We start from the raw sequence: 576,716 nt of genomic DNA, 5'->3' as shown, positions 1-576,716 counted from the left end.
AAAAAGACCTTGATAGTTCTCTAATTACAAAACAACTTTCAAAATACAATGATATAAACAGTCCCATTGGGAACAATGTTCTGGTGGAGGATTCACCAAACTGTGTAACAGTACCTTCCCCCTCCCACCCTAATCTTCCTCAACATGAGTATGGGAATCTGCATGATACTCATTTTATTTCTGGTTTTACAGAGTTTCTATAGGAACAGCAGTAACAATCTGGCATTCAGTTAAAACTCTACAATTAGAAGAAAGACACAAATCACTTCTTGCTTCGCTCAAGTAGATTTTTACAGTATACACACTACACAAATAATGACATATTGCCCAACATTCCTCATTACAGCGTCTTTTGCATTAATTAAATCTTTATGCACGCAAACCAAAATATTTTGTGTCAGAATTAAAATAAAAAAAATCGCTAAAATACCTAAGAACAGCTCCCAAACTCAACATCCACCACCAAAACAACATCCTGCAGGTGTCTTTTAACATTTGTAGGTTGCTCATGCTTTGAAAAGAAATTTGCATTAATCCTGTCCTTTACATCATGGAAATAATGGAAATCAATCAAAAATGGACCAAGTTATAAATAATGTGAAAATGATTGGTTGGATTCATTTGAAAAAGTTTTAACAGACCTGTGCAATTTATAAAGAACTCTAACTACGCATGTCATTTCATTGAAGATCTGATTTTTGCTGAGCATGGTAGAGCCAGAACCTTCCCTGTATTGCTAAAGGCTTGTCCAGGTTGATGGTGAAGTAAACTTTCTCACTTGTGTTCTCAACATTGCCCAACTGTTTCCCAGGACTCAAATGAGGAAGCTGCCTAATTTAAATGCTAAGTGAATGGAAAACTAAGTAGATGAGAACAAGGTTCCTAGGGAGCCTATGGATTCTCCAAGATGAAAAGCACACTTAGAAGCTAGGAGACACAGACTGACAATATGCATTATTTCTCAACAGCAATATTTGTCCATGCTCAGAAATGTATACGATTCTCTGCTGGAAGAGATCTTTTAGAACTGAGTACTGTCCCTTCTGTCATTTTTTGTATAAGGCAGACCTAATCTAGAGTTGAATTAGTTGTTCATTTGTCTCTGATTTCCATTTCATTTATGGAAGTTGGAAGACATAGTAAATGATATAGAGTACTGTGGGGGAAAAACTATCCCTTGGTCTAGCACTTCAGAATGGCTTTGGGAAACTGCATTCTATGCGACTTTTTAAAGCACATTTCTTCATAGGAAATCAGTAGCTCTATGGTGTTGGGTTTTTTCCCCAGGCTCTTGACTGTGTTTCTGGTTTCTGTGAAAACTCAAAGCATTGATTTAAATATAAAAAATTCAAGTTTTCTGAAATTAGCAAAGACTTTTGACCTCCATGTCTTTGTTTTTCACTTTCTTATCTGTGAAATGGAAATAGTACCCTTCCATCTCACAAGAGCATTATGAAAGCACAAAAATCAAATTAATGTCTGAAAAACACCCATACATTGTATTGATGAGAACTACACAATAGACAATGAAGTGATTAACAGCTCCTTCCTCAGATCAAAGCCCAAGTGGTATCCAGTAAGCCAGCCAGATGAACAGCAATTAACAATAAAGATTAAAGGAAATACTGAACCTCTGTTCAGTGGGTGAATTAAATTATCTTGGTGAACAAGACAAAGCACAGAGTGTATGTTAAAGATAGCATATGTTTGTGCAATTGCACTGTATCAGAATCCACTCGCACAAGGAAGCCTAAAAAACATTGTACTGGCAACATTAATTTTGCTATGGAGTAGGTCTTAAGTGCTTACCTTTGCCATCCTTAATTATGTATTGCCTTTTTTCTTTTTTCTGGGCATATTTAGTCCAAAATTACAATCACCTTCAGTAATCACCCCCCATTTTTTCTGTATGCTATTCGACAACTGTGATCTTCTCAAAGTTGTTCCATTTGTATTCTCTCTCAGAACAAAACCAGCAGTATGCAATTCCAGCTTCATTACCTAACGCACTGCAAGTAGTTTCCTCTCACATCACATTTTGTTTCTGGAGGCCCTGCACATGTGCACAGAGCAGCAGAAACAATTGATTAACGGGGTGATAGTTCCTAACAAGATATAATCAGGAAGAGATACTGTAACAACGAGACACTGCCTTCCACCCAGCAACTGCAATGTCACGCTGAAGAACAAGGCAGCATGCAATAAAGCTGGGAATTTCTTTGGAAAACATGTACTCCACTATATGAACTATGCTGATAGAACAAAGGGTTCTGTATCTGAACAGTAATGTCCTCATGAACATGCTCATAACACTCTCACACAAAAAAACAACACACGTTAAATAGGCAAATCAAGTTCATGATGCATAACACCACTTAAATCCTCACTATGCCCTAGTTGTCCAGAACTTACCTAGGAAACACATATCATCTGTCACCTCACACTTACAGAGAGCTGTTTATTTTATACAAAATTAAAGAAGCAAGGGAAAGAAAATGTGTTATTATGTTTCCTCTCCTTTAGTACCCGAGCTACCTCACCCTGCTCCAGTGCTAAACTATTCACAGCTTTTATCAGCAGTACATGATGACGGCTTCCTATAGGTTTGGTTTTCTGTATACCACTCTGTAAAAGTACAGTATACAGCAAAACCACTCCCTTTAACCCTCAGCCTGCCTGCATCCTGTGCTAAGGAAGGGAGATTTATAGAAACAGTGTAGAAGAGACCCTGAGCCACGTGAGCATTTGGGGATTTTGGTACATTGGAGAGTTTGGGGTATTTTTGTTTGTCTACTTTTTTTCCTCAACAGTTCAGTTAAAATGTTTATTCTTAGATAAAATATTAATATAATTTTACTTTCTCTGAAAAGCATCAAGATTTTAATCATAACGTTATGAAAGCATAGGAGCTATCTTTTAAAATTAATGCCCTAAAGTGCAGTTCATTCTTCTTTAGCACATCACAAGGAAAGTTTGCCACGAAGCATGTAACTTGCTGAGGAATAAAACCTTCCTCAGTGTTACCACATCTATTCATGCTGTGTTCTGAAAACATTTTTTCCCTGGTCCATACAAACTACAAACCATCCACATTAAGTGTGTGGTATTTCACAGTACCATCAACAGAGTGGTGGATAACTTGGTTAAGAAGGATTCAAATAGCTGTAGTCATAATACCCAAGAAGATGGTTAGATGCACAGATCATGGGTTCCAACAACATCAAACTGTAGCAGGAGGTACACGCTAGAGGCAAACTTAAGCTGTTAGGTAGGAGACATTCCTGTTGCCATGAGCATGTCCAAACATAGAAGCAGAGGGGTAGATTGTACGTGACCAAAAAGAAAGCACAGATAAGATGGGGCAGCACTGTGGACATATAAGGGATCTGTACAGAAGAACCTGGGTTCATACAAACCCAATCAGGGCAAAGCTTCTGGTACTTTAAACTGCAGATGAAGAAGGAGATAGCAATTGCACTGAGATAAGAAAATGGATGAAACTGGGCTATTGCAGACACCAAACCACTAGAAAATTATCATCTAGGAGTTCATGAGGAACTGCTGGTGTAAATTTGGAACAATTTCAGCATAGTAGCAAAGTTGGACTTTGATCCTGCTTAGTCAGCAAGACAATTTAAATATCCACCACTAAAGCAACTGGAGTATAAATAAAAGATTATAAAAATGGAAGGAAATTTCACATTAAAAAAATCCAAATAGTATCCTTGGGAGGAGTGCCATTTAAGTTAGAGGGAACAGATGTATCCATAAAGGGGTTTTGTTTTTAATTATAAAGCTATAATGGCATGTTTCAGAAGCTCCAAGAGTAATTATTGCCATTTCACATCTTTGATACTTGCTGGTTTTTCAGTAGCTGAAATTTACTTATGTGCAAATTTTGCTCCACAGTAATCCTTGTATCAACTCACCAATTTACTAACCTACTGTTGACCAAGAGCCAGATGTTCCCATTTTGAATTATTCTGGACCCAACACACTCTGTTGCATCAAAGAATTTAGCATTTATGCTCTGGTGTATTTTCTTCAATTAACATTACAGCTTGTGGTATAGCTATAACCAAAGAGTATCATAGTTTTCATAGTGAAAAAGATCAGAGCTTAGCTGCACAACTGAGAAATGCTAAAGACAGTTCTGTAATCTCACAGAAAGCTTTATAACACATGGCTTTCTTCATATGCTCTGACAAGAGACATGGAGTCAACAGATACTGGCCCCTCCCTCTGGAACAGCAATTATTTACCATGAATAAGTCTGGTGTAAAAGTCTCTTGTCATCAGCAATTACATGCCATGCTTTTATTGATGGCTTCTCCTTATCCTGGAAGTGGGATGGAATGAGTCAGACTTCTTATGGCTTGTGAATAGGTATTAGACATACACAGTACTACAGGTTATGGTTTAATCCATCCATGGATAACTTGTGGGCTTTCTATGACAGGGAAGAGCCAGGGTTTGACAGCAGGTGAGCTCTCACAGAGACATGAAAGAGACTAAAGGTGGAGTTAACAGGAACTGCAATAGTGACTCATAACATGGAAGAAGAACAGATTAAGTTCTGCAGAACAAAATTGATGGATCTTAGATCTGTTAAATGAAGAAATCTATATATAAAGTTTGAAGATGGTTTGCTGTCACGTATTTTAAGTAGTGTGGCTTGATAGCGTAAATTAGTTAAAATCCATGTCCTGAAAACGTCAGATTATACACACTATACACTCAGCAAATCTTGTCACTGTCTACTTTTCCTCCATCTGATGCAAAGCCTTAAAAAAATATGTATATGCTGAAATGCACAGACAGATTTTAAAACCTACACAGAATTTGCTACCAAACAAGGGTCAGAGCCTGGAAGGAAAACCTTGGCAGGTTTTCTTAATCTGCTTTGATGTTTCTACATTTACCAAATCCACTCACAATGAAAGGACTAACACAGCATGCCTGCGTAACCCTTACCCTGAACATGTCTGTTGGGAGAGGTGCCCCAGAACTCCTGAAGTTAAGACACTTCATTTGGTTCTTTTTACAAACGATACAAGAGCACAAGACAATATATAATCTCCAGCACGTATTATTCTGGAGAGATATATTAAATATGAGCTGCTTATGAATTATTTTATCTCCCATCTGAGTTAAGCATAGTCTTTCTTTGTTACTTTTACTTTCTTATGAACAGCAACAAAGATAAGGAAAGATGAGCAACTAATACTCTGAGCAGCAAAACTAACTTGGCCTTTTGTGAGTTTATGTATCATGCTTGATTTACCCAGCTCCCTCACATCTCTACAAGCCTTTACAATTCCTCAATCTCCAGCTGTCTCATTCTTTCTTCTTCTTCCTAAACTCTCATCCCATTCCATGTATACTAACAAATTCTTTTTTAGCTCGCTGAGTGGCATATACTCTGTTTCAGTTTGCAGCTTGACATACGTTGCCTGGTTAGCTGGCTGCTACTCCCTGATTCTTGGAGGAGCACTGCCTTTAAATAAATGGCAAGCAAAGCAAATAGCTTTGGAGGCTGCAGGTGTCTGAACAAGGTCAATGTAGACCATCATAGGACCTCAGATCTATGCCTTCTTGTCACATGTGGCTGAAATGGGGACACACGCAGAGAAGTTAAAGGTGGGCAGGAAGATAGAAAGAGATGAGGAACAAAGCACTGATCAGGAAGCTAAAGGAAAAGATTGCATAAGATACAGACAATCAAGCGAAAAAATAACAGTTCTTTTTCAGAACTTCACATATAGCATCTGATTCTCCAGTAACGTAAACATACACAGGCACATATTAGAACAGAATGAAAAGGAAATGATTTCTTGGTATTTGTTTTCTTGTATTCATTCTTTTTCATGATTCTCCACAATTTAAAATTGCTAAATGGAAAGGAACCTCCTCCCACCCTTTCCATCTGAAGACTTTCAGGCAAGTACTTGAATATAACCTCAAATCTCTTGCACTTGAGTCACAAAGGTAGGACTCAAGTATATACTGAAAGGTACATTTATAAGTAAAACATGTCATTCTCTAAGTTAGGATGACAAGCTCAGTGCTTCCCTGAGTTAACACTTTGGTCAGATAGTGGAAAACATGAAGCCCAGTAAAAGAAATAATCAGTTCTGAAAGAAAAGCAGTGACAGGTATTTGAAGTCTACTGAAAATTTGCCATTGACTTCTATGTAGTTCAATGTTTACAAATTCACATTCAGATGGTTTTTCTTTTCTCAGAGAGAATTATAGAGATAATACATTTTTCTTTACTCTTACATACTTGATAAGGGTTTTCAACTGAAGTTACAATCAAATCCAACAGACTAGCTAGCTTATAAAAGGCTCTAATTTTATACATTTTCAGAACTGTGAATTCTGACTGAATGCCAGATGCTAAATCAGTCAGAATGCCTCTTTAATGATTGCCGATTGAACCAGAGATCTGTTCAAAATGGTTTGAAGCTCTCATCTGCACACTGGCTGCTCATTCGATTCGACACCAGCACTGTATTACTAAAATTTACAGCAGTTTTCTATTTACAATTCTAGCAGCATTATATTGCTAGCTCCTGAACTCTATCAGAAATTAACACCCACTTGTGCTATTAAACTTTAAGGATAGAAACATTATCTTGCCTTAACGTCAGTAAAATTAAATAATACACAAATAAACAACATGTTATTTGGATACTGATTTTAAACAGTTTAATATTTTCTTGCAGAGCTAGAAGGGCTGTGTGTTGGTTTAAAGTATTTTGGTGTATGCAAGGAACACTGAAGAATACAAGAACAAATTATCTTACTAGTGCTGTAGCACTGGCTGAGGGTAACTGAGAAGTCTGTCAGGACAGAGAGGCAGAGATTTAATTTTGCCCCAATCTGAGACACACAAGGCTTTTATTACAACAGAATAATTGCATATTTGAACTTAAAATAATAATCTTTGAAAGAGGCTTCCTGCAGATAAACCAAGTAAGTAACAAGGCCTCCTGTCCCTTACATCTGTTATCTGTAATGGTAGAGAAAGGGGCATCTAAAGATTAATAAATACTTTTAAAACAGTAAAGTCCAAAAATACTTTGAATTTTATCATGCATTTTATAAATGGGAAAACTGTAAAACATCATCTTACCGTAGACTGCATAAAACATATGCAGCCATTGTTGAACACTTACCCTAAAGTGACTTTTCTAAGGATACAGTAAGGAAGAACCAAGAATAAAAAGAAGCAGGAAATCCATCAGTCCAAAAAAACAGCATAAAAGAAAAATGTTAACATTGCCCCCCCAAATTTTAAGTTCTGACAAAAATACTTCGAAAGCATCAAACCAAAAGAATTAATTTTGGTTGAAAAAGAAGTTTACTGAAGGAAAAAATTGTTTCAGAAACGTTCAAGCATCTAAATTATGGGATCTTTTTAAATTAGAAAATCTAAGTACTCGCTATTTCCTCTAATTGGTAGCGTCCACCAAAATAGCTGGTGGCTGATATTCTAAAACTGTATAAACTAAATCCCAAAGTGTGCACTGGGAGGGCATAAACAGCATATTACTGCGGGTTTTCACTGGGAACTTGTGCTGTGCAAACACATATTCTGCAAGTAATTTCTGAATTCCTTCTTTCTATCTACACTAGAAGGCTATCGCAGAAGCTATCATTGCCCATTTTACTACACCTAAAATGCCACAATTCTCCATTTCTGAAACTGAGTCTCAAATTGTTCACTTCAAAGCAAAACAAGAGGAAACAGAGCAATGTATTTTCTTCACCTGAATTGGCCAGAGGACTATCAGGAAGTGCTTCATCCCCTCCCAAGACCAGGTACTGCTTTCTTGGTTGCAGCTTACACAAAGAACTATGACAGTCTGAGGCAGTAAGCATGTGAATTTTTTTGTCCATGTCCTACAAAACATGATCTGTGTACCAACATTAACAATGGAAACAATTGTGCAATCTTACCTTAAAAAAAAGTCAATTTCCTCAAAGTTAATAATGAGCAAATGAGGGGTTTTGCTTTTGGAGGGTCTGTAACTTGTGGAAATCTTAATGTTCAGCCTTTAAATAGAATTAGAAAAATAAATGAATACAGTAACAGAAAGAAAATGTCTTTCAGTGCTTTGGTAATAAGTGGTGTAGTGAAGTAAAGGAATTTGTTCTATGTACTTAACAGCTTCTAATTCAATCTATTTCTGTTTTCTCTGTTCTGTAAATGCAGATTGCTGGGTGGTGTAAAAGGGAGTTAATTAGCTACAAATACCAAAGAGTATCCGAATAAAAAGGATCATTATTAACATATAGTGAACAGCTGTGCCATTTGAGAAACTGCTTTTGTTTCTAACAGTGCTTCTATCCAAACATTTTCTAGGTTAGAGAAAGCTTTTCTCTTGACATGACTCTTTTTCCCTGAAAAACAAATCTGTTCTATGCATGAAGAGCTATGGAAGGTCAAAGAAGAAATTAGCTATATTTTTCTAAGGCAAGAATTGAGTTTATATTAGATTGCACTAATAATTTATTCAAAACCAACAACAAAAGTAGTGCTATAATTGAGGGAGTTAGTGTAGGAAGTGATGCTTACATTGTGATAGGGACTACAAATGTTGCTGGATGCCTTTTCACTTATTATTAACACAATTTTAAAAACATGACTTTATTTACCTCACCCACAAAATACAGAGCTATTGAAAAGTATCAGATCAATGACTGCAGAGTGTAAGACTGTCACAGTTCCTCTGTGGAAATGCTGTGAGCTTGAATCAGAAGAGACTTTATGAAAAAGCAGATCCTGAGCATTAAGATTTAAGGAATATCACATACCAGTCTGTCCTCTATTTTCAGAAGTGATTGATCATGTAGAAATCTGATGCTAACCCGAAATTAATAAAATACCAACTGTCCCATCAATAAAAAGTGGAAGCTTAACTCAATATAAAAGGAGTTATCAGAGCTTTAATTTCCTATGCTCACTGATATCCTTGACTCCTGAACTTTCATCATGGATATCGTGCTAATGAAATCCAGCTTACACTACTGAAATTGCATCTCAAATCCATACATTAAAAAATCACACAAACAGATTTCAAAATACCCTGCAGTCATAGATCCCATTGGCTGCCACATGTTTGGAGTCATCCTGCCCATTTCAAATCCACCACCAGTATCAAAATTTATTGAAGATTAAATTCAATCTTATTTGAGAAACTGCTTGAACACTGGCTTTTTGTGGTTGAGGCATAAAACTATCTGGAACTGAATGGAATATTGCAGATTGTCTCATCAAATAGGGACCATATTTTCAAGTCTTTCAGCTACAGCTACTGGCCTGAACTATGAAGCCAAGATGCAGAAACTTCTCTATTGTATAGCCACATTTCTATGACATCCAGTCATAACGTCTTCTGTCTTTGGTGCTAAACTGACTTTGTGCATGAGCAGAGTGAATTCTGAATAAAGGGTTGTTAATTTCAGCAGAGAATATAGTGATTCACCTGCAGTATTCTGTTGATCTGAGCAGATTGTTCATACTCACAGTGCAATCAACACATATCCATAATCATTGATATGCTAGGCAATGCTTCCCTAATCCACAGAAAAGATCCTGCGAGACTGTGGGGCTTAGCTGCCAGCTAAAGATTCAAACAAAAAGTCATCAGATTCATGTGGATTTCAGCTGTCATTACAGGTCCTAAATTTGGGACTTATTCATATGGGAGTTTCCTATTTTTTTTTTGTACTAGACTGAGCATTTTCAAGTTACATGAATTATGTTCAGACAACGAAGGCCCTTGTTGCAGGATTTTTCTCTAGCCAAATTTGGTGTTAGACTTCTTAAAGTATCCTTAAGGTACATGGAATCATAAAATCATAGAATAGTTAGGGTTGGAAAGGACCTCAAGATCATCCAGTTCCAACCCCCCTGCCATGGGCAGGGACATCTCACACTAAACCATGGCATCCAAGGCTTCATCCAACCTGGCCTTGAACACTGCCAGGGATGGAGCACTCACAACCTCCCTGGGCAACCCATTCCAGTGTCTCACCACCCTAACAGGAAAGAATTTCCTCCTTATATCCAATCTAAACTTCCCCTGTTTAAGTTTTAACCCGTTACCCCTTGTCCTGTCACTACAGTCCCTGATGAAGAGTCCCTCCCCAGCATCCCTATAGGCCCCCTTCAGATACTGGAAGGCTGCTATGAGATCTCCACGCAGCCTTCTCTTCTCCAGGCTGAACAGCCCCAACTTCCTCAGCCTGTCTTCATACGGGAGGTGCTCCAGTCCCCTGAGCATCCTCGTGGCCTCCTCTGGACTTGTTCCAGCAGTTCCATGTTTTGTACAAATGTACAAAATTGAACCTGTTATACATTATCTCCCCCGGTATTTGTAGCAAGCGTATGTATATGTGAACATGAGAATGTCAACAGAATGTCAGTATAATAGAGATCTCACTTATTAGTAAAATGAATAAAGAATGAAGACATTATCAGATGCCTGTTTTAATGGACACTTGACAATTTTTTCATTGATGGAGAAAAGATTTCATCAGTCCATTAGTATTCACAGGATTTACCCACACAGCTCTCCCATGTGAGACTGAAAGAATTTACCCTTGAGAAATGATAAGGTAAAGGTTAATATCATCCACATGTGGGATTTTACTGTAATGCCTTTACAAAACCAAACTGTGGATGTCGAACCAACCAACCAGGAACTGCAAAAACAAGACCCCCAGTTTCCCCCTCTAGACATTTTCTTTCCTGCAAAAAATTGCCATTCAGGTAGTGGAAAAAACTGCTCTAAGAAAGCATGTCAAACTTCAAACCCCCTAAACTGTACTACTGTAAAGGAAAACAAACACAGTGCAGCAAACCTGAAGATACAGCATTTTTAAAATGCTCTTTTGCCAGTGATGCCCTCAAGATTCTCATAATGAAGATGCTTTTTTTTTTCCATTTTTTTGTCCCATATTTTTCCCGTTATTACATTATATCTGTATGAAACATCACAATATTAGGACTGATTCATGGCTTTCATTTTCCTTTATTGATGTTAACCGCTTTCTAGAGGCCCCAACATGTACAGAATGATTATAGAACTGAATAAGCTGTGATTACACTTATTACTGAAATAATTGCAGATACAACTGAAAATGTTAGTTATGCTTTTGGAAGCGTGCTATGAAGTTATCCCTTTCTTAGGCTGGCATTGATTTTTGAAACCTAGCAGAAGAATATTTGTAATAAGTGACCTTTCTCTTTCAGGTTCAAGCCTGAACCAGAAAATATTCAAGACACAGTATGAGGTTCACCTTTTAATTCAGATGCTTAATTAGTCATGACAGTATTACTCAACTTTCAGAACTGTGGACTCAAAATAGAATCCTAAGAATTCCATAGCTCTTTGACTCATTTAGGTATTTTTGCACCACTGATGGAAGGCCCAGGAGTTAGCACTTTGCTGACAATTTGTTATAGGAATGAGCTTAGACTCTCAGTCCTCAGACCAAGCAGCATCATAACTGCAGTGTAGACAGAGAAACACGTGTAGACAGGACATAAGCAGCCATGAGGAGCAACTGCCAAGTAGGTAGATATGTGCTGCTTTTTGACCCCGAACTGCAATTTACTCTTTGGTATTTTGATAGCATGGTAGGTTACGAAGAAACTAAGCAAGAGAAAGTTTTGCCCAGGGCAAAACCAATTTGAAAGTTCAGAACACAAAAGGAAAACAAAACTTTACTGCCTTTGCAATCAATTATTATAGAAGAGAGATGGCCAAAAAAGGAAAAAGAAATGAGCCTACTGATGAGGAACACCATAAAAAAAGCATAATGATTTCTATGACACCGACAACCTGCAAAGAGTGTTACAGCAAAAGGAATTCTTCTGTTTACTTGTGCTATGTTGACGGTTTTTACGTTAAGCTATGTTCATATTCACATTGCTATGTTTATGCTTACATTGCTATGTTTATGTTATGTTCCCACCTGACCTGACAGACGGCAAAGCTATTTCAGCATGAGGACAGCCAAGCACTGGAGCAGGTTGCAGGCAGGACCCTTTCCAGGGCAAGCTTTCAGGATGTGGCTCAGTAAAGCAACCAAGTCTGGTGTCATAGTTGATGCTGCCTGAAGCAGGAGGCAGCTCACCTTCCTGCCCGAATTACCTTATGATTTTGTGTTAAATATTAAATCCTTGCATTCAGCAAATAAAAGTGATGTGTAAAGATGACAGGAGAGATAGGAAAACCAGAAAGATTGAAATACAGACAATTTTTTAAGTAGGAAAACCCCAAGACTGAAGTATGTAAGAATTACTAGATGACACAAACTTAAATCTTTCACATCTCTGTATAAAACTCTGTACACATTTTATAAACCTGGCATTTACATAGTGATAAAAACTGGAGGTGGTATAAATTAAATGTATTCCTGGAAGGGGATTACATAAAGAAATGACAGACCATAGAATCACAGAATCGTTTGGGTTGGAAAGGACCTTAAGATCATTCATCTCCGATCCCCCTGCTGTGGGCAGGGATGCCTCACACTAGACCCTGTCACCTAAGGCCCTGTCTAACCTGGCCTTGAGCAGTGCCAGGGATGGAGCATTATAGTCACTTCTTTGGGCAAACTGTTCCAGTGCTTCTTCCTTATATCCAACCTGAACTTCCCCTGGTTTAGTTTGAACACAAAAAAAAAAAAAAGCAAAGCCCAAGTGCATCTTCTGTACATGTATTTTTTTTTTCTATAGAAGAACCGAGGAAGAGTCCATTGGCAATACAGGACTAGGTTGCAAAAAAGAACAGGCGGGTAAGTTCCTTTCTATTGCTGGAATGGTATAACAGCTAACAATTTTTAATATCAGCATCTCTATGGAACAAAACGAATATGAAATTTATAACAACATGATACAAATTTCCCTAACGATAGCAACTTATGTTCCTTTCTTTTGGGACTGGAGAAATTCAGATGTGTCTCAAAAGCCATTTCACAGAAATTTTTCAAGCCCTTTGGGAAATGTAACTGCATTGGAAACACAATGTAATTATTAGAAATGCGTGTCTTCTGAGAAAACATAGGGGGAAATACAGGTTATCACAAGAAGGGATGCTCTAATAGCCCTCTGAGCACGTGAGTTGCTTCTACTGCATAGTTCCATTACTGCAATGCATATGGATTACTAACAAATGGATAGTGCTGTGGAAAATTAGATCTTATATAGTTTAAGAACTGCATTTGGATAACGATATATCAAGTGGGATGAACTGATCCCATTATAAAATAGCTGCCTATTTAATTAGCTGTGTTCTGAACATTTGGTGTACTTGTATTTTAGGTAATACACTCTGTAGACTCAGAATTACCTTGGTTTTAAATAACACACATGGGCTAAAACATTCTTTGCTTATCTGTGGATCAGAGGGATCCTTAGTACAAGAGTTCCTGTGAAGTAAACATAAGGATTCACACTATTTCTTTCTTCCTTACTAACCTAATGCAAGAAAATACCCATCATCATAATTCATCAGACTGGGAAGAATCAGTGCAAGAGTTAGAGGGCTCAGGAGAAATAAGGTTGTCTGCACAGAACTGACATCCTTGCAGACCTCTAGGATTAGTCTTTAAGACAAGGCTTGTGTCCTGTCTGTCTGTGAAATATAATTTTCCCCTACTACTAACACCAATTCTATAATACTTCCAATCCAATTTACTGTTATATGTATATCTAACTTTTACAAGAACCATAGTTTCTTGGAGAGGGAATGACAAGACTTGTTCAAGCTTTTATTCTTTCAAGGGTTTCCTTCTAGATTTTTTTCTTTTCTTGGTACTTGTTATTTTTACTAAAATAATTCTTCTTTGGCATTTTAAGAAAAACCTTCAAGCTGGTGCTTGAGTAGCTCTGTGTTCCATGTAGAATATCCTGCAATTCTTTAAAAGAATTTTGCAGTTTAAGAGAGTGATGGTATATATGTCAATGGTTCATAAAATAATGCTTTTAAGGAAAATTGGAAGCCCACGGAACAAAAATAAAAGCATCCTCAAGTGAAATGAAAAGCAATAAATTAAAACCTTTTTACAAGTCATTCTTTTCATATTTTATTCCTTATTCAGTAAATCAGCAACGCATGGATTTTCACCTGTAAAATAGTGCTGCAGGAAATTGCTCAATATGAATTATAAAGAGAACAGTTTAGTTAATTAAAAGTTTGACTAAGTAACAAGTTACTTAGACAACTAAATCCCAATTTCAAAATAATTTATCCACTTAGCCTGTCTCATGAAAAATTAATGGGAAAAGACTCATGTAGATTTTAAATCGCTTTTGCTGATATGGTTTGATTGGGTTTAAATGCATTTTACTGAAACTCATTTGATTTTTTCCTAACTAAATAATACTGTATCCAAAGGCTTTTTCAAATTATATCACTGTATTCTGAACTGTTCATGGCTATCAAAGACAAAATGGGGCAAGACACAGCCTAATGACAGCACCTAATTGGAACTGGTGTATCCAGAACACCCGTTAAACAACAGTACAGTCCTCCCATTTCTTGAATTACATACAGCATACAAAGTCTTAACTCTGGACAGCATTTTTTTGCTTGGTAAATTCTGCTCATTCTGGGACTTCCACTTGCATCCTGTCAGTCCTGATGTGACAGAAGACTCACAGGATTCTAGGAGCACTCCAATAACCCTGTCCCCAGTCGCTGTCCCTGGCTTAGGCTCATCAGCTCATCAGAAGTTTTTTACTGGTCTCCCCATCTGTTTGTATCCTAAATGAGACTATTTATCTTCCAGCTCATTTTTTTGCAGTATACAACACTCAGAAATCTGTAAAAAACCTCCTAGAATTGGCTTACTTCCCTTGATTTAACTGAAAACTGCAAAATTCTGCTTACAGCCAGCATTTTCCTACTGGAAAACATCCACTGCCTCAAATGAAATGCTGTGCAAGCCTTCTCCAGTTGTTCTTCACACTTTCTGAAAGCTCCACTGTTCTATTTCTCACTCAAAGTATTCCTTGGTTTGTTATTCTTCTGGCAATGTGTGATGTTTCAGTTGGATTGCAGAATTATTCTCCAATAAAAAAGGTCCAAACAGGAAGGCTCGCTATTTTAGACTTACTATAGAGCAGGAACAGGGGCAAAGAGAACAAACATTTGATAACTCGAAGTGCTTGCATTTGTGTGTATATATACATATGTATGTATATTTGTAAAACAGATATGAAGTCAAAGAAACTTTGTCTTTAAAGAACTGACCAAAACAAATTGCTTTTCTAATATTAACTTTTAAAGAATTTTCATTCTGACTTTAGTAAGTGCAGGGATTTTCTAAAACATTAACAAAAAGTTTACTCGGCTCTGGTGGAAATGTACAGCTACAGAACATAGGCAGCCTCAGAAACACGCACGCAAGGCTGAAATACAAAGAAGCAAATATCCATACAATTTCCATAGAAATTTTAGGGCTTGTTTCCTTTTTTTTTTTCCCCTTGAAAATGTAACATGAGTATAAAGGAAACACTTCAGCATAGGAAACCTTTCAAAGCATGAAACACTTTTCATTTTGCAGGTCAACCTTAAAAACATGAAGAGCTCAATCATACAGTATCAGAACAGGAAAAACAATCACAGTAGATCTGTATTAGCATCAAATAATACAAGGTAAAAATAAAAAGAAACCTCAGTCTCTCTCAAAACAGTATCTCACCCCACCCTTTAGGAAGTCCTCTATGCCAAGGCCACAAATACAATAAGACTCATACTGCATCCCTAAATTGTCTCCTGACCAGTTAAAATCTTGTTAATCTCATTGTCTGTGAGAAAACAAACATCTACAATTGCTGGTTCTTTGCTTAAAACCAGTTTTGTTATGAAAAAAACCCAGATTTTCTTTGAACAAAGCTGAAGTTAATGAAGGTCTGCAAGGATTCATCAGAACAGCTTTCTGTGAATACTCGCATAAATTGAAATGATCTCCCATTGTTTCAGGAATGTCCCAGATATAATAAAAGCATTTGTGCTACAATTGCATTACACAAAAACATGCGTACTATCTCAGCCATATCTAACCAGTGAATCTTTATTTTTAGCAGATGAAAGGCATTGGCATAGAAGCTGAATTTCTGTCACAGTTTTGTCTTTCAAAGCATTCTGAAACCAGAGGAGACCACAACAGAAAGTCCCTATCATCTTCCAGTGCCTAGAGATTACTTGAGAGAACAGCATTCTACACTCTATGTTAGCTTTTCACTGTATTCACTTATAGGAACAGAAATAAAACATGGTGATTATAAGACATGATTTCAAACAAGGCATATTCTTTTTTGCTGAATTGGGCTCCAAACATAAAAGTTAAAAAGATACAGAGGCAGAAATGACTGACTATCCAAACGTACTACTAAAATGATATGATTAATGAATATTACTTGTACAAAGTTATTTAATATATTTATCCAAAATATTTAACCAGGAAATTACCATCAAGATTAAAAGAATTACACTTAGCCTACAGCAACAACATGATGACATTTCCAGTATTTGAAGGCTAATAATTTACATTAGGGATAAAACTAAGCGTAGTGAATATTAGCAAGCAAGGAGCAATGTGTATGTCACCGAAAAAGAAGCTTTTATGATGGACGTTAGGAGAAGAACTTCCTCACATTAGGAGAAGAACTTCCTCACATGTGAAGGAATGTAATTCATATGAGGGAGCAAAGGCACTATTGAGAAGTGTCTCCAAAGCAATAAATAAATGAAGATACAATGCAAAGCCTTCTGGCATCTGCCACATGGCATTTAGGAGGAAAGTGGTTTAGAATGCAGTATTTTAATTAGGTACCTTTAACTTGAATAAAACTTCCATCCTGAAAAAGATAATTTTATCAATGAATCCTCTTTGCTCATGGCATGTTTGTGCCCCCTCTCTGACACTCTACTGGCTAATCTCAACATGAAAAGGAACACAAGAAGTCATTATAAAGCCAACAGGAATGTTGGCAAGAGCTGACAAGCCCTTCCTAAAAGGTAAGTAATGTTCAGCAAAGTGGCATTTGCCTCAGTGCTCACAGGATTACAGGCATGAGTTTCTGGCTCCTTTTCTGCAGTCTGGAGAAAGACTTCATATTCACGCTGTCTAAGACATAAGAATTAAAATGTACTCGCTACTGTCCACTGCAGACTGCAGTCACAGGGGGAGTGCTTGTGGTCTGCACAGCATGGGTACTGCTCTGCTCCAATGTTAACAAACCCACTAATGAGCAGTAGGACGAAAGCGATAAGGACAGTGAAGTAATGCTGAAACTCCCTTGGAAACTGATGATAACTGGAATTACTTTGCAGGAACTAAGGCAATCATATCTTACACTATAATATAAAACTGTAAAACTATAATAAGTTTTTAAGCCTTTGATAAGAAATAGCTTAGATTCAATTGTATTTCCATACAATTTGTACTTTGAGATTGTATTTTTTCAAACTGGAGATTTTAGATAATGAAGAGAGCGTGAAACCTGCACACAGTGGAAGAGAGACAGGAATACATTTCATATGTGTTACCAAATGCAAGAATGTGATTTGTAGATAATTGGTAATGAAAACCCATGGGCAATATATTACTATAATAAGACAATCAATATATTTGGATGTATACAAATAAAGTTTGAAACTGTTTCTATTCATTTGGTTACAGAATCTTAGAACTGCAAGTATATTGAAAATATGGCAAATTCAGAGCTCTCACTGAAGTCACTGGGAGTTATACAGGGGCTTAGAAACAGAGGATCAGCCTCCCTCTTCTGAAAAAGGTTTTGCTAAAGTACAATTCCACTAGAAATAAATACTATAAATACTTCCATTTTCATACAAGCCAGTAAATGTTTCTGGTCCAAATAGGTTATGAAGCCAGTCTCTATGGTTTGCACTTCTCAAATGGCACACAAGTTCACAGTTTTCTGAGTACAGTTCACGAAAGAGTTAACCTCTTGAAGTTAATTTAATTACAAATTCAAACACACTGAGCTCAGTAACTTTTCCACTGCATGTCACGCACTTAATGTAAGATTCACAATGTACTTTTCTACTTTTTCCTTGTTGGCACATGCAGAATAATCCACTTCCTCACAGATTGCCCATGTAGAATTCACAGCATAAGAAAGATGGAAACCTGGATTCTTCAACAAATACTTTCAAAGTAAAATAATTATTTTTACTTATCTCACTGTTGAGAATATCACTATAGCATTAAAGTTGAACTATGTGACTGCTGTTTGGCACAGTTTCCATAACCTGAATGAAGACCTAACGCATTCCACCCCTACCACCCTAGAGCACAATGAACACATCAGGTTTTTTAACACAGCACACAAATCCCAATTTAAACATACATGCAAATTATTAGGTAGCACTTGTATAGCTTATCATTTTCTGAGAGTGGTTCCAAATTTTATAAAGCACTTATTTTAACATAATTGGGGTTTTTCGGTCAATTCTGTGTCTCCTGCCTGGGTTCTTGTCATTGTATCACAGTACTGTGCTCTGATAGCTTAGAAATTCTGTGTTTCAGCTCCTACAACATGTAACACTAATTATGAAAAGAATGGCTTTGGCATCTGCATTTGACACAACTCTGAGCATAAAACTTAATTATCCTATACAGGAATAATTGGCATTTATTAATAAAAGCAATACAATGCATATACATCATTCTGGACACGTTTCAGTCTAGCTTTAAGAAATTTTTACATTATTTAAGAAAATATTTACTTTATATACGAAAATATTTACTTTACTGCAATCTTGTAAATTCTGCTTTATCCCCAGTGTCACCCAGAAGAACTGAGAGAGTAGTAAAAAACAGAGTAGGGAGCTCAGAGGAATAAATTGGATTTCTTATTTAAAACTGGAATCAAAGCCATTATTCAGTGCTGTATTATTTTATTCTTTTGGAAAAGTGCAAAACTCTCAGCTTCTAAGTTTATATATAGTTTTCTACTTCCTCTCCCTACTGACAAATAGATTAGTTGAGGCAATTTCTCTCCATTAAAGGTTTTGCACTTGACACTAATGTAGCCACTGTTCAAATTAGCCTTTAGGGGAGCACTTTTTAATTCAAGGCAACAGAAGGATTTGCATTTGTTATTTCTCCCTCCCTTCCACTGTCCCATGTAACTCTATCTCATTCTGGAGAACAAAACATAGTTACAGATTTTTTTCTGTTACTAAATAAAGTACAAATTAGTGCAAAATTTTTACAGGAGCTTTGTAGGCAGAACCAAAAAGTAAACACAAGAAATTTATCCTGAGGTCTGATTAAGGTAGCATCAAGTATCAGCTGTAATGACAGAATAGGGGGCACGAAATGCACACAGAGCACAAAACAGATGTGGACAGGAGACTAACCAATACAACGACAGGAAAGATGTTTTTTTCTTAAGAGCCGCCCAACTGCAGATTGGCATCTGCAAAATCCAGACCTATAATTTCTGATGTAATACACAGGGAGCTTGGCAAGAATTACCCTTAGAATGTTATTTATTTAAAAGGGGGGCATGTGTCAAAATAGAAACATGAAGATGACAGAATTAATGTCATTAATATAGAGAGATCCTAAAAATTCATACGTTCTTCGTGTAAGTATTAGCACCAGAACTGCTATTCTCCCTCATGGCATATTGGATGACTCAACCGTGCCAAGTCCAGGCAACTGACCCAGTTGTTTGCCTCTAGAAAAAGACTCTTATTAAGACTTCACTATGAAAGCATGACAGCCTCTAATGATCAGCTGCCAAAATCATGTTTCTTTGAATTTGTTTTTCCTCAGTTCTGATTCAAAGTAGTCATTCCCTTTTTTGTGGGCTATCAGATACAGAAAGGCAAATTCTAGGTAGTAGCAGCTAGAAGCAAATAGTGGACTGACCATGCTGAAAAAATTTTTCTTTAAAAACAAACAAACAGAAATGAGACATAAAGATACTCTCACTAAAACTATATGCCATAAAGTAGAAAGAAAATAAAGATTTTATCAGCAGTGGACACCATTATTAGTGACTAGGTACATGGAAATGAACATTTTCCTGCAGAAATCGTGTGTAACAGAGACTTCAAAAAGGAGCATCATCCTAAGACAATGAAATACTTATAATGATTGCACAGTAAATCAACATATAGAAAATTGTACCTGCTATCTGACAGCTTGGCTAGCAATCAGGCTGCTGATCTAGAATTTGAGATACTTTGGATACTCCACGTTTCCTTTCCTTGTTCAGCAGCTAACAGGTGCAGATGGTGAACATACCTGGGTAACTAATCCTCGGTGATTTCAATACAAATTTAGAATTAACAACCTAGATCTTCATCTTTTTATGACTCACATTCTTCGTTAAGTAAGGATACTATCTTTTTCGTGCTTCCTATGTATAACATAATTATACATGATAATATGTATGAATTAATGCATTCATGACTATAAATAACTTCATCTTTGAAACGGAGGTCACAGAAGTACCCAGGATCAGCAGTTTCTCACTAGAGACTACAGTACAGATATGTGGAATCCGATTTCTTGATTGCAACTCAGAAGACGTACCTCATTCCAAAAGAGCTGACTAAACATTTTCCAATTTCTCCATAAAAAGAGATATCCAAAGATTAGATCAAAGATTCTCTCCAGTTTCTTTCAAAAGGCAGTGCAAGTTAAGGAAATGAATAATGCTTTTGCCTAATATCAACTCCAAATACACACTGTCCATAAACATGGTTCCTATTTCCTTCTCTGCCAGAAGAATCTTACTGCACTTGACATAGGGGTATATGTTCAATAACAATGCCAAGGCTGAACTATACCATTGCATTAGATCAATTTTTTGAGATTTTTTTAAAAGAAATCACTGGATAAATTCACCACATAGTAAGATAAGCAGGATTATGCCTTTTGTCTCTCATACAAAGCTGATTACAGTGTTGTTTTGTAAGAAATAAAGGAAACAAGTTTTGCACACGCTAAAATTACTTGTGTGGGAGTGCAATTATTATACAAGATATCACACATATCCCACACTGCATTGTTGTTTACCAGTGCTATTGTGAGACTAGTAAGAACAGGTATAAAGTGAATTGTAGAATTTAAGAAAATGCAAATATATTACAGTAATTTCATCTACATGCCAGAAAGAGAACACAATGCTAAAACACTTGAAACTTTCCTGGTATGTACAAGAAACTAGAACATGAACAAGAAAATATCTTAGAAAAAAAGCTGTATGCTCAATTATTGCAGGTGCTTTTTGTAATTTAATTTAAAGGTCAAACGTAAGACACAAAACATGCACCAGCTTATCGGATGAGTGCTTTCTATACCACGTCTCTTTTTTCCTTTCCCAGCCTTCTTACTTGTTTCATAACTACATTAATAGCTGGGAAAATACATTTCTGCTAAAGAAAACTAATTATTATATCAGATTTTTAAGCCAAATTAATGTTTCTTTTATAAAATGTCAAAAGACAAAATTAAACTCTGGTTTTGTAGTTGAAGAGTGGCACTCATTTCTCATAGAAAACAGGCATGAGCATCTACAATAAGCACTTAGCTGCTGATTTATTAAAAAATCAGAAACCAACAGCAAATTGTTGAATTTGAAGTGTCATGAAAAGGCACTTCAAGCAGGAAACAATTCATTGACCTTTACATAAAAATAGTGGTATGGGTAGCCACCGAAAGTAGTCCAGTCAAAGGTTAGCTAGATCCTCCCGTTAAACGACACTCTTGTTCCTACGGGAAAACTGTGATCTTTCAGGATGGAACATTTATTCAGCCTTGATCTTGAATCTCTTTCAGTTTAATCTGTCCTACTGTAAAAATCTAATTTTTATATCAATAGCAATAAATCACAAGCCTTGTTAATAATGACAGCCAAGAAGACGTCCAGCCCTGAATACTCAAAGCAGCAAAACATATTAGGAATGGGGGGGGGGGGGGAGAACCAAAAAAATCAGATGAACCCCCCAAAAGCCTGGGGTTTTCCCAGAATTGATTGAATCTGTACCCAAGTGACAGCAGTGCAACAGTGCAATGCGCTAGATGGCTGATGTTATTGCTTTTGAGGCAAAAGTTTTAATGGTAACGTTTTATTTTTTCCCAACACTGCAGTGGGCATCTTGGCCCCATTTGTCTCATTAAATTTTCAAGGTTGTCTGATTTTCATGCAGGTAGAATGAAGTCCTTGTGTGGATTTCAGGTAGGAGTTGATGAAGAAGTGACAATAAAAAGAATAGTGGCCTTTAAGGGTAGTGTCCCTTATCCAAAGTTCTGCATGGAGAATTGCACAAGACATTAAAGAGCTGGTTTCAGGAAGCTGTCCTACAGACTGCAGCCACCACTATAGATTTCACTGATGGGATTTGCAATACCTGGATCTGACCACACAACACAAAAGGCTAAAAACTGTTCTCCCTTATTTTAAGCAAATTCAATAAAGTGAAACATTACCATTAAACTCTTAACAGACAAGTGAATTACAAGAGAAACACTTCCAACAAAATTTAAGTTATAAAGATTTCTAGGAAGCAAATAAGATCATTTCCAAGTGGTAAACTTCACTATTGTTATATTCTTTTGCTAATTGCTCTTGCTTTCTTAGAAATTGTTTTGATTTTTCAATTTCCATCAGTATCCTCGGCAAGGTGTGAGCTCAGACAGCTTTGTTATTCTGTTTCTGTGCTCCAACAAGAACATGTCTACGTTTTTATTTTGTGAATGCTACTCAGATAAATTACTGGATTATTTAACTGAAAGGCTGCTGACAAAACTGATCTGCTTTCTCCCAAGCAGAAACTATACACATTGACACTATGAAGTGGTGTAAGTCCATTGAAATTGAAGGAGTTAGGCCTATTTTTATTAACTGAGAATCTCTATTCCTGTAAAGATAAGCAAAATTTCCCCCCTTGGGCTTTATTGATAACTCAAAATTATATGCAAAACCTAGGATATATGAAAAACATTCCCTTGGACTTCTTCCTTCAAAAGACCTCTGTGTTTCAAATAGTTCCTTCTGCTCAAAGACTCTTACGCACATTCAGGTTAAAGCCAACAAACCACACCTAGCACAATCAATGTCAGAAAATAAATTTAGCATATCTGTGCATTAATGGCATGGATCAATAGAAGCAGCATATTGTAAATCAAAGAAGAAAATAGAAATAAAGCTTAAATACCATTAAAATCCATAATGCCTTTCATTTACAAGCCATTTATCAGTAACAGTAGGTGTTATAACCCGCATATGAAATTCTATACGGAAAATTTTACAAAACTGTGTACACAACTTCTGGAAAGAAAAAAAATAATTTAAGCTTTGACTAAATTTTAAACAGGCTTCATAATAATTTGCTTAATTATTACACAGCACAAGCAGTAATAGCCCTCTTTTAGCAAAAGAAAACCAGAGTTTTTAATATGGTCTGGAAACACCAGCTAAGGAAAATAAAACTGTCACTGTCATTTTTAGTCACAGTTTGGAATCAGACTATGGCAGAAGAACCCCATTTCTGAAATCATTAACACCTCTTTGCCTCTTCTCCAAATACAAACACAGCTTGGTTTTTCTTGAAGTGAGAATTGAAAGGTCTGCAGCACTAGGAGGTACAGCCAATTGCTAAAGTAAAGTCATAAGCTGTAGTGGAATCATTTTCCAACAGATATTCTTCATAGCACCCCTTATAAGTCGAGTAATCAGCATGTGCCTTGTGGCAAAAAGATGCACATGCAGCAGATGACTTTTGTTTTGAAGTCTGCTTTTGTTAGCTAGGCATGCAAAATATTTTAGGGGTCAAGAAAGAGAGGCAAAATACCAAAAACATTTTGGTTTGTAGCTGTTCTTCAGGTTCTTAGTTAGGAAATTATCACTGTTTAATCTGAGCAGCTTTACTGCTCCATAAATGTGAGCAGGTTAAACGAATGTGGAGACACAGAAAGATTAGCAGCCTTCCAGTGTGTGAAGGGGGCCTACAAGGATGCTGGGGATACTCTTCATTATGGACTACAGTGATAGGACAAGGCGTAACGGGTTCAAACTTAATCACGGGAAGTTAAGATTGAATATAAAGAAGTTCGTTCCTGTTACGGTGGGGAGGCACTGGAATGGGTTGCCCAAGGAAGTTGTGAATGCTCCATCCCTGGCAGTGTTCAAGGCCAGGTTGGACAGAGCCTTGGGTGCCATGGTGTAGTGTGAGGTGTCCCTGCCCATGGCAGAGGGGTTGGAACTGGATGATCTTAAGGTCCTTTCCAACCCTAACTATTCTATGATTCTATGATTATTAAGCACCACTGAATTCTCCTACTTAAAAGCTTGGCATCTGTGAGAGCAAATTTTCCACCTTTATATGCAATAAACAGTCTTTAACGGCAACAAGTAATTGAGACTTGGATCAAAACACTCAAACCCCTGTGCTGACAAGAACAATTTTTAGATGTAATAGTGATTATGGGAGAGCACAGCTCATGGTTTTAAGATGAGTTAAACCGCGGTCTAAGCTGAGCCTTGCGGCAATCCAGTAGCAACCACATTTAACTAACCTCCCAGCTTTGCTACATCAAATCCATTCAAACATCAAACGAACAAGTATTCCTACAACATCACTTTATACATACAGTACAGTACACTGTATTTTTATGATCTCTTTTAAAAAACACATTGTTTGATACACTAATTTGTATTCTAATACATGCTGTCAGATGGTGTTCATCTCTGATAGAACAGTGACTTCTGAAACACATTCAAGAGTAACACCTCAAATAAGGAAACAATCCGTTCTTCCATATCTAGGCATTTTATCATGTAAAAAAGAGAACATTGGGGTATTTACCAAAATAATCTGCAGTTCCCATCCAGAACACATAAGAACAGATGTGTACTGATACAAGATTTTGCTGAGGCTAAGACAAGAGAGAGCGAGTTCCTCCAGAAAACTTCACTTCTTGACTTATCTAAAAACCTTTGGCCTAGAAGTTGAGAAGAAGATGCAACAATTTTGCTTCTGATAACATTCTTCTTGTGACCTGTATCTTCTGCTAAATAATTACAGCAGCCTTGACAAATATGAGTTAAGCAGGGTTGCCATGCCAACGTATGTCCTTCTCTTTTCAAACATTCTACTCATAGCAAAGACAATGGGTTTGGAATATACTTTCCACCTGTCAAACCACTGTTGGGTTTCTTTTGACCTCAAAATTATGTTAAATGCTATGAATTTCACTTCACACAATCAAGTAGAAGTATTAATAATAAATTTATTTCCATTTCTTGTGCAATTTTTTATGAGGCAAAATAAAATCAAGTAGCAAATTATGCGATCAACATTGCCGATATTCAGTAATAAAACAGTCACTCAAGTTTACTGGTATTCCAATGGGAAAAAAGGTCATTCATATTTCTGGGCAGAACACATCAATACTAAATAAGTGGCATACCAAGAGTTTGTATTCACATGATCTTTATCCAGATGAAAAACAAGCAGAAAAACATGTGTAAAGCTTTAAATTTCTGCATTGAATCTTGTCAGTATAGCCCTGTACCACAGTGAATATGGTATTACCGTTCCTCGTGACATGCAATGGATAGCTCTGTGTTAAGCTATCAACTCAGGCATTGGACTTGTCAGGCTTTTTCTGGACTTGCCTGGGCCTGCATAGAGACTTATTTTAGCACATTTATGTGTGGAAAAACAGCCATGAAAAATATTACTTTTACCTACTTTTTCTTAAGATTTTGCTTGGCATTACAATATTGCATGATTTAAGGCTCATGGTCACACATATGTATTTCTGAAACACATATGTAGTAATAATGAACAGTTACTCTGTACCTGTGAACCTATACCAAACTGCCACAGAAGAGGCATGGGACAACAGCAGTAGCCTTCAGAGTACAATCTCAGGATGATTTCAGGGCTGTAAGTAATTCAGTTGACTCAATAGTCAATTAATAATCATCAAAAAATGCAACAGGACAAAACCAGTTTTAGGTATAAGAACAGGAAAGCAGCAAGAGTCCAATATATGCAAAACAAAACACGTGTGTTAAATACGGAATTTCATACAAATGCAGAAATAACAAGTATACTAAAATGACCCAGTGCAGAACCTACAGTAACAAGGAAAAAAGCATCAACATTGTAGTTCTCTCAGCCAAGGTCACAGGATGCTAATGATTTCCTATCCCTGTGCCCATCCCATGAGTGAAGCCATTGGCCTTAGGATGTAGAGGTAAAGTGGTAGGTAGTGGAATGTTTGTCTGTACTAATTTTAACCATACATAATCTGAACAATTAGCATCATCATTACTCAACTAACGATATTTTTAGAGAATGTTAAGACTCCAGTTATGCTAATAATAAAATTTTGTCTTTGCACAAAAAAGCGTGTGTCCTTTTTTCCCCACAAGATTCTGCATGTGAAATTGATGGTGAATTCATGCAATGTATTCCGTAACTGGATGCAACAAACATAACACCAGGAAAAGCTATTGATTATTTAAAAACCTCTTGGATAGGCAGAAACTTCAAACAAGTTTTATATAATAGGTAGTCCAATGCAGACCTAATCCTCATTTCTAGTCCTTTCCTAGTTTTTACATAATATATTAATACTGTAGAATTACAGTAGAATAACCTGCACGAGGTATTATTTTGGAAAAACATTAATCCCTGCAGTTGCATTAGCACTGCTCTAACCAGAATTACCAGCAATGATAAAAAGACATCGGAGAAATTTGAAGAGTGTTTCCATAGGCTAAAAATAGATCATTCTGGATTAAGTATTCACCTGTACATGTAAATAAATCAGCCTGATTTCCAGGCAGGCTTTAAGGGAAATGAGATTAACATAATATAAAAAGAATTCATTTATTCACAAGATGACACAATTATCATACAATCAGCATTCAAGAATCCAAATAAATCAGCATCTTCATATTTATACTTAAACAAAGAAATCCATCTGCCAATGACAGAAGATTCAAATACAATTAATTTATTATAGAACAAAAGATATCATTCTGACGATTTGAAAATCAGGAACAAGGAAAGCAACAGAACTCATAATGACTCTAATTTATGCTTTGATTACTTTCAGTAGAAATTGCATTATATAAACTGAGTAAAACTAAATGACAGGTTGTTCTACACACTGTGGACCCATAGGAAGCCTTCTTTCATATGGATTCCTGTCTTGTGATAAGATTTTTTTGATCTCCAATAAGTTCTAAATAAAGCTTTTTTGCATTGTTTTAGCATAGCAGTACAGGAGTTGGAGCACTGCTGGTTCATAGCAGCCCTCTCCCAGTTGATTTTCTGGTGCTGTAACACAGATTTTATGTAACCCACATGACTAATAGGATCTTTCTTCTCTACCTAACTGCCCATCTTCACTAAACCTTCAGGAATCTAATGTACATAAGACTGCAGACAGTGTTGCGAGTTATCCACACATGTACAAATAAAACAATCAAAGAAACCTCATTCCCTTAGAATAATAAGGCTAAAGTATGTAAACAGTTACAGGGTTTGGCTGCTTTAGTTACATCTGGTAAAAGTGAACACGAGCAAAAATATTTGGTAAGATTTTAATTCATTCCAGAGAGAAACAACTGGATGAGCCAGCTGTTTCATTACAGAGCCTGTAATGAAATCCCTGTGAATAAGAACAGATGAATTAACTAGAATAAAACTAAGGCATTCTGCAAACAGAACTCAGCATTATGCTCAGGAAAGAAACCTGTTTGGTACCTGAAAAGTTTCACAGTAGAGTTGTTCCCAATATGGAGAAACTTCAGGGAAAAATATTCTGTCATTTTCATAAATGCAAATAACCATGTTAATCACATTCCTTAGCAGCTGGGAAATTGAGTAAGTTTCAACTAAGAACAATTTAAAACCAACAGTATGGGTACAGCCATCAAAGCAATTTACATGGCCCATCATTTCTTTTCCTTCACAGTCCTTCAGACAAGGAATGACACAGACAATGTGACTGGGACATACTGAGCCTGTCCACATTTAGGCATTGTCTTACCAGACAGTGGGGAAGCCATTGCCCCTGCCCTCCTCATAAGGCTTCAGTGGACTGCATAACAGATAATGCCTTGCTGTCACCACACAGTTTAGGACTTGCATTATGGGCAGTATTTTGTGTTCATAACAAACCGACAACTTACGTACACACAAAAAACCTCTACGGTTTCTAACTGCTTCCAAGAAAGTATAGATCTACCTCTCCCCTGCAGCAGGGATGCAGTTTCATTGGTGTTTTGTACTGAAATAACTGTAGGATGCAGTCACACAAACATCTACAATGATGCGACTCACCCCAGTATAAGGGAACACTGAGAAGCATTGGCTTTGTTATCATCCTGTAGCAATATTACAAAAAATACTATTTGAAAGGGAAGGAACTGGAAAGGAAGTGGGAGTCTGAAGATTGAATACAAGTGTTTCATTGTGAACTAAAATGGCTTATAAAGTGATACAGTAATCCTGAAACCAGTCTAAAGTAATCACAGCTGAATCTCCAATGGTCTGTTTTAAAGTGGTAATAATATTCTCTGGGAATGAATACACTAGACAAATATTTCCAGAGTGAATGGCAGAATGTTTAACCATATATTCTCAGCAATAAGCTTGTGCCTGCTAATGTAGAAAACATTCAAATATATTCCCATATATTATAGGCAATATGACTGCAATGAGATGTATATATTCCTAGGTATCTCTCAGTATTATTCCATTTCAATAAAAGGCTACATCTAGATATGTTCCATAAAACTGGAGTTCTCAGGGGAATAAGAACATTAAGCAGAAAGTTCAGTTTAGGACAAAGGTATATTACATATTTTCTTAAAAGGCTTGGGAGGGTTTGAAAAGCCTAGTTCATGCCTGATGTATTTTCATGATGAGTGATTCAAACTGTTCATGTTTTCATAATGTGAAATACCAGCTAATTTCAGTGAGAGAGTCTATTTAATTTCTGCTTTGCTAGATAATACAGAATAAAATACAGAATAAAGTCCTTCACAGCTTCCTCATATGACTGGGGTGGAAAAAAAGGTAGGTGTTGCGGTTCAATAAATTGAATGGCTTTTCTGAGGCAAACAGAAAATAATTTAACCAAGATTAAGAATTATAACTATAGTTGCTAAACAAAACCAACAGACTGCTTTTTGTGGAGATAACAAATAACATCAATAACAGGCAAAAATGCAAACCAAAGCAGTTACTTCAGTATCCCCATGCACTGTCCTGAGAAGCACCCACCCACGGAAACCAATCTTTGCCTGAAATACTGCATTTAAATGCTAACCATAGCCAACAGCCAAAAGAGACATCTTTGCAGTAGTCAGTAAGTTTTATGATTAATATATAAATAACCAATAGATTCTTACGGTGACCACTGCATCTTTCATGAGAGTTCTGAAAATGTTCGATTTTAGATTAATATCAAGTAAAATAAAATGAATAGTTTTTAAATCTGGAAACTCTACAAATACGATTTCACATAACCAAATTCTTCAGAACACTTAGAGCATTTTGGAATAAGATGGAAGGGAAGTATCCAGCCATACTATTAGTTCCTTGCCTCTGTGAAGCCTGGAAACTTCTTCAACCTCCACATTGCTGTTAGCAACATGCTCAACTCACATGAGCATGTGAGTGCTAAAACTTCCCAGTCAAAATCAAAGCCTGAAGTTCATATAGGAAATTAATTGGCAGGAAATATTTGTTACAATCCAAGGGAATAATTTAATTCAGTCGAACCTATTGCTTACAAAGGTAGTTTCTTTCTTCACTTGTTTCCATCTCTGAATTCACTGTCCAATCTAGTTTGAGACCTCTTTAATGATCTAGGGAAGCACAGGTGAAGATTTTAGATATTTAAAGGAATCTATGTATATTTAATATGCAGAATGAATACACCAGTGCATACAGTACCCTACTTTCCTCACCTGCCTCCCGAAGCAACTCAAGAGCTCTTGCCCTCCCATAAGCAATCATTGCACAGTGTGCTGACAGACAGTGACTACTCTTTCATAGTGTAACACAATCGATTTTTGAAACAATTCTATAGCCAGGTCAGCCATGTTGCAGTTCCTTTTTTCTTTTCCCTGGCTTTTTTTTTTCCAGAAGTGAAATTTAATAAAGATCCTGTGTTCCGAGCACAGAAATTTCATCAGGCCCTGCAACAGATACACCTGCCTGGATTTTCACAATCCATTTCCTAAACACATACTAGATTCATATCCATATTTTCATTTACAAAGCTTTATGGAACAATAAGTCAACACTATCGATTTCAACCTGCCATTTCAAACAATAATTAGATTCCAAAATTAAGCAACTAAAATTTTTCCCAAAAAATACATTTAGAGAGTGTTAATTGTTAAGTCATTGAGTTAACTGCAAAGTGCTAATTGAAAGTTGCTAATTTCCTCATAGGCTCTGCCATTTTCAGTGTACTAAGCTCCCAGAAGAAACCACAAAGTGCGAACACAGAGATACAGGGCTGCATACTGGCACCTGCATCTGAAGACCCATTCTAAAATATAAGCTGTCGAGACATTTTCCAACTGACCGCATTGCAGAGTGCTGAGCATATGGAAGATGATCATGGTGAACATCTACCTCTAACCCAGTTTTTTTCCATTTAATCCTGATACAAAGCTTTGGAGTTAATACTTACTTACAAAATGAAAATTAAAAGAAATATCAATTTATACTACAAGCTTGTGTCTCTCAGAGGCACTAGGCTCAATGAGAAGAGGGAAGTAGACATTCCTATACTATGGCTGACATAGCTATTAATGGCCTACTCGGACAACAAGTAAGTGGAAACTGTCATGATACTGCTGTTTCATTAAGCTTCAATTCACATCCTTAATTAACTTAATTTACCTGATATGTAAATACAGTCTCAAGTCCTGGGTACGTCTTTATGGTCTAAAGTGCAAAATTCTGCCACTGTCTCACAACAATGCCTGTCAATCTAATGTAATGATTATCAATATCTTTCAGCTGATCTGGAAGTTCACAGAGAGCTTCAAGTCATTTTGGTTCTAACAAATAATTTAAAACCCCATAGACATTGGATATTTATGGAAATCCAGATAAAGACATCAGAAGAGTGACAGTTTGGGGCCTTGAGGTTTTACAGTCGTCCAAGTATGTATTTGTACCTATATCAAGTTCTTCATCAAAGAAACTACTCTTTAGTAAGTAAGTAGTGATTTTCCCTTTATATTTCTAAGATGCAGATACCTTACTCTACATGGCTTACTTTCTTCCCTATTTTCATCTTTAATGGTATCTTCTCCAAATGGCAAGAAGTATCTCTTTATTGCTCCATCTGTGACTTTTTTCTAAACTATATATAGCTATTTGCATGGGGTTTTATTTCCCAGTTGGTACATTTCCCATTTCATACACATAGACTTTTTACCACTCTGCAAATGATGTTTATAGTACAGTTGGGTGAATGACATGATCATACATATGTCATGTACATAATTACATTTTCAAATATGGGCAGTACATCACTGTAGTAACTGGATTAACACCCCCAACAATCATATACCCTATTTGTTAGATGTACTTACCACCACCTATGCAAATTGCATGTCTACCAGTCGCCAACCAACTATGAAGTGAAACAATGTGAGCGATGTTTTACTTCTACCACAGAACTACCAGTCAGAGTGTTTAAGAAGAACAGAAGATCAATTTAATCCAATTAAAAAGTTAGATGAGTCCTCCATGGGCTTCCCTCTGACTTTTTGAGCAAGACCTTTTCTCAGCTTTCAGCAGCGCATATTACCAGCATCAAACTTGCGCATGTAGTTGCAACGCAGGTCTAAGGAAGAACACCTAGTAGACAAACAGGACAAGTTACTCCCTTTTTGTTTTAAAAATTGAAATATTAACATTTATTTTTAATATTTTAATTTTTGTATCACTGCATAGCAATGGGAGCTTAAAATACTTGTTGGTAAAATCATCAAATAGAAATGATGATAATTACTGTAGTTTGTCATAGCATCCTCTATACAATAATTAGCATTTTTTTGTCTTTGAGTCTGATACTTCCAATAGAAGCTTTCATGACACCTATATATTTCTTTAGAACTGATGTGCATTTTGGATAGTATTTAAATACTTTAGTAATCAACCTAAGATGCGAAACCAATTCCAGTTAGTGCAGGATAGATTAAAAAAGCATTTTGCAGGCAACTGGGAGACAACTCTGGGCATGCATTTTTTTCTGCCAGCTGAGTCTGACACCAGGGTATTTCACTGGATTCTCCTGAGAGAAGAAGACCCAGCTGTGCTTCTCATAGAACGCTTTCTGCCAGATGATCCAAAAGTGCGGCAATTCCAGAGAGACTGAACGCTTGCCTTTTCTTTGAGTAGAAAGTGTTAAAGTTACACCATGTGTATTCCAGCACGAGATGTATCTTCTTATTGCCACTTATTCATCATTTATTACTAAGAAACAACCGTACCATAGCTTGAAAAGCAGTTATTAGAGAGTCAGAAATTCCTCATATTTTGTTTGGTTTTCTCTCATTTCCTCTGTCTGAATGGTAATTAGAAATGTGGATGAGAAAGAAGCGGATAGTTCAACTGGCTTCACCATCACATCACTGCTGAACAAAACAAACAAGACCCCATTCTTCCTCTACCTCCCTATTAAAACTTTTTTAAACCACCACACAAAGAACACAGGCTCATTCTTAATTGTGACAATATCCATTTGAATTTGCAGCCTTCATTTGGTGTCCTAAAAATAGGTAAGCTTGAGGCCATTCTGTGCAAAAGCTAAACCTTCTTGAAACTAATATTGCACAGCTAAGCTAGAGGGGCGAAAAAGTGTTTGGATAAAACCAAATAAGGAAAAAAATCCTGATCAAATGAGGTTTTTAAATGAAATGAAGTCAATTCAAACTTTCTGTTTGAATTAGAAAAAATGTCTTTTGAGCACCTGCTAGAAAACAGGGACTTGATTCACAAAACAGGTATTTGATGGCATGTCTTTCCTATCATCTCACTCTGCAAAGCTATTTCCCAGACTGTACTGAGACTCAGGCTCAGTACAGAGCTCTGCCTGCAAAAACCTGAGCTCACTTTTATGACAGCTGGACAAAGTGCCCTGGGTGGACTATTGAGGCATGGTTTTCTTATTATCTTATACAGAGTTATTCCACCCTGCATAAATCTTTAAGACTTGGAGAAGAGCCTGATAGGTACGTGCCCCCTTCTCCCAGGTGAGTTACCAAATGAGTGCCTTATTCCCTCTCTGGCTTGAAGGTTATATAAATATTTTATAGAAATATATTTGCTGGCTCCAACTATAAAAAAATCAGAAAAATCTATTTGAAAGTACAACTTACCTGAGTAGTGGAATATACACACAAAAATCCACTCTCCAGCTGGTTCAGAGAAGGGAACTGGACAAGGATTTTGATAGACAATGACTCTCTAGACTCCCGAGAACTGAACTCAGGTCTCCCACATCTTGGGTGAGAGCTATTACTGCTGATCTTCCAGGAAAAGAGAAAGGATACCTATTTTTCTAATAATGCTCTGTCTCTAAAACAGAAAGTAGCTTTCAGAAGGCTATTTTTCTGAACTGTAATTTCAGAACTGTTCAGATATTTTGGCCTATATAGCTTTGAGACAACAGAAATTGTCTCAAACTTGTTTGGTTTCTCCTCAGCTCTAGGGAAAAAAAAGGTCTTCGAGCTAGTTAGTTACTGTAAAGCACCACAGTTTATCATAAAATGCAGTACTGGACTACTTTTCCTGATTTCCCTTTATTCTATTTGTTTCTGACTCCTCCTTTTCTTGGTTTTGATCAGCCTAGAATTTCTTCTGGGGGCCAAAATTAGAAGCTTAGATGTGTGCACTCAGGGGTAAGAGCAACAACTGCATCGCTCTCCAAATCAACTGGAAATGACAGGAATTAGTAAATCAAACAACCTGCTACTTTGTAAACATTACTGGCCCATAAATACAGGCATAGGCCTGGAAGACTGAAGTAGGACATAGAAGAAAACCACGCCTTTTGAGGGCAGAATGTGGAGGGCACTAGTCAGCTACATTCACGCATGTATTTGCTCCCTTTCTATCCTCACTCCTGATACCAAAGAATATGTATAAGAAAATAACCCATACAAAAATAACCCAGCACTATCAGTTAAAAAGCAAGACAATTAAAACCAGATGGTTAAGCACTAAATTTTCAGCAGAGTCCAAACTTCTCAGCCATGTTCCAAAGGAGTAAGAAAAATAAATCTCTGCCTGTAGAACTTGGAAACACGTGTTCACGGTAATATTAAAGTAGACAGTTGGTGTATGCACATGTATTTATATAAATATATGGTAGTGGGCGTATTTCTCATAACCTAGGTTTATATGTTGATTATATGAATGGACTTGCACACTATTTCGACATTATGAAGTAAAACATTCTCCTACCTGCACTGGCATTAGGAGCCATATGTTTTCATTTACAGTCCAATGCGAATCTGTAACTTCCATCTGCACTGTGTTTGTAAATACGAATTTCTGTTTGGAGTGCAAGTACACATTTGCAAAGTTTAAAGCTACAAATCAGAAGCCGAGAATTTCATTATTTCTATCAGAACTGTAGTAGTTCTAATCACAAAGAAAGGTTCTGATCTTAGTTTGACTACTGTCACAGGTAGCTGTGTGAAAGCTATAGAAATCTTGACCATGTATGTGGTCAGAAGCGTCATGGGGTAGAGATCTGAGAAGCTGCATTTCTAGACCATCTTATTGGAACTGGAAGGGAGTTTTGATTGTACCAGAAAGATCTTTTGCTAAGAGCATTATTTTTTTTCTCATCAATTCCCTTCAGCTCCATATGAAGCTAAAGTATAACATATGCTGTATGCATCATATGTTTGCCTGCATACCCGTGCATATTGTCACTTTGTGTTATTCCAGGAGTCTCTTGAGCACAAGGGGAGCAGAGCTGCAGTGGGTTGGAAATTTATGCTTCAGTAAATGCATTGTCAATTGGTGACCATCTGTAACTTACAGAATTTTGTTTTATGGTGTGGCAATAAATAAAGTAGAATTTAGATTTCAGAACAGACCCAATAATGTTCTGGAAACCCTGTATCTCATGGGTTTTATAAAACCCAAGTATTAAGCCTTCCAAAAGTTCTCTTACTTTAGGTGAGCACATCCCAACACAGTTCCTACGCCAGATATACTAACATTTGCAGACCAGTAATGCAGAACAAAACAAGCAGTAAAAGAAAGCAAACCTTCCAGAAGCACCAGGTGAAGCACTTAAATGCCCTCATACTACACTACAGAGAAAATAAATTTTCAGTGGAGCACAGTTAGTAGACACAGACTCGTAGTACCTGAATTCTTCCCTCTGAACGCAGATAAAATGCACAAATATCTATGAACAATACATATGACAAGCAATTGAGTCAGGGAATTTCAACTTTAAAATTAAAACTTTTAAAGAGCCATTAGGAATGAGTGAAAATGGCATTTTTCAGTTGAAAAAGCACTGCCAGCATAATTTATAGATTTTCTATCCAGCATTCAGCATATATGTATCTCTGCTTAGCCACCAGTCCTAAAGGCTTACTGAAAACTTACTCAAGCATGACCACCTTACTTAGGGACAATTTAAGATGTGAATTGCTTGCCATTGCTTTATTAACAGCAGCCACTCTCTTTGTCTTACTAAGACAGAATTTATAAGTAAGCAAAAAGATGCAGTTCATCCAATCCCTTCCTAAACTCCACAACGGTTTTGTTCCTTCCTGTGCACTATAATCTGTGATGGAGGAGATGGTATAATTGTACATTGTACAATCAACTGAACAATGAATGGCATTCATTATTCACCTGTCATCTTCATAAAAAATGATTTTTCAGGAGGGAATCCCATATTATTTTCTGCATCTTCCTTCTAATACAATAAAAAATGGAAACCCGGAAGAACACAGTATTTCCCTAGCTGCATTTACATAACCTGGGAAAATGCATTCTCTTAAATCATTTTGCTATCTTTCTTATTTGCACTCTTATAGGCAGGATTTGAACACTACCATCTGAGAGGGATGCTAATGAATTCCCACTGGATTAAAATAAAACTACAGTAAATAGAGTTACCTTTCAGTCACACAGCTCTTATGCTTACATGCTTGCGAAGAAAGATGACCTGCATTAATATAATCTCCCTCCCACTCCACAGGTTGCTATGTTGATTTTAGAGGGTTTGTACTGCTTTTACCATAATGGCATTGTTAAAATGACAGAATACAAAGCTGAAGAGATACTGGAATCCCCAAGGAAAGAGTTCATGCCGGAATTTAACAACAGTTTGTCTTCTAGCATTTACACGGAACAGAATCATTTTAGATTGTTTCATTTCTCACCTCATGAGCTTGCAGGTCATACAGATATATTTACCTACATCTATACCTACCTACACAAAATATATCCCATGACTGCTTATTCGTGCACCAATACAATTCAAACAAGAGTAACAGGCAAGGGTTGAAATACAAGTTAAATGATAGTAAAATAGGAAGGAATGCGGGGAAAAAAGGGGAGTTCTTTCATGAGGTTTCTTCACTATTGAGATACTTAAATCCAGGTGCTGGAGTTCTGTGCTTCTGTTTGTTGATCTGGAAAAAAGGATATTGTTTACTTCAGGAGGGCATTCAGACAGCTAAATATGTTTTGAACAAACCATTCTAAACTCTTTGAAGTTATGTGCTAGGATAAAACAATCTCCTGTAAAAATTAAACTTTTAAAGTACATATTAATCTTCAAAATCTGCTTCTATTCCTTGACAGCATTTTTGGTTTTTAAAGTTTTCATAGGACGGTTTATGTGAGGAAAAGACGCTACTACTGTAGTTAGAGTGCTTCTATCAATCTTCATGTCATAGCCATAGGTACAGAAAATAAACCATTCAAAGAACTGAAAGAGAAATGGAACGTTCTCAGGAGATGGCATTTATGTTATAACCTGTTTAGCTAAGATTGAAATAGAACACTGGATTAGTGGCATGTTCCTCAAATTCACACCGTTTATTTATTTCTAAATGATGCAACTGCCTTTAACTGTTAACTGAAGATTGCTACTTAGAAACGTGGAAATTTTAACTGTTATTTGCTATACGTACAGCATTTTAAAACTGTTTATTCCAACAGCCACATTTTAATGAAGCGGCTTTAAGACTTGCTCTATTAGGTAGAGCTTGCTAGTTTTTTCAGACTTTACAGTGTTTAGTTAGGCTCAGTTTCATTTACTTCAGCAGTTGGGCTGCCTAACCCTCATTACCAGAAAATACTTTCTACACAAGTAAGTCTTTTGTAAGCTCCTGAACTGGATATATACAGTTTCCTTTTGTATTCTGGAGAACTGAGCTGGAATATTGGGTGATGCATGAATGATCTGAAAATTCATTTTAAAGCATTTCCACACTCTATGGCTTGAAAAACTTCAATGTTACTCAGCTTACTCAATCAGACTGGCATTAGGCTCAAGTATAGCTAGAAAGCCTAGTAAATACAAATTTTGCTGCTATTAGTAGGTGGCAGAGGGCTTTGCAATGACCTGGGCAGGGCAGGATCTCAGGACTTAGCTAAGCTTTCCTTGGTCTGAGCTGTTTTTAGCTGGTTTTAACAACTGTCAGTCTAGTGGTCAGCTGGCTCTGGTGTAACCTGCTCTAGAATCAGCACTGTCATGTCATATAAAATAAAGGCCTGGCAAATATTGAATGCCACTCATTCAAAGTGTAAAATTTTGATTTGGATAAAAACCTAAGTTATGTAAATGTTCACCTTTCCCACAGAACTCTTTTTTCTACTTAAAAGATAATTATTCACTGTTTCTGCTGGTATCAGATCCGAAGTACGGCCTTGACACACTGTAATTCACACTATGTAAAATCTTTATGCGCTATAGCAGATCTAAAGTGATTAACATTTCCTCACGGTCTTGCTTTAGAAGCATCCATACATTTTTAAATGCTTCTTTTTTTTTAATAGAACATTGGCATGGAAAAGGGTGGTTAGCCACGTTTTCTGTCAGGATGTAGCAACCATGTCTTACAAAATCCAGTTTTCTTTATTCAAGTGAAAACCTCCACTGAAACAAAAAGGCTGCCACTTGCAGGAGGTATGGATCTGGCTCAGCATTGTTGAAATGAAGCAAACACTTGACTTTAAAGCTATCCTCATTTTTGTCAGTGTAATTATGCATCACATAACTAGGCCAGGTGTGCAATATTAACAAGGATGTGAACATTTACATTAGAAAACTTGACTGTAGCATAAAATCTAGATGGAATTTTTAAGTGCTAACAAGAACTCTGTATTCCCTGATTTTATTTCAGGGCTAGTTTAGTGTGATTGAACTACAGTTCTGTACAGAATATTTCATAAGCAGTGGGAAAGGGCGCTTTCTCCAGTTTATGCCTTACAGTTGCTGCTGACTCCAGTATAGTCTTCCATTTCTAAATGACCTGAAATGTGTCTTGCAAGGTATTACAATAGGTATGCCAAAAGAAAGACAAAACTGATCTCCAGGTTAAAAGAACCAACATTCTTGTATACCACTTTGGGTACATTCCAGAAAAGATGAACTATTATAACTAAGAGCAGCAATCTGAATTAAGCACTCTACTAATAATGACTGTAAAAATGGCTATTTAACTAATCAAATACTTAACAGTGGTGTGTAAACTACATCTGTATAACATTTATAATGCTGAACACATTAAAATTGTAAACGAATAAAAAAATGTAAAGCTGCTCAGAAAAGGGAAGCAACCTGATTTTAGCATGCTTCATCTGCAATGCCAGTCTATAATAATCAAGAAACTTAATGTTAATAGCTGTTTAATAGCTGATGGCAATGCAACTGCTTGTATGAACAAATAAAGTGAGAAATCCCCATGGGACTCAAATTATTATCAAATTAAACTTTCTCCTTTCCAACTACTGTTTATGTAATGCAAGAGAACCTGCTGACAAGGAAGAAAATGAAGTGTGTGCATCTTTCTACATTTACAATAGAGTCAAGCTTGTAGTATTTTACAACACAAAACTTCCAACAGTATTTAAATATGATATGTGCTGCCACTCTATCACACAGCTTTGACACTTAGAAGAATATATTCTAAGTTTCATTCACTGAAAAGGTAAGACTGTTGTAAAAGCAGAGAGTAAACTGAAAGGTAGTGAACGGCACATTCTTATGTTAGGAATTAACATATCCTACCAGCATTGGCAACACTGCTGAGACTTCTAAATTATTCAACATCTACAACCAATATGCCAAGTTTCAGTGGAATTTTTTGTGCTTTTGTAAGTAAATTCCTACCTTACCCAATCAAGTTTCTAACTTTTGACATGCTATTGACTAAGGCTTTCAAAAAGTTACCTCCAACTTGCCTGGAAACACTGTCCCTGTGCTTCCTTAAGGAAAATATCAGCAACCTGCATCTCCAACTCATGTCATAATTTCTTCAGTCTTGATTTACCACATATCTTATAACCATATTCTATCTTTAGAGTCTTTGGCTTTGATGAAACTAGAGGAAACTACAAGCAACCACAAGCAGATCTGTAACGACCATACATTTATTACTTTTAATAAAAGTTATCCCGACCCACAAGGCTCACATGTTTAATTAAAGTCAATGGAAAAAAATGCAGTAAGAAATCACAGTAAAATTTAATATTAAATCAGCCTAAAGAAATTCAAGAGAAACCAGAAGGGACTGATAAAATACCTGATTGATGGCAAAGGATATGGTATTTCAAGGAGAAACAATGTCATGCAGTTTTGTGCAAACATAAAAAACTGCATAGGTACTACATAACTTACATGCAGGAATGCTGACAGTATTACTGGCATTGCCAAAATACTTGAGAAGACAAATGCTGGTATAGATGATTTAAGGTCTAGGGATGCATTTCACACTATTCCCTCCTCTGATTCTTGTTTTTGCATACATGCTTACAGTCAGTTTAACCTATGTGAAGCACCTAGCTCAGGAATGAATGCCAGTGTAAGTGCAGAAACACAAAGCTATTGCAGCCTCCAATACTCACCCATAAGCTTGAATACAGTTGGGTGACTAAGTTGCACTGAATGTTCTTTCCTTTCACAATAGTGGCTAAGCAACTAGCCCATGCAGTCTTATTCAACACCCTCCAAGCCTTTCTGTCTGTTTTTCACTGAGCACTTGCAAAGGATGCTCTCATTATCTTGATTGGCTTGTCAAGTCTTCAAGCTCCTATTTCTCAGCTAGGATGACTAGATCTTTGCTATCATATTAAGCACAGTGCAGGAAGTGACTGAAAGACTGACAATCATTTTTTGAGGCACTCAAAAATAAGTTTTTCCTGTCTGCAAATTAATGCTGGTGTATTCTCAGCCACTCTCTCTAGCATAGTTTCTCAAATGAGAATTAAACTCTTTGTAAAAGACATAAATACTGCAGCAACTTTTCTGGCAACATTGTTCAAACTCCTTTCTTCTTGGGTTAAACCAGCAGACTGTAATTCATGACTGGCAGCATGGAAGTTCTGAGAGCTTTTGTTAAAAAAGTTGCATTGAGTGAAAAAAAAAAAAACAAAAACCAAAAAACCAATCTGACATTTAAGTTACACAGAAACCCTGACTTTTTCCCGAGGCAAATCATAATCTGAATATAAGCAGTAGCTACTGTGTAAAATTCTCCAGTCAACATCATGTGTGATTAAGAAGATATTTCTTAAAACAGTGAAACACAAAATTACAATCTACATTAGAGTTTGATTGATTATAAAGAAGAAATATTTTACATTCCTTGCAAAAAAAGGCTGAAACGCAAATATTAATACTATGTAAGACTTCAGTGTGGCTAAATAATTCATAGAAGTTAATTGAATTTTGTTGGTTGGAAAGGGATAGGATTGATTCAGCAATGAGACAGATGAGGTAATCCTCTATAGTCTGACATGAGGATTGCCCTTTTGTACAACCTCCTCTAATTTGTTTCCTAATAACATATAGATCAGTCAGCAAACAGTTTCTAGGGACTCCCTAACAGTGGATGGCCCCAGAATCTCCTTGTGTATATAACAGGGAGACTGTACAAGTCACCACTAAATGAAATGGTTAATTCAGCACATCTTTAGTCCAGGTGTACTTATTCAGAGGTAAATATTCTCCTGGTCTCTCCAGCTACCAAATGGGTATTTAAATGTTTCCTTTATACTTTTGTATATGAAAGTTCTGCATTGTCCATTTGCATATTAATCTATAATGCAATTTACTCTATAATACAGCTGCCTTGCCCCCAGACATTCCAGAAAATACAAAGTCAACTGCATACAAGCTTCAGGAAATCTGAACAACAACCAAATAAAGATAAGCAAGCTGAGAGAAATCAAAACTCTCCCCCATCTAAAATTCTAAGAAAGATGGTGACAAATAATTCACTGACAAAATGCTTGTTTCATTACTGTGAAGAATTTACCCTAATGTCAATATCAGCCTACTGATTTTTGACACGTATATACAAGACTGGTAGGAAAAGGAGTACAGGGAAATAGGACACATATGCCATAATTAATCTGAACTGTATATGTCCAGATTTGAGTATGTTTACGTGCAATTTGCCAGCCACACCTATGAATTGTTCTGTTAAGTCATCTATACTTATACATTTTAGGAAGATAAACAGCTGACATCTTCTAAAAGCAAGTGATAGTGTCAAAAGTAGATCTGGGAGAATCACTGAATTACTCCCACTCCTCTGATTATGACATACATACAGGCATATCAGGAAAGCAACATTTTCATATACAGTCTTAATATCTCTAATTAAATAAAAATGCTGATTTCCACAGAGAAACTATAGAAGTGAGAGTCGTTGAGGGAAAAGAGAAAATTACAATCTGGAAACCATGGTTATTTAAACTCATCTACAGCTTAAGGAAATTTATTCCGGTCCTCTCCTACTTAAATCCCCAATTCAAATCCTAAAATTGTAGTCGCTCATTCACTTTGTGAAACACTGTACCATGGCGAACACTCTAAACCCAGAATATTAAAAAGGTCAAAATAATATTAAATTCAGGGCTTTGTAAAATTAAAGAACAACCTTTCAAAGCACTGACTGGCCCCAGCTCACAGAGAAAACCAAAGGAATTAAAGATCTGTGGTGCTTGCACTTGGAAGGATTGAGCTCAAGGGGAATTCTGATACTACAGGCTTGTAACAAAATTCAGTAAAAAGAGAAGTGGCTAAATATTAATTCATATCAGTTGAGATTACAAAAGCAACACAAAAGAGAGACTACTGTGAGAAACATCAATCCTCCTTCTGTGAAAAATATTGGAAGGAAAAACAGAACAGCATTAAATTAGATATGCTGCGATTCCCACAATTCACTAAGAATCATTTATTCTGTTTAATAGGATTCCTATACACTTACTTGGAGAAAAATCCTGTTTATCTACACAGAAATATGTTACTTATTTAATACACACTTCTCCAACACACACAGCCATGCAAACACAAGCATGTTTTGAGCTTAAACAAGTTACTTAAGAAGCTTTTGAGACTCAACTTCTTGAGGTTCTTCAAGCCAACAGCCCCACACTTGGTTAGATTTATGAGTTCTAGTTCAACATATTTGCAGAGCAGCAGTACAGACTCCTTTATCCAAAATTTCTGAAAGATTAAAGCATTGAACCTAACATCTTTATTTTATAATCATGTATTTATTATTGATAGGCTCTGCTCCAAAGGTGATAGCTCCCCACAACTTTTTAGCTATTCAGGTTTTTTTTCTGGTTCTCACATAGGTTTTTTTGGCTTGTTCCTGGCTTGTCAGTCAGATAAGAAAAGACAGAATAATGCAAGAATTAAATAAAGCCCGTTAACTTGCATCAAAATGAACACGTAGCAAAAAAGTGTAAGTGAAAGCTGGTGGTTAAAACCATTTAGCACATACTAATGAATCACTAGCATTCTACTGGATTTTGAAACCACTTTGTGAATGACTCACAAGTGGAAACAAACTAATCTAACACCATCCAACAATTAGGTTGCATAATTCAAGTGATTTTCCGAGACATCAGCGGTATGCTCTTCATACTACTGGACAAAAAGCTCAGGCTTGGTGTTACATCTTAACATTCGAAGTCCATAGGCTTCTTCAGTCAAAGACACCATTTGCAGGATAATAACCAAGGCAGAGACCTTTGAATCCTTTAAAAGAGTTTGATTTTCAGAGAATGGACTCTGGGGAATTTCTGAAAATCTCTGTGTGTTCTTTTCAAAGGACCTCAACTAGAGCACAGAATGAAGACTTTTTTAACTCAGTTCTTGATTTGGACTTGTTAATGTTAAGTTCACTTCAAGACAAGAATAACAGCAGGGAGAAACAAAACTCATAGAATATGTATCAACTGAACACTTGTTTCAAATACTGAGTTCTGTGAAATACTGGAGATAGAAAAAGACCATTATTCTGCACAAAAAAATTATACCACATGAAATGAATTCATCTGCAGGACTTTGTACAAAATACAGGACCAGTTCACTGACAAAATCTTAATGAGGCTAATTCTTGGAAGTGTTAAGCATCCGCAATTGTAACTGATGTCAGTAAAAAGCTCCTCACTAAGCCAAGGTTCACCAGTCTCCCGGCTGGCTTTTCTGGTGTGCTTTATTGTTATATTCCATTATTTTTCCCCACAAAACCAAAAATCCACATTTGCTTTGTTTTAGTTTCTGCTGTGAATAGAAAAAGGGGGGGTGTGGGGTGGGTGGGTGTGTTTCCTTATAACAAAAAGCATCAAGCTATCATCACCAACATGGAGCATTCAGTTTACTTGGGAGGCTTCAGTACTTTCCTTTCTCTCACTCCCATTGCTCCATGCTCTAAATGACAATGTATTTACACCTGCACATCCACATCTGGAGACCTCAATTTTTCAGAGCCTGGTAACAAACCCAAACTTCTACCATGCACATCACGTAAAGGTACCTGCTTTTCTCTTACCCTTTCTGCAAGTTACTATCTTTTTAAAAATTAAAATCCTACAATTTTAGAATTTTAATGAATTCTTTACACATGCAGAAATACACAGTCATCTTAGTTCCAAGTACCACTTCTTCCAAGGGCTACCTAGGGTTTTTCCCTCCCTACTTCATGCGTCTTCCATACGAATTTTCACTGTTCAACATGTAGACAACCAGCTAAGGCAATTTTGCTGTTTTCAAAGGACGCAGGTAGCATTTTCTTGCATAAATTCTCAAGCACGTACCACCTCCCTCTCTTCAGTAAGTTTCAAAAGATTCAAAGCTATTTGTTTTTGTTAATATCTAACATTCTTTTATTTAAAAGAGAATTTGGTATAGGAAAGTATGAGCAATACAGTACATCCTACAACACTAAGAGTACAGCAATACTTGGAAACAATTTACTTTCGGAACATGTAAAAATGGTTATTTTGTATGCTCTAAATTTATTACTCTATTTCCCTTATCGGTGATGCTTTTCCATCACAAGATAATTCCACTGCCATCCAAAAATTAAAGAAATCTGAGATTTTGGTTTTCCTATTCCAGTTGTCACCAGCAGTAAAATGACATGGACAGAGATCTGTGCATTTTATACTGCAACAACCCATCTGTATCAAGATCTCTGAAGTAGATAGACAAAAAGTACCTAAATGCTGCTGTAGAAATATATATTAGCATGATAGGTGGAAGGATCTGGCTGGGTTTTTCTCCTGAGGGCACAAACATCCCAGTTATGGGGAGCTGCCATTACCACTTATGCTAGATACAAAATACACAGCAATTGGAGGGGAAAAAAATAAAGAAAAAAGGTTTCACTATTTCTATCGAATAAGAATTTGTTACATCAGTACAACTCTCTGCTCAGAAAGCCTCTGAAAGGGTGGAACAAATTTACTGGTATGAAGCTGGAACTTAATGCAGTGGGAAGAACTCTGTTCTGTCACATGGAAGATTTTTTTTCTGTTTAAAACATTATGGTCAGAATCAAACAATTACTATTATCAATTACATGTTCTTACCACATAAGAGTTAAACCTCATTAGATACATGTTTCACTCATCTACTGCTTTCAAATCACAGTAGCGCTAGTACAGAAAACAAAGACTTCAGGCTGTTTCCAAGGTGATAAATTAAGAAGCAATATTACATATGGCAGTAAGTTCATACTGCAGTTATTTAAGCCTTAAAATCTCCTTTGCTAGAGGATCTGCAAGCCCCTTCCCCCTCATGCCTCCCCTCCTTTTTTCATGCAAAGGATTAACCAGGATAAGGAATGCAGGCAGATATTTCTACTGGTAAGACCTGCAAAGACACCTAAATGCAAAGAAAAACTTTCAGGAAGAACTGCCCTCTGTCATGCAATGCTAAAACCTTCCAAACAGCAGGCTCCTGCCTTGAGGAGGAAAAGAAGGGCTTTTGCAGCCTTCCCATCAGGCAGATTCTCAGAAGGTTCTATCAAATTTCACTGCTAGCCTTGTTTTCCTTAAAGGACACTACCTAGCACCTTCTGTTACATCTGTATCCTAGTTCTCATCTGAAGTTATGCAGGGCTCACACCTGTAACACTTGAATGTTGCACTCTTTTGGAATACAGATGTTGTATTCATAATATATTTTTATTATAAGCATTCAATGGAGGGCACTACAACATATCAGTCCTTAAAACAGAGATGACTCAGTTTTGTATGACGATTTATAGATCTCATAGAGACTCTTATGCCCTGTAAAACAATTCTCAGGTGCCCAGAAGCTAAGACTCCACAGCCTGTACTGCTGCAAAGGGTTCTTGCTTTGCATGTATACCTGTTCTCAACCAAATCTCTTGAAGTTCCTTTAACCCATTCTCCACCTTACCTAGGTTCCTTTGAGTGGTAGCCCTGCTCTCAAGTAGGGAGAAGGTGGTAGATTGCCAGGGATCTACTGAGCTCTTTCTAAAATGGATTGCTCCTCTGCTGTCAACTGATCCAGTTTCAAAATCAGAAGAGTACTCCCATTGTACAGGAAACAAGAGCCCATAGTGTTTCACATTATATTCCATCACAGCTTAATAATATGAAGCTTTTCTATTTCAGAAAACAATGCTACAGACTTCTAACGTATATAAAAAAACCAATACCAGAAAAATCAAAACGTCCTTGATTCCCTCTTCAGGATCATAAACTGTGTTTTTAAAATACAGTCTTCAACCTTAGACCTTATTTTTCCCATGTTTTTACTTCCTAAACCAATAAATTATTACTTTCGGGAGCATGGTCACAACAGACCAACTCGTAAGGAGACTGAAAAGCTGATACTATAAACCACTATGTTATTTTTTAACTCAAAAGCCTCAAACACTTCTTAGACTGTTGTTGAGTTTTTTCTCAGCTTTGGTTTCTTTGTTTGGGTTAAGTTTTTTTTCCTCTTTGGCTCCTTATGTCCTGAACAAATGTTTTTATGAGCACAAAATGCTGTTTTTAATCAGAAGTCTGGAGGGGCCTGCACAAGAACACTGAGCAGGGTTGTGACGCAAGAGACTAAGGGGCTTTGATCCAGTAATGAGATCATCAGATATACTCCCAGCAGCACTGAAGATGCGCTGTACAATAAACCAGAACTAACTACAGCATCAAGAAATGCAGATCTAGAACCAGCATATACACTAAGCGATTAGGAAACACAAGACTAAAGAAATAAAGGTTGAAAAATTACTTCCACTCCAAGGGCTGAATGATTGTTACAATTTCAATTTCAAAAATACAAACTGCATTAGTAATTTGCATTACAAATACTATCTTACTATCTATGCAGTAAAAAATACAGATTAAAGGCAAAAAACATAGCTTTCAAAATCCTGGAAGATTAGATTGAATCTAATCACCTATGAACTATATTTTTTAACTATATTATAAAGGAAATATATGTACAGTTTGTAATAGAGAACACCTATTAGTTTCACTCTTAATTAAGGAAGTGAGCAGGCAGTAGGTAAATGCTGCTTTACTTAGTATTTCCACAGTAAGGCGATTTTCTGGGTTATAAATTGCCTTAAGGATAGAGAAGGAGCTGTCATTACAGTGAATTCTTAAAATATGAAAAAGGGAATTGTATTTATATAGAGAATAATAGATTAGTGACAGCTCTTTTGAACAGTAACCAGTTGGTGGTCAGTTATTGGAAATGTGATTATCTCAAGCTGCATCCTGTTTAAGGGAGAATCCTTACCTGTGTCAACTCATCAATTACCATTTAATACGAAGAGTTACTCCTATTTAAATGTTCAGCATGGATAGAGATAAATTCAGGCATTAACATAATGAAGTCTAATACCTCAATAAAGGGCACAAGTCAATAACTGTTATGAGCCATGTCCTACCTTTAGCCAGTCCTTTAAAGTTTATGGAGAAGACACAGGCAAGACAGCTAACATTTCAAAGAACGATAATCAGAAAATAATGGTCTGCAATTGTAATTTCTTTTTTACTTAATAGCTAGGTGATCAGACACTTCTTGCCTAGCATATGTGGGACCTAGATTTGATTCTTCCTTCAAAAGTATATGAACTTGTACCTCTGCCTCCCAGGAAAACTCTCAAATCACCACTTTTTAGTCTAGTCTTTGCTGGATGCTCCCAGTCTATCAAGTGAATGCTTTATATAAAATGCATTAACTAGAGCAGGAGCTAAAAAATCCTAGAAATCTTTTCTCCACAGTGATTATCTTAGCTCTCGGCCATCACGTCATTTGTTCAGTTTGTCTTTTTAAGCATTTTGTACAAAAACTGAACAGCTCAGCTGAAGGCACTGAAACATATGCTTCATTATACACATGTACAGGAAACATCCTTTTCTAAACTTTACTCCTAATTCAGCACAATTAGCTGAAATATCAATACAAATACCCACAAAAGTTCTCATGTTTTCCAGCACCTATAATCGGACTTTGATTTTGGCTTCGACATCCATATCATGTATGTGTTTAGCCTTCAGCAAAGTCAAAAGCATATATTAACTTGAGAGCTTTGCATTATGACATTTGAGAAGAACATACTTCTTGGAAAGTAAATGATTTACATTAGCTCAGGTGTACAGTAGTTACAGAAGCTCAGTCTAATACTGCTTAAATACTTTAACTTCCTTGCTGATCAGATAATTCTACCCTTGCAGAATGTCAACAGCTAATCATATTCTCTCTCTACACTGATATTATACTGAGAAATTGACTTTGCCATCTGGCTTTCTAGAATTTTTATCAGGTCTTTTTAATTAGGTTCAAATCATTGATTTCCATTGTTCCCTAGCTTCTATCTTTTTCAGTACCATTAAGACTGAATCCATTTCCAAAGCGCTGCAGTGTTCTCAAGTGGAACCTAAAATGAATAGGATTTTCCCACAGGTTTTCACACCTTACATCTGCTAGCAGAAGTCCTGTCATGCTTGCCTAGTAGCGCATATAATTCAATTTTTGTTTTATTAAGATATGAGGATGACCATTCCATTAAAAAAAATAAAATCAAACAACCTGAGTAACTCCAAATGAAAAAGTGGGCCCAAAGCTTACAAATTAGAGACATCTGAAAGCAGGCTGGAAGGTTAGGGTTCTGTAATTATGTTGAACATATTTAAGTCAAAGTGGTTGTAAAGATGTTCCTAGACCAGGCTGTATCTGCATGTTAGTTTGCTTGTTCTGTTCTGTTGCTGTGATAAAGGAATTCATGTAGCATTTCAAGCATAGTAAAACTTCATAATGGCCAAATATTGACATACACTTCAAATACAGACACTGTAAATTTCAGCTCTCAGAGCAGAAGCCCCTGCAAGACTATTTCTTTTAAACCTTGCACAAAATAGTAATTAAACTAAACAGAATACAAGTCTTCCTAGGCTTTCTCACTGATGACCAAATAAACTAATTTGGTATTGTTGTGGTTTAAGCCCAGCCCATGCTGAAAGTCAAAAACACAGCACTGCACCAGCTACTAAGAAGGAGAAAAATGAGTGATACGGCTGAACCCAGGACAGGTATGAAAGCTGACAAGCATGTCACTTAATAATGTATCAATAACAGTGCTTATTTCAAAACAAAAGACCTACAGCGCAGTAAACTTAAGGCATTAGGATCAAAATACAGTGGTACTTTGCAATTAAAGCCAGTCAACCAGCACATGTCTACCCATCGGGATGAAAAGGGAAGGAGAAGGTAAAGGGCAACTTCCATAAGTTTTCATGGTAAGGAGTCGTTCCGCCTACTTGAGATGTACACTCTGGACACTTTGATTGGGGCGTATTTGTTTGGAGCTTAGAGTAAGCAAACGGTAAAGAAAAACAGCAAATTGAGTTTGTAGGTATGGTGCATAGTGTGTCTCTTAAGTATGCCTGCTGGTACTGCTTGATAATCCCAATGTATTTACTTCCATCAAATAGCACAAAATCATTGACTTGTATTTAATTTTTGATCCAAAATGTTCCCCAAATCATTTCCAGAGAACTCCTACTAGACATCTCTGGTTAATTTTCTACTCATGCAGTTTGTCATTACTATCTACGCATGGGGCCTTTTACGCTTGTTATTCTTTCTGACATTAACCTCCAATTTATCAAGAATTAAATATTGCTTTCTATCTTGACTGCAACCCTTCTCAGATTACTCTTGTCTGAAATCTGACAAGCACATTATCTTTTCCATCATCCTGATCATTAATGAACAAATTTAGCAGAACCAGACCAAAGGTCAGATTCCTAACGAAACTCGCGTAATACAACCTACCAAACCAAAGTGCTTTTTGAGTGCTCTTTTCTACCCATTAACCCAAGGTTAATGTGTAAATTTCCCTAGCCTACACAGGAGGAAGTTGTAGAAGTCTCAAGAGATCTTTTTTCTTTTTTTTTTTTTTAATCAAGCTATGCATCTATTGCTTCTCTTACAGCCAAAGGTTTGTTATCCTTCCATAGAAAAAACTGGATTGGCTTGATGAGACTTGTTCTGGACAAACCCACCTTAATGGTTTCTTGTGATCTTGTAGGTGCTCACAAGTACTATGTTTGGATTACTGTTTTCCCTGAAGTTTAAAGTGAGCTGCTTCACCTGCAATTCTCCTGCTTTTATGTTTTCACAGCATCAACGATGCCTCTCCCAGTCTTCCACAGCCTCACCTATCCGCCAGCATCTCTAAGAGCATTGTTAATGGCTCTGAGATTGATTCAGCCTGTTGGATTAATTTAATGTGGTCCAACTAACTCGAAAACATATAACTCAACTATTTTATGTTCTTCTTCTATTATAGCCTATTTTGCATTTTGGCATTAAAATTAATTGCCTCATTCAAGTAATCACAGTTGGCCTTTTGAAGGAAGGAAAAACATCTCGAACACTTGAACTGTCTTGGACTTCTTGCTCAGTAACTTTTTATTTTCACTGAGTAGAGATTAGAAAAAACCTTTTTCCTTAGTGGAAGCAGACAGATGTGATGTCTGAATACTGCTACTTGGCTGCAGAACACTTTTACATTTTGAACACTCACCTTTATATTTCTGTACCATGTACTCGCCCTCAGTAACCTTAGTTCTTGTATACTTCATTTGTAAGACAATTTAACAACTCATGATTTATCCAAATTGGGCTCCTGCTACACTTTCTTTCTCTGTTCCCCACTCACACTAAAAGATTCGAGTAAAACCTGTTGTTTCTTTGCAGTCTTTCACCTAATCTAAGTTCACCTACTGTTTTATTAAATTATCTTCCTTTCTTTCCCAAAGACCATGAACTCTATTACCTTATGATCCACCTTCCAAAGCTGTGTTCCACCAGCATGTTACTAACAAATTCCCCCCTGCTAACTTCTCTCCTGTCTTGACCGGCCTTCCTTTTCTTTACCAGTTTCAGTAGGTTGGTTTGTTTAAACCAGTGAAAACCAATGTAGTCTATATTCTAACCATACACATTGCAGTAATTAAAGTCAACCAACAAACCTGCAGTTTAATGTAAGTTCACAGAAAGTTCCCAAATCTTGGCCTTCCCTATCTGGGGGCCTGCCTTAGATGTATACCATGAGAGTGATTTTATTCTTTTTGCTATGTATTTACAGACACTTTAACTCTGTCTGTGTTCCAGACACGAGAACAGGTTATTGTAAGAGAACATCACCTTACTTGTTTTGTTTGGCAAGCTATACTCCGGTTAAATTCAAATATTATTCAAGATTTATATTATGTGAAATATTCCTTCTAGTTTCCATACACCAATTACATCATAAGCCTGACCCTGCGCTAAGACTTCCTTATTCTATGTATATTTTTCACATTTCTTTCTTATGCCTTCCATAGGCAGGCAGATACACAAGATGCTTGAATGAGTACTATTACTCTTCTGCTTGTTCCTCTTATGCACCATTATGAATAAACTTCTCTAATGTATAGTCCCCATTCACTTAGCCCTTTTTACAGATGCAAGCAGTATATCCTCCTCTAGAGGATGCTCAACCACTCAAATACTTCAGTGATTTTTTGAAATTGATCAGATATTTTTTTATGATTCATTGTTAAATGACTTTTACCCCATCCCGTGATAATGTATTTGAAACATGTGCCATATTCCATCCTGTGAGAGGCTACCTTGCTTTCTTTTATCTATACTTTTTAGCTATAGTTTTATCTATAATGCTACATAGTATATATACCACCAGCGCAGCCAGAAGCCAGCGGCTTACAGAACTAAAACACAGGCTAAATCCACGTCAGACTTCGTAAGTGATCTAGATTCATTAACATAGGTATACAAGCACTGAGACAGGTTCATGCTTTTAGTGCAGAGGATGAAGGGTTCTACAGAAGGACTGCAGAATAGTCTTGACACATTTTACCTAGCTTTTATTGACTGATAAAGCATAGCACTGTAACACAGTTCATCTCTTCAGCTTCTTAAACAGGTTTTCCGCCTTCCAATGAATTTGCCTATATCATAGTCAAATAGGTAATCTCAGCCAAACAAAAGCCTTCAAGTATTTTACCCAGGTAAGAGCAATGACCTAAAGCACTCCTGCAACCACTTCAAGACAGCAGAATGAAGAGCCAGGCTCTTATCAGCTAAGAAGGTTTCTTTGTTGTGAGGAGATCAGTAACACCTGAAGACACATTCTCAGCTCTCCCTTTGAATCCATCTCACCTTTTCCTGCATTTACCATAGTTTACCTTCTTCCCAGATCAGTTTCCTTCACGGCTATCCAACCACCCTGCTCCCCACAATAAGACCTATTTCCCCATGGTATTTGAACTAAACCACCCAATTTCCTTCTACCCTGCAGCATCCACGGGGATAATTTCTTCGCGCAGACCTTGCTCACGGGTGTGTCTATATTAAAGCTCCGTATCTGGTTTTGACTGCAACGACAGCCATGGAAGCGGAGTTCTGGTTCTGCAGCCCACCAGGCACCTCATCCTGCGATGAACGCGGTTACGGAACGGCGCGTCTGCCTGCGCCCCGCCAGCTCCGACCCCGCACGGCCTTTCAGCAGCTCGCTGCACCTCAGCCCCCAGGCAGAGACGCTCACCCGCGCACGGACTCACCCTCTGCAGGACACGGGGCCAGGCGCCCGTTCTGCCGCCTCCCTGCTCCCTGCTGCGCGGGTGCGGGAGCTCTGACACGGCCCCGCGCTCCGCCCGCCACGGAGCGGGGCCCCGGCAACGCCGCTGCCGTGGAACGCCGCGGCCTCGCGCTCCGGCCGTTGGTGACGCCGCGGCCTCGCGTTCCGGCCGTTGGTGGCGCCGCGTGGCCCGCGCGGCGCACGTGGCTCCCCGCCGCGCCCCCTGCAGGTAACGGCGCGTCACCGAACGGCAGCGTTGATCGCGTCGAGTCAGCGCCGTTGGAAAAGCCCCCTGAGCCCATCCGCTCCGACCGCCCCAGCACTGCCGAGGCCACCCCTAACCCACGGCACTGAGGCCTCGTCTCCACGGGGTGTGAACGCTTGCAGGGCCGGTGCCTGCAGCCCTGCCCTGGGCAGCCTGTTCAATGCCTGAGCACCCTCTGGGGCAGGAATTGTTCCTAATACCCAGTCTAAGAATTTTCCGCAGTCATTCACACCAAAAATACCCTAAAACCTCACCCACACCCATTACCTGGCTCATAGCTTGGCACGTACCTGTTAGCAGATTAAGTCTGCTCTGCCAGGAGTCCCGCACTACATCTCCATCCCTCGGCGCAGCTGTAATACAGGATGTGTGGCAAGTAGCGTCCCCATGTGCTGTTAACCTTTTCGGACCAGGGAAGAGCAGATGGTCCCAGATTAGCTGCTGACGAGCTGTTAATGTAACGATCCATCAATGCTTTTAATTACAGTTTTCTTGTTTTCAAAACAGCCCATATTGCATTTATTTTTGTAAGCGGAACATAAAATAAACTGCTCTGTAAACACAGAATGAACCTATAAACACAAATAGACCTATGCAGTGGTGTTCTTTCTCCCCTGTGAAAACTCCACTGAACCTCATAGAACTATCAAAAAGACATTGTAAATACAGGTGATCTTAATGCTCCTTTGGACCACGTCTACTTAGGACATCATTTTAATTGCCTGTTCCCAGAAACCATAAATTATGCACTATATAAAACTTTCTAATTAAAAACATCTTCTTTCTTAGAAAATGCAATTTTAAAAATGTATCATTTTCTGCTTTGGGACAGAATAGACGTATTTCCATAAATATCTTATGGATAAAAAATTACCTTTGCCTTCACGGTTAGGGTATTGCCTTGGTAAACTCTCTCAGGATAGTACAGTGAAAGCTATTTCATTCTTATTTTAATTACACTGAATCACTTCTTAAATGAAAAAAGTCTTGCACAGATAACAGCTTCACCTACCAAACCTCCTCTCTTCAGGAACCAGTTGATAGCCAATCCAATTTAATACAGTCCAAGCCATTTTATGAGCATGTTATCTGTGCAAGTAATTCTGTCAGTCAGATGTGCACTTCTCAGCAATGAAGTGACTTTGTTTCTCCTGTGTTGGATGCTATGCTGCTCCCAGTTTTTGTGCAGGGAAAAGCAGGAGGAAAGACTAATCATGAAGCTCTGCTTTAATTTTTTACTATATCAATGCCACAAATTCAGGTTTTTAAGTTCTTAGGTGGGATTTTTAACCACGACAGTCTGGAATAAGCTGTACATTGCAGTATGAAACGGAGTTACTGAAAATGCACATGCCTTTGGAAAGATTTAGATAGGTGCATTAACGGACCCTGCAACTGTGAAGTATTTTATTATCATCTGTAAGGAAAGGTTATGTTTACTATGATAACTTTCTTTAATGTGTGACAGTTGAATTCTTATGAGTAAGAGTTTCTATTTTTAGGGAAGAAAAGTCTACAACAACTCTTTGCCACAAATACACCTATAAACTCTCAAAAACATATCAGTGTTATAGGAGAAAAACCCTTGTAAGGTGAACAAAACTAAAAAGAAGCCATTTTGGGATCCCTACCATTTTCCTGCATTGTATTGTCTGGAATTACATCAATTTGCATCAAACATTAGAATTTTACTTCCATGAAGATAAATATTGGCATATGAAATGATGAAAAGTCTGCCATTTTACACCAAGACCATGGTCAAACTCAGAAACAACTGTGCTGCACAGCAGCCGCATTTATCTGCTTAAGACCACACGACACTAACCTCAAATTCAAAGCTAAAAAGAATAGTGACTTTAAAACTGACTTTCATGAGATACTTTCATGTATTCTTTCCCACCATGGTCTTCTCTCGAAGTCTTCATTCCAAAAAGGAACTAAAATTTTTATTATATATGAAGAATTCAAATAAAATCTTATTTTTGCAGAAAGGAAGGTTTGGAAGAAAGGATACAAATCTCTACAGACTTTGGAAGTTTCAATACAGTGTTATGGGTAACTTACACTTTAATAATTAGAGATATTAAACATTGATTAGCTTTGGATACCTGTAAACTCCCATTCATTGCTACTGGAAAAGTTACTCTTAACTGGAGGTGAACAAACGTATTTCTTCACACTTCTCCATTAAATTTTAGGGGTACTGCAATGAAAATATGGATTCGATGCATGTCCCTCACCACTGAAGAACTAATTCAGACTTTTTCACAAATCCTTTTTGTCATATACTCCTTTTGCTACCAACTTTAAACACTTTCTAAATTACATAGAGCATCATCAGTGCTGTACCTTCTTGCAAAAAGAAACCCTTTTGCCATAGACTAGGAGTGTTACTCCTCAGGCTGTTATAAACACCTATGACTGTTTTGAACAACATCAATTTGGCGATCAAAATGGGTAGAAGGGTCAGCATCTCAGACTATTCCATTCTACTCTTAATATCTGCCTCTTAACGTGCTCACCATAACTCACCTGCTCTGTGTTGATGTAAGCACATGACAAGAGACATGCTGTTCAATTCAGTATAATATGATTCAGACATACAATGGTACCTGAAGAAAGACAAGACAGCCATTAACACGCTGATTCAAGGTCTCTACAGTATCTTGAAATGTAAGAAATTGTTCTAAGACATTGCTGTAGTACAGTCCTTTAGGGGACTGGTGTTACGGCAAGTTTTAGTGTGCCCTGGTAACCAACTACAGCTGAATTCTGGAATATAAGATAAATTCTGAGCATGTAGCAACAGAAGTGTAAGCAATTTATGGTTTAAGGCATCAATCTAATCACCTATTCCAACAAATGAAGGGACAGTAAATAGGATCAGAATAAAAAGGATAAAAAATTATTTATTATTAATAAAGGCAATAGAATTGCCAGGAAAGGGGAGGGGAAGTAAGTAAGCAGAGTGGGGGAAACTATGGTATTCCTCCTGAATTATCTGGAATGTCAAAATGGCAGGCAAACATGTAGGTATTTTGCCTCAGGGTCTACTCTTAGCAGAGCTCAGTGGAAACAGGAGGTAAAAGAAGTCAGGCAAAAAATGGTGTAACAATAAAGATGAAAACCAGATTATAGATATATATATATATACATACTAATATATGTACACACATATATCTAATATATATACACACATACTAATCATGTACCAAAAAAATCTGAACAAAACACACAACCTTCTTAAAATATGCCAATCACTGCTAAGTGTGGCATAGAACTATAAAAAATAGTAAACATTTAATAAGTATTTTGAACCCATTAAAATATATACTGCCACGACATGACCTAACAGACTGTATTAATAATGTATCAACCCATTCCAAGGGCTCTTTCTGTCGTGGCCCCTGAACTTTTCCTTCAGTGACTGCTCAGAATCAGCTGTAATTTATTCTGACGACTGTAACTGCTCTGCATTTTTGAGGCACTAAAGCTATTCTTTATTAGTGACTATCGTGTATCTTCACCAGTTTTTAAATACTATTTTAAATGAGTGTTTACAACAATATCTCTGACAGGCAATAGTGCCTTTCATGTAAAGGTCATTGGCTCACTTCTGGCCCTAGATAATAAAGGCTGAAAGTCACTGCTGCCCAATAGCTATTTTGTACCCTGTATGAAGTGAATTGATGGGTTTGGTAGAGCTTTAGTGGATAAATATCCACATCACAAACTATCACCAGAATTGGCATTACTAATGTCATTCTCAGCAGAAGGTCAAGGAGAGAGTTGGCTTAGAGACTAAATTGTGTTTACAAGCCTACAAGGCAAGATAAAAACAGACTAACTAGGTGGTCTAGGAAAAGAACCAGCACTTTCCTATAGCCATTTCAGAGCTGTTGGCCCAAGGTTCTTAACACGCTAAATTCACTTCCCAAAAGAATATGAAACTGGGAGGATTTCTAAGACAACTTACTATTGATAAACTGAGATTTATTTGCAGTAAAATTCAAAGATCCGGGAAGCATGTAACATTTGACTGCTGCAATCTCCTCAATCAGTCTCTGCTTTATAAAACCAAATTAATTGAAATTAGTGAAGAAAACAGCTGATCTGGTCTTTCCATTATCCAATCTGCCAGCACAAGTTTATCCTTTGCTTTGCAATGTCCAAATAATTGTACACCTTCCAGTGACACCATTTCCACTAAATAGTTTTTTATGTTTTTTCTTTAGACCTTGTTTAGACGTTCTTGTTTAGAAATATAAAATTTGAGCTTACAAGACTTGTTTGGAACCATATGTACCCATTTTGTGAACAGCTGAGAGTTTTCTTCTCTACTTTCTACCTCTTGAATACCATGCGGGAAAACAATCTCAGACCCTTTAAAACGTGGTTTTGGTTTCCAGAGCAGATTCGTAGTGTTTGCAGCACATCCTCTCAGGAAAGGTTGCCCTTTTTCTGCACTCAGAGTAGCATTTGTGTAAAATAAACACTGTAGGTTTAAGAAAACGTTTTATTCAAGCATGTACTCGCTGTGCACAGCTCATCTGCCACGTAGGCAATTTCTTCTGTGTACATGATTTTGCATGCATTTTTTCCAGACAAATATATCTAGTGTTCCTAACCATTTATACAAATAAATGAATGTGTTTCTTGGGTTTTTTTAGATCCAAACACTAGTGCTATGTAAGTCAGTGGATAACTGACGGTAGTGAGATTACATGCCCCTGAGAACAACAGCTCTGAGTTTTTACGTTCTGTTACCTCAGGTCCCTTCTTTTAGAAGCTAATTCTGAACAAGGGAGAGCTCCTTAATGGAAATCCTGTTTGACATAAGTGGGAGAAAAAAGACCAAGAAAGTTTAACAATGAGTGAATACAGTTTAATATAAATTCTGCCTCTGGTGATATTTCTGCTTATGGGACAGTGAGCTATTCCTTTCACAAACCCGTCTGGGATAGAACCAATGCTTCAGAAAGTTACGGTTGTCTGTATTTCTTCTGGAACTGGGATAATCTAAAGGCTTCCCCAACTAGGAAGTGTCTCCTTCCATGGTGCTTGCTCTCCTAAACACTGTCCATGTGAAAGACCTCCTCCAAACTGTACAGAAATCTGTTTAAAAAGGCAGGTAGGCAAGGCAGGAAAAGATACAAATCCCTCCTTATGCCACATGGCAGAAAAGTGAACTAGAACACTAAAGTATTATTTTGCAGGAGAAGGCACTAATCTCAAAGACAGGAGTGAATTCCAATGTACGAATGACTGAGCTTCAACAAAGGAGTGAACTTAGCAGCATGACGAGGGCTCTGTAGCTGTTGTTGCCCTCTCCTCCCTCTCTGAGCCTCCCAGCTACCATGGAATCTTTGCTGTGTCCAAAATTCCTTGATACATCCTCTGATTGAGCTGACTCCAGCCCCAGTGTTTCTTTAACAAACTAGATACCCCAGCCCTGAAACTGCACTAAGCATTTAGCGCAACAAATTGACTTCAGGATTGTTTCAGGTGATTGTACATATCCTGCCATCCATATGCCTTAATATTTAATAGAATTAATTAGAACAATTGCCTGGCTCTTCCATTCAAGTCATTACAGTCTATAAAAGAGAGTTATTCAGGTTGTTTACTGACTCTGACAGAAATACCAAGATAAACAGACATATTAAAATGCATAAACAAGCTCTCTTTTGTAGGCACCAAGTTTATTTTAACAGTGTCAATAAATGTCTGCTTATATGGGTTCAGCAGTAACTAATGTTCACCAGGAGGTACATTTTAGAAACAAGAAACGGGCAAAAAAACCCTCTATAAACACAAATGGGAAGATTAAATGTGGAGTGAAAATTAAATCTGTTAGGAATTTTCCTTGAATTTATATAAATGAGTAATTTGGGAAAAGCACTACTTCCATTTTGTCGCAGGATGGAAATCCAGTTTATAAAGAGATTAGAAAGGTAACCAATTTGCTTATTAAAAATATGAGAAACATGAATGACAGAATTACTGTGTTATTAAAATTTAATTTTAGATTATAATTTATAGGATGAGAACTGCTCTTTCTTAATCACGCTCACTGCAATGGAACAGCTTTAGCAAAGTATACTATTATATAATTTTATCTTTCCATTAAGAAATTAATTCAGAGTATTCCAAATTGCATGAGGTGTTATACATATATATCATTTTACATATGCATATTTATTTATAGAAACCCCCCATAGTTTATATCAATATCTTTTTTTCCCTTTCAGAGACTAGTCCCAGACTTTATATTCCCATTTCACAACCTCTCATCTCTCTGCATTATTCTAGTTTGACACTATCTTCCTGTGAATGATAACGGCCAGAAAAAGGAAGAGTTGGAATTGAAAGTTTTCCAGGATGCTACCTGTCTAATGGCTCCTCAGTTGTCAGAAAGCATCCAGTGTCCCTCCATGTGCCACAAAGCCAGTTCCCTTCTTAGCATCAAGGAGGATTTAGGGCAGCATGGGTAAGACATGCCAATTTAGTGGTAGGCAAAGAGAAAATGAGAAGGAAATATGGAAATTAAGCCATCTTTTCATAGATATCCTAAAATCACATCGCTCGTTGATATCGATTTTAATAGGAAGAGACTGGGTTAAATCTAAATCCATAGCTCAATTAAGGTGAAGATGAATGAACCAGACCTCATCATTGCCATCATTTCTTTTAACAGGAATATCGCTCCTCCAATCCCAATGAAAATCTAGTTTTAACACCGGTGCTTAATTTACTGTCAAATTAAGCAGGCAGGATTTTCAAATAAGAAAAGGACGAAAAGCATGTAATTTAAATCCAGCAGTTCTGTTCTCTTATTAAGACTGGTCTCTCTGCGCTTTAAAATAAGTCAGGGCACAGTCAGACCTGACAACTAACATTACCTGACCTCTGCATTTGTTTATGAATATATGACAGATTTATTTTAAAGAGATCGTCCAAGATGATTCAGATAAGTCACCCTGAATCAACTCCACACCATGATTAAATATTAGTGATAAGTGACAACTGTTACAGTAACCCCGCTGAGAGAAGGCAAAATAAATTTCTCCTTCTGAAGTGCAGTAGTTTGGGTTTTTTACAAAGCCTCATGCATGAGTACAGAGGACAAATATCTGAAAAATATGGATGTCACAGGACTCTTACAAAATAATTCTCCTATCTGCCTAATTGTCATGGAAAATGCAGGGAGATTAACATTGATATGAGCATTACTGAAATTCCAATCACTAATATTCTCAGGAACGGTGTTAATTTTACATGCTAATGAGTAGATAAAGAGAATTAAGACCCCTGAGGGAGAAAAGGAGGTTGACTGAGTTATGAAATGCCCCTAAGACTGCAGTCAAATATGATTGTGAATGTGCTCTGTTTCTGTAAGCTGCCAGACACACTGACTTGCTTTCTGCTTGGGGTAGAGCTATTCAATTTTATTCTTGTTAATGTTACGGGGTTTATATGTAGAATGAAGACCAGTGTGAAGAGCTGTTCTTATGAATGTAATACTTCATTAATGTAAATAGGGCTTTCTTTAGGGTATTATGGTAAGGTGGCATAATTACAGGTGGGATAATTAACATGGAACGTGCAAATCTTTATTTTCAGGGAATGCTTGATATTGGACACCAAGGAATATTGCCTGAGTATAGTAATATCTTAGTGCTCTCTTTTAAACCTCATCACTGAAAAAGGAATTGATTCCTTCAGGTATTTTAAAACAAACTACAAATACTGCAGTGGAAAAAAGCCCCAACAAACAAATAGGGGAAAAAATCCCACAGTAAAAAAAGCCAAAAGGCAATCTATCTTGTTCCTTAAACAGAAGGGAAAAACAAAGACTGCTACTACTTTTACTACTTTCTCATTAATAAATGAAGCCTACTGATAAACTTATTGATAGACAGATATTCTGGCAACAGATTGTCAAAATGTGTCACCAGACCACACAAGTAACCCACACTCACTTACAAGCTGTCTACAAAGTTAATCTAAGAACCTGTAAAATATCCCAGGTTTGGAGTGTATATATATATATATATATATATATAAGTGGTGGAGTAAACTCAGAACGTTTTAAAAGTTATTATTTGCATTTTTAAGCACACAGCACTGTTAAATATGCAACGACCTAAATTAAACTTCAATACGAAGACCTATCTCTAATACAAGATAATATGTATTCAGTATTTCAACCAGAAAATACACGGTTAAATATATATAATAGTAACTGCAGCACTGCATGCTGCTTTTGGAGCAGGAACAGATAGCCAGACCCCATGCCAATGTTGCAGTGCTTGGTGTTAGTTTAACCTCCAGCTGGGATATTCAGGGGAAGATTTTGCACTGGCTATTTATTGCCAGACTGAAGATTTTCCTAAATCTTTCCTGAGAGCTTGTTCCAGCACCAGGTTCCACATTGCACAGCCTCTACATGAGAAAAAGTTAAAAGCCTGTAACCATTTAAGAGCCCATTTCTGTAGCTTCTGTTCCTCCTAAATTCTTCCTGTTTCACCAGTCAGTAGGAAAAAGGGGAAGGCCCTTGTTAAGCAAACCATGCACTGCTACAGCAGTAATTGCTCTTTGGTTGCAGCAGCTATTCAGTCATTCTACAGCAGCAGGAAGAGACGACATCTTAATGATTCCATGGAGATACTTGAAACCTGAGTGGATGCAATCCTGGGCAGCCTGTTCTGTCTAACCCTGCTTGAGCAGGGTTTTGGACCAGATGATCTCAAGAGGTCCTTCACAACCTCAGCAATTCTGTAACTTTGTCATTCTCACACTTGAGGATGTTGTTTGCTTTACAGGCATTTTACTTCCATTTAGGTTTATTGCTAGGAAGCCTGAGATGTAAAATGAAAGTTGCATATAAGTAAAAATGTCTCTTTCTCTACCCTCTTGTTTCCAGATGGCTGAGCACTAGATCAAGTGGAAAAGAGGATATACAGTTACTGCGGAAAAGAACCAGCTAGACCTTTCCCTATATCTCTAAATGGTATTTCTCTAATTACTAGCTAATAAAGTTTATTACAGGCTGAGAAAGTTGGGGCTGTTCAGCCTGGAGAAGAGAAGGCTGCGTGGGGACCTCATAGCAGCCTTCCAGTACCTGAAGGGGGCCTATAGGGATGCTGGGGAGGGACTCTTCATTTGGGACTGTAGTGACAGGACAAGGGGTAATGCATTAAAACTTAAACAGGGGAAGTTTAGATTGGATATAAGGAGGAAATTCTTTCCTGTTAGGGTGGTGAGGCACTGGAATGGGTTGCCCAGGGAGGTTGTGAGTGCTCCATCCCTGGCGGTGTTCAAGGCCAGGTTGGACGAAGCCTTGGGTGAGATGGTTTAGTGTGAGGTGTCCCTGCCCATGGCAGGGGGGTTGGAACTGGATGATCTTAAGGTCCTTTCCAACCCTAACTATTCTATGATTCTATGATTCTTGATCCCTATTAGTATTCCCTATATGATGTTCCTGCTTTGTGTAAGAGGATATTGTTGCTTAAAACTAGTACAGAGACTCCACTGGCAGAAAAAGCAGGAAGATACTTGGCTTAGAAGAGTTTGGCCTCAAAAGAGAGATAGGGAAATATTTGCAGGAGAGGTACTGGTAGGAGATGCGTATAGGATACATGGAGGGCGGCTGATAGGATAGCGTTTAAAAAAGAGATGTATACAAATCCACTGCAGGATCCACATATAGAATCATCACATCAAGAAATATAGAGGACAGTCTCTCTTTTCTAAATTTCCAAGAGTTAATAGAAATGGACAAATATATAATAGAATAGGACATAAAATGTCCTAAGCAATGCATCCCCTCTATATTGAACTATGTCAATGCACAGGCTTATGTATCCCTTAGACCAAAGCCTCTTTCAGACTGAATGCTTGGTAGCTGAAGCAACATTTGCCTAAAGTACCTGTCAAGCATCCATTGAGAACTGAATCACGTGATTTCTAAGTACTTACCTTCTTGTGCTACTGTCAAGATCTGGTGGTGACCTGATGTTGAACACTGCAGCAAAAGTATATTCTAATTTCATTCAGGACAAGCAGGAAAAAGATACTTTGCTTAGAAGACCTTGGCCATGAATGAAGGGAAAGCAAAGCAAAGCCTAACTCAGGAGCAGACAATGTCACTGGCCCAGGAATTCTACCTTTTCGTAGCACCACCTGGACTGAACAACGTTCATCCTTGACTGTCTGTCTTCTTATCAGTATCAGCCAATTTCTCAGATTAAGGCTACAGTCTCTGGCTTGGGTGGTTTAATTTTTTCTCTCCAGACACAGTCAGGCAGTGTTTTCCTGTTAGATACATTACAAGTGGTCCAAGCTGCCAGCTGCTGTATAGCTACCCTCTTTTGGCAATGAAAAATTGTCTCATTTCCCATGCTTTCCTTCCTGCCACCATTCAGGGCCACATTTGGCACAGGACAGCCAACAGGTGTACTTCACTGTTCAAAAGACATGAGGCATCAGTGCTTTGAAGATGTCAGTGTGATGGGTCTCCCAGCTGCAAATGAGGCCACTCACCTTATTATGCAAAGTGCCTATGTACAGCTATTACTGCTTGGCATCTCTGGCACAGTGAGGTGGTCCAACCAATTAAGATGCACAATATCTGTGCAGGGAGCCAAGACTCCCTGCATTCTCTTAAAGTTTTTCTTCTTTAATCAAAGTTGGATTTCTAATTCAAAAGCATGAAACTGTCTATGTCTGTATTAAGCTTACACATCTAGTGGTAAGGCATGATAATAACCTCCTATATTTCTCATTATTTTCTGTGATTTAGAAAATACAGATATTGAACAGATTCCTAATGTATGAAAAGAGGTATCCTAAATACATATCTGTCTACAGAATTGAATAGTAAAACCAGATGAGGAATGCAGCTGTGTTTCAGACTAACAGGCTGCTAAGAAGAACTAAAAATGTCATGAGGACTCGTGTTTGAGGTATGAGTAAGGAGTCCATGGACTGCAATACAACCATGTACTTTACTTTTGCATCTGTGAAGGACATCCTTCCTAAGTGTGATTATGAATGGCAAGAATTTCAGTGATCTTTTCTAACACCACAGTTGTGCATATCCCAAACTACTTCTTTCCAGTCCAGTGGAGTTCCAGAATTAGAGAGGTGAAGGTCTGAGGAACATGCCCACAAGGAATAGCTAAACTGCGAAAGGAATCCCTTCTGCATTTTGCCTCATACTACTTCTGTGTAGTTTTCAGATTTGAAATCAAAAACATGTTCTTAAAACATGCAAATGGAGCATTCACTTGAATGGAATCTGCACAAAGACACCTTCTAGAATAATTTGAAAAAATCAAGACAAAAATGAAAGAAGCACCACACAGAAGTGGAACAATTAAATTAACAAAGCAGATGCAAAGCTTAGTTTTATATCCAGTCTAAGCAAGCCATGCAGGATGCTGCTTCTGCTCTGATACATCAATGTAAGCATAATTTCACTGAAGTCAGTTTAAAAGCCTTGGATTTCCACAGAAAATGTTTGTTTTGCTCACAAAGATTTATTATTATAAACAAAAAAAAAACAATATTAGACAGTAGAAACTGAGTAAAATGAGCTTTAAGAACCAAGATTCGGCTTAACAGGAATTTAAGGATCTTTTTATTCCTTCTGCTACAAAAATAATAAAAAAGAGCAACTAGAAAGGTGGATATTTCAGCAGAATATAAAAATAGCAAATCATTGTTTGAAAAATACTCTCTTTTGATTTGCCAGAAGAGCTTGGTTTTGAAAAGCAATTCTAAAGTATTTCCTCTTAACTGTGCTTGCTATATGGAAAAGGAAAGAATATAAGACAAACTTGACACTTCTGTCAAAATGAACACATTCTATGTTCCTCTGTTATATCTTTTGTGTTTTGCACAGGTGGGAGTTGAGATCTAATGTATGAAGAGGAGAAATATTCAGCTGTAGATATATAAGACGTATTTCAAAAAATCTCCAGTGAATCCAGCACTTCCAACAAAACTTAGTGCTTCACTCTTCAGCAAAGTGGTTTTATTTCTGAATGTCAAGGCCTTTTAAAATAACCTGGAATATACACAGAATGTCATCTACATACATATCTATGGCAGCTACACAATATAGACTCTTCTTTAAAAAATCCTTTTGAGGTGTTTTCTCCCCAAATACTGAATTTTCTGTTTTGGTTTGGTTTTGGGTTTTTTTTTTGCTGACAAGCTAGTACAGATGTTATTTCATTGAAGAAGCAGATAACAAAAAGGCAGCTAAGGAATACTGATTTAAGTTTATATAAAGATTAGGATTGAGGTCTCTTTTTATCCTGTAAGAAAGGAACAGTTTTCATACAGATAATTCTTATTTTGTGAATGGCTGTTTGAGACAAGCTGTGCGGGATACCGACTGTGAATACAAACAACACAAAACAGCTAGAAGAAGGAAGTAATTGTCCAAATATTCTGGTATGTAAAGTCTTATTGCATACAACAAGATGATAAAAACCCTGCACCTCCATTAATTGGTTGACCATTGAAACCAAGAAGTCTGACACATATTCTGAACTATACCCTCCCAGTTAATAATGGTTGCTCTAGGGCCAGGCAGGGTACTTGGTGCACACATTGTTGTCAGAACACAGCTGTGGTGCATTTGTGTTTAGAAGATATTTGCGTTCAAGCAGTGACTTGAGATCACAGGAAGAGGACCTTGATTTTCCTAAATGCTTAAAGGTATGTTAAAATAAACCCCCCACAAATTAAACTTATCACAGTATTCACCTTGTAAAGAGATATAAAGAAGATAGTAAGAGAAGAAGCATCCCTATGCTAACCTGTGTTGCTGTGGAGATACCATGCTTCCCTTTAAGCTGCTGGTGGAGTTGGGATGCTATGTCAGAGATTTTCCCTTTCCAGGGCAAGATGACACAAACAGACACTTGTGCCCAGTCCTCAGTAAAAATCTCTGTGAGGTTATATACTTGAGGAAAGGAACGTTATTGTGCCAAACTGCTGCTAGTAAACACACACTGACTGAAAGCCAAACCTGAACTCTTTGTCTAGGTAAAATGAATAGGAAGTGACTAAAGTCTGAACGAAACAGCATGAGCTAGGAACGTGAGATGATTTCCCACTGCAAAATACAATTTTTGTTCTCAGAGCATTGCACTTGGGTATCTTGAGGATTCAATTCTCAACCCACAGGCTATCAAGGATCTCAGATCAGAGTCTGCCATAACATTGACACTGGCAAAAGAGAGCCACACTTTTCCCTGCGTCTTTGTTGTGGGGGGTTTACCCTTGCTGTCAGGTGAGCCCCCACCCAGCGATGCTCACTCACCCTGGTGGGATGGAGGAAAGAATCAAAAGGCAAAAGTGAGAAAACCTTTTTAGAAGTCTTTATAAAGGTTTTATATCATTACTTGTTTAGTCTCACTCTGATTTAGTATTTTACTCAAAGAAATTTAGGAGATTCCTACATTTGCACATGAACTGTGCAGACACAATGTGCTGTCTTTTGGTAGCATTCAGAATAAATCTTGTGGATAAATCTTGTGGTTAAATTAAGTTGACTATCATGTGGATTAATTCTGTTGTGTGATTGATATGAGCATTAAATAAACTGTCAGCCCTCTAAAACAGGTTTAGTTAGGGTTAGTCATATTTGTTTTCTTTCTTCCTTACCTTGCTTGTCCCCAGGCAATGAGAAGATTATGTGCATCATTACGAGTGGAGATGATGTCAACAGTGAAATTGTATTCCACTGTCCCTTCTGCCAGTGATCTATTACAGTATATTGAAGAAGATGCATGATCTCTCCGGACTGTTGGTTTCTTCTCATTATTTATCTGTGCTGAGTGTCAGGGAGGCCAAATATCCCATTGTTCAGTTCTTTTCTGAATCCAATACAAATTCTGGCAGGAAGGCACAGATGTATCTGAGAACAGCATGGGCCGTTTTACCATCCTTTATTGACAAAAATTAAACCAGTTGTTTACCTTGGTTTTCTGACCAGGCCATTTGTACTTGAAAGAAGAAACATTCAGGTCTTTTCTGACAACTGGTCCCCATTTTCTCCAAATAAACTGCGGCTGGCCATTTGGATTTCCTTGTGCAGTTCCAGCAGGTTCATGCTGTGGTATATAATTGAAGGTGAGACCACTGCTGCACAGTGGTTTTCAATCTAAGTACTACCAACCATAACAACCCATTAACCACAGTATGAATTCCATCTACTTATCATTTCCTGACTCTAAAATTAATTCTAAGTCTCTGCATCTCTCTGCTGTTGTGTGTGAGCTTTTGCAAAACTAGCACTGCTTCAATGCCATTGAACTCACTTCATGAGTCACATGGGCTCCCAGAAAAAGAATACACAAAAGAGATGTCAGAACAACCTGTATGACCCATCAACTATCATGCACCCAGACCACCAGAGGAGTTCAAAACACCTAGTGGATCCCAAATTAAGGGAAACTTTTAGGTACATCAACTATAGTAGAATAAACCTGCATCTGTGTTGGCTCTTGGAAGCCAATGGAAGATGTAATGGAAGAACTTAGCTGGCCAATGGAAGAAGCAAATTCAATAAAACCAAAGAGGAAAAGAGAGCAGAACTGCATCTTCCAACCATTGCTCTATTGCACAGGAGATATGTACTCTCTTCCAAATGGAAATATATGTATTGCTACCTCAAAAATATTTTCTCCACTAATATTAATGTGAATATTTTCACCAACTGGAATTTACTTTATTATTAAAATTAATTATTTTATTATAGCGAACTTCAAATGAATCATACGAACATATGATTTGTGCTTTACAGATGTTAACAAGTGTCAATTTCTCTTTTTGGACTAACTTTCTCACCATAGTGCCTAATTGTGTTGTCAAATCTGTGGGCACGCTCATGGAAATACAATACTGACAAGCACTTGCTCCAGAACACACCTTTAAATATGTTCAACACTGGCTGGCAGAAGTTAAGCAGCAATAAAATTCTCTGGTTGTGTAGACATTCATGAATGAGCATGCTTGTTCTGTGACTATGATTACAGGCTGTGTCTGTAAGTATGGATAAGCCCCCAGCGGGAGCAGACAGCACATCTTCAACTGGCTGTGCACAATGAAGAGGTTTCACCATGTGTCTAGCACAGACGAAATCCTAAAGCCAGCTTTCGGTGGAAGATATGCAGGAAACACGTACCGACCTCATGCAAATCAGGAGGCCAAAACATTCATCCATTATTTCTAGTATGGTGTGAAAGGGCACTGCTTGCTATTCATCACTGCCAGTGCCTCACTTTTCAATCCCCAGCTCTAGGGACCTCTCTGGCAGAAGCATTGCCACTTTAAAGGCTCCCTATCTGTGCAGCAGGATGGCTTCTCTTTACCCTTGAACTAGAGTGCTCTACTCCCCCCTCTTCTGCCATTGACAGTAAAAGAGGAAACCTTTGCCAAAAATACCTCTTCTGATGTGCATCTTTTCTTTCTTTACCAAGACTGCTTAAGATAACTTACTTCCATCTTGACACACATTCCCCCTAGGCACCAACTTCTCTGTGATAGATACTTTCCTCCTACCTGCTTCTCTCATTTCCTCAAATCACTTTTACTTGAATCTTCCCTCTCATAACTGGGCCTGCTCATGATGCTTTTGCTGCTGTGCTTTGAACACTGGATGCCCACTGCCCATATGCAACATACAGCTGCTGATACCTATTCTCAGGCAGCCTTCAGAGTCTATACTCAAGATCTCTAAAGCTAGTTCTAACCTCCCCATGGCATAAAGCTTCCCCTTCGGACTGCTTCAGTTTACAGCTTCATCTTCTGAGACTCTACAGTACTTAGAATGTAAGTGGAGGCTATAAATTCATATTAGTGTATGTGTCATGTGAATGGAGAAAGCACCTAGACTTACAACTCCCAGAATAAAAAGCTAACAAGCAAACAGAAATCCTGGATATAAAAACATTGTCTCTGGAACCATCAACACCATGTAAGACCCTGAAGTTTTGGACAATTCTTCCTTGGTATTTAGAGCTCGCTGTCCTCCTGATCAGCCTGCAAGCTCTTTCAGCAAGCTTCCTCTCATTTGTTCAGGACCATCTTTCTCTCCTTCATTCAGATAGCTCCCCGGCTCAGAGAGCATGCATTTCTTTTTCATCTATTACCTCACTAGGCAATTTCCATTATTCTGATTTAGAAGCAGACAACCTGAGACAATCAGTTTCCTTTAGTTTAACCAGTCTATTTAGCATATTCAATGCTTTACTAAGAAAAAATCATATCATGTTATCTCTTCTTAGATTACTCTTGTATCTGTCCTCGCATAAAGCGTGTGATCTATGACATAGTCCCAGCCAACGAGTGACAGATTAAATACAGCCAGAGGAAGAGTGGTACATGAAATTCATAAAATAAGTCTGGGTTTATAAATTATACATACACTCCCCAAATTGTCATATCTCCCAATCTTCTCTCTGCAGTTTGCCAGATTTTCTTCCACCAGTCACTGTCACATCATAGCTTCTCCCTTCTTTTTTATGTCCTGATTAACAGGACATCTATATTCTCCCTTGAGCTCTCTTCCTCCCAGCAAGATTGTTTTCTATATCCCTACAGAGAGGGGCCAAAAAAGCATTTGTGAGCCTGGGATGCTTCTTTTTTCAAGACAAACTATGTGATCTAATAAAAGATACTGCTTTCTCTTACAAACATACTTTCATGAACACAATTCAAATGCTTCAATATAGGTTCAGAAAAAAATTTGTATGAAAATAATTTATTCTCAGATTACTTCAAATAATCTAATCTATACTTTTTTCTCTATATGAGGGGATTCTATTAATCTTTGGGGGGAGGAATAGTATGACCCTCTAGATATTGATAAAGACCACAGATTTTGCAATTGGAAAAAAGCAACCGAGTACAGAGCAACCAGATTCTCCTGGTAGTACTGATTCTTTAGTGATATTCAGGACACTTTTAAAACCATATGATATACACCATTTGAACCCCATGCCCTATCCCAGAACCTAGTCAGCAGAGTGATTAGTTTACAATAGATATAGAACTAAACAGCAGTTTACTGCTATCCCACAGTCAGGTCTGCCATCATAATACCCAGTGCTCACAGGTACCTGTTGCAAGTTCTTTTCCTGGTTTCACAATTTTATTCAAAATCAAGGGAAGATGCACACAGGTCCTTTGTTTTTTCTCTCCAGTGATTTCTATACGTTTCCATCTTGAATAAGTGGCACTTTGTTTTCCAAAATGTGTATTTTTATGATGTGTAATTATACAGACTAGGGACTCGAAGCAGCTATATAAGCATCACTTTATATGATGGGTTGATAGAGTAAGCAACCTCTTGAAAACAGAACTGTCTTGCAGTTTTACACTCTTTAATTGCACACTGTGTGTTGCTTTGGAGTCTTCCTTTTTATAATAAGCTTTTGTTATACAAGTTATGCTTTTAGTCCTAAACTGATGAGAGGCATCCAAACACAATACATAAAACAAATATAAAGTACAGGAAATACAAAATTAATGCCATTGTGTTAGGAATGTCTCACTGATAGCATTTGGAGAGCTTAGAGGTTCAAGGAAAGTATTTTATTCTGCCTGCCTTATGGTAAAATGACATTTACAGGTTAAAGGGAGCATCTATGCACAGATTACACAACTACATATCCAGCCTTACCCTGGAGTTTGACTTACTTCTTCTAACACAAAACTAATGAACAAAACAAAAAGAAAGCAAAGTCCTTGACTATTACAAGTTACAGTTCTCAGATGTCTTCCCTCTTAACTACTTCATCTTTGTCAGAAGAATGCGTCTTCTTAAAAAGCAACTTTGTGTGACAGACGAATTTAGTTTGTTCCTATCTCGTCAGAAGGTCATTAAATCCTCTCCTTTTGATGCAGCTGTAATGCTTCCATTGTATAACTCGTTATATACGACAGATATACAACAATCCAATGTCTGAATGTCACATTTTATTCAAGAACATTACTTTCTACTAGATGATCTAAAAGCACAATAGCTCTGCAGCTGGGACTGGTGGAAGTTCTCAAGTACAGAACAGTGTTTTTCCATGTTTCACTTGGCACACTCTTTAAAGTTAGTATTTGTGTTGATTAGAACTGCAAGTGTAGAAACTAAATGTATATTTCAGGTTTTGACCTTGGAAAATATTTGACTTAGAAACTAGAAGACAAAAGCACTCTGTGCCAAACAGATCTTAATTTTTAAAAAAGGAAAATTATGAGAATAGCAAAAGTAGCCATAGCTTAAGATGTACTTTGCTGTTGTAAGAAAAGGCATAGAAAATGCAATAAAAAATGTCAAACGGCAGAGGAAATCACAAAGGGAATGATTGACAGAGAAATGACTTTTACTTTGTTCTATATTTTATTACTTCCACCACTAACTGCTGTTAGATAAAGGACACAAAACACCCTCTGTCAGTGCTTGACTAACATACGGTTGATCAGGTGGGGCTCATACTCACCTTCAGTTCAATCACCACTGCTCTCACTCAAGGGAAGGGTCCGAATAGTGGGGGTACTATCATCTTAAACTGTCCCAGTGAGTTTTGCTGCAGAACATCTGCCTAGGACAAATCCTGAAGTGCCATAGCTATGTAACTGAAATGTTGGTGGATGCAGCACAGATAATACCACTTTATTAATAAGATCAGCAGAGAGCCCATAGTATTATAAGCTCTCCTTTGGGGGATTTATTAAATAAGACAGAATAAAATTTAATTAATCTGAAACTTGAATTTAAGAGTAGAAAATACTTTACAGTGAACAATTTAGCTCTTGAAAATAACTTTATACTTGCTGAAGTGTATACAGAGAAAGATTAAAATGCAATCTGTTCCGAGAGAAACATGCCAGTGAAGTTGCAGTGCTGGCACCTTCTGGATACATACAGCATGGATGAACTGTAGATTAGGAGTAGGGCAAGTGTGCACATCAACATACACTTCAAACTGCTTCATAATCCAAACATGAGTACAGAGGGGAAACCGTTGCCATTTAGGTTAATAACAGCTTGAATACATACAGAAGAATAGCTGTTATGCATACAAAAAAAAGATATGAACATGTATAGTATATAACACTGACAAGTGGCAAATGAGAACACAGAAATTTAGTTTGCAGAAGTTTGTGAAATAGTGGTGTCACAACCTCTAAGGGACATCATACATGCATGAGATGTTAGTAAATAGTACATCTATCACCTGGCTACCTGAGAAAACTAGTGTTACTGGGTATGTTTAGACTTCATACATTTTAAAGAGAAGGGATGTAATTCTGTAAGAGTCTGGAGAACATTTTTAACCATTAAAGATCTTTTTCAGTGAAAGTTTGGGTTTGAACTTGTTTTGGACTTTGGACGTTTAATGATTTTCAGTCATTAGGTGTTGCTCTTCTAAAAGCCGTTCACCTCAGAATGGCTTCTAGATTTATGATTCTTAGGAATGTAGACTTTACCATTTCCATGGTTCATCTGTTTCCCTGCATTACACTCAAGCTAAATCAATCTCCAGATTCATAAACCAAGTCTGTAAATATTAATGCCTACCAGAAGCAGTCTCATCTCTGATAACTACCATAGCAGAAGAATACTGGGGAAGCAACATCTTTCTGAAAGTCCTTTTCAGCACAAGAAAAGAGAAGAAAATATTGAGAAAAGAGGTAAAATAGTATGGAAAAAGAATGGAGGCCTAAGCTGGTTGGAGAAAAACAAGAAAGGGGGAAGGTCAAAAGTAAGGAAAAAGTGCAATATGCCAAAAGGACAGAATCAAGGAAGGGAGACAGAAAAGAGAAGAAAGTCTACAGCAGTTATAAAAAGAGAATAAATAACAGAAAGCTGTGGGACAGGAGAATGAATACAAATGAGATTCCATTTCCTTTTTTACAGTTTCTGGAAAAGCATCGGTGACAAAGGACGCCGTTAAATGAATGAATGAGTATATAAAATGGGTAAGATATCAGCAGAGGTCAGGGGCACATATAATCAGATTTACCAAGAGCAACAGAATGCCTAGGGCTGGTTCTTAATTCCATCACACTGAGACAGCAGCACATAGTGCCCTGGATTCTCCTTAAAAAAAAAAAAAAGAGCCTGGCTTGTATTTACTGCTAATCCCTTAATTTTAATCTTTGGCATGTATCATCCTATCAAGTGAGGATTACTAGACTAGCATCAAGTTTCCCTGGTGTCTTATGCACTGGTTTAGTTTGATTCCTTGGCTATTTTTCATTCTGTTTTCCATTTGTTTTAATTAATCTTTCCTCAGGTGGTCACGTCTCACAAGTGCGTTTTGTGTTTGGCTTTTTTTCCCTTTCCTTTCCTTCTCACTTAAAGCAAATTTACTCACCCGGTAGATTTCCTTTTGATTTCATGGCTTTCTTGCTTTCTCTCAAAGGAGACAAGGAAAGATTAGAGGGGCACTGAGTACTGGCAGGAGAACTGGGCACATGGCTTTGCAGTGCTATAGTGCTATATATATTTTTTCTTTTAATTGGCAATTCAGGGAATTAAAGCAAGAGTGGAAAACAACAACTTCTGCCAAGACAGAGAGCAAGAACATGTATTCTTTCTTCCACTTTCTGACATGATATGTTCAAATGCCTTTCGGATATAGTATGTCAGCTCGTGTTTCACCATATGATATGACATAATGCAACATGACACACCAATTGTTTTTTGACAGAAATGTAAAGAAAAAGAGCGTCTCCGCTCTGCTGGTAAAGAAATCATTTTAAGTAGAGAAATAGCCAGACTTCTCCTAAACATTAATGCATTGAAGTGTAATGGCCTCGAGAGCTTCCACATTCCTGGAGCTCCGGCTGCTGGGGCTCAGGGACAACTCGGCAGCCATACAGCTGCAGGCTGTCCCTTCCCCAGACAGCTCTGCTGAACCCCCCTTCCTGTGGGAGCTGCTTAAAGCTGACACTGTCATGCTTGGCTCCAGCTTCAACTACAGCACCAGCTGTGCCACAGCCGGGGCTGTGCCTGGCTCTGGGCCCAACTGATCCAGATGTGGACCAAGGCACGGATTGACTTCTCATCCTCACCTCAGACCTGCCTCATCACTAAGGACCCGGGTGGCAGTGATTGAGATATATCCTACCTTGGTCAACATCACCAGACCGGTCCCTGATTCACTGACTTGGGTGCCCAGCTTAAACCCCGTGGACACGTCAGACCCCCTGGTCTGACGCTGGTCAGACCTGACTGCCATCCCCAGCATGCCTGTTCACCTTGCTTGGGAACCACGGGATGGTGCCCTGACTGTGCTACCATGTTCCCCAACACAAAAGGAAAGCCAGAAGCAGTACTGCTCCGTTTAACCCTGTAGGCCTTCCCATCCTGATATATTTTACTTGTAAACCTTTTAATGTCAAAGCACGTTCGTAGGGCCCTGGGTGAGTGGATGACCTTTAATTTTAGACATGTATTATATGTTCAAATTGATTAAATGAGGCATCAAGTTCAGTTTTAACAGCTGGAAATTTCATGCAATCAGTTTGAGTATTATACTTTCAAAGCTTTTCAGCAGCAACGTTTCCAGAAATCTGGAGGTTTTTGTTTTTCACTTTGATCAACTACTCTCTATTCACCAGCTCTACCTAATCCCAGAAGGCTGCATCTGCCTTCCCAGAGGCAGAGTGGCTGAAGAAATGAGCATTGTAGTAAAGCAACAACAGGACGATGTCATCACATTCAGTTGAATCTAAAACTAATTGCCAGATTAAAAAGACACCACTGACAGAAGGGAGAAGTATACCAAACCACAGTTACTGCTGAGTACTCAACTGGTGGGCCAGGATTATTTGCATGTAAGAACCTAGAACAGGCAAAGCCTCCCTCAATACACAGTAAGACAGTTCATGTGGCATAACACAATGTAGTGCACTAATTTGCATCAAGACATATGCTCTAGAAACCCCACCAGGTAACTCCAGGCTATGGCAGTGCCACTATTTGTATCTCCACACAAATAGGAGTCCATTGGCACTTTCAAGTGAGGAAGAAAGAAAAAGACAACAACAACAAAAGACAACCTAGTTTTGCTAATTTAGGTTGCTTTATCTAGATTTCTCAAGTGTTTTTCATAGAATCATAGAATCATAGAATAGTTAGGGTTGGAAAGGACCTCAAGATCATCCAGTTCCAACCCCCCTGCCATGGGCAGGGACACCTCACACTAAACCATCTCACCCAAGGCTTCGTCCAACCTGGCCTTGAAAGTAAACCTCCCTTCGAAATAAAGCCCATGGTACCCAAACCCCTATCCTAATATATCTTCAGGGTGGATTTCCCAAAGGAAAAAAGTCGAGGAGGTATAACACAGGAACTCAGAGCCTCCTACTGTTGGGTACCAACAAAGGAAACAAAACTAGATTTGAATATTTCAATTGATATTCGGGGAATATGATTCCTGACTTCTGATGTTTCAAGGCAATGATATTTCCAGCCCCTCTTTTTGCAACAGAGTTTGGTTTGGCCGGTGAATTGGCAGGAGGTGGGGGAAAGGAATTCCAAACAGCTTTTTGGTTTTACTGCCTCTTCCTTGATAAGGAATGAGGGAATGGGAGCAGAGTGGCAATAATCCTCTGTGTAGTTCCTGAGCCCATTCCAGCCTCTGTGCTCAGGTACACAACTGATAGGGGATTTCTATAACAAAAAATAGGTTTTGTCTTAACTGACTCTTGAAATTCTTTCAATTGGGGAATTGCAACACTGCTATTAAAAAAGCCAGTTTTATTGACATGACAGATTTCCTAGGATAGGCTATTAATCATTGCATGTCACTGTATCAATAGTGTACTTAACATTAGAAAGTCAAGCAAAATCCTAATGATACAACTATCAGGAGGGAAAATATAACACTGACTACTGGAGCGGTGATTCTGCTGTGACTGAGTAGCGTATTCAAACTAACACCTATCAGCTCGATTTCTGCTGGTTAGTGTGGATTTTTATTCCTTAAAGTATTGTCTGTAAAAAAGGAAGGAGGTCAGCAATGTCATTCTTGTAACCTATCAACCTGCTCAGGAGAACTGCCTCATGTAGAATCTTGCTGTGTCCTGTTCTCTGGAGTTCTCCTTCAAAATACAGGCATAAATATATCCTTAATCATAATACTGGTCATCTGTTTCAGCCGCAAACAACACTGATTACTGTGATTCTATACCAAAATAACTTAATGAGACTGGGGCTGCAGGTTTTCTTACTGTTTTCCAAATAATAACCTGTCCTCATTTGCATGTCACTGGGAAGGGGATTCATTTTAACTTTACAATGTACAGGGATTTTAAGCCCCTAGCAAAGCAATTTGTTAACCTGTGATTAGCTTAATTAGTGTCTATTACTTTTGTTGCTCCTGGCTGTTCCCCCCAAAGCCTTTTTTTGGCGAAACAAACAAATAAATATCTTTAGCATTTTAAAGAGCAGAAGGGGTTGAAAGCAACACTGTACTTGTAAAATGGAGGTTCAGAGATAAGGAGGTTGTCATTGATGCAGAATAGACATTAGCATGGCTGCAGACCCCAAACATTAGTGACCAGAGTGAAGCCTGAAGAGAATGAAGAAATGCCTGATCAGCAAATCTCCCCTGCCCCTCAAAATCTCACCCACCTGAAGTACTGTCACTCCTGTGATATCCCACGTTCTGTCCTGCTTATTATGTCCTTCCAGATCCATATTGCCCATATTGTTAGGATTAGGAGTGGGCTTCACTTAATGCACTGAACTGAAAGTAGCCTGCAGAGTTACGTCCCTTGTTTCAAGGTAAATCCCACATCTACTCAGTTCTACGCCGTTGCTCTGCTTGCCTCCTCATCGTGCTGAAGGCTAGCTACCGCTGTCAAACATGGGATCCATGGTCATGTGCACTAGACTTTCCCTTCAAGTTTCAAAGATTCTTCCATGAAAACAGTTTTGTGGCAAGTGTAACGTCAGGGGGTCTGTAGAGAGCAGCTGGTTAACACCTAAAGAGGCATCTAAACCACCTGTGAATCCCATAACACTACCACCATTGCTTTAACACTACCTTAATTCCATCTAGAAATGAACAAAGAATATAACATACACTAGAATGTACCAATAGAAACGAGAAAGTGACAAAAGAAAGGTGACAGGAATGGGAACTGATGTGTGTTAGAAAAAAAGATCAGAAAACACAAACTCCACTAAAGCTCTTTTTCCTACCAAATTAGGCGTGACTATCAATCTGCTGTGTTGTTGCAGGCTTAGTTTACAAGCACATTAGTTCACCATACTTCTTTCAGGTTTAATAAAAGAAATACAACTCAAATGAGTAATAGTCAGTTTTGTTGTCTTATAATAGACTGATGACCTTAAGATTTCTTACAGGAAATTCAATCTGAATAAGCATTAAACTCGAATTGTCAGTGAAGTATCCATCCCCAAATAATTATTCCTCACATTCATTCTAAATTCTGGTTGTATTTTGTCTTCCAAAACATCATGTTTTAAAGCTAGCCCAGATAAATCACATAATATCCATATTAATAAAGATGCTTAATCTAAGAGCATTGTTTTTCTCACAGCATTTCATGTCTCAAAAAGGTGTTTTGTAGTACCACAGGGAAAGAAGATATATCTGTGAGAAGTGTCAGAAGTATTGAAGCAAAAATAAACACTTTTTTCAGTTTGATATTTCGTCTGAGTTTTCTAAGTTCAAGTAATTAACTTACAGTTTTCTGTGTCCTTCTGCTGCTGCTTCTGTCTATGTGTCAAAATAATTTCATTAGAACACTCACAGATGAGAATTTTAATGAATTTCTGACAAGTTAATGTACTCCTTTGTAAAGGTGCAACTACAGGTTAGGCTTGGGTTTGATTCAGCGCCCAACACATGTGCTGTTTACAGAACAGGAAAAGTACCAGGTGTAATGAATGGTGCTAAGCTGGAAAAAAATAAATTGAACTCACAGTTTTGGCCTTCTAACCTTTCATGATCTACTGCCTTTTTAGTCATTATTTAAAAGAAATACCTATCATTCAAATGAGCATAAATACTTTTGCCCCAGGACTTAACAAGAGAAATGGCAGTCATTACAACTATGGCGTGCACAGTTGGTCATTAACAGCAAAACTTATAGATCCTTCCAAATAGCCATTATAAGTCAAAATAAGCTGTTGAGATCTAAAACAAAAAGGGGCACTAGTAAAATCACAGTAGAACATCACTGGAGCAAGCTGAGTCAAGGAAGCAGATTAGATAATTAATTTATGAGATCTCAGCGCCTTATACTTGTTAGCTGCCTGGAGTAGCTTCTTCAAAGATACCCTAAAATGAACTAGTGCAGGGGGTAATCAGAGAAGGAAAAAAGTCTGCTTTTTATTTAAGGCAGTAAGAATAGGAAGTCAGAAAACACCCTGTGTTTTCACTTCTCCTATATATGGAAGGGAATAGGGATGGAGCTTAGATATACTCATTCAAGAGTACTTTCCATAAATTGCCTAGCTCTGAAATCACCTAGAATTGAAAGCACAGATATTTTCAGCTTTGTACAGTAAGCATAATATTGTGGAAACAGCAGAAAATAAAACAGTATGTGATGCATCTGTTGAGCAAACCAAGAGGAAAAGGGTATTTCTCTCCAAAAAAAGATTCTGCCAGTTACTGGAAACAATTAGGTCCTAAGCAAGGTAAGGAACAATACTCTGAGCATTACTCTCAACATATGAAATAAACAGAAAGCAATGAAAACCAGACTATGGATGAGGCATTCTTCCTCCAGCGCACTCCATCCAAGGTGATGGATAATTAGGAAAATCTCCAAACTTAATACTGAATTTTGCTTTCCTTAAGTGTAATGGTGGAGATAATATGAATACAGCTTAGTCATATCAACAGATCAACAGATTCAGCTCCTGAAAGTGAACTTCTAAGCATATGGTCATACAGGCAGAAAAGCCAATACATATGAAGAACAATTCCTGAACAGCATGCTAACAGTCTGGAATTACATGCTAGGGCTCACTCAAGTGGGTTTACAAAGCCATAATTTCAACAAATAAATTTTACAGTTTGACAGTTAATCACAGAAACACAATGAGGATTTCCAGGAAATGCTTGAACTCAGTTTTTAAACACCCTGATTCATTTCTAGTGGCGTACATAGGATTTTTTCTCTTTAAATATGACCAATTTCTTCATAAAATAAAATGGAACAAAGGAGCTCAAATTCTAAGAGGGAGCACTGCTTACTACAGGAAAACAACATAAAAATAGAGTTTTTATCCGTCCACTGATTTTGGCCTATCACACAGAAACAATATTAGCAACGATTTAACCCATCGTTGTTGCATTGTTTCTTTGCAAACACATCCCATCAAACCACCTCATGATAGTGATTTCCATGAATGGATTTGGTCTGACATTGCCCTAAGGTCCTTTTATTTTTCTAATCTATCAACCAAGCTCCTGATATACCTCTTTCTAACAAAAATGGAACAACAGCACCCCCTCCAAGATGAAGTGATTCTTTTTTCAGCATCCTTAACTGTGAAAAGAAGCACATTGAGTATGTTGTCTAAAGAACCCTAGCCCCCAGTAAAAGCTAATTTGAATCAAGTCTGGATATCGTGACAATAGTTTCGAATCCTGAAATCAATATGAAGCTGCAAAGTGCTGAGGGAGGAAATAAAGCACAGCGGTCTCTGGCTTGCTTACTGGTTGGCATGTAACACTGCACTTGTAACTCATGCACCACGCTAAGATGTCTGTTAGGTGTGTGATCTCCTTAGACCTCCTATAAAGACATCTGCAGAAGATTACTTATAGTTTTGGCAGGCTGAATCACATTCTGGAGCTGTCTGACTTTATCACATATAGAGTGAACACAGAGCAATCAGTATCCCAACTTCAGTGCTGGAATTAAATGTTCACCTTAACGTTTACTGCTTGTGGGTTTGGGCTGCATCCATGCAGTCTTCTACCAAGTTCCTTGAGACTCAGTGCAAACACAGGAATCTGCCACCACAGCTGGGGCCAGATGAGGATGAAGGACTATAATAACAGGCTGAAAGTATAATTAGATGGTTCCTGATGCACTGCAAATACAATCACTTGTGATACAAGCAATCTGTAACTGGAGTATCATAGCACTAGTAACCTAAGCAAAAAATCCATAATTTGTGCTTAAAGGTGTCTTCAGAAAAGGAGGACAAAGTGAAGGTCTTATCACTGAGAAATTTTCCCCATAGGAACAAAAGACAACATAATCTAAAATGTGTTACAGAAATCCTAAAATACAAAAAGAGAACATAATTGTTAAGAAAAATCATTGCCAGCATTATAGAAATCAGATCAAAGTTTAAATACTGTTAGGCTTTTTTACTCATAAATCATTGCAATAAATTAGAAATGTCCAGTAGCATTAAGGAAAACATGTAAAAGTCAAAATAATTTGTCACAAAATCATTGCCACCATCACCAGCTCTGGTTTTTAGAGGAAACAAAACCACCTGACTTTTCTTAATGAAGCACTTCAAACCTCCATGTTGGCTTTGCGTATTTCAATGAAGAGCAGGTTTATGATCAACTTGAGTTACTCATATACTTGGAACTTCTTAAGTCACCCCTGTTTTATAAGTGCTTTAATCAGGCTAGTCCGACAAAATGGATATTTGGAAGTAAACGTTCACCTGCCTTTTTGTTTCAGAACAGAGCATGCATACATCTGGTATGACTAGGCAAGTTTTGACTACCTCCGCACAAATCTGAATCTGTTATAGGACGAATGCAGAGTGCATTTCCAAATCATTCCTGCATGTTTAACAGTTCCTGCAAAACTGTACTGCAAAAAGAATAAGATCTTGGATAAGTCTTTTTACACAATATCCCTTTTCGTTCTCACTTTGGTTTTGCTCTGGAGACAGCAGCTGGCTGTGTATTTAGTGCTTCCACTAGGAAATGGAGTGTTCCAATCTGTATTTATATAGGATCCATACCCTTTTCATCATTAAAACTGTTTTCATACATCCTTCTTCAGCTAGAGCAACACTGGTGAAATAATTAGCACCTTCAGTTTGTTGCGGTAGTTGGAGGTTACTGCCTCTTCTTATCTCCCAGCAGAGCTGCTTGTGTAAGCAATTCCTCACCTGCCTCAGTTCCAATCAGTTTGATTAGCAAAATTCAACTATGTATGCTTTATTTGTTAATTTGGATCATTTAGTTCAGAAGCACACAGATAAGAAAATCCAGCAGAAAAAAAGGTTACCTTCTACAGGGAATATTGAAGAGGAAGAAGGACTGGGGGAGCAGCAACTGCTTCAAGCTGGTATGACTCCAGACAGAAGAGTATCTCTGCATTGAGTTAGCCTGAATGCACAAGAAAATATGTATTCTGGTTTATACTTTATACCAGAACAAACCTGACTTGTATCAGCTCAGGAGAACAGACACCACCTGACCTAGCATTAAGTTAGATTATTTTCAGAGACAGATGATACTTGATCTAGCATGGCCCCTTCTGAGACAAAGTTACTCTTCTCAGAAATGTTAATAAATACGATCTGGCATAGAACATTTATGAGTTCAGGGGAACGTCTTACCTGGACTCAGCATTTCTGGTCTGTGCTCACTGAAAGCACAGTTAACATCCCATAGGTATCATCCCAAAGTCCTTCAAACCAGGGAAGAATACACTCATTTCTAAATTACAAAAGGAAAATTAAAAAATTATTCTTTTCTGAGTAGAAATACAGCAGGAAAAGGAAGTAAATGACCCATTTCTTGAGCTTTTAGATGTGTACAAATGGTGCAGAGATTCAAAATATAAATGAAGAAAAAAGTAGAGAGTAACACTTCTGTTTTGACACTATCTCCAAGTTGGGTGACAATCAAGCTCTACCTAGACAGAAGTATTTTAAATAGTGAGCCCTGTTCTTACGCAAAAACTGTTTCTTTCTTCAACAACAGGTATATGCTATTTTTAATCTCTGTATTAAATATCATCTGATTTTGCTATTGTAACTGCAACACTTATTGGTATACACTAACTTATAGTTAGTAACATAAATTATGGTTTTGATGCTGAGTTTGTAATAATGTAAAGTGTTGACTGTAGCTAGTGTGACTTATGCTCCTTCACAGTATTCTGATTCACTCTAATTTTTTCACATGATCACTTAGCATATGAGTAAGCAACTTTGCTCTGTACCTATGTCATGTTTTGTTGAACCCCGTCAAGATGCTAGTGCCCTGCAGCACCTGGAAATGTGCACTGATCTTCTGCAACACTAGTTTCATCTCTTCAAGACGAAAATTGATTTTTCTCAAACTGGCAGGTAAAGGTACAGTGTACCCAGTGATCCATAGCTCGAATGAGTGTAACGATACCAGCCTCAGTGGTTGAAGAAGCAGTAACTTTTTAAGTCTTTGCAAGCAACAGTGCAAGAAAAAACAGACAGTAGTGAGGAATTTATCTTGTAAAATGCCAGGCAGTCAAGTTGTTTTACTGCTGCTGGAGGCTATTGTCAAAGTTGCTAAGTAAATGGTGGAAATAGTTTTCTTTAATTGGAATGAGCTGGGATACCATGGTGATAGGCTTTTTATAGCTTCCCTAACATAAACAGATAAAAAAGGATTTCTAACCTCAGATTTTATCACTGCATGATTTTTTCCAATTCTATAGTTCACTGTGAAAGGCTCAAATCCTCCCTTTTGAACACTGAAATAGGAGGGAAGGCATTGGAGTCTCTCCTTGCTCTCCCCTGCCACATAATCCTGCCTATAAGGCCTAAGTTTATTGAAGGGAAAGCAAGGAAAAGTTAGAATATGCTTTAAACACAAAGACCAATCAAATCTTGCACTTGCTTAGCTGTCATTAGCAATTCCCTGGCAGCTCATGCACTTCCCTAATGTAGCAGAGCAGTATAAATGTCTTGGACAGAGCACACACCAGAAGCAGTGCCACCAGTGCCACAGACCCCTTGCTACTCTGTTGTGCCATGATGATTCCTTAGTACATGATCCAACAGACAATGTGTGGCTGTGGATGTGATTTCACCCTGAGCCGTTATTCAAGAAAAAAGTAGGAAACTTCAAGACAAAATCATTATTTAACACATCTCTGACTTGTTCTTTCACAATTACTCCAAAGTGTGTATGAACAACAACAATTTTTACTACTACTGAGTCCTGAAATAAATACAAACAGTTCACATTTCTGCCTGTACCGGTTTCTGCAGAATCCAGGGCTTCACAAAGCCTCTTTAATTCTCACTATGTGTGCATAATGAAGGAGAATTTTCACATGCCCAAGGAAACATGGCACAAAGGTAAACAAAAGACTTGAGACATTATAACACCTGAAAGTTGAGATCTTTGCAGTTAGAAGTGAAAAGTGACCTTTGTGGGTTTAATTCCTGTTTTTGTTTTCATTGAATGTGATCTTTCTGTCTTTTTTATCCTAATGGCAAACAAGGATTGCAAAAATGTAGGGTCTGACTTTCTAGAGTAGCTGTTAGAAGGCCATTTGATTCACATGCGAACAAGTGAGCACAGCTGAGATGTATCAGGTCCTGAATAAATTTCCAGCATTCAGGAAAGGACTTGGGGGTCCTTGAGGTCAAGTACCTGAACATGCATCAATAGTGCGTTCTTGAACCAAAGACCAAATGCATCCTGAGCTGTATTAACAAAAGCATAAGCAAAAACCTAGGAGAAATTATTTTTCCCCCTCTCTTTGGCTCTTGCAAGAGTACTGCGTCCAGTCTGGGGCTTTCCAGTACACAACAGATGTGGATAGACTAAAGAGAGTCCAACAGAAGGCCATCAGATCATTAGAAAGCAGGAGCATGACGCACACAGAGAGAACTGGGCATCTGAACCTAATCTCTCTGGACCTGCTGAATGTAACATAAATTCAATGGAGTGCTAGGGCATCTGAGAGCAGACAGAAATTCCACTGTGGTCATGGAATATCCTAATGCTAGCAGGTTAGACTGATGTCATTAAACTGGGGTAGGTAAAATGCAAGTAATAATAAATCACGTTAGAGAAACAACATTCACTTCTTCTTGTTTCACTGCACTACACAGACCAGTATCAAAATGTGTCTTCTTCCTTTTGCATTCATCTGGTTAAATGGTAGATGCTAACCTATGTTCTGTGTTCAGGAACAGAGGGAATTGTTTCTCATCAATCTTGTGTACTCAAAACTGGTTATGAAATTCTGAGAGTGCAAATGGGAAATTTGTACAAAATCTGAGGAAATCAATGTCATTCTTACAGGCATATTAAAACTGTATAAAATGAACACAACTTTGAAGGTTTGGGCTATTCCAACACCAAGTTTGCGCTGTACTGACAAAACACTATGGTAAAGAAATGAGCTTTAGTAAAACACGAAGATGATTTCAGCTAAGATTTTCTCTCTTTAAAACTTTAATGGCATATGTATAAGAACAGATTATGCTAATTGTATCTCTTGCTTGCAGTAACTTACCTTTTGAAATAATGGAGCTTCTGATAATCACAATTTCAATGTAGCTGTTGAAGGAAATAGCTCCAGTTTTGGATATCGTTCCCAGAGTGCTTCAGGCTATAATGCCTAAGAGTTTCCTAATTCTGTTCACAGAAAGTATAAATCAGGATTAGATTTCCATAACTTGCCCATACTCTAACAGCGATTAGCACAGTGTGCAACATGGACCACAATCCTCAGGGAAAATTCATAGACGTAACTGCACAGACATAGGAATGAATTCTGTCACTGTTCCCTGGTACACAGCAAAGACTAAGTTGTCACTGTGGTGGGGAGCGTTGCTTTGCAAAAGGGTCTATCATGACAGTAACATACCCAGGTGTTCCTTTATCTCAAATGCAAAGATACTAATAGACTATTTAATTTTTACTAAAAGGAGAGCTAGTAACACAGTCTTACTTTTAATTTATGGTTTGTTAGGTCTGTTCCTTAATGTGATTAATGACATATCAGTCCTTAAAGCATGGGACATTCATCAGCAGAACTGCATGCCCTTAAAACAGGTGTTGAGGGAATTTGAGAACGTTACAAGGCAAAGTTCTACTATTTCTAGAATAGTCTAAAATGACAAATTGCCAAAGAACAAAAACAATTACACCTTGAAATACGAATTAATTTTTGTGGGGTTTATTTTTCTTGACATGTATTTCTTTAAAGCTGCAAGGCTTTCATAAATCTGTATGTGGAGGGCATGTGACTATAGATGTAAATATGAACATAGGAAAGCTAGAGAAGAAATCAAATTTCAAAGTTTTCCAGGGCTGAATGTGAGATAACAGGAAAATTGAACCTTTCTTAAAGCTAGAATCTAGCTTTGATCAAGATTTGTCCTTCTTAATGGAGGAAACATGTTTTGAATCTTGATTATTGGGAGAAAAAAATAACAGATACTGAGAAAGGAAGGAAATCCTAGAGTACATCTATGTAGAATTAACAATTATGTAGAATACTGACCTAGATCACATTCTGCATAGAATAAAAATTAATAGAACTAGCTTCTAAGCAGCTCTGTATTTACAGCATGAAAGGTCAGTTCTCAAAATTAGTTATCTATTGCACAAAACAACTGAAACAACTGTCCACAGAGAACACTACTGATAAAATTGAGAAATAAACCAGAAAAGCCAGAGACCCTGAGGACAAAGGCCCTCTAAATTCTCAGAGAAATAGAAGCCAGCCTAAAAAGTAGACAGCAGCAGTGAGTCTCATTCCCTAAATTTTTAAGAAAGCCATGAAACTAATTAATTAATTAGAAATAATTGAAGTAGCTATTATTAATTATGACTTTTTTTCTAACTGCTGTGCACCTAAGGACACTTTTGGTCATAATTTAATATTTATGTCTCTGGTTTCACCAGGAGTCACCAGTTGTTGTTTGCTTTTCTGCTCAGTTCTGTGCATTCTTTATCTTTCTTCTTTTCCCCAACCCTGATTGTCTGTCTTACCCTGTTATTTCATCTTCTTTTTCATGTATATTGTAAATTCTCTGGTGTAAAAACTTGTTTCTTTGTTATAGGTCTGCAGAGAGCCCTGCATAAGTCAGCCATGATCTACAACTGGGGGTTTAAGTGATAGCATGCAAATAAATGAATAAAAGGATGTTTATTGTGCTTACATCCTAACAGAAAACGCTGATTAATGGATATTAAACACTGATTTTATTAATTTAGAAAAACAACAAAAGAAAATTATTTTGGTAAACAAATCTTTAAAAAACCCCAGCATTTCAACACAATCTGTTGAAGTTATCACCAGAAAAACCTCCCAGTGCTGCTTTCAAAGGCACAGCATATTCTGAGAGAACAAAAGAGAAAGAAAAGCAATAAGCTGTACTGTCTGTCAAAAGGAGACCTGTGAATTATGCAGTTCTTTAGGGTTCTGACCACAGCAGAGGGTTGAAGACTGACTCATTGGAGTTGAAATTAAAGAGATGTTGCAAAGTTTGCCCCCAGATAAAAATTTTTCATGTGTCCAATTTATTCAGAACTGGCCATTGGAAAAATTTACATTAATGCCAGATTTTTTTCATCATTGCAGGGCTGGGGAACAAGTGCTAATGTCAAATGTTAATAATTCCAGGGTGAAAATTCTCACCCGAATGATGACTTCCAGCCACTTTCAATTCAGTTTGTGCTAGAAGTCAGAGCCTGTCTGACACTAAGCAGATCCAGGACCAGGAATGCAGAAGTAGCTTAGTTCTGCTCTCCTTCCAGCTTCATTAGACTGGATTCTTGATCCACTAAGTTCAAGAGATCTTGATCTCCAGCCACAGTTGTTCTTACTGGTATTAAAAATTGTGTTCCTTGTTTTACATCCGCAATTTCCTTCAATATATCACAAACTGCTTTCAGAACATGGGTGAAAACCAAAACTATAGCCAGCATACCATAATAGTCCCTGAGTTTTTGTCTACCACGTAAGAACACTTTGGCTTCCTGGATTCCTAACGTAGTTCTGCCTCTTGAAAAAATCTGGACTTTGTAAATGGTGAAATAATAAAAATGAACATAAAAATTAAGTGCAGGTGTAGCTACATGACTATTGCCTCTGTGGACTATGTCAGGGGGAGCCCCTTGATCTTTGAGCCACTTGATATGGTGAAAATCATCCTAGAGCTAGCTTCTTCCAAATCACATTAGTGTCACAAACCAACACAGTAGGTGGTGTTCTTTGTAGCATGATGTATGCTGCATGACCTTGATTGCTGTGCGAGAATGATAGATACTGTGCCAAGATAGTATTGGAAAAGCTCTCAAACAGGACATTTTAATTTTCATATCCATGATGTTGTTACCTCTGTTTTTTTCTAAACCTGACTTCTAAATTAATCTGAAGTATTTCTACAATAATGGTATTCCAAAATCATAATTGCTTAAACTTTTCATGGTTTGTTTTACCTCCTTAACAACTATACTTATAAAAATGAAATTTCATCCTTATTCTCACCTCTACCTTTGAGTATTCTTCTCCTCTTCAAAAATCAACAATCTGCTACTAATAGATACTTCACATAAGATGTGTCAAGTGGTCTTTTACAAAGGATGTTTTAACAGCAATGGATTACTGATAACATGTTAACCATCTAAATCAGAATATGCTCTAAGATACAAGTGGAACACTACCTTGAGTAATTATAAACTTTTTATGTAACTTTTTCCATATTTCACTTTCTATTTTCAGTTATTAGAATCTTCTAGTATCTGTAAAATCAGGATAAATCTGGACCTGTTTTGGACTGAAACAAAATAAAAATGGAATCAGCTAGGAGAAGTAGCATCAGATGCTAACCATCTGTCTCTCTGGGAAGTTGTGCTATTTCCCCAATTTTCTTGCTTTGACAAACAGAAAAGGTTGCTTTTCCAAGCCATAGAACTGGAGGTTGAACATCAGCGTGAGCCTTTCTAAAAGATAAGCCCTGAAGTTTGTCCAGTTGTATTGGAAAAACTCCCACAACTTAACAGACTAGTGCTTGTCTACTATGGCTCACCTTGAGCACGTCATTCTGGACAATGTCAATCACAGTACAGCACTGTGTCATTATGCTTGGAAAAACATAAGTCAGAGCAGATTAGCAAATTAAAAATGACCGTTTTGTTCACTTCAAGCCTAATGTCCACCTTTCTTCTATTCAAGCAGTCATACTCATGACTAGAAGAGTAAAAGAATAATTAGCACAATTTATTTCAGTTTTTGCACATAATAAAAGTCACTTTTATTCTTCATTAGGAACAAACTTCTAGGAACAGAATTTGGGTTTATTTTGCTCCTCTCCCAGTTAACTTTCTCTGTTTTTAGCAGTCTTTACATTATTTGTCCTGGTCAACTTCTGACCAACATACTATTTCAGGAATATTCAGGGACCTCGTATTTAATTTTTGCTTCTAAACAATCAAATGCATTTGTCCTCTTTATGTGAATGCTCCTTTGATTACAGACTGTCTGGTCAAGTTTTCCTCTGACACTACATGACAAGTACAGTAGAGACAGCATTGTTTCTGCTGGCTAAACACCTGTGCCATGAAAAGATATGGCCTGGGAAATGACTTAGGCATGAATCAGTTTTTATATCCCTATATAAACCAAATATGAAATAAATCAAATTATTTTTTAATATACTTAATTATCTTTTAATGTGTCTCAAGTCACATAGCATATGTCCTGTAAAAAGCACTTGGTTTGGTCCTCTGAACACGTCATGTATATCTTAATGATGAGAGATGACACAAGAAGTTCTTGCCAGAGTCAGAATCCACGGGAAAAAAATGAGTTCCAAAATAGACTCTACTCCAAAAACTGTGTTACTACAGGCATATTTCATTTTGAAATGTGTGCATTAATTAGAAATTCCTTTTTCTGAAGACAGTGAATAATCCATTTTACTGATTAATATTATTATAGAACCTTGGAGGTTGGAAGGGACCTCCTGAGCTCAGCTACACCAACTGCCTGCTCAAAGCAGGGTCACCTAGACCGGGTTGTCAAAGGCCTCAGTCCACTCTCATTTTGATTATTTACAAGAATGCATATTTCACAGCTCATCTGGGCAAACCTGCTTGACCACCTTCACTGCAAAGAAGACTTTTATGTTAGGTTTAACTAGGATTTCCTTTATTGTGATTTGTGCCTGTTAGAACGCACCATGTCACTGACATCTGATTGGCGTTTTTAAAGGCTCTTAATTCTAGTAATAGCTTATATGGGAAAAAACCTAAATAAATTTAAAAGAAAAGTATTCGAAGTCATGGAATAATGCAAAAGGTACCGCTTAATCCAAAGTGTGTCCTCTCCACAACTGAATTCCTGTTATTGGTGAACACTGGACTCTCAAAATGTGACAAAGCACCTTTCGGTAATATATTCAACAGCAAGAAGTACTTTGAAAACTGAAAGAAATAGCAATTTCTGTACAAAACATTTAATACTATTTGCCTGGCTTTAAGCAAAAAGATGTCATAATCCAAAGTATTCTGTGGCCTAAATAACACTGAGATCAGCACATTTCTGTCACAGGAGTACACACTTAGACATGAAGTCTGGAATATGAGTATCACTAACTATATATACTTCTACTCTGCCTATATATACTTACACTCACACATTTATTTATCTACACATGTGATGTCATGTATTCAGTTGGATATTGTTTGCATTTACTAAGCTCTCCATTTTTAACAAGCCTGATATAAGGAACCTGTTAAATGTCTACAATATGTTCACCTTTCACAGTGCATAATAATGTCAAACACACTCTTACAGCTACTTCATTGCAAACATACTGGCAAAGAAAAGAAATCTTTAAAGGAGTGAATTCATCTGAAGGTGGTGATTGAAAGCATTTTCACATCTCAGGAAAGGAGCATTTTAACATCCTGTCAGGCCTTCTTGTGTTCCAGATAACACCTTTGGTATAGCATCTTCAAGCATCAGAGTGAACTTTTGCCACAGATTCTACTGTAAAATTAGATTAATGAATTGTACTCACGGGTGGTTGTATTCAAATGATAATTTTTTGTTCGCTTCTTGCTATTCACTAGGAAATAACCAGCTCCATATGACTCATCACGTTGTGGGAGTTCAATGCCAAGCCTGCTTGCACACAAAAGAAAATCACATAATTATACTAAATTTTGCAAATCAAAAACTTCTTTGTAATTGCCTTAAGATTATTTTACATTCCATTTTCAGAAGATGCTTCCCTGTGTAGCTATTTAGCAGGAACATTCATTATGAAAGTTAATTATAGGTTCTTAAAGAATTAAACAGGGTTTTTTGGTTCTTTTTGGGTTCTTTTTTTGGTTCTTTTGGGTTTTGTTTTTTTTTTTAACCAAGGAATATCTCTGTTACAGACACTTCCGAATTTGGGGGTTATGTTTTGGTTTTCCTCACATTCTTGACAATCTGATTGAGGAAACGTCATTTATTTTACTCTACACGTATCTGGTCTGCACTTCATTTTTTATTGAAAATATATTCTATTAGGCAAAAAAACACCCTCCAAACAAATGAGTACTGGTGTTCTGAGCTGATTTTAACTTAAGGAAAGTACATTAAAATTCATCAGGAATGGAAAAATTGCTGACACACTTTGAAGAACATGTTATCCAACATACAGATGAAAACAGACAGGACTTTCAAAACACCACTTCACTGGAGAAGAGAAGGGCCAGGGAGAAAATTGAGTCAAAAATAAAGTTTTTCCACTTTCTGACATTTATTTCTTGTGGGTCGTCTTGAAGCCCAACACTGCCAACCCAGCCATCAGCAGCTATTTCTGATGTGTTGCTTCCTAACTTAAGTACAGACTGTCACTTGAATCTCCACAGAATGTTACTGCCTAAGAAGGCTGAACTGATAAGGGGGAGAAGAAACCAAGAAAATCACTTCTAATTACTGCTATATCAATTTGGGGGCTGACTGGAAGTGCCAAAAATCTACCCTTATTTCTTATGATAGAGTAGAATCAAAAAAAGTCTCAACTTCTTGAACCACAGCTCTGTCTGGTTCCTGAAATGTGTTTCACTGAAGAGGATTTCTAGACTGCAGGCAAGCGGGGAGAAGTAATAAAGGACTCCTCATTATTTAATGATAACCAGGCACAGAGTTCTGTTTAGCCAATTCTAATGCTTCAGAAAATTGGATTTTGATGAGGTTTCTGCACCTTAATTCCCTCTCGATGTGCATTTCATACAAAGGACTATTATATGAAATAGTGACTGAAGGCTAGCCCATATTTTGCATACTTGAAGATGTTTTATTGCCTCTGTGGACATTAGACACCTTGCTTATACCCAACACCTACTAGCAGAATGGGACAGGAAATAAGATATATGCTGTGAAACTCACTGGTGTTCTCTCCCATCTTTGTTACTTTCCTCTGCCTTTCTTTGAATGTTCTGCAAAGCAATTCTCTATTTTTCACTTTTCCCCTCTACCTCTATACATTGAAAAGGAACAGAATTCATAGCTTAATACTGTGTAGGTGACAAAACTTTCCTTTTCCCTCTACTTTGGGGACAACTTTGAGACACATTTCAAAGCTGTTTGACAGATCCACAACTCCTTTTGCCCGAGTCCTGGCTGAATTCCCATCTTGTAATTACATTCCACCTACCTAAAATTCTCCCTTTAGTTCAAGTGTGCCATTTTCTGGGCTCTGTTACTTTGCTTATAAACTCCCACTGAAACTAAAGAGAAAGGCAGGTAGGATTTGGTTCACTGGTCTAAAAACATTATATACAATGAACCAATTGTTCAGTACAGCTAGTGAAACTATTTCTGTAGACCTAGCCTTGAATACTGAATCAAAATGTTGCTTACTATTAACATACTGGCCTGTGACAGCATTTGAGCTCCTGTTCTGCTTGATTCAAAGTAGTGTGGAATGAAAATCTTTTGATATGGAATCTGGAACTCATCAGCCAATGCCCAATAAAAACTTTGTAATAGCATCCCTCTCTCTGAAAACTATTAAGTGGCTCCCTTTTTATTTCAGGGCGGAATTAAAAGTTTCCAGAACTTTGTTTTCCAGGAAAGAGAAATGTCAGCCACCAGTGGAATTTGCTTTTCAGGTCCCTAATGTAAATCTCACTCTTGGATTAGAGGAGTGACTTAAACCTTCTTGTAGTTCTAGGCTTTCCCTTCTTTATTAACACCTTCCAGGCATCTGAATTTTCATATGAACTTGAAAAATATTACTAAACATATGCATTGCTCTTAAATCCTGATTACTAAATACCGATGAAACCTAAAGGAAGATCAACTGGTCAGAAGGACTGACTTTTGCAAGATAAAAGCAATTTAACTTGAGTAAAATATAAACTATTAAGTAGTAAGATTTTCAAAACTTCCAAGATCTTTTGGTGTTTAAAAATTAAAGCCAGAACACAGAAGAGTAATTAGTAATAGGAATAAAGGTGTCATCTTGATGCATATGAGAAGAGTAGCTATAAGTATGGATGCAAGAAACTGATCTTGGAGAAAGAAAAACCATCAGAACATCAATAAAATGAGAAAAAATAAATGTGGAGTGAATACAGAAAAAGGAAGTAAAAAATGAGGACAGTAGAAGAGCAGGTAAATTGACATCACCTCTTGCAATTAATTCTTTTCCTTTAGCTAATGGAAGAATTGTGTATTCAGCATCATCTTTTCTATATTGTATTGATCACAGTAAGTTTTTGGTGTTTAGATTTGCTACTAAATTGACAGAGGGATTTTGTCAGCAATTTGCTCTGGTTGCCCAGTGATTGCCATCCCAGTGTTGTGTTATATATTCACACAGAACATATTTGTTTGCCTACTGAGTAGGAGGAATGGAAAGAGGGCAAAAAATTGGTGTGGACATGATGACCTCCATTGTGAATTTGACTAAGTGACCTAACTGTTGCTGTGAATTTGTGTAACTCTCATGCTCTTTCTGAAACAGGGATAGACCTGATGGTTATACACAGCATGCACCCAAATGATACATTTTCTCTTTTGAATCACTGGTATCCTCTCAAGAAAGCACTTTGAAACGTGCTGAGAGCTAAATGTAGAGCTGGCTTGATCTGATGGCTAATAACATGAAATTGGGAGCCAGAAAAGCCTGTCTTGAGTCTTCTTTTAGCTCTACTGACTCTTAAGCCTTAGGGAAAGTCACTAAACTTCATGAAGAACCCCCTGTGCATCAAAGTGGGGTGGAGGAAGAGGCTTTCCAAACGGGATTCAGAGTCTCAACAAGTTTACAAGGTAAACAGAAGATTTTGTCTACTACTTTGAAAATGTAAAAGCTAATAAAAGATGGATATCTGTGGTGTTATGTACTTTAACAAACGAACAAAATGCATACTACAGTCATTTGTGTATGCGTGTGGAAATAGTTAGCTTTCTACAGCAGAAGCAAAGAGTGCCAAATTCTGATAGTAGGGACATGTTATCAGAATGAGTCCAACAACAGAAGGACAATGACAGTATTTATCAATGTTCACTAAGTGTATGCCATACAAATTTCCATCTACACTCAGTAGTTAATAAATACATTATATTCAAAGTCAGAGAAACCAAACACTTTCCATCAGGCTGGAACTGAGAATTGCCATTAAACTTTCTCCTGCAGACTGTTTTGCAGTTCCTCTAACAGTTGTTCTGTGTGGCAGGACAGGTAACAACTCCTGTTTTTCCTGGGCATTACTGAACCTCCTAAAGCAGTTGCGCTCACTTGCTTTCCATTTATTGATGACGCTTGCATCTTCTGCACCTGATCTTCTCTAATAATTTTGTCTAGTGCTAAATTTTTACCTTTTCCTTTTGAATTATTGCAGCTGTTTGCTGATCATATGCAAACTGCAGCTGCCTTTTAAACAAGCTTCAGATTTATCAGAACATGCACTGGACTCAGAAGGAAATCTCGCTATCAGCAGACTTTCCAGATGATGAAAAGACAGAATGCTAAGAAAAACTAATTTACTTTTTTGTGTGAGGTAGAAGGGTTGTATTCCTCTGGGCCTTTATTCCTCTGCATGCCACTTTGCAAATGAAACACCGCATGAGTACTGTATGAAGAAAAGCATCATGAATACTAAGTTAGTCTCGAGTTGCACAGGAATATAAAATGCATTGGTTCTAGTTAAAATCAATTTCACCTTGGAAGTAAGTATTGGATTCACCTTCTCTCTCTCCAAAACACTTAAACAAGTGGAAAATACCACTGTAGCCACTGTATACTAAAGTGGTAAATATACAACCAAGCAATCCAGAAATCTTTTGGTAGCCTGAGTAAAACTCATTTTCATTGTTTCACAGCAAAGAGCTACGGCCTCTGGAATGAATTCACAGAGTTTAGCTGTGCTGATTCAATACATCAGCAACTCATTTTTTTTCCCTGCCAGTACTAACAAGATATAATCGGAGCAGAGTATCTTCCGGAAGTTGAGTCACTGGTTACTATGGAATTATCAGTGGAAAGGAGAAGAAGAAGTGGAACAGAGCAGAATTTTTTTAGAAGTTTTTAATTTTTCCTTTTCAAAACAAATTCAGGAAGGAAATGGGCTACATGAAATTATAGAAACAAAATTCTGCACACTGCTGTGATGAATGTAGCAGCTGTGGGATTTTTCCTGCTTCCCTTTATATTAAGTTAAAATAAATTACCAATCTAAAATTTTATAGTAATTACTGACTTTAGAGTAAAGAAACTGATGAGTATCAATGAGATTAGTACATCAGTAGAATCCAGCCTTCACAACCTTTTGAAGGCCCAAATGACTTTGAATATCTTAACCCTGTAAAGTGAATTAAAATACTTTTCACATGTGAAAGTGAAGGAACTCTAGTACATGACAAAGATTTTCAGGCTTTCCATATGGGCTTGTTCACAGTCAATATGTCACTGAAATGTGCAACCAATTTCTGCTATATTATAAAATATGCAGTAGTATTTAAAGAAGGGTTATTGATGGTACTGGTTCTCCTCAAAAAGGCAGAGTTAGTCAATTTGGGGCTGTGAAACTGGCTTATATGCATTTCCTCGGTATTTCTTAGGCAGCATCAATTGTAGCCCTTGTCGAGCTATTTTCACAAAATAGAAGCGCAAGATGAAGATTGATGCTATCGATCTATTATGACTTAATCAATTGAGAAGGATAAGCAAATCACAACTTCCTTTGCTCTGCTTCCATTATATTCTAATGATATACACCTAGTTAAGGTATAGACTGCGCATTTTGGCCAGGCATTTTCCTTCACCATCAAGGAGCTTTCTATGTAGCTTGACAATAAAGTTAACCTGGCTTTGCAGTGCCACGTTGCAGATCAAGAATACTGTGGTAGATTGATACCATCTCACTCAGTTGATTCAACTGGCTCTAGCATTTGACTAATTACTTTGCACTGGCTGTTTTTTGTTCGTTTGTTTGTGCCTGTAGAGGTTAGTCTGAGTGATATGCAAGCGTGTAAACTTGCACTGCTGGATACTCCAGTAATTAATAGATCTGGTGCCATTGCTGTGGAAACAGAGGCTGAATCAGAGGGAAAAAGAAGTGCTTCTTTCTAGCATTTGCATTTCTTTAACTTTCAGATAATGGCTCAGGCAAAGCAGCCTTGAAAATTAAGACAAATAAAAACCAATAAATTACCTTGTTCACATAGCGAGCAAGGAGAATAAAGCCCATACACAACCCAGCATGAACTGAAAGATCTTACCTGCTCAAGCAGGTGGATAAATAGCCACCAGAATTCATCAGTAGAGCTCATCAGAAATCTGATACATATCTTTGAGATCACAGAGGTCTTGAACAGGTATAAAGGAGAAGAGGTATGGTCTATGGACTATATACTGTTAACAGAAACATTTGGTGAACATTTTCTGTAAAGCTACCTTGGTGTGAATTGTGAAATGGATAAAACCCCAAATATTGTAAGGCATTGCAAGTGAGGAAAAAATGAACTTACAAGATGCAAACTGAAACATAGTTGTGTATGAAACTAGGACACAAAGCTTGGAAAGCACATTCTCCAGCCCAAGAAACCTCCTGCCTACTGCCAAATACTGTGGATAGGAAACACCCACTGTGTTGGTGAACACAGCATGCTACAGCACTACTACATTGATGGCACTGCTGTGCATTAACACAGCAGGTGCTGTGCAGTGAAGGAATTAAATATTGTAAGAGTCTTCGCTCAGCAGAATCTGTTGCTTCTCCACCTCCCAGCTGTTTTTGTCTTTCACTGTGGATGTTGGAGGACTGCGCAATCTGGTTTAAAGTATGGCAAAAGTCATTATCTTTTTGTTGTAATTCCTATTTTCTTTTGTGTTCTCTGGGAGGCTTCTGCAAATCCATCCACCATTTCTCTGCTGCATTGTATAAACTACAGATTTTTGCCTTAAAAGATTAACTAATATTTTGTTGAATTTTCATGCAAACTGTTACGAACTGATAATACTCTTCTGTTCAGTTTGGTACTTCTGCACTATCACAGCGATTTACTTATTATATCACATCATCCTTTAACTATAATCCCCATTTACCTTATTACCTAACCAAACAGCAGCTAATAGATGTAACAAAACATTTATTCATTTCTCTATCCTTTTGGTGTACTTTTAATTCTTTAAGTGAAATACCACATTTTGCATATCTATACCAAAATCTCCCTTAGTTGAATTCTGAACCTCAGAGCTTTATACTGTATGAAATGTCATTCTTCAGGGTTGAATACATTCTGATAAAATACAGAGATTTCTTTTCCCAACTCCCCAAAATACATCCTTTTGCCTGAAAAACCTCCAAAGCTTTCTGCAAATTATTCACTTTGTGCCTATACATACTGTTTCAACATACGGAAAGGCACTTGTTCAAACTAAGAATTAGCTGTCTGTTATCATTCTTTTCTCTCCCTGGATCTCAGACATATGCACACAGACCCACACAGTCCTCTACACTTTTGAAATGAAACCAATTTGTCTGCTATTCTGAGCGAGGGTGTATCAGGAGAATAATGCTTCCAAGAAATCCAGGTGGAACTGCTGGAGATGTACAAGATTTGCTTGTTCAAGATTGGATTTTCTCTTTGGTAGATTCATATATTTCCAAAATGATGTGGCACAGAAATTATCTCTTTGCTTTTCCTAGCTGAGCATGGTGAATAGTGTGCCTTGTATAATTCTCCTGGGGAAAGGTACGGAGATAATGAGACATATTCATGTACAGAAACTATATCCAATTAATAAGGAGTCACAATTAGAAGAAATTAAATTCTAAATGATCCTGTACTAAAAACACATCTATTAAAGCCTTACAAGGGGCATAGAGAGACCTCATAAGTGATAAGACAGTTATCGAATAATGGGAAGAAAGATGAGATATTGAAGGGTGGGAATTGAGATGATCATAAACTAATACTTGCAATTTCTGCCTTAGTCCTTACAGGTACCGAGCTTATTGTGTCTACTGCTATAGCACCCAAGTGCTTCAAACATCTTTGGGACATTTTTAGAGCCTACTGAGTTATCACGTAAAGAATTAAACTACAGTTAAGCTGAAAGGTTAAAGTATAGTCTTTAAAGCAACTGAAAACTGATAAAAATCATTGGTCTTCAGTGTTTTCTCAGTCTATGAATTTACTTAGTTACCAGTTTTTCACTTACTTTTTCTATACAAATACTGTTAAAATACTCTTCCTTTGCAGAAATCTGACATCTGCCCTCTATAGCTCTCTTTTCAGTTTAAGAATTCCTACGCCTAGGCCAATGGATGTCTTATATTTGGGAAGGTATTAATGTGCTTGTCCCACTTACATCTAGAATGTCATAAATCTAAACCAGAGAACACTGATTTTAATACTTTGTATTTTTCTGATGCAAAGTCTAATCATCAATCTTGTGCTTTTATTCTGCAAGTCCAACAATTTATGGGTAGTAGATCTAGAAGTTTGGGTCTACACATGCATTAACTTTGTGAATAATGGCACTTGTGTAACTGATGAGATGTACTGTATCTTTTGGGAACTGTGCAGAATCTCTTTTCTCAGAATGCTTATTTTATGCAGGAAAAGACAGAGTACATCTTCTGTGGATTTGCCTGCCCAAAATGTATCAGACAAAACTCATGATAGTTTCTGTTTGTTGAAAATATGAGTGTAGTTTGGCCTAATAATGTTATTTTATAGAAGTAATGTGAAATAGAGATTAAAATGTAAGAAAGATTAATTTTAAACCTCACTGACTACATGAAGAGAACATGTTTTCAAGGAGAAGTAGAGCTGATTTTCCGTACTGAGTTGCAATCTAGACGTATCAAATTCTTACCTCTTTAACAGTCTTAATGATATCAGGAACAGCCTGTATCCTATATTCAGGGACCCCAAATGTATTATCCTCCTTTCAGTTATTAAACAACGGCTGGCTTGGATTTGAATCCATTTTGCAAGACTTTCACTCTACAAACAAGATTCAGAGTTAGCTTATTGCAGGAGCTGAAGTTGCACCAGTAACTATACACGTTATTAGAAAGCAGAGTTAATTGTTACCCTTTCTTGGCATCAACTCTTTGAAGAGCTGTGGTAACACAGGGAGAGACGGAAAATGTGTCTTAAAAACATTACACTGGAAAACAGCACAGGGGATTAACTAGCAGATTGATCATTGTGCTTTAAGAAACAGCCCAGAGAAGCTGGATAACTGAAAAGCTTTATTTTTCACTCATCTTCTTCCAGACTGTTTTTACTCTGTCACTTCCTTATGTTTCATATTGTTACGAGAAGTCTGAGATAATTGCAACATTTTCATAATACGAAAGGAAAACACCAAAATTAATGTTTTTCCTTGCAAGTTCATTGTGTTACCACTGGATCTTCTGCTTAACTACTAAAGAATGCACTTTAAGATAGATATTTTTTCTGGTAAGTGCTAATAAAAGCCAGACAGTACAGATGTTCACTTAATCTAGAACATTTGAAGAAATGTTTAGAGTAACTTTGAACTGAGGTTCCCAGTACTATCTTCTGGCTGAGCTAAAAACCTGAAAGTGATTATCACGATCATAATGTGACACTTTTACCCTTTATTAATTATGAAAGTCTAAAGATGGAGAACTCCCCCCACACACACCTTTTTCACATATCCATATACATTTATTTCTTAATTTGTAATATCTAACTTCCTTACAAGATTGCGTATTGAGTACATCTGTTTGAACTTCAATCAAATAATAATAGGTGCAAAACGTCCTTTTCAGAGTCACCTATTTTGTCCCAAAGGTGATAAATTATAGAAGGATAGAAAAGCTGAACAAAGACAGGATGTCTTCAGAAGAAATTGCCAGACACCAGTTCTTATACATTTACATAAGAGCAGCTCATGCAGTACTAATATGGAATTCATAGCTAAATCTGATTTAAAAGAGGTCACATACCACATGACAGATTTCTTGTAGAACAATCTTGATAATTTATTCATCAAGATGGTATCAACTAGGATATGACAGTGGGGAAGGGAAGTAGAAACAGAAAGAGCAGGGTGGGGAAAGTTGTGGTAGGATTGGAATATATTGTACAGTTTTTAGAACAGGAGGGAAACATTTGTAGTAGGAGCCAAAATTAAAGATGAGAACTAAAAGCAGGTAAAAGAATAAAGCAACCTAATGAGGTAGTGTCATGTGTGTCTGACAATTATAGTGACAAAAAACAGGAGTAGGAGCAAGAAACACCACAGTTGGAAAACACAAAACAAAAGATAAACTGAACTACAAAGCTGTGATTGGAGGTCAAAACATCAGCATAGAAGCACTTGAGATGTTCAGTAGTTCAGATGCAGGAAAAGGAAAGACGTAAAGTTGCTGACATAAAATTGTTGAATGAAATATCAAAGAAGAGGAATATGCAGTACAAAAAAAGAGATATTTGCAGGAGCTAAACAAAGATAATGAATGGAGGTAAACAATGTGCTCTGTATAAACAAGGGATAAATTAATAGAGAGTTATATTACAAACCAGGAAACTGAACAATGACTTGCAAAAAGAAACAGAAACTACAGTATTTAGTTAGCATGGACAGAAATTGTTAGGGTCACAAGCAATTAAAGTTACTAAAATTAAATATGGCAACATCACCTGTGGAAACAGCAAATTAGCTACTGAGTGGGAAAAATGATGACATTGTAGTTTTGTTGTACTTCATCTGACCAATTAGTAAAATTATTCATAATAGAAATTGTTAGAAGTTCTAGCTTTGAACAAGGCAACACAGAGGCACACAGGGTTTATTACTGTCATGGTTTAGCCCCAGCTGGCAACTGAGCACCATAGAGCTGGTCACTCACTCCGGGTGGGGTGGGGGAGAAAATCAGAAGAACAAAAGTGAGAAAACTCATGGGCTGAGATAAAGACAGTTTAAGAGGTGAAGCAAAGCTGTGTGCACAAGCAAAGCAAAGCCAGGAATTCATTCACCACCTCCCATGAGCAGGCAGGTGTTCAGCCATTCCCAGGACAGCAGGGCTCCATCATGCATAACGGTGACTTGGGAAGACAAACGCCATCACTCTGAATGTCCCTCTAGTTTACATCCTGAGCATGATGCCATATGGTATGGAATATCCCCAGGGTCAGCTGTCCTGGATGTGTCCCCTCCTGACTTCTTGAGCTCCTCACTGGTGGAGAGGGGTGAGAAGCTGAAAAGTCCTTGACTCTTGTGTAAGAGCTGCTCAGCAACCACTAAAACATTAGTGTGTTATCAACATTATTCTCATCCTAAATCACATATGCAGCATTGTACCAGCTACTAGGAAGAAAATTAACTCTATCTTAGCCAAAACTAGAACAGCTACATAAATTGCTCAGGGGATTTCTCTAAAAGCTTTTAAATATGGGGAAAGTATGCATTGAAAATTTTCCTTTAGTGAAAATAGAATAAAAACAATTCCTAACTTCAATGAAAACCAGGATAGATGATCATTAGAGACTCACTGTTCCCAGTGGGAGTACTGACTGAGAGATGGCACACAGCCGTATTTTGCCCTCCCCAATAACCAAAGTTCAAGTCTAGTGCGTCAAAAACCAATACACTCAGTTGCTCATCCTTCAGGTATTCAAGATAATAACTTCAGGTAGCAGTTAGCTTGTAAGGTGAATATGGGGTGCCAGAATTACACAGCTTAATTCCTAGAGAAATTGCAAAGTGTGACTACTGCATGCTCAAGTTCTGAATAAGATTTGAAAATACCATTTGAAAACACCTGAATGATGATTGCTTTTCTGATTAAAATAAAGAAAAACAATGAAAAAAGACCTAAGTTTGAGAAGAATCTTGCAGGTTTCTCTCTTTTTCAAAAAGTGGGCCACTTTCAACAGAGGCCCAATCATTTCTTAGTCCCAGAATGGAAAGTGATTCTGTTTCTGTCAGGGTAGATTTCAACAGCCATTTGAGGGAAGATAGAGACTAATTCAGTGCTAGTTCTTCATGCCTCTTACATATTTGAGCACATAACACAACTTGACTGGATGGTCTGGAAAGCAAGAAATGAGGAACTTAAGTTCTGGCATAAACATGTTGGAAGAAGTTATACTTTATATACTTAGATCAAGCAGTGCCAATCAATCATAATTCAGTAAATCAAAGATACACTTTGGCACCAAAGGATTCTTGAAAACAGAAATATATTAACAGATATCATTTCAGAACTAATTCTTTTTTTTTCCTCCACAAAGTATCTTACCAGGTTTTTCTGTCACAGCCCAGAAAGCCAAACATACACTGGGCTGCACCCAGAGGAGAGTGAGCAGCAGGCTGAGCGAAGGGATTCTGCCCCTCTGCTCTGCTCTGGTGAGACCCCAGCTGGAGCACTGCACCCAGCTCTGGAGTCCTCATAGAAAGATATGGACCTGTTAGAGGAGGTCCAGAGTAGGCCACAAAAATTATCAGAGGGCTGGAGCACCTCTGCTATGAGGAAAGGCTGAGAGAGTTGAGGTTGTTCAGCCTGGAGCAGAGAAGGCTCTGGGGAAACCTTATTGAAGCGTTTCTGTACTTTGAGGGGGCTGATAGAAAAGACGGAGAGAGATTTTTTAATAGGGCCTTTAGCAATATGACAACAGGTAACGGTTTTAAACTAAAAGAGGGTAGATTGAGACTAGATATAAGAAGATATTCTTTTCAGTGAGGGTGGTGAAACACTGGCACAGGTTGCCCAGAGAGGTGGTAGATGCCCCATTTCTGGAAAGTTGGGGACTGGACTAGATGAGGGTCCCTTGCAACCCAAACCATTCTATGATTCTATCAGCAGCAGCAACAGCACAGAGAAACGCAGCTAAATTTAACATAGATAATGAAGAGAAAAAATGCTGACTGCTTATAAAACATCAAGGCTTCTGTCAGCCATTCAGATATTGCCTGGTGTAGAGAACAGGAAGAGAAATATCACAGCAGGAAGCTAAAATCTGCAAAGCTATGAAATTAGCTTATCAAACAACTGTGATAACTCACTAGCAAAGAGTTTATCTCCCATGACAAACAAGAAGATGAAAAACCTGTTCTCAGTCATGGCCCTTATGCACCCCAGGAAGTTTGTGTCCACCACCACCTAGATAAGGTCAGAGAGAAAATATAACTACACTGGAAGCACAGAAATGCTGAATTCGTCAAATTGTATTTTTCATGTGCTGCTGCAAAATACCTTTTTAGTGGACATTACCAAAAAAGTATTCAGAGAAGTCTGCCAGATAAAAACAGTTTTAGATCATGTAGCTTATGGGGGAAGATGTCCACACAGTCTCTTAGCTGTAGTGGGACATCACAGATGAGAAATTGACAGGTGCTAAATTACTAGGGTGAGTTTCTAACTTCTTCCCTTTTCCAGTGGTTGAACAATGATGAAAATTAAATGCCCTTCACACATAGTCTTCAATTAATCTGAGCAGAAACTGTAAGTAAAGTCTGAGAGCAAAGTCTGCCTAATTCCAAATAGTACTGGCCTGGGCAGAAATCTATTGTGACAGCCAAAATGGCATTTTCTCAGTTTAAACTACAGCTTTAGTTAAAGAATGGTAAGTTAAAAACCCACATAGACTACAACTGTAAAAACTCTCTCTTTTTCATTCTGGGCACTCCAATTAGAAAGGTGCTTTCTTGTGTTAGCAGAGGCCAAGGGAAGGAAGGAAGGTCAGCAGTTCCTGTCAGTCTCGCTAGTGTCCCACGTTGCCAGCTGAAGTGGCAGCATATAACCCTTTAGTGTTAGAGAATATAAAACCCTTCAGTTTTACTTACAAAAAATGTTGGTGCTAAAATCGCATAAGAAGTAAATAAGGGATGGAAGATTCTGAATTAACATCTGTGTTTAAGCTCTGACCTCCTAAAAAACATAGCTGAGTATTCTCAAATACAGTTAAACACAGAACAAGAGACAATTACATCCTCTGGACAGTAACATTAGGAACAAGACTGGCAGCTTTTTCAAGATAACAGAGTTTGAAATACATGAATTTGACTAATAGTGCACAAATTGTCAACAGATATTTTGGGATTGTGACAGCTGGGTCCTGTTCATTCTGCAGACTCCTGCTATGCTGCAAAGGCAGAGGGATCAGGAAGGAACTTCAGGCAGCTGGTACCAAGACTGTGTGTGTAGGCAAAATAAGTGCTTCCCAGGAGAAATGTGTGAGCTTGGACTACTATTAAAAGTTGCCAAGCCATGTTCTACTTCTCACAGTGAAGCAAGGCCAGCTTTTATGCAGAAGCAATCAGAGGCAAAATGCTGGCCAAGCAGATACCATGAATATAAACAAGGGATGAAAGAAGGCTGCTGGATGCCTACACTGCCACTCAATTAAAACTTCTGGATTGTTGTACTGGAACTGCTAGTGAAGTGGAATAACGAATTTGGTTGGTCTACTAACTGCACAATCCTCCAGTCCTCCTGGCAGCTGACAAATAGCAAGCTAGCCACAGCCCTGCCTTCCCAACCCCCAGCGTCCTCTGCCTTGCTGGAAAGAAAATGAAAGCGTACCAGGGCCATGAACTACTTGATTTCTCCTGAAAATAGCAGCAATCATGTGTTCTCAACCAACAAACAAACCAATGCCTCACTGTTTCTGTGAAATCTGTATTTTCAGGAAGGAAATTCCTTCCCTGGAATCAACTACAGAAACCCAAAACTGATTCTATGAAATCTGCAGGTTTTCTGTTAGAAAATAGCTTCCCTGAAAACAACTTTGGTGTAAGTCTCTTTCCTTACTCCAATTGTAGGGAGAGAGACTTATTTCACATAATGGGGCACAGTAGGGAGCTAGGAGTGAGGATCACTTCACACATGTATTGATCTAGATATTTGGTTCCCATAAAGGAACTAAAATGTATCTGGACTAATTTTTTTTTCTGAAATTCAAAACCATCTTATTTGCACTGAAACCAACCATTCTAAATAGCAGTGCAAAATGAGCTTATTTACTAATATAGTAAGCCACAATTTTACACCTTGTTGGGTAGGACTCCATTTTTCATTTCGCCTCCAAGAGGTTGAAATTACATTCTTAAATATCCCCAGTATGTGTGTTGGCGTAACCTTGAAATAACTCACACCAACTCCAGTTGTAACAAGTCTCCTATGTTCTCCAAAAATTATACTGAAGTCAAAACTTGGCTTCAAAATCCAAAAGGCTTGAAGACTCTTTAAGAGAATCCAGGATTCTCCAGACTTCTCAGCATTACAGGCCACCTAAAATCTTTCCCTAGTTTTTCATAATAATCAAACTGTGCAGTCAAGTTAGGGATTTTCTCTGTACCTTTTAGCCACTTTTACCTGTAGTTTTGTAACACCTTTTCTGCTTCTTTATTGTAACTATTGTTCCTCTGTGCAAGAGATCACTTGTAGTTTGTTTTTACAAAAAGACATTTTATTAAATTAATGAGATTACGGTTCTTTGGTTTGGAATACTCGTAGTAATTAGACTTAATATAAGAATTCTAATAGTTGACCAGAGGTGTGAAAGGCATCTTATAATTCAGACCTATATAACACCACACTGTCTGTACTTTTCAGCTGCTCTCTTATACATCAACAGATTATACAGGCTACTTCACAGTTCATGGTGTGACTACCTTATTGCAAGAAAAAAAGACAGAAATACCTTGTATTCTTTACCAAGAAAATTATGTTTCCAAGTGTTTTATTCCTTATGATGGCTCTATCATCAAATTTAGTGAACAAGGAAAATTGATCCAGAGATAATACCTTTGCTATTACCACCAAATAACATCTTTATCAGTAAATCCGAAGGATGGCTGACATTTAATCACTGTCAAATTCTTGCTGGTTTTTTATGCATGAAGTTTTTAAAATTACACCTATTGATAAACTGATCTTTGACTTTGCAAAATGTCCAACAGCTTTGTATTCCCAAGGATTCAAACAGCAGCGCACCATGAAAACTGCAGCAAGAAGCTGTCATTTCGCAGTAATATCAATTGTCTAAAAAGCGGTTATTTACTGTAGCTACATAATGTTTCACCACTGCAGGACTGATAGCTCTCCCTTTATAGATTAGTATTTTGGCCTTGGACAGAAACTTGGGGAGCATTCCACTTATGTCCACCTTGGTGAAAATCTGCAGATACAATTATGAATGCCTAAAATGCATCGATTAATTTATGTGGCATCAGTCATTTCTACATTAATTTCTGATACTAACATGCTTGAGCAGTGTGAAACCAAATATTTAAACTCTTCCGCTAATATTTATAGACAAAATGTCATTTTTCACAGATATTGATTCTGTTTCACCTATTTTTATATGTAGCATAAGTACCCAAAATGCATGAAATTCCCAGAGCTATGTTCTACTGTGTAGGGATCAAAATAGAAATGCTTTTCTTAGATCTTCAGTTGCTACTGACTGTGAATACTTTAAACTACAGGGAAGGGTACAGACAGAAGTTCCAAAATAAGCTTTGAGTTTCTTCCTTCCAAAAACCTGTGACTTAAAAAGCACAGGTGAGAGTTCCACTCCTCAGTAGATAGTAACATTGGCTTGCAATATACAAAGACGCCAGCTGTGTTATGAAGCTTCTAGTTAACAAAAACCATATCTCTAGACACTGTCAATTTTATGAAAGGCTATACAGGAATGGCAAATCACACTGATTTGTGCTAGAATGAATAGGTAAAAGTCACCCAAATTTTCTACTTCTTTTAATAAAGAAACAAATATTGTGGAAAAAAAAAAACCCCACCCCCCAAAAAAAAAAAAAAACAAAACAAAAAAACCCAACCCTGAAACAATAAAACTGTATCCTTGGTTTTCTTTAGAACATAATAATAGCTATTTCTTCTCAAAGGTATAGTGTTTACTACAAAATCTGCTCCTAGGGTAAGCTATTATTACTTCAGCACTCTCCAGGCTCCAAAAGGAATGAAAATAGTTTCCAAAATGCAGGATGTTCATGAAATGGAGAAACGGATGATGAATCTGTGCTACTTACCGCACCTTGTCAATTGTTTGCTTTTCATCATAAACTGAAAAGACTGCACAGACCAGGCACCTGGAAGCAGGGCCAGGCTGAGGGCTAGGGAAACGAGGAGGCTGCTAACATAGCAGGAAATAAGTAACTGCAAAAGAAGCAAATCTGGTAGCATGGAGCATCTATTATTCATCTGCAGTAATTTGTTGCCTGGCAAGAGCTGATGAATCAAATTTTGAGAGTATTTTACAGTGAGTTACAAAGTTTACAAAGGAAAATCAGTAAAAATATTCTTTCCTGTTCTAAAAATAAGCTGAAGTCATCACTGGAAATCTGTTGTCTTTGATAATCTGACCAAAGTTAAAGAAATCAATGGTCAGCATCACACTAACAGCTGGAGATGGGGCTGTTGAGGTTTATGGCAAAGGTCTGCTTCATTCTCAGGCTGTGCAGGAGAAGCAGCCAGAGAAATGAAAGGGAGAGGCTGTAGGCCCCCGCAGGTGATCTGGAGCATGGTGAAAGGTTTTCTTCACTCTCAAGAAGAGTGGAAACAGCCCAGATAAGGTCTGAAACGATCACCAGATAATCCCCCCCGCATGCCAAAATCACACTTGTTATTGCAGTGACTGAGAACAGTAACACAGGAGCTGGCTTCATCAGCAGCACTCTGCAATGGCCTCAATTTGTTTGAACTGGAATGAATCTCATGGGATCATGGGTAGGACAGCTTTTTTTTTAGCTGATCAGCATATGTAGCATAAAAACATGCGACTTGTTCCATTAGCACCACAAACACAGGAAGAATGCTCATACATTCCCTGGATCCGGATCTGCTTTTGTGCCAGCTTTCTAAAAATTTGGCTACAAAAGGCAGATTTTCCCTAGAAATGGAATTCATGTGCTGGTTAAATACACTGGGGAACACACAGCATTTCTACTGCAGCCAGTGAAGCAGAAAGAAGCAAACCAATCTCAATCCTCTTAATTTTTGTCTCTTTCTTGTGCCATAGCACTTGAATTAGCACAAATGTCGTTCAGAATAAAAACCTGAGTTTATTGATTTTGAGAGTGACACGATGGTAACTAAATTCCAAAGTTTTGTTCATAAACACTGACTTGTCAAGTAAAGAAAGAAATCCTTTTAAAGAAGAAAATAATCACTTCTTAGAATTGCCCTGTCTAGTAAAATAAAACCTCAATTTCACTATTACTCTGACTTCTTGTAAGCCACAATTTATATTATATTTCAAATCCTTCTAAAGGAAATAAATTTGATGGAAAAAAATAATACAAAACCTAATTATATTTAATTGGATTAAATTAGAATGGACTTTTACTGTAATCTCATATAATTCAAGACATTTATAAAACAGCAAAATTCCTAACAATGCCTAAAACCCCCCACATATGAGGTTATAGACATTATCAACTGTCTACCTTCCTCTACAATACAGAGGAGATGAGAATGGAAATCTTATGTTCTGAGCCAAATTCTGCCACAGGCAGCCACCTTCTACGCTCCGATGACCTTAATCTGTGTTCCTTACATCAATAGTTTTAAAGGCAAAGAAGAAACAGGGCACAGAGAGGGCAGAGTATTTCTACAAGTCGCTATTTCTCAGAAAATGTATGAGAATCTCACTGCTATTTCTCTGAAAATGAAAAGGAATCTCACTGCTTGTCTCATCACATTTACCCTAAAAGAATTCCCAGTTCACACTAGTAAAACCTTTTCCTTTTCAAGGAAAGAAGCTTTGTTCTGGCATAAGCCTCGGTCAGATGTTCTGATTGCTGGTACTGCTGATACTAATATATGTGGGATGGAATGGTCATGCTCTGTATTGCCCAATGAAGGAGTTAAATCCTCAGTCTGACAGAGGACCACAGTAGGAAACCTACTTTAAATGAACTCATCTTGTGTGTTTTACATACAGCGCAACTTAAACTAAGCTGAAAATCCCAGGTATTCAAACCTGATGCTTTCAATAGGAAGAGCTTTTAGGAATGCTGTTCTTTCTCTCTTTTTTTTTTGCCAAAAAAGCTGACTTTGTAAGTTCTCTGATGATTATTCTCAAAACAGATTCCTCTGAAGAGATTTGATGCTTCCTTCTTAAAGTGTTTTGCTAATCACGCCTTTGAACTTTGTTCACTGAAGACACTTAGATTGCCAAACAACCGTACCTTGCCTTAAAATCTTTTTGCATAGGTACTATTAGTAAATTGTTTCTACTGATGATCACCATGCAGTCTTTTCAGCTACCAACTCCTCACCCTTCTGGGGGTCTAGACGTTTTTGTTTGCTTCCTGCAAGAAGCTGAATTACGCATCTTGCATATCTCCAGATCAATCTATCTGAGCAAAGCTCTTCTCCCTTTACTTGCCTTTCTTCTGATCTTTGCATGCTGCAGAACTGGCTTTTAATATACAATCACAAACCAGTACTTAAAAGGAAACCAAATCTGGGTTTGAGGAATAACAACCAACGGTTTTATACATCACATGTGAAAATGTGCTCAGTACAAAAAAGATTTAGGAAGATTTTTTTTAAATTAAGAGCTGTGCTAAGGCTTTCTTAAAGATTTATTCACTTCAATGATTCAGTATCTCATGTGTTTTTTATCATTTTTTCCGTGCCACAATAAACTAGGCTGTGAAATAAGCTTGGTTTAAGTAGCAAAAACATTATGATTTCCCATTTAGCAGTATGAAAATTGCCTTATGTTCAAATTCATTCTTCTCAGTAAGGTTCCCAGATACCTTCCACAGAGCAGCAGTTTATTATCAGAACAGAAAAATGCTTCCCATGGGCAAACTAAGGCTTGCCACCACACGCTGTGATGAATATGTCATTTGGGGTTTGTATTTGGTATTTACTAAACTAAATTTGCGGCAATCACCTGGGATTATTTTACACAGGCTTTTCTTTTTGTGATTATTAGAACTTTGCAACTTGAATTTATATGAAAGCAACCTCCAGCAAACCTGGAGGTCTTACCAAGTCTTAATGTACTGGCACAAAAAAGGAATCAATACCATTGCTTGAGATAGCAAGATTATTGTGTACGGAACTTAAATGCTGAATGTGCTAATAAGACTGTGTCACATATTAGTTAAGTTCAATAGCAAAATGGAAAAATTGGGTTAGAATTAATTCAATGTCAGTTTTGCTTTTTAAAAAATGGATTGAAATATGAGATAAATCTGAAAATCTTAATAATATTGAGCTATTAAAATGTTCCCATATTAATATTCATATCCAAATAGATAACAGAGATAAAAAAATTCAAGATCAAAAAACTGAAGCAATCAAAGTAGATGAACCAAAAAGCATCTTCTAATAATTAAACATGGCAGCATTATTGACATTAAATCTGTCAACAATTCCAAATAAATATGCATGACTTTTATTTTAGCTCCTTCAGTCACTTATCAAAATGAGCATTCCTATTTTCAAGGAAATGCTGTTTTATAAAGGACTTTTTTTCTTAGAAAAAGGTTTTAACACTTCTATGCATAAGATTTATAGTTGTGTCTGTGTATTTGTGATTACAACTGTGTTTTACGTATATAAAAAGTACGGCTTCTATCATATTTGAGTCAATGAATGAATTTTACTTAATGAAATGAGTTAAAAATCTAATTTCATCTCAAGGTGCTATTCTTTGGATAGCATTCCTACAGTTACTATTTAATATGATTTCAGTCTTGGTATGTCATAACTGGTTCATAAGAATGGCCTCTAAACATCCTGCTTCACTGTTATAGCTTCACAAAGGAAAAGAAACATAAAGCACATCAATTAATGAATGCTGAAAAGAAAGCTTGTCTTTTCTAATCTTTAAGACAAAAGGGAAAAACTCAAATGGCATATTCCAGCAACACATATCCATTCCAGACTTGGGAAATCTTACCAGAAAATATAGATCACATCTTGATGTCCATTAAAAACAACAGGTTTCAAAAGCCACAGAATAATTTATTCACAAGGGAAGCTAAATATAAAGCTTGTGTTATATTAATTAAAAATTGCATTCTGGAAGTAAAGCCTTCAAAACCTGCAACTGTCCTTGGGAAACATAGCAATGAAGTAGGAATACAAACCTCTTAGAAATATCACTGCTCTGGAAGTCTGAAAGTATCAGAGTGAGCATTCATAAGACATTTGTTCCTTCACATCAAGACACGATGATGAGCATTTCTTTTAGCACCTTCCTACATGGATATTTGATCATCCAGGCATTTCAAAACAGATGGGAAGGGGGAGAGACAAAAGTCTTAATGTGACCAAAATAGTAATTTCATTGAAGAGTTTCAATCTGAACTATCACTCTTTAAGTCTGACCTAATGGACTTGAACTGATACCCAGCAGTAAGCTGGAAAGTAAACATATTTTGGGCTACATACTGCATGTAATATACAGGGAGTAGCTGGGATGCTCTAAAAAGAAAAAATACTGCCAGAATGAGTTTGCATGTTAGGGTTTATTTATTTTGAATGTAACCTTTATATATCACAAACCCTTATGTAGGTGACAAGCAGTATACTTAGGATGTGTTTTTACCTGAAAAAAAAGTTAAACTACATATGACTGAAGTTAATTCTTTGATTTTTTGGTTATAATGTTCTGGCAAGAAAAAAGAGGTGTGAAGAATGCACCACTTCTCACATCCCCTGATCCTTCATAATACTTAAATATTGTTTAAATGCAAACAATTCAAAGGAACATTTAATATGAAAATTACTGAATTGATAAACATGATTCAGTAACTAAAGAATATTTTATCATCTAGGGTTTTTTTTTTATTTGTCCATTATACCAACTATATCAAGATGGCGTATGACCATCTTCAATAGGGTGGGAGTGGGAAATGCAGCATAAGTACACAGAGGTGAAAATAATTAGCATGCACATACTACCTCTGCCTCCTGTATTGCAGTTACTATATATGCTATATACCTTTAAGCTGCATGTTTGCATTAATTTAGTGCTGTATATGCAAATCCAAAAGTGACCATTGGTAAAGTTCATCAACTGGAACATCCAAGCCCACTGAAGCTGACTACAGAAGAAAGGCATAAAAAAGAATTAGGCAAGGAGAGTATCCAGCTCAAGGACAGTATGCAGCTTTACATCACAGTTATATCAGAAAGAGAGATTAGGATAAAATCAGAAAGCTATTTCTTAGATGGAAGCCACAGTGTAGCAGGCATTCTTAGTCTGTGCACAAAAGGTAGTATCACTCTAGATGGTTGACCATCATTATAGTGAATTTATGAACAACAAATTAACTGTCCACTGTTCTCAGATACAGTCAGAAGCAGAAGCTGCAACAGGCTCACTGTTGCAAAGTCTCATTAGAGTGAAGGCAAGTTTTTACAAGTCAGGGAGATACAGCTGCTATCTGACGGCTCTGCAAACTTTGCGTCTAAATCTTATGGAACTGCACACATCTCAACTGTCTTTCTCCAGCTCTTCTGAAAAACATGCCATAGAGTGACACTGTTCTTCACTGATCATTACAAGGAAGGAGTAATGAGCATGGCTTCTACAGTAAGACTATCAGAAAGATTCAGTCCACCGAACTATACACTCTCACTGGCACCTTTCTTGACTTGGAATGCAGCAGAAGCATTATATTAACCAGATCTTTTTATTTAGCTCTGACTTTACTGATTGCCAAAGTGCAATAAGTATGATTGCTTGACATATACATAAAGCTGCTTAAGCAGCCTGCTCACCAATGGCTGAACATAGTTTCTATGTCACTTACACTGTTTTTGCAAAAAGAGAAAAGTACCATGACAACAGTGTGTCTCACTGCTTCCTCTCAGCAATAATGACATTCTACTAATAAATTACATCAGTGTCCATCTTCGATGTATCAGTCCCTGGCTTGATCTTTGATTATTTTTAAATCCCAAAGGTTTAAACTGAATCCTGTACTTTTGCAAAAACAAAGTGATGCTACATTGCTGTACCAAGCAAAGATGCTGCTGATGTGCACAGTGATCCTGAAATCATGTTTTTCATTCCCTGTTCAAAAACTAGTGTGATCTTTAAACAGCTGCTTTGTTTAGTCCCACAGGTAGCTGCACTTTGTTTTGAGAAACAATTCCTATATACAGTGTCCATATGTTCCTTTTCTTTCAAAAGCTTAGTGGAAATTAGGTAAACAAACAAAAAATCCCTTTCAAATTGCAGTGTACAGGCTATCCTCTGATTCTGTACTAGAAGGCTAGAAAGCATTTTCGTGAGTACACTGGAGTCCCATACTAGTATAAAGGTGGTAACTGGTGCCAATTTACTGCTGACCTTTAGTGTTAAAGCCAATAGTGCTTATCTGTGGTTAAAGCCTGGCAGGTAAGAACCCTGCAGTTTTGGGGCCTTCTTGTGGGAGTTCAGATTTACAACATGTTTTCAGATGAACAGTGAAAAAGTAGTAATAGATTGAAATAAGATTTTTACCTCATTCAACAAAAGCTCCAAGACTGTGAACAACAAGCATTTGAAGAAATGGGGTCAGGAATCTTATCATTCTAAGTTAAAGATTACCTTCTCTATTTTTCTCCAGTACATTGCCACACAAATTGCAAGATAGTATTTATTTCATTCTTAGAGAAGTACAAAAGAGGCTGCTATCAATTCCCCCCAGTTCAAGTTTAAGCTCCTGCAGTATTTGATTTCATTTCTTGTATTACTTTTTGCAATTTTGCTTGATTTGTTTCTTATATTTGTGCCCTGTCAGAATACCATAAAAAAATCCCTTCAATTTATGCTGTGGGCAAAAAAACTTTGATGCGGTTGATGTTCAATCCCAGCTTAATTTGTAAGTGGTAAATTGGGAGGTTTAATCTCAGTGCCCATATGTCACATCTCAAAACCAGATCACACTCTGGCATGAATGGCTGGCTCTGCTTAGCAAAGCTCTAGATTGACATATTGGAATGGGTCTGGAAGATGCTCCTGGGAAAATCTTATTCATCTTTTATCACTGGTGAAAATATTCATACTTCAGACATCTCATATGGAAAAAACCAGTATTTTCAAATCAAAGGATTCTTATGGGCAACTATGAAATCAGCTTTTTCTTAGAGTCACTGATCTATGTGTAAGGATCATTTTTACCTGAGACAGTGTTTTAAATAACAGGGACAGCTTCCATCTAGCAGTTTCTGGTCCCATAGGTATGAAACCAGAATACAGAGAAGCAAGATCGCTGCAGGGTGCAGACATCCATGTAATTATTAGTTTAATAAAATCTTCTATTTTTTCCTATTAAATATGTTCCTATCTATACTTAGACTTTTGTAAGCAGTAAACCACTATGTATAGCGCACAGCTACTCAAACGCCATGTTTGAGCATGTTTGTTCATTGTTCCAAAACTTGTTGCAAAAATTATCTCAAATATTAAGAGAAAGAGAAAACTAAGCTCTAAACCACATAATCCAGTTCCTAACAATGGAATGGAATGGAAAAGCTGTTATGAGTAAAATACTACTATGAAATATTATGGCCACAGCACTAGTCATCTGATACATAACTGCATGATTAGGAAGAACTGCACTAATTAGCCCATTTCACTACAGGAAACTCACCAGTGGTCTTTGTTTCCTTCATTAAGTGGTTAACAGAAGTGATTTAATTCTACCTTTTTTGATGGGAGGGTTTAAAGGCAGGACAGCTGCAAAGGGAGACGTTACAAAATCTGATATATCAAGCTAAACTAGAATGAAATAGCTGTAAAGTTTAAAGTTTAAGAGAAGCTGATTTTAACAGAAACTTCTCTGTCTTTTCTATAAAAATAATGAAGCAATGTAATAGAAAATTTACAGAATTGCTCTAGTCCTGTGACACAGCTCAGCATTTCCAATGTTATTCTTTGGTTTTCATTTTACCCTTTCCTTCTCCACGCTTCCTGATGAATGAAATCTGATGTTGCCTTCTTGTTTCCTTAAATCTCATAAGAAACTGTGTCCAACCAACAGGGCTTTTAGGAATTCTCTTCTTCCAGCTGCTCTGCTCCTTCACAAAAGCACTCGCAGATGTAATTTTTCACTGTTGCTCACATGGGCTCAGCTGCATGTAAGGAGACGGGTAAGAGCTGTTCACATGGAACACAAAGCAGTGACTGGCCGGAAGAAGCTGACTATGTGGATAATCATAATCTGATACTTCTTCATCATTTCTGGAGAGCACAGCCATCAATCCATGCCTAATCTAGACAATAAATTCCGAACATAAAGTCCCCATATATCAGGAAATGACAACTGCAAAAGCTGATTTATCCAAGCTGCTCTGCTAGTTCCTATTCCATGACAGAACAGCTAATATGCTGACAGACAGCTAGCTTAAGGCTGAGCTGTTGCTTGATCTCATTATGTGCCAAGTGATGCAAGTTAGCAACCAAAGTAGTAAATTGTCATGTAGACAAACAAAACTTTTGCAACAGCTAGCAGGAAGAGTTTCAAGCTAAAGCCAATAAACTTTCATTCTTTTGTATTCTTGAAAAGTAGTTTAGAAGTTGACGGGTGACATTCCAGCTTCCCTTGGAATAATTTAAATCAAAGCTGCTATACCAGAGAAATATTTTGAAGAACAGGATTTTCCTAGTTTTCATGTTTGTTTAAATTCAAAGTCATTAGTGATTGATTAGACCCAGTTACATCTAGGTCAAAACGTTAAATATAGATGTAGCCATTAGCTTGAGAAATGCTTGGAGTGACATCTATTCTTGATTCTTGTGCAAAAACCAGCACAGTTTGACTCCATTCCTTTCTAGACAAAGCAAAGCAGAACTAGGTTTTTGTGGGGAAACATCAAAAGTAATACTATAGCGTGTCAAAATCCGTAGGATGATTTCACAGAAGCAGTGCTGTCTTACTTCACCCATAAGAGAGTCAGTTCTATGTGAATCTTGTAATCTCACAGAAGCAGAGAGAGCAGAAGAGCTCTCTATTTGAATAATGTGGGGGCTTGCTTAGATTTTAAAGCCTTCTCAACATGATACAATTTTCAACAAAAATGTTTGGGTTTAGATACAGCCTATCCTGTAGGATTGAATTAATAACAGCAAGTAAAATGTAAAAGACACCAAATGAGTGTAATCCTGGAAAGCAAATAAAATATTTACAGTTTTATTTTTTCCCTGTACATTTCATTGACTTTGAAAGTCATTCCTTTTTCCTGGCTTCACCTTGACACTTCATTAGCCAGTGGGTCATGACCTTTCACTCCACTGAGTAGTGGTTATTTTTCATGCCAACACAGCCAGAGGATTCAGACCTGATTTGTATTGCAGGTAATAAATGGTAATTATCTGCACCTGTTTTGTGATGTGAATCACTGTCTCTGAACTGGAGGAACTAAATCTTTGTAACTTTGATGGCAGTAGATTAGAGTATAACCAGTCTTTCTCTGGTAATCTTACTGGGGCAAAAACTTAGAGGTCATGTGTTCAATTTTGTGTAATTACTGCCAGTTTAATGACGAAGATGAAAAAAGATAATGTATACTTAATCAAGCAAACAAGCATATGAAGCTTTTGCATTAAAGATTTAATAGAACAATAGACACAGAACTGGAAAATGGACAGTGGACAAAACATTCTGTGACTTTTCATGCTTTACTCAGAATGGTCTGGACAAACAGTAAATGCTTTTTTCCTTTTCCTCCATCCTTTTGCTAAAGATGCTCTAATGAAAATAAGGGAAATAGGAGGCCACAAACAATTTCAGGAAAGGCAGCTAAATTTAAAATTTTTTCCTATGGAAGACAAATGTGAAAGATGCCAGAGTAGATGCACTAAAGTCTGAAATTATCTATAGACCGAGACAACATCAACACAACAGCATAAGCTCTGTTTTCTCTGACTGTAACAGTATCACAAGTAGAGATGAAATCTGCCATAGTTCACTAAAAGCAACTTTTATTCTATTTATCTCCATAACACTGGTGATCACTGTAATGTCTACAGTCTGTAAGACACCACAGTTTCTCACAGCTGGAAGGACCATGGACTTAGGGATGCCTCTTCGTGGACTTAGAAAGTTATCACAGGTCTCACATACAAACCTGTTCAGGTTCTCTGTCTCTTGTATGTGATACAGCCCCATGGGCTGTTCCTGGACACATCATATGCATTATCATGCTCTGCAGTAAACACAGCAAGCATAGCAGCTTGCCAGAGCAAAACCACTTACTTAAGGCTTCTTGTAGTACAGTGGTTCAACAGCTGAAAAGATCATCTGTACATTTTACAGAGGGAAAAAAAAGGGGGTTGAATAAATATATTCCATGGAGTAGAAAACATGAGCATGAGTCTACAGTACTACAGAGGAATGCTAACACAAAGCTAGCATAATGCTACCACCTGCTTCTGGGAAGATTATTTCCACCATCCAAGCAAATGATAGGACCACAAAGCTGTTTTATGAAAGGCGATAGCAGGAAGCAGAAATAAATCTTTCTTTAGATGTGTATTAAGAGAAAATAGTGATTATTTAGACATATGACACACTTACTCAACTCCAGCTAAGATTCTGATCAAATACATACAACCTTAAACCAGGATTAGACTGGTAAACTAACAAGGAATTTAATATACATCCTCCTCGTCATCATTTCTGATTGATGAGTGTGGATAATGTCCCTTCCTTGTGCTGACTATTGTAAATTCCACTTCCTAATTCCCTTCACTGCACAGGAGACTAGGTACTTACCTCAGAGCTGTTGATGTCACAACCATCAGGTTACAACACACCCAGCCAGCCCATGTATCCAGCTCTAAGGTCACAGACAAGGTTACAGCACAGCAGCAACCTGAGTTCCGCTCTCCTGAATCTCAGGCTGTCCCCCCCCCGCTGGCCTATTTATCCATTGGCAAGTAGCACTGGTAAAGAGCAATGAGTCCGAATCTAGCAGGATCCTGAAGATTACTGTGTTTTCTAGTTTGCACAGATTAATCCACTAAAACAGCAATGGCAATTATCAACTACATTTGAATGTATGAACAGGAAACGCAAAGTTCTGTCGCTCATTTTACAAGCTCCTGAAATTCCAAAGGGATACAGTGCTAATTACCTCTCATATCCAATTTGCCAAGATAAGTAATAATTTCTGCTCTTCTATTAAATGCAGATGTAAGAAGCATGTCAAACAGCTCAAGAGTACAGTGTTCCCCAGATGCTACACCTGTTTCTCATATATCATTTTCCTCGGTTTCATCGTTTGTGTTTACCACAAGGTTATGAATAGCTAAGCTCTGCCACCAGGGAAGGTCATCTCTGAGTGATCCTTATTACTTATTACTATTTACTTACATTTTATTAATGGTCCACAGGCTCTACTCAGGATTAACTTGGCTAAACGTTATAGAAACATATGGTGAACATTCCCTACTGAACACTCCAGGCAGAGAAACAGATAACTGGCTGGAAAATGCTGTACTGGAATGATCATGAAAATTGGTTCACATGTTAGTTCCATTCTCTCCACTTATTCTTACTTCTGAATATTTGTCCACAAAACAAATTTTAGGTTTTATCCCTGTTGGCATTTAAGCTACAGTGATGTTAAAAAAAAGAAGAAAAATATAGGGACATAGGGACTGGGATGATAGAAGTTTGGTGAACAAGTGACAATGTCAAGAGGAGATGAATTGCTTTGGACTTCTTGCATTGCTGGGAAGAAGATCCTACCACTGTTGATGAAGTTACACAGAAGTGTGTTGACACATTTATTTATACAGAAACAGTGAGTCTCTTGTCCTAGTATTAGAAACTATTTCAGCCATAAATTCTCCCTAGATTTTAGACTCATCAATATCCCCATGGAGTTACTGGTCTTCAGGTCTGATGTCAAGATTTGGAGTCATCTTCTACAGAAGAGACTTTGCTAGATAAAGTCTGTATTTGACCAAAAGTCCAGGGGCTTTGTAGTTGCCACCATCTTGTTCAGACTGATGAACATCACCTGACACACAATACTGTGAAAAAGAGTGCTACTGTGGAATACAGCACTTGGAGCAATCTTATTTGCTGCATCTGGCTAGAACCTCTAAAAGCAGTGGGACTGAAATCCCAGCGATATCTGAAGGCCAGCAATGGAGAGGTACACTGTGTTTTTTCTAAGCATCAAACAATTGTGAAATAAGCCTTAGCAGAATATCTTACTGTGTCATTTCTATTTCTGAATGCAATTCTTCACCTTCTGCCATGATGGCTCTGTTTACCAGGGCAGCACTAGTGGTTAAATATCTCTTGTCTGCAACATCTGTTAGGAACTGGAGGGGGTTCAGACTGTGAACTGTAAACCTTTGATAACAAGACAGTAAGCCTGGCCCAGTGACCCAAAACAAAGGAAGCAACGGATGTGAAAGGGTAACGCTGGGAGAAAGAAGGAAAGTTCTGAATTAACCTGGGATGATTATGTGTTCTGACAGAATGAAGTAACTTCTACTCGCTCTGCTAAGCTACATGGCAGCAGCATGGAACAAAAACAGATGTAGGCTTTGCATGCAGTAGGTAATAGTGCATCTTCTCTCATACACGAGAAAGTAGAGCTGCTGGGATAAATTCTATCAACAGCCACTAAAAATACAAGTAATTAGACATATTTAATATACTAGATTTTATACATATCCTTATGAAAAGTCTATAACAGTATAGCACAAAATCAAAAGGAGCATGCATACATTCTGTAAGATGTTTTGTTATGTTGATCGACAGAATATATTATTATTATTAGCCCTATTACAGCAGTTCCTGGCGCAGCTTTGCACCGTCCAGATATCATTTCCATTAAAAGCTATGGAACAGTTGTATAAAGAAGGGGTTGGTTTGTTTTAATTTCCCAGTGCCCCTGCTGGCTCTTCCAATTTATACCCCTTATGGTTAGAGGGAACAGTAGAAGCTACATTGTGCAAACAGCACCCACCCATGCTCCTCCCCAGCTCTTGCACTTCCCTGGCCCCTGACCAATTTCACCGTGGCAAAATGGAGTGCAAACAAAAAACTATGCAAGCAACATGTCGTGGTTTAAACCCAACCACAAACCTCTTTTACTCGCTCCCCCCCTTCTTGCCCTCCCCCTGCTTCTGGAGGGACGGAGAGGAGAATCAAAAAGAATGCAACTCCCACGGGTTGAGATAAGAACAGTTTAGTAACTAAGGTATAACACAAATCACTACTGCTACCACCAATAATAATAGTGCTAAAGGAAATAACAAGAGGAAAGAATACAACACCTCAACACCAGCCGACCAATAACTCACCCCCACTCCCCCCAGCCAAGCACCGACCGATACCTTCTCCAACCCTGCAGTCCCAACCCTTCCGGGTCACTCCAAGTTACATCCTGGGCATGACGTGCTGTGGTATGGAATACCTCTTTGGTCAGTTTGGGTCAGGTGTCCTGTCTCTGCTTCCTCCCAGCCTCCCCTCCTCCCTGGCAGAGCATGAGGCTCACAAAGTCCTTGGCCAGACCAAACATTCGAGCAGCAACTGAAAACATCCACGTTGTCAGCACTGTTCCCAGGCCAAAAGATCAAAACACAGCACTGCACTAGCTCCTAAGAAGGAGAAAACTGACTGCTGCTGCTCAAACCAGGACACAACATAAACACCTCTCTAGTGATTGTAGAACCCTTACTGCTCTTAGAACATGCATTCCTGCTGCCTCTGCATGCAGATAACAGCCTTGCCTGAAAGCAGGACTTGGACAGGACATGGTCTAATATCTACATGTTGATGGTCTTTCTCTATACACTTAAAACCCTATTACAATCACCTTAGATGGCCTGTGTATTGCCAAGACCAGATCAGCAGGATCTAAAGAAACAGGTATTGTTTTCACTGGTCAGCAAGTTCAAGAGTTTTGAGGCAGATCTGGTCACTGCAAGGCACACAGGCAAGTTTTCAATGCAGCTAAGTGCTATAAGAACAGTACAGTCAATAGTGCTGTGTCCTCAGGCAAAGTTTGATTATTCACAGCATTCTCCTGATGACACCCAGTAAGGCTGATCATACACTGTGCTTAGTGATATCTGCCACACTGAGGAATTCTAGGGTCAGGACACTACTGCTCATTTTTCAGCCTCGGAGTTAGTAACAGAGTCCTAGCAGGCATTAAGACAGGTAAGGCTCATATGCAAGCAAACCTGAAAGGCATGGCAAAGAAATCCCAGACTCCTGTGTATACCTCTTCTTTGTAATGCCAAATACAGCACTGTATCTGTATACAGTCTGTGTGAATACACACGCCTTCCACACACTTTCATGTTCTTAGACTTGGCTTCCTGGCCAATGGCTCCCTCCCTGTGTTAAGGAGTAAACCTCACTGAAAAGCTTATGGAAACTCCAAGCACTTTTAGTTCTTGCTGTTATCCAGTGTTGCAGGTAGACAAAAAGCAGCTATACATTTGAAAGGTAATCTTCATATGGAGAAGAAAGCAAGCCCAAAGCAGTTATTGTTTTTAAACAGAAGTGTAGGAGCCTGTGGAAAAGAACATAAACAGCCAGAGGAAGCTAATCTTTTAGGGTGTGTAATACCCTCCCAGACTGACAATTTCCCATTCACCCTGCCGAGTTTGTTGTGTCGGTTTTAGCCAACACAAGGGGATTGTTAGCCCCAGAGAAATACGGTAGCAACAGCTGTACCTTTTCATGGGGAGGGAAATACAAAAAGCACTGTACCTTGTAAGATTCCTTTTTTTTTCCTAATCAGGAATTTATCAAAACATATTTTTAACTATGAAACCTTTTCTGGGTTTTAATTTGAGCAGAGTCTCTTAAAGGACCAGCCTGTTGATTTTATCAGAGCTCCATAGTTTGGTTTGCGTATTTGAGAAAAGGGAAGTGGTGCTCGACCTGATACAACTGTAACTTGCCAGTATTTCTTGATGATGATGGTTGAAATTCTGGTCATCACTGGATCTCAGAGAAATGACAGCTGAGAATGTCATGTTATTGGTGGAAACTGTGCCTAGTAGCATCAAGTTCTGAAGGACACAGTGAGTGAAAACAACAATAATAATGCCCCACATGCCAGTACAATAAATAATATTATGGGAAACAACTAATGAGATTTGATCCTCTGAAAATTTCCTTCCATAGCATTCAATTCCTGACATAGGTAGGGGCTTTTTCTGGAATTACTTTTACAAATACTTCCAAATTCCCAAAATACAATACCTTTATTTTCTGACATCCCTTAGAGTCAAACTATTTGCTATCATTCTGGTCCAGAACATTTTCTGTACCAAAGAATTCCTAAAGCTTGCTGGCTCCCTATGATGGAAATAGTACCCAGGTTTGTGCCTGAAAGGGATCACAAGAAAGCTGCCACACAGATGAAAATGTGACAGTTGCCCTATTGTCAGTATAATTACACTGGTGTGTCAATGTGGGAAGGAAAACTGTGTTTATGTGTTTGAGGAGTTTCTTTGGCTCAGCAACTGTCCTTTTCCGGTATTACTGCATACCACTAACATCAAAGGGAATATCTGAGCCTTATTTTTCGATGGGAGTGCACTGTAGCAAGGTAAAATGTTAAGTTAGGCATGCATAAATGTTTCTTATGTGAATCTAGAGGAGTATGTCTGACTGACAGGCAGAGAGAGAAAAGTCTATTTATATAAAAACAGGCAGTGTTGATCGAGGCTTCCTCCTCTTCTCTTCTGCTGTTTCTTCCCCAGTGCCTTGCCAAGATATCTTAGGCTTAATTTGCATGGCCTAGACTGGCAGGCAAAAGAGCGTTTCAGTCTCAAGGCCATTCAGCCTTTAATCTCTCCTCCTAAACTGCAAACAAGCTTGCAGATGTCTCTGTAAACCAAGGGGATTCTCAAATTCTTCACTCAATGCTTTCCCATAAGGCACCAAAGGTAGATTTGATAGTTGATGCTCTGACCCACTGTTGGATAGTCAGATAAAGACTCCACATTCCAGTTAGGAGAAGATAAAGATCAAGCCAAATACAATCTGTCCAGCATTCAGTATTCTCTTCCTGTACCTTTATCCATGAACAAAGAAAGTCACTCACAAATGCTTCTGAGCCTAAGGACTGAGACTACTGTACAAATATTTTGCTCCCAGCAGCAGTTCTCCATGAGAAATTCAGCATATAACCTAACAAATCCATACAGGGAAAAAGAGCTACCACTGTGGTGACAGATCTTGGGATTACAGAGCCTTACAAGACCAATTCGGAAGCCAGTTAAGAACTGAGGGACTAAGGTTAAGAATCTTACTTTAGATTTTATCTTCCCAATTTTCTAGGCAAAGAAGGTATAAAGACAAATGATGTCCTTATATGGAAAAGCTTTAAAAATAATGTTACTGTCTGGTAAACCAAGGAAATAGAAATACAGATGGCATGGTTTAAATCTCTGTATTCTCCTAAAGTACCTTTTAATATTGTTGTAACAAATAGAGCTGAAACTGCAAAAATTAGAAAGCTGGTTTCTTCCATTTCACACATTCTTAGAGGTCCTTTTTGCCATTAGCCTTACTGTCTGTTGTGATTATGTGGTGCTTCTGTACCTTGTGCAAAATGCCTGGCTTGAAGCAAAAATATTGTAGTATGTCAAACAAAGCAAATTTAATACCAATCAGCTGCACTAATTGGAATGACAGTGACATTCTGCACTATACTGGAGAGTGGAAATACCTTACAGACAAGAAGCCTGACATTTGACTGAAGATTCCCTATTTACACTTAGTGTATTGTTTAGAAATGCAACCCCTGAAATCACAAGGATAGGATTCAGAATATCAGTTTTAGTATTTATAATTATGTCTTACACCTTTGACAGGAGAAATTCTGTTTATGGAAGGATTTCAACAAAATAGTTCTCCCCTTACCCTGTGAAGGAAGGCTCTCCCTTTTTTGCCTTTCAGAGACCAAGCAAGAAATCTTTCTGTCAACCAGTAAAGTAACATAATAGTCATCTGCCTGCAGGAGGAGTCCTTGCCAGTGTACACGCATCTATAACCACCTCACCTCAGTGAGATGAGATTGACACTAGAGATAAAACCATTTTCAGCTTGCATGGTCAGACTCTGGTAAGACTAAATATCAGCTCTGGTGGAAATCCTGTGATGTAGACACTTGTTTATTAAAACCAAAATCCACCAACACTAGCAAGGAGAATTGCGTAAGAAAAATTATATATGCAAAGGAAAGAGCAGCTGATGGTAATTAGTAACTGGATTAAAAGATGCTTTGGGATGGAGGTCACTCCTTTTTCCAGGTAGTATCCATCTCAGAAGACAGACCAACTTATAGTGACCAACAAATGCCAGAAAACAGAGCGCATTCTGGATAAAAGACCTTATTTCAAAAGTCAGAATTCTTTGAATGAACCTCTGCAATTCTTAGTCAACTATGAAGGAATCACAGAGTGCACTTCTGAAGAAATCTCTAGAACAGATACCTCAGTTGTGACACAACTGACTTGGATGAATAGCTGCAGCACCTCTGGCTTTCAACAGGAATCTTGTGTGCTGAATTTCCCCTGACATTCCCTAAGCACAGAAAACTGAGCACGAAAATCAACATGCCTAAACTGATGATGTTTAAAATTCAGATCTCAGTCTTTCTGCGCTTTTCCTTTTCCTAGCAATTAAAAAGGATAAACGTTTAGTTAAGAAATGTTAAAACAAGCATACTCCACACAACTAAGGACATAAAAAACTTCCAAAGCTAAAGAAGTTCAGAGTATTTCTGTCACCGATGCTTAAATTGGTTTAAATATTAGCTATAGTTAGAGCTGTGCAAAATAGACTTTGTTTTTCAGAAATTACACAGAACTTTCCAATTTCATAGAATTCCACAGTGCCTCAGTTATGGGCTTCATTTGCAGTGCTGATTAAGTAGATTTTTGCATCAAAAATGCAAATGTATACACACTTCTGATGCAAAGCACACTTTGCTCGAATGCTGTTACGTCTGCTGTGATACTGGCCTGTTTGCGCCCAACAAATTTTTCTGTTACTGGAGCTTCACAGTACATTATGGACTCCAAACAGACCCACTTGGGGATAAAGAAAACATCCTGAAAGTTATGCAAAATATTCATAACAAAATGCAAATACTGTTTACACTTTTCAGCATCTCAGTATAGCAACTCATATTCTAAACTGCAGCCAGCTAGAAGCTATATGGAAAACTTTTTAATCAGTCTCTGTGCAGGATACTTATATTGTTGCTTCTATAATAGATGTTGCATAAAGGCTGGGGCCAGCATCAGATATAAAAGTACCAGTTTTAGAGTTAGATAGTGGGTTTAGATACATTTAATACTGACACATTCAGAATGAGATTAATTTTCACTGAGATTTTCCGAGAAGGGCATTCAGCCAGACAGGAGACTTTCCTCTGGGAGAGAGAAAACCTATAGTTAAAGGATTAGATTTTAATTCCACCAATTTTAATTTGCACCAAAAAAGAATTTGGGCCAAAATAATTATTCACATCACACACTGCTGGGCAGTTATAGATTGATGTATTTACATTTTGCCAGAATAAGCAATGCCTTCTGAGAAATATAAACCTCTGCTTCTCTTACCCTTGCATCATTGATGAATACAACTCTTGTCATTGCTCACTGACATAGCAAACGTACCTCCTCTCATCCCTCCGTGCATATTTACTTTGCTGTCTCCCTTGCACTAAGTAAAAAGTCCTCCACATTTAGGACGCAATGTTCTATTTCCTGGCATGCTGCATCAATAAACTAATGACACTTCTGTCAGTCTCTCTTGAGGTCAATTCTGCCTCCTCAAGAGATGTCCATAAAACTGGCTATTTCTCTCCACTGTACCTAACTAAAACTCACTGATTCACAAAATTATTCTGGAGAGCGAGAAAGAGAAAAGTTATATTGCAAAAGACTGTCAGCTTGTAGAAAAAGAAACACAGGAAGCTATATGGATGTGAACTCCACCATACTAAAATCGTGTTCAGTTTTGCATCCATTTTTCAACTAGAGATAAGTAAATATGCTTTAAAAGTATATACTAACATGCAGGCTTTCACTAGGGTGAAGTCTAATTGTGTGAGTGAAGAAGGCTCATGAGGACCTTGTCTCACTGATTCAGTTTGCTGAATTCTCCCACACATTCTGTTGCTTTTCCAGCCTGAAAATGTGTAGTGCAGATGTTCACTGATAACTTCAATTTTCTCTCTACAAAGGGCACCAGCCACAGTGGCAACTGAAATTATGTGGTGAGGCAAAAACTAATCGAGAGAAGAGTGGATGAAACGCAGGGTGAAAGCAAAAGATTTCAGATTTTGTTCCACAGGTAAAAAAAATCTGATGTTTAACTAAAACCTTTTCACAGAATCCACAGAATCCCAAGGGTTGGAAGGGACCTCAAAAGATCATCTAGTCCAACCCCCCCACAAGAGCAGGGTAACCTACAGTACATCACACAGGAACTTGTCCAGGCGGGCCTTGAATATCTCCAGTGTAGGAGACTCCACAACCCCCCTGGGCAACCTGTTCCAGTGCTTTTGATATAAATTAGGCATTAGATCCTACCTGATCTTTCACATCTGCTCCTTTTAGACTCAGGCACCTGCAACTGATTCTCCATGAAAGAAATCTGATTAAAATCAAAAGGAAAAAAAAAAAAAGTGACTGTGCTGGTAATTGGATTGTACCAAAATTGCAGAGTATGTCTTCATTAGGAGCAAATGCTTTATTGATGTAGGAAAATTACTATACTTTGTAAGGAAAATAACTCCATGAAGACAGATCAGGTTTTATATCATCTGTTTCCTTGATTATACTACAGTAAAAATACAGTTTTGCTGACAAAGCAGAATTTACACCCAAGTCTTCCCCTGCTTAACCACATCAGTAGGACTGATGTCTCTTGCCTACCTTGATCAATGGCATACATTAGCTGAAATTGGCAGGGAGCACCTCTCCTCAAATACAACAGTGCTCATCAATCTGGCTCAAACTGAAAACCAATAATGGTGAAATTAGTGAGCAACAACAAAAACTTGGTTAGGTGAATAATCGTGGTAGTGTGCAACATCTAAGACTAATCCTGGCATAACTCTTCTACTGGGTATTTTAATAATATGCATAGATTTTATTCAAAACCAAAATCTTCTATCGGTCCAACCAAGCCAGAGACATCAGAGATGGCATTCAGCAGATGCATTTTTGCTATACTGCAAGTTCTGTTCACTTTACATCTAGCGTTTTAAATTTTGCTTCACAAGAAGTGATGCTTGACCCCCAGATTTGAGTCTGTGTGGCTCATGGATAAGTAGCTGCAAGTCTGACTCACTTGTTGGACAACTCAAGGGAGCAGATCAAGAGACCTTTTATCTACTGTATTAGCTCTGTGCCAAATGCAGGAATCAAGAACACTCAAAACACATTGTGAGCTGAAGGCAAACACAGTAACAAAATGAATGGTAAAAGACACTTCTCTGATACAGTTCACTGAAACCCATAAAAATGAAGTTTATCCTTTTTAAATTGTTCCTTTGTGTAAAATGGATTATACTGCCTATGATTTAGTGCTTCTTTAAATGGCTGCTGCTGTAAAAGTAAGATTAGAGAAATAACATTATTTAGGAAGAAAATATAAGGACAGATGCAAGAAGCCCCCAGAAGCACCTGGAATAGTTTTGGCTGAATTATTTAGCATAACTATATTCTTGTCCCCTTTTGTAACTTATGTCTACTCTAGTTTATGATTATCATAGTCTGAAAAAAATCCAGTTTAATGAAACACTAAGCCACCTCCCTTCAGCATGCATGGAAGTGCTACACTATAGAAGTATTTCAGTGGCAAAACAGCTTCTCCTGTTTCCACATATTAAAAAGTTATGTATGTAATTCCATCTTATATTTAAGAAACATCCTTTAAATCAACTTTAGCTTTACGTATTGGCAAGTGGCATTAGCAAAACATGCTTCCTAAGCCAGGCCTGCTTGTTTATAGCAGTGATTTCTTAAGAGACTGTTCATAGCTGGTATATAGTCACTGTCCAGAGTTGTGGGCTGAATTTTGCCAGTGAAGTGCTGTGGCAGTAATGCCTAAAGGTGACCACCAAATCCCAGCAGGCAGGAAAATAATGATTATCATTTTAAAAATGCAATGCAGACATTTGGGACCCAGCTCTGGCTGACTAAGTGAATTAATCCCTACCCTTTGCTCTTCTCCCACAGGGGCACCTTTCACGGGCTATGCAACAGTATTAACCTTATGGACAAACATGCTGGTGCTTTACATTGCAAGCTGAAGGATGAGAGCTGAGCAACACCTTGTGTTAGATGATAAAACTAACCGTATGCTCTGAGTTTGCTCCCTCCTTAATATAGCAGACTTTTTCTCCCTGCCTTCTCTTTGAGGCATTCAGGTATTTTCATTACTTTTTGAAACACCAGCTTTCATAAATCACTTTATAACACCAATTGATATGCATTTTGGTTCTCCTCATTATTTCTTTTCTATCATTTCTGGCACTACTTCTTATGCCAAATGTTGTTTTCCAGTGTAAATCATGAAGTTCCTTGAGATATTTTTACCAGTATAATTGAGAGCTGAGACTGACAGCTGATTATCACCATTCTGCTTCCTTTTTTTTGTTGATCCTTCACTATTAATAAGTTAGATGCTTGCCTCGACTTGCTTCAACTAGAAACAGATCTTTTCTACTGGTGTATTCTTTGAATACTCAGTTGGGGAGGAATACTGTAATAAAGTAATTATCAAGTTATGTTGCTGTGAATGACTGCAGATTATTAATTTTTGTGAAGTGAGTGTACTATGCAAACATAATGTAGATGATTCAAAAGGCCCTCACATTATGTTTAGTTATATTCACAGAACCCATGCCCAGGTTTGTGACAAAAAAATAGAAACTAATTTTTAATCACCTAATAACTACAATTAAACTTACCCTTAAGCTTCAGAATGTGAGTACTTAAATGCAGGGAACCAGCCTTCTTTTAGGAACCAATGAGATGAAAAATTTATGTCATAGAGAAACACAATCTATTGGCATATAAAGGGTACTGAAGAAAACAGCAAGTTTCAATAAACTCGTGCAAATTAAGTCTCTATTTCTTTAACTATTTAATCAAACTTCAAGAACCAAAACTTAAATAAGGATAAATATTTATGTGGGTATTTGCAGATGGTTTGGGGATTTTTTTTATATGAAGAAACCTTGCTTTTGATGGAGAACTTATCTTTCATTAAAGCTATAGATATGGTTAATTATAATTTGTCGCATAGATGGGGAATGATTCTTAAGTCCACGGGAAAGCTGCCATTTATTTCATTCAGTTTCAGAGCATCAGCCTGAAATCAGCAGAGCCAGGCTTAATACACGACCTACACAGCAGCATCCAGATGATGGACTACAGTACACATAAACCATTACTATAATAGTTCAGGTAACCACTCTAACAATACTAAACTGAATGACATTTTGGATGTCTGGTTTGGCATATTAATCAGACCTAAACATCCAAATATGAACTTATTAAGGCTCTCTATAAATTATGGAAGCAACATTTTGTATGTTATCACTACCTAACAAAAATTTATATGCTTTTGCATCTAGTAGCTCTTGAAGCAGGATTTTGTTTCCCCTAACACCTGCATTTTAGCTTCTGGAACCAGTAGGTCATAAGAGGCTATAAATTACCTTCATTACCTTAATAATCAGAGGATTGCTGAATAAGCTGCATTCCATCATAACATAATCACATTCCAGCATCAGCATCAAGCTTTAAGACTTCCTACTGCTTATGAGGAACATGGTCTGAGTCAATCAATACAGAAAGCATTAACATTGTGCAACATACTGCATATGTAATAAAGACACTTGCATATCATTACAGCAGCAATACCTCAATGATAAACTTATGTATCTAAAGTGAATCAATACAAATTTTTGCTTCAAATAACACATGCAGGTCATAAACCCAGGATGTGTTTGTTGCATTTCACCTCAGTACATTACCACTTTCAGTATTTTTTTACTTTCCACTGCAATTCACTGTTCAGAATTCTACAGGTGTTACTGCTGAGGGCATGTAAATGGGTTTGCAGACTAACTACAGAAATCTGCTAATGTCTTACCTAGGAAAGGGGAGACAAAATGAATTTGGCTCAATTTATCTTAGACAATGCAAGAAACAATTCTTTGCCAACCTTTCAAAAAATCAAGCTGATAACAGCATACTTGTGCAAGTTTTGCTATTCTATCTTAACTTTTAAGGTGATGAAATGAAAGTCACAGTCTAAGTTATGTGCTCTAGACTAGCTGTTAGGCTAAGAATAGAATCAAAGGACCATCACCACCAGCTTTATGCTGTATCTATACACAGGGCTCTTGTATTGCATAGAATTCCCCCATATTCTTCAAGCTAAAAATCACCTCTTTAATGCCTTAACCTTTACAGCACAAAGAAAACTGTAATATGCAAACAAACTGCTGCAGTAAGAACTGCCTGAGCCTGCAGTGTGAAACTGAGACTTGGAGGAAGCAACAGCTCCTTGCTTCTCAGGCAGCATCCAAGATACTGGATTCATTCCCTTCCCCCTGCTTTGTCCTTCTGCCCTGCTGGGAACTGGCCTACAGCAGCATCTTGCTTTCTAAAGTGCCTTTCCAAGACCTGCCAACCCAAAGGCAAGGCATGCCTCCTGCTCCAAAGGCTGACAACGGGACTTCCCAGGAGCACTGCTGGCTGAGCAGACAGCTCTGTGCTCAGGCCCAGGGCTCAGCCCAATCTGCTGCGGGTGAGTGGCTGCGGGTCGGGGTTTCACTTGGGAGAACCTGGGTTAAAAAGTGAAAACTACAACAGAAGAATGAAGAGTCACTGCAGTACTGATGTGGATCTTCTTCCCACATCTTTCTCTTTCACTAGTATATTTTTCCCCCTGAGTGTTCCCAGCTATACCAATTCAATGCCAGCTTTTTCTGCTCTGCATTTGACAGTGAGATGTTTTACATCAGCATTTTTTTCTCAGAAAAAGAAAACTGAAAGGATACAGCTAAAACCATTTCAAATCATCTCTCACTGCCTTCTGGGGGAAAACAAAAAGGCTGGTTGTCTATCAGAACCAGTTTACACTTTGATTTTATACTTTTCATAAACAGGGAGTAAACAATTTATTTAGACTTAATGATGCTCTAACTACTGACTTACATGGCAACACTGCTACTGCTACTAAGCTTTATTCCTAACTGTCACCAATATCCCGTGGTGAGCTAAAATTCTCTGTTAAAAAAAGACCCCACAACCTTCACAGAAAAGGCTACTCCTTGGGCAGAGTGCTTGGAATTGTCTGTGTTCCTCTCTTCAACCTATGTAGCACATAGGCTTCTGCAGTTAGGCAGTCTTCAAGACTGATGCTGGTTTCTTAGCACTCAAAAATTTGAGCACAACTCTGGACAGTGAGATGCAATGGAGAACAAAATACTCATACAGAAATATATTCAGTTGAAATGTAAGAACCCTTCTGGTTTTAACTTGTTCATGCTATCTGAATTTAAAATTATTTCATTAATGTTTGCAAGTGCATTTCCTTTTGAGAAAATGATGCTATGACTCTTTGAAGACCCATCACCTAGACACAAAACAAGCAATACAAAATATCATATTACTGTATTTAAAGTATTATATGGAACTAATTATATTTGCTTAAATTATCAATCACTGGAATTAAGCCTATAGATTTTAATTAGTTTCAGGTAAACTACAAATGACATTTATGCACACATTGCCTATGATTAAATTAGATCTTTCTAGGCTTAACAGAAGTTTTAAATACTTCTGGAAGCACAGTTTTCATTGGGCCATTCTTTTACCACAGCTTTCAAAAGCCCACAATTTCACTGAAGTATAACAGATCACTTTCAAAATCTACTATGCACAGTGCCAAACACATATAGCCAAATTTGTCCCTTGTTTTTTGGTTTGGTTTTAGTACTACTCACTACATGGAGTGCAAAGGCCTTCACAGAGGTGTGCCATTACATTTTGCCTTTACAATCTCATTTATCTTCGTGGTGAATTCAGTCACTGAAGTCTTCTTAATTTTTTTATCTGGTCTGTGTATTCTTTTTAGTTTGCAAGTACTGCTGTGCTTGAAGTTACCATGTAAGTAAAAGAATATTACTTGAATAGGCAGGGTATCAAGGTGCGGTACATTTAAGATGTCATTTCTTTAAATTTACAACTTCATTCACAGTTTATGATATATATACCTTTGGTTAACACTTGCTTTTATCTCTTCAAAGTAATCCTTTTTCCTTCCTACAATGCCAGCAGATAAAGCGTGTTGGAGAAAGTGTGATCATTAACAATTTCTTCCACAAATGAAATAGTCTTCTGAGCCACCTGAGGGTACCTGCATCACCAAAGTGTTAAAACAGTGACAGCCTGACATGAATCTCTAACACCACTGAATTGCCAGTGAGGTAATTATGCATCAAGTCATCCTTGTACTCTCAAGGACTGTTTAAAATCACACATTTCTGAAAGTTGCAGGAGTAACTTCTATAGATATGTGGATATGTGGGGTTGGTGTAACACCAGTGGAGAATTACAACTAGTTTATACCAGATGTGACCAATGCCATATCAGGACCAGGTCTCATTTATTATTTCTTTTCCTTAAGGACTCAGGCACTTTAAAAAGCAGATCAGCACTGACAACACTGTGAGGCATCTGGGCCTCACAGATAATTTGCCCCTTAAGACCAAGAGATCACTTATTTCAATGGAAGAAAGTTGGGCACATTGCCCTTATCTAAACCTGGCCTGGAGACCTGGCTGCAGCACTGCCTGACTGCAAGTCCCTCTGCAGCAGTGGACTGCAGGCTGATGCGAGTGCAAGAGCCAGCTGAAATCAAAAAGCTCTGTGATTTTGTTAGCATGGTGCCTGAGATAACATCCTTTGCCTCTCAGATGGGTTTCTTAGGTTGGCCTTGATACTACACTAACACAAATAAACAGCTTTTAGTACCTTCTGAATTTAAGTGGACTAAATTAGTGTGTGCTTACGGCGTACAGGCAAAAAAACCCACCAAAAACCTCACGTGGAATTTTCTTCTTAATCTTAAGTTTCATACCTACTGAGAGGGATTCACTACAGCTGTTAAGTACTCATCAAACAATTCTGAGTAAATCAATTTAATATTTTTATAATTCAACTACAGCCCAGTAATGCTGACTTCCTTAAAAACTGTAGAAAAGCTGATTTTGAGATGGTGACCAGAAGAAATAATAGAGGGGAAGAACATAGCTCAAATTTACAGACAATATCCACATATAAGAAAGAAGTCTGTGTGGCAGACTGCCATAACTTGATATCAATTATAAGTTATCTTACAGGATTTCTTAAGTATCTAAAATAATAACCATTGAGAAAGGTAGTAAGGTACCTGCTACTTGTTTCAGGACAAACTGCCTGCCAATGTCCCAAAGGCAAAAATAGCCGAGAGGATGGTGGGAATCCCAGACTCCCACACTAGAAAGTCAAGAACATTTACCTAAAAATAAGGAATAAGAATATGGTATATGTAGGAAAAATCACTACATTTTTCTTAATCATGACAATCACAGAATTTACATTTATAGCTGGTACTTCGAAGTTTTCATTGTTTTCCATATTAATCCCATAAGAAAATAAATCTCTACTGCTTCAGCATATATCAAACAGTGCATTCCAACTATAGTTCATTAAAAATAAAATGGTGCTGTCGACCACCCCTTGGCATATCTTTTCCACACAGAACAAGTTACTTAAGAAGTGTTGTATCAACATGGCTGTTCATATTCATTAGAATTCCATTAATGAACCTTAATTACTTAGCTCAGAAATTCCAAGGGCTCTCTCTATATGGTTGTGCAGCTCAGTTGGTTATGGTGATATCATGAAGCTGTTTACGGTGCAATATACTGTTTTGAAGGTAAATTCTGTCAAGTTTCTATTCTATTCTATTGTGACCAAGTGAATTAAGTAATTTGGACAACACCACCAGCAACTGTCTGACTGACTACGGGTCTGTCTTAAAAAGCTTGTACTGGAATCCAGCCATTTAAAATAAATATGGACCCATGGAATTTCTTTAGTGATTCCCTTTTATTGTTATTTTTTTTAAAAATAATATGGTATCACCATGATTTAATGCATTTTTGTTTTTAATTATACACTTTTGGGATGATTTTGGATTTAAAGTCCTCCTCCCATCGGAAAAAGGTACCTTTTTCCCCATATTCAAGTCAAATGTACTTGACACCTCAGGGAAAAAAAACCCAGAGATCCATAAAAAGTCAGCAAGCTAAAATGGAAAGTAATTTCAGTGTGAGAGTTTCATATAACAAAACGAGATTTGGAAGTGATGGGACTCAATAGGTAATAATCACTATAAACAAGCAAAACATTGGCGCACCTAGCAAAATCATGTTATGGAGATCTTTATTACAGTTTTCAGAATACATGAATTAACAATGGCCAGGCTGTGATTTCATCAAATTCCTATTTTAAACATTACATACAAACACAGAGCTGTTTAAAAAATAGAAATGCATGAGTTTTGTCACCTTTTTTTTTTTCTTTTTCTATTTTTTTTTTTTTGTTGGCATCAGGAGTCATGAGACTTCCAAAAGGGAAACCAAATGCTGCATGACAGCAGACCAACTAAACTGCAGTAGATTATTGTTCACATTCTGTGGCATATGTATCACCTCAAACAGTGCTAAAAGAAGCACTACAAAACCAAATCCTTCTCCTTTAACATCCTTCTAACGATATCAGTGAGTGCTGAGTGACAACTTGCAGGACTGCAGAATTCACAGGCTTACACAACTCCTTCTCTTGTGCACAAAAGCAATATGTGATCTGAAACAGAGACACCTGAAGCTGAGGGATTTGGCTTTATCTGCTTTGACTTTTGTTAATTTATTTACATCTTGTGTGCATGCGTGTGCATGTGTGTACGTACTGCAGAGGAAGAGATGTCGAGGTTTCTTACAATACCTATTTAAAACTGAATAACTTGCAGATACAGTATGGCACATGAGAGGTGGGCTTCACACTGCTTCATCACTTAGCGTTTGTTGCGCCTGGCCTCTCAGCAATTTGAAGGCAAACATTAAAGTATAATTCAGCCAAGCCTTTGTTTAATGGATAAGAAGCAATTTACATATATAGGTAAGTTTGCTCCCACAGAACTATTACCGGCTTTAAATATTTACTAGCTATATCATTCTCAATGTAGGAAGTACTAAATTCACCCACCAAAGCAGTATTTGCCTGGGGGATGCAAAAGCTGAGCATTGCAAAGTTTTCTTAATGAAAGCTATAGGAGGATTTCCAGAGCCAAACCTAAAACTCAGCCAGAATCTCAGTTTTGCAAACCATTTGTATACTGTGGGATGAATTTAAAGTAGGTCACTGATGAATTGTGGTTTGGCTAGAAACCATGAAAACATTACATGTTTTTACAGCATTTGTCTGAGGTAGTACATATACCACACACAAAAATGCAAAAATATACAGATATTTATAACTATTTGCATATTACAGAAGGGAACTATGGGAATTCTTGTATTTGTATCTCAATTTTCCAGAAAGAGCAGATAATTTTAGATAACATTCTTCATATTGACCATGGTTGTCTAAAAGCAGAACAAATTAATAATAATAGTATTTCTGGGAATACTTCCTGAAGCTGTTTGTCAATGCCCTCCGAGGCACTAATTTTCTTTTGGCTTTAGCATCAGTTCATAATATGATTAACACTTAAACCAAGCATCATTTAAGTGCCAGGAAAGGAGATTTGTCGAATCACAAACAAACATACATGACAAACTGTCTTGCACTTTTTCCTCAGCAAACCACAGGAAACTTGAGCGGAAAATGCCTAGTGTCTTTACATTTCTGATCTGTACAGCCAGTAGTTAAGCAACAGAGATGTATATTTGTATATGATTTAAACATTTCATTCCCACACCAACTGCAAATTTAGTTCAATTCATTGCAAAGGTATCTTCCTCTTAAATAAACTAAGAAATGTAAACAGTGTAACATCAGAACAAAAAAAGTCTCTTCAGTACTTGTACCTGGTAAAATGTGAATGCAAACAGATGTGCTGGTATATTGTTAACGCCATGTCTCAGGGGACATATAGAGAAACATAATCAGTGAGAAATTTATGTATGAACCCTCCAGCGATTTTCTTTCTGGGATTACTTTGAATACAAATATAATTTAACTGATATAGTTCATTTTCTTTAAAATTAGAAAATAAGGCAAGTGCATTTCTGAAAAAGGTGCTACTCTTCTACACTTCTAGATAAACATGTGACACCTCTGAAAATTAGAGCAAGAATAAAAACATTAAAAATATCTGCAATTTAATATAGACTGAAAAACTATCAAAAGACAAAGTGACCAGCATCAATTTCAGAAAATATTTTAGACTTCATAAATACGAGCACCCTATATTTACATAAATTATCTTCTAAACTAGTTTTCCTTTGAAAGACACTTTTGTTCTAACAGATATGTCCATTAAATTATATAAATGTTTCAAATACGAAAAAAATAGTAGTAAAATAGAAGCATCAGATGATGTTATTTTGGATTTGCCTTTTTTTTTTTTTCCCTAAGATTTGGTTCTTTAAAATCTGTAGTCAGCTTTCACAGAGCTTAAAGGAAAAAAATAACCACCCATGGAAATGAAAGATTTGTGCACTAATAATTACTGCTACAGTATAAAGATTCTGTTGTGAGCTTTTGAGTTTGCACATATAAAGATTATACCAATACTTGTAAATCCCAGCAAAACGCTCATTTTGAAATCTGAATTCTAATACACTGTTGATTGTAGCACAAATTTATATAGACATTATGAACCTAATCCTTTTAAACTGGCTTTGTACATTAACCACATTTTTATAACTGTAAATGTAGTAGTTCCATTTTAGGAAGTTATGCTTCAACACGAGGTTGATGTTGACCTTAGAAAAAACAGGATATAATTCTTTGTATCTGTTACTGATGAACAGGGAGACAGAATCCTGCTGCATGTATTTTGTTTTTCCTGAAGTACCATAAAACTCTTCAGTTTGTTAGTAAAACCACAAAAAACCCCAAAGAGTTTAGGAAGAGTAGTAGTTGACAGCACACATTTCACTAGGCTTCAGTCATATTCCTATGTTTAGAGATACAGCAATGGGCAAAGCCCATTTCCTTTGAAGACAATTGGGCAAAGCCCCTGTTTCCTTTGAATACAGTAAAAATTCTTTCAATACTAGATTGAAAAGGAGCTGAATCTTTTCTTACAATAATTGGAGATTGACCAGTGTAGTTTGAAACTGTGAGAATTTATCCCACACTAGTCAGATAGTCTTAGGAGTATCTTACCACAGAAGCAAAAAGACTACTGTACAAAGATGCTTGGCTCAAGCAGTAGTGCAAAGTTACACTGCCCCAGGATCAAATGCTCCTCTAGAGCTAGCAGTTTGTGCACAGAAAACAACGGGACACCTTACCTTCCAAATATGCTTTATATAACATTAAAAAAAAAAAAAAGTTCCTCATAACATCAGGCAATAAACATCAGTGAAAAGCAATAATAACTTGAGAACAAGTGCCATCTGCTACACAGGATCCTATTTTTCTTTAAATATCATAGCTGAGCAACAGGAGTAGTTCCACTGGAACCCCCAGTTACAATCCTCCATCCCATCCAGATATGCAACGAACCTTTAGTAAAAAGGATGGTGAAGACTGCCCTGCCCATCAAACACATTGTACATTCAACTAGAGTCTGGGGAGGAAAGGGAACTATAGTTTCTCATTGAGTGGCAGAACATACACAGTGTCAGCTACTGAACTGACTGCTCACCTGAGGTACTGCAGTGCAAGGGGCCTGTATACAAAGTAGGATGGGAGGAGCTTCTCAAAAAACCAGACTGCTGCAATCATTGATCACTGCTATAGAGTGCTCCAGGTAGAAAATCTGTTCTTAGCTGCTAAACCCTCAGCATTAAAATCCATCAGTAGAGATCCCGCTACATTTTTTACCTGAGAAACAGAGGAAAAACTCAGAGGCAGTTCTGAATAACTTCATAATGTAGCTCATCTCTAAAATCCTACACAAAGGTCTTTTTAGCATCATTAAAATAGGACAATCATTATTTTCCCCCAAATATCTTTATAAAGAATATATAAGTGCATTATTAGAAAAATCCCTCCTTAGATACAGTTAAAAACATCCGGCCCTTGATACCATTCAATTTTGGTAAAATCCTATGCTCTGTTTCATTTAAATTCATTTAGCAGTGATAAGTAACTATACATCATCATCTCACCAAACGTGTAGATATGTGGTATATCCTATGTGCAGCCAAAATAGCTGAATCCACCAGGCTTTACACTGAGATAAGGTTTTCAGCAACCTGACTGGGGCTATGCATTGCTTTTTATGGTTACAAAACACATTGTGATAATGTAGACCAGCTCATCTCTGAATTTATTAACATTCAATTTTATTATTTTATCCTTTCATGTCCAAATCAGAACTGCAAATGGAATCCACAGCTGTATTCTTCCAACAAATCCGTATTTTCTTACCCATATAAAACATAACCTAAAAATCCCCAACTCTGTTCATGGAAGTTGCCATCTTTAAAGAACAAAAAACACCAGGGATTGTTAAAAAAAAAAAACCCAAAAAACAAAAAACAAGAGAGAACATAAGAAAATAAGAAATATATCCTACTGCTTAACACTGTTTACAGATCTTGGTAGTTGGGGTGATAAGATACAGTATGTGGATTATTTAGCAATAGCTTTTAAAATACATAATATTTATACATCTTCTCATGTACTCAATACCAGTATTCCTTTATGATCATTGCCAATTTGTATGATAAACTCTTTTCAAAGTATATCCATTTAACTGTAAATAAAACAATTCACTAATTCTTTGGCATCAGAAGAATCATACGGCTGCAATTGTTCCATTGTGGCGAGAACGAGACCTTTCCAAAGTCACTCGTCTGTTATCTGCAATACAAAGAGAGGAAAAAAGAAAACACCGTAAGATTTGCAATATGGATAATGCAATGTCAAGAGGTTTTCAAACAGCCCTGAAAATCATTTCAAATGATATGTAAATAAATAAGTAGGAGACTGGATCAGAGAAGTTCGACACTGCAGCTGCCAGACTGAGTTCAAGAGTTCTGCAATCAGTAAGAAATTACTTTCTCGATCAGAGAAGCTGGGTGATAAAAGCATCAGGAGAATCCTGAAATGTCCCCTTGGAAACAGCACACAATAACTCAAATTCTGGGTAAAAATCTTATTTTATAAACAATTATGCTCAGAAGCTCTGGAAAAATACATTAAGTTTCATGAGAATGTACTGACCAGTGTGGTGGTGAAAAGCCTACAAGTACAGAAGTGCTAACACCAACATCATTTGGTACGCAGTTAAAAATAGAACAGTTAAATCAGCCACTTCCTAAGCATTTCCTGATTGTGCAATGTGAACAACTTTAAGTATAAAATATTACACAGTAATTATTGCAATGAATAATAAATGTCTCTATCACAGGAAAACAATCGTGAAGTACCAGCCACAGGCCTAAATGCCTTTAAAATAAAACTTTAAAGCGATGAACACACACACAAAGGGGCAGAAAACTAACCCCCACTTCGTCTTCTGGAGGTTTTGATCTTTTGAATAATGTGGTCCTGCCACATGAATTTTCTTTACTTTTGGGGGGGGATGACTGCTTTTTACCTTTTTATTCTCTCATATCATATTCATATTGATGCTCTTTGCATGAGTACGGTATCTACGTTGCTGCAGCTTCAGGGTTTCACAATATATGTCTGGAACTCCTCCATAGGATTGGAATATTCTAAACCAACAGTCACTTCAGAAGCAGAGTCTGACAGACAAACTGCAGGCAGGCAGGTTTTCTCAGCTGGTTCCCAAATGAGCTGATTTAGCTGTGTTCCCAACGTGCACAGACTGGAACAGCATGCGCTCCTGGTTCTCTGTGGGGAAGCTCTAAGCTTGGGTTGAGGCTGAAGGTTCAGGCATAAAGCATGAGATCCCAACACGTCTGATGGGTAGAAGTACATTCTTGGAAAAAGCTAGTAATGGAATGTCTCTGTCACAGAGCCCCAGGAAAGGTTGGAGCAAAGACCAGTGTGGGATCTCACTAATGTATGTAAATACCTTGAGGTGAAAGGGGCTGGAGCCAGGCTCTTTGCAGCAGTGTCCAGCTGGAGGACCAGAGGCAACTGGCACGAACTGGAACAGAGGAGGTTACTCCCGAGTATCGGGAACCACTTTTTTATTGTGAAGGTGACTGAGCACTGGAATGGGTTACCTGAGAAGATTGTGGAGTCTCCCTTAGAGATACTCAAAACCTATCTAGACAGAATCATGAACAAGTGGACCAAGGTGACCCTGCTTGAGCAAGGTGACATCCACAAGTCCCTTCCAGCATCAACCAGTCTATGATTCTGTTCTAAGCTAACAAAGCCAAAAGTGGTCCAAGCACATTAAAGAAGGTTCTGGAAAAGACAAAGGAAGTAATCTCTGCGATCTATTCCCGGACAAAGAACAGAGGATGACTGTGGAGACTGCATGGACTCTGCAAAACCAACCTTCCTTTTCTCTGTTCAATGAGTGTCTCCAATGCTATAGGGAATTAACGGCTCCTTTAGCAAGATTATTAGTTCTTTTTATAGTTCTGCCTTGCCTCCTTTTCTTAATGAATCTATCCATGCATACAGTATTCAAATTACCCTAAGTCAATCTGTTTTGCATGGGAATAAATCTCTACCCTGGTTGCAGTGTCAGTAGGCACTGGAAATTAAAGGACAGAAATGCTGTCTAAAACCCAAAAAGCAAAATTATTAACTCAGCTGTGCTGCAGGTCCTCTATGACAGTGAAGCAAGCGTCTCGTGGTACTTGCTCTCACTGGAGAGAAGCACCTTCACCAATGGACTATTTCTTGCTTTAATTTCAAGATTGTTCACTGTACAGGTTAAAAACAGACTAAGAGAGACTAAAACCTGCTGATTTCTTCATATGTGGTTATTTTTAGATTTTTGTCCTTTCTGTTTTGGGTTTGGTTGGTTTATTCCATCATGGCAGAGGCGTTTTCTGCAAATGACGGTTCAGTTCCACCTGTAATTGCACAATGGAGCTGGGACTTAAACACAAAACTGTGAAAGCTAGAAGCATTATCATTTCTTCAGCTGATGATGAACAAACTATTTTCCCAATTATGAGAACTGATCTATTCTTTTAAATTATTTCCAGTTTTTAAATGCAAGTGTTTATATTTTCTATCTAAAATCTAAAAGATTCAAGAGAGACTGGGAAGAATCACAGGTTCTTCCAATCAAGGAAACTGAGGTAACAAAGATTCCGTTATTATCAGTGAGAGTCTATGTCACCGGCTGCAAGAAATTTCTTTGCAAAGCTTACAGTGCTTCATGGTGACTCTTACTAAAGGAAAAGCAGGTAGGATACAAATTACACTTTGATAACATTTTCAGCTCATTACAAAAAATGTGAGGATTAGATTTATATACTATCAGTGTGAAAGCTTTAATGTATCTGAAAATTTTGGAGGTAAAACTAAAGTATTTCTTCTTCTTTATAAAGAGACCTATTTTATTCAGTGGTGGATCTGCAAGCCACCTTGTGCGTGTGTGCAGATTTACACCTGGTTAAAAAACGGAACATTAGGATGTGTACATATATATAGAGATGCATATAGACTCCTTCACTAGATGTAAACTGTACTTGTGCATTTATAAACATATGTATAAATATATTCATTAGGTGAAAACAAAGGGTTTAATCTTAGAATCACAAGATGATTCTTGGCTTGGGCTTGGGCTTGGGCTGGTATTTCTGTGACTCTAGGACAAGCTATTAGAATCATGACATTTATAATGCTTTCAACATACGCGCTCAGTTATCTCCAACAGCTGTATTTACTTCTATTTATGTTACAGACCATGCTGAATAGAACACAAAATAAGACTGGCTTATAAACATGACTGTGACTATTCTAGCATAAAACTACATGTAACATCAATACATGGTAAAACTATTCACTTGTATTGCAGAGGAAGGGAGGGAAAATAAAACGCAGTAGCAGGAAGCTAACAGTATGTAAAATTAAGCCCTAAATCATTGCCAGAAGTCTCACATCTACACTTCAGAAGCATGTAAAAATTACTAGAAAACATGGTAACAGGTTCTGCATGTATCAGTCACATTTTCTGGGTAACCCATATACGAGTTGAAAACTTTGTTTCTTTAATGTCAGAAGTCCATCTCTTTTAGAACTAGGGAATGTAGGAAACATCCACAATGCACTTTTTACAGACATTACAGTCTATCTCAAAAATTATACGTGAACTTAAGGTGATCTCTCAGTCAAGCAACAGACCTTTTCTTGTTGCAGTAGAAGGTAGAGAGGAAGGCTTAAACCAGGAAAAAGCATATTTTTATTTTATAAAATAATCTTCATCTTTTAGCTTCCTGGATCAAATTCAAATGAAGTAAATATAGCATTAAGAGCTATGATACTTCCTTTTTAGCATATCTAATACTGGAATATAATCTTGACCATGCAAACTTTACACCTACATTGAAAGAAATATATGGACTTTGTTATAACAATTACTTGCTCAAGTGTTTTTGTACTCAACATAGTACCAAGATGGGAATAAGTGATATCTAAAACATGCAAGATATTTGTAAAGATGCTTTTGATACATACACATCATTCACCACGTAACATGAATCTACTGATGTAAGAAAAAAGCAAACCTACCAATAAAGTTAGTGTATAAGTACAATAAATATATGCCATGAAGCAAGCAAAAAAATCTAAACAATTATTTTCAGACAACGTACTTTAATTGTATGGAATTTGCCAACTTCACCCTTAAGACCTTCTCCCTTATACTTCGTATGTATTAAGCATTAGAAATTACAATTAACTAAAACCACACTGGTAGGGGAGAGGAAAATAGTTTGCAAAAACTATGCTCTGTAAAATGTATTTTTCCTTTCCTTAACGCTCCTCTATAAGTTCTGTTATCAAAAGAGAAGTCTCAATAGCTGCAACAGTTTTATTAACTCCGTAGCTTGTTATCACGTTAAAGTTATACTACCGGAAAAATTAATGGTATTTGGCAGAACTTCAACACTAACATTAAGTGACTTTTCCATTTTGCTTTCCTCTTATCCTCTCCTCTAGGTATTAACTTTGTGCTCTCCTAATTATAAACCTTACTTTATATGAGCAAGCAATGCTGGTAACGATACAGATGTTGTGCAATCGAACTGACTGGTCATGACACTGAGATATCAGATAATAGGAAAAGACAAGAGTCTACAAAACCATCCCTCGAAGGGGCTCGATTGGAATCTGGATTATTCTGTAACTACCACAAAAAAAGTTATCTCTCTGACATGGCTTATATTTAAAATTATAAATGTATTATAAACTGTTACCTTGGGCTTGGTACCCTAGGTGAATAATTCCCCAGGATTTTTCCAGCCAGTTAAAGCATGGAAAGTGTTTCTTTGTGCCTTAATTACTGCAGTCAAGTCAATCACTGGACTGATTTTGAATTCTTAGCTCCTTGCAGTCTTTCCTAGAGTGCTCATCAGCAGAGTACATAAGTTCCTCCCTATGTAAATAACTGCAGCACCCCTTGGCTAGCATTAGAAAACCAGCAATAACAAACTCCCAGAATCACACAAACCCTCACAAACCCAATAGCCAAACAAGACTGATGCAGATAATTACTTTTTGCCCCTTTTTTAAAGCAAAAGGTTGAAACATTAATCTATATGCAGAAAGCAAAGCACCTAAATGTTGTAAGAGAAAAGGCTATTACCAGAACTATTCTGCATTCTTCAAAGACAGTGGTTGCAGGACCCCTATACCTGAACAACATGTATTTTAAAGGATGTCTTAGTTAATAAGCACTATGTTAATCAAATAAATAACAGACTAATTTGATTATGTTAATGTTAAACTGGAAGAGGGGCAGTATACAGCACAGGGTGCTCAGCTAGCAACCCTTGTGCTGAAGCACAAGCTGGAAGGCATGACTGCAGTAAGAACTCTGAAATGCTAATGTATTTAAAGAACTCACACCATTAACTTGCACAGTCACCACATCTTGGTTCTTTTTCCTTTTTTACCCTTTTTCTCCTTCCTGACTGATGTCCCCAAGGTGAAAGAATTAACCCTCCCACAGCTGAAAATAATGAAAGGTGTTTAAAGCTCAGGGAAAGAAGGTACCAGCTTGAGTTGACTTTAAAATGACCATATGAAGAAGGTAGAACATTTGACAATGAATATTTAACATTTCATCTTTCGGAAACAATTTTGACTATGCAAGACACTCAGAAATGCATGCTGTAAGGGAATTTGTACTGCCCATGCCTTCGGGAAGCAATAGAAGCATTTCCATCAAACATTTATTTATTCATTCATGGAAAATTTTGTTCACTATGAAATCCTACTGAAACACATCTTGTTTTCACAAGCAACCCAAGGGAAAAAAGCTCACGCAGTTCCAGGTATTTCAGCAAGCACCACAAACATAACATGGAAAAGATAATTTCCTGTAAGTACAGAATGACTATACAAAAAATGCATAAGCTGGTCACTTAAGAATATTTTAAATGGATAAACTGTCACAATAGCTGATAATTCCAAGGAACAAACAGTGCGTCTGTGATGGCACTGACACTTCTTTGGACAAAGGTGGAAATCTGACTTGCATTTTACAAGTGACACTTTTTTTTTCTGACAGATGTAACTATTTTCTATATCCTGTCATTGATCAAAACTGGGACAAGCTAGAATATATTTAAATCACTGCAGCTTGGGTAGCCTCTAGTTTTCTTTTGGAGCCATCTCTGCATAGGTAAAACTGAAGCCAAGTTACAATGTCATTTGAGGTAACAGTGTATTATCAATTGCTTTCAAGAGCAAGCCATAACAAGAATTAACTTTATTATCTTTGTTTATTGACTGCATGCACCTTTATCAGCTTGGATTACCAACAATGAAAGGTAAATCTATTTGGAAAATGGAATTGATGGAACATAAGACAGAAGCACAATTGATATAGTGTAAACCAGCAGGGAAGCCCATCTATCTCCAACACACCCTTAACAGCCACAGCTGAACACTGTTCTCTCAAGTGCCTGGCCTGTACCAATGACACTATTAGAGAATACCAACTGAGAAATAAGCTAGTCAAGGAAATTAAGAGCTTCAAAACCGTTGTTGGTGTCTAGAACAAAGTCTTTGTGCGCAACAGCACTTTGAGAGAAAATAGCTCTCCTAACCTCAATTCTGTTAAGTTTCAGTCCATCTCTGTGAGATTTGATTTCAAATTGATCTTTCAAAATGGGTGGCCTATATAGAAAAAAAAAAGCAATGAGGTAAAAATCAGTTATGGGAGACATACTGCCAAAATAATACCTCAGAAAGGACTTTCTGCAACAGACAGCACTTTCCAGAAGATTTTTATTGCAAATAAATGAAACAATCAAATAAAATAGTTTTCTAACTAGGTTAAGGAAACTGTACAGTTAATATGTTTTCTTTTAATCTTTTAGTTTTTTAAGCACTTATTTCAAGCTCAACAGTCACCCTACACACGCCTGGCAATATCAGAACTAGACCCTTTATAACCAACACATGGGGTCAGTTCGCATTCATTCAGATTTAATACTTTTGTAACCAAAAATGAGAAAAGATCAAGAAGACCAAGTGATATAACATCCCTGGTCTCAGCTCTGCCTCCCCAAACAGAATCTCTAATGCTTGACAATCAAACTTAAACAACAGCTAAACTGATCATTTTAGCATCAATTCCAAAGAAAACATTTCGGTTTCAAGCAAACCCTGTTGCTGTGAGGTCAAATTCTATAAAGACTGGTTTGGTTCAGGTGCAACCCCAGACCTCCATGTGAAAGCCGAGTGCTAACCTCAGCATATACACTGTATATGTTAATACAATGGAGAAAAAGGAGCCCACCCTTACACCAAAGAAACAGTAGGTTTAGTTTGCTATTTAAAGCCCTCAGAACTGGAGAGCACATGTAAATGGCTGAAACACATGAATTATAAAGGCATCATGTGTTGACCTTATAATAATTAAAAAACTATATTGTTAACCTGTAGGCAGGATGTTTATCAATATATTGATAAGTAAGAAAAGGTGTTGAAGAGTAAGAAAAGGTTTTAGAAGAAATGAGTAAGAAAGAAAACCCCAATGAGTCTGTGTGGCTGTTGAAGAGATTTTTAGGATAGAAGAACTGCAACAGACTTAAGAGGCCATCTCTCAAGATTGCATGGCTCCTCCTCAGAAAAAAAGCAGAAACACCTCTCCTGAGTTATTTGCACAAGTCAGGAGTGCCAAAATTATCATCATAATGCAGAATGCACTAAGGCAAGACAGATTTGCATGTAGATACCTGTTCTCTTAAAAAATACTTGATTCAAAAGTGTTAATTGTTTAGATTTGTCATTTAGGCGAGGTCGGATGGGGCTTGTAGCAACTTGGTCTAGTCGACGGTGGTTGTGACTGGATGAGATTTAAGGTCCCTTCCAACCCAAACCAGTCTGTGCTTCTGTTTGTGGTTGGGTTTAAACCACGGCAAACACACAGCACCTTTATTTTAAGAAGTTTTCCAGACCAGCCTACATGCACATTTTTTTTATTGAAAACAAATATGGGTGTTTGGATTCTTTTTTAACTTGCTAAATCAGAGTTGTTAATAGCCAGAAGCACTGTAGTACAGAATGTGGTTTAAAATACAGACAGCTAAAGGATTTAAGTCCTGACACTCAGGTTAGAAGAGAGGGACGTGTCTAATCTTACTGCTGTCACTCACACCTAGCTTGCTGGGCACTGTTAATCGTAGCCCTAGAGTTGTATGAAAATGCAGAGAAAAACAGTTTGTGTTTGATGTGTTATACATAAAAATGCCTTAAAAATGAACACTGTGAGAAGTTTTAATGTTAAATGACTTGTGTGATGACATTTACTAACAGCACAATCCAGCTGTGACCACAGTCAATACAGTATGGGAACACAATAAAAGGAACACTTTTGCAACCAAAATCGAGGATGTTGACCATCTGTATCACAATTCCATTAAGCAAATAAATACTTGTCCTATTCAGAACTGAAGAGAACCTAACAAAGTTAAGTATTTATAGAACAAAAACAGGTTTGTAAACCCTATTTTCAAGTAATCTGTTTAAAATAAATTTTACTATGGCTTACTCCAGGCCTTAAAGATTTAAAAAGCAAAAAAGAATTAGTGCAATAAGCCAAGATTCCTTGAACCTTTAAATGATCTGTTTAATATTTTAATTTGACTTTGCTTTCTTTCTTAATATGACCACTTGGGATATGCATTGAAAGCTCTTTCACAAGAGCTGCAATGGAAAAGCCTTAGTTTGAGACAACACATGCCTGCCTCAGGGGTTACAAGACAAATCAATCTATTTTTCTCCTTTCCTCCAAGGATAATTGGCCTTTAAAATTACAGAGGAAAATAGGCCTTCATGTCAGTACAGTGCAGGCACATATACAGCCATTTTCCATTTCTTTTTCACTTTGGATTCTCAGCTGAGAACTAAACTTACAAAGGTGAGAAAACAAAAAGAAGATGAAAAGGAACGACTGCATCAGTTCAAATCCTCTCTAGTGACAAGCAGCCCTGTGACCAGCATCTGAGCCTGGCATTCACTGAAACCTGCTATGAATAGCTGTCATTTTCCTACTCAGTACTGTTTTATTCTTTTTCATGATAAACTTTACTTGTATTTTTGTGTCAGCCTGTACCACTGGCATTCATGGAAATTTGTCACAGACTTCAGTTAAACTGAGAAGTTATAATTATTGCTTCATTTCCCATACAATCTCACACAGTAATACTGATTTTTACCTCATCTTTACAAAATTGCCCTTTTCAAGCAGCAATCATGGCTCTGAGTATCCCTACAATCCTTATGCTGTGCTATGCACACAATCGTGTATAAACTCAGCTTCAGACTTTGAATGCTGTTAAATTACATATAGTAAATTTTAATTCTGCTAATACATTGTTTCAAAGCAGTGAAACTCAGTCGACAGCCTTCGTGTTTTTCTGCTTGCTATTCAATGTGATTTGCAATACATTACTCATATCATACCTCTAGTAAGAAATTCTCACACTAAAATATTTTCCAGTGGAAAAGGGGAGTAATTGACTAAAGTACAACCAATACAGAAACCCAACAAAGTTGATGAAGTCAGAACAACTTGGTCTGTTAAAAACGGTAGTAAAATTCCCTTGAAACAGAGTATTGAAAGTGTACCAATAAACCTTTAATGTGAACTGGCTCACTGGGAGTGTGTATATAGGTGTAAAACAATTATTAGATTTGATATCTGAATGAACTTAGGTTCCCATTAGAGCCTGAATGCTTCAGTGACCCTATTATTTTCCTTCCAATGCTCCCAGACCTGATCAACTTAATTATTCTGACTAATGAAACATTTAGGACATGAATGATTTGTTTTAAACCAAGTGAGATGACTGAAAGTACTTCATAAAATAACACCAAAAAGACAGGACAAGATATGTGATGTGACGTGTCAAATCCTGGAAGAAGGTCGGGTCTAAATAACAGTAACAAAGGGGAAAAAGTCTACTTCAATAAATTACATTTATTCAGATATTTTCCCCTGAGCTTCTAATTCGTAACCTTTATGGTATCTCATGCACAGTGAAAAGGTATACCTTATGAATCAGAAGGGTGAAACAAATTTCAGAGACTAAACTAGGTCGAAAACAACAAACCTCGAAACACAGAGAACGTGTCTCCTTCCACAACTACGCACACTTCTAGCACTTGTTCAAAAGTAAAATTAGATCCTCTAAGGAAAACTGTTGCATGTCAGAGAGGACAGATCTGCTGATGTAAAAGATGTGTCTTCCTATCTTAATTGCGTCTGCTATTTTACTGTTATGGAAATAAGTGTACAACAGTGCAAAAAATATGTATTCACATTCTGAACAGATTTGGTCTGATGATGATAAATCATACTGTTGATAAATAATGTAATTTAAAATGGCCTCCAAAATGTCCTACTCCCAGCTCTCCTATTAATACCAGTGCTCTCACAATTCGTATTTGCTTTGAAGGGGAGTTGACTGTAAGGTTACAAGCAGGACAAAGAAATAAGGACAGTAATAGGTTCTGAACTTCAAGTATACACGCAGCTATAAAGTTAGTATCTTCCCATCTGAATACATTTGTCCTTAAAAAGAATCAAACTGACACCAAAGTGGTCCCCTTGTCCCTTGCCTCCTCTCACTAATGATACGTAATGGCTGCTGAGCCTGCAATAAACATCTTTATGTCCAGCCAGATTGCCATCATTTTACAATCTAATCTGATACTTTTAAGAAAGAAGAAAGTCGTGAGAAACCAGCACCAGCTTGTGCTGAAGGCATTTTTTGACATCAGCCTTCACTTCGCACTTCAACTGCAAGTATTCGATTTGACAAAACATACAGAAAGTCAAGAGAGAAGGCTTTTCACCTCCTCTCCAAAACTGCCTGATAGAAGTCAATAGCAATTCCTTTACACAGTTACAATCAAAACCTGACAGATGAAAGTCAAAGGGGAAGCTTTCTAGCTAGTCCTTACAATATTTTATTAAAGAGTGGCATAAGAACACGTTTGCCTCGGTAGAATCACCCCACTTCCACTGCCCACTTTTATCCATTAGTAGCTTAAATGCTGGAAGTTACATCTCCCATGCACAGATGTTTTATTCTTTGCATAGAACATCCAAGTAATGAACACAAAGACAAGGGAAAAAGAGAAAGTTCTTTTTTTCTGTAAAGGAATGTCTTTTGGAACAGGAGTTGGATGACACTCCTGAAAAGCAACTATTTCCTGCTGTTGCATGTAAACTGGCTAGGACAGTTTTTCTTCGCACCCAGACAATGACAGCTCTAGTCACAAGCAATTTCTCTTGTAACCTGCAAAAGTTGGTCTCCTGTATTTTTTATGTCTCAGAAACAAATTCTCTTTATATATATATATATATATGTGCAAAAATAACTCTGCAATAACTTATAGTCTACATGTAAAGTTAAATATTTTAAATAATACAATAAAGGCAGACTATCCATAATTATTTTTGGATTAAATAAAATATCAGCATTTTTTATTCATAGCTAGGTTAGCATTTACAATTCAGCATTTTGCAATATTTAAACAGAACTGAATATGCTATGAGAAAACCTAAAACTACATGACTCCTGTCTGACCAGCTGGCATAGGCTGCATTTTTCTGTGCCCTTTGTCACATAATAAAGAAAAGCTCCTGCCTCAGTCTGGCAAGAGGATCTCATTGCTACCTGTTACTTCTCTATGCACCCCAAATGAAAATAACTAAATACTGTATGTGACTTTTATTATAAATTACATGCAACAAAGGCATATGTGGGTTATGTGAATATGAAACTTCTGCTTAGTAAAAAAAAATCATACAAGAAAGTAATTGAGACTATACATGGCAGACTGTGAGGTAAGATATAACAGCTTTTAGGAACTTAGGAGTCTAATTTCTTTCTTGACTGAGCACAGACAACTCCATTATGATTCAACGTGAGACCTCAGTGCTTGCATAAAGAAGAATTTGACTGTTTGTGTTCATATAAAGAACTGAAATACAGAAGCAGTTAATGCTGTGAGAGGGTAACAAGTTTGTATTAAAGAGCTCAAAACAGCTTCTATTTATTAATACTTGAACCTCGGGAGTGTCACCTGTGCTGTTTCAGTAGCCACTCTCTCAGATTAGTGGAACAGCAAAATGAACACCTGATGAGTCTATAATCCTGATCTATTTTGCTTGAAAATCTATCATGGCATCCCTTCCCCACCAATGCAGCTCCTTCTGATGTAATAGCAAGGACCTCAAAAGAAGAGGGGCAGGGGTAACAAGAAATTATAGTACACACATCCCTTCTTCAGGTGGATCCTAAGAACCTGTGAGTATTTAGGACTGCCTTAACAGCCCTTTTGTAAAGGCTAAATAAGGGGAGAAGGAAGTTTAGGTATGCTATTATTGTCTGCTTTCTAGAAAGAGGTTTAAAAACTCTAGGGCTTTTTAAGACCACACACCAAAGTATTATTTCCATTTGAGTGTGACTACCTAAATGAATCTCTGTTTAGAAAAAAATATGCAATTACATAAATGTGGACACAAGTGCTGTGTCCACATTTATATATGTATATACACATGATAACTTCTTTTTGAGGGCAAGCTTTTCTACCTTTCCCAGATGCATAACTACAAACCCTTCCTTTACTATGCAATGAGCCGTGACAGTGCTGATACCCTCTGTTAAGCATTATGAAGAGGGCCTTAAAAAATGTTATCATCTGTATTAAAAGCAAGACCACGTCTGGCTTGGTAGACACTAAAGAACACATTCTATGAGCAACAAAAATATGTAGCAAGCTCTCAGTGCAAATTCCAGAAGTTTTAAATAACAGCTTTATTTTAAAAGAAAATAAAAGCTCTAGAATTAAAAAGAAGTGAAGCTCTTCTGACAGAGACTTCTTCATCCCACTATTCCTAACAAAAATGCTCTCAAAGCCACCAGTTAACAGATGTGTACGACAGGACTGTAACCTTATGACAACCCACAAGTGCTGCACTCTCTGGGCAAATGTCAAAACCAGAAAACTGGCATCTTTCAACCTCTTAATACTGAAGCTATAAACTCTGATGAAATTACTTACCGTAAAAGGAGCTCCAGTGCAAGAAGTGCCAAGGTTAACAGTTACTGCCATTGGCTTTCTCGAGTACTGGATACAACCTTAATATTGCCTAAACATTCTTAAGAATCTTTTGTTAAATATTTATATGCTGTCTTTTAAGCACCTTGAGTTCAAATTAACTTCCACCAGAGTCCAGAGCTAGGTAATAGATGAATGAGTTAAACAAGAAGCATTTTCCCATGAATTTTTAACTGTCCTTTTGATTCCAAAATAACTACATCCAAATACGAATGCTAACATTCAGAATATGAATAAAAACATTTTTATGCACATGAATGCTATCAGAGCAAGATGATAGTAACGTGCTGACTATAACAGAAAATTAGTGCTTCCTTCATAACTTCAGGCATGACCTTTTTCTTTTAAATAACATACTCATCCAAAACACTTCTGGCAACAGTCTGTAGTCTTTTCTCCTGGAGATGCTGTATAAACAGATTCCTCTCTGCCCTTTTGGAGTTAACCAAGTTTATCTAGTTTCCTCATCTTAATTAAGGTAATACAGGACTGCTGTTTATAGACACCTACCTGTTGGCTGACTTGTGCCCTGCAGCCTGCCTTCCCTGCCCTCCTGTTCCCTGAAGAATTCCAGCTCCACTGAGAAGCCGGAACTCCTGTTCTATGCTTTTAAGTCTCACTTGGTTACTCCATTGTTTCTGAAAGTTAAATTACTTCGTATCAATTGCTCACAATCCTCTTGTGTTCTCTGACCTCTTTTGTCAGTTATTAATTTCCTTAAGACATTATCTATCAGTTATTCTTCCCTGACATGCTAAACTTGCACTATGTAAAATTTCTCTTTAAGATAACACTGACACCACACTCCAGCTTCTGCACTGACAGTTGAAGATGAGCTGTATATACAACTATGAACATGGGAACTGAGAACTACTGAGCAGATCTATTCTGAGCGGGAACAGAAAAATCACCTGTACTTTCCCAACTCTTGCACAGGCCAGAAACGACAAATTCTAGGAAACAAATACAGCCACAAGGAATCCTGTGTCTCACCATTTTGTTTAGCTAATAAACAGTCACTAGATGCTTTTGGCAAGAATCTGAAGCACAACATACAAGGACTGGTTCTATGTTCCCCCACCTGATTACATTACCGGAGAACATGATTTCCCATGACTGAACTCTCTTGGTTCCAACAGTGATGAAGACAGAAGGAAAAACAAAAGTATCTCAACTATTTTCCCTTAATTCCTTAGTAAGAATGACAAGGCAAGCTTAATTCCTCTTCCTGTTAATTTCAACCTCCTCTCCCATTCTCAGCCTTTTTCACCACAGAACACAAGACATAACTATTACATAGACTCTTCAAATCTTTTGGAGTCCTCCATCAACTTCCTCTCCCCACTGAGCCCACTCTACTCATGCACCTGGTTTTGCTTGAAGTTGTGGATGAATCAGCCTCATTTTTACCTGATTGTGCTTTCAGTATTTTCAAAACATGGCTATACAGCTGTTCCTCTAGCAATTTTGATTGGCAAAATTGTTACCACAGCATTAGGTAAGCATCACACCATTCCCCATGTCACTCCATATCTCGGAAAAAAGGAAACAGTCACTGAGTCTCTATCCTGATGCAGTGGGACTAAGCCTATCCTCCTGTTCAGCACATGCAATGTGTGTGAATGTAAAGCTTGAAGAAACACACTCACATTCTCCTGGGCTGGAAGGGAAGCAGTAATGACACCTTACATAAAGATGCTCAAGAAGATTGTGGAATTTAAATTCTGCTCTTTACCCTTCTCCAGACTGAAGTGACAGAAAGGAAGGACAGGGCAAGGGTGGCTTGGCTGTGGATAAGGTAGCAGAAGAGGCTCAGAACAGGTCACTGCTGAGAGTGCAGAAAAGCAAGCAAGTCATTCAGGGACAAACCTTGCCCTTAAGCATCTTCTGAACACAGAGGACTTGATTTGCTAATAAGGATGAGGGTTGTCAGGTCAACTTTTTCACTGTCACATGGAGAGACTTGAAAAGAATGCTTCGTGCCACAAAACAAACACTACTTTTCTATCCACCTATTTTCCCTTTCAGAAATGTAGTTTACTGTCCCACACTAAAATTAGCTTTACCACACAAACAAAGGAATTAGGAATTTAGGTGGAAGAAAAGGAAGTTTGGAGCCTCTGTCTGGGGTTGGAGAAAGCAGGAACTTGCATTTTGCTGCCAGGTGAAATGATTAGGAAAATACATCCTTAATGCCACTAAAATAACATTAACCCATCAGATATTTTTTGCCCGAAGCTGGCAATGTCCTTTAGAATTATGTTTTGCTGTATGTAAATGGTTTTAACTACAAGCTCCTGCAACTTCATCTCAGGGAATATTTTTTTACGCTTGAACTAGTTTCATCTTCACAAATAACCAAGTCAGTGTGTTAACAGTTTACACCTACTTGTGATTCACTAGGCACCGTGACCTTGTAACTACCACCCACCTCTTCCCTGTATTTTCTTGTAACTCCTAAAGCCAAAGACTTCTAAAGCCAATTAATCCTGCTTACTTTTAAAGCCAAAGCAATGAAATCACAAAGAGCTTATCCATTGTCCACCAGAAGCAGAGTGAATCACATTTCAGAGCACACAATGCAAAGCCTGTTTTGTTGAATTCAACTTTTGATCAAAGGACATGATACCTTTTTTGTTCATATTTTCTTTAACTAGATGTTCTACACAGCACTTTGTACAAAACAGAATGGAGACTTAGCTGAACACTGATGATAATTCTTGTTGATGTCGAAGTACTTCTCCTGCACTAGATACTCAAGGAATCGATGTACACTCAGAGAATAAATGACATGGGGCTTTTAAAGTACTTCATCAACTGTTTATAATGAATGGAACTACTTCATCAACTGTTTATAATGACTGGAAAGAAATCAATTAGCAAATGTCTCCAATTTTCCATCCCAATATTTAATCAGAAAATGGCAAGAAAACCAGTAGTAAATAAAATAGAGACTGCATTTCAGCTCAACAATTTGACCTGCAAGCTAGCCAGGCTCTGGGCAGAGAAGGGCATCTCTACAGACTATTTTTCATGAGGATGGGAACTTTGAAAAATCTTTTACTTCTATGAAGTTTACATCTGTGATTTTGGAATATGCTACTCAGCAGTAACAGAGAAGCAAACTGTACATGAAAAACTCTCAAAAGCTTTAATACAGAATTTGTTATAGAGATATTTTTTTATAAAGTATGCAAATTTTACCACTTAGATTCCAAGCGTGCTACTGACTGCAGTTAAAGGCAAATTATTATTTCATAAACCAGCATGCTTGCAAAGGGCTGAAAATGATATCTATAATACAGAAGGGGAAAAAATGAGAAACAGAAACTCCAAAGTATGCAAAGAGTTTTTATATGCGTTTTTAAAACTGTTGACAAGAATGCATTCAAATGCTCTTTGAAAGACACAGATGCATGAACAGTAAAAAGAGAGTCAAAAGTGCTAACTGCAATTTGATTTATTGTTTTTGGTTTGTTACAGTTCAACAACAAGCCTTATGCACTTCCAGTCCAGCACAGCGTGAGACAGCCATAATGTCTGGCAAGTCCAGTAGGAAGGATTAGTAAATGTCACCGTACCTTCAGGGCACAGTAGAACCTTAAAATAGGTAATGATTCAAGAGTTTAAACAGAAACAGTACAGCAGGTGGCCTTAAAAACAAATTTGCAACAGGCTGAAAGGTCTACTAACTTAAGCTTAATGAGCAAACCAAAAGGTCACTATGCACTGTGATCAGTGGATGTTCAGCTACAGCTGTGTGATGTGACTGATGTTCTACGTTATCACAGATAATGACAAGACTGTTGGCAAAAGGGGCTTTCTTAATGTTAAATAAAAATGCCTTGTATGCTCTAAATTAAGTTCATATGTTTATGTATATGCACATAAACACAGTTTATCACTTAGAGAAACAAGAGATTATGTCTGCAGAGTCTCACTGGAAAAAATGCTATAGTAGTTAATCTAAATAGCTGCTATTCCAAGACTTCTGGGTTTTATTCACAACATAGGTAATGACTACTTGCATGATGTCTGGCAATTCATAAGCTTTAGAGCAATCCAGTAAGAACGTTTACTGTCTATATTGTTGTTCGCATGTAATCCTTTGAACACCAATTAACATAGGAAAACAATGATGCTTTTGCAGTTTAAAGACACTACAAGCAAATAACTTTCAAACCATTTTTCAAATTTAATTCTTCTTTAGGAACATTCTCATAGTAGGGCAGTTCAAAACATTTGCAATCTGAAATATGAATTCAAAAACACAGGTCTAAAATCTTCCCCCTTCCCCCAATCATAAAAATAGTATTAAGATGAAGTTTTTAAGCACTGACATTTCCCTTTTCCCTTGGCTGTTCCCTATCCAGGGGCATCCCTGTAGCGTTCGCACACAAGACAGCTCATATAAAAGCGATGTTTTGTGCAATAACTACTGAGAATCTTAGTGTCATCCTCATTTGCCTTCACTAGATCTCTCAGCTTCAACGAAGGGGTTAACAGCATACTGCAATGTCTTATTGCAAAATATGTATGTATATTTACAGATTATGTTAACTTTGTATTCTTGAGCTTCTTCTCAGATGCTTCTGAGTTTGTCTGCAATCAAATTACACTGTATTTTTCCAAATTATTTTATTTCTATTATTTTATTTCTGCCTCATAAGAGGAAGTACAAAAGGTTAAATATGCTGCTAAACATCCATCTCCTTAGAGAACAATAATGACATGTGACAGAAAGTTTCAGAATCTTCACAAAAAAACCCAAACCAAAGCAACAATAGCCATCATTTTGCAACATAGTTCATCATTTTGATGTGGGAATGAGGACACATAACAGGATTTTAGCCTGCGGTTTGCCAAGGGCTAACTGATAAGATTGGTGATAGATTTAAGCCTTGGAAAGATTGTTTTGCATATTCAATTGTGTCACCCGAAACCCCCTGGGTTTCAAAAAAACACGAAATAATTAAAAAAAGGCAGCATCTTCATACCTATTTATCAGAGAGAAAAATCATTTACATCGCATCAAGCCCATTTCCTCACAATATTGCATTTGGAAGTCTCTTAAATGCACAGCACTCATACTTCTGTAAATAAAACATTAGTTAACTTCATAGCTAACTTGCAGAGCAGCAGAATCTACACCTACTATCTAATTTCACCTAAGCTATTTAACAACATGATCCAGCCACTCCAGTAAGGAAAGGTGAAAAAGCGGAGAGATGACTGGCAGGAACAAGTTGAGTTCTGTACATATCACAGCTCGTGGGTGTATAAAAAAAGCAGCAGTGGGAAAATATTTGGGTCCATACTGAATCAAAACAGAACAACAAAAATATTTGCCATCTGAAATCTCAACAGTCTGAGCTTATAGATGCTGGCTGTGACATAATGAGGAGAGGGAAAGCATGGGCACAGAACACAGCAGCAATACAGCAGCCTTCACCTACCCCACACAGATTGGGGAAATGTCACACTGGACTATTATGTGGAGATCAATCTTTATATCATCATCAATGATTATGCCTTGGAACAGCCCCAAAAAGTAAAGGCAACCTTCACATTGGTGCATAATAGCTTTTAGAGGATCTAGTTTAAGGCCCATCAGTAACCACAGGGTACTGTGACTTAACATCCTTGAATGAGTCAAACCACGACAAGAATGGGCCAGTTCTATACTATACAACATCTAGTGGAAATCTTCCCTGTACATCTAAGTGGAGCTGAAAATCTCACTAAGTATCTTTGAAAAATCTAAGATCAAATCGAGACAGCATTTAAGAGAACCACTTAGCCCCAGATACTCTTGAGTCTACTCGTGGCAGTTCAGCCAGCAGTAAACTGCCTTTCTTCCTCCCCCACTGACAATGGCTTCATCGCATCCAGTCTGGCTCTATGCAGTTAAAGATCTCCTCACCTGTGACTGACAACTGATGTAACTAAACATTAATTCTTATCCTACAGAATTTAGGTTTATAAATTTTATATATATCTATAATGCTAATATTTACCACATTCAGATAATACACTAAAATCATTGATTCCTACATTATCAACCCCCTCCCTTTGCAAAATTTACTTTAAGTACAACCCCCAAAATTAACTAATATCACACAGCCTCTATATTTCTTCCTTACAAAAGGAAGAAAATTCAGTTTCTTAACATGTTTTGTCTTGCTTTTTCTTTCAGATGACCTAAAAGGTGACTGTTTGCATGAACTACAAAAAGGTTGAAGGAGTTGGGCTTGTTTGCTCTTGTGAAGAGAAGGAATCTAACAGCAACCTTCAGTTGCCTGAAGGTGAATCACAAAACCTGAGTCAAAGGCTTCTTGGTCATGGCAGAAGATAAAACAAGAGACAGGAGTCAAAACTGTAGCTTCAATGTTAGGAAAAAAACCTCTGTGCTGGGAATTCAGGGCAGCACTAGAATGGGTTACCCAGGAGGTCAGGCAGGATTTCAGGACTTGGTTTGACAAGTCACAGCTGACTCCATCCAGCGTGCAGATAATCCTGCTTCCAGCAAAAGGCTGTACTAGATGATTTCCAAAAGCCCTTCCAAACATTTCTCACACCCTATCAACTCCCTGATTCTTGGCAAGCACATATCAAGGATTCAGAAATAGTAAGTGTTAATATTAGTTATTTGTGGCTTGTCATTAGTATTTACACCCATAATCTCAGCAGTTCTAAATGCAAGGCTTTGGTTTCAGTGATAGTTTTCACATAGGAAAGGAGTTTTGTCAATTTATCATTTCTAATCTGTTCAAAGCTTAAGCCAGAATTCTTCAGTAAGACTTGATAAATAATTGTACATAATTAATAATCAAATAAACATCTATTATTTAGCTTCATTCCTAAAATAGTTAACATATGCCCACAGATTAAAGCATATATTAAAAAAAAATAAACCAAAGTTATAGATAGGGGATCTTCACCACTTCCTGAGGACTCAGTGATAAGATAGGGTAGAACTAGGATTCAGGCTAGCTGCCTGATCAGTTCCTGAGTGCACAAAACTAGTAGTAATGGTGCATTAGAGATGTATAATACTATTAATAATATTAATAATATTCATAATATTCATAACTACAATAGCTGTAGTCAGGTATGACTGAGCCTGTAACACAAGCTCCAAGAAGTGCTCCAATGGATATGGTGTAGGATTCCATGGTTTTGGCTGTGTTTACTCCACAGTGTTTTACAATCCTGCATCCACAGTGCATGTGCTGGCCACATCCTGCTTGTGGAGCAGATGCATTCCTCACTGAGGTACCCTACTTATTTTATTTGAGTTACCCAGTAGAGAATAAACCAGGTCACCTCTGGCTTGTGTGTCTGGGTTTCCTTCCAATGTGCCCGGAGGAACACTATGCATCAGGATGCAGATGCAGTGAACACGTGGACCAAGACTCTAAAATGCCATCAAACATCTGCCCATGCTACAGATACAGCCAAAGAGACTGCAGTCAGCACTGTGATGGGGTCAACAGCCTCCCTGGATTATGGAGAAGTAAATAAATCATAAGATCTCAAGGTTATCTCCCATCACTTTCAGGTGAAAGCCCAGAGAGGAGCTGAGCAAGGATAATGGAGTGGGGCAGAGGAGAAGCGGAAGATTGAGAACACTTAGTTATCTTGCCTTAACTTGATTATGCCTAAATTTCTGATGTGATTTCACCAAAGAAACACAATACTGACAGAAGCTGCTCTATAACAGTGAAGAATAAGAATACACCAAGAAGAAAAGCAAGCTTTGACAAATTCTTGGGATGTCACTGAGATTTCAGAATGTTGTGTACCACAGGAAAAATGACAGGCAACTGACAAGACAGTCAGCATGGAAAACAGAAGGAAATTCAGAAATTAAAAGAAACTAAAGGAAAAATAAAAATACAGCACTGAGGGCTCTGTGAAACATAAAGAGAAAATAGATTTCTGCTATCTCTGTGGGGTGTGGTGGAGGTTTTTGTTTCTTTGTTTTGTTACTTTTTGTGGCCTTATTAAAGCAAAGACTATCTGTAAGGACAGGAGTGATTGACAGATGTCTTTCCAGTGTTCATGGTGTGAAAATATGAAGCACAAGCAACTTCAGCTTTGCTTTATTCTAAATATATGACATGTGCTAAACCATTTTTTATTATTTTTTTTTTTAATCACAGGGCAACTTGGAGGAAATAGCAAATTATATGATCTTAACCTGTTTCTGCTTTGAGCTGTGGGATAACGTTCAGTCACCACCAAAAACCGCCCTTGGTCAGGTAGAATTATGGTCTGAACAGGACTAAAGAGAGGAGTTATCAAAAGGTGCAAAAAAGTAATATTCTGTCATGTTACATGCCCCCAAGATGGATTATACAGGGGTGCTGAAGTCAAAACCCTCATGAGTCCTGTCTGGAATGGAAACAAACCCACTCCATGTGAAAGTGCATCAAATCCTCCTACTCCTGCAGAAACAATATCTGTCTGATGAGATTTTGTGATCTTTGTTTGGAAGACATAATGGGAAAAAAGTCTCCAAACTAGTAAATCATAGCTAAAGAAACTATCTAGATTATTTTATATAGAAAGACCATGCATTATCAACAGGAAAGCAAAATCAGCTACCTAAACTTCTATGATGGTAAACCATAGTGGTTTCAACTTTCTAAATATTTTCCTGTAACTTCTAGTAAACCTGCTTGCCATCCCCAAAAGGATTTATGTCCACTGGCATTAGATCTAGAATTTAAAATACTTATCCAGATTCAATTGCAAATATGCATTTGCTTGTAGCTCATGGCTTTTTGAAGCTGAGCTTTAGAAACAATGATTCAGATTTCCAAAACCTGGGATCACTGAAAACTGAATATTGTATCCTCAAGCTCACCCTAAATACAGAATGAAGAACAAAATACAGGCAAGTAATTTTATTTACTTCAAAAAGACAGATGGGATGACATATGGGTTTAAAATACTGCAAAGACTCCAAGCCTAAAGCTATAAACCCATACATAAGATGTAATATACATGTACATTTACAATGTATGCACTGTATATGTATACAAATATATACATATATATGGGATAAATACATGGGATGTGGGAAAACTGATCAGAAATCCGTCACACTAAGAAAAACAAGTAGAGGAAGTTGATTCGTGGGAAGTAACATAACTCAGGAAAACACTTTCATATGGCTTCCGATAAGACATTAAATGATGTGCAGCAGCACACACAAGTTAAGTAACGAAAAAGAATAGAGAATAAAACTACCTCTCATATCTTGTAAATACAAAGCCATGCTACATGGTGGAGGAATATACATCTGACATGTCATTACACAAGAATATAAGGTGTGGGGACAATACAGCTCTACATTCACTGATTCCTCAGACACACATATGTAAAACATGACCCAGGCTACACAAATCTCTCGAATGTTTGCAGCTCAATTGATTTTTCTTTCAGACACCCCTGTGACAGCAGCTGAGGAGTGAAAATATAACTAACATTGCCATTGAAAGTAAATTCAATCATAGGGAATAACCAGAAACACAGGCTCTAAAGTGAAGCAGCAGTTTCTTGCAATATAGTATTAGAATATGAAAGTCTGTCGTTTAGCTTTCTTTTAAAATACAGTTGACTAGCTTACCCAGAAACCAGTTCTTATTTTATTCCACCTAACTTATTCTTAACTTTTAAGATAGTAGTACTATGTGATCTATAGATACGGCTACATAAGTCCTTTACTAGAACTTGTGTAAGACAAGCCGCAACCCCCACCTGCAACCACGTGCATTTATAACCCAGCTGAGGGGAAAAAGAAACCTTAAGAAATTAAAATGCAAAGAAGGATTTATGAATTGAATTTATTTTTTTCTCCACCAGTCAGCCTAAGTTGAAACATGAATAACTGATTTAACACTGAAATGGTATTCAAATATTTGACTCCAATCCCCTATTGCTTCTAAATTCACTCAGAAGTCAAGATTATTAATTCTTCCTGACAGAAAATCAAGATTTAATGATCATCTGATAACCCTTAGGAATTACAAAGTAAACTTAGATGATAAGTCAGACAAAATAAAATGATTTTACATATATAAGGAAAGCATCATGCAGAATGCCTTGTTTGAGGCATTTCCTTTGGGTCAGCAACTAATTTTTAAGAAAACATAGAGCAAAAAAGCATGTTTCAGAATGTCCAGTAACAGGGTTACAAGCAAAAAAGGGATCTTTATTAACATACATGGACCTTTTACAGTGCTATGCTCTAATTACATAAAATAGACAAAAACCCTCAAGCTTCACCTTAAAAACCTTCAAAAAGGTTCAGCTTCAAACACCTTCAAAAAAGTCTAAAATAGGAAAATGTAAGGAAGAATTTTAACCCGGTGACCTGGTAGCAATAAGAATGCTTACTTAAAGACAACACTTTCAAGATGCAGCTGCCTGTTCACCAAGGCACATCAGGCCAAAGTTGTTGCAATAATGTGCTTTGTACAGTTTCCTAGAGAAACTGATTTCAGAAATGATATGCTGTAAATGATTTTTAGGTACATTTCTTGCTTTCAGGTCATGTCTGCAGGGAAGGAACATGAGATCTGACAGTAGTGTAAAAAATGGAGAGACACAAACTGCACAGCATGTGCACTGAGTTTTTCATTTATTCCTCCCCCCCATGCCAAAGCTCTCTGTGCCAGCAGAAATGCCCTTAAAACCAAGTACAAGCCGGTGACAATCTATTTATATGTAAAATCGTAGACTCTCTCAAGTTGGAAGAGACCGATAAGGATCATCAAGTCCAGCTCTCTGCTCCCGCAGGACTACCTAAAACTAACCCATATGACCAGGAGCATTAACCAGATGCTCCTTGAACTGTGAGCAGCTTGATGCTATGACAACTACCTTAGGGAGCCCATTCCAGTGACTAACGCTCTCAATGAAGAGCCTATCTGACCGTGTTCAACTTATATTTTGTAGATTAGTGATATTTATACTTCAAAGCAATTAAGACTGTATCTGTCCAGTGCACATACATGGTCTTCCCTTAACACAAAGTTATTATTACACACAAAGAATTCAGCCAGGGGAGCATTCTGTCTAGCACCAAGTAAAAGATTACAGCAGAATATTTAAGAGCCAAAGTAAGCTCCAAAGGCAGTTCCAGTGGTGTAATAAAGAAATCCTGACAGGTGTTTCTCTGAAATCCTTTAGTTGTATAAACCTGAAACAGGATTTAGAGGTTCCCACTACCATGACCTTGCCGAACCTGTTTGTTTTACCCTGAGCATTTCAGCAGCACACATCACATGGAACAGAGATGCATGCCCTGCTCTGTGCCATGTTTCAGGGAGAGAGATCAAAACAGCTGAGAAACCTTCCCTGCTTGCAGGTACTAGTATGTAAGTGGTTAAGAAATGTTAATTGCTTGACCAAAAGCCACAGCAAAATCTCCAACTGATCAATGCAAAACACAAACTTCTATAAAGCACAGTTTGATTTATGTTCTGTCATTTAACATTTCTGTACAGCAGTTGACAATAGATTTTGCAGATCTTCTTTACAATCATAGAAAAGCTGAGTGAAAATGAAAGTTCGTTTTTCTTTATTGCAATTCTAACTCCCTCAGCATTTTTGCCCCATCAGCATGTATTTCACTCAAATGTAGTTTTATTTTTAACAGCATGCTTCTGACGCTGGCAAAGGGCTTCATTGATTTCTATGACAATCTCCACACATTTGAATTGTGCATTTAATCCATTTAATTTGTTGATCTGTATATAGTTCTTGATTTGTACACATCACTAGTATTAAGTGAATTGCAGAATACAGACCCATTTAAAGGTGAAAGCTTCTTTGTGTTGTCCTTCATTCTAACTTTAGATGACTTCTGGGTTCTGTAATGATGCCATTCTTATCTGTGAAATCTATTTCTTTGCTATTTTTAACATAAAACTTTAAAAGCACACTGAAAAGTGCTGAATGTCTTAAGTGGTACACGAGGAACTTGGGACTTGAAGGAAGTAATTAATTCTCTTTTGCCTTTAGACCCCTCCCTGCTCTATCTTCCCATTCTGCTTTGTCAAACTGAAGAAGTATTTTGAGATACCATCTGGCTATTAAAGAAAGTGGAAGAAGGAAGCTTTAAAAGCAGCCATAGTAATGATAAAAAACCCACCAGTACATGCACCAAAAAAGAATAGCCAAAATAATTTATTTCACAATGTGTCAATGCCTTTCTTCTTCACTTAGGGCTTACAATAAAAGCAGGAAAAGCAACATGAAAGCTAGTTTAGAAAATCCATTGGTTTGGGTTTTTTTAGGTAGGTTTTTTGACTTAAATGCATTTGACCTAATCCCAAGAGTTTCCCTTAAAACTTCCTCCTCCTGCTCGCAAACATTCTGAACTGGATTATGTCATTTCAGTGACGCATTGAGCCCTGAATTGAAACACAAAAAGAATCTGGGGAAGAAATTCTTATGAAAGCTCGTATAACGAAACGCCAATCAACAAACTCCCAACAGAAAATGTTGGGAGGCTGGTAATCTGAATATATTTGCATACTAATCAAGTATTCCTTTAAGAATCACTACAAAAAGCATATATATATTATAAAGATCGGTGTTAGTGTATCCTCTATGGTAGTTATGATTAAGGAGACAAACCCCATTATACATGTTTTAGAGAGGAGAGGCTGATGGAGGTGAGCTTTTGAAAAGAACACAGTTTCACTCCCAAAGAATACAGAAGTAAATTTCAATGCCTTTGTCATGACAGATCTCAGAAGAAAAACAACACTTGCTATATATGTATTTAGCCATGAATTTTGTGGTCATTTTGGCAGTGAAGTTCCTGTTACTTTTCTCTTTGACTTCTTCAGTCTCCAAAGCATTTTATTTGTTCATGAATCTACAAAATGCAAGATAATTACTGCACCTGAAAAGCTTTCCTCTAGGACACCTGCATGAGTTGCATTCATATTTATTAACAGCTGCCTAGTACAGATGGGTTTGATATAAAGTGTTGATATAATGGGTGTACACCTCTATCAAGCTGCTATACAGCATTATATATAGAAGCTGGTCTGAGTTAATTTTTCCTCTTCAAAGTATACATAGAAGCAATGGGGCTCTGTGTGTGTATTTGTGTTAGAGGCATTAAAAATGACACAAGGACACAACTGGGATGTAGGTTGCACTGAATATGTGAAATAGAACTAACAACGAACTACTTGGGAAGTTCAGTGAGGAATACAAAAACATATGGAAACTCAAACACACAGTGAACTTGGCCTGTAAGAGCAACAAAATTTGAGGATTTCTACAGTCACAGACCCTGATTTTAGTAATGCTGAAATCCTAGGAACTTGGATGGTAACCCAAGTTCCTAGGAAAACAACATCAGTTGTTAAGAGTTACAATCATTAGAATCATAGAATCAACTGAGTTGGAAAAGACCTTTAAGATCATCAAGCCCAACTATTACCCAGCACTGCCAAGGACACCACTAACCCATGTCACTGAGGGCCTCATCTATACAGTGTGTGAGCTCTTCCAGGGACAGTGACTCCACCACTGCCCTGGGCAGCCTGTTGCAATGCCTAACTGTACTTTGCAGGAAGAAATAGTTTCTAATATCCAATCTAAAGCTCCCCTGACACAGCCTGGGGCCCTTTCCTCTTGTGCTATCACTTGTTACTTTGGAGAAGAGACCAGCCCCCTCCTGCCTCCATCTTCCTTTCAGGTAGTTGTAGAGAGCGATAAGGTCCCCCCTGAGCCTTCTCTTCTCCAAACTAAACAATTTCTAATATGTTTTAAATACAGCTTCTTACACCATCAGCGTATTTATGGAAAACCAGTAAAATATAAAGATGGGAAGTGGCAATGCATGCCAAAGGGATAAAAAAGGGGAAAATACATAGGTCTGAGTGAACAGATAAAAAAAAAAAAACCAAAGTATTTTAAGAGAATGCAGTAATCTTTGCTACCTAATAACAATACACAGGCATAATTCTGTCATCAAGAAGTAACTTGCTCAAAATAACTTGCTTGGCTAGTATTTCCCCTTTGTAAAGAGTAAATATTAAACATTCAACTTATAGAAGGACTGGATAAAAGCTAATATAGGAGCTTTAATACAACTTCATATTTACTGAAAAATACACTATTTTACCTCTAAACTCTCTTCCTACACAGATATTAATCTATATTAATCACAAAAAAAATTTTGGTTTGCAGCATATTTCCATCTTCTCTACCTTGAATTTGTGCTTTGATTACGGTTGAAGTTTATGTCAACCTTAAGAGTTGGATGATGTTTCACCTCCAAGCTCCTTTCAAGTACACACTGTTACAGATGGTTTTTAAACGTAAAAATACAGAGTTCATATGTTAATAACTTCATGCAGGAAATCCAAGCTTTCCTGCAGAAGGTGTTCTGCACAGATTCATGAAACCTCTTAAGAGTATGGACAAGCAACGTCATAAGAAAGATGCTTTAAAACTCTTTGATAAGACCTTTTCTGTTTCCACCAATAAATCTTTATATGCTTTAGCTTAAAATTGCTCATAGTTCATGGCAAGACTATTAGAAACTCAGCAGGAAATAAGTTGTGGTATGTTTTGTACATTTTTGCAGCTGCTCAGGAGAGCAATGCTTAATCCACCCTGTTCATCTCACAGGGATACAGACCAGGGACAGAGCATTGAGAGGCTAGGTACTGCCATTTTGGTTGGGAAAGGACTCGCCTTACAGCTCTTGAACCCTGAGAACCATAAGCCTGGCCCTGAAGAGCTTCAAACTTTGCACTTATCCCACTCACACGTTCCCTCCCGTCCCCTGAAAGAGTTGCTTTCTGTGATTTTAAATGCCAAAGTTGTAACAAAACATTACAGATGGTGGCATTTGTGGAACTGATGTAATTGCTGTCTTCCATGCAGCAAATAGAAGTGATAATGATAAATGATGCTAAAAAATATGCTGTTATGGTTTTAAATTAACTACACAGACAAAATTTCCCTTTAGATTAACATTCCATAGAACCTTTTCATTAGACTGGTCCAAAAATTTTAATTTAATTGTGTACCTTGTAGCACTTTCCTATTTTAACTTCCTAGGAAAAACCCTACTTTAAAGGTGAAAGGCTAAGATCCATTATTTCTGTACACGATGAGTGGAAAAAAAAACACCTGAGTTCCTTTTTCACTAGAAGCTTCATTTCAAACTCAATCTAGAGGATAAAATTCTTCATTTTGAAGACTGTCAATGAAACTTTGAATAACTGCAGCTTATACTAAATACTACCTACAATGTAGTCCCTGGACACATTCTCTGCAATTTCTTCATTATATTTCAATTCCCATCCACACTTGCTCCTCTTTTGATTCTGACCACCCCCCTCAGTTGTGCTAAGGTTGCTGTTCTGTATGGTCACAGTTTATTCAGAACCACACATGCTGTTTACAAACCACAGCCACTCACACATCTCCTATCAGCCTGAGATGTCAACAACCAACAGAACAGCAACGTCGCATTTCAAAAGCCATTAACAGTTTAATTCCATATTAAACTATGGAATCTATTTTTTTCCAGACAATCTGTGACCAAACTGCAGTTTTCTATATATACAGCACTGTATGTATATGAATGTGGATACATACATAACTCAAGTAAGGTTGTGTGTACATATATATACCCCCCCAACACATGCACACCCACTTCTGTTCTGCCAGACATTATTTAATTGGTAGAAAGCTGATTTTAAATACATATCACTATTAGATGATGCTGAAGAGGCTTTTTTCTCCTTCAGACTACAGGCATACACTTTACATTTCTAATAGCAAATTACATTTGACATCTAATTTAAAATGCCAGTTACCCTAATCTAAAGCTCTGCTACAACACACTGATAAAGCAAGGAAACTTTCCACAGGACAAAGCCATTTTTTTTATTTCAAGATAATTTTAGTCATAAGTAATTGAAAATGTAATTTAGAACTCATTCCTTTACGTGGTTAATTACAGCAGAAAGATGATAATCCCATAAAGTAATAATTTTCTCTCTGAATCACAGTATCAGAGTAAATAAAATAATAAAATTCAAATCAATATAAGTATTTGAATCATACTGAAAATGTTAAAACTCATATCACTGTGTAATCCAGTCCTGATGCTCAGGCACTACGTCACAAGTATGTCCTAGCAGGTGATAAACTGACCAATCTAGAGCATTCTACAAAACTTGTAACAGACAGTTCTTATCTCATTATTTCATCACAAGAACAAAATGGTTTTACTCAATCATGACCATGCAATTAGTCCACAACTCTTCTTAAAATGAGAAGAATCTATTTCCTAATGTCACCAGCCAAATAACACAACAAAGCCAAGGCTTTATCTCCATTCTATGTGAATTGTGCACCTCTTTCTTCAAAAGGAAAATAAAGGGCATGTGTTTAACCTAAATATCTGATTTAGAAAGAGAATGAAAATTCTTTTGCAGCAATTGTATCCAAACCACCTGCAGCAGAATCCATGACTATTCCTCTTTTGTAATGGGAACTGAATGAACTCCTTGCCCTTGTTCCTGAAAAACAAAAGTCTCATTTGACCTAAAAATCTTTGCATCAGTCCCCAAAGTCCATAGCTTTTCTCTGTCTCGATTCAGCAGATCAGAAGGGTATCGGCAGGTATGCAGTTGATGCAATTAAAGCCTTCTGAACATTTTTGTCTGAAGATCTTTAGAATAATTAAAGTGGGTTTACTATAGCTGAATAGAAAATACCTGTCATGCATGAATCACATCAGAGATTCACTGTGCTGAGCTACATGGCTAATTTTAAATCGCTAGCATTGCACCTGCAGTTAAATTTTCTAATTTGGTAACACAAGATGTCTTACTCTGGTCTAAAATATAGGTTTTCCTAATAAATTCAATTCTCTAGGCACGGATAATTTTAAGCTCTGAATATCATCTTCCCAAGGATGCGTGTCCCTGCAGAAAGGCTTTAGTCTCTCCCCGAGTATACTGTAAAGAATCGTTTCATGATAGATTATACCTGACAGTCCTTAGCAAGAATGTCAAGTATCAGAAATATTGGCCAATAAATAGCACACACTGCAAAGGCTGCAAATGTCAGTATCCCAACACCAAACCTCAGTATCAGAAACATTTGCAGAGACAGTGTCATGATACCATGACTAGTGCACAGCAGTGCTTTCAACATAAGTTTATTAGAATCATAGAATGGTTTGGGTTGGAAAGGACCATAAGATCATTTAGTCCTAACTCCCTGCCATGGGCAGGGACACCTCACTCTAGACCATGTCACCCTAAGGCTCTGTCCAACCCGGCCTTGAATGTTGCCAGGGATGTCTTTAACTACTTAGTTCTATAAAACATAAATACCACATTGATGTCTATTTTCATTTGTATGTAATGCAGTGAGGGGATGTGAAAGTTAAGCTGTCTGTGGTAAGTCACCTTGACTATACCACCACATTCCTGCTGAAAGCAAGAAGCAGGCACTGTCCAATGGAACAGCAAAATTACCATGGTGCTCTCTCATCACATTTTTATTGCTCTTTTTCACTTCTCTCCCAAAAGCCTGAAATACTTACTTTATTTCAGGACTGTAATGTGCATTTCATTATCAGCACACTCATACTTTACTTTAAAGTAATTATTTAAAGACTCGGACTATATTTGAAGCTGCATGAAAAAATTCCAACTAATGTGTTTTCATTTACTAACCCGGAGGTTGTACTTCAAAAAGCAACACTGTCTTAAAGGCAACTTGTTGCCCTTTGTGTAACATGAATTCTGTTAGAGTAAAATGACACATCACAAATCTGCCAGAGCTTTATCTATATGGAAATCACTTCCAAACTCAACAGCCTCAAAGACTGCCTAAAACCTACTGTAATTTGGATTATGAATTTATTTGTATAATGCATTTTTACAACCAGAAACGAAAATGGTCACCATCTTATCAACATACTCTGCAGCCCCCCCAATATGCTAGTTTGAGATACTTTTCATTGAAAAGAACAGATACACACCTGCTCTGACATCCTTCCAAATAAGTAAAAACTTATTCGAGAAAGGTCACTAATTAAATGACAGCTGTGTGAAATAGAACAAAATGATTTTAATGATAAAAGGATTTTCTTACTTTAAAAGAGTGTGTTCTTCTGCCTGTTTCCTGCTGGAAAAGATAAATACCTCATTACTTTTATACCCACTTTCTGAGGGGCTCAGTTATATGATAGTGATGATTCTTACTGATTTTAAAGGCAGTAAAAGGTGAAGAAAAGCAACTTGTATTAAGTCTAAATAAAACGCTGTTTCCCCGGTAGCACTCCTCTCAGCACAATCTCACCTGTTTTAAAGCAACTGCGTGATCCTCACCTGGAAGCCCATAGTAGGGGAAAAAAAAAAAAATAAAAAAATCAACCTAATCAATGAAAGGGTCACTATCATCTGCCAAAACCCTGTCTTTTAAAACTGTCTTTAGGGGTTGGCACAGGGGGTTTGATTCAGTACACCTGAATGGTTACTTAGACCAAATCCATTTGGAAATTAAATATAATTTAAAGATCAAGAAATGAAAAGCACATGTTTAAAATTAGTACTAATTCACAACTATTAGACCAAGCAAGGATCTCTCCATTGCTGACAAATATTACCTCTATTTAAGAGTGACATGTCTGCCAGATGATGATTGCCAGCTTTGCGCTGTAAGACTTGCAAGCTCAGCACACATTTAATACACCTAACAGTACTTTGTATTTGTCCGAGGATATAAAAGTCTGTTTTCATAAAACAAATAAAACCAAAGTTAGAATAAATCCTACAACTAGAAGATACTGCTACAACTATCTTGCCCACCTAGTAGCCAAATAAAAATGAACTCAACAAAATAAAGAAGTTTGCAAAGATATTTTCTTGGGATTTGTTTTTGGTTTGTGGAAAACGTCAGTGGATCATTTGGTCCTTCGTTAGTAGCTGGCAGAATGCCTAGGTAAGAAAATCTAAAATCAGCAATACAGCAACATGAAGTTGAACTGCCTACTGCTTGGTGGCAGAGCACAGAGGACTGATTACAGAAATCTGCTGTAACTTGAATACTATTTTCTCGGCCAGTAACCTGAAGTATTGCCAATACCTTTATGCGTGCCTAAGTGAACAAACTTGTGGAATATGGAGAACTCCCCTTTTCTCTTCCAGGTCTTATTCCAAAGACAAAGTTCAACATACCTAATCAGGTATAATGATGAAGTCACTGTCACTTCAGTCTTAAAGCACTTATGACTACTTATATCCACTGCTGTGTAAACTAATACACGTACTTTTAGCCACAGTATCCACACTTGTGTCTCCTACCCTCAGCTGAAATGATTTGATCTAAGTAATGTAACTACTTGAAAAAAACCCTAAAACAAAACAAGATCTGGAAGGTGAAGTGGCTAAACTGGTCACCTTATGCTTAAAAACTCCATCAATACATACATAGTGTCTTAGTGCAGTGTGAGAAGACAGCTTGCTGGTAATCCCAGGCTGCTCTAGCAACAGGTTCTATGGATTATACAGAAATAAATTGCATTTTTACTTCAGCATAATGCTACTGCTACTACATTAATATCATAAGGAATGAAAATGGTACAGTTAATGTTTAGAAAAAGTATACATACTGAACATTCCTGCTCAATAAATTTAACAGCAAAAAAGAGCAGTAGCAGCAAGACCTCTTTTTTAATACAAAATGAGGAATAAAGACAAATGAAAGCAATATTTAAAGAAATAACTACAATTATTTTCTAAGTTGAACATTTTCTTCAAAGCATGACAATCAGATAAATGACACTACAACGAACAGGCACCATGGATTATCATAGCAGGAAAATTTACACTACAACTAGCAGGCACCATGGATTATCCTAACAGGAAAATTTACATGGCAGATAAGCTGAAAGTGTATAAACAAACTGAAATTACGTATCAGCTCTCTCTCACGAAGTATTTGACATTTTGATTTGTTTCTGCATGCAGAGTCACTTCTGAGCTAATGTCTGCTTAGAGGCAATAGAAATTTTACAGGTTCATGAAATGCTTGTGCCAGCACAGAATTTTTTTACATGAATGTGTGTGTCTTTATAGATACAAACATACCTGTACGTATAGAGGCACATTTTTCAGTCTCCTTTTCTGCACAGCAAATATTAGTTTTAAGCCCTGCATGTTCCCATTCTAGAGCACCAAGATGAAGTGAATGATAAAAAGACATGCTATTTTTTGAATGATAGAATGTTTTGACATTTACTTTAAAAGTGTTTTACCTCTCACATCTGTAATTTGCACCACAGACAGGTTGTCTAAAGTATGTTCTTAAATATATCAGTCTTGCTCATGGAACATTTTACTCAGATTTGTCTGCTACATTCAAATATTGTCTGAGGTACTCCTATGTATAACATGACATGAAAGATTTCTTCATAATTCCTTTGGAAAACTGCTAGAATCAGGGCAAGTGCACACTGACAAACATGACAAGGATCACTGTCACCCTCTATGATTCAGAGGTACAGGTAACAAAAGAAAAAGCATTCAAAAATCCTAAATAACGGAACTAAACTACACCAGAAAAGACTTGACGTGCTCCATTACTAGGCTTTTTGTCTTTTGGGTTACCACAAAATTCACAACCATCTGAACGAACAAATATAATGTTGGCTACTATTTCCTTAGATATTTCTGTCCTCTACCTAGGAACCCCAAGCTCCTGGTCTTAGAAGCAGAGCATTTTACTTCTGGACTGTCCTGTTTATACATTTCTAGAGTTTCTGGAACAATGTCTTTTTAAAGACAACAAGTACTGAGTATGAGGGAATCAGTGCTATACTTCTAAATAATTCACCAATGATCAGAGATAAAATTTGACATACCAACTTACACCTTCATCCTCCTTTGAAGCACTGCCACTTTCTGACTCTTCAGCAAAAGGTTTAGAAGCATGTTAACTTTTTCTAAACTTGAAGTTTGGGAAGCTGCATGAAGAATGGCCAAATTTACTTAAATAATGACTGGTGATGAATGCCTTGTGAATATCTGAATCCTACAGAAATGGTACGGCATTTAAGTATCTTCAATACATATAAACAGAGTGAAATCTTCAGGATTTGTTTGTCACATTTGGGCAATATATAAATCTGCATGAAACAACCACTGCCCAGCTGAACCCAGAAAACTTGGGAATTCCTAATCACTGAGTTTGTATAAAAATAAACAGTCCATATTATTTTAGATGCAGCATACACAGCTATATATACACACACAATTACATGTATAGTTCACTACTTGGAAAACACTTCCGCTACTACTTAACACTTCCACTTTGATATCTCTAATACTAATTGTAGAAGACATCTGTAGAAAGACTGAATTATACACTCATACTTCTTTAACACAATGCTGAAGTATACAAAACTCTATTCTTTAAACAGAATGTCTAGAGATCCCACAAGAACTTCATTACCATTCAAAGTCTTACTATATCTTGCTCCATAATAGTTATTGTTGATAGATAATCACAAGGTTGTTTTGCTTTCCAAATTCACAGGTAATCTATTATATGAATAATGAATTTATTTAGTTTTACAGCATGATGCACTCTGCTGTTAAAACAGCTGTTTAAAACAGCTCACAAGTGAGAAATTCTAAGTGATAAGTACACATCAAAACTAATAAAAAATGAGCAAAAGTAATGTATATCCTCCAAATTCTGCCCATATAAGGAAGTACACCACCACAGCCCTCTTATTGCTGTGAAAGTGAGAGCAAAACAAAGTTCACAAAACAAAGCAAAAAAGCACCTAAAATATGGCAAGGACAAGCAGATACTCTACATGTTTTAAGAGATATGGCTCAATTTTCAGTGTGGTTAAGTCTTATTTCTTGGTAAATGCTTACACACTGTTTTATAATTTCTTACAAGTGGCTACCTTCTGCCTTGAAATATGCAGGTTACAGTTTTCAGGAGTGGTAATATATTACAGTATCCAGCCTGCAAAGAAACTCAGTGTCTAACTAAAGAGCGACTGACTTTCATATTTGCAATTGAGAATGTGTAAAAAACGCCTGCAAAATATTGTTTCCAGTTCAATTACCACTGTACTGCTCATAAGTTAATAAATCCTTATGAAGACCAGACACTGAGGAGGACGTATGATTATACATCTGATGGAGAGAAATGGCATGGTTAAGGAGGATGATTCTGTCTGCATCTTGAGGATGTGTAAAAAGAAAGTTTCTGCCTTAATATATGCTGTTTGAAAGCCCTGAACTAGTTTTCAAAACTTCATTCTTCAAAGGCATTCTTAATATTCAAAAAGACCTCGCTAATTAACTCCTAAAACTACCACAAGTCCAGCCTGCTTCTTCTGCTCCTTAGAAAAGTTTTAATTACACAGATTAAGCACTGGAATTCCAGCTGTCACCTTCCAATCGCTTTCTTCCTTTTTAAATAAGGTGCTTTTGTGCTGATCTCTCCCTTTGCTTTGAGAAGAGCTTTGGACGGGTTGTTTTTATGATTTAGCAATTCCAAATGATGTGGCAGTATGGAAATCACATTTAACCACTTACAGAACACATAACTCTTGCTGAAACTTTATGACATCAGGTAATTAGATCAAGTTTTACCTCAGAGATAATTATCTGAACACTCAAATGGTAGTTACAGAGAAGGTCATGGCACTTTGATAAGAAAGGTGCATGGTTACAACACGGGGGGCCTAAGGCAAGAGTTCTTTCAGGGTAAATTCCTTCTTTAGTTAAAGGAAAGCCAATCCAACTCCATCATGACAACAACTGATTATAGCAAGGCTCCCAGAAAAGTGCTGGAACCTTTTTTGCTAGAAATACTCCAGACAGCTTCTCAGGGAAGCAGACCCTATTCTAAGTCTCTTCTCTCAGCAAAAGGTTAGAGGAGATGACTTCAGAGGTCCCTTCCAGACTAGTTTTCTATAAGTCTGTGAATGCATAAGGCTACATAAACTACCACCGCTGCAGTTCCCTCCTCTTTCTGCATTCCCATTTAGAGGAACGTGGCCAGAATATTTCAGGGTATTTTATCTATGTGATTGCAGCTACCCTTACTGTATGAATCAAGTAGCTAATACAGTGGGAGCAGCTCAATGGAAGTGTACTTAGTTGTAAAAAGGTCACTTGATTACTTTTGCCAGCATGCAGGGCTCCTCCTGCCAGGATCATGGCCGGGCTTCTTAAGCATGTACGTGCAGACAGTGCTCTCCAGCTAGGATGCCAAGCATGAGCCATTCCCTGGCCATTCTCTGGCCTTAAGCCTTGTGAGGGTCATGGGCTCTCTATTTATGCCTTTTAGGTAAGCATGTGCAGTAAGTGGGACGGTGATGCTGATCAATTTGAAAATAGAATAAGAAGGATCAGAAATGCCTAAATCCCCTAGCCCAGAAATCATTATGAATAGCTCACACAGAATTTATGGCAAAAATCTAAATTACTCAAATTATATTTTAATCAAGGTCTGCTAATATTACTCAGTGTGCTCAGCAGGAAGCACTTTCCTGGAGTTCCAGCACCGATAAACTGGCCAAGTTCTGTATGCTTATATATACAGTAAGTTGTCACAAGCGTCTCCAAATCCATTCAAAGTACATGGGCAGTTTCCCACGAATATGAAGGGGAATTCTCACATTTTGGAGTAACATAAAATTTATCTGGGGTCAGATCCAGACTAACTCAGCACACACTTACAAAGGATCTAGAGTTAGGTTAATACAGGCAACTCTCCTCGCCAGCTCAACATTTCCCCGGCCACCACTTTCTAGATGTCTGCATGAATTGCTCATCACTAAACCAGAACTCTCCAGCTCCCCCTAGTCCCATCTTCCCTGCTACATCATTTCTAGCTCACTGTGAACACAGCCTCCCAACTGCCGCTGAGCTTCAGCATTATCAAACTAAGACTTCTTACAGAAGTTCTCTTCTGAGAAGACACACAAACAGCATTTCCTTCAAACTTCAGTATGCAGATATGTTACAATTCCCAGTTACTGTCTATGCTGATATTTATCTAAATAGCGTATTTACCTTCATGAGAAAACCACAGAAATTAGAAGTAGTTCTATGCTACAGCTATCTACTGGATGAGTGGAACTGAATATGGTAAAAAAAATCACTATATACAGCATTTGTTCTGTATAGGATGTTCTTCTTTTGCTTACTGTTAACAGAAAATACAAGAAATACTAAAATAGCTTCACCTAATGAAGATACATTTTTCTTCTTAGACAGCTTGAAAACAGGGGGTAACTCGTGGCATTAAAATTGCTTAAATTATCAAATCCACTGAAATGCAACAACACGCATAAGCACAGTTTCATAAAGCCTTTTGAAGGCATGGAAACAATATTTTCAGTATACAGTAACAGACTCAAATTTTAAGAAAGAAATGGTCTAGAAGTGGTAAACACACTGCAAAGAGTATCATGGACATGTAATGACAAAATAAATTTTATACCCAGGTAATCAAGAGTTAGGGATGCAGCAGCTAGTAATCTCTAAACAAATAACTTCAAAACTAAGACTCAAATCAATGTTTAACACCTGCCAGCAACTAGACCTCCTGTGTAAAATACCTTCGTCCCTTCCCAAAAGGAAAGAATATTCGCTACAAATATCCTTCGCATGAATGCCAAAAAGGGAGATTTGGACAAATACAACACTTATATTTTGCAAGTCTTCAGAAGGACAGTTTTCTCTCTTGTGAGAAAACACTACAGCATTCTAGTCACTACCTAGCTGACAGTACATCCTGCTTCCCTAGAGTTCTGGGAATTGCAGATCACAAGGGGTTTATTGTTGAAATGCAAGTATACTTCAGGCCAATAATTTCTGTCTAGACTATCTGTGGAGAACGGGATCACCTTCAAACCATGGTAACAACTCTCTGTTCTACAACATATTGCAGAAATTGGGTGCTTATAGAGCTAGAAATACATTTTTACAAAAGCACTTCAATACACATTTACACATTGTAACAAGTGTTTCTGCTAATTATTTGTCAAAAGGTAAAGTTCTAGGATGTATATTCCACTACTAGCAGATCATACTTAAGAATGACCATATGAATTCTAAAATGTAATATAAATGATAATGCTATATGCTTATCATAAAAGTCAAGCATATATATTATTACTTCTTGTAACCTAAATCAACTCCAGAGAAATCAGTGTAGTAATTGAGTTCAGTGCCAGCAGTCAGACACTGAGACTGCTTCAATACAACAATACCAGTGGAGTCCTTCCGTCATCTGGTTTTGAAAGTTTCTGAAAATTCTTAAACAAACCAGGTATCATGCTTGAAATCCTACAGCTTTCTATAGAGCACTGAAATCCTTTGCCAGCCATCAGCTGAGTAACATAGCATGGAAAAAAAATCCCAGTGATACGTACAGTAGCAGAGGAAGTCAGAAAAGACAGGCAGTTGCGGAAACATGCTACCCTTAAACTGGGGTGGTACTATTATAACTAAAGGAATAAAAAACCCCTCAAGAGGCACATGGGTTTCTACCAAAATCAGGGTCACTTGCAGGTAAAAATACAAGTCCATTAAAATATTTCATAAAAAATATCATAGCCAGGCTTTCATACTGATGGCAGGCAATGGTTCATCTGCACAATGCTACCAGCATGACTGGATCCTGCTCACACTGCCTTGCACAAACTTTCTTCTTTCATCATCCTCCCTTAGCAATCAAGCAAAGACAGCTACAGATGGTCACAAGGCAGGTATGAGCGAGATAAAGGAATAAAGCTGATAAAGCTCAGCTTTCCTGAGGTAGACCCTATTTACCTTTCTTCTCAGCCAGAAAACATTCAGCAACTGGGAAAGAAATCTAAAAAGAACCCCATATAAATGGAAGTACAAGTCTGGAAAAAACAGAGAAAGTGACTGGGAATAACTTAAATATTGATGGGATACTAAATTTGGCAGTGAATTGGGTAGTGCAAGCTGATACTCCACTACAGCCAGAATGGATTGGGGTCCTACATCAAGTCCTACATTTGTACTGTGATTATTTTATGGAAGGGTCGGATAACCATCTTCATTGCCCTGCACTGGGGCGGGTGGAAATCCCATAGCTATCATATGGAGGGAAGGAATTTAGAAATCTGTTTGACATGTAGGTCATTTAATACTGCACTGAACTCTGTTTCTGCATGTGCATAGGAAGAGTCACTTAGGGAACAAGACCAGTCAATTCTTTATTACATCTTCATAAAGCAATAGCTCTTCAAATGCACGTGTTTCATTTTCCTACCTCTCCTCAAACAGCAAGCAAGGATCTAGAAGCAGCAGTGCATACCAGTCAACATCTTTCGTGCCACATGCAATATCTAAGTTTCCCATCCATAAATTTAACGGAAATTTTATAGATAAGGAAACAGAAAGCCAGAAAGAATACAAAGGAATACTGACATACAGGTTATCTCACTTTCAGGTACTTAACAGTTATGAAACTCTGAGCTTCTGCTTCCAATATATTAAAAATGAATTTAAAAAGTTGTAATAAACAAGAAAATTGGAAATGTTCTCCTAACAATTTAGTGTGTGTTTTACAGACTTTCCTTTAGATGTCTACAATATTATGCATGCTTACATCAACAGTTATCTACTTAAGGCAGGCAAGGTACTTCCAAAGCCTGAAAATCAGAGATGGCAACATTCATTTATGACCTGGAACAGCATATTTACAACCTCCTGCTGCTTTGTCAAGCTCCTCATGTTTAATCTTTACCAGTAAATGTCAGTTATTTTTACTTGGCTTTGTATAAAAGATTCAACACTACGAATACAAAAGAGTTCAGCAAAGTTGGAGGACTGCACTGGTTTTGCAAGTAAATAAGCATCACTCTGCAGACAAACCAGATGTGATGCAGTTTTGCGTTTTAATAGCTCATGTCTTTTATCTAGTTTGGTTCTTTAAACCGATGACAGGGTGCACAGTTGAGCACCCTGCAATTAACAGGTCAAGCACTGAATTAAATGTTTTCTAACCTACTAGCACCCAACTAGCACTTTAGGGTCCTAAGTTATTCAAACCAGCAGGGAGCTATGGGTGAACACTACCCCCTAGTCAAAACCTACAGAGACAATTCTCATGATCACATAATCCAAGCACACACCCTGCCTTTCAAATTCAGTAACTGTTTTATTTTCCTTATCCTGAATTATCAATTCCCAAAAAAAAATTAAGTAGTGTTGGTTTGCATCTTTTTTTTTTTTTTTTTTTTTTTTTTTTAAGGAAGGGGAACCTTTTTTGTCGTTACACAAAAAAAAAAAACCCAGCAAAAAAAGGTACTCCCTTGGACAGAGGCCGTTCAAAATCAGATTATTTCCACAGCATTCTGCTATTATTCACCCGCCAGTAAAATATGTACACTTATTGTCTCTGCCTGAATGCCTGTTTTTATCTGACTGAGGCTATATGGTCATTTTTGTATTTATTACTGAGTTACTAAGTTTTTTTTCTTCCTTCTTCTAAAGCATGTTTTTCTGTTCTCAAAAACTGGGCCACATGCCTCTGAGGAGAAAGTAGTGCATTATTTCATTCCCACCTTTTCTTCATTTTTGGCATCTCTGAGGCCTGCTATGCCCAGAAGTGCTTCCACTCAAGCTGGACCATCAAATCAATTATCACAGCAGTCTGCCTTCTAAATATGAATGGCAATGAATGACAACAGGCAAGGCAAACTTTCAGCTTTGATTTGTCATTGGTAATGTACATTTTTGTGTTTTGTTTTATAGATGTTTGTTATAGTGGCAATTCAACCAAACTCTTCCCCCTGCTGTCTGCAGCTGCATTGTCTACATCCTAAGACGAAAAGCTTCACCTTGCTATGTCAAAGGCACAAGAGAAAATGAGAGACCGGGAACCATTATCGAAGTTCTTTTTTTTTTTTGCTTGTCTTTTACTACAGCCACTATTGTCAATGAGAACAAAAACCCAACACAGTGACAAACTTCACCTGCTTCCATGAGTAGGTGTCCCACAATTTCAAGGTGTGATTATTTTTACTGCTCTTGCATTGTTTGACAACAGATCTCCATTCACAGTAACATTTCAGGTTTCTGCAGTTAGAATGAGCAGTGACTGGCCTTGTGACAGTACTAAAAGATTAATAACTATTTAAAAGCATCCATGTATAACAGCTAAAATGTAAGACAATGCAAGCAAATGCAGTAAATCATAAAAAAAAAAAAAAAAAAACCACAAAAAGACATCTTATTCCATATGCACAATCAGAGTTGGAATTTGATGGTTTCTCCAGTGAAGAATCATTTATTATTTTGTTGAGAAGGGAGTTAAGCTATAATAATATTAATTATAATTTATAATTTATAATAATATAAAATAATAATATAAAAAACTGATGTTGGAAAAAATAATGTTTTTTCTAGTGCCTTCTTTCATTGAGTCTACTGGTTCAAAAATGTGCAAAACCTGCAGTTTATATGTTTATATACTATGCAAGTGGATTTTAGAGAGCAACTGGGACACATACTCAGAAAACTCTGGAGCGGGTACACCTGACAGTTTGCATTCTTGCCAGTATATAGAAACTTGGTCATAGGACAGGAAAAGCCTGTATTGCCTATTTCTGTGAAAACAAGTTTCATCCAAGCAGGTAATAATTTATTTCCACAGTCATAGACAAAAATAAAATAGAAAAAATAATCTTTTCTTCAGTCCTTTAAAAACACTAACTCAGGAGACTCAAAGAGGGAGGTTTAATGGTACCACCTAGTGGCATCCACGCACATATGGACCAGTAGGCATCATTTGGACAAGCACTATGGAAGCTTCCTAGACACTTGTTTCAGCCCCCAGAACTGCTAGTGACATTCCTTGAACCATGACTTGATATGCCCTTGCTATTTTAGCACCTGGAAAAATCCAACTTGAAAAAGGCAGGCATGCTTTTTTCCTGCATAGTATTAAAATCTTATCATGTAAACCAGACTACAACTGATTTCCAAACAGGCAATTCTATTTAAAATTGTTTTTTATACATGTTATTACCTTGACATTTAAAAGGCTATGCCTTTAAAAGGAAAGGCATGAGACTACAGCAAAATAAAAGCTGACAGTATTTCATTCGGTGGCAAATAAGACTTCATGAAAGACCAAGAACCTTATAATAGGACTCCCAGCAGGTAAAGCAGGAGCAGTATCAAGTGATTGCTGTTTAAACCGCCCCACACACCACAAATATACCAAGTAGGTGAACTTCTCTGCATATAGACTGCATACCTGCATGCAAACACAGAGCTGTGAAATTCCCCATCACATTCAAACTAAACTGATCCAAATGAGTTCTGAAAATGGGATTAGACCTTACATCCATTATTCTCATATCAAAACACAGCACTTAAAAATGAACACTTACTACTGTAATTAATATAGCAGATAACTAAGAAGTGACTTCATCTGCACATGAATACCTGTCTCTCAGATTAGTAGAAGTACAACTATCAAGAGTAGTTTAAAATTATTTTCTCCTTAAATCAAAATGATCCCCCCACCATGCCCTTCCACTTTATTTCTTTGCTAAGAGATTAAAACTTCTACAATGATTTGTTAGAAAATTCTGTGTAGTTAAAGAAGACAGTAGTGGGTCCTTCTGTTTTGTTGGGGTTTTTTGTTTGTTTAATACCTAGTTCTCTTCTATGATCAAGGAGCCAGTTCCTTTTGAATCAAATGACTTGAGCACCTTAGTGGAAAGAGAAAAAAAAAAAGGTGTGTGTGGGGGGTGTGGTGTTTCTGTTGGGTATTCTAAAGCTCTCTCAAGAAAGCTGCTTTCACTAAATGAGCACATCAGCACATCAAATTGAGGACAATGCACCCAGTGCCTTATACCTACCAACTGGCAGACACACCGTCTTTGGTAAATGATTGATTTAAACTCATTCTTCTGTATGCCTGCAGCAGTAACAGATATTTAGAAACAACTTATCATTTTCCTTTCAAATAATCTACAGATACTTTAGTTTACTAGCTGAATCAAAAAACCTTATCTAGCTACAGAGTACGAATACCTCTCTTGTGAAGACATGTTTAATATTTATTATCTTCTGGTTCTGTGTGGAAACAATATCCTGAAACACAGGAATAAGAGTTGCTGCCACATCTACAAACCACTTCATATTGCATTAAAAGAGGAAAGGAAAGCTTGGAACATTTCCTCTGGTCCTCCCCACCTTCCATATGCCAGTTGTGAATTATGCTTCATAAAGTAAATAACTAGTCAAGAGTGAAGAGATGAACTGCTCCGGAGCACATCCTCAGGCCTGATGGGCTGACTACCTGTCAGATAATGTTGGAAGTAGGATTATGTCTGAAAAGGTTGACAGGCCACAGATTTATCTCTCTAAATCAAACACTGTATGTTTAGCTAAACTCGGTGAACTTTAACTAATTACCCATCACTACAGTAAATTCATATTGAATAATTTTCAAACAGCTAAATCCAAAGCTTACACTAATTCACTTGGAATACGGAGAGGAAAAGCAAGCTCTTATATGGGATTTCTGCTTAAAAATATTCAACTGGAAAAATCACAACAAATGCAATCTTTTAATCCTGATTGGTCAAGAGGAAGCCCCTTCTAAAAAAGACATTTTTAAAAAACAAACTAAAAATATACATAAATATATGTACCCCAAAACCCCCTTACTCCACTGGAGTTGAAAGTGGAAATCAAAATGTTACCTGGTCCTATAGACATCTTATTTTTCTGTACTTTTTGCATTTTAAGTCATGTTCTAAAGTCATGAAGAAAAATTACTGGGGAACAGGAATTCCACTTGAAGAAAAGTACATTATAAAGATATTAAAATTTATAAAATAAATCTGGTAAAAATAGGAATTTAATAAAATAATCAGAACTGCAGAACACTTTTGGAAAATAAAAAGAATAATTGAAGAAACAAACCGATGTTTATCTTTCAGTTTATGGTGGCATGAAAGTGTTCTTTTTGAAAAGCATACACAACAAATGCAAGGAATGTTAAAGAAGAGACAACATCTGTGCTTGGTAACCATAGGAGAGTTGTAACTCTGCCTTGGACTTCTTTGAATGTCCTCCCCTTCCTTTGTCACTGAACAGACAATACAGTATAGCAGAGGCGGAGCTGCTTTCTGCCTAAGCAGAGGAAGCTTCAAACACGTCACTTGAAACAGAAAATGTGATAGGTAAATATTTTTCCAGAGTTCTGTATCTGCTTCTTATAGACGAATATTTGTTTCTTTTGAATCAGTACAGAAATGAGTAGAAAGAACATGCAGCCTTCAGCTTGCTCTGCCTTTCAGTAAAACCACAAATCTTTCCAAGCTAAGGAAAGGATTTCTGCTATCATGCACAGCAATTCTTGAAGTGAACCCTGGTTAGGAGCTAAGGGTCACTCCATTATAAAGGATCTTCATTTGCATGCACATACTTATGTCCAACAGGTGATGCATTTGCTTTACAACACTGACCTGCCTTTCAAGTACCCATTTCTACTTCTGTTCATTGTCACTCAAGAGCAGTGAACAGAAGTGAACAGATCACTTCGTCACCTACATCAATACAACTACCAAATATTCAAGCTCATTTTCAGCAAGACAAGCCAGAGCACTATGCATTTCAATATCTGATGCACTCTCTATACAACACCAGCTGTGAATTTAATTGGTAAAGAGTTATTTTTTAAAAAATAAAATAAAATTCAGTAACTATTTGTCACTGGTTTTATAATCAAATAATTGAGCTCAGGATTTCAAATACTTCTAAACATTCCTACAAACTTGAAACAAATATATGGGTGATCTACAGTGGAAGTGGTATTTGATTCTGTATTAAAGGCAACCTCTTATTAGCTGGACTTGCACTTTTTCTCTTGTTTTTAGGCTGCTTCTATTGAGATTAAAAATGTCTTCTTTTTTTCCACTTGAAAGTAAAAGTGATGCTTTAGGAAGGAATACATGTTAATATTTTACCAAAAGAAAAATGGAATAAAAAGTACATCACTGAAGCAGAAGCAGTCCTTTCACACAACATGCTTCTGTATTCGTTGCACTGCTTGTAACACCAATGAGGTTATATACAAAACCTGGCAATGCATTGTAACCTACATTTAGAAGACCTGTCTAAAAACATACAGTTGCAGTCTGAGGAAGTCTGAGCATTGTATCTAAATCTGCTTTTTGTCATTAATTCCACTATCCTCCTCCTTAATCCCTGGAGGAAAAAAAATAATCCCGTTTTAAGGAAAGTTCCCACTTTCAGTTAAAATAAGGTGTGTCATAGTCAAATCCTGGTAACCTAAAGCCCTACAAAAGCATTTTATGCTTTAAAACACAAGCTGTTTCAACAATACTTTCCAAATGTATTCTACCTACTGTGCTTATTAGGTCCATTTATAAGCAACTTAATAAAAAAGCCGTAAGCAGTCTAAAGTTATGGCCATTCTATTTAAAGATGACAATGTGCAATTCAAACCCACAGGTTTTATACACTTCTGTCTACGTAATTCTCAGAGTAACATTGCTTTATTAGCAGTATTTTGCAGAAACCTTTCTCTCAGACTGATGTTTTAGGGATATTTTAAGAATCCTCTGACATCATTTTCCCTTCTGAAATGTTCTGGGGTTTTGGCAGCATTAGGATAATTTCTCCAGCACACATCACTACAAGAAGACACAACTGAAAAACAGCAAAGGGGTAAAGAATTTGGAGTAAACCATTCCATTTCACTCTGAGACATTTCAAAGTTTTTCCACACTGCATCATAAAAAAGGGACAAGCACATCATAAAATCAAATAGATTGGAAAAGACCTTTATGACCATCAAGTTCAACCATTACCCCAAGGCTGCAAAGACCACCTCTTTGTATTCTCACTGTTCTTTTCCCCACCCTATTTTCATAGAGCTGCAATTTGAAAACCATTCCATGTTGCAGCCTGAACAACAGTGAGTCACACTCAGCTTATCACAGGTCCACAGTGAAGGAAGTTGATCTCTTTAAAGTCTGTGAATCATTAAAAGAAGTTCAGCAATTTCTGGAAAACAAAGATTTTAACTTTTAAGAAACAGTAAAGATACGTAAGTTTATTAAGCATCTTTGACACAAAAGCCATGAATATCCAAGCTTACACTGATCTTTCTCTTCTTCAATACAAATGAACTGTAAAGAAACTGCAGGGCATGGGACGTGTTTTGGGAACTGTCCTGGATTTACCAGTAGCCGGTTTTCTCCTTCTTAGTAACTGGTGCAAGCTCTGTGTTTTGACTTCCAGCCTGGGAACAGAGCTGATAACACCGATTGTTTTTTATTGTTGCTAAGTAATGTTTATTGTGGCCAAGGACTTTGTGAGCCTCATGCTCTGCTGGGGATGAGGGGAGGCCGGGAGGAAGCAGAGACAGGACACCTGACCCAAGCTAGCCAAAGAGGTATTCCATAGCACAGCACGTCATGCCCCAAACTGGGAGTTACCCAGAAGGGCACGGGCTCTCTTCAGGGGAGTCGAACTTGGTCGGCGGTGGTACTGTATTGTATTCTCTTCTCCTGTTATTTCCTCTTATCATTATTATCATTGGCGGTAGCAGTAGTGATTTGTGTTATACCTTAGTTACTGGGCTGTTCTTAGCTCAACCTGTGGGAGTTACATTCTCTCAATTCTCCCCATCCTTCCAGGAGCAGGGAGGGGTGGGGGTGGGGGGAAGGAAAGAGAGAGGGAGAAAAAAAAAAGGGGGGGGGGGGAGTGAGTGAACGAGCTTTGTGGTTGGGTTTAAACCACGACAGGAACTGGGAAAATTCCAAAGCACATAAAAATGTGAACAGATGCCAGTCTCCTTTTGTCATGTCTTGACTATCTTCTTGGGTTTGCCAACAACTCTATTCATGACTACACAAGCCAGATGATACCTCCAGGAGCTGAGGGCACTAAACAAAGATTTTGGGGGATTTTGTTGTTTCAGTTTATTTTAAAATAAAAAATATAAAATTTTATCTCCAATTAGAGAGACTTTTGATAATTGAAAGCTTTGTTTTCCTGAAAATGTCATCAGATTTTCCCAAGTTCAGGAATTCTAGCCACACAAGAGAATTGCAAACCATGTTGAAGCTAGTACTGCTGACACCTGGAGGGCAGAATGCACTGCAAACCCAGGCCTTGCACTACAAGCAGGAGAATTGCCTGTACAGCAGCAGAACAAATGCCATGCTCCAAAAGGTTTCAAACAGAACAAGAATGGTTGCTTAGTAAGAAACACAAGGTGCTTTATATTTGTTAGTAATTTCCCTTGCCCTATAATAACTTGCTTAATGTTATGTTTTACTTTTATTTATGAAAGCTGATTGTATTCATGCAGAAAGAAAATCATACAGCAGGTACACAGACAAAGCAAGTACGAAGCAATCACAGGAAATTACAGAGCATTAGTTGCCAAAGTTCTGCAGGAGATGAAACCTACAAAGGATGGCATCTAATGACCTGTAGACAGAAAACTATCAGTGATAATTCAAAAACAGTCTTGGTACTATGTGAAGCTTCAGTGCAAAAAAAGAATCATAGAGATCATTTCAGAAAGCTCGCTGAACATTAAATGTTCCTGTGATGTGCCAGCAAAGCAAAAAACCCACATCATTTGTGCTATTCTAGAAGACAAGCAAAAAACCAACAGACTATTACAGTATTGAAGCTGTTCAAGGTATTTTTTATCAGCACGTCTGTACACATGCATGTACATATGTACTATACGCATGTACATATGCACTCCCTCTCACACACACCATCTTACCCCATGTGGTAAGAGATAAACATTTCAGTGGCTATTTGTATACCCAGGTGGTGTTTGCAAATGTGTGGCCTTAATACCAAATGACAAGGTCAGCTACGCATCCACCTCAGCCCTACCTCCCGGCTCACCCATACAAGTATGTCTGTACTGCAGCAGGTCTTCCTAATGTGTCTTCAATACCTGACAACTGATACTCAAGTACAAAATGTTTTTGTTTTTCTGTCATGATGTAATTTTATCCTCCTTTCTACCTTACATGGCCAGAATGACAGGAATTTTGGCAGACCTTGGACTGTGTCTCAACAAGATGAAAAACAGTTTCTCTGTAGGTTTTATGTTCCATTTGGATTGCTTTGAATGCTTCATCCTTTCAACTACTTCTCTAACACCTGGATCTCTAACAGACTTGCAAATTCAGCAGACTGCTAAAGCAGCTTTTTAAAATCTTATCCACACTCCTAAAATATCCCCCATCACCTTCAAAACTCCTTAAGTCTTCAACAATACATCTTAAAAGATTTTCCTAAGTTTAAGCACAGCACAGAAATAGATATGAACTCTGTTCACTGAGATGATATATTGCTACTGCTTTAAAGTCATGATTGCCTTCAGTGAAGAGGTATCTTTCTGAAATGTATATTCCTTAATAATAAGCTCTATATTATTTCAACAGAAAATAAATACTCAAAATACTCCCTAAACATAACTCGAGCTTCCTTCAGAGTGCTCATCCATTAGGAAGAGAAATGAAACTTTAAGTAAATGTCCCTTTCAGGTTTTCACTCTAGTAAAGAAGATTTTAAAGTAAAACACACTTCTGTCAAATCCACCAGTGGTGTAAAGAGCAGTGTTTACAAGGAAAGAAATTAGGAAATGCCTCTGGAATGTCTAACAAAATGGTAAAGTATTTTTTTCTGGAGCTGATCATCAGATATGGGTTTGGGTTTATTTGGTAAGAAAAGGATGAATCAATTTCCAAATAGTTGATTCAACACCTTGCTAGATTTTAATCAGCCCCCAGGAATGGTGAGAATTGGTTTTGCTCTCTAATCAACTTATTCTCTATGAAGTCATAAAGACCTTTTGTGTCCTCCATCCAATTCTATCTTATCCATAATTCTTGCACAGCTTAAAGCTACATAATTTGACAATGTAACTTGAGCACAGAAGCAAAACGCTCTACCCCCTTAAAGCTGTATTATTCCTCCTCTCTCCTTTACTGAGGAAGCTCTTGTCAGCTTAGTCTGACTGACAGCTTCAATAGGCTGACCTAAGGAACCTTTCAGCCCAAGAGCCTTCACACATCCCCTGATAAGTGGTGAACTGAAGTTTTACCTTGGGTATTGTCTCATAAGGCATCAATGGTATCACTGGAGTTCCAAGGTCTGTAAAAAAACCTCACTGTAAACACTTGGAAGAAGATAAGCTCCTGTAGGAACACTCTCAATAGAGATGCCCCCCCACTCCCCCATTATTTTATTTTAGAAATCTGTTGACTTTAGAATAAAATAAAATAAAATAAAAACACTCATAATAATCAAACATTTTCCCTATTTCAGTGTGATGTGTCTGTTTTTCTTTGTAACTTAAATTTGTAAGAAAAGATGCAGAAAGGCTGACATTGAACTCCAGTAATATATTCATGGAGTTACAGGCACACAGACACTGCCGTACAATTTCATATACCTGACTTAAAATTATTCAAATAGAATCCTCTTCAACAACAGGATGAGAAAGAATTGAAATACCTAATGCATTAACAGGAAATGGAAGAAAAATCCCCAGAAATAGAGAAAATGAGAAGTAAACACAGATCTAATAAAGAACTCCAGTTTCTTATTTTTAGGTGTCCATCTGGAAGCCACTGTACAGTATGCATATGGTTTTAAATAACAATATTATGATGTTATATACTTCCATAAGAGGGTAAAAGAGGATGAGCTAATGCCTACACTGATAGATATACTAGTTATAATCTCACAGACTCTTATAGCCTATGTCACTTTTTCCTCAAAAAAGCGATCAGGAGTGTAATATACAGAGATCTCCTACTGAGACAAACACAACAATTCACATCAAAGGTTACTTTCTGCATTATATTTTGAAGAGAACTAAACAAAACTAAGTCTTTCAAGCTTGGTAACTTTATAGAATATAGCTCATTCTAGGGTTTGGAATTCAAGTTACTCAAAATATGTGACTATGGAAATTATTAATAACCTACATCATCAATCTCTCATATCTGGTTTTATTCATTATTAAAATTGTAGCATCGCATTGCAGCACCCTTTAAAACGTAACAGTATTCAAACTGAATCCAGCAATATAAATGTATTACCATTAACTAGCACTGAGAGGTTTTAGGATGAGAGCTCCATTTTGGAGCTACATGTATTACAAATGTAATAGCTCAGCTACACTATGCTGAGGTTATAATGTGCAGTAATTAGAGGAACCACCTGTGCCACAGTTTCAGAAATTCAATGGAGTTACTAGCTTGAAGCTGTGTTTAAAATGCTGGGTGACCAGGTCTCAACATGCCCCCTGAAATTGAAACTTGCCTGCAGCACAACAGTAGGAAATGTAACTGCCCAGCAAAGTCAGACCTGTAGTCTTTTAAGCCCAATATACTATGAATGACCGGCCAAAAATGCTTTGTCGAAAGATGCCAAGATTTAGACTAGCTAGTCTAAAACTAGCCGGCAACTTGCTAATACACAAAATACCTTCCTAAAATTATCTACCCCAATACTCCTAGAAGCATCAACATAATCAAATGCAGGCTCAGTTGATATTACTAAATCTATACCCCAAAACTGATAGTATTTTCCTCATCTAGTAAGAAGCTACAAAAGATCAAAGTACATTTTTGGGTAGCATGTCTCTAATTAAGATTGTAATATTAGTAAAAGATTAAGCACAGAAAAAATAACATTGATCATATAAAGTCTTAGCATTCAGACTAGTTTGCTTCCTCAGCTAAACTATTCTATTTTTTCACAGGCATATTCTTCTGTTCCATGACATTTTCTTTTGTCTGTCATTGAGTTCCATTCTTTGTATTTGCAATAGCACTCTTCAGTTCAGTAGCTTAAGCATTCATTACTGTATGCTAAAAATGTATTAAAAATTGCTCTTTTGCATTAAAATCTTAATAAGAACATGGAAACTTGACCAGCATCATATAGCTTCCAACATATTTTCATCAGAAATTATTAATGTTTGTCTAGAAACAGTCTTCTGTGAAAATTAAGCTAAATAAGAACTACACAAGTCAGTGAACAGTGTAAAATATTGACAGGCAGTGTTTATAAGGGATTGATTAATGCACCTGAACTGCTCAGCTCTCTACTGACTGCTATGGAGAACAACAAACTGGGAAAAAGAAAAGGTAGAAATGTGAGTTTCTTCCCTGTTGGTGAAACTTCTGAGAAAGCTAGTAATACCATCAAATTAGTCTCAGCTGACTTACCTAAAAAAGGCATTCAACCAACTGCTGAAGTTGGCCATTACAAAAACATCACCAAACACAGCATGCAATAAACCTCAACAAGGTATATAAGGAATGAGCTGAACATAAATAAAACAAGAGTTCTCATTCTCTGCAAGAAATAAGCAAGATATTTAAACTATAAGGAGAAAGAAACATGGTCTGCTACAAAAGGGAAAAGAAGGCAACATGCAGCATTTGCCCAGGGTCTGTAACAAGCACAGTATCCAGCAAGTCTCATCATTTCTGCAGTTACACACAACCAGTGCTTGTTTTAGGTAGATTTGCCCCTAAGTAAGGATTTTGCTCTGTTCAGATTAAGCACACTTGTTATCTACAATGATTCCATCAACTGAACAATGAGTAACTCCACCTGATTTTATAAATACATACACAGGGTAACATTTTGGATATCTTATAAGCTTCTTTTTCCCCATTAAACATGATACTGACAGAATCTGATGCTGCACTTAAGAACATTCAATATTGTGTATGACCCTTTCCTAAATAGCGATTGTGTATTTTCATAGAATCCCAGACTGGTTTGGGCTGGAAGCGACCTTAAAGCTCAGCCAGATCCAACCTGTCATGGGCAGGGACACCTTCCCCTAGAGCAGGTCGCTCCAAGCCCCTTTGTCCAACCTGGCCTTGAACACTGCCAGGGATGGGGCAGCCACAGCTTCTCTGGGCACCCTGTGCCAGCGCCTCAGCACCCTCAGCATAAAAAAATGTTTTCCTCATAGTCTCTGCCTACCCTCTTTTAGTTTAAAACCATGATCCCTTTTCCTATTTCAACAGATTCTACTAAAAAGTCTGTCTCCCAAATCCTGCCATTAGTTTGAATGCTTCCCACGTAGCTGAGAACTAAACAGTTCTGGTTTGAATATTTCAACTTTTTTTATTTCCAAGTGTTTCTGTACACAAAAATGCATTAAACTAGGAATACTACAGAGATATTTTCTAGTTTCACTGTAATTATAATGCATCATTCCATACTAAGCCCCAGGAAAACTTACATGCAAATATAATTTCAGGACTCCTAAAAGAGCAATAAAAAAGGATGCTACTAAATGCTTTTTAACTTATTTTCTTGATACATATATAAGTTTGGAGTTCTTTTTACTCCTTCAACTATTACAGAAAAAATGTAAGAAACCCCTATAGGGTCTTTTGCAGACAGATGAATTTGCCCTTGCCACACTGCATGTCGCTCAGTAGCCAATAGAGTTGCATTACTGCAGCGTGTCAGAGTCTCCAAAGACCTTTACTGGGCTGGAATCAGCACCACCTTAGCCAAATCTAAAGAGCATTTAGGAAAGTCCCTGGCACTTGGCTGGCTTCAGACTCACTGCTCAGCTTCCTTTTGCCTGCAATAGATTCTGGCCTCATGTATAGCTTGTCGCATGAAGAACAGTCCTTCTGGAGAGACAAAGAACAGTTTGGACTGGCCACAAAGGGACGCTGAATTAGTGAATTTATTACAAGCTTAAAAAAAAACAAAACCCCAAAAACTAAGCTGCTGGAGCAAGACTGCTCCTTCAGCACCAGTACTGGGTGTGCAGCTTGCGAAGATGGAGAGCTACGCATCTTCCTCACAGTTTACTCATTGCTAAATGATGGAAGGAACAGTAAGTGCCCACTTCTGTAAAGAGCTTTCAGATTTCCAGGTGAAGACAGCACAAGGAATACAGAGCAATACCCTCTTTTAAGCCCATCCCTTATTTTGACTTCAGAATAAAACACAGGGGTGAGGCAGGAGTCCATTAAACTGCTATTAACAAACCATCCCCCAGAGGAAGTACTGAGAACCTAATGTTTTTCAGGGCAAAAGTACTTCAGATAAAGTACTGTAAGAATGTATAGACAAGTTGCTGGAGAAAGTGCTTAAGACAAAGATGGTACAGCACCTTCAAGTCACCTTGACATTTGTTTTGAGTATCAGGGACTTCAAGCGCAGAAGTAAATACAGAAGAGAAAAATTAAAAGCAGCAAGTTGGTGGGTTACACTGCCAAGTCCACATGCAGTGTCCTTTCTCTTGGCAGAGCTTTTCTATCATTTTCAGTAATCAGTGACTGCTGGCCATTACCTGTCTCTTTGCCGCTGGACACCCTGTCTTAGGTCCTGAATTTAATCTGTCACAAATTATTAAACAAAAAATATCAGTAAAAAGAGTTACGACGATACACAGCAACATAGATTCTCACACAATGACATAACTGCCTAACTACTGATATATACCTACTGCTAAGATGGTATCAACACTTCATAACTAAACTATTATTTTGGGCATGCTCAGCAGAGAATCCCATTTTCTCCTGATAATGCAACAAGAAACTCACCGTGATTTGTTCTGTTACATCATAACCCACAGGGTGAATTTTGTCTTTCCAGAAAGGAAATAAATTAGGGTTTTCCAGTCAAGCTGGAAAACACTACTAAAAATCTGAGACATTGTCTCTGTGCTGAGGTCAGAGGCCTGTCAATTGCTCACTACATGTTTAGGACAAGATGGAACAGAAAGCAGCCCTGTCTGCAAAACAACCACTCTTACCTAATGTCAGTCAAATTACTCAGCTACCAAATCATACACTGCAGCAGCGGTTTACATCTCTCTCCTTTCTTTTCCATTCATTATGTATATATTAAAATATTAAAGCCCATGTGCATTACCTCAATAAACAGTACTGCAGCAGCAGATTTTTCAACTAGAAGTGTTTCACAATAATTGGATGAGAACAGCATCACTGCTGACAAAGAGAATTCTAATGTCCAAATGAAAACTAAGTTTGCCTTGCATATCACTCGCTACTACTCAGGTCGTTGGTAAATGAATACATGAATATCTTTTCTCTGTGTGTAAAGTAGTTTCTCAAACTTCAGCTACCACATACAGATGGAGCCAAAACTCAGCCTGCCATCTCCAGAAACAGGCCTTATAAAATTCTACCACATGAACTTGGCAGCCTCCTTCTGGATGACTCTTTTTGAGGCTGGTTACTACGAACAATTCTCTGAATTCTCAGAAAAGCTTTGTTTCAGTTCTACATAGTTCAGTTCTACATAGGACATTCAAAAAGGCTTTTGGAATTCTAAAGGCTTTTAAATGCTTCAGAAGCAACTGTGCCAAGTGAACTCTCAGAACAAGAAATTCCACTATCTACACTCTGTATGAACCCTATAGCTGTTCTGGATACCTGCAGAGTCCTGAGATGAAACAGACAAAAGCACTTAAACAAATATAACATTCAGTTTCCAGGTCTGAAGCACCTGGCACAGTCAGGCAACTGCCTGGCATAAGCTCACGTTAGATGATGCCCTTCACAAATGTCCTAACCCCCAGCAGCGCCATTTAAGTCTCACAATCATCAACGGGCAATGTGCTTTGACTTCAAAGGGGAACAAGTACTCTGCTATGTCTTAGGTCACAAGAAATTAGGACAATTTAATGAGGAAAGTAACACCAATGTTGAGGATTTAAAATGCTAAAACTTGAAAAATATTCTGATACTTTCAGTGTAAAATTTTATGCAGCCCTTTTGTACAAGGCCTCATAGGGAATACTTCTCATACTATCTGACATGCATTTTGAAGCATTTACACTACTAAACGCAAGGGACAGGTAACTCTTCTCAACCTGTGCAACTTATTAAATGCTTCAGACAAATGACAAGCTCAGATGTGATTAGTAACAATTACATTGCACCATCTTTTTGAAGGACATTGCTCAGAATGCGTGTATGCCATTGGCATTTCATTGCATATCTTCATTTAGTCAGGTAAATTCTTGTCTGAGAAAAAAAATTAAGATGCATTAATTAATTATTGTTTGTCTAATTCAATTAATTGAATTATATAGCAACAGCAATATTTGCAAAGTCAAGAGTTCAAAATACCACTTCTTTAGGGTTGTCTACCAAACATTCCTAAGTATTTGACACACGCTCTGTCAACATGTGAACACTCTCATGCATACCAAGATAAGAGAATCTATTTGAAAGACAACTCATCAATCTTCAATAATTTCTCCAGAGAACTGTAATTAACACAGAAGCAATTATTCAAACGGATGTCAAACTTAGACCCATCTAAAAACCCTAAGCAGGCTGGAGGTTAAAGTCTATGTTAGCTCCTTTTCCCCTCCTTTCTTCACCCTGCTTATAAGTAGAATTTCTCTGAAATGCCAGTACCTCTGTGTACTACAGCCATGGCTTTCACGCTAAGCCACAAGAGTAATATATTATCTAATATTACTGCTTTAATTACAAAAACTGTAAGCCAAAATGCAAACACAGTAAAAAAGATTACAGCACAAATACCTATTTTTAACTAGCTTTGAGACTGTTTATGGAGCTCTCTGGACTAAGGTAATATGCTAAGACTCAGTTTGAATGGTACTATGAATAGATTTTCCTTATACAACCCATATTTATATTTAGCAGTAAAAGCAACCTTGAATCTCACAATAATGCCTTGAGAGCAAAATCCATAAGTTTATTATTGGTCATCTTTTTTATCTCTTGCTATTCTAGTTGTGATAATCCTGAAGCACTCCGATCATATGTGTAAGCCTCACCAGTCCACGATTCCTGACTGTAAGCAAAAGCCTTCCATAATACAACTGAGGTAGCAAACAAGCTTCTAAACACCCAGCTTCTTGAAGTAAAATAACAAGAATTTAAGAGATGCCAGCTGAGCATTACAGCAGGAATAGTATTTCTTTACCATGGGTTGTTTAAAGAGATGCCCAAATATGTTTAAGATACATACTGGTTTTTTAAACATGAGACTAGCTTTTTTATAGTCCCTTATGGATATTTCTAGATACTTAATGATAAAGATGATGACTCACTGTTCCAAGCGAAAGGTAGCAAACTAGACTACTCAAACACAATTTCAGCTGAGCAGAAACCAGAATGTGTTAAAAATGCACCTACCACATTTTTGGATTTGAACACTGATCAATCTTCTCATCAACTCACAGACAGATGTAAGCATGTCAAAAATCAGTTTATTTACAGACCTGCCACATAGAAAACGATTCATGATGCTCTCAGCAAAGCAGATAAGCTCTGACTGAAGATTTTTATTGGAGTATGTTTCAGTCAAATAAGTACTGTGCCCCCAGAAACCTAATTAATTCTCAAGAACTCATTCAATATAATCAATGCAAATGTAAATATAGAAGTTAGCCTTCTATAAGTGAGCAGCTATGTCCTCAAGCAGAAGACACAGAATTCCTAAAACTATAAGGTTATTCCTATAATTCCTTTTAATTAGAATTGTGATGAACTTCAATGTCAAATATACACCTACTTTCATTTATTAAAAAAAACGAAAAAAAAAAAGCCACAACACACTTTAAATTAAAGGGAGTGTCCAAATGCCATCTAAAACCTATCAGAAGTCATTAAAAAGCAGTAATATTCTATTGCTCCAACTGCCTTTTATCTTACAGAAGTTAAAAATGTGGTGGCAGCACTTCAGATGGATTGCATAAAAGATTCAGATGTTGAAATTGAACAAGGGAAGTTCAGTGTTTCTCTTTGACTCTCCAACTGCACTGATAATATGGAAATAGTAACAACGTCAGTAACATCAAATTCAGAAATTCCTACACAGTGTCTACTATGCGTCTCGCTGTACTGTTTTGATTTTGCTGCATGGATTGAAAAATGACCCAAAAGGTGTATTGACAGACCACATGAAATATTTGACATATGTATATATACTTTACACTGAAATCTAAACCAGATTGCATGTACTTTCCTTAAAGTTGTGCTTTCCTGGTAGTGAAAGACCACAGCAATAATGGTACGTATTATCCCTGCATAGGATATGTATAGGAGAGGGCATTAGTTATTATTGACATTGCCAAAAAAATTAAACTTATTTGGCAAAAAAAAAAAAAAAAAAAAAGTAACAGCTTCACAGAAAAAAACATACTAGAATACTTACCTCTGGACAGAAATGTGCTTGAACTAATATTACAGTGAAAATATTGCTGAATCAGTCTTTTAAAATAATATCATACCCCAGATCCAAAGAAAAAAAGGTCAGGGAGACCTGGTAAAACAGTAGTGCTGGGGACACATTTTAACCTCGGTCCCTGTGATGAATACCACCTAATATCATTCTTTATTATATTCTCATACTAGGATTAGCAAACTTGCAAAAAGCAAGTATATTTTTGGAAGAGGAAGCAACGTCTCTTGAAAGTAATTTCTAATTATTATTTTATAGCCTCTATGAGGAAAGCGATCTACTCAAAGGATCATCTCTGTACTTACAATCCTGTAGCTGAAAACAATAACCACACAAACTTGTTGCACATTCAAAAGTCCACATAACAAAGAACATATAAAAGTACAATGACAGAAAAACTAGGGGAAGAGGACAGGAATTTTTTATTATTACTTCCATGACCAGATAACAAAACACTTTTACTGGAAAAGTCTATAGTTATAATGCAACCCTTAAAGTGCAACTTTTCATTTACAGGCTTAACCAACAGAAACAATGAAGTTAAATATATGTTAAATGAGTTGTACTTTTCCAAACCTGTCTGTATGTTTCACCAAAAGTTTTTTCCAGTAGGAAAAAGCGGTACTGAGTAGTGCTCCCCAATACAGGGTGCCATTCCCGATAAAAAGAACTCCATTCCCTTCCTGTCTCCACCTCTTAACCAGTCAGTGTATGTCTCACTCTTTAGGTATTTTACAGACAAGACCATGTAAGCACAAACATACACTCCAAGGGACAGCAGTGACCTCTGTAAAAAAGGCTTTGGCAGAATGACACTCTCTGGGGTAGTTGTAAGCTTACAGTAATTGGGGTTCTCCTATTCAGATAAGATGATCCCTCCCAGGTCCAAACCTACTCACCCAAAGCTAGCAGTGAACACATGCCACTGCAGAGGTTTTTCTTTTGGAAAGCTGTGGGCTGTTGGGTTGGTTTTTTTTTAGCCAAAATGATTAACAGTGCCACTAGCAGCTCCATGAAACCACTGGAAGCAGATACAAAAAAAGCCAAATTTTCATGGCCTACTGGTTGTAACCATTGAGAGGACTGTAACCTTCCATAGTTTCCATTTTCACCCTGAGTAGATGCAATCACAATAAGCAAGTTTGCATTAAGATAGATCTAGAGCACATACATGAAAATGTACACATGGGAACTTACGGCATTGCTGAGCATTTTTTGGATGGCATTTTCTTGTTTGCGCCCTGTTAGTTTGTTTTGGTTTTAGGCTTTCTTTAGGGGCTACCTGTTACCAAATAACTAATAAACCCACAAAAAGCAAGCAAGCAAAAGTCATTTTTTCTCCTCGCTAGATTTAAACTAACAGCCAAAACTGACACACAAAAATGAAATCTCTGTCCTAACAGGCAGAAAGCAACAATTTTTCTTCTCTGACTATGACAGCTACCAAGACAAATTTAAGCTCAAAACTTTGCTGTACACGTCTAGCCTCCAAAATATCAGCACCTATATCCTTTTTCCTGTATGTTAAGGATATATGCTGGTAACAGACAGTACAGCAAGCTATCAATAACGGAAACTCCTACACTGTGCATAGACAGCACTGTACAATTTGCTGTATGCTTGCCAATGACAACCACATGACCCAGGAAGGCCAGAAATCCCCAAACCTCTTCTTCCCAGAGCTTTTACTTACTTTTCCTTCCCTCCCTCCTTCCCTCCTTCCTTCCCTCCCTCCCTCTCTCCTTCCTTCCTTCCTTCCACTGAGGCATAGAGTCAACTTCTTACTAAACTCTCACGGGATGAAACTCTCCAGAACACTCAGAGTCTGTTGATGGTACCAATGAGAAAATTGTCAACATCCCTTCCATTTTCTAAGGAGAGATATGGAAGCTGCAACATGACCCCTGTTCCTTTAATGCTACAGTTCACTGCTTAAGAGATTTCATAGCCATATTTTTACATAATAGTATTACCTCATTATAAGAAGACTTGCAATTGGCCAGAGCTTGGCAATGGATTACCTAAACCTTTTCTCACAGAAAATTCCCCAAACTCCTTAAATTTTAAAGCCAGAACTCACTAGAATATCAACTGACACACTGAAATTTCAAACACACAGAAGTCAAAGCGACTTCTTCGATGAAGAACAAGAGAAATAAAGGTGATTTTGAACTAGCTCTGGTCCTATTGTTGCAGAGGAGTCACTGGTTTTGGAACTAGGTTCAGTCATCTTGCTAGTGTCTCAGCTGCAGCAGGGTTTGTGCAATCTCGCCTGGTCTCTGGGAAGCTTTTCTTTGTCACCACTGGGTGACAAATCTCTCCTCAAGCCACAATACAGAGAAACCATCTCCCATATTGAAATTTCTCAAGATATGGAAAAACCCCACATTTTGATCGAGGAATTCTTTCAGTTCTGATCTGAGAGCAGAAACAAGCTATGAATTAAGAATTATACTGGAACTGTAGCAGAACTCATTTCTTAGTGTGAGCATATTATGTAACTTCTTTTTATTTTTTTCCATAAGATCAGGCATATGGCAAATAAAAATAACCGTATACCCTCTTTGCTAGATAGATGGAAGAGGGTAGGAGAATCTGCCTTCACTCTTCCGGTCCTCTAAAAAACATAACCAGCCAACATGAAACTAACCCTAGCTCATGGAGAATTAAGCAGTTATACATCACTTATTCACAAGATAACCCAATGTGGCCAGCACATGCCAACATAAGCTTTTGATTTTATGTCAAATAACTACTATTTTTCAATTTTAAATTGTTAAGAGTATATTCTTTAGTGTAAGACATTTTTAAAAATTGGGAAATACAGTATAGTGCCACGAGCTTTGATGAAAAGTAAATGCAGAGTAAATTCAGTTCACAAACTGCATGCAACTGGCACAGCGTACGCAGAAGAAATGTGAATACAGAGAATATGCAGTTGCTTAGCTTTCTCTCTAATTTTCTTAAAACCAACTTTGCAGGAAGCAATAATTGCTCAGACTAAACCAGTAAAGCAGACTAAGTCCAGTACAATAATATTGTCTCCCTCAAGCAAATGAAGCTACTTTATTGTGATTTTGACTTTTATAACTACACACAGTAAAACTTCCCAAACAGAACATATCTAAGACCACTGCTTGAAAAAGACTATCAGCTATGTGCCCAAACTCTCCCTGGTGTAAGAAGCTAATATTTTTTCACAGCACCACCTACAATACATTAAATATACTTAAGATTTTCACAGCACCTCAATGGCTAACAGTAGCTCAAAGGTTTTCAGTGAAAACTGTTCGGAAATGTTTGCAACACAACTTTTGCCCACTCAGTTTCTAACTCAAAAGTTTGTAGAAAGCATCTTACCTTGTCCTCTTGGTGTTCGTTTCCTGCGATCTCTGAACGCTGCTCCTGACTGCAAGGCCTCCAGCAGGCTATCCATCACTCCTGTCTCATCGCCCTCTGAGAATAGGAGACAAATAATATTCATCTCAGTGCAACTGAAATCAGACTTTAGAAAGAAAAAAGCTAGCAGTGGTGCCAAGTTTACGTAACGCTTCCAAATAAGAGCTGTGTACATTTTAATGTAATGGATGCTGTCAAGTGCTTCAGGTATTACTGTCTGGTTTTTGTATGATGCTCTATTAAGCAAAATTGATGACAATCCTCTAGTTCTTTCAACTTAGAAATGTTACCTCATGCATTATTGATGATATCTTAAGCATGCAGATAGACAACTGCTGGTGAATGACTGCTGTTCCGCTGTTAAATTCTTTTTAAGATTTTCCTGAAGTAGAAACAGGTCATTTCTTCTTGATTTAACCAACACACATGGAAAGTCTGACGAAAGGTGGCACAAAGGTAAATACTGCAGTATTGCAAATATTTATATGTTGCCTTTTACCTTCATGCATTAAATCCTTGAAAAAAACCCCAAACAATTGTCTATACAATGTGGGAGAATACATACACCATACACTACACAGGTAACAGTGCACCATGGGTGATCATGCAGTGAAAGTAAGTGGCATAACATTTCTTAAATAGCTCAATTCCATAACTGTTAAATCTTTCTTTTTCTATATCCAAGCTAATCTGTAGGCTTTAAATAGCTGGACTTTATGGTACATTATGGAAATCTGGGTAGAAAGATGACTTCATTTTCACGTATTTAAGTCTTTAACTTCCTTTGCATTTCAGTCTACTATTAACAGTCGATAGCAGTATGAGAACTAGAGGTCAGAGAACTGCAGTGCTACAAAACTATTGATGAATGCTTCTTTTTCTGTTCACATGTCTGTTAGAACCCGAAACTAAAATACAGACTAGACTCTGCAGGTAGGTGGACATTTTAGTCACATCTCTCAGACTTCAAGCTAATATAAATTTCCCCATCACAGAGTGGGAAGATAATTACTTTGTGCATAAGATTTACATTACAGTAAAATACTTCTGACTCACACAAAGTGTAGGAGGTTAAATGCACATTCAAGCTCTCAAATGTTCAAGTCTAAAAGCAGCTTATTAATGGATAAGGTATTCTGCCCCAGTTCTCTATTACACTTAGATTTATCAGACTAAATCAAGACCTCATATAAGAGCACACCAATCCAAAACCAGTACCTGGTTCAGATTTCTACTTGGTGATGATGATGATGAGTGTAACTACTCAGTAAATTTAAATTATACACCAAGGTAATTCAAACTATTAGTATAATATACAAATACATACATAAAGTTCTCTGCCGTGTAAGAAGAAAGGGAGCAGAGCAAGACTAGCAACTAGCAGAAGACTTGGAAATACGAGGTTTAATTATGTTACATCTAAACCCCTGAAAAACTAAGCTCCTGCAAAATAAGTCAATTAGCTTCTCTCAATTCACACTCACATCTACAAGGCCTTGCCTAAACTTGTCTAAAGCATACAATATTATAATTTTTCTTTGTGCTGTTTATCCTTTACATGCCTATTCATAGATTTGTTGTTGGCTCTGTATTACATTTAGTTTTTAAATCAAAAGTCTGTGAATACACTTAGTCCAAACTAATACTCATCAAACAGGTCTGAAACATTTAATGAATGTGACTGTAATACATAGTATCAGTTAATATGTTTGAATATTTTATGCACAGAAAAATTACAATATCATTCGATCTTCATTAAAAGAGTTGGCAGAGTTTACTCAAAAAGACAAAGCTCCTTCAATACTTCATAAATGTTTATGAAGCCTTCCACTTTTTGCTGAGTGTGCTACTCCACCTCTAATTACTGCAACTGCTAAAACCCACTCTGTTGCTTGATTATCAAAATATACAATATAAAGACACATGAATTAAGGAAGCTGTAGAACACAATGAGGAGATTTTTAACTCCTCAGAGTCAAAATTATACCAGGCCCGATCTCAGCATTGCACTTTAAATTCCTCAGGAGATGAAGTGGGAACTGTACAAAGAACTGCATTTTCAGTCAGCTTTCATTTTCTTTAACAAAATCTAAAGAGATTGCAGCCTTTCCCCACAGCTCTTGCTGAGACACTTCACATATTACCACCTATCTCCTTGATTGGCTTTTTGTTTTTATATAGTATTGTAAAAGTCATCCTCTTGCAGGTCCCACAATTTATACCAGTTTAGTCAACAGATTTTGGCCACTTTAAGTGATGATAATGCAGACAAAACCAACTTTCTTCTTCCACAGAACAATATTATTGCTTCTTCCACTGCTAAAAAGCCCCAAGCATGGTGGCAGGCACAGAGAGAGGAAAACAATATGATACAATGTACAAATAAAGTCACATTTGAGGTGAGCAGGCAACTCTGGTATCAAGACGACTAACCTTTTCATAATTTTCAATCACTTACAGCAAACAGAACAGAAGAAGGGAAAAAGAAGAATCAGAATAGTGCATAACATGGAAGTGGATATGAAAAAGGCAGTCATAAGCTCCATACACTTACGATGGATAGAATGAGGAACACCTGTATCATGCATCTACAAGCAGAGTTGTGTATGATATTCTAAACATTAGCACTCGGGAACTAGACAGTCAATTTCAAAAAAAGAGACCTTTAATCAGACAAAAGAAATTAAATCAGAAATTGAAGATTTCTATGTACTACAGGATGGTATATGTGTGCATGTGGGGGGATGTAGCTCAACATGGTCAAACTGGGTGAACTTTTCACCTCAGTGTTAATGCACATAAACAGTGCTACCTTTTGGAACAAAAGAGAAGCTAGATAAATGACCATGGATGAGTGATGAGTAATGCCAGATCAGCTAATACAAAGTTCTCTCCACAGACACAGAAGCAAATGGCAAATCTCTATGACATTAATGTGCAATTTGAAATGACCATATACCTATTATTATTATTATTATTATTATTATTAAATAATTTAAGCATGAGAATCTTCACCTGGTAATATGAAATGCCTTCCAAACAAGTTTTGAAGTAAACAGAACACAAGATTATGACATTATAGTTCTGCCCTAGATATTAGACTACATTTATGGTTTTATGCTTTTTGTTAATGCAATACACTGCACTTCATCTGCCTGGAAAAATTGTCTCATTTATCTGGTCTTCAACATCAGATATAATAGCTGCTTAATTCATTAGTGGAGAGTGCAAAAGATGGTCATTAGAAAAATATCTGGCTAAGTAACAAGAGGTTGTTAATAGGTAGGAAGCTTTACATGTTGAGAGCTTATCAACTGAACTTTTCTGAAAAACTAATAGGTGGATTCGATGTAAGAACAGAAGACATACAAATAAGCAATACTAACATTAGGAAAGATAAGATCAGAACATACGTAAGATTTTGACCAATTTAAAAAGACTAAAATAATAGAAATAAGTGTGTATAACTTCACGTGCAAGCTAGAAAGTCTTCATTAGGGAATGCACAAGAGCTCCAATATAAATAGTGATCAAAGAAACAATGATGAATGACCTATCTGATCAGAGTGTTCAAAAGTCACATACTCTATTTCTAGTACTAACATACTGTGTACAAGCTTAATTACATTCACACAAGACAAATGACAAGTTGAAAAGCTTTTACAATAACCAGGGGAGTGGATTCTAACAAGAAATGCCTAAGGCAGCACTATCTCTTTAGACTACATAAAGCAGCCACTGAAAGCAGGTTTGACAACCTCCTCCTGTGCTTAGAATCTGCGAGTCCCAGAAGAGAAAATTCATCCCAACAGATAACTTCACCAAGAGAGTGCTGTTTTGGTACAGCAGGAAAACATTTAGGCTGAATTAGTGGAATTACCTTTGCAATCAACAACAACGATCTAAAACACATTTCCAAAGAAGATTATAGGAATGAGTCTGGAGATTTTAAAGATGTAGCAAAAAACTCTGAATGGAATTATATGATATAGCACAGGCAACAGCAGAAGCAGAAGCTGTATGATCTTTTCAACCCACTCTACCTAAAGCATCAATCTGCAACTCCTTATTGATGGTGTCTATTGAAAATGGTACATGATAAAATGTGGATGAGTGAAAGAAACCCACGGTTGTCATTTAGGCTGCTGTGTAAGTTACAGCATGAAGAAAAGCATTCCTGGATATCTGGAGTGGTGAAATAAGTCTTGACTTCTGAGCAAGGATTTAGTTTCCAAATGTCTTCTAGTGCAGATATGAGTAAAACTGCCGATCCAAATAACAACTAGTTGTTTAAAATACCTATCAAGACAATGTATTAGAAAGTGTCTGATCAGGTATAACTAGTCTGTCTTGATTTTATTTCATATAACACTGAACTCAAAACCTTACAATCAATTAGCAATTTAATTCTAATGTAAAGTAGTTCCAAAGAAGTAAATATCAGAGAGAAACAAAGCATATAATCTATTCCCAGAACATAAAACAGGGGAGACCTAGGTTATAGATACAGAAAAAAATTCTTCCCTGTGAGGGTGGTAAGGTGCTGGAACAGGGTGACCAGGGAAGCTGTGACTGCCCCATCCCTGGCAGTGTTCAAGGCCAGGCTGGCGCAAGCTCGTCTAATGGAAAGTGTCCTACTCATGGCAGGGGTTGGAACTGGATGAGCTTTAAGGTCCCTTCCACCCAAACCAGTACGTAATGCTATGATTATTTTTAAAATTCAGCTTTCACAAGATGAATAACCTGTCCCAAACTCAAGCCATTCTTTATATTTTATCCACCACCAAATGGCAGGTGGAGAAGCAACAACAGTATTAACTTTGCAACTTCAAATATTTAGCAAAAAGGCAGGAAAACATGTTCCAAAAAGGTAAATTTAATGTAAATGCGCCTTTGCATGTGCAATACTATTGCAGGAAAGACTACAGTAGTGTACAAGCCTTAAGTCTCCCTCTGTAAAACATTAATTCAAAAGTTTAATAATCAATACGTGAAGGACTAAAAGTTTCAAGCATCCTTCTAGACAAGTCCTATTATCACTGATTCTCCCTTCTGCTCTGTAGGTACATGTAATTTTTTGTCACCCTACTTACATGGAAGATTCGCTTGACAACTACTTTAGACAGTAATGTTAGAAAAAAACACATCAAGACACTTTGCTGTTCTGCCTGCTTTATGTTGCTTGTGTCCACTGTATAAGAATGTATGTAAAAACACGGTCCAGAGATAAAGCCCATCAAGCACATCAGGTCTTTCACCCAACACAAATAAGCACATGGAGCTGACATTTAACCTACCTCTGGAACACAGTGTAGGGATTAAGGTGTCTTCATTTTAAACAATAATTATTTGAAACAGCCTGCTCTAGCACTGTATTATGACCACCTGATATACAACTACAGTTCTTTGGTACAGGTAGGTAATTTATTTTAGCATAATCTGTGCACTGCTAAATCAACCATGAGGACTATGTTCTCAAGGTAGAAAACAAACACTTTGAGAATGATGGAGAATGTTTAGGCTACCTTTTTTTTCCACAGACCCAACACAATCCCTCACCTGCTTCTCTAGCCATTTTCTCTGTTTTAACAGTTCCTCTGAAACAAAGGAACCATTTCAACATGAGGATGAAGATAAAATATTTCCCTGTGCTATCAGTGCCAGCACTTTATGAAATATGACCCTTAAGTTAGATTTAGAATCCTTTTTGTAGATATTACATTCCTTTATCACTTCCTGACAAATCTCATCTAAACCTCAGAAAGAGACCCCAACATCCATACCTCCTGATATTAAAAGCAAAATCATGTTCTTTTCTATTTATAACTCTTATGATTAAAATGAAACCTGAAGTTGACAAAAAATATGCAGGTGAAGTATCATTTTTGCTTGCCTGAGGAGCAATAAAGGCTCAGTTGAGCCAAGACAACAATAGGTTTTACTGGCTTCTTTTTTTGAAACCAACTGCTGCTCAAATTTCAGACTGGAAACTGAAATGTGTTTAGTCTGTTGTAGCTTATGAGGCTTTTAAAGTCATTAAGAGAGCCCTGCTAAAGACAACACTAGAAAACATGTGGTAGTGCTCTTTTTAGGGGGACTAACCTAAACCATCAGTGATAAATGTATCACAGCTCTTTTGTAGACTGTGTATGAAGATGGGAATATTGAACTTCCTGGGTTTCCTCTGATTCGCTGAGCATTCTAGAACTTGCTGATGTGGTAGTGGCCACCCCTGGCGATTTTAACTTTATGAGTTCTTAGTTTCTCACCTCTAAACAATCATCTCAAGCTGTCCTAGAAATAGATTCATATCTTCTTCAAGAAGACAAGTAGCAATTTCCCCGAAGCCAAGCTCCCTTCCGAGGAGCTATTTTTAAAGAAACAGAGAAATATTTAACTTTCTTTTTTACTCTTTCTTGCATAGTAAAAGGAATATTTTTAACATCCTTTCCTCTCCCCTCATTACAGAAAACAAAGCAGATCTAGGTAGGGTCAAAGTAAATTTGGAAGAGATTTTGTCTGAACATTGCCTCCAAATGTCAGCTAGACTTCCATGCACTACATAAACAGTCACATTTTACCCAGCCCTAAATGTTCAGTATATACTAAAGAAGGGAATTTGAAACCTAACAAGGTGCTCCTGGTCAAACTCAAACACAGGAAGCCTGCAGAGGATGGAAGCGAGGTAGCCTAGCAGGAAAGCAGAGAAATCGTCTGAAGAAGAACTAGAAAGTTAGTGAGACCTGTTTCAGTTTCTTTTTGTGGCCTCTATTGTACAAAACTTCACCTCAGCCTTTACTATATTATCATCTATCAAAAAGATAGGAATAAGCATCTTCTAGCAGATTTTTTCAGTACCTTCACAATAACTGGTTTTTGGTTTTTTTTTTTTTTTATTTTGCACTAGAAAAGAGGCCATTTTGATCAGAACATAAAAAAATCCCAATAACTACTACTGTTGTTAACACAAAATCTAAGAACTGAAGTAGCACTACTGATGGGAAAATAAAACAACAAAATAGCTTCAGCTTTTTGAGGTACATGAATAACTGAGGACTATATAAACTGCATGACACTTGAAGCCACAACAGACCTCAGCCTATGCATCTAAATCATGATCCACATCCTCGCTATTTGGTTTCTTTGGCTCAGATTCTCAGATAAAGCTCCGTGAGGCCCTGGGAACACGTTTTTGTTTCTGGACTGATTTCCTGCTTTCTCCTTTGCTTCTCTGCACTGATTACTACAGGAACACCCATAGGTTTTACTGTTGCACTTTCTCCAGTGTACTTTGCAGAAACATCTTGTAAGCATTATTCTAAATATCCGAATTGTAAACTAATCTGAGTTAACAGAAATGTAGCTACAGCACAGCCATCCGGGCTAAAGTTTACAGGAACTTCCCAGGAAATTCTTCATTAATTTGGGCCCTTCCTGAAAGAGTCCAGTCCAGTACCATGGCAGGTAACACACGCCAGCTACCTGCCTGCCTCTCCAAGTAGTCTTAAAATTACACTTCTATTCACATCTTGCACTACCCTGTTTTGCCTCGAACTTGTAATTACTTTTTGTAACTCTAATGTGTCCTGCATAAACTTTTGAAAAAGATTTTCTATTCATAATCAGTACCAGAATTTTAATTGCAATATATTCACTTAAAAAGGTCAGTTTTCAGTGTCTTTCAGAAAGTGCTGTTTTCTGTTCTCCTCATATATTTGCATTTCATTCATTTGCTAAAATCATTCTGCATGCATAATAAATACCTTCCGGAAGCAGTTTTCCTTGGCATTCTAGATTAGAATACAGCCTCATGACCGTTATTTACTTTTTAATTAAAGGAGAACAAGTTAGGACAGGGCAACTGGTAAGTGAACCTATACCTCATGTCAGATTAAAAAACAAGGCAAATCCTTGCTTACATGCCAATTAAGCTCCCTGTTTATGATAACCTGATCTGAGGCTTAATAAAGTTAATAGAATGAGAAAAACCTGTTTTGTTGTACGGGCAGGTTATTGAAAACAACTTTTGAAGTGTGCACACTTCTTCACTTGCTGAAAATGTCACAGTGGTCAAGGTCTACTTCAGCAGGAATGTATTGATTTGAAATACATCAGCATTACCCCTGGGGCCTCATTCTGCACAGACCTATGGCCCTAGCAAGGATAAGTTTCACTAAACTTAAAAAAATACGCTTTAATACGGATTTCTTAGCGAGAAATGGTAAGACATTGCCTCTATGTGGGAAGGAAAAGATTGCACTGCTCAAAAAACAATAATGACCATATGATACGTAAACAATTTTATGCATCTGTAATCAAGTTCTACTGTTTGAAGGCTACATTTCAGTTACAGTACTAAGAAACTTCTCATTACTGTCATTAGCAAATCCATAAGGCAGCACAAATCGCCATTGCTTTTAGCATTAGGAAACTATTTTCTTTAAAATGTTGCTTATAGTTGAACAACTGTTCCAATATTTTAAGGAAAAAAACCAGTCTTGGGAACTGATTTTGAGGAAGGAAGATTTCCTTTAACATTCTTCCAGATTTTGGGGTTTTGTTTGTATTTTTTGTTTGACAGAGTTCATTTTCTTCATAGCAGCTACTATGGGGCTGTGTTTTGGATTTGTGCTGGAAACACAGAGATGTTTTTATTACTGCTGAGTAATTCTTAAACAGAGTCAAGGGCTTTTTTGCTCCTCACTCCATCAGCGAGGAAGCTGGGGGTGCACATAGAGTTCGGGGGGACTGAGCCAGGACAGCTGACCCTAACTGACCCAAGAGATATTCCATACCAAAGGGCATTGTGCTCCGTATATAAACCAGGGGAACATCCAGAGGGATGCCATTTGTCTTCCCAAGTCACCGTTATGCATGATGCTGTCCTGGGAATGGCTGAACACCTTCCTACCTGTGGGGAGTGGTGAATGGATTCGTTGCTTTCTTTGTGTGTATCACTTCTGCTTTACCTATTAAACTGTCTTTATCTCAGCCCACGAGTTTTCTCACTTTTACTTTTCCAATTCTCTCCCCATCCCAGGGGGTGGGTGTATAAGGGGGGGTGGGGAGGTGCTGGTGAGCAAGCAGCTCTGTGGGGCTCAGTTGTCAGCTGTGGTTAAACCGTAACAATGTTTTTAGCTAAGTTTGTAATAACATTGTCTGATTTATATTTCAATTATTTCAAGTCCTAAAACAAATTTAGCCAACTGTACTGATGTCACAAAAAATCACAGATTTCAGTGCCAGAACCAGAAGTGACCAAGGTCGATCCTAAATTCATTTTGGGATGACAATTATAAAGTCAAAAAGGTAACAAAGAAATGTCTCTGTGACACATAAAGATATTCCTCAGAGAGTTACTGCTTTGTAAGAGCCTTTCAACCTTACAGAAGAAAACTTCTGTAACTCATCTTTTCTTATTACAGTCTGCAAGAAACAGAACTTTTTGAAAAGCTTTTATTTAATTTTAGAGAAAAATCAACTGCATGCCCATATGATAGAGAACCAACGATATTTTATGAAATGGCTTAAAGAACTCTTGGCCAGCTCCTGACTGCTGTATCAGTATAGGCTCACTTTTATCATACATTAAATCTCAAAAGAAGGGAAGTAATTAGTTCAGACTAAAGTGCTGAATGTCATTTCTTAGCACAACAGTTCACAATACATCCTGTCTAAAACAAATTAAAATAATCAGATCCTCCAAAGGATCTTTATTAAGCTTCATTGTTGTGAGTTCAGTTTGCCAATGAAGGTTGGCAAGTCCAGCATGCTGTTCCAGGACTTTTCCTACTAAGAATGTGTACATAATAAAAGGCAATGGCAAATGTCAAGCTGTAACTTGTCCGTGGTTTTGAATCCTTTCTACAGAGATTCCAAAGTGACCCTGAAACTACTTTTTATTTCCCCATGATGATTAAACTAATACCACATGGACTGGACAAGTATGGAAGCTGAATTTGACACTGCATTTAAACCATGACAAACACAGACATCAAAACTTACTGTATTTAGAATATGTAGCCAAGATATGTAAACTGAATATAGATTTGAATATACATTTCCTCATTAATACAGGTCTCTGTTTTGTTATACTAGTACAGTCCAACTACCAGTTCTTTGACTTTTCTGCAAAGTTTCTAGCTGGTATTTTTCTCATCACTCCAATATTTCACTGACTGAAGAGGTATTTTGTTTCTAGCTTTTGATGGCTCTCTGAAAATCATTTTTTATGTGGTGAAGCTGAACATTCTGTACTCTCAAGACAAATGTTACATTACAGCTCTCACCTTATGGAACATGACACTGAATCATGTCTCGCTAAGTTTAAATCTAAATTTTCAGACCTGCAAAGTCACACTTTTACCTTTATTGACCATCTGGCAATGTCTAAAAAAAACCAGCCATATTTCCACTTTCAGTTTGCAACAAAAATCTGTATACCGGGTACAGAAGCTTTGTTTCTGCTGCACATTTACAAGATGAAATGCAGTATGTTTAGAAACTTTTGCATCTTCTAGCAGTGGACTGCACGACCCAGCAACAACTAGGAACTTCAAGTCAAAAGTCTGATTATACAGCTAGCCAAGAAACACTGAAATAAACATAACATTTAAGTTCATCTACATCTGAATTTTGTCATTAAAATAAATGTGCTTTGGTGCTTTACAGAACTTTTTCTTCTAAGTGTACACTGCCTTAGCATCAGCCTTTTAAATTGCCTTTAAGCACAGTGACTATACTTGGGTACAAAACTGGGCTAGCATTTGTGGCAGTGTTGTAACTTTTCACTAGTCAATACTTCAGACAGAAATTTATTAATGAAGATCAATTATGATACATACCGACAAATGATCACTATTTAATTTCTGAAGTTAACTATGTATACTACTGTTAAACACTTGAGAGGGGTGTAAACAGGAAGCATGCAGTAAAAAGAGGCTCACCAACATGATATTCTTTCCTGTTTGAGAAATTACTCTTGTGAAGGCAGCAAGTCCTATTAGAAATGAGACACTAGCACCACAGGAAAACATCATCATTTCACTAAGACAGAGCTTGGTCACCAACCTTGTCCTGCTATTACAGTCAAACAAACTTCCATTTTTCAACAGTTCTACATGGTCTCCTAACTACCTGATTCCCAAACAAACCCTATACTAAAGGAAAAGTAGTTTATCAAGTAATTTGATTGTTTATACAAACATAATGTTACACAGCACTTACTTGGATAAATAATACTGCAGCTACTTTTAAAATTAACAGTAATACCTGCTTTTTGAAATAAGAACTCTTCCTCCAACGAAAAGGAGAGCTGAACGTGCATTCACAGCTATCCAAAGTTACCCTTGGTACTGTTGGCTAACTAGTCCCCAAGAAACCTACTTTTAAGGGAAAAGAATTCAACTCTTCTGCCTTTCTCCACCTGTAGTTATCCCAGCCTCAGATTTCAGAGAGTCTAATAATTCCCCCCCTCTTGACAACTTACCTCATTAAATCCATTTGATTGCAATGCACCATATGCCATATTCATAAACAAACATTTTTCCATTGCAACATTTTAAAAGGTGAGATTACATTTGAAGTTGTAATTTCTTTCTAACTTCTTGTCCATCCTCACGTCTATTTGCATTTCTTTGAGCTGCTTTTGACCCATATTAATAACATTTAGAGTAATTTTTATATCCCTTGCCATTCTCAAGGCAGTTCCAAACTCCTGGATAAACAGATCTTACAAGATTTTGAGCAACTCATGCATAACTGCTTTGAAGAAATAAAGAAAACCAATCAAACCTCATCCTGGTTCTATAGGTACTCATATTTAAGCATAATGTGAATCTCCATCTAATTTTTTTCAGTGAATATTGTATTTCAGGAGGACTACGGCATATTCAAACAGACCATCGACATCAGTATGAAGGATAATGACTTCCCAAAGGAATTGTAATGCTTGCCTTATTGGCATCCAGCACCATAAACTAATAACCTGTAGAATGCAAATAAGCCCCAAGATTTATCATTCCAGGTACCCCATACAATCACCAGCCAACAGTGAAATTCATAGGATTAAGGCTAAGACATTTACAAAATAATATGTATCTCATAATAAAATTAGCATGGATCTCTGTTTATGTAAAGCACGTACAAGGAAGACGTAACAATGGGGAAAACCTGGAATCATAAGACAACTTTAACAGCAGGAACCTCTAACTATATTCTGCAGCAGTCAATGCAAGTGTAACAGCAGCTCAAAGAAACGCAACAGAATTATTGCTGATACTAGCACATACCACTCTGAATAAGTGGCATATGAATTCTTTTATATGAATACTCAAAAAGGGAAAGTAGGAATATCCGTCAGCCACTAGCACAGAACTTCATTTCCATTATCTTCATCTGCATTAGGGGAGAATGTTAATATATCTTCAAAACAATTAATTCAATACTAATTGGGACTGAGGAAGCTCATTCTATCTTTTATCCTAATACTGGTAGTTAAAAGGTGATTTTAATTGCCAGAGTAATCAGATATAATGAAGAGCAAAACTGTTTCTGATTAAATAACATTTGCATCAGAATTGCTGTTACAGGCTTTTCAGCTCCTAGAAAGCTGTGTTAGGTTCTTTTTTTCTCTCTTGTTCAGATATGCACATGGAGGCTCTGCTGCAAGAATTCTGCAGATGTTAAGTCAGATGGAAGTCGTGAAAGACTACGTATAAATGTACCATAGCTCAGCCTGCAACAGCCCTCAAAAATAGGAAACACTGCTGAAAAAGAGCTATAAGGAAAGTTCCATGGAATTAGTGAATGCTAAAGAAGTGAACAACTGTTTAATCCTTTTCCTACCGAATTCCTCTCCCATAATAAATAAGATTGGTTCATGATTTAGACTGTGAAATTTAAAATCTTTAGGTATGTGCATAAGTCACTTCAGTCTTGCAATGTCTCCAGGCCTCACCAGGAAAGCAGCATAACCAAGTAATAACAAACAGATGCAGAAGTAACAGCAAAGTGAACAGAACCCCAGAAAGGAGCAAATATTCCCATGCTCTACAGCTGCCCATTTACAGCAGCACTGTTCAGAAGGAAGAAAACAGCAGCTGTCAGAACAGCTCGCCATGGCATTGCCTGCACCACAGATGACAGTGACAGACTTTCAGGCACTACATAATGGGAAATAAGGATTTATAGTAAGAACTTTTAAAATGGAGGTTTTAATATTAAACAGCAGGTCTCACTATAAATTGCTTTAAGGTCTAGTTTTAAATCAATAATATATGAAATATACTTCACTAGGAAAAGTTTCAAACTTCTTTGGAAAAAATTATGCAAATAAGAGTAGAATTGCATGACAATATAAAAATTTACTTTTCTCAGCAAAATTCAAGCAATTCTAACTATCTTGATAAGGTTTTTAACAGTAATTTTAATCAGTTGTTAAACAACCACTTTTATATGGATATTCTTCAAAACTGTTTGAGCATGTCAGATAGGGAGAAATGGTGTTAACTTCTGAAAATACTTCACAGAAATTGAGGTTTTCTATTAAGTTGAGCACTATGTAATGCCTCATCCATCGAAATGCTTTTATAGATAGTCACAAAAGTTGCATTTGACTCAAGCCATTACATAGCCTTTGCTGTCCAAAACATCTGTATCAACGATTTTACCCTAAATAATGCTGAATTCATTGACCATGCCTCAAGAAGAACCATAGAATCAAAAGACCTTAGTTTAATTGAATGCTCATTTTTGTTTAACTGAGAACCACTTCACCTTTCTGTATGTGTTGCTCTGCTTATTTACAACAAATCAGACATATTGATATACCCAAGTTTCTTGAAGCAGAGAGGTACATGTTGGGTAAGTTCCTGCTGTAATATATTAGTTTAAAAGGTATACATTGATTTTGTCACCTCTCAGCCCATTTTGTTTTGCATGAAATGCAAAATGTGTTTTGAAATGTGCATGTGCTTTAAGATTTAGAATTACTTAAGTTTGTACAAGGTTGTCCAGTGTAAATCACCTCAAAGTTTCCTTGGAGTTGAGAGCTTTCCTATATTTTTACATTCCTCTTTACATATTTTAGCATGTTTAGCACAATTTATATCAGTTTAGACATGGTATTAATGTGGCATCTCAGTTACACAGAGCACAAATCACCAAACTGAGTAATCTGGTCTTTACAATATTAGCAACTCTAGGTTACTTCAAAACTAGGTATTATAGAGGACAGGTCTCAATTCTGGCCATGCTGCAGTTTTCACCTTTCTCAGTTACACTAAGAAGCATATATTAAGTGTAATATTTAATTAATTCTAATGCATTCTAATCTGGTTTCTCCAGTGTCCACAAAAAAGAAAAAAAAAAAATAAGGTAGCTGCATAACCAGGTGACAGCAAAAAATAATTATTAGAGAACTACACAGTAAAAGGCTGAAATATGTAGGAACCCAATTACTCTGATCTGAGAGGCTAGAGCAATGCATTAAAATTTTATTCCTGAAGATACATCTAGCGAAATGACTCAAAGAGTTAGGTTAAAACACCCTTTGGGTGAAAATCACCTTGTCAAAATGACAGCTTGGGAGGACATCTGCCTCCTCCCTCTAAGTGTTTTGTGTCACATCCACTTAGCCAAATTTACAAACTATTTATATAAGCAGCAATGAGCATACAGACATAGACGGATCAACAAAAAATCATCAGCAAAACCAGTATAATGTGGTGGAGTCCAGTGAAGATAGACCTATCCTCCTGCCTCTGACCATGGCAATGGAGTTGTGATATGGCTATTTCAATGTATTAGACAATATAGTTTACAAGTATAAAACTAATTTTGTGTCACTGGTTTAGAAACATTAAAAATGGGAGTTTTGGTCCATTTGGCCATGTGCAGTTATTCTCATATTTGTTAGTTTCAATAAAAAAGAAATGCAAATGCAAAATCAAATTTTAGTTTAATCTCTTCATGGGAAAAGTCCTTCATGATGAAAAGAAAGATGTTAGCAGTATACATGTGTCACTGCTAAGCTTAGCCTACTCCTCACCTGCTTAAAAAATTAACAGATGGACACAGGTATGCTCTCACCAACTGGGCTGAAGCGATTGGTGTAACTTTGAGCTGTTTGCTATAGCCCTTAAACACAGACCAACCCATTGACAACAGTACCTAAAGTGGGCTTCTCCTACTTTTCAACAGCTAATAAAATACATTAGCTTACATTGTCCTGAGCATAGTTACAATTAACCTCTCTCAGTACGTCTTCAAGCACACTGGTAGAGGGGAGGGTGATGATGAGACATTTAGGTGGTTCTTACCCCACTCACAGAAAAGTGCCTGTCCATATTAAAAAGGACATTTGTTGTCAGGTGACAGACAGTAATTTAAAATAAGTCACAAGGTGAAAGAAAGGATTAGAAAAGTCTCCATGAGCTTAACTTCACAAAATACAGTAAATGTATTTATGTATCACCCGTATTTAAATTCTGTATTTTGTTTATAGTTAAACTGAAATTATTAGAAGAATCTTTATATGGTATGAAATTAAAGTTTCTCATCCATACAAAGCCATGGCATTGTTCACTAAAACTTAAGCTGCAGTAGAGTCCATGCAGTGCCACTGCCACCTTAAGCAAGGCCAAAAATAACAGGATTTACAGTACCACTGCAGGGACCCTTCAAACCAGCCCTGGGGAAGTCACCTGAACACTGGCAGAAACCAAGCAAATAAACAGCAACACTTAGAGGCTTTGGGGCAAAGTGAAGTACACAAACATGGGAGAATTTTTAAAAGATTCCCACAAAAATAATGCACCTTCTATCATCATATTCAAATTACAGAACATCACTATAAGCTCATTTTTAAAACTCAGAATGCAAAGACTTAAGATTTGGGAAAAACAATTTATGACAATCACCAAATACAACAGCAAATCTAATTTATGATTTCTTAAAATATAATTGATAGTACATATAAAGTGGTTGCAGAAGAACAATTTTATACTTGCAAATAAAACTTGTTCTCATTTTGTCCACTTTTTTGGTTTTGCAGATTTATATATGTGTTGCCCATTTTTACCAAATATAAACTGTGAAATTACTGAGCAGATTAAAAGCGCAGTATTGTGACACCTGTATACGTATATCAATACAGATAAACCAGCACTACTTGCTGAAATCGTTGTCAATAGGATTCAGTCTCACAAAGTAATGCTGAAATAGATGACACAGTTCTATTAACACAAGTGTAACTGGAGGTTCTATTAAAACATGGTTGCCAAATGGGAAGGAGAGGCTGGCTGACTAACATTCCCTGAGGACTGGCTTTCCGCACACAAGTCAGTTTTTCTGGGAAATGTTCTGATGTGCCAGAAATATATTTTAAACAAATGCAACACCAAACAGTACCATTAGTATTACATGACACTACTTTTGTACTTCTGCATCATCAGCGACAGGAATTCGGCCCCGTCACTTGCTTTTACTGCCCTGTATTTACCTCCACACTCATCCTCTTAAATGTTGGACTGGGTCTGTTTGCTTGGTCTAATATTTCTCCCGTATTTTTAATCCTTGTATAAACTGACTTTACAGGTTCTGTATATATGCTTTTGAAAGGCATCCAATCAATCCCATCCAATCTCCAGCATTGCACTAAGTTAGTTTGTCATAATTACATGGTTTGCTACATCATCCTTACACAAAGTTAATACATCATCACCTCTTCCATAAAGCTCATCATAACAAAAAAACAAACAGCATTTTTCCATGAGTATGTAATTGTTCAGTGGATAAAAAGAACAAGTGTTTTACACCTGGGTCAGATCAGCAGATCTCATAGAAACGGAACAAAAAATTGCAGCCTCAAGTCATCTCTTAAGCAATGCAATGTACAGTTACACCACCTCTACTTGCCCTCTGGAATCACAAGTAAAGAATAAAGCCTGCATTTCAGAACCTGCTGAAAACCTGCACAGCATCAGAATCCGGACCACCCAATTCCTCCTACTGTCTTACACTGCTCTCTCTTAGAGTGGCCTCATGCAAAATACAATATTCTCACAGCTGACAAGATGAACACATTGTGTTTTATCATGCTGAAATGTCACTCTGTACTTAGGCTCCAAGCTCAACCATGTTTTTCAGCTCTTAATAGGACTGTTGGGAGAACATTCATTATAACATGGAGCTTCCAAGGTCAAAAAGAAAGGCTGTAATTGCCACAATAGCTTGATTATAGAGATGTTTACAGAACGAAATTAACAACAGAGCAGGGAAGATACTTCTTGGAATTAATCCGTATTAAAAAAAAATCAATTAACTATTGGAAATGCAAACAACCCAATAATTCCCAGCAAAACACCTAGAAAGGAACATTACACATATCACGTGGCACGTACGGAATGACACAATCAGGTAGGATAAAACAAAACTGAATTTTCACTGAAAAAGATAATTTATTTTAAGCTTTCAAAACAGACGGCAAGTATTTTTCATACTGATCAGGAACAGCCTTCAGTTGTCACTCCTTACTTTCTTGTTCTTCTTAGCAAATCCGTCTACTAAAACTGATGCCTTACCTTTGTTCATATCAATCAACTGCTGCTTCTTCTTCTGTCGTTCCAGTTTCTCTTGTTCAGCCTTCTCTTTTGCTAATTTGGCTCTCCTTGTTTTCTCCTCCATTTCTTTTCTTTTGTTGTTTTCTTTTAATGCCTCCTGCATTAGATAAAATGAACACGAGTGTGTTATATACTGGGGAACACCAGAAAGATTAACAGAAGTAACCTTGCTTGCACAGACACTATGATTACATCCTATGAAGGGAGGGAAAAACCAGGAACTGGCACTCAGTACTTCAAGCATCTTTAGAAATCTTAGAGGGAGCACCACTTGGCACACTACCTGTATACATAAGCATTATTAGATAATTAGAAAAATGAAAATTGAAATAGCTGTGGCAAGTTTTTCAGCAGCAAAATGTTTGTGTTGGTTTTCATTTGTTCTTTTTTAGTTTGGTCTGGTTTATTTTTGTTATTAAGACTGCAAACCTAGCTTAAATCTGCATCTTGCTGTTAGGAGGGATGAGTGAGGATGAAGCCCAAATTCCCACTACAACAAACTTTAATAACAAGCAATCAAAGCTCAGTTACTAACATTAAAGATACAAATATTTGTGTTGAAACAGCCAAAGCAGTCTGGATCATGTAAATGCACAAAATGCATCAAAAGTAATGGAAAACAGTTTAATTCATAGGTTAAAACTCTAAATCTGAAGTCTCCTAGTCAATAGGTTGCACAAACTACCAAACTAAAACCTACCCATGTAAGAGAACAGACCTAGCTTAAAACAAACACACACACACGCACACACACACAAAACCCACCACAAAACAACCACTTCCCATGATCTTGTCTCGATCCGGTCCAGAAGACACCCTTCTTTTCCAAAGGAGGTGGATCCTGATTTCTTGCTGTGCTGGGCTGGCCCGCTCAGCCACCCTCTCACTCACCCTCCACAGTACAGCCAGGAGACAGTAAGACTGACATCTCAAACAAGAATGGGGCTTGCAGTCAGTCCATTACAGCTCCTGCCACGCTTTCCCCCTCACACTTTTCACCTGCTCTACTGTGGGTCCTCCATTAGGACACAACTGCCCCAGCTTGGTCTCCTCATGGCCACAGGGAGCCCCTGCTCTGATCTCCTCCTCCTGTGTCTTGAAGGGCTGCTGCTCCTCACACTTGGTCCTTCTCACCCCTCCCTGATGCTGCTCTCGGCTACACAGGTTTCCACAGAGGCACCAGGAGCTGCAGTGCCGGGCTCAGCGGTGCCCTGTGGTGGAGCCGACCAGAACCAGCCGGATCCGGCTGCGTCCGGCACGGCGCAGTCCGTGCCTCTCCTCTGCAGAGGCCCTGCCGCCAAGCAGCCGGACAAGCAAACCCACCTCAGTCACTCAGCCCTTGCCATCACAAAGGCCTTCGTAACTCCTTTACACTCCCAAAATGAGAAATACTTGAATTCCCTTCAGCCGCTCCCCAAGACCCTACATTTCTCCTCAGTTTCAGTTTCCCCACTTTTCATTTATCACGAAGAACTCCACTGAAATCCATCCTGATGGAGTTTCACCTGATGCCACAGACAGACATGATAAATGTTAGGGATAATTTTCTTATTTATATTCACAACAGCTACAAATTGATTGCTCCCTTTCCAACTCAGTATACTAACAACCCCTGCCTATGAGCACTGCAGGTCTGGGCTTTAGGTGATTCTGGGAGGCTCAGTGCATGAAGTCCAAGTATTATTAATAGTAAAGAAGATACTGGATCCAAAAGCAGAACTAACACAGCACATGTTCATTAATGATGTTTCAGCTCAAAAAGCTGAACAGTCGAGACGTACTAAGCACAGGACATATAAATGTTTTCGTATCAATGTTCACCCTATTTCCTATGCAATTTGATAATGCCTTAAAAACAAGGGGAATCATTTACATTCATAAATACAAAGGCAGAAGGTCCTGCCCCTCTGCTCTGCTCTTGTGAGACCTCACCTGGAGCACTGTGTACAGTTCTGGTGTCCTCAACATAAAAAGGACATGGAACTGCTGGAACAAGTCCAGAGGAGGCCACGAGGATGATCAGGGGACTGGAGCACCTCCCGTATGAAGACAGGCTGAGGAAGTTGGGGCTGTTCAGCCTGGAGAAGAGAAGGCTGCGTGAAGACCTCATAGCAGCCTTCCAGTACCTGAAGGGGGCCTATAAGGATGCTGGGGAGGGACTCTTCATCAGGGACTGTAGTGACAGGACAAGGGGTAACGGGTTCAAACTTAAACAGGGGAAGTTTAGGTTGGATATAAGGAGGAAATTCTTTCCTGTGAGGGTGGTGAGGCACTGGAATGGGTTGCCCAGGGACGTTGTGAGTGCTCCATCCCTGGCAGTGTTCAAGGCCAGGTTGGACAGAGCCTTGGGTGAGATGGTTTAGTGTGAGGTGTCCCTGCCCATGGCTGGAGGGTTAGAAATGGATGATCTTAAGGTCCTTTCCAACCCAAACCATTCTGTGATTCTTTGTGGATGTCTTCGTAAATATCCAAGACAATAAAACACTTATTACTGCACAATTAATATTTCCTTAATAAATCTGGGGCAGACTTTATTACAGAGTTCCATGTAATTCCTCAGAAATGATGTTTCAAATGTTTCTAAACAAAAACGACCATTCGTCTTACTGTGTACATGGTAGGAAGACAACTGTAGTTTCCAAAAGAAAGTCCAATCTAAATGATCTGCAATCATTGAGATTTAGATCAATTTTATCATGATTTGGCAATCCAACACAGCCAAAAGCTTCCAAAGACAGAATATTCACTCAAGCAAGGGACAGCATACTTCAGCATACACATGCCATTTCATGAGTGTACTGAGGTAAAATACTACATATAGCCCCTTCTTTAATAGCTGATACTGCTTTGCAGTATAGCACAGCCACCAGTGATGTTACTCGTGGACGCACCTGAAAATTGGATCAAGAACTGCATTTGCTGTACCATCACATAACCAATCACACTTGGAAACACCTTTTCTTTCAGAGAAGAGAAAAGAGAATTAAAGGACAAAATCAATGTTTTATCCTTTTTGGTTCTGGACAGTTCTGTCTCTGCACATTCAATCACACTTGACAGAGATTTCATTTTACTGCAGCTTCACAGGCTGTAATGAAAGTAAATGCTCACAATCTTATGAGAGAAAGCAAATAAGAAATGTCATGGCTGAACTAGTAGCCCACCAGCCATTGACATACTATGATTAGATCATAGATTCTGTCACATTTTCTAACAGGAAGACTGCAGCAGACTGAACTAAACAAGCTCTACAGGTATTGTATCTGGAAATCCATTTTGAACCAGTCCCTACAACTTCAAGCTGAAGGGAGATTATATGAAAATACAGATCAAATTTCATAAAATATGCTGGCTACTAGTGATGATTCAAACAAAAACCATTCAAATGAAAGGTTTAATCTTCCTGAAAAACAGCAAGATAACAAAATACCAATAACCGTTCATGAGAGTGCCTATCTTCATCTATCCACATCCACACCTGCATAGCAGATGGGCCATTCTTATTTCTTCAAAATGTGCATTTCCTACTATTTTATTTCCTTCTAGGATGTAAGTGCTTTAGAGTATCTTCACATATAGTCTCTTACCAGAAACTGTAACGAGAGAGTCAAGGACAGCAGAGACTTAACAGTACAATGCAGCACTGCACATAGAGCATCAAAAGCATTTTGATAACAACATAAAAGGGTTACTCTAGAGAAAAATATATGTCCACTCTCATGTCCACTTGCTGTAGTACTCTGGCAACTGCCTGGTAACAACACTAGTATTTCTGGTTATTTAGCGCATTTTTTACTGCCACCCCAAATTCTCTCGAACCTCCTACTCACCCAAACAGTTTTATGCCACATTCCTTGAAATTTAACGTATCTTTTCATCTACATTCCAATTCAAAATTAATATTGTGGGGAAAACCAAACAAATGAAACAAAAGAAACAACAACAAAACAACAAAAACCCCACTAACAATCAAGGATGATGTATTTGTATGATCGCCACTGTTTAATGCATGCAATCCCTTTCCTTCGCAAAGCACCTCAGAAGCAAACCACCTGGAATGTACTTGTCGGTTATTACTCTCCATCGGGCAGTCTGACTCTTAACCACTTTTTATTTGTTATATCATTTACTGCTGTACATTTAGTCATACTTGGATGAAAGCCTGAAATAATTTGTAAGACACACTCCCAGTTGCTTTCAAGTTATGTGCTGAATACAAAATAAATATTCATATGTATTTATAAGCACATTTTATATTTGAATTAGTATTATAAATAAATTAGATTATCGTTTTTCCAAGGTGATTGAAGATGACCGTAAAGAAAGATAAAGAGAATTTTGACTCAAGATGTACAGTGGTTTCTACAACATTTCTCTGCCTGAATTACACCACTAATCCCTTAAATTTAATTTTGTACTGTTTTACTGCAAACGATTATTTTTCCATCTCATGTGGCTTCATTATTTACTATTTCCTCACTTCCTACACCTCCACACTGTGGAGGAGCCTAATATTTCAAAATACAAAGGTGACGTGATTTTGCGCCTGCCATGCGATAGTGTTATTTGGGTTCTACCAACCTAAAGTTAAAAGAAATCTGGACATCATCTCATGCTTTCACCTCTTTTTCTTGGGCATGCTTTTATAGTCCTCTATACCTATTCTCTTCTAAACTTCCGTGTTTCAGTGGACTTCTTTTAACACAGAACAGTGCTATTTCAGGTCATTAAGTTATATTTAAGTATCATATGTCAGTGATGGCCTTTCTGTGTAGTTCTGCAGGCTAAATTACCTAAAAAGGTAGAGATCAGATTGAATACTGAAAAAAAAAAAAAAAAAATAGCTCTGAAATTGGCATTGCTTTTAAAGGGGAGGGGGAGGAATCAGCAATTTTGTTTGCAATGTAGCTTAACAATGACAAAGTACATAATGGTCTTCATAGGTATACACTGCACAACTATATTTATTCCCTAGTTAAAGAATAAAACCAAACTAATATAACAGTTACAAATCTGAGAAATGTCACACAGCAAGAAGCAACACACAGTTAAGAGTAAAAGCCTTCCCAGTGGCTTTAGAAAACATTCTGAGAAGTATTCATCTAGATCTGGTCTTTCAAAACACGCAAGTGCATGCAAGAACTGCAATCATTTTGAAGTGAATCTCAACAGACGGAAACATTTTAATGTAAAAAAAAAAACCTTTTTTTGACATGCTATTCATCACTCTCTGTTTTTGCGTGGTGCATAACAGCATGCAGTTTTGCTAATTCAACTGCAAATCAAAAACTTAAAGAACTGTGGTCTTCGGGGTTTCCTATTAACAATAAAACAAACCTAAATTATTGTCTCTCCTAGCAGAGGAGCAGATTCAGCAAGGAATATCATCTCTTGTTAAGAGAGCTAGTTGAAGGGGAATATAGCTTGATGTTCCCCCCTGTGTTTATTAGGATTCACTGAAGTACTCAGGATTGCCAGTTTATAGCTCAGCTTCCTTAAGAAGCAGATAAAAAATTAATGTCTATCTCATTCTGTGTGTATCTTAAGTTTTGACAGAAACAGATATTCACACACCAGCCTGGTTGTAAATAGACTCTCAAAGGTAAATTATTAAAAAACAAGAAGAAAGAAAACCTGTAATGCACAAACCTCCTTGGATATTAAAGATGCAGTTGGCTACAAAGCGGTCATGCACCAATAATGAAGGCAGCCTGCGATCCCTCATGCCTTCCCTAAATTTGCCCTGCAGCTGCAAAATATGTGAACTGAGGTTCCACTAAAAATAAAATATAATCTTTTTCAGTCATAACTCATTAGGAACAACAAACCCAGATTAACTGGAAATTAATCTACAGAAATAGAGTTAAAATCCAGCAGATTGAGCAATCAGTTTACATGTACAAAAGATCTTCCATGAGTATTCCCTGGAGGATAACATACTCAAATACATTGCTATCCTTACAAAAATAATGGAAAAGAGATGCAATGAGCTGGTATTAAACAAGTGCAGACAAATTCAATTTCCTGATGGGTGGTTATGAAATAGTAAGTAAAAAAGATGGTGTTTGGGATAGTGCCCCATGGTTCATGCATCATGAACCACGATCATGAACCACTACATCTGACATGAAATGTCTCTGGCATGCCATTACAGATGAGGATTTTTGGCAAGTGTAGCTGCTGTTGTATATTCAGGTAGGGAGAAGGGAGGTGTTGCCAGTTATCAGCTGTGTCACAAAACCACTTGAAACTGCCTAGCAGCTTAAGGTAGAAGAGGTGTTGGTGTTTACTGAACCCAGTTTAAAGCTGCACAAGAAAAGCTATATGTCTTAATTACTTAACAGCATATAGTTGAATAATTACTAAATCCACCTAATGCGGACAGATTTGGGATCGGTTTAGTATCGTCTTAAAATCAATACTTGGATAGCCAAATAAACATACATGCCTAATTCAGGTTATTCCTGAAAGACACAGAGCTGGAATACCACGCACATTAACAAAACTGTATTATTGGCATTACAACAAAAAACATACACAAAACCCCCCAGCAAACAAATATTGGTTGTTTTGGGTTCAGTCGAAGAAGAGAAACCAAGGCCCAAAGCAGATAAACCCTTGCTTTGTTCACAAAGTGATCTGTTGGATCAAGGTCAAAATCAGTATGCTGGCACGTAAAGCATTGTGTCATCACACAAGCACAACCCCTTAGATTTTTTAGCAAAAAGTCACTTTAAAGTAAATCTCTAAAGTCTGTTCCCATAAAAGCCTAAATCCAGTAGAAAAAGTGAACTTTTTTTAAGCAGCAGAACCCTGAAATACATGTGTTAGAATCATAGAATGTAATAGTTAGGGTTGGAAAGGACCTTAAGATCATCCAGTTCCAACCCCCCTGCCGTGGGCAGGGACACCTCACACTAAACCATCTCACCCAAGGCTTTGTCCAACCTGACCTTGAACACCTCCAGGGATGGAGCATTCACATCTTCCCTGGGCAGCCCATTCCAGTGCCTCAGCACCCTCACAGGAAAGAACTTCTTCCTTATATTCAATCTTAACTTCCCCTGATTAAATTTTAACATGTTACCCCTTGTCCTGTCACTACAGTTCCTAATGAAGAGTCTGTCCCCAGCATTCTTATAGACCCCCTTCAGATACTGGAAGGCTGCTATGAGGTCTCCACGCAGCCTTCTCTTCTCCAGGCTGAACAGCCCCAACTTTCTCAGCCTATCTTTTCCCAGCCTATCCTGTTGAAAGGATTCAAAGCTTCTGACTAGAAATTCCTGACAAATTTCAATAAAGGCTATGAGAATATCGCACAATATTGTGTATATTGATATAAAATATTTAAACAACAAAATAAACCGCCTGTGTTTTGCATGCTTCCTTCAGGACAGGGTTGATGGACTGTCAGGAGAAAGTGTCCTAGAGGCTGCGTGGCATTATCCTCCAAAGAAATGATGTATGTAAAAAAAACCCAACACTGAAGGGATACACTTTTCCATCTGCAATTTTTTTCTTGAGGTTTCTTACACCTTCCACTTCATGCTTCATATTATATTTTGACAGGATAATCCAATTCTATTAGCTTGCTTTGGATGTTCCTGAACTAAGCAAGTAAATATGAATTTAAGGAAGTGAATGAGCTATAATTTACTACAGCATCAGCAAGCTAATTGAAGGTGCAATAATGCAGCGATCACTCTGAAATCACAATTAAGACAAAAATGGATTCAAATTATCAAATTATCTTAATATGATATATGAACAAACAGGATGATGAGACTGTGACTATATGAAACATCCCTGTGGAGATTACAGAAAGAAGTCAGGTTCCTTCTGATCCATGAGAGAGCATTTTAGAGATAGGTTAGGTGCAGATGTAAGCATCTGCAGCCTGTAAACATCTTCTATGGAAGAATCTGCTTTAGACTTAAACTCTTGCCAAACGGAGCCACTTAGAGCAGGTAGCAAATGCTACTGGTTTACAAGGATTCTTCAACACCTGGCTTAGATTCACAGGTTAGGTATTGTGATAGTCAAAATCTCAAAACTAAGCCAAGTACAATGAGCACTTAAAATCTTCATTTAAATACTTCAAACTTCTAAGATAATGCTTGGGAATAATGACATTGCTCAGTTGGACTCGCTGCCATCAGCACCAGAGTCTGTTTAAAACTATCAAATGGAAAATTATAAAGAAAACTCTTAACCCTTTCCCTTTCCAAGATAAGGAAACTTAGCTTCGGTTTTGTCTAGATCATGTTTGCCCATTTTACAGGGCAACCGCTCCACCACAGAAACAAGTTACATTTATCAGAGAAAAACCCCAACCCTATCTGTACTGCCTATTTTCACACTTGCCTACATTTAAGTGCTTGCAAACGCAGTGTACTGCAATTCAGTTCCATTTCTTCATTATTTATTTTTACAGCTTTTGCATATTTTCCAAGAGAAATGTCATCCTTACCTTCTGCACCATGAATAGAGTAGCTACTTATCTACCAGCACTAACAGCTTGTTAATAGAGTTGATGAGTTACTGCTCTTAGGTGAATTCTTTTGCTTCTGATTCCATTACTTTTAAACTTTCCTTGCCTACATCTAATTGCTGAATTGTTCATGAAAAAAAATCATCTCCTCAGCACTAGCTGGATGCATACACTCAGATAAGAACTTAAGAGATTGATTACAAAAGGGTCTTTGTATGGGGTTTTGGGCAGGGGGGAGGAAGGACTTGCTATATACTGCCTGTTAATAAGCACAATGTTTCACTTTTGATATTACCTCTTGGGAAATTTCGCTGGAGAAAATACTTCTTGCTCATTATTCTTTATTTTTCTCATAGCTTCCTGCTAGCTAGAAACTGTTATCTTTCAGACTACATTAAAGAACTGTTACTTTTTAGGCAGAAGGGAGAATGTGTATTCCCAGACAAATAACCAGGGAAAACAATGAATACAGCCTTTCTTCTAAACCACCCCTGAATTACAAACCCAATTTATGAGTTTGAAAGCTGGGAATTTACCTTGACTAGGTATTGCATTTCATAGTAAATCACATGCTTATTATGTGTTAACTTAGGTATTGTATATTCATTGATGTACAGTATTGTAGAAAATGACCTGCTGTATTCAAAGAACATTTCAAAGTAGCCATACAAAACATACCTGAGTCATGGAGCTTAAAATTTACTTTGTACCAAGTTCCAAACAAACAAATGTTACAAAGAAGTAAAGGTCTTACAAGTACATTTATACTCAAGATGCTGAATCCACTGTGGTGTAAGATTTTCCTTATGAAGGCAACATAACAAATGTTTTATTTCTTGTCTGGTACAGGGCATCAGTCTTATAAAATCTTCAAAGATCAGGGTAGTGGTCATCCAATAACAAGCGTTCTGTTTACTAATCATACATCTTCTCATTTCAGGGAGATGTTCACTTTCTGCATTTTGTATTACAGGGTTATGGTAAAATATCCCAGACGTACAGTAGCTATCAATCAATAGCCGGTGTTGATACAAAAGGGCAGTTTATTTCACAGGTCTTTTTCAAGAACCCATCTCATACTGAGAGTTGATGAGTTACTCACATCTGCTTAAGTATTTACTTATACTAGAATACAACCTTTTCTCCCTAACTACATTTATAATGCAATTTAAAGAAGTAATTCCTTACTCGAAGAGCTGCATTAACACAGACATGAGGAAAGCAGTCACCATGGATAAAACTGTCTACCAAATATAAAAAAATATCACTTCACTGAAGGAAAAAGCTTTTCATAACAACCATGTCCATAAATGCTTGTTACTGCCTCAAATTTATCTATTCTTATAGGCATTATTACAACAATGGTTTTTAGACTCTAAATTCACCTCTAAGAATACCTGCATTAAAGGGGAGAGCAAACAAAATCAGAAATGTTTAAGAGCTGTATAAGAAAAGAACATTTCCTATCTAATGATGAAGTAAGTATTTCATACAACTTCCACAAGCTGATTAGAAGGATCTTTATGTCCATTTGCAAATGGAGGCATGACAGATCTGGTGGATATTTTTAAACACATTAGCACCTAAAAGAAACAAATATTCCCAAAGTGACAGAGTAAAAATATTTCAGATCATTTGATATAAACTCTGTGAGAGAGCAGGTTAAAGTGGAGAACCAAACCAGAAAACAACAAACTGACATCTTGCCTCAGGCAACTGATTAAGCATTATTTAATAAGAGCCAGAAATTAAATCAAACCAAAAAGTATCAGGTAGTCACTGTCTTTAAGGACAAAGAAATCTGTGTTTACTTTCAATGAGAGAAACGACAAAAATCAATAAAATGTAACAGAACATTTCTTCTTCAAAACAGTTCTAAGTATAAAAAGCATATTACTATTATTATTATTCAGTGGATGCTTTTTTCTGCAAAGAGAGAGAAAAAAAAAGCAACCCAAAAAAACCCCACTGCTACTTCTGTTTGGATTTCTGTGCAACCATCAAAGAGGAGAATAAACCTTCCCTTCCCTCCTCCCCCCTCCAGGCTTGATTTGGATTCATGTTCCGTGTGCAAAGGGACGTCATGCTCAAGTGCTTTATTTAGTTCCTGTGATATGCCTTGAATACAATGAGGTTAACAAGACAGTACAGGCATGTGGGAACTTCGAGGACCCTAAGAGGTAGAGGGGTAAAGTGATGCAAACTTTATTTTGTTGCCTCACTACACCATTGGCTCTAATTGCATTTCCTGCAAAAATGGTTAGAAAAGCCTGGGGATAAAATGGGAGCAGATAAAAAAAGTCAGTTAATAAACCTTGTTTCTTCTACCTGCAGCTCCAGGTTGGTGCACTATATTTCAGCTCAATGAACTTAAATGCCCAACGAGGAATATTTGGTCAGAAGACTGGTTCGAGGTCCTGTGAATTTATTTGGCTACTGGCCATCATATGATGAGCAGTTTTAAAGGTGTCACTTAGGCTGTGAATTCCTAATCATGTGGAGCTTTTTTCCTCCTCCTAACATCACACAACAGCCACAAAAGTCTCTCACATGAAGGTGGACAGATGTTGATAAAAAAATAAGTACAAAAGATGGATTTGGTACTTAAGAAACTTTGTATCTGGGCACTTTTAAAGACGCAACCAACAACAAAATGTGAGAAAAAAAGCCAATTCCTGGGGTAATTATCTACTGCTAGGAAGAGTATAGAAAGTGTTCCCACTGCAATCAGTGCGTCTCACACAAAGAAACTGAAAACTATCAGTTACTGCATCATTAGCCCACACTGCCAACTTGTAATTTCCTTCACTCCTCTTGTTTAGGGATAACAGAATAACAACTTATTTATATGGAAAATTTTGCTGGGAAATAACTTGAAGACAACCCACTGCACCCACAGGAATATCACTGTATTGTTGATACATTTCTATCAGAGGAATGAAGGATGAAAAAACATGACTGTTCTAGCAAATGTTTTTCTCATAGACTCTGCATGGTCTCATTCAGCCAACAACTTCTGAATGCTGAGACCATGTGGAGGTGCATTTGTTAAATATTGTTTCTGTCCAACTTGCAAAAGGCAGGCAATTAGAAAAGATAATACATGCATATGTTTTTTTTTTATTTCAAGGCATTATTTCCCATTTGATATATGGCAATTCCTCTAATGATCAAGCTCTTTAATGTGAGTTTTCAAAGCACCAGCTGTTTGCTTAACATTAAAATAGCTCGATATGAGCATTTTAAGACAATCACATCTCCAAACATATTTTTATATAGATGTACACATACACATACAAACACACAGGTAATTTTCTCATGACCTGGGATGTGCCATTCAGAATATATTTCTGATTTAATTCTTGTAGATTCAGCTTTTAAAACATTAATTTAAATTCCAACTTTTTCAAATAGCTGAATTGCATTATTCTATAACGTAAGATACTAACTGCAAATGAAAGGAAGAAAAATTATCATTACAATCAATCTATTTAGTTGGTATTCTCACTTTCACATAGCAGAACCTTACAGGAAATCACAGGTTAAGAGGAAGGAACTACAAGTAATAGCTCCTGTACAAAGGTAATGGAAGTCAGGTGAAGATTTTCTTAAGGATTGAATTCTAAGTGCTCACAAAGGCCAATTATCTCCAACTACATACACTGTAGTTTCAATTAAAACATGATGTGTATCTGCAGCGCTCATTGTTTGTAACTGACCTTCAAGGGAAACCTTCTCAAAGCACAAGTATCACCCTTCCATGACACTGAAGAGGGGAAGCAGGGGCTGGCTGGGCTGAACAGGCATCTCCTGAGGGAGCTCTGACACAAACCAGAAACATGGAAAAGCAGAAGGATGGCTAAACTACGCAGGAGGAACATTGCCCAGAGAGGGAAGCAATGAAGAAAGTGAAAGCTCAGATGGAGATAAAACTGGCAAGAGATATGAAAAATCAATGAGGAATGCTGCTACAGCTAAGAACAAAGCAAGATTAAGAAAAAGTCTGCTGCTGAATGGGGCACGGAACCTAACCTCAAAAGAGGCCGAGGTGTTCTGCACTGCCTTCATCTCAACCGTTGCCATGACTGTTTCACAGGCAGTTCAGGCAGTTGACTGATGTCATTGCAAGGCCTCTATTTCATGACAATGTTGTGGGACTCAGGGGAGCTCTCCAGTGCCTGGGAAAGGTAAATACATGCTCATCTTCAAAAGAACAAGGAAAGCTTTGTGAACTACACACTAGCCAGCTATTGCTTCTGTTTTCAGGGAGATCACGGAGGAATTCCTTCTAGAAGCCATTTCCAGGTACATAAAAAGCAGGAAGGACACATGAAACAGCCACATTGGATTTACCAGGGTAAACTGTGCCTGACAAACCTGACTGCCTTCTCTAGTAAGGCAGGCTTTGTGCATGAAGGGAAGGCAGAGGTTATCACTTAGTTTGGCTTTAGCAAAGCCTTCAATACAGTCTCCCACAGTCATTGTATCTTAACACATTGAGATATTCAAATCTCATCTGGACACGGCCCCATGCAGCTCAAACTAACTTTCACACTAGTCCTGCTTTGAGCAGGATTTCTACTCAATGACCCTGAGTGCCTTCCTTCAACCTATTTTATGATTCTGTGATTTGTCCCATCATCACACATATTCACACCAGAAATGTTAGCAACAAAACCAGAAGCAGCAATCTGAAAAGCTTCTGAACTTCTAAGCTAAAAGTGAGTAGCAGAACAAACAAGCTTTATCAATAGACAGGCATTAGCAATAACAGAGGAGAATGACAAAGAAGTCGATAATTCAAGAATATCTAGAATTATACTTGACTCATTTAACAACAGACTAAAAAACGTTAATGGGACCACTTAGAACAAGCCTGCAGGCATTGCAATAGTCTGAACTGGACAAATTTGAGATGCATGCTCCCGGGAATACTGGGAGCTGCTGTACATGCTCAGCCTTTTCTGACTCCATCTGAATTCTGATCAGTAGTTACGTTCCTTTTTACAGTAACTTCCACAGAGTAAATGAGTTTAAGAGTCTTTTTCCTTTTGGGAAACTTCTTACAAGCACCAAGATATTGCAGAAAATCTTAATTCTTTTTAGTAATCACTACTTATAGAAAAAAAAAAAAACAACCACAAAAACGAAAAAACCCAAACCACCACAAAAAAAAAAAACGAAACAAACAAACCAACCCCACACCACCCAAAACAGCCCAGTGTCCTGTGAGCATTTAATGCTTGCCCGAGGCCTTCCTCAAGTGTCTGGAAAAAATTAAATCCCTAAACAAGAGCCTTTATGCCACTAAAGTCTACAAGGCTCTGCTCTAGTGAATTAAGTAAGCCAAGAAATTCCCCAAAGACCCAATTACAATTACTACTACTACCGCTGTATATATCTAAACATCTGAATTGACTGAAAGTACAAATAATTCCCGAGAACTGACCGTATGAGGGTTTGTAACAACTCCAAAAGCAGAAAGACCCCGGGTTCCTGAAACAGCGTGTGGATTGTTGTGGGGAGTGAAGGTGATAAGATTTGCATGAAAAAGAATTTGGGAATGAGCTCTGAGGCCTTGGTGCTTGACGAGCCCTGGGGCTATGAGTTGGAACATTGAAGGACAGGAAAGGTAAGCAAGCAAGCCTTGGGAGGATGGGCCAGGATGTAGTTGTGGAGGGAATCTCAGTTGGAGGCCAGAGGATGTGCGGGTTGTGAGAGGGTCTGCCACACTGTGATAGGACTATTTACCTGGACAGTTTTACAGGGGCCAGTGAGATGGAACGTTGTATGTTTGTGCAGGTTGGGAAAGTACCGAACAAGGGGATAAAAAGGGCTTGGTGGTAATAAACGAGGATTTGAGTCTCTGCATTATCTTGAGTCCGTGTCATGAAATGCCACAGATTGAGACCTTTGCTAGGAGAAGTTCACATCTATAATGATGCCCCCTTAACACAGAAGGCACCTTAGGTCAATTAGGTAATAATACAACTATGTCTTACGGTGCATTAACTTATTGAGTGTATTTACACCACAACATGAAGGGTTTTGATGAGATGTTATCAGAATGTGACAACCTCATACCAAGGATTCCAAGAATGTGTGTGTGAGGTTACTGTGATCCTCAGTAACAAGTGACTACTAGTTCATGACTAACTACATATTGCCTACCAGAAGGAGGCCGTACTCTTGATTTGTCCATAGCTTCTCCTTTTATCAAAACTTTAAAAACAAAGTCCATGAAAACTGACTTAGTACGTAAGTGAAATATAAAAGATTAATTACATTTGAAAAGAGCAGAGTAGCTGCATTCTGCTGAAAATATCCAAAACCTGCTTGCTCCAAATCAAATCTAGCAGAAGTACTTGGCTACACAGGAAGTTTTAACTGTGCCAACCACTTTCATAACAGCCTCTTCTCCTCCTATTAAATAACAATAATGATAAAACCAAGGCAAATCTGCTGTCCGCTACTGTCTAATACTCAGCAGAACACAGGTATTTGTGCACTTACATATAAGAGCAAAGTAAAGGAGGTTCTAGCAAACAAAACCCAGGTGGTATTTCTCAGTATAAAAGTTTAGAGTGTTTTGTACAATTCACACCACTGTTCTATATACACAGAGAAGTATTTGCAGAAATAAAGAAGCACATATATGAATAGAGCATTAACCAGAGGATTATGTGTAAATAATAATTACCAGTACTTTGCACGCTTAAATCTCACAGAATTCCTTCTGCGTTAACCAGCGATCAATAAACATAGGGAAATGCGGTCATCTGGATCGCATTTCATCTCCTTATCAAAATGATTAGCAACACCCAATCAGTTATACCCACATAAAAGCATTGAAAAGAACGAGTGTAACTGAAGTCATAAGATGAAAAAATGTACCATTAATTACACATCACGTAGTCGAAAGCTCACAACACTGAGAAAAGTCAATAGTCAAGTTGTTATCACTATCCTTTTTTGAAATCTTAAGCATAGTATTTTGCTGCGAAATAATGATCTTGTACAAGGCGATTCAGTAGCCCCCCAACTCCTGAAATCAGCACTTCATTCCTACAGAATTACTTACAGATTCTCATTCTAAACTTGAAACCATGACAGCTTCCTCTGTGCCTGGAACTAACGTACACAGAGTTGTTTCTTTTCTGCTTGTGGTTCATATGGAAAGGCCACAGAAATATTCCAGCTGTGTTATTAGAAGAGTTACTGCACTTCACTTACAATGTCTCACATTTCCACACCAAAACCCTGAAATAACACTTTTTTCTCCCACTCCCCCATACTACTTTGTCACTCCAAAGCAGTATATGAATCTCTTAAAAATATTCTCCCTGGAAATTCAGTTACAACCATTGAAGAGCAAGAGGCCATCACCCAAATCCTTAGGAAGTCAAAATGAAGGGGGAAAAAAAAAGTGAGTAATTGAAAGCAGTTTCATTCTGACACACCTTCTAGAACACATGTGCCCTCTACCTCTTACCCCCTTCAAGGCACTTAGGTGCTTAAGGACAGATTTTCATCACAATACTGGGACACTGCTACTCTGAAGTCTGGTTCAAGTAGTTATAACAACAGATTTTCAAATAATTTGAAAAAGTAAGCCTTGGATTTAGGAGCAAGCAACTGCACGGGAATATCTCACTACAGCTATTCCCGTTCTTGACAAATCTTCATGCAGATGTGTTGACATACTTACTAATTATAAAAGAAATGGTGATTTGCCCATGGGCAAAAATAGAACTATTTCAGCCAATATAAAATGCATAGTTAAATATATTGTAATAGGTGTTTTCTAATAAAGTAAACTTGGCATGAGAATAATGTTTGAAGCAGTTATTCCTCCATCACACTGAAACTGAAAGTCCTCTTGATTAGATGATAAATTAATCCAGCTACTGGCAATAGATGGCTCAGTGAGCCACAGCTGTATGGGAAATGGTGGTATTTCCAAGTGATGTCAATATTCTCCAGAGACACAATGTGACATTCGAGGCATCTGTTTTCCCTGTATACTTCCTATAGTGCAGCTAATTATGGCTCCCAGGCAGCCACTAGGAAAGATGACATTAAACCCACTAGAAAACTGAGCTGTTTAAAATGAAATTGTTAAATTCCTTCATAAAAAAACCCATACCCTGACACCAACCACTGTGGATGGCTGGAAATAGTAACATAAGTGCCTAAGAGAACTTCCTGAGTTCTGCCAGCAATATCAAGCTCATATTTAAAGTCTCAGCCTTAGCATCACAGCAACATTAAGGTATCAACCAGCCTGTAACACAACATCAATGTACATACAGCCATTCAGGTCTTGATTTTAACATGTTTTTCCTAATTATTCATATGTCTGAACCCCATCCTCCAGTTGAGTTGGCAAGTTACAAACTGGAGTATGATAGCTCCCAGTGACTAACACCTAAATAATTTTGGAAACATTCATCTATTTCTTGCCATAGAACAGAACACAAAGATAACTGTGACACCAGAATTAGAGAAGAATTAAAACTGGGAGAGAGAAGATAAAAGAATATGTATAATGTTTAACAGACATTACTCACCAAAAACAGAGTTCTGAAGCTGCTCAGATCGCCAAAGAATTCTTCTATGCTTATTGCTTTGGGATCAAAGGTGAAGTATTCTCCCAGATTTTCATACAATTTAGTCATGTTGTTGTGCATGTTGGACAATTTCTCATATTGCTCTCGGGCACTCTCAGCAAAGCTGTAAGGTTTTGTTAAGGAAAATGATTCAAATGTAATCCAATCTAACAGTAAAAATAGTAAAGAAAACAAGGTACAAATGCAAAGGTTAGAACTGGAAAATATGCTAGTACAATTCTGCTTTCAAATAGGACATTTTGATGTACTAACATACCTGCAAGTTCATACCAACATACGGTGGTGCTACATTTTCCCACTAAATGATTTCTTTGCAGTGATGAAGATTTGCCATCAATAGACTACACAAACTGACCTGATAAAATTACCAAGTATCTCAGACATTTTTGTTCTAATAAACTATTAACTTTGTGAAACGCGTTCTATGAAAAGACATACTGAAAATTAGGCTCTATGTTTTAGTGATGCCATGTCCCCTACATGATGTACATATATGTAAAATCTGCATTCTGCATACCTACCAGTGACAAGATTATCTAGTATGACATCCATTTTTCTTCGTCTGTTATTACAGATGCCTTGGTGTACTCTTAAAAGCCTAGTGACGTAACTCAGCTCCTACCTCAGGCTTCCTGTAGTAGATAAACTTATTCGGGGCACGCTCTCAATACGCAATTTCACAGAACTTATAAAAATGGAATATCCACCCACCTGCCCCAGTTAACTGACAAACAGCTTTGAGAAATTATTAGCAAGAAAAACACCGTGCAACAGCAGAAGTCTTATTTTTTAAAGGAGGGAGTATGGAACTCTAGAAATGAAACGGAGTGATGCCATCCCAGCAGTCATCATTAAAAGTTTGACATAATCCTTTTAAACGGAAAAACGTGCCTTTTTTCCCCCCTACTTCAAAACCATATTTTTAGAATAATTCTTTGCAAATACAGGAAGGGTGCAAACTACTAAAGGAAATATTAGTTTTTCCCTTAAGCAACTAAGCTTTCAATCTGCTGTTTTCTTCAGTTGTGGTTGTTTATATCCACAAAGACATAAAGTCACAAACTGCTGTAAAACAAACCCAGTTAGTAAGGATTAAACTAGTTCTGCTGATGGTGTAACGGTAGCTGATGAAAGTGTTGTGCTGAACTTATCAAACCCCAAGAACAAAAGACACAAGTTATAACCCAGATTACAAAACTCATGCAGCCTGGTTCCCTGTGGCTTTCACTTGCAACAGATCTTTTCCACGCTGATCCTGATTATTAATACAGCAGAATTTGTGATTCAACCTTTACCATTACTTAAAACTTTCGTTTGAAACTCTGCCTTGCATCACATTTCTAATTACTCAGTATTTCTGAGATGCCCACCTCTCTGCAACAGAAACAACCTGAAAAATAACAAGGGGGAGACAGAGAAATCATAGAGCCATTTATGTTTGAGTTGAGGCTAAACCTTATAATGATTCTTCAGAAAACAGTCAACAGATTGCAGAATAAAGAGGAAATTCAGGGGAATATTCTGTTCATAACATTTCTCTAGTGTTTGGATACTGTTTAGTACTTTAAAGGCTGTCATTGCATGAGCTACATACAAGTATAACAAGGCTGAAATTGTCTTCCATTGAATAGAGGCCTAATATTTCAATTGGACTGTCCTAGTCTAACTGAAGGCAACGTAGTCATTTAAAAACTGGTTCTTAAAAGTATGATCAAAACCTTTATATAACATAAATTTTCCTCTTAATAAACTTATTTTCCAAGTAATCCTTTCCTCTTTGTTAAAGCCTCAGTAGCATAAAAGAAAGCTGCATTCCTTTGTTAGCTTGTAATGTTGGCTTAGAATGGCAAAAGGTAGAAACCAGCTGTATAATGGATCTTAACATATAAATATCAATATTTTGAGACACTAATATCTACCTATATAATTTTATACCAGTGCAAACACAGAGTAATGCCTATACTTGCAGTTTATTGTAACGAAGTTTAACCTGCTTGGTTAGAATCCCAAGCTTGGACTGCAAAATTGCTCATCTTAATCAACGTAAGACAAACCTGGTGTAGTTCAGTCTTCAGTGACATTTCAGTGTACAAAAGGAAATGAAAGTTTAATGGCAAGAATATATTAAATGGGCAATAATGGCAAGTAACTGAATTATTGAGCAGAGCCTCAAAATTTTAGGAAAACATGAATTGCTTTAGAGTTAGCAGACTACTGTCTTGGACAACTCTCCTACCACAGGGAAAAGAAATACGAAGGTATATAATGATACAAATTATATCTGTGGTTCCCTTAAAAACAACCTCATGGAATATAAAACCAAATTAATATACTAAAAACTACTGAAAAGTGTGAAAAAGAAAGGATAAAAGCTTTGAACATTACAGATTTGGAATCACTTGTTTGAAACAATGCTCCCAGAGTCAAATTCTCCATTCAGGCTACACATTCAACATGAGAAATAACAACAGTAACACTATAAAGGAAAACGAAAGAGATAACCACACAACACCGCTACTGAAACCACTAAATATTTTGAAGTAACACTGTAGAAACATATACCGTAATAGCAACATTATTAGTTTTTATCTAGTAAGAACCAAACTGCCAATAGGAAATACCATTAACAGATGGCTTGGAAGACAAAAGGATGTCGGTAAGACAGATGAATATGTTGAACAAAGACACAATAAAGTACTTTAACTATACCTAAATTGGAAGAAAAGTCAGTGCTGTAGAGGCAGTATTTTCCAGTCATATAGCATGTCGTATTAACAAAGTTACACTGTCACACTCTATATGCTTCATACAATCTTCACGCTCATGAAATACTACTAACTTGCAACATCACCTTGGAATGCACTACATCAAGTCATCGCGAAGACTTGGTCACTATAACTCCACAGAAGCAAAGCCATGCCTGCCCATGCTCCTTCATGAAAAAACAGTACTGAAATGCCAAAACTGTGCCTAAAAGAAATGCTTAATTCCAAGCGCTCCCATTAATAAAATTGAAATGAGTGCTGAAATGAGAGCTCAGTTAAATTATGAGTGCTCATTTAAAAACTGTGAGCAAGGTTCCATTCTTATTGCAAACCAAAAAAAGAAAATCACAGAACTATTCCATGGGGGGGGGGGGGGGGGGGGGTTGGAACTGGATATCTTGAGGTCCTTTCCAACCCTAACTGTTCTATGATTCTATGATTACGTGCAAGGACATTTGTTCAACGATGAGAAATTGCTTTATTCACATACACACTTCTTTCATAGCCATAGGAAACTACTGAGCCAAGACTTGCCTGTAAATGCTACTACTCATAAAAACAAAAAAATAAAACCAAAACAACAAACAAAACAACATCAAAATAACTGTTGTCCCCAAAAAGCCCTGAACCACCACTAGGAAAGACATTTCATCTTCAGTACCATACCTGTCTCCCCAAGTTCACATAAAGCAAGAAAAATGGATTTGTAAATCTGAATATACAGAGTTATTACTTTACTACAATTAGGAACTACACCACTGCAGTGACCTAATCACCATCTAGGTAAATTTATACATACAACCCTTACTGGAAGGTTTTAAATACTTCTTTGATTGGTTTTTAGGTAAAGTTTATGCCCTTTAAGCCGTTTCCTTACTGCAGAGGGCAGCTACACAAAACCACTCTGAGTGTCACGATGTGTTATTAAGAGTTTAAAATTCACAGGTGTCCTCTGAAAGTGCTCTCCTATTTCACTGGTTTTAACATACTGCCCTGAGATTAGTAACTAACTAAATCACTGCTCAGTAACTGGTACCAGAACATTAATATATGCTTTCCCATGCAATCCAGTAAAATCCTCTGCACTGCACATCTCTAAAGAACTCTCCAAAGAAAATTAAAATGCAAACAATTAACAACAGAAAATCTCATGTCTTTCGAATTACAAAGATAGAGGTAAATTCAGACCATTAACTTCCATTATTCTTAGTGATTTATTAAGTTCTGTTGCCAAATTTCGGTTATCTACTAATGATACTTTTTCCTGACTCTTAACAGTTAAAGGAGAGAATGGGAAACCACTACACTTCTTTATATATACATATATATATATACACACACAATTTTATTTAAGGATTTTGTTTATGCATTTGCATCACAGCTGCTGCAAACTTAAGCTTCCATCCAGTTCTGTGGTTTGCTTGACAATGACCACTACAAGGAAAAGGGGGAAGAGCCGTTTAGATACCCAGAAGGATTTCCGCAGTGAGAATACGAAGTATGGTGTCAGTAGCAGAGTACAGGTAAATATTAGCACAGCTGGATAAAGCCAGCTGTAAGGACTGAAAACATCTTTTCTGTAAGTAAATCAATTATTTTTTACACTTTGAAATATGACCAGATGAGTGCAGTTTGCTGGCATTTCAGAGCAATGCCTAAATTAATCCACTTCATTAAGCAAGCAATGGATACAAATGTTACCATGACACTATGCTACCACATTGTGTCAGAGATAAAGAATCACTAATTACCATCAATAGCAGAATTGAAGCCTTTATGTCCTTAGTAGTACCACTACCATAGTACTTCCATGCTTTCTACTGGTTTCTTTCACGTAAACATGAGAAAAAAAGATCGGAGAAATGAAGGTTAAAGACCTCAAATCAGCTGGAGGGAAAAACCATTTCTACCATTACATCTGCTATGAATTTCACATCAACATATCAATTACTTATATAATAGCTAATAAAGTACCTGAACACACAAAAAAACACACTTGCCCCAAGGCAGCACCTATTACTGACACATTTACAAGGAAAATTAAAGCCAACACTGACAACTTGGCATTTGTCAACAATAAATATGCCACAGTAGAAAGAACATTGTCAATTCACTTATATAATGACAAAAGCACTGGTGTTCCAGCAGTGAGGGAGGCCCCACCCCAGGGCACACGGTCTCTATAAAAATGGAAATTAGAACAACAGAGACCAGAGTTAATGTCTTTGATACCTCCAGAACAAGAACAAAAAGGGGATTCCTGCCAGAACCTTCTGAACACTCTCCAGAAGGATCTCATAGGCTGAAGTTCGTTTTGTCATGTCCTTCCAGCTGCTGGTTACAGGAAGCTGAAATGAGGTGAAAGCACCATTCCATTGGGAGCGTTTTTCATGTAATGCTTGATTCTCACAAGTTTGTGCTGACACAAAAAAACTCCATCTAAGAAACAGGCAGCTGGCATTACGCTACAGATGGATTAACTCCTAACAGAGAACAAAACCACAGGGACAGACGAAAATAAAAGCCCACTGAGACCCGAAGGGGAAGATGTTCTCATTTATTAATATACTAAACCTAAAGCAAAAGAGTCCAAGTATTTAGCATATTATATAAATTGGCACTAATGAGGAGGTAAAAAATAATCAGCCTGGGTTTTTTGGGAGTCTGGAAAGCAGAGCCACCTGACCTGCATTTGTTTAAATAGACAACCGATGCATTTTCCATCTACCTTCAGTTTTACTGACTCTATCAAGGATTCTTATTTTATTTCTTATTCGCGCTGACCTTAATACTGATTAGACAGAAACTGTCCTCAAAAGAGAGCACAGCAGCATTTAGAACAGAAACATGGCTTCATTCTAAATCTCTATATGATTACCTTGACATTTGTCCACACCAGCCTCCTTAGGTGCGTTTTCTTTTGATTCAACAGTCAAGGCAATGTGTGTTTGTTAGCTTTTACTTGCAGGTTGATAAATCTGCATTGACAGCAAGAGGCCCATGAACTGTATCATTACACAACGATAAAGCCCCAAGCCCTAATAATCATAAATACTTCAAGACTGAAAATATATGTCAACATGTATTCTTCATGCTTTACTAAATTTACAGCTTCACATAATTCAGAGTTTGTTAGCAATTCCTAACTCCTGAGGACTCATTTGCTGTCTGAAAATTGACAGTTTCCATCTGAATGTTGTGTCTCAGATAATACAGTTTAATTCCAAATGGATTATTAATATTTGCATGACAAATTACACGTTTGAAGGTTTCTCCCCTGTCCTGAGCAGAACTCTCGAATTAACACCAGCAGTACTTCAAGCAGGAGGGAATACAGCCATGTATCATAATGCCACTTTATTATTCAGGAGACACACATACACACTACAACTGTTTAAATGGACAGATACACCTGGAATATCTGGAACAACAGCATACCAATAGTTGATATTTTGATAAAATTACAGCTTTGTTATTAATCCATCGTAGATGATATACATTTTAACAGGGTCAAACCAGCCTATCTTTACTGTGTATTCCTCTCTTTTGAAGAAACATAAGCTATTTTTACTTCAATTAACTAATTGTCAAACAGCTCAATCCACAATACGTTAGTACAGACACTGTGGGAAAAGCTAATAAATGTGCTGAAAAACTGCCTATTCAAAAGCTTGAAAGTAAAATCATTGGAGCCTAAAGTGACATAGTTGGGGGAGAATTAATTAGGCAGAAAAAATAATGTAAGTAACCACACAACAGCTGACTGCTGTTTGTATGCCTTTACAATGTATGAGATAAAGCATACAAGAGTTGGATTAAAACACATTTGTGACACCACTCACCACCGTGTGGATCATCAGACCTGCTTGTAAATTAACCTTATTCATAGGTAGCACTTGACATCCTCAGCAGTAAGGAATTAGCCACAAAAGGAAATTAAGTGTATGGTAGAGCAGCCAAGGAATCAGAAAGCAGTTTAGTAGATTCAGCTTCCACAGAGGGCTCTGCATTTATACCTAGGGGTGCTTTAAGGGAAATACACAACCTACTGCATGTTTGGCCTCCTGTATTTCTGGGTCTGAATCAAATGTTGAGTAACAGCCAAGGTGAGCTTAAATGGGTGGCTGAGCACCAGAAATGGTTGTCCAGAGAGGTTATAGAATTTTGGAGATACTCAAAAGCCATCTGGGTACAGCTCTGCAAGCCTGCTCTAGAGCAGAGGGGGTGGACAAGATGACCTTCAGCAGCCCATTTCAACCTCAGCCTGTGAGGCTGGGCAATCCAAATGAGCAAGGCTTTGGTTACTCCGTTTATACACCATTTCAACTCCAAAATATAATATCTCAGTTTCTTGATACATAATGCAACTTCATTCCGTTAAAAAATCCCAAATTCACAGTTAAGTTCTACACACCGTACTTTACCCAAATATAGCTTTTCCTACTCCAAACATGCCAAAATTAAATCAGATTGAGAACTGCTGAGGAGAAACATGAAACACTAAGAACAAACCAGTTGTCAGAATCCTCACTATGAACTATAAACATGCAGTTTTAAAATTACCTTGCTGAATAGTTCATTATTTCAACAAATCAAATAGTATTTATTATTTAAACTTGTTTTTCAATAAAGCCAAGTATTTTTATTATCATCACAATTTCACAAGATGCTAATAATTCAGCTAAGGCAAGCATAAGGACCAAATAATTGAATTTCTGTATCTGCGTGGAGTTTGATTTAGCTTCCTATCTGCACTTAAGCCAACTCACTGTCTGCCTTGACAAAAAAGAGCCAAACCCACGCTTCAAACTCATTTGTGAAAATAACGTAATCCCTTGGTGTGATCCACCTGAAATTAAAATCGTCAGCAGTCTGCTCGCTAATGCATTGCCGTACATTGTTCATACAGCAAAACACTCCCTTCTCCCCTCCCCACTACACTTATCTACTACTAATATTAAAGAAATACACTTCAACAAGAATATTTTTTGATGTTTTCCAAAGTGTTTTTTCAAAACTCTTGCATAGCATTTTAGAGCAGGATTCTGTCTGAAAGAACCACCAAACAAGGCTAAAACATGTTTTCTATAGCTAAAAGAGAAAGTTTGATTCAATAGCATCATCTTTAATGAAGGATGTACCACTGCTCTTAGTTTCTAATCTCCAAGCTCATTCATAATGGAGCATTCTTTGAACTGAACTGGAGAAACGCAAACAGAACATATTAGCTGAAGACAGAAATACAGCTTTAATAACAATAAGTCATTTGCACTGATAGCTTTATATTCACCTGCTATCAGTATGTAAACAGATGCTGACAACTTCATCATTCACACTAGATACATAATGTATCTCTGTGACTGCGCAGAAGACAACACGTCTTGAGCATACACAGATAATTATGAATCACAATTATATACCTAATGTCTTCCTGATGGTGAAAGCCTTTGAAAATATCAATAATAAAGGAATTGGCAGGAATCTTTATTGAAATACACTTATTCTACCCAAATTGGAACCGAAAAAAACCAAGACCCAAAGAAGGAGCCCCATTCCATGAGTTTACACAAAATCATTTACTTCTAAAGAGCTTCAAGACTCACTAATGAAATACCCATAAAAAGCCCCATGTACGAATTTCTTTCTCATTACAAAGCAAATAACCTCATCATTCAGCATTTGACAGAACAGCCCAGGAAAATACCCTAACAAAACAAGCCAACCGAACTGCAATAGCTCTTTCTCAGTGACTATTCAGCATTCCCTGGCCTTCATTACACTAGTACCTGAAGAAGCCATTAGCTATTAGAATTATTTGGCACAACTGCATTCACCGTGCACAGACACGATTTCAGTGTTTGAGTTCATGAAAGTGAAGCACAGAAAGATCATCACCAGGTGATAACACTTGCTGTCATCTGCTCCTTCTCCCTCAAGTGCAGAATCATGATTGAGTTCACGTTTATTAAGATGAGGCTGACTTGTCCCTAACTGGCCATAAAACTTCCATCTTGAGAAACACTAGAAGAATCTGTCAATGTTGACTCACTCCTAGCTCTAAGCAATCATATCAATTCCTAATTTTCAGGAGTTCAAGCTTCTCAATAATGAAAAGACTATTCCCATTGATTCTACACACACCACTTGACTATGCACAAGAGAGAGCTTATGTCAACATCATTTCAATACTGCCTTTTTATTTGTACTTCTGTTAATCAGGATGCAAAGATCAGTGCTCGTTTCTCCACAGCTCCCGTAGGAACTCTCCAGGCAAAAACTGATAAACAAGTGCCTGTTGTATAAAACACTCAGTCCAAGGAACAGAGCTCCACAGGCTGATTCTTACATTGGTTTCTACTGGAAAAGTCTGCTCAAAGGCTTCCAATGCCAATTTAGGAATTTCCTGTGGTAGAATGAAGAAAACTTGAGAAGTAAATAAGAGCATGCAGCTCCCCGAATAGAAAACATAAAAGCAGCATTTGGAAAGCCACAGGCTGGAAAGAAAGGAAAATCTTGTCTATCTTCAATAAAAACATTTATAACAAATCTAAAAAATCCAAAGTTAGTGCTTGGTATTAACCTAAATTTGCTTCAAAAGAGAAAAATAAAGCTGATGACCTCAGAAGTTGAGTTTTCCCCCCCACTTAAATGTGACAGGGAAAAAATCTCCAAAGTCCATACTCTCATTTTCAACAGAAGACAGAAAAATCAAACCAGTTTCTAACAGCTAGAGAACCCCTGAAACAAAACAAACCTTTCATCTTAGCAAAACCAAACCTTATGTCCATTGATGAAGTCACCAGAATTTTGAAGTTGCTTTTGCAAACCATGCCAAGAAGAACTGAACTGACTGCCACTGCCTGACATGTGAACAACATCCTTGAAAGCAGATGGCAAAACGCCACTCCTGAAAGAGATGTGCTATTTAGCTCCATTTGTTCTGAAATGGAAGTTGTGAGAGTTGTTAAAAAGAAGGAGAAAGAACGTAGCAGCTGAAGAATGCAACAGATACAGGTAGAGATACCACTTCACACCAGCATATATTGGTTATACGTTTCACAATCTCCCCTTGCCATCTTCAGCCTTTTTAACCCACAGCACAAACTTCAGTGTGATGATGGTATGACAAGGGGGTAATTGATGGAAGTGCTAGAACAGATATGAGGTGACAGGACAGAAGAAAGGCAAAGAGAATCTTATAAAATTACAGAAGAATGTAAAGAAATCTCCAGTCCATTATTCCACTTTGTTAATGCTTTACAGGTTATCTTCCCATACTTCTACAAAATTCATAGATGTTTGCTTCGATCCTTCAAAGTCATGGATCACATTTTTACCTGGAATCCCATACTGAGAAGTCTGAAAAGTAGCTGCTCCCTACAGGCTTCATGCAGGTGTTTTTCTAGTACCTTTTACAACAGAAATCATCTAGATCTTAAACCAAAGTGCTACAAATAAGAATGGAGTTTAGAAGAATTTGAAACCCTACAGAGAGTGGTACTTGCAGCTTTCTCAAACTCAAATCTCTCATGTTTTATGGTGGCACAAAATTAATCATAATCACCATTCATGCATTAATTAGAAAGCAATGCAGAAGACATGATAGTCAAGAATACATCAAATAAAATGTTGCAAGAGTAATGGATTTCTAGTATAGCTTCCCTGGAGAACAATTAGATTAAAATCTCCACAGATGAATAAGAACAAGAGAGAAAACAGCTAAAATAAAGCTAGTACAAACAAAATGATTCTGCAAAATTTGTTTTGCATATTATATTCAAATTAATTAAGTGTGACTTTCAAATAACACAAAGCATTGACAAACCATGTTGTAACAGCATTAAAAAAATTAGATGTTGATACCTATATCACCAAAGCCATCGGGAAGGTAGCCACTCCTAGAAATATTGTATTACCTTTGGAACACACAATGAGATGCCTTAAACAATAATTACAGCTTTGTGTGCCCTAAATCTTTCAGAGAAACTGCAATCACATCCACTTTGCCTTTGATCATGCAGTTTTTCCGGACTTCATCTGGATTTAATTACAAGAGGTATGTTTGAGCTGTCAGTGGTACCCTGCTTCAACAAGCTTTGCTCAGTAGATCTGATGGTTACTTCATCTAGATAAAGGTTCTTAGTAAAACGTGGAGAAGAGAGAAGGGTCTCCTCATATTTCTAGGTTTCCTTTAATAAAGCCAAGTCAGAAATCCTCATTTTCTTGTTTGCAGACATCTCAAAGAGTTCAGATCATGCAATGTTTCAAGAGCCCAGATGTACAAAATCAAGGAGCAAAAGCAATGATTTTGTTACCAGATAAAAGAGCATGGAACATATTTATTCAAATTGAGATTTGTTTAGTGCAAACAACTGTTGTAATGAAATGCTTACAAATACAAGCACAAAATGAAAGTGAAAAATAACACTCATCTTTAGTCATTTTTGCACCTAAATAGTATTTTGAATATCAGCTGCATGCTTAAAACTAAAACATCATATATGATCTGGGTGAAATGGTGCACGCCCTTTCCCTCCTCTTTTCTCTCCACATATGGTTACATATTTTTGGCATCAATAACTTCCTTAGGCAATGATCTGCTTGGAACTCACCACCATATGCACACAAGCAGCCCTGCCTCAAATGACTGGGATTAAAGAAGAAGTCAGGAAAGCGAAGTCATCCCACAAAACCATTCTATGGTTCAATGAAATTTCTATCTCAGCCAACAAACAGTTCAGGATATTTCTTAGACAAATGTTCTAGTCAGACAGAAAAGCAGATCAGCAATGGAAGTTTCCTATACTCAAGCACACTGCTTTAAGAACATGAGAACACCTTCTCAGGGACATCCTTCCCCTTCAAAAAGTTGGGGGGAGTTAATTTCTCTTGCAGGAGCAGAGAAGAAGAGAGAGCAAAAGCAGTTCCATCAACACCAACAGCTGTGATAAAGCCATGTCTTATGCCAGTTTTCAGTATCTAATGCTGCAGCTCCAGGGATTTGGAGAGCGCACCCCCTTTAATTTCAGATTTTAAAGTAAGCATACACAGCAATTAGAAAATGGATCTCTAATGAACTGTCATTCCAGTAGCACACAGTTCTCTACAAAAAGATCTTGCGCTGATCTGGACAAATTGGTTTAAATATATATTTAAGGCTGAAAGCACAATTTCCCTCAGGCGATTACCCACAATCAAAAAACCTTTAGATTTCAATGCACTTAAATGGATTTTTGTTCATAACATTTTATTCTTCGGAATCTCCAAAACGCGCTTTTCCTCCTATCGAATTTTGATGTGTCTATGTAGATTATTATTAAAATAATTTCTCTCACTCCCTAGCCAACATATACCTTAAAAAGGCATTTCAGCAACCTTGTTAGACTTTTCGTCATCCTTGTATAGCATCTTCTCTCCATCTGACTCAGTACCAGTTTACAGCACAATCCTACATGAGCTCTTCCAGGTGTGGAACAGAACAGAGCTCCCTCATGTGGTACATCTACTTAATCTCAAGGATTAAACAAAAAACCCAGCACAAATCCATAGCTGAATGTCTGGATTTCCACAGATAACCCACTCAAATTTGTACTATGTCAGTTACCGAATCCAAGCTTTTCACTAAACACAAAAAAGAAAGATAAGGCATGTGAAGGTGTTAATTGCCACATAGCTCCTATCTGGTGCTTATCATCACACCTCCTCGTTTTTAACATTTTACAATTTCTTCTTTTATTCATACCAGAATAGAATTTACAGATTATTTGTATACTCCTGTTCACAGGATTCATAGGAGCGCCCAATATGAAACAAGTCCATATTACCTTATGTCTCTTCCTATCAGGACTTTCCTTAAAAAGAAATGAAGACCTGAAGGGAGAAATATACTGTCAGAAAGAAAGTTGATAACCTGCTTTGGATAACACCATTTTCATTTATAATGTTCCACGGTTCTTGTATTTTTAAATATTAACTTTATGAAAACTGTACCTTAGTCCAGACAAGTTAAAATTCAAAGGATCGTTTCCCAAAGGGATTTGTCATTTCTTTTACTGATATCAAATCGTGGTAAAAGAAATGAACATTATGCATTAAAACATGATACATTATGAGGCGATTTTCAAGTTCAATTCAAATAATGATTTCACCTATATAAACCTGTAGTTATCATCTGGAACACAGTGAGCGTTTTTAGTTTTAAGAAAGATTAATCAAAAATAAATGAAGAAAGAATATACGGTAATAAAGGAAGTGAAAAGCTCTTTAAAAAGCTATGTGTGCTGAATCTGGCAGAACGACATTTTGCAGGTGACTCAATTGTTTCTGCATATACCTGAATGAAGAAGCAAGAAGGAAAGAGTCCTTTAATAAGCCACACTAAGGTAACAACAAATGAGTGTCAACTGATCTGCATTTCCATCTGTGCTTGCTTCTTGATTTTTACCTTATCAAAAAGAGAAGGTAGTAAACAGCTCATCTATATTCCCATGCATGGTATCACACACTTTCTCAGAGTTATTCTCACACTGCTAGGTCCTGATTAGTCTCCCAGTTTATGCCCTTAAGGAAGCCCATAGTCTGTGAGATAGATGCTGTCTCAAAGCAAATCAGCAATTTTCATGTAACTGGTCAAGCACTGAAACCATGTTTTACTAACATCCCTCTGTTGGCTTATATTGTCTTATGTTCATAGAAAAATGGAGTATCTCATGATGATTAATGCAAGCCTGGGTAGGATTCCTTTTGCGATAATGAACATAAAGATATTCAAATACAGGAATACAAAAAGGGAAAACACTTAAATTAGGACAAAAATAAGCACCCAGAATCATGCCTAATTAGACTTAACCAGTTTAAAGTATTCCAACCTCTATTTTACTGACCAAAGCACATACTGGATCAAATGAAAAAATTACCACGAAATACCTGAACAGTATCTCTGTTATTTGATAGTACGTAATAAAAACAAACTAACAATTCTGTTGACGCATAGTGCACCACAGAGGAAAATAGCATTTCAGTATACCTTAAGGAAAACTTCATACTTTGTGTGATTAAATACATACACACATAAAACCATCCACATTTATTCCAGAAAGCCTTAGTATGCCTCACTGCAGCTGAGAAAGAAAGGTCGTACAATAAAGGACATGGCTTTAGATTTGCAAATACCAGTGTGTTCACTGTGGTACAAAATAAACCTGCTACTCAACATACAAGAATATAGGGGCTACAAGAAGCCCTCATAATTCCACAGTGGCTGTTAACATTTACAGATTTAATGTAGGAGACGGACTAACAGTCTCTTCCACTACTATTTCTCACATACCTCTTACTATCACATATACTCAGAAGAAATAAGCAGAGCATAAAAATGAAGGCTAAAACCATGCTCAAACCCTCTTCACTCCTCAACCCTCTTTTGTCGAAGAAACAGTTTAAGGAAAACACGTTCATGCTATAATATGTCCCAGTAGGTACACTAGACATGACCAAACAGGAATCTATAAAATGTTTTTTCTACAAGCTTAAACTCATCTTTAGTTGGAAATTCTCTCTTAATTCTACAAGGGCTGCAGCTTAGTAACCACAGATGCTCAAAGCACATCAGTAAATGAATGAAAATAAAATTTTATTTCAAACAACTAGTATAAAAACCTGTACAGGCATTTTGAGCTAAGGATCATGACAGCATCATGACAAATTGATTTCTTCCCAGTAATTTAGGAAGAAGATAATTTGGGAAAACAACTAGCAACACCACCATTTATTATATTAAATAACTGAAAAGCAGGTGGGTTTGGTTTGTTATGATCAGAAAAGGAGACTCATTCTATCAGGACAGTAAAACAACTTGCACTGTTTCAGCTGTACAGTTTTCTATGTTAACTTGCTACAACATTTGACAGCTTTCATCTGGTGCCCATTACAGTAAACACAATGGGATAATGTGTTGCAGGTCTAGAATATTTACATGCAATAGAAACATGCTTATGTTAATTCAATGATATCTGTTGACCTTCATGACAAATACCTAGTTACATCAAATGTGGCACCAGTCATGAAAATATTTCAAAGCCATTTTAGTGGAAGCTTAATTTATTTTATCTTTCAGGGTGAAAAATGAGCTAAGTGAAAGGATCAGTAAATGCCACAAGGCCACGCTGATGTTTCTCAGTGGGAATGAAATCGAGTATCAACAGCTGTATCATGACTGTCACTGATCAACAGGATCTCCAAAAGAAATGTTAATAAATGACTTACAAATTGTTTCTGTGTGATGCTGCTGTGCTACTCAGGATGAGAGCTTCAGAATGCGTTTCTGATACTGTGCCTTCTAATTGCAGTAGGTCTTGACCAAACTCCTGACCTACTGATTATCTAATTGTTAAGCTACAAAAAGACTGGTCTGCACAAGCAGATCAGTTGATATGCTGGAGAGACACACTCTCTAAAGAGTAAGTAAACAACTTCAGTAGATTTGAGCTCAACATCAAATAGCAGGCTCCCCCTCCCATGTCCCCCACAGCTTAATAATGCCAATTGAATATACGTAACTAAACATAGCACAAATTGCTTGTAATCTGATTTTGAACTTGGCAGGGTCAGTTCTTCTGTAGGATTTAAAATGCTGAGATGCTCTGAGCTTCAACAATCAGCAATGCAAAAATGGAAAAAGAAAACTTTATTCATTGATGCCCTGAATTTGCTCAAAAAGCCTCCAGTTTGGAAGCGCAGATTAAATGTGTGTACTAATTCTTCCTGTCTTCTATCACAGTGCTTTCAGAAGTGGGATTTTGTGCCTATGCTGATGAAATATGTCAGACCTTCAGAAATACTTCTAAGAATTACAAGCGCAATCAGCTTAATCAAGTGTGTCCTGGTTGCTTTAGCATACCCATTTCAATATGACAGGAGTGTTCAGAGACAAAAGGTTTTTAAATGTAACCGCTCATAAAATGATACACAGCTGATTTCCTTTTCATAACTGCATTTCAGTGGGGCTTTTTCTTGTATCTGGGGCAACATAGAATAATGCATATTTGGGGCATACACATTTGGTGGTGGTCGGACAGCCAAACAACTCACTGAAATCCCAAATCTGGTACTCAAGTCACAAATTTAGCTTTCTCAGAGGTACAAGACCTGAAGAACAGAGCACCCTGGATGCTAACTTTAATGTAAGCCAACCACATGATTTTTTCTTCTTTGCTCATTATGTCAACCTAATGAAAATTAGAGTAAAAAGCCTATAGAATGTGCAGAAAAAGGTAGAAGTTCTTAAAAGCATTTTAAGATCTCATTAATACTGACTTCAAATTGACCTGGGGAGGGGAGGTGGGAGGAAATAGTGTATTCCTAGTACTTAAACGTATATTCTACTTCAAAAAGTTCCTGATAACATGAACAAATTATATACTTGGGCATGAACTATGATAACAGAAATCCAGAGAACTTAACCATCAAACAGGAAAGAAAGTTGCTTTTAGGCAAAAACAGGCCTACACGTTAACCTATACAACTGCTATTCTAAAGAGACACAGGCAGAAAAAGAAGAGAAAGCACAAAAACCCCCACTCAAATATGAAATGAATTGTCAAATAAAAGACGTACAGCATGACAGAGCTTGTATTTACTGCTTAAAGCATTTTCCATTTAAAAAATACTGAGAATGGCTTATAAAGAAGGAAAACATGTTTGGAACTTTCAGGGTGTAGGTGGAAAGAAAAAGGTTGCTTCCTTTTGTCATGCTGACACTTTCTTGCCACTCTCTAAACCTCATCATTCTTCCCTTTATCTCAAACCCTTTTCATCTGTCCCTCCACTGGCTACTTTCCATCCTCCTCTTGCTATATGATCTTCCAAGCATTCTTGAGCTGATGGCATTCTCCGTTCCCTGTTATTTTATGCATCTGACTAGAACAGAACAATGAACTGAAAGTGATCAGAAAAGAAGTTCAATAGAATCATGGCTTCAAAATTCATTCCATTCACGTTCCTGTTACAGCAGTTCTCAGCCCGGATGGGCTTGTAAGATTCAGAAGTCAAATAAGAAATCAGCATAGAAAGAGCTATCGTATGGGGTTATTTTACATTTTATCTAACTTCGTATTTTTAGAGGAAAAGTGAAAGGAAAATTTCAACTGAAGAAAATCATTTATTGATCACTGCAGTTCTAATATACTGCACACAGTTGTACATTGAGAAGGTAAATGTAATGTCTCTCTTCACCAGGAAGGTAATGCCTTGAAAGGCCTCTCTTTTCTTGGGCTTGAAATTTGTACACCACAAGTAAGTAAAAAGATACTGAAACAACAGAAGATACAGTTTAAACCCCATAAACTAAAAATCCATCAGCAAATAAACAATTGCTTTCTGCCCTGCCCCTTCAGGAGGCATTGCAAAGTTGTCTTCTTCTTCCACTTAGTATTTTAATTTAGAAAAAATAGGGCTTTTCTTGTATTTTGCTAATAGAAAGTCAAATTAATCACACAAAGTTTGTATCTGAAGAAATAATTTAGCTCACACTTAAACGCAAACTACCAAAAGCACATATACTTCACTAATACCAAACAGAAGTCTCATTAAATGCTGCAGTACCAGCACTACTACCAGATGCTCATTAGAATTTGTTTATATATTAGGCAAGATCCTAAAGGTTCAACAAGTTCCTAATTGTTTCCTGGGTGCAAATAAAATTGACCATAGGATGGCCTCTTAAGAGTCAAGTAAGCTCGAAACAGTTGAGTGCAACTCTAAGTAGTCCATCTTTCCCCACTGGAAAAACAAAGACTTTAAAGTTCCATTATTTCAGCCTTTCCTCGTTTACAAACAGCATCAATTCAGGGTATTTTTCTCTAGATTAGCAAGGAAGACAGCTGATAGTTGAAAACAATTTTCAATTGCTTGATTAAGCATTTAATCAAGTATTAATTTTTTCTGACCTAAGACTTCGAGAGAACAGCTAACGTTTTCATCTCTTCAACTTGGTAAATCACTCCTCTTTCATTTCCTCTACATTCAAAGGTGCATTTAAATACAGTCATGCAAAAGATTGTTAGCTCAAATGTAGGGCTATACAAAGTTCTCAGAAACTTCCCCTCTTTGGGGTTATTTCAGAGAAGCCCCCAGTTATGAGCAATTCAGATATTAACGCACATTCTGATGCAGAAGTGAAGGCATTAGCGCGTATCAAATAGTCTGGAAAATAAAAACAGGCTAAAAATGACATCTCAGAACACTCGCAGTGAATTATTTTTCCATAACAAGCTAGGAGGAAATCCCAAGTGTTAACAGATGACAGGAGTGTTAATGCCATTAACATTCTTTCAGCACTCCACGTCAGTGTGTAAATGTTGTCCTGCTGCTCAGTCACTCTGAGGGAAAACGGTTCATAACGATTCCCAGATGCTGAGATTCTGATTCAGAGGATATTTGTTTCTTCCCTAGCAGCCTGCTCTAAGAGATTCTGTGGTGCAGTGGCTCAGACAGAATTATCAGTCGATGTTTAGTCCACATGCAGTATCTAACATTCCCAGTGCATAGAAGTCCCACGCACACTTCTCCTCAGATCCTTTCTTCAGAATTGAAGTAGATCAAATAAAGAACTAAAACCCCCCTCCTATTTAGTTGTGAAACAATAGTTATTATTAGATAGAACTATGAGCAAAACATCTATCCAGTGAGAATATAGCCTTTCAGGAAGGCAGCTTTTTTAGTTCATAAAAAGGATTTGGTTATGAATGGTGTTCCTTTCTGAAAATTCAAATTAGTTCACAAATGGCTGTTTCCTATTTAATAATAAGATGAATACACTGCTTTGAAAGTCCTTTCTCTGCCGTAATTTTTATTCTTTCATTCATACTTGCCTTAATTTTGCAATTCTTTAAAAATAAGCTTTTAATTCTTCACATGGATGCAATCAGTTAGAAAAGCACATTTATTGAGTTTGCACCAATAAAGGGCTGGCACCATTTATTGCTCGGGTAAGGAAAAGACTAACATGACTGGGCACGTTCATATCTCTTACTAGAGTAAATCACACAGCTAAAATACAGAAAAGCTATATAAAATCTTCATTTAAGGATATACTAGCAGCCTTAAGAGACATTATATAGATTCATGTAACATTGGTCACAAATTACATAATGGTCCAAAAGCAACACAGCAGAATGTCCTTCCCTCCAACTAGCAGGATAACAAAAAGCATAAACCCAATGCCCTGTGACCAAAGAGCCCTAAGGCTGCCTGACTCTCCTCCTTAGCCCTTCTCCTCAGGAACAAGCTCAAAGCTCCTGCCCGTTTTCTAGAGGAATAAACCTCTGTCACTGAGGGGGGTGTGCACACGTTGGGATGGATGAAGAGCTGGTATTTATCATTTATTTATCTATAGCTCTAAATCAAGATCAATCAATAAATTAACTCTGCACAGCTTGCCCTCTGAAACAGCTTCTCATTCTGATGTCCCTAATCTTTCATAATAACATTTAAAGTTAAACCCCATTAATCTGAGTATCTTCCTCAATCCCCAGCTAGACGCTCATGTTTTAACATCACTGAAAAGAAAGCATCCTATACCCCTACGGCAAGTACGAGTTTTCCACTTTAAAGAAATCTTCCATTAGAGGCACAAACACTGAAATAAAACAAGGAGCGAAAGCTACATTTGTCATAGTCTGTAATTACTTTTCTAAACTGTTGAACCAGACTCCCCAGTGCTGCATGAAGCTGGGCTAATTATAAAAGGAACCTCTCACATTGAAAGTTAAATTATTTACAATTTGATCTTCTAGTAACTACAACTGGAGCCATGGAGCAGCTGATGAAAAAAGTTGTCTCAAGAATCGCGCATCAGTTACTTAATACAGCATGAGATTCACAGAAAGAATATTTTAACCTCTCTTTTTCTTTTTCTTTGTTGTTTTTCTTTTTTTCTTTTCCTGTTTAACCACAGTGTATTCTCCTTTCTGTTGCAGCATAGCTGTAACCTTCATTTTGAACTGAACTATTTCTGGTGGCCAACCCTACAGTTCAGCTTCATGATCCCAATGACGCCAGAGCGCTGCAAGCACTCCTTAAAACTTATGCAATTACTTAGGCAATAACAATCGCAATTAAAGCCTGACAGCAAAACAGCAACTATAAAAATAATTCCAGAATCCTATGGAAGTATTTCCGTAACTCAGAAAGTCCACAGCATTCATTACAAGGAACATAAGATTCAAGATCAGGTACAGTTTCCCAGCAAACAGTGATCATGGAAGTTTGAACTGTGTTACTAATTGAACACAAAGCTCCTCTACGATAATGGTGGCAGGGACAGATTTCTGTACAAAAAAAGAGATAAATACTACATTTTTTTACTCCTCATGCTATGAAGCTACAAAATAACTGAAATAATCTGCATTTCAGTTTTAAATCTATTTAGTTGAAGTTTAAGTCTATTTAAGTCTATATTTCAGTATTTAAGTCTAATTATTTGAAATCAATATTTTAAATGCATATAACCCCCCCTCCCCCATAAATAAAGATTGGGACCAAAAAGTCCTTAAGTAAAGAAGTGAATCCCTTTTGTTACTGCAGATAATCCAAGTAATCTGACCCCAGTATAAATATTCTCACATGGCGGAAAAGAGCTCTACTAAGAAACAGGTTCAAAAAACTTGAGCAGTTCTTGAAGTGTCGTAGTGGCTAGCAACTGAAACACAAGGAGCCAAACCAGCATCCTCATGTATATTTGAAAGGAAAATCACTGGTACAATCCGTTAGATATGCAGAACTTATACTGATCGAATTTTGAAAGTCAAGACTGTATACTAACATAAAATAGATGCTTCTAGTTAAAAAGAAGCTATAAAGTTGATGGTGGCATTACTTGTTGAGATGATTCTATTTTATTCTCTAAATCAAATCAGATGGTCATACTATACCTTAATAATCAACCTATAGCTACATCACCTGAATTTCTTCTATTATATTCATTGAACTTTATGATCAGAAATAGAAAAAGCACCCTTAAGCAGGAAGACATACTGACTGCATTCCAGAACCAATTCACATGAGTATCTGCAGAGCTCTAAAGGAAATGATGTAAAACGGAATGTGCTCGTGTTATCGAATGCTTTCATTTAGTTGCCCATGGTTTCATTTTGAATATAAACTCTTCAGACAACATGAACCCATTTTCCTCAGTTTGTAACTAATAAAAATGTTTTCAAATACCCTTTTGATATGTATCAAGTTAGATGGCTGCAGTCAAAACTACATGAATTGAATTCTGACAGCTTTAATTCAAAGTTTTTTGATCAATGTGGCATATTTACCTAAGGATATTACTTTTGCAATCTCCTGCAGTTTTTAAAGCAGATTGTGGAATAGTAACACACTACTCTTCCTGTCTTTGTGCTTAATTCCTAAAGTAGTTTTTAGTTATTTTTAAGCATTCAGGAGTTTCATCAGTAATATGCATAAAGATGAAAAATTGTATGCACAATTAAATAAGAAAAACTGATTAAGTGATATCACAAATTGTCCTGCTTAGGAATATTGAAAGGAAAAATCCCTAGATCCAAATGGAAGGACTTACTTCTATTCATCTTTTTGTGTCTCACAATAACAGGAACATATCTACTAAAATAGTTTAAAAAAACACCAAAACAAATAACTTCTTTCATAGTATTTGCATCTATACTGTGAATACCAATTCATTTGATTATTAAGAATTAATATCATGAATTACATTGTCATTGTAATTCATGTCCTACCTTAGGACAACACCAAGCCATGTCTTTTTAATATTCCTGAAGAAAGTCTCACCCACAGTTAGTGGTAAACAGCTTTGTTAATTAGCAGGAAAGGGAAAAAGAAATTAAACCTTTAATTATGGTAGAATTCCTGCATCCTAAATCTCTGTACTGAGAGATGATTTATGTTCAGGCACATCTCAAATTTTCTGAAACACTCAAGGAGTTAGAGAGATGTTCAGCTCGAAAATCTTTAGGTTCTAATCTCAGTATGTGCTATCAATTCTTCAAGAAGCTGATGGAAACAGCAAGTAATACATACTGAAGTCTAATACACGAGAGTAGAAAACAAACTACTCAATGATAAGCAGAAACAAATTTCATCACTTGATATGACTGGTGATGACTTTCTAAAAACAAACAGCACCATTTATCAGGTCATCTATTAATCATGGAAACATATATCCTTCAGCATAATCAGTTCATTTCTTAGAGCCTTATCTATTGTCAAGCCACCAAATTCACTCATATGATAAAAGTTGGCAGACATCTAGGGTTCAGGATGCCTACTTTAATTACCAGGAATTGGCAATCTGGTTGGCACATCAATGTAGGTGCACTGAAACAAGGCTGCCCAGGAGACCTTGAGCAGTTAATTGTCAAAAATTCCATAGGATCTTCTTATTTTTGCCAATATAAAACCAGTTAAAACTAAAAACACAGTTATTTTTTCACTTTTGCACTGTCAGACAATCCTTCTTCTCCAAGAAACTCAGGTGATAAAGACTGCAACACAGAAGGTAAACGTTACCTACTCTTTTTCCTCATCATATCACTTGAGCCATCCCGATCATTTTTAGAAGCACAGTAAATACATAGCAAAACAACAAATGGCAAAGCACTTACTCAACACAAGTGAAAAATAATGTATATAACCTCTAAAACAGAGCTGTCAAGCTCTACAAGAAATCATGGCTGCAAAAGCATTTCAAGATGTTGGTTTCATTTACGAGCAAAAGTGGGACTTGGTTGACAGTATTCAGCCTACACACATGATGACAAGGCAAAGGACAATTAAAAGGCAGTACTAAAGGATTTTCTGATGTGAATGTATGTCACAGGAATAATAAGCTTTTTTTTAATAGCAGAACTGATAAATGTGATTATTAGCAAGTTTCTTAACCTTGAAATTAAGGTGAAAGAGAACATGTAAGTAACAAGAGACGATTTTCCACTTAGTCACGAATTGTCTTCCTTCAGATACTTTTCCACAGTCTTGTCAAAAACTTAAAATAAATCCATATAGAGAAGATATTCAATATCTTCTGGTGAATTTCTGTCACTGAAATCATTGAGATGGTTAATCCCACTAGAACTTACTTTCCAAATAGACACTAGTTAGGAGAACCCTTATATTACATCTACCTACTAAAAGTGATGAGCGGTTATAAATTGCTCTGGACAAAAATCCCCTCTTCGTTTTTCTTTGATAAACCCACAAATCCAAGACATATGACTGACATTCAACATGTTCTGTTACGCCCTTCTCAGCACTAGAATAAAAGCTTGGATGCAAAGACCTAAAACTTATTTTCAAGTGCTGTAAATACTTATCCAGGCAATCAAAACGTTCAGCTCACCAACGAAGACATGCAAAAAGGATATGCTCATCTTCTCTACAAACTTATCATTTTCATCTTGCGTTTTAGGGAAATTCTTGATGTCATTTTCTAGGCGCTGGATCTGATGGTTCATTGAATCAAGGTTGCTCTTCAGAGTCTGGGCTGAAACTAAGGAAAAAATGACAATGAGGAAAAAGCTTCCACATTCCAGAAAGGTTGCTATCATAAAGGGAAAAAACAATGTCAGCATATATAGGAGAACGATTCCACTAAGTAGACTCACATTTTTCTGAATTACTGCTCATAAAAATCCCACTCTTAAAAACTGAGTGAAAATCTCTCATGTAATATACCAAATCATCATATTTTATGTTGAAATGTCATCACTTAAATATAGCATTAGTTCAAATTATTCCAGTTCTATTTAAATTTATTGGTAAAAACTCTAATATTTCATTCTTCTAAATCTAATACAAAGATTAAAAAGTAACTGAGCTTCAAAGAGATTTTACCTTATTAATGCATGTACTTGGTTAAATGAATGATCTTATTAACTCATGCACTCTGTTACAGAAATTATTTAAGGAAGAGACACGGAGAAAAGATCAAATAGTTTTCTTCTATTGAATTGGACTGATTTCTAGAAACCAACAGCTGTGAAACCCTCTGTTCACCTTAAAGGTAGGTCTGAATAATAAAAGCTACTGATAAGCAAAAAAGAAAGAAAGGGCTCACAGCATCAAGAAACCCCTAAGAGACTCTGCTTACTCTGTCATGCTATTCCATGTACACCTACGTTTCTGTAATTTGTAGTAAGCAACCTCTAATTGATACATCATGAGAGAAATCTCCACTGGAAATCATGGCAAGACAGTTTTGAAGGGGAAGCAATATCATACCACAATGCAATTCTAGACCTTGATGAAAAGTGACAGTCTCCACAGAGAAGACCTGAGCACGCTGTAATATTAAAACAACCTGAACCTGTAATATTGACTTTCATGACATGATCCATACAGTCCACTTACTCTCAATCACAAAGAGCAGCTTGACAACCACTTCCTCTCAATCTAAAGATTCATTTTAGAGCCAAATCCCAGCTTCTGCTCCTTGTATCCTCTTACGCAGGTTACAAGTATGAGCTTCTAAGACCAAGCAAACAATCTCAACATCACCTTTCCCCCAAAGAGCTCAGTAACATTTGCATCATTTCATGTCCCTCTTCTAACTGAGTACACAATATTTTAAGTATATTTTGTTTCAGAGCTGACTTATACCCTACAATTACTTAATCTTTAGTGGCAGTACATATAACCCTGGTCAATTCTTAAAAAGACAGGGCTACAAACAACTTCTGACGCATGGAGCCGGAGGGGAGAACATCCAGCCCATTATCTACCTTTCAGTAACACTAACTGCAGGCAGCTGCTCTACAAAAACTAATGCTGGAGCTGTACATCCCAGCCAAACCAAGGATTCCTTGTGTACTCAGGATAAGCACACGACTTCTTTTTAATGGGGCTTCCACTTTTTATTATCTTCCAATGGTGATTGGAAAGTTGCAGATTATGTTCAAAGGAATCGTTTATTTTCTTACTGTCTTGTACTTTAAAAACCTGCGCTGGGACTATGTGAGATTAAACAGTAGCAGGCATTTGATTCAAGATGGTTTGAAAAGGAATTAAAAAGGAAATATGAAATAAGAATCCTATAAAGAAGGAAGCTGTTCCCAGAGCAAAATCAATCCTGTATTTTTGGTAAGTAATGGTTCATATCAGCCATAACAATGATGTAACTTGTCACAAGCACATTCAAATACCTAAGGCACCAATACAGCTCTCTATTACAGACATAATCTTGATTTTATTTTCAATTTCATCTTTTCTATTGGGTACCAACTACTAACTAATCATATAATCTTAAAATTATAATGAAACAGCTTTTTAAGCTTAACTCAACAGGGGTGGAGGAGGAATAAATCTACACAGAGCACAATATCCTTGTAGCTGTTAACGTAACATTCAAGAGTTAACTTGAAATCAACCAGTAAAGCAGTTTAAATAATAAACATTGTTGAAGCTTCTAGGTTATGGCTGCATTAGTTCAATCATTCGATATTATTGTCAGAAATGGAGCACACATTTTTGCTTCAACGGGAAAACTTGAATTACTGAAATATTTTCATAGGCTATTATGTGGCTGGAAAGGGAGACAAACAGCACTGAAGTAAAATCCGAGAACTGAAAAATAAATTAGTAGAAAGCAAATGGTAATTTTCGTGCTAAAAAGAACAGGAGCTTCTATGGCATTTCTCAAGTAAATAGGCAACACAAGAGATAAAGTTTAACTGTTTTCAGCAATTTTGAAATATTGAAATGCATGACCACTTAGCAAGAGCAGTTTATTTCTGTTTGAAATGTAAAGCGCAAAGGAATTCAGCAGCAATGACAATGGAGAATTTTTAGTCTCTGTCATTAATACGGAACAAAAGTATTTTCAGTAACTTTATTTTATAAAACTAAGTTTTAAAACAGTTTAGGCAAGGTGCCCCTGACTTTGACAGTACAAAGGAACTCCATCTAAGCAAGAAGGATGCATTAAAAAACTCTTCTTCCCATAACTAACTTCTATATTCCCACTGAATTACCAAAAAACCACTGTGGAATAGGCATTTTCATTCACTTTATCTTCGTTTTGCCTAGCCCAGACAAATCCACAAGTTCTGTTCAAACAATTTAGGAAGTTATTGTTCTGCAAGACAAACTTAAGAAGACTACGTAATAATACACACACACACACACACTATAATATCTGCCTTCCCTCCCATGAACTGTTTTATTAGAGATTTAGTACTTCAGTACTAAATGAAGGAGGCACTGTGGATACTTTTTAGTCTTTCAGGGAAAATGATGCATATTTATTAAAAGTCTGGAAAGATTTCAATTTAGGAATGCATAAAATCTACTTGCCACAAAATGCCATTTCTCTGAAACTATTCCATAAACACACGTACTGAACACTATACTCCTCACAGCTCATAACCACAATGCAAAGGCTTGTCCACCTTCAATTTGCCCATCATTCCACATAAAAACTAGACATCCTGGTAGAACTATCCTGAAAATCTACATGAAAGGTAGCATTTGGTCTTCAGTGGCACGCAAGCACTCTCAAGGCTATTACTGGGAAAGCCTCTCTGTAGCAGCAATGACAATTTAATGTTGCAACAGGAGAGCACAACCAAATAAATCCAGTGCACAAGTATGTCATTTCAAGATAGCAGCAACAAGACAAATACTTAAAACTAGTAAGATGATGGGGGGGAGGGAACCCAGGCCAGAACAGTTTTGGTTGAAGGAGACCTTAAAGCTCATCCACTTCTAAAACCCTGCCACAGGTAGGGACACCTTCCACTAGAGCAGGTTGCTCCAAGACCCATCCAACCTGGCCCTGACCACTTCCAAAGATGGGGCAGCCACAGCTTCTCTGGGCAACCTATCACCTTTCTATAATATTTTTCTTAATTTTACTATTTTCCCTATATTAATTCCTCCTTTTTAAAAACAAATAAATCCCATCCACTTAGTTTGGAGAAAGCAGTTGCACAGACTGCATGCTACGGAAGGCTTAGTGAACGTCTGGTAGACCACTTTAGTCCTAGCAAAATGCTACAAGCAGTTAATCTCATGTTAATGTCAAATGCTAGCTAGTCCCCACAGTCAAGCTAAGCATTTCATATGTACAGTAATACAGTGACAGTACCACAGGACAGCCTAATCCTTTCTAAAGTAAGACTGTGTCAGACTGAGTCCTCCCCTATAATGAGGCAAAATGATACATTTTGATTAGGTGCAGTGTCTCTTGCATAACAAATTTAAAGAGTCTCTGATCACAAAGCAGAACACAGATGTCCATAGCCACACTTAGTAAAAACCCTAGTGAGAGCCAGTGATATGAATTAGTTCAGCAAGCAAAAGCAAGTCTATGTGAAGCAAACAAACTAGTGGATTTGTAAGTCTAGACAGTATTTGTACCATAACTATGTTCCGAGCATAGTAATGATTATTTATTTCTTATTGCCTGAGGGCAGGTGGAAGTAAGTCTTCGACAAAAGTATGAAAAACAGCTTGAGGGGAAATGGGTGAGCAAGTACCTAATCTGCAGGAATTAGTCATTGATTACTCAATTCATACCACTAAGTTTATATTTATTAAGAGAATAAATGTTCTGTGGATTTAGGTGAATAGTGCTGCTGCAGCCCGCTTGAGGATTCTGTGTATCTCAGAGTATGCCTCTATATTATGTGTGGGTATATATATGGACATACACTGTCATAAATAGATCTCACACGTATACATATGTATGAATACATTTATATATGGGTTTTTTTTGCATGATACAGGTGTATCTTATGTATAACCCACAGGTATGTGTATATATATGCACATACATTTACATGCATACACACATATATGTGATACATAGCATAATATACCCGTGTCACACAAAACAACCTGTACTTGAGGCTTCATGGTTGAACAGCTTCAGACTTGAAAGCAGCACAGATCCCTTAACATGCTATTTCTCAAGTAATTAACATGGCACTGTTTGTTCTAGAAATCTTTCCTAACACAGCTATTCTGTGTCCCGGACGCACGCTACGATCAATCACTTTGTCATATTTTGATACACAGATAAATCACTGTGCTAATAAAGGTACACCCAGTATTGGAAGAAAGCTTCTGAAGAGCATGGTACACATGGCTTTGACCATCATTCCTCCTGAATATCAGAGAGGGAAAAGGCAAGGGAGTGACCATGTGCAGTATTTCCTTTATCAGAAACAGGTCTTCACTAACTGTGAAGTGTGATAGACCTAGAACAAACTTCAACAATACTGAAATACTTTTTCCAGTAAGACACTGAACTCTGTCATTAGAAATTCTAAGGAAGATATGAGATCAACAGCCCAGACAGGTGGGATCAAACTCTTAGGATTACATCCACCCACAGATACTACTGATAACAAGCAAATACACCCATTTCTAGATACACATCCTGTGTTTTTAACAGAACTTAGGCAGAAATGAAGGATTATAGATAAGTACATTCTTAGGCCAACAGTGTCTAAATTTCAAAGCAAAACTCCAACTACGGTGAAAGAATTGGTATTAAGTCCATAACCTCTATTAAGTTCATAACCTCTAAAGATATGTTGGAAATGCTTAGAGGTGGAGGTTCAAATGCCTTGGGACCAAAGGTTAAAAAACAGAGTATTTAATCAGCTAGGGCACATCACCACCCTCTTGTTTCAAAAACGGGTAAGCTTTCTGCCACAAACTATTCATGCTCAACAATCGAAACACAATTTGCATGTCTAGATTTCACTCACCAGCAGAGTCTCTGCATTTTAGCTGCCTTATCACATACATCATAAGTGTAAAGGAAGGTAATGACCCAGCTATTCTTGAGCATTTCAAACATCTACTGTAACATCATTATCTTAAACAAAGATATAGCAATTGTGAATTGATCCTATTGTTCTTTCCATTTGCTAGCAAAAGTCAACCACAATTTCAAGATAAGAGCACTCAGTAACAAGTCCAGCCCCAAGCAGCTCTTAGCTTTAGAGTTTAATGAGAGATTCAGTCTAGGACGCTAATTATCTTTCAGTCCGAGATGATGCTTAATGAGGCATTTATGTGCAGCAGCTCTAGACTGCAATGTTGTTCTTCATCTACAGAGAGAAAGTAAGGAGACTCACCAACACTTATCCACAATAATCTTAACTGGATCCAGACTTAAAATCAATGCAGCAAAAATGTATATATGACCTTATCACATCTTATCACAAAAAGAAAATAGATATAGGTGATAGCATTTAAGAAAAGGATGACAGTTTTTAAACATACATTTGGAAAAGAACTACACCACAGAAGGTAAAACATTAAAATCACAATTTTGGGTACCAACTAAGAACAAATTTTCAGCTTCTCAGAACTACAACAGCAGCCATCTACAGTGAGGAAACTGAATTGGAATCCTGCACACACTGAAGTGCAAATGCCATTATCAAGTTTGCCTTGACAAGTGAGATAGTGAGGGAAGGAGAAAAGCATTCTCCAGGCTACATGGGTATCTTCTCCACAGAACTCCAGAAACTCACCTTACTTTGATGTTAATTTAATTATAAATGTATTTAAAGGTTTCAAAAGTTAGTTCTGAAAACAGAGCTTGTAATTACAACATCAGTGCCTACTACACGAACATACTGAAGCAAAACTGCCTGGCAAAAGTATAAAGCAAATCGCAAGCAATGCAAAGGCAACAAGCAACTGGACTTTGAAGTTCTATCAATCTCATGCAGATTTGGAAGTGTTAAGTGAACATGTTAAATTTTGCTGTGCTTTTTTTAAAAGCCTATATTTTGCACCATCGCTATTTCTCCATGCCCGCCTTTGCTTGGTTTGTGTATCAAACTGAAAGGTGTCTGCACGCTGTCACTCATTGTGAAGCAGTTGTGACACCATACATTCAGTAGTACACATGTGCAAAAATCGCAGAAAGTTAGGAATACAAAGAAAGCTTTTGTAACACAACCTATCTGCTGTGACTGAAAACTCAGAGAAGGTGTTGAGCAACTTCATCCAACAGACTACCCCGAGGCTCTCAACTTGCAACAGGAGTTTGGTCTCATTAACAGAGGTGCCAGCCAGATGTGTAATAGGCTTTCTTACCTCAATAAAAGTGCAAATTCAAGAACAGAGAGGAGGAAAAGAAAGAAGTGATGTTCTGCAGCTTTCACCTCTCTCTAGCGGCTTGTACTAAGGAATCCTAAATGGATTACATAATTTGAGAAGTCATTTAAAGCAGTCATCAACTCCAAAATGGTTTAACTACAGCCAGAAATCCTTAAATGCTTTCATTTCTTTAATAAGCAACAACCCATGAGAGTCATTTGGACTATTCTTTAATTTTGCCCTTGATATTTAAACTTCAGGGAGGAAAGAGGATCCTTAAAACACGGGCCGCAGAAAACAAATTTGTTTAATGTAGAATCCAAACTCTAACTTCAAAATGTGGCTTGAGGATTCCGAACTGCAACAATTTTGCATACGCACAAGAAGACAGCCTCTAAAGAAAGCCTCAAAATCTTCACAGACTGGGAATATTTAGTAAGCAATTTTGCAGAGTAAAAGGCAATCCAGAACCCCACTGAGTCTCCAAGGGATCTCTTCCAGAAACTGCACCTTGGAACTATCACAAACACTATCTGTGAAGTTTTTCCTTCCCTGTCTTCCTCACTGACACTTGTCAATGAAGGAGAACACATCTGTGGAAAAAACTTTTAACGAGGTGATGCATAAACTACCACTGATATGCTGATGCTATATGCAAATACAGGAGTGTTACCAGAGAGAAAAACTCTTCAAGTATTTGATGTACCTGACTGTGTGTTTACTACATTTAGCAAAACACATTGAGAGAGTTTCCGACATTTCAATATTGCGGTTTATGTGAATGAAAAGAATGACAGAAGTCACTAAACAGTGCAAGATTGACTTGTGATTATGATGCAAAATGCCAACTTCAGATTCTATTATAGAAGAGGAGTCACAGATGCAGGCATTAAATTCCTCACGCCAGAAGTCATTCTCTATTTTATATCCATTAATGTGCCAGATTGGGCAAAATCTGTTTCAGCAATTTAAACACTGCAAGGTGGAAGATAGTGCAGATCTCTCTGTAAAAACAGTTTCTTCTACCGCAATGAACTATAAAACTCATGTTTGACAGAAAAATGACTCCTACTTATGGGTATGTTTAAATTGCTATACTTGAAAGCAAAAATGGTACAGAATGTTTTAAAATATTTTCTCCACTGTAAAATTATGGCATTAAATCACAGTGAAGTACCTGCACAGAATTTAAACACTAAGGTTTTCTTACAGTATTTGTAATAATAGATTAAGTATATACATATTTGCATTCCACGGTGCTTCTGAATGCTGATGTCTTTCCTAGAGACCTGCCTCAACCATCAGAACCATATGCTTGCAAATTGGAGAAATATTTTTGTGTCAACAGGAGAAAGAAATCTGTGCTCTTGTTATTAGTACTGTCTAGTTGTCTACACAGACGTAATTCACTCCCCTGCTCCAAGGCGTCTTTCACTTGATTTTACTCAGAATGTCCTCTGTTTCTTTTAACAGTACTTAAAAAGAATTATTAGTGGCGTACCTTTATACCAAGCACACAATTCTCTACCTTAAGCACTGGAAAAAAAACCCTCATTATTCCTGAAAGAGCTTTTATACTGCATATACAGTTAAGGTCAGCCTTTTGCTTAGAGTTAAGCTGCTCTTGGGAGTCCTACAACTGCTCAGATAACCCCAAGATCCATACCCCATCTATACATGAGGTATCACATTAACTTGCACAACATGTCAAGATAACATAAAGAATGGCCAACTACAGATAACAGCATTCTATATCCAACTGCTTCTGACCTAAACACCAGGAGAACAACACAGGCTTACAGAACTTCCCATAACTACACAGCCTAGTAGCTCCCACTCTTTGCAGACAAAGCAAGCAACACAAGTATGTCAAGAACTGTTAAATTCAGGAGGGGCTGGACACAAAGTTCAAATGATAAAGGTATGGTTCTGTTTTATTTTAAATACAGGCACAATGTTTAAGCCATGAACTGTGATTTACAACTGCTGGTCTTTGAAAATCTGAGATTAAGTTGCTATAAAATACACGGCTTTTGTTCCTCCTCAAGTTTGCATGTTACATATTTCTTTTTTATGATTTCTGGGAGGCTTGACATTCAGAGGAGTTTCAAGTAAAAAAATACATGGCTTTTCTAAGGAATTGCACATTAGCCTTTTTACATGACTTTGCCTAGAAACCCCAAACTTGTGATCTGACTTGAGTAAGGTACCTCTTGTTGTGAAGTTTGGTTTGACTGAACCTACAGAAAGGGATGGAAATTTGTCGGCTATTTAATAAAATCACAGATTGTAGGATGATAACAACAAATACCCTGAAAAACAGCAACTGGAATAACAAGTGAATAAGGTAGAAATATGAAAAGAAGGTTTTACACACTTGGAACAGTAGTGGAACAAGAGGAAAACATTGCAGACTGGAGGAAGGTGAGTGAGTATCTCTCCCATTTAAGAATCCTGTTTGTCACAGTCTTGTGAGATTTTTATTGGTTTCCATTTCACACAGTCTGCCCCAAGCAGGAAGCGCTGCTTTTCCAATAATGTCTTGACAGTTAATCAGTTTAACCTTTGCTCATACTTTCCAGAATAAAACTGTTTCCTAATTTGTTTTTCCTTTTCATAAACCTCTAGATTGATCTGCCATCTTTAAAAAGATCAAATATTTCATTATACCTAATATCAGATTATTGAAGACTTTAGTACATGCATGAGCAGTTCATCTAATCCCATTGACCTTTTCATATGAAAATCCACTTTCATGCTTTATCTGCTATTTGTTTAAAAAAAATATCATCTATTTGTTATAAAAATCATCTGTTGTTCAGATGCCGCTTCTTTATTCTTCTGTGGAAATTAAACAAGACTTAACTTTATTTATGTGGAACTGAGAAAATGCACCCATGATTGAAAAGAAGTTGTATGTGTTAAGTCTTATATTTGGAGTATTATGTACAATTTAAACCATGAGGCTGCCTTCTGCCTTAAATGTAAGCAGCATCCATCTCAGTAATCAGACCCATTCAGCTATATTTCCTTATTTATAATTCATACAGAGACAACATTTGCTGGTATATTTCCTTCTATTTTACGTATAAATAACTAATGCCAATGTCCTCACATCTGTAGCCAGTTTACTCCAAAAGAAGCCTCCTACAGGGAAAACAAACCCAACTGTCCATCTCTGAAACCACTGGTTTATCAGCAAACAATAAATAGGAAAGAAAAATCTTCTGTTCAACAAAAATCATGTTAACTTCCTGCACAGAGAAAATGACCACACATGACAGAGCAGATGAACATTACAATTAAGCAAAACCCCAAAAGTACCAGGGGGAACTGTAGCAAGTGGCATAAATCACATTTATTCTGCCAAAAATCTGCTTTGTTAGAAAAAGCAAAGAAGGGCTGAAAGGGAAGTTTTGGTCATTAAAAACCAACAGTAATTTATACTGCTGATAATAAGTTAGCACTGCTTGTAGGAAATATAATGAGATTTTATCTTACAGAAAGAAGCGAACGTAACTGCAATAAACCCTTTTTCATATATATTCTAAGCGTCAGAATTATTAGTAACTTTGCTCCCATTAATATGCTTTGTCTCTTTAGGATGCTATAGCTTATTTTAACTTAACTAACTCTTTCAGTTTAATTCCTCAAGTCAACTTAAAGAACATCAGAGGCTTTGAATCTAACTATAAAAATCTCAGAGCTGCAAGGTCAAGCATTAGCAACAGGAGAAAATTAATAAGAGATCATCAAAGGTGCCTGGTAAACCAGAAGGCTTTGTAAAGAATTCCATAAGAAAAAAGAAGGGAGAAAAGGATTAAACTTAAAAATCACCTCCAGAAGAATGATCATGAGATAGAAAACATTGCTGGAATTTACATAAGATAACCAACTACTTCATAAGTAAAAGGAATCACCAGTCGCTCTAGCATAGTGCTTGTGAACACACTGGCCACACCAGTGATGCTTACAGGGTAGGGTTGGCTGAGAGAAAAGATTGACAGCAAAATTAATAGTAATAATTCTTTGTGTAATATCCATAGTGGTGCTCAGATGCAAGTAGCCAGCTGTATGCTGTTCAATCATGCACCATACATGTATGTGTGTGTATACATATTTAGATATCTATCTGGTAGATTCAAGACAGTAAACGCACAAGTTACCTTTTCAGTGTCTATACTGCTGTAAAACACACCACCACCCTCACCCCTCTACCGACCGACTGTAGAGGTTCCATTTTGTCAATAGGCCTTTATGTTGCATTCATCAGCAAAGAGGAATATTAAACATGGAGACATTTAATCAATACGAATAAAATATAGTTTATATGCAGAAGAGAAAAAACATATGAAAGCACTTGTGAAGTTTGAGAAACAACAAAAAACGTGTGACAAATGCAATCACATAAATCTGTGAATAAGTTAGAGATGAAGCAATAGCAGTGCTAGGGAATAGTTCATCAATCAGCCTAAGTCCTTGGGGAAACGAGACTTCTGCTCTCACTCGACTAAAGCGTAAGACAGAAAACGACAAACTGAGAGAAAATGATGGCTTAATTAAAAGAAGTGTCTATCTAATAAACACTGCACTGAACAGAGGCACTGACTGAGAACACGGAAAAAAGGAAACCAAAATTTGCAAGACAAACCTGCCTAGAGCAAGCAGAAATGTTATTTTCCCCTCTCTTTCTCTTCATATTTGTGTGCTACCCCAACTTTTTCTCTTCTGATCAATCAGTAATGCCCAGCCAAAATAGAATGGTTTGAATTATCTTCTTCAACCGCTATCACTCAGACTTTGCTTTTGATAGCTAAGCAACAAGCGTGGTGAGCAGCACAGCTTATTTCACTTAGAGAGCCAACATGTGAATTAAGCTATCACTTAGCTATACTGCTGACTGACCAAGAATAAAAACAGCATTAAGTGTTGACCGTATGTACAATTCAACCATATATTTCATATACAGCCTGGGATCCTTAACAAAGCATGTTATTCTCTATTCAGTGTTAATTCAAGTGTTAATATGGGAAGGATACTGTGTGTGTATGCACATACACTCATGCACACAGATGTTGACTCTCAAGCAACAAGACTTCAAAGGCTTAATGCGAAACTAGACATCATCATTATACTGCTTACATAACTTCCCCCATGTAGTTTTGCCTGTACTTCACCAAAATAGGCCACATTATTACCACCACCTACTTAGAAGAAGTAACTTCAATGTTTTTCCCCTGCTTACTTTTCTCAGGCCAATAAATACCAGTAAAGCAAAATCCACATGGATTATGAATGCTTACAGGTTACGTAACCCTACAACCTAATAGGACATGCTGGAAGCATTTCATGTCAAAGCACACAGCTATTACTTTCTGGTATTTTATCTATTTGCTTACCTTTACTTGCACTCTCAACATGCTGCAATTCCTCCGGAAATTTTAAGATGTCCCGGTAGTTTTCCTCACAGATTTCTGCCATGAAATGTAGGAGTGTTGTTTTATGATCTGATGATTTCGTATCTCGAATCTAACAAGCGAACACAAGAGAAAAGAGAGAACTTTTCAGTCTAATGTTTAAGCAAAGTGACCATTGCAATTCTAAAGTCTTCAGCAAAAAGTTACAGCGGTTGCCTGCAAATTAAAGAAATCATTTAAACATGAAAATTCTCCAATTCTTTATTATTTAAGACTACAAAGGGAGCCTACTCCTATGCTGTATTTCTTGAAAGAATAATTATACCAAGAACAAAAACTGAAGACAGACCATAAAGTCCTGAGATTTGAGTAACGCAGGTTCAGAATGTTTGCTGTGATTAAAAAAACAGCTGTGAATAGAGACTAAACAGAAGAGCATTTAGTGCATTCTTTCAATGCCCCCCGCTGCCAGATTTCTAAAGGAATCACTCTGAAATGCTGCAGAGCCGGACAGAGGGCTAAGAGTCAGAATTTGCTCTTTTACCAGTCAAGTTTAACAAACTCCTTGTCATAAATCTACAGGTTTTTTATTGAAACACAATTTAACACAGGCTGATGTATCCTGAAGAATTTAAATAGTATACAGACACGTTAAACAAATGCACCCCATCTTCCTGGAATACGAAATAATACAAAAGCAAAGGTAACTAACTGTCACTGAAGAAAATTTAACACATTCAGCTTCATTTATGAAGAGCTGCCTGAAAATTGTGCGCAATGTGAACAAAGAGCTAACTGTATATTTTCACTAGCCTTTAAGGATATTTTAGAGGCAATTCTTAGCGGTCTAAAATAATCTGGTCTTGTTGCAGGTGGTCAGACCCTCTGGTTCTCCATTAACCTGAGTGCACTAACTGCTATAATCAGTTTGGTGTTTTAAGAAACGAAGTCTGAAACCATTGTTAAAATACAGGGCTAGTGGCAAATTTCAAGGAAACAGATCCTGGTGGCTAAATCCCGAGGCACAGTGCATGCATATATGCAAAGGAACATCATGAACTTGAGAGGGAGAAAATTAATTTAAGTCTAAATTTAGTTTCTCCATTTTTATACGGATATGGAGAATGAATGTATGAGTTGATTGAAGATTTAGTGGAAGTAGAGATCACCCCTTATTTACAAGGGCAACAGAGAGACTAGGTGTATGCAAGAGTTTGAGATAATTGTACTTCACTCTCCTGAGAGAATTAGTATTACAAGCATATCTGTAAAGATGTACTAACCACATTACTAACTCATCTAGTACAGTTCTTGTACATGAGTAAGCTACAACATACACAACAAATCAAATCAAGGATTTATTTAAGAATACATAAATGTGTGTGTAAAATCTCCTATTTGTTTTCTCATTCTCTAAATCACTAGAAGTTCTAATTCTATAATCCTCATGACAGGCTTGCCATCGATGTTCAATTTAATACAGGCCTTTCAGCTTTAAGGATTACCCTGTTAAGAATAATTGAGTACAGTCAAAAAACAGGCTTTTAAAAATAGAGGGTATTTAGGCAATTAAGAAAGCAATTTAATTCATACCCATTCAGTGATTAAAGACGAAACAATGCTCAGTAATGGCGTGCAGTTAAAAGGTTTTAATGTGCTACGTACATAGAAGTTTCTCCAACTTGAAAAAACCTGGTAGATTTAGTGGCTAAACATCTGCATGGTAAAAAAAAATTGCATTTCAATTTGTCTGTGAACAAGAACTGTGGGATTTGCAGTCTTTGATCTCTCTGACATCAAGTGGATAAAGCTTTTTCTTTTTTCTAAATGGGCAAAATTATTTTGCCTTCAGATTACAACAGAAACATCTTTTGTCACCAGTGGTAACATCGTATTACCAAGAGTTAGTAATAGCACCTGCTGAGTGGTTAAAACCTGTAGTAAACATTCCTTCAGATCTCAAACAACTGTGTCAAATTCACTTCTCTGGCACAACCAACAAATACATCTCTGCTACATCCATCTGTATTTAGAACAGCTAAGAGACAGAACTGATAACACAGCTCTGCTTGATCTTCAGAATTAATATGTATGCTTTAAAAATCAAGTTCTAAGCCTACTAATACAATTAGAAGATAAGGAATTTAGTAGGGTTTGAGTGTATTTTAGCAGATATCATTTAAATGTAAAAGTAGAAATAAAAGATAGGAAACAGAATGCTAACAACAGCATGGCTGTGTCTTGACATTGGCTTCACAGAGTATACCTGTATTCAGGGTTACTGTTTTGTCTCCTCTCTTTTTATTCTTGGGTAAACTTTAATGTTTTATTCCTTTATGGAAGAGACAAACCTGAGTGTTTTGAATGACATAGTGAAATAATTTTTTTCTCCTATCTAAATTGTCCCTACTTTCAATTTGCAACCCTTGTCTCTCATTCTTTTGCTCTACACTGTTGTAAAAATCTTGTTTCCACCTTTAGAATCACAGAATCATAGAAGAGCTAGGGTTGGAAAGGACCTCAAGATCATCTAGTTCCAACCCCCCTGCCATAGGCAGGGACACCTCACACTAAACCATCCCACACAAGGCTTCATCCAACTCGGCCTTGAACACCGCCAGGGAGCACTCACAACCTCCCTGGGCAACCCATTCCAGTGTCTCACCACCCTAACAGAAAAGAATTTCCTCCTTAGATCCAGTCTAAACTTCCCCTGTTTAAGTTTGAACCCATTACCCCTTGTCCTGTCACTACAGTCCCTGACCAAGAGTCCCTCCCCAGCATCCCTATAGGCCCCCTTCAGGTACTGGAAGGCTGCTATGAGGTCTCCACGCAGCCTTCTCTTCTCCAGGCTGAACAGCCCCAACTTCCTCAGCCTGATTTCATACAGGAGGTGCTCCAGTCCCCTGAGCATCCTCGTGGCCTCCTCTAGACTTGTTCCAGCAGTTCCATGTCCTTTTTATGTTGAGGACACCAGAACTGCACACAATGCTCCAGGTGAGATCTCACAAGAGCAGAGTAGAGGGGCAGGATCCTCTTTCAACCTGCTGGTCACGCTCCTTTTGATGCAGCAACTTAGTTGGTATCACAAGGTTGCCACAGGTCCTCCCTAAACCAGTCAAGTTTACCAACAAAAACAACAGTTTGTATAGAATCCTGAACATCATGCTGCATATGCATCTCAGCAAAGCCTGAGTTAAGGGCAAAAAAGTCACTACCCATGATCTCCAGGAAACCATCACCTATCATTGCTGTGAGGGCACACAGCTGGCTCATATTCTTCCACAAGGACAGGCTCCAGGTTTTCTGCTGAGTTGTATTGTGCATAAACACAAAATCAACTTTAAAACACTAGTATTTTCCGCCAGCATAAACCTAAGCTCTCCTTTTACACCCAAGAGCTCTGGCAAAGGGGAAGTCTAAGATGCTAGATTTACAAACATAATACACTTAGGGCCTGTGTCACATTAAAAGGTTAATAAACAGGAAATCAAGACAAGTGTCTAGTTTGCCATCAAAAGACTACTGTTTAAAAACCTCTCGCAGCTGACATTTAGTCAATGTCTTCTCAACTAAAGGAATGCCTTATTTGGGTTAGCAGACTAAGAGCAAATCATGGGGAAAAACATAATCAATACTTTCCCACTTCCTTTCATTCCTTGCACTTTTACACATTACTTTCTCAGATAACTGAACTTAAGATCTACTGTAAATAGCGATTAGAACTTTTATTTTAATATGGTGGCTCTTCATTACATCTTAACAGACAATTCAGTCAGAAACACAAACTTCCATTAGGTATTCTATGGGTTCTAAATACCAAATGACATTATGGATTAGCACGGCAGCAGAAAAGGAAAAGTTAGATGCATTTCACAATCTTACTACATGTTCCAGCTTCACAACTGCAAATAATATGGACCCAGGCCAGTACTAAAGAAAAGGTGGACTGTACTAAGAGTTGAATCTTTAGAAGCACACAGAATTGCCTTGCTAGTGACCCCTTGGTATATTAAACAAAAAACGAAGTAAAAAACCCCCCAATTTTCTATTTAATAAATATATATAATGAAAAAAAAAAGGAAAAAAAACTCTGCCTCTCAAATGCTCCTGCATTGTGCCCTTTGTATTTTCACCCTCTTCATTCTCCAATCATTACTGTATTTGAGAAATCCTAATGGTTCCCTACGACTTAGCAAACCCACATTGGGACATAAGAGCTTTGAGAAAACAGTACCTGAATACATGGCACCCACAAAACATCAACAATGCATGCCAATGACTTAAGGTTTTCCAAACTGGTTTATTTTATAATAAAGACACTAACACTGCGGTATTACAGATTTCCTACTGCAGGTGTTGATTCTATGGCCTTTCTCTACCTGAGTAACGGAACTTGGGAACAACACATTTAGGTAAAAATATAAACTAATAAAAATATAGTAGATGAGTGCAGGCTACAGAAAGCAGCTTCCAGCTGAATGTTGAAGCCTCATTTTGAGTGGTCAGTACTATCAGATTCATTGTTTGGGAAAGGATTAAAGACCAATATACACAGAGCATAATAATCACGGCACAGCCATTCAAAGCAAGTAATATATGGAGTACAACGTTTAGGTCTGCAGCTCAGAAATAACATCAATGTAACAAGTCTCCCTTTACATGCAGTATCTTGGTAAAACATTTAAAATATGCAAACCATTCTGTAACCCACTTCCAAACCTTAGTATTTTTTATTATTCTATTTTATTCTTCTATTGTTATTCTGTGCATGCATGAGAATAGCTGCTCCTGCTTGCCATTCTTGATGCAGCACCTGAATTCTAATGTTGGTCTCTCTTATTTGAACAAAATTAAGTTCTCTGCCTTCTGCCAAGTGTTGTTTACAAGTCATTTCTTTCTTCAATAACATCATACACTGCAATATAGCATCCAGAGAGATAATCTGGTTTTAAGGATTTGCAATTACTCTACAGGCATTAGCTTTTTAGCTATGGCCAGACAAGTTTGTATTCATGCTTTCTTTTATTTTCTTTATCACAATATAAGGAAATTGTTAGATAGTGACAGATTTCTGCGTACAAAGTGACCAGCTCTGTTTTAAGAACACTTATTTTCTCAAAACAAACCTTTATCCCACATCAATACTTGCTTCTATCCTTTTTTCCAGATCATAGAACATAACTACTAAACAGACAATTAATTTGAAGATCGTTCAAAGATGACGAAAATAATCAATATGAAAATCAGGTCTTATTGAGAAGTGATTTCCTGACGTTCAAATACCTCATCATTAAAACAAGGTCTGGGTGTATTCTGCACAGAAGAATGTGCACACACAGAGATGTGTTCTACCTGCCTGGCTCTAAAATATAAACTTCCAAATTACAAGCTCTCTTGTCAGGGGCAGGAATTCCACTGCCATTAAAGGCAGTGTAAATCACTGCTCTCAAAAAGAGGAACAAAGATAGAATGAGCCACAAACTGAAACACTTCCAAACATCTCAAGCCTTTAAAAACCATTGATCGAGTTCCCCACTGGTTTGATTTCCATTATCCCAGTACGTTTTCTGGTTATTTTTTCCTGAGATTTAAATCCTTGTCTTTAGGCAAAACATCAACCTACAGTAAAGAACAGCTTAAAACTGACATGATTCACAGATAGTTGGATGTATTATAAATTCTGTTGAAGTAACAGCTGAAGTTCCAACCATATTCAGAGGGTAATACTGTTCTTTAACTTCTACCTTACTTTTTCCCATCAAGTATCTCACAGTGAAAGCCACCAAAAGTACTAAAAAAATTAGACAACGACAGAAATTACCAACATTTTAAAATATCATAGAATCAAAGAACAGTTAGGGTTGAAAAGGATCTTAAGATCATCCAGTTCCAACCCTCCTGCCATGGGCAGGGACATCTCTCAGTAAATCATGGCACCCAAGGCTCTGTCTAACCTGGCCTTGAACACTGCCAAGGATGGTGCAATCACAACTTCCCTGGGCAACCCATTCCAGTGCCTCACCACCCTTACAGTAAAGCCAGATAATCTTTGATTTTAAAACTCCCATTGAAGAAGTTCTTACTTTAGGTAAATAATGTTTTGAACTGGTAAGAAATTATCTTCCTCATTCTCAAGTTTGCCAATTGTAAATTTTGACACCTTCTGAATAATGCAGTAATTTACAGCTGGTATGTGGCTGTAGACAGATATTAAATCTCATGAGTATAAAATATACTGCCACCTGGTATAGTTTAATATGTTGTGATATTCACAACAGTTAAGAAAGGCCTCTCAGACCATAGTCTTAGCTAATAACACTAAGCAAATAAAGGCATCTCACTATTTCAGGTGGAAAATGGGAAGGCAGAATTTGAAAGCAAAAGAACCAAATGCAATTATCAGTTGAAGCAATCAGTGCATAAAAAGAGTCATTACCCAAATATGAATTCAGATTCTTAACAGTAATCACTAACAAACAACCAATCATTGTCAGTACTAATGGTGTAAACACCTTCCATTTGTAAAATTAAGCCTCAGTGGAGGAAAAGGTTACTTCCCTAAATATGAGTACTTCCCTGAAGTACAGGTAACAAAGTTATTCGAGAACAAAGAATTCTTGCGAAAGCATGTTACTATACTCATCTAATTCAAATTAGAGTGGCAACTACATAAAGCAAGGAAAAGCAGAGCTTTAAATAGCAGAAATTATCTTTGAGTAATAAACAATAAATTTAAACTGCACAATGTACATGTCACTCTGTCCAGAAAAGAAACCCTACATTTCCATTAACTTAAGTGACCTGTTCTGAGCATGGAACTTAAGAGTGATAATTTATAAGGTTTAATCAATGTGCAGAGATATAAATGATACAATTTAAACTCTAGATTTTGATAAGACCTTCCTTTTCCTCCAACAGCCACCACTGCCTTTGTGATTGTCTTCATTTTAGTCATCTCCTTAAAACAAAATATACCTCTCACCTAAATGCAATAGTACAGTGAACATTTTATTATAGAGAATCTTTAAGTATTTTCTCCAATATTCCCTCAAAGAAGAGGGGAAAAAACCCAAAACAACCAATAAAATAACCCATCACTTCCCTCAGAAATAACTATCTTGAAAACAAACAAAAAAGTTAAATAGATTTTGTTTCTGAGGGCAAGGCTGAATTAAGCAGTCATAGATTGTCACAGTTACTCTAAATGGAATTAAGCTGTAAGCACAGATAGCTATGCTTCAGCAATTATTCAGTTCAGTAGAGAACAATTTGCAGGATTAGTCAATCTACATTAGCTGTGTCAACATCTGTGGGATTTGCATTGACAGCAATTCATAAATCTATCACCTGGAGTGCAAGGATTCCTTCTCAAATCTATGCCATGCTAGAGTACCATTCATGCACAGTCATCATTTCCCCTTCCCCTTATTAACAAGTAGTTTTCTACTTATAACATTAATTTCCCTTTCGATTCCACTAGTATCAAAAAGTATATGCATCACTAGAACTATGAAAAAAAAAAAAAAAAAAAGTCCTTCAACTTGGGCCCTCTTAAGAAAAAGCTATTAAAGAACCAAAGTTTTTTTCAGGTGACGGTTTTTATTTTGTCAGAAGTTAGTAACATCTTTGCATTAAACAACTAGAGCAAACAGAGTCTCTCTCTCTACTTAAATATGTCAGATTGCTGTGTTAGAAATATTATTTCCCCCTCAAGGTTCTATTTCCTTGAAGTACACATCACATTTCCTCATAGCATCCGAAAAAAAACAGGACTTGAAACCTGGATCCTCTAATTAGACCAAACAAAACAGTAACTGAAGAATTCCTGTGCAAGATTTATACTGACTACTTAGTTCTTTAATCTGTTCAGCAAATGTTGCATCCATTTAAGATAAGGTAAAGTACCTTCCTTTCAAAGAAAGGCACTCTACAAACTGAGACAGTCTAGTTCAGATCAATGCCTTACACTCCTTTTAACATATAAACAAGCACTGCACATTAAATACTGACTGCTATAGATTCTGCAGTTCTCATTGCATCCCGTATTTTGCCACCACAACTGAAGTTCAACGTCGGTTAACAATATTCATCTTTAATCATAAATACTTATTTCTGTGACACTGCTAGAGGAATATCTGGATCCAAGATGGGGAGAAAGATGAGCAGCTAGAGCTACTTGAGAGCCCTGTGTATATTCTATTGACAAGACAATAGCTGAAGAAATTAAGATTGAAAAAGCTGTTCTACTCATATACTCCAGAGAGAGTACAACAGACAGAATTCAGCTGCCCGAAATCGCCTCTGCACTAAGACAGCTACAGCAGCGGAGCAGCCGAGAAACGCTTACTCTGAATTTGTCTATCCGTTATTAAATGCAGAGATGCAGTAAACTACCCTGACTGAATGTTTTTCCATGTTTAGGGTACTTTTTCATGTGTCATGAGTTTTACAGATCTGCACTTAAAGGTTTTACAGCTTCATCTTACCTTGCAAAGAAAACTGATGTTAAAACCAAGAGACTGTGCATTTCTGGAGCCAGCGTTCATGTAGTTCCCAAGAAACAGCACAAACTCTAACAGCTTGCTAAAGCTTTCACTCTTCTTGAGCTCTTCACAAGCCAGTGTAACCGCCATAATGTCAGGTTTGATATTGTTTACGTGCTCTTCAAACATAAGCTTGAAGAGGATCCCGTTGAGACGTGACCGCAGCATTTTCACTGAACTCATCTACAAAATAAGAAACATTGAATCAGAACATAAAAGAACCCAAAAAGGTTATTTAAGCAAAATATCTTATATTAGGAAACAATATTGTGCAGCAAACAAGACTCCAGTTTCTTTATGTTTTCACTGCCTATTTTGTATTTCCAGGAATCTGTATCTGTCCGTAAGTATCTGTCCCCAAACCATATGCTTGAAGTGGAAAAAAAATTCAGTGAAGCTACACACTGAAAATAAGAGTGTGCTTTTTGTCACCAAACCGTCGAATTTGTTCCAAATTCACAGGCAATAAATGCACACAGCCAAAACCTTCCTCCCAGCAAAGGAAACCTCAGCCAGTTCTATCAGTTACAAAGAACTGAAGATGCAGCTGAAGGTACCCACAGCAAACATTTCATCACATCTCCAGTGAAGTTACTCTTGAACTCTGATAGTCACCAGCTTCACTGAACAAAGCTTCTCAGTTTTCTTTCCTTCAGAAATGGTACTACAATCTCTCAAGTGTGTGTGTCGATACCAGCACAATCGCACACAGCACACTTGAGTCTGACAAAGCAAGCGAATGAAACCTTCGGTTTTTTTAGATTCTTTCACTGAGCTGAAGCATAGCTCTCAACTTGCTCTTGGTCACTAAGAGAGCAGTAGGGGAAAGATGCAACGAATCGTTAGCGACCCTTGCGGAAGACACAGGAATATCTAAGTGAGTCTGAGACACAGGAGGTCAAGCTTCACTGGTCAGGTATTTGTATAAAGGCAGGTCAAGTATTTTATGCCATTGTACTGATGTGAGCTGTTAACTGGGATATTTAAGGATGACATCAGTGCTACATCTAGTAAGGTGGTTTATTTTTGCAGCTTTTAATTGAAATGAAAACCAAACTGGTTTTTGTTCAGTTTTCTACACTTACAGCAAGTTATAAAACAAATAATATGGATCCTGACATTATTGATGGCTACTAAATAGCTCAGACGTATTTTAAGATATGCCATGGTATATATTTGCTGCTAAGACTTTTGCAGTTCATACCATCAAAAGACCCAATCTGTGTACCCCAAAGAATAATCAGGATGAGAAGATGGATAAGGCAGTTTTGGCAGAAATTCATGACAATAAGTATTACATTAAAAGCAATACACATAAGATACTAAAGTAAGGATATACTTTTGGATCCCATGACATCATACCTTGTAGGCAGCATAATGACAGTTTTTCAACCTCATCTTTTTGTCCTTTTAAACAAATTTTGTAAAGCTATTGCCCAAGATACCGTAACTTCTATGTTTCCAGACACTTTGCAAAAGTTAGTACAGGACCAGTTCCTTCCTGAGCTGATAAAATGATGGAAGGCTATAAATCAGTGTTAAACAGGGTAAATGACCAAGATACTGAAAAGTATCTACAACAGTTTAAATCCTCAAGAGCAGTTTCATTAGACTAGCTACCAAAGTATGTCCAGTCTTTCATATTTTGCTGAACTGATCAGTAATATTTCCCCCTTAGTAGCAGAGTATAACTCAGGGGAGATATTTAAGAGTGAAAAATGCACTGAAACCTTTCATCCACTTGAAAATTTTCATTTAAATGCAAGAACCTTTCAAACCCAACTCCTGATTTTAATCAGCAGAATAGAGAAAGATTTCTCCCCCAATGTATTCACAATCAGTGGTGTTCCTGAAGCACTCTATCACCTTGTTATGTAACAAGTCACAGATCTTCAGAATCAAAACCAAGATTCTTAGGTGCTCATGTCTCTGTTGCCCAAAGCTTTACAGTGGCTCTTCCAGGAACCACGATTTCTCTACCGGTGTTACCTACTGGACACCTACCAGAAGCAGCTGCAAAAACTTTCACAGTAAAGACCTGGGTGGCCTGAATAATAATGAATTCATACTAAAATTACTATAAATATGAAGGTACTTCAGACGGTCTCAAACAATTCATATGACCAGACCGGAATGAGGAAAAGGAAAGGAACAGAAGAATTCCAGCCTAACTTTTTTTATCTATCTCCATTGTCACAAATTTCTGAGTCTCTATAAGCCAAAAGTCTTGAAACATTATTCTTGTCATCATTCTGTATTTCAGAAATATCACAATGAAAAGCTCTGCCTGGAAAGCATCTACCTTCACTAAGCTGTGGTAGACAGACATTTAAATTAATCCCATCATTTGCTTTTAATTTCTGCAGAGCAATCTCCATTTACTACTTTTACTGAAAATGGCACAGAAGTTGCTAAAAGCTTTAGCTCCTGAAAACACTACAACAAAACATGTGGAAGCCAACAGAACAGTCTGACTTCAACATTTCTGGTAAGTTATCCTTTACAACACTTCAACCCATTTGTTCTTCCTTTAACACTGTGAAGTGCCACAGAACACTGATCACAACTACTTTGCAGGGTAGTTTGACTACCAAACCAGCAAGAAGCTTTGATTTCATTTGCTGATCTGCATTATGTTTTACAAGTATCTTGAGAGTTTTATAAGTGCTGTTTAAAGTGGGTTGTTTCCTTAGAATTCAAAGCTTTTTAATATACACTATGCTCTTTATGTATTGATAGAAGATGACCATAAACGCTATTTTATTTCCTCCTTACCCATCCTGCACTGGTTTCTCATTCATATGCATGCTTCTGAATACACAATGGCTGATAAACATATTGAACTCACAGGAATCTTCTTAAAATAGGTAAAGGTGCAAAGATTATATTCGCTTAGAAAAAGGTCAGATTGTTTACAGCTCTACAAAATTAGTGTCAAAGGCATCTAAGAAATAACGCATTCAAAGAGGTGCAAGTAACAGCAAGCAATAGCTTCTGCTACTAACAATTAAAGCAAGAAAATGGGTATTTTTTTGCCAGCTAATTGTGAGCACTGGGCTGCGTGTCAGTATTTTCACTTCTGAGCTTTCATAAAAGTCCTTGTCTGAATTCTCTATCTAATCAAGTCCTTTATTTGGTTCTTTATTATTTTTTCTCATTGTTCAATTTTCAAGCCCTGTATTGAAACTAGGTTCAAAGGTTTTTGGAGAGAGGCAAAAAGCACAATTAAATTTGCCTCGCTTCCTAAGCAATAAGGCTGACATTCCTATAATATAAATTTGTCACCTTACTAAGACAACTTACTCGGCCTCTACCTACAATATATTCTAATTGGGTTTTTTTTTTTCCTAGCAAGGTTCTAGAAAGATTAATTCTTCAGCAGCTCTAGAAATTACAATGAAGTAAAACAAGTGGCAAATAAATTCAATTAAAATGACTGAATTACTCTAAACCAATGCAAGTGCAACAATCTTGTACAATTCTTCCCATTTCATCTACCTCCCAACAAGGACATATACAGCAGAACAGGGACACAGAATCTGCAAGTCCCTATAACTATTCAGTAGAACTCTTGCATTCACAATGAAATTAGTGATAACGCATTCTTAATAGCTGGGGGAAGTTTTGCATTCCCTAGAAACCAGCAAAACAATCTCCCACTTCTCCAGAGCACACACCAAAAAATGGAGTTTTGTTTGGTCAGTTCCAGTCACTTGTTTTGTTAATCCACTAGATAGTCACTGACGTGCACCACAAATGGTGGGGTGATCTTTCTAAAATTGGTAATATTCTCATCTTCAAAACTCACAGTCGGTGGTGAAGTGGGTAAAGTTTTCTAAGTTTAAATACCACTAATTGCCAAAGATTGTTTTCTCCAGCCTGTCCCCTGAGTTGGCAGGAAATCACTGATACTCCCACAGTGATTACAGCATCAATGAGATTTATGCTTTTGTAATAGTTAAATTGTTCAACTGGCACTGAAATTGAACACCAGTATCCTTACTGAGGTTGCAGCTGGTCCCATGTCATAAAGAAATTCACTTTTAAACACAAGTTTACATTTAAAAATCAGAGAATATTCTGCCTGGCTTATTTAATGTTATACAACACTCAGTTTACCTATTTTTCTTGCTCTACTTCAAAGTCAGCACAAACTTTTCTTTACAGGAAGTTGTGTTGCCTTTTCTGATCCCAGTTTAACACTTCAAAAAACAGCTCCGATAGCTAATTTGATTATATAATTGATTTTAACATTCCATCTAAATGAAAATGCAATTCTAATTTACATTTACATATCAGCTGAATATTAAGTTAATCGTTCTCTTCTAATAAGTTAATCATTTACTAAGTATGGTTTTTATACACCAATTTTAAGCAACTTATTCCAGCCTTTATTAAATTTGACAGGCACAGTGATTACCCAATTAAGAACTCTTAATAATTAAGATCTCGATAATTAACATACCTTAATGTACATACAAATAAGGGTACACATTTTACATACTACTTTAGTCCTTCTGTCATTTTATATTCCTAAACACGTTCTTAACATCAAGGTTAAGATTATTATTAATACAAAACACAGAGCTTCATTCAACACATAATGAAAAAGGACTCCAGTCAGTAAAGCGCTAAAGTTTAGATGTATTTCTTCCACTTTAATGGATTGTCCAATTAAATCAAAATCGGAAACAAAACCAGCATTTTAGTAGTATTAACACAGTTCAAGGTCTCTAAAAAGAAGTCAGAATCACTACCCATAAGGAAACATATCATTTGTAATTAAACCAAATTGTAAAGGCAAATAAGCAAACAAGCTTCAGGAAACATAGTCCCTTCATCAGGCCAACATCACCATTTGAAGATGTTAGATTAAGCAGTTATTTCCTGATGTTCCATTAAATACTTTTAAAGTCTTTCTCAATTGCTTTGTAGTTGCTCATTCCTCAGAAGAATGAATCAGTAAAAGAATGATAACGACTACAATAGCACTGTCAGAAAATAAGGATACTTTTATGACTTTTTCAACACAATCAAGCAGAAAAACAAAAACCATTTAGTTGGAACCCAGCAGTAACCATAAGTCAGATAAATGCATGGTCCTCAGGTACTTAAGACAACCAAAAGAGATGATACAGGGAACAAAGCAGTAAAACCAAATAAGAGAGAAAGGCTGAAGTAGAGGAGACAAGGTAGGTGTGATCTTCATAAAAGAGAAATGTGTAGCAGAAGTGATAGAGTTTGGAAAGAATCCAAGTTACAAAGATCAGGAGTGAAACATTTAGGAACTGCAAGCAGTGTAATAGAGCCCTGTCTGTAGAGCACTGTAAATCACCATCATTGTGCATAATTTTCTGTATTTCTTTACTTACTGTAAATATTTAACTGATTGGAGTCCATATACTTCCTAATGCCTCCACCTCCACCCATACCTTAGACACATTTCAGATATTCTCCTTCAACAAAATCTATGCAATTTCCCACTTTGTTTGGTTTTATTTATGCAGGAGAGAAAGAAGCAACTATTCATTTTCTAAATCAGCCACTCCATGGCACCCTTTGCTCAATGCCATTTCAAAACCAGACAGGAAACAGCCTGCCTTCCTTCCCAGGGATCAAAACCCCATCTTGTTGGAGGGCTGGAAGTAATGCTGTCATTTCATCACAGTGTTTTAGTCACACAGCAAGTGCACATTTACATGACAAAGAGGGAACAAGGCATTACTCTACTGCTTTTAAATAGATTGCTTAACACACATACATGTAATTATACAAAATATAATACAGAATGTATGCATAATGTATATACCTATATAGAGAGATATAATACATCCATATGTATGCATATGGTAAATTTTAATGCATACCTAAAAGATATTTTACTATTATATTACATTATAATTATTTATTTTATTGCATACCTTAATTCCTTCAAGAAAGCACTTACTATGTATTTATAGAGATTTTTCAGTTGTTACTGATCAATAAATAGATGGTAACTTCTTCCTACTGCAGAACTTGCAAAAACACCAACCAAACTAACTTAAGCCTACAATTTTTCTTTTTAATCTATCTGACAAAATAGATCTCACCAGTTAGTTATTACATTGATACATACCACAACTCCAAATTGTTCTGGTTCAGCAAGATCATTATATTCATCTTTTAATTCGGCTAAGGCATTGAGTTCCTTCTGCTCAGGAAGAGTCTTCACTAGGTTCTAAAACAAACAAGATATTATATCAAATTAGTTATATTAAACTAGCTGAGATCTTAAAATAACATGTTTAAAATACCACAACACAGAAATGCAGGAGGAAATTATAGGAAGCTTATTTTATTTAAGCAGCTTTAACACTATGTAAACAACAAATCAAATCAGTAATTATTTAATATAGACATCAGCACCTCTGTTAGTATCTAATTTGAAGAATGCCTTCTCAGTATTAAAAGTTAGATGAAACTCCTCGATGCTGTCAGACCCTGAAGAATTATACTCCATCTTCCAACCCCCACACTCCCATGTTTGCATCTTGCTCATTAAATGTTACTCAAGAAATAGCTGGTCTGTGTAAAGCAAGAAATAACTACCTAAAAAAGAAAAAAATAAAAAATATAGAACTCCTAAAACATTCAAAATAGCTGTGCCCAAACTTCACTGAAAGCACCTTACACAAAAAAAGGGGCAACATCTCAAAACTGGATAGATCTCGATAGCAAATATACTGGAACCGAGCAAAAAGCACAACTTGCTTGAAATCCTATCCATGTCTACAGATACGCTACATCTATTAAATATCTATATTAAGGCTGGAGAACACTTCATTTTAAGAGTTACTCAGTCGAAATTTAGATTGTTGAGGGCACTGAGCAATGGGCAAGCGCTAGCCACTGAAAAATCAAGGGTCTGAGTTAACATTTACCTATAGAAGAGAAGCAGAGAGACCTCAAGGTCTAGGTGAACACAGCACCTCCTGCATTCTCACTATGCCCTTAGGAAGATCTGGGACCATGGGCAATCACCCAACCACATTCAATGAGGCGATCTGTTTCTGTATGCTGAATAATTTATAAAAACTTAATATACATAGAGGGGCCAAAGAAGCAGCACACTTCTGTTATCAATATCTGTGGAAAAATCAACATGAGATTCACCCTGTTCCACAGTGTGATCCATGATTCCTGTACGAAATAACTAAGAAAAAAAATGCCTTCATGCAGAAATCAGTTTTTCTTCTACACAGACACAAGGGTCCTGAGGTATTTAAGAGAAAAGGGATAAATCCATGCTCTTCAACAAGAAGCTCCTACTGTAGGAAGCCACCCTCTTCAAACCCACCTAAGTAAACGGCAATGGCAGAACCACTGTCAGGTTTAGAGGTTTACTTGCAACAAAGTGTCTGTGGACATTTATTATTTTAGTGAAAAGAACGTGTTACAGATTAAAAAAAAAAATCTAACTCTTTTGATACTTTTGGCAATACCATTCATGAAAGTAGAACACCGGAGTATCATGTGCAGTTCTGGTGTCCTCAACATAAAAAGGACATGGAACTGTTGGAATAAATCCAGAGGAGGCCACGAGGATGATCAGGGGACTGGAGCACCTCCCGTATGAAGATAAGCTGAGAAAGTTGGGGTTCTTCAGCCTGGAGAAGAGAAGGCTGCGTGGGGACCTCATAGCAGCCTTCCAGTATCTGAAGGGGGCCTATAGGGATGCTGGGGAGGGACTCTTCATTAGAGACTGTAGTGACAGGACAAGGGGTAACGGGTTCAAACTTAAACAGGGGAAGTTTAGACTGGATATAAGGAAGAAGTTCTTTATTGTAAGGGTGGTGAGGCACTGGAATGGGTTGCCTAAAGGAAGTTGTGAGTGCTCCATCCCTGGCAGTGTTCAAGGCCAGGTTGGATGAAGCCTTGGGTGGGATGGTTTAGTGTGAGGTGTCCCTGCCTATGGCAGGGGGGCTGGAACTGGATGATCTTAAGGTCCTTTCCAGCCCTAACTATTCTACGATACCATGATTCAGAGTAGTGCGTTTCTATGTGTTCCCATAAGATCTGATTAAAGTAGAAGGGACATACACACTGACACTGTCAGAGGTCCAATAATGACTGTTTAGGTTTATGTCACAAAAATGACCCCAGTATAAAAAGAAAGTTATGTGCCTTTTAAAATCATAAAAGCACCCAGTGCTATAAAAGCTTGTTTTTTTTCCCAGATATAAAAACCTTAACTGGAGAAAACCTGTACTGTCAGAGGTACAGTTGTCTTACTTTCATGGCATACCAATCTTGTCATCACTCTTGCAATATTCTTAGTCGTTAGGAGAATTTGATTACTGATCACTCTGCCAGGCTTGATAAAACAAGCGTTAAGGTACAAGTTCGAGAAAGGCATCAGTCTAATTTGTCAAATTTGCAAGTGGTAGCTAACTTAATCCTCTAGCTGAAAGAATCAAACATTCACCCATCTTAATAAGGAAAACCAAAGATGACAAGCAGCCTCATGCAAAACAACCCTCTTGGGGAAATATCTTTACACTTACACCAAGGAGCTACTGAGTGTCTCAGTAAGTAGAGCTCAAAATTCTTGACAGAGATAAGTCATCAGATTCACCTCAATGTCCTATTATTAAGCTGCAGCCTTGTGTTTTAACCCAAGCATGTTTCCTTTCTTGTTCACCCAAAACCACATCTCACTTACTTCTGCTTCTATACGAAGAATCTGTAAAAAATTCTTGTTTGCTTGACTGTTTAATGTTGAAGTTTAGAGACATGAATTAAGTGATGGAATTCTAAAACTTCTTTTCATTAGGTAAACTATTTACCAAATATTGCTACCTAAAATTTCACAGTATTTATCAGAAATGTGTATTTCATTACACATTAAACATTATTTCTTCCATCAATGCAGAAATACAACTACCTAGTACTAAACCTGCCTTGTCCTTTTTATAGCTACATAACCAAAAGCTGTAGCATGCCTGATCATTACTTTTTCCTCATCCATACCCCTATACAGTCTACAGCTAACAGATTAACTCATTTTACCCTCAGCTTCTAAGGAGACTTTGGCTCTACTAGCAGTGCAGCTCCGTATATATATACATATGTGTGTATATATATGCATATGTTTAAATATGTTTACTTTCATTAATTGTATTGAATAACTGAAAACGAAGCTAAATCACCCAGGTATCATATACTCAAATCTTTCTCAATACTTTAGGAAACAGTTACATAGTGTATTCATGATGATTTGAGTTTAAATCAAAATAGGGTAAATAAAGGCTTACATAAACACAAAAAATAGGAATCTAAGGCTGACAAGAGGCTGAAACCATCACTCACTATCAAAACACACTGAATTCTGCTAAACACGGTGTTTGACAACTGCACGTTTACAACAACTCACTTTCTCAAAGACAAACTAGGAATTGAGAATCTTTTTTTCCTGGATATTTTCTTCAAGGAGGAGTTACAATCGTATACATCCTTCTACATACTCAAACTGATTAATCCAATTAATTTCAGTATGTACTACAATCAGTTTGAAAAGCAGCAAGAAATGAGGACTTGAGAAGCATAACTGAAAAGGCACCTTCCTATCTGTTCAATTACGCTCTGCCCATTTTGTTCTCATTGCTTTGATACTTGGAACAAAGCAGTTTCTCCATGAGCATTTCTGTAAAGCACAGGTTTTGCTGAGCATGAAAGCAAGCAAGGCTTGCTTTGTAAAATCTTTCCAATCAGTAGTACTGAAAACTGTTAAACTGGCAAATTAGTTAATAACTCAGTTGGGAGATTAGAATGAAAACAAACCAGATTAGACTGAAAATGAAATAAATGATACAGCCCATTTACCCTAATACATCTTTATGTGTAAGAACATCTTTAGGAACACTGAAGGAATCTCTTCTCTGGATTATCAGTTCAATTTCTCCACTATTGGGAGCAACTCTGCCAGACCATTCCATTCAGGAACAAAGAAACCTCCAAAGTCTCAGGTTTTTGAAGATTATAGGCAGCTGAGTTTCTAGATAGTTGCATTCATCATGAATTCATACATATCTATTCTGGTGTTAACATAGCCTTTTGCTTAGGCAACTTCTTTTTTCTCCGCAGTGCTTCAGCACATCACTCTTTTCCCCATCTAGTTCTAATGTAGCTCTATCCTCTCTCAGCTATTTATATCGCTAATCTAATCAAGTCAATCTTTTCTAGCTTCTTTCTGTAGACTGTTTCTCCATCCCTCATATCAACTTCAGTAATTCAGCTTCTCCATTTGAATTTTATTTTTGAGAAATAAACTGAGCCCTTTAGACAAGGTCTTGCAGGTACATTATTCAAAAGCATAATAATTATCCTCTCTACAAGAAATACTTGACCTGAAACATCTTGCAATCACATTTGCCTTTCTTATGGTACGGGCTCTGGCTGGGATGAAGTTGATTTTCTTCATAGCAGCCAATATGGTGCTATTTTGACTTGTGACTAAAACTATGTTGATAACACACTGATGTTTTAGCTACTACTGAACAGTGCTTGGGAAGCTGCAAGGTATTTGCTGTTTCTCATTTTGCAAGTAGGCCAGGGAGGGGAATCTGCACCCCCTCCACACTGGGAAGTAGGCCAGGGCAAGTGAGGTAAGGGCTTAGCTGCTCCACATGCAGCTACCAGTGGTAGCTATACTAGTCCTATCGAGCACAGACGCATTGTTACTTCTCAAACCATTTCCAGCTGATAAGCAACCATTACAACCTGAGCTTCCAGCATTTTAGAATGAACATGCAAGACCTCATACTTGAGCATAACATATTACATACTATTGCTATTAATTGAGGTCTCAAGATGTCTTCTATGTCGCAGAAGTAACTATACCAATATGAAACTCTTCTGTGTTTGAGGTATTCAAAGTAGGTTTTTTTCTTCCTGCTGAGTTTTTTATTTTGCTCCTCCTGTAGGCTTCTCAATCAAATGTTCTGATTTCTCTGATCAATAAATATGAATTTAGGACTTTTCATTTTCAAATTCTACGTATCATGTGCAGAAGCTTTTTGTAAGAAGACATACTCAGTGCAAGCAGATGATATTTTTAGCAGTGCAGATAAAGATTAGAAATGCAAATCAATTTCCTGCTGACATGGCCTGAAGCGGGACACCATAGTGAAACACATCAAATAAAGTCAACTGGAAACCATTTCACATCACATGGAACTTCCAAAAGCATTAAAGCATAGCAATTAAAACAAAAAAATATATCAAGGATTCCCCAAATGAAATATTAATGAGAATTCTGGATACATAATATGGATTTCCAAATGCATGAGTTTAGGTACTATAAACCTTAGAATATGACAATAACAAAATATAACAGTATGTCGTGCTGTTGAGTGCAGTAGTTTGAGATCTTAGACAACAGCAGCTCTTCTTTTACAGCCTCAAAGGGAACAAACTCCAGACTTGTAGGAGAGCCTTAGTGACACAAGAAAAACTGCAGGCAAAGGACAAGCGCATTTAATTTCATAAATAGAATTCCATTTACACCGTACGTTTGGCAACACAGTAATTTTATTAAACATTCATGTTAAAATTTGAAGAAGTTATACACTTCCTAACTGTAGCAACTCAGTTTAGTCCAGTGTCCCTGGAATAACCACTTTCAAGGTCCAAAAAAAGAAGAAGAAATGAATTCAGAATGCCTTGAAGGGAATGCGACAGGGGTGCAGAAGACTGAGAAGGAGAACGGGACAAATTAAGGGCCAGTATGTTTGTTAGAACCTGAATCTGCACAAATTTAAAATAAGCCAATATAACTCCAGTACCATTGGTGGGCTCTATCTGTCCATCGTTTGCAGGTTTATGTGTTTATCTTGCACTCTGTCACTCCCCAGAGATCATGAGGGGGAATGTATGCAATTGCTCTCCTCCTCCTGTGAGGAAGTCAGAGAGGGATGTAAAGAAGCTGTATTCCATACTTTCTTCTCTCCAGCTGAGAAATTTTGGGATCAAAATAAGACCAAACCAGCTTGAGCATAGGTTTGATTTACAGATGGTTTTTTGGGCTGTAGCAGCATCTTAAAACATTCTGATAGTTTCATCTGTCACTAGTGACAAGCAGAGTTGTTCCCACAAGAAGCCTGCTGAAACTTCATCATCCACCAGCCTACACCTGGAATATGCTCGTCTTTGACACTGATAAACTACAATTAACAGATATAAGCTAATATAACTTAGAGATTCAAAAGTACCTTTGTTAACAGTGTCTTTTAAATATAGTCACTGCTACATATGATCATATTCAAAAGTAGAAGTGAAATAAGCAACACAGTAAACACAACTGCTGCACTTGTGGCTGATATCCAGCACAACCTACACTAACCTTGCTCTTGAATTCTTATACAACATTTTACATGGAAAACGAGCTATGAACAAAACCAGAGTCATTTTCACATACCTGAATCAAGGATTCACTCAGTTTCTCTTCATCAACCTCTAAGATAATATTTTTTATTTCTTCATAAGGCAAACGGAAGGAACCCAAAAATATTGCTGAAATTCAATAATAAATCATTAGGATCAAAAAGGTCATAAGAATTTATACAAGAAAGAAAACTTTACTTACAGAAACCGAAAAATCCTACCTTGATCCAAATAAGGGGATGCACTATTAATAAGTTTTCTGTGTAAAACAGACTATTTATTGCAGTTAGACTTCCAATGAAATTCATTTCTAAGAAATGAAACTATGACAACACTTAACTGTTCAATCAGCCTCCCTTGCTCCCTGGAGTGTTACTTATCTCTAGCAATAAAGTCCCATTTTCATGAATGGCAACATCTGCATCGCTACTTAAACAGACTTATTCAGCTACTTGAAGACCTTATCAAATATTTCTTTGTTTCATAACCCTGTATGAATAGCTGTACTGCATTTACAATTGGCTGATTGATATTTATATGACATTCTAGAGAGAGAATCAAAAGGATAATGAAGAGCAGGGCAAAGGAATAAAGAAATTATCCTAACTGCCACTTTTTAGGATAACTAAATTTATACAAGAGGCAAAGCATATGCTCTTGAAAGATGGAGTTCTCAAAGCGATTTCATCTCAGGATATTATAACATCTCAACATCCAATAAACTATGAACTATTCCTAACACAGATGCATATACATACCATTTCAATAAAATGCTGTATGTATTCAACCCATCTACTGTGGCTGATTTCCCTGAATCCACATTTTCAAAACTTGAAGTTTCATATCACTTGTGTCGCTGTTAATTTTCTGCTTAAGAAAATGTGCTCATGGATGTGATAATAAACAATGCACAGATTTGGTTTTTACACACTTCATTTGCCATGGGCATAGTTGGACTAGTGACATTTTATGGTATTTTTAATTCAAATAAATGAATGTACTACTCCTGATGATTGATTTCCCTCCATAATTAAAGAGAGAATCAGAACATTAAAACAAAGAGGTAGGGCTGTTTTCCTTACTGTTTCTAGTAGCAGTATCTGCACCCAACTTAACCTCTTTTGGAATATTTTTCTGTTTAAAAATGAAACCCTCATAAAGCTCCCTATCTCCATTGCTTTAACCAAAAAGAACCCTTTGGAATGGCCTCTCAAGCCCAACCCACAAACCCTACAAACACTGTGCCTTCCCTAAACCAATGATAATCCTTTAGTTATACTTCCAGTCTAAAGCAATTAATGAAAGAATCAACATTTTTTTATAAAAGCATACAGTTCATTAACTTTAAAGTAACACCAACTACACGTAGAAGTAAACACACTATTATATAGTTATGTAGTGAACTAAAAGTTACATAGTGAATTGTTATATAGTGAACTGAAATCTTATGTATGTGAAACATGTGAGCCTAAGCCTCATGTTCAGGAACCAGTGTATAGAAAAAGCATATTGTACATGTAAACAAAAAAGACCACTTAAAAGTTGTCTGTGTACATGCCAGATAGTCACCTAATGCATTTCACATCACTTACATAAATTTTGTGCGCTTTTTGAATCCAAAATCCTTAATTCTTTAATCTTTTTCTTTGACTGAACTGTTTTCTTTTCTTCTGATTCTTCTACCGGTTTTTTAGCTGGGGAAAAAAAAAAAAAAAAGTAAAAGAGAAAGAAAGAAATGTACTTATTAAATTCTGATTCATTATTACAACTGTTCAATCTTAACAGACTAATAGCAACTTGGCTAGAAAGCCATAATAATGCATCTATTAGCATCAGTTCAAGGCAAAATGAATGCACTGCCTCAACGTGCTGTAAAATATCCACAGAAACAAAGCAGAGACAAAATTAGTAGGAACATGAAATGAAAATGTTAATATGACAATGACCAATTTTCCCCAAGCGCTACCAAATTACATTCATACATTTTAACCCGCTGAATTTGTTTTCTGCAGCTCCAGTTTATTCTAAGCACTGTGAAAACGACAGCGACTTGGTGCTACCTCAAAAGCACGTGAGTGCCCTCTGCTGAAACACAAATAACTCTAATACCATTTGCAGTTCTTCATCCACAACCAATAACTTAAGTCATTTGAGATTTATCACACTACAGAAAAGTAGGCTTTTACTATTTATTTATGTTGTCACTGGTAACAAGGAAAACCACATGAGAAAATATCATATAATTTAAATTATTTTTAATTAGCAAGGATTGCTAGCCTTACATTCAGTACTTAAAATTAAATATAAAGTGGTATTGAGAGATTTAAAATATATGCTGATTTTTTTGCATAATTTAACATATTTAATTCTCACTGAATTTTCTTAAGTATTAATTAAGTAAATGCATTAAGAAGGATTTATTTCCTTTTAAATATCACCACATATTTGGCACTGAAGGAATAGAATCCTTATGCTTAACGTAAAACTTAATGAATATTTCAAGTCATTCAAAAGTAGCTGAAAAACTTCAAAGTCAAGTTAAGAGCAAGTTTTAAATGTGCCTTTCTTTTCTGAGATAGTTTTTTGCTGTACTGGTTTCATCAGGATGGGTTTCATTACAAGGATCTCCTAAGAAGAGATACTAATATTTAGTGTGAAGAATAACAGCAAAACTGCAGTTTCAATTTCTCTCTATAAAAAAAACCCGAACAAAGTAAGCAGTTATTTTTCTCCTTTACACATCACCACTAGGAAAACAAGTGGCATAAAACAATTCTACTGGGCTTATACCACTTGAATAATTAGTTTACCCTGGGCATTTTTATGCCAGCATTAATTAAGACAGGACAAGATCATTCCCTCCTCCCTAGCTACCTCTAAAAAGCCTTAAACTGAAAAAGCTGAGCAGAAGAGATGGTTCAACAACAATGCAACACTTGTTCTCCCCTTAGCCTGCCATTATTCTCCAAGTGTAGCTACATATGACCAGCTTCCTTGTAAAAGGAGAGCTACACATCAGCTTGTTAATAACCAGGTAATACTCTATATTCCCACCAGCGCTGACCTTTTAACTACCATGAACTACTGTTTAATATCCTGAAGTGACACTCCATGAAGTAATCACACCCTTATCACTAATTGTTCTCTATTAAACAAGGATATAAAATCAGGTGCTCAACAAAACAAACGAGAAAACACCCCAGAGTTAAAAATTAGTTGTCCCATGAGAAGGCAGTAAACATTATGAGTTCTGTTACATGAACAGAAGCTAGTGAACAGCCTAGGTTTGTGACTGCCGAGAGAAATGATTGAAGATGAGTGACCCAATCCAAATATGTTCTGGTTAACAAATAAACTCTCTGGATTTCCGTATGTGATTGGGTCTTTAAAGACAAACAAGAGCCTAACTCAAAATATGTATTAAGCTACTCGGCTACTGCAGCATCAACAGACAAAAAGAGGTTTGGTTGTTTTTAAACTGAATGTGGGGGTTCAGTTTTAAAGCACAATATTTTATACAAAGAGATAAACACAGGATGGGCTGAGTCAGGATGATAACTCTGCCTGTACAGGGCAAACAAGCAGTTTTCATTATTGTCCCTCCTCACCAGCTTCCCAATTGCGCTCTTCCAGTGGTTGTGAAAGTAGCAACCACATTTGGAACACAAAAGACCAAACAGTCAAAGGTTTTCTAACAAACCATGGCTACTCTTAGCTGCTTAAGCCTGAAGGACTGCAACACCATCACTTGTAAATCATACATTTTATAAATATTTAATGCCTCAGTTAGATTAAAACTTTTCCATTTGGAAAAGAGCAGAGAAGATGTTTTATTCCAAAGGTTTTCATCTTTTCAAGCATGAGACTTCAGAGACTTTAAGTTGGCCAATTCACAAAAAACATGTAGAAATACTAGAACCAGATGCTCATATGACTGCAAAGTCCCAACATAACACCGTTACCATCTTCCCAAACTAAGACTCGGAGGCAGAGAGACATTACATAGCTAGTGTTTCTCCAGCACAGTTCGAACCCATGCTGGAGATGACACATAACAGAGCTATCAAAAGTGATGCTCTTCCATCTTCTCCTCCATCTGATCACAAGAGTCCATTTCAGCAGTGACTCAACTGTGACAGGACCATGGCTTATAGAATTTTAAAAACCAAACAAAAAAACCCACTTGATACATTTTAGTACTAACATGCTATTGCTGACCAACATCCCAACCCTTTTCAGGTTCTCCCTTCACATGTGCCTATTTAAAACCGACACATGCTTTCTTGTTTGAAGCCACAGAACCACAGACAGAGAGATGAAAAAAGGATTTTATAGCAGTCAACACTGAGTAGCTCAAAAAAGCAAGACACACATACAGAGAAATTATCAACCTGGAAGCTAAAGCATCTGTACTACTTGGAGTTCAGTGCCATCGTTATTATTATTATTTGCCTTTTGTTTCAGAATGCAATGAACTTTTTCCCCATCTTAAATGGGTCTTGATCCAAAGTCAGCCTTCTAAACTCGTGTTTTGCCTGTTTCACTTCCCAGAACATTCTCACTAACCAAGTTTGTCTCAGCCCTCCAATGCATTAACAGCCCTGGAACAATAGCGGAACCCCCCCACAGTGGTTAAGCCTGTCCAGGTACTGTAGCAAGTCACTCTTTGCCAGAGCGATGAATACTGCCTTCACAAATTCTGAGTAACAGAAACCCAAGCATTTTCTCATCACATGAAAGAAGCGTGTGTACCAGTAAAGTTCAGACTTGAAAGGTCCTGTCAGTTTGTCCTCCTGTATTTCAGATCACCTCAATCGCTGTCTGTGACAGACAATGCTAATGCATGTCTGTTGTGCTGATGCAAAGCATTTTTAAATCCCCTACCCTATACATCTGTTTTTCTTCTTGAAAGCTAATCCCTTTTCACACAACTGCATGTAGATTGAAACGTGGACTTATCCGGAATACATATATATACACACAGCCATATACACACAAACAGGTACACCCATGTGTGTGGGACTTTTGTTCTGAAGAAATGAAGAAAAAAATACTCCTGATTGTTAAAAACTATTTCCCCATTCAGTTGGGAAGAAGAAAGAAGCAAGTACTTAAAACCCCAAACAATCAACTGTCATTGAAGTGACAAAATACCCACTAATGCATCATTACCTCACACCAGTTAAACAGGTAGATAGAATGTTGTTTTGGCTGGATTTACTTGTCTTTACCATTTACCTCAAGCAGACACAAAAGGGAAAGAGAGCCAATATTCTAAAGCAGAAGGGGGAAAAGTAATTTTGGCACACGCAGATGTCTCTTCAAAAACCACAAAATACAGATCTAAACACTAGCAACATATAACCTACTTTTCTCTTTTTCTATTTTAAACTTACTTTAGAGTTCTATTTTGTTAGCAACAACATATTTGTTTATCAGTGTTGGAGGAAAAAAGCTGATGCAACATGTTGCAAGGGATTGTTTTCTGTTCATCTTCCATTATGCAACGCATGTGCAGCTCAAGTGGTACCTTCAGTGATACCTTCAGCTGGGAACTAATTTAATCCCATAGAAAGTGCTCTGCTTGAAACCTATTTAGGGTCTAAATCAAAACTGACAACACTGAACAAAATGTTATGCAAGTTTAAGATACATTAAACAAGACTAATGGTAATCATGGCAAAGAACATGCACAAACATGTTGAAATACTTCAGAGACATAATTAAGAAGAGATTTCTACCTTCAGTACTTTCGTAGCAAAAAAGGAAGCATTGAAAATTACCATTCTATACCTGGTCATTAATTTACCTACTGAATGGCATTAGAAGTTATCATGACACATTTTTAGAGATACATACAAGTTTATTTCATTGGAGCTGTTGAAGCATTTCACTCTGAGCCGAAAAGTCCACTTGATATTAAATTCCTTTCATTTTTAAATAAGCAGTGAATAATTTTAATAAGGAATTAGTAGTAGAAGCTGCCAGTCATGAATACGATGAAGATGAAAATTAAAGGAGATAAAACAGAGTACATAGAATTACAATGTCGAGAAAACAGAGATTGAGGTGAACTTCAGCCTACACAGACTTGAGCCTTAATCTCCAATTTCTATCACGTCTGTACTCACAAAGAACACACACCTCATATTCTGCTAGGAAAAGAATGAGTAATTTTATCTTATTTCCATCTAGCTAGTGGCTTACCAATTGCAACTACAAGTATTTGGCAACCAAAATAAATATAGAAAGTTAATTGTTTTATTATTCTTTTTACCTGAAACAAGATCTATGGCCAATATAGGAGGAAAAAAGTTAAGCTGTGGGATCTCATATTTATTCTCAATGCCACCTGAGCCACTTTTCTGTTCACCTAAAAAATCACTCGGTTATCAGTTCCTGCACTAAAACTAAGTAAGCACTCCTGCTGTCATTCTGTCCTTTCTGCAGGCAGAAAAGCTAAATACCTGGTACCACATTGAAAAAGATGAGAGAATTCTGTTCTGAAGCAAGTGATGGAGCTGAAAGTGGATCTTAGTTTGAGTTCTCAAGATAAAAAAACCAGCACTGACAAGGGAAAAAACATGGAACCTCTTGCATGATTTTTGCCTAATTAATGTAATCAAGCCAAAGGAAGTGACATCAACCCAAACAGATGATGCTCTGTGGAAGAAATAAAACGCCATAACTTTGTTATACAAATTACTTTTGTCCGAAAATAGCAGGGGATCTATAATCCTATTATCTTTTTCTCATAATACAATTGATGGTTATTACAGTTGACCACCACATTTAATGACTACATGAAATTTTTTTTGTTCTTTCAAAATTGCCTAAAGTAGTTGTAACTCGTCTAATTTTCAAGTGCAGTTTTAAAAGCCGCATCAGGAACTTGTGCGGTGAAGTTGTACGGTTAAAGTGTACTTAATTAAGCAGTCCAGATTGCAGCTCTTTCAGTTTTCCACCAACAGCCTGAAATCAAGTAGATGTCTGAGCCACAAATAGTCTACTTGAAAAAAAATAAGTAAATAGAAAACAACCAAAAAACCCACAAACAAACCAGGCAAGTGATTTTGCCCCCTTCTGTTTACCCTCCTAAAGACCAATGCAAAAGATGTTGCTTTTGCTGAAAGACAGTAAGAAAACATTAACAATTCATGGCATACAAATGTCACAGAAATATATGCAAGCACTCCTTCTGAACATCAGAAATCAAACAGCAGCAAGCACACAGTGATTAAACTGGAAATATCCTCAACGGGCCTACTTAGCTGTGTTGTACGATGTGCTATAAGAAGCTGGAATAAAAGCTAGTAGGCTTTTCCATGAACTCTTCTCTGACATTGCCTCCATGAATATTTATCTAGAAGAAAGCCTCAAGGTTGTCCACCCCATTTTTGCTTTCGCCACTGCTTCAACATTTGTGATACTCAACATGGGCACACCAAGTTTTGTTCCAAAGAGTTGCTTATCCTTGGCAGGTTATGCTCAGCACCAAGACATTACACATCCTTTCTGCCTATGTATTAGAGCTTGACTAATGACTGAAGAGAGCAGTCAATGCATTTTAGATGCAATATACGAAGTTATATGTATCAGAAAAGGCATTTGCCTATAATAATAAAATGCTGCCTATAATAATATTTCTAATTTCCCAGTTATTTTTCCCCTGATACCAAGCCATCACCACCACAGAACTGTGAGATATAACGGCTAGAATGCTTTCCCAGGCACTGACATGCCTGTTATCCAGGCAACTTTCAAAAGCAAAAGTACCATGACTCAGACAAAAATACCTCCAAACCTCAAAGTTAAACAAAATGTCAAAAACCCGAAATAATACTTTATTGAGATTCTGATAAACTCATTTTCTGTTATTAGTATGACAAGTCTAGTAAATAAGTCTTCTAAATGAATACTTCAGCTCTTTTTCCTGTTGATGAGGCTTGTAAACGCACATCTTTGCCATTAAAGGCACTTGCGTGCATCAAATTTCCAGAAGAATTTTGAAATAATGAAGCTTAAAAAAAAAGATCCCAAGACCCAAAAATTCCTTTATACAGTCAAGTTAAGTAGATATTGGTGTTAAATTGATTTTTTTTTTTCCTCTTTCACTGTGATATTTGATATCTAAAGCTCCTGACTAAATATTTAAACACTAAGTAAAATACACATCTCAAATGCACATTCCGGTACTCTCTCCCTTTTTGAAGTACTTCTCCACCATCAAGGTTTTAAACAAACATGCTTGGAAATTTGCTTCACTTGCACATATCTAAATTCCCAAACCTTCAATTTGTTTAGCAGCTTTAAGACATATTGTAGTTTCTTAAGTTTAATGTGGTACATGCTGGTTATACACTGTGACCTACACAGTGAAATACACAGTTCTACATTTCTATTGACCTCATACTTCAGAAATTTGATTAAAGTTTAGCAAAAAGAATTATATTATCCAGCTAATTTAAAGAATTTATTGGTAGTTATTGTTATATATATTAACTCAAAGGAATGCTTTCATAAGCATCAGTCCCAGAGCATAACTTCACAGGGGAAAAGCAGATTATTAAGAAGAGTTGGCAAATTATCTATCTTAATAGATTGCATCAATTTCCATAAGCAGTAAGCAGTGCCCTGTGAAACAGGTAACCACAGCTTCGGTAGTCGGTAACTACAAATAGCAACTTCTATGTCTGCTTATAAAACTTTGAGAAATTATTTTTCCATTAACAAATGTTAGAAATTGTGGCCTTGTGGTGGACAGTACCAACTGAATCTCATTAGTTGCCTGTAATCTGTCACAAGCATACCTTTCAACCTCGTAAGATGTGGGCACAAATATTTTTGCTACATGTCAGTCAAGAATAGAGTCTATCACAACCTTGGATCAAAATTACTTCTGGTTTTAACCAGACACATTAGCGTGCAGTAACTCATTTGGAACAGGAACTGCCACACCACATGTCACAGGGAAAATGTATTGCGCCTTTCCACATCGCAATCATTCTGACTAATGATCGTTCTAATGAAGGTCATCCCAACAGGTTCAATATACTGTGACAATGAAACGTTTCTGGCATACTAATGTAACTCTCTAAAAACATGATGATTCCATATCCATTTGGGGTAACCAAAACCATAACGTCATCCCCCTCCTAGCAACTGTGGTAAATCTACTTGTATTTATTGGGTAACGGCCATCATTCAATGAGGTATTACTGTGTGTTTTGTGTTATGTGCAATTTTAGTCTTCCCCTCTGTGGTCTTTGAAAACACAGAGAAAGCAAATACAAATCAGTTATTAATGAGACTTGCAATGGCAAAAGAAGGAGACAACAAACCAGGAAGATGTGATCCTGCAAGCAGCAGGACTGAAACACTGGAAAAGTAAACACTGGTTTGAAATACAAATATCAACGCCACAGGTTATGAATGCTACAAGAGCCCAAGTTCACCAAAAACTAAACACAATAAAGACTTTACTATGCATAAGATTTGATCTCTGACTTCGAAAACAACCTGTCAACTCTTGGAAGCTAGGAAGTATCACTATTTAGTTCATTCTATGTACATAAAGAGATGGACATTTCATGTAATTTAGTTAACAAAAACTTATTTACCTAAGGAACTGCTCTGTCACCTGCTGAAAAGAAAATACCACGCTCACCGGCTGAAGACAACCAGGTATGGCTGTGTATGTTACTGATACCTTCTAACAGATTTACCTTTAAAAACATTTCTTAAGGGCCCATGTACCTCAAAGTGTGTTGAAAACACACAGGTGCTTCCTGAATACACGTGCAATGATTATCTGTCTTCACGAGGTGAAAGATAAATTACTTCCACACTACAAGATTAGTCTCATGGGACCTACCAAGGTACTAAATTAAGACACTTGCGTTGTAACGGAGTAAAAATAGCCCAGAAACACAAGCTACCAGTCTCACCTTCACCAGCACAGTCAGGTTTCAGTACTCAACTCAGCACATTTTAAGTGTATATGCATACAGAATCCACAGTATATTCTAAATTTAGCAGATGTAACCTATGTTTTGCTGACCTTTATATTACCAACATAAGCAAAATTTGCCTAAAATGATTCATTAAGGTGGCAGCTTCTCACCACTAGTAATCCAAATGTCTTAAATGCAAGAACAAAAGAACATCAAAAGGAAAGCCTCAAAACTTATTCCGGGCATACCATCCTTCAGAATATGCTATTTAGGGGTAAATCCACAATGAAAATCAGCTAGTTTACCAGGTACACTCCATGCTTTGAGAAAGCATTTAAGCCATAAATTCTTATTCAGCTGCCTCCTGAAGCTAAGAAATTATTCTGTAATATTATTCTTAAATAATTACATTCCCACTTACAGAATGGAAAAAAATTATGTTTCTCTTAGAAATAGGATGTAAAGAATTTTCAGTTTTGCAACTAAACGAGACACAGAACACTTGCACAATACACAACATTGTAATTTCAACTTTACATCCTTAAGAGATCATTAACAAGTAATGCAATAACTCAACAAAATTACCAGCTTTTTATCTGCTAATGCTTATGTACCTAGTATTTTCAGTAACTCTAGGAATTCATAAACCTAACAGCATGATGGTTAACTCTTAATCCTTGAGACAGCTTTTTAATATATCTTCCTCTAAAGAACCCTCATTCATTTAGGTAACAGATGTATCCTTACTTTGTCTATAGATGGCAGAACTTTGTGCAATGGCAGATATTCTGTTCAAAGCATCTCCTACTAACATTACAGCTGGAATAACTATCAATCAGATGAAAGCTGCAATCTCAAAAGCGTACCTTGTCAGTAACCAAGGAAGAAAAAACAGTTTTGCACATGAAACTGAGAGGCATGGAGAAGGAAGCACTTTTAGTAATTACATCACCACTGCAGGTCAGCACGATATGAACCAGCACAAGAACCAGACCACATTTTCTCCATTTACACTTTTACAGAAAAAAAAAAATCACAAAGCGTTTCATGGAAATTTGAGAGAAATTACATTTAGGAAGTCATGTGGTATGTGCTAGCCATGATTCTGCTGAACGATGGAGGGAACATCTCTTTAATACAGACTTAAAAGAATTATTTTACAAGTAAGAGCATAAATTTCGCTTGTAACTTCATTTTTGTGTTCAGTGGGGTATTATTTATTTAAACAGGTACACTGTTATTACTGCAACACTGCTGGAAGCTTTCACAATATTAAAATATAGGTGGATAGCCTATTTAATCGTCAGCACAAACTTTCCTGCTAAGTAGTTGACCTGTTTTCCATCCTTTCCTCCAAACTTCTTCTTCCCTCTGACCTTCACCTGGGTCACAATATCACAACTAACTCCATGGCTTTACTGCAGGTGAACCTACCTTTCAATGCTCAGCTTTCCAGCAGTAACTAGATTTGGAGCTTCCTTTACCAATATTAAGAAAGCTTCCAAAAAACACAGCTAGAAATACTAGATCAGAAAGAAAGAGACATTGTTTTAAAACCATCCTGCATAGAATTATAGAACACTGACCTAGAAGTGACAAGAGATTGACCTCCAACTCATTAACAGTGTATTTTATGTACATATAGAGACAAATCCTTACACATGAAAGATAAGACACCCTTTAGGAAAATTTCCACAACAGATAATCTTAACAGCTCATTTAACAAAAAATTACTGTAAAATCCATGGAATGGGCTATTTAATCATGCTATGAGTAACTAGCTTCAGATTTAATAGCTCTTTCTAGTATCTTACTTGGATTCCCTTGCAAAAAATTACTTAAAATACTTGAAGAAGAGTCTCTTCTGAGGGTTATTTCTTTCTCATTTGACATTACTGAAAGCTTTCTTTTCAACCTAATCTTTTTACCTATTCATACAGCATGTGCTTTATTCCAGGAATACAGATTTTTGTTTAAACACAAATAAAACACACATCTTTGTTCAGTTCAACTCATTCTTTTTTTCAGTTCTACTTCTGAATTTCTGTTTCATTGAATTAATGGAAAAAATACTCTCCATAAAAGTATTATAGATCAAGACTACTTCATGAATGTATTCATATTTCATGCTAATTAGTCTTTGTACACAATGCCTTTCCCTGGTGTGCCTAGTACATGTGTCTCTGTCCTGAAGTCCTCGTTAAATGTGCTATGGTTTATTTGAGCACTGCATCACCAAGACCCAAATAGACAGTTCAGAATACAAAACTGCCTTTCCTTTGCTGCTACATTTTATAAATCTGCTGCAAACAAAAGTTCTATTTCCCTTAAAAAAAAAAAAAAAAAAACAACAAAAACACAACCAAGGTACAGAATGTACTAACTACAAAGAGAGTTATCACACAAAAGGCTGGAATTCCAAACTTGTTGAATAGATGTATGTGGGCAACCCATTTGTCTGTGCATGACAAGCGGTGTTCCTTATTGTTTTCTAATGGGAACCTCTGAGAAATCAAATATAAGTAAAAAACACTGCATGCCTTCGAGAGCTTACCTCCCCCTGACATTTCTCTAGAGTAAAACTGACTCTGCCCTCTTGCCTCTAAAAGTGTTTCATTTTTAAATGCTGAGAACTGGGGTCTAACAAATACATACATGTGAATTCTGCAAGTTACCACCCAAAATGTAAGGCATTATAATTAAGACAGCTCAGTCACAACACTGTTGAAAACATCTACAAGAGACCTTTTAAGACAATACATGGCTGCTCTCACTCCAGTATTTCTCATTGCAAGCCTTTAACACAAAACATTTCCAAGGCCAGGTTGGACGAAGCCTTGGGTGAGATGCTTTAGTGTGAGGCGTCCCTGCCCATGGCAGGGGGGTTGGAACTGGATCATCTTAAGTTCCTTTCCAACCCTAACTATCCTATGATTCTATTCTATGATTTACCTATGAGTTTACCACCAAACTTTCTGAAAATCAGTTCTTAGAATTTTCAAAATCAATATTTTATGAATGAAATAAAGAGGTTCATTCATTGATTACATTATTTGAATTATCAGCAGTTCCCAAAGTTTACTGAAAGAATATCAACACAAACCTAAAATTACCCAAGCAGCAAAACCATCGTACTTAAGTGGGAAAAGCTATGATTGTAAAACTGTCATACTTGAGGGGAAATGGAAACATCTTTCCGTAAATTTTACTAACCAAGCTTTTTGACAAAATTAGAAGTTAAAATGTGCGGTAAAGCTGAGTAGCAGGGGCTTCTTTATTCATACTCTTCAAAAACACCTTCAGTTCCACAGATTTCTTAACCCAACAATGGCCTTGGTGAAAGCACATACACACATGTGACTTCCCCTACAATCTCAGTTGCATGCCTATAACTAAAAAAGGCAGATACTCAGTGTCTCTCTACAGAAGCAACAGAGTCACAAAGTAACTATTTTGCATCCTTGCTCCTGAAGCCTCCAGTGGGAATACTAACTTACCCTACTGAAACTTCAAAAGGGTTAAGCAGCACTAATTACACTACAACTGAAGAAATCACCTACACAACAGGGCATTTGACCTGAATTCAGAATACATACAATGCTGACTTTGAAAATGAACTTGATTTCTATAGGATTGTGTGGAATACATTATGATATACTTCAAAGCAATCAATGAATAAAGCTAGCAACTTTCAAATATCCCAGACCTCAAACTATTTCCCATCTGTCTCAATCTGAATATAATTTAATTCACATAGACTACTTGCATTAGGTATTTTGAAGCTGCAGTCATTAGTTCTTTAAGTAATTCTAACCAAGACAGTATCCAAACTACTTAATCCAAACCCCTCTGATACAACAATGCTCTAAAGAATGCTAATTTTAACTATTGCACACATAAAGCAAGCAAGCTCCAGCATAAAAAAAATATGACACCTAGCAAAACTGCATCTATCTGACCTGTCCCTCAGTTTTTTCCCCTTATGAATGTACCACAAACCTTTTAAAAGCAGTGTCTTAAAACTCTATTCTCATTTTAATCCTTTTGTACTATGACAAATGAAATGGGTACTGATGCTCTTGAGCTAAGACACCCATTTCCTTCAGCAGGAGCAGGTGCTACCATTTGCCCCAGTGACTTCCTCACATTAGAAGACTTACATGGAAACCTACATACAAATAACTCCTGGGAGGTCTCATCTGTGGCTCTCCTGAACCACAGCCCACGTGTAGGAAAACCCCATGCATCATTCCTAACATCCATTCTCTGTGTCATTATTGCAAGCTTACAAATGAAATATAACTATTGAGGAGTCTGCTTCTGCTGTTGCTGCATTAGTACGTGATGCAAAACTGACTACAAAGAATACATACACCTTTCAGCCCCCTTCTTTTTTCTCTTGGTACTTTAATATCATGGTTTAAGAACCCAGGATATTTAAATGATCCTGTACAAAATGCTGACACTTCTGGTTAAAAAACTTTAATTGCACTGGTAACGATATAAAAATATATTTTTCCTTACCAAGAAATATGTTCTTATGTATTTATTATGATCATTGTTTAAGTAACCCTAAGATAATTTCAGAATTTAAAAGAGCATGTAAGTAATATAAAAATACAAATACAGACACACACACATATAAATCTAAGCTAAATGGCAATAATCTAAGGCATCAGTTTATTTAAACAATGCACAACTTTTTCCACCTGAGTTTGACAGTCCACCTATAGCATAAATCCAGTTGATAAGGATGAAAAATGGCACACTAACAGACTTTTCCTTTATGGCAGTTGACTTGATTCTGCTGCTGAATAAGAACAACAATTTCAAATATATTGAAAGGTGAAAACAAAGAAGCCTGCTTTACTTTATGTGAAACTGAGCTATACAGACTGATGACCCAAGCATGCAATCCAACTAAATGAAATTCCTGTAAAACACAAAACATCTGGGGACCCTACGCTGTGAAAGCAGCATCTGCCTTTGGTTTGGATTCATATACTTCTGAAAAGGAGAGAACGAAGAGCAAAAGGAAACGAAACATTCATGTCCTGAATTAATCAGAAGACCAAGGGAGCCACCTGCAGTCTGCAATCCAGAAACAAACACATTAGGAGTTTGTTTTTTTCCCCCATTTCTTTTCATTTCCATGAAATAATGTATATACCTGAAATAGTCCAACATGTCTGTGCTTAATACCAGAGACTCCTGTATTACACTGAAGCTTGCTCTCTCATACCTACAAGTACAGCTGTGTTAACACAAACTTGGCCAAATAGAACCCATATAAAGCTTGTAAAAGTTCAAGTTCTCTGATGCATTTGATTTGGGCTTCTCTGCATATCAAATTCAGATCCATTTTTTTAAGTACTAATCCCTTTTCCTTTTCTTTAGAAATACCAAATGTAAATGAATGCAAATAGTTTTCCTTCAAGTTTAATGATGCACTGACCTCCTTCTTCAGCTGCTGGTTATCTCTTAACTAAGAAATAACTGAAAAGATGAGACAAAACCTTTTTACCACTAAAATGTTCCACTGTGTCAAGCATAAAGGGCAGGCTGATGAAGAATGATGCATATTTCATACCTGTTAGTCAAGACTAACAGTGAATGTAAGCTGTGGAATATTCACAGAGAAACACTGCAGAGGTAGAATCAGACATGAAACATTACATCACTTCAGTGGAATAGTAAGAACTTCATAACTGCATTTAATGCATGGAAACTTGATTATTTCAATAAGAGCTCTGCATCAGCAAACTACAGGGTCACAGAAGGGGTTAAAAAGAATAAGATTCAGATCAGAAAGACATACCTGTTAACTAGAGGGGCAAGGAGAAGAAACAGAAGTCATGGCAACTAGTCTGTCTTTCTCCCTTCCCTCAGTATCTGCCAGCGGTATGAATAGAAAGAGTTTAGGTCACTGTAGAAATGTGGGGGTTTTTTAAGAACCCTGTAAAATCACACACTGTCCTTAAAGAACGGGTGGTTTCACAGAGGAAAAAAGTTACACACTCTTTTCTTCAGAAGATCAAAAATCAGCCTGCTTTATATCAAACGTAGAACACAAAAGACATGAAGGGCTTTAAAATGCCCTTCCTGACTGGGTGATTTGGTAGTCACTTGTACATTCCCTTCTCGCATGAAGGTACCCTGCACAATTGAAGTTTAAAAGTATAATAAGGATTAAAAGACAAACTATTGTGAACATTCAGTGGCACAAGGAATAGCAGCAAAAGGGCCTCATAGAAGACTGTCCATGGGTATTGCACATGCAAACATAATGTGAACATCACACAGATGTGCACACAGATATTACAGACTTATCTGTACTAACAAAAAATGTTTTCAAACCAGAAGGGTTGTTTTAATTAAAGCCTAATAAAAACAAACTAAGGACATGGCATTTGCCTAGTTTATATTATCTAATTTGTTCAACACACGAAGAAATTAAATACATTTGTGTCTGTCACTGCTGTACTGTATCATTTTGGGCGGAAAAAGTGGTATCAAATACTGAGGTAGTGAAGTTGTTCAAAATTTCTGGCATGTGCTCTCAGCAACGGAAAATATGCATGTAAAGTATAACAAGGTGTTCATGTGGATGCCGCAAGAAAGGGAAATTGAAAGATGAAGTGGGTGGGAATAGCAGCCCACCTACATGATGGCCTTTTAATTCAGAACTCCAAGAAAGTTGACATTTAGCCCTCAAATGCCATGTTATCCGCAGAAAGGAGGTGGCAATCAAAAGACTACCACAGCTCAAGTTTTAATAATTCACTTTATTAGAATGTAGTCACCCAAGTACTTTGAGGCACAGAAGAATAACGTACAGAAACTTAACCAGAACTGAAAGTCACTATAAGCTCCCCCAATTGACAAAAGCAAACAGAAGATACTAATTACTGATCTACTAGAATGTACGATCATAAAACTCGCGGTAAAGAACAAGACGCTGATGACTTGTTGCAACACCATTTGAGCTATACCCTTCAGGGGGACAGAGGGTGGGCGAGCATAACAGCAGAAAAAAGAAGGGGTGGGTGATAACTTTACATTTGAGTGTTAGTATCAACTTAACTGGAATAATGGTGCTGGTTGTATTTTGATTGCACTTAACACTTTAATAAAGTACAAACAAGTGTTAAAGTCTCCATATAACGTTTTTATATTTTCTGTTAATGAAAACACTGAGCACCAACACCTGCATACATCTGTCATACTACTTACGTACAATAACAGCCAGTATTCCACCCTCACCTATTTTAAGAGCCAGTCTCCTCACTATCCAACAACTTTTAAAAGAACATTTCCCTTACAATGTTTACAATAGGCTCATTTGGATAAGCCCTGTTACCTTACAGTTCTACACAAGTGGAGTTTCCTGAACTAATCACAGTCTAACCTTTAGAGCCTAAACCAGAAATTTACCTTCAAATAAGCACTATTAATAATGTTGACAAAACAGGATGTTGATATCATCACTGTAGGTGGTGTTACTTAAACATAACCTTTTTCTTCGTCTTATCATGCCTTATGTTGCATCTTGCTCAGAAGTCACCTTATTTCCCTGGACTGTTCTTCAGCTTTTCTGGCACGCTTGTTATGCTCTTAAATTTTTCCCACAACCTTTTCATTCTACTTTCAGATGTACATTGCAACCCTCTCCCTTGTTAACCCGAAAACGAAGTTTATATAGTAAATCCTGGCATTGACTCAGAATATGAACAAGTTAATCTATATTTTAGTTAGTTTTGTCAGTGTCTCACTATTTTAAAACTACATATGAGTCTCCCCAAAAGTTGTGCAGACAGAGGTATCAAGTGTAGGACTGCACAGCACCTAAGTTTTCATATTCTAATTACTCAAACAAAATCACACGAAACTAAGCTATTTTATCTATTTTATATATTATTACATTATATTATATATATAATACATATATTACTACATTATACATCTAAAAAAATTTTGTTCAAGTTTTCTTCAATTATAATTTACATGCAAGTTGCTATTTTCTGTCCTACTTTCTCCAACATTCATAATGTAAAGAATACAATCCAGCTATTAAAACCTTACTTCAATTTTGAAAAGATCAAAATGATCATTGAATTGTATTTTAGAAGTCTAATCATAAAGAAGTAACAGAACCCTGATCATTTCCCCTTGAGATAAGTTGGATGGATAATGAATTCTGTACTGGAACAATCCCAGTAGTTACAGACTATTATGTACTAATTACTACCTTTACAGATCTACTGTACACATAATTAATTTCTTCAGAGCACCACTATCATTCTTGACTGGCAAAATACACAACCTAAATTACAAGAGCCAGAAATTAACATGATCCTTTAGGGAGAAGGCATTAACTAGCTTTGTAGTGTTTTGCAATTAGACTATCAATCAAACAGTGAAAAGTGATTTTGATAGCAGCAGGCCTGATATATTGAGTATTGTCACATTATTACAAAGTTATCTGAGGCCACATATGATGTATCACAACTTATCCACAGAGCCATAATGTTTTAATCCTTTGCTTTCACCTGCTATAAGACACTTCATCACACAATTATATATGTATTTAATACTCGTAATTAAATATCAATATGGGGGGGGGTGTGGGGGTGTGGGGTGTGAGTTGAGGCCATGTTCCAAAGCACCACTTACATCTCACTGCTGCTGCTGGTGCTTTTCTTCATGATATTAGTAGACAAAGGTCAATTTTGATGTCAGTTAAGGGACAAAGGCAAAAGTTATACAAGTAACATTCTAGCTGCACAATGCAATATGAGCTGCTTAAATGATTTTAAGAATTTGCTATTACAAATTCCTTCCTCTTGCTATTTAAATATCAAAACACAAATCAATCCATGATAGGATTATTTTGCAAACCAAGTACTACCGAGCCTGGAATTTTCAAGTCGTGACTCAAAAAACTGTAAAAGGATGATGCATGTTTTCACCAGCAAAATCACTGCTTTCAGTTTTAAAGCAATGCATGAGTCACAAAATAAATTTATGGATTACATTAGATTCTCTCTCTGAACTAACCAGGTCAAAAGAAAACAAGTAACTGATTGGAAACTAATAGCATCTTTACTTTTTTCCTCTGTCCAGCTACATGAGGAAATATGTATCCATGTTTTTCATTGCCATCAACAATGCAATAACTGTCCCACATGTTAATATTGCCCAGCTCATTAGCAACCACCACAGTGGCCTATTCATTTTCAAATGTGCCTGATCTGGAATATCATTTACTTCCTAAAATGGTCAGTGAGACTATAATCGTTTCTACCTGTGCATCTGGAAGCACAATTCCAAGCTCAAAACACTCAATATCTTAAATGAAAATTTGAAGCCCTGGAGTCCATTTGTCTGAGGCCTCTAAGAGGAATTTGCACTATACGTACTTCTCTTGAAGAAAAACGGAGAAATTCCTTCCAGACTGTAGTGAGACCACGATAATTAGATCTCAGTTAACTAAGTTCAAAGCTCAGGATCTCTAAAACTCAAAGTCTGAAAGGGAATACTTTTTAATGTTCCAATTGCTCCCTGCTCAATAGATGTTTTCATAACTGTGCTCAGTAACTGATTTCACAGATCAAATAATGCAATTTGACTGTTAGTACTGATCTGTACCTAACTAATTACATTATATATATTCACAGGGCATCAGTATTCAATATTTAATGTTACAGTAACAAGTAAGGATTTAACCTCATGCATACTTTTAAAGAGAAAATTCTCATTAAAGTATATTTGACTTTAACTTATTTTATCAGTTGCCCACCATTTGTTTTTGTTCCTGGTGCTCTATGATTAAACATTCTGATGTGTTACAAGCAGACAGCTCATGCAGTCATTTGTTGAGTAGTAAAAATTGTGCCTCAGAAATGTCTTATTATGACTTACACACAGTTTTGGTCTCTAAAAGTATCACTTCCCTACAACTTTGACTGCCTTTCTTGTAAACAGGCAGTACTCTGGCAGCAAAGGCAGCAGGTAGGTTGGTGACAATCAGTATAAAGTTATTCTTAAATCAAAACTATGTTAAATGAAGAAATCCCTAAAGTTTCATTCTCATCATGCCAGAATCATGAATAGAATTCACAGGTTTAATCAAAGTTCAGTGCTGCAACCTCTATGAAATCACTAATTTTTTAATAAGTGTGTATCCTATAATTTGGTTTACTTCACTTGTTATTCCCATTGGCATTCCAAAATGCCATGAAACACAAGATAGTAAACATTAAGTCATCACAATTGCTTTTGGCAATTGTCAGTTTTCTTCCACTCATCCATTTATTTGTTTTACATGCTGACTGTGCTCTTGAGGGAGCATAAAATGCATTTCTATTTGTCTTGCGCTCATTTTCCTGTAATACATTAGGAGACCACACCAAGCAATAGAACTAAAGCAGAAGAGAAATTTGATCCTAGATCATGCTTGAAATAAGTATTTGGGGGATTTATGAGCTGCCTGTGGTTGTTAAGGCGAACAGTGAGGAAGAATAGTGAATATTGTGTAGCGTGTCCCTTTGCAGACAGCAGCTGCAGAAAACAATTTCTTGTGGAATGCAATTATTCTGAAATGCTCAGAGACTCTTCTTGACTTCTTGTAGGTTTCCTGGTTTTAATATAAACTTTATGACAGACCACACTGACGTTTACTCATCAGCCAAACAAGATTTTAATACCCTGGGTAATACGCAGCAGCATTTTTAACATGCCACAATTAAGGATGGGCAGACTTATTTTCTACAACCATTGACTGAGAACAACACGAGGAAGAACAGGAAAACATCTGCCAGGCCATCACCACAGTGAGCTGTTGGGAGAGTTTCTGCTCTTTGTAGTTTTACGTCAACAAGCGTTTCTTCTCACATCAAACCTACAGCTATGTCAACATTTTGAGAGAGTTTTTTCAGCATTTTCAGTGAAGAATCATTTCAGGAATTCCGAAACATTTCTTCAGATTTCTGAAGACAGAATTAAGCTCAAGGCAGAAGCTTGTTGTTTTCATTAAGAAGGGTCTCACTGTGTTGCAAGTGTTAGCTGCTGCTAGGGGCTCTTTCCTGTCTTGCTGTCACACTAAAACCAGTGATGAAGTCCACATCATTTTAACCTCACTGCAATGCTATGAACCAAGAATCTATCAAACTTTGGTAAGGAAAGAAGTGTTAAATTACAGCAGATGATGCTTCTGTATTACTGCATTTAATATCTGAACATTTAGAGCAGAAAGTGGGAAGCATTTGTGAAAGCAGAATACTAATGGCTCAAATTCAGTGACTACTGAAAAGAGCATGAGCTCTGAGTGAAAGAACTGTATATTTACCTTATGAAAAACACAGCTATGACTAACTCTCTGAAGGGGTTTCAAAGAGCACAGAAAAAGACATATTCAAAAATAACTAAAGCAATCTACTCAAGAAATGGTAAAAGAAAGTTAAGGTCCTCTGAGAGACCTTCCTTGACTTAACTTTTCAAACGCTGTATTAGTATAAACTGCAGTTTTTACTCCTGAAATTCACACACAACGAGCAGGATCCCACAAACCTCTATGTGCAATACAACTTAACGCTGAAGTAATACAAGAGCAGGCTACCAGTATGAATAAACAGAATACTCTCTATGGTTAAAATACAACTCATCACATGAGCTGTTAATTCTTAAAGCCACAAAATAAGGGAAAAAAAATGCTTACAGTCAGTTCATGCATTCAAAATCCTAACTGTGGGTTTGCTTATTCACATTTGGCCTATGAACACTTGAAACATCTGACTCCAACCACATGCAAGAACTGCACATCCCTAACGTATATCATATTTTAACTGGTTGATAAATAGACAAAGGATTCGTAGCTAGCATTATTTCACTATCTACCGCTTCCTGGACTCTAATTCATTGGTTTTCCTCATTAGTTCCTTAGTTATTACTGAACTGTACTTCAACAGTACTTGCCTCTTTTCAGTGCCTGAAACAAATTACAGGGAAATGGCCACATATGAAATACTCATCAATTGACCATTAACCATGGAAATAATGAAGAGGCTGTGTGCAGCTTCAGAACAGCTCAAAGACCATTTGAAAGCCGTGAAGAGGTAAGGTTGGTATTAAAGCATCAAAACCATAACCAGTATTCAGCTGCTAGGAGCCGTGCTTCCAATCCAAGGTATTATCATCACATCTCGTGCTGAATAAATGGTTTGAGAAATTAATGATTTTTAACCTAAAATCAACAGCAGAGGAGCTATTTATGTGACATACAGAACAGTCCCAATTACACTTGACAGAAAGCTATTCTCATGGCGTTGTTCACTCGTAGTCAAACAGACCCATTTCACAGTGTTCCAACAAAACTCGGCAGACCATCGGACGCTTTCCCATGGCATTATGCGAACAGCTTAAAGAGTGTGCACTCACACATTCAAATCTTTGAAAACTAACTTACAGCAGTTTAACTGCATAACTGGCGTGTGTGCGTGCTTCTTAGATTACAACACAAATGTAAATACTAATTAAGCTGTATATTTAAATACTATTTTCTTCTTAAATGAAAGCTGCATATACTATTCAAAAAAAAGAAAAAAAACTGGAAGCAAAGAACAGGGACAGAAAGACAAGAACTTTGAAAAGAATTATAGTTTGAACATCCATATTCCAGAGACATTACAATAGGCATATTACAGAGTTCTGATTCTGTGATTCAGCTGCATATGGTAATTGCTACATTGCTTGTAGAGGATTTTGATTTAGCATAGTGATACAAGCAAGTAAATTTTTCATATGCAGACTCTCCACATGTGGAATATCTAAAAGAATCTGACAACTTACAGTTCCCAGAGCTTGGAATATTAATGCAGATAAGCACGATTTTAGGATTAGTATTTAAATATAAATTTTTATGGAGAAAATTCACATCCATCTGCAACATACCCTCCACTTTTCAGAGGTATTATTACAAAAGGTTCTTCCCCTCATGTTGTATAGTGAGGAAAGAGCAATTCTTGTAATATACTGTTATGCTTAATAAAAACATACATTTTAAATAATCTTCCTGCTATAAAACCATTATGTGAATTCCATGGTATTGCACAAAGCATAAAAGAGACTGTCACTGCAGAGTTTGAAACTGAATTAAAGCCTAACACTAAGTAAAACAAGAATGTACCTTTCATTTGCGTTCCAAAAGTAAGGGCCAGTTTTGCAAACAGTTCCGGGTTTTCAAATTTCTCTTCTTCAGCTTTTACCCAAAAGCTGTTTTCTGCTATCTCTTGAGGCTCAATCTGAAACAGAAGTGGCATCTCCAAAGTTAGCAACTAGTATTTGCAATAGCCAAGTTAAATCCAATACTGCTAGACTTCTATGATAATTGTCCTGAACTAAGTTTAGCTATGTTCCAGGCATTATATCCTCTTCTAGATGCTCCCTGAACAACACACACTTAGATTAACCACCCTTGATCTATGCAACAATTTTTATTGCACTTCTCCCATCCAACACACTTTCCACACAGGATTGATAATGTATTACCATCTGGGTTTGAAAGGGTTCCAGCCTTCTCTTTATTGCTTTGTAGAGAGTTCCCAAATTCTTCATCACTGATATACATTCCTGCTACTTGAGAACTGTAGACAGAATAGCCTTTCTTACACTGCCAGATTACAAAATACCTTGTTTGTAAATGACATATCAATGCGCAACTGTCAGTGACTCAATATTGTCTGTAGAAAGGATTCTATTTTTAAATATCAGTAATAATTTTATACTTAATATCTTTTTTTAATATACTTCCCATTTTTCAAATGTAAACCCAGATTTCATTATAGCACCTTTATTTGATACTGGCTATATTAAAAGAAGAAATTACTCTGCCATACAGAAGCTGAATGTCAATTTTACTCATGACTCAGAACAGCTATTTTGTTTTCAAAAGATGTTCCTCTTCAGTTTTTAAAGTCCTCCCATTTATTTTTTTACAACTTTGTTTAAAAGCCAATCAATTTTCAAGGTCTATTTAACTTCCAGATGATATACAGCAGATTCATTATTACTATACTTGCAAGCCTCACTGGGATTTCACTGTAACACACTGGTCCTCCACCTTCCACTCTATGATCAATCATTTCACGTATAGCTGATTTACCACCAGCTGCAGGTGAGACATTTGTAAAAACTATCTTAATCCAACTCTAATGGTGAAGACAGTTACAACAAAGGCACTAAATTAAAGAGTAAGAATTTCATTCCCAAACTGATGGCTCCTTAAAAGCGATGATCAAATAGACTTTCCCTTTTCTCAGTATGCAGGAGATCTTTGGCATCACTCCCGGAGCACTTAAGCAAGGTGTCCATCTGCAGTTACTTCCCACTGTCACACAAAGTGTGCAGATGTACACTTTATAAATTATTTCTATAAACACGGGAACATAATTGATTACAATCAAAGTGGCTGCAATTACATATGTATTATAAACTAAAAAGCTTATTTTGGCTCTATTTCAGTTACAAAACTAGTGCAGCTGACTCCAGAATCACATAGTACTTAACAAGGACAACTGAGTGTAAAAAGCCTAAGTTACAAGCAGGAAGGAGTTTTATTTATTTAGGCATTTCACTATTGTATGGCAGGAAAAGATAAATTAATTGTAGGACAGGAACTATCCTAACCAGACAAAGCAGTGGCTAGTAAAAGACAGGCAGCGACTTGAAGAATGAATTATATTCCAATGGCATTCAAAGTTTCTTACCACCACCACCAAGAAAATTGGCTTAGTTCTGTGATGAAAACTATATTCTGTAAGGAAAAAGAAACAAAACCTCCAGATGGAAATAACCCCTTGTATCTGTTTGGATAATATAAAAATCTGGATGTCAAAGATGATAAGGGAAGGTAACTGAAATGACAGCCACAAAAGATTTTCTTAAAAGCCCAGGTGGAAACACATTTCTAAAACATAAGAGCTCCATTTCATAAAGAGGCAACATAGTTCTTAAAAATATACAGAAAATTATATGATAGGAGCTTTGAAGACAGTCATCTGCTAAAAAGAAACAAGACAAGGATAACTCACTGGTAAAATACCTTCAGCAGGAAATAAACATTTCATAGGAGGGGAAGGGGCTATTTTTTATATAAAGGTTTTTAAAGGGTAAAAAAATTGTGTAATTCAAATGATTCAAAAGAGTGCATGAACTAAAAGGATTTTTATATAGCTAGATTAATTTCTAAGGGAAAAAACAACCCCAAATCTCTGGATTCCAACACTGGGTAATGCCATATTCCTCCATGTAATACATGAGCATCTTTTCCAGTATGATAACTCATACATTCTTGTTCCTTTTTAATAATACAACTAGGCTACTTAAGCAATTTTTTCTTCAAAAAAAAAAATAAAATACATTGGTGTGGCTGGCAGGAGGACAAAGGTATTTAGTAAATGCTTTAAGGAAACAGCAGGACTATAGAATTTCTTTTAAATTCAGGATTAAAGTTAACATTTATTCTCAATAGTTTCCTGAAAATGCACTGAGAATTATATTTAAATGAACACAGAAAACCTCTCACTGGTTTCATTTTACTGCACTCTCTACAGTTACTTGCACCATCACCCTCACTGACAATTCTCTATTACAGGCCTCAACTTTCCCACACTGTCATACTATGCTGTACCACTGAGAACACACACTGATGTGTGTTACCCACACCCAAAGATTTAAGCTCTTTTTCTCCCTAGATAACTTTAATTCATCCTCCCACGATAAAGGAGAGCTATCATTTAGCCTCATGTGCAGATTTTTTTATAAGAATTACAGATATAGAAGAGGTTAAATTTTATTTCAATATTTACTGAAATAAATACATTAAAAACACAGTTGACTACTTCGAATATCTTTTTTACTTAAGCATTTTGAAAGCCTGTTCTTAAACTTCTGCTGCTACTGCTACATACACTTTCAGATTATTTTGGCACATCTCCATATTTTTTGAAATCCAGTGGCAAAATACTAAGTGTAAGTTACATAAACATCAATTCTTCCACAAACTACAAATTCAAATTGACACGTGATGCATTTCCACACAGGTTTTATCTCAGCCTTCTACATTCCATCTTCCAAAGTTAGTGGGATTAATCATTCATGATGCTGACATTATTTAGTACTCCAAAGCCTATTCAGCTCCAAACACTTAAAGGAACTTAAAGGAACACAAAACCCAGGCTCACTTTTTATTTAGAAAAACAAATTATTATTCCAAAATATCAGAGTACAGTCTAGTTCCCCTTCCAACAGTAAACTTCTGTCATTACTAGTTCTCAAAGGATTCCTCAAGTGGTGGCAGTATGCATTCAGAAATGATAAAAAGCAACTTACTTTGAATCACCTGAAAAGCCCCATGAGAAAAACTAGATTGATTTCCAAACACAGACCAACGCAGTTGCCCTATCACCATCCATCAGTACCTATGCTCTTAAAACCAAGATTCCACTGTGTCTGACAGGGCAGATCAGCTACATGAGAACTCAATGGACACAGGATCCAGTGTCCTAGCAATACTAGGAAAACAGTCTACAAAGGACTGTTATTGTATGCAATTATGTGATTCCTTTCAGAGGTTTCATATTTAAAGAATAAAGTATCTTCAACCAGGAGCAACATTGGCATCCCACGTCATTCAGCTCCATCCAAGACAACATGGTAACACCCAAATTCATACAGAGATTTACCCCCACATTCATATTGATTTCACGACGGTTTTACCAGCTATGAAAGATCAAAAAAAACCCCACTTGTACCATTTGGGAGTGCCATTTAAATTACATGTTCGATAATTGTTCAACGTTAAATTGTCATGCAATAACCATCTGTAGCCACTTAACGGCTTACCTTCACCAATAATTTGGTTTTACTAAGTTCCTGGTACCAACACACTGTTGAGATAGAATACAGTTTCAAGGCAAGTGTCAGACACTAGCTGGTAGTACAAAGATTGATTACCTTGACAAATAAAAAGCAGACACTAAAGTCCAAGCTAGAGCTCAAACCAGATGGCTTGCAACATATAAAAGTGCCCCTCTGATTTGCCTTGATGACTTGGTGATCTATGTATTTCTTACTACAGCAAATATGAATACATTTATCACATTTTATACTGCTAAAAACTGCCAATCACTAACTGCTTTTAAGATGTAATGGTTTAGTCTTGATGATAGATGCAATTAGCTCATACCCAAAATCTATTTCCTTTATATGGAAGAACAGTGTCTATACTGATCAAAAAGGGGATTTTAAAGCAACAGGTATGCAAACACACACCTGGATATTTGCACAACTTTTCTTGTCACAAAGTGACCTATTATACTCAGAGACAAGTAATAACTAATGACTGCTCTTACCAGCTCATTTGCAAATCAGAGACTGCATTTGCTTCTATTTTAAGGCGCTTTTTCAAATCAGGTTTGATTAAATATAACCACGTTAAGACTGTGCAGGAGCTCACATTTAGTGGAAGTTAATGGTGCCCACACATTTCCCTCGAGCAGTCCCACAGCTCCTCCCTGTGGCCACAGCACACTGACGATTTGAAAAACCCAATAAATCTCTCTGACTCCTAACCTTCAGGTACCATTACAGCACAAATACTAGCATTCTCTGAACCTGCAACTACATCAGACTCCTCAGACTTAGGAGGAGTCTGCAGGGAAGAGCATGCTGTTACCAGTATTTGAAAACTGCTTTAAAACTATTGCTAATGGTTTGGATATGGGCAGATAACTTAATGCAAAGCAACAATTCACATTCACTGTACGGTACCATGTCTTTCCAAGTGGATAACACAAGTTTTCATTCTGCTTTGATACAGGCCAAAAAAATACTAGCAGCTCTTTGCAGAAAAATCACGTTCAGTGCACATTCTTACACCAACCACACTCCACATCACTCAGCAGTCATAGATGTCCACTCAGACAAGCCCGCATGACGGGGCCAAAAGCGAAGGAAAACACAGCAGTTACCTCCTGCCCTCTCCTGCTGTCATTACATCAATCCTCTGAGCTTAGTACACATTCTCTGAAAGCTCTCATAAGAAGAAACCTCTTGCTCAGCAACGTGCAACCCACTGACTTTCTAAAAAGCATTTGTATTGGAACTAAGTTAAGCTTTCCCTGGGATGCTCAGCTGTCAAACATCAAATACAAAGCTCTGCCAAGAAGAATCTTATTCCAAAATTTATTATAGTACACAGAATATTTGTAAATGGGGTGGAGGGGGAACATCAGCTTCACACTACTAGAGCCACAATTTGAACTCAAGTTTAATATGAAACCACACACAGCTAAATGAGATGCAGTAATAATTTTACTCATAACTCAATAGCTAAAAATTCACTCTAGTACAACACTGCTTTAACACTGACAAAACCTGGTGCTTTTTAACACCACTGCCTTTAGGACCTTCTGACAAGTTTTACAACTTACGTAACAGGGTAAACACCAGCGTCTCTTGGGAAATTCAAACACCTTAAGTGTGTTTTGTAGTACACCTATCATGGATAGGCCAGTAAGGCAATGCAAGCTAAATCTCCTTTCAAACATCCAAAACATGCCACAAGCACTAATAAAACGAAGCCAATTATTTTGTGTCCGTGTTTCTTAATCAGATGCTTCGATTTATAATAAATTACTGTATTTAGAGGACTGATCTTAAAATAGTTCATTACTTCATGTCAAGGTATCTGGCTTTAAACAGAAAATTTTAGTAGTTTAAGTCTGTACACTTATTATCATGGTCAGTATAGAGATATTTCTTTTAATTAGGAAAAATAAGAAATTCATAGAAGGCATAACCAAATCAAACATGGTTAGGAAGATATCAAAGCTAAAATTATAGTCTCTGAAAGCCTGATCCACTTTCAACCCATCCTCAAAAAGAGCAAGGAAAAAAAAAACCATCATAAGCCACATAATTAATAGCTCCCAAGGCTTGCTTTACCCGGAGAAGACCAAACTGAAACCAGAGTTCTGCTTTGCACTGCTTCCAAAATTCCATTCATACCAAGTTTTACTCCATTTTATACCTAGAGACTCATGTAAAAGTCTTAATATATATCCTTTTCCACCATCTTTTCTCATTACTCAGACACTGCTACTTAAATTAAGCAAAGAGATGCAGTTATCCCTTTACTCCAGATGCTTCCTTCTGTCAACTGCCAGATTGTTCAAGTACTGAAATGGCAGACTTCCCATTCAATTGTCTATCCAAGATTCACTTCCCTGTCCTAAAACTTAGCAACCCTTTAATTCAACTTTTTTGCTAAAACCAGTAGTAACACAATCTATGAAGAAAACATTTTAAGTGTCTAATAGCTTAAACCTGCTTTCCCTCTGAAGCGCTCACTTGGGAAGTCAAATATCAGTTACAGCTGAAAACATGCACAGCTTCATTCTACATAAAATCAGCCAACATTTTTGAGAGCTTTTAGCTACAAGTACCCCAGAATATGAAGTCTTACAGGCTCTTGGCAGCATTAATTGGAGTTTACCTCAGAGTATAAGGTGCCTTTAAAAACCAGTATCAACTAAATCAGTCAGTACATCAAAAATGTTTTGGATAAAGAATCACAGTACCATGAGGGTTGGAAGGGACCTCTGGAGATCATCTAGTCAAAACCCCCGCCAAGGAAGGGTCACCTACAGCAGAGGTTACACATAAACATGTCCAAGTGGCTTAGGAATGTCTCCAGAGAGGGAGACTCCACAACCCCTCTGTGCAGCCTGTTCCAGTGCTCTGCCACCCTCAGTGTAAGGAAGTTCTTCCTCCTGCTGAGGTGCAACTGCTTGTGTTTGAGTTTATGGCCGTTGCTCCTCATCCTGGGCACCAGTGAAAGGAATGCAGCAGAATCCTCCTGGCACCCATCTTTTGAGGTATTTATATGCATTAATCATACCCCCTCTAAGCCTGCTCTTCTCTAGACTAAACAGCCCCACCTCCCACAGTCTCTCCTCATAGGAGAGCAGCTCCAAACTCCTGATGATCCTTGTGACCCTTTAGTTACGGGAGTTCACACCACAGGGGAGAGCACATTCACTGTGCCTCCCTTTCTGCCTCTCCAGGGTGCATTACCCTTATTACAGCATTCTCCCAGATACCAGGGAAGCCTGGGGACCACTCCCACCTGGGACCAATGGAATGAATTCCTTGAACATCTTAAGTGTTATTAACAACCTAATGTAAATCCTAACATGTTATCTCCTCCTTTCTCAAAAGTACTTTTTACCAATGGGAATAAACCCAAACATTGTGATACCTTTGACCAGTTGATTCTCTTCATTGCAACTTCCAGCTTGTACTTTTTCTTCTCCTTCATCCCATGTGGTAATGCTGGTGTCACTGGAAAGGGAGCAAAAGGAGCACCCCCAAGAGGTGGTGGCATTGGAGGCCCACCAAAAGGCAGCGGTGGAGGAGGAGGTGCTCCACCAGGTAGCGGAGGTGGGGGAGGTGGTCCTGCTCCACCAGGCAGAGGAGGAGGAGGAGGAGGTCCTGCTGCTCCAGGCAGAGGAGGAGGAGGAGGAGGTGCTGCTGCTCCAGGTAGTGGAGGAGGTGGAGGTGGTGCTGCTGCTCCAGGCAGCAGTGGTGGAGGAGGTGGTGCTGCTGCTCCAGGCAGCGGTGGTGGAGGAGGTATTGCTCCAACAGGTAGTGGAGGTGGTGGCGGAGGAGGAGGAGGTATCGCTCCACCAGGCAGTGGAGGTGGTGGCGGGGGAGCTGTTGCTCCCCCAGGTAGCAAAGACGGTATTGCTGCACCAGGTAGTGGTGGAGGAGGAGGTATTGCTCCAGCAGGGAGTGGCGGTGCTGGAGCCGGTGGCACATTCTCACTTGGTAGCGTTGGAGGTAATGATGCTACTTCTGCCAGTTGACCTGTCATGCCTGGACCCTGAAATAAAGAGGATTCTTTTCAGTGGGACAAAGAGGTAGTTTAATCCCAAGTTGAACCAACTAGGTTGCCTTGCAGTCAACAGTACCTCAGCAAAGTAAGAAATGCAACTGTCCTCCTATTTAAATGAGAAGCAATAACAATAGATTATACTATGTACCATAAAACTGCCAAGCAAACTGAATGACCTAGCATTTTGATAAAAATCAATTGTTTCCATTTTACAGAAAATTTAATAGTAGCAGTAACATTTAAGTGAACCGAACAGCATTTTATTTCTTACCAATGCACAAAACATTCATCCCACTTAGGATACCCCAGCAAGCTGGGGCACAGACAGCAATAACCATACTGTATTTTAACTCCAATCTGCTGGTGGAAAGATTTCCACAGAAATCACTGGAGCAGCTATTGCAGAGCAGAGGTTATGCGAGCACAGCTGTTCAGAAGTATCCTGACACCTTGCTGGGGGGGGACATGACCCAACCCCTCAGGCTTTCTTTTAAATCTGTCCACAGTTGTTTCTGAGGTGATAGGAAAAAAGAGCAATTGCAATAGGCATTCGAATAATTCACAAAAGGAAGAGTGAAGAGAAACAGCAGTATGTTAAAACATCAGAAAGGTTTCTGGAGTTGTAACATGATGCTAGCCTAGTACAAATTAATCACAGATTTTTGTTCCTCAAGACAAAAATAGAATTGAACTCAATTGTGGAACACAGTGTCACATAGTTCTATTACCTGGGTTCGTAGCTGTTTTATTTCTGTTTCAAGTTCTTTGATTTTCTCTTCTCGTTTCTGAAGCTCTGCTTGTGCCTCTTGTCGAGCTGTGAACTCTTCATCAAACTGCAATGATTAACCAATACAGAAATGTTTGTCCATTGACTTCCATACTAGGTACTCTATTTTCAGGATTTCTTGGAACAATATCACAAGTAGAGCAAGAGATGCACTTTTAACTTAAAAATAATAAAAAAAAAAAACAAACAACCCAACAACTACTTTTCTAGCATGTGCTCTTTTAGTAGCACATGATTTTTTTCCATCACTAAGTCACCTCCACAGAACCAGTCAGATCCTAGTACTTAGTACAGCTGCAGGTTCAACAGGGTTTTTTTCTTAATAAAACACAGCAGACTTACCAAACTAAACTTTAGTATACAGCTCCTGCAGCGAGCTTAAATCTGAAGACATGAGTGCAGCCTCAGGAACATCATCCACAAAATAACAAGAAAGAAGGTAGCCAAATAAGATACTGATCCCCTTAGTGTTTATGTCCCCATACAAAGCCCAAGTCCAGTTTACATGACTGAGAGACATTTGCTGTATATTCTCATCCTACTGCTGTTTGCTAGACTCAAGAGATCATTATAATCTTTAAAAGCTTCTAGTAGTCATTCTTCCACAGGACACAACACGTTATCACCAGAAGGAACACGTGTTGACTGCCTGTAGGAAAGTACATTACAATAAATAATGCTGCCAGGGAAACATCACAACCGTTTGTTTTTTGTAAAACTCAGACACAATAGCTCCTATTAAAAATGCATCCGCATTGAACGTTCCAGAACAAGTACTGCCTTTTGGCCTGCAGAAGGCTTCTTTGACCAGACCAGGAAAAAACGCTATATTGTGAAGGCTTTTAATACACAACAACATGGTATACGAACTTCAGCACTACTGCAGCTCATGCAGTACATTCAGCATTTCATAACCTTAGGCATGATGTAATGTGCCAAGATGAACAAATTAGCCATTAACAATCTAGGAAACAGAAATTTAAGTAACTTGAAAATACATGTTGTATGAAGATAGTTTCAGCACAAACACCAATGGTGATAAAGCAGGAAGATAAGCATCAATTTCTTTACAAATATCCCCAAAATTTTATAACAAGAAACATACTGATCTGCAATTCTTCCTACAGAAATCATTTTAAGTGTCTAACCTTTTATTCATTACTAGATCAATATTTTAATGTTAGCATCTCTGTGCCTAAAGAGTCGATGCTTTTTTAAATACTGAATTACACTGCTTCTCAATAAGTTTCTTCAGGTTCTTAATCAAAGGTATATGGAAACATGTGAACATTCCCCTCCAACCACTCTTTTTTTTTTTTTTTTTAAAGCATATACCTGCACTTTAGGTGTTTAATTATGACTGTGTATTTCAGGACAAAACAGCTACAAGTGGAATTTTGCCCATCACTTATCTACAGCAGAGGAATACAGCTGAAGATATGTACAGCTAATACACCTCATCTGCTGTGTAACTCAGAGCCAATCGATTCTGAGCCTTGTACACACACAGAGAAAAACCCAAAACCCACAGAGCTATTACATGTGAAAGAACATCCTGCCTGTGAGATACACTACTTCACCGTTTATACTAAGATTCCACTGTGAAACAAGCCTACTGTGATCCTGTCAGGCTTCTATTCCATACCATAAAAAGAATGATGATTAGGACTTACTTTTCTGGAAAATTCTGCTGCTTTCTTTTCACTCTCTTCTACTTTAGCTTTGTCCACACATGCATCTAGAATTGAAATAAAATACCACACAGAAATCAGGTAAAACTTATCACAGCTCTGAGGTGCCTTCCAATCATAATTACTCTATGATCCCATGACACAAAAGCAGCAGACAAAAAATACAATAACTTACTAAGTTGATCTGACCGAGCATTTTCTTATTTCACTAAAATTATTCCATAGGCAAGGAGAATTTGATCTAACGGTGAAGCACAGATTTATCACTCAGCAATGGTACAAAGCACTTCTATTGAATTCTTATGCAGTGTAAACCTCTAAACATTTTATGAGTCAGGTAAACACAAGTAGATTATGTATTATAGTAGCAACTGGCATGGAGAAACAAACCAGTTGTCCCTAACTTAGTATTTATTTAAATTAGAGCTGAAATTGACAGAATTTAAGAACAAGTAGGTTTGGGTTATTAAAACTAGCATACTCAGACAGAAGTCAAGACACACTTGGAAAAGCAAACTTCCTCAGTGTCATTTTATTAACAGTTGCAGCATTTGATCTGGCCTGCTCTGCAAGTACACCTGTAGTTTACCTGCTTACTTGCAGAAAACTAAATACATTCAGAGTCAGTTGAAGTCTAGACAGAAGAAAACAAAGTAAAACTACATGCTTCAGTAAAACAGTGTAAAATTGCTTATAGTATACCAACCAATAAGATGAGTAAAATCCACATCCATTCTTCCTCTGCATTTAAAATCAGGGTCCATGCCACTGCAGTGCAATACTATCTGCGATACACATTCTTCTATGATCTTGTAATACTGAGGTCTAACACAGAAAAACATTTTATAAGATAAGAACAACACATATAATCATTTATGCAATATGGGGGGATGCAACTTTAAATACTAATGTATTAAGTATACAATTGCCAGTAAAAGGAACAAGTTACAAGTCTTATTTGTCCTCTGGCTAATAAAGCAGTTTCCCAGAAGATAATCTCATGTTCAGGACTACACAAACACTGTGCACTTCTCATCTATCCTTTGCCAAAGAACATCTCATAAAACGAATAGCCTTTTTAGTATTTTCAATATATGCTGCAAGAATTATTTAGAATTCACTGTGTTGAAAATGTGCTATCATTGGTAACTATACCAGTATTCAATTACTTAGAAAATAAATTAAGTAGTCCCTTAATCTCTACCCAACAACATCAGGAACCTCCAAGATTAGGGGATTCTGTGCTCAAAATTGTTAGTTCTTACCAGTGCAAGGTATTCTATCTGAGTTGCACATACTACTGAGCTCTCAAAGTAATAAACCCTTAAACCTGATCTTGTGAAATACCAAACCTTCAATCAGGAAAAAAAAAAAATAAATAAAAACTGAAGCTTTCTTGGGTCGTGTTTTACTTCTCAGTTAAATCCTTTTGCATACTGGTTTTTTTTTTTTATCATCCCTTTACAACAAAACAATTACTTCTTAAAACAAGAACCTTCCTAGGAAGTTGGAGAAGGACTTTTTACAAGGATATGAAGCAATAGGACAAGACGTAATAGCTTTAAACTAGAAAAGGGGAGGATTAGATTAAATATCAGGAAGATACTCTTCACCGTGAGGGTGGTGAGAGGCTCCAGCACAGGTCACCCAGAGAAGCTGTGGGTGCCCCATCCCTGGCAGTGTTCAAAGCCAGGTTGGACAGAGGGACTTGGAGCAAGCTGCTCTAGTGGAAGGTGTCCCTGCCCATGGCAGGGGGGTGGAGCTGGATGAGCTTTAAGATCCCTTCAATCCAAACCAGTCTCTGATCCTATGACTTTGTAGGTGAAGAGGTTCTGGGATGAGGGTATTATAATAAGCTTCAAGTCTTTGAAATAAGCATTACTGCATTTAACAAGGTCTTTTCAATATTAATATTGAGTGGAAAGACAAGAAACACATCAGCTTCCAAGCAACTATTCAAGCATGAGCTACTCAGTTTACCAGTGTCTTGATCCAATTCCTTGACCTACTCCCCTCCAAAAAAATCGAACCTGGCACTTACCGGACATAGTAATCACTCCTGATGAGAAGGAAATGTTGGAGAATTGACAAGAAGTAATTTTCAGAAGAAGTATCTTTCAACATATTATACAGTAGATGAAATACTTCATTCACATCAGTGCAAACATTATTAAGGAAATACAACTCAAAAAAAAACAAATTAAAACAAAAAATATAGAAGAACAAAACACCCACCCCAAACCCAGTTCCCTGGATGCTGTTCATATTGTTCAAATAGAACCTTTCAACATTCCTAAATACTATCTTTATCAGTATTTATCCTTTTCCCACTAAGACTATCCACAGAAACTCTGCCCTCTGGTTTAACAATTAAGACATTTCATTGCTGCTCAGAAAACACTGTACTACATACTTCCTATCAGAGAATCCTGTAAACATATTTTACACAAAGCTCTCATTTTCATTCTGAAGTAAGCCAGGCTGCTGGCAAACACACACTAGTCAATTCTTTTCATTTCTTAAAGAAGAAAATTACCTGTAATAACCTGTTTTGTAATGCAACAACCTTACCTCTTAGTGATTTTGTCTTCCTCTCAGAGATTGCATCCACCTTCTCTTGGTTTCTTATGTACCAGCTGCTGATCTACTACTCTTAAAAACTCAAAGCAACCACTCTAAACTTTGGTAACTTGAAATTTACTGCTTCCCCACAAAGAGAGCTTAAGGGATTCAGAACCTACTACAAATTCAGTGTATCTTAAGTGCTTCAGAACCTAGAAGAAATTTTGTATCAACTTAGTTCTCTCATTTTTCCCTAAAACTTAAAAACTTCCATGGGTGTAATTTTATATATGCATGTACTACAAGACAGAGTTTAGCTTAGTAAAATTATTTACAAAACAGTAATTCAATTTCCAATGACTTGCATTTGACATGCAAATTTAACCACTGATTTTCTAAATACATTTTTAACAAGAAAAAAGTGAAAAGAAATATGCTTGAGAAAGTTCCTGGTAAGACACACAACTGTGACAAACTACACATCGAATATTCTAACCCTGTCTAAGTCCGATGTTTAGCAAAGTTATTAAACAATGCAACAAGTTATAGCACCATTTCTATAAAGGATATTCCATTTCAGCTCTGATATCATTGAGACGATGTGACAGTTCAATTAAGTCTTCTTCTTTGTTCTCATCAAACACTTTGAGTTGAATATCAAGTTCTTCATTATCCTTATCTTTCAAGCCCTATTTTTCAAAGCATAGGGTATCTTAAATTTCCCTCTTTTTTTTTTTTTTTTTTTTTTTTTAGCAAAAACTCCCCCCTTCAAAGATCGTATCATAACAACTGGTCAGATATTAACCTTTGGAAAATGAGTAAGCTGTAACCGAGTGAGGTTTTTTATATTAATTGCTCAGCTGAGAAAATGAAAGCAAAATATCAATGAATATCAGGTATGGGCTGCAAAACAAACATGGAACTTCCTGACTGAGTTCTCTTGCTGGGATATAGTCAGCAGTTTATGTTTGGTAATGTGAGAGCTTCTTAAAAAAAAAGGCATAAGGATATTTCCAAACATTAAATTGATCTCAAGAAGATCAAAGTAGCATAAAGAAGTTAAGCTTATAATTTCTGTCATTAAATTAATCTCGATCATGGCATAATAGCATCCACAGTACACTGAGAAACACATGAGAAGTAAAAATACAGGCAAAATGAGTATTTGGAACAGAGAAAACATTTTTTTTCTCGGAAGAAATACAAGCAATTTCTCTAATACACTTAAGAATCCAGTTTAGCTTTCTACTAGGCAAAACACAAAAAAGGAAACTAGTTCAAAAGCAGTTTGTGTGAATGAACTCCATTATTTAAATGATAATTGGCCTGAAACTGGCCTAACTGCTCTGTACAAACTGAATGACAACCATGTATATGTTCCCCAAAAAAGTAGAAGTCCTAAATGTAATGTTTAAAAACCAGAGAAGGTTACAGTCAATTTGGGCAGATTAAGACAGAGAAAGATGGATCCTCCTCCCGATTGTTTTTTGTTCAAGAAACTTCCATTTATAAATTTCTTGACAATTTACCCCTAAGCACAGATATAAACATGAAGTCTCCTTAAGATGCTTTATCATTAAGACAGTTGCTTTCTAGCAAAAAAAAATCCTCCCCTACTCTGTATATTCAGTCCATGCAGAATTAATGATCTGAATTCAGTGTGTATGTTGTAATTAATACCCTACAAATAAATAGCATGATAGTATTGACTATTATAGCTTACATAAAATAAGTAGGACTAGGAACAGAATTTCAACACAGTATCTGGTCAGCATTTTTAGTACAGATTTTTTCACTCAACATTAGTTGCTTTAAAACTCATACATCTGCATGTCAGTACACTCTACAAAGTTTCCTATCACAATATATTAGAATGCAGTTTATTTGCCACCTAACCCACCGCAATTCTTCAAGATTTTAAGCATTTACAGAGTGTGTAAACGAATTTTCAGGAGATAAAAAAACCCCTAAGAGTTCTTCAGACTTCCAGATGTTTTACAGCAACTCAAGACAGTAGATCACATTAATGCATCTACATGATATAAAACCTAAGTACATACTCCAAGAAAAATTAGCATACACACATCAGAAACAGTTTCAAAGCTGCATGTGCTAAAACCAAAGGTTTTTATTCCTGACAAATGTTGATGATTCACAACTTCATATCTTAAGAGTTATAGCAGTATAAATACTGTTTCAGACAAACATAAGCAAGTACTCTCTTAATTTCTCTCATCTTTTGTGAGGAACTGCCAAGTAGCTTAATCATACATATTCTTGATGTTAGCATCTGAATGATTTCTTGCTTAAGAGCTATAAATCTACCCCTGAGTCACAAATACTTATACACAACTGCCCATAAGGGCACAGTTCTTTGCAGCTGCATGAAAACATGCAGTCCCAAAGAGAATGAAGGAGTCTATTTGACTTTTTCCTTAAAACTCCAAATGCAGTTTCGGAAGGCAGATTAAAGAAAAACAGATTTCACAGAAAACAACAGGAATGGCATATACAAGGAACGTTAATCCAACATCGGTTCCACAGCCAGACTCACATTCAGTGCATGTGCTTTGAGCTCATGACACAAAATTTGGCTAACCTAATTTAATTTCTGATATATTGACTTGTTTCAACTATTATTCTAGTTCACATAGCTCATAAGAGCCTAAATTTGCAACTATGCAGAATGAAAGTGGATTTGGATTGACAGTTCATTCCAGGTCTGACCTTTTCCACCCCCAGTCTTTCACATCTGCTATTCTCAGTAAAATGATTTGGTTATCTTCAGCATTCAACAACAATTCATTGTGATCAATTCCTATAAACAAATTACTTACAGGCAGTATTTTCTTCAGGCCACAACGTAAAAACTCATTTCTCAAGTGTATCCTGAAATCAAGATCTTCTGGAGATGTAACAAGGGCATTGATGAGCTGCATACATGCTACCTGTCATTGAAAAGAGAGGCAAAAACTTTCAGGATGTATAATATGAGAATAAATACTGGCTTTGACTATTTCAGCTATGCAACACAACTTAATCAACATCAAATACTGCTCTGTTTTCATATTAAGCCCTTCTGCTATGTCAAAACTGTATCACATAAAGGATCATACTTCAGTTACTCCCACACTACAGGTCCACACTGCAACTCCTTGTCTTTCTCCTTAGTTTTCACCAATTGGAAAACTACCTGGTTTTACAGTAACCCAAGAACTAAAAGCACCCCAAAAGCACCCATACACAAAATAATTCCCTGCATCACATGTGTTTTCTACTCCTGCACAGTACTTGTACGAAATGCCTGGAGTATCTGGCTAATGCTTTAATTGAACAGCTGGGCACTTAAATTGATTTGCTTTAAAACAGGTAGACAATAGCTTAATGACAAAAGCGCTGATCCAAGGTAGAAGACTAAAATGGATCTCCAGGGAAATACCAAGTTTGGAAAAAGAAGTTAAGTGCAAATAGAAGTAGAGTAAAAAATATATAAATTATAAAAATCAGTAGCTTCGGAGAAAAAAAGTCAAATACAATGCCCCCTTCCTGGTTTAATTATGTTCACTATTTAGTTTTAATGGAACACCTTATGGAGTCCAAGATTTCTATTAAAAATACCCTTGCAAAGGCACTCCCTTTATATAGCTTCATCTACAGATAATGTAGTATCATCATGCTCGCTTGAATGATTCTTGTTATTTTACTACTATGACATGACTTAACAAGCCAAAGTACATGTCCAATCTGAAATTAATAGAGAGAAGAGGTGCCATCTGCTATGATTGCTTTTGCCAGAAGAGACTCTGGCTTAATGGCTTGTGCTAATATATTATGAGTAAAGAACGATTTTGTCAGAAGCAAGTTAATGAGTCTTGCAATTGTACCTTTACTGACGTGTAAGTGAGGTTTGGGGAGACAGGAATGCTGTGTAGTTGTGCTTATTTGTTGTAAACCAACAAGGTCAACAAGAAGGAGACAACTTCAAAATCAACTCTTTTGGGATAACATTATTAATTTTATAATGTCATTTATAGAAACCTCTTGAATAGCATCAACCCATGAGCTCTGAAACAAGAGCTGTGGTAAGCATGAGCTGACACAGATTTCATAATGATTTCATAATGGAAAAAGGCATCCCTCCCATGCAGGCATACCTGTCCTGCTTGCTTTCTGCTTTTCCACATCTTTCACCCATGGTAGCTAAAATTTACTATTAGGCATTGCTAAAATTTGTATAAATGCTGTATTATGAGAAGGACATAAACAAAGTGACCCTTTAGTAGGGTATTCAGTCACTTAGTCTATGCAAACATTAGCAGTTAGCAAAAAGGGCAGCTGAAGGTTGCATTCTAATAGCAATCAAACCTCTGTGGCTATTCGGGTGAAAACAGAGAACAAAAAAAACTCCCTACTGGCACAAAAGTAGCAAGGAACATGTCACACAGGACATGACTCAGTAAAGAAGACTATGTATTATTTTATTTTATAAAAATAATATTTAAATCTCCCTAGATTATACTTAAAAAGATGCACCAGCAGCTGATGGAGGGTAGATATCAAACACACCTCAAAGAAATACACAGTTCTTGTTGACAGAAGTAGCAATGACATCCTGCTGCATACTACTGATCTCCAAAGGGACCCTGTCAAAAATAGACATACCCCATCCACATCTGTCATATATATCTGACTATTTAAGAGGCTGCATACAGTGCTGCCTGAAGTCCCAGCAGTAGTAACAGAACCGCACGTATATCTTATAGATGTCTTAGAAATTGGTAAGATCTGCATGCCAATTCTAAGGAAACAGTGTCTGAATTTATAACAAAAGGACTCAAAATGACAGGTTAACCTGAAAACTAAATCTACAGTACCCACAGGGCAACTGCACTGGTTCCCTAACTAATTCTTTTTAATACATGATTTGTATGAAAACTAAGCACTCCCTGCCCAAAGACAGTATCAAGCTATGCATTTATCTTCAGTTTACTATAAAGCCAGTATATTGAAGGTGTAAGCTATGAAAAAATATACTTGACACTGATCAGGTTTGACTGTGGCTTATTTCTATTTAATCTAAGAGGATGACTGTGTTAAGAGGATGGATATGTTAGATGACATTGAGCCTTAAATATCTAAAGCTAGCAATTTTACTCCCACTCAATTTACTTCTCATATTACTAAATGATTGTGTTATCACTGATCTTGTGTCATTAATTCTTTTAAAAAAGTTCAATCATTCAATTAAGCAAAGATAGGCTGGGATGTAAGTTGTCATTAGCAGGAAGAATGTTATCAAAATCCTTCATAGACAAATCAAACTTACGACTGAAGTTCTTAGAAAATTTCAGTAAAAAATAAACCTTTCAAAATACTGAACTATTTTAACAAGATCAATTCTTACCTATTTCTTCATTTAGTAATATTACAAAAGGGTGAACTACACTGGCAATATGTTTCTGCCACAGGTAGTTCAAACAGTAAGATACTAGAAGTATGTGCTTAGTTGAGGCATTTCAGTTACTCACTTCAACAGCACAACAGAAACTTGTTCTGTCCTTTTACAAATACATTACTTTGATGAAATCAGTTCAAAGCTGTAAGTACAGGAGGTTTTGCTTCCTTTGGGTGAGGCAAGACTGGGGGAAAGGGGTGTTTAAACAAGCAGTGTAACTTAGGAGTACTTTTTCATTCTTCTTCCCTAAATAGAATCATAGAATCATAGAATCATAGAATCATAGAATGGTTAGGGTTGGAAAGGACCTCAAGATCATCTAGTTCCAACCCCCCTGCCATGGACAGGGACACCTCTCACTAAACCATCCAACACAAGGCTTCATCCAACTCGGCCTTGAACACCGCCACGGATGGAGCATTCACAACCTCCCTGGGCAACCCATTACAGTGTCTCACCACCCTAACAGGAAAGAATTTCCTCCTTAGATCCTATCTAAACTTCCCCTGTTTAAGTTTTAACCCATTACCCCTTGTCCTGTCACTACAGTCCCTGACAAAGAGTCCCTCCCCAGCATCCCTATAGGCCCCCTTCAGGTACTGGAAGGCTGCTCTGAGGTCTCCATGCAGCCTTCTCTTCTCCAGGCTGAACAGCCCCAACTTCCTCAGCCTGTCTTCATATGGGAGGTGCTCCAGTCCCCTGATCATCCTCGTGGCCCTCCTCTGGACTTGTTCCAGCAGTTCCATGTCCTTTTTATGTTGAGGACACCAGAACTGCACACAATGCTGCAGGTGAGGTCTCACGAGAGCAGAGTAGAGGGGCAGGATCACCTCCTTCGACCTGTTGGTCACACTCCTTTTGATGCAGCCCAGGATACGGTTGGCTTTCTGGGCTGCGAGCGCACACTGCAGCCGGCTCATGTTCATTTTCTCATTGACCAGCTCCCCCAAGTCCTTCTCTGCAGGGCTGCTCTGAATCTCTTCTTTGCCCAGTCTGTAGCTGTGCCTGGGATTGCTCCGACCCAGGTGTAGGACCTTGCACTTGTAGTGGTTGAACTTCATACGGTTGGCATCAGCCCACCTCACAAGCGCGTCAAGGTCCCTCTGGATGGCATCCCTTCCCTCCAGCGGATCAACCGGACCACACAGCTTGGTGTCATCGGCAAACTTGCTGAGGGCGCACTCAATCCCACTGTCCATGTCAGCGACGAAGATGTTAAACAAGACCGGTCCCAACACCGATCCCTGAGGGACACCACTCGTTACTGGTCTCCAGCCAGACATCGAGCCATTGACCACAACTCTTTGTGTGCGGCTGTCCAGCCAGTTCTTTATCCACCGAGTGGTCCATCCATCAAATTGATATCTCTCCAATTTAGAGAGATGGATGTCGTGTGGGACAGTGTCAAACGCTTTGCACAAGTCCAGGTAGATGACGTCAACTGCTTTACCCTTATCCATCAATTCTGTAGCCCCATCATAGAAGGCCACCAAATCCAAAAGATACAGAGGGAGCACTGCCTCCAACTCCTTAAACTCTAACTTCCTCAGGGCTCCAGTACCAATAACTAAAACATTTCAGAAGACAGACTGAGATCTGGATTTTCACTGGTCCATTTAAACACACAAAACTCCTGGTCAGGAAGGTTAAGCAGTGACAACAAAATATTTTCAGAGATTTATCACATGAGCATTAAATCTGGCATCCAAGAAAAGGAATACTACTGATTACTCTTTTATTAAGGTCGAGACTTTGTAATCCCGATTTGGGGACAAGAAAGTGAGGTTTCTCAGTTTCATGCTGTTAACAATTAGAATATCTAGTATCAGCAGCACATTTATACCAGTTTTCTTTCTTTTACTGAACACTGGAGTAACAACATTAAAAGACTTTGATGGTAAATAATTTAAGTATCATTAAGTAATACAGTCTTCTAGTATTTTAGATTATTTTAGAAGCATTAGCAAGCATAAAAAAAGTAAACCCACCTGCAGCTGTAAGAACTCATGGTTTTCCAGTCCTTCAACAATCTGAGAAAAACGTTCCCTGTTGTGCCTTTCAGCAGCAGTTGTTATAGCACCTAAAAGCTTGTCCAGACTAAGAGAAAGATAAACTGTCAGAAAGCATACCAGGGCCAGCTTTCTCATTTTAAAGATACTTAACTCACTATTTAAACAACTGAAGACTTAAATGCATTCAGATTGTATGCCACTGCATTAATCTACATCTATCTGTATGAAGCTGAAAACAAACCAAGAGCTAAGTGTTAAAAATATCTACAAGATTCACGTTGAATCAAAGAAAAGGTGAATAAATGTCTACGTTATCGTGAAATTGTGCTAAAAAACAATCAGGGAGGGGAAAAAAATTACTACCTTAGGATGACTGTGCACTAAGTGCTAGCTGACATATTTAACATCTGGGAATTCTAATACATTGTCTTTTGAGACCCCAGACTGGTTTTATCTATTTATTGCCTAGAAGACATAGTTTGCTGGTTTTAACCTTCAGTACACTACAACACTCAATAATTCTAAGCAAATGTATGCCAACTGATCTTTGTTTTAAAAAGCTCATGGACATGTACTACATAAATCCATGTGAAACTTCAGGTATAAATGTAAGCTTTTTGCCCTTGTCAAATTTGTTATGCCTGGGTAAACAGGTGACATTTTAATTAAATCCATACATTTATTTCTCTATAATTATCTTCTAAACTACTGAAAAACCTTAACATGTGGCGTCAAATCAGTAATTTTCAACCAGAATTGTAAGTTCATCTCCCCTCCCCAGGGGAGATGTTCCAATCCCAAGCCTCCCCACAACAGTAAGATCCGTAGCACCCCATGCTAACACACATTGTTCTCAAGTGGCTTTAAATCTGACAGCTCCCCTTGTTGCAAGTGAAGGTTCACAATTCCTCATCACACTCAGAGATGTATGAAATAACTTTTTTTGTCAGCAGCCATATATGAACAGTTATGGCTCATTAAGTCTTCCCTCCTCCGTAGTGAACAATTGCAGTCCTTTCAGACTTTCCACTTCAGCCACACTTTGTACCTCTCTGCTCATTTGCTTTTATTTGATACTGGTTTAATGAATCAGAACAGGGAAAAGTCTCTTTTCATTTAAACTACACTAAGAAAAGACTTGACAGGTTACATTTGTTTCACTGACAAGTTTTTTTTTACCTGTGTCCAAACTGACAACTCATGAGCTTTCCAAAGGGAAAAAAACAAGGGGTGGGGATGGTGGGATGGTGATGTGTTTCAGCAGCTTACTTACATGTTTTCCTCTCCAACAATGCAGAGAGCAGAAAGTATTTTCACTGTTTCAGTCATCATGTGTGGTTGCTTTGGATCAATTGCTCTTGATAACAGTAAGAGACTTCTTTCATCTCCTAGAATCCTTTGCAATCCGTACTTAAATAAACAAAAAGCTTACAGTGAAAAGACTATATTTGCATTCAATACTCAAAATCATCTTTGTGCTGCAGATCCTTAGGAATCCTCATGCATACAACCCCATATGAAGATGGGCAACATTTTACTAAAACCTCCTGGCCATTACCACTTAGGGACACAAGCTAGTTTTACCCATGTTATATTTGAGGCCTTCTCCTATGAAAGAGAGTGAGTTAGCTACTAATGAAGTTAGCTTATCTTTCAAATTCAGGTATCCACTAGAACACGAATCAGCTTTTGTTTTCTATCTATAACTGAAATGCCTCAAGAGTATGAAGAATGACTTCATCTTTTTTCCTGTAACTGTAACAGCTCCTTGCAAGTCAAAATAGTATTTTGTACATGATGACCAATAGAGGTAGAAATTCTTTTTTGAAAAAACTATCTTCTACTATTTATTGTATTTTCTATCTCACTTTCTGTATAGATAAATCAAAAAACCTTACACATTACATTTCTGTAAATCCTAGCATTATTTTTCATTTTAATTAAGTACAGGATAGTTGGTAAATCAGCTACGTAACTGTTAGAAGTTACACTGTAAGTGTAGGGAAAGCAGGGGGGGAGTACGGGACCATTAGGTTTACATGTCCCACTTCAGCAGAGGGACTGCTTTGCCAGATTTTACTCAACTGAGTTAACAGCAGTTCAAGTAACTGTTACCCAGGGTTGTATTTACTAGAAGGAGGAAAGGATAAAACATTGTAACAACAATGTAGATGTTGCTATGAATAAAGCAAAATAACAAGTTTAACACATCAGCTTCTAGAAACAGTACTTACACTGTTAACTAGGAACCCAGGTTTGAAACAAGTTACATACAACTTAAACTAGCCAAGTTTTACCCTTTACCCTACCAATTGTGAAATTGTAACTATAAAGATATTATATCATATGCAATTTAAAATCAGATGAAGAGTACATTATATAAACAATCATGTACTGACATGTATTTTTAGAAACAATTATTTTCCTTTTCCATTTCACAAGCAATCAATTTCCAAATTCACTTACCTTAAATCCATACCATCATCCTCTGGCACATATTTTACTTCCAAAAAATCAGTCATATTTAACAAAAGTAAGATAAAAATGCATACTGAGAAAAGTTTATGAACAAGATTCTCAATAAAAAGTTTAAGACCTGTGCTTCCAAACAGTCACCTGACACTGGATACAAAAGCTTTCCTTCCTTTTCTGAGATCCAACATGCTACATAGATCTTCAAGCCAACAAAACCCAGTCATACTAGAAGCATTTGATATTAAAATATTTCTTACTTTATTGTTCATAAATGCTTTGAGGCACTGGATAAGTTTGTGTTGATTCTTCTTATCAATACTTTCTTGCCTTGAAAGAGAGAAACAAAATAATGTAAGCGCAATCTTCACAAGTTCCCCCCACCCCTACCTTCAAATGATCCCAATGCTTACTGTTTCTTGTCCAGAAGCTTTTCCAATACGTCCAACAGAAGCCCAAGGCCTTCATGTCCAAAGTTATTAACCCAGCTGGAAAAAGGAAAAAATGTGCTTTTAATTATTTCTTAAGCAAAGGTACAACTTGCCGAGTTATGTCTCCAGTACTGCTCGTACATGTCTCCATACATGCTGCTTTAAAGTCCCACTTCCTGGGAAGACCTGACCACTCATTAAACAACTACAAGTTGGTACAAACCACTGTGAAAGGTGAGAAGATACTGTAGCCAGTCACAAACTTTTCACTTAACCTTTTGCAGTGTGCTGAGAACTACTTTTCTGTGCCAACAAGAACTACTATAATTGCTCTGGTTTCAAAAATACACCCCACAAGTCTTCACTGCTTAGCAAAACCAGCATGATGACAACTGCAGCAGAAATCATTACTTACCTGACTGGATTGCTAGTCAGAGACACTCTCAAAGACTCTAGACAATTAAGAAGCTTTTCCTCTGAAATTCCAGATCGCAACTCATGAATATATTCCTGCGAGGACAGGGTGCATTCATGCTTGCTGTTTTTCAGTCCACCCTATCACAGAAGACAGAATGCTGCTTAATGTTCTATTGATCAGAGCGGTGTGCAGATGATATGTACAGCCAATATTTCCACATGAATTTTAAAACCACTGCTTCCCCGTATAACTATTAGGACACCTAACTTGACCTTGACATGTTGTGTTTAATAGTTTAGGTTTTGCATTACAAAGGTAAATATTTTTCTGGAATCTTCTTCATTTCTTAAGCAGCATGTACTACATCTTAGATATAAAAACTTCATTCCATCATTCAGTTGTACTGACACATTTAACTGCTGCTCATTCATTTAACTTCTACTTCACACCACCATATTAGAAACCATAAACAGAGATACACAAACCCCTCACACTTGTTATTAATCTTTTCTGATCATTCCCACTGTACTTGTCTTCCATTTCAAAAAAGCTGTGCACTATCACTATGGATATATCCTGGCTCTAAAACTAATTATCCTTTCTCAAAAAGAAAGGAACAAGATAAGCTGCTGAAAATTGCTTTGAAAATGAGCTGCTATCCACCTACTGTTAAATCAGTGCTTTTAAAATCATGCAACTGTATGACTTTGATTTCTTGCTGTACTGTAATTCTATGTCTGACCGCTAATAAAGATCTCTGGAAGATCTTGTTTTCTACAAAAGAATCATGTAAAAGATTTGAAGAAGAGCTCGTCTCCCAGCTGAAGAGCCATTACAGAAGAATAACCACCTACAAGGTATTTGAGTATTAAAATACGCAATAATCAGTTTTTAGAGCTGTAGCATTCAGAACCATGAACAATATACAAAACATTTTACCAAAGGGTGCAACTAATCTTTTGGGCAGCTCTGACAAGTTGCAGACAAGTAGGTTTATCTCAAAGAGTGCTTATGATTAATATGCAGGTCCTAAAGCTCCTTAGCTCTAAATAGTCTGCTGAAGAGAACCTGATAAAGATGTCATGGGTGTAAAGGCAAAATAAAAAGCCCCTGACCCAGAACAGGATTTATATGTATTTGGTTTTAATTGTATCAAACTTCTCTGACTATCGTAATCTTCTAATTGTCTCTCCTCCCAAAAGCTACACTTTTCAGTATGTTTCAGATTTGCTCTATTCAAATTCTTACCATTCATTTCTCAAAGATGACAGTAAGCATAGCTGATAACAAAATTACTTCTCTACATTTAAGTTAATAATTTTGACCTACATATATCCCAGTATTAATGCATCTAATGGAACTAGGTAAATGTCCACAACATACTTTCAGGTTGTTTGTCCTCACCTCAGCAAAACAAAAACCTGACACAGATTGTGAATGCATTAAAACAGTGTCCTCTGGACAGTGTCAACAAATTTGAAGATGCTTCTTGCTGACATGCATAGCACCTTTAGCTGGACAACACATGCCAGTTAGACATCAAAGGACCAAGACAGACAAAGATGAGTAAATACAGTATAAAGAAACTACAGCCTGTCACTATCAACCTCCTAGACAAATAGATGCTCTTTCACCAAAAGAAAAAGAAATAAATGAGTGGAGGTTATCTTTATAAGAGAAGGAACTGACTTTAAATCGGGGAAGTATATCAGCACTTCACAGAATGGTAAGGATTGGAAAGGACCTTAAGATCATCTATCACATTAAAAATCATCATAGTTCAGATGATGATATAAAGATCAAAAGGTGAAGAATTAGAAAACAGGAACAGCTTTGTGCCATTCACTGCATTGGATGGAAACTGTAAAAGATTTTATGTGTAACTAGTACACTATCTACAGAACAGTTTTTGTCATCTCAGACAACAGCTGTTGCCCAAACCCCAAGAGTGAAAAAATAGAACATGACCACTGCTGTAGACACAGAATCCACAAAGAAATGAGATAATGGCCACTTCAATCAAATGCCATTACATGTTAAGCTAGACCCTGAAAAGCATTCTAGAATGCAAGAATTATTTGTCTTTTCAGAAAGCTTATTTCCTGGTTTGCTTCAACTGTAGAATGCTGTAAGCTCCAAAGGAGATTCCTATTCAGATGAGGCACTTAAGGTCTTTGCTACCTTTTCTTTCATACTTAAACCAAGGTGGTCTTGTTGCCTCCTCTTTTGATGCGTTCAGGACTTTAGTGAATCCCTACTCCTCTGTCTAGCCCCTAGTTTTCAGAAGACTCCCTCAAAAACAGTTCAAACAAGTTAACGGAGGACTTACCAGCAATATCTCCTAAACCAGTACAGGCATACTTCTTCGTTGTTCCTATCACTAAGCACTTTCGACTGCACAGCCATAAGGAACCATCTCCTGTTCTTCAGAGATCATCACTAAAGACGGCTCATAAATCAATTCTGTTCTCAAAACTTTTTGCCCAGGTACTCCAGTTCACACTAGAGAATTCTCAGATTAACAGGACTACTTTCTGTTATTTTCTGAAATCAACTTTTCAGTCTCAATCCACTCTTACCTCCAGTCATTATAGCTGGAATGCTACAAGCAGATGCTATTTGTTTTTATTTCCCTATTAAAAGCAACGTTGATTGGAATACTGTTTCAATTAATGCTATGCCTTGACATGGATCAGATTTTAGTATTTAAGTTTCTCATTTACTTTGAAGTAAAAGGTTTCAATAACAGATATTTGTTATGTAAAAGTATCTAATAAAGACATAGGGAAAAGCAAAGTACAAGGAACCTCAGAATTTAAGTCCCACACCAGGTACTCAGACATTCTGTTTGCTTGGTGGCAAAGACCTGAGGAGCTCAGCTGAACCAAATGGATGAGCTGTAACAGTTAAAATGCAAGATCAGAAAATCCTGTACAAACTACTCCTGTTTGAGGCACCAGACAATTCAGACCTCATCAGAACTCAGGCTAAAGCCGGGAACAGCTGAAGAAGTTAAAGTCTGTTACCTCCATGAGACAGTGTTTACTTCAGTGAGGATGTTAGCAGCCAGCATATCAAATAAAAATCTCACAATATCACAGGTGCTCACTTCTATCCAGTTCACTATACCTGTTCCATACCTTGGAAAACAAATCATTCCTTAGACAGAAACAAGTAACTGGTACCAGCATTATTATTAATGAAGTGGGAGTAATAACTCAGACTTTTCCCCTTGCCAATGACTAATTGTAAAGTTTTTGCATACTCACTATTAATCCAGTTCTATTTCTATCTCAAGCAAAGAAACCACAACATTTTAATTAGAGTATAACAACAAAGTCAGACAAATTGATTCTATGATTCTAAGTTGTTGGGGGGGGGGGGGGGAAGGATTTGCTTTTAGGAAATGAATAAAAGCATTTCTAATTATTTTTTTAATCCACATATACGCCAGTTGTTGTATATCGAACTTAGAAAAGCAGTGTCCTCTTTAAGCTATGAGAAAAAAGTCTTATCAGCTCCTGAACTAGGAATTCTAAGTCTTCACAGTTCATGCCCACTCCACCCTGTAGATATTAACTAAACACATTAATTCAAGCCATTCAAAACAAAATTAACAAAATAATCCTAATTTAGATTTAATGCCCTAAACAGCAGAAGCACAGCTGCCATTTCTGTGTCATTATCGCTATCTATAAAAGCACAGAAAGGTCACTTCGCAGGCAACGAAAATGACAAGTGAGCACGAGGGCTTGAGAGACCAAGTAAAATTCAAGTGTCTTAACTCCCCATTAATAGACAAACCTCTTCTCTGGAACTGTTACTACAAGCCAAAAGTACCAGAACCAGCAGCCCTAAATGTTTCTCTTCCCCTAAGTAAATCTGTAAATGTTCAGGAAAATAAATACATATGCCCGCAGATGCTATCAACTCCCAAAAGATGAATCCTATAAAAACATACTGAGAAGCAGCACACCAAGATGCATGCAATCCTTAAGCAATAATATGCAGAAAACATACTCTAAAAGCAGCATTTCTCGTTCTACCATTTTGCAAGTTATCTGTGCAAAAACATGCTTTTGACTCACAACTACTCTTGCTCTACATCAGACCCCAAATTAAAAGGCATGGGGAAGAAGACATATTACAGGGTTTCTCCATTACCCATTCTTCATATACCAGTTTCCTTTATAAAATATTCTCTCGCAAAGCAGCTGCTAAGGCTAATTCATGTCATAAAGAAACTACATGACAATATGAATTGTTTGAAAGTGGTTTTAGTGCACTGAAATAGAGAATTACTGACTTATCCCCTCAAAAATCAAATAGCTTTAAATACCTTTATTATGCTTACCTATTTTCTTAATCAGCATAAGAACTAGTACTGTTTATGAAACTAAAAAGTACTGGTGAATACAGACAGAAAAGTCTGTTTCAAGACTACTTTGAATGAAACAAACCCAGCAGCAATTTCTTTATGCCTACATGCTATATCCTTATATAAAAAAGTACAGCTGAGGTCATGATTAGACAGTTTTAAATCATAGGCTGCTCTTTATTATTTTTACTACAAAAATCTAAGTACTGCTACATATCATCTGTAGTAAACCTTGCAGTACCTGAAAAGCCTGGTTTGGCTGCAATCAAGAATAAAGTGCATCCGTAATTAAAAAGAACATTTTAAATGATGGTTGAAAGCTAAGATGAGTACGTAATTTTTTTCTTTTAATACATATTTAATACATAAAATATGTATGTAATTAAAACACCTTTTCTCCCCAGGAAATAAAAATTTGCAGATTTCAGCACAACGAATAAAGTCCCAAACACTTGTTAAAAACAAAAATTCGCTAAATTTCACAATGACAACATAAAGTGTAGCTGAGCACTTAATAAAAGTTATGCTGCGGTGATCCCATCTTATGCTTATTAATTGACCTTCTGAATCCTCTATATTAATCTCAGTCTCACTCCAATACATAGCTGCTGACATTTCCATAACAAACTATGAATAGTCTTGGGACATAAAAAAATTACACATCTAATATGATTAAGTAAGCCAAATACTGTAAATTTTAAGTCTCAAGTGACTGCTTCAATTAAAAGCAAGTTAGCCTGAATTACTGGCTCACAGTGAACAGATGAGTACCCACTGAGTCTCCAGAAATTGGAAATAGATGCCTGAAAACTTTGTAACATATCCCTCAAAAGTTCAATCAATGTTCTTATACTGGTAATATAAATGTGACTGAGGTAACTAATAGTTATTTTGATAAACCAAGGACTTGGCTATAGAATCATAGAATGGTTTGGGCTGGAAGGGCCCTTAAGATCATCTAGTTCCAACCCACCTGCCATGGGCAGGGACACCTCACACTAGACCATGTTGCCCAAGACTCCATCCAAGCTGGCCTTGAACACTGTCAGGGATGGAGCATTTACCACTTCTTTAGGCAACCTGTCCCACTTCCTCACCACCCCCACAGAAAAGCACTTCTTCCTTATATCTAACCTGAACTTCCCCTGTATAAGTTTGAACCCGTGCCCACTGATAATTAAATCAAAGATCAAAGTCCAAAATATTTGAGCCTAATCTCTCAAAATTTACGTGTATTCATGAGAAAAAACAAAACTATCATGTTCATACTCACCGGAACTTTACTTCCGACTATCTGCATGCAGTGGTCAGCCAAGAGAGGTTATTGTGTAAAAAAGATAATAATAATACATAAATAAACACAGCAAAGTACTTAGTAGGATGTAGCATCACACAATCTTAAAGTGTTTAATCATTAGTAGTAGTAGTTACATTCTTTTATTACTTTATCCAACTGTTTAAGAGTTACAGCTCCGCAACAGGAAAACAATAGTTCTACTGGAGGAGAAATCATTTGAAATTCTTATGTTTCGCTGCTCAATCATCAGCATTTTACACATTTAGAAACAAATAACTAAATACCTCACTTAACATCTACATCTTGAAAGATTAATAGGTATGCCAGCTTGCTAAAATTATCCCATCAGATATTTTCTATATGACACTGAGAAGAAACAAATGGCATACTGACTTCCTTGTACACAGAACAACTTCATTATTATGGAGCTTTTGATCTAGTTAGATGATGTCATCACTGAATTTAATTAAGTTTTCATCATCAAAACCATAGCCTACAGTTATAAATCTAACTTGAATTTCATGAAAGCTCATAAGGCATTTTTCTTCAACTGCTCAGTATGGATGCTTTTAATTACATGGATAATTAGGCAGTGATTTCCAGAATGACATCTCCTTTTTACCATGGAACAGCATCTCTGCATATTCATAAACAAGAAGCTGACTTTAAACAGAAGAAACTCTGCAGAAAGGCAGCACACCTCTGCCCTGTTCTATCAACTCTGCACAAATGTTCAACCCTTGCTCCTGTGAATACCAGTGCTATAGACATCTGCTGAAATGTTGTAGGTTTTCCCTCCCTTGTCAGCCCTTTGCTGCAATCTGATAGCAGCCACTTTATTGGATAACCACTTTTAACTGATAAAGGGCCTGAGATAGTAAGATTTTGCTCAGAGGTCTCAATTTGATTTTATCTGTTCAGCCTCCACCTGCTTCATACTCCACATTTACCTCTTCCATTACTCTTTTAGGAAGTCTTTCACAAGACAGAAGACACTGCAAGTCTTTCAAAATCACCTCTTCTCTCCCATTCCTGATGAGGCTTCCTCAAGAAGCACAAGATGGATGGGCATCACCAGACAACCAGACAAAGCATGAGTTGTCACCAAGTTCAATTATGAAACAGAATTCTGAGCTTTCATCATTTCCCCAGTGTAATTTCCATAGGCAACAATCTTTCTCTGAGTGAGAAAAGGAATCAGAAGCACTTCACACGAACAAATCTAGCTTTTAGCTTCCTCCCTGCTAGGAAAAGGAAAGCTTCTATTCACCCATTGAAAAACAAGGTTTCTTTCCCCCTCAGAACTCTGAAGACAGCAGGTTTTTCAGAAAAGCATGGTCAACATGCTGCAGATGGCACACAAGGCAGAGAAAAGGAAGCACCAAATTGAAAACTCATTTGGTTAAGATGACATCAGCAAGTGACTGATGTTCAAATGAGTGGACAGAGCTCAAAAGCCTAACCAAAACTAACTTCAACTGGAAGAAAAGTTGCATCAAGTGTTAAGTGTGTTTTGTGAACTCTAAGCAGAAGAAAAAGACCAAGTATTTTCAGTATAAAAAACATGAAGACAGATGAACGGTTATCTGTGACCAAAGAAAAAGGTAGAAAATTGTAAGAAAGTTCATTTTGAATGTGATCAGCATTTTCATGGAAGACAAGCCTGAAGGAGGCCTGAAGAAAAGAAAGTTTGACAATTCGTGATGCAGTAAAAACTGGTTAGGGCTCAAAATAAACAGTGAAAATGAGGGTTTGCTTTAAGACCCCAAACAACGTTATACAATTGAGCTCTGCTTTTTCTACTTTTTAGATCAGTTAAGATGATAGCTATTTAAAAGGTAAATTAGAGTAATGCACTACAGAAAGGTCATTTATATTTCTGAAAAACCTTCAATTACACCATTCAAATGCCAAGATTCAATTGCAAGAAGGACTTTCCGAAGCACACAAACTTCCATCCAAGCCCTTTTTCCATTACAGAAAACATTTTGCGTATGTATCAAACATCCATACTGGCGCTGCCTTCAGTTCAAAGCGCACGTGCATGTATGAGGACATTTTGGGACGGTTTTTGATTATTTTTTTTTAAATTGTTAGCACATTTTGGCAACATATCTGCAGCTCTGTTAAGTTTCCCATGCTGCAGCACAGGCAGTGGCAGTAATGCAATCTGTTAAAGTTGTCAGCAGTTAGACATGCAATGGCAGCCATGCTCTCCTTTGTCAGTGATGAAGTTATGGTACTTGAGGCAACTACATTTCAGTACTGGTATATATAAGAGATCACCATCATCCAGCTACTTTTTGGGAAAGGGTTACAAGTACTTCCCTTGCACAAGTTTGTACTGCTTCAATATTTATGCTTACTAAGAAAGATTTTAAATTTGTCATTGATCAAGTGAAGACCAAAAACTTCAAACACATAATCAACAGTTCCCAAAGACAGTGTAAGCAAAGTATATTAACAGCAAATTGCATAATTTTCACTGCGTAAGCTTGAGTAAATCTCCAATAACTTGCATGTTTAGCTAGAGCATACTTTAAACACTGGCTTCCTTCCAGGACAGAATAAAGGACTGTGGATTTGGTTTAAGATGAACTCATGCAGAAATATCACTCCTCTCAAATGCAGATCCCCATTTTCTCATTATAATGCAAGGTTTTCCTCACCTCAGTTTATAATGCTTAATGAAAAGAATTTGCATTTAAGAACTGCACATCATTTTAGTCTTAATTATTTGAAATTTAACTCTTCAGAGTGTATTTTAAAGGTTAAAATAAGACAAATCAACTGTACTGCTTGGAGACCACAGTTACAGATTCATTAGGCAGATACCAATGTAATCTTATTTGCCACTTATTTCACTAAGAAACAAATTGTTATTTAGTGCTATCTGTATGTCATGCTCCAAGTCAGCTCTGTAGAACTGCTGGCAGTGTGCTATTATGCATTTTACCAAGTATTCCATATAGAGTCTTCATTTCCAGTAACCTTTATTGCACACCATAACTTAGGAGTGAAAAAGAAAAAAAAGATGAGATTCATCCTCATTTCCAAATAAAATCATGTGCATTACCTAATTTTATTGAAGAACTATGCTAAAAGCAAATTTTGTCAGTTGAAGCATAGTACTGCCCCTTGGATACACAAAGCTACACACACAAACACTTCTCCCCGACATTGCAATACATACAGTTCCTCAGAATTCACCACTAGCTGCTTTAGTTATTTATAGAACAAATAGTGCACAAATTGGGACAAAATCTGTTTCTATGAAAATCACAGCAAATATATACTTCTGTTTTATCCGACATACATGAATTTCTGTGGCAAATTCTCCCTTTACATGGTAAGAACTATATGTGCCATACTTATTTTTAACACAAAAACCATCACTGATGTATTTTATAACTAATTAGTACTAATAGTCCCACTGCAGAGAATAAATTGAAGGTTGTCACTATATGAAATTATATTTCTCAACCCCAAATGATGGGGCTTCTTGTCTGTCTCGTACACTTCAGGCACCATGAAAGAGACTTCAAAAATTCTGCATGAAGGATCCATAAACTAAGGGTTAATTGATCAACTTAAGCACAGAGAATGACCAAGATGATTTAAAGGTCTGAATATATGTTTTTTTCTACTCAAAATATAATTTGAAAGTTATTTTCAGACCATCTTTTCACTAAAGGAATCATTTCATTTACCTTCAGAACATTTGTTAGCGATTTAAGCCAGCAACAGCATTCGACATACTCTAATTGAACTAAAACACTGACGTAACTTCAATTTTAAATACTTGCAATATTTTGATTCCTGCATTTTAACACTTCAAATCGTACATCTGGTACGTATATCATTGCTGAAACTGTGAAGTCATGCTATCCTTTCCAAAAACTTCTGGTACCACTGATTTGTAACATGAAGTCCACTGAAATGAACTCTGGTTTCATCTACTATCCTACATCATTGGATTAGCAATATCTTATGGTTTACAAGAAACCATCGAGTTTTTACATTGCCCAACAGCTGAAATACCAGCTAACCCTTCAGATGCAGCTGTAAGCATTTACAAGTGTATTAGCAAGTACAGATTAATTTCTTTTTTCTCCTACTACTCTTAGAAGATAAATCTAGACCAAAAACATGAAAAGTCTCAAGCTTGAAAAACTAACACTCACAAAGCTAAGCTCCTTACTTTCACATGTCTTGGAGAGGTGACTACTTACGGATTTGGCAGTTGCAGAAATGTACTGGATAACCATCTCACGTTTTGTGCTCAAGTCTTTATCTCTTAAAGGAGCTTTCCGTTCTTCATTTAGATTCATGTCTTCCTGCAAATAAACAGGCCACACAACATCAAGACTTTTTCATACTTCTTACTAGCTTTTGGATTTTTTAATACTCCTTTTCTTCTACAAATGGCTCATTTTTAAACAAGCAGAAATCACTTTTTCCAACTTATCAGCATTTGTGTATTTCTAAGCCACCCAATTTTCTCATTTTATTCTGTCTTCACATGTTCACAGTTTTCAGGACTTAAATTTGTAATTGTGTCAAGGGTAATTACCATTCATGAAATTTGGCTCAAGAAATAAAACTAGCGGATGAACCCCTAAATTCTACACCTCAAGTTGATCGGTTAAGTGTTAACTCTTTTGAAGTTCCTGTGGTTTTTATAAAACCTTATCACAAGACAGCATTCCTGCACTACCTAATCTCAAGGCTGTTATTACCTAGATTATTAGCTTGTGGTAGGGGATATATGTGAAGGTGTTCCAACTGATGTATTTAAAACAAACCTCAAAATCCAAATATTCTGGCGGGTTAAATCTTTATATGCCTGCTTCAACTGATTAAACACAGCAAAGGTATTACTAGTCGAGACTAGCCTTCCTGTTAGAAGTGAAAGTAACTTCAGATTAGCAACTAAAACCACATTTTTCAAAGAATTATTAGTCTCTGGAAGACAGACCTATTGCCTGCCTCAACGAACATTAGTTGGAAAACTTAAAAATTGATCTCTTAATTTAACAAGCAAATCAAGCAAGTATTTATTAACCCTTATCCAATCTTTCAAAAGAGATTCACAACTTCATTGAACAGAATAGAGCTACACAGTGGAACAGGCCACTTCTTCGACCGTAATGACTGTATGGAAATTAACAACAATTTTAAAGGATAAAACAAGAAACTAGTTTTATCAATACTCAAAAGGACTGCAATTTCCAATACTTCAAGTCTCAACACCAATGTGAATTGCAGAATTTATACACACCTACTTCAAATGTTTCTTTCTGCAGTACTAATCAAAAAGCTTGCTTGTGAGTAGAATATAAACCTTGACAGAAAATACTCAGAACTGTACAAAAATTCAGCTTTCTAAACATTAAGAATTTTCTAATGGAAATTACTGTTTTCCAAGGGTATTTACTTAAGTTTATGAACATGTATCCTTCAACAGCAGTATTTAACTACAGCAACTAAGGTCTATAGGGGTCATCTTAACGAAGCAATCAGCAGCTTAAGATATTCATTTTTGGGTTTTTTGCCTTTGTTTTGTCTGTAAAAGTAGACCTAGTAATTACAACATACATAGTAACAGCATCCTGAGTTACTCAATTGTTCATAAGCCAATTTAGAGAGGTCTATCAGGCCTATGCTATGCCATCCCAAGTAGTTAATGCTTCAAAAATGACATAAGAAGATCACTACATAATTAATTCCAACATGAAAACAAAACCTCATAAAATGAGGTAGCACATCATCTTACCATCATTTTTTCAAAGAGATCCATAACTTCTTTTTCTGATAAGTTCAAGCAACGCTCATCAACAAGCGCCTGAGCAAGCGGGATTTCACTTATAGAAGGTTGAGAGTCAATAGGATGCTGAATGAGAGGTTTCTCTTTTTTCACTGCTGATCTTCTGAGGCTTGTTATTCTGTCACGCTGCAAAGACATCCATTTAAAAATAAGCAGAAATAGAAATATGGAAAAGCAGCCAATTACATGGCAGTAACACACACATTTTTAGTTAACCCAAGCAGCAGAGTTAAAACTCAAACTGAACTGTAAGCAAAAATACTCTCTAACAGTCAGAGATTACTTTTCATAGACAACATTTAAGGTAAATTCATGACAGGTCACATGCAAAAAGGGATATAATTTCTCACAGTTTCAAAAGTCTATCAACTATGTTAAACTCTTAGCATTGCAAAATCTTGAGTTCATCTTCTCACACTACTCCCTAATTATCCTGAGAGTGAAAAAATATGGTACCACAAAGGTAATGTCCAAGCGGTCCTTCACCTGAAGAGCTATAAGTCTTTGGAGGACAACTGAAAAAGCCAGCGTTGGGAAGGAGGTACTCACAAGTTCATCAGGCTTATAAAAAATTCCTGCTAAAGTAGAATAAAGTTTGTAGAGGAATTAATTCTCCAAGTATAGTTCACAATTCCTTGACATGTTTTTGAGTACGAACTCCTGAAATTGGTGCTTACTTTTAAAAAGCAAGGTAATGGATTACCCACATAGAAGCAGCCACCCATAGTTAAATAAACAGAACAGACATTAGTGAAAGCATGTCAGACAGTCTGCAGTGACATTTCACTGGTTAAGGCTGACTTGGTTTAAATCTTATATCAAACCCCCCACCTTTTCGTTTTTAAAGCATGCTTACTCAGTTAATTTGTTAATATTGGAAACAACCAACAAGAGCACCTTCCTTATAAGGCCATTTATTACTGTGGTATTAATATATAACTATTCTGGATAAAATAATCTTTTTCAAATTAATAATACTGTCTTTATATGTATATGTTCATTTTGAGAACGTTTTATCTATAGCGATTTTTCTAAACCCGTTGTTTGCAGCAACAAATACCAGTGTATTTGTTTCAGGCACTGAACAGCCTTATGAAGACGTGCTTTCATCTAACAGCAGCTTATGTAGGGCTACCAGTATCATACATAGCAGTTACTGCTATCTCTATTAAGACATGGACACCAAATGTTTTATTTTCTGTAATTTAACAATTACTGTGAAACATAAAAAGTTCAGTGGAATATTTCCTTTGTAGGAAACCTGATCTCATTATGGATTAGTCCACTCAGGAGTGGAGAAAATTGACCAAGTGCTGTGGAATATGGGTAAGAAAGGTTCCTATTTTTGTTGTTCTGTTTCTTTTGCTTGATTTGTTACGTTGGGGTATTTTCTGAGATCCTGTAAAGACTACCTTATATTTTTGAAGGGCAAGTATCCCTAAATAAGCTGCATTCCCTTTGAGCTTCTTTGTAGGTATTTCTTCTTTTGTTTTGTTTGTGGGTTGGGGGGGGGGGTTGGGGTTGGGTTTTCATCTTAAGTCTTACATTTGTGGACAGAAACACATTACCTACAAGGATACTGTTAACAACTTTAACAAGGCAACAATATCACTTTAATACCATTTTTTTTCCTTATTAGAATAGCTTACATGACATTTTTTGGAACTACAATTAGCACATGGCCTATTGAAAAGGCCAAAGTTATGGCATAATGCCTGAAAGGCAGCATTCTATTTATCAAATGCAGTTATACTGTTCACTTACATTAAAATCCCATCTAGCAGTCACAAAAAAGAAGTTAAAACCAATTTCACCATGCTGCAATCTGTTTAAACAAACCTGTTTAATCAGACTGAAATAGCGATATCACTTTAAAGCCATAAACGAATCTTCTACATGATTCGTAGGCACAATTTCTTCATTTCAGACATGTGATGTTTAGCTAAGAAGCCAGCATGGTTTAGCTATTACACATAGAAAATAAAAGTTGATCATTTTACTGAAATCAATTTTTATATAAGTTTCTGTAAAGGTACTTTATAACAGGTTTCAAAGTATTCAGTTATAAATGAATATAAACGTGCTGTTTGACATGCAGTACCCTCTTATTACCCAAAATGGTTCCACCTGAATCATGTGGCAACCCACTTTGAAGAACCACTGCAGATTCTTTACTGTTAAAAAGAAGGTCAAGAGAAATAACTTGAACTGTTGAAAAACAGTTTCAACATATCCACAGTATTACTGAAGTACTTAGAATGTGGTTAAAGAAGCTTCTCCAAATAGGTATCATTAATTACTCCTCTTCAACCGAAGTTACAAATTAAGACCTCTGGGAATTGTAGCTCAGTTTTCTAAAATCTAATGCTTTAATATCCTTATAAGAACATGTTATATTGTCCACAACATTTGGAGTAAATTAGCATGCAGCGTGGAGTTACCATTGCAAATCAAGATGTTACAAAGACCTTACCACATCATCTGCCAAAGTTTTTATTTGAATATTCTATTAAAAAAGAAACAACACACACAAATCAAAGAAAAAAGACAGCATTACCTACTGTTTCATAATAAAGCTTGTATTTCACGTATTCTAACAACAATAAGTGCTTATTTCCAGTAAGTATTCTAACAAAACTGCGGCTAAATGAGCATGGAAAAACTGCACTTAATGCAAAAAAAAAAAAAAAAAAAACAACAAACAGCCTTGCATCCCCTTTTACCTTGTCTGTTGTCTATTAAACTCATGAACCTGAAACCAGTACATGCTAGCATCCCCACTCTTGCATAAAAATGCACAAAGATGTCTTGGAAGCTTTCCAAAACAAACATGGACTACTGGACTTCAAACTGAGACAGCAGATAGCTCATTTCTGACAGAGTTTTTGAGCCTCAGAGTTGAGGATTCCCTGTGCCCTTGCTTCTTGAGCCCGCTGCCAACTTCTCCTCAACACCAAGTAATGGAAATTTATAGACCCAGTGGTTGAAGCCTGTGTACCGATGATGCACAAACCACTCACTGTCATCTCTCCCTCCCTTGTACCCTCTCAATTTGCTTAACAGCAGTAAAATCCTGCTGACAAAGATCATGGATGTTACATCTTAATTCACAGCCAGAAAAGCAATCTATATTGCATACCAATATAAATAGTCATATTAAAGAAGCATACAGCGAATAAACATTGCTCAATTTACACCAAGCAGTCACAAACAGGTAATTAAGGTCTAGCACTTTAGGGGTGTGAAAGCCAAGACAAAAGGTACTGCTGAGTTCTTTGTGACAAACTGCTGAGCTTCTGCATGGGGACAAGTGGAGTAGTTGATCCATACTGACATAGCCCTGCAAGTCACTGGTTAGGAAAGAGTGACACTATTTTCCCAGACAGCAAGGTTTCAGATTCCTTGGTTACGCTCTCAAGCAGTCAAAATGAACAGGGCGCTTCTAGTTAACATCCCATTCCACTGTGTTGTTAACACCACAGACAAGTTCAACATTACTGGAAATGAACCTATAACTGCTTGACACCACACATTTTCCTTGCTCCTAATTCTACCTTCTGTCTGCAGCTGTCAATAAGGCATTTCTAAACAAAAAAACTGGCAAGACTTTACAAATAGTGGAGGAGGCATCATGGTGGGAAAGAGGAGCAATGTGTTCATACTTTAGAAGATAAACACCTAGGTATCCAGGACAGTGGGATGGACTGACCCTGGCCAGCAGATCAGTCCCTCACAGCAGGATTAGGAAGAGAATCAAAAGTGCAAAAGCAAGAAAAAAGACATGGGTTGAGATAAAGCGGAATTTAGCAAGTGAAAGGAGGAAAAAAAGAGTAGATGAGACAAATGATTCAACAACCATCACTCATCACTCACCGCCAGCAGAGCAATACCTACCCAGCCTCTGGGCAACTGCTAGTTTGGATCCACCCCACCACCCCTAGTTTTATTGCTCAGCACAGCATTATGTGGTATGGAATATCTCTTTGGTCAGTCTGGATGTCCCGGTGCATCCCCTCCCCACCTCTGGCCTACCTCATCCAACCTGAGGGGGAAACACTAAGAAAGTAAGCCTTGACACTGGGTAAGCATTGTTCTGCAAGAGCTGAAACACTGGTGGTTTAAATCAACACTGTTTTGGTCACAGATCTGGAATACAACACCCATATGGGCAGCTTTGAAGAAAATAATCTCCATTTCAGCCTGACCCAGTTAATACAGCTAGAATAAAAACTTTTTCTTTTACTAATCCAGATGTTGACGCCGATCTTTTAGCTTCCTAACTGCCAAATCTCAAACCTCTTCCTTACACCTCTCCTGTGTTTTCATTACCTGGACTTAATATGGAGTTAAAAGATGAAGTAATACTCTAATCTTCAAATTAAAGCCAGGATGTCCTTACTTCTTCTTAATGGACATTATGAAGGAAGAAGTCCAAACAAAGTAAAGCCTAACCATTAATGCAATCCAGAGACCGCTATGTGAGCAAGAAGTTTTAAGACTCTTTATCTGTTTTAGCAGTCACTTGTATTAGAAATGTTTTCTTCCCTTCTCATCTAAGTACTGTCAGTCTCTACCAGCACCTGGAAGAAGATAATCTACTCCATCTCTACATTTATATTGCAGTTGTCACTCAAGCTCCTCTGGGCAAAATATAGAATACTATAGCAAGATACCACACAGCATTTTTTCAGACATCTCAAGCAGACTTCCCGAATCTCCTTATGGTACATAAGCTTACATTACTGCCAGGAGCTACACAAGATAAGCAAACCATTTAACAGGTAGACGAGAAATTGCAAGTAGCTGAAGGCAGAGGCAAGGCAGTTACGTACCTGCAGATTCTAAGTGACACACAATTTTTACAGTCTCTTATACCAACAAAGAAATCATGTTTCCAGTCTGATTTAAGAATATAAACCTGAAGTAGTTTACCTCCCCAAGAGGAAGTTTAAGATATCACAGATTTTGTAGTCAATCCTCTAGTATTATTCTTTCAGCCATCTGTAAGACAGGCAGAGCATCACGAGGTGAAAAGAAGGCAAGCCTTTCCTAGCTTGTTAAAGTCACTAACGCTCTGATTTTAGAAGCAGGCCAAAGGCAATGGGTTTGCAAAAACCTATGATAAAAAATTGGCAGATAAGGGATATCAAGCCAATATTTGTATGCAAAAACACACATACAATTTAAAAAAGCTGCGTATCATTTCTCTTAGTTTTTAATAACAAAACCCACGAACTTCATGAACTCTATACCAAAGAAATATTTTCTACTGATTTACTTAGTTCTTCACTTCAAAGGCTTACACCCTACAGCATTTCACCCTGCAGTCTTTCCAGTCCACCAACAGTTAAAAACATCATTTTCTTAAGTGCAGAAAATGAGCAACATTTTCCTTAGACAATTTAACCATCTCTTAGCATTCAATTTGGCTATTAAACTTAAAAGGTACCTAGGAAATTGTGAAAAGATACTTGAGTTACCTTCACTGATATGCAGACACTGGAACTACAGACTCATTTAGCATTGAAAATCTTGATTCATGACAAAGTATACCTGGCATTACTAGTAAAATTAATAAAAACGTAATTCTCAAAGTGTTTACTTTATAGTAACATTTCGACACTTCAAGGAGCATTCGCTATGCTTTCAAAAAGGACTTTTAACAACAGCTGTAATCCACCTGGTGTATCAAAGATACTCAAAGTTAGCAACATTAATAGTTTTGTACTATTGTTGTACATTTTCATTTGGTCTATGACACCACATGGGAAACTCTTGTTTGCTTCGCAGCTGTTTGCTTTGCAAATTCCTTAAATATGCATTATTTAAATTAATCTAACTAAGGCTTAATCTATAACCTGAACATGAAGGTAAAACATTCCCTGGGGCTCTAAAAAGCCAAGGAACATGTGAACACCTTTCATCGTGCTGCCAAAATGAAGCTGGAAAGTTACTTATGTTCACAGCACAGAATCAGTGCTGTTATACTGAAGGCCGGCCATCGTCTTCCCAACCAGAAATCTGCCTGGTTTTCCTCAATTACTCTATTTTTTTTCCTCAGGAAACCAACCTTCCAGAAACAAACTACACTAGGAAAAGGAGTTTGACAACCCCTCTGCCAAATAAAGCCAGATGGTCACCCAAGGTGGTGACTATTAACAGCAGAGGGCACCAATTCTTTAACCACAGTGCAAGGAGATAAGAGTGCCTCAGCACTGCTCCTAACCAGGAGGAAGGGGAGAAGAGGCCAGAGGCGAATGAGTCACATTGGATACTTGCCCTCACAAATGCCACTGCCTGGTCCTCAAGAGATGTGGGAAAAGGGCACCTTCACACAGTGGCTCTGTGCAAGGGTAGCAGAGGCACCCTAAGCAGCAGCCTGGCCTGGTGAAAATGGAGGCTAAAGGAAACTGAAATGGCTTCCTCATTTTTGTCTGATTGGCAGAACACTATCACACTCCCAAAGCAAATGGACTGCTCTGTACTTCTGCAGATGACTTCAAAGAGCTCTTTACCAAAATGTGAATTAATACAGAAGTTGAAAAAAATAACCTGTAAACAAACTTATATAGCCCTAATTTAAACAGTTCTGTAACAAGATATAAAGGAGTCGAGGAAGGTAACTAACCTGGTTTTTTTATTTGTATCTCAAACTGCCATCACTGTTTTGAAAAGCTTATTTCAGACAATAACTTCTTGGTGTTAACTAACATGTAAGCTTTAAAAATCAGAGCAAAATTAAAAGTTTCTTCCAAAAGCTGCAGTTCCAAGTCAGTCTAAACCAACAAAAATGCTGGTTGTGAGCAAAAAGGGCAAGGGTGGCACTAGGACAGTCAGATCAGTTTAGACTACTGCAGAAACAAACTATTTGAGAAAGCCTATTAGAAGTAGCAGTTTTCACATTAGCCAGTGTGGAGACAAATAAAGCAAGCTCTGGCATTTTCCATTTTCTACTGCTAGAGTCCAAACACTTTCCATCAAGTCTAACTTATACTAACCATATCAGATAAGTCATCATCACTAAGGCAGCAGAGGATCAGCAGAGTTTGTAAGAGTTATGATACATAACTGCCAAGTTCTTTATACAGCACTTTGTACAGCCAGGATCTGTTTCTTATTTTGATACCTAGCGATCATACAAGACAGGTTTTTCTTTTGGAAAGATGTATTGTGACAGTATAGCATGTTTTTCAGTACAGATGATTGAACGTCTCCAGGATGCTCTATAGCTTTTGAATTCCTTACTTAAAACCATCAAACAACAACATGCTAGTTACAAGTTCTACAAATCAGACTTCTGAAAGAGACATGTCATGCTTTCATTCATCAATTTCACAACAAACAAACATTGCAATAGTGCTTTCATGTAGGGCATACTAGCTTACTAGGCTCAATATGCAGGTTTAATGTTTTAAGAAATGTTTAGCTAATCAACACTTTAGAGACAGGGCAAAACCTGGAGTTACAACATAAATTTAAAACTTTTTATTTTAGTTTGAAGCTTTTTATTCCAAAATTCGAGCCACTGGTTTTAGCATTTAATTTAGAAATGTGTGTGGCAATGCATAATCATTAACCAACAGGAGGCTTTATAGGACATATCTTAAAAACAAAATTAGCAACCAACCCACAACCCAACAACCACAACTCACACAAATAACTGGGTATAAAACTCCATGGCTACATCCTTAAGGCCCATAAAGATGTAATTAAGGATCTTTGACTTTAAGGATCCTGGGCAGTCTAGCAAATCTCTCTAAAATAAGCCTAGCAGCAGAAAGAGATATGAAGTTTCTGCATAGGAACTACAGGTAGCTACAGGAAGACTTCACACTTTACTTCAGTGCCTCAGTTGCACTAGAATTTCTAAGTATTTGCATAAAAAGAAGGAAGTCAGCATTCACAATATAAATGCAGCATATGGGACTGCACCAATTATCAGCAGTCTAAATGAGTAAAATAAATAAGGAGTTGTTCTTCATGTACTTGAATCATCAGGCTACGCATATACACTGCTGCCATAGCCATTTTATTTTTTGGGTCATCTGCAGACTAGCATTGCATTTATTTTGGGTTTATAATTTCACTTTCATAATCTTGGTAATGGATACTTTAATGGTCTTTCTTATGTTAAAAGGAATAAGATTGAGAAAGTTAAGTGCCAATTACATTTCATGCTTGGGTAAGATAAAGTGCATTTCAAAATCTGCACCTCCTAAGCTTCCTTTAGTAAAATGCCAGTAGATTAGAAGTGCACTGGAATCATTTCATGAGTCCTTTGATACACCCATGTCGTTTTCCGTACATATATTTGGTGCCTGCAAGAAGAGCCAGATAAAATTTATCAGACAAGAAGCCATCTGTCCAAGCGGTTGCTATTGCACTAGTACTGGGCAGGACTGCTTCTCAGTATCAGCATATTCTGCTTACTGCACCTACAGCAAGGAAATCAGTTGGTTTGGAAGAGAATTGCCAAGCGGTTTTTCCTCGGAAAATAGACTGAGATCACTTCCTAAACCGGTCACTTGAACAGTCATTGGATCAACTTAAAGGACTTAATTAAAAATGAACACAGAACAGCTCCAAGTGCAGTAAATGGATGGTTTCGATGCTTACTGTCCTGGTGGCATGCCTGCTACTTTTCTGCCAAGCACGACTGTCAGCACCATATTCAGCCCTCTGTATCTGCTGCTTGTGTTTAAAAAACGCAGTTGTTTGAGGTTTTAGGGAGTTTGGCTTTTGCTTTTTGGTATAATATTACTGTGATGTGCTTTTGAAACATTCTGAGACAGTTAAACTGGCAAAACCATGACAAAACAATTCTTGATATAGTAAGCATAGACTTTCTATTTTACACTTTGATTGAAGCAGTGGATTTGAGCCCTTTGATACCAATGCAGCAGCAGAACAAAGCCTGTTTTGCTACACAACAATATTTGTTGTGCATCAAATTACTGCTCATTGTCCTCTCTTGTTCTGATCAGTCCTGAATGCAAATGGCTGATCTCTTCATTCAGACACACTGTTCAGAACAAGTGAAAGCTATTACAAAGCTACTGAGTCCAGTCAATTAAGAGTAGTGAGAATAGGCCTTCTTCTTTTATACCTCACTTTCTAAAGAGAAACACCTTTTTCATTGTGACAAGGTTCGCCTTCACTCTCACTGAAGTGCGGTCTTTGTCTTTACCCTTTTATAGGCATGTAGTCCTTTTAACTGCAATTATATGCTTTGAATTTAGGATTAACCTTTTGTTGAAACCTAGGATCTTCTTTCAAGATGGGCAATAACCGGTTAAACAACAGCAAGAAAGCTCTTTTCAAATCATTTGAATAAAAACAAAGCAGAAACTGTGTTGAGAAACTGACTGGAGAAAATTTGAGAGCATTTTATTTTTTGACAGACTTTGAGGAAGTGAGGATGTGTGTATTTGCTTTGTTTGGGTTCTCTTTCAGATAGTAAGAAAATCCCACAAAGTCCAACCAACCAAAACACAGCCCACAAAGGAACTGGCAGTGGAAGGGATGCAGTGAGCCAAAGAAGCAGGAATTACTTGTGAACATTATTCATTTTGTCTGTACCCAGCAGTCTTGGAGCATATGGTCACACGGATCACGTCAACAGCTTCTTAGAATAATGTTGTCCATCTTCCAAGACACAGATTTCCCAGCAAAGAGCAAGCATTTTATCAGTTCAGTATTTGATCCTTAAATTTTAAAAAATAAGTTGATGTTAAAGTTACTTTTTTCTCCCCTCATAATAAAGGATGTGATGGTAAAACCTGGGAAAATGAGCAATGCTGCTGCCATAGTGAGGAACTTAGGCTTTTCTTTAAACAGAAATTCTAAAGTGAATAATTTCTGTGAGCATGGAACATAATTTAAATCAACAGTCAAAACATATTGAATGTATAGCTGCTGTGATATACACAAGGGCTTTCTGTTCCATTTCATATTCTTTTCTAACAGCTTCCCAAGAAGAATATTTGTCCTTCAGGGAAGCAGGAAATGAAGCAGCATGTGAATAGACAGGAATTATATTGTATATAATAATGATGGGGTCAATAGTATCGTTTGACTTCAGTACAGTTGAGATTCCCTGTTAGCAAGTAACAGGAATTCAGAAGGATTCTAGATGCTGGTAACATGTTACAGAAAACGCGTTACCTTCTCCTAAAGGCGAAAGTAAGTCAAAAAGATCATTTAGCATCATACTGATAGTACGTGCTTAGGTTACTCCTGAACACCCACATGAACTTTATAAAGGTTTTCCCATAAACTCACAAAACAATTGTTTTTAAATCTAAAATGTTAATTGATGGGATTACTGCTTATCTCCTGAGTAACTCAGGAATCAGTCTGAATCACAGAATACTGTGAACTAACCTTAATGGATTTAGGAAGCCTGTCTTATCAACTTAAGCTTTGTCTGAAGTTCAAGCATGAATGTACATTTGTGAAATATCAAAACAGTATCTGGTTTAGAGATGGAAATTTCACCAAAGCCTATTGCTGTACTCATTACCTATCTAGTTTGGAAAAGTGTCCATCAAGCTGTAAATAACTGGAGAATGAGATTTTAACTGCACTGCTGGAAGACAATAGAAAAGTATAGAATGGAGGATTGTAAAGGTTGGAGACACTGCAGCAGACATTCCCTGGTACATTTCTTACTGAGACAAGAAATTGTGTGCTGTGTGCTGAATCAAAACGAGTTTCCTCACCTCGCTTTTTCCTGTTGATGAGAATAAAGCAGTGGAAGATCCACTTGCTACAGAGAAGTCAAAAGGAGGAACCGAAGCCGTTCTAATAAAGTGGATTGCCTGGGAGCAACAGCTCTTGCTGCCCCACTATGTAATTAAACTCAAAAAAAAAAAAAAAAAAAAAAAAACAGGTGTCAAAAAAAAGCAAGCCAGAGTCTATTTTTATGGGAATTAAGACTGGCAGCAGCAATACCAGGAAAAAAGCACTGCACTTACACCACAATCGGTTACTAGGTGTTTCAGTGTTGAAGTTTTGCTTGCAACTTCTGTCTCAAGTCTGGTTATCAATTACCATCTACTAATTTGTCATATTCCTTAGCTCAGCCTGTGAGTGGCTAAGGCTTTCATAAGCAAAGGCTTGTAATGATTATGAAAACATTTCTTATGTAAATTGTACTTCATTGTATACAGAATTAAATCAAAATGCTACTGCATGCCTTATAAAGAGGGACAGCCACAGACTGAAGGATGTCAGTTTATCAGAGTTCATGCACTATTTTTTTTCACCTTGGCCAGCTGACATGGATTTCCCTTTGGGAGTTTCAGAGTTTCCGGTTAAACCTTTTGTCTTTAACATACCCTCTAAATCTCGCTGGTGCGAAAACTGAAATATATATGGCATCAGTGTATATGCTTAGCCTGACATGCTGTCATCTTTCTTATTCTTTATGCAAGAAAAAGTGTTCTAATGGAACTGGAAAACTTCATGTAACTGTTTCAGCTACTAAGAGCTGTCAAGTTCTCATCTACTCATGCACTCACACAATTACAAAGGCAAATATCCAGCACAGTTCCATTCTGAAGCCACAGTATTTTAAAACTTACTTCAATATAGGTATAAAAATAATTCACAGTAGGAAAATAAGAAGAACAAATACAGACCAGAAAGCAGGAAACTTTATAATGTACAAGAACTACTTGTATCTGTTGTTAGGAGTCTAGAATCTAATTCATCTGTTGGTTTAGTATTTGTTCCTCACAAAGCTAAACTCATTTAAAACACACACACACACTCAGAGGCATCTTTAAAAGTCACATTCTAGCAACCCCCACTAGCTCTTACCATATTAACTCAGAATGAGAGACTGCAGAACTAACATTTTTCCTGACAAAAGCACTTATTTTGTCTTGTTCAACCATCCCTGAGAGGCCAACATGAACACAGAGCCACTGTTAAACACTTAAGTAGCTAGTTGTGGTAAAAAGTCATCCTCAAGAACTCAAGGTCAGTGGCCTGCCCACAGGACAAAGTTATTAACCTTTGACTAGCTAATACCTGAACAAAACAAAAAAAAGAACAGGAAAATGTGCTTGTGTGTGTACCTTCAAGCCAACCTGCACCCACCAGTACCTTTACTGCAATTCCGTTGGCCTGCATAACCTAAAGTAACAGTTGCTGCTTTATTGGCTTTACAGCCACAGTCCCACAGCTCTAAGTGTTGGGATTCTATAGTACTGAGCCCCCACTGTCTCAAACTTAACTTTTGTACTTAGAAATTAGTTCTAAAATACTAGGTAGCACTGCTCTGAAAGTTTTCCATTCCTCAAGCAACTTCTCCTGAATTTATTTTCACATAAACATGCTGATTTGCTTTTGTTATTAACAGATAACTTCATATTCCCACCACTATTACAAGAGCAGAAAAAGTATGTGTGTTAAAACAATAAATATACACACACAAATCATGAAGGAATAAAAGGCAGGATTCTTTCCAAGTAATTTTTTTTTTTAATCAGCTGGTGACTTTTACATTCAAGACTTTGGTAACAAGCTTAAACACACTTAACTGTTACTAAGCATAAATCGAAAATACTTTTTAGTAATAAGACCAGTTTTCGATCCTTAACATCCTCTACATCTGATAACATTATGCAAGGAACAGTTAAAGCGGCAAACATGCATCACATATTGCACATACCTAAATCTTTCTCAATGATCACTGAGGATCACTAAAAGCACCCAAAAGGTAACCTTACAGGAAAACCACCTGTTACGTGCATCACTTTGAACTTCTGTTCTCCCACTCTCACCCAAACAGTCTGAAGTTAACACAAAAATAGAGATTCCCATTTACACAGGAAGAGCCCATATCTGTTAAACACATTTTTTGTTTTATGTAACAGAGAAGGTGTGGTGATATCACAGTATGCACTACACCTTAAGACTAAATATTACCACACCCAGGTGGACTGAAGACCTTCAGTATCTGTATCAAACCATACATTTCCTAGATGTGGGCTTGTTCCAGAATGGAACTTCCGAATTAATTATCAACTTCTATAAGTCTAATGATTTTATGACTTATATCCCAATGTACATTACAATATCATTTAATTGCCGTAATAGATCCTTTTCAGATCAGCCCACATGCATAAAATGTCCTGCTTTCACACCATGTCCAACTGTCATGACAAGATGGACTGAAAAGCAGACACAATCATAATTTAACAGTACTAGTGGATGAACTTTACACAAACCAATAGAAAAGGAGGAATTCTAGGGTTCTATAACTAGTCTTGTTCATTCAAGCAAATGCTCAAAGAACAAGAAGTAATAAAGGAGGGGTTTTGACTGGCTCAGTTGCATGATCTTGTCTGTCCCAGTGCTACACAGAATCTTGCCAGTAGGGCACCAAGATGGATATGAAAACTGCTTAAGCCCACACCGCTGCCTCAAAAAAAAGCTGATAGTTACTGTCACCCCTTTCTCTCATACTAATTAATAGTCAACAAGTAGAATTATTTGCCTTGAAGACTGTATTAGTACTACTTTTGTCAAGCAAGATCCCACCTACCTACCTATTAGGAAGTTATAGTTCAAAGTGGGTAACATAGAGGTGCTCACTGTACCAATGCTGTAGCAAAAAGCTACTTCATTCATAGAATCTTAAATAAAAAGTTGGTTTGCTACAAATCAAACATGCAAATTTAAGACAAGTTAGCTTCATCTACCTGCAACTCTATAAATTGCTGCACAAATACTAAACAAAGTCTTTCAACTGTTAATATCGTCAACTGAACTCCTCTACCACCATAGCCCTTAATAATGAAATATTAAGTTCCTCACAAAATAAAGCAAATTATTTTAAAAAGTAATAATAATGTAATGACAATGATATACCCAGTAAGGAACTAGGTAAAAACATTCATTTCCTAACAGCTTGTGGTTTTAAGGTTGAACACGTAAACGATGAATAACCAACTGCAACTGTCAGTTGCTTCAGCAGCAATAGACATCTTTTGTTCTTCTTCATATCTAGATTTGGACAGGGATGAAAAGAATTAGAGGAAAGTTATTAGCCATTATTACAGAAAAGCTTTCTTGTAACCCACCTAAATGTTTTTAAGCCTTGGGGTTTTTTTTCCTTCTACCACAGTGCTTAACATCTCAGAAAACACTTCTATTTGCTACACACACTGCCAGGTCTCACTGTAATTCTTTCACGTTGCCTAGGTGGAATCTGCTTTGTTTGCAAAGCTTCCTGTACTGTACAGAATGGCTCGACAGTTTTGTCTTACAAGCAGTAGCTCAGGAAGTTTAATTACCACAAGCAGATCAGCTTATCACTGTATCTATCACCCCGTTTAAACGGTGTCAATATCTATTCACGTTAAAAGCTAAACCATTTACCATCAGCACCAAGCATGCCCTACTCTCCCATATCAAAAGTACTGCCTCTTCAGTATACTTTTCAGCAACAGAACCAAGCTTTCCCAAAACATTAATTTTACTCCTCAATAATGGTTGCACCCTAAGTAACTTTTCCCTCCAGCATACACCTGAAGCAAGAATCTGCTGCAAGCCTGCAGTGATTCTAGTCTGCGACACTATGATCTCAAGTGTAATACATTTCATTCACTTGCCAAAAATCTCTGCTCGGCCTGACTCATAGTTCACATATGCAAAATACAAACGTCTGACGAAGTCATGTAAAAAGCACATTATCTCTCTACAGGAGAACAACATCAAACAACCTTAGAAGTCAAAGGTGATGGTGGATGCAGGTCCTGCAGCACACAGCCTGTCTGACAGTGGCTAATACATATAATTTAAAGCACTTGTCAACTCCTGCACCAGTATGGGTGGAGCAACATAACCAGGAACCTATCCTCCTCCCAAGCACACTTGGGCTGCTCCCATTTTAAAGATGATTGATATAAGCTTTTATTCCACTGTTTGATGCTAGTTTATGGCACATTAGTCAGTGTTGAGTTCACAGCTTTTGATTCATCTCAAAGCTCACGGGGTTTACAAGACTTCAGTATAAAGCATGAACAATTTCTGCTTTTAAAACAAAGTATGAGTTGCTCCTTCCAGGATGAATCACCAAATCCAGTTGCTCTCTGATGAAATAAGCTCTCTATCACCTCCAACAACTTGGTTTTTAATGTTTCTTTCTCCTAATCTACTTTTAAAGACAGGATCACATTCAGAAGACAGCCTCTTTCCAAAATTGAGTTTGCAGCCAAGTCAGGTATCTATCACTGAACAGCTACCACACAAACCTGAAGTGAACTTGATAGTAAGGGAGCATGTTTTTACACGGCACTAGCCAGTACATGCATAGAAGTAATTCTGCTTCTTCGAATACTAAAATGACATGCTGACATATTATTAACTTTTTAATTAAAGCAACATTGGCCACATTAACATCCAGTTAGCCAATGATCTAATAGTCAGGAAGGTCCGCAATTCTTGTTGCAATACCTTTTTTCAAGTACTGATTCATAAAATCATAGATGTTTGAAAGGATCTCATCCCTCGCTCAGTTTAGTCCAAACTCCTACCAAAAAAGTAGGATCAACATGAAGTACAAACCAGCCTGCTATAGGCATTGTCCAGGTTTCCAGGTGTTGAAAAGCTTCAAGAATGGAGATTCCAATACCTCTGGTCAACTAATGCTTAATCATCCTTCAAATTACTTTTCCCCCTTATACTCCAGTAATTTCTCCTGCTCTTTTTTATGATCTCTGTCTCCCACTCTTCTACCATGAACCCCTATAAAAAGCCTGGCTTCAACTTCTCAGCTTAAAAGATGGTCAATTTGACAACTGATAAGACTTGGGGTTCACTTAAGCTACACTATCTAAGCCAAATTAGACATGACACTTTGAAGCACTTACTCATTTCCTAGGTACCAAGCAGAATTATATACTTCCCATGTGATACTGAAGTGTTAACGAGAGCAAACAACATCTAAGTTAAGGATTAACCAACACAGGAATCCCAACAATCTCCCTGACAACGTTAACTTAGTCTGTTTCCCCTCATATAACAAGCATACTTTTAAACAAGCAAAACAAGCCCATTGCCAAACCCAGTTAAGAATGTAACTGCTCACTGCCATCTCATGCCAGCTTATTCTGAGGGCTGGCATGAGATCAGATGACTGTTTGCCAAAACAATTTCTTTTTTTTCTGTCCATTTCATTGTAAACAAAAATAATGACAAAAGCACTAAGCACTCATTCCACCTCCAGTCCTTGTGCCAGCAAAACATTAGGGGCAGGGAGGGAATGAAATCAGAGCTCTTTCAGCAACTGTGACATGCCCAGGAACCTGGAAAATAGACATTAAATTTTAGAAAAATACTTCTGTTTTCACACTATTAGTATAAAACCCCAAACTAAACTGTCATTGTGCAGTTCTGTCACACTCACCGAATCTTATTAAAAGTGAATGACACTCAAAATGACCTAAAGCAGGAAAAAAATTAACTAGCAGTTCTAACATAGCCCATATTCATTCATGTGCTTGCCTGTACATAAACTATCTTACAGAAAAATACTTTAAACCACCCATTTTTAAACCAGTAGCACAGATACTCTCTCAATAGCCTAGCCTTGCTTCCTGTCAGGAAGGAATAAATGCCACTGATAAGGCTTCAGTCCCTAGAAAAACCCAAACAAACAAAAACCTACACCAAACCACTATGCTTCTGCAGGCCAAGCACCATTGCCCAACTTCTTGTTTCAGATGGAAAGCATGGGGAAACAAAAAATGTCCACCACCTTCTTCTAGTCTCCTTTCCCTGAAACGAATTACTTCAACTTTGCCAGCTCCCTGTCATCTAGAACCATTTTTAGTCTCCCATATTAAAATCATTCCCCTAGACTTCTTAGCAATGACTTGACTAATTTCAGCTGCTATGTCAGGAACTAAAAATAAACCCTCTGTTATAAGTAGTTGCACACCCTCTCCCACCAAGCCCTTGTTCAGCACTCCACTTGATGTGCGAAACAAGTTTTCTAGAAAAGAGACACACTCCTCTCAGCACACTGTAGAGTTCCTGGAATTATACACAACACACTGACAAGAGTACAGGTTGATTCTTCTCTGTAACTCTAATGAAACTTGATGAATAGTAAGTTATGAAGCTGAACTAAGAAAATATCCACACCACACTCAAAAGAAGCTTTGCATACAAACTCTGTGACAACTTAACACTTGCAAAAATAGTATGGCTTCTCTTACACAAGTCCCAAATATTAATTCATCTTATTTGCACAGTGAAGGGAACAGGGATGAGGTCAAGTAAGGTCACTCTGAGTACCTAACCATACTGCTAGCCTCAGTAGAACCAATTCCTCATTCAAAATTAAAGCCAGCAAAATTTAGCATGATTATTCCCCTATATAATGGATGAAGCCTTTCCCTGTTTCAATCTTGTTTTTCCCTTGCAAACCCATGGCAGTGATTTGTAAATCTGGCTGTCTGTTCATATTGCCTCAACTTAAAGGCAAACCTGAATGCCCTCCCTTTTCTTCCTCAGTCCAAAGTTCCTCTCTGTCACTTACACTCACTGTTTGTGCACATCACGTCTAGAATAGAAAAAATTAAGTACTTTCCCATTCAATCCATTCATTTCATTGTATCATCAGAGGCTACTTACTTGATCTCAGGGCAAAACTATCTTTAGACGGTACTCAATTCAAGCGACATACCACTGCTCTGATCCACATTGCTGCTGGACTGTAATCATCCCCACAAGGAACAAAATTATAGCATCTGACAAAGTCAGATACTTACATAATGTACTTGTTCCACCGAATGTAACAATCAAAGTCTACTCTAATGTATCTAAAATAATTGCAAAGAACATGCAATGGAAATAGTTGTCCTGTTCAAGCCCATTTCGAGCTCATTGCATAGAATGGTTTGTGTTTGAAGGGAGCTTAAAGATCTTCTAGTTCCACCACCCATGCAGAGGGCAGGGACAATTTCACTTGGATTTTTTTAAGCTACATATTTCTTTCAGAACTAAGTGTTCTCTACTAGAGCAAAACTCAAATCTGTGTCCACCACTTGCCACAGAAGAACTTTCCTATGAGAGTTTTAAAACAAAGCACTGTAGGCATCTTCAAACAGCCTTCCTAGTTACTTTCACTAGGAAATAGTAAAGGTAGCATAAATGTAAACAAACATCTTGTTTATATGAAGACGTTTGTTTATATTTATCCTACCCTAGGAAGTAGGAGTTTATTTCCAATAACACCATAAAACAAAGACATGACTTTTGGTTACCTTTTGCTAAGATACACATGGTCCTTCCAACACAAGCGTACTTCAAGTTATTCAGTATTAGGTCATTCTGTCATCCTTCATAATATTTGTAAGTTTCAATAACTTGTCCCTGCCTCAGAAATTACAAAGTTAACATCTTCCCTACAAGTATTCTAACTTGGTTTTCAGTGACAAAACCCCTGCAGTACTCAGGCTGAGCAGCCAAAGGTTCTGCTGCCCCATACTGATGAAAGGAATACCAAGTGGGAGCGCACTTACATACTCACTTAGTTTCACCAATATCTATGAAAGCCTTAGATCAGATTAAGTAAAGTTTGGAACTAGTAATCTACTCAGTAATAGAATTCAGGTATGTTTTAACTGTCAGCTACGCTACTGCTCTAAAATCTCCACCTGAGGTCTGAGCTAAAATTACTTGATTCAAAGTTAAAGCAAGTAACTATAAGTAACAGAAGCAAACAATTAAAAAGTAACACTGTCATATTAACTGGCTTGCTGCTACTGTATTTATAAAGCGAGATACAATCCTGTGCTGTCAACTTTTAAACGTACCTATGTTTCAAGTTACCTAAGTAAATAAGAATATCTTCTTTTACATCAAAAAGCACGGGCATAATGAACAAACTCTACAGTCCTAAAGAGGATCTGTGTGTTCAAGAGCTTCTCAAATCTTTCCCAAAAGACTGGACAATACCCAAACTTTAAAATTATTTTCCCTTTAATTCCGAAGTTCACTTGGGAAGCACATCCTTGACGTCATAGCCACCAATGTTCCAAATGATTCAATACAGGCAGGAAAAAAACCAAACCCCCTGCTCTTTCACTCAAAAGGTGAGCAGAGCAGAGGTCACACCAACAGGTCCGGCTTGCAGAACAGCGCGTTACCGCGCCTCTCCCCAGGGCATGGTCCAGCCAGTGCCCCGCAGAGGCTTCTGCCCTCCCGGTATCACAGCCAGCACGGGTAACACGGGAATTCCCTGCTGCTGTCAGCGACCACCCCCGGCGCGCTACCGCAGCGAGGCCTCAGCGCCCGCACGCCCCCCTCCAGCTGTCACCTCCCTCTCCAGAGAAACCCAAAAACCATCACGAAAGCTCGCAGGAATTTGAACGGAGAGCCTTTAATTCCTACAAACGCAGCCGCAGCCTCCCCGCTGGGCCCGGCCGCACACCCCTCCGCCCCACGCTCCTCACTTAGATGCAGCAAGACAGCATCCGCGCCTCCTCCTCCCCCGCCTTCCTCCTCGTCCCCAGGCCGTGCCCTGCCCCTCTCCCAGCCCCACAGCTCGCTCACCAGCTTCAGCTTGTTCCGGCTCTCCTCTTCCGCGGCGCGCCCGCTGCGCTTCGGGTTCATCCTGCCGAAGCTCAGGGACTCGTCGCCTCCGCCAGCCCCCGGCGCCGCCTGACCCTCCATCCTCCCACCGGCTCTGCGCCCCCAAGGGCACCCGCTCTGCTCACCGGGGCCGCACCCTCAGGGCCCCATAGAACCGACCCGCAATCACCGGGCGGCTCCCGCGTCCGCTCCCAGCCTGGGCAGTTCCTGGTGCTCTGCCCAGCCGACTCCTCCGCCTCCCAATCCACCGCCTCAGCGACACCGAACGCCTCCGCGCATGCGCGCCCCGCTCTACCGCGCATGTGCCGACGCGGTGCGCACGCGCCTTTGTGGCGTGCGGAGGGCGGGAGGTGAGGCGGGGTTGCGCACCCGCACAAGGAAATGGCGGTGCGCGCTGGAAAGGTGAAGTGAGAGCTGTTTCTGAGGCGTTATTTGGGGCGCTGGGAGGAGGAGAGGCTGCCTCTGGTGTTCTATCGCCCCTTTTGAAGCACCGCTGCCTGGTCCAAGGGCGGGCAGAGGGGAGGCGGCGGGGGCAGCACGGCTGTGGAGGTAGCGGTACGGCTCGTGATTGCCGTGTTGAGGAAAGCCCTGTCTTCATGGGACCTGCTTCAACCGCCCTGCCCCGTGTGGGGAGCGCCCCGGCGCTTCGTCACACTCAAAGCGCTTCCTCATGAGGTGGCTGTGACTCAAGTGTGCTTCCGTGCGTTTTGTGTGTGAAACACGAGGGATAACTGTGGTGTTGGAACTAAAATGGAACTATTGTTACCAGAAACAAAAGACTTGATTTTTGTTCTCTTAAATTTGAGAATGCCAGTGCCGGTATCTGAGTCATCTACACGTGCTCGTGCTTCACAACACAGAAAAATTGCATAAACCCTTTGTGTGGATTAGAGAATCCCTTTGACTGAGTGTCATTGTATGAACCGGAGACCTGTCAGCACTGGTTGTATCTGAATGCTGGAGACAATGAGCACATGCCTGATGATGTGAGGGCTCATCTTAACAGAGGTTCTCCTATTCATATAGTATTTTTTTAAAGAAAAAAATCACATTTAGTGTTGATACAGCTGAATCTATGCTTACTAACTTACACTGAGAAGATGGCCATGAACAGAATCATGATCTGTTGTTTTCATGGGACAAGGGCAATCTACAAGGCTTTGAAGTCCCAAGTTAGATACAATGTGTTACTTGATTGCCCTCTAGAAAAGAGTCCCAGCTCAGCACTGTGTCCACTGGAAGCTTCTCTTAAAAAGGCAATCAAGACCAGTACAGTGAAGCTTCCCCATCTCTAATACACACGCAGTGCAACATGCCTGAGATTCAGGTAGCTGTCTGCATTTCTTGTGGTTCTCTTAGATTTACCTGACTACCAGATTATTTTTTGTAGTCCAGCAGTGAAAACCTGTTGATAAAATTTGACAAAAGCAGCTTTCAAATAAAAAGATAGGTCTTAAAATTGCAGTATAACCTTCACAGCAGAAGTTAGTAGGTGATAAATAGGACAGCTCCATCGAGCTGCACAGTCTAAACTTCCTTTCATTTTAGTACATGTTTTCCTTTAATTTTGCTGGGTTTAACTAAGTATTTGGGCACAGTTTATGCTATCACTTAACTACATGTAACTTGGGAATTCGGAAATTAAACAATCATGAATTAAATCGCTTGTTTGCAGTGACAGGCAATATGTTATTTCCAACTACATCAGTTTATAATTTACAGTTCATCATTCTACAGCAACAGTTTAATAACAACTTGTCAATTTCAGCTAAAAGGAAATGCTCAGATGTCTTTTATTCTTTCCTTTAGTTAGCCCTAATGGCCATTTTGTTTTTCCATGCTGCCTTTATTTGTCTATATTAGCAGTACCCATAACTAGAGCAGAAAGGTCAGTCATTCCAGAGTCAGAGAAAACAGAGAATAGTTTCCAACTGGCTGACTTCTCTGTTCACAAATTTAAGAGTTTTTAATCCAAACTCTGTAGCATTATTTGTTCAGCGTAACCTTTAGGTATTCCACAGCTTTTTCTACCCAGGTTTTCTGCATTTGCCACAATACTACTCGTGCTGCTGTAGCCAAGTCTTTTTCAGCAGAACTTTTACATTGGCCTGACATTTAATATTCCAGAACAGCAGGCAGAACATTACAAAAATACTTTGTGGTATGACTGAAAATGAGTGCATGTGGCGGAAATCCAGAAGATTGAGTAAATACACACTTAGGCATTGAGTTAATTTAGGTTTTGATGGAGTAAAACTCAGATCGTGTGCATGATCCTAAGCAAAAAAGTAAAAAGCACTGAAGTCTGGTTTAGGGACTATGCATATTACATTGAAAGGAAAACACAAATATTTACTACTTTTAGTGTTGGTAAGCAACAATAACTGTACCCTCCTGTAAGTAACGGAGGGAAGACATGCAACCATCAAGCTATAGCTATGTCATGTGGTGAAAGAGGTACCCCATGAGTGACCTTAGTTCCTCTTTTCCTCCTGCCACTTGCCTGCTCTCCTGGGACAAATGGCTGATTGGGTAACACAGTTATGGCCTCCTTCTTTTAGCTCCAACTTGCAAATATTTTACTAGCCTCCACGTAGTGTGCTGAGCTGTGACTTAAACATAAACTTAAACATTGCTGTGGGGATTTTCTGGAGACCTGCTTTTGAATAGATTACTGTAAATTAAGGATCAGTTGATCTCCTTCACAGCCTCCTTAGCAGAAGTTCTTTTGGAAAATGTTTTTAGTCATTCTCCAGTTCCCCAGTTTCCAGGAGCAAGAAACAAATATGGCATGTATGAACCAAGGACATATAAGCATATAGACTCTGCAGGCAATTCTAAGCACGTGGAGTGAAGTGAAATAATGCAACTAGTCCAATTAGGAAAATTTAAATTGAAAAGCCCCTCCACAACAAAACAAAACAAAACAAAAAAAAATAGAAAACCACAGCTCTGCTTAAGGCAACCAGACAAACCTCAGATCATTTTGGCAGTCAGTTTGCAGTGCAGTAATTTGGCTCATCTCCGAGAGCAACATAGTATGGCCTGAGGGTAGAAACTAGTAGTTGTATGAACTGTTCTTAATTTGTCTTCATCTCTGAAGAAAATGTATTTTAAAACTATGCATTTTACAAAAATAGTTTTGTCATTTCACATAGTTGTTCATTTTACAGCATTAAAACCATGTAAGTAAGAAAGACCATTGCCATGTAGATGCCAGCATTTCTCCTTGTGATTTCACAGGTCATCTAAGTAACATTCAGTCATGTAACCACAACTGCCAATGACAGAAAATGGCAAACATGCATCTGTAAAAAAAAAAAAAAAAAAAAAAAAAAGTCACACAATTATCCAAAAGCAAATGATCACAGACTGACAGGTATGAGATACTTTGAGCCTCCCTAAACCAGGTGCTATTTTATATCTGAATTTGAACAAATTAGGCCTTTGAAGATAACTGGCTGAGCCAGCAATACAAGAACTTAGCACTCTAGCACCCTTCCTCTAAACATGTAAAAATACAATCATACAAGTTGCAAGAAGATATGCACTCCAAGTATAACTGAAAAAGAAAAGTTGACTGGTCACCAAACCAGCTGTTGAGATTTCAGTCGTTCAGAAATGTTCTATTCTTCAGGTTTCTAGTACTGAAGAAGAAAGTTAACAATGTTCAAGTTTTTGTCCTGACTGCACTGGGAGAAAAAAGAAAAAAGGAACTGTTCTGTGCACTACCACGAGAGAAAACACAGTATTTAACTTAACCACTAACAGGAAGCATGCTGCTAAGTCATCCAGTAGTACATTCCCCAGCTTCTCATCCAGAGATTCTATATCATTAACACAACCACTCTACCGCAGAAAACATAACACAATCCTTCTATTACTCCTGCTGAGCTGTAAGCTTTCTTCAGACTGTCTTATCACTCTTCCTAATCAGTATCTTCATCACAGCCAGTTTTTATTCTCCTGCCCCTTGTTTTTGCAGGTTTATTTGGAATCTGTTTGGTTTTAGGAATTTTAAAAATCCACAAATTTATCTTAAGAAGGAAGTCACTCTAAGATTGTTTACCATGCATGAGAATGTAGTAAATAAGAAAATCACAGGGTATGTAACTTACCTTAACAGGTAGGAAACTAGGATTAGAATTATTAACTACCAAGCAATGAATATCAATGAAGAGCAGTATTTGCATATGAATAGATATTCCCTATTGACAAAATAACCTCACTTTCTAAAAAAATACTTTATTTGACTGCTTAGTCTATCTGATTGATTTGTAAACCCAAATCCAGTGAAAATACAGTCAGTGATAAGATAATTCCAAGAATTACTTATTTGCTAAATCTTTATTTAATCTAACCCAATAATTTCCTGGCCTGATAAGAGGCAGTGATTGTACATTCTGTAGTGTTCTGTGAATTAAGTCACGAGAAGTTACTATCATATTTAAACAAAACTTGTTAGTGATTTTAGGTACATTAAGAAATCCAATACTATCCATTAAAACAAAGTGACATATCATGTTAACAGTCATGAACAGTATCACAAATGTTAATTACAAGCACAGCTAATTGTGAGCATTTCTGTAAACGGATAAGGGTTACAGCTTCAGTGAGGCTAATTTTCTGCGGCTACAGATACCTTCTGGTTTTAACCAGCTGTGAGATGGATGCCCAACAGTTCACTTCTTAGGCTATAAACGCTTCAGTTTTAAGTCAGCTTAACATTTTGCCTGTACTTTAGAGGAAGAGGAAGCTGACAGCTTCCCACCTATTGTTTAAAAACAGTTTTCACATTGCATATGTTAGGGAAGTCATTTACTCTGTTGTCACAGTAGAGCTATAGTTGAGCTTTACTTATTATGTCTAGCTCTAATTTAAAACCTAAAGCACTGAAGCTAGATGAGGTATATCATTATTAAACAATACATTAAAAGTACAGAGCCTACTTGTGTCAAGGCACTTTTGTCATTAAAGTGACTTAGATAAATCCAGAAATAAACTGAATATTGGTTTTAATCTGAACACATCTTTAGTGATTTTGCTTTACTCCATGCCAGAGTCCCCTAATACTGAGGAAGTGTGGTTTTTAGGTTTGTATTTTCCAATGTATATATCTTCCAAAGGTGTGTTGGAACTAGATAATCTTAAGGTACTTTTCAACCCTAACAATTCTATGATTCTGTGTTACTTTTTTGTTACAACCATTTTCCCTCTTTGAGGCAATTCTCTAGTTTAGGTGAATTGTTTTCACCATTCTCTCTATTTTTATCACTTACTCTACGATTTTAGATCACAAATTGGTTTATCTTGTCCAAATGTTTTTTTACTTTCAGGTTTTACCAGAACAATAAGAAAACAGCATTCATGCCCCATCATGCTTTCTGGAAACAACACATGTATGAAAAAAAATGCCCAGGATTACTTCCGAGGATGATGTAAACAAAATCAAGTAGGAAGAAAACACTTTTCTTGATTTTGGCCTTTTCCCCCAGGAAAAACAACACAGAATAAACAGCTGATAAATGAAGTAGACAATAGAGATAGTAATTAGTTAATTCTCTTTTTCCTCCTTTGTTTCTAAAACACCAATATGTAGTCTTACCTAGTACAAGATGTACCAGAGCAAACAACATATCAACTGTGCATCTAGCAGTAATTTCTCAGTATTGCTGGCAAGCAAAATGCCTACTGGCTTTTTGTTTTGTTTTTTTTTTTTCCAACAGAATAATCTTAATAGTACCATAGAGAACCTGTTAGATTAGTACCTCCAATTTTTCACAACAATTTATATGCCAGGACACAACTACTCTATGTAAATATATGATAGTTATGTCTTATAATACTGAGTTCTCTTCCCAGCCTGAAAAAACTAGAGATGAGTTGCAAAGCTTATCATGCTGTGGTATCTCCCCAAATTGCTTAAAAAATGTATTTTGATTTTCCTATCTCATGGCACAATTTGCTTCTCAAACATAACTAAACAGTTCAATACAAACTCCTTTTATTTACTACATGGGCTCCCTTCACCATGTTCAGCACTAGAGACCTTTGTCTTTACCTATTTATCTTACTTTTCTATATCTTCACAGCTTTTCACAGAAAATCAATACCCAGCTCCAGCCACTCTTTAGAAACCCCTTAATACATGCTTTGTAATCACCATGGGCTGGGCGGAACAGGCTAGAACTGAACTGGTTATTTAATGGTCAGCCTTACTCTTAAGTGGTAACTTTTCTGCTTTATTTTGCCTGCAGAAAAAACTGTATCATGGACAAATAGTGTTTATAATTTCTGTAAGTGATATGAAAGCTTACTAAATTAAGTGTTCTACAGTACAGAGAATCAATTATTAGTGCAGCAGTTTTAAATGTATCGCACCATAGCCCATACTCCAACAAGTAGGTTTCTGGGTGGAATTAAAGTAGTTCATTTTAATGTAAATATACACATGTTTAAGGCATTAGTAGATGCTAATGAAGAGCTTCCAGGCAGATGGACAAAAATAGGCCTGATTAGAGCTAAAGACCTTGTTAAGAAATCAAGCTGTTTAATGGTAAAATTAAGTTAATTAGGTAAAAAGACATGGAATTTTTACCCATGGTGATTGGCTGTCTAGCATAATAATAATAGTTCCCCTTGACAGAAAGAGATTGTTGTTTTGGTTGGGTTTTCCAGCTGTTCTTATCATTGGGTGTAGCATGTATTGTGTATTGCTGGTATATACTGGAGGAATTACTATCCCCAGGTTTGCGTCAAGTTTTTTTCATAGCTCTGCTAACTTCATTGAAGAACATTTTTGGCGAGAATGTTGGGACATAGTTTCAGAGTGTGTCCTTTTACGTGACGTAACAGTAGGATTATTTAAACAGGTTCTTTGAAGAGAGATAAGCTAGTTCTATGATGCAATTATTTAGTAGGTAAGCTAATATTATTTTATTACATAATTTCTTCGTAGTATTTAAAGGATTTGCTTAGCTGAATATCTTGAAAAGCAAGTATTGCAACTTTGAAGAATGAGAAAAATTATCTTTAGCGGGAATGTACTTGGTGTGCTCCCTATGTTGGTTTGGGTTCACGTAGTAATTATGTTTAACTGATAAGGATCTTTAATAAATACCACTGAAATAAACTGTATGTCTAGTTTTTCTGATAGAAACACCTGGCTCTGACGTCTAATACACTTAAGCATCATCTAGTACAGTTTTAGCAAGATGGTATTGCATGAGGTTTACAGAACCTTCTCTTGTTATACATTTTTGTTTGTTCTGAATTATTCTTCCTTTTGTGTCTGTTAATTCTGTAAGTATTGCTTACAATGAGCTTATTTGTGAGCAGCAAAGTTCTGCACATATAATCTCGATTCTTTGCTTGTCTACTTAGCTCTCTTTATAAATGGGTGGAGTGTGGAAAAATAGTAACACCAATGAAAAGCGAGCTTATCTCTGGTCTTATCCTGCACATGCACAACTGTATATTTTTAGTCAGACAAATAGCTGAAGGTGAGTTTGAGGCTCAGTCCAAGCATGTGGTTTTTCATGTAATGAGAACACACATTAGACCTCAAGGAGGTGACTCTGAGGGTGGCAAGTGCTATATATTTCAGTCTCTTTTACCACATACAAAGTGTATTTCTTCTTATGTGTCTTATGATTAGCAATCTTATGTGATACAAAATTAATAGATTGGAAAAAAAAAAAAGAAAAAAGATAATTCTCTACTACATTAGTCTACTGAGCTAATTTGCATGTCTGTAGTATCCCTAGCTCTGGTATAAGGAATAGGGGACAAATATTGCAGTGAGAGATTACCAGACTAACAGTAACATAATACCAAGCCTTCATTGCCCTCACCTTTAACTCTTCACTGAAAGTGCTGTGATTCTTGAGATGTGACAGTCTATAACAGAACCATGGAATGATTTGGGTTGGAAAGGAAAAGATCATCTAGTTCCAACACTTCTGCCACGGGCAGGAACACCTACTAGACCAGGTTGCTTAAGGCTCTGTCCAGCCTGGCCTTGTACACTGCCAAGGCTGGAGTAGTCACAACTTCCTTGAGCAGCCTGTTTCAGCACCTCACTACCTTCACAGCAAAGAATTTCCTCTTTAAATCTAACCCAAAATCTCACTTGAACCCACTGCCCCTTATCCTATCACTACACTGCAACAATTGGCAAGACTTTTATCATGTCTACGACATTAACTTAGGAAAGAAAACTGCACTCAGACTGCCACATTTCACAGCCATGTATTTTAAGAGGAACTGAAACTGGGCAAAAATAGCATGGCATATAGTCTGGGTGTAATTTAAGTTAGTCAGCCATGTCAGTGTATATTATTGCCCATTTCTGGGTCAGAACCCTTCAGTGTTGCATTCTTATTGAATCTTCAGTGATGTGAGTATGAATACTAAGCTACCAAAAAAACCTACCCTCTCTCCTGCATGAACCTCTCTGGAGGAGCCTGAATGAGCACAGCACATGATAGGCGCTTGTTTCAGTGCTTAATTCATGATTTTAAGAAGGTGATGCAATACTGTGGTGATAAGGATGGTACAAGATCCACAAGTTTCTCGTATAGAAGAATGTAGATTCAACTTGCAGGAATTATTACTATACGGTTCTTTAAAATCTTATTTTCCTGTCAGTCTTAAAATTTCAGAATAGAAATGGTAGAGAAGCCTGTGGATGAAATTGCTCAAGGAGAAAAAGCAGAAGTAAAGAGTTAAAGAAAAGGGCTCTGTAATCTGCATCAGCTAGAGAGAAGTAAGACTATCCAAAAGGTGTTTGAGGGAGAAGGCAAGCTAAGAGATGATAGTGAAGTAGCAATGTAGTTAGTTGCTAAAGGTGTCTTAACAGCACAGGAATGGTCAGGGTTTCCCAATTTGGCCAGAAGGTCAATTCAGACTTCACAGAGGGAGGTTTCACTGCAGCCTAAGGAAGGAATGGAACTGGTATGGACCTTCATGGCCACTAGTTCTGCTGGAATTTGTGGTTCTATGGTCTAAATTATGCTTATTCCTTGGGGGCATTTGTCTCTTTAAGTCCTCCAAGGACTTCTGAGCTTCCCACCCTCATATTAAGAAAATAAGTTAGCAACTTGTGGGCAGTGGAAATATACATGAGTGGGAGACTGCTTATGTGCAGGTAATAGTTCTGTTCTGAGGGTTATGATGTGAAGTTCTTGCTTTACTTTGCCTGTGTATATATAGCTGTTACAGTTGTACTAATAGGAAGTTATTACTTGGAAGTTGCTTCAAATTTTATTTGAACAGTGGTTTCACTTTAAAAAGTTCTGTTTCTGCCTGTTGCTCTTTCCTGTCTCCTGGTGCTGCCTTTTGTGTACAGCAAACATTCATGTGATTGTTGTTAAGTGGATTGCACAAGTGATCTGGCTTAAAATTTACATTATTTAAAAAAGTTTCTTTTAATTTAGTTCAGTTTCTTGTTCTTGCCTATTATGTGGTTTCAGAAATGCCTGTGTTGATACAAGAGAGAAGATAGTTAAATGAGCAGTGTAAACCACCCTTACCGTTCAACTAACCCTTTCAGGATTCTAACTCCCTGCTCTGATCTGGCCCAGCTGCGTCATCCTGGCTTCAGCTGCTGAGGAAATTGCTAAAATTTGAGCAACAGCTGTAAGAAGGCTGGTGAAACAGAGCCAGAGAGGTGAAGCAGCAAAATTACAGGCTGACGTGGGCTTTTTGGTGATTTAAGGATTAAAAGGAACAAATACTAATATGGAAACATATGAAATGTTAGTTGAATAGAATAGGGATTTAATGAAAGGTAGTTATGTAGCAATAATAAGATTCTATTGCTCCAGCCAGTGAAAGTTAACTTTTATTTCACAGGCTTTTTCCTGTTTGGCCAGCAAGGATTCTTTGGGTGTTTTATGAGCTTGGTGAGTGTACTATTCTTAATGAAGTAACTTGTTAAATCCAAGTTATGTTTTATGGGTGTTAACTTTTAAATTACCTCTTTATATTTTTAACCTGCGTATATGTCTTGCTTGTGCAGTCTCTGTTCTGGGCTTGTGGTATCTAAAAAAGTGACTCAAGCAGTGATGGGGATATATTTTAGTAGTACTATTGGATTGTACTGTGTAATTATAGCAAGGCATGTGTTTTGACTCACTTGTATGGGAAGTGAGGTAAGGTAGTTCCAGTTTCATGACAACAGAGGAGCTTTTCTGGATTTAATTCCTTTTGGATAAATCAATTTATGTAGTGATAAATGGCATGTTTGTTTCTGGTTCTTTTTGCATCTTAACATAGTATTTAAAATACGTTCATGTTTCTAAGTCTTCCTGTGAGTTCTAAATGGTGGTTTTTCATTTTGCTCTTTTCTTTGTTCAATGAACCTAATGTTGCTGTAAAACAATTTTCTTGAAAGCTTTTAAATTATTTATAGAAAAATAACTTATGGCTCAGATTTTCTTTTTCATCCTTTGTGCTTTACTAATTTAATCTTGATGTAATTTTACTAGTCATGGTTAGCTGGTTAAATTGACTCTTGAAATTACTTCTCTGAAGTAAATCTGCACTTTAATGAAGCTATTTCTTTTTCTCTGTCTCTAATAAACAAATACCTGTCCCGAGACAGTATCTATAGTTAAGAATCTATTTAAAGCTTCTTCTACTAAGCTAAAACCCCAAGTTAGTTTATAAGTATAGGAAAAAATAATCAGGGTTAATTTAGTAAGGTCAAGTTATGTTCTGAAACAGCCGGACTGCAACATCATTGCAATAAAGGTGTGCTTGTCTGACAGTACTATGAAACAGACTTTTTTTCAGAGAAAAGATGAAAAAACACTGATTGTTTTCCAATCTTTCTTAAAGGTGCAATTTAATGGTGATGTTTTCTTGTTAGGTCTTACATGACATCTTGGCAGCCATGAGTAGGTCTGACTGTGTGTATTGAAAGTGTCCTGAAGTTGTTTGTTCTTTAGGAATAGTTCTTTTGATATTCTGCATAGGTGGGTATTGGAACATCATGGCTTCTCTGGACGGGATAAAGCACAATGTTACTTGGATGTTTTTTCTAGCAACAAAAAACTTTACCTAATTTCTGTTTGGAAGCTAGTTAAACAAGCACTGTCAGTTAATCATGCTCAAGCTATGGCACTGTAAGTATCTCGGTGCACAGCAGTATCCACTGTTACCTTTGTCTTACTGAAAGCTACATTAGCATATTACCAATAGTGGTGGCATAATGTTGCTTAGACTCTGAACTGATTAGTCTGAGTTCTCATGGCTCGCCTTAGTATTGAGGCACACCTAAACGAGCAAAATAGTAGTGGAGTACCTGTAGCTATAGGAGCTTTTACAATGCTTTGTTCAAAGTACCTCATATAGCACCTGATTTTTTTTTCTTTTTTCTTAAAAAAGTTTTGTTCTATGTATTTGCTTTATGACAGAAAAACAGTTCAGCAAAACAGGCTTCAGAGCACAGTACCCCTGCTTGGGACAGTTCTTGTCAGACCAGTCATTTCACTGAGATGAGTCACTGAATCACTTAATGTAATTACATAGTCACTTGTTTATGGTTGACCAAGATAGAGTGAGGTTAAAAATATTTTAACCATATGAATGTTTAGATAAGGGAGATGACATAATTGTGAACGACTCCCAGTTTTTAACTGAGGCATTATTTTAAGTTTCAAAATGGGTGCTTTGGTTACTTAGGAGCTTTGAGCTTTACATCAATTATGTCACACTTCCTGAAATCCTCAACAGCACTTTCCCCAGACTTCAATAATATCTTATTTATTGTTATAGGAGAGCTGATCAACTAAACATTCCTCTGCTGCTAAATACAGCCAGCAAGCTTCTTATGAGTCAGGACTCTGGCAGATAATTCTGCTGCATATCAGTGAAAACTTTACTGGCTACCTGTCATATTCCTTATGTGAGCAAATGCCAACTACTTGGATCTTATATTTCACATTCCAGTAAATAGTGTTTTCAGGGGTCACTGTAGTAAGCTTATGCTTATGAAAGACTAGAAAAACTCCACAACTTAATCATGCATTTGTTCTGGAGCATAATCCACAGTGAGCTTAGGAATTTACATTGTTATGTCCGTGGTTGATTAATAACAAGGCTTTCAAATATTCATTAGTCTTATTTCCATACAGAGCAGCAGTTGAGAGCAAGTTGGTAGATGAACGTAGTGATAGCTGAAACAAGAACTATAGCATTCTTATAGCAGTTTTAAAATTCTGTGGACGTTGTCACAGATTTTTGGGTTGGAATAGCGAACTGTAAACTCAGGTTTGTAAAGTATAGGGTGTATAATATGAATATTAATTAACTGCTTCATAGAGACTGTGAAATTGTTTTCCCCCTGTAATGGTAGATTGGAAAAAAACTTTCCTGTAAGTTATATGTATTTCTCCTGCCTCATCTCTTTGATTTTTTTCAGTATAATGTATAAAATGGAGAAGGAGATGCTTACCAGCAGCTTGTTAGAATTCCTGAAATTTAATAGCAGCTTTGAAAGGCAAGTGATGTCCAGTGTTAGATTTGTTTCTGTATAAATACTTTTATATTGAAAATAAGCTAGCATAATAAGAAGCTTGTTATCATCTGGGATTAGTGGATCAAGAGTACTCATGACTAAGCAGCTGTGCACTTGACTGAGATGGAGGAAACAATCTTTGCTTGTTCCAACCAGTTACTTGAACCTTGGGCTCTTACAATGTGACTGCCCTGACAGATGGGTTATATTAAGCTAATAATCTTTTGACAGGAACAACAAGAAAATCAGACTTGATTGGTGTGTTAAGTGAAAACCCAACAACAAAATGCTCATTCAAAGCACTATCTGGGAGACTGATATGCCCAGCACAGTGGAGCAGAATGCCAGAACTGGCCTACCAGCACGAAGATGAATGCTCTTGTTGCAGGATGGCAGGTACCACATGCTTCATTTTGAAGATGGGAAAGCTTTTTTTGAGACTGATGCATCGTCTCCACATATACCCTGCTAGTCTAGATACTGCTTATACTGCTTGTAGTGCTGTGCTTTGACTACTGCTCTTCCCAGTTCAGGCTTCTGTTGACAATGCTGTCAGCACCAGTGATTAAACACTGGCATGAAGAGGTTAGCACTTAGCAGAGCACTTCCTGTGCTTTGCCCCTCTGCCGCCTGGAAACATTTGGCTGTGTCTACACTTCTGCTTTCTTGCTTTAGAGTAGGCAGAGAATGTATGTAATCTGGTCATTGATAATGCATGATTTCCTCTGTGTAGCTTCACATCTGTAATTCAGATGCAGAATCCAATGCCTTTGCTGTCAGTTTCTCTACATTGTATTTACTAGATAAGTAGGAAACTCTGGAATAACTGTTTGAACCAGTAGAATACAGTAGCTTAACATTAGTTCTTGGATTTATATATTCTTATTTAGAACTGAAGCTAATGAGGTGTTAAAGTGATGCATAGCAACCAAGATTATGCTAATCTGGTTTTAGTGACATGAACAGGAGAATTTTAGAGCTTCTTTTTCAAAAGCAAGTATTTTGTTCAGTCAGTTGAACAAAGGGGTAAAGTAGTCCGATTCTCTAAAATGAAATATATATTAAGAGCATTAACAGCTGCCTAAAACACATTCCTATTTGGCAGTTTGCTCTTCTGTTTTGCGTAAAAAAAAAAAAAAAAATTATAAAAAATATGCAAAAGTTAGCCTAAAATGAAGTATAACATGTACACTTATTGTTAACATGAAACTTATTTGATTGGGGTTTTTATTTGTAGGAAATAAGTGCTCCAGGCACAGCATACCGAGCATCTTCGGAATGTAATGTTTTTTCCTGTTACAATGACTTTATAAGCAACTATATTGTCCTTGCGTGATATCCTCTTTGGAAGCTCAGGTATGATTCCAATGTAATAGCAGTTTACTTAACAGAGAGAATTGGGTGAAATGAATTAAAAAGAAGAATTCTGCTTCTTCCCCCCCTCAATCTAAACGTTGATGTTCTTTGCATTGGAGGGGCGAGTTTCTGGGTTGATATTTGCTTTTCTGCATTTTAAAAGAACTTAAAATGTGTCAAAACTCAAGGCACGATTGCTGTCCTTTGTGCAGAAATCTACCTAGTGACTTTTTGTTGCACATAAAGCTACTGGGAACAGTAAAACCATGGCTTTCATTAATTCTGTTATCAATCTTTTACTGATGTCTGAGTGGTATTCAGATGCATAGGGTATTATTTCTGTTGTCTGTACCTAAAACTTGATTAAACTTCATCCTCAGCAACTCGCAGCACTAAATACATGTTTTGTAAAAATTGGAGCAACCTGAAACACTGGTAATAACAGGTTAGGTTTATTAATGCTACTGATAAATAGCCAGTTCATTTTGGAGTCTTGATGAATTAAAGGAGGAGGAGCACTGTTGCTGCATCTTCAGATTATCTTGGAACTTTACAAAGGTAGAGACTTTTAAACAGTTCTGTGCCTCTTAATTTTAACTACTGCACCACTGACTGTTCTAGGGAATGTTCTAGTGCTTATTTTTCCTGTGTAGTATGTTCTAGTGCTTATTTTTCCTGTGTAGTACATGGCCAGTACCACAAATAAGCTAATTTAGGCTAAGTGACAATAAGAGATATTTTTACCAACATAATGGTATCTTGTTTGAGAGGTGGTTTTATGTCAGACTTTACACTTGTCCAAGATGTACTGACCTGTTCCTTTCAAGTGCTATTTAAATTTCTCTAGTGTGAAATAAAAGCTGCTTTTGCTTCAGAAATAGGTGTGTGCTGACTCATTGTGGGGCAGCCCTGTTACATCCTTTAGATCTGCTTGTTCTACCCTGTGCCTAGTTCACAGCAGCTGCTTAGCTTTCTGAACAGTGATGAAAGAGGGGGGAAGGAATAACAGGATAATGGGAAAATTGAATCATTGAAGAGTTAGGGATCCTGGGAATATGTGGGCTTTCCTCCCACTCCTTTGCTTTACAGAAAGGTTATATACTTAGCTAGTCCTTGGCTGCAGTTCAGCTTTACTAGCTCAGAGTTTCTCCAGTTTTTGGCTGCTTCTAACATTCCCCATTGACAATTAATGAAGAAATTCACTATATTCTGACTTTAATGAAGCCACTTCTGTCATGAAATGGCAACAGCAAAGTGGAGGGTTTGTACAACTGGCACAACAAATGCAGTTGACTAGTGCCACGCAAGTAAGAACATCTCTGTAAAGGAAGACAAATGCAGTATCTTGGGAGGAAGAAGAATAATACCTTGAATGACAAGTGTCATAAGCACAGTATAGACTTATGTGAACAATAGAGGACAAGTATTTGTAGGAAGTGAAAACATATGGATTTCACATAACAGTTTTGCTGATGTGGGGGTTTTTTTGGTAGGCTTTTTTATAATTTTACTTCTGAGTGAAGTGTGTGAAAGCTAGTGCTTTCTCAGTAGGCAAACTTGAGCTGTTGTTAGTTACATTACAAGCAATGTAACCACACAGTTTGCAGAAGGCAGGAAATGGCTTTCTGTCATACTTCCTTTCTGGGGGAATGCTTCATCATGACACTGCTCAAAAGTAAAGGTTAACTTGTCAGCTCTGGGAGACGCCCAGTTTCACACTGAAGAAACTGGGTGCCAGCAGATCCGGTTTGGTTGCTAGAATGCAACGTATTGATTTATTAATGTAGTTCCATCACAGTAACTGCCTGATTACTCAGTTTCTCCCTGTGCATGTATCAGAAATAAAATGAAGCTTTCAGTAGTGCCAGTGATCTTTCTACAAATGTATGAATTGCCCTATACCAGATTTTCTGAGAACAAGTGCTCTGTTTGCTGCAGGATCAGTACAGAAATTGCTTTTTTTGTGAGAAAGAAAAACATCTAATCAAATAAACATGCAATAAGAATGTGGGGTTTAAGCAGCAATATACAGGCAAATAGAAGTTTATGGAGCTCATGGAGTGCTTTTAGGAGAAACCTGGATTTCTGCAGTCAGTCAACACTTCTTTTTTTTGCCTTGTGTAGGGTATATGCTTCAATCTGTAATGTTTCAGATATCAAATAGTTGTGGCTGAGGGCCTTTAACTCAGTTTGTGTTTGCTTCAGATACATGGCAAGAAAAAGTCTGTATGATTTCAATGGCAATTTCAGATTTCCATCTGATCCAATTTGTGCATCTATAAAGTGAAAGATATTGTTTTAACTTGCATTGGCAACAGTGGTATAACGATTAACAGGTTTGGTTTGTGAGTCTTGCATGAGGCTGCAATAAGTAGTGAGTGAAAGGGAGGTAGCTATTTACTGGCAATATCCTTTAAACCCTTGGTGATGACTAGTATGTTAATTAAAACCTGGGTGAATGCAGCTGATGCTGGCCTGCTTTGGTATTTCTGGAGCTGAAACACAGACCTGTCTGACTCATTGTAACACTCCAAAAAAGGTGTTAAAGAGAGCTGCTTTAGACCCATTTCCTAAAGAATTCTTTAGAATTAATATGGTCTCTATAATCAGCTAAATATCAGCTGAATTCCTGAAAAACTCGTTTGGTGGGGGTGAAGTAGAATGTGTAGCTTCTAGGAGGGAATTGAAAGCCTAATAGTATTCCTAAAAACAAAACAAAGTTCTACTAATACAGTATTAAATGAATGGAAAAGAGCGTTGCTTTCATTATTACAAAATACTCTATACACGTAATTAATCTTTAATTTCTATTTTTCTGAATGCTGCCCTTAATCTAATACCTTGTCACATTAAGACTGAACAAATACTTTTCCTTGTTCTGGAAACAAGAGTGCATGCATGTTTCTTTCTACGCTGGCTTTTTTTGCAGATAAGGCTTTTACTTTCCAGACCTCATTAAGCAGTCAGTTGAGCAGGCTAAATGAGAGTTCCAAGTGGTAATGGATACTTACTCGATGTAACTACAACAAGATTATGAGATACTGGAATGCTGAGTACTTAACTGGCATAGTATAATTCATATTACAAATAAATGCATCAAGTAAATAATTCAGGCATTTATGATAGCAGCATGATCTCCTACCTGTTAGTAGGGCAGATCTGGGTCACTAGATGGGGGGAGGTGTTTTCTACTTTAAGCCTTGTATCTTCTATTCCACATATCTGATTGGATCTTAGCCTTTTCCAAAAATAAGTGCCTCCTTTCTAAGGTATTTAAGCCTGAATGGAATATGAGTAGGCAGAAAGCCTCCAACGAGACACGCTGGTGAAAACAAAGTTGCCTTATGTTAGCCCAGGTTACACACATGCTTAGGTTCTTACTTTGTTTTGTAACATTATAGGTGGTTGTTATGATGCTTAGATAATAGTGCAAATCTTGGCTTGATTTCTTCAAGCTCAGATTACAGTTATTCAACTATAAAGAAGTTCAGATTCAAATAATTCATGTTTTGGGATTTAAGAAAGATTAGAAAAATAAAACCAAAACCAAGTCTGTAAAAGGATAATTGATCTTAGGGCAGCAGAGTTAGTGAAGCCTAAATTCCTTACGTCTTGCTCAGGTTCTCATAGCTAAGACTCTGAAATTGTTCCAGCAGATGAGGCACTTGCCTCTCTCCCATACAGGTTCTCTGGTATATAAGGGATAAATTTGTGCCATTGCATAAAGTAACCATGGATCTCTTCTCCATATTGGTGACTACTTGTCGTGGTTTAAACCCAACCACAAAAGCTCATTCACTCCCTCTCCCCCTGCTTCTGGAGGGATGGAGAGGAGAATCGAGAAGAATGCAACTCCCACGGGTTGAGATAAGAACAGATTAGTAACTAAGGTATAACACAAATCACTGCTGCTACCACCAATAATAATAATGATAAAGGAAATAACAAGAGGAAAGAATACAATACCTCAACACCAGCAGACCAGTAACTTGCCCCACTCCCCCCAGCCGAGCACCGACTGATACCTTGTCCAACCCTACAGTCCCTTCCCTTCCGGGGTAACTGTTACATCCTGGGCATGATGTGCTGTGGTATGGAATACCTCTTTGGCTAGCTTGGGTCAGGTGTCCTGTCTCTGCTTCCTCTCGGCCTCCCCTCCTCCCTGGCAGAGCATGAGGCTCAGAAAGTCCTTGGTCAGACGGAACATTTGAGCAGCAACTAAAAACATCAGCATTATCAACTCTCTTCCCAGGCCAAAAAATGAAAACATAGCACTGCACTAGCTACTAAGAAGAAAAATGACTGCTACTGTTGAACCCAGGACACTACTTTCAAAGGTGATGCAAAAGCTGTATTCTAAAAAAAATTTCTCTTTGTGAAATTTGGTTAAAATGGGGATTAAAAAAAAAATTAACAAAAGAACACAAGTTATTTATAACACTGGTAGTTCACAAATGTTGGGAATCAAGGCCTTGCTGATAGTCATCTGAAGGCTTTCTGGTTTGGCAGAATCAGCAAAGCATTTGCAACATGGATCAGGGAGGGTTTTAACTGTCTTTTGTCATCTGCTTATACTGGCAATCTCTAAATAATTATGGATAACTTAACTTGTTTTCCTTACCAAGTGACCTGTGAAACATTAAATAAGCAGAGGGAGCAGTATAGTATATGTCACAAGTAATGATGAAGATGATCTGATCTTAGACAATGTCCATACTGTTGTCAGAAGCAGATTCTCCAAATGTAATGATTTTTCTCTTAGTGATCCAAGAGCTCTGTTTTTTCTAGATCATGTCTCATGAACTGAACATCAGTGATGTACTGATGATTTAGTACTTTACTGTGCTAAATGTACTAAATCATCATTTGGAATGCTTTTGAATTAGTTCTTTTTCTAACTTTGCAGCATTCATCTTTCCCCCTCCCCTCCTGATTTGGGAGAGCTTGGGTCTACCATCCCAGTAGAACTTGATTATCTTCTGGTAGGATTTGTATGACAGGGTCCGAAACAACTTAATTTCGTACCTGATTGCTCCACAGTAACTTAATAAATGTTGGAATTCTACATTTATTTTTTTTTCCCCTCCTGTGCAAGAATGATACTACTCAGCCATGCACCACCCCTGCAGAATGCTGTACTCAGTTGCTGCCGTTAGCAGCTGTTGAGTACATTGCTTGTTTTGAAATACCGTATCTGAACCTTTCTACCAGTTCAGACTTTGACATTCAGAAATACTTGAGTTTATTGACTTGGGGTATGTTTAATTAAAAGTAAGTTTTCCTATTTCCCAGTCTTGCAGCCAAACCTCAGGGGCAGGGCTGCTGGTTTCCTGACAGGTTCATTTTCTGACTATACTAGAGTTTTTGCCATACTGCAGTTGGCAGCCATAGGAAAACCACTGTATCAATTGCTATCTCAACAATGATGAGACCATAGAAAGAAAGATGCATAGAATTGCTAGGAGATAAGTTCTGTGCATTTGAGGATGGCTGCTTTAACTCATCAAGATGTGACAAAAAAAATATCCTGAAATACAAAGGCATAATGGCACATAACAAGTGGGTGAACTCCTCTGTGTTACTGCATTGAGCAGTGAGAGAATTTGTATTATGTGAAGAGAAAGGGGATCAGTTCTGTGTTTGCCTTCATCATTGTTGTCATGAGGTTCTGTTCCACTTGGTGCTGTGCACTGATTCTTAAAAAGGAAGAAAGTGCAATGCATGGCTTTAGAATGAGAATTGCTACACCAAGTGAATCCCTGAACCATATCGACCAGGTATTTTTTTCTTTTCAATAATTCATTTTCATAGCAATAAAAATATTGGCAGTTATGCTGAAAAAAACCTGGGTATTTCTTAGCAGAGTCTGAATATAAATCACCTCTGGACTCTCCAGTTCTTTGAATTTTAAGTAGTCACATGGAGTGTAATAAAATCTGCTTATTCAAAGCAAGTTATAAAGATGAGAATGTGTTCTGAAGAGCAAGGTTGGTTTGTGATGTCTTTTATTGTACCCCGAAAAAGGTTGTTGATCCATTGCCTGTTTGAGTAAGATGGAAAGAAACTAGGATGGATTTCACTCCCCAAAAATAGTGTACACATTGGCAGTTAATTCTGTGGAAAAAAGAATGTTGCAGAACAGATGCTGTGTATAGATGCTTCATTTATGGTTTGAAGTAGTGAATAACCAAACTCATCAAGTTATTGCAGGGTCCCTCATGTGATTTCTGGAGTAGTGATTAATACCTGTTTTGTAGACCATAGTTTCAGAGATATTGAAAGCCTTACTGAATAAGATTGTCTTCTCATTTGGCTACTCTAAATAGGAGCTATTACTTTAGACAGGAACTGGGTAACATCTGATGTCTGCTTAAATGATTCGTGCACTTGCACGCTAGCTCATAGGGTTTGAAATAATTTCTTTTCCTCCCCTGCTGATGAAATAATTTCTAATGCTAGCTTGTATTTGCATGTATGTTTATAGGGTAAAATGAATTTAATTACAAGGAAAAAGGGGAAAATTGAAAAAAGTATATGAAAATTAACATTTATGATTGCACTCATTGGATCGGTAACTTGAATTGGGTACAGCAGATGATTTATGTACTTGTGTATCATGCATTTATAATCTGTGCTGCAAAAAAAAATTCTCAGGTGCTGTAATTTTCCAAAACTGATCTCTCAGCCATATGGAAATGTGAATTGCAAATTCAGTGCACAACACAGTAATCCCCTGGTACAGAACAACCAATTACAGTAAGCAGCCACAATTAAATGTGCTTAAAACTCCTACAAAGTAGCTCTATATTGAACTTCAGGTAGTAAGTAAAAATAAATCTGCAGTTACAGGCTATGAATTACTTACCAGTTAACATTTCCAAGTTTTCCTTAGGTTTACCTAGGACAATGATGGTGTAAAAGGGCAGCTATGGTTGCTTCTAGTGGAAGGTAACTCAGGACTCAGAGACAGTGCTAGATGTTTCAATCATTATCTTGGATATAAACCAGCTTGGCTTCTGAACTTTAAGTATTTCCTGATACTGGGTAAGGCACACTTGTGTTCCCCTCCCTTCACAGTAGCGTGTTTGCTTATTATTTTCACTCCACTTTGTTGCATGCCTGATTTTTCAGTTGTGTTTAATGTTATTACTTGTTGCTCTGGAAATAAACATTAAATGGAAATGGGGCATCATCACTGTACACTAGCAGTTCTGTGAAATACAATTTAAAATTAACCTGTTTTTTCATGAGCATGCAGAAAAGCAGCAAATGCTTCCAGGCTTTTGGATTATTTCGTGCTAGAACACAAAACAGAGTGAAAAAAAAAAAACTTTAAAAAGAAAAATGGAGGAAAAATTCAGATGGTTTCTACCAAGAGGCAGTAGTATTGCAGAGGCAGTAGATTTTAGAGCGCTAAGTAATTTCAGAAAGAGATTCTTTCTACAAAATAACCTAAATATGATTAAATGTGATAAACATGATTAGGTGGTCTATTGCTTTATCATGTCAAACTCTTGCTAGTGATGGGAGATCATTCTGGTCTTCCTTTTTTTTTGTTTACATTGAAACTCCAAAATCTAATCTGGTGTCTATTTTGGGCCATGTCATTACTGTTAAAATATGTCACTAACCTGCATTACTACACAAAACATAGGGTTTTGGAGAGGTGGTGTATCTCTGAGGGGAGGTACGAGTCGATAAGAAGAACATCTTTGTGTTGAAGAGACAGCAGTGTGTTCGCCTTTTATCCGCATACATTTATCCTCTACACAGAGAACATGGATTGCTGTTGAAGAAATTCTGGATTTGACCTTTATCAGCACAAAACAGAAGTACATTTTTTACACATCTCTAAGTAGCAAGTTGTGGAAATAGGCACATGGGTAAGAAGAATGTGTCTGCAGTGCTGAAATAGGTGGCAGTACAAGCTCTGTGGAGACAATACTGTAGACTGACAGCTTTTCTAAGTGACGGAAGCAGACAATTTTACTGTTATCAGCTGGATCTCCTTTCATATAATTCCTCTTTATACTTTAACTCCTTTACAAATTTTGCTACCATCTAGAGCTGTTGATGTGTTTGAGTATATAATTTAGGCAGGGAGTAGAAAGCAAGGCTGTGGAGGCTTGTCTTGAACTGGAAGTTGATCTGTTGAGACTTGCTTATCTTGAGTTCACCCCTGTTCTGTTATTCCATAATTCCCCTTAATTAGAGATGCTTTCTTGATGTTAGGTAGTGCCTAGGGGCAAAATAAAGGTCTAGATGTGTGATTAGAGAGTCTCTTCTCAAAAGGTCTCAAATTTGAGTGCATGAAAGAAAGTTAATCATGGAAAGCAGAGGCGATTTAGAGTCTAAAAGTCATACAAATAGTGGTTTTTAGGGTTGCAATAAATCCTGTGTATGGAAGTACCATGGTCACGATACCAGGTAATTCTCTTAATTGAACTTTAACTTAGGTCCAGGCTCACTTGAGTGAGATATGTGTTCCTCCGAAGCAACTGAGCCTTCTGTGGCACAGAATTGCATAAAGAAATAGAGAACAGCATGAATTAAGAAGTTTGCATAAAATATCACATTTTATCATACTTTACATGCCTGACCCTTAAGTTTTCTGCAGTTTTTGAAGTCTACACCATGGAAATTTTCAAGCTTTCTGTGTAAGTACTTAAATGTACATGTATTAACCCAGCATATACTTTTGCAAGTCTCTGTGTGCTGTTAGGGATATTAGTAGCATCAAATCACTCCATTGTTTCCTGAGTCTACATAGAGGACATGAGGGCTTACACTGATTCACGGATAACATTATGATTTATGTTCTCTGGAGCTTTGTTAGATAGGAAGTGATGGTGAAACAGGAAACCAGGCATTGTATGGAAATGTCCGTAATTGTGTAACTAGAGGAAAAAGCTGCAAAAGTAATTTGTGAAATAATATATTTATTATTGTGCCTGGCAGGGTACTGTAATTGTTGATAATAATGCAAGCGACTAATGAGATAAACCTGCCTAACTGAACTGAAGGAGTCAGGGGAGGAAGAAAGTAAGTTTGCAGACACTGATGGAAGTAGCAACACTTTGGTGTAATTGGGGCCAAAGAAAGATATTAAAATGAAAAGTTACTTAAATTTATGTAAGCATATTGTTTTCACTGGTATTCATAAACTCATATATGCTTAACACTAGTATTGTAAGTATCATGATGTTTTGCCCTATGGTGAAATCTACTAGAAGGAAATGTTCCAAAGCAGTTGTGTAGTTGTATTTGACATCAAAGAACTAACTGAACTTGACCTATTGAAAATGACCAGGTGAAGTTTGTGTGTGTTTCTTGGTTTGTTCTTTCCCCTTCCTTTTTTTAATAGCTGCTGAAGGACGTGTGAATATATGTATCTGAACAGTGTAAAACACTTCATAATATGCTTAACCTTGATCACTTTTTGACTTATTTTACTGAACAGCAGCAGTACTGTATTACAAAGCTAACTTGTTTACTACAACAAAGTTGTTGATAACTCTTAAGAAGTCAAGGTTAATTCTTACTTTCCCTGCTATGATAGGCTTTGAAGGCTACAAATAACGTTGTACTAACCTGAGTTTCTTTGTGTGGAAGAAAAATTCTTTCTTTAGCTAGAAAGTTTTTACTCCTACTATTTGGTTATGCAAAATAGGACAGTGTGGCTGTTCTATCATTGAATTCTAAGATACAGGTCTCGCTGAAGTACATGAGAAATATGGAAGGTGTCATTGTTTCTTTTGCTGTCTGGTCTAGGACTAGTATTTGCAGTATTGCTTATGCTGTATTAACATCTTCTTCTGTCCCATTCTTCTCTGTTTCCACACCCTTCCAAGTGTTCACAGAAGAGCATGTACTTAAAATGCATATGCTAAGACTTAAGTGAAAATAGCGTGATTCACAACAGGTCCAGAGGTGTCAGTACCCTGCTTGTAATCACAAGCCACCCTTAGAGAAAGTGTTCATAGTACTGTTGTGTAGGAGTTACATAGTGTGTGATGTCGTGGTTAATTTAAAGACAGGAGATCTCCCTTTTATTTTGAGGGGGAGAAAACCCATCTGAGGAAAAAGGCACTTGGCGCATTAATACATTACTGCGTTGTGTTTTTCAGTAAAGCGACCCATTCGGTGGTGAGCTGCTTCCTAATCTGACATTAATCTAATCACATATCCCCTCTGCCCCCAACACTGTAGCAACTTGATTGAAGTTGTGCATAGATGTGAGTTTACATGATGATTGTGGCACATAAATCATCAGCAGAGATGAGGCTGTTTGCCCTGATTTACTGATCTTTATAACTTTGTCACAGCAACATTTGTCCTGCAATTCTAGGAGTTCAGATACTGGAAACAGCTATCTGTCATTCCTAGAACGTGACTGTAGTTGCATTTGAAATGATTTCTTGTTTTGTGCTTCAGCTGAATGTTCCATTTTCAGAACTCAAACACTTATCTGTGCTGCCCAGGAGTTTTGATTTTTACATTTAGTATTAGTATTATTTTTTTTCATTCACTGTGGCTGAATTATGTATACATAATAACTGAACTGATCTCTGATTGCAATACACCAAGTAATACAATCATAGCTACGTGGTCTTGCTGGACTCCAAGCGATCTGTGGCTACCTGTTGCGAATGCTTATTGTGCTTGCACTTTTTTTTTTTCCCTGACTTGAAAATGCCACAAAAAATCAGCAGAAATGCACAGAAATATCCACATACTGGTGTCTGTTAGTGTAACAATCCTTTGGTTCAATAGAAGTTCTAATAAGTAACTTTAAATAATAATATAATTTATTTAGAGCTCAAGTTCTACATGTGGTAAGGATAAATTGCTTTGAAGCTTTCCCACTCAAGCTTTCTGATGTATTAATCACAGTTAAGAAAAACAATGCGTTTTGTCCAGACAAGAGGAATTAACTTCTTTGTTTCCCTTCCAGAAAGGGTGGCACATTGAAGGCTTAGGCTTTCAATTACTGAACTTAGGTGTCTAGGATTTGTATCCCTATTTTTCTTGTAAGGTGTGACTCGGTCATCACGGGAAAGCAATACACCCTCATGAAAGAAAACCATCCACAGAGATATTGCTGAATTTAACTTTATGTGTTCCTCAGAATGTACTTGAAGACACTCATTAACAGAGGTAATATACAAAATCTTTTTCCCATTTCTTCCAGAGACATGTACATTGTAACATGTAAGATAGTAGGATGGAGAGCAAGATGTACTTGGACTGCATGACTTCATTGCATTACTGTGGACAAAATAAAACAAGAAATTAAGTGAAGCCAAGTAATTTAAACATCTCGTGCAACAAATAGTGGATGTAGTAGTTTCTGTATGGAGTGTCATGAGATAGGTCTGTGCAGAGTTATTCTTACCCTGGATATCACCAAAAATAGCTGTTTGCTCTTGCCCAAATTCTTGTAACTCTACTTCATAGTCTCTCAAGTGGTGTAGGAGCTGAGTGCAATCTTTAAAGTAGTTTCAAGGATGTCACTTGTAGTGTTGCATGAGAAGAGATTGCAGACTCTTGAGGTTACAATGCTTGAAGGTTTGGGGTGGGAGCAATGTTAATGCTAAATAAATGGGTGAATAGATTAGATGTGATCACTGGGGAGTGGAACATCCTCGGATACATACATCCACTTTGATTTTTCTGAAATACAGCTTTTCTTCCTTGGGCAATTAGAACAAATAACCCATTAGAACTCTTGGGGGAAACTGCTGTTAAAAACCAACAAGCATTTTGCATGGGATGCTAGCCTTATTTAAAATCCAAGTACTGACAATAAAATGAATGAGAATAGTTGAATGTACATGATCAGCTTTGGTCCCAGTGTGACAACTGCTGGTAAATTAATTGCTAAGCAGCTGAAAATATATGCGTATTCATAGAAATATAAGTTGGATGTTCCTGGTCAATGGCAGGCTGAGGATTACCAGCCAAATTCCATGTTAGGAGGAGTGAATGTCAGGAAAACCTTCTTCTCCTGTGAGAAAAAGAAGAGAGGACTTCCCCCTCTATTCTCAGTTTAAAAAAATCAAGTTCATAGAAAGTTACTAAGGCAAAATTGTAATGAGAAAGTGTTCAGTCTTTATCTAAAATCAATAAGCCTGTCTGAAAATAATGTGCTTGCTTTACAGGCTGCAAAGGTTAAGGCATAGCTACATTGAACTCTAGTGTTGTCTGCAACTGAGCACTACAACAAATCCCTGTTTAATAAATACACTGATATAGAGGCATGAGTCCAGTAACTTGACTGAGCATGTTCAGGGAAAGAATAAGGAAGGACTAAATCATCCCTTAATCAGTGCTTTCTCTGACTTACTGCCATTCATAAGCTCTGTTACTGAAAGCTTTTTGGAGAATATCTGTGAAATGGTCTCAGATGTACAATTGTAAGAACTAGTAAAAAATTCTTCATATTGAATGCTTTAATTTAAGCCTATTTTCTGTTTCTGTCAGATGTAAGCTAACAAATGAATGTGCAATAACTGTAGGAGAAGAAATTATAGGGACATAAGATTTCTAGATCTCAAAAAATAAAAAATTTAAAAGTAGAGCATTTAAGCTTCCACGTGTACCAGAAACAATTCTAGCTTAAGTGGTCATGCTCAGCAGAGAATGCCTTTCATCACAGTCCAAAACGGAATTGCATTTGGACTTGTAATGTCACTGAGCTGTGATTCGGTTACCCAAGTCTTGTTTGTTATTGCAGGTTTGCAGCAAGTTGTGACAGTATGGTCCCTAAAAATGCTTTTTGTAGACTATTAGCAGAGTAATAAAGGAGTAATGAAGAAAAACTCACCTGTCTGTTAAGTGAAGTTGGCTAGGAATAAGGTTAGAGAAAATTGGAGCTAACTTTGTTTTCCCCTTGCTGCTTCTGAGCCCTGGAAAAGGAGGGTACGTACGTGTTTATTCTGTTGTGAGAGGTAGATTGTGCAGGCACTGTTTTATTTGAAGGAAAAAGCAAATGAAGCTGGTAGTGGAGTTGGTTGAAGAGGAGAAAGCTGTACCAACTTCAACAATAACATTTCTCCAGTGTTCCCAAACAAGACACTGCAGAGAATACTGACATAAAATAGAGGAATGAATACGGAATGAATACATAATGAAAGTTTGAAGTTGCAACCGGTAACAAGAGGGGCTTTGAGACTGAAATCTGTTTAGGTTGTTCTTTTTTCCCTTTCATAATGCTCCATAACTATACACCAAATATTGGTCTTTTGTGATTTTTGGAAAAATAAAACTTTTTGAGACTTTTTTTGAAAAAAAAAAAAAAAAGAAAAAACAGGTTTGTCTTTCAAAAGTATGACATTGGTCTTAATCTGTCTTCTGTTCTTGAATTGTTTTGCCTTTTGTAAGTATGATAAGCTTTTGGCATGGTCACCTTCAATATGGGAATGATACTAGGTCAAGCCTAGCCGCTAATCTGCTGCAAAATGCAGTGATTCTGTGACTCTAATAGCTTTGAATCACTAAGATGAGCTGCTCATCTGCTTTTGTTTCCCTCCACTTTTCTAATTCTGTTGCTTTGCAGACAATCTCTTGACTCTTTTATCCTTGATTCCATGCATCTTAAAGCTGCCTAAAGGGCTGTCGTGTTTGCTTTTATACCAGCCCGCGATAACAACTGTTCAACATGTGAGTTTAAGCACAGGAAGCTAAATATCCCAAAATAACTGTGTTAAGTACAAAAGACAGGACTTTACCTTCAAATTACTTAGTAGCTTCTCGTGGTAAATTAAGGCAGGCAATAACAAGCTGAAATGTGTATTCCTGGCCAGATATACTTCTCGAGTAGTTCTACTTATATTAACACCTTAGTTGCTTTTGAACAGTCAATAAGCTGTTCAGGCACTGCTACAAAAATATAGTAGTAATAAAATTTTTATTCAGTGTTAATTGTCAGGTATTGCTTTATAAGAAGTGTATTGGTGGGACATACTTATTAATTCTTACCTTCACATGATTTCCGAGCAGAATTTACTGCTTCAGTTTATTTTAAAGGAATTTGTATCCCTTCACCTTGGAAATTGGAAGCATAATTAAGATGAAAGCAGGAAAGCCTTTGTGTTAGAGTTTTGCTTCACCAAATGCTTAGCTGCCACTGTAATCAGGCAAGAACTGACTTTTATAACCTGTTAGGGAAAAACAGCCAACCACAAACCAAGCTCTGAGTCCCAATAAAGTATTCATGGCAAAATTAAACTCCCCCTCACAGAATTTTACCTTATCCTTCCTCATGAAGCAGTACTTCAAAGGGCTCCAGCAGCAAACACCATTTGATGAGAGAGCTGCAGCTTTCCTTGGCAATTTCAGCATCGATGCTGTCCAGTGCATTTAACTGGTAGCTTTAGAAAGCTTTATTGGGGGAGGACTTTTTTTGAGCTAAATCCTAAAACATTCCAACTTGTGCTGGCGCATTACTGTAGCGTTGCGCTTTGTCAGGTTTGGGAATGCGATGCTTCCCTCTACTGGCCGACACACAGGAAATTTCATTATCTGGTGAAACAAGCAACAAAAAGATTAGCCTATACTTAGGACTGACGTGAGAAGATTGTCTTCGCAGTCTCTTGCACATCATGAATTGAAACACTTCCCTGCATCACAAAACGGTTTCATGTTGTCAAGTGACTAAAATTACATCGGGCAGTTTTGGGAAAGGTTAAGTACACAGATATTTAGAGCTAACTCACGTCTACTAGTAACAATAATGCAATCTATTTGTAGGACATTGCAAAGAGCATATAATGCAGTATATGAATTTTTCAAGGAACACTCTTATTCAGTGCAGAACCCATGAACCATATAGCTTTTGACTAATATTTAAAATGGATTTATCTTTCCGCTCAACTTCAAGAGTTTAAATGCTCCTTTAATTTCAGGTGAACTTGTGCATAAATCTCATCATGTGAGTTGATGCAAAACCCCCACAAGTTTCGTGGTCAATTCCAGTATCTAAGATAACAAGAAGCTTTTGACTGTAGTGCTTTCTCCACTAAATGAGTTACCAGTGATGGTAATGTCCTAATTAACATCAGCATTCAAAGATGCTTAGTACAGTTTAGGACTGCAAGAGCTCCATGCTGTCAAAGCACTTGTGTATCACAGGGTGATCTTTCAAGTGATTAAGAGACTTCTGTGTTTGCACCACAATTTCTTCTTCCCTCAAATGATGCTATTTTTGCCTCTTGTGTAATGTTGCAGATTCTTTGCCTTTGTAGCTAGAGATGAACAGCTTGCTGAGAGACCTTTTCTTCCCTTTAAAAGTGTAAGTTCTTACGTTAAATTGGCCGTAGCTACTGGGAGGCTTCTCAGGTTGGCTCCCCTGAGATCCATAGAGACTGAAGGTCTACAGTCAGGACTGTACATTTGTTCAAGTGGATCCGCTGTGCTCTCATTGTGCAGCTGTTACCCTGTAGTAACAGGCAGAAGGTTGATTGCTCTGGTGTTGGGAGTACACATTCAACAAGATAACATTGCTGGGAACTGCCAAGGAGATGAGTATGTTGTGTGGTGGGCTTCTGTCTATTTGAGTCTCCCTAGCATGTTTTTTTATCACTACAATTACAACTATTTAATCCTTGGTATGTTGGCTTAGTTTTCTTTCATGTTCTGTGCTTTTTGGAGTGTAACCTGTGCTAATTAAATGATGTTTCCTCCTGAGGGCTGTCAGTTTTGGCAAGAAAGGTAGCAGCTGCGCCATGCTGATGAGGAATGACAAAACCTGTGTTAGAGTGGTGTTTCTGCTCAGTCAAATGGAATATCTATGGCACTGGGGATTTTACAGTATGTAACAGTCTAGCTGAAGTCACACAAAGTAAGATTTTCTAGTGGAAGGCTGTCATTAGCAAATATGCACATTGCTGCCTCCTTGGAGTTAGCAGCCAGAAGTAGGCTGATACTTGAATTTCATTTCCAGTTGAGGTTTTGATCTTCAGAGGGTTTGTGCTCTAGGTTCCATGTCCTTATAATAGAAACAGAGTTTAAGTCACAGGAGTGTTGAGTATATAATTTTCATAATACTTCACAATATCTTGGTGAAAGGAGCTATGTAGGTGCCATTTACACTAGATGAGTCTGAATTGCACTCTCAACTAAGCCTTTCAGTTAATATACAATAAAATCATTATTATATTCCTAGTATCCTTGGGAACAGATTACGGTCACAAAAGGTGATATTACAGTTCAGTATTAATTACTGATGAAGAAATCAAAAAGAAGGAAGAACAGAATCATTTGTGGGGTGTAAATAAACATGATGTAAGAAATATTAAATGCATCACAGGGAATATATAGAGGCATGGTCTCTAAAGAAATGAACAAATCACTTTCATAGGGCACGAACTTGAAGAGATTTTATGCTTGATGGTTCAAATTCATACAAAGCAATGGTGTTTATTGCATATGGATTAGTTAATTAAGTTAATTAATAATAATTACAGGGAATTGTGTCAAATTTTCTCTTTAATAAAGGCAGCCCATGAGACACAAGGATTATCGGGAGATGAACTGATGATAATTTGTTTTATTAGAACTGTTTTTACAGAGGAATTACCTGATTATAAATCCTTGTGCTGTAGATACCTTTCAAACTCTCTGCAGTGTTTCATGATAAAAATTCCTTATAATTCTGAGCTTGAGCTTTCAAGCTATGTAATAGGAATACAGGAAATGTATTCCCTTCCCTTATATACCTTCTCAGAAAAGATTAATATTATAAGAACCACTTCTTGTACCAGTATATCTTTTTAAATATCCCCCGTCTCCATTTACTTTCTATGCAGTACTTTTAATGCTGTAGTTCTCACCAGCACGTAATGAGCTTACTTTCCCGTCCCCTTTTCTCCCTCCTCTCTTTGAAATAAGAACTGATAGAAGTAATAACCTTGGAAGGCAGAGTTCTTCTGTTTATTTTTGAAGAAATGATTCTGTCACCATCTGGATGACAAATTCTACGCTTCAATTCCTTGCTGTGGCATCAGTAAGGAAGATGGAAATGAGGAGACAGTTAGCAAGGTGTGTGAAGAATATTTGTAGAAATAAGATCTCTGAAATAGGACAATAATGAATAGAAGGAAAGGGTAATGCAGGCATGTGAATTATAAATGCTTTCCAAGCTGAAATAGCGCTGGCTTCTGGGAATGTATTTTAACTGATTTTTGTGTTACTACTGAGGCAAAGAAGAATAAGGCATAATATGGCATTATTGGACACAGTTTGAGGTTGGAAATGGCGATGATGTCTGCTTTGAAGTGACTTAATGTAAATTTTCCCCACATGCCCAATTTTAAGTCTAAAATTGGGTGACAAGAGCGCTGCAATTTAGTATGTGATAATACATCTTGCCTCTGACAGATTGGGTTACTAAAGTTTATTAAAGTGCATTTGGTAGTAAATATCAAGACCTGGTTTTGCTTTCAGTTTAAATAAAGATCTTTATAGGAGACGGAAGACATCAGAAGGCAAAATGATTTTGTGATTATTTATTGACTTATGGGTGGGTGGTTTGGAGCCAGGCTTTGTTCTGTGCATTTATATGGCTGCTTAATGATACAGTAGCAGCCCTACACTGTGACTGTTTTTACAGGAAACAGTGAGAATTTAAAATGAACTGTATGAGGATATATTGCTAGTGCATGCATGGATGTACATGTGTGCATCTGTTACTGGGTTGTCAAGTTGTCCTTTTTAGTTGTCTGGAACTCGTGCAGTATTGTGGTGGTGTTTAACTACTTGTGCTCTTATGTTCAGCTACCATAAGGCTGCAAAATAATCAGGCTTCAAACTGTGTACTTAAAGTAAGTAGTAAGTAGCTGAAGGTTTAGGAAAACAAGTGTTAGCAAAACCTATTCTGTGAATAAATGTTACAAGTAATTTAGATGATCTAATTATAATTTATATTTCAGTTGGTGAACAGAACATCCTATCTTGAGTTATCTCTAAATTTTCTGCCAAATTGTGTAGATTAGATTTAGTTCCTTATTGCAAGACATTTGTAATCCCTCTGTTTTCTCTCAGTCCCTGGAGGTGTAACGCTGCATTGCATACTCATTCTGCTTGGTGTGATGAGGAATTGCTAAAGTACTTGTCATAAGGGTAGGGATAGCTTTGCTTGTTGGAAGTTTAATAGTTAAATTTAGAAGCAATTGTCAGGAAATCTTGCATCTGAAATAGCTGTTACACTTTTATGCTCTATGCATACAGGGATGCTTCCTGTACTCTGCTCAGGTGCCTATTTAACTATTCTTGAGGGTGCCCCTTTGGTTGAGATTAAAAGTGGATAAACACTATTTCTCTCTGTGGCTGTATGAGATGGCACAAGTGTCTGTAACGCCCAATTACACATAGTCCCTGTACTTTCTAAAATAATGCTTAACTTCTCTTTATAAATATCCAATAAAAAAGGTAGTGAAGGGACCGTGTGAAAGGAAGTTTCACTCTGTCTAGAAATTAGCAATAGTAAACGTCAGTAAAAATCAGCAGAAATGCTGATTGTTAATTCACCTCCTAAAGTTCTTGTCAAATTAGCATAGCTATAACTAAGCATTAGATGTGTCTATGAGGAATATGTCATTGAGAATGCCAAAAATGAGCTTGGAATGTGCAGGGGAAATTCTGCACTTTGCATAAAAACTACAAAGCCTTTTAAAATTTGGCTAGCAACACTTGAGTTATATCTGGAAATTGTAATCGTCAAAGGTGCTTCTGATCAATGGATCCAGTTTTGGAGGCTTTCCTAAAGTATTCATGTATTTGTTAGGCGGTGGATTGTATCCTGGAAAAATACAAGTTTGGGGTTTTTACGTGTTTTGTATTAATAACGTAATTCTAATGTTTACCAAAATTTTACAGCAAGTGTCAAGACTTTCCTTCAGCTTTGGCATCTGCAAATCTTCTGATTGGTATGGACAAGCCCATCTTCAGTGTGAATATAATCTGCTGAAGTTTGGCGGGATTGGGGTCTCATGGGTTTTCAGAGAAATGTTCAGAATTTAATACCAAAGAACAGCGAGATCGTGTGGAATTGCAATGGAATTGTGTTCGCATTCTGTTCACAGGGAAGGGTCCAAAAATGGGAGTTGTATTTGCCAGTTCAGTTCTAGTAAGTGAGTGAGTTGCTTCACAAGCTTATTTGGTACTATGAGGTAATTTAATGATTTTTATTCTAACTGGGCAAATTATTAGTACAGTAACTTTCTTTTACCCTGTACTGATTTTAGTTCAGCTTACTGTAACGTGTCCTCAGTTACCTGCATTAAAGAGCACTTGGTGCATAATGTGGCAAATGAGTGAATACATCCACATCAATAACATATTGTATTTTTAAAAATAATTTTTGTTGAGGCAAGGAAAGCATCTGTTTGGACACAAAACATTGGCTACAGTTAGCATGTGTGAAGAGAGAACAGAAGCAATGCCTAACGCTTTCATCTCTTTAGAGGCATGACAGGAATTGAATAGGAGGCATGATGGTGTAAAATTGTCTAACCCTTCCCTGATGAGCCTTGCTGAGATTCTCAGAAAGGGTAGTCACTGGAATAAGAATAACTGGAAAACTTCATCTTGGCTGAGAGTCTGTTACTCAGTCTATACATTAGCATTAGATAGGAAAGGAAAATAAGAAATAGCTTAGGTCTGTAGGACTGCAGGATTTTACTATAGATAGGCTGCAAGATTAAGGAGCTGTCTTGGCATGTTATGATTCAAAGACCAGGAGCCTTATCTGCCTTTCTATCCTAAGGAGTTTTTCTAAGAATTTCACACTTGAGTTATCACACTGTAATTGGGTTAAATCACTGTATTTTGTCTCAATTTTCCTCAATACTTTGATTTTATCATTTTGTTCTATTGTTATCCCTTTTCTGTCTCTTGGCTTGGCTCTAATTTTTTGAAGTAATTTGAGAAACATATACCAATAGTGGTTGGGTGAGTGCTTTTGTACAAATGAGCACGCACAGCAGTGGATCCCAAAGCTCCAATGCTAAAGTCTCTGTGGTAGGTAATATCTAATACCAGGCTGAGCAGTATCGCACTGAAGTCTCTAAGCTAATTGTATGACATCTGCAAGACATGTTTGCAATGTTTAGAGTGATGAAAACACAGTGGGCTGTAATATTATGCGTTTGGGAAAAAACACAGATGAATTCATCAGTTTATTGCTTAGATGTATTAGCTTAAAGTAAAACCAAACCGACCCCCCCATCTTGACTTTTTCTAGCAGTGCTGTAATACTCATGGAAACCTATTTTCATTAAGAGTCAAAGAGGGAAATAATTCACTCTGTTCCTGTGAAGTAGAAGGGTACTCAGGGGCTGGTGGTGAACCAGCAATTCCATTGTGGAGGGCAGCTTTTATTATATTTCTTATTATGGTTAGGAAATGTCTTTGTTCAAAGACTCATTTTATTGTGTGATGAGAGTTCAGCAAAGGTTCTTCAGTTCACTTAGCTTGTCATTTGGGCTAAAGAAATGTCTTCTAAGGTCTGTCTTCAAAATGTGGCCTTCTCTTTCTATTTTATTCAGGGAGATTTTGGTGTTTGCTTTGCTGAATCTTGTTAGAAAATGAGAGCATTACAGGTTACTTTGACTTGTCCCAGTCAAATATTCAGCAGTCCACAAATACTGACTTTCCTTAAAGATGGTCTGAACTTCTGTGCGGTAGAGTTATGCAAGTGAGGGATTATTTGATGCACAGTTGAAAATTCCTGCTAAAAACTTCAGTTTCTTTATTACTCTTTTTAAAGAATAATTCATTGTCTAGAATCCCTTCCTCCTCACAGGTAAGAAGGTAGATGTTTTATTTGAGGTAATTGTCCTTTTTGGGCACCTTTGGTGCAAGCCAGCCAGTTCTGCTCGTTTTCTGCAGCTTTGTTTTCCACCCCATTAGAATACATTGAAGGTCGAATCTTAATTTTTCTACTTCAGCAGTAAAGTGCAGCATAGTTATTTCCCTCATCTTATGCAGTATGAAAACCAGATACGTATTTCCTAAAGTCCTCTTTGGTTCTTCTGGGCTTTTTATGGCCTGGGCAGTGGAAGCAGCAATGAAGCTGCTCTCTGGATTGAACTTCTGAACTAACAAATGAGAGTTTTGGGGTTGCCTGCAGTCATAATACATGTGCCACTTTAACTTTTGATCAGGTAAATATGCCCTTAACTCTTGAGGCTGGTAAATTAATTCCTCTCTTCTTTTTTGGCATAGCTTAATCTCTTTCCTTGTACCATCAAGTGACAGTCCCATATGTTATTAATCCCATTTAATGTTAAGCTGTGCATGAAGATCTGCTGGCTGCCAAAGTGCAAAATGATCTGAGTGTTGCATGTGGTTTGTGCAGTGATGCTTGGCACCCTCTAAGGAAAGCAGAGGAATGGTGGAAAAGTAACATTGATTTTAACTTAATACTTGATCTCTGCTAGCAGTTAGAAGGCAGGAAATTCTTAAAAGTAACATAGGAAAGTAGTTGTTATACTGTTATGGGAGGACTTGCAGCACGGGGCTCATCTGAGAACAGGGGTTTTGCCTTGAGAATAGCTTGAGGAGATAATCAATAGTGGAACTTCTGTGGTAAAGCTGCTAGTGGCTGCCTGTAATCTTTGAAAGAACAGCTATATTCTAACAAGGATGAAATCTTTTAGTTCATGTTGTGTTGTGTGTATGCTCTAGGTCATGACTGAGCCAGCTGAGGAGGAGAGAGAGGTTGTACCTTAAGGTTAACAGAACAAAATTTGAATGTCCCATCAAGGAGACTATGACAATCTGGTGAGTAGAGAGTTCAGGTGTGGGATGTGCCTGTCTGGAGTAGAGAGCACAGTGGGACACAGATCTAACAGGAGAGAGGGGTTAAAAAGCACTGTATGGAGTCTTTTTTTTTTTTTTTTTTTTTTCCCCACCATTGGGGTTTTCTGGGCTGAAGGAAGCAATGTGCCCCGCTACCTCCCGAAAGAGAAGTGGAGTCTGTAATGCTGTGTGCTTTGATTTCTAAGCTCTAGAAATTCTAAGCTTCTCTTTATTTAGATTTTTCTTGTCCCAGACAAATGTTCTATTTAAAATAAAATAACTGGAATTCTTATTGTTATCACAGTGGTATGTACTTGGATTATGTTAAAGAAGTAGGAAAATCTTCCTTGGGCAGGGAGGAAGGGGCAGGAATGGGGAGGAATGGGAAGCACTTTAATGAGAATACTGTATTAGTATTATCTGTGATAGTGAGAAAGTGAGGCGGTCTGTGAGGAACACAAATAGCATAACTGTCTAACAGCTTCTATTTTTGAAGCTATTAATAACATTCCAGTTCCTGTTTACTGTGTATTTTAAGCCAAGCAGCCTTTCTATGCACAACATTCTAGTATTCTCTCTGAGCTTAAAAGCATTGGGTAAGACATGTCTGCCTAATGCCTTTTCCTGGGATTCTTGCAAGTCTGGCCTGTTCTCTGCAGGGAGCTTAGCTGACTGCAGAAAAAACTTAATGTGATATAGATCACATTAAGTGATCACTTAGGGAGGATGAACACCATCCTACCTTCTAGGCCAATACTCTTGCATATGTACATCTCTTCCAATAACACGTTAACTGTAACCAGCATGCCCGTGCCTCTCAAGTGTTCTTGAGTCCACAAGTGAAAACTTGATACATTCATAAACTAACTTCATTGACACATTGGTGGGAGTGTTGCTTCTCTAATGTCAATCCTCAGCTTCCGTCTAGAACAAGGATTACATATAAATGGGAGGATCTTGCTATTCTAGGTTTCCTTATCGTATATGGAGAATATGAGTGGGATTTAATATACTCACCTTCTTAAAAGATTTCTAGTAAATTATATATTTTCTTGCTTATCCCTGCTATGCCTTCTTGTTATCTGTTCTGGAAGCTGCGTGGATTTTTGCTGTACATATTTTTCCTGGGCTATTGTTTGTACATGTCCATGTTCCTTTATATACTTTCTTTAGTCTTTTAACATTTTATCTACTACAATGAATTTATTTATTCTATTATCAGAATATAGTATAGTCTCTTCCCTGGTTTTTGAATGTAAAAGCATATGGAAAAGAAAATTCCCAAATCTCTTTCAAAATATAAGTAACAGAACTTCCCAGGTTTATGAATCAGATAATTACAGACATGACTTTTGCCAGGCCTTACTGCTTGTTTTTATTTCTGTAGTCTTATAAGCTTCGGGTAATCATTCTCAATGGACTGAAAAATAGTTTCCATGTAAGATAATAAATTTGGCAGCATAGTTTCAACATCCTTTAACTGATCTTGCAAACAGATGTTTAGGCAAAATATTGCTCATCTAAAAGCAGATACTGCTAATGTATAACAACTTCATAAAATTGCTGGAAACTCTTGCTTTCATATTGAGAGAATCAGTGTTAATAAGTCAGATAAGTCATTTTTATTTAGGCAATACATACAAGCATATGTCTTCCTGCTTTACCAGCTGTCAGAAAATTGTGGAGAAAAAGGTTATTTCCAAGCTTTCCAAAGGGAATATTTCACAGAAGTATTTTGACCTTTATAGCTTACAAAACCAATTGACTTCCTTTTCCCATAAACTGTTTTTTGGCTGAGATTTGTTCTACAGCGAAGTTTTAGTTGTGAGGAAAAATACCAGCTCTGAAGACAGGAACTGGACTGCCTTCTAGTGGTTTTACTTATTACAGATTGCTCTTACAAAAGAACCCAACTCATTTCTTTGACTGAGTCACATCATTCCAAATTTAATGTGTCCCCCTCAATATTTCTTAATAGTCAACTATTATTAGTGCACTTCAATGATACTTGAATTGTAAGAAGCACAAGGCCCATTGTACTAGTGACATAATTTCACATAATATTTTTTCTTGGTGTTTAATCTGAAGGCCTTTGCCTGTTTCTATTCTTTTGAGCAGTGTATAGGCATTTACTGCTAGATCAGCAGATCCCAGTTTCAAAATTAGTGGCTCTTTTTTTTTATTTTTTATACTTGGGGTAGTGTTTAAAAAAATCCCCCAAACCATCCAACCATCCCACCAACTGGAAACCAAAAACCAACCCTGCCTGAAGTGCTGCCACTGAGGAGCAAAGTCAAGTTGTGTGACAGCACGACTATTGAACTGAATATTAGGATAGTTTAAAAATCATCAGCTGACTAAGGAAAGTAATACATTATTGGTAATTTTGAACTTGGTTTGCCATTAGACACCAGCCAAAGAGCAACTTAAGTATATCTACAATCTTCATATTGCAAGGTGTAGGGAGTTTGAGTGTTTTGCGTTAATTAAACAGATCTGATTTTTGTAACTCCTCAGTAGAATTCTCATTGTAACAAGTATTGAAAATATTATTGTGTTTTTCCCTTCTGCTGTATCTGCCACTTCTCAGTAGAAAATATTAATATCTCTGTAAGTACATGTATCTTTTATTGGATACTGACTTTATCCTACATAACAGGATATATATTGTCAGTATATTCTCCTGATGACTCTTCTGTAGTTTATCTTCATGTGGGGTTATTAGAAATCAAAACCTGTCATTGTTGTAATTGCTATTACTTCCCAACTTTGCGTAATGTTCTATGAGGTCTTCTGTTTCTCATCAAGCACTGAAACTCACACTGGGAAGTGTGAGGAAGTTGTTTTCTATTAGCATGATATAGGAGAAATGGCATAATAAATTATACTCTCAGAAAATTAAAACATCATAGAAATGCTCTAATTTCCACTAAGTCCTGGAAGAGTTCTTGTAAAGAAAAATACTGCTTTTCTCTCAGATTCACATTATTTTCTAGAAGTATCATAATTACATATTCAAAGATCTTGGTATTATTTGCTATGCACTGATATTAAAGATGAAATGGCAGCAGGGTGGTGTCAGCTTCGGTATGTAAACTTCTCTGGAGGTTATGTAAAAGGGAGCTTCTGGGATGGTGTTTTGGAGGCACAGGTGAAAAGCTGTCCAGGCTGCTACAGTTGTAGCAAGATGGGGTAAAGTTTAAGGATATAGTGAATACTTGCAAAAATCAACCCTTAAGTAAGCAGGAAAGTTAAGTCATGAGATTTTGCTTTTACCTGGGTAGCCTTGTAAAGATGCTGAAGAAAGGAAACCGGTAACTGGTGAGGTGTGACACAAATTGAGGTATAGTAGTCGTAACAGAAGGGATAAACGCATACAGGGATGGCAGCAGTGCTCAAGGCCACTGTAATACAGTGGCAGGAAAATCTTGAATCAGCAAATTAAGATCAAGTTTCTGAAGATGATCCCTGGGGAAGATATACAGTGCTCAGTGTGAAGAACTAGTGCCTGTGGGCCCTTTAATCTCTGTCATTAAACTCAAAAGGAAACAAGGCAATAGCGTTCTGTGCTGTCCAAGGTAAGTGCTGTGTAGAGGCACAAGTTATGAGAGGTATTAAAAATGGTCCAGCTACTTACTAATAGCATGAGTGATGCTTCAAACTAGAGGAGGAAAAGCAAGTCCCAGTGGAGTCAGAAGTCTTGTGATGAAGCTTGGCTGCTGGCTGTACTAATAGCTTCAAAGTGTGAAGCTACTGGATTTCCAAGTGATGGCACTGGTGTATTCTGAAATTAGTAGCACACTAACCATGTAATAGTTGACATACCTATTTCTACTGCACTGTTTGTTCTGTGTTCAGCAGTAGCAGTCATTTTTCTTTTACTGGGTAGCTGGCACAGTGCTGTGTTTTTGACTTTCAGCCTGGTAACAGCACTGATAACACCAATGTTTTTAGTTTCTGCTCAGTAATGTTTACTCTGACCAAGGACTTTCTGAGTCTCATGCTGTGCCACGGAAGAGGGGAAGCTGGGAGGAAGCAGAAACAGGACACCTGACCCAAACTAGCCAAATAGGTATCCCATACCACATCACATTGTGTCCATTATATAAACTGGGAGCAGTTACCCGGAAGGGCTAGATCACTGCTCAGGTTGGGCTGGGTATCAGTCGGTAGGTGGTAAGGAGTTGTATTTCTCTTCCCTTGTTATTTTCCTTATCATTATTATTATTGGTGGTAGCAGCAGTGGTTTGTGTTATACCTTAGTTACTGAACTGTTCTTATCCCAACCTGTGGGAGCTACATCCTTTGGATTCTCCTCCTCATCCCTCTGGGACCTGTGGGAGGAAGAGGGGGGAAGTGAGCAAGCAGCTGCATAGTTCTGTGTTGCCAGCTGGGCTTAAACCATGGCATGGAATTTTTAATTCAGAGCAAAATCTTAATTTTCAGTGGTATGTGATCTATAGTAGCCTTAGGGGTATTAAGTACTTGTTCGGCGCCAATTGAACTTAAAACTGGGTTTTTTTCATTCTAGTTTAGTATTTGCAATCTTTGTCCTTATTTCTGTAATAAAACTGCAAATGCTTTTCATGTTCTTAATGTCGTAGTTACCTGAGAAAGAAGAACACATAAATGAGATTTAGTGTTTGCCATGTAATTTCAGTGTTAACCTTAATTCAGTTTGATTTTAGACTTCTGTTGTGAAAGATAGGGTAGGTTCCTTTTAAGTTTTCTTTCTCATTGACATCTCTCATTTCTTTAGATGTACTGCTTTAAATCTCTGAAGAAAATGAAGGTATAGGTTGAAACCTTTCCTTCATAAAAATGCTCAGCTACCTGACAATAATCAATTAAAAACCCAAACTGGAGCTAGGATTAAACTAACCAGGAAGTTAGTATAGAAAATAAGCTTTCAAGGACTAAAATCATTATTGACTAGGAAGTCTTCAGAGACATTACTTGAGAGTTGCCAAGGAAACATAACCTTCCCAGTGATAGTATGCTTTGCACATAATAAGTAACTGGAATATTTCTGACAATGACTGATTTGCTTCAACATATTTATTCTTCAGCCTCTACAAAAATTACAAATGTGTCTGCATCCAGCTATATCAGTATCCACTACATATGCTGAACTCTATGTACTCCGTATTTGATGTTGCAAGTAGAATCAAAACAAAGTCAGGGTATCATTTTTTTTCTGATGGGAAAATTGTTATTTTGTGGAACAGGCAGTGAGTGTGTTTCTGGCTGGTCATTCTTGCTTAACCCATAGGGTACCTTGGAAAACGCAGAGGCTAATACAGGTTCAAAAGTTAGATTATGTTTATGCTTTATAGTGATGTTGTACAGAAGTGGTGGTTAACCTAGACAGTCTAGAACAGCAGCAGTAAGTTCTGCGGTGCTTGGTGGCCTCTAGCTTGGACGTGTAGAACTCTCTGTGCCCCTGTAGCAAAAGCAGCATGAACTTCATTTATGCCTTATGCCTTAGGGTGAAAATGGAGTGCTGAAGAAATTCCCTGTTCAGATATGGTGCAAATCTAATGACCAACCTAGGGAATAACCTAAACCAAATTGATATATGGAGTTTTCATACACTATAAGAATTAGTACAAAATATCAAATTAGTATAATTGGAAGATTTAAGAGTTGTCAAAGTACAAGTATCAAATGGATCCTCTACCTGAATAAGAGACCTGAGGCTTTGAAATGGTTAAGCGAGGTCTAAAAGAAGCACCAATGATGCCTGTAATGGTGGCAGTATCAGAAAGACAGGCCTTTCCAGCTCTACTTGTTTCTTTAGTGCTGTGATTCAAGGTGACCTAATATGCACAGAAATTTGTCAGGCAAGAAGTATGTTTTAGACCTAAAGTAGTATTGAAAACTTTTTTATATATAGTCACAACATACTGTAATGTTCTCTGATGAGGCTAATGTTGGGACCATGAACAACTTGGAGCATGGTTACAGTTGAGGATAAACTTGTCTTTGAAAACTCAGATTTCACAGAGAAGATTTTGTAATTGTAACTGTAAAAGCAATTTAAGATAGAAATGCTCACAGCACTATCATGTGTGTAATGCAGTGTTTGGTAAAGCGTGGGAGTGGAGCATCTGCACAGGTCTTGGGAGCTATGAGGGTGATCCTTTGCTACTACTTTCCAGGTAGGAAATACACCCTTGCTTACCCTACTGAGAAAGTGCCATCAGGATACATATAGTATAGTGCTATAAGGTGCTATAGAGGTCATTTGTCTGCAGCCTGAAGTAAATAGAAGATATATAAATTGAAGTTTCCCTGAGAAATATTAAAAAGACTGAATAATGGTTATTTCTTGCCAAATAGGCATTTGCACAGATTTCACCTTGCCTGCAGAATTGATTTTTCTCCATTAAGCAGATTGTTTTATAATTTAGCAGTACATAATCCTTTCTTCATTTTGATGTTGGCGTTTGTATGATTTTTAAATGGGTCTTACTAAGAAATGAAAGCCAATGACTTAATTGAACAGGGGCTGAAATAATCCCAAAAGATGCCTTTTTACGTTGTACATTAATGCATATTGTTGTCATTATCTTATATAAATGACTGGGGTATTTTTTGCCCTGCTTTCTAGGCTCATCTCTGTTTTATAGAATAAATCGTAGTGCAAATCCAGTGAAGACTTCCCTGTCCTGTAATCTGCATGAAATATGCCTGTATCTGTTATCCAAATACAATCTGAAAATTGATCACAGCTCTTGTGCACTGCCATCTTGCTGTGATAATTGGCAGCAAGAACGCCATTTCTAAGTCAGAGGAGGAAGTGACTGAGAATGTCTTGAATTAAATACGACCCTCATCTTTATGGAGGAGGAGTCATGAAGAGATGGAAATCATGAACAGCCTTTCCTGAGGCACACAATCCAGCTAGAACTAAATTATTTGGAGAAACCATACCTTTGGCTGAAGTTACAAAATGCAAGTTGTATAACTTTAGTTAGGCATCTATGTAGTTCTTGATGTTGTATTTTTACTGGCATGTGAGATAGAATATGGGATGTTTAACCTGGGATTTATAAAGATGTTGCATACTAACTGTGCACATTGACCCAGTGCTAATGGCATAGACATCGCTATCTTGGTGATGTTGAAAAACAGGATAGCTATGCAATTAAATGTGAACAAATCAATCCTTGAATAAATGTCATTACTTTTCTAACACAAGCATTTTAATTTATCTCTGTTGGGAGCAAACAGGAATTTGAGAGTTTTGTTTCATGTTGGTCATATTCAGAGGACTCTTCAGTACATGCAGTTGGGTGTGGAGGGAAAAGACATACGTGTTACTGTATGGGGAACTGAAACCTGTCCTCTCTTTTGACATTTTTATGAAAGCTAATCAATAAAGTAATATAAAGAGTGAAGCTACAACAGTATTGTTCAAATCATAGTATTATGAAAGGCATTTTTGTACAGCTCAAATTCAGAGCTATTTTTCATCATAAGCTTGGAATGAAGGTTTAGACTAAACTTAAGGGGTTCACTTAAAAAACAAAACCCCAAACAACTGGAAATTAAGTTTGGTTGCTGGCTTTTGCAGAGACACAAACCTGGTTCTATTTGATATTAGTGGTGTAGAAGTATTAGTTCATCTTCAACATTAGAGCTGGAGACAAAGTGAACCTTGGAGCTAAGGGCAGAATGAGCTGTAGGCCAACTGGTTTGCAACAGAGGTTTGTCTAGTGCTTTTTTTTCTTCCCCGATCCTCTCTCAGCAGCACAGACTTCCCCTTGTCTTCTAATGAGATGTTGCTAACATGGCAGAGTAATAACAGGGATTTGTTTTCTCATGTAGCCATACGATTTGCTGTTAGGGGAGTTAATAAGAATATATAGCAGAAAAGAAGAAAAAACAATGGTACCTAGCTGCCTAAGTCTCTGAAACTGTAAGTAATTTATTTGTTAACTGTAGAAAACTTTGGTCTGTGAGATTGTCCTGGCTTCAGCAGTAGCAGTCAGTTTTTCTCCTTAGTAGCTGGTCCAGCTCTGTGTTTTGACTTCCAGCCTGGGAACACAGCTGATAACACCGATTGTTTTTAATTGTTGCTGAGTAATGTTTATTCTGGCCAAGGACTTTGTGAGTCTCATGCTCTGCCAGGGACGAGGGGAGGCCAGGAGGAAGCAGAGACAGGACACCTGACCCAAGCTAGCCAAAGAGGTATTCCATAGCACAGCACGTCATGCCCAGGGAGGTCACTGGGAGTTACCCAGAAGGGCACGGGCTCTCTTCGGATGGGTCTAACTTGGTCGGCAGTGGTATTGTGCTCTCTTCCCTTGTTATTTTCTCTTATTATTATCATTGGTGGTAGCAGCAGTGATTTGTGTTATACCTTAGTTACTGGGCTGTTCTTATCTCAACCCATGGGAGTTACATTCTCTCGATTCTCCTCCCCATCCCTCCGGGAGCAGGGCCTGGGGGGGAGAAAGAAAGAGGGAGAAAAGGAGTGGGGGGGAGTGAGTGGACAAGCTGTGTGGCTCGGTTTAAACCATGACAGAGAACATTAATGAAATGTTCTCTTGATAGGATTTGTGTCTTAATTAAACTGTAAGAACTTTCAAAAACATGCTAAAAATCTGTGATGGATTTTTGCAAACTCAACTTCAAGCAGTTTTGGAAAAGCTCTTCATAGAATTTTGTGTCTGTGTGTGTTGCTTTCATAATAGATCTGGTTTAACACCTCATTTTTCATGTATTTTATTTAGTTACAGTTTCTGCATAGACATTTTAAAGGAAAACATTAGAGAACAGAATCCAATTTTGTTATGCCAGACAGGAGTTTTTTGTTGTTTTCTAGCAGTGCACCTCACTTCTTTTTTTTTTTTCTTTAATTTTCCCTTTGGATTCCTTAGAATTTCCTGCTCAGGTTACACTAATTGTACTGCATTGCAAACAGTGCTGAATATCCTGCTCTCAGGAAGAAATTGTACAATTAAACTCCTGTTATCATTACATATAAATCTTTTCTCAGGATTATTATGCTTCGGACCACTGAAGGAAAGGTTAAAGTTGTGTTTAGTTTCTCCGTTGTTATTGCTGTTGGTTGAGTGGGTTTGTTTCAGTTTTCTCCCCGTTACTGGCAAGCTTGTGGAACTGAGGTGAATATTCAGAACCATGACCTACCTAGTATGTTGCTCAGAGCTGAGGTGTCTGACAAGGTAAGCTTTGGTAGTGGTAATTCAGTCAGACACATACTGAAACCTCATGTGGGAAATAATGCATTAAAAAAAAACCACCTATAACAAACTTAAATGGATTTTTTTTTTTTTTTTTTTTTAGCTATTAAAAAATGGGAACTGAACTTTTGATACCACAAATACAGTTACCCGTGACCTTGGCAGTGGAGGGAAGAGGAATGGCAGGATGAAAGGTCACTGAAGCCAGCTATATGCAGTTACGTACATGTAATTTTCTCTGGGGGATAAACAACTGTGCAGAAATTCTTCAAGCGGATTTATGTAGTTATTTCATCCTTATCACTTCTGCAGCTTAGCTTTGGGTCTCCTCCTGCTGTAAGCAAGTCCCTGTCTTTTTTCCAGTCTCCTACTTTTCTTTCCCAGACCGCAAAGAGCCTATTCAGCTAAGAGAAGCTGCTGCAATGTGGAGGAGTGGGAAGGAGAAAGAACAGCAATAGGGGAGCCTGCAGCATATGAGCAATCTCCTCCTTCAACAGTGTTCTCCTCGAGCTTGTAGATAGCAAGCTGCAAAGAAAGGACAACAGGAACGGGCAGCTGTCAGTTTTACTGTTTAGCCACAGTCATTTTAACAGAAGACAGAAAACAGTACATCAGGAGTAAGCTGAAAACAACTAGCTACACCATCTGTTATGGTGGGAGTAGCCATATGGAATAAAGTTCAAAGGGTGTTATGTTATGGCTGTTAACTCTTTGACTACATTTCTGTTGTACTCAAACAAGTGACTGAGGTAGCTACTGATTATCAGGGACTGACACTGAGGAATAGGATGGATCTCATCAGTAGTGTCAGAAATAATTTACTATAGTACATGATACTGAGGGTGAAGCTTTGTTCGGGCCAGTGGTAATCAGGAGTGGTAAGGGGGAAATAAAAGGTGTTTTCTAGGGATAGCTGGCAGGTATTGCAGCAGTGCTCCACTTCACCAGCAGATACGGCTTCAGAATACTGAGTATGTGCTAACTGAAATGGAGAGGAGAGAAAGTAAGTAGTGACTTTCTAAGGTAGTAGGTTTGAATATGTGGAATAAACTAAAGGCAAGATGATAACACGATGAATGTTATGCTTTTTAATTCTTTACTGCATGCTTTGCTCCTTTCTCCAGTGTAGCTTCACCTTCCCTAACTGAAGGCAATATGCTTTGATTTTTAAGATAACTTCCTAGTTTGGCTGTTACTACGCTAAAGTTTCTTCAAACTGATAATTTGTTTTTGACAGGGTGTCAAGAGTATGGTGTTGCAGTCCCTTACTTGCATACCATTGTTGTGGAGGAACTTACAGTTTTGAAAGAGGTAAAAATAAAGCATTTTGTAAATTTAGCAAGATCTCACTGTAGCATCTTGTGCATTTCCAACCATTTTACTACATCATTGGATGCTGTTCACATCCAATGTGAATAGCAAATAGATCTATTACACTTATTATTAAGTCTCTGAATTGCTAATAAATAGAAAAATTTGTATTATTACATGTTGATAGGTTCTGCAATGGAAGTGGTAATATGTCCATATTTCATGTGGTGCCGAGTCTCCGACACATTAACTGTTCTTCCAGTAAGAAAATGCAGCTTTTAAAAAATTATTATTATTTTATTTGATAGCGGGTAGCAGTCTTATGTCAGGTTCCTAATATCTACACTCTCTGGTAAATGACCTTGTTCTGGATATAGTGCTTACAGTTAATCTGGGCATATACTGATAAGGATCTAGAGCGTAGTCAGATGGCCTTGTAGCTCAGATTGTAATCATATTACTGGCTGGCTGTTTTGGTTACACATCCAGTGATCCCAAGGCACTCCAGCAATTGATACGTAATTGTATTAACAGGCTGCCTAATACTCTGAGGAGTCAGTTCAATGCCATTCTCTTCTAGGTGGCAACTGAAGCACTTCTGTGCTAATGACATTACTACTTTGAATATTTGTATAATAAAAGTGGGAACCCCCTGACTGTAGGAAAACTGAAAAGAGTATTTGGTGTGTCCTAGAGTTTCCAACCAGTCGAGTTCCATGGATGTTAAGACTCATGTTTTCTTATTAACAATTAATAAAAGGGCAATGATGGCTGGGTTGGTGGGAGCATGTGTGACTCTTTGTGGAGCATCAGAAATAATTGTAAGTATTTTATATAGTTTAGCCAAGAGAATATTTGCATTAAAGACCTAAAAAAATAATCAAAAGCTTTCTCAGTGGAGTTTAAAATGTTAAACAATTATGTGTCAGAAAGGTTCCCCCATCAGGAAAGGGATGGGACTAAATGATCCCCCCAGGGTACCTTCAAAATCTGTGGTGTCAAACTGATCTCTGTTGCGTAGTAGCTAGTGGAGTAGCTACTTAATTTTTCCCCATCTCTGGCATAAAAAATAATCTGCACTACCAAAGTGAGATGGCAAAGACATTATGATGTTACTTCATGTTACTTAGGCTCATAAACACAGCTTCTAAATTGCATTGAGGAAATTTATTTTCAATCAGAAGCTGTTCATATTTATGGTGTAATGATACGGTTGTTATTTAGCTGAGTAAACGTCATCTGAGCATTATTCCTTATTGAACTATAATAAATCCAACTTAAAGTTTCATTCTTAAAGGTTAATCTGTGTTAGTTTATAAATTAATTTAGACAAGGACTTAGCTTCTCTTGATTGACCCAAATTAGAAAGAAGATGAAAAGAGCTTAAGGCCACCACTGTAGGAATGTGAGAAATCTCATGGCTTCAGCTGAGAAAACTTGGATTGCAGAACCCAAGAAGTGACAGCCATGTTTAAAGATCTTTCCTGTCCCCTCCTCACCCCCAACAATGATCTTTCAGTGGGGATGTGGGAATGTAATGAAGCTGGTGTGTAGCAACATGTTAGGGAACCCCATAGTGAGAAGTTCTTCATATGCTTAGTTGTTACTCAAAGCTGTCACCAGCTCATGGCAAAGAAAGGTATTGCACCTTTCATCATTCCCAGTTGTTTCCATAATTTTACTGTTTTGAAATAGCAGGTGTGTAAAGTAGAAAATGCCACTGTGTTTCTGGTCTGGTTCTGTTTTTATTTCCTGTCGGGTAGCTGCCAAGGTCTAACTAATGGGGTTGTTCTTTCTAATATACTGGCTCTTTATTTGTGCTTGTTCAAATTTGTGATTAATTTGGTTACATATATTTACATCTAACATTAGGTATCAAATAAGCTTTAAAGAGCAAGTTTACGGAATGAATCCCTTTAGTGTGTTGGGGGTTTGCTGGAAAGGACTTGGCTTCAAAATAGAAGTGTGATAAAAAAAATTAGGATAAATTCTGATGAAATGTTTTCTGCAGGCACAACACTTGCCCATAACTGTCCAAGCCATAATTTTTATTGTTAGGTATTTTGAGGTTGTTTGGAGCAAGCTAATGGAAATAAGCATAAATCCAAAAGGTTTTGAGGCAGTAGTAAATCCAGTAAGTGACACTATTAGCATGACAACTAGTTTTGGTATGTAATAAAGAGAACATCGTTGTACTTATGGGTTTCTTAGTTCCCCTGGATTGCAAATTTGTCACTGGATACAAATTTGAATATCCATACTTGCATGGCAGAACAGTGGATCTAACTGCAGAATATGATCTACTTAACTCAGTTTCAGCATCCACGTTGTCATGGTAGCATTTTGTCTATGTAGGAGTTAGATGAATGCTGCAAAATATATGTTTTGAGTACGTGGGATGGAATTTCTTTTCGATCAGAAAGGTAGTTTGTGAGCATGAGAATAACTGAATGCTGCAGACAGTTCTTGAGCTGTGAGAAGCCCACTTGTAATTCACCTGAATGCTTTTGACGTTGGACTCCCTTAGATGGGTTTGAGTTGTAACATTTTTAGGATTTCTTTTGGGTTTTGGGGGATTTGTGAGTTAGTTTTAATCACTATAGAACAACAGGAATTTCCTTTGTTCAATATAAAACAGAACTGATTTGGTGAAATAACTTTTGTTTCAGGATCATAGTTTCAAATTATAAGTTATTCCTTCTTTTCACCACTTTGCGTAATAAGGTTGATGCATATAAAGTAAAAAACATTTGTTGTTGCTAAATCCAGAGTTATAATCCAGTTCCCATACTTGGCACTAGCTAGCCAGTCTGTTATGGCATTAATCAACCCTAACTGTTTAATTCTGTAGTCATGGCTAGTGATGCTGGACTTCGATTTATGCATTTCCAGTAAAAGTTTCTTGACATTTTGGTCTTCTTCTTCGTAAAAATGTTCAAAATTACAGTTAAAAGCTGTGTTCAAAGGTTTGTATTGAATCATTGTATGTAATATTTATTTTCCTATATTAATCCCTGCTCAGACCAGTTGTTTGTTGATAACTGCCTTTAGTATGATTTTGTTTGCTTGGGTTTGGCAGTTTGTTGCTTTTCTGTACAAGTCAGCAATGTCCAGCAATAAGCTTCTTATTACAGTTACTAAAGTATCAGACAAACTGGCTGCAAAAAATCCTAATGATTAGGAATTTTTACGTGTTTCTCAATATGATGACCATTTCAGGCTACAAACAATATTCTATGAACTGTCTGGTGGAATAGATTTGCTGTTGGGTTTCTAATAGGCATCAAGAGATACCAGGAAGAACTTCTTTGGTTTAACATAATGTAATAGCACATTCTGTTATTAGTTTATTCTTTTCAGTTAAAGTCCTTGACATTCGTCTGATGTGGAAAGCTGATCTGTACATGCTTAACACATTATGTTGGTTAGTAGTAATAGAACTCAGATTTGGAAAATAGAGTTCGTATTTGCAGAGTTCAAGTTGTAGTGGTTTTACTTCCGGTCTTGTTACTTCCCAGTATAAGAACTTTGTGGTGCACCTTCTGTTACTCCAGGTATGGATGTGTTTACATACATCCCTGCCTCTGAAAAGTTGCTTTATAATGTAACTCCTGTTATCTTCGACTTACTGAGAATGTCAGAAGTGTCAAACAAGCAAGTGTTTAAATATGAGGTAAAGCTGAAAAGACTGATAACTGCAAAATAGAGAATTGAGATAATACTGAATCTTAAACTTCTGTGAACTCGGGCTGTGTTTTTTCAGAGTTACATAATGGAATTAGGGCTCTTTGTTGTAGAGGGTGGCAGGATATTTTAGGGAGTAATGGAATGGCACAAATTACAAGGGGAAAAAAATACCTTTTCAGGGCAAGTACTGTGTTGAAATTTCCTGTTATCTGCTCCTTATTTTGACAATACCACATGCTGGGGGTTGTGCCATAGCTAAATTTTTTCCTTAAATAGCATGTTTTGTGGCTGTAAGTGGAAACAATAAATGTTGATTGCTCAGCAGTGATACTTATCTAAGTTTAGCCAGCTGATGTTGCAAGTCCCATAATTCAAACAATGCACTGAGCCATTTTGTTAATCACTCATTCTGTGACAAAATTTACTGAAATGAGTTTCTTTTTAAACAGCCTGGGCTCCCTTGAGCAGGGAAAGCTGAGCTTGAGTTTACCACATGAATGGTAAACTTGGATGAAAACACAAATCGTATTTCTGCCTGTTGAGAAGTAAAAGTTGTCCTGAGCTATATGGCTGATGTTCGTGATATGCAAATAAAGGATTGGGCTCAGATGAGAAAGAACCTGAAGCTCTGGTCACAGTGAATGACATCAGTACACAATTTCTCTGTTTAGAGTTTTGAATAATTGTTCCAGCATCTAGCATGCATGAACAGTCAGGTGATGTATTTGTTAGGATGCAGAAAGCGTCCTTGGTAAACAAGAAAAGCACAGGCCTTCAGTTAAGCAGTTTCTAGTTGATGCTAACCAGCAAGAAAAAGAAAACTGGTCATCTACGTTATTTCAAATCCAAACCCAAATATGTTTGCCAATATTTAAGTTGATATGGGTGAGGGATGATGAATACAGCTTGCATTAAGGAAAATTCTAGTAGGGTGCCAAGAAAAGGAATTCTGCAGTATGGCTCATCAATACTGGAATAGGTGCCCAGCATGTGAAAACTTTGTCTTAGGCAGTAGTCAGAGCTTGGCTGATGGGTTGCTGAGTGACCTGCCCCGCAGGTTAAGTTAGCCAAGTTTTGAGCTCTGGTGTAGGAGGGGAATGGGAATTAGCAGGATGATTCTGAGGTCACCTTCCCAAATAAACAATTCTGTCATTTTTGTAGGGACATGAAAAAATGCCTTAGTGGTATCTGCATCTCCTTTTTCTAAAGCTACTGCCTTTTCTGTGTTAGAGGCATAATTTAATTTATGGTCTTAAAAGGCCAATACAATTTCTAAAGATAGTATGCAACTACATTTAATAGTAGCTATTTTGAATGTAGATGTGCTAAGCTTATGATTTAAACATTTTTTGATAAAAGATGGAGTTGACTAGGTATTTCATTTCTAAAGCAACTTTGATTCATATTTAATGGTAGATTCCTCATAGCATCATAGAATGGTTTGGGTTTGTGCTTGCTGTGCACCCTCCTTGTCACCCTAAGGATTTTGAACTCCACCATTTTGTGGTCACTGCAGCCAAGGCTGCCCTCGAGCTTCACATTCCTCATGAGCCCCTCCTTGTTGATGAGAACAAGGTCCAGCATAGCACCTCTCCTCATTGGCTTCTATATCGCTTGGAGAAGGAAGTTACCATCAATGCATTCCAGGAACCTGCTGGATTACTTATGCCCTGCTGTATTCTTCCTCCAACAGACATCTGTGGGGTTTAAGTCCCTCATGAGGACTAGGGCTTGTAAACATGAGGCTTCTTCTAACTGTCTACAGAGGCCCTCATCCACTCAGTCTTCCACAATTCAGATTTTCTTTAATGCTTTCATATTTATTCTTTACTGATATGTATATTTTATATCTATATATATGGAAGTTGTTGTTTTTCTTAGAAAAAAACTTTGAAAGCAGAAGCAGCCGTTGACTTATTGTGGTCATGCTTGAAACTTTGATTCATATGCAATAGTAGATATTTCCTATATAATATTTACAATCAGATTGAAGACCTGAAGATGAGTGTAGAAGCAGAAGTGAAAACCCAAAAAAGGGATCACTGATAGAGTGAAACTGCTGAGCTGGAATACACAATTCTGGATTATGTATAAAGTGATTCATGTGGTCTTTGAAATTCTGAACAGCTGATGAAGCTAGCAGATGATATATACTGATGTTGTAGTTGTGCAAAGAATTAATGTGTTCTCTGCAGGAAGTAGCCTAAGCTGGAAGTAGTAAAAAATGCTGAGGCAATTTTATTATGGAGCTTTTTGGTTTGGTCTTTTTTTTAAGAGCTGTTTATTCCTAGTGCAACTACCAAATGCATGATTCCATGCAGCTCAGAGTGATTTTGTACATATCTCTTTGTAGTCAAAATCTGGGTGAGCAACAATCTATAGCTGCTACTCAGGAGACTCTAAAGGGGAAAAGAGGGAGAAGTGCATCAAGATGCATGCTGCCTGGGATAAAAACAGGCAGATTTGAGGATGGACCAAGACAAGATTACCTTTAGTCCTTTGAGTACCTGTTAGTACTTAAGTCCTTTACACACATTGCAAAATTGGGCCTTTGGCACTTGTATCTTGTGACTGCTTCAATCTGCACTTGGTACAATATTTTAGTTCTTTGGATCTTGTCACAGAGCAATTAAGGTGTTGATTCCGAATGCAGTGGCAAAGGACATGCAAAAACTTGCTTTCTTCTGCTTTCAGCACAACTGAGTTTTTAGTACCTCGACTATACATATCTAGTTTTTACTGTATGTTTGACCGAACTTCAAGTGGTTGAACTGAGCTGCCCATCCAAACACTTCTGACTACAGTCAGTATGTATAGCCCGTATCACTAGTAATTTTGCTGAGTAGTAAAAGTGAAAAGTTCAGTCAAATTTTCATATCTCAGACCGAACCAAATTAGCAATTTTGGAGTGAGTGAGAAGCTTTTTAAGAAGTGGAAAAATTGGTGAGATGATTGTGCTATGTCCAGATTATACAGACACAAACTCTAGTAATTCAACAGTTAAAAGGCCTCCTTATATGCATACCACTTAGTGTTTCAATGTAGTTATGTAAGAGAATTTCTTCTAAGTTGTCATTTTATAAAATGGCATTGTTATTCCAACTTTTAAAGAACTAACAGCAATTTAAAGGAATTTTGTAGTTATCTGGCTGGTGGTCATTTAGGGAAAATGACAGAATGGAAAAAGGAAATGACAGAATGGAGTGGTAAGAAATACCTGTTACTAAGAGCTCACAAAATAAATCCTGAGGAGTTTTAGCCATCCAGTTACTGATGGAATTTTCCCAGACGTTGAAAAATAAAGAATCAGCTAATACCTGCTATGTTATTATCATTGGCCTGGTTTTGACTGGGATAGAGCCGGGGTTTTTTTCCTAGTAGTTGGTACAGTGCTGTATTGTGGGTTTAGGACGAGAGTAATGTTGATAACACATCGTTGTTTTAATTGTTGCTGAGCAGTGCTTACAGTAATTCAAGGACTTCTCAGCTTCTCACCCCACCCTACCAGTGAGTAGCCTGAGGGTACGGTAATCTGGGAGGAGATCAGCCAGGGCAGGTCACCCCAAGTGACCCACGGGCTATTCCGGACCCCATGACATTCTGCTTAGTGTATAAAGTAGGGGGAAAGCTGGCTGGGGGTGTTCCTTGGGAGTGGTCCGGGCAGCATTTGGCAGGTGGTGAGCAATTGCATTGTGCATTGTTTGTTTTGTATATTCTAATTCTATTATTATTATTATCATTATCATTATTATTATTATTATTATTATTATCCCTTCTGTTTCTGTCCTGTTAGACTGTATATTCTAATTCTATTATTATTATTATCATTATTATTATTTATTATTATTATTATTATCCCTTCTGTTTCTGTCCTGTTAGACTGTAGTTCAACCCATGAATTTTACTCCTTTTTTCCTTTAAACTCTCTCTCCATGCCTGTGAGGAGGGCAGTGAGCATGTGGCTGTGTGGTGGTTAGCTGCCTGCTGGGTTAAACCACACCAGTCCTTTCTAGCACCCAATGTGAGGCAGGAAGGGTTGAGATAAAGGCAGACCTGACTGGAGCATGTTAAACCAAATTTGTTATAAGCATTCATTGTATTAGTTTTTAATAGTCAGAGGTCACAATGTTGATGTATTTGCTCTCAGAGGTGTAGAATGTGTTCAGAGTTGGGTTGTGTAACACTCGCAGTATGTGTTCCCTGTTCTACTGTTTATCATCTCTGCGGGGTGGGTTAAGGTTATAACTTTGCTCTGCTTTGTAGCAGTGCCTTATGAGATGACAGAATTGGTCGTGAGACTAAGCTGTCGTTTGGACTCAGCATTGCCGTTATCTCCGTACTTCGGGAGCCATCTATCGCCAACTGTTAATAACTACACCTTTTACCTTTACTCCTCGAAGAGCTAATCTATGGGGCAGATGCCTTCCTTCTCCAGGCTAATTACAGTAGCTCTTGAGAATTCTGAATAACCTCGGGATGTTCAAACACAGCATTTCACTATTGTTAGGTCTCCTGAATGGGTTTCAAGTCTTGGTTAGGGCTGAACAACTACTACAGAGATCTGCCCTGAGACTGAAGAGCTGCCAGAGGCAGAGTGTGGGGAATAGTGTGTGAGCAAGGCTCAGGACAGTGGGCACCTCCAGTATGTTGGGTTTTCACCCAAAATAGGCTGTTTAGTGTTTACCTGTCTGCTGGGTTCAACCATGACAGTGATAAAATAATTAGCTTCTTTACAGTAGGTGGATGCACAGTGTGATTTGTCAAAGTTGGAAGTTCTTAAAAATTAATTCTTTTTGATTTCCAAACTTTGGTGGGTGTTAAAGAAGGTGGAAGCTGTTATTCTGCACAGTATGAACCTCTTGGAAATGGAGACAAAGTGGAACAATTCAGGGCTGGCTGGGCTGGCTGCAAACCCCAGTGTGGGTGGTAACCGAATGTCACTTCTTGTACCTCTTACTGTGGTGGTTTGGTTTGGTTTTTTTTTTCTGTTATTTGTTTCCCCCCACCCCCTCTGCTTCCAATGTATATGCAGACTAAGGTGAAACAATTATCTGGGGGTTCAGTCTCTGAGAATGACTCGTGTTAATAAAAAGACACAATAATGTTATCACAGATTATGTTCTGTAGCTACATGGCTGCACCAGAAAGAATTGGAATGTTTTATACTTTCTGTTTTCATACCCATTACCACTGCCACAGTTGTTCTTCTCAAACTGATGAAGCTAAAACTAACATACATTACTTAGATTACTTCTCAAACACCTTGTAAGGCCATTTGTAATGGTTTCATGCTAAACTTGGGGTAAAGCTGCCGTAACTGACATTGTTTATGGTAGTATGACACAACCATTACACCAAAATGACTGAGATGCTTTTTCTGATGGAACTATTTTCCCTCAGCTGGTACCAAGGCCCTGAGTTATCTCACTTTTTTGGATTGCTGTGAACTTCCCTTGTTTTATCTCAAAGCACAAAATCCTGCAATTTCTCTGTGTATGAATATAGCCCCTTTCTGGCTGCTCTTATGGTACCCAACCCCATTCTTGCTCTGCAGTAACAAGGATAGCTTCAATTAGTCTTCCATATAATTTGTCTAATAATAAAGAAAAGGGAAAAAAAAAAAAACCCTCAACAACCCACAAAGTAATACTTGTTCTCTGTGAATATCAGTTTAGGCAAGAGCTAATAAGATGAATTCATACAACTCATCAATGTCAGGTTTTTCAGCTTTGTTCTTTAAATTGGAGACTGTAAAAGAATTTTCTGGGCTGGTTGTAAAGGTTTAAATGTTCTACCTCCAAAATGGATGAAATGCAATTCAGTCTCTGCTACTTTTGTTCATCTGAATCTGTCAAGACAGGAGCCAATTAGTGATACAGATGATCCAAGGAAGTAGACTGAGGCCACCAAAGGGTTCCATGTAGATCAAAGAAACATCCTGACTTCATAGTGACCTCCTGTCACTTTTAGTGATAGTGACTCTCCAGCTAGTTCTACAGAAGTAAAAAACTCAGTGATTCTGTTATGTTCCTGAAATTTCCAGCTTTCAGGTTCCTCAGACTTAATGGGCTCATAAGTATGCCTAGAAAATGAAAACTTTCAGAAAGTTTGCAGATGGCTCATTATAGCATTATTATAATGACCCCTGGCAGAGTATGAACAAGAGAACTCTATTGGCTTAAGATCGGTATTAACTTGTCACTTAAACCAGTGTTTAATATTATGTGACTTGCCACTAAATATGTACAACTCTAATTTTCCACTTATATTTTTTTAAGAAAGTTTTCAAATCATTATACATTTTTTTCCTAAACTTTGACAACAGAGATTTAAAACAGAAACTTTTCCCCTTACTGAATAAATGGGATTTTCTTTTAATAATTTTAAGGAGAGACCATCCCTGATAGCTACTATTGCTTCTTGCACCTCTCCTTGGGTGCACAGCTAGGCTGCCTTTCCAGACTTTTAAACTTAGTGTTTCGTCTGTTTTTTCCCTTAACCAATTTGCCCTTTGTGGCTGAGAGCAATCTTACTCTTGGTACTTCTACTCAGGTTATACTGTGATGCTGGCACTGTCACAGCTCCCTGGTGTAGAAGCAGCATGGTTTCATGTTTTGTGATTGAGCAGCTGCTCAAAACCCTGACAAAGACCAACCTTTTTTTATCTGCACAAGTGACTGGCATTTTGATAATGCACCCAAGACAAGTTAGGCAGCTGTTGGTGTTTTTGAGAAGCCTCGTGGCATCATGTAGAAAACCAGCGCTGTCACCTGGTACATCTACACTTAGGATTATGTTTTCTATCCCTGAAGCACTCAGAATGGTATATCTTTCTTGTTAGGGTGGAGTGATTTCATTCTTGTTTCCTGCTGTTTAGTTACCACTGTTCCTCTTCGGTGTAAGCCCTGAAGTGGATTTGTGTTTGTTTCAGTGATAGAATGAGGGCAGCAGTGGAAAACTGCACAGCCTTGTTTTTTCTCTGTGGACTTAGAATAAGTGACCACATGCTCAGTATGGAAGCTGGTTGTGTCTAGAATTCAAAATGATATGACAAGAACCCGCAGAGCTTAATTTTGTCTAAACTGCTAAATTGAAATCTGAATATCAGGAGTGTCTGTAGAAGGGGACATTCAATGAATCACTTAACAGTAGATTACCTACAGATTCAGGAGCTAATAGGTTATTATCTGCCACAACTTAAAATCCTGAAACCAAATAAAATTCTAAATGAAGGTTCTTATTCCTGTGTGCTGCTTGAGCAGTCTTTGCTAAATTGTTCTGCACATAATTTAATGTTCATCCTTTTAACTTTGAAGGCATATTGCCAACAAATTACTCATACAGTTAAAGAAAAAGAAATCAGTGAGTGTAGCCCATAAATAATCTACACAGTTTTACCTCTTTTTCCAGGTTCTTCAACAAATGACAAAGGTATAGCTTTCAAAAATGCATTTACCAAAAAGAACTTTTTCAAATCATTTCTTGTACATACAGCTATGCTTTTAATGACTGTTGCAGTAAGCTTGGTAAATGGCTTTCACTCTAGTTTAAGTGCATTTCTACCTAAGTGTTCTTACTGTAAATTCAGTTAGTTACTTTGGTCCTGCTTGGCAGAGCTTAGTGTTTTAGGTGGAAAAAATGCAGCAGAGTTGGAAAGCAAGTTTAGTAAAGTGAGAACTGTCACAAGTGGTGTTCATTGTAATGACCGTGATTCTGGAGTATACATGACAAACAATATACCGTAATTAAACCATTAATTACAAACTGTGCAAGACGTTTACTTCAGGGCACAATGTTTTGCATATCCTTTGATAAGCAAATGAATGTGGTGTGATAAGCAAATTAAGTGATAAAGGGGTCTTTCCTGGACAGCCATTTTTGCTTGGACTAGAAATGAATTGATGTTCTTGTTTTCATCATACTGAGATGAGGCATTTAGAGCATTATACATTTGTTTCATTGTCTTACTATTCCTCTAAAATGACACTTCCAAAAATGATTATGTATTTGTGGCTAAATTTTGGGCTACTATTCCTGTAACCATGCAATATACATCCAAAAGTGAATCTAAATAACAGCAAACAAAATATCAGACTTTAGTTTTGGTGGCTAAGCAGACATCCAATAAATGTTCCAGCCCTTGTAGACTCTGTAGGACTGGATAATCCTTAGCATTGGAAGGTGTTTCCCAATGCTTCAACAGAAACCTCTGTGCTGCAGTTCAACCCATTGTGATCTATAATGCATAAAAAGATATATACTTCCTTTTAGCAGCAGCCTATTCTGAATTTAGGCGGTTATTATATACTTCCTTTTATTGACCTGCTTTTTTCAGAGATTTTTGGAGATTTTCAGTGGTTAGTCACACATGAATTTTGAAAGTCAAAAAGGAAAAAAAGATGTAAATTTGTGGGGTACATTGGATAGAGATTACCTGTTCATACTAAGGAGTAATTGAATAAAAAGGAGAGAAGGCAACAACAGTGGGAGCCTGTTGAGGGTGTTGTTAAGGGGGAAAAGTGGAAGAGATTGATGTATTTGAGTAGACCTGTTTAACAGTTTTATGCATTTTATACATGAGATTGGATTACAGAGTTCTGTAGTCTGGGTATTTTTCCCATGTATTTTGGGGATACAAAGCTGCTTAAATGGAAGATCAGAAAATGGGCTTGGAATCAGTCTGATGTATCGGAAAACTTGACAAGCATAGATCAGAAAGTAACTGGTGCTTCAAATAATATGAAAATAATGTGCAATTAATTAATATTGGCTTCACTGAGTCTAAATTCTGTTTAAGGGAGATGAGCAGCATACTAATAAAATTAGTTATTACATGGAGAGAAAAGTAGCAAAATAAAGGAAATGGTTTCTATCCATTAAGTACTTTGAAAGAATTTAAGTATTTGAAATGGTTTTGAAGCATTAAGCAACGTAGAGACAAAATATATGCTTTAATGCAAGTACTTACCTGTCTTGTGGAACATGTTATTGTTTAAAAAAGATTAGTGCAAAAAGACACATTCAGAAACACAAAGCTTAAAACATTCCTAAAGCCTACTCATTTCTTGCATTTCGTTGTAATTTGTCCAAACCCACAAAATAGAACTCAACAGAGGCAAGACACTAAACCACCTTGAAAAATACTGAGTGATGCTGCATGTAGAGGAAGATGAAATAGAACTGCGATACAGAAATTCTGTATTGGCTGAGATTAAATGCAGCTTTCAAAAGCTGCATAAAATTGCAGCCATTAGCTTATGTTTGCATTTAAGCAGTTGAGTTTTAAAGTTAAACAGTTATAAAATTGTAAATTATCAACAGACAGGTAACATTACACATTATAGGAAGATGGCTCTGTTTGATTATGATACTAGAGGAAATGTTTTAAGAAAGTATTAAGAGCTAGAGTCATAAAGCATTGGACTGTTGAGAGATACGAGGATTTGTGTCAGGGTACAGAGATTGTTTGCTACTGGAAGCAGATATTCCACCACCACCACCCCCCCCACCCCCACCCCCCCTCCCCCCCGAAATTTACTACCAGGAGCACTATAACACGTTCTACTAACATATTTCCACTTCTTCCCCCGTTGTGGAAACTCATTGTTTCTGTCATTTGTTTGTAGGTATTTTTCAGTGCTTGCTATTATTTACATGAATAGTTATTAATACACTGTCAGGTGATAAGTCTATTTTCTTATGCTGTAAAAGTTTTCTTCTGAGAACATGGAATAAATGAGAACTTCAAGCATTTGCTTCTTCTAACATAATGGAGCTTTTAAGTTATCATCTAAATGACATGAACTGCTAGAGAACTGCTCTTGGGGAATATAAGAGCGTCAGTCCCAGTGCCAACAGTGCTTCCAGCAGTCTGAAGGAGTGAGGCAGGATAGGTGGGTGTCAGCTGTAGGATGGAATATTTTGAAGTAAGGTATGCTGGTTTTAATTCTGTATAATGATGTACAGTCAGGTCTGGGGCAAAGGCAGTCACTGTTTAGGTAACTACGGTATAAGAATGCCATTGGAGTAGACCTTTGTCATGATCAAGATAAAAATTAATGAATATGTATGTATATATTCTTTAAAAAAGTAGTATCAACAATAATGTGCACAGTGCTTTAGATTTATCAAGAAAATGTTCATGTTTGGACTTGCAAATGAGACTCTGAAATTGTCTTTTCTTTACTACAGGCAGGTGAGCAAGCAGAACAGGCTGAGAAGAAAAGAGCCAACCACAAGCAGATGAAGTAATTTTGTCAGGTAGGAGTAGTGAGGAAACGGGGACATGAGACTTGAAGTTAAATGGAAATGAATGATAATCATGGTTTTAGATTATTACGCTCAGAATTCCACTTATAGCCTTGATTTCCACTAAGTTCTGATGCCAGAAAAACTTGATGAAATTGCTATGTAAAACTATCTGCACCACAACTGACAGTGAAATATTCACGTGTGACTAGAATCAACTGGAACATCTTTTGGCCAATGATTAAAGTAATATCACCCAAGATAGTTAAAAAGGTTAGTGTATAAGAGGTATCTTATTCCTGCTGAAAAAAAGAGTCTTATAGTCGCATTTGTTTTGTTTTATTTTCACTTTTTACAAGTGCATACTGAACACACAATCCATGATTCAACTACCACACTTGTTTTCAAGCTGTGAAATCCTACGCAAAGGCAATAAGTACAAAAATATGGAGCTTAAAATTGTATTCTGATATTTGTGTTACAGACTTGAGAACCGATAGACCTGTTAAACTGAAATATCAGCCTTCCAACAGCAAGCACTAGCTATAAGCTGAACTATTTCAGTAACTGTAAACATAATAAAAATCCTCATGATGAATCTCTGAAAAGTTCATTTGATGAAACTCATAAGAAATACATTGAATTCCAAGGACTGAGTAATCCTGCATTACTGCTGAGAGGTAAATAAATTTTTTTTCAAGTGACAAGAAGGAGCCATGTTTTGTTATGGAAGTAACAGTACAAAATAAAAGCCCAGGAAAATAGTCTTTTTTTACAGAAATCCAGATTTCTGTAACTGAACTTGATTTTTCTGAACTGATAAAAAGGCTTCAAAATTGAAAGCATGTCCAAAAGTCTTTTCAACCCTGTGCATTTGTTCTTGCGGCAATGTAAGAGTTGCTTAATTACAGGGGTATTTTGGTGAAAGGGTCAGTTTGCAACTGATTTATATTTCAGTCTGAGCTTATGACTAGCTCCCAGTCTCAGATGAGGAAATGGATTAGTTTTAAATGGTGTCAAAAATTCATCAGTAAATCTTCTTGGCCATAATGGAGAAGAAACATATTTTACTTAGTTGACCTAATTGAAGTGATCTGTAATAGTTTCCTGGAAGCACTGGTAAGAGGAGGTGGCTGCTTCTTTCAGAACTGCTCAAAGTGTGTTTGCGGTCCAAAGAAGTAAGTTTTCATGTTAGTGTGAGACAGTTAAATGTGCAAGTCTGCTGTTGTAAAGGAAGTGTGTGTTAGCACAAAGGTGCAAAATGGTTCCTTTTCTTTGAATAACCCTTCATGCACGTGTCATTTTTATGCAGTAAACATGCAACAGTACAATAGTAATTTTTCTTAGCGCACAAGATTACTGAATGAAGCAGATGAATTCAAGCATTTTGGTTACTTTTAACTACATTATCATCAATTGTCGATTTACTGCTGCGGTCCATCCAGATGGCTGAAACCTGTGCTTAATGTGCTGCTGAAGCAGGCTCGCTTTTTGCAGAAATTGTGCCAAAACAACAAGGAAATTCAATTCTGGAGATGTTCCAGAAGAGAATCAAACTTCAACTGTGTGACCATTAGCAACTATTGTGGTGAAGTAGGCATAGCTCTGTGCAGTATGACAATGCAGATGATATCCCTGCATTTGACGTGGGAAAGGAATGCTTACTTGAAACTATTTCTAGTTCCATCCTATAGGTTCAAAAGCCTTATAATGATCAGGATACATCAGATGTGTTACTTGAGCACACCTTCTGGTTGGATTTAATCCAAAAGGAATGTACTTGACTTGTATTGTACTTGAATTGTTACTGAATAATTTCAGGATGTGACCCAGTGTGTGTCCCCTAGTGGGAATGATCAGAAGGTATACCCCTATGAACTAAATGAGAATGTAGATACACCAGCTATCTCTAGTGTGTTAGATACCACCTTTGCTGGCGTGAACGCTAAATGCAGTTCAAGTTATACTAGTCCGAGTCTCTGACAACAGCATGGGTTATTTACACTCTGGATGTTAGCTGTTTGGTTTTAAATGCTACACCTGCATCTTAATAGTTCAAGTAAAAGCACCACTTGTTCTAGGTATACGTGTTTTGATAAAATGTAATGCGCAGTGTGTCTTCCTGAAGTGATCTTGATTAGCCAAGCACTGTTTAATGTAACCCTGCAGTGTAACCATGTGCACATAATTCTGTTTCAGAAATCATCCTTGTGAATCAAGTCCATGTGCTTATTAGCTACATTAACAGCATCTTTAGCTTGGTATGTGGTTGCTTGCTTTTTCTGTTGGGTGAATGTTTCTTTATGGATCATGTGGAGCTCTGTTAAAGTAAGTTGGCTGTAGATGCAGCTTAATACTATTTTGATAGAAGGGATTCGTGCCTTCTGTTGAGAATGTGTTTTCCTTTGGTTTATGTCTTTATTAGAAATCTAGGCAGTTTTCTTGGATTTAAAGGGGCAAAAGATATGAATAGACACATTCCTTTTATTTTAATGTTCTATTTACTAGGTATGAGCAGTGTGACTACTCTCTCGTCTTTCATCTTAACCTCCCTTAGAAGCTGAGAGTTAAGATAGCACTCTATTCTCTAACAAACTAGCATTTTTCTGCTGGTGACAGCTCCATCAACCTTTTCTGTGCCTGTTTTCTTCAGTTATGCAAGCTAGGAATGATCAGGAATTGAATGTTCATGTTGGTACTCTCTTTAGTCCTCTGTAGCAAATACTAATGTTCCCCTTTCTCCCTGGGAAGCATGTAGTTCTTCCCTGCTAATGAGATTTCACACATTAAAATATACTGGTAAGAGCACAGTAGAGCTAAGATTACATGTCTAAAGTTGTTCCTGTTGCTAGGAAAAGATGAACTTGTTATCTAAAGGGCTGATTATTTTCTTCTCAAACTATCCAATATATTCTGTTAAAATTTTACTAAATTGAAGTAATAAAATTAATTTCTCATTTGTTAGGCCAAAATCTAGAGCATGGTAATACTTCGAGTGAGCTTAAAACAGTACTGTAAAAGCTAAATTATCATAAAATGGTAAATACAGGAATTTTTTCCGTAGCACACGAAGTATTTTTCCCTCTGCTGTAGTATGTTATCTGCAGTGTAATTAAGATTGTTCTAATTCCTTTGCTGGTTTTTCTTGCATGTCTTATTCCAAATCCTTTGCTGGTTTTTCTTGCATGTCAGATGATTTTGGGCTAGTTCTCAATTCTTCTTCCCTATTCCCCAGCTTGAAGATTGTCATCCCAACTGTTATTGCTTTTGCAATGAAATTTTTCCTTGGGAGGTACTATTCTGAGCACAGATCTTTGTAACAGTGGGAATTATTATCTGTGACTAAGAACAATCTCTGTGGAGCTTGTTATACAATGAAGATTAATCACGTGCTTAAATATATTTCTGATTTACTTGCAGCTATGAAGAGCTGAGATTACTGGAAGTTGCTCCCATACCAAAAGAAGTGCAGAACTGATCTTTTTTCCTACTGGAGTAAGGTAAAATATTTAAACTACTGCTGTTTTAACTCAAGGTCAGTAACACTTACATGAGCTTCCATGCAATAGTCTAGAAAAAGATATATGAATTAAGAGAGGTTAAACTGGCCCTTGAATTGCTCTAACAGAATTTTAATTGTCATTTGAATAGATCCTTATATCCTTTTATGGCTCAACTGTATTTTAAAATAAACCTTTCTTGAGAAGGGCCTTGAAGGTGTGCACATAAGATACCAGTAAGGAAGGTTTTACTTGGAACCCATTTTTTCACCTTATTTATTTTTAAACAACATTTTTTAAAAACCAGTGTTTTGAGACTTAGGTACCCTTCTTGGCACGGTGTGGAGGTTTCTAGAATAGCTGGGACTTTGCAGGGTATTGGACTGGTTGTTGTATAAACATGAATTTTATTACCTTGTTTTCTGCTGATTTACGTAGGTAACAATATTTACTCCTTAGCTAGGAGTATATATAAAATATAAATAAAATATATAAACTCCAATAATCAGAAAAGCAAGCCAACAAAAAACTTCAGCCTATGGGGGCATGGTCCATTCTGTCTGTCATGTCAACAATCTTGTATTAATTGTATTGAAAGCAGAGCTTGAAACCCTGATCTCTTGAAAACAGAAAGCTTTCCTTTCATGTAGTTATGCTGATTTGTTAATAACTGCAAAATATGCTGGATCAGACTAATAGCATTGCTTGTTACTCAAAGAATGCTGTACGTTGAATTGAGTGTTGTCTTTCAAAATAGTGTGACTGAACCGTAATTGTCAGGTTGTTTCTCTCCTCCCACCCCGCTAATGGCCAGATGCTCATGACACGCATTGCTTTGGTGTTCCAAATAGTAAAACTGGATTTCTTTGCAAAGGAAGACAGACATAGTGTTTCTTACAGTTGTGTCCCATGAAATGAGTTATTCAGGTCTGTCTTCAGAATAATTCTAATATTTAGCTACTTATGAAGGAGATAGTGATTACTGGTGTGATGGGCCACCAACAGGAGGTAAGAAAACATAAACATTTTTTTAAATCTGAGTGCCACTGAGAGATTTGCCTCACCTTGAATTATTAGGCTGTCTGCATAAAGGTTCTTGCAGTAGATGCTGTGGTTTCCATATTCCTAAGTGGGAAGTATCAGTCCTGTGGGTAGGTTACTGTAAAGATTAAAACATGATACCTGAAAAAAGGTAGCTGCTTTTTTAGTATAGAAATGTAGCATGTTTCAGTGCTTCTAGTATATTGTGGCATGCAAAACTGCTAATGTTGATTTGCTTCTATTAAGTCAGTACTGAGGATGTAGAATAAAAGTGTGAGTAAACAAGGGATTGTTATTTGAGATAAAAGCCACACCTGAGATTGCAGATAGGATGTCAGTAGTGATAGTCATAAGGAGCTTCTACACTAGGTATGAAACTGAGGATGCTGTAGGCTGTTACTGAGTCTATGTGGGTTTTCTGTAGAAATTGCACGCGTGGTGGATTAAACTTATATATGAGCACCTGGAATAATGCATAAGTGCTTGCTTGCTTGTTCAGTAATGCTTAGTTATGATCTTGTTGACAACACGTTAGGGGGAGGAAAGTTGGATGAGCACTGACACAGCCACTTCAGTAGGTATTTCATACTGCTCTGGGAGAGAGAGAGGATTAGAAGGATATGTGCACTGCTGGGGGCCCCTGGTGAAGGATAGGGAGTGCAGGCAAAGAGGGGAAAGTAATTATGAAATTGAATTTGCTTCAAAAGCTCTGTAAGGATTTGATTGCCATTAGTGTATGTTTGAGATCTGTCACTTGAGAGTGTAAACACAGCATGATTACTGAGAATTTAAGTGTATTCTGAGCATGGAGCAAGGTCAGAAATTGGAATTGTGCAAATTAGACAATGATTTTGAGATATACATCATGACACAGAGCAATTAAAAAACGGTAACTAATGAAAAGAGACCAGGGAGAAGGTTAGAACTGTGTTTTCTTAAGTGCATGAAGTAGTCAAACAGTAGAATAACTTAATTTTAATTTAAGCAGTAAGACTTCACAGAAGGTAATGAAAAGTCAAGTAAAAAATGTCAGTTTAATAAAGGTTCTAAGGGTTTCAGGCCTTGTAAAGCTACTTTGCTCATATCTGTATAACACATAAGTGTTAGTAGCTCTACCTTTATATTCTAGAGTACACTAATGATGTAGTGAAATTACAGAATAGGAATGCAATATTACGTGAAAATAACTATGTAGTCTAAATTTTGTAGTTCTTACCTACAATGTGGTTCAACACCCCTCCACCCCGTCAAATACTCACAAAGTGAAGGGGTAATAAGCAGTGCATAGCTGGTCTCCACTCAGAGGTGGGGAGCTCTCCTCCATGCCTTTACTGTGGTTCTGCCAAACTGCTTTATGGTCTAAGGTGAAGGAAGCTCTTCAAGCCTTGAAATTTAGTCCCAGGTAAGATCCTGATGTGAAAGGAAATCTGCAAGAGACACTAGAATATAGTTACATTCATTAAGAGAGTGAAAATCCATGGTGCTAATCGAAGTGCCTGTTAAGTGTATGCGAGTCCAGTACGACTCTCTTGATGTGAAATTAATCCAAGCAAAAGTTCAGGTTTATGTGACCTGTGTGCCTTGTCGATGGGGCCCCAAGCTAAAGAGCAGGGGAAGAAATCAAATAACTGATATCCAATTACCCTTTGGCAATATGTGCTAGCAAATTGAATTTCAGAATTGGAAGGAAAATATAGGGGGCATTAGTTTCAGCAAAACCAGTCTTCAGCACTTTTTAAATGTATGTACTGCTATGATGCATCTAGAAGGAAGGAATTATGCTCTAATTCACTGGAGTATCGAAACTACGCTCCTAAAACATTTAAGTTATTGCCATATGAAGTTAACTCTTTTCAGATAGGATCTAAGTGAGGAGGCAGTTATAAACCAGGGTGTCAAACAACGCGTACTTTCCCTGGCAATAACAGGTAAAGCAGGAATGTCAATAATTTTGCCATTTGTATTGATTCATAACTCCTACAGTTGTGAATTATGGCTTTCAGTCAGAAATGTTTCCTATGTTACTACTGAATCTCTACATTTTTGTCTCAGAGCCACAGCCAAACAATTGACTTGAGGTGCTTTAAGTTGATTTCCCCCTTTTTTTACGCTATGTCTTGGGTTTGGGTATTTTTCTCTTTTTGATTCATCAGCTCTGGGTTTTGTCTGTTTCTTGTTCTGTGGGTTTCTTTGAATTCCCTAGAATAGCCTCTGTTTCTAAAGGGCATTCTGAAATATTCATGCTCATACAGCAAAAGGTTGCTGAAGTCCATTTGAAAAATGAAGCAAATACAAACTTTAAAAAAAATTAAGATGGGGAACAAGTTATTAAATATGTGTGTGTATTTGCTTGATGTTTTTTTTAAAAATAGGTATTTTTAAAGTATTCTTCAACATTTCTTTTAAAAGAACTTTTTTTTTTTTAACACTTTGTAATAAATGATGAAATATTTCACATCATGGTGCATTCTAGTAAGACAGCCATCATTCTAAATCAGTATTTTAGTATGTAGATACTTGCTCAAGGGAGTTGAGTGGCATTGTGTGTATTGTTTCACACTGTGTTCTAAACAACCAAACCCAGTTGCTTATAGCTGAAACAAGCAATTCAACAGTGATGCCTATGAATAAAGCTATGTCTTCTACAAACATGCATTCTCTTCTTAGGTTTTACTTCAGAGTATGTGCTTGGGTGGCTCTAAGAGTTTGTTTAAAAAAGATCCTGTGATACTGAAGTTCAGCCTTTGGCTGCAATGCAATTTATCAGATGTTCTTTTGTAGAATAAACAGTATACAGAAACACACTTAACATACAAAGAAATCTGTTGTGCACATTAAAGTTGGTAGTTACAACAGATAATAAAGGGGGTACATAGCGTAAGAGTGTTGTCATGTGCTGTCAACCTGCATAACTCTCTTCCACAATATTTCATACTTTAAAACCCTTAAAACATTAATGGGACACATGGATCCAGTAGTGCTTTGCCAAGACTCAGTTATGTGACATCTGCTGTGGATCACCCCTGCTTTAAGAAAGATGTAATCTGACAGTGTTTACTATCAGTTTGTGCTCCTCAAAGTGACTTTAGGAATGTTACGGTCTTCCATGTTTGGTGAACTAACAAAAACTATATCTAGTGTGCTGAGTTGAAAAATAGTCCTTCTGTGGCCTTCCAGGAAAAGTCACTCAAGTAATCACTGATATACAGTATTTTCAAGGTCTAGAAGAGAAGCTGTAATATTGCATTAATGCAAAACTGACGTCTTAATGTTTGTCCTGGCCAAACTGTTTGATACTTAGGAAACTGGTCTACTTTCATAGGAAAAGAGTCTTTGTTGACTTGTGGTGCTAACAGGAGATTAAGGCAGTGGAACTTATTTTGGCTTTGAAAGGCAGCAGATGAGGTGGAAAACCCAGGGGAATCTTTCCTTATTCCAAGACTTTTTTTTGCACAGATGCCTTGCAGAGCAGTACTGTTAATGAACTTGGAGGAGGACTGCTCTGACACTGTTACAGCTTGAGTTTCTTTTTATCATGTGCCTATTTTGATTAATACTCATAGGGCAGCAATGAGTAATTTTCTCTGATCTGTGTCTGTTCTTTTGTATTGTTATAATTATGTATTTTAACTTCCTTTTGTTTTTAAATCAGCTCTCAAAATGAGTACTGTTATATCATCTGTATGTTTCTTTAATTTTTTATTACACTGGTTGATAAATAATCATATTGTCAAATCCTGCTTATCTTACTGTTTTTGAGCCCATAGGAATACTCTGGATAGCTAATTAAACTATAATACATGGGAAAATTTATTATAGATAAGGAGAACAACTGCCAGAAGCTACATTATGAAATGTCTGTTAAAGTTGACTTGCTTAAATATTGATCAAGTCAAACATAAGAATCAATGTCAGATGCCAGGATGGATTTTAACTAGCAGAATACGACTTCATTTAGCATTATAGTTTCTCTCCCACCTCTTACATAAATCATTTAACTCATTCTAATATAATGGGCTCCAAACATATGTCGAGAAAACTTCACAAAATTTACAGAAACTTGGTGAGACATTCTGCTTTTCAAGTCAATATGTTTTGGAGAGGCCAAAGATCTATCACATCATTCCTGACTTGTTCCACACTAGTGAGAAATTATTCTAACCCTTCTGGTCCGTATCTGAAGTGTTACCAAATAACATCAATTTTGTGTGGTGGGTTATTTGGGTTTTTTTATTTCTAATTCAGCAATAAACCAGAAGTCAACTTTTGTATTTGACAAATGTGTCTTATTGTTGTGAAACACTTGGCTCCACTGAATGTCATTGTGTCTGATTCTCTCCAAAATGGTGATTCACTCCTGACACTAAGATGTGAACTTAAAACACAGCATGAGTTTACCATTGCAGTGTGATTAGTGTTGTCATTTTAAGGCCATAGGGGCCAAATGGCTGGGGGTTTCTGTGGTTTTCTTTAGCTCGGTGATTGAGTCAGTTTTGACTGTCCTGGTAAGCTCTTAGTGCCTGGCGGGGTAGTGAAGATAAGTGATGCATCCTTTGCCAGATCTTGGGCTGCTGAGGCTGGTGGCACTGCAGTAGGGAACTGTCAATCTGAGCTGCAAGTGTAGCCCAAGTCTGGCACTTGTCTGGCACTAGCAACCTCTGAGAAAGCCAGATATTTTCAGCTGCTATTTGTTCCTTTCTTGTGTTTCCTACCTTATCTTGAATATATTAAGTTATGCATGCACTAAACCTTATTTCTGTACTGATTTATATACTGTGTGGGTTTGGTATTTTGTATATGGTACAAAAAAGTGCAACATTTTGTTTGAAATGAAGCCTATTTGACCGTATAATTAGGTGTCCACAGTTTTTTACATAGTCAGCTCTCTAGCCTAGCACTAAGATTAGTCCTTAAGTAGTTTACAGCAAGTTTTTGTTCATTTGTTTTTCTCAAGGAAATACTGCTGTAACCTACATGTGATATCGTCCTTAGTGGATTGTCATGTATCTCAACAAGGAGTGTAATTGCTTGGTTTGCTTTTGGAGATTCTAAGTCTACAGTAAACTCTCTAGTGTCTTCTTTTTATGTTCAGATATAATGCCATAGTTTGGAGTTTCTTCATGTTTGCACTCCTGAGAATGAGAAAGACAAAAGGTTGCTCTATACAAACACACATTAAAAGAAGTTTCATAGTATGCACTTCTGGAGCCTAGCCCTTCTATCAGGGCGTAGAGGAATGAGAACTCGAAAAGCCAAGGACAGAGGAAATGCATTTCTTCATCCTGTTCTCACCACACCCCTCACAAAGGAAAAAATACAACCCTGTTACCAGGGAAAAATCAACACGATGGCGGGACTGCTGGATTGCCAATACAATGTTTTTTCAGTCCAATTTGTTGCAGCTGTACTGAGAAGGAACAAATGTTTTTGCTGCCTTTGCTGCCAAATAATAGATTATATTTGGAAGCATAAGACTAATGAAAAAAATACAGTTCAGAAACCTAGCGATTGCAGAGCTTCAGGCATAGGGAAGGTAACGGTTAGCTCGCTTCGTTACAGCACACTGGGCTCTCAAGGTTTAGGTTTTATTTCTTTAGATGCAGTGCTAAGTTATATATAATATTGTTTCCTGAGGATTCAGTTTTTCACCATGGCAGTGATCCCAAGCTTCATGCTTTCTGCTGGCTATAATTTATCTGTTTACCAGCAGCAACCATCTGCTTTGGAAAATCATTAACTCAGACTGGGGTGGAGGAGGGCAGCAGGATGGGAGCAAGGTCTGGAAGGCCCTGTGGAGGTTCTGCATTACGTTAGGATGTTTGAGTGCACTGTTCAGCAGGACCTTTCTCACTACCAGTGTCTGTGCAGGACTTTGAGTAAACTTACTTGGTTAAACTTGCAGCTTTTCGCAAATTCTAAGACTGTTGAAGTTCTATGTTACTGGGTAGAGTTGTCAGTGGGCTTTCATGGGAGTGGAAAAGGGTTTGACATCATTCAGAAGTGATGTGTGGTTTAAGCCCAACCAGCAGCTAAGTACCAGGTAGTTGCTCACTTGGTGCCCCCACTCCCCAGTGGGATGGGAGGAGAATTGGAAGAAATGTCAAAACCTGTGTGTTGAGGTAAGAACAGTTTAATAATTAAAAGAAAAATACAATAATATAATAATAATAGGAAATAGAGAGAGAAAGGAATAAACCCTGTCCCCTGAGGGATCAAAAAAAAAAGCTGAAACAAGTGATGCACAATCTCTAAGCAGTGATCAGCCTTTCCTGGCCAACTCCTCCCTGTTCATATACTGGGCATGATGTGCTGTGATGGGGAATACCCATCTGGCCAGTCTGGGTCAGGTGTCTCATCTGTGCTTCCTCCCAGCTTCTTGTGCTCCTCCTCAATGGCAGAGCATGAGAGACTGAAAAGTCCTTGACTGGGGTAAGCGCTATTGAGCAACAACTAAAACATCTGTGTGTTATCAGCGTTGTTCTTGGAAGCCAAAACACAGCACTGCACCTGCTACAAGGAGGAAAATGAAGCTATCCCTGCCGAAACCAGGACACTTTGTCTGTAAGTTAAGGAGCTGCTGCTCACCAGCTGAGGTTACCCAGTTCTCACTGCGGGTGATTTCCTCCAGCACTCTCCCTTTTGCCTGTGGAGTGTACTTGGCACTGATGTAAGGTTTAGCTGAGGACCAGCAACTCTTTTAACTGTCCTGACTTCACCGTAAGTGTGTAAGTCATTAGGTTACCTTAACAGTTTTATTCAGATATGTAGAATCTGTAGTTTCGTTATTTGAAATTATTAGGTATGATAATGAAAAAATGAAGTTATTCTACTAAACTCATAATCAGTCATTAAAATTAAGTATATAGCAATAAATCTTACTGCAGCAAACCAACAGGTTATACATTTTTCAGTCATGTCTTTGTTATGATAGAAACACAGATGTATGTTTTAGAGATGGATAATTGCAGACCTGTAGCTTAACCTGGCACAGGTGAATGGAAGAACTTTTTTGCTGCTTCTGTAAGATACTAGTAAGCCAAGTCAATGATTCTGTATGACATACAGGAGGAAAGAACTATGTGTACAGCATCATGCAAGGGTTTAGCAGTCTGATCCGCATTCATGGCATTGAGTTACTCATATCTGGGCCACAGGCAGTAATTGCTTTTACAGTGTCTGACCACCTAAATGTGTATGTGCGATACAGTTGAGTGGCATTCATACAAAATCTTCTATTGAGTTGCTGGTAAACTTTGGATTTGACTAAAATATGCAGTTTGTTGGTGATGAATGATGTAGGAATTTAAATCCTCACCTTCAGGAATAACTGCTACAGAATAGATCACTGATGTCTCCTTTAGCAGTTGAATGCTTTGTGATACAAATTACTGTTACTTATGACAGAGAGGTACCCAGTGCGACTCTGTGTTATGTACTTGTCCTGCGTTCAGCAGTAGCAGTTATTTTTCTCCTTCTTGGTAGCTAGTGCAGTGCTGCGTTTTGACTTTTCAGCCTGGGAACAGTGATGTTAACGCCGATGTTTTCAGTTGCTGCTCAAATGTTTGGTCTGGCCACGGACTTTCTGAGCCTCATGCTCTGCCAGGGAGGAGGGGAGGCCGGGAGGAAGCAGAGACAGGACCCCTGACCCAAAACTGACCAAAGAGGTATTCCATACCACAGCACGACATGCCCAGGATGTAACGGGGAGTTACCCGGAAGGGCGGGGACTGCAGGGCTGGACAAGGTATCAGTAGGTGCTTGGCTAGGGGGAGTGGGGCGAGTTATGGGTTGGCTGGTGTTGAGGTGTTGTATTCTTTCCTCTTGTTATTTCCTTTATCATTATTATTATTGGTGGTAGCAGTAGTGATTTGTGTTATACCTTAGTTACTAATCTGTTCTTATCTCAACCCGTGGGAGTTGCATTCTTCTTGATTCTTTCAGTCCCTCCGGGAGTAGGGGGAGGGCAAGAAGGGGGGAGTGAGAGAGCAACTGTGTGATTTATGGATGACTTTTGTTTAAACCACGACAGTACTACACCAGTTGTATCCTTAAAAGCTACACCTTTTATCATCCATTGGGAGTACATGGATCACACGTTCTTAGTGGTATGCATAGCTGTTCAAAACAATGAGGAACTGGCTTCAGACATCTGGAGGGTCTGGTAGGTGAAGGTCAAAGCTACAGGCTTCTGCACTTCTAAAGGATGGGATTAGCATCTTGCCAGCCCAGCATCTGTGGTCAAGCTGAAGCCTACTTGGCAGCAAGTTTGTAGGTGATTTAATAAAGGAAACACTTTGCTGCATAGTAATGACGCGTGTTTTATACCAGATGTTGTTTGGTATCACAAAAAATTGTTTCTATTATTCAAGAAAACTACATTCATGGAAAAGTGCACTTCTTCCACTCTTTTAAAAGCTAATGTATACCTGGATTTTTAAGCTTATATTAATCCTAGTATGCATAGAATTATTGTAGAATTGTATAAAACAGAACTGTTAAAGCACAATGGTAAATGGAATTCAAAGACTTTTTTCTTGTCTTTTTGACTTGGATGCCTATCTTGAGTATGGATATTGTGCTGGGTTTTTCACATTGGACAGAGAACTTCCTAAAAGCAAGTTCAGATGCTGAAAGTCTGCCAATTGCAAACACTTGATTTGCTTCACCAGCTATAGTGTCTTTTCAAATGAATTAAATTCTAATTAGTGATCTATTGATTGTTGAAGTGAATTTGAATTTGGCTAACGATATTCTAACTTTCCAAATATATCCTTGTCCCTGCTACTACAGGGCCTTCAGGCAAACATAGTCATAAAAATGCAAGTGTGTTTAGCAGATATTATAAACTAGGATCAGATTGCAGGTGTGCCTGGCAGGTTTATCCAGTGCTGCTTGTATAGACGAAACTGCACTATGTCTTTATGTGAGTTAGGAAGTAATCGCTGCTGCTGTGGCTTCCTGATGGCCCTTCCTCCATCATTTTCTTTCCAGCTCCAGAGTGGCTGTGCCATTTTATCAGAGTATGCTATGACTCACTTCCTCATTTTATTCTCTCTCACAGATGGCGTCATTTCATCTCATGCTCTGAAAGTGACAAGTGACACTGTGGCACTGACTTTATTGTATTAGGCTGCACTAGCTGTGATGAATATATAATTTGTATTGCAGCTTTCTTTGTCTCTGCCTTAAGCAGGAGTGTGTGAAGTAAGGAAACACAGGGAAGCTAATACAAGGCTTCAGATGCTACTGCTGTGACTTTGAGCATGAAGGCAGCATCAGTAATGCCATTATTGGTCCCCATGTAGTGCCACTGATAATGGGTTTCTTTCCAGTGTGCCAGTGAGCAGAGGCGTACAGCTGACTCACTGCCTGACGTTGTCATTTTGGCACACAAGCAGTTTGTAAACTGCCAGTTCTGTCTTACTGTGCTGGATCTATTTGCCCAGAATTTTTAAATGCCTTCCCAGAGCTGGCAGTTTTGGTGGAGCAGTAACCTATGCATCCCACAACACTTGTCTTTTTCAAACTGTGAGAAGTGTGTTTGATGTGTGCCAGAGTGAAAGATATTCCAAAACCTCATTTAAAAGGTTTTGTTTTCTTTATTTTTGTGTTAGTGTTATGATAGACAGGCACTGAACTTCTTTTTTTGGGGGAAGGAGGAGTGTTGAGAAAGACCTTCCCACGACCACACATGCTGTATTTTATCTTTAGCCAACATCTGTTATAGCTACCTGATTTAGAAATGGTTTGGTGGGTGATGAAACAGACCTACTGATGATGAAGCAGCACTTGGTAACTAGGGAAATCCATTACGGTGTCTCCACATTACCAGATCTGATCTTGACTGGGAAGCACCTGTCCTGCATAGTGGAAGGGATGATAGATGGAATAGGACCTCTGAGTGAAGCACATACAGAGGCATCACTTAGATTAATATCTGGCCACGATTTTTTGGTAGTGTACATGCAGGTTTTATTGGCCAATAGTCTGGTCTTCAGCTCTGGGGCAGTTTTGCTCTATTGTCCTGCTCTTTCTGACACTATCACTGGTATACGAGTCCTGAGAGCAGCATATGTAGGAGTCAGTACAAGAAATGGTGAAAATATTCACCTACAAAACATCATTGGGCACCGCAATGTGGGCACACATTCCCCTTCTGTAAATAACTTTAAAAGTCAATTTTCCATCCCTGACAATGTTATTTTTCTGAGCTTGCTTTCAGTTGACAGGGATATTCTGTAGGCGTTCCACTCCCATTTGTGTGTTTGTTCTCTGCACTGACTTTATTGACCACATAAAGAATGATGATTCTTTTTTCCAGCAGTTTTTCAAGAGAATCTTCTGAAGCTGAGGTTATGTGGGGAGGGGAAAGGAGTCAAGATGACATCAAAAAACTCTTGCAGGTAAATAAGCATATGTTCTCGCCTGCAGTAACATTTCTCTAGCAATTTCCCCTACATAGTGAACCAATGAGCACATGGAGTATGTTTTTTTTGTACCTAATGATTAATCGATAATTTTCATGCTTTTAATGCTCTACAATGGTGATTGATTAATTTATTAAGCAGGTCCTGTAGCTCAAATTGAGAGACTGTTCCCTAGCAGAATACAGGGAAATGAGGCACTCTTAATATTTTGGGCTAAGTAGAAATTCACCTTAATTGTCAAGCTCATGCACGTTGCAGCAAATGGGCTTCTAAATGCCTGCCCTTATCTGTCATGCAGGACTGTTTGTTCTGCATGGTCTTGTCTTGGGATCTATGTCTTACTGCTTTATGTAGCAGTGACCAAAGCAGCCAAGTCAAGATCATAAGTAGCTTTTTACCTTGCATAGTTTTCTTTGAGGAATTATAGTTGGAGACCTGGACCAGTTGTGGAAGACTGGTGAAGGTGAGAGGGACAAAACCAGCGCACTTGTGGATCTCCAGGAAAGTTTTATCCTGCTTTATTTATTACTTGGCTTGGAAATAGTTACATGTAAAGAGGAAAAATGCTTTTGTTCCAGTTGCCGTGTCTTCTATGGCAACACAGTTTCCCTGCAGCTGAATTCCGGTGCCCCAAATCAGTAGAGATGTGCGAATTTCACTTGCTCTGTCACACCTGAATGAATCTGACTATGTCTTAATGTACGGATCAAACCTCTCTCCAAATACATGCTTACTGTGAATGGAGCAGTCTCAAGAGCAGCAAATTCAATTTACTTTGCTTCTGCTTTATCTTGGGGGGGGGGGGGGGAAGTCTCTGCATTCAGGTGAAACTTGAATGCAAACAGCAGAATGTTGGTTTTGTGTGGGGTTTGTGTTTTTTGGGTTGGTTTGTTTGGTGGTTTTATGTTTCTATTTTAGCAATGAAACCAAATCAAAACCCCCCAAGTTCCCATCAAGTAGGAATTATGCTTGCTTGCGTGTATGATTTTATGAGTTTCTCACTTAAGAAGGTCCACAGATGGAAAAAGATCATTTGGTTTGAAATGTTTTAGGAAAGCTTAGTTGCGTTGTTTTTAGCCTTTCTCCTTTTTCCAGGCTATAGGGGGGCATCTTCACACTATAAATATTCTAATGTGCCCTGGTGCAGGGCATATATTTGCATTAGAATTAAAGTCAACTGATAAATCTGGAGTGACTAGTTAATATTCCATCTAGCAGACAGAGCAGAAAAAATTACTTCTTTTTTTTAATGTATTGCATTTCTTTCCAGAAATATAGAGGTAAAATTCCAACTGCAACTGCTGTATTAAATTCTGCTACACAGTTTTGTAAAATAAACCATGTAATCCATGTGGATACACTATTCAGATGTCAAAGGTGCAAACACAAAAGTTAACCGTGCCAGAGCAGCACCATTTCATAGCAGCTGGGGAACTAGAGCAGGAGTGAAGCTCTGTGTCCCTGATGAGCTTTAATGTAGTATTTTCTGACCCTGTAAATCATCTTAAACCAAATGTGTGCAGCAGTGTGATTCATCAGTCATCTTGGGGCATAATGTGAACAGTTCAGCTGGACTGCTGTATTCTTAATAGTCTCAAAATACTGACATGCAGTTCAGGGCTAAAATCTCTTCTGCTAGTCCAGGCAGTACAGTGTATCAAGTATGTATGTGTTTGTAAAAGTTATAATCATATTGAAAATAATATTAGATAATAATTGTTTTACATATAATTGGTTAGTTTTCATACACGATGTACACTTTCTCACCAGAGTGAGCAAGAAGTATACCATATATATTGTAATCATATTTGAGACCGATTGTAAGAATCTGGACTGATCTTTGTAGCAATATGCTGTTTCCAGAACTTCAACAGAAAGACAGAAAATGCAGGCTTTTTGTTAGGAGTTATAAATGGCGATTTCACAGTTAATGTTTTTGAGGAGTCTTGCAAATTGTTGCAAGAAAATGAATTAAGCTTCAATTAGTTTAACCAATGAAAGATGACTTGCCTAATACACTCAATTATCATGAATACATCTGCCCTTTTGCCTGTAGAGTAGTAGTAAATAATGAAAGAATTCAGATGATGGAAATGAGGCAATCTTTCTCTTAGCTTTAATAACTGTGCCTTTGAATCTCACTCTGACCTTTAACAATGGCTCCATACCAGTGCACAGGCAGCACATGGCCATTGAGAGTGGGGGTAGCATTTACCCTAAAAGGAAAAGCAAGATCATTAAGTAGTGTAGCTTGTGGAATGTTTTATTACCCAGTTACTGAGCCCGCCCTGGAACTAAATAGCTTTAGTAAATAAATTAAAAACAAATAATATTTTAGGAAAAATTGCTGTATGAGGAGCTGCTTTTAGCTAACTAAAGACTGAAACGGGATGGTTAGCCAACACTTTCGTGGCTGGCTTGAGGAGGCCAAGTTTAGATTGGATACGAGGAAGTTCTTTACTGTTAGGGTGGTGAGGCACTGGAATGGGCTGCCCAGGGAGGTTGTGAGTGCTCCATCCCTGGCAGTGTTCAAGGCCAGGCTGGAGAGAGCCTTGGGTGGGATGGTTTAGTGTGAGGTGTCTCTCTGCCCATGGCAGGGGGGTTGGAACTAGATGATCTTAAGGTCCTTTCCAACTCGAACTATTCTATGATTCTAAGTCATGACACAGAGAATTGCAGTGGTTTGTTATTATTTTTAATTGACAGCCTTGCACTCTTTGAAGGATACATTTGGTTGCATGATGGAAGAGACAGATGGAATGTGAGGATTGTAGAGCTTGATGGCTCTGGTCATGTAGAGATTTGCACCCAAGATTTGAACCCACAGATGAGATGTGGGGTTCGTTAGTGGTTGGATGTTTTGTGGGTGGTTTTGTTTAGTTCAACTCCTCCTTTCTCTCAAGCTTTCCAGTTTAGCTTGTACAAAATGTATTTACTGGAATGGACAAAAACTATTTAAATGTTTGAAATGATTATGGCAAGTAGAAATTATACTTTTAAAAACCCAATATTTTTTTCCCTTCCAACCTCCCTCAGTATTGCTGCTGGTATATACTTGTCCAAATATGTAATAGAAACAAATTGTCAAACTGTGGAACACACAATAAAACAGATTGCATTTCCAGAGGGGCTTTACCAGAAATGAGCGCTCAGCCTCCTGCGAACAAATGACTGTCTCCATTAGCAAGCAGTAAGAGTAAATATGTAGACTAGAACATGATGCTGAGGGCAGTGTCTTGCCAACCGGCTCTAGTCTGATGCGAGTTGTGCTTCAGAAGTGTGCTTTTCATACAAATGAAGATGGTACTGTGAACATACCCTTCTTATGAAGAATAAGTATTTTAAGAACTTTTTCTTGTCTGCCTTTAAATGTTTTGGCCTCCAATTGTTACTAATAGCTTCAGGAGATGATTGCAGATACTGAGCAGACATTAAATCTGGTTTCCTGTGTTTTTCAGGCAGACCAGAATGTCTGCAGGCCAGCACTGAGCCTGCCAGAAGCTGGGGCAATATGGGCAGTATGAAGCAGAATGTTGAGTTAATGTTAGCATGCCTTTTCAGTGGTTTTATTGACTTGATTTCGGCATTGTGCTAACTTAATCTATGCAGCTTCCAGCTGATTTGGAGTGGTGACTGCTTTTGTCTGCAAAATGCTTTCCAGACATATTCCTAAACCTGCCAATAAACAGAACCATGGGTGAAAAGTGTGACTGCTGAATGAAAACGGTGAGTAAAATGTGACTGCTGGAGGTTTGGAGCCTAGCAAAAAGAGAAAAGCAAATTAAAAACACAATTAGACCAACACCGTGAAAAGATAACCAATTCCAGTTTCTGAAAGGATGCCATTAGTCTTACCATTGCACAGTGCAAGTTCTGCTCTGAGAACAGTCCCTTGTTTCTAAGATTAATTTGTTATTCGTGTTAGTGTATGTGGAACATTGCTCATCCTTTGTGGGGCTCAAAACTTTCTGCATGCATTAATTATGAAATCAGACTTCAGTGTTATATATAGTACTTTAGGGCTGTCACCATCTCTAGGCAGAGACCCCAGCAATAGTCTTGTGTGCCTCAGTTTACCATGATAATTGAATCAAAACTGTACCAAAGCAAGGCCATACATTAATCTTTTCAGTGTGGCGGTTCGTGGGATTTGTGTAACTTCTCACTGGTTGCACTGTTTAAGAGGAACAATATTGTAATAAATCCCCCCAACCAGTTATTACTGAACTGAATTAGAGATTCTTTACAGTATGACATTACTAGCAAATGCAAACTACTTCTGACCCAGAGATTCATACTAAAATTTCAGATAACACCCCAAAATCACAGCATAATTGGTATAGTGATCTGGCAGGAAAAAGGTTGGGTGTTGTGTACAAAAAGCACATGTAGAATATGTCTTTTGTGGCCTTCTTTCTTAATATATGGTCTAAATTTTTTCTATTTCACTGTTTAATAGCTTTCAACAACATAAAAACCCTGGTATTTTGCGTAGCTTAGTCAACTGAATTATGTGTAAGCATTATTAGAACTGTAGTTACTATGAATATTTAGAGAGAAGGGGACAAAAATGCGCAAGTCAAACCTTTTTGCTTTTGAGGGCGGGGGCCAAATGGATGTTACAGAAGTCATTGATAAACTATTCTGTTCAATCGGACTATTGAGAAATGACAGTCCAAATTTCGAGTCCTGTTCAACTCCAGTTGAGTAGGAGTCATTGCAATAAATATAGTGGGGCAGTATTCAAAATAGTCCTTTACTGTGGATGCTTTGTCAATTTTTCAATAGTTAGATGTCATGCTGAAATAAAACCAATCTAGATTTGTAACCTTGGATTAGATGCATAAAGATATTGCTGTTATCACCATTTAGTCTTGGCAATGCCCATATAGTCAGAATGAGATTTGGCCACAACTTTGAGATGAGTCTATTCAGATCTTTCCTTTATAGGAAGCTCTTCAAAGACCAAAAGGGTTTTAAAATGAAAAAGCCAGATTTATCAGCGTCAACATTGAATAACCTTGCTCTTTAAACACATTATATAGATGAGACAGAGCACAACTGGAGAAATTTAATATATCTCTCTGTCCTCTCCTGCTTCCTCTCCTGCATCGTTCAGGACAGGTCCTTGCTCCAGACCAAGTTTCAGTTCGTTTCAGGAATAGTTGCAAACTCCACACAGCCTGGTCTAGTTACAGGAAAGATCTGTGTTGTAAAATCAGTGTTTTCCTCTACCTTTCCCAGGAAGGGGAAGGCCTGGTCCCTTCTGGAGCTGCAGGTTTTCAGTACCAGGCTGTGACTTTCTTTCCCAGTACAACACTAGTTTCTGCCATCTTATTAGTCAGTTGTTCCCAGGAACAGCTGTAACACCAGAGGCCTGTCCCTAGGTCCTTCTTTTCTTGGAAGGCAACACAGATCCTCAAAACAAGCAGAGCATCTCTCTGCTGTTTAAAAATTGGCAGTGGATAGATCAGTATGTGATGGATGGCAGTGATCAGATATTGGTGATGTATTTTAAATTAAAAGAGAAAAAAAATTTGAAACTAACTAGGCAAATTAGGCAAACAGCAAAGTAAGATTAATCGTTTTCTCTTCTTAGAGAAAAGCTACTGTCTACAGGGAGAGCCTGGTGTCACTCCACAGTGGGTTGGAACCAGAACGGAGAGAAGAGACTAATTCCTTAGTGTGTGCTTTGGCAGAGTTATCAAATAAATAGAGATGTATGGGGTGGGAATACTTTCTTATGTTACAAATGGTTTAAAATAGTCTTAGGGGTTTTGGCCAGCTTTATATGTTATACTGAAACTAAGATGTTCTTGGCAAAGAACATGCTTCAGCTCCTGCTTTGTTAGAGGACGCTCCTCTCAAAGCTGGTTTTTTTTGAAGCTTGGTGTGACATCAGCTGTGAGGCCTCTCAGCAGTACAGGCAGAACTTCCTTGTTCTGGGAGGAAAGGGCCAGGTGCACAAAACCCCTGCTGTGGAAGTGAAAAGGGTGAGAAATGTCAAAGCTGGGCAGAGAACTGCAAGGGAAGAACAAAAAGCTGCAGTGACATTTCCATTTTGCTGCTATGTGTGCTGGTTGCTGCTTCTAGAAGCAAGCCTTTTTCCAGCAGTAGTGGCTGCCCTTACAGCAACCTCAGCCTTCCCTGTTAGCAGCTGCCAGCTTGACACTACAGTGCTCCCATTTGGAAAAGAAGCCCTTTGCTCTTTTACTGCACAGCAGCATCCTGTTCCTTAAGGCATTTAATATCTTTGCCATCCTGTCTGCTCTCACTAGAGGTTTAGTATAGAGAGTACAGAGGCTTTCTCTTGGCCTGTGGAACAACTGAGTCTTGGCCTGAGTCTCAGATTTAAGCAGTTAAATCAGATACTTTATTTTGATCTCCTGTTTAATCACCATCACTTGTCAGTTCTCTGTTACAAAGATTTGATGGAAACATGTGCAAGTATTCACAGCAGTGAACAGTGTCTAACAGGTGATAAGATTTAATTCTATAGTAGTCGCATGTGATTTGTACCATTTAAGAGTGATACATAACCTTATAATTACATGTGTGTGATAGTGGACAAAATGACAGAATTCTGAATTAGTAATAACTGTTTATTAGCTATATTATTAATTGATATACTAGATATTTAGTAGTGTGTTGCTTATTTAGTAGATACTGTGGTCTCTTAAATTAATTACATCTTTGGCCTGCAATAAAGTGGGGAAAGTCAGATGCATAAATAGGGTCCAATGATGCTTGGGTTTGAGTAGGCTCTCACAATGGATGAATCCAGTCAAGAAGAGCATGGGTGTCTGAAAGGAAGTGGATACATGGGAATGTAAGCAAGATTAAACCCAGTATGTGTTTAAGTCTCCAAAGAAATACAAAGTGTGATTTTATGGTGGCAGTTGGGAACTCACTTCAGAAGCTAAATGTTCCACTTTTAGAGAATACAGTGTTTGTATTCTGATGTTAACATAGCAAATGTTCTTAACTCACAATGATGAAGAATTGCATTTGCACTCAATTTTGCATCAGTATCTTGGCACATCACACAGATTATTTGGGCAGAGAATAATAGTTTTCTACTTCTATAGTCTAAGTCAAGGTTAAAGAGCAAATTCTTAACACAAATGTTTCAGATGAAATTGACTTGCTTCATTCTGGTAAATCTGAGAATAAAAAATCCTAGCATTAGCAATGCCTGTAAATATTTCATTTAAAAGCATTCACATAATCAGGAAAAAACAGAGCTGAAGGAAAGGAGAGAGGTCATCTAATCCATTGGACTGTCTCTTGTGTCTTACTCCCTGCATGAAAATCTATCTCTAGTGAAATAATTTCCAGAATTGCATTTAGGGGCATGATCCAGCTCTTCACTAAGTTAGAGTGAAAAATTTGTCTACTTCTGAGTCATGTCCCTGGCAGCAGTGAACAGTCACCCTTGTTCTGTTCAGTGGATATGCAAGTTATGTTTGTCTTTGACCTTTCCAGTAGCTTTTCTTACCATTTGAAGTTTGACAACATGTATTTTCAATATGGAGGAATCTTTAACTTTTTTTCCCCCCATAGAACATGCCTTCTAAAACCCATAATTTTATTGCTATGGTTGTAAGGATCATGGGTATGTGCAGATACTGAAGCCACTGAGGAAGGTGGGAAGATTGTCTCATGTTTTCCATGTGACATGCCTGTTTATATTTGCTGGTTTTCAAACATTTTTACTGGTTTGTGTTGGTGATTTTTGTGTATTTATTTCTGCTAAACTCAAGCTACGTTTCATTCCGAATGGTTCTTTTTATTCTTTCTAAAGTATACCACTCTCTCCATCTCTTCAAGAACAATCTATGCCATCTACAGCACTTCTCCCATCCATGCAGTCCAGTGCCAAGCCCCTTTTTTGTGAAATGAGACAACTTGAGTGCTTGCCTGTAAGTTGTAACCACTTCTCTGCAAGTGTTAAGAGTAAAGATTGAATGTATTGTACCTGAACAGAGGGAAAGTGAAAAAGACTCTGGAAGAGACAAGTATCCTCAGTGTATTTTCTCTGTGGTAAGGAGACATTGTAAACAGACTCATGTATTGTGTGAGTGTTAAATCATCTGAAAAAGGCAGGGGATTACAGTAAAAAGCTGATCGATAGGTATAAAGCTCCAAGAAATGTTTTTTTGTCTTTAAGATTGGTGCAAGTTGAAAACTTGCTGAGCAAAAATATTTAGAAATAGGGGCAATGGAACTGGCAGGAGTGTAGCCAGCCTGATCGATAATAAAAGGATAATCTGTCTTTCTTTGTGGTGAACAAAGCAATAATCTGTTGTTCTGATTGATTAAATGCCTCAGCTCTGCTTCGATTATTAATCTGTCTCTAAAACAGCTTATTGTGAGTATAATGCGAAGTAGTAGAGATTGGAGTAGGAGAGACAGTGATATGAACAGAAAGGTGGGGGACTCCTGTTTTCAGAATGTGTAAAAAAGCTTAGCCGAGGGGGCTGCTTTTTTGGAGAGGCTTTCTGTTGATACACCTGAGTGGCTTGGCTGCAATGCCAAGTTGCAGAGCTCTAAAAGGGGGTCTGAAGGGTGAGTTTACACAAACCACGGTGATTTTGATCTCTGATACACAAATTTAGGAAGTGCTATTGACTTGATAGAGGAAGAACGTGAAATAGGAGCACTAAGAAACTGGGAGGCTCTTGGCTAAAATAACCCCCTGTCTATTTATCTTGTGGAAACATGCTGCTGTCTGATTTATTCCTTTCACAAGTAACTTGTTTCAATGCTTACACCAAAGCTTATCTGAGCTGTGGGCTAGCCTAGGCTTTCAGCTTTGGTGCTTTTTAAGTTACAAGGAACTAAAAACTCCCCTGCATATTTTGCATCCTATGCCTGGTGCTCTCTAATTGCCAAAGGTTTTTTTTTTTTTTTTTCAGTAAGTTAGTTAGATAGGTGGGGTTTTTACTTCAGAAGGTAGGGCAAAAAGCTGGAGTTTAATTTTTCCAAAAGGCTGAAAGGGGGAATTTGGGTTCTGCTTTACTGAAATTTATGTTTCAAACTATAAAATCCAGACCCTGAGCGATAACCTTTAAATAGGCTCCTCTTTGAGTCCAGACTTGGACTTCCAGAGGTCTCTGTCAACTTATCTTATTCTGGAACTCAATGATTCAATTACATGATATTCCCAAAAATATTTGGGATGTTAACCTTTGAATAGACGTGGTTGCAACTGATGAAGAGTAGTTGAGTTGATAGTTATCTTTCTCTTTTGGGGGGCTTACTTTCACGGACACTTAGGACGCCTTGTAACAGGGTGTTCTCCATCATGCTGCCCTCTCATTACTGCCAGTTATTCATCTCGGTTATCTGTGTCCTGCAGTACTTGGTGAAAGTAACTGGCTGTCCATGATGGGAACGACTGTAGCCTCAGTACCCTCTGAGTATTTACTCAGTGGATGTAGTGGATTTACACATGCGCAGTGGATGCCTGTTTGCTTGGTTCCATTCTGTGAGGGAACACTGAATGCTCGTGAGTGGTTTGTGGGAAAGCAAAGCTACCATCATGAAAATTGATGTTAGACCTCCACGAGAATGTTCATCTTCTTGAACAGCACTGACCTGCATGACTAATGATGGATTATGCTGAGAGGATGAATTTCATTGCGTTCTCCATCTTGACTTCTTTCCAGTTGTGTTTTCAGTTTGGTTTCTTGTTTTTAGGGTTATTTTGTTGTTTTTTTTTTTAATGGAGAACAAAATAATGAAGCTGGTGATAAAAGCTGCCTATAAAAATTCTGGCAAATTTATTGCTAAGCAACATGGGTTGTTTTTTTCTATCCATCTGGTCATTAGGTCTTTCCAACTGTCAGTGTCTCGTGTAATCTCCTTTAATAGCAGCACATAATTAGCTTTATGCTGATCAGAGGCATTGGGATGGTGGTGGTAATACTCAAAACCAGATACCAAAATCCCAAGGCAGATAACTCAGAGACATATGTCTAAGCCAGTATTTATGACTTTTAATCCTTAAGTCTGTAGCTGTTGATTTAGGCATATGAGCTTTGAACTATGGTATGAAAATTCATCAATTAAGAATCCACAGCAGTTGCGGAAAGGAAATACAGACAGCTCTCCAAACAGTAATGTGTCACTTTGCTCTTTGTTTTTCCTCCGATGCAGTACTGTTCTCACTTCCAATACTGAATTTCTACTTACTTGTCTATTTTCTTTTTCTGAAAGGAAGGTAATGAAAATCATAGTCTTGACATTGCTCTATTAGGAACAAGTTGTCAGTTTCTGATCTTAATCCAGAATCATATATATACCTAAACTATATATGTGTACTTCACACAATTGTTTCCTTAATGGCTGTTACAGGATTGTAGTTTTCTAGTGCTTTTAGGGGGTGATTTTGAGCTAGTTTTGTTTTACATCTGATAAATGACTTGTGTTTAAAATCACCTCAATCAGATTGGTCCCAAACTCTGAAACTTCCATGTAAATCTCGAGTGTCAAATTCCAAGTGTATTTTATACTTCTGCTCGGTGCAGGACTTGAATCTGAAGCTTTGCCTCTGCAAATACAACATGGTCGTCATGTTAGGAAGGCTTTCGGAGAGTGTTGATGTTACTGCAACTAGGACTTCATTATAAAAATATGAATCTCCAATTCTTTTTAAACAACACTTTGACAGCTCTCTTTGAGTGGTGTGCTGGCTTGCATATAGGGTTGGACAAATGAGCTGTCTGACCATGAAAGAGGTACCTAGCTAAGTAAAGGGCAGGATTTCAAACACTTCACACATATGTTTATTGACTAGAACTAGGAATTTATTTGGATTCTGTGCTGCCTGGATTCCGGACACCACTTCGTGATTAAGGAGTCTGTGTGCTGAACATCAGCCTCTGTATTCTGCTCTATAGTTGGCCAGAATAAACTGAACAGGGCTTCAAAAAAGGAAACACACCTTGACAAGTGAAAATTGCATCTCCTGCATTAAGTTTCTTTAAAGCTGGAAGTGTCTTTGAATTTTAGGCTTTCAGTTCTTCAATAAAAGATCACAGTTCCCTTTTTGTTCTCTGGCATTGTAATCCATTTGAGGATTCTGTCAACAGTCCTTTCAAAAACGGCATAAACCTGTTAAGATTTGTAGGAGAAAAATCAATACAAGATACCTTTTACTCATAAGTTGAAGTTCACAACCAGAACTTCCTCAAGAAATGGTTCAGTACTAGAAAAGGAAAAAGCAAGTGAATTTTTCTTTATAGTTATCTATAGAAAGCAATTATTGATAGCACTATAGGGATTATTTTTGGCCCAGATTTTTGCTCAGGGATTATTGTTGTTTGCTGCTTGCTCTAACTGACCAAAATGTAAAGACAAGTCGTAACTGTGACAGGACAGTGGGATAGATCCTGAGAGTGCAGCACTTGAAATGTCGCCTAGATGGGAAGCATGTTGACTTCTCCCAAAAGAGGTCTGTCAAGATTCATTGCTGGATCTATTCCTTACTTTCCTTCTTTCATTTCTTGCATCATTTGGCCAGTGTTTTTTGTGGCAGAACTGCTCTGTGCATCAGTGCTTCCCTTTATGTTTATTAATAAATAGTGGTTTTTGCTCTACAAGACTTTTTGGCATGTAGTGGTGAATATAATCTGTCAGGGTTGCAGATAGAAACTAAAGACAAGTCCCAGACCTTTTAATAAGAAACCAAAACCTGTTAATGATGCACGGGGACCGGCTTGTAGTTCACATGACAACTCCTTCCTTCCCCTATGCCACCACCTTCCCCCCAAGATTAAACTCTTACCCTATTCCTTATGTTCATGTTTTCTGGATTCACCTTGGAGTTTGTTTCCTCATACCTCAAACCACCTTTGGTCTAAGTGTAATTTCAGGGTGTAGGATGGGGGAAGGGGAATGCCACATTCTAAACTCAATTGAAAAAGAATGTGCTACAGAACAAGAATAGGTAAGAATGTTTTATGGAGAGCTGCACTCTTAAAAAAAATAATACTAAATATTTTGAGCCATCTAAATGTGTGTGCAAAGCTATTAAAATATCAAGGCCCTACAAAGACCCTTCAAGGGCTTGATTTAAAGTTATATTTAGCCGAGTTAACTCTTGATTCACTTATTTTTTTATATGCTCAACTATAGAATGAAAATGAAAAGATCTGCCCAATGCTATATCTTGAAAGCCTTGAAAATATCCCCCCAGGTCAGCACAGATTGTTACCCATAACATAGTTAATGATAATTTGAGTATGTACCTTACATGACCTGAATTGGAAGCATTAAACTGGATAATTTTCATTGAAAAAACCGATAGCTTTAGAAAGCATATATATTTTTTGTCACCCCCCTGCTGATGTGCCATGATGGGTTTTTTTAGTTAGATATTTGAAACTGTTACTCTAGTCATATATGCTCGTGGCATAGATTTATGTAATACTTTGCTTTCTTTATAAACACACGTGTTGAAGAGAGGTATGGAAGACTCAGTGTGAATTATTAACTGTCTTCTTTCAGCAAGCAATCTGTTCTGCAGAAAAATGGGAGGGCTGGAGGGCTGAAGGTGGACTGCCAATTGTTTTGCTCTGGCGCTTTGTTTGGGGGTTATGTTTACTGCTTGAAACTGCTGTCTGTTCCTTCTCATTTCCTTCTTAAAGTCCTTCAGTATTTTTTTAGCACAAAAGAAAGCTTTTAGCAGTGTAGGGATGGTATGAAAAATTGTCATGAGACAAGCATCTTGAGCACTAGTTGCCGAGTGAGGCTTTTCAGGCTTGTAACGTTAACGGTTCCTTAACAAACAAGAAACCTGAATAGTGTTTCAAAACCATTCTAGTCGCTTGACTGATCTTCTCTTGTCTGTATCCAACTACTATAACTATGAATCGGAACTTTTGGGTAAGACCGGCAAAATTTCCACTCTTCAGCAAAACCAAATGGCCTTCACTTAAGGCTTTTCTAGATCACTGCCATAACATGAGCCATGGAAATTTCACCCTGCAGAATAAGGCCTATAAGACTCTTCATCTCATGGCTGTCCCATGTTCATACATTTTGTCATTGAAAGTAGTCTGGAGGAGAGGATGCCAAAGTGTTATATGGTACAAAAAATGGGCTGTGAAAAATGAATATTTATATAAATAAAAGTGAGAAGAAGTTTGTGTACTGTGAAATGAATATAGAGTTGTAGAATCATAAAATGGTTTGGGTTGGAAGGGTCCTTTAAAGATAATCTAGTTCCCAACCCCCATGCTATAAGGGAATATTATTCAATGAATTCCTTTTGCCAGCACCACCTTAATCTAGCAGAGCTGATTTGTATTACCTGTAACATTGAGATTGCTTTGTTACTAGTGGCTGCTTCTGTATTTTGAAGGCATTGGTTCAATGGATCTCCACTAATCTGTTAGAAGCTGCAGGCTGTTCTTGCCTCCTGCTGGCAACGAAGGTTATTTCCCAGCCATGCGGTTTAATGTTTCTTCCCAGAGTTTATTTCAGGGACAGCTTAGAGGAACAGAGGATGTCGATGCACTGAGCAAACCAACAGATCTGCTGCCCTGCAGTCTCAGTAGCATTGCTTCTTTTTCAGGTGAGGTGCAAGATCTTCTTATTTTAGGTGAATTATTTACCAGTCAGCCCTTTGAGCCACCTGGGAAGGGACCCTATTCAAGTCGGTCAGTTCAGAAATAGGCTCCTTATTTGTTGGGGTGATTCTGGGCATCTTTGCATTTTTCATCATAGATTGAAGTCAGTATTTCTCCTGGTCTTTGTTGCCCTGTCTGATATATCCAGTTATTGGGTGTTTGACGTGGAGTAAAACCACTGGAAATACTAGCCCATGCAGTCTCTTTTGGTAAGCAGTTTAGCAACTACCAGAATTGGAAATAGAGTGACAGAGAATTTCACTTCTGTGCCGAAGAAAATGAAGGCAGAAAGAGAGATCCTTGAGGAGCAAGCGAAGAATGAGAGGGCTATGGAGGTGGCTGACAATGAAGGGATGCATTTATTTATGTGCTGTTTGGAAGTTATTATCTCTGCTGGTAAAGTAAAACTGTTTCGAAACACTTCCACCACTTCCATCCCACCCTCAAGAAAAGGGAGCTGAAGCATAAACTTAAATAGAGAGTCTTGGCTGTAGAAAAAAGATATTACACATCAAATTTCAGCAGTGTTGTGTATTAAGTCCAAGTAAAAGTCATTAAATTTTATTGCAGAGCTATGAAATTAAAATTAGTTTACAGGTTAAATCTCTAGTATGATTTTTCTAAGGACATTGATCAAATTTACATACACATTAAAACAAAGAAACACGTTTGAATGATTGAGTTTCCTGCTGTCTTGCAAGCCCTTTATATCCCCCGTCCTTTACAGGTATTTACTTAATTGTTCTTGTTCATTCAGGTAGGTATCACAACTGATAATGAAAAATAATGATTTTAAACTCTGTTGATCCCTCACTTAGAGAATGTAGTTGTTTGAAATCACTGCAAACAATCCCTGCTGATATAAGTAGAAGAAAGTAAAGACAAGGAAGAAAATAGATGTAAACATTAGTGAACTGCAGTAAGATTATTTATGTCTTTTGAGTCGCTTTACAGATAAAATGGCAAAGCAAAATGTCCAACTTCAGAAACACCTTTCGAAGAAAGTATGGGAATGTAGCAGGGGAGAAAGAAAATGATGAATGATACTTTGTTAGAGAGAGTGGAAAATGCAATCCTTCTGCATGAAGTATTCATCATTTTCCTTTTTGTTCTGCAGCCGTTTAGTAAGCTTTTGATAAATGTCCATTTAACTGTAGCAGGCAAAAATCTTGTTTAAAGTCTTGCTTCATGGTCATCTTAAAAAGCATTATGTCTTAATAGATTAAAACTTTATCAGGTTCTGTACAACTGTTTAATGTCTGAGGCTTTATGCAATTCACAGAAGAAAGCTGTGAGGAATTTCATTCTGAGCAGTTGCAAGTAGGGTATAATGCATATGCATGCGCATCAACGCGGAACAGGCTTTAGGAAAATGCCACTGGAGGTATTGGTCTCTGAGGAGAAACACATTACTCCAAAGACATGTATTCGGAATAACAATGAAACTACCCTCTGAGGAGTTCTGCGATGGTACATGTGAACTGTGAATGTTCTTAAAAGGTAGGAAGGGAGGAGAGAACTTGCGCCTTACAGCGCTAAGACCTGTGCAGGATGTAACACATACACCTAAAGTTTCAGATAGGGGAAAAAACAAAAAAGGATGTAAGTGAAAACAGTGCATGTAAATTTTTTCCTTTTAAAAATGCAGCCTTGCTTATTAACAAAAAAAGTACAAGTTTTGTTTCTTTAAAAATTTGGTGAAAAATGATGTGCAAATGAGAGCTCGAGTGAGACATTTGCCTGTAGGTGCCAACCCATTACATCACCTTCAGCCACCGCTACGAAGTGCTCAGCTATTCTCAATCTCTTCTGTAGTCTCTTGCTTCTTTTTCCTATGTGCATTTGTATGCAAAGCACTACCCAGCAAAGTTTCTACTTGCTTCTAAGTTAAATTACCATAGCAGACCTCCACATGCTTTTGGAATGTGACAGAGACAGAAGTTCTGTTCTTGAGGCAGGTACTGTTTCGTGAAAGATCTTCACTATTTATTACATCTATCCCTGGTGGAAGATTGCAATTACTATGCTACTTCCAGCAACTCTTTACCTGAATCATGACAGCTCTTAATTATGTGTGAAAGAAGAAGTTATATACAGAGAAATTTCTTACAGCAAATTACCTAGGAGATATATTCAGGCTTAGAACGGTCTTCAGCAGGGCTGTTCTTCTCATGGTTCTTATTCTGTTGTTTTTGCTTCAGGAGCTGTGTAACTTTGCCTGACTTACACCAGAATTTGCATTGGGAAGGAATTTCTGCTTCCTCTTTCCCCAAGTTTCTATATTTTTTAAAGTATATATATTTTGTTAGTCAGATTTTGCCTTGTCTGTATTTCTTCCTTTAAATAAGCCTCTTGCAGTGTACTGCTGAGTACTCCACTGCTGAGTATGCTGCTGAAGGAACCACAAAGAAATAAGTAACAGGCTTTCAATTTTGTGATCGAGCTTAATATTTTTAATCTTATTATTCAGCTACATAAACTTTATTATCTTTCAGTTACAAATGTTGCATTTCCTGTTTATTTATTGACAAAAATGTCTGTACTTAGATAAGTATCTACTTTCTCTTTACTACAGTAATGGTCCTGTTGGATTTGATTTTCAAATTAACTTCGAGCCTGCAGAAGCTGGCCTTTCAAAAATGTCCTATTCCAAGATTTTAAAGGATGTCCATCTTTGAGACCTTTTCAAGACTAAAGATAGCCAGGATAGATGCATGGCTTCCTGGTCCGGAAAAGGTGTAGGGTGTTAGGAACTCTGCCATTTAATACAGGAGGATGGATTTCAAGACAGTTGCTACATAGAGACAAGAAAGGAGGTTGAAGTCTTGCCTCTTTTATCACACAGAAACACCCTATTGGGCTGTTGCAAAAAGATTGGAGCACACAGTCTTAAGTCATCCTAAGAGGTTTCTGTTTCCATGGGAAGTTTGGGCTTTATTGTATTTTCCCTGAAAAATTCCAGGGAGCTCTTAGGGTTGTACAACAATTAAATTGTATTTATAATAGATTGTTATTTTCTGCGCAGTCTCTCCTCACTCAGGGTTATGCATGATCACTTTGATTTTTAATAAGCCTTTCTTAATTTATATTTTAGTGTGAGACCTATGATGGCTTGAAATAAGCCTCATGTATTAAAGGTAACTCTGACAGCACAAAGTAGGTTAAATTATAAAATGCAAAGACTTTCAGGGAAGAGAAGATCATTGGGGAATGTAGTAGCAACTTGATTTTGTAGATTGACTGTCACTGATGACCGCTCTCTAATCAATGTGCTACAGGAAACAGCTACATGTGTGATGCTACTTGGTCTTTGTTTTCCGTTCCTGCTATTAAGCCATCAATATAATTGTCAATAGAGGAGCTGGCCACTTGTTGGAAAGCTTGCATCCATAGGTAGGAGAGAATGTTCCTGTAAAGAGCCATTGGTCTACCAGCAGCATTAAAAGTTGAGTTTCAGAGAGCTGTGTAAGCATTTGTGCACTGCACTTTTTCTGCAGTAGGGCTAAGTGTTGTAAGGACAAGGTCATCCTAATGCCCTCAGTGAAAGGGAACAACGCAGCTGCTTGAGGGAACAAAATTATAGGGCTCTTTTTTCTGCCTAATTAGCATTATTACTTTATATTTTCACATCCTTTTGCATGTGCTAGGAAGAAGTCTGCAGGGAGCTCATTATGTTTCCAGCCTTATACTTACAGGCTTGCGAGGCTGTAGCTTCAGGGAGGTGGGAGGTGCGTTCACTGCAAGTCCCATATCCAGACTGAAACGCTGCTGAGAATTTGTAGGAACTCTGCAGGATGTCTCCTGCGAGGCACGCCTTCTCCTGTCCTGCGTGCTCCTACAGAGAAGCTCTCCAGATGAACCTTCCTTGGTGTATTTTCATTTTGAGATAATGGCTGAGGGCAGAATTTAGGCTCATTTGGCATCCCTTAATGAGTCTCAAACCAGTGATGGGTCTGTCAAGAAGAAGGAGCCAGAGGAACCTTGCTGGTCGCTGCCTTGCCATGGTTATTCAGAGGCCAGTGTAGTTCCTGTGACTGGCACATTCTAGTAGTAGAATTCAGTGTAAAGGCTTTTTATTTTTTCTCCGCTTTTTGATGGAGAGAAGGTGTAACATGGCAGAATCCCATTCCCAGCACTTTGCTAACATATTCAAGACTTGCTGAAAGCAAGACAAGACTCTACAGAAAGGATATAGGGCAAGAGCTGATGACACTTGAAGGACATCAGCATGAACATTGGTTGAAAGAGTGTCTGACTCAATCCGAACTCATTCACTTCTCTTAGAGCTTTTATCTTCTGGAGACTGGATCCTTAAACCAAAAAAGGTGGTACACTGTTCCTTGTGGAATTATTTTGAACAGCTGAGTTGAACAGTTAAAACTGGTTGGAGTATTGTCTCATCATTTTATGGACATCATGGAATTGTGGTAGTAGCTGCTCCTCCAAAAGTGTGTGTATCTTTACACCTTGAGGATCATAGAGGATGTTGCTATGTGACATCACAGAATTGGTTAGTGCTTTAAGGAGAAATACTAATTAGAGGTTTAAAAAAGAGGCTTCAGAATGTCACGTACTTTCCCCAGTTGCTGAACTGCACCTTTCTTCCTCCTGCTACCATCAGATAAATTATTTCGGATTTGTAAAGCCATTTTTAGGCACTACGCACTTGCCATCATCCCATTATCCTGTGGGGAAAGGCACTTTGTAATTTAAGTCATCACAGACATAAAATGGCATTAGCACATCGTAGACGTAAAATGGCATTAGTAACTTACCTGTCACCGAAATAGAAATGCGGAGACCCCAGAGTAACCCAGGGTAAAAGAAACCATTTCATTTTAATGGAACATGGTTTGAAAAATAAGTTTTTAACAGTTTTAGTTTTGATTTTAACTGCATTATGATAGGATGATGCATTTTTAAACAAACAGTATGTAAGCATACTTTATGGAATGTGCAGAATTAACAATGCACATAAATAGAAATACTAATTGGAACTATAGACAATTTTGTCATATGAGTTTTTCTTCATTTAGGTGGAAAAATTGTGCTAATGAGACCAGAAGTCTTAGTGGAGTTGCAGAGGTGTGTGTCAGCATGGGATTTATCTTCATCAGTGTGTACTGCTCCTTTCTGCAGCTTTCTATTGCTTATACCACTTCAGCTTCTAGCAGGCTGAAGAATGCCTGCTTTGCTCAAGTATCTTGGTTGCAACTGACTTAATTGCTTAGAAAAATATCTTTGCAGGGCAAAGCAAAAGCAGTCAAAATGTTCCAAGAGTGCGGAAGAGCAGACTTGTGACACAAAGAAAAATGGCAGAGAGGTAAGTCATTCCAGCATACTGTTCTTGCAATGCTTAATGTGTATTTACTGTAAATAAGAGACCGGTTGTAACCACGGGATCATCAGTGATACAAAATGTCTTGCTCTTGGAGGTTCAGGGGAAACTGGTGTGAGATTTCTGAGCATGAAAATGTATTAATTTCTGCAATGTACCAGATATGTCATTCTAATGTGTTCCAAGTGAAGAATTTGTTGGGTGTTTTTAAATTTGAATATATGTTTCAGGGGGAGTTTTCCTCCTTCACTTCTGCTCTGTTCTTTCTAAGATGACAATGCAATCTTTTATAATTACCATATCAAAGATAGAAGCTACCTGCCAACGTATAGGGCACAGCATCCTAAAGCATTTCAGTCTTTATCGTAACAGCCAAGTGTTCAGTGACTGTGTGTATGACTGTCTGGGCATTCAACTAGGCTTGTTTGCTGGGATTTAGACTGTGAAACCGGCTCATCAATAAGTGCTTTTATTAAAGAAATAAAGATCACTCATGTAAGTCTGTAAAGCCTTTAATTTGTATGTTTCTATGTAGTTTGTCTTGTGATGGGAGGACACTTGTACTTATTTCCTGTGCTGTGCTGGGAGCTTCTGAAAGTATGTTCTGAACAGCCTGCCTCTGATTTCCAAGACTGGGACAGGTGACTGAATACATGGTCTGCTGGGGTGGAACTGGTTTAGGGTGGTATGGGCCTATAGACCCTTGCAGCAAACACAGCTGCTTTCAGCCTTCCATTGCTGTCTTTCATGTCAACATCTTACCTGGGTGGGAAGTCCCCTTTCAGTAGGCTAGGATGTCCATGTGCAGTTGGACATGCCAAAGAAATAAGACAGTTTTCATTTTTACGCCTATTACTAATTCTACTAGATATTAAATCCATTTTCTAATGGATTTATCAAGCTTGTTACTAATGCTTTCTGTCCATGTATGCGTCTTCCTCAGAACATGTGGTTATGTTCTCAAGCATCTTCAAGAGCTTTCCAGTGTCTAGCAGATTTTTGGCAAAGAGGTGGATGATTTTTCCCTTTTGCATATGAAATCTCATTTCACTCCTTCAGAGTGATCCCCTTGTCACTCATCAGTAATGCAAGAAATCATGGGGAAAATATCAAGTTCTTATTAACAGTAATTTAAAAATAATTAAAACCCCACATTATTATCTTACCAAGCTACCAACTTTAAGAGAATTAATTGCATAATAAATAAATGCATACTTGAGGGAGCAGAACATAGATATTCTCTGTATCAGGATAATCTCGATTTCTGAATTCAGACCTGGAAGCAGAATTCACCCAACCGCCAAGCCTGGCAATGATACACAGCCATGAATAACATAAATAGCATCCACAAGCACTCTCTGAGATGGACTGAGACAGAAATTCAGCTGTTCCAGACTTCTGATCCTCTGTGATACCCTGTTCCAGCTGTGATAACTTGGTATCAGCAAAGAGATTGGACAAGGAAAAATTAGTTTTCCTGTCTGATTCTTGGATAAAGCACTATGTAGGCAAACTCCCATCCCAACCCAATGTATTTGTTTTCTCCAGTTTAGTCTTGATTGAATTTGATTTTTTTCCTTGAGATTTTGACTTGATTTCAGAGAAAAAAGTGCACTTAGAAGACAGGGGATGGAAATAAGCTGGAACGAAGGCTTAAATAAACTTATTGAGGTAGATGCTTGGGACTCCCGCCAATAGAAATCCTGTGGATTTCTACAATCCAGGGCTAACAAAATGCAAACCAAAACGTGTGACATTCTGACATGCTTCCAAGCCCGTCACACTACCTGGTTCCTCATGTGATTTCTGTTTACAGTTCCAAATGACATCATCCTTTAGAGGGAGGCCAGCCCATGTGTACCTAAACCAGCTGTTCACATAGCTGTACCTATAGGTACCATAGGAGTACCTAATCAAGTATGTATCAAACAGTGGCAATACCTAGCTTTAAGTATATGGTAAAGTTAACATTAATTATCTCCATTAAGGCATACATTCTTCTAGGTGCATTTAAAAGCTTTTTGTGTAAATCTAGTGTTAATATTTAATCTATCAACATTAATAAATCTGTATTTATACCTGTCGTGGTTTAAACCCAACCACAAACCTCGTCCACTCACTCCCCCCCCCTTCTTGCCCTCCCCCTGCTTCTGGAGGGACGGAGAGGAGAATCAAAAAGAATGCAACTCCCACGGGTTGAGATAAGAACAGTTTAGTAACTAAGGTATAACATAGATCACTACTGCTACCACCAATATTAATAATGATAAAAGAAATAACAAGAGGAAAGAATACAACACCTTAACACCAGCCGACCAATAACTCGCCCCCACTCCCCCCAGCCAAGCACCGACTGATACCTCATCCAACCCTGCAGTCCCAACCCTTCCGGGTAACTCCAAGTTACATCCTGGGCATGACGTGCTGTGGTATGGAATACCTCTTTGGCTAGTTTGGGTCAGGTGTCCTGTCTCTACTTCCTCCCGGCCTCCCTCGTCCCCAGCAGAGCATGAGACTCACAGAGTCCTTGGCCAGAATAAACATTACCTAGCAACAATTAAAAACAATCGGTATTATCAGCTCTCTGCCCAGGCTGGAAGTCAAAACACAGAGCTTGCACCAGTTACTAAGAAGGAGCAAAACGGCTCCTGGTAAACCCAGGACAGTATCCACCCCTTATTCCATACCATTCACATCATGCTCAGATCCCACATTTTCAATATGCCATCACTCTTACATATATATATACATCTACATATACACAGAGAAAAACATCATTTCTTAGTGCATGGACCTATAAAGCTGCTGAGTCCATCTGGTCCATGATGTCAGGTTCCATCTCTTGTTACAGTCTCTCAGAGCAGGAGAGGCTGTGTGCAGTGTTCACACTCATGAATAACCTGGGCAATAGTGTCCATTGCCAAGTCCACCCCTCGACCATGAGTCCAACTCTGTGTCGCATCTCTGCCCTGATGGCCGGAAGTGCCATGGGCCCACCAGGCTCAAAATAATTCACTGTCCCCTTCAGCAGTTTCTGCAGCTTGTTGCTGGGGACTCCATAGAGCTGCCTTCCATCTCCGACGCTTCCAAAGCACTGGAGGGGCCCAGTGGACTAGATACTGGCTCATACTGCCCCCCACACCCTGCCACTCATGACTGTCCAGCCTTGGGGAAGATCTCTTGGTCCTCCCATATTGTTGTCTAACCCCAGACAAGAAGCAAACCTGACTCTGCTTAACTTCTGAGATCAGACAAAATGGCCGTGGGTAGAACACACTCTGTGTGTGTGCCAGCATGCTGATCCCCGTCACAATCAGCAGGCAGGTCTCGAGGGTACCCAAAGGCCATTCAAACCCTTCAGAACTCTCAAACGATGCTGCTGTGCTTGTCCCTGGGGCTGGTGCAGCTGCTGTGCCTGCCGGCTCTCCCACCACCTGCTTCTCTTTTCCTGGGTGCAGCTCTTCCTCCTCTGCCGTGCTGGGAAATGCTCCCTGGGCTCCTGCATCCTCCTGCGGCTCGGCGGGCGGCTGCCGGGGGACGCTCTCGGCCGCCGCGGGGCTGGGCTCCTCCGCGGGGCTCGACTCCTCGGCCGCCTCCTCCCGCTGCTCGGCAGCCGCCTTCCTCCCGGGCTCGGGCCCCGCTCCCGCCGCCGCCTGCTCCCCGGGGCCGCTCTCCCGGGCCGCTTCGGCCGCCGCCGGCTCCCGGGGCCGCTCCCCCTCGGCTCCCCGCAGCCTCACGAAGACAGAGGCGAGGACAAGGGCCAGGGCGGTGAAGAGCAGCGGGACGGCCCGGTACAAGTCCACGGCCACGTCCATCCCTCCCTGCTCTTGGAGCCCACCCGTATTACAAGCCATTGCCATAAAGTACAGTGAAACAAAAACCTTAGCCCAAGCCCCACACTTGATAAACACGAACACAGGGAATACCGGCTCTATGTAATGTACTACATTCTGAAGCGCTGAGAGCAAGAGAAACAACTTTGAGAGCCAATAAATCAGCACTGTGACGACTATTAATCTGATCATCTCCGTCGTTATCTCAACCCTTCAAGCCCCACGTTGGGCGCCAAAAAGAACTGTCGTGGTTTAAACCCAACCACAAACCTCGTCCACTCACTCCCCCCCCCTTCCTGCCCTCCCCCTGCTTCTGGAGGGACGGAGAGGAGAATCAAAAAGAATGCAACTCCCACGGGTTGAGATAAGAACAGTTTAGTAACTAAGGTATAACATAGATCACTACTGCTACCACCAATATTAATAATGATAAAAGAAATAACAAGAGGAAAGAATACAACACCTTAACACCAGCCGACCAATAACTCGCCCCCACTCCCCCCAGCCAAGCACCGACTGATACCTCATCCAACCCTGCAGTCCCAACCCTTCCGGGTAACTCCAAGTTACATCCTGGGCATGACGTGCTGTGGTATGGAATACCTCTTTGGCTAGTTTGGGTCAGGTGTCCTGTCTCTACTTCCTCCCGGCCTCCCTCGTCCCCAGCAGAGCATGAGACTCACAGAGTCCTTGGCCAGAATAAACATTACCTAGCAACAATTAAAAACAATCGGTATTATCAGCTCTCTGCCCAGGCTGGAAGTCAAAACACAGAGCTTGCACCAGTTACTAAGAAGGAGCAAAACGGCTCCTGGTAAACCCAGGACAATACCTGATAAAAGGAAGCAAGGGTATTCTTAATGTTTAGGAAGATCAATTGAAATTCTCAGAAGTCAGTGGCAAAGTGTAGAGCACAGGCCTGAATTTCTGAAAGAAAGCCTAGGTATAGGATTTGCCACAAACTAGCCTGCAAATGATTCTAAAGAGACCTAATGCACTTACAAGGTAGAAGAAGGAAAGTGCAACAAGGCTAAGGTGAATTAATCACAGGAGCTGGGACCAGTTGTGCTCCCAGAATTTATTTGGATTTTGAACCACAGAATTTCTGAGACTAGGCACTGTCTGAGCCATTGACAACTGGCATGCCAGAGCTGTCAGCTCTCTCTATTTCCAAAGCAACTTGTCCCAAATACGTACTGATGTCAGCAGCACAAATGTGTGCATAGTCAATTAAAATGCTTTCCACTATTTTTTAGATACTGTAAATGCTGCAGTGTTGTTCTTCAGCTATCACCTTCTAAAGATGAAAAAGCTACTGAAAGCCCCCTGTGTAAGACAGAATACAGAATGTCTTCTCATCCCAGTGATGCTTCCTGGTGACAGTTTCATTGGCAGCAAAAACTAGAGCAGCTTTGGTACCATCATTCACTGTTTGCTGTGCTGAACCATGGGGACAGGCTACAGGTAGAGGATAGGTAATGGGTCAGCAACACTTGAGAAGTAATGTATATTCCTGGGTACAGTTCTTTCCTAAAGCGAGTTCTCCATCAGGCTTGAACTTTACAGTGGCTATTGTGGAATATCTTGGTCAGCTAATGGCAGTGGAAGATTGAATTGCAGCCTTGATATTATCATGGAATCATAGAATGGTTAGGGTTGGAAAGGACCTTAGGATCACCTACTTACAACCCCCTTGCAGGGACGCCTTATTTTGCTTTTAGCTGATTGCAAAAGAACAATCTCTTTCCAGGAAAGACTGTTGGAGGACTCGGCAAGTGTTTGTTGGGGAGCAAGTCTCATTTCTTTTCAACACCTTCATATTTCCCCTTTAGACAGTAATGTCATGCAGTTCTGCACATCTTGCTCCGGTACTGGAGGAGGATCTATTTGGAGATGGTGGACAAGGAGTCACAGTGTCTACAGATACTTTGCTTACTACCAGAAAAGCACTCAAATACTGACATTAATCTTGTTTCTTTCAGGAGTATAACTGACATCAGGAGCCCCACTGGGTATGTAGGCAGAAGCCAGATGGCTGATAAGGAAAATGCAAGCAGCAGGTGACAATTAGCACGTGTGCTCCCTTTTCTGCCTGGTTACCCTAGGACTGGCAGATCCACCAGCCAGGTACCACAGGGCATTGCTCCTGGAAGCCAGTCACTGTGGGTTAGGAGTAAAAAATGAGAACTCATTCAGATAAGGGAAAAATAATTGCTACAGCTCTGTTTAGTTTGGTCACAAATCATTTCATTTGGGGATGATCAGCCTTAGTATTCCTGGTTTTATTAATATGACAGGCTCCTAACTGTTTAGTCTGTGGGATATAGAATAGGCTGGGAAGCTGGTGAGAAATGTGCTGTCACACGATGCCTGAATTATTATACAGATAAAATTTCCCAACTTCCCTCCTCCAGTTTATCCTATTTGGCAAGATGCATGGAAAATAAATGGCTGTTTCTAGCGAAAGCAAGTGCTACTTCATGTAGAATAATCATTCTGTTGTTAAAAGATTTACAGTTTTAACCATTCTCTAGTACTGTTTGCAATCACTGCTGCTTCTCAGTCTTTCTCACTCTGCTTCTTCTCTCCTCTGTTGCCACTTTTTGCACTTTCTCCATTTGCCTACTAGCCTTTATTCAGATAATCTGGAAGGTGAAGAATGACCAGACAGAGCTCAGACCCCATTTTGTTGTGCTTAATAGCTGATTAAAAAAGAGCTGGCCCATCTCTAGTGTTCACGCACAAATGCTCTCTTGGGTTTTTTAAATTGAGTCATAGTTGCCTATGCCAAAAGCTGTCAGTACAGCGGGATGGAAAGCACTCAGCTCTTCTCAGTGTTATATAAAGTTGTCATTTTGGAAGAATGAGCAATGATAAAGAACTGTTGCAGTGCTTTTGCCTGTTTTCACAGTAAACCATGATGTTCGTGTTGCTTGTAGCGTTGATCTCTCTTCTAACAAATGAAGTTTCTCTTGTAAGGCAAGAATTCAAAGCAAAGCAACAGGAATTTAAGCACAATAAATATAAGGCAAATGGGGCTGGCTTTCTAGAAACATTTCTATCAAACATGAACGTTCCTAATGCAGTGTAATAAGGTATGAGAAGATTTAAGACTTTAATGTAAAACATGAAATTGAGTGTATTGTTTCTGCTGTGGCAAGCACACTAGCAGATGTTAATGTCTAGCTGTACACGAAAACAAAAAACTTAATATCAAACATTCTTAGCACTGTGTATAATATATACAGACAAAACAGTATGCTGACTTCTGTAATCGTATGTGAATTCATGGGTAATACAAAGCATAATTAAGAGTCATAGTGGACAGCAGCTTTGAGTGGACAACAGAATTCTTAGTGATTCTGAGATCTCACTTCTTTGCTTTCTCATTAACATTCAAATGACTTGCAGGACACTTATTAATGAAAACTGACATTGTATAATCTTCCTCTGCAGCTACTGTTGCTTTTTAGTAGCAATCATTTACTTGTAGTGCTCTGAACCAACAAGGTAATGCTTCAAAAATGCTATATTTCATAACCATAGCTGAAAATCAGCCTTCGGAGTTCCAGCATCTGTGGCAACGTGTGCTCGTGCATTAATCTGCTGAGCCAGTGTTCCAGGTTTCTGGTTTACCTCTTACTGAGGTGATAGCAGCTTTGCTGAAGCTGTTCTGCAGCAGATCTAGCTGCCTTCTCAACCGAGGACTCATTGTTTTGGATATTATGTTTTAAGAATTTCATGGTGGACAGTCAGTGCCCATTAAATAGCCATAACTTCTCTAGCTTGCTCCTGTGCCTTCTCGTGCTATTACTTTTCCATCGTTGTCTGACTGCAGCTATCAAGTAGGCAGACTTTATGGTAAGAAAATACATTTAGCTGATACCCAAGCAGAAATCCACCTGACTGCAAGCTGTGTGAATCTGCCTTATAAAAGCCACTTGCCTTGATAAGATATTGAGCAAAACTAGAAGTGGTGAAATTCTTATGGAAAGCAAAACATGCTGGAGCAAAGAGGAGGAAGGCTTAAAGGGAGAATGTCAGATGCATGTGTTTGCATAAGCTGAGGTAATGTTAATAACTAAGGAACATGAAAGCAAGTTCTTAGAGATTAATAATTCCCATGTTGAGAAATTCATCATCATTACATGAATGTGCTGGTAAATGAGCCTTGTGAAACAAACTGCATCCAAAGAGGCTGGTTGGCTTGCAGTGGTGGGCTGTTTGTGCTACCTGTGTGTCAAGTAGCATTACTATTATTTAAGTGGCGGGATTTACCTTGCTTTCCCTAGAGAAGCAGAATGATGAAGACTGACAACAACAAATTGTCTCTTTCTTTCAACTTTGAACTCTCCAGGTATGTTTGATCATTTGAAATTTGGATGTGGTGTTTGGGCAAGCCACAAGGTTGAAAGCGTAAGAGAATGGCTTCTGTGTATAATTAACCCCATTCCAAGAATCCCTCGTCACAGTAGAGTCAGACATAAGTAATTAATTATCCTTGGCATGAGAGCTTTGACATACGCTGGAGTATTGAAGATGAATTAATGAAAATCTGCAAGGTGTAATAGCCTTGCTGTGAGGTGCCTGCCAGGAGATGGGTGTTGGGACAGCATTAACATGTTATCTCACTGTTACTTTTAAATGCAGTTCAGCTTAGTGCTGTGTGATTTCCTGATGAGAGGTCGTTACTGTAACTCAGTACTGATGTGGAGAAGCACATAATCACAGGATTGCTACATACAGAACTCTGCAAAAAATCATTTTGCATTTATTAACCCTGCAAAGTTGTTTCTTTTTCTCGAGACTTGTTCTAAGGCAAAGAATTTCTTCATTTTCCTGTACTTCTGCACTTCCTGTACTTTCTGCTGTTTCCGTTAGCAGCCTGTAGCTCATTTAATCCACGAGAACTTGTTACAGCCTCACACCTACCCCTGCAAAATTCTGTGTCCCTGTGGGTTCTTGTGCTGATGCCACAGTCACGTCAGAGCAAACTAACAGTAAGAGCAGAAGAGGAGTATGAGAATAAACTGTGTGCTCCTGCCTTGGCATGTTGCAGCTTCAGCCATCAGCTTTGGATTTCACATAGCGCAGTGCCAATTTGTCTCTCTTTGTCATAGAAGTCTCCCTGTTTGGGCAAATTACATAATGCTCTGATTCCCAGTATGTCCTGCTGCTTAGGGAAAAAAAAGGAAAAGGAAAACAAGTTACCATAAGAATCAAATCTGGATGTGGTAAAGATCTCTGGGGCAAGGGCTTGGAAGCGCTGCAGTCTGTTGTATCAGTAGCAACACAAGATATATCGTGCTCTGGGTATTTCTGGGGTGTTTCATCTGTAACATTTCATATTGAACTTGATGTAAAGATTTTAGAGGAAAAAAAGTATTTGAAGGCATATCTGGCTTTTGGTTGATATTTCTTTTCTCAGGTTGGCTTCTGTTTTTGATTCATGACCTGAGCAGCTGTATTCTGTTTTTCACTATATACATTGAATTCAGAATACTGAATCAGAGATGTTAAGATTCAAATCCAATTCTATTATGTGCTTATAATATAAATGTATTATTTTTATGTTCATACCAGTGTCTGATTATAGAATTAAAATTAAAATTTGCCCTATTTTTACAGGGTTAATAAATATGAATTGAATTTTTGGCAGAGTTCTCTATGTATCAATGATTATGTGCTTCTTTATATCAATAGATACTACATACAGTTATGATGTTTAGAGCTTTTTATTTTGGAACAGTAGATAGAATTAATTTTAGCACACTTTTGTTTGTGTAAGTTTACCTAATATAGGAGGAGGTTTTCATAACAGGGACCATGGTAATGTGAATTATGCGATTTTGAGCTCTAAAAGTCAAATAATGTGGTTGGTTACGTATTATAGATCATCTTCTAAGCATTGGGTGAGAAAAAGTATTCATGACTCATGTCCAGGGTAATGCTTTTATTTCTCACAATAATTACGCAGTATTACCACACAGACTTGAAGCTCTCAGAAACCAGCAGTGATTGAATAGCATGGGATCTCACTACCTCTGTAACAGGCATTACCTGCAACTTGAATTCCCTCTTGTTCTGTGTCTGGTGCCCAGCTCTGAGTAGTAGTTTCCTGCATTTGAAGACAAGTCAGACCTTGTACCACTGGGCCCTTGGCCATCTTCTTGGCTAGCGTTTGCAGCCAGCAGCGCAGGTGGAGCTGTGTGTTGTTCCTGTCTTGGCCATGAATATTCTAGGGCAGAAATCTTCAGTTTGAGGGGAGAAGCGAGTGAACTTCGTGCCCTGGATCCTGTGAGAATATTCGATACATCTCCTAAAGTAGCAGACATGCACGGGAGTAAACTGAGGTCACCCATCTGCCTGCTTTGATCTGAACGGAATGCTTCTCAGCAGCTTATTTATCTACAAACAAATATTCGGTAGGTCTCTTCCCATATTCAGATGAAAACAGCAGGAGGGGCATGAAAAGATTCTTTGTCTTTCCATTGAGAAAGCAGTGTCTACAGCTGCCGGTCAGCTGTAGGGAGGCAGATCTCTGGGAATCAGGGTGTGATTTGACTTGCACAAACCAAAAACATTTCAGAAACTGCATTATGTATGTACAAAGGTGAGACATTAGGTCAGCTGATGTCATAGACAATTCTGTCTTTAAAACAGTATCATTGCCTCTCAATTTGAGGGTACTTCATAGTTTCTGTGTAGCTTAAATAGCAGAAGATAGTATAAAATAACAGAGGCTTCTTTGAACACGTGCCATACCAACTGCAACTTAAAATCACTACAAAATGACTGTTTTCAGTCTTTGTGAAAGCCTAATACTCTGCGCAGTACAGCTAATGGTAATAAGGGCTAATAAGTTGGGACAAACTCCTTTTAATGTTTGATATGTACTTTATTGAAAGGAGAATTACCTGGCAATTGTGTACTTCAAAGGAAGCCTTAGGTGGATTTGGGTAGTGCCTGCTCAGCCCTTCAAAATGCCATGACTCAATGGGACTTCTTGCGGTGAGGCTGTTGGGCCCTCAAGGCAAATCTGGCTGTAGCACAGCAGTGTTCACAAGGCAGTGGCAATTTTAAATCTATTCCTTTAAATTTCTCACTTAACTTTCAATATGTTTTCCCCTTGCCCATTTAATTCTTTTCTTTGGACAAAATTAAAAGCAAGATGGGTTTACTTGTAACTCGCTCTCTTTAGGGCTTGCCTCAAAATACTTTCCTTAATAATGCCACAACATGAAGCACTTGTACGCATTACCCTCAGAGATATACTGGAGTTGTTATGAGACTCTTTCACTTTATTTACATCATGATGCTGTGTCAGTGTATGAATACTCAAGACTGTTTATATGTCTGGATTGAACAAATATGTAAATCAGGTGCACATCTCCCTTGGAATGCAAATGTCTCTAATGAGGGAAGACAACAAACTTCAAAACAAACAAACAAGAGAATGGAATATGGTAAATAGCTCATGTGAAGTGGGGAAAGAAACACTGCTCCAGTGAGCGGAGCAGAGATACCCGGCTGTAATCCTTGCCCTGGGACTGTGTCATCAGCTCATCTTGAAGCTCTGACACATCAATGGTTTTCTAGCAGGGAGGGAGCTGGGAAGAATGGCAGCCAGGCAGAGTGCTCCCATAAGGCAGCATGAAAACTGGTGCTTTTCCTCTCCGTGGCAATCTAGAGAGCTGAGAGGATTGCTTTCCTCTGGCTGCGTCTGTTCGCGCTGGTAGAACACCACTCCAAAGGGCCCCGGCTCGCTGAAGTACTTCTTTATATTGTAATAATTAAAAAAGCTGTTTGCTTTCACTGCATGAGCACAGGATGGGAACAGCATCGTGGTGAATTGAAGCATTATAGAAGGATTTGTATGTCCTTCAGAGAAGCTTTCACCTCGGATTTCATGTCAGAACATTCCCCTGATTTAGTAAGGATAACATCTTCGACTCATAATGCTGTACATTGAGTATATCTATAGTGGGAATGTTCTTTATTGTGCTGTGTTTGTGCTATGCTTTTTATTGTGCATTGCTCACTGCAAACTTTTATCTTCCATTAAAAGCTAAATTCTATTCAGAAGTGCAATTAAACAAAATTTGCTTGCTAAAATAAGACATAATTTATTTCATTCTGGCTTCTATTTTGGATGTTGATGGCTTCCTGCTAACTATGCAAGCTTTCTTTTCTGTGAAATGAGTTCAGGATCTGAAAACCCAAATGACTTGCTATTTCATTTTTCAGCATGTAACTTCAGCCCCCAAAGTACTGGTAAGCAGTTTATTTCCCAATTAACAGTCATCCTTGAGAAGATTATTATGGTAAAATTAGTCCGAGTTCTCAAAAAACCATGAATTCTGCCTAGTGTTTGCATAATAAGTGGGGAAAAATGTTTTAAGCACCATCCCTCAGTAATCCTTTAACTGTGTATTGTGTGTAACTCTTGCTTTCTCTGTCAATTTTCAGTCTTTCAACTAAAAATGTGCTTTGTGTCTACAATGGTATGAGTGTCAGTTGGATTCTGCACTGTGATGGCACCACAGTCATTAAGTCTCTGTCTCATTGTATGTCTGGTCTTGCCTTAACACATTCTCATGTGTTCCTACTGGCACAGTTTATGGGTGCGGATTTCGGTGGTATGGCAAAACCACTGCCTTGGTTTTCCCATGTGCTCCTTACTCTGTCATGCAGGTACAGGTAACAGAGTGCTGGAGAACACCTGCTCTAAGCAAAATGATTTCCTGATAAAATCCATCCCAAAGTTAGGCCAAATCTCCACATCCAAATGTCTACCAAGTCTACACGTGACTTACCCGTAGTGTGTGCATGTGGTAACTCTCTGAAGATTAGAACCTGTGGAGTTACTTTGGTGACTTTACCTTCCATTACCCTGACTTCCATCATAAAGGAGAAACGGTTTGCGACAAAATCAGCTGACACAAAATTTACTACTCATTTCTTTCCTACTATTATAATTCCAGCAGCTTTCTATGTCCCCTTTCCTACAAGTGAACACTATTTACAAGGTGATAGTTTTGTATTGCTTGAACTCTGCAACCTTGTCCTTGGGGGAGCGAGGAATTACTATGAACTGATGGTGACAGAAAACTCAATCAGAAAACTCTCAGCAGAAGCTGAACTAGGACTTTATTAAATGGATACCCCTGACTGACATCTTGTGCTCCCCAGTGCATCATGAGTTCAGTATCTTTCATAAAGAGTATTTTTCACTAGATACACATTAAATTGCCTTTTAAGTAGCGTACATCTGTTGTCAGTTACAGTGCTACCCACAAGTCTGAACCCTCAGGTGCTCTGAAGTCTTGCTAATTTGGATGAATGTTTGAAGTACTACCAGAAATTAGATGTGTAGTGTATACAAGCAATCTTTGTACGTAGTCATAACACAGAGCATTATTTCAGAGTCAGACCCTCAGTATGAGCATGGATGGTTGTACAGAAATGCATGGAAAAAGAACGTGTGAAAAAAGAGATAGGAGGTAAATGTATCAGTAGTTTATGTTGTTAAACTTGCCTAGGGAGGAGAGAGCATATTACTGGCTTTCCTTAGGCTCTGCAACTATAAGAAAACTTGATATTAAAAACATCCTCCACCTTCCATGTTTTCTTCTTGTATTCAAACTGCTCTTCACGGTGTTGGGAAAATTCTTCTCCCCATAATGTTTTGGTTAATTTAATTGGGAATTCTGATTTCTTTTACTGGGGCTTTGCTTTGGTCCATAAGTCAAATATGAAGACACCCCTTGATGTACCACACTGTCAAATTGTCTGAATGAGACCTGGATTTTAAAGCTACAGGAGGGAACAGATGAAATGAGCATCTTTTATGTCCGGTTGGTGACAATTTCAGTGTATTTTTTCTATACAGCAGCATCTATTTACTTTTGTTTTAAAATAATTCTGTGTTATTCTCAACTGAATGATTTAATTTTAATTGCTTTTTGAGGCCCCAATGGGCAAATACCATTCCATAGTTCTGTTCTCAGCTTTATTCCTGAGTTGAAGGACTAATCCTTACCACATTGATTTTACTTTTTTTCTGTTTTTAAATGTTTTCTGAAGGAGAGTGGAAGGATGTCATGGTTTAAACCGATCCACACAGCTCATTCGCTCACTCCCCCCTCTTTTTCTCCCTCTTTCTTTCTTCCCCCCCCCCCAATCCCGGAGGGATGGGGAGGACAATTGAGAGAATTTAACTCCCATGGGTTGAGATAAGAACAGCCCAGTAACTAAGGTATAACACAAATCACTGCTGCTACCACCAATGATAATATTGGTAAGAGAAAATAACAAGAGAAGAGAATACGAATCCACCCGCTGAATGAGTTCGACCCCCCCGAAGAGAGCCCGTGTCCTTCCGGGTAACTCCCAGTTACCTCTCTGGGCATGACGTGCTGTGCTATGGAATACCTCTTTGGCTAGCTTGGGTCAGGTGTCCTGTCTCTGCTTCCTCCCGGCCTCCCCTTGTCCCCAGCAGAGCATGAGACTCACAGAGTCCTTGGCCAGAATAAACATTACTTAGCAACAATTAAAAACAATCGGTGTTATCAGCTCTCTGCCCAGGCTGGAAGTCAAAACACAGAGCTGCATCAGTTACTAAGGAGAAAAACTGACTGCTACTGCTGAAGCCAGGACAAGGGAAGAGAGGCTCTATGAACACAAGGATTGCACAGATTTGTTTTCCTTATGAAATGATTATGATTTCTTTTTCTACAGACTTTCTGGCAAAAAGCTTTGAACAGGTATTTAGCAGCAGTAAATGTAAACTCCTTGTGGATTTCATTTATGCAGGTTTAAAAAGAAAACTGAATACAAACGTATGTGTGAAGCTGCAGCATGGTGGTTGTGTGGAAGATTAATGGACAATAATTAGTATCAGACAAGCCAAGAAACTGAACTAAAATGTTCAGGTTTGCATTTGATGGCTAATAGCTTGGTTTTGCAGTTGTTTGCAGTTTTATAATGCTCCCTTGGTCTCTGTTTGTCTTTCTCCCTTTAGTGAGGATTCTGTTCCCTCTGTGTTTCCTGTCATCACAAACTATAAATATATCACTTTCCTCACGGTTCTGACGCTTAAAGGAATTCTGAAAACCCTTCATTGTCACATCAAAAGCTGCCGTAGACCTGGGTAAGTCAGCTTTGTGAGAGCTATCTGAAGGAATACTGGCTGACAGCATGCCTGCCAAATCTCCTCCTTGCCTAAAGAGCCTGTGAGCCAGTGAGTTAAGAAATGCTACAGATTTGATCAGTATTTTTCACCTAGGTGTTATCTCTGCTTCTTTACCCTTGATTTAGTTCTCTGACCCATTCTACTCTAAGAAGTAGTGGCCATTTTCTGATCCTACTGATCCTAAGTAATTTCAAACTCATGTTCTTTTAAGAAGTCATTCCTCCATAGAGGAATAGAAGCAAGTGTGAAGAAGACAGAAGTGCTTAAATAGGACTATGGCTGAATATATTTCCATCTAAGCTCGGTTAACTTGTGATCTTTAATTTCAGCTGGAGCTTTGACTATGATAACTGTAAAAAAACCCTAAATCCCTCCTACCCCCAAGAGAAGAGAGTGATACCAAGTTACATAAAAAAGGCAAAATAACACTGTTCTGCAGTGAGCAAATGGAAAAGAAGGGAAAGCCATGCATACAACTTTTTACTTTGTGTGTTCTCTTCTTGGCTCTTACTCTTGCCTCTGAAGAGTAAAGATTGTTTAAAGTACTTTGAAGCTCCTTCTATTGTTATCACTACATTCTTCTGCATTCATAGTGCCCCAGTTTGTCACAGGCTTTGCCTAAGCCCATCTGTGTTCCCACATACTAGGGTCCCCATGAGTAAGTGACATGTGAGTTACTTGTAATTCATATTAAAACCAGCAGGACAGCTAAAATACAGCAAACACAGGAGAAATTAAGGGGAGGCTCACATGAAATGCACTTCCTACACAAAAAAGCATTTCCCCTGACCCTGGTGAATGCAAAACTTTATATAATTATAATTTTCTTTTTATTTTTACTTTATGAGCAGCTTTTGGCAGCACGTACCAAAATAATCCAGGACCACAGCTGACATAATGATGGTTTTCCAAGCAAAGTACAAGAAGTTGCACTCACTTTGGAGTGCAGTCTGCACAAAACCCATGCTGTCTGGATTTCAAGGTAGTTCACTATTCATGACACTGTATCTCAAAAGTCTTATTTGACCCAAAAATGTAGTCTTTTACTGGAAATGCAGCTTTAGGTTGGTATGTTTGTTAACTTTGAAAACAGAATCATAACTCTTCCCAGTGTTGAGATGTTCCCAAGTTAAATGCCCCTTTTTATTTTGAATGGTCTCTTGGGTTTCTTTCTTTTGTGTTTTAAATATAGTATTGGAATCCATTCAGATGGTCTGGTTTGCTTTTGTTTTTCAAATATGGCCTTTAACTGCTGGATTATATCTAGTACAAATTCAGATGTGGATTTAGCCATGACGTGCTGGACTGCACTGCTGTGTCTGGCTGCCTGCGCTGTGCCTGGTAATGACTGCAGCATAGGCAAAAAGTGCTCTCCCCAGCTTGAGCGTGATCATATGCTCTGTCATACGGTGAGTCTAGGGGAATACCAGCTTTCATTTGCAAAGCAAACAAAAACCTCTGTATGCTCATTTCATCTGTTCCAGACAGAGCAAAATCCTCACAGAAAATTGAAGAGGAATCAGACTGGGCTTCCTACTGCTCACCCGCTTCATGCCTATCACTCAATTGGTGTAAGGAACGAAAATACTGAATAAAGAGTGTGTCCTCTGAAAACCAGTTATGATGTGCTTATTCCAGCCTATTTCCTTGCTTTATTTTATTTCATTTTGGTGTTGAAAGAAAAGGCTGATATGTTTCTCTGTGGATTATGTCTTTAGGAGTGTTCAGGGTAGTCCCACTGATTGAGATTTTCATGTTCATACAGAATGTAATCAGCATGAAACAGCACAAAGCAAACCATCCTGCTTTGGCAATGAAACTGCAGAATGAACAACTCCAAATTTGTGTCTTCTGTCTGCCTTTAGTACACAATGGGTTACTCGTTCATGAAATACTTGTTATCTTAGAAGTGTGACTTGGAGCTCAAGAGAAAGGAAAAATAAGATGCATACCACACTGTTATTTTTCTGTGTTGTTGGAAAAGACTCCGCGGTGTCACTGCATGCAGGGAATGCTGGACAAGTGTTTAAAGAGATTAAGCTGCAGTTTGGGAAGGATTTTGAGGGAAAACTGGAAAAGCTGTGCTTTTCAGTGTGCGACTTCATAGTTTAGGTTATAAAAACTTACAGAATAGGTAACGAGGCTGAACAAACCAATACTTGACTGCCTTCTGAACTCCGGGGTGTTTGCCTAACTAAGAGACATGTAAACTTTCCATGTTAACACAAGTAAACTTACTTTCAGGTACCAATTCTGTGACTTTTCAGTAGTCATACAGTGTATTCCCCACACATAAGAAAGGATCAACTAAACCATTTTTGGTTAGTATTTGCTCTGTTTTCTAAATATCTTAGTTCAGCACTTCAGTAGTTTTAATGCTGCTTTTCACAGCTAGCTTTTCCTCTTTTTTTTTCTTTTCTGTCTAAATGAATTTCTTCCAGTGTAGCAGTCGTCATCTTTGCTTGTCCCATCCATGATGATTTGGGCATATAAAGGGAAAATCATGAGAACCTCAGGCAATTTTACAGCAGAAGTTGTGTATGTAGTAAGAGCCTGACTTTTTGCTTTACCTTACAGGGTACTTAGGAAGAAGAAGAAAAGATGGATAGAAACATCTAGGTTTTAATGCTTAGAAGTCTTGCAACAAAGAAATGAACATTTCTAGCTACGTGTAGCATCTGGTTTTGAAAAGAACAAGATACGAAAAAAGAGTAATCTAAAAATGAGTTGTCATTGATCTTGGAAGGTAAGAGGAACTGTTTACAAGGCTGTTATTCTTTTAGTTTTCTCCTCTTTACCCTCAGCCAAGTGTAGAAATAAGTGTACTCTGTGGAACTATATAATGGCTGAGAAGTTCTCTTCACAAAATCACATCCCTCTACCCATTGTTTGTGATCCATGTGAAGGGTGAACCAGCAAGTCTAACAAATCAACAGGAGCACAGCAGAAATACAAGCAGAAGGTGAGGGTGGTTCTGTGGGAATGACACTTATTAATGTTGGGTTTCAAAGCCAATGTCAAGTTTGGCTGAAATGGAGCTGTGAGTGTGTCTGAAAAATGCCAGTATGCTAATGAGAAATAGAACAACAGAGCAATTCTTCTACTTAAAGGCTACTTTAAATACTTGTGTCGAGAGGCAATGTATCTGCCAGTCTTGGCAGTAGAATTGGGCTTTTCTGTTTTATAGGGTTTATACTGTTGGTAGCAATTATGTTGCAATGACTTCTATCCATTAGTGCTGTGGGGGAGTTCAGCCCACTGGAGTGCGCACCAGCAACAGCCATGAAGCCCTCGGTCACTGCTGGCTTGTTACGGTGTTAAAGAATGTCATGGTGGGTGCGTTTTTATGTCAGAAGGAGCTGCAGAGTTAAATAGGATAACATTAGTGTGTCAGGATAGTGGGAACATAACTGCAGAACAGCTGTTATTAGACACTGTAAGTACAAAATAAATCTGTTCCCAAGAACACCACAGTGAATGAAACAGGAGAGAGCATAATCCTTTGCTAGCAGCACTTAGCAGGGTGGGGTAAGCTCCTTTTCTCCTTCTGATGTTTCTCAGGGTTTCTCTGGATAGACTAGGGACTCTTCCACAGAGGTTGTTACCTTGGCAGAAGCTCAGGCGTCCCATCTTTGTGTAGGTTTGGGTTTACTCCACATTCAGTGAACTGCAGGAAGATCGGTGCTCCTGGCACATTTGCTGTTGTTTGGCTTTGATAAAAACGCTGGGTTTGCCCAGTCTTGTGGAACCTTCAAGAAATTGGAGTGGGAAAAAAACCCAGAAGTTACTTACACACTTCTGTTCTTGTCTGTAATTTCTGCTACATTTTAGTTGTTGTCTATATGCTCAAGTTCTAGCTACTGTGCTGTACCTGATAAGCTGCCTTCTGTGGTTTCCAGAAGCTGGTATGTATGAACTAGCAGGAAACATTATAAGTGACTACAGCCCTGTAAAGGACAGTAAGCTGCATGTGAAAATCTCTCTTCTGAACTAGTGGTAACATGGAAAGTATCCAAAATAAGTCAGTTTGTGTTCTGCAGGCCTTTGGGCATATTCCCATGGGAATATGTCAGAAAAGAAGCTATTTTCCTAAGCCAACCAAACACAAATTTGTCCTGCAATTTTTCCATTCATTCAAATGTGACATAAATATTTAGTTTCCTAATCTGCACAATAACCCTGGAGCTCATGCTGCAATGTGCCAGTACAGTGACAGCTTCCCCCTGAATGACAGCTCATAGCGACAGTGAAAACTGACAGGGTTTGTAAACCAAGGTTGTTTAGAGAGAAGACTCAGTTCTTGAGTGACTACATCTCAGTTAATCATTACCGTGTTTTACAATGCTCTTGAACAAAGTTATTTTAAAGTGGATCTAACTGGCATGCTTAAATGGACTTGTAATGGCGTGTGACACAGGCTGTGCTGTTCTAGCACCTGCCGGCATAGTACTGCTGATGGCAATGAGATGATGCTCAGAGACATTCTACATGTTCTACAGTGTGATCTAGTAAAAACAAGTCCATAGTAACAGGTCTTAGAGTGTGTAATTGCTCATGTTAGTGGTCACCCTTTTTATTGTGCTGTTTATTGTCACTTGGGCAGTTTCTGTCACTAGCCTTTTTTGTTTTAATGGAGGGTTTATTTTTCATATAGCACAAGCCACTGCTCACGTCCCTGAGTGAGCATTTGTGTGGAACTCTGTTATATGAGATTTCGTTCTATTTATCCTGAAGTTTCTTTAATGGCATCTTGCTGAGCAAAAAAGGTAAAATGAGTATTTTACCCTCATGAGCATAGGAAAACAGACTTGGACTGGAAGCTGACTGGAAGCTCTCGCATGATTTTCATCCTCACGAACATAGCTAGAATGCTGAATATAAATCACCATAAGGTTTGCGATGTATTTTAAGCACAAGTTCTGGAACTTGAAGTTCTTTCTGTCTGTACATTGTATTTAGTTTAAGTTCTTGGGACAAAGGACTGGCTACAGAATGTTCGTATGACAGCTAGCATGAGTTGCTGTTTGTACTTTGAGACTTGCTTGCAAAATATGTATCCAATCCTAATAATAATGGGATTCCCCCTAAAATAAGGAAAATATCTCCTAAATATCAGTGCTTCTGAACACGTTCAACATGTTCTGAAAGTCAGCAGAATGTTCAGCAAGTTTTAAGGTGTAGTGAGGCAGAAGTCAACATAAGTACGCTGCAGGCATTAAAAAGACTAATACCGCTGTCATGCTGATTTCATTTTTTTTTTGTTGTTTAAATATATATACATATATAGTACATAAAAAATATTGGAGATAATCTGAATTGGTCCATAAAACCTTGCTGGTTTGCAAATCATAACGATAGTTTAACTGCATTGCCTGGTTCTGAGTTAGTATCTCTGGGCATCTTGTATTATATTACACCTTGGAATTGCATTTGAAACTTGTGGCTACATGATACTGTGCCACAAACTTGATATCTAAGGTTGAATGAACAGAGCAACTTCTTTGTAAGATCTCTGGTGTGAAATTCTGGCAATGATATCTTCTGTAGCTTCTCCGTTTTTTAAACAATGCTGACGGGTTAGTCTTTGCACTGCACTTCGGGGGAAAAAGCTTTTGTTTGGCCCGTTAAGTTTACCTTCTTAGATTCTTCATGTTTGCAGCCATTGATTTTCTTGAGGGGTTCCTGCAAACACTGAAGAAATTCTTCTCTAATTAATCATGCCATAGGTATTTGGTACCAAACCCCAGAGATTCTGAAAGGAACATTGCTTTCTAGACAGGGTACGTATCTACAGCTCTGGTTCAGTATATGTAGATACCCATGGTTATTAAATGTTTGGTGCATTGGTAGTTGAGGTCACTTGGAAAAAGCTGCTGGTTTTGAGTTTCAAGTAATTAAACAGAAGTAAAATAATTTCACAAACATTAAATAACCATAATGACTAAGCAGGATTTCTAATGTTCAGCAGTTAATGACTACAACAATTCAGTATCAGCAGTTGAAAGGTATTTAAAATACTCCAATATTTTACTCTGTTAATGCTTAAATTATAGTGCTTAGGATTATTAGTAGAACTTGTAGTTCTCTTCCCTATGTGCTTATAAGATTTCCCACAGACATTTAGTACTAGCCACTGTGGGCAGCTGGCTTTACCTAATTACCATGCTCAGGATCCAGTAGCTCATTCTCCCCCACCCCCATGCTATATATACTTTTCATGTGATGGGTTATAAAAACTCTTCTTCTGAGAAGTCAATAATCTGGTTTTTAGTAGAGTTGGTTCAGAATGTTCTGCAGTCACAGATCATAGTGCCTGGGCGTTTTACATAAAGGAAAGCTGAGTTTATGTAACAGAAACAGAATATAGAACGTATGGCAAATAGTGTTTGTGATCTTTCTGCTCCCAAATTCTATTACCTGAAACTGAATTATTGTGTTTTGTTTCTGTTTGCAATCACTAACTCACTCTTTCCCCATGTCCCAGCCCAGCTGGTCATAGGTGAATGGATTTATACCTAGTGAGTCCAGCAATTGTTACAACAAGTTTAAAACTTTTTTAGAATTGATGACATGTCTGAGACTGGATGAGTAAACATCTAATAAAGTCACGTCTCTTAAGAAAAATGTCAAGTTAGTGTCATATAATGTGTATTTGATAATAGGTAACCTAATGTAAATATATGAAATAATTTTCACCACCTGACATAAACAGCTTTTCCTGAACTAGCCAGCTTTTCCATATAAAATGCTGTTATTTTACCAGTTATCACCACTGTTTTGCCAAATAAATTTTATAATGGCTATAAATGCAAAGTGTGACATGGCTACTTAAGCATTAGTGAAGTAACAGAGGGCATTTTCTTCTGATTCTGTGTAATTGAAATCAATGATGTTACCTGAAGATTAGTTTGATAGCACTAAAGGAATGCCATTTCCTTCCTTTCCCCCACACCTCTAATAGTCAAAATGTGTGGAATCAGGTGCGCATGGATTGCCAGTATGTGTGTGGCTGGAGTTTTACAATCATAAGGCTACCTTCTGCCTCAAATGGAGATCTACATCTCTTATCTCACAGACTGGAACAAGAGGATGTCACCTGCCCTGGCAGTGTCTGCATGGAAATGTCAGTTCATTGTGCTCTGGTAACAGCTCTGCCACGTCACAAGGATTTGTCAGGAGAAAAGTGTCCACAGCATGTTGTTGGTATAAAAGAAAAGGCAAATGGTATTATCAAAACCATTTAAATATTACAACAGTTTCAAAGGTGTTTGTTATGAGTGGAAAAGTATTTCCTGTCATGTACATGTAGAGGGAGTAAAATGAAGGTAAATCTTGTACACATGAACATTACTAAGGATTCTGGGCAAAGATGAATCAACTGCCAGGCAGCTACTTCATTTCCCATTCGCTAAGTTGATTTTGGTTCCTAAATGAGTTCTCTGAAGTTTTTACCAGAGGTGTGGCAGATGTCTGCATTTCGTCTGCACATTGATACCCCACACTTAATAGAAGTAAAGTTTCTAATACAGCAGTAAACTAAATCGATATGTATTCACAGGAGGAATTAAATGGCTTTCATGTCTGCTAAGTACTGATTATCCTGTACATGTTTGGGCATCTCCTTACTCTTTACGCCTGCTTTGTGGAGAAGCACTTCTCGTTTTGCTTTCTGAAGGTAATAATAATTTATCAGCTTAGCTGGCAGCATTTGAAAATGCATTTATTTCTCTAGCTCTTTTACTGTAACTTCTCCTCAGCCTCATCAGAATGATCATGACACCAAATTTGGCCTCAGCCTCTTTTTGTTAGAAACCCAACAGTTATTTCAGTGGATTTGTAAGGGTGCTCCTTTCTCTCTTCCTTTCTTACGCTGTTGCTTTGACTCCATAGCAAGCAGTCAGTTATCCTGAATACCATATACAAAATAATGTTAGAGTTCCCATTTGACTGATGATACCGGAAAACATCTCCCTGTGACACACCAGGCAAAACATACTTTCTTTTGTCACCTAGTGTCAAATGGAAATAGCATCTCAGTGTTTGGGTGTGGGACACCCTGTGTGTGTAATCATAGGAGCAGGCCCAGCACCAGGGCAGGAGTTCATTGCTACATGTGATAATTCCTAACTCGTGCCATTAAATAAGTAATGCACTTGTTATTGGGACACTAACCAGGAGCAGAGCAGCTGCATGCTCATTTTTCCATGCTCTGTGTACTGACAGTCCGTATGGGTGTGGTATTAAGACCTCACTGTCAGATTTTCCGGGTGACTTCAGTATTCCCAAGTGGCAAATCCCCAGATGGATAATGGAGGTCACCTCAAATGACTTACATCACTTGAAATAAGCTTTGGTAGTGGTGAGGTGACATCTTCTGAGCAGCTGGGCTAGTGAAACTTTTCACTCAGTGCATAGAAGTAATTGCCCTGCATGAACACGTTGAGAGTATCCTGAATAAAGCCTGATTATATGTGATGAGTAAGAGAACACACTTTAAGTGGCATATGCCTTTTAATTTTCCTCATAAGGAAATATACATGAATGTACTCTCACACAGCTCACTGGATTACAGCCTGAATGGTATTTTAATATTCGTGTCACTTTAGCTGAGGGCTGCATCACTGAAGCCCGGGGCCCCGGTAAGCACACCAGTTAATGGTGCATGCTGCCTGGCTTGGCTGGGAAGAGATTGCAGGATTCCTGCAAGTGCAGCTCTATTGACTATCTAAGGCCAGCTGATACAAAGTAGAACATTGCCACCTTTTGGCCATAAAGAAAAGGCATACTGTTCGAAAGCAGCAGCATGCAAGTTGAGGATGCTGCAGCAAAACTACTTAATAGTGTATTCATTTGTAATGTGACTGCTCTGTAATGATAGCCCAGTTCAGCAGAGGTTGGGAGGCATCGCGTGCTTTGATTGTGTGCATTTCATATGGTGGTGGTGTGTTTAGAGAGAATATATTATGCTACGTACTAATTATGTTTTCCTGAGGACTGAATTACATATGCGTTGTGAGGATAGTATGAAGGCTACCATGGTTACCATTGTGCACCCAGGAAATTATTTTATACAGTGCCAATTAATCTGAGGTAATGCTTGAGAGAGAAGAACATTGAATAAGGAATGCTAATGTCTTAGCTGAAAGATGGAAATTAGAAAGGCACAGCTTTTGTTGAAGGTTATATGCCAGGGTCAGCATTTATAAATGCATCCACCTGTAAGACTAAAACCAATAGTTCCATCTTACATAAAAACCTATACCTCTCTAGGCCTAATTGAAACACAAGACATGCTGGGGCTTTATCAGCAATGTTCTCTAAATAGGAATTTTTTCCCTTCTCATGGTTTAATGCCATATTCCCACAATTCAGACCATAATTGAGGGGGTTTGCTGTGTCAGAAAGAGGGTTTAGATGTCTTTGCATCCCTGCACAGGTTACTGTTGATAGGGACAAATCTCATGCCTCTGGCCAAAGGCTTCCAGATGATGAGGACTGAGTATAGTGCAGCTCTAACTCTTTCCTGTTCCTGACAGCTCAGTTTTGCTGATGTGATGTTGCTGACATGGCGCTTTAGTAACCTTGTCCCATCAGTGTGAGGTGTATGGCAAAATTGTGCTTGACAAGATGAACGTTTTAAAGCAGTTTCAGAACAGTGCAGACAAATTCGAGATGAGTTTAAAACCCCTTACATTTGTTTTTCACCATTTTGCAAAGATGTACGTAACATTGAACAGTCAGCATTTAATCTTTTGAAGAAATTCTGCCATTTCCTATGCATGAGCAGTTGGATTTAAAGTTATCTTAGCTAACTTTATACTGGAACAGTGGAGGGAATCCTTGTATCGTGCATTCTGCTGGCTGAGCAGCATCATGTTCTATGGGGCTGGCAATTTTTGACAAAAGAGTAATGGCACCAAACAGTTGGCAGGCAGTAACTTCAGATTCCACAGATGTTCTGGCAGTGAATAGTTGCCCAAGGCAGAAGCTGTGATGCTTCAGTGAGGGAACGTTTATCTCAAAAATTAGAAATTGTCTCTACACTGGTGAGACATAAATTTGATGGATGGACCACCCGGTGAATAAAGAATTGGCTTCATGGCTGCACGCAGAGAGTTGTGGTCAATGGCTCAATGTCGGCTGGAGACCAGTAACGAGTGGTGTCCCTCAGGGATCGGTGTTGGGACCGGTCTTGTTCAACATCTTTGTTGCTGACACAGACAGTGCGATTGAGTGCGCCCTCAGCAAGTTTGCCGATGACACCAAGCTGTGTGGTTCAGTTGATATGCTGGAGGGAAGGGATGCCATCCAGAGGGACCTTGACACGCTTGTGAGGTGGGCTGATGCCAACCTTATGAAGTTCAACCATGACAAGTGCAAGGTCCTACAGCTGGGTCGGAGCAATCCCAGGTACAGCCGCAGATTGGGCAAAGAAGAGATTCAGAGCGGCCCTGCGGAGAAGGAGTTAGGGGTGTTTGTCAACAAGAAACTGAACATCCAACCCTAACCATTCTATGATTCTGTAAAGTAAGCTACTAAAATGCATAGGCACCTTTTTAAAGTGTTGTTTGTTAACACAGTTCATTGGCTTCTGTGATTTGTAACTGTGGTATTACTATTTTTCATTAAAACTGATTTGCTGTACATAGTAAAGCACTTCAATGGAAGTGAAGCATTTTCAACGAATTTGGTGGATAAAAGAAAATACCAAGTTTCAGTAACTCTTCAGTGATAGCTACTTTTAAACTGATTCTACCACATTCTTAATACTCTAGTATTAAAAGTATGACTGAAGATGCTTAACATGGCAAGATTGATCACTCCTTTTACCAAATCCTATAATGAACATCTCTCTTGCAGTGCTCTGCAATAGAATTATGGTCGGGAGGATCTGTCTGCTGGAAGTAAAGGAGAAACATATTTTTTGCCTTCTTGCTTTGTCCTTCAGCAGAGCCTTGAGATTCACGTGCATCTTTTGTTTCCAAGAACATAGACTAATCAATATTTTTCCTGAAGCTTCTCATCAGAGATAATTGTTCACTCAAGGGGGTACAGCAGGAAAGTTGCAACAATGTAGGATGATCGAATATCATTAATTTTCTTACGAAGAATATTATATATTATGCGCACGCTTCCTTTCTCTAAGGAAACATTCTTCCAAGGCATTTTCAGAAGAAACTCCAGGTTACTAGCCAAACAATTTGAAAATGATCAGCTGCTGAGTCAGGTCCCATGTATTAATCTTTGTGCTGTAGCAAAACAGCTGTGCGGATGTTTAATGGGGAAATAAGGACTTTTCTTAACATCTAGTGAAGCAAGCTCACATCGAATCATCATGTTTGTGGCAAGGACATTTCTGTAACCTGTTGTCCTGGGTTCAGCAGTAGCAGTCATTTTTCTCCTTAGCAGCTGGTGCAGTGCTGTGGTTTTGACTTTCAGCCTGGGAACAGCGCTGATAACACCGATGGTTTTAGTTGCTGCTCAGTAATGTTCACTCTGGCCAAGGACTTTGTGAATTCCATGCTCTGCCAGGGAGGAGGGGAGGCCGGGAGGAAGCAGAGACAGGACACCTGACCCAAACTAGCCAAAGGGGTATTCCATACCACAGCACGTCATGCCCAGTATATAAACTGGGGGCAGTTACCCAGAAGGGCTAGATCACTGTTTGGATCGGGCTGGGTATCAGTTGGTGGGTGGTGAGCAGTTATATTCTCTTCCCTTGTCATTCCCCTTATCATTACTATTATTGGCGGTAGCAGCAGTGATTTGTGTTATACCTTAGTTACTAAACTGTTCTTATCTCAACCCGTGGGAGTTACATTCTTTTGATTGTCCTCCCCATCCCTCCGGGAGCCAGAGGGGAGGAAAAGGGGGGAGTGAGCGAGTGGCTACATGGTTCTGATTTATTGACCGGACTTAAACCACGACGCCTGTGTCAGTGGCATGTACATAACCTTAGAAAGGAGGTTTATATGATTATCTCATTATCTAATTTCAATAATCACTGTGCAAAAACCCAATGGAATTAATAGATCTAGAATTACGCACAGAAAACTTAGCTTTTCCTTCTGGTGAAATACGTATTTCTCTGGGCTTCTTTTTGTCGGTGAAATGGTTGCTTTCCAACAGTTTTTGTCACAATGCTTCCAGTTATTCCGGTGCTTCCAGTAATCCAGTTAATGTGATTTCATTGTCTGTGGGATGGAAAGAAATAATCCTGTAAAAACTTTGTGCAGGTTTTCCCTTAGCTCAAGCAGCAGGAACAGTTGACTTGTAAAGAACATGTTGTACCTGACCAAGTGAATGACTGTGGGCTCCAGGTAGGTCAGTTGTTGCCTGTGCTTGTGGGCTGGAAATGGCAGTGATGGGAGCAACATATTTCAGATAGTGATACACCAGGCGCAGCGGAGAAGGCATTTTTCAGAGCATCTGGTCCTTTGGATGGATGGACACACAGATGGAGGAGTTCTGAGTGACTGAACATTACTGAGGTTATTTAGCAAGCTGGCACAAATTTGTTTCTCCACTAGGAAGCCTGCAGTGGAGCTGAAGCCCATTACAGCTGAAAACCTGGAACTAAAAGGACAGAAGGTAATAGGGGAATACAAGGAAAACGGTATTAATTAATATTATTTTTAGGAGATTAACTTTTAAATTAAAATCTTAAGGTAATTAGTTGCAGAGGAAGTTTGCACATTAACAAAATGTAGGAAACTGTATAAAAGCAACTCAGTCTATTTACAGTCCAAATGAAAGTACATCAAATGGGTTTTTTTGCAGTTTATGATACTTCTAGAAACCAGGACTCATCCTCCAAACACAAATCACTTCAATGAGTTGAACAAAACAATAGTTGTTTGCTTGACAGTGGCTATTGCAGGGTAGTGTCTGGTAAATTATAGCCGCATTAATGAAATGCCAGATTGCCTACCTGTGGAATAACACACTGAATTACCCTTCCGAAGAAGGGTACCCACTGTTCTAATGGTGTCAGCTTATACCTCCCACTCTTTCTGCTTTACCAATTTATAAATTCCCTGATTTCTGGCAACTTTTGGGTTTGTATAATTTAGCATAGTAGAAAGCTAAGACTGGCAAGCAGTGTGCAACTGACAACACATCCAGCAATTGCTTTTGTGTTTTGGGGTACCTGTAAACACAGAATAAACCTGATTATTTTAGCATATTTGGTGATAGTGACAAAATCTGGTTTTTATTTTAGATTTTGCCTGTAGGCAGCAGGAAGAGGATGATGCTCTGTATTGGTTAACCTCTACTGAGGATGGAGGGAGCCAAGAACCACCATAAATATACTTACAGAAGATTGCCATGAATCTCTTTGTTTTGTAACACACTGTACGACTGTGGAAAAGAAGTTGGATTTGTGTATTGCCTGGTGAGCAATTACTTTATCCATTCTCCGTGAAAGATGCATTTTGTTGTCACGTTTGAGTGTTAAGACTTTTTACAAGGTCTTTTAAGGTACAACTCCATTTGGAATAACTTTAAGGTTATTCTGTCCTTAAGGCAGAAGGTAGTACAACTCTCTTCTACTTTCAGTGAAGTGTACGTAATGTAGAGGAAGACAGGGTTGCCAGTGAACTGAATTCTTCAGTGTGGAAGAAAAAGAGCCCCAGTGAGCAGACTTTTGCTCATTTGCTCCCAGCAGAGAAGTGACATTTGTTCTCTACAGCATTTTCTCTTGAGAGGACCAGTTATTGGCTTATGTCACAAGCAGTCTACCATTCCTCAGTGATATATTCCTTAAGGCATACATGGATCACTTTCAATACTCAGTGATCCAAATTCAACACTTATTGATTGTATGAAAGTGCTGTGGTGTGAGAACAGATATTGTTCTTGAGTATGTGTTAAAGTTCATCTGATTTTCTTTCTGGTGCAGTGCTGCTAGGTGTTTGTCCTAGTATACACTGCATGTGCGGATGTAGGTGTGTGTGTGTATATATACAGATAAGAAGCTGCTGAGGAAACTTAGAGGGGAAAAAAGAGGCTTATAGAAGGTGGAAGCAAGGACAGGCAGCCTGCAGAGAATACAGGGATGTTGTCTGGGAAGCTAGGGACCAGGTCAGGAAAACTAAGACCCAGTTAGAATTAAACTTGGCTAGGGAAGGGTTTCTGTAGGTACATTGTGAATAAAAGACAGACTAGGGACAAGGTGGGCCCTCTCCGGAAGCTACCAGGAGAACTGGCTACACAGGATTTGGAGAAGGCTGAGGTTCTGAATGACTTCTTTGCTTCAGTCTTCACTGGCAAAGGCTCTGACTGACTGCACCACCCAAGTCTTGGAAGACAGACACAGAGACTGTGAGAATGAAGACCTTGGGCCCACTGTAGGAGAGGATCTGGTTCGAGACCATCTTAAGAACCTGAATGTGCACAAGTCCATGGGACCTGATGAAATCCATCCACGGGTCCTGAAGGAGCTGGCGAGTGAAGTTGCTAAGCCACTGGCCATCGTATTTGAAAAATCATGGCAGTCAGGTGAAGTTCCCGAGGACTGGAAAAAGGGAAATATAACCCCCATCTTCAAGAAGAGGAAAATGGAAGACCCGGGGAATTACAGACCAGTCTCACCTCTGTGCCTGGTAAAATCTTGGAGCACATTCTCCTGGAAGGCATGCTAAGGCATGTGAAAAACAGCAAGGTGGTTGATGACAGCCAGCATGGCTTCATTAAGGGGAAATCCTGCCTGACCAGTTTGGTGGCGTTCTATGGGGGCTATGGAACAGATGGACAGGGGTAGAGCAGTTGATGTCATCTACCTGGACTTGTGCAAAGCGTTTGACACTGTCCCACACGACATCCTTCTCTCTAAATTGGAGAGACATCAATTTGATGGATGGACCACTCGGTGGATAAAGAACTGGCTGGATGGCCACACACAAAGAGTTGTGGTCAATGGCTCGATGTCTGGCTGGAGACCAGTAACGAGTGGTGTCCCTCAGGGATCGGTGTTGGGACCGGTCTTGTTTAACATCTTCATTGCTGACATGGGCAGTGGGATTGAGTGCGCCCTCAGCAAGTTTGCCGATGACACCAAGCTGTGTGGTCCGGTTGATACAATGGAGGGAAGGGATGCCATCCAGAGGGACCTTGTCATGCTTGTGAGGTGGGCTGATGATGCCAGCCTTATGAAGTTTAACCAGGTCAAGTGCAAGGTCCTACAGCTGCGTTGGGGCAATCCCAGGCACAGCTACAGACTGGGCAAAGAAGAGATTCAGAGCAGCCCTGAGGAGAAGGACTTGGGGGTGCTGGTCGATGAGAAAATGAACATGAGCCGGCAGTGTGCGCTCGCAGCCCAGAAAGCCAACCGTATCCTGGGCTGCATCAAAAGGAGCGTGACCAGCAGGGCGAAAGAGGTGATCCTGCCCCTCTACTCTGCTCTTGTGAGACCTCACCTGGAGCATTGTGTGCAGTTCTGGTGTCCTCAACACAAAAAGGACATGGAACTGCTGGAACAAGTCCAGAGGAGGCCACGAGGATGATCAGGGGACTGGAGCACCTCCTGTTTGAAGACAGGCTGAGGAAGTTGGGGCTGTTGAGCCTGGAGAAGAGAAGGCTGCGTGGAGACCTCATAGCAGCCTTCCAGTATCTGAAGGGGGCCTATAGGGATGCTGGGGAGGGACTCTTCGTCAGGGACTGTAGTGACAGGACAAGGGGTAACGGGTTAAAACTTGAACAGGGGAAGTTTAGATTGGATCTAAGGAGGAAATTCTTTCCTGTTAGGGTGGTGAGGCACTGGAATGGGTTGCCCAGGGAGGTTGTGAATGCTCCATCCCTGGCAGTGTTCAAGGGCAGGTTGGACAGAGCCTTGGGTGAGACGGTTTAGTGTGAGATGTCCCTGCCCATGGCAGGGAGGTTGGAACTGGATGATCTTATGGTCCTTTCCAACCCAAACCATTCTGTGAGGCTGTGATTCTATATATGTATTCTTACAAGAATAAAATGTTTCAGTGGTCTTTGACTATCAGTCAGCTGGCCCTAATTCTACCCAGCCCACTGCAACTGCCACAGACTTGCAAGTCTATCTAGGTAATGGGAATAGGAAGGGCTCCCCTTCTTCCCTTACCCTTTGCGGCTGCTTTAAGGGTAAGTAGCAGGCAACATATATATATATAAATAACAGACAGTATTGCTAACTTCTTTGTTGGTGTGAGGATGATTCACACAACCAAATTCAAGGCATGTTGAGGGGAAAAATTACAATGAGAAAGTGCTGTAATATTTAATTGAAAGCTTATGGGTGTTTCCCCACATCCCTTAGATCTCTGTTACTGGAGTTGACTTGTGACACTAACCTTCTTTTGCTCCTAGAGTAAAACATGTATTCTCTCTCCTATGTGAGGTTTTAGTAGTTCTGCTCCATTTTGCTTTTTTGAAGGAGCCTTTGTTGAGATTAACTGTGTAAGAATACAGTACAATAATTCACTGCTGTGGTACCTGTTGGGGTAAGGAAGCCTTATTAACTTGACTTGGGCTGTGGGCTGAGTGTCAGGAATACATACGATCGGCTGGAATTCGGCACAGACTGGGACTTGCACTTTTATTGTTGAGGTACTTGTATATTGCAATGCACTTCTGTCAGGATTGAGCACAAGGAGGGAAAAACAGGTTTAAAAACCATCTCAATCAAAGAATGGGGAGATAATGCATTTTGAACTTACTCCAGCCTGGACTCGTGGTGTTTTTAGCTTTTCTGGTTAAATACATTAAGCCAACTGTTGTTGTGTTTTATGCAGTACATTAAACAACTTAATCATACTGTCCTCTCTTGCATTAATAAATTTAGCATTTGTATTCCTGAAGCAGCTGTTTTCTTCTCTTGCTCTATTTCAGTTCTTCTTCAGAATACAAATTTCAGCTCATTTCCATTTTTTCCAGACCTAACACTTTAAAAGTTTTGTTTTCCTTTTGCTGGTCTGTTGGAGGTTTTTTTTTAACCTTCTAGTCCAAAAGTGGAGTGCTTTGAGGAACACTGCTGCACATTTCCAATAAATAATCCCTTTGGTTCTATTTCCCAGTACACTTGAACATCCTTCTGGAAGGAAGGTGTCCTGTGTCCTGGGGCAGTATCTTGGAGACAGAAGAGCTTGTTCCTCATCTTGAGTTTTACTCGATTGCTTTCATGCAGGACTAATTGCCATGTTTTCACAGGTAAGTGCTCGTTCTGGGTGCACATCAGTTTTCACACACCAAAGAATAAGGTTACAGAGATGGAACTTTTAAAATGGAAGCTAACAGAGTCTATGCTACGTCCTGAATACCTCAGATCCAAAATACCATCAATTAGGCAGTGTTGGGTTTTGGTCATAGGTGCAGATACTGATCGATCCCACCCATTGCTGCAGAACCAAGTGCTGTACAGTGAAGTCTGCTTCCCTTTAAAATCTGAAAAAGATTGCTTAAACGAGGTAACTTTATATCTCAACCTTGTATCAAACACTTTAACATGGATATTGTTTTCCAGGCCTTTTTTTCAACTCTGGACTTGTAAAGGCTATCAGGGCTGCGTGCTCAAGAAGCTGGGAGGTGATGCAGCTGGGACAGGGCTATCCCATACCATATCACATTGTGCTTGGCAATGAAAGCTCCTGGTAAGGAGAGGGCAGGGGGGACATCCAGGGTTATGGTCTTTGTCTTACCAATTGTTAAATGTGACAGAGCCCTGCCTTGCAGAGCAGTGGTGTGGGAAATCTTGTCTGATACATCTGAAAATGCTGCTCCAAGGATACTTGTGATGCATTCCTATTGCCACCCGGACAGTGACCAACTGTCCTGCTAGAGGGATTTCATTCCAGCATGTAAGTGTTACTATATGCCAAGATAATGATTAGTTTTATTATTATTTAAACAGTCTCTCTGTGTAGAAAAGGGGGTAAGCAAAGGATGAAGCTGAGGAACAATCTAACAGGTTAGAGGTCAATTTTGCAGTACTCATTTAGTCTACTATAGAAGTAGACTGCTGACTAAGATTTTGCGTTTCTTATGTGCACACCACAGTGAGTGTTATGTGGCGATGTCTGAAAGTGCAGTATATCTTAAAACAGGAGGGAGCAATTTAGAAAGAATTGCTTGTAGCTTTTTAAGTTTTAAACACAGCCTTCCTGGGAGTTTTGCATACTATTATCAGGCCAAAACATCATTTTAACGCTGTAGGAATTAACACAACATGTTCCACAAAGACTCAAGGAAGCTGTCTAAAGTTCTAACATTAGTAATGCTTGAGGAAAAAACTTCTGCAAACACTGCAGGATACTGCAAATTGCAGTACTGGAATCTATTTTATTTTAGCTGACTACCGTCTAGTGCTCTACTGTTATTTTTCCTCAGATCCTGCTTTTGTGTGCTACATGAAGGAAAGCGTATGTTTTGTTTTATTGCCTTTACTGTGCCAGCAAACATGCAGAATAAGAATGACTGATGTTCTGTGAGATTTCTTATCTTTCATGATATGATTTCTTTAACAGCCATTCTTACTCTTCTCTGTATGTATTCTTGGTGCTGAATGCAATTCATCATTGCACATCTTTTTTTCTTTCTACTGTTCTCTGTGTTTTTGACTTTGTCTGGCTTAGAGGACAGCAAAGTTGTAGCGATGATTGTTAGGAAAAGGAAAGGCAAAATGAGAGCTTTCATTATTGTTTACACAGGGCTATTTTGCCCAAGGTGGTTGTGAGTGCTCCATCCCTGCAGTGTTCAAGGCCAGGTTGGATGAAGTTTTGGGTGGGATGGCTTAGTGTGAGGTGTCCCTGCCCATGGCAGGGGGGTTGGAACTAGATGATCTTGAGGTCCTTTGCAACCCTAACTATTCTATGATTCTATGATTTTCTCACATCAGGTATTAACAAACCTTTAATAGAAACCCATGATTTATTTTGTGAGGTCATTATTAAGGAAAGGCTTGGGTCTGAGGGTCTTTCTCCCCTTCTCCTCCTTCCCCTCCAAAAAAAGGGTGGGGGGGGATACACGATACATATGCATTAATAAGAGGAGATTGCAGTCTTGTCCAGGATTGGAAAATGAGGGACTGGTTTGTTAATTCCTTGTTTCCTGTGCTGAGAATTTCCACAAAGGTTTTGGCTCTACCTATTGACGGAACAACTGGAACACCTCCAGTGAGCTTAATTTACCATAAGCCACTTCATAACCATACATTCAAAGTAAGTGTCAGTTTGTTGCAAAGTGCATAAAAAGGTGAAGGTATCTTAATTGTTTGTACTATTTATGGATCATACTTGTAACAGGACTGTATTGATGCAGAGATTGCTATAGATGGAGAGTGACAGTGTTTACACTGAGGAGGTTTAAAAGCCCACCTTGCAATTATAAAGTTGCTTTACTGCCTTAGGAGGTCATTACCTGTATAAAGACATTACAGCAAAGGGCAATGAAAAGGAATGAGTCAAAGTGGTTTTTATAGAAGTCACCCAGCAGGTCAGCAGTAGAGTAAGGAATAAATTTCAAGTCCTGTGAGTCCCAGACCAACGTCTTTGAAGCAAATTCTGCTGTTCCAGAAATCTCATTATTGACTGAACAGACCATATGAATGTAGTTGTGTTACACACATTGTACCAGTTGGCAATCACTGTGCTGTGTTTAAAAACCTCAGTGTGTTAAATCTGATTAACCATCACCTGTGTCTGATTATCAAAAAATTCATGACAGATGGAATGTCATCAATACTGGCATGCTATGATCTCTTCTGAACTAAACACATCTGGAATCTAAAGTTATGGCAGAGTTGTAAGCACTCACTGCCAGAGCTGGCAATAGAAGTGTATTGAAAACCCTGAAGGTTGGGCAGGAGGATTCTGCATGATTCTTTCAGGCTTCCTAGGTTGTTTTAACCAGTGCTCAGAAACTAGAAACTTAACTTGTGGTTATACTACTCTAACCATTCTGTGAAGAACACTTTAAAATTACAGAAAAAGTTACAACTGTGTCACTCTTTATTGATGCAAAAATTACACACATGCTTACAAAAATAACTAGAAAAAATCAGCTAAAATTATTGTTCCTTTTTACAGACTTATAGCACCTAGTTGAAAGCATAGTGGAGAGAAAAGCTTTTCTCATAAGCACTTACCTGGGGAAAAGATCTGGCAGAGATGGGGTAGATGAAGAGTCTAATACAAAATGTGGAAAAGCTTGTCTAGCTTTCATTAATGCCGTCTTCTCACTTAGTCTCTCTTCCCTCCCTGAAGGCCAACCTGTAAGTGGAAGTAGACAACTGCAAAGTAATTTGCAGCTGGCTGACAGTCTGTACAAAAACATCCTGAATGTCTAAAACTTCCGTGGAAAAAATAATTGTAAAATCAATTTCATGCACCACCGAGATTATGGGACACTTCACAAACAGACCAGGATTAAAATACTCAGTCATAGCTTAGGCTGGTCAAAGATGATGACTTCCTTAATTGGGATTGAGACATGTCATTTAGTATCATATGACCCTTATAAAGAAGAATTCTCCCAAATACTGGTGTATCTGAAGATCCTTATGACAGATATTTTGATAATTACATTAAACGGCTGGGATAAAGAACATGGAGGGTATTCATTCTCGTGTGGTTGGAGATGGCCCTAATCACCCACAAAGCATAGCTGAGAAGAAGCAGCTTTAATAGTTAAAGCAGAGTTCAGTAGACAAAGAGGTCTCTAACATTTCCTCTGAGTATCACAATGAACTATGTTGACAGGTAGGGATGAAAACTGGTTACTATTTTGATAACCCTAATTACTGGTGGTAACAGACATGACCACTCCATCAGTATGTTATTTCTTGCTTAGAAATGCTGTCAGGTACCTGAAGTGCAGCCATGATAGGAAGTTTCAAGAGGAAGATAGCCCACATGGATTTGAGATGTTAATTTAAATTCAGATACTGCTACATAATAAAAAGTACACAGAAATGTAAGAACATGAAAACTGTTAAAATTTATCACCGGTAACAGTATGGATGATTATATTTGGCATCTATTGCAGAACATACCTGTGAAACAGGAATTACCATCTAAATGACTACAACTCCCACAGAGATGATGGAATGTATTTATTAAGTAACTGACAAGCTGATAACAAAGACCGATATGACTGCAACTCCAGGTTTGTCAATTTAAAGTAACAATACTAAATAAACAGCATACAGGAACATAAATAAGCCTTAGCTGTTGTAAGGGGTGAATGTGGCAGGGTGCTGGTAGCTGGGGGAGCTGCAGGAGAGGGTCTTTGTGGGAAGAGGGTAGGGCTACCCACACCAGGGACAACTGAGCCCATCAGCATATTCATTTAACATGAAACATAGTTATAGAGAATTTATGATACAGTCACAGCAACGAAGTGTTGTATTTGGTGATCAAGAAACCTTTCAGTCCCTATGTTTATAATGATTATGCAAAAATTCCTCTTCAGCTGTATGTTAACAAATATGTATGCCAGGCTCCTGAGAAGACTATGGTTATATGCAATGTCATCTATCCTGAGATTATCCTTATACACATGTTAAAACTTTCAGGTATTTATATGTATTTTCTTGGTCTATTTTATTTTTATGAGGTGAATCATACAAACTGTGAAACATGGAGCTTAAAATCAAGTGGGGGTTACTGCTACAGGATAGTGGTACGGATTCCACTTTTCCCCTACTTCCAAGGGAATTTTGTGCAGTGGTTAAGGCTGAACCCTGGGACGTCACTGCTGTCACCCAGAGATCTGGATGTCAGATTGCAGTGGGAATAGAAGGCTTCAAAGACAGAGAAAATGCCTGGAGCTTATTCTTCTGTTTAATCGATCAGGAAGAAACTCCTTAACTTGAAAGAAACAGGAAATTGAAAAGAACTTGGTTGTGCCAGTTTTTATACACAGGCCTTTGACCACCCAAGGCTTGGTGCAAGCTTGAGAATATCAATAGATTTGGACTGCAGGTGCTGGTTTTATTTTTCACTGTTTTGCTTGAACTGCTGGTAGAGAAGGGGTCCAGGTAGAATTTATCATTTTCTGATTTCTGTTGTGCTAGGAATTGTTCAGCCAAACACTCTACTTGTATATACACACAGACACCTGGCACAGGAGAAAGACAACTCCAGTTTCTGACACAGGACTTTGTCTTTTGTCAAAACTTCTGGAACGAATCAGATGGGAAATTTACTCAGATACTTAATTGGAATATTTTTTGGAAGTAAACCAAGCAAATGCACTTTTCCTGACATCGTGTGTGAGCTACAGTGTTAAGAATATAAATCCAGTGGTTTTTCTTAGGTATTAAACAGTTCAACAGGCTGACAAACTGTGTCTGAATAATGGAAGCATAACACAGTTTTGTGTGCCTGCAGCCCCGGTATTTATATATGCATATACACACATATACATACACATATACACACATATATATACACACATAAGGATGCTTTACAGGCAGTCCTTAGCCAGCAGGCTAAGAAAGATAATTTCAGGACATAGCTTCATTATGATCTTGAGGAAGGGGTGGTGTATCAGATGTGGATGTAATGTTGTCCTCGAAAGGACCGTATTACTCGCTATCAGATAATTTCTGTTTTCTCCAGTCTCTTCTGGTTCATGCCACTTGGAAAAAACACAGACCACACCTCAAGTCTGCCAAGTAATGGCTCAAATGCATATAAAGCAGGAAAGCTTAGGTGAAACTGTTGTGACCAAAAGGTGAAAGGAGCATCACAGCCACAAAACTGCTTCTCTGCTATTAGGCTGGCATGAAAAGAGATGGAGATTATTGCATATTTGCTCCCAAAATCTTGGTGGTCCACTGAGAAGTTTAAAATACTAGCATAAATGCACTAGGCTTCTATTATGCCTGCACCTATAGCTCCCAAAATGTTTCAATTATAAAAGAAAGGTTTTGGAAAAAAGCCTATTGCTGAAAATAAAACTGATTCCAGCAAAGTAATGGTTGATCGGTAGTGCTGTAAGGGTTGTGAGTGTGTAATCATGTAGCACAGTCACACAGTTACATCTGAAATAGAAGTTAGAGGCAAACCTTTGCTATTAGAGTTGACCAGGATTTTTTCCAAGATTAGTTTCATCAGAAAGTGACAATTTATTAAGAGGTTTGAAGAAAAGGTCAGTTTCTCATAAAGCTTCAGAAGGAAAGTTATTTCAGGTCCATCATGAATACCTGATAATGAGAAGCCTAGCAGCCTAGTTCTTATGGTGTTCATTAAGGGGTGAGAGAAGCAAGACCTTAGGTTTGACTGAGTGGCTATTCCTGTCTTCTCCCTCAGAAAACTTCAGGTTTAGCAGAAATCCAGGAAGCGAGTAAGTAAAAAAGAACACTATAAACTTTCCGCACAGATGTCTTGCAGCAGTTCTTGTAGCTCCAGTCATAGTTTTCATGAGCATACCCCCTCCAAACAGTGCCTCCCTCACTTTTTATCATTAGCTCAGTGAATTACTTTACAGCAGTTTTATTTTCAGTGTTGCCTTTTTCCCAGTGGAAGTGATCATTTGATGAATGAAGAGGGAAGTACCCACTGAATCCTGAAATAGCTACGCACAGAAGCCTCAGGTAGTAGCCTGCTTTTACACTGACTTTAAAATGCCTTCCCCTTCCCTTCCTGGGATCATTCTGTCCAGTCAAGTGTGCTGAAGTTTTGAATTCTGAGTGCTCTCAAGTTCTTCTTGCAGAATTAAAGTAAAAACCATTGCCTTTGTGACTTACTATAATAGTAGTATGAGAGCACAACTATTTTGTTAAGAATGCAGTTGAAATCGAGTGCCAGTGCAGTGGCTCATTAGACCACTGCAGCAATGAACTTTTCTCTTAGGCCAGAAGCAAATAATAGATTCAGCTATAGGTTTTTCTCTTATTTCATCTTTCTTGGATATCTTTATTTTCAGAGGGAACCATGTAATGTCTTTACATTGATCAAAGTGAAAGCAAAAATACTGGTTAAAGAACTCGGTAGGTGTTTGAAAGCACCTACTACAGTTTGCCAGCATCTGAATTTTTGTCAGGTATCCCCATATATTTGATTTTTGCCTTTAGCAGCTGTTCCAAGTCAGAGACAGGCCTTGACTTGTATAAATTAGTACTGATTTGTCCCTCAGTAGCTGGGATACATGCTTGTTCAAATAAACACAGCATCCAGTTCGGAGGTCATAATTACTCTGTGTTGAACTTACCAGTCACAGGGCTGCAGTCCTGTCTATAGTCAGAACAGCTCACAGCTGTGCTGAATATAGATGCTCAGATCTGGTCTATTGCTAGAGACAAGAGGAGGATGTCATTTATAAAAAAATCAGAAAGTTATTTTGCTGAAAAAGCACTGAATTAACCAACTTTACGGTATTGTCTTTGCATCGGGAGGAAAAAGTCCCCATGCAGATGCTGAAATGTATCCAAGACAGAATAGTAATAGTGTGCTTTCACAAAGATGTGAAGTGTGTATTTCTTCTTAAGTGAAGAGGGAAATGTATGCTCCTGGGTCTGCTTTTATTGTGGCATTTATTATTAGCCTTTGTTGCTATTTCTATACTTAAGTAGAAGAGAGGGCAAGACAAATAACTAAAAGCCGTTCTGACAGAGTCAGACAAGTCTGCAAAATATCAGTATCAAAACTCATGTAGGTCTCTAGCCATGGTATGAACAATTATGAATTTGTAACATTTTCTATTAGTGTAAAAACGTCAGTAGTGAATGGCACTACACATTTACAGGCAAACACTGTCAAAAAGGTGTGATGCCTGTTTTCAGGATGTTTGAAATGCCCATAGGCAATCTAACAGATGGATAGATGCCATTTATCTTGTTTGTAGGATGAGCTTAGAAGCTTTTTTTTAATCCTTTGCTGCTGCTTCGTTCATTCTCTGCACTTCTCCTGTATGCCATGTAAGTGCGCGACTCAAATACAACATGAAAGAAATTTAAGTGTACGCTTCATAAGTATTTTTGAATACCCAGATGATGGAGACATACACTACATCAAGTCAGACTTTATAACCTTTGTCCCTCTCAAAAAACTAAGAAAGCCTTTTAGAATATAAAGTGGACTTCGGCTGCAGTGTCGTCTGGCAACTGCTTCTGACTGCCACAGCACATTTGTAGCTAAACTGACAGTGCAGATTCTCTAAACATCCACGCAAAGCCAAGTTTATCGCATCCTGGTTCTTGATGTTTGTAAATTAGTCTTGCTTCTCTCTCATAAAAACCCTTGTAGCAGAACTGAGCATTCAGCAGTTCTATGACAGGAGACACTTATTTTGGAAGCACAACTTTTTTTTTGTTCAAATTATCTTGTTGACAAGAGGCAAACCATGCTGGAGTCACTCAGGATGTTACCTGCTATGTGACAAAAACAGTCTGCTCTATCACTTGCTGTTTTAACATGCGGTGCTTTTGTAGAGGAAGGTACTTTATAAGCTGACATCTTTATGCCACTTCACACCTTTATATCTCAAAAATATTAAACTACAAGTCAGTACTTGAAAGTGATTCCACTTCTTCTGAAAAGCTCAAAATTAAGCTTTTGTCCCAATTTTGACCCATCTTCAGATTGACATCCTTCTCAGTTCAAAGTTGAAAATGCTTCAAACTGTTAGTATCTTCTGTTACAAGAAGGTAAAACTAAAGATCACCATTTGTTTATATAAGATTTAGGCTCTATTCCTCTGAATTAGATTAAACTAAAATCAAATTGACACTCTTGCTTTAGTTTCAAGTGCTCTGCTAGCGGGTTCATGTTATGAAGCATTACAGTTTAAGACCAGAAAGGAAAACAGTATTGAATCAGTTTATCTGCTATCGCAAAGAGAATAAGAGCACAGAATTGCTCTTTCAACTCAAAAACTACAAACTATTTTAAAGTGTGTTGAAGCGGATGCTGGAGAGGGACTATTCGTTGGGACTGTAGTGACAGGACAAGGGGTAACATGTTAAAACCTAAACAGGGGAAGTTTAGATTGGATATAAGGAAGAAGTTCTTTACTGTAAGGGTGGTGAGGCACTGGAATGGGTTGCCCAGGGAAGATGTGAATGCTCCATCCCTGGCAGTGTTCAAGGCCAGGCTGGACAGAGCCTTGGGTGAGATGGTTTAGTGTGAGGTGTCCCTGCCCACGGCAGGGGGATTGGAACTGGATGATCTTAAAGTCCTTTCCAACCCGAACTATTCTATGATTCTATGAGTCTATGCCAAGCACCAGTGATTGAAAGCCAAGCGAAATGCAGGCAGTGTTCTTGCCCTCCCAGCAGCCTTCTTAAAACCTTCAGTCCTTCCCCAAATGTTTACTTGGCAGTCCTACCAGCAAGCAGCAAAAGGAATGCCTATAGTTCCACAATTAGCAAAAAAGCCCCAAACCCAGACAAGGGCCTAAAACCCCGTGCCCCTGATTCCACACAGCTCTGCAGCACTGGTACACACCAGAGCCTAGCTGCTGCAATCAGAATTCTCACAACGCTGTACAGGGAGGAAAGGGAGCTGGAGTGATAGTTTTCTCTTGGAAGCACAGGACTTCAAACAAAGAGTGAGACATTCTAAAGTTTTGTCCCTTTTACATAATTTTAAGTGTAGTGTTGTTTTCCAATGTTCAAAAGAAAAACTATTCTAAGCAATACACTTTCCATGGTAAGTACTGCAGTAATGCTCTTGAGCACAGATTCTGATTAAAGAGTGGTGAGCCTTGCTGTTAGTAGCCCATTTGCTAGCCTCTCTGCAGAGACAAACAGGGATTTTACATCTGTGCTTTTCTCTAAGAGCAGTTAGTGACATGAAAAGATTTGATTTGTAAATGTCTAAGGCAATAGACTTCATCTTTATAGCACAAAGAGAAAGGAAGCATGAAGCAGTGAATTGCACAGCTGCCTAGAGAAGAACCACATTCTTTTCCAATATCGCCATTTATCAGACAGATGAAACAGGGAAATTTCTGTGAGGATTGTCTCAATAGCAGCACAGAATATATACACTACCTCCTCAAGCATGTGCAGATTTAATGAGTTTCCACCTGCCAACAAAAGCTGAAGTTCTGCAGATTTCCTCACACATCCCCCCCCCCCTTTATTTACACTTAGTAAAAACTTATCATTCAGTGTGCTCTAAGTTTATACAGTGGCCTGAATCCATGTTGTGGTTTAAACCTATCCACACAGCTCGTTCACTCACTCCCCCCCTCTTTTCTCCCTTTTTGTTCCCCCCCCCCCCCCACCTCTGCTCCCGGAGGGATGGGGAGGAGAATCGAGAGAATGTAATTCCCACGGGTTGAGATAAGAACAGCCCAGTAACTAAGGTATAACACAAATCACTGCTGCTACCGCCAATGATAATATTGATAAGAGAAAATAACAAGAGAAGAGAATACAATACCACCGCTGAATGAGTTCGACCGCCCCCCGAAGACAGCCCGTGTCCTTCCGGGTAACTCCCAGTTACCTCCCTGGGCATGACGTGCTGTGGTATGGAATACCTCTTTGGCTAGCTCTGGTGTCCTGTCTCTGCTTCCTCCCGGCCTCCCCTCGTCCCTGGCAGAGCATGAGACTCACAAAGTCCTTAGCCAGAATAAACATTACTTAACACCAATTGTTTTTAATTGTTGCTATCAGCTCTGTTCCCAGGCTGGAAGTCAAAACACAGCACTGCACCAGCTACTAAGAAGGAGAAAAACGGCTACTGGTGAACCCAGGACAATCCATTACATAAAGAATCAATCAATAATCACCCTTTTTTGGTAAGAATAAATAATCACTCTTTTTTTTTTTACTAAGACTCAATAATCATCAGTAATCATCCTTTGTTTTTAGGGCATAGACATCTAAAAGTTCATATATGTCAGGAACACACTGTCCAAATGCTCAAGTTTATTAAGTATAAATAGTTTTCCAAGAGATTCTTTATCCCAGGTTTTGTTGTTTGTATCTGCAGATATCTAAAAATTGCCATGAGCTTGTACATATTATGGCTGTAATTGTCCTTAATAAACTTGCATATTTGGACAGTGTGAAGAGCATGTTCTTGGTAGGACATACTTGTTATCAGCTGGGAAGACTTAAATGGAATATATTTTAAGGCATTAAGATGTTTTTTCTTTAACTCTCTATGGATGTGGTCAGCACACAGTGGTAATGGTGTAGGCACTGCTCTTACAGTTCTAAGGAGTTCAGGCACTGGGGTAGATGGGAGCTTTATCTGGAAATGGCAAGGGGTTTCAATCTAAATTTCAGTTGCTCAGTTACTTTTATCCTGTATTGAAGTCAGTTATAGAAAACAACAAAGGAAATAAAATTATAGGCAGAGCAGTGTTAATAATTTAAAAATAATTCAGTGGTAACACTGATAGAATGTATGAAACTTTAAAGTGAGCTAGACAAAGACGATAATGTTATCCTTGCATAAACCACTTAGATATTGATAGATATTGCTATTTCCCTTAGAAGAGTTTTGGTAGCTATCTTAAAGGAACTGTCCTTTGAGCATAAAACCAGTAGAGATGAATTAGAACACAGAGCATTCCCCATTAAGTTACATTGGGCTACCAGAACTAAAATCATTTTAGTGCAGCTGAGGAAGTCAGACCATTCTGGAAATAGCATCCCCTGATCTTCTTACAGATAAATGGGCAAAAGACTCAGAACTAGCATTAATTTGAAAAATTGCTTTTTATATCCAGTAATAAAATATGCAAATATATAAAATCTTTCCCTAGCCCACGTTTAAGTTATCTGAAACAACTCTTTATGTATTTCTTTAGATTTTAAGTCAGTTTTAATTAAATGTTTTACTTCTCATGAAATCAGAGACCTCTGAAAACCTCAACTCCAGTCAAGTATTTGAAGATAAATTTCACAGAAATACAGAAATTAAACTTGGACAAATTACTGTTTCTTTCAAAGAAGCTTCACACACCTAAGTTACAGTCTTTAAACTATGACTCATGTTATATCACACATAAAGTCCAAATTCTGTGGCGGTCTCTCACCTGGTAAGATGGTAAGAATCAGAAAAACTTGTAGTTTAAAGCATCCTCCATAATACGTTGGGACAAAAATGGAAAAGTATTTTTAAAGTATACGATAAGGGGTTTTAAATCAAGTATTTACATCCGCTGTTGTTTATCGAGGCTCCAATGTCCATTTGTGTTCTGTTCAGTCACTACAAACAGTAGGCAGTAAATATCATCTGTGTACTGTATTGTACATTAACCCATCTTGGGTTACTTTAAAAGTTGAACATGTTTAAGAAACTCATGGTTTGACTCTCCCTGAAGAAACACAGCTAGACACTAGATGCTAATAATCCAACTCTTTCCATAGCAGTAGCAGCAAACCAGTGAGAGACGTCACTATGTCTTTGGTGCAGGTGGGTTGGGCAGTCTGACACTTTCAGCAGCTCATTTGTCTACTGTTGTCCAGCTCTAAATCCAGACTCCAGAAGATAATGTGGATAAATTCTTTTTCCTACTTCCAAAACTTGATTCTTTCTACTATGCTCTTTCCTGTTCTTTATTCTGCCCTTCCTAATCTTTATTCTGTCAGCTGCAGTCTGAAAGTCTCCTGGGTCCCCTGCTTCCCTCTCCTGAAATTTTAGACTCCTCTCAGCCCTTTTTACTCACCTTCATATTTGCAGTCCTCTTGAATTTTCAACCTTTAGCTTCTATTTCTAAAGTTTCTGCAGTTACTCCCCTCCATTCCACTCCATTTCTCAAGAGCCCAGTCAACTGGTACTGCAAAAGAAATGTTATTTTTCTTTCCAACAGTGTTGAAAAGTCTCAAGCTATGTCTACACATCACAAAAGGTCCTCTTATCCCACTGCTCCTCTTGTGTCAGCAAATGGCATGAAATCTAACTATCTACGGAAGCTTTATATCTCCAGCAGGAACTGCTTCATGTCCTTTTTCTGCTGTTCGGCTGTAAAACTAATGCTCCAAGACCAAGGTCACACTAGCTGTTGCTTTTTCAGGCTTATGTCCCTCACACACAGATCCTACCTTATTACCTTCAATCTATTTTCTTGCTGTATCAGCAGGGAATTACCAAGAATACAGGCTCCCAGTTCTAACCAAGGGCCCTTTCTCTGCACCTCTCCTTCCAGTTCAAAGCACTGTGAAGCTGCTGTTGCCCTCCAGGATGGCATATTTCCAGTCTTTTCCGTTTCTAAAGCTGTGGCAGTTGGTGCATGCTCGGTAAGTCTGGAGAGATGGTTCATTAAGAGTCTGGACATGTCCGTGCTGTGTGAGAACAGACAATATCCAGTCTGCTCAGGCAAAAAAAAAAAAAAAGCCCCATTGTTAAGGGCTTGCTTACAATAACAATGTACCTTCCCAAGAGTTAACTGAAGTTCTTAGTCTTGTGACTTAGAAAATGTGAGTAAGTTTTCCTAGGGTCAGCACAGGTGTAGTCAAGCTAAAGGCCATCAGATTAAGTTTCTGCACCAATCTTTAAGTTTTCCAGAAAGCGAAGGCTTGAGAGAGTGAAGGGACAGTAAAATCCAAACTAAAAACCCCAAGCCAACACACCAGCACTATACTACTTCCTTAAGTTAACTCAGAGACATCTGCAACTACTTTGGCTGAAATAATAGAATGAAATAAGAAACATTAAAGGGAATATATATCTGAGTGTGTATGATAAATATAGAAATGCCATTCAGATTGGAGGAATTCACATAGCTGCTTGGCATTACAGGACAGTCAGAACTACTTGTTACTAAAAAAGTAGCAGGAAGCCTTAATAATAGCCATGCTGGCATCCCCACCTCAAATGTGTACGCTGTCAAGGCAGCTAGCAAAAACTCTCTTCCTAATGGAGCTGTATGAAGTAGGCTTGGTCTTCAGCTTTTGTAAAATGGAAGGTCATTCTCATTGCTAAATTAGGTTTTGGGGGGGGTTTAGGTAAAAAAAAAAACAACCCACAATAAAAGCACAAAACCCTTACACAGTTTCTAGTCTTTATTTGCATTATCATTTCACAGTAAGCTTTCTGCAGCAGAATCAGAATGATCCCCAGGGAAATGCATCAGTAATTCTGTCCTTAGAGAGTACATTTATGCCATATCATTGCTGCCTTTAAAGAGCTTGCTTATTGTCCTCAGGAGAACATTTCAGTTGCATTGCTCTTGTGGTGGCTGCTTCCAAATGTATTTTCATCCTCGAGATGTGCTGATGATGATGCTTTGTTGATAAGAAAACGGGAATAGTTTTCACAAACATTTAAATTCAGCCATACTAGAAATTACTTGTCAGCCTATGGAAGAATCACAGAGAAGCAAAGCATCACAGACTTTTTTCTGGGTTCCAAGAGATTTGTGTTAGTGGGAGGAGAAGAAACTGCATGTTGCTCACAGAAGTACAAAGAGAAAAAAAACCCAGTAACATAATGGAGTAAAGCTGGGCATCCTAGAGCATGACTTAATCTGTTCCACATGCATTTAAGGAATCTTAAGAATACCTTGTGCAAAAAAATTAAATATCAGCACCAGTCACTCCTGAGATTAAGCTAATTCAATAAACTAAGGTAGCTCAGGGCAACCTGAGTGTTGTATAGCTGAGGGGGATTAGACTGATGGAAACTGAATCAATCTTTCATCTGAGCTGGATTGTGAGTGAAACTGACAATTTCAGTCCAGCTTTTTAAGATTACATTAGTTTTTCACCAACTTTATTAAGAAAAGAGGGCTAAACACCTTGAGAAATAACCCAACACCTTGAGAAATAACCAAACCCCAAAATACTCCAGTTTAAGAAGGCTGTATGTCAAGTATATACAGGGAGATAAGTCTCCCCTGCAAAGCATCATATAAATCATGAATAAAACTCCCTCTTTCCTCTTTCATTACTAAGGCAGAAAAGCAAAGCAAAGGGAATGGTTCTGTAGCCATAGCAACATTAGCCACTTTTTTTCGAAGAGGCACTACAATTTGGAACCTTCATTCTGAGGATAAAGTTTGCATCAAGCAAAAGAATGGAATAACTTTATTTTGTTCCTTATGACTGTTTTTTTCTTTTCTGAAGCAGCTTAAAAAAGAGGTTGCAAGCAACAAGGAGTGCAACTGCTTATACTCTTTCTGAAATAAGGTGCAAGACATCATAGGTAACTCTCAGGAGTTCGTATTTGGAAATTATTACTATGCATAAAAACATACTCATTTAGAATGGGCAGTTGTAAGAAATTTGCAATAGTAACAGGAAGTATGGGAAAATAATTATAGTTTCTATATAGTATCAGTTTAACCAGAGAATGTTGTTTTTCCGTCATCATCACTATGCATTTCTTAGATACTATAGCTTCAGTCAGATACAAAAAACTTGCTTTCTGCCTCCCTTCCTCTTATTGGGCACATGTAATCTCAACTCACATTCACTACAGAGAATTGTATTCACAGTAGGTTACAAGCACAGGCAGTTCTACCAGTCCCCCTGTTCCCTTGAAGCTCACCAGTTAATATTCATTTTTTTATGAAAAGCCATCCTCAGAAATAGATGCAGTCATAAAATAACACACTACTAAGTACTTAAGAATATTGAAATTTAAGTATTTTGGTCTCTGAGGCAATCTGAAACTTATTTGTTCAATATTCCAATATAATGAAACAGCCAAGGTCACTGTTCAAGGATTTTAGGAGATGCGTTGGATCCTTTTATAACATCATGACAGGTAGAGACAGAAAGAGACTTACTCATTAAAATAGGCTCTAGTGACCAGAAAAAGGAATGGTGGAAGAAAAAGGACACTAGCCAGCAACTGGAAGAGAAGGTTCAATAGCTTAGACAAATTGCGCAAGTTACTTTATCTACATATTTCATTTATATTTGCAAAGTGCAATAGTCCAATAATGACACCTGCACTGCAGTCAATAAAGCACTCAAGTACCACCAAAATGGCACTCACAGAGCCATGAAACATAGTGTCTAGAGATCCTGACATCCTGGAGCAGCATCTTGATAAAATCTTGCATCCAGTTTGCTTTTTCTTTATTTTCTTTTTTAACATTTCTCGTTAGAGCTCTCAATTAGGAATGTTCTCCCAGGCTTAAGGTAGTCAAATTTATGTGATTTATTACCTAATAAAGGTAAAGCATTAGGATTTTATGTAAATGGTATGTAGCTCCCATGAGGTAGCTATTCTTCAGGCAAAACTAAGCTACCAGTTTTTCTTTTGGATACATGAGAAGTTATATATCCTTATAGGACTAATCTTTGCTATACATAGCAAGATTTATTTAGATTTACACGAAGGTCATATTGGCAACAAGAGGACTACAATTTCTGAGATGTAACATATTTTAATGCATCACACCAAACGAGGAAAGTATCCTTTCAAATTGTTATGAGGATAGATCAGAAAAGAATACATGACAAAACTCTGCATGTAGCTGATAGAATTCATATATCCTGGCAATTTCAAGTGAACTGAGTATCTGACTTCAAATGAGCACAATCATATATGCTGCAGCTGCTCACGGAGGTAAAGAGAGTGTATTTCATTTTGGGATCCTGAGCTGGGCAAAGTGGATGCTCTAAATATTGGCCACATGGGCCCATTGGCTGTATTAAGGCATCAACTGCATCAGTAAAAGGATCTATCTTGATCTATTCCAGTGTGTTTCAATTCAAAGCTTGCTGATTTACTTCAGGCAAAAGGTGACTATTTAAACTGTTCTATCCAGTTCTGTCCAAGACACATGAGACAGTATTTGCATGAACTGCTTAATTGCCAGATTGCTGATGCATGACAGTGTAAGCTCCAAAAGAGGGCAGCGACAAGCAGCTGATAACCTGCCCGATAATTTTCTCCCTTTTCCTGCTCCATTGATTTTCCAGGATGGTAAGCTCTCCTTTTCAGACTTGTAAGACTCTAGTGAGGAATGTTAGGAAAGGGAGTTCCAAGGTTTTAATCAAGAAGAGAGAAACAATATCATTATTACTGAACACTTTCAATTTATGACTACATTGTAGCTTCATGCAGTGTATATAAATTAAATTACAGACGTAAGCAAAGAGTAGCATGCACACAACTCAGTACAATAAGTTATTTTCTTGCTCTTGTAACATTTATATCTTTAATATTATGCTATGTAGGAGGCTGAGTGTATGTATCTCTGACTTTTAATATGTTAAGGCTGAATGTAAAGGCAGTTGTTTTGCCACAATGACAAATTTCAGAAACGCCTGAGTAACTGAGAGGTTTCTCAACCTTCAGAATCTTAATTGGGCTGAAAACAGAAGTTAGTCCAGAACCGGTCTATTTATAAGCTTCTGGAGTAACTCTTTACCCCTACATAAAGCATTTTAAAATTATCTGCTAGGTTAAATAAGAAATCCAAAGCACCCAACAGTCAGGTAAGACTTAAGTAAAAAGAATCTTTCAAATATCATTTGTAGGAAGATTATGTAACTAAATTTATTTGACCCAAGTGATGTATATTTACCACTGAGAACAGAATAATCTGAATGCCCAGAAGCTGCCAAGATAACGGTTCCACAGCACATGACAGATTTTCAGAATCATCCCCTCACCTTTTTTCAATAGGAGCAATTTTATACAAATCACCCACGTAAATCTTCTGAAGTGATGTCCACACAGTCTGTATGTTGTAATATGTAGAACACAGACATATCCAAAAAGGCTATCTTCTTCTGTTTTTGGTTTTTTAACATTATCCCTCTCCTTAATTTAAAAGAAGTGACACTAGATAAGGAAAAAATCACTGTTATTTGTGAAGAAGCTGGCAGAAGTGTGAAACTAATCATTCTTAAAATTCTATAGAGGGACACCAAAGACAAAAATAAAACAACAAAGCCAACCATAAACAACATTCAGGATGGCAGATGTCAGCTAGCAGAAGAGTAACAAAGAAAGCATAGAGGACGATATAAGAGTGCCTTCCTTCCCTGCAACAACTCCTTAAGTTGTAACAGCAGTTATTATGCTCCATTTTAGATGTGAGAGTTGAAACTTTAAAATCTATTTATATCAAACCACAATTGATTTAATAAACATTACTCAGATGCAGAAGACTGTGCCAAATGATCAAATGTTACTTGAAGTAATTCACTGCATGCGGAAAAGCCACCTACTGTCTTCGAACAACCTGTTATGAAAATACTGCTGACCAGGGAATTAAGTCTGCACACAAGACACAATGCACCAACACAACAGCACCCAATGGACTATAAAGGGAACGATATACCAGGTAGTGATGTTTCTACCCTAAATCTCTTTTTCTAATCTTTCTTTTTTCTGCATGATCCAAACATAAATGACTCTGAGGGGTAGACACAACAAGCTGTTCTATTGTGCTTTTGATCTGCAAATTAAACTGTAGTAAACCCAAAGTAAATCTTCATGCTAAAGTTGTTAAGACCTTCTCTGTCAATAACTTGCATAAAATGAATTACACAATTATACCTCAGCACAAACTGTAATGACTACAAATTACAGCAGTAATTGTATAATACAGCAAAGTGATTTGATTCATTGCTTACAGGGCATAATTAATAAGCTGAAATAAGATTATCTCTATATTCCATTTTTAGAGTATATTTTTTTCTGAAGAGTACTTTGTTGGCATTTTTTACCCAACATCTCGTTGCTCTGACTGCCAGGAATACTCAATGCCTTTTTTTGGGTGAAAGTCATGAGCATCATCTTAAATTACTGACGTAAGTCAGGAAGGGTCTGTAAAGAATCAAGAGGCATCACTACTCCCAGGAGATGAAATAAAGTGATAAAGAGAGATAAATAGAAGGCAGTCTTGTATGGCAGAGAGCTCTTTATGGGTATCTGTTGATGAGCAAGGGCAGAGAGCTGACTAAAGCAGATTACATTTGCATTTCTGTTAGGTGACAGTTAATTTTAATTTCATTGATTGTTGTTAAGTTAGGATAACAAAATAGCCCTTATTATTTCCCATGAGGAAAAGAATTAGAAGGAAAGGCCAGGCTAGGGTGACACATCACAGTCCCAGCTTCCCATCCCAAACAAGAAGCAATTAGGTTTGGTAGAAAAGCCGCTCTAAGCTGTCACTCTTATATGGGGACCGCAAAGACTGAAGTAACAAAGGAACACCTGGTGGACTGCAAAGAAGCATCTTTATGTCAGCCAAAGCTGCTTGGCCTAAGTTCACAAGAATGGCAGTCTGTCTTAAGGACATGAGCAAGAGCCTCCCTGTCTAGTATCAGGTCATCTGTACCAAGTTATGGAGTTGGCAGAGCAGTGCAGACATTTTTTTTGCAAAAGACTGCTGTGTCAAATTTGGAAGCAGCACTGCACAAGAAACTGAAACAGAAAATGGATGGAAAGCAAAAGATCTTAACTCTGGACTGTAGACAACTTGTTCAAGTATCTTGATAACGAGGGAAGGACTGGAAATGATCATTAACAACATGCCCCAGAATCCTTCACATTATTTGTTGTAGTTCTCTTCAAGCCTGATGTACTCTGTTATTTTCATATAACAAGAAGGTGATAAACTAAAAAGAACAGAGCAAGAGGGTAATGTATACAATACTTCCAATTTGTGTCTTAGTGTGCATTGCTGGTCATTTCAGTCTGAGACTTTGTTGGGGTTTTGCTTTTGGTTTTGGTGTTGGTTGGTTGTTTCGTTTTAAATGAAGTCTTCATTTTATAAACCTGAACTATTTTCCTCATTACAGAACTTGTTTCAGGTAGTTCCAACAAGATCTCTCTGTTCTTAAGGACAATATTAAATAGCAGAGCTGCTGTGGAACGCAGTTATCACCATCCTGCAGTCAAATGAAGGAAATTTGGGAAATCTGGTATTTGTCTGAAAAGATAAGACTCGTAGAAACAAGAGCTTTAATATTTCTCTGGTTCCTATTTTGCTCAACAGAATAAAAGCTAGAAATTTATTATTAGAAAAATGTCCTTAATCTAAATGATGATTCAACTTGCTCTTTATTAGGTGATTATAATGAAGAGTATGAAAATCAGGAAAGAAGCCAGAACAGCACTCATCTCTACTTGGAATAATGTAAGGAACACCTGAGAGCTTCACAGCTTTGTCCTTTGACATGATCTGGAAAACAGTTTTAGCATCTTCAAACAGGATTGTTGGTCACTAGAAGGAGCTATGGTTTTTAGTATGTGCTTTGATATCATTAACAATACAATTTAAAATGCTAATATGGAATTCCAGTGAAAAACCTGGATTTCTGACTGCTTGTATTTTTTAATAACAATTTCTGCAGTTGCATTCAAGCCGGGCAAATATTCCAGCTGTCAATTTTTGACAGTCAGTTTGAGCAGAAGTACGTAACTGTGGAGCTGGGAATAATTCCTAGCAATTGAAAGCACTTCATATTCTTGCAAAGTGCATCTAAGAAACATATGGTTTAGAATACTTTTCATCCCAAGAATAGTGTCAATAAATCCTTAATTTTATAAGGATTCTTTCTTTTCCCCTGACATAACTATCTTCAAAATATATTACAGTTGGAGGTCATATTTTAATGCTAATGAAAGATTTTGGTTTCTTTTGTTTGTGGCTTTGTTTTGGTTTTTAATAAAGACACTTCCTGTTTAGAGAATATGGTATCATCAATTTTGATTTAAATGATCCTCTCTGACAGAAGTTTCTTATGCTGTAGAGTTTGGGAAAAAATCAATAGACAAAGACTTTTGATTACAGTTGTGTAGTGGCAGGAGACATGCACAGTCACAGAGCAGCCATTTTCTCATTATAATAAGAAAATTAGATAAAGAGGAACTATTATTTAGAATATTATTGCAGCTCTTCCCACTTCCACTCCAAGAGACATTGCGTTTTTCCTTCCATTCAGTCAGTTAAGAACATCACTTGCACTCACACATGCACAAGAAAAGTGAATGGAGACTGGAACATCCTGATGAAAAAATCAAGGTTTTGAAGTCATGGGAATAAGTGTTGTTATAAAAGGTGGCATTGTAAGGCAGTAGATGAGTGCTAGACTCATTTAATACATCTGAAACTCACTTAGCTTGGACTACATTTTACCATGAATACAGAAAATACACCCTTCAGTTCTTACACTTGAAAATTTAGACCAAGCATTTGATATCACTGTGTTTAAGGTTTTAATTTATTCTCTCAAACACCCAGAACCATCTTAACTTCCAGACACCAAATACAAAAGATGGAAAATATGCAACTATTTTAACTTATGAACATAAGCATCTTGGTGATGTGGAAGAGTAAGTCTCATTGTCTTGCAGTAAATTAAGGAAATACGTATCTTAAAAAGAATTTGTAAGGTAAGAAAATTTTTCGATGCAAAATTGTTTTGTGGTTTATTAAAATTGATTGTATATGAGTGGAGGAAACAGAACATGTTCTCATCATGAAAACTACATCGCAGGTGTCTGTAGGTAGTCTGCAAAGCAAAATCCATAAAGCGTATACATTTTGCTTATTCCTAAACAGGGAATGGCAGTGTATCTGATTTTATCAATCCTAAGCCTATTTCTATAGAGACAGCAGTAAATGCTTAGCCATGCCATGGGAGTGAATGCACACTGGTTACTTCAGAAAGCAGAAAAATGTAGTTCTATTCACTGTGCATTGTTTGCAATACAGTGTACTGATTTTAAAATAGGGCATAATTGAAAATGTAAATAGGAACCACAGAAACACCTTGTCTGCTCTCTTCCCGGAATCCATCTCCCACTTTGAAGTAGCAGCATCATTTTCTAAACTCTGTACACTGTTTTTTGCAGGACTAAATTCAATGAATTTGAAATGCAGGGGCATTTAAGTTTCTTGTTTCATAAAACAGATGAGAATTTTTCTGAATGCAATTCAGATAATTGAGTGTGCATTTATTTTTGTTGGTGTGTGTCACCACTGCAGAAAAGTTCGGGAGCTAAAGCAATTGTACCCAAAAGGGCTATCTGAGGCACCACACCTCATGAAATAGTTGTTTTTATGCTCATTTGCAAAAAAAGGTATTTTCTTCTATTTCAAAACAACGCAGGTATCCCACAACACCAAAAAGAAAAATTTTCACACTGTGAAATGCAATTCTATTTGAGTTCACCTACGCAAATCTCATGAAGTTTCACAAAGCCAAGTGCAAGGTCCTGTATCAGGGTCAGTGCAATCCCAAGCACAAATGCAGGCTGGGCAGAGAACAGATGGAGAGCAGCCCTGAGGAGAAGGACTTGGGGGTGCTGGCCAATACGAAACTCAAAATGACCTGGCAGTGTGCACTTGAGCCTAGAAACCAACCGCATCCTGGGCTGCATTCCCCAGAGCGTGTGCAGCAAGTTGAGAGAGGGGATTCTGCCTCTCTATTGAGCTAAGGGAAGACCCCCCCCTGCAGTCCTGCATCCAGCTCTGGGGCACCCAACATAAGAAAGATGTGGAGCTGTTGGAGCAAGTCCAGAAGAGGCCGCAGTTCAAGAGCTAGAGCACCTCTCCTCTTAAGACAAAGAGAGTTAGGGTGGTTAAGCATAGATAAAAGAAAGCTCTGGGGAGACCTGATAGCAACCTTCTGGTGCCTAAAGGGGCTGAGAGGAAAGATGGAGAGGGACTTTTTACATGGGAATATAGTGACAGGACAAGTGGGAATAGGTTTAAGTTGAAAGAGAGTAGATTTAGATTCAATATTAGGAAGAAATTCTTCACTGGCACAGGGTGCCCAGAGAAGCTGTGGCTGCCCCATCCCTGGCAGTGTTCAAGGCCAGGTTGGATGGGCTTGGAGCAACACGGTCTAATGGAAGGTGTCCCTGCCCATAGCAGGGGGTCGGAACTGTATGATCTTTGAGGTTATTTCCAACCCAAACTGTTCTCTGACTCTATATACATTAGTACATTTCAGCTTCCAGTTTTAAGAGTAATGAAAAATCGAAGTTCATTGAATTACACCATACAGGCTTCAAGGCTGAAATTAAATTAAAGAATCCATGAACTAGTATTTTTTTGGGGCCTGCCAAAAATGGAACGTAATCAACAGGGTGGAAAACTACTGAAATAATTGAACTATGTTTAACAGTTCTGAACCACAGTACTGGATCCTTGTTACACTGTCAGCCTATTTTTTTTGTGTGTGTATAAGCGTACTATGTTCCAAAGTGCAATAACAAATGTATTTCAATATGACAACCTTAATATTCTTTAACTTTTCACAGTGAAATCAGCAAAAATCCTGATACACTCATCAACACAAAGAGATGCTGGCTTTGTTTTTAACACCCCATGATGGATAATACTGCAACTATTTTCCCTTCACAGCTTCTTGTGCTCAAGGTTCTGCACTGAATTATATAAGCCTTAGGTAACTATAGCTTATTCTAATGCATTTAATTCATAATACTTAAACCTATAATTTTTTTTTTTATTTTTTTTTTTTTTGAGTGGAAGGGCTATTTCTGAGTCTCATCTAAAGCTCACTTAGGATATTTCAGAGACATTTAGCTGTTAGATGTCAAAGAATGACTAAAACCAAAACATAGTGAAGACATTACATGTATACATCCCTCTGTAGAGGCAGATAAGTAGGTCCATATTTTCTGTTTTCTTCCATGTGATTACACTACCCCTGGAGCACAAATTGGACCCCCCCAAAGCTAATGCACTTTCTAAGGCATTATCCTTACCTTTCTCATATGTTTTTGCCTCTTTCAGATGAAACACCTGTACAAGAAGTCTCAACATAATAAACTCCCTCATCAAGATGAAGCTGCTGCACAAGCTTGAATTACTATATTCTCACCAAGCTGTGAAATCAACATGAAGAATAAGATAGTATAGCACATCAGGAGAATATCTGCATCTCTACTTGACTTCACAGATCAAAGCATCTCTTAAGCTTCATTTACTCTCCTGCTAACATCAATATACCATGAACAAATTTCCTGAGGAGCAATGATACAATAGCTCACCCTTCTCCCGGACTCCTGAGTTGCACCCAAGTCTTTTGCTACTCAGTCTATCAGATGATGCCTGCTTCTGTGGCACCTCAAACCAGCAGCAACAACACAACCAAGGTGCCAACACAAGGTTCTGTTGGACATTTTTCTGCACCATGCTAACAGTGCTGACAGGACGTCACATCTTACACAGTAATCACTGTGTTGAAGGTACTTGGGTGTCACCACCCAAGTGATTGTCTCTGCCTTTTGCCAGCTTTTTTTCTCCATTTTTGTCATTGTATAGCAATGATTGATAAGACTGAAAAAAATCAATACCATATATTATGCTAGCACTAAAAACTGGCCATCTAGTTGCACTGATTAGGCAAAACTGATTCAGTTGAATCAGAATTTCACTGAGAATCCAAAACATAAACGTATGGAAAATTGTGGTGATACAGGCTTTATTTTTACTTGTTTGCAAAAGCCCCACATAACTTTATCAAACATTATAAACAATTTCAGTGCTGACAACCCTCTTCAGACATCAACTACTGTAATTTTCCACACATTTACATAATACTGGCTGATTAAGCTGTCAGAATTTTCATTGCTGCTTGCTGCAGAAATTAAAAATAAAAACACAGCATTCACAGTGCTTCACTCTCAGATTTTGAAACCAGAGTGTAAGAAATGGTAAAATGGCTAATCTGAAGCATATGGGGGAGTGTTCTCCTCAGTTACTAATTCATTTTTCCAGAATTTAGCTTATTTCCCCCAGTACAAGATTTGCCCCTGATGGTAGCAGCCCACTTACCAACAACCCAAGCTGTGGCTCTGCACTCCTGCCTGAAAAGCCCCACTGACGTGGACACCCTCTTCCTTCACAACTCATACTAAATTCCAGGCTTTCTTACCCTGGAAATGTAATTCTTACAGGACCTACACAACCTCAGGGCCTGACTCATCTGGGAACCTAGAGAGCCATTATCAGTTTAGGCTGGCTCTGTCCTATATTATTTCAGTATAATGTAATGCCTTTCCCATTTATCATACGTGTCTGTTCTGGCTTATATTGAAGTAGCACTGATATTCATCTTAAGATGCATATGGCAAGATAAAAGTTATCATATGAGCATTCCAGATTTATAACAGAAATTACCATATAATTATCATCGCTGCCTTTACATTCCCATACAACTTCCTCTCAAAATAATACATGTTTTCTCACAGCTTATAATTAAGTCATAAGCTCTGTTGCTTCCACAGAATGACCCAAATTTTTGAATTTGAAAGGGAGTTCTACAGAGGACTACCAATAAATACAGAATATCTGTAAAGCTAAAGAAATACTCTGTTGTGGGTAAAAAAAAGTAGTTTGAATTCTTTCCTTTCTGTAGAAAACGGTAAGTACAAGAACTTCTGATGGTGAACATTTTTTAAAATATAATATTGAAATATTACAGAAAGATTAAAGTGAGCAATCCATCCCCTATGAAATCATCCCATCTGACTGCAATGCAGATTAAGTTAACCCAGGGCAAATAAAACCCCACATATACCAAGTTAACACTGATCCAGAAATGAGTCTTACAATCCACAATAACCAACTATGAAAACACTGCACTGAAGCTTCCTAAGCTACAAGAATTTACTCTTACAAATTGGCCTTCGTAGCAACAGCAACCAATTTAAGATATTTATAAACTTTAAAAACACAACTGTAGAATAAGGATAAGTTGTCTGGAACACTTGTATAACCACATGGTGAGAATCTTTTCATCAGGACATTCTTTTCTTAAAAGAACAGCTTAAATTGCCTCTGAACTTCCAATTGAGAACATTCAGTTTCTCTGTTCTCATCTTCATACTCATTTACAGTAATTTTCATGGTTCAAGAAAAAAATTGGCAAATGAAAATATGGATTTTATTCTTCCAAAAGAGGTACTGAATGGCCAGCTGTTCTGTGATAGAACTGTGTGCTTCTACCCTGATACACAACTGATCTGCTTTCTTCATTGAAAGTTGTCTTTTTATCTTAGACTGACTTCTCACAGGGGAATTAATGATACTCTTATTAGCCTTATTGTGAAATGTTATTCTCTACACTGTAAAGAAACAAGATACTGTCATAATTTACTGTCTTTAAGTATTTTATCTTCATCCAAGCTATACTTATTTCTTCCCATATACTTTAGCTGTTTAAACTGTATATCTCTGACCAGCTACATCTGCAAAAACATGCCTGTGTTATGCAGGGACTTCCAGAGTGTTATGAAGAGATGCTGAATGGTTTGTATGAATTTATGGACATATCCACATAGCCAGTTCTTGCTTCATTTGCTTTGATATATGAATTCTTTCCATGTTGTAAATGACTAAAGCAAGATTACCTGTGATGGGGATGAGAGGGGATGCTCAAAATGTGTTAATATTATCACAGACATTAAGGTGTCTGTAAAGCCTTGATGAATTATTTCTAAAAATAATACTTATGCAGGTAATCAATCTTGCAGGTTTTGTCAAAAAGATAACCCCCCCCAACCCAAATATTAATTGCGTATAGCAGGACTATGTTTAAGAATGATAAAAGGCATTTCAGTCAATGCAAACTGTGGCCACAGACACCCTGAGGCACATGCAACAAAAAAAAAAGTTGGATTTTGTTGTGATATATTTACTTCTCTTTCTGCTTTAAGTGCTGCCAGTTATTCAGCTCCCACAGTAATTATTGTTCTACTTATGTCTCTGGTTACAGTTTGCAGTTATGTTTTAAAATAACAAATAAATAAGGGTTACATTTTGCAACACTTATTTTTTTAAAAATAACAAAAAGGGTTACATTTTTCAACACAACCAAGCACATAGGCAAATAAGGGGGCAAAGAGGATGCTAAGCATGCTATGAAATCAGTGATTTTTTTCTGTTAGTTGTAGCACTGGTGTGATGGCTGTATTATAAAGACAGCAGATAATATTATTTTCTATTAATTTTATGCTGACATTTAATTAAATAAGTTCAGTAGTGTTTCAAATCACAAGGTGAATTCAACAGTATTCACAGAAAACTCCAGCGATGTTGTGCCAGAAGTCTGACAGGAATTGATGCTAGCAGTTTGGAGCCACTCACAAGGTATCTACTGTTACAGGAACAGTACAACTAGTACTTACCTACAATGAAGACAGTTATTGTTTCATTGACAGAGAAATTCAGAAACTCTAAGCTGTGTATTTAGTTTCTTACTCAACCCAAATTTGTATTAAAGAACAGACATTAAGTTTGACAATGTAATGTGTTTTCTCTTTATAGGCAGAATCTTTGTAGATTTCGCATTCATGTTTTTCTTAGTAATGCTACAAATGCCTTCATGCCCACTTGAAAAAAACAACAGAACAAAGACCTGAAGGCTAGATTTGCTACAACAGTAAATCCCATACACAGGAAATAAGAATCTGACATTACAAAAAAAAAAAAAAAAAGGTAAAACAGAACATTCAGCCCTCCCAAACCCTGCACCTTCAACTTTCCACTATATTATAAACAAGGAAGGCAAGTTTATAAGTAATGTATTCTTGGCTTTATTATTAATATTAATACATGGCATATAAACGTTTGTAAGCTGTATCTATACAATCTCCAAATTACACAAGTGAAAGTGTTTTAGCACATTTCCTGTGTGCCCAAGAAGAATCCTTCATAATTTGTTCTATTTGTTTCTTAGATGATAAACAAAATGAAATGAATGAATGGCAATGGAAGATAAAGTTCCATATGGTGTTCCCTCTCCTATGAAACATGACTGCCTATGGAGATATTTCTGAGTGTTACTACCGGAGCAGTATGGTTGTCCAGGGGGCAAGGGTGTGCTCCGTGTGTGGTTTGACAAATAGTAAGCCCAGCTACTACCATGTAATTTATTAAAAAAGTACTTAGAACAACAAATAACATGAATTCAAAGTAAAAGTGCCCTCAATAAATAGATCACACATTACCTTTAACACTCAGCTCAATATATACTGTGATAATAGATCTGTGTGTGAGGTACTATAACAATTACTGTGGGCTCACACTCGTATTTTTCCCATCAGAACCATCTCTTTTCCCCTTTGTGGCAAATAAAATATCTAAAATCGTGAAACCTCAACAGAAAAAGAACATCATCTTTTGCCACCTACCCCTGGTGAATATCAATTGGAATTAAATCATGAGTATGCAACATGCCAACTGATTTTCTTTCCTGATGTCAATGGGAGATTGTAATTCTTGTCTGAACCTATTAAATGCTTAAACCTAGAGTTTGCATGTTGGCTGCAATGGACTTTAAACTCCTGGATTTCCTAGGTGTGTAATCTAACCATGACACTGTGACTAGAAAGGCAGAGAGCTGTCTGCTTTGGTCAGTCCTGCTTTCAATTTGTATTTCTAAAAAGGTGGTTTTTAATTGTGTGCCTAAATGGAAGGCTGAAACATGTCAGCCCACGGAGGCGTTTGAGGCTTGAGTCCAGACACACAGTGATGCCAAATACAAGCTGAATGCTACCTCCACTCAAGATAAAACCATGTTTCAAACACATCTCCCTTCATTTAAACATAATCAGCTGCCTTAGGTGTCCCATTCAGTAAATCTGGTCTTTGCATTTCAGATTTCTGTTTTACTCAGGGCCATAACTCTTAATGCTGGACTATCTGATATGATTACATCCTGGGTCTGTTTAATTTGGATGTGAAATTCTATGTTCACAGCACATAGCATCTTGTCCTAAGAGCTATTAAACAATTGTTCAGAGATTGAGATTATTGAAAAAGATGGATTAAATAACAGAATTATCTGTGAGGCAACAACAGGGTACTCCTTCTCACCATGTAACAACGTCAAATGTTTATTTTACAAAAATAGATTATTACTGAAAAGGTGTCCTGCGTTCAGTGGTAGCAGTCATTTTTCTCCTTCTTAGTAGCTGGTGCAGTGCTGTGTTTTTGACTTTCAGCCTGGGAACGGCACTGATAACACCGATGTTTTTAGTTGCTGCTCAGTAATGTTTACTCTGACCAAGGACTTTCTGAGTCTCATGCTCTGCCAGGGAGGAAGGGAAGCCGGGAGGAAGTAGAGACAGGGCACCTGACCCAAACTAGCCAAAGAGGTATTCCATACCACAGCACGTCACGCCCAGTATATAAACTGGGGGCAGTTACCCAGAAGGGTGAGATCACTGCTTGGGTCGGGCTGGGTATCTGTCGGCAGGTGGTAAGTGGTTGCATTTCTCTTCCCTTGTTTTTTCCCTTATCATTATTATTACTGGTGGTAGCAGCAGTGGTTTGTGTTATACCTTAGTTACTGGACTGTTCTTATCTCAACCTGTGGGAGTTAGATTCTTTTGATTCTCCTCCCCATCCCTCCGGCAGCGTGGGTGGAGGAAGATGGGGAGTGAGAGAGCGGCTGCGTGTGTCTGAATTACCGGCTGGGCTTAAACCACAACAAAAGGTAATGCAATTCTGAGGAAAATAATCATTCCCCTTATAACATCATTCTATCTTATTCAAAATTTTAAAGTATGCAGATTATGGAACTATACCGTGAGAGCATAGTTTTTAAAAATGATTCATTATCCTGTCATGTATCTGTCTAATGCCAGACAAATTCTGTTAACATCTTTCAGCCTTCTTCTCCCCTGAAAAATATTGGTAATAAGAGTACTCTTCACTCTTCTACCTTCTATCACACTTTATCAGAAAGAAGAGCACAGGAACAGGGACTGTTTCTACTGCAGTGATTTTACAGTATATATCTGCACACTGCGATGCAAGTAGCTTCAGTAGTAACAGGTATATTTTGTCCTGAACTACACAGATAACTCCAACATTCATTTCACAGAAGTCAGGCCTGCACTCTACATTCCTTCATATCACTTCCAAATATTTCAGCCCTTGATAATGGTATTTTCTGGAATCTCATTATAGTAGATTATGCATGTTTTATACGTTGCCTCAGAGAACTGCATATTTTAATACACACACCTCATCAAGAAGTACTAGATGTGCCAGTTTTACTTTATCTACCCTTCAGAGATAATTTGCTTTCTGAACAGAACTGAGAAAAGATTTTAAGTGATTTTAATATAGGGAGAAGTCCAGCAGCTGCAGCCAACTGTAAAAAAGTTTGAAGTCCTATTAATTTTTTATCCTATGTCCAAAAGGACACTGTTCTGTGTACATTATGTCGGCATATTCAAACAAGTTTAGGAAAGAAGCTTCAGGCATTGTTCTCAGAATAATGGTAAGTAATGGATAACGATGCCCATGAAAAGATGAATGAGGAAAAAAAAGGTAGGAAAAATCTATTTTGATGAACAACCATCTCTGCAAGCGTGTCAAACATATGCATTTTCATTTCACTAAGAACAGGTTCAATGAAGCATTAAAGAACATATTACCACAGAGACAGCTGTATTCTAGCATACCAAATCAGGAGACAGACAGGTTACTTTCCTGATTTATGTATCCCATAGCATCTTCCTGCTGAGGCTGAGTCCCATGGCAGAGAGCAAGCAGACTAATTCTGAAGACATATGCTATCCTTCATCGTTTCTCAAAATCTCAAGCCATTGTGATCATGGTAGAATCTGACACAGAAACTAAAAGATTTATACCTAAGCCTTATACGGCTTGCAAAGATTTTGCAAAGATAACCAAAGCAGCACTTAATTTCCTACACTTCCTAATTGTATAATAAAAGCCAAATAAGTCTGTTTGCAGTGCTGAAACCGCACAGAGGTTAAACGGCAAAAATCTTTATTCTAGATTTTGACCTTTCTCTTTAAATTCTCAACACATAGAACATAAATTCTTTATGTTCCCACTGTGGCTGGGATCTTTTTTACCTCTTTCAAAGGTTTCTCTGCCAAAAAAACTACTACTACTCATCTGCTGCGTACTTTTCTTCAGTGTTCACCAAAACTTGAACTGTGCCTCAAAAAACATCATTGCTAAATGCCAAACTTTGTAACAGTATCCCCTACCATCTTGTTAAATAGCCTGGAAATGACAAATGAAGGCCCCAGATCCCTTGGGATATGAACAAAAAGTGCTACTGGTATAGAAATGAAAGAAAATAAAGTTAAAATCATGTTAAAATATTTCAAACAACAATAATCACAGTCCAGCTGAAAGCAAAGTTAATTATTCAATAGTCTCCCACTGAAGATCTACATAAAAAAGGAAGAAAAAGCAGCTTACCTTGAGGAAGTTTAATGGCATATCTTCTAACAAAGCACAAGTGCTCTTTAGTCCCTAAAAATTAATAAAAAGAAAATATGTGGTGCAAGTCATCACTCACAAAGAACACGACTGAATCCACCTAAGACTTACATGGATTTTACTGTACTAGTGCATTGATGAAAATAGTTTATGGTCTTATTACAAAATTAATTATTACTGTTTGTTAAATTAACAAGAACAGAATATTATCCATGGTATGGCCAGACAATTTAGAAGGGTTTAAAATAGAAAATAAGGTTACTTCTGTGGAATGACATGGGTTCTGACAGTGTCTTTCTTTAAACATATTGTCATTATATACCTTACTTAGTGTCAGAGATACTCTGGGAGAAGGAAGCAATGGAGCAAGCTGTCCACAGGGAGTTGTACAGTTAGTTTTTCTAGGAACATTCCTATTTCTACTAAGATACCTATTATAGGAAGGTTAGGAATAATTACATCAAGCCTGTTGTGATGCACAATAACAGAACAAATGATGCATTAGAAATACCTTTCAATCTAAATAACATGAAGAACAAGAAATCTGTTGCCTTTTTCTATTCAAATAGGATCACTTATAATGCTGAACCAGAAACTGCATTTGTATCCCAAATTAGCTTTTATTTTTCTTGATAAAACTGAAATCAGATTTGTTTCCACTGATACTGAAATACCACTCAAAGTATTCACTCTTTATTACAGAGTCTAGGAAAGCCATCAAGATTCATTTTAGTAACTAAAACTAACATAAGCAAAACATATCATTCGTGACCAGATAGGGCTTTATCCACTGTTTTCCTGGTTCACTTATGTGCACAGTTACTAAAAGCAAATATTTAACACAGGTCCCTGACTGTGTCATGACCTGTCTTGTAACTGTCCAACATTTTACAACCCACATACAAGATTAGGGAAGAAACATACAAGGGCTGCCATTCTTGTGCATGTTGAGATCATTTAGGGAACAGAAATGATTTTCTAAGTCTTAGCAGAGACTTATGTGAAGTTCAGTACTCTCTGATTTCATGCTTTTAACACAGGCTAGATGAAGACAGAGCGCTGGATATAACCAGTGCCCCAAATATTGTATGTTTTCTATTGCCATTTAGTATCAGTTTGTTGCAATGGACAAAAACTGGGTTTCTTTCTCTATTCGACACTTTCCAGACTGCATCTCGTGTACTCAGACCTGGTTTAGATACTTTCATCACACAAGAGAGTGAAACATATGAGGTATGAAGAGAGGCTGAAATGGTTCAGTGGGTTTAGCCTGGAGAAAATAAGAGCTGGCAAAACAAGCAGCTGTTTCAGTCTTCCACTGGAGAATGGGAGTTACAGAAATGGCAGAGACAGACTTTTCTCTGAGGTGAGAAGAGAGAACAGTTAAGAGTCAGTGGACAGAAACTACAACAATGAAAATGTTTCCTGGTCCTAAGAAAATAACGTCAACAAGAGTGGTCACCTCCTTGAAGAGTTACGGGATCTCCATCTTAGGAAGTAGTTGAAACTTGACTGGAAACAGCCCCAAGCAACCTGTTATTAGTCTTGCTGGTAACCCTGCTTTGAGCAGAGGGTTTCAATAGGCACTTTTCAGAGGTCCCTTCCATTCTGAAGTATTCCATTGCTATCCTCATTGCACACTATACCCTGAGATAAATTCTGAGCACTTCAGGACTTTCAAAATGTAATATGCACAGGGCAGTGGCTTCTCATTTCCACAGGTGAGTGGAATTAAGTTCAAATGAGCCAAAAAGGGCTTTTAAGCAACAGTTTGGCAAGAAAATAGAAAAACGTATTAAGTAGCAGATCAGCGCCTTTCAGGTGATTCTCTGTGATATCTTACTATATCTCCCCCCCGCCCTTTTAAATAAAAAAACCCTAAATATGAAAGGGATTTGGCAAACTTGTTCAGGCTGCATACAGTTATCATAGCTAAAAGTAATTCGGCTTAGAATGCATTTTAATTCAAAGTGTACTACAAGACAAGCAAGGAGTACAAAAATACAAATGGGTTTCTGAGTTTTGTGAGATTTAAAATCTTAAAAGCGAAAGCTGTGCAGAATGGAACACAGTGCTTGCTACCATGAGTCTCAAGCTAAAATAGAAAACTGGTCCAAAATATCAGTCTCTTCATGGCCATGCTGTTACCCGTGATAACTCTTGTACAGAAGAGCTCTGCAACCTCCTACTCTTACATCTAACAGAAACTTCTCTGCACAGCACACATCCGCACAGAGAGATTTTATTGGGAAACTCTTCAACCAAATACAAAATAACATACAGCAGACTGAGGATCCTGGTTACATAGAGAAGTAAAGAAGAATTCATGATATGTACTGACTGATGATAACTAACTTAAATACCATTTATCTTTAATAAATGCACTGCATGGATTCCTTCTTTAGAGAGCTGCTTCTAGTAACACCTCTATCTCCTAAAATACAGGCTCTGAAAACCCTGTTAGAATACTACTCAGTCACCTCAAGGCAAAACCAAGTTCAATATGAAAACTCAAATAAACAGGAAGATTGATTATTAAACACCCCCACAAAATACATAAACCCCCAACCACTCTTTCAATACCTTGTCATGTTATCTGTCTTCGATTGTCATTCTCACAAATGCAAAGATAACATTGAGCAACCAATGATAAACTGAAAGGAACACTTGGAGTGTAAAGAGCCTAGGCTGCACGTTATACTAAGCGCACTGCAGACACAATACAACAGAATGCTCCTGAAGGCTGATCTGTATAACTGCACATTATTAAGCATTTATCTTACCCACACAGATATGGCCCCTTAAGACACCACTATTTTCTTTTAATTCTTCCAAGAGTAGGAGAATTCTGTGCACATTTGTCAAAATCAGGTTAGATTTTCATAATTGGCACTCCCTCAGCCTGTCATTTTCTTCATTTGCAGTCAAATGACATTGAAAAGGGGATTGGAATACTTTCATATGTTGTAAAGCATCAGAAACTCTATTTTCACTATAATCCTTTTAGGTGAGTGACAGTGTTAGTGAGAAAAAGCAACAGGGAGTGCTACTGCCTTTTCTGAAGTTATGTTTTAGTCTGTGAGTAGGAGGTAAAGATCACTGAGCAGTAATCAGTAAAAACAGAACACAACCTATATGGCACCATTCATTCTGAAGCTGGTTAATGCTGAAGAACCTCAAAAACAGAGACAAAAATAGTAATTAAATAGCTTTTAAATAGCTTTTACAGACAACTCTATGAGGCTTCACTACATACGCATATTGTCGTGGTTTATGCCTAGACGGCAACCCAGAAAACCATGTAGCCATTCGCTCACTCTCCCCGCTTCCTCCCCATACTCCCGAAGGGATGGGAAGGAGAATCAAAATAATATAACTCCCACGGGTTGAGATAAGAACAGTCCAGTAACTAAGGTATAACACAAACCACTGCTGCTACCACCAATAATAATAATGATAGGGGAAATAATAAGGGAAGAGAAATACAACCGCTTACCACCTGCCAACAGATACCCATACCCAGCCTGACCCGAGCAGTGATTTCACCCTTCGGGGTAACTGCCCCCAGTTTATATACTGTGGTATGGTATACCTCTTTGGTCAGTTTGGGTCAGGTGCCCTGTCTCTACTTCCTCCTGGCTTCCCCTCCTCCCTGGCAGAGCATGAGACTCAGAAAGTCCTTGGTCAGAGTAAACATTACTGAGCAGCAACTAAAAAACATTGGTGTTATCAGTGCCGTTCCCAGGCTGAAAGTCAAAACCACAGCACTGCACCAGCTACTAAGAAGGAGAAAAATGAACCCAGGACACATATACATAGGAACCATACGCTAGTTGCATGAAAAATTGTGTTAAAAAAAGATAATTGATTTACTTGTGCAGAAAGGTAGCAATTTCCTTTTTGTGTGTGTGTAATCACCCACATAAAATAATGACCTCACAGATAGATTGCATCTACTTGAATTCTGAAAGTGTCTGAACAAATGGATGACTTGGTACAAAAGCAAAAGACTGCCAAAATCCCAAGCAGTCTGATTTCACATTGCAACCACCATGAGAGGGAGGAATAGCAACTGAAAAGAGAGAAATGTTATCAGTTACCTTGATGTTAGGTGGTTTTGTTTTTTTTAAATCAAAGAACTGTTGAAGGAGCTCCAACAGAAGATGGAATTTGGGGAAATATATAGTTGGAATATTTCCTCCACAATTCTGGAAATGGCACCTTTTACTTATTTTGTAAAAAGAATGACATGAGCTAAGGATGTCCTTGGAACAAAACCCTGCAATTTTGAATTTGCAATTTACCAGGTGTTCAGCTAATGTCTACCTGCACTTCACAGAAAATTTTACCTGTAAAGTAAGAGTATTCTGTTCACTTCTATGTCTTTATTTCATCTTGATTTGCCTTAGGTATTAGATGTTCCAGTTTTCTACAGATCTTCTATATGTGGATAGCATTAAAAATAGAATTCCATGTGTAAAAACTTTCCACAAGGTTTAATTGCTACTGAAAACCATTTCATTGCTTCACTGTTGTACCCTAAAGTGCTTACTCTCAATTTTTGTTATCTGTAGCATTTTACAATGTTTTTTTCCTGTTGGCAGGCAAGAAGTACAAGATGTAGAAGCATTTCAGTAAAACATGTTAAGACATCACAAATAATATGTGATCAAATACAGCTCAGAAAAGATAACACAAAGATAGGGAAACGACAGAAGTCACTGTGCTTTGAATCTTAAAATGTCTGCAGGAACTAGGGAGAAGTTTACCACTGCTGAGCTTGGACATATTCTCTTACCTGATCTCAAGCTCTTCTGATGATTCAAGCACAAGACATAGTAATGAACTAAATGGACCATGTGGTCAACCATAAACAATCCTATCAGGTAGCACAGTAAACAAAGTTTCCATTGACAGTTTTATGGTTATTTGGATGCCAGGACCTACACTTAGTTCTGCTTCAAAGAAAAAAAAGTTATTTATGGCCTTTTAATATGGCCTTGAAGTTACACAGGATGAGTATATTTGGATATAACATAATGTAACATAATATAATGTAATGTAACATAATATAATATAGGAAGAACAAGCTAGAAGTCTCAAACACAACTTTATTTATCTTCAGTTTATCATCTTTAAAAGTATGTCTACAGTATCTCTATGAAAGACATAATAATAGTTCAGAACCAGATACATTTCCTTTAGTTACTGAAAGTAACAAAAGGAGCCAGTGATAAAGCACAGCATGAAAAGAAATACTATGAACTTTATGTACTTCATTTTTTAGAATAGTTCCACTATATTGAAGTTTTGATACCTATATCTAACAAACACATAGAATCATACCCTCAGAATATCTTTTGTTGGAGTGTTTTCATCAAGGAATCTGTTTTACTGCCTTTCTCACTCCTGCACTATTTTAGTGGAGTGAGTAGAAAAATCTTTATTTCTAATTTTTATTTTCATTACCCTTCAGTGCCATCAGCAAAGCTATTGCGTAGAGGCTTTTCTTTTCAGCTTTATCAGCCAACTTTACTTAAGACATCATTTTTGTTATAGCCACTGAGCTTAAATCTGCACAAGTGTTTGTTCTCACTTCCTCTGCTTTGTAAAGCACTTCCATGACTATTTAATAGAATCATTACTTCAAAAGGTAGAATACTTACTGTTAGACTCGCCTTATCTGCAATACCTGTCAACTGTCTTGAACATGTTCAGCTTAGAAAAATATACTATCCCATCCTCTGACTGGGAGAAAATTGAGTCATTTTCAATTACATTATGAAATCCAGTTTCTTTAACTCCACTGTACTGAAGCCTTAATGCGCGCAGAACAAAGTGCTTCAGAAGAGCCCTTTGGCTTTCAGAAGATAATTTAGCATCCAAAATGACTTAAGTTAAAGAGCTTCTGCCTAATAATAAAACAGACCAAATGCCATCCATGTCCCTATTAGTTACTTCCCTTTCTTTAAGGGAAAAGTTTTGATTAAGAAGCAACTTAAAAAAAAAAAAACAACCAAAAGTTCTTTACAGAAGTATTTTAATTATTAATTTTACTAAAATAATTTTCTTAAAATCTATTAATAAGCTACTTTTCCATGCAACTGCTGAAAGTATATTTTTTGCATTATATGCTCAGAGAGTAGTAGTTAGCATTACATGCTGTGTGTATTTTATAAATACTGTCATTTTCTACTGCACTTCAAACACCATTAGATAACTTTTCAGATGACATCTGTAAAGTTGCATTCAGTCACATGCACTGAAATGACAAATCTCAGTTAAATTTATATTTCTGTAAGCCTTCCATCAATCATAGATGAGACAAATCCAAACCTTGATTCTTCCAGTATCCCAAACTAACAAATCCATACTCATTTCTGAATGTTAAGGAAAAACAGCCTTGAATTTTGGATTGAGATCAATTCTAAGGAAAGGAATTTAGCAGCATATTGAAGAGCACCTTTGAAACCATTTTCCTTTCCTTCCCTATTTACTTCACTTTAAGTGAAATGATTTCTATATGTATATATGTATTACTTTCCATCATCAACACCAAAGAAGTGCCTCTAATTCAGTATGTAGCTCCCTTTCCAATCATTCCTATGATGTTTTAAACAACAGAGTAAAACAGTATTTCTGTCAAGAACTGCAGCCTGGAAAAGAGCAGAAGCTGCAAGTCCTGAGTCACAATAAACTGTACAGAAAAACATATTTGTGTGAAACTGTACAGTTAGGTTAGTCTGTCTTTATTCAAAGGGACTAAAATAGGCTTTATTGAAAAAGCAAGACAGGAAGTACAATATACTCTGCCTTACTAAATGGTCTTACTGGATAATTTTAGTTATAATCCTGTTGGTTATGTAACAATCTTACGCATTTGTGGCATAAACATTTTAACATCCTTACAATATCCACTTAAAGCATCCTCAGAGTTAGTGCTCAGTCTCCCTGCTTCATTAAGTGCCTAAAGCGTAGTTTAAACAAAAAGAAATTGCTTGGTATTACTTTCTAATCATAGTCTACTCTGTTCATCCTTGCTTTTTTAAACTTTAAATTGTATAAGGCACATCTTACACCTCAAATCCTGCACAGGATTTGACATATATTTCCTTTTTTATTTGGAGTGGAATTGGTAATTTTTTTTCTTGTTGGGTTTTTTGGATGCAGTGGTACAAAGGCTATAGGGCAGCAAGGGTGAAGAATGGGTTTTCCCAATTAGGTTCTTAATGTAGATAACTTGTACCCACCTTTCTCCTCATGATTTTATGAGATTATCTTCTCACACAATTCCGAATCACCTGTACTTGCTGTCAGGTCTCTGACACTTTGATCCTTACATGTCTTCTGACGAGAAATTCATCCAAGTGAACGCCTGTAAGTGAATCTGGTGAGGTCTGCTAAGACATGGCAATTCCTGCATTTCCACACTCCGATCATCTGTATTTCTTCAGTTCAGTCTGAGCTTGCCAATAGCCCTTTTTGTTAACTGTTTAGGCCATCTGCCTAAGGTAAAGCACCATTACAGGTCAGACTTCGGAGGTATCCCACACCCATCTTGCTTGAAAATGACTATGTTTTGCCATCGCAGTGAAATGAAAGCTTCATCAACCTTCTGCTGTAAACACTGGGTTTAGCATGATCCAAGACAGATACTTTATAATTTCCTACTAATAGAGTAGATAAAGTTTCTATTGACCTCTTGGTAGTCATATTACATGAGTCAAAACCAGATAACCCAAAGCTTGCTTGAAAGCTGTTCTGGCTTTTACCTCAGACCCTCTTTACTGGTTTATAGGCTCTCACTGACCTCAGCTCATGTGTAGCCAGTCTGCCGCTTTTCTACTAATTTGTAGCCCTAGTTTGTCTTTAGAAGCCTTTGATGTCCTTTACGTTCAAATCTTAACGCTTGTGTGCTCACTTTTCACGGTGTTATTATGAAGCAGCAGCAAGGCACTCTCAGTGCCACTGACTGAGGCAACAGATCACAACTGGGGAAGCACCATACACATCTTGTGGCACATTCACAATAAACACAGAAAGAAGACCACTAAAATCTGTGCAAAACTGGCAGTGTCTTGATGGAAACTGATACGGCAGAAAAACATCCCATTTTTGCTTCATTTCTGTATTTGCACCTCTCGCCCCAAACAGCTCTGCCAGTAAGGAGGAGCAGCCGGGGGTAACCGCAGAGTGAATTATAAACCGCTTTGCGAACCCGGATGAGGAACAGCCGCGGCTGTTTCCGTGTGGGCTGGGGTCGGCCCGCTTCCTCAGGCAGGGCCGTCCTGGCGGTGGCAGGCCTCTATGGCGGGGCCAGGCAGGGTCCGTCCGGAGCCGTCGCCTTCGGGGTGGCTCTAGCAAGCCGCGGGGCAGGGGCGTTGGAAGCGCACTGTTGTGGTAGGGGCCGGGCAGAACGGCTGCACAGAAAGAGCGGCTCGTCCTGCCCGCCGTGAGGTAGGGTCGTTTCTAAGCCTTTGTATTCGGGTGCCTCGGCAGATGCGGCTGCGCTGTGGGCCCCGAGCTCTGTTCGTGGGCCCCGAGCCATGTCCGTGGGCTCCGAGCTCCGTCCGTGGGCCCCGAGCTCCGTCCGTGGGCCCCGAGCTCCGTCCGTGGGCCCCGAGCTCCGTCCGTGGGCCCCGAGCTCCGTCCGTGGGCCCCGAGCTCCGTCCGTGGGCCCCGAGCTCTGTCCGTGGGCCCCGAGCTCTGTCCGTGGGCCCCGAGCCCTGTCCGTGGGCCAGTTCAAAGTGAGTGCCGGTGGTGGGAAGGTTGTCCAGGTCCTCTGTGATGGAGGAAGTGTCTCGTATCCGTTGGGCTGTTGAGAGGTGTGTGCAGGCACCTGAAAGCCTTGATGGCAGCAGGCTGTGTGTGAGTACTTTGGGTGTCAAATCAAGCGCTTGGGTTGCGTGGGGTGGAACTGCACAGCTGGAGTAGCCGAGGAGTTGGGGTAGGTCCAAGTCTTGTCCTCAGCTGCTTCCAGCCTCTGCTTGGTGGCTCGAAGCGGCGGTGTGGTTGATGCAGAGAACAGGCGCCCATCAGGTCACTGCTGCTTGAAGCAGCTTTGGGAGGAACGGCTCAAAAAAGCCGTTTTGTTTGGAAGCTGTGTGGTGAAGTAAGCGAAACGAAGATACAAGGCCCACAGTTTTACGTTATGTTGCAGTAAACAAACTGGCTCGGTTTTCAGCTATTACTTGTGAAGCTTTTTCTTTGCCTTGTGAAATCCAGTGGCGGTTAAGCCAGTTTTTTTGTTTCCCCACACGAAGTATGAGTGCACACACGTGTATGTACGCATACATGTGCACACACAAAGTTTTAAGTATGGTTTTAACAGCTACTATTTATATTCTAACAAATCCTATCTAGCTGCATAGATGGTAAAAAGAGCCTGCCAACTGCTTATGAGTAGTTGCCATCCAGAAATTGCCCAAAAGTTAATGGTAGAAGAAAGCATGCTTGTGTTATGTCTTTAACAAAGCACTCAGAAGTATTCTGAACACAGAAGTGCGCAGCTAGGAACAGAACATTAAAACTGCAGCAGTTATTGACTAGAATTTGTTGTTCAGGCTGTAGCTCTCATTTTGAAGTAGGGCGTGATTGAATCTGAACTTTGAATTTTGGTTGCTTTACTAGCCAGCGGTAGTGAAAACAGATTAATGGCTTTTTTTGGAGTGGTAGCATATCATACTTGCTACTAGACAGAGAAACTTGAAACTCCATTCAGAGTAAAGGAGGATGAAGTGCTTTGAAGATAATTTAAAGTAGGCCTGAATCCATGCTCGTAAATCCAAAATGAACACTTATTAATCTTTATGTAGAAACTTATATCCTTCTCAGCTCCTTTCTTTTTTTTTCCTATTGCTTTTTTTTTTTTTTTTTTTTTTTTGCCTTTGGCAGTCACACTTGTTTGCACTTCCATTAGTGGAACATAAGCAAGAATCACAGGTTGGCACATGGCTAGCTTTCCTAAGGATGCACTTGTATTCTGAGGACATACAACAACCACCAGAATGATGTGCAAATTCCTTGTAATTCAGAGACACTGATAAAAGCCAGCTTTGGTAGTATAGAGATGGTGGGGGAGTAAACTAGACTCTTTATTATACCAATTTAGTCACAGTAGCCATAGACAGTTTTATAATTGGATTCTGAACACACAAATCAATAGCTATTCCTGTAAGAAAAGAGTCTTGCTTATGCTTCCCTGAAGTTAGTGATACCTTTTAGCAACAATAGCATCCTGGGTTAGGAAGGAAGATCATACACTGATCATCAAGTTGCCAGCTCTCAGAAAAGGTGTCAGATCACAGAAACTGAAACTTCTGAACTTGATTCAGACAACTTCGTTATATCTATCAAGAAATGCTTATATTTCCATATTTGGGCTGTTTGGGTTTCTTTCCCCTGCCAGTTTCAGAACCAAATTTAAAGAGAACTTATGAATTTGTGAATGCATGTCAGGCTGCAGATAGGTGTCTGAATCCTCCCAGTGGCATAGAAAATCTATGCAATTTTAAACATGCATGCTACGCTTTTCATACTGGGTTGGCTCCTGTTTGTTTGCTTCCAGAGTTAGTCTTGGCTCTCCAGATTGTCTTTTCTGATTTTTTTTTTTTTTTAATCTTGGTAAAACAGTGCATTCATTTATGAATATTTTTCTTTTTGTTGACCTCACAACTGTTTTTTAACTGGAAAATTAGCTTTTGAAAGTGCAAATCTGTAAGTGCTGTGATGACCTAAAACTTTCTGTTGAGAGCACCTTCCAAGGTTCTATCTCCACTGCTTTTTCCAGAAATAATTATGCCCTTAACTGACATCAACTTGTGGTTTTAGTGGAATGTATGGGGAAACTTCTGTTTTGGGAGCATCACGAAATAAAACATCATAGTGAACTGAACTCTTGATTTCTGATGACAAAGCAAATATACCAACACAGAATATGTTGAAAGTAGTAATAATTACAAAATCCTTCTGTATTCTCTGGTAGTATTCTTATAGTTGAAGATTTACCACTTAGACTGAAGTTTGCTTTTCACTTAGTAAGGATCACATCATACCAACCAGGATGGTAATAAAATATTTAGTGCTCCCATGACCTATTCAGCATCGGTGTCTCAAACTGTACTGGATTCTCAAGCTAGTAACTTACATCAGTGTTACCTCTGTTCATGGAACAATTTTGAGAGGCTGTTTGTTTTGTTTTGCAATGAGTTTGTATTTGAAAATGTAGTGTAACGAAAAAACAGTTGCACCTGTCAGATTTTTAACATAAATGTATTTCTACATCTGAGTATCCTTACGCACACCACTGAAAGGTTTCTTTTACGTGACATGAAACCTTTTCATTTCATTTCCTGCTCCTTTAGATAAAATGTATGGTAGTGTTTTGCCATAGAGATTTCTCTGATGCCCTGTCATGCTCTGAGGGGGATATACTGTGAAATAAGATATGCTGTGCCCTTCACTTCCTAAGAGATAGAATGGCTGGAAGCTCTCTGCCTTTAGTGAGTTTCCAGTTATTCCTTCTTCAGATCATAATCTTGTGGTTTGTTCTTTATGTACCTCTTGTTTTACATCCCAGGTGCTCAGTTAACATTCTGTTACATGGTGTGTTTCCAACTTTGGTCTTTCCAACTTACTGAAGCCCAATTTACATTATCATTATTCTGGGCACCTAAGTGAAAAATGTGAGTGCAAGTAAAAGGAACCTAGAATTTTATTGCTAGAATATGTGTAATAAGCTGTTTGAGAAAATTTGCTGGTTGTTTTGGATGCCTCAGGCTAAGGCAATTTGTTAGGTTTGAAACATGAATTCTGGAAGTTAATCAATACTGTAGTCAGTGCTTTAAAAACCCTTCTGTACATCTTATAACAAATGAGAAAAGAGATTCTCAATTGAGCAATGCTTTTAAATTCAAATTCTCTTTTTCTCAAGTAATTGAAATTTCCTATGTCAAATTGTTTCAAGTGCTAAAGTCTACTATCCACTACTTGCTTCCCAAGATTTATCATAAAACCCATCACCAGCCTGTTCTTGGTGTAAATGCAGGTAACATGTTAATAACATAGATTAGTTCTAAAATCAGTGAATGCTGTAAATAACAAATTCTACTTTGACTTAATGCTTCTCTTCTAGTCATATAGTGTTCAAGAAACATCTATTCAACAGTTTATTGTCAAATAAATTTGCATGAAATGCTTCCTCAATAAATACTTCTGTTTTAAAAATGTCTGCACTGTTTGTAAAAACTGAGTCTGCTATATCTTCACATAAGCAAGAATCTATAAAGCAAAAAGTATGTAACTTGGTGAAATTAAAATAAACCTCATAAGTATGGCATCTCTATAGGCAACAGGTTGGAACCAAGTCTAACATCTAACAGTATGTCAGCACTATAGCGGTGTGATGTACTGTGTCCAATGTGAGTTCAAATAAAGTACCTTCCAGAGGATGGTTACCCACCCTTCAGGTATACTTACCAGCAGTCATTCAATTCTGCAGTTTCATGGTGTGAGCAGAAGTAACTGAATAAATAAGAAATAACCCTATGTAGCACAGTTAACTATTACACAGTAAACAGGTTGCTGGACCTAATATACAATATTAGGTTTCCTTTCTTCTTTGTCATCCAAGTATGTATGACAGAAACTGTCACTACCCCCTTTCCTGAGACGGTAATGACAATAACTCCAGCTGTAAGTTCAGAAAAGGTCACACATACTGTATTCTTACCATAAACCACTGTGCTTGATTTCACACAGCTTACTGCCAGCTTCCAAGCTTTTAAGCATTTGTTAACAGGTGTTTACAAAACTGAACTAGTTCAGGTCAAACAATGTCAAAACTGAATTTCCCTAGGAGCTTTTCTGTCAGCTGGTCTCCAGTGCTCAAACTGTATGCATTGAAAGCATTCAGCCAGCAAATACTGTAAGAAAGTCCCGCTCTAATGTGAAAGTTTTCATTCATACTAGGATTTTGAAATTAAATGTTTCCATGTAAATTATCTTCTTAGTTTTAGACAAAAGCTTTTCCAAATATATTACATTTCCAAAGGATGTAAAGACATTAGGAATGTTCTCCCTAAGAGTGATATTACTGGCTATATTCCTTACCTTTGCATTTGCAGGGGAAGCTGTCATGTCTTGTATAACTTTTCTTGCAAATAGACTAAACAGTGCCTGAGAATACAGATGTGCTGCATGGCATACAAGAATAGTGTTTAAGGTCCTCTGCCTTTTTATAGAAAAGCAACAAAACTCTTTCATGCACTTACATTTTTATCCTTCAGTTATTCAGTACTGTATTTAATTAATGCAGTTAAAAATATGGGGCTTTAATTACATATTCCGTTAGGTTCATTGAGACAGTGAGGTTTCTTCTTGCAAAGTACATGTGACTGTAGAATGCAGATGTTTTCTGTAGGACTCATACATTATGATAATATTCCTGCCTGTTTTTAAGAACTGCTGCATCTTTCTTCAAAGATGACTTTACAGCAAGAATCCTAAAAATACAACCTTTTTGTCATTATAAATAGAAACTCTTCATCTGTAACGTTATATTTTTCAAGGCACAGAATTCCTGCTTGTATCAAGGTGATGTATATTTGTGGACTTCTATTTGAATATACACTCAATAACTGTGAAAACCCTTTTTTTGTCTTAGTTCTGTAATTTCTTCTTACTGCAAGATATGAAGTCAGATTTCCCAGTTATTCTTAAAATCTGAATTGTAGTGTTGAAATATATATATATATTACAATGCATGTGAGGAGTGGAAAAATAAATGTTAATTAATGTCATAAAATCTGTTTGTATTCCATCATCTTCCATAAAACAGAAAAGTCCTAGCTAAAACGGAATTTTCCTAGCTCAGTTAAATGCTGATTATTCTTTTCTTGATACCCAAGGCATCTACAGCACACTCATCTGACTCTCTAAGCACCATTAAGTCAAGTCCCTATTGCTACTATGGAGTGTTACTAGTGCACATAATTATATCTGCTCTGTGTTAATCAGCAGGGTTCACTCTCAAAATGGCTATGTTCAAAAGTGATATTTCCTGTGGGCTACCTTGTGAAGAGACAGTACAGCATCAGTAAAGCTCCTCTCCATCTGTTAGAGGGTGCTCTTAACTACAGATCTGGTTTCACTCTGGAGAGGTACTGTATTTTAATTCACATGCCATTTAGAAATGTAACATTCTGAGCAGCAAGAAATAAACCATTGACTTTGAGCTGAGCAGTGAAGTGATAAAGAGGACAATGTAATGTGGTAGTATGCAAATATTCACAAGAGAAAAAATGCATTTCAGTTGCTGATTTGACTGGCAGCTTCTTTTCTGACTGAGATAATAATATTTCTTTCCTGTGAGAAGCAGTGAATGTTTTGCTCACAAAAATAACAGCTAATACTTGTAATAAATCTGTATTGATACTGCCCTGATTAGAAATCTCATTGACCTGTAGTATTTCCTTTATTTCTACTAAACTCTAAGGATCTAGACCACACTTTTCTGAAGTTGATGTTTATTTCATTCTGATCAGTTTGAGGTGTATTACATGTTTATTGTATTACACTGCAGGCTATAGAGGCAAGAAAATGCAAGCAGTATCATATTTGAAAGTGATGTGAAACATTCAATGTTTTTTGTAATATAATTAATTCTTTCAGAGCAATTTATTACTGTTTTCTCCAAAGCCCCCATCACAATAGGTACTGTGCTGAGCAAGACTGACAGAACTTATTTTGGCCACAAGCTGAGATGTGGAAGGTATGACAACTCTTCAGAGCATCAAAGTTAGTTGACATGAAATCTGTGAGAACGAAGCCTCTTGTTGAGTAACAACCACATTGTGTTATAATAATTATTGCTAATTATATTGGTTGACTTGCCTGACAGAGTAACTCAAGACCTTAACAGTGGTTTGAATTCAGTCATGGATTTCACTATGTACACAGCTTTATGTGGAACACTTTCGTCCAGACTTCATCATGGACCAAATTTCGGATAGTACCCGTGGCCTTTACGCAAATGTCATTAGTTAATTTTCAAGAAGTGTTGAAAAGTATATCTGTATTAACTGTTGTTCTTCATCTCTTTTGGCTACCTGTGAAAGAAATGGTCAAGTTTCATAGCAGAATTTGCTGTCGTGCAGATTTTCCATTAAATAGTCATTAGTCAAGATCAAGTTAAACATATGGAATGAACACTCCTACTTCCAGCTTTGAGAACTCGTTAGGACAAAAAAGTCATCCCCAACCAGCATATCAGCCCACCAGTCTAATAGTATCTTTTTCCCAATTTTGCTTTTATTTATGTTATTATTTTCCCCAAAGTTAGTTTTGTATAACACTGTCCTATTGTGAGGTACAAACCACATGCTCCTTGAGGCTTCCAGAGACTTTCACTGGAGAAAACTGCTGTTTTCTCTCAACTTGTTTTCAGTTAGCAGGTGGAACAAGTAAAGTTGCCACTATTATAAGTGCACAGGGAGGGGGCCTAGAGTTACTTCAAGATGTGTTGAGGTCAGAATCAGCTGTAGAACCCAAGAGATCCCTGTTTAAATAACAGAGGTGAATCCTTTTATCAGCAGCTATCACAGCAGTTGACAAGCAGTGCATATAATTGGTCTTATAAATTAATGATACCAGTTGACTCAGCTCTCTTCTTAGTTTCTGTGATAATAACTTGAATCTTCTGCAGTGCTAAGGGCACACTGATGTGTGCTCCCTGCAACACATCCAACACCTATTCCTGGCTTTCAGTGCCTTAAACTTGCTTGCCTGCAGTGATTTAGTAAGCAGCAATGAATGCTGTTATACGTGAGTAGCTTGCAAAGCTGAGGCTCCTGTTCACAATTATGTACCTACCAAAACTAGTTGCATATACACTGCAGTGTCTACAAAGCTAACTCCAGATAAAACTAATGAGTATTGAGAGACCAGGAATGTTTTTCACTGGAACTGAATTATAGAAATAACAATGAAATTGTAAAGCTCAGGTGACTGAGGTGTGATCTCCCTCAGAGAGGGTCTTACTTGCCGTTTAGTGTATGGGCATGTCAGTGTGCATGTGGTTCTGACAAGCAGCTGGCCAGTACAAGGGAAATGCTGTTCATTGCTAGCTGTAAATGGTAGCTGTTACCAGTTCTTCTGTGTGATTTTATGCCTTTTTTTTTTTTTTTTTAATAAGAAGCCATAAAACCAAAATAAGTCTCTATATCCTGTTGACTGGGCTGTGCAGGGTCTTTTGGCAGAATAAAGAGCTGTGTGTAGTAGTGATGGGCTTTTTGATTCGTTTAAGCAAAGGATCCATGGATCAAAATAGTCAGTGAGAAAAAAGTGCGATAAAACAGCATTACTATCTCTGCCTCCCATACCATACCAGTGCAAGCAGGCATGAAAACCACAGGCAGTTTAAACACTTCTTGGACCAACACATGAAAACTCTCATTCTGACCTTCACGTGCTCTTTTATAAAAGGACAAAGATTTTAGTCCAAGAGCTGCATATGTTTGTGTATGTCCATGTATAGAATTTGGGTCAGACTTCAGGGTAGTGTTTGTACCATAAACTGGCTTAGCAAGTAGAATCACAGCTTTGGATTTCAGCCTGTGACTGTCTCCCATTAAATCCAGAGAGAGAATCAGGCCCCAGGGTGGGCAGCCAGCATACATATCAAAGTTACGTGGCCAGCATTAGCCAGTTAGTGCAATATGAGGTGAACTAATTCTGAGGTTGGGGCTGCTGATGTTAAAACTGCAGAATACTTCTGCATGTTTGTAACATCTTACCTGCTGTAGATATGCAGTTGACAAAAAATATATCAGAAGATACCTTCTGAGTTTCATAAACTCCATGAGCTTCAGTTCAATACCATAAACACCATAAACTACATGGTGCAGTTTAGACATCAGCCTAGAGAGCTTTTTAATAGTCAAAATTTCTTCTTTTGATGGACATGGGCATACAAACAGAACCAAACCAACAGAAAATTCACATGAATTTCTACAGTGGATTTGCCAGTAGAAGCCTACTCTGGCATAATGTATTTTGGAGTTTACAAGTAAATTACAGTTCATCATCTCAGAATTGTACGTATTTCCTCCTAGCAGTTCAGCTCAGGAAGATTATTCTTTTTAATGTCCAAGTGACATAATGGGAGAGTAATGGGTTTGCATTCATACACTACTGCTCATGAAGTTCTAAGGATGTATTCTAAGGATATATTCTGTAGATCATAATGCAGTTCTTAAATATGACCAGGAATTTTCCAAATAAATTTGGCTTTAATTTCAGTTTTAAAGATGCCATTTGGATACAAAGACACTCCACCTATCTTTAACTTGTGGCTAGGCACAGAAACAATTACTAAAGGCATACATAGAGAAAGCAGAGATAGTCCAGTGCTAACCGATTTAGTCAGTAAGCTGGCAGAAGCCATACTTCATTGTAATTTACCTGCAGGCCTATTCAGAGTATTGCAGAGTTTAATGAGTTTTGACTTTTCCTAACTTTCAGTAAGGGCTTATTTAATGAAATAAAAGTGAAAAGGTTAAGAATAATGTGTTATTCAAAGCTACCATAACACCTTTTTAGAGTATAGACAAGGTGAGCTTCGTTTCAGTGGGAGGCTCTTTACGAGAAAGGTGTCTTTATCATCCGCTTCCACAATGCAGAGTTCATCAACACGAACCACAAAGTTTACAAGTTGTTTTGTTTAGATTTTTATATAAATTAATTATGATTTAGTTTTTAAGGTTTTTTATAAGCTTAGCAAAATAAAGTACTCAGGGGGAAGGAATAACTTTGACTGCCAGTTATACAGGATTCCACAATTACTGTTTACTTTCTGAGACACTGTCTCTTTTACTTTGCCACGTAAAAGAGGTCATAGAATCATAGAATAGTTAGAGTTGGAAAAGACCTTAAGATCATCTAGTTTCAACCCCCCTGCCATGGGCAAGGACACCTCACACTAAACCATGGCACCCAAGGCTGTGTCCAACCTGAAGTGGGTGAACAATCCAACGCTTGGTGAATTCTGCTTTACAATGATAGGAAGAGCCGACATCGAAGGATGAAAAAGCGATGTCGCTATGAACGCTTGGCCGCCACAAGCCAGTTATCCCTGTGGTAACTTTTCTGACACCTCGTGGTTAAAACCCAGAAAGCCAGAAGGATCGTGATGCCCCCCCTTCACAGTCTGTATTCATACTGAAAATCAAGATCAAGCGAGCTTTTGCCCTTCTGCTCCGCGGGACGTTTCCGTCCTCCCTGAGCTCACCTTAGGACACCTGCGTTACACTTTGGCACGTGTACTGCCCCATTCGAGCTCCCCACTTGCTGCTGTCCCTGGAGTGGAGTGTGCCCAGCGCACTGGGTGCTTGATGCCAGAAGTAAGAGCCTCCCTCGGGGCTCACCCTCCTGCCTCACCGGGTAATTGAAAAAACAATCAGCTCCGATGATAGATACCAGAGTGTTTCATTGCCAGGGCCTATCCCAGGATAAGATAAAACAGTATGGAGTCGAAACAATGACAAAATACCAGAAGATGATTCAGCATATGCAAGTGGAATTGAAATGGACCCGATAGTGTGCTTTGTGTTTCAGGCACCTGAAACAACAAACTCTTGATACTGCTAAGAATATGAATCTAACTTTAAATTTTACTATAGAAATGAATCAAAATGAGTAAACAAAGAAGGAACAGTGCTTTTCCTCAAGACGCCTTTGAAGAAGAATCTTAAATCTACCAGAGAATTTTTGTTGTTATTGTGAATATTTCATAAATGAAACTAAGAAGTATCAGCTGTATCATTGCATGCATTTTAAATCTGGCATGTTTGGGAAGGAAAACGAAGGAGGCTTCTCATCTAGCACCGAGCACCCGTTTTAATTACACTTGTGTTACTGCATGGTCTCAGCCTCTGAGACTGAACATATAAATTATGTAAAGTGGTGGTACAGCGTTGGGTGTCTCTAACCCTCTTATTTTGCAGTGTTAGCTTTGATTTCAACAGCTGGCTTGAATACGCTGTGTAAGGAAACAAACATATCCCAAACAGTGAAGCCTTGCAACAAATGTTGTAGTACTAGACCTGGAGAAGAGCTAAATATTGTAGACCATACTGACATGTTTCTCAAGAAGGACTTAATAAGGGAGGCTTACTGCTTCAGCATTCACTTCAGTGTTGTCACAGGCTTCCTACACATCTTGACAAATGTGAAATTAGCACTCAGCCCCTCCGTCTGTTTAACTGAACACCAGGGGAAACCCAAAAAGTGCTTACTTGGTATTTCCATGTGTCAGTACCCTGCCCTTCTGTGATTTTAAATTGTAGACTTCTCTATTTTTGCAGTAATGAGCTTTTCCACAGTTAGCTTGGATAGTGCTGAATTACTTGGACTAAGAGGTACAAGCTGGCTTTCATCTAGGCCTGGAGCAGCTGCCTTCTCAAAGCAAGTGAGAACTGCCCTAATTGAATTGGGCTTTTTTGTTCTGGTGAAAGAAAACCTTCCATGAAGAGTTTGACCTCCTGTACATAAATTTGCATAACCATTTCTTTCACACTCATTTTGGGAACTTTAAAAAAAGGTTGTAAAGATGATATGATTAAAGATTGCTATATGTAGGATTTTATTGCTTTGGGAAGAAAGACATATTAATCTATATTAATTTGGTTTAGTGGTGCTTATCTGTGTTATGAATCAATGAAACTCTCCCAATAGTGCTAAACCATCAGCTATTTTAACTCAATTTAGACTACTGTAATGTTGCAAGTGCTATACTGCTGCCATGTAAACCTCTAAAATAAATACATAAGTGTAGAAACAGACTTAAATAACAAAACATTGATTTGATTTAGAAATGGGTCTCATATGATTGCCTGTTTGGAGTCCTAGACAGGTGTGTGCACAGAAGGGGAATCCCCACAAGGGAAGGGGATGTTTTGATGTAATAAGCTACCTAAGCACAGGTTTTTAAATTCATAATGTTATGTTCTTCCATTTGTTCTTTCTATTTGATCCCAGTTTATGTGCTGCATTGCTTTGGAATTTACAGGAAGGTTCCTCTTGGAATTTGGTGGGGTTTTTTATTTTGCGGTCACCTTAACAGCATGTAGGACTACCTGATGTTTGTACTAATGTAGCAAAGTCCAGATCTGCAAAAATGGTTCTATTTGTAATGCTGTAGCCTTGAAACTTAGGAGCTGTTGTGGAAGTAGTAACATGAATCTAAAATTGTATCTCTAGAATCTTAGGACATTCTCTAATGTGAATGATTTTTGCAAGGAAAGTTTTGTGGAAGTGTATAGTCATAGATTCAGTGTTTTCAAGAAACATAGTGAAGAAGGGAATGGCAAATTGAGGAATACTGATGCAGTCCATAGGATCAACAATTGAAGTTGCTTTAAAATTCTGTAGCTCTCCAGGAGATGCCTGGAACACCGTCACTGGAGAACGGCAGACTTTTACCTTCAGGCTGGTCTGTACCTTTCTTTCTGCAGGAAGCTGAGGTGATGGCTCCTCTTACTTGGGGAGTTGATTCTCAGGCTGGAACTTGAAGGTGCAATTCCTATTTCTAATTTATGTTTTAGAATTCAGTGGACTGCAGGGTTTTGAGGACTCTGTGGCAGATCACTGAAGTTGTATTTAATAATGCCTTGGCACTTGGTGTACAGCTGCTTTGGAAAAGGTGATGCTGTTAAACAAGTCCTTCAAAGTCCTTAAGAGCTTCAGTGAAATGTATTCTCCATCTTTTAAAATGCAGCTCCTAAAATGTAGTTTTTAAGAGTTGTGTGGGGTGAGTACTCCCTAGCCCAAAGTAATGACACATAGCATTTGCTGATGATATTGGGACATCAGTGCAGGATGTTTTAAAGTTAACTGACTTTTCACATCTGGAAATGTAGCACCTCTGCTCTGCTGCAGGAGTCATGTGTCTTCCCCTTGTGAATTTAGTGTCCTGTTGACTTCTCGAGATCAAAAGAAAAGAAACCTCTGTTGTAGTATGTTTTTATAAGTCATCTTAGAACATAAACCTGGTGGGTGGTCAAACTGAAGTGGGCTGTTGCCCTTTGAACTTCTGAGAACTGCTGGTATAATTCTCCTTGAAAATGTACTCTGGGAACAGACTGAGTCTTGAACTTGGCCTATAAAGGTGAAAGGATTGAATGTATGTTGTTTCTGATTTTTTATTAAGGAAGTTATATTTGTAAACTGGGCACTGCAGAAATGTCCAGCATATTAACACCTCATAAAGAGCTCATTTTAGACAGGAGGCTGAATATTGCAGGTTGCCAGGTTTGGGGTGACATGCCAACTGACATGCAACTGGTCAGAGGCAACTAAAAATCAGTCACTAGCTTTGCCAGACCTACATCCTCTGCATTCAGAAGCCATGTGCTGTCCTGTGGGGCAAAAGTATGTTTAGTTAAACAAAAGGAACAAGCTAAATCAGGTTTACTGTGCTGAAACCCAGCTTTTATTATGCACTGTAAAGAGGTGACTCACAACAAGAGCTGGGAAAAAAATCACTGAAGAATTGACAAGCACAAGTGCTCGTGTTTCTAAATATTTTTTGCATTTAACTGGTTAGAGGATTACAGTACGATGCTACTGAATGAGTTAAAGCACTATATGAATTGTATTCATCGGTTTACTCTTAGATGGTATAAATCTTCCAACCGTATTGGCAAAAGGGACTTCGGCCAGAAGTGCTACATGTGGTAAATTGCACTTAACGTTAATGTCGTTAATATTTTTAACTGTTTAAAGAGTGCCTGTCTCTGATACAGTATGTTAACTTTAATGGCTAACACCTAGTATATGGAAGAAATTAAATGTGTGTGTGAAGCCTCACCTCTACTGTTGGATGTAAAGAGCAAATAAGTGACATTACTTTTAGGTTTGTTTGCACCTCCCAGGATTGTACTTTTAGATTTCTTGGTGTAATTAACAGGACTGTGAGCCTCATCTTGTGAGACTTGTGTTCTTGTTCCGTTTCAGACCTGAGTAGCTGATCTTAGGTAGATAGTTGATTGGTAATTTCCTCAAGTTTCCCATACTTTTCGTGGCATTCTTTCCCACAGGGATTTACTCATACAATTAATACATATTTACTTTAAATGCCTTTGCTTGAGGCTTAGTTTTTCCTGGTTTTGCTTTCTTGCCCCAGTTAACAGTCATGAAGGTAGTTAAGCAGCTTTTGCTTAAAAGCAGCAACTGCTCTTTTGTAGTTTGGAGTGACAGAGACTGAACCTTTGATAGAAAACATACCAAATGAAATCATTAAAGTGCTGAAAATGTTGGAAGTATTGCAACTTAGCAGATGTTGCTTCTGGCTCTTAGTTTAGTATTGGAGTTGCTGCAATTGTGTCAAGAGAAGTTAAGAGGGCTTTTCAGAATATGGCATCAGTAATATCTAAGGCTTTATATGGAATGGAATTTATGTGAGAGATAATTGTTTTTTCAGGTGACAGCAAAAGCTCAAACCTTTATCACTGCTGAGCAGACACAAGTGCTTGAGGGCTTGAATTGTGTATTTGGAGAAAAGCAAGATTTTTGGAGAGTTTCTCTGCTAAGAGTGTGCTGTAGATGGCATACTGTATTTTGCTTATAGCTCAAACCATTTTTGACCTTTTTCCTTGCAAATTGGCAATTAATGTTTCCAGATTTTGTTAGTATACTAAACTAATGTTTTATTGTATCATACTCTGTAGATAATTCTATGAGAAAATTGCTGGATTAAGAGGAAAACATTGCTGGGTGAATTAAGTTTTTAACTACTCAGCAGTGGTAATTTGTGACCAAAGAATGATCTGGCATGGGGGGCAAGAAGGCCCAACTGCAGAAGGGATTAAGCTGCCTGGAAGCAGGAATGCAGAGACAAGCAACTCCTTGTGATTGAATGAAGTTTCCCCTGCTGATGAGATATGAAACAGCAGCAGCATTGTCTTGTAGCCATCCTGGAATTCAAGGGCTGCCCTTGGGCAGAAGAGCTGGGCTTGGGGGATGGACTCAGCACCAGGCCTGATGCTGATGCTCACAGGAGTGGTGCTGGTGCAAGCGTATGTCTCATCTTTGCAGACTCCTTGTAGAACTGCTTAGGACTGTAGGACTCTACCCAATGCGTTGCTTTTTCTATTTTAATGTTCAAGCACAAACATGTTTAATTTGCCTCAAGGGGTACACTAAAAATCTCCCAACAAAATAAACATTTGGAAGTTGCTAAATTGCATAGTCTTTTAGTCAGGGAATACCCCAAAGAGTTCTTAACATAATGGAAGTCACGGGACTCGAGTTTGGACAAAATAAAATTCATCTGGCTTCAATAGTGTACTTTTTGCTCTGTCTCCAATATCACATATTTCAAATCCATCACTGAGAAGAGACTGAGAAATAACCAGTTCTGTTGTCATACATAGTGTTCCAGCTGAAAAGGCATTATGGGCACATAGTTTGTTTTATGGATAGTGGTTTTTGTTTTGTTGTCTGTACTTTAAAAGAAGATTCTCTGCTTGTTGTAACACTTTATTTACCAGGTGTTTTACACAGTTTTGTTGCAGGGGTTGAATAACCTACCTAAGTGAGGTGCTCTGTGGCAAGGGAGGTAGTTATTATGTGTAAGGAGATAAATCTTCTGAATGAAGGTTTGTTAAACATTAGGCTGGGAATGGTTGATAAATCTACAGCCTTGGAGACACTAAAGACTTGCATGAGTAAGTCTCTGAGCAACCTAAGATAAGTTTTAAATTGGCCCTACTTTGAGGTTGGGATTGGACTAGATGAACTCAGTACAGTCCTTCCAATTCAGATTGCATTCTGACTTCTGTTGTTTGACTATCTGGGAAGTTTGTGTGATGTAGTTACTTGGACAAGAAGCTGAAATAAGTTACCTGTTTAGTTTCCAGTTCTGGATCTGAACAAAAAAAGTATGGACTGTGTTTCAAATTATATATGGTGTTGGCCTTTCAGGGTTGCCAACATTGTCCTTTGTGTACACAGGAAGGTGGGTGATTGGCTTGTGTAGGGTGTCCTGTAATCTCTGTTTCTTGAGACTACCACAAAAAAATTAATACTGTTGAATAATCTTCCTGCTTTATGGAGCTGTTGCTATGCTTAATTAAATATTTCAAGCTGAAACATTAAACAGCTGTATTTGGTTTATGGTTAGTATAATCTCAACTATTTCCATTGCACTTGAGTTTATATACGGATAAATGTGTTTTTGCATGTGTGATCCATAAGAAATGTTTAGAACAAAAAAAAAAAAAGCCAACAAAATCTCAGTATATGTCCCACTCTTACTCATCTCTTACTCAGCTCAGGCACTGACGTTTCCACTTCCAGACAATCAGGTACAGGTTTCTTGCTGTTATTCAAGTACCTTAATATTGCCAGTCAATGGAAATAGTCTCAGCTGTATGTTGTATGAAAGGGCTGAAGCTTGGTTTTATCTTTGGCAAAATGTATCAGCGCCGTTCCAGGGTTTGGGGAATAGTTTTCGAGAGGTGTTTTCAGATGGAGTATCTGAGAGTTGCTACTTGGCTGCTTTAAACTTTGCCAAAGAACCAGGCAATGTAAAAGAAAATAAAAAAGCTTATAATTGTCTTTGCTTTGTCATGCAGTTAGACTGATCTCCAGTGCTTGCTGCTGCAATATGAAAGGCTGATCAGCCTTTCCTGTTCTAGTCTTCTGGCCCTTGCTTCTAGCACACTGTCTGCTCAGTAAAGGTATATGCTGAGGAAGCTTAACAGAAGTCAAGTTTCCAAACTCCTTGCTTTAGGTCTGAGCTGTTTGTGTAAAGATATGGTCAGACTTTCTCAACGAGTTTGTCTCCCTATAAATTTTCATATCTGGCAAAACCCAAGGAAGCAGTAAAAGTTAGTCTGAACCATGAACTATCATAGAATTTCTCATGTTGAACAGCTTGCTGATGCACTGTAAGCATGGCAGAGCTAGAATTCATTTCCACTTCAGGCCTGGTTGAATAGATTCATGCTCTCTGGCTATGAACTTCAGCAGTCTTAAAATCATTTTGACTTTTGTAGTTCAGAATGTTCAATGCCTTATCTGAAGCACACCCTACCTATACTGTAACACACTTTTGGAAGGTATAAACCTGTTGTCAGGTTCTGTAGCAAATCTGTGGCAGTTTTGATTTTCAGGTTAGAGTTGCAAGGTCTCCACTGCAAAATGAGGCTTTGTTTGAAAACCTTGTTTTTCAAGTGTATGCTCAGTTGCATATATGATCGCTTATATTTTGAAGTGTTACAATTTACATATCCGAGGAGAGGGGAGCTGATTTGTTTGGGCATCAGAAAGCAATGAAAGGGCTTTAATTTCTATGATAAAACAACCCTTAGCACTACTTATATTTGCAATCACTGTAGCTAACTTACCCTTTCTGCATCTGACTGCCTCTTACAGTGCAGGAAAATGCCCCCAATGTTCCCAACTGGTATAGAAGTGCTTATGGAGTGTACATGTAGGAGTTAAAGTTCTGGTCTTTTCTGTTAGAAAATAGCCTCTTTTTGCACATGATTGCACTAGCCATAAATAAAAAGTTGGCCTTTCTCCTACCCTTTGAAGTTGTTAACAGTTCTGAGTGTGCGTCTTCTGCTTTCAGTTTGACCAGTTTTATCCTGTCCCTCAGAAATACTTTTTCAGAACTTTCTTTCATCAAACCCCAGACATCTCTTGTAACATCTCATCTGGGATCATCTCATCTGAAACTGTTGAGAAACTTCACTTGCTTTGGGCCTGGTTTATACTAATACATAGGAGAGACTTAGAAATTAAAGCCTAAAGCAAAACACCCCAAGCAAACCCCAAAACAATAGTGAAATGTACTGTGTTTGTCCTGATTTTTTTTCCTTATGTATTTTTTAATGCTCAGTGGTTTTGTTATTTTGGGTAGTTTGTTTTTTTTTTTCTTCAGAATGTTCTGTATTTTTTGTTTCTCATCTCAATGTTAAGACTATTTTTAAGGTAAACATGCACTTATCTAGAGTTGGCTACTGAATTATTTGAATTCTTAGGCTTTGGATTCTGGTTTTATGAATACTGTAATTATACAAACCCAAACTACTAGATTCAGTACTGCAGCAGTCACCAATGGAGAGAACTGTGTTGCTCTGGAGACAGCCTTCCTGTCTTCTTTTCCCTTTCGTATTACCTCTTTAAATGAGATGTTATATTTCAGAGGATGAATGTGGTAAAATGTTTGTGTCCTCCCCTTGTTGTTAGTAAAATAAATAAGGTCATGGAAGTCAGTGCAGTTCTCAGTGAAGACTCATTTGTTGTTGTTGTTCTGCTGTATTAGTTGGAGTGTGACTTGAGTTTAATTCTGTGCCAGCCTGCTGTCCTATCTTCCATCTTTTACCTACCTTTTAATAAAGCAAGACTAGGGTGTGGTTGTCATGAGGATACACTTCTGGAATAGTGTAATAAATGTGGTCTTAATGGGAACTTGGAAATGCTGATGACTTATGGCTTCCTACAATACTCATTAGGCATACATATCCATGTGTAACATCTCATAAATTATATTACTTGCTGTAAAAAGCCATAAATTGTCATTTTCAGTGTGAGTTATTATCATTAAGGACTTTTATTCCCTGCTGCTAGTGTGAGTTTCCATGGCTTCCTCACCAATTCCCTCAGTAATGATTTCAGCAACTGCAGGAAGGAGACCAAGAGATACAGTGGCTGATTAGGGAGCACAATTGCCTTGAAGCTGTTAAGTCAGAGGTTAAACTACTTTATAGAGAAAATATGATCTACTTGCCTGGTAACATCCTTAACATTGAGCATTTCCAAATACCATTCAGACCAACTGTATTATTTTTCTTCACTGTTGTTAATATCTGCCCGCTGAAACCCAGAAATGCTGTTAAAATAATGATACCAGTTTGTACCTAACAGTCAGCTGCAGTAGAAGGGAGATAAGCTAAATCCCATGGAGCAATTCAGCCTCTCCCCTTGATCTGCCCATTGCAGAATTTGCAGCAGTACTTCAGAGGAGATGATACTGCTAACATGACTGCAGTATACTCTAGTAAACGGGAACACTTTTAAGTGATGAGCCATCAAAACACTGGGTTGTGTGTCTTACTTTGTGTTACAAGTCAGCTTGAACAGAGCTAAATAAGGCAAGAGACTTGCAGGCAGCACTACCTCTTCTTTTATGCAGCACTGCTGTGGTGTTTGGCTCCAGGGAAGGTACTGTGTTCCTCCAGGTTGCAGTGGTAATAATTTCTAACTCCATGTAGGGGTTCATTCATGAGGAAGACAAGTGATATATCCAAAGTTACCCAACTCCTAATACTAGTCATCTTTGGGGATACTTTAGTTTGAAAAGTGCGTAGCTGGCAATAAAGCTGGCAAAGAAAACTAGACACTGAAGCTTACAAATGCAATGCAAAATCATTTAACATGGCTTTTCCAAGAAGCTCCTCCCAACAAGTCTCTTCCCGGGAGCACTTGTGTGTACCATGGCTTTTTCTTTGCCACACCTTCTTTGCACCTTAGTTTAGCAAGTACCTTTTCTCATTACAACCTCTGCCAGTCCAGGGTGTTGAAGAGAGAGACCTCTCTAAAAAGCATTTCGGTAAGCTTGTTTTAGGTATGATGAAAAGGGTAATTCCAATAACAGTCACTTGTAACACTTTTCGGGAAATTTTTGTCACATTGGAAGAGAAGAGCTTTTTGCACTCCTCCATCCCCCAAACCCTCGCCCTGCCGACTACAGCACATTTCTGGCTAAATCGTGCCCTCTAGTGAGTCCGTTCGCTGGGATTAACATTACAAAGTTTGGCCCGAACAGAGGGGGATGGGGATTTTTCCCCCCCTTTTCTTTCTTCTGCATCTTGGAGAATTAATCAAGCCCAGTTTATATGAATAGAGAACTTAGACTTTTTGCTAGGTCTAGAAAGGTCAGTTTTAGTATTTGTGATGTATTCCTAAAGCTGCCATACTTTAATGCCATAGCCTGCAGGGAAGGAGGCAGTGCTATTTGTACTTTCTAATCCGCATGTAGCAGTAATTTAAGAGCTGTCAGCTGCATGGATGACCTCGATAGCAATCCTAAACTAGAAAAGAGGAGGCAAATTATAAGTGAATTCTTATTTAGCTTTTAAAATAGATTTATAGCACATCTAATTGATTTACATTGAAAAGAGCCAGAGACCACCAAGAAATTAAAAAAGAGTTACCTGAAGTACATAATACATGAGCTAATAAAGTAGAAACTTAAATTTAGGAATACTTCTGAAAGTGAGGAGTGATGAACTGCTTTTTCTGGCTATTGATTTTGACTGTTGTTGAAATTCAGCTTGAGGACATAGCAATATAATATGGTTTGGTAATGTCAGGCTAGGTCGTCTGGTGTTTTAGAATGTTAATACATTTTATATAGTCAATTATGTTTCAAGTTTTCTAATAATGGAAACAGTATTTGTAAAATGTATGTTTGTCCTTGTCCAGTTCCTTCAGATTGATTGCAAAAGCAGATCTTGTGCCCTAATGTTATCTCTTGCCTTCATAGTGTATCAACAAGACTTTTATGATCAAATTCTGTGCCAGATACCCACAGCCACAAATAGGAATTATGAATGAATGAAATGAAATGCATTGTGTTCTATTTGTGTTTAATGAAATAGGCATCTTCTATGAAGAACTTGGAGGGCCTAATCCTATTGAACTGTTTTGCCACAGTTAAGAAACACAATTGATTCATATGCTGAAATTATTAATGCTTCCACACCCAGACTTCATGATAATCCTTAACTCTTACATGAAAAGGTTATGTAATAAAATCATTTCATACTTATGGAAACTATATCTCAGTGACTTCTGATGCTCTACTTGATTTGCATTGAGTAATTTAAAAAAAAAAATCTGCTTTGAAAAGAAAATCTAGAATTTAAAATTTTCATGAATGAAGTCTCTGCTAAGTTCATTCTGAGAAACTTTGCTTGTCGTGTACTTTAATGTGATTTCAAAATAATATTTTTTAAAATGAATGCTTTGACACTTTGAAAATAGAACATTTTGATTTCATGGTGATTTTTTCCGGGTGATGAGGAGGGATCATATCTTGCAAAACATTCAGACTTTTAGATTAATTTATTTTTTATGAGTTCAAGAACTGATCTTTTCTCAAAAACATATCTTATGCATAAGAATTCACATGTCAAAGGATATTAAATGACTTTGCTGCTGCCAACTATATCTCGTCAAGTCCAGGTTTTGATGTGCTCTCTTCTTTGAGAAATGTTTTAGTGATGTTTGGAGCTGTGCTTTGTTGGTGTAGAAAGTAGTATTCTTGGGTAAAGTAAAACCTCACAAAACTTTGAACAAAGCCTTTCTTCTACAAAAGAGGCTAAGCAGCATCTCCTGTCGTTACACCCACGTGTCTCAACATGCAGTGATTGAGTGTGGCTGACCTACTTGGGAAACTAGTACAGCTGTATTAACATGTTGCTGTAGATACTCAGGTAAGACACTGAGATCAAATGGTTATTTCTTTGGCCAGATTTTCATTGTATGCAGCCTTGGACCCATGCTGTTTGGATGTTCTAGACTGTTTCATGCCTGGTGTGGTGATCTGTGACCCTGTTGTACAGGGTGACTGTTCAACTTTTAAATGCAAGCAAAGGGCAGACCTGTTAAGTACGTTGTCTTAAGTGATAACTTCTGTTTTGGGGACTATGCTCAAGGGATTTTATTATACTGTCCTAGACAGAACTTCCGGGTTCTCTTCTGCTTCTGATTCACTGTGATTCTAACTGTGTCAGCATGCCCAAGGTCTGTTTTCAGTAACAGATGTGTTGTCCCACTTCTGCACAAAGTAACTGCAGCTGATCCTTCATCAGAAATATCTCTAAGAAGATATTTTGAAATTAACGTTACATAATTTTTCACATACTTGAAATACACACACTGCATTTATTTGTTGTGAATTGATGAATTGTTTATGGAGCACATCCATCCATACCCTTTTGGTCCAAAATGAATGGGTAGAAAAATTTGGAAACATTGCCTGAAGAAGTTCTTTCCATTTTGAGCCTGCCTCTTCCTCGCTCTTAGTCAGCTGTGCATAGAAAAGCTCTGTCTGAATGGAAGTAAATCAGTTGTGCTAGTTCTCAAAACTATCTTGATTGTTGTCTTCCAGTTGCAAGGATATTACAAAGCTTTCTTTTTCCAGTGGTTAAAAGCCTCTTTCTGATTTCTTGCCTAAATTTATTTATGGCCACTCTTTCTTTGTCTGACTTACAACCTTGTAAGGTCTTTTGCTGAAATACTGAAACCCAAAGTACATAATGAAAGACAGGATTTGTGGTAGTATCTTAAGCTGGAATAGAAAAGTTCTGTTTTGGTAACAAATCCATTCTTATTTTCTCTTTCCTAATGCAGTTTCCAATCACTAGGAGACTCTCCTTTTTATTATCCCCTTCCAGTGTGTTCTTGTTAGATGCTACCCAGTATTTCAGAACAGGCTGTGTTATATGTCACTATTAGAATACTGTTCCCGCCAGGTGAATTACAGCTACTTCTGTGGAACATTAGATTGGAAAAGGTCTGGTAGTGTATACACTTAATGAACTTCTGAGGATATTGCTGACTCCTTAAGGAAATTTTCTAGTGTCTGTGGCAGGGCCAGTAATCATCCTGCTTAAGCAAATAAAATGGCGGTTTTTCAGGTTAACAAAGTTAAAAGAAAGTAAGTAAGCATGTTGTGTGAAAGTTGATTAATTTTTTTTTTGGTGCCATATAAGAAATTGCTGCCTTATGAGCAGTTAAATCATACTCAACTTATGCAGGTCTCCTTGAACTCTGACATTGGCAAGTAAAACTTCTTAGTGAAGATGATATCATGTCCAAATTCTTTGCTGCTGTTACATCAAAATAAGATTTGGTTGAGGTTCCTTCGTTTGGGTCAGATTTGATGTCACATTTTGTAAACTCATTATATGGTAGATTGAGGGAAGTAATCAGTTGTGCAGTGTAACAAGTGTGTCAAAGTAGGAACATAGAGAAGGAAATTCCATTTACAGTTACATATAATGAATTCTGAAGCAATTCTGGCTTTGTCTTTGCCAAATAGCTTTTAATTTGCTTCTGTATCAGAAATTATTAATAGCAGGTTTTCAGACTGTTATTAATCAATTTAAAATGTCTGAAATCAAGAACTAATCTTGTTTCATGTTTAAAGTTCACTTTCATTCTGTCTTCAAGCTCGAATATTGATTATGGATGTAGATTTTTGTCCTTTTGTCCTTCCTCAACTGGAACACTGCAAATGATTCTTACAAGTTTGGGATGTTCCAGTTGTTATTCTGCTTCTCCAGAAAAGACTGCAGTAAGGACAGTATGTCATTACCACTTGCTGTGGAACAAGTGTGTTCATTTGGTAGCTCAGTGGAAACTAGAAACTGATGGTCTTGTGCAGGTGTAGATTTCTTAGGTTACATGACAAAAAATGCAACCTGGTGTGAAAACTCAGCTGCTAAATTTATGAAACACTCATTGAGACACCCAAGGGTCTCCTGAAGCTGTTAGCACTGACCATGACCAAGGATACCCAAAATAACCCATTAGTAGAAAGTCTTGAAATTTCTCTGGCTCTGTGGGAGCACGTAGAAGTTAAAAACAAGAACCACACAGAGCAAATTCATTGCTACTACAGTATGTAATAAAATCTAGTGCTGAGAAAATGAACCATATATTTATAAAGTGTATAGAATCGTGTTTCTTTCTAAGGAAGCCCTTTAAAGAAAGGATACTGATGGGGGAGAGCAATAGTAATTTGCAATGTTATTTCTTTTTATTGTGACTTCAAGTAGACAATTAGGTGTGTATAGTGAATCATTTAATCTATCCATAGCTCTATGGCTATGAAAGCGTCAGACCACGCTTTATTGTTTCCAGTGCTCTTTTCTTCCAACGTTAGCTTCCAAACATCTCCTGCTGAATCTGCTGTCTTCCTCTCTCCACTGCCAGCTGATAAACTGATGCTGCTTCAGGAATGGGAGTAAACCACACTGGTACCTTTGTGTACTCAAAGTAGAGTGGTGGCAAAAGACTGCCTATAATAACCACCTCTCTAATTATTTTCTTTTTTTCTTAGTTATTTTTCTCCTAAGAGATGTTAAAAGTTAAAATGCCATGGGACATAGGTATAATGGAGTTAGTATGCATCTTCTGCACAAGCATGTGTTAAGTCTGAAATTAAATGCGGCAGAGAAAAGCCACTGCTGCCATGTACTCCCAGATATGGTTGCATTGAAATTGTAAAGTGCCTGTGAGAGATACTTCTTTTTGCTGGCATCTTGGTTACAAGAGTACCTTTTTTGGTTGGCTGTGGTATGTATGTTTTCATTGAAGACTTCTTGTTAATTTTCTTCTAATATGGTGTTACTGTTGTTATTGAAAAAATCACGTTCATGCAGATCCACCTGAATGATTGCTGGTGTTTTCTAAATATTTTGGGTTGCAGTAATTCCTGTTTGTGGAGTTTTTAATGGAAAATGTTGTGGCTACTATGACTTCAAGGATTAACATTGTACAAAGCAAAAGAGCTGTGAAGCTATGCAATTCGTGGAGCGCTTCAGGACTGCCAGTCATCAAGGAATCAAAACCAAAGTTGATGGACATGCTTGAGGGGAGTAACATGGTTACCCAGACCACATTGTTTGCCCTCAGCCAGGTGACTGGCTAACAAAATGCTGCATGTCAGACCCTCGATTCTTTTGACCTCTATGTAGAAGTATTTAGAGAATCAAAATAAATCTCAGAACATCAGTTAAGAGATTAAAACAAGGAGCTAGTTCATGTGAGGCAGAAGGCCAAGTGCTGAAAGTAGCAATGATCACTGGGCAGAGAAACAACACAGCCGGTGGACATAACTGTAGGCATTCTGGAAATGCTATTGATGGAATAGATTCCACTGGCCAGACATAATCAGCTTTTCTAATAGGGTAGGGAAAAAAAAGTGGTGCAACTTCCTGAGTCATTCTGGATGAATACTTCAGGGGATAATATATTCAGTGCAAGTGTTATTTTTTGCTAGAAAATGTTTAGTGGCATATTATACTTACTGCAAATGTATGTGTTTTAAAAGATTAGTAGAGTAATATTGGAGAATGATTTTTAGATTATAAATGGCTTGTAAATATTTAATACTGAGATTCGATTTTTACATATCAGTGCTGTGACATTGTAGGATTTGCATAACAAAACTTCTGGGTTGCCTACTTTAGCAAAAGGGAAAAATAGGTTAGTAATAGTGTAAAAAAAGGAAAGGGGAAAAAATACATGTTTCCATCAGCATTCCAACCCAGCCAGCAGAATTTTATGCATAAATGTTCTGAAGAGTGGGAGCAGATGTAGAAAGTAGATCAGCCAGAATCAAATCTTATTAATGAACATGTAAAATTCACGCCATTGGCGAACTGATAGTGAAACATTTTATCACTCAGCTTCTACCGGCTGTAACCTGGAAAGCAGCCTGTGTTTGTAAAGTAGATTGCATTTTCATTTCTCTCCCCCTTTCGATTGTGTGTGCATATTCTTTATTTTAGTTTCCAGGTTTAGAGGTATAGTGTCTTTTGAATTATTATTAAGATGTCTTTTTATTAATTCATTGGAAAGCTTCTCTGTTTATCTTTAAACATACTGATAGTAGTTAGAATCTTAGGTTTTGCCCACACAGAGCTGATGCTTAACTCTCCAGTTCTTGTGCTGCTGCAGTGCTTCAGGAGACAAACAAAGGGATGCTTTAAATAAAGCACAAATTATTTCACTGACACTACTCAGAATAATTCTGGGTAAATGTCAAGTGATTATCATCTCTTGCATGTGTAATTCTTCAGTGGGCTGGATTTACTTGGAGAAAGCTTAGATGACTAAATTGACTGAGCAGAACACAATAAAGTAGTTTAAAATTGGATGTTTTACCAGTTGTCTTTCTTACTTGGTTGTTTCTTTGTCGGCATCATCTGTGGCTTCTCATATAAATGCAATTATATTAATGCCAGTTTGTAATCAATAATGATTTCAATACTTGATGGACACTTAGGTGCTGTGGTGCCAAACACCATTTTGTTTCACAATTACCAGGCAGTAGGTGGTATCAAAAGCTGTAGCACTGAAAATGGGAACAATGAGTGATTTTGCTTGTGGGTTTGTCTTTGTGGCTTTTTTTGGTTGGTTTGTTGCTGGTGGTTGATTTTTTGATTATTGTCTTCTTTGCAAGACAAAGTAGTGGTAGCTATAGCTGTGCCACTGTGGGTAATGTCAAAAGCTGTGCCATGGCAGGGGTAGTACTAAAGGAGCTGGCAACAGGGCAGTTGCCCTGTCAAACAACTGACAGAGCCACAAGCTTTATTTCTGACAGCACTGACTGGAAAATACATAGGGCACACAAAACCTCCTTAAGCTACATATCCTTAATAAATAACAGTAACAAACAGCATGAAGGAATTATTGAATGCACATGCACCATTAAGCATAACACAGTTCTGTCCTTGAAGTTCTAGTTTAAGCTTTGCTGTGCTAATAAACATATTAAATGTACTTCTGACCTTACAAACAATGTTTTAAGCCAGACCAAATCAGCTCATGCTGCAGCCAGTCCAACTACTGCAACTGTGAGGAAGTACATGGTTTTTAATGTGTGGTGCAGTGACGCAGCAGTTGTTTGTGCTTTTATGAGTACGACTATAAGTTACTTTGTCTTCCAGCTTTTTCTTGCACCTTGCTAGACACATATTAAGGGGTTTGTTTAAGAAGACTCTCGTGAGTTTGAGTTCAAAATTGAATATTTACTGTAGAAAATGTCAGATTCTGAAACAGTTCTTACCTTCCGGGTGGTTCAGTGACCTAAAAGACTGTTTTTTAGATTTCTACTGCTGACATTGGACATTCTGTAGGTAGAATGATGTTTTTAGCATGTGTAACATAATCCACCCTCAACCACAGCTTTAGTAGGCATTTGACATTGCTGTTTGAGTGTGTTTTTTTTTTGTGAGGGTGTGGGTTTTTTTGATGGGGTTGTGGGTTGATTGGGTGTTTTGTGTAGGTTTATGGTGTTTTTTTTTGCCGCGTGAAGTGTTTTGGTATTGTTTGGGGTTTTTTCTCTAATTTTTAATCAAAGCCCTGAATTTCACTGAACAATTAAGTTTGAAGTAGATAATTCTTTATGGAATGTAAGCAAGCTGCAGGTAGGATGTAGATTTGTATACCAGTACTTTTTATTGTTCAAAAGAATGAGGAAGGTATATTTGCATAAAGAAAACGTTGAAATAACATAAAATCAGTTATTTGCTGTCCATTGCCAAATTCAAAGGGGCAAAAAAAACCAAGTCCACCATATGCGAGACTGAAAATATAGCTGTCATAAATAGCTTGGGGTAGGAAGGAGGGGGGAGGAACAGTGAGTCTTACTGGACAGTGATGTTGTGGGAATAGCTGTCAAAATATATCGATTGTTTTTGTAGAGCCGCCTTAAAGGATTTCTACTCCACAAAATCCATAACAACTCTTCATCAATCTTAATGAATTAAAATGACAACTCAAAGTTTTCAGAGTTGGTGATTTATGCTTCAAAATTACATCCAAATTAGTTTTCTGTATTTCTGCATAGAAGAAGGATATTAAAAAGGAAAAAAGCACCCCTTTTCTGGAAGAAAGATTAAGCTTATTCAGTTTTATCTCATCAGTTTTGTGAATTTGGAAATGTTCCTGCGTTTAGTGTTTGCTAACTTGTTCAGTATTAGAATTTTAGCACTTGTTCATCTCTTGTGGGTTTTTGTGCATCAATGTTCAACTGTACTTTAAGCTATTGAGTTAATATGTGGTAAAATGATCCATTTTATACTGGCTTGTGGTAATTAAAATGAATTAATTGAGCTATCTGCTCTAGTGTTTGTGCTGAGTACAATAGTGTCTTAGCATTTAATAGCTTTGCCACTCGGTCTTCATGATTCTACATCTGTAATTGAACTTTTATATACATGGTTAAAGCATTTTTTTTTTAATTATTTTACCTTTTAATAGTTTAACATTTTAGCAACGTTTTTGGTTGGGTGCTGTTTCTCTGGCACTTGGAAATAGGACACATGCAAGAAGTAAATAGGTATATGTTTTATACATATAAAATATATGTAAAAATCACTAAATAGACATCACTATGTTCTTTGTGAAAGAGCAGTGTCATATATGCGTATTTTGGCACTGATATAACCATACCATGGTCATAATGCACTTTGTGTTTTCCTGGAGGAGCTCCTTCACCTATAGCTTTCTGAACAGGAGCCAGCTTAGTGAAGAGATGAGGTTTAACTCAAGCATCTGGGTATGGCTTTTTTTCAGGTTGTTTTCCCTTCCATGGTCGTGTGTTCCAGCCGCCTGATTATCTTTGTGTCCTTTACTGAACACACTGCTGTTTGTCAGTGTATGTCTCAAACTGGGGGTCCCAAACTGGCAACACTTCTGCAGGGGTGGTCTCACAGGTGCTGAGTAGGGAGCGTAATCACTTCTTTCCACTTTGCAGCCACATTTGTGCTAATACAGCCTGGTATATATTTGGCTGCTTTCCCTGCAAGGGCACTGGTGGGGCATGTTCAACCTGTCTACAGGACTCTCCATTCTCTAAAGCGCTTCTTTAGCTGTTACTGCCTAGCCTCTACTGCTGTGTGGGATTATGCCATACCAGGTGTGGGACTCTGCATTTGCCTTTTCTGAACTAGATGAGGTTCTTGTCAGCACATTTCTCCAGCCTGTCAGCTTTCCTCTGAACAACAGTTCTGCCCTCCAGGGTGCTGGCCACTGCCCTGGGTTTGAGTGCACTCCATCCAGGTTGTTAACAAGCCTGCTGAACAGTTTCAACTTGGGTATTGATCCCTGAGGAATGCCACTAGTACTTGATTGGCAGTTGGACTTTGTACTCCTGTTTACAACCCTTTGATTTTACCAGTCTGGACAATTTCCCAGCCCTATCATAGTGTACTTACCCAGTCCGTATCTCACAAATTTTTCTATGGGGTACCATGGGTAATTCTCTCAGAAGTTTTTCTGCCGCGTTATCATTGAAATGGCGTGACAGTATTCCTCACTGGTTAAGAAAAATAACTCTATTTTAAGGATATAGACTTAAAATTTTAAAACATAATCATTTTTACCCAGAAAAGCAGCAAATGTTCCTGTATAGAAAGTTTGGCTTTCTCAGCAAAGAAAAAGACTTTTTGGTATAATTATATCTCTGTAAGGGGGGAAAAATGGTCTTTGAAGTCTTTGCAAGAATCCATCACCATAAAAATTTAATAAGTATACCACCTTGCTGTTGTAATTGTGTGGGATCAGATGAAAGGATGCAGAATGCTAGGGAGCTCAAGAGGTTTAAGGTATATCTTCCTATATTAGTGAACTTCTTAAAGCTGTTCATCAAATTTGGAAAGAAAAGGAAAAAGAAAACGTTGAATACTTTTGAGGATGCAGTTGTGGTTTGTAAGCTTTTTCTGAACTTTCAAATGGAACATGGGAAATAAGCAGTGGGGCAGTTTTTGGAACTATTATACAGGACAGTGACAGGACTGCAGTTTCAAGGTATTTTCCAGATTTTAAGTAATAAGTGAAACAGCAGTGAATCTGTTCTGCTTCACAGAAGAAAGAAGTGTACCAAGGAGAACTCAGTAGGGTAGAAAGGGAAAAAGCAGCAAAACACTGATGTAGTGTTAGTCAAGTGTAAGTAAGAGCTTGAGACAATCTAAAACTGAATACTTTGTATTTCAGTTTTTCCTGTAATAGATGCAAGAAGGAGTAAGTTCCTTATGTTGTTAGCAGGTCTTTCTGCAAGCCAACTCTTCATTGCTCCTGGACATGCAGCCGCCTTTTCTCAGCATAGTCCTGTGGACAGAGCTGTTTAACTTTACATGGTTTTTCAGAATTGAAAATAGGGTGCCAAAAGTTACTCTTTGTAGTACAGTGCTGTTCTTTACAGCGGTTTAATTATTGGGTGTAGAAGTTTCTAGAATTTTTCTTACTATCATTCCTGGAGTTAATTTCCAAGTACAGCTGCTTATGTGGTTTCATGTCTTTGCCTTACATCAGTTTAGAAGTTGCAAAAAGTGAGAGGGAATTACTGGAAGTGCTTAGTGTACACTTCATCACTGATACCCGCTGGAATACAGCTTGGTTCGTGGGGGTTGAAAGGAATTGCAGATTAGTATTGAGAGGTTGTAATGTATAGTGGCAGACTATCAGAGTAATCTTTTATCATAATTTACAATAATTCACTTATTTTCTGACCCTTTGAGCGGAAAAAGTTGAAATGGTGTTGGATTTCTGTAGTATACCAATACATTTGAAATGAAAGCCAAAACAAAGTCACAGCTTGGCTGAAACAATCTTGACCTTGCTCCTGTATTATGTTGCACACTGAGCCCCCCAGCTCTAGTTCTGTTACTGGCACACAATGTGAAAACTCACTAAATCAGAACCCACATTTCTTTTGATTCATTGGTGGGTTTTTTTTTTTCCTTCTCCCCAAATATACTCTGAAAATCTCATTACACTGAACACCTGATAAATAGAAACAGTTCTAAAAGGAAGGGCATATTAAAGCACCAAATCCTTTTACATTCCTATCAATGCGAGTCACATCTGTTTAAATGTGTGAAGCACATCAGAAGCTTTCATTAGTGCTTGAGGTCTCACAGTATAATCCTTTTCTGATTAGTAAGATTAAATGCCTATTGTCAGATGCTGATGAAGTAGAGAGAATGCATTTCAGACCACAGACGGTCACCTGAATATAGTGAATTCTTCATCAGATACTAAATCTGTGTCCATAGGGTATGAATTAATGGTTTATCAATAGCTCAGACCACTTGAGATGCATTCTAACCTTCTTTGCCTGCCATCGATAGTGCTGAAAAATGGTTACAGTGCAGTTGACTCTAGGATAGAGCCCCCACGCAGTATTCAAACATTCAGCAGGCTGCTTCTGATAACACACTAAAGCAAGGCTTTGAACTGGGGTGCTGCAGCATAGTCCTATAGGGATAAAGTTAACCGTTTCAATGTGTGAGTTCATGTTGTACATCCTGTATATTTATAAACACTAATTTCTTATTGGTAATTAATTTCTAATTAGAATTTCTCTGAATGAAAAGCCTTTTTGTCTGGAATGTTGCAGTAGGGGTGACTAGGCTCTAACTGACATTAGTCACACGCATATGAATTTTAAGTATGTATCTCAAGGAAAATAAATCTTTGTAGGACTGGTGCCTTTGTTTAGACAATGATTTTGACTAGTTTGTGATCTAGTTTGTAAAGATTATATGCAGCTCTAGTCTTGTTGCTGAAGATGAAGCCAAAGCTCACCTTAGAATGTAACAAAATGTTACTCGGGACAGGATTTGGCGTGCTTTCTGGAAGGGTGGTATTTGGTAGAGTTCTGTTGAGCATGGCGTTAGATTCTGCTACATTGTGAATGGTGGTGGGCCGGAACATCTATCTGTAGAATGAACTGGAGCACAGGTTTGTATGACCAGGTGGTCTACGGGGAAGAAAAGAGGAATTTGACTAACTTGATACTTGGCAATATTCAGGGTACTTTAATTGGTACATAGTGTTTTCTTGGGCATGTATCCACTCCACTCAGTGCCAGTGAAAATCATCCCCCTTCCTGACATGGAACTGAATGACCTGTGTTTTTGCAAAGAACAGTCAGAACTGTTTAAAATGAATTCCTCAGCTCACTACTTGTAGCTCTATTGGAATCTCTGGGAATGAAATGCAGAGATCTCAATGAGCAACAATTTCTTTGTCGGTGTCAGCAGTTTCCTTGGCTTGCAGTAAGATAGGGGGTTTGTGGCTGGGCTCCTAAGTGTTAAAAGTCTGTGGCCATTCTCTCAGCTTCCCTTAGTAGGGAGGACAGAGGTTAAACATACATTTTGTTGTAATGTTGACGTTAGGCTTTACAGCTTCAAGCTGCCCAAAAGCGGATGCTTGTACTTGTTGGTCTGCAGTTCTGGAAGCTTCACTGCCTGTGTAGCTTCACAGAGTATCCACGTATGCTCGAATTCAAAATAGTCAATGTCAGTTGTCCCATAGATCATGGTAACAATATAACCCTTGATTGTTGCAGAATCAGTGCTTTCCTGTGTATACCAAATGTGCTGTCTTCTATTTGAAATGGCTTTTCAGCCAAGTTTAAGGGAGATGTAGGATTCTTTGGACAAAGACTGATCAGTAAACTAAAAAAGGGCAATGAAAATATGCAAGTAAATGTAGAAAACTCTTCCTGTGGATCTGAAAAATTAGTTGCAATAAAGCTGTTAGTATTATTTTTGTCTTAGCATGGGGCTGAATTACTAATGTAGAAAGACAGAATGCACTGTTCTTTAAAGGAGATGCATTGTTTCCTTTAAGCATAATTCTTTTTGGAAGAAGGTCTGTCTTACATTACTGTATTCTCTGTTGTTCTTTCTCCTCTGGGCTATTTCACTTCAGGTACTTTTAAGAAAGATTTCAGCAGGAAGTTATGCAACTTTTAGTAAGTTCAGGAACATAAAATGTGTTTTGACCTTTTATGATGTTTTGCAGAATTGTTGTGCAGATCACTCTAAGCCTTCTGCCTGATGGTAACTGGAAGCAGCCCTTTCTCTGTTCTGGTGACTAACCCAAGAACTGCTTTTTCATTTGTGGTACCTGAAGAAACTTGCTAGAAACCTTTTGACGTGCTCAAATCATGAAATAAATAATACAATCATAATCATAGAACTCAGTTACCACAACCTGTATTTTGGATAAGATGACACAATTTGAAACTCCCAAAAGCGGTAAAGAAAACCTGCTTTTAGAGTGATTATTCAACAAGGTACTTGAGATTCATTTTCTGTCTTTCAGAATGGATATGTGAACAGTTTCTGCTGCCTTTTTTTACTTAATTAATCTTTAAGCTACTAGCCAGCAGTAACAAAAAACCCTGAATGAATGCCCGGTGTGTTTCTTAGATTGAAGAGATTACTTGGAGCTAAAACTGTGAAATCCCATGTACAATCTTCGGGTGAGTGGAAAAAAAGAATAGTTCTTTCATTGTTTCTTGTGGTAAGGCTTTATCCATCAAGTGCCGGGTAATAGCAATAGAATAACTCGCAATATTTCTCATCTGTTGCTACATTACTTACAGTGTCTCTTGCTTTCTTTTTGGTTATTGCTGTCAACAGATTTAATCATCATCTGTCATTTTCTCTCTTCTAGATGTTTATGGTTGTTTGGAAGAAGTTTAGAAACCTTTGTTTAGAGAAGTTGAAGGTACAGGTAATCTACATCCCAGTGTTCAGATACCTATGATCATCTGGATCACAGGTATGTCCTGTGGGTGTTCTTAAAGCTGTTGCTATACGCTGGCTTTATCTAGAAAAAGAGATACAATTTTTCTGTTTTGATACTTAACATAGGCAAAAAAGACTTTTAATAAAATACATGCCAGAATCTCGGGTAGGCAGGTCCGTCCCTTTCAGTGGATTTAAACTTAAACAGGGGAAGTTCAGGTTAGATATAAGGAAGGAGCTCTTCACTGTGAGGGTCATGAGGCACTGGAACAGGCTACCCAAAGAAATGGTAAATGCTCCATCCCTGGCAGTGTTTCTTTCTAAAAGCTGGAAGATGTTACCTTAGTTACTAAACTGTTCTTATCTCAACCCGTGGGAGTTGCATTCTTTTTGATTCTCCTCTCCGTCCCTCCAGGAGCAGGGGGAGGGCAAGAAGCGGGGGAAGTGAGCAAACGAGGTTTGTGGTTGGGTTTAAACCACGACACTCCTTCATCTTCCAGCTTTTAGAAATACTTAACTAAAGTATCTAAAATACACCAGAAGCTGAAAGCCCAAGAAAAGGAAGATTACACATATTGCTCCAATTTCTTACAAGCTCACTGGGAGGAACCAGATAAAATTAGTGTCATGGTTTGGACCCAGCTGGTAAGTCAGCATTAGCAGCCGTTCACTCACCCCTTCCTTACCCTGCTCTGGGTAGGATGGGGAGGAGAATCAAAAGAATGTAAATGCCATGGGTTGAGATAAGAACAGTTTAATAACTAAAATAAAGCAAATTATAGTGATAACAGAATACCAATAATAACAGTAATAGGAAACAAGAGAAGAAATATAAGCTCAGAAAACACAAGTGATGTGCAATACAGTTGCTCACCACCCACCGACTGATACCCAGCCTGACCTGAGCACTAACTTGCTGTTCTGGGTGACTCCCCCCAGTTTATATATTCTGTGATATGGAATGGCATATGGGCATGATATTCTGTGGTATGGAATACCCCTTTGGCTGGTTTGGGTTAAGTGTCCTGTCTCTGCTTCCTCTTGGCTCTTGAGCTCTTCCTCACTGGCAGAGCATGAGACTGAAAAGTCCTTGATCAGGGTAAGTGCTAATGAGCAACAACTAAACCACTGGTGTGTTATCAGCATTGTTCTCAGACTAAACCCATAACAGAGCACTGTACCACATACTAGGACGAAAAATAGCTGTCACAGCTGAACCCAGGACAATTAGGAGGCTTTATTACATGCAAAGTGTTTTTGAATCCATGATTTGCAGTGAGAAGTCTTCGAATGATTAATGGGTAGTCCTTTGTGATGTACACATACACTTCAGCTTACTAAGCACTGACTAATGCATTTTGGCACCTATATGGCTTAGATGTAAATAAATTTACTCTCTAAGATTCCAAAGATGAATTTATTGTCTCCACATCTCACACACTGGACTTTAAGACATGGTGAGCCATTGAAAGATTCTAAAAATAATTCAGAAGGTATTTTTTGTTTGATTATTTTGGACTGGCTTTTCCTCTTTTGGCATGTGAATACTAGAAATGATCAAAACTTTTGGCCAATAAATAGTCTGGAGTGAGTGCCATAAAAATACCATGAACATGATGTGCATTTGCTGTCTGGGATCTGAAAGCCTGATACGATACTGCAGCAGCTTTACTATTTATCTTTCAGACAAACAGGTAAGATAAAGCAAAACTTAGAGTTGCATTAGGAGACAGGATAAATACGGCCATATGAAGGTATGTCAGTATTTATTTCTGTATCTTGGTGGTAATTTGAGTTCTGAAAGCCTTGTAGAAGTAAGAAGGGCCAACCTAACCAGCAGAGATTAACTGTTGTAGTCCTTTCTAAAGGGATTTCTGATAGGCTTCTAAAATACCTCTTAAGAAACCATCTTCATTGACGATATTGAAGAAGCAGTCTATTTGATTTATAGAGAAATAATTTAAATCTACAGAATTAGTGCTGTACAATTTCATGTTTCATTAGAGAGACTGGAAAGAAAATATACTGTGAGGGGAGAGAACTGGATCAACTGGTGGAGAATGGGGGATGAGAATAAAGAAACAGAACTGTGTAGTTTGTGAGTGCTGTGTTTGTAGTGTGGAAAAGGCTGATGAAGATTGAAGGCATCTTGAAAATGAGTTAAATTTGAAAAGATAATACAGTCTTTACATATGCAAAAGTTAAATGATATTTCTGTTGTTCTGAGTCTTGGCTGCAATGGTGATAAGAAGAGTTAACCAGTAAGATGAAATTGAGTAGCTTTAATATCTGTTTATTAAACTGTATGTATAAGGTGTTTTCAGAACAACAGGGACATCTATTTTGTTAATACTTGTCAATTTTTTCTATTTTGTTGATACTTGCCATTTTTTTGTGTATTTTTAGCCCCTTTAGCCATATTTTCAAACCTCAAAATGTTGATAACATCTTTCTCCTATTGTCTGCTTTACCTTTGTTTCCAGATTCTGTTGTTCAGATGTACAAGTGATTTTCTTTTCTTTTGACATGAAGGATGTTCAGTTTTAACTGCTTTGCAGAATTTCTGTTGATAAAGTTTGTCTTTCACATGTACAAAGGCTGCATAAGACTGAATAACAAACACGTCTTTCACGAGTGACTGAGGCCTCTTTGCTGAGACTATTTGAACAAATGATTCCTGTATGTCTGTGCAGTACAGCTGAATGCAGTATTGGTGAAGAAAGCCTAGATGAGATAGGTCATTTTCATTACCTGTACTTGTGATTTCCGGAGTGACATTTTCTTAATACATTTTTAAAGAGAAACTTACCTGAGTTTATCAGTAAAAATAGATTATGTTGATACAGTGCAGTTACTTCAATGTATTACATTGCTGTCTGCAGCTTAAAAGCAGGAACATTTCATACTGATAGTAGAATTACTCTAAGTCAAGTTTAGACTTAAGGCCTATGTTTCTTGTGAGCTGTGCAAAAGCAAAATGTAATTCTGACTTTGGATTGGAAGGTGTACATGTGTGTCTCAAGAAAGCTATCTCCTATACAATATCCATGTCTCTTTCCCAAAGTCAGGGTGAACATCATAGCCTTAATTTAATCTTAAAGGCAGTCCTTCAAAATCATGTTGAAAATGAAAGTTACAAGATGGAAATTGTAAAGGATATTATATTTTGGGCTCACTGTCTGATTCTTGAGCTCCTTAATTTATCTCTACAAGATGCTTCCAGACTTTTCTTTGTTAACACAGCAGCTGAAGCTGCTGTTGTATATGAGTGTTTTTCATCAAATCTTGATAAGAGAACAGAGAAATCATAAGGGTCAGTCTTAGGTCTTTAGGGTGTTTCATGCAGCTGATAGAAGATAATGCATGTGCTTCACAAGCCTTCTGTGTCTGTCTCTTTGTTTTTAAAAAGCCCTAAAGAGGTTGATATAATTGTAGAAAGATGCATTAGTACCTTTGTAGTACTAGTGTCTAAAAAGAGATATGTATTGTGTGTGCATCACTGGTTTGAAGTGAGTTGTCACTATTCAGTACAAATAAAAACAAAATTAAGTTTTCTAAATTTATTTAAGGAAATCAAACCTGTTCTACAGCATATCCCGAATTCTAGATAGAAATGTAGCTCTTGTGAATGAAGTCTGCAATGTTTAGTGTGGGTTGTTCTTGGGTTTGTTTTTAACTTCAAGGTGTCAGCCTGCTAGGAAAGGTAAAATAGTTCTGCAGTTTCACTGGGATGGGCTTACAAATTCTTTCATCTCTTGTGTAGGAAGGTGAAGGTGCAGCCAACTGCACAAATCTTTGGTGCTCATTCCTTCCCTGGGTGACCATCTGCAGCAGCTACTTAATGAATTCATCTGTGTGTAAGGAAATACTATACAGAAAAAACTGTTGCTTTTCTGTGTGGGTGGCAGGATGGCTGGAGTACAGACTGCTTCAGTAATGGAACAGTTGTAATTCCGTATATCTTGTGTGCACTCTGCCACATTTGCCCTTTCCTCTTTGGGAAGGAACTCAGTACAGCTACTGTTTAAATTCCACAACAGCCCCAAGGTGATGAGAACAGTGGGGTGTTCAGCGGAGCAGAGAATGGGTACTCTACAAGGGATTTTCCATTAGCTCCACAGAAAGCTTTGTTCAGTTTTTAGTGCTTTTAAACTAGTTCTGTTAAAACTTTCAAAATTATGCATGGGAAGAATAAATGCAAACTGGGAGAGGCAGAGCATAACCACTTTATTAACCTTTCACTCTAACGTTCAACAGCGCCTCTGCCATAAAAGTGACTCAGTGTGTTCTCAACAGCAAAACTTTGTTGACAGTTTCTAGTCTCTAAATGCAAAATCACTTCAGAATGAGGTGCCATTGTTCATTATTATGAGATGCTATACAATTCTATGTCCATTTTTGAAATCATCACCATCATGTCTTGACTTCGCGAACGAAGATTTGGGAAGGGCTTTACCCACACTTAGTACAAGTGCGCTGATGACTAAAAAGGCCAATGTGGGATAGGCAAATCAGGTTGCAAAAAGCACAGTGAAAGGTCTCCTTGGGTGGTATAGGTAGGGTTCTTTCTACATCACCTTTTCTCCTTGAGACTAATTCTGCGTGAGTTCTCAGAGGAGACAACGGTGTTATGGAGCAACCAATGTCCTGAACCACCTGCATGCAGGGTTGGGTCTGTGACTTCCAGTGCACCTTATCACCTGCCGTTTTGTCCCTTGCCTGTCGCTGCAGGGCTTTGCAAGTGTGGGTGAACCCTTCAGGGCTGTGCAGGCACAGCGTGCGTGAAACTGGCCCCACCGTTTACACCTGAGGTTTATCTGCCAGGGCCTAGCGAGCTTGAACGGCGACAGCAAAGTCCTCAGGTTGTAGGTTTGATTAGAGTATCCTTCTCTTAGATGGACAGCCTTACAGGGCTAAACGAGCTCCGTCTGCCCGGGTTTGAAGTTAGAGCTGTCCTTGTCCTAGGGTGGTTGCCCAAAGGCTAGTGAGCCCATCCTGCCTGTGGACACACTTTGTCTGACCCTTCAGTTGAGACCTATCTGGCATGGGAGACCCTACCGGAGGCATATGCCACCACCAGCATAGCTCCCAACCTCTAAAGGGCATGCAAGCTCTTTCCCCATGACAATGGGGTGTCTGTGAAAGAGACTTTTGAAATATGTAGCTATACCTATGTGTATATGGGATATGTATATTTGGGAGGACTCCTTATTGCAACTAACTGTGCTTAATAGCCTGGTGTTTTGAAAAGCCACTGTGTGTTCATGAGTGTAGTGGTTAATATGTAATTGTTTCATTTTTCAATAGATGGGTGACTTAGTGGCTGTGGTTGACATTTTCAGTGAATTTCTTGGGCTGAGTTTCAGAAATTTTCTGAAGGTAATTCTTAAAGAGCCCTTAAAGCTACACCTTTAACAGTATTATTTTGGAATCATAGAATCAAAGAACTGTTAGGGTTGGAAAGGACCTTAAGAACACCTAGTTCCAACCCCCGTGCCATGGGCAGGGACAGCTCACACTAAACCGTGTCACCCAAGGCTCTGTCCAACCTTGCCTTGAACACTGCCAGGGAAAAACCCAAATATAATAGAAAGCTTTTCAAGTGTGTTGATTTGGTACTCCTCATGAATTAATGGGAGGGAAACACAATGAGATGTGAAATCATACAGTTTTAGTGACTTGTGAGCAGTAATTACCAATAGGCAACTCAGATTTTTGCATCTCTTTGCTTACAGTGCATACTGCTTTGGGCCGTGTAGTGACTTCTGAGCTTATTGTTCCATGTGACATGAGCAGGCTAAATGCCTGAGTTAACTCGGGAAAGTTGGATAAAGAAACCATGGGTGGTTGACACATTAGATTTCCTTATGCAAAATATGCAAAGGAGCTGTCCTCACTCTTGTTCATACCTCATTCTCTTCAGGTTCCTGTGATAATGCTGAAAGGTGATGGTCAGCCACACCTCTGAGAGTGTCCTAACAGGTAACAGATGTACTTTGGTTTCTGTGAGGCTTGGATCAGTGTATTTTTGGCTCCGAGATATTTCTGGTTTCTGTGCACATTGTTTGAGAGGGGTAATAAATAGGAACACCTTATATGTAAAATAGTGTGCGAAGTTAAAACTGTTTTCCATCTTAAACTGTGATCTCGTCATGCTGTTTTAAAGATTGAAAGGTCTATTAGAAACGTAGAAAAAGACAAACATTATAATTCCCTCCCATCCTCTCTGCATGAACTATTACAAGGCAGGTGAATTAGTCTTGCATAGTTATTTGTTGAAGAGGCATATTCCTGACTTTATGCCAACAGTTAATAAAGCTTATCTAGTATTCCTAGAAGATGCCATTTTGATGCCTGTAATCCATATGAAGAATCCATGAGAATTATGTCTTTCATTTGAACTTCATATCTTCTCATGTGTAAGAGCTGCAGAGGTGAATCTGGCATGCTTCAGACTCTTAGCTGTTATTCCAGGAATCTTTTTCAGGCTGGTTTTTAGTTTTGAGGGTTTTTTTTCCAGTAAACAGAAGTAGCATCATCATCTCTTTCTGTTACTGTTGTCCGGTGCTGCTTCATCTGTAAGTGGCAAACATAGCTGTATTTATCCAGTAAGTGTTTTCATGTTTATGTTTAGGTGATAGGATGCTTGCAACAACATATCCCCTGTTCAAAAGGTTACTTTTGGCATGTGTAGCTTTCTTTTTAATAACACTTGGCCATGGTCTACTGGTAATATCGTAAGGACAAAACCATATACATAAGATACTGGACAGCCCAACAAATGTGGTGATGCTACTCAATGTCTTTTAGTAACTGTTAAACTAATGAGAGGATTTCAAACCTACAGACCTTTGGGCGGTTTCTGTGTTGGGATAAGAATTGATGGGCTGGAGCCTGTTTCTATGTTACACTGTTTGTGTATGTGTATTGTAGATGTACATTTGGCTTTGACTTAAGAAACTATTATCGTTTCTTCTCTCCATTTCTTGCCTGCTGTTTGACATACTCTAAGTGAACAGTGTGTATTCTTACCTTGGTGCTGGTGTTACGGTTTGTTACCATAGGCTATATATAGCACAGGAGGAGTTTCAATTACTAAGCTGAAACATATCACTGAAGTTACACTGTGGAGTAATAGCAAAACCAGCACTGGCATCATGATACTCGGAGTTGAATGCATTCCTAAACAAAGAACTAAAGGGCTAGCAATATGAGAATTTGCTGCCAAAGCTTTTATTTGTGCCAAAGATCTATGCTTTTTTTCCCTTTCCTGTCCCATAAGAGGTAAGCTAGCTGCTGCTCCTGGTCTTTATCTGTCCTAGAGGTCATCCTTTTCCTTCTGTGCAGGTGGCAAGGCAAGTATTTATTTTGAGCCGATCACAGATTTTCTGCCATGCTCTGAATTATTCAATTTACTTGCGACGAGCTACTACAAATCTGTGCTTTGCAGATGACTTCCAGTTCTGAGAAATGTCTGGAAACCTTCACTTTTAAATTACCTGGTGCTTAAAATCTTGAGCTCTGCAGCTGTTAATAGAAATAGGCTATGCTGAAAATTCATGCAACGAATAGAGCAATGGTCCGTTAGTGGAAAGCTCATGGAATCTTCTTCTCTTTATGCACTTTCTGTCTGCAAGGAGGCTTTGTGTAAGCAGATTAAGGAACAGGGCTAAGGAATCTCCTATCTGCAAAGACTATCCTTGAAGACAGCCCATCCTGAAGACCCATTGATATTGTCAATATATGACTTGGATGTGTCAGCAAGACATGATTAGGGTGTCCTTTAGATGAACTACCCTCATTATAATGTTAAAAATCACACCTGCAGGTCAAAAGTCCCCTTAACCAAACCCTTCACTAAACATGAAAGACATCGATGATGTACTTATGTAAATTAATAGACTAATCGGTGAGTGGTGGGAAAGTCATGGGGAGTAACTAAGGTGAACTGTATAAATATGTGTATTTGGTATGGGATGTGTGGCAGCTTGGCAGGACACCACCTAGCACCCCTTTTTGCACAAACTTGGAATAAACAAATACCTTGACTGTGTATGAACTGGCTGTTGCACACCAGGCAACAGAGCCAGGGTTTGGGACAACACAGAGAAATCTACAGGGCAGATCCTTCTTTGCGGGTGGTTCTGTTGTCAGTTCTGTACTTCAAGGAGAAATGTCACTAGTGAGAGTGACGTAGGGATGTTTTCGGGAATATCTTGACCAAGAGTTGGGAAGAGCGGATACGCAGTTGTCTTCCTGTGTCTTTTCATGTAAAAACAACAACAAAGAGTGCTTCTCACACTCCATTCACTGTTTGTCTTTGTCTTTCAGGCAGCTTTATATTCCTCGATTTATTTGTAGGCATTTATTTCTGGTTTTTCTTTTCAGAAAGCTGAAGTTGAAAGTTGATACTTCTTAGTGCCCAAATATTTTGCTTTAGTGTGAGATTTTGGGTTTTTAGCATTCTGATTGTTTTTTGGGAATCCTCTCCTGATGATGTGTTGAATCTATCCAAACTTTACATCTGACTGCCTGTAAACATCTGACTGTGTCAACAACCCTCAACTGCTGATAAACTGTCTGTGAACAAAGGAGAAAATGAGACTATCTAATGTCAGTCCTTTCATCATATTACCTCTCTGTAACTCCCCAAGTGCTATCAGCTATTGCGGTTTGTGACTGTGAGACAAGCTGTTAACACAGCCTTTGTCATTTCAGGTTTTCACACTTTTTTTCTCTGTAACAGTCTTTGCCATTTCAATCTCTCACAAATCCCTGTGTGCATGTGTCTTCATACAGCCCATGCCTGTAACTCACTAAAGATTCATGCTGGCAGGTACCTGCCATGGACCACTCACTCATTTGTAAGAACATACTGGTTTATAAAAAAGCAAAGTAAAAATGAAGCAGGCCCATTGCTAGCCCTGGGATGGGGAAGAGAAGTGACAAAACCTGGCTGCCCTCAGTGCTGCGGTTGGTGCTCCTGCAGTACCAGATTCCTGCGGGTCATGAACCAGACCGAAGCTGGAGGACACCACTTGTGTCCTTTTTCACTGGGGTCACCAGTTGAAAGACTGTTTATGTGGCTTGTTAAAGAGGAATAATTGTAGCACTGAGTTTCAGGTGTGTTTGGAGGAGGTGTACACAGGCTGGGGAAGTGTGGTAAAGGTAGCAAAAGAGAACTTGCAGGTGTTGAATGAATATTGCCTCCCAGCGTTTATTACACCGCTTGTGACAGTTTGGGAGCAGCAAGAACCAATCCCCTACTGCCAGAAAACTGGACAAGAGCTGGTGAGAATGTTTTGGTTAGCTTTGGAGTTCTGAAAGTCTCAACCTTAAAACTCATAGGGAAAGATAATGAAAGATAATGCATCACTATCTGCTGGCACAACTGTTACAGGTAATCTTAGTGATACCATCTTTCGCAGGAGAGCTTACAAATAGTAAATAAACCAGGTATGCTCCTGGTGTATTGACCTATGTGAGTGTTAGAGCTGACTTAAAATGGCAGATGATGGAGAGGGTCAGTTTAGGAGTAAATGACTGCAGTGCAGTACAAATGTGCATAATTTTTCGTTAAATTTGAGAGAAAGTACAGCAAGAGTTTTTATCAAATTAAAAATTTGCTCGAGCTTAATCTATTTCCCAAACACAAAGCCAAAACCTTTATATGTATTTTGAGAGCTAGCAGCTATTGCTGTTAGTCAAGAGAAGTGAATGGTATTTCTCACTTGTGAAAGATCTTTCTCTCTTTAGCAAACCATGGAAATGAACTCTTTCAGGCATCTGCTTTTGATAATAGAGTGGCAGTAGCAGATCTGTGTTAGGACATAAAAAAAACCCCACTTTTCACATTTCTGAATAGAGGTGTCTACCTGGAAAAGCTCGATGAAGGCTTGCAAGAGGAGCTGTTCAGAGAACACTGTCACTGAACAACATGGCATGAGGTGCAGGTTTGCTAAGGCCACCCCTCCCTTTGTTTGGGGAAAAATGCAGATAAACAAAGGAATGGGCAGGAGAAGCCCAGCTGGGTCCTTGCAGCCCTGGAACTCGGGAGGTGATGCAAACCAAATGATTCCTGAAAGTTCATCTGATTTGCTTGCTGTGTAAGAGAAAATAAACTGAAAGCAGTCTGGCCATACACATAAGGTGTAATGTAACATGTTCTGTTGCATTTCTGCATT

The 576,716-nt window shown here is 37.9% G+C and overlaps 1 protein-coding gene and 1 long non-coding RNA gene across 9 annotated transcripts; one reads left to right on the top strand and one right to left on the bottom strand.

Moving 5' to 3' along the window:
• Positions 1-133,893: 133,893 nt before the first annotated feature.
• Positions 133,894-368,278, bottom strand: DIAPH2 (diaphanous related formin 2). Of its 8 annotated transcripts, none has more exons than XM_065690008.1 (30): positions 367,951-368,278; positions 350,849-350,881; positions 348,325-348,501; positions 346,781-346,885; positions 342,525-342,545; positions 336,871-337,010; positions 336,438-336,512; positions 336,285-336,354; positions 334,826-334,962; positions 333,529-333,637; positions 328,923-329,033; positions 326,656-326,774; positions 325,565-325,681; positions 324,230-324,348; positions 323,506-323,570; positions 321,774-321,878; positions 320,410-321,033; positions 313,276-313,390; positions 291,732-291,833; positions 290,174-290,268; positions 283,835-283,936; positions 277,660-277,899; positions 269,153-269,282; positions 257,058-257,181; positions 233,824-233,989; positions 216,724-216,859; positions 199,103-199,198; positions 187,605-187,654; positions 169,560-169,592; positions 133,894-138,509 (listed from the first exon to the last, which is right to left on the bottom strand). In XM_065690008.1, exons 1-30 carry the CDS (start codon positions 368,068-368,070, stop codon positions 138,495-138,497), a joined length of 3,651 nt encoding a protein of 1,216 aa, XP_065546080.1. In that variant the 5' UTR covers positions 368,071-368,278; the 3' UTR covers positions 133,894-138,494. The 8 variants fall into 8 exon arrangements, with proteins under 8 accessions (XP_065546080.1, XP_065546082.1, XP_065546083.1 ...); XM_065690004.1 differs by lacking the exon at positions 133,894-138,509 and adding an exon at positions 167,669-167,971; XM_065690010.1 differs by lacking the exon at positions 187,605-187,654.
• Positions 368,279-489,513: 121,235 nt separating this feature from the next.
• Positions 489,514-520,065, top strand: LOC136019496 (uncharacterized). Its single transcript, XR_010614911.1, has 13 exons — positions 489,514-489,688; positions 490,320-490,493; positions 494,140-494,272; positions 494,586-494,712; positions 498,104-498,223; positions 500,584-500,657; positions 504,687-504,811; positions 507,173-507,263; positions 512,087-512,272; positions 514,004-514,072; positions 515,180-515,331; positions 517,207-517,352; positions 517,703-520,065. It is a non-coding gene; the product is annotated as an uncharacterized LOC136019496 (long non-coding RNA).
• The last annotated feature ends 56,651 nt before the right edge of the window (positions 520,066-576,716 follow it).

Source organism: Lathamus discolor, chromosome 9, assembly GCF_037157495.1.
Source record: "Lathamus discolor isolate bLatDis1 chromosome 9, bLatDis1.hap1, whole genome shotgun sequence".
Classification (NCBI taxonomy): domain Eukaryota; kingdom Metazoa; phylum Chordata; class Aves; order Psittaciformes; family Psittacidae; genus Lathamus; species Lathamus discolor.
The sequence above is the reverse complement of the archived record's forward strand: the minus strand, read 5'-3'. Positions and strand labels throughout refer to the sequence as shown.

Coding starts and splice junctions, on each gene's coding strand:
- DIAPH2 (XM_065690004.1), bottom strand. CDS start 368,070: ATGGAGGGTCAGGCGGCGCCGGGGGCTGGCGGAGGCGACGAGTCCCTG. Junction 169,593..187,604: donor CTTATGAGACAATACCCAAG/GTAAAACTTCAG, acceptor TATCTTTTCCAG/CAGGAAACAGGCAGAAGAAC. Junction 167,972..169,559: donor GAAGAACACACTCTTTTAAA/GTAAGAAAATCC, acceptor TTTGTTTTTCAG/GAACAAGGGCAAGGAGTTCA.